General features: G+C 43.5%; 7 protein-coding genes, 4 long non-coding RNA genes and 3 other non-coding genes across 23 annotated transcripts; 4 read left to right on the top strand and 10 right to left on the bottom strand.

The window, feature by feature from the left end:
* Positions 1-9012: 9012 nt before the first annotated feature.
* Positions 9013-14373, bottom strand: HSPA8 (heat shock protein family A (Hsp70) member 8). Its single transcript, XM_074849048.1, has 9 exons — positions 14221-14373; positions 13153-13362; positions 12451-12656; positions 12204-12356; positions 11546-12101; positions 11022-11224; positions 10510-10708; positions 9968-10200; positions 9013-9475 (listed from the first exon to the last, which is right to left on the bottom strand). Exons 2-9 carry the CDS (start codon positions 13355-13357, stop codon positions 9290-9292), a joined length of 1941 nt encoding a protein of 646 aa, XP_074705149.1. The 5' UTR covers positions 13358-13362; positions 14221-14373; the 3' UTR covers positions 9013-9289.
* LOC141933936 (small nucleolar RNA SNORD14) lies at positions 9784-9880 on the bottom strand. Its single transcript, XR_012626252.1, has one exon. It is a non-coding gene; the product is annotated as a small nucleolar RNA SNORD14 (small nucleolar RNA).
* On the bottom strand, positions 10794-10890 carry LOC141933935 (small nucleolar RNA SNORD14). The gene has a single exon (XR_012626251.1). It is a non-coding gene; the product is annotated as a small nucleolar RNA SNORD14 (small nucleolar RNA).
* Positions 11300-11390, bottom strand: LOC141933938 (small nucleolar RNA SNORD14). Its single transcript, XR_012626253.1, has one exon. It is a non-coding gene; the product is annotated as a small nucleolar RNA SNORD14 (small nucleolar RNA).
* A 527-nt stretch (positions 14374-14900) lies between the features above and the next one.
* Positions 14901-18381, top strand: LOC141933919 (uncharacterized). The gene is made up of 2 exons (XR_012626247.1): positions 14901-15483; positions 17448-18381. It is a non-coding gene; the product is annotated as an uncharacterized LOC141933919 (long non-coding RNA).
* Positions 18100-61785, bottom strand: CLMP (CXADR like cell adhesion molecule). The gene is made up of 7 exons (XM_074849050.1): positions 61409-61785; positions 27256-27413; positions 26359-26560; positions 25377-25544; positions 24920-25042; positions 23134-23275; positions 18100-21735 (listed from the first exon to the last, which is right to left on the bottom strand). Exons 1-7 carry the CDS (start codon positions 61434-61436, stop codon positions 21441-21443), a joined length of 1116 nt encoding a protein of 371 aa, XP_074705151.1. The 5' UTR covers positions 61437-61785; the 3' UTR covers positions 18100-21440.
* Positions 61786-97475: 35690 nt separating this feature from the next.
* GRAMD1B (GRAM domain containing 1B) lies at positions 97476-230140 on the top strand. 10 transcript variants are annotated; one of them, XM_074848997.1, is made up of 23 exons: positions 97476-97650; positions 141151-141228; positions 192093-192303; positions 193805-193825; positions 197122-197145; positions 199647-199667; positions 200692-200715; positions 207979-208063; positions 208941-209044; positions 209194-209289; positions 209733-209813; positions 211938-212053; positions 212534-212690; positions 213808-213997; positions 214373-214516; positions 215169-215287; positions 216744-216886; positions 217536-217639; positions 218059-218262; positions 218488-218578; positions 220918-221025; positions 222079-222196; positions 222894-230140. In XM_074848997.1, exons 1-23 carry the CDS (start codon positions 97625-97627, stop codon positions 222981-222983), a joined length of 2355 nt encoding a protein of 784 aa, XP_074705098.1. In that variant the 5' UTR covers positions 97476-97624; the 3' UTR covers positions 222984-230140. The 10 variants fall into 10 exon arrangements, with proteins under 10 accessions (XP_074705098.1, XP_074705093.1, XP_074705094.1 ...); XM_074848993.1 differs by lacking the exon at positions 97476-97650 and adding an exon at positions 128207-128568; XM_074848994.1 differs by lacking the exon at positions 97476-97650 and adding an exon at positions 128207-128568 and having other exon boundaries at positions 193814-193825.
* On the bottom strand, positions 218941-225672 carry LOC141933896 (uncharacterized). Its single transcript, XR_012626242.1, has 4 exons — positions 225532-225672; positions 224522-224683; positions 223433-223614; positions 218941-219354 (listed from the first exon to the last, which is right to left on the bottom strand). It is a non-coding gene; the product is annotated as an uncharacterized LOC141933896 (long non-coding RNA).
* A 14-nt stretch (positions 230141-230154) lies between the features above and the next one.
* SCN3B (sodium voltage-gated channel beta subunit 3) lies at positions 230155-238855 on the bottom strand. The gene is given in 6 exon segments (XM_074849003.1): positions 230155-232527; positions 233005-233101; positions 233674-233812; positions 234812-235037; positions 236609-236772; positions 238336-238855. Coding segments are annotated over 5 exon segments (1113 nt in total). The 3' UTR covers positions 230155-232527; positions 233005-233037.
* Positions 238856-243999: 5144 nt separating this feature from the next.
* On the bottom strand, positions 244000-342740 carry LOC141933892 (uncharacterized). The gene is made up of 61 exons (XM_074848991.1): positions 342619-342740; positions 342390-342530; positions 341648-341830; positions 341178-341249; positions 339794-339920; positions 339430-339569; positions 338558-338761; positions 338083-338232; positions 337431-337610; positions 336751-336867; positions 336152-336301; positions 335082-335297; positions 334125-334229; positions 333905-334049; positions 333576-333790; positions 333395-333494; positions 332517-332683; positions 332106-332339; positions 331559-331656; positions 330767-330944; positions 330039-330266; positions 329728-329823; positions 329391-329564; positions 328466-328621; positions 327673-327793; positions 327066-327283; positions 326268-326519; positions 325973-326164; positions 324029-324178; positions 323781-323884; positions 323098-323315; positions 321261-321481; positions 320573-320719; positions 319728-319892; positions 319372-319523; positions 318993-319161; positions 318637-318745; positions 317943-318088; positions 317449-317574; positions 316851-317030; positions 316449-316673; positions 315801-315927; positions 315262-315461; positions 314287-314499; positions 313226-313371; positions 312548-312675; positions 311560-311692; positions 311122-311254; positions 310488-310640; positions 309992-310118; positions 309576-309787; positions 308691-308853; positions 308210-308292; positions 307254-307414; positions 306887-307025; positions 306360-306547; positions 306158-306236; positions 305511-305648; positions 301027-301101; positions 300616-300715; positions 244000-244354 (listed from the first exon to the last, which is right to left on the bottom strand). The coding sequence occupies exons 1-61, from the start codon at positions 342656-342658 to the stop codon at positions 244288-244290; spliced, it is 9276 nt and encodes a 3091-aa protein (XP_074705092.1). The 5' UTR covers positions 342659-342740; the 3' UTR covers positions 244000-244287.
* Positions 266029-286731, top strand: ATP12A (ATPase H+/K+ transporting non-gastric alpha2 subunit). Its single transcript, XM_074848578.1, has 23 exons — positions 266029-266249; positions 268220-268366; positions 269863-269922; positions 270793-270996; positions 271578-271691; positions 271849-271983; positions 272522-272639; positions 273270-273538; positions 274393-274591; positions 275086-275195; positions 275930-276064; positions 276344-276536; positions 277014-277189; positions 278243-278379; positions 279097-279247; positions 281274-281442; positions 282128-282282; positions 282891-283014; positions 283350-283495; positions 284123-284256; positions 285188-285289; positions 285936-286027; positions 286218-286731. The coding sequence occupies exons 1-23, from the start codon at positions 266241-266243 to the stop codon at positions 286244-286246; spliced, it is 3108 nt and encodes a 1035-aa protein (XP_074704679.1). The 5' UTR covers positions 266029-266240; the 3' UTR covers positions 286247-286731.
* Positions 342741-342850: 110 nt separating the features above from the next.
* On the bottom strand, positions 342851-349990 carry LOC141933832 (uncharacterized). Its single transcript, XM_074848900.1, has 12 exons — positions 349940-349990; positions 349303-349444; positions 348465-348588; positions 347502-347693; positions 346965-347102; positions 346120-346302; positions 345821-346015; positions 345178-345326; positions 343856-344024; positions 343151-343285; positions 342909-343052; positions 342851-342859 (listed from the first exon to the last, which is right to left on the bottom strand). The coding sequence occupies exons 1-12, from the start codon at positions 349968-349970 to the stop codon at positions 342851-342853; spliced, it is 1611 nt and encodes a 536-aa protein (XP_074705001.1). The 5' UTR covers positions 349971-349990.
* A 10150-nt stretch (positions 349991-360140) lies between these two features.
* On the bottom strand, positions 360141-361263 carry LOC141933904 (uncharacterized). The gene is made up of 3 exons (XR_012626244.1): positions 361156-361263; positions 360611-360698; positions 360141-360201 (listed from the first exon to the last, which is right to left on the bottom strand). It is a non-coding gene; the product is annotated as an uncharacterized LOC141933904 (long non-coding RNA).
* A 67357-nt stretch (positions 361264-428620) lies between these two features.
* Positions 428621-431596, top strand: LOC141933741 (uncharacterized). Its single transcript, XR_012626206.1, has 3 exons — positions 428621-428732; positions 431196-431373; positions 431486-431596. It is a non-coding gene; the product is annotated as an uncharacterized LOC141933741 (long non-coding RNA).
* Positions 431597-566906: the final 135310 nt, after the last annotated feature.

Consider the following 566906-nt stretch of genomic DNA (forward strand, 5'->3'; position numbering starts at 1 on the left):
TGGTTTTGCAAGGCTTTTTCTAGCAATTAAATATGTCTCCACCATAATTCCTTAATTGTGAAAGGTGCAAGAGAATTTATCAAGACTGAGTACCTTAGGATAATTATTTTTAGTTAGAATCCTCTGCCATAGCCTACTATAAAACAGCATACATTTTTAGAGATAATTTACCTTTAGAGAAGATGTCAAGCATCCCAGCTGACACAATCAAAAGCAGTAATTGCATGTGAGCAGCATTTTACTTTTAAATTCCTTTCCTTACTTCTTCACAACCATAAAGGATGCTCTGCAGAATTATCAGCAGCAGGCAATGCCTGCAAGCCCAAGGGACTAACGCCATGAGCCAAAAAAAAAAAAACCTTCCCTCAAAAGCAAATGACACTTTCAGCAGTTGCTTTTTAGAGCTGGTGAATTCCTTCGCTTCCCATTGCCCCGTGCTCCATCAAACCTAGCACTATCTGCCCTGCCAAGCTGCAAGGTGTGATCCAGAAACACCAGCTACCTATCTGGGAGGAGGCTGGGGAAAACCAGGGAAAGGGATAACACATGGTCCCCAGGTAAGGACCTGCACCTGGCCACCTTCACACTGCAGGAGAGTCAGCAGCTCCTGGGATTTTACTGTGATCTTTGCAACAGTGTGAGTTCCTTAAAGCAACCCTGGAGTTACATCCCAGTGTTATCTCGAACAAATAAAAACATGCAAGTCTCTAAAAAGGAGCATTCAGGCCTCCTGGGTGTGGAAAAAAGCCTGGAAAAATGGCCTGGCCGAATGCTAGGAGGAGTTCAAGGAGGCACAGCACCGGGGATGGGGCATCCCAGCATCTTCCCTGCGCTTACACCCTTCCCTCCCTCCCGGAACTGTAGGATTAGAAAAGGGACCAGCAAGGTTGAAGACATCAGGCATTGCCATGAGTTTATTTACTTTACAGAAGTGTTTGGGTCACAGGAAACATGAAACCCCCTGCAAGTATCAAACCAGCACCTATCTGCTGCCTGCTTGACCGACTCTCAGGGGTGGCTTTGCAGCCTCCCTGCCCTTCCCCACCCCTGCAGTGACTCTCTCGCCCTTACACACACACTATTCCCAAACTGGTGGGCGACCGAGCAGCTCCAGAAAGCCACCAAATCCCGGCAGGGCAGGTGGGGAAACTGAGGCAGGGCCGGTGAATCAGTGCACGGCGGGGGAGAAGGTAGCAATCCAGCCTCCGCATCTCCGGCGTCGCGCCCACCCTTCCTCCGTGGAATTGATGTGCTTCTGCCGTGCACTAAGTGATTAGTCTGTGGCTTCGCCGAGTGTAAAGTTATGGAGCTGGAGATCCAATCACAGGCACAACTCCGGCTGTGCTACAGGCCTATTTGAAAGGGTAAGTGTTCTGCATTTTTTTTCATGCCTGCAACAATCTAGGCAAATAGGCTTTTAAATTAAGCAGTGATTTGGAATATAAGTGAGTGCATTTAAGCTGCTAAGAGATGGAAAGATCCTAATGGCTGAAATATTTGTCATATCACAAATAAACTGGCTGTATCGGGAGCTACTAATGTAACTAATTTTTACCAAATCCTTCACTGCTCTGTGATAGAAAATGAGGTCAGCATAGGTTGAAGCAACATAAAATGAGCAGCTGCCAGAAGGCAGCACAGAATACTGATAAAGGACTCTGCAGAAACTGTATCACCTGCCCACAGGAAAAAGGAATCAGTTTGTTCAAATTAAGATACAGCTTTTCCAGAGCATCCAGGGTTTTAATGAAAAGGTGCCAACGAATACAGGCTTTCAGTGGATCTGGAATACAAATGCATACTGAGATACTTCCTCGAAGCCTCCCTATCCCCCCAGACCTGGGTTCATCCAGTTTTTCCACATTTTAACCATGAGGTTTGTGTGACTTTTGAAAGGTACTGGGGTGTGAGAGAGGGCAGGAAAGTGCCCCAGGGCAGCTGATGAGAGTCCCTGGGATTTCTACAGTTCCTGTGGTTCCTATGGGGCTTTCCAGTTACAGGAATTAAACCTTCATTTGATCTGCCACTCACAAGGAAGAAAAGTGAAATGAAGAGGAATTCAGAGAACTTGGCCCACTTTAATAGAAAAAACAACCCCAAAGCCCATGGTGTCAGTGCCTGACAGCGCCAGGAATAGCTCTTGCACCTCTAGAGGTTCAGGAACCAAGAGCAGCCCCCCCAAATCACCTCGTTTCTGCCATGCCCCAGCGCAATCCTGTCACACCAGTACAAGGTGCTCCAAGCTGCCGTGTCGAGGATAACACACCCGGGGAAGAGAGGCAAATGGGAAGAGAGGAAAATGCTCAGAGTCAGAGATGCAACAACAGACTGTGTTTTGCCTACCATGCTTTTAAGGCTGCCTCAAACATTTGGGACCAAGTGGGATGCAGTCATACTCTGGTTATAGGAAGAAAAACAACATAATTGTTTTCATTCTCATAAAAAAAAAATAAAAATCAAGAACACTTTGGAAGGGGAATTTCCTCCCTCTTTTACAGGCATGAACAGCCTGTCTTTGAATAGGGGAGGGTTTTGGTCATAATAATTGGCCCTTTTCATCCCTAAACCCCAAATGGGGGGGGGGGGGGGGGGGGGGGGGAAGAAAAAAAAAAGGCAAGTAACTCCAAATGGGAAATGTCAAATGGGAAACTGAGGCATGAAATATCCTCTGTAAGGGAAGAGACTGAGTGTCTTCTCCACCGTGGCAGTCTGGGAGTGACTCCACCATGGCAAAAACAGGTCAGAGAGGGGACCAGGGCATCCAGTTATTATTTGGGATGGTCTGTTATCGCAGGCTCAGTCACATATAACCCCATCCCCCTGTGCCACGTGAGAGGCTGGCGTCGCTGAGAGCGGCTCTCCTGGGATCAATGCGCAGAGAGCCTTGGCAGGGGAACAGCGACCACTTGGGAGCATCGGATGATTTAAGAAAAATAAGATCAACATGGATTAACAATAAAACTTAAAGCTTGCTGCATTTCCTAAGTGTGATGTTAGAAGGGTTCATATTTGATAACCATTAAATGGTTTAATGAAATAATTATAACCCAGACTCCTGAGCCCGGCCACGATCAATAACTATGAGCTCTAAGCAACAGCATGATCCAAGTTCTGCCATTTTCACAGTGCTCCCCAGCAGGCAGAGTGTGCGACTATAAATGCGATTGACAGTAAAGTTGCATTAAAACATCCCCATCAAGGGCAATAATAGATTAAAGGCTACTGAGGCGCTGCAGTTGGCTGGTCAATACGCTTTATTTTCTGCATCACCCCCAATTTTGCCACCCTCCCACATACTATTAGTGGGAGTCGATTTGCTGTCAATGACTAGCCCTGGCAAAAGATGCATTAATGCACGCTCACAAAAGCAGTGCGCATGGCATTATCGCTTCACTCGCTTTCAAATTACAGCCTAATGCTGTCTCCAGGCAGCTTGTGACACGTTAACACTATGTGCGATTTGTTGGTATCGGGCTAAATATTTCATGTCTAAAGATTTCATCAGAGATTTGATGACAGAAATAAACTACCGCCCAGTGGGAAATCGTTCCGAATAATAGAATTAGGCATTGTTGGAAAATCAACAGAAAAGGGATGGTGATGTGGGATAGTGGAAGAAGAGGAGAAAAAGCGTGAGGGGAGCAGGGGGGCTGAGCAGAGGGCTGCTGAGCACCTATTTGTCTGCTAACTAAAGGCAGTGTGATTAATAAATCCAGTGATGGGGCAGAGATTACATCTCAGGTGATTGTCTGTACCTTGCTCCCAGATACCAGGCTTAGATGCTCTGTAGCTGCTTTTAAATGTCAAAGAATCCCCCATAATACATGAGACGCAGGTGGAGATGCCTGGAGGATTGCTTTATTTTCTGTCAAAGCTCGTAAACCAGCCCACAACATGTATGCCTTCGCATCCCACAGGTTGTATTGTCCTTTAGTGCCACTGAGAAAGGCCTTGAAAACTGAAGGCATCGACCAGCGTGAGGATGAGGGGGTCACGCAGTGGCACAGCAGCCCAGGCTGACCCTCAAAAAGCGCAGTGGGAGCAGGAATTGGGGGACCCCGTGAGCTCGCCCACAGATACTCCGCACAGGGAGCGTGGACAACGCAGCTGTAGGACCTGGGGGTTCCCACCTGAGCGGCCAGTCCTGCACCCCGAGTGCCAGACAGCCCAGACGGCTGTTGCTGGCTACTCGCACGCCTGGGGACCTCATCCTGCTTCCTGGCCAGGCACCCCAAAGGGGCTGGGCACCCCAGCTTTGCAGCCTGGCTGCCTAGCTGCTAGCCAAAGCCTTTATTCAGCGCTGACTTGGGTGCAGAGCTCACAGGCAGCAAAAGTACTAATCCTTGGCTTTCCAAGGCCCCAGGACCTCGGCATTGACTACCTCCTCCAGCAAGCGCTCCTGTCTTTCAGCCTGAACAAAACAGCTACGGAGTCAATCGCATGATGAAAAAACAGACACTTGACCAGAAAGAGGAGGCAAGTACGGAGGCTCAGCAGCGAGCGAGCTGCTTGGTCTCCTGATTTAGTCGCATTTTGCCTTTACATCAGGTTCTTCTATAACAGCAATTTCGAATCGCAGCTTTGATTCATGCTCTTTCCTTACAACCAGCTGTTGCCACCCACAACTGAACAGCCAGCTCTCACTTTTCCTGAGGTATTTCTCTTATTTTTTTTGTGTGGGTTCCTAAGGGTTGTTTGGAAGAGTTAACAGCACCTTTGCAGCTGGTGGTGGTTAGGGAGTTCCCTCTCCTCCAACATAGGAAAGTCAGGCGCAGCTCGGTTAATTAGCCTTAAGGTCACTGCAGATTATAAACCTGCAAAACATGAGTGTTTAGCCCCAATAAACTGTCTTTCAATAATGCTTTCTTCTTCAAGAAACTGTGAAAGCTTATTCAAAGCTCCCTTTCTTGCATTTTGCAGCATGTGTAGGAAATAAACTGAATCTGACTCCCAGAGCACACACAGGTTTCCCTCCCTGCGTAGCAGAGTACTTGATGTTTCATAATAAAGCTGTGTAAGGAACCCAAAGCTGCTTTCTTACCTCTGCTCCTGGACTCCCTGTGTGACCCTTAGGCTGTGGTTTTTGAGGAAGCTGAATTAGGTGCTTGAACAGGACTGACAGGGCTGCTTGGAAAGTCAGCCTGACTCTACCCCAGCTTCAGCTTCCCACTGGTTAGCAAGAAGGAAGCTCTCCCCAGCTGGGTCACTGGCCAGCAGGAATCTTCTTCAAGTGCAAACTTAAGCTGCATACCTTTAAACCAGTTTTATCAAAAAAAAAAAAAAAAATCCACTCTTACACACAAACACACAGAGAAATTTGGTAATACCCTGAAGCAGGAGCATTTAAGGGGGTAAGCCAGTAATATATTCCTTGCTTCTTCTACCAAACAGCTACAACACTCTTTATCTCTGAAAACAGACACCAAAACACTTTGAAAAGGAAAAAAGATTTAATTCACCTTGGTTAAGACATGCAGAAAGCAGTCAGCCATGTCCAAACAGACTTCCGAGCTTGTAAAACAGACCCTTAAGCTAATTTCTGCCTTCTGAACAGGCTACACAGCATGTTTGTGTTACCTGCAAGGGAATCAAGGGTTCCTCCTCAGCAGAACCAAATTCTGGTGAAGTATCAGGTAAAAACCCTCCCTGAAGCCTATTTACTGAGACATTTTTCACGCTTTCCTTTACGACAGGCAACACTGGTCACTGATAGATGTCAGCTGAGCTGGTCTTCACTCCACTGACTGTTCTTTAGTCTCTAGAGCATTTGAGAGTAGCTGCAGGGAGAGGCTGTCCCTGGACATCAGCATTTCAGACTCCCCTGCACTTCAGTTTGAAACCATGCACAATTATTCCCTCAGCATTTCAATACCAAGCAGAGAGACTTGGAAAAGGTCCTCTGCTCACCACTGAGGCTCCAGCGGGAAGCTGCAAGGCTAAATTCAAAACAAATGGTCTTTACTGTTACTAATGCAACCTTGCAGCTTCAGAAGAGGCAACCCAAACGAGACTTTCCAGGGAGATGAAACCCTGGTAGCTTCTAAGGCCCCCTAAATGAATTGTGAATTGGCTTTCCTCTTTCCAGTAAGGCAGTAACCAAAGGAGGCAATTCATAGGGCCAGCTCTTTCACAGCCCTCAGAGGAGGGGAATAATTGGGCAGGTCTTACAAGAAAGACAAAGTTGTATCCCAGGGCATGAGAGCTGAGTGGCCCAAGATGAAGACACTTAAGGAGCTGCTTGGCTGCAAAACTCACTAGTTAGGAAAGCTGGGAGCCTGAACAGGGAGTGTGCCTCCTGCAGAGCTTCGCTGTCACTGTCAGAGGCAGCATCACTGCTCCTGTTTGCCCCTCCCAGAGCCAGATCTTGCTCATCGGTAAAGGAAATAAAGCTGTGTACCCTCCCACTTTGGAAGAAAACAAGATCCACAAAAGATGCACAAATTAAAATCGTGTAGCTGTTACCTGCCTTTGCTTCTTTGCCTCTGTTCTTGCACCCGGGGCAGCAGCATTACCGGCACACCGCAGAGAAACACGACAGCTACACAGATGCTTGCCCTTGACATCAGCTTCACCAGGTACAGCTGTGGAGGGTTCCAGCCTATTAACCAACCTGCAGCTAACTGAGAAACGCTTGTAACAGGGAAAGAAAACTCTTCAAGTTAAGTTTTTTAACAAAGAAAAAAAGGAAAAAATTGAAGTTTTTAAAGAAAAGAACTTGAATTGAAGAACTTCTCAAAGTGGCCATGTGTTAACCTAAAAACAGTTCCCCTGGTTTGCACATAGCTCTTCAGCTTCTTCGTTGTCGTGAATGTAAAAACTCACAAGTTTGACACCGTTTTCATTCATTTACTTCACTAAAACTGTCTATGCCCTTGTGCAAGCGCCAGTGTGACCGCGAGCCCCCGCAGCAGCCCCTTCCCTCTCCGTCCGGGTCTCGCATCCCCCACGGCCTGACCCTCAGCCTGTACCGGTGCTTGTTCACAATTCACACCGTGAAACCTCACCCCGACGGCCACAGGTGACAACCCCCAGGAATGCCCTCCTGTAAAGACTGTGCTGGCTTAAGCTCCTGTTTCTAAAATACCACTTCCCAAAAAAACATTTTCGTTTAGTGTCCCCTATGGCAATAAAGTCATTACACACTATTAATGGGAGATGCTGCTACTGACGGATTTAAATGGCATAAACGTTTTTGGAGGATTTAATTCAAAACCGGGTTGGGGGGGCAAACCAAAAAAAGCTGCCTCTCTGCCATTCTGTGGTCAAGTGCTGTCATCTGGTGGCCAAACGCCGGCAGCGCCTTGCCCACCTGAAATGCAGGTGTGGGGCTGTTTGGGGTTGGGAACAGAGTTGGGTGCTTGCTGTGCAGGCTGGGGGTGCACAAGGAGCCGGGAGGGGGCACAGCCCTGACCCCAAGTGACCAGAGGGATACCCCAGACCATACCGTGTCGTGCTCAGCACTAAAAGCTGGGGGAAGGAAGTCGGGGGGGACACAGGACACACACACACACGTGCTGGGAGCGATGGCGCTTGTCTCCCCAAACCACGATGATGCGGGATGGAGCCCGGCTTTCCGGGAGCTGGCTGAGCACCCGCCTGCCGTGGGGTGTGGTGAATGTTTTGCCTACTCAGGCAGCTTCTTTACCTATTAACTGGCTTTATCTCAACCCACGAGTTTTCTCTTTTTTCTTATGATTCTTGCGATTCTTGCCCTCGTCCCACGGCAGGGGGTGAGGGAGCTGCCGGCCGGGCTCCAACCACACCACCTAAGAGGGGAAGGTGGTAGATGTGGTAATTCTGGATTTTAGAAAAAAAGGGGTTTTTTGATGCCATCTCTCATCCTGCCCTCCAGCATCAGGTACACGGTGCCCTGAGCAGCTGGGCTCAAGGGGAGGGGGGTGTCACTGCCCAGGGCCCCGCTCAGTACCTGTGTAACTATCTGGATGGAAGAGGGGAGGGCAGCCTTGCGTAGGGTGTGCTGCACCCAGGGGGGGTCAGACCGGGCATTGGGAAGCATTCTGATGCTGAGAGGATGCTCCAGCACTGCAACAGGCTTCCCAGAGAGGTGGTGGACACCCCACACCTGTTTGAGGCATTTGGACAACACCCGTAACAACAGTCAGACGAGATCATTCCACATCCCTTCTAACTGACCAGATTTTTATAGACTTCATGAAAATTGCCACTGCCTGCAGCAACCTTCACCGGGAGCACAACTGACCGTGTATATACACTCATTATATATAAGCAACAATCATTGCTAATTACTGCTCAAAGCCACCTCCCCAGCCAGCAATGAATTCTCTAAATGAAAAGCCACTTTCCTGCAAAGGTGGGGGGGATCCTTGAGCTCTAAGTGCTTCAGGGACCAAAGGATGATCATCCACGTTGTAATTCCATGTTCTAAAGGTTCTTTACTGCTGTGGGTTAGGGGCAGCTTTTCTGAAAAGGCTCCAGGCTTTTTGATCAGTGTGAGGTCACTCAGCCTGTTACCCCACTTCTTTACTGCACACTTGCTGCTTTTATTGAACAGATGGAGGAAGGGGGACGGTGTTCTATGGGGTGGGGGCTCCCCCTCCCACCACAGCTCTCCCCACACTTTACAGCCATCAGCCTGGCCCTTGCAAGAGGACAGCTTGGAGGAAAGGGCCAAAAACCCCCGGTAGAAAAATAGTTCTAGGCCAGAACTCTTAAAAACTTGGAATTTAATTCTTCAGCCCAAGTCAGAGATCAGTTATGATCCTGGACTGAAAAGAGGCAGCATAGGCTGAGCTTTGCTAAGAGCAACACTCCTGTGTCACCAGCTGCCATGTACCCCAGAACACAAGGCTTACTGTCTTCAGAAACAAAGTTTAACAAAAAAAAACCAAACCACTTGAAGCTGCTTAACCTTAATCCTTCTGGTCAGGTCATGTTCAGCTAAGCATGTGTTATCTTTAATTTACCATTATTTTCACTTTATTTTTTACACTGGTCAGTAGGTACAAAGAAGTGAAGACAGAAACAGTGTGATGCCCATTAAATAGTTTTTATTCCTTAGGACATGAATTGCATTTCCACTTGTTTACAGTACTGTAAAGTGCAATGGTATTCATCTCCCCTCCTGTGCACATGTTCAAGTATTTAAAATGCCCAGAAAATGTTTTTTTATTTTTACAGCAGCTCAGTTATGGAGTTTTAATCTGGCAAAATATACCCAGATGTGCCTACAGGTTTGGGTCCTTCAATCTAACCCCCACCTGGGGGTCCTCCAATACTAACTGCTAGTGGAATGCATCTCCCAGCATCTTTAGTCTACCTCCTCGATGGTTGGTCCAGAAGAAGCTCCACCAGATGGAGGAGCTCCACCACCAGGGAATCCTCCGGGCATCCCACCGGGCATTCCTCCTGCGCTCTGGTACAGCTTGGTGATGATGGGGTTGCACACCTTCTCCAGCTCCTTCTGCTGGTGCTCGAACTCCTCCTTCTCAGCCGTCTGAAAGTGAAGACAACAGCTCAGTTATCTGCTGCTCTAAGTGGACACAGTTCAGAAGTTAAGCTGCGCTCCCTGGCTTAGGCATTTGAAGCGTCTGGGCTTATTATTTTCAGCCCCACCAGATCATACCTGCACTGGGCTAGACACAAGTGTGTTTCTCCTTGGCCTAGTTCTAACAAAACCAACCTACTGATTTAGGACTGCTCATGCAGCAACGGGACCTCAACTTAAGGTTAAACAAGATCACCCTTGCATGCTCAGCAGTCTGCATGAGGAGAAACCGAGAGCTCTACACTCGCAAGCCGTGGTCGCTCAGACATCCAAGGAAGGTACTTGGACCAACACAAGTCTTTCGACTTCTGGTGGAAACTACGAATGGCTTTGGAAACAGTTTCATCACAGCAACCAGTACTTCTCCTCCGTCCTCCTGAGCTTTCTTTGTAGCTCAGTGAGACTAGAATTAAGCACTGACCAACCACAAATGTGACATACCTGATTCTTGTCCAGCCAGTTGATGATTTCATTGCATTTGTCCAGGATTTTCTGCTTGTCCTCATCAGAGATCTTGCCCTGGAGCTTCTCATCTTCAACAGTAGCTTTCATGTTGAAGGCGTAAGACTCCAGGGAGTTCTTAGAAGACACTTTATCACGCTGCTTCTCATCTTCTGCTTTGTACTTCTCTGCTTCCTGAACCATCCGCTCAATGTCTTCCTTGCTCAGCCGGCCTGCAGAACACAGCAGTTACTTCAGATCAGTTTTCTGGTTGTTTTTAGCAGAGGATTACAACCTCCCACCCAAGTCCTACACTTCCAAGTTGTAAGAGAGGCCCGTAAGCTATCTACCAGGTGTCCTCATCTTAAACCACCTCATTGGCCTTCACAGACTCATGGATTACTGCACTGAAAACAAGGCTCATGGTTGTAAACTGAGGTGCACACACATCATAAGCCAAGTTTTGATACAGACAGGTAGTTTGACAAGCCCAACTTAAGCAGCTCACCTGTCTCCCACCCTCCAAAATATATGACCCTTACCCTTGTCATTCGTGATTGTGATCTTGTTCTCCTTGCCAGTGCTCTTATCCACAGCAGAGACATTCAGGATGCCGTTGGCATCAATATCAAAGGTTACTTCAATCTGAGGTACACCTCTGGGAGCAGGGGGAATTCCAGTCAGCTCAAACTTGCCCAGCAAGTTGTTGTCCTTAGTCATAGCACGTTCTCCTTCATATACCTAGGAACGAGAACCAGCAAATTAAGTTCTAAGTTTGACCACACGTTATTAAGTCATAACAGGGTATTACCCTGAAGTGACATGGTCGCTCAGACATCCAAGGAAGGTACTTGGACCAACACAAGTCTTTCGACTTCTGGTGGAAACTACGAATGGCTTTGGAAACACTTTCATCACAGCAACCAGGTGTTTACTAGCATCCCTTGATGGCTGCAAGAACACAACACCTCTGGCCTAAGCTTTACTTCAAGTATCAACTGCTGGAAGTGTTGAGAGTCCTACGGTTACATGAGTGCACTGTCAGCTTGCTTACCTGGATGAGCACACCAGGCTGGTTGTCTGAGTAAGTAGTGAACGTCTGTGTCTGCTTGGTGGGGATGGTGGTATTGCGTTTGATCAGGACTGTCATGACACCTCCAGCGGTCTCAATACCAAGAGACAGAGGGGTCACATCCAAGAGCAGCAGATCCTGTACGTTCTCAGACTTGTCTCCAGACAGAATAGCGGCCTGAACAGCTGAGGGAAGGAAAAAACCACAACTCTAAAGAGCCCTGAAACAGATACACTGCACACTACAGTTAAGCCCATGGCTCGCTCAGACATCCAAGGAAGGTTTTGGCCATCATTAGTAGACTTCTGGTGGAAACTACGAATGGCTTTGGAACCTGATTCATCATTGCAAGTCACAGTAAGCTTCTCACTGCTTTGAAAAGCTTTAATACCGCAGGTGGAAGACCTAGGGCCTACACTAGTACTGCTCTGCAACTTCAGATAGTACCGAGTTGGCCAAGACCACCACCCAATAGTTTTAGCATGCAGATGATGTTTTGTCATTACCTGCACCATAAGCCACAGCTTCATCAGGATTGATGCTCTTGTTCAGCTCTTTGCCGTTGAAGAAATCCTGCAGCAGTTTCTGAATCTTTGGGATACGAGTAGACCCACCAACCAGCACAATGTCATGGATCTGCGATTTATCGAGTTTGGCGTCCCGCAGGGCCTTTTCCACAGGATCCAGGGTGCCACGGAACAGGTCAGCATTCAGCTCTTCAAAGCGAGCTCTGGTAATGGATGTGTAGAAGTCAATACCCTCATAGAGAGAATCAATTTCAATACTGGCCTGCGTGCTAGACGACAGAGTACGCTTTGCACGCTCGCATGCAGTGCGGAGGCGACGAACTGCTCTCTTGTTCTCGCTGATGTCTTTCTTGTGCTTGCGCTTGAATTCAGCGATGAAGTGGTTGACCATGCGGTTGTCGAAGTCTTCTCCACCCAAGTGAGTGTCACCTGCAGTGGATTTCACCTCAAAGATGCCATCTTCAATAGTCAGAATCGACACATCAAAGGTGCCGCCTCCAAGGTCAAAGATAAGAACATTCCTTTCAGCACCAACCTGGAAGAAGACATCTATTTTCATAATGCAATTCATTTTCTACTGCTAGTTTAGCAGGCTTTCTAGCTGGACATTAGAGACAGTAATCACTCCACAGCATACCTTTTTGTCCAGACCATAGGCTATCGCAGCTGCTGTCGGCTCATTGATAATTCGCAGTACATTGAGCCCTGCAATGGTTCCAGCATCTTTTGTAGCCTGACGCTGAGAGTCGTTGAAATAGGCCGGTACAGTCACTACAGCGTTAGTAACAGTCTACCAAAAAAGCAAACAAAAAGTCAGTTATGTATGTTAACTATTCACATAGATGGAATTATTCATTACATTTCACTCAAGTCCTAAACCTCACCTTCCCAAGATATGCTTCCGCAATTTCCTTCATTTTGGTTAAAACCATGGAAGAGATTTCTTCTGGGTAGAAACTCTTTGTCTCGCCTTTGTACTCCACCTGGACTTTTGGTCTGCCAGCATCATTCACCACTGTGAATGGCCAGTGCTTCATATCAGACTGGACAACAGAATCATCAAACCTACGCCCAATCAACCGTTTTGCATCTGCAAAAGAATAGCTGTGTATATTACATGTGTTCATAAACAAATCCCATGAAGCTCATCCTAAAAAATACACAAAATCCTAGAACACTATACTTAATCTGCAGTTATTACTCTCTTGTGAAGACTCAGCTGCAGGCACTCGCCTGCAAAAGAAGTGTCATCCCTTGGATATGCAAACTCATCACTATCACCTCAGTCACCACAGCAATGCTATGGCTGCTGTACCACAAACCACAGTGCAGTCTAGAATTAGAATAGGATACATAGTCAAGGCCACTTAATAACCTGCAGCAAGGCAAGTTTTTAACTGTAAGGTACACTTATCCAGTACAGAATACAAGCCTAACTATTAGTAATAGGGTTGTATTATTCAGACTAAACACAAATTAGGAGTTTTGATTTCCAAGACGAAGCTTTAACCCTGCTACTGGTCAACAATTCATATAACCAGAGAACATCTACATCCCCATGAAGCATGCAAATCTTGCAGCCTTACCAAAAACAGTATTGGTTGGATTCATTGCAACTTGGTTCTTTGCAGCATCGCCGATCAACCTCTCTGTATCTGTGAAGGCAACGTAGCTTGGCGTGGTGCGGTTACCCTGGTCATTGGCGATGATTTCCACCTTCCCATGTTGGAATACACCAACACAGGAATAGGTAGTGCCAAGATCAATTCCGACAGCTGGTCCCTTCGACATCTTGACTGAATAAAAAAAAAAAATTTACCTGTAAAATTCAGCTCGAACTGAAACGTTTCGTTGATCAGTTAAACCACGTTTTACCAGCAACTGCTTATTAGCGCGCAGGGTTAATTACTTTCACCGCTTTATCCGCCGCGGCCTAAGGCCCCACCACGTGGCGCAGCGGCCGGCCCGGGACTACAGCTCCCATGGTGCACCGCGCCGCCCGCATCACGTGGCCGGCGGCCGACATCTTAGGCGCTGGGAAATGTAGGCGCCGCTTTGCGGGGGCCGAGCTTGGCACAGCCCCAGCCTCGCTGCGACACCAGCCCGCCCCGCACCCGCCACCGAGACGCAGCGCCCCTCTCCCACCCCACGCCGAGCCCCCCAGCCACCACATGGCGGCCCTGCAAGCCCACTCCTTCCCCCTCCCGGCCCCCCAGGGACTACGGAGCCCAGCATGCTCGGCCGCTCCCCGGCCGCAGCTCCACCTCTCCGCCCTCCCCCGCACATCCCCAGGCGCTCCCGGCGGGAGGTAACATGGGCGCAGAGTCCCCTCTATCTCTCCTCCCTCCCCCCCTCCCCCGCCCCAACCGTTTTAGCAGAACAAAGGGAGTCAGACGAGAAACACCGCCCTTAGGTCTGATTCCGGTTTAGAAAAAAAAAAAAAAAGGGCAGCAGCAGCGCACAAGGCTCGACAAACCAGCCACGCTAAAAAAAAAAACCCATCGCCGCAGCGCCAAAAGGGCCTCCACCCCCCACACCCTGCCCGATCAGCCGCAACCCAACAGCCCCTCCCGGTCCAAGGGCAGATCACGGCTGGCCGGCCAGCTCCCTCCCCCCGGCCGCCACCCCCTCCCCACACCGGCACGCCCCGTTACCTGAGCGGCGCGGACAGGCCCGAACACGCACGCACAAAAGAACCGACTCGGCGAAAACTGCTACTCAGAGACTGTGCAGGCGATCTCTCCGCCGCTTTTATAGGGCCCTCAGAACCTTCCAGAAGCGCCCGCCTCTTCTCTCCGCTCCAGCCAATCCGCTCGCGGATTCCGCCACCCTTCCAGCCAATGGCCGTCTGCCGGAACCCACACCCGCCGTGACGCACGCAGGAAGGGGGCGTGTCCGCCGGCCGGCCGGTATTCTCGAACCTTCATGCGCTTTCCCCTCTCCCCCACCCCAACCGCTTACCGCTCCGCAACGCTCGGCCCCCGCCCGCAACGGATGGGGGCGGGGCTTCGCCTGCGCGGGAGCCAATCAGAGCCCTCCAGCGGCCGCATGCGGGTGACGACACCGACGAGCGTAGGCTGAGGGAGGGGGCGGGGGCAGAGAAAGGGCGCCAGAGGGCCAGGAGTAGCCAATCGCAACACGGCGCCGGGGGCTCATTTGCATATTTTGCGCGCGAGGGGGAAGGCGCCTTGGGGTGGAAGTGACCAATCGGATAGCGGGGCTGGCGGGGTCATTTGCATAGAGGGTTGGGGCAGGCGGGAAGGGGGCGCTGGGCTGGGGGGGTCACAAAATGGCGGCGCCATGCGGGGAGGCCCGGCCGTGTGCGGGTCCCGGGCCTCCCATCGCCTCGGGCCTCCCATCGCCCCGGGCCGCCCGCCCGGCACCACCCCGCAGCGGGCCGCTTCCGTGCTCCTGCGGCCGCGGTCCCTCCGGCTCCGGGTGGGCTGGCGGCAGCCTTGTTCCGAGTATACGGCTCCACGGCAAGGGTGGCCGATTAAACACAATTAACAGCAGAATGAACGGCAGGAGAATGAAATCCAGCCAGAAAAGAGGCGTTTGGCTTTCCTATTGGCAAGCCGGGGATGCGGGGGGCCTACCCTGGGAGATCCCCCTCTGCCCCGAGAGGAACGGCAGCATTTCTCATTTTGAATCTCCCAACTCATTCCCAAAGGCCTCCGGCAGCGTTTGCTTCAACAAATCTCTCTCAGTACAAGAACCTGTACCAGCAGCGTGTTGCTGCTGTAATCCTCCATGTTCTGTTCCACAAAGCAAAAGGCAATATTCTGCAATTTCTTCCCACACCCTCACTCTCCCCCAGGCAGAGGAAACCACGTTGTGTGCCATGTTTGAGGGCAACACCGGTTTCTCCACAGAGCAGAATCCAGCAGCATCCCCAGTTTTTCTCATCCCATCGTCAGGTAAGGGGCAAGCTGACAGCCCTTCCTATGTCAGTGCTGCTCCCTGCGTGCTCTCAGCCTTCAGCGGAATGCAAAGGGAACGGTGGGAAACGGTGGCTGCTCAGCGTCCTTGGGGATCAAGCGAGCAGATGGATGACCGCAAACATTCAGCTGGTCGCAGCGCCTTAGGCCGAAAGCTGATCAAAGGTCATAAATCATGTAAGGTCAGGCTCTAGCAGCAGTGCTGTGAATTGCATCAAATGTTTACACGGCATAAAATGCTGAGCAGAGGGAGTCACTAGGAGGAGGGCTACAAAAAAACCTGTGTCCTGGCCAGCCTCTGTGACCCTATGCAGTAGGAAAAAGGGCAAAGGAACTTCAATAGTTGGGGGTAAGAACTGCATGGAAAAGCATTTCTGGTGCCCTCTTAACGCTGCCCACAGGGTTAGCCTTTGACAAAAACACTCCTGGTAACTTAAAAGTCCAGTATGGGGTAGGGGGGGCACTAACAAATCTTTCTGCCTTATCCCAAACAAATGACTGTCCTCTGTGCTGCTTTGCTGTGTGCAAGCCTGCATCCTGAGACAGATCGGTGTCAACGTCTCTCTTTCATGGCAGTTTTGAGTGACCTCTACTAGGGAACATGATGCAGTTACCCTGGATCAGTTGACAGCTGGTAACCCATTATCAGACCACTAACGTGGTGCAGATTCTCACTGCCACACGCCAGGCTCCTGTGGCAGATGCAGTGGGTGTGCTGACCCGTGGAAAGTCACTCGTGTCAAGCAGCAGTTTGTGGCTCTTATTCTTGCTCTGCCACACACAGGGCTGGAACCTGGGACCTTTGGGTGACAACAGAAAGTGTGGCTGGAACTTGAGTGTACAAGGTTAGAGACAGGAGCAGCAGCAGGAAAAGGGGCTCCATATTGTAGGGCGCTAGCTGTCACTTTTCTGTGCCTTTAAAGATAAGGGCTGTCAGTATGAACTGTCACCCCGCATCTGACCAGGTACAGCATGCAAAGCACACTCCACCCTGTCCAGAGTACAGGCTGCTGGAGCACTCAGCTCCCAGGCTACACGGGAGATGCTTCTCAGGCACGCAGCCCTAACTTGCACTGAATACACTGTGCACCAAGTCTCATGGGAGCTGTGCTGTTACCAAGGGATTGCCTTTGCTTTGGTTTTGGTTTATTTAAATCATGGGGAGAATTTCAGTAGGACCAATGAATAGCACTACCTCCACCTTGAAATTAAAGAGTGACATTTAGATGTGCAACCGTACTTCTCACAGCAGACTGATAGCGAGTAAAGGCAGCCTAAACCAACAGTGAGTCAGTGCAGGGAGGAGGGCAGTTTGGCAAATGACTCATTACATTAGAAATTAAAGGCTGTTAACACACTGGACTAAAGTAGCTCATTTACTGTATATCAGGAAAATTAAGGCTCAGCAGGCTGGACACTGACAAGTATTCTGTGTGGAGTTTTTTTTCGAATGATGGATTCCAACATTATTTTTTGAAGCTGATTTAGTACATCAAACACGGCTGCTCCTTTAAGCGTTTAAAACAGAATTGGGAAGAGAGTGGAGATTATCAAAGACACACTTCCTGTTCACAACAGCAGCATGTGTTATTTATACAACACTTGCATCTGCACACCCCAGCTGAAGTTTGAAAATCACACATTACGAAGGCAGCCCCTTCCCTTTCCCACCGTGTTCTCCCCCTTCTGTGTGCCAGTAGAAACTGATTCGGGTTAAAAATAACCCAAGATACCAGATACTGTACAAAAGTATGGAATTGCACAACCTCTCTCAAAATATGTATCGCTTAATCAGGATCTTGGATGTCATCAACTCAGGAGGGAGTCAGTAATAGCGTTTTCTCATGAGTCAGGAACAGACAGGACACACCTATGGGACCACTGTGTTGTCACTGTGTTTTGTTTTAAATACTGTGTAATTATGTTGCAATTTTAACTCCCAGATTTCAGTAAAGAAGATTGCTGATGTTGGGAGACCTCTGTGCAAAACACCCCCGGGGAAAGAAGGCTGAAGCACTGCAAGAGGAATCAACCACAGTCACGTTTAGTTACCCTAAATTTCACCTACCTCTCCCTGACCGGAGATTCCTGTTAGCTAGTTCAAAATGTTTATCTGCAGAGAAGATCTAAACTGTCTGAACACAGCTCTTAGTTGTTCAAGGTTTGTCATCTCATGCCCAGTTCAGGAGATGAACTGAAGCGCAGCGGGCAGTTCAGGAAGGTCACAGATGCAGGAGTGGGAGGACGGTGTCACTGCCCAGTATCACTGGAGTTTTGTATCTGTGCTGCCACTATTTACCACATTAGCTTGAAGCATCTACATCCTCAGCCAAAACATCTCAGGTGAAATGGCTGCATGGAAGTCAAAACACCATTTACTTCAAAACACCCCAAGGTTTTGCATGTTTCATACCATGCCATGTAATTTAGACTGAAAAAATACCCAGGAAAAAGATCAGCTTCCCCACATTTTTTATGTAAATATGCAAGTAGCCCTTGTTAGCTTAAAAATGGTATTTTTGACTCCATACTTTTTTCCTTGGATTCAACTTGACAGCATGTAACACACCATACCACGGAAGATGGAGCATTAGCACAAGTTTAGTTGAGCTGTAGCACTTCAGCTGCAGCACATTTATTTATAAAACAACCAACCAAAAAAAAAAATTACGAAACATTGATTCAAAGGAATCAATAATAAATATTCGCTTTCCTCTGAGTTGTTCAGACACAGTACAAGTACACCAATCATAGCAGGTAGAAGAGATGTAAGCTTAGTTTAGCTGCTGAGAAACAAAAGAAAGCTATGTAACATTGTATGCATTTAATCACACTAGTAATAACTGGTATATGACAGTAAATGCTTTAAGTACACTATTTTACAAAATAGTTTGCCTTATGGTTCATTTGCTTCCCTTGTGCAACTCCCAGTAGTATCACCCGGAGCTCAGAAAATGTCCCTTTGAAAATGTAATGCCTTTGAAATGATCTTTTTCTCATTATTTCCTTTGAGTAATGAACTTTTTCCCTTTGGGCTTCATGCTAGAAACTGAAGTGACTTTGTGTTCACCTGCAAGGTCACTGATGTGTGGTCTGAAAAGCATTGGCGTTTCAGACTTGGTGATTTTAAATCACCGTGGTGCCCACGTTTTCTAACCAGAGCCACACACCTTTGTTCCGTGGCAGGACATGGCCACGGTGCTTTTTCTGCCGCGGTTTGTACCCAGGGCAGTCTGCACATGAACCACCTGCTTCCCGACAGGGCTAGGAACAGCCGGGAATGATCACACACGCCAGGCTTCAGCAATTGCTTCCGACTAACAACTTCACCCCAAGGTCCATAAACCTTTCATCCCATGCAATCAGATAGCTCATACAACAAGGAGTGACTTCTCTGCTCCAGGAGAGGTTTGCCACGGCTGATTCATCCTGCAGCCTATTCCCAGAGGCCTCCAGGAAAGAGACTGCCAGGAGCAGGCTGGGCAGATTCTCATAACTGGCAGCAAGTGGCCTCCAGGCTGCAGACAGAGCATCCTCCTCTTTGCTAATTGCAAGTCTGGCCTGTGACTCAAAGCTAACCTACAGTATTTAGTAGTCAGATTGTAGCCAGCTCAACTGTTTGAATCGTTACCCTCATTTTGTGGTAATGAGCTTCAGGCTGCTCAGGCATGTATTCTTTACTGAGAAAAACACTCCTGTTTTCACACGTATAAAGTATCCTCAGATGTAACACAGGTAACATTAAGCCACAAACTACTTCAGCAGTCCTGCTCACGCTCTTTGGGACTCTCCCAGCTCTGCAGTGCCTAAGCCTTCAGGGTCCAGGAAAAGAGCAACTGCAGAGGAACCACAGACACTTAGAGCTGCTGCTTCCAAGCAGCGACAGCCACTACCAAATCCACCAAAACACAGCTGATCCAGGAATGTGCCTCTGGAGTATCCAAGGAAACTGTCTAGATAAAATGACACAGTATCCAACACCAGGAGCTGTGATGAAAGTAGAAGCTTATCAAACACCTAACACCAGATGTCTCCTTTGTTTAAATCTGTGAATCAAGACTGCCTTCCCTGCACAACAAGATCAGTACTTTGTCCTGCCAAGGGTGGCTGGGCTGACTCTGGGGTGGAGAGAGCAAGTGAAATTTTGATAGATGTGATGAAAGTGGGTGGCGGCTCCTAAGAAGAGAAGTTCTCAGGTACTATAGGGCAAGTTTGAAAACTATTTCCCATAAAGAAGTAGCCCAAGCAGGGCTTGGCTTTGATCAGACTGTCCAAAATCTCAAGCAAAGAAGACAGAATTCTGGGTCTCAGTCAGAAAAGGAGATTAATGACAGTCCCTGGAGTGAAAGAATTATAGATTTGTGGTCCTTCTGCACTGATCCATCCCCTGTAGACACATTCCACAAATTGGAGAAAACCTTCCCTCCCTCAAATGGAAAAAGAAACCCTCGGGGTTTTTTTAAACAGAAAATCATCAGTCCAGGAATACAGGAATCTAAACCCTACAAGCTCAGTGTCCTGTGTGCAGCAGTGATCAGAGCAAAGTCCTTCAGAGGAAAATATAAATGACAGATCTGCCTCCAGAGGAAGCCTGTCCCTATCTCCCATCGTTTCCTATTAGCCTTCAACTTGAAATGTAAGACTTTATATTCCTTGGAAATGTTTATTCTGGTTAATTTAATCACAGAAAATATTTTTATGACTCTTGCAACTTTCTGAGAGTTGTGCTGAGGTTTAAGCCTCAACAATAGCATGTGGCCCAGCGTCTGGTGTATAAATGGGACAATGCACACAAGTGTTTTCTAATGGAAGCAGCACTGTGCTTATTTACCTGTCCCTGGTGCATTTTCCTTACTACATGCTCTGTCACTCTATCCTTCAGTCTTACCTGCATGCCTGAAGGTCAGCTCAAGAATGCTGCTCATTTAGTCTTGGGAACAGCTCTCCATAAAGCTTCTACAGCATGGCTCACCCCAAAACTGGCGAATTCACAACCTGGCGATAGCAAAGATACCTTCCAAATGCTTTGTCCAGGCTTTTTGGTAGATTAGTGGCCCTCACTTTTTGAGGTACTGCCTTCACTCTGGATTCAGTGCCCGATCCCCATCGCACTAAGGCTCCTTTGCCACAGACACTGCTCCAGTGGAGTTATTGCAGCTTTGCAGTGCTGACCATAAAAGCAGAGTCAGGCTCCTGGCCGTATCTCTCTGGGTGCATCATTAAGTTTATTCTGGCAATTAAAGCACCTGTTTCCTTGACGTAAAGGGTCCTTTCTCTTTAGTACAGACGTTATATAGTTCAGACACGTGCCGTGATACTGTATCTCTTGATCTTCTTGAGTGATCCTTTCATTTCCACTTCAGTTATAGCCCCCAAAAGTATTTCACTAGAAGACTGAATGCAGAAAACGTGAAACGTCTGTCACTTCCCTCTGAGGTTGAACACCAGACTACCCTCAGCAGAGAGTCTGCTTCAAAATCTTCAGATAAGACAAGGCATCTCTGAGAAGTTCTCTGAAACCAGTACAAGAGATTTTTCCCTCCCCACAAAACCTCTCTGGAATATTATGTGTCTTTATGTCTCTGTCGATCCCTTTTAAAAAATCCTGAGGTTTTTCATTCGTACAGCGCTTAGCTGTTGTAGTTTTAAAATGCTCAGCGTTCCATTTCCAAAAAAAGATAATTTAAAAAGAAGGCTCTCTTTTCCCTCATATGTATCTTTCTTCAAAAAAAAAAAAAAAAAATCTGTATCAGAACCTCAGTGCTGGAAGATGTAAGAAAGAGTTGAGTGGGAGGGCTTCTTGTGGTGTGAATAATCACAAGTGATTAAAATTAAGCTGACCAGGAAGATAACTAGCTAATCTAACAATTCCTATGTGGCTGGTAGTACGTGAAGTGTTTCTGGACAGCAGAAGTCTCCAGACGGCGGGGGAGCTGTCACACGGTCTGGAACGCTCGGCTTTGGGCAGGCACCATGACCAGCGTCGCTCCCATTTTCATCAGGTTAGCGTAGTCAACTTTCTTTGGCTCAATTTCTTTTCCTTCTGCCTCCCTCTGGTTGTACTGGGGAGGAGTTAGATGGGGAGTAGCTTCCGTTGACAAAGTCCGTTGGCTGCGAGAGGCACTGTTGGCTGTCGACCTGGTTGAGGAGGAACCTGAGCGCGAGCTCCTGGAACCAGAGGAAGAGGAACTGGGCTTCACGAGGTGGGCCTTGGGTGCCTCTGCATCTTCTCTGCAATCAAACAGATGACAGGGCTCAAATACCACGAGGACAGAAATGTGTATACATTTTACCAGACTGAACTGCTGCTGCAATAAGCAGTTGCTTATGGAAGCTGCAAATCACAGGGCATATTTGTCCAGCAGTTTGAGCAAGGTACAGGGTTTTCTGAATTCTGTGCTATGTAACTCTGTGGACTGAACTCCCTATTTCTCTGTGGAGCTATTGGTCAAATGGATTTAGAATATGCTGCACACGACTGGCTCTTTGTGAGCGGCTTTGAGGCCTGTGGAATGAATGCCAAGTGTCAGTGCAAACAGTTCAGATAGAACTGTCTGCTCTGTAATCCTTACTCATAGTGACAAATGACCTAGACAGCACTAGCTGAGACCAGTTCTTCTGGTTAAAAAAAATGTGGGTGGTGAAAGAAGTGCAAGAACTGGGCCCAGAGAGAGAGAAGATGTAACAGTCATGCATAAAAAGGTGATATAAGAGGCTGAAGCTCAAACCAAAAAGGCATGCAAGATTTGAAAGCAGGGAAGACAGGAAAAAGGGAAGGGAAGAAATCAGCGGAGACTACCTTCTTGCTGGCAACCTGACCATCAGGCAGAGTAATCAGCTGCTGAATGTCATACGATGTCACACGAGGGCAGGCAGTCTTTTACAAATACACACAAGGTTGGAACAAGGCAAGGACTTTCTTCAAGGGCAGGAGCAGCTAAAACATATTCCTGGAAATATTTTTTTCCAGTGCTTTCCTTCCTGAGAAGTTTAGGCTCGATTGGCTCGAGACCAAACTCTGCTTAGTGGAGTTAAGTGGCAGACCTCACACGCATGTAACAGATGAGCACAAACAACACGCGTCAGCATTCCTGGTACACCCGCTCAGGGCGAGGCTTCTCAACTCCGCACGCAGCAGCTCAGGGGATTTTTCACCCTGAGCTAAATCCAGAAACACAGTTGTTCAAAAGACTCAAGAAAGACTGTGAGAACCTGCCTGCCTTGTAGCATTCCCAACAGAAATTGCAACTGAAAAGGAAAAAAACCCACAAAACCAACCTCTCAGAACCTCAAGGGACAAGTGGATTGAATTTAGTACTGGCGAGGATTATGCAAATGCTTTAAAATGCTGAAATTGCAAGTGTGAGAAAGAATATTTTGTTGACTTTTATGCTAATTTGTCCCGGGGGCGGGGGGCGGGAAGAGACATTTTCATCTATCTAATTTTCTGGGAAGTCTTCACAAAGATTCTCACAGTCGAGAAATTTGTCACTGATACTTCAGGGAGACTTTAAAAGCTTTTTAGAACAACCTTTTAAAACACTCAGATTACTTAAAACTGTAGTGAAAAGATGTGTGAAACTGCAAGAAGGGAGGGTGGAAAGTGGGGGATTAAATAAAAGGTGTTACCTGATTTCATTTGGTGCCTCCTCTTCCTCATATCTCTTTTTTTCTTTCCTCCTTATTGTCAGCCTCACCACCAGGAAAAGGAGGGAAAGCCCCAGCACCACGCCACAAACCGCTCCAGCAATCATGCCGATATTTTGTGCATCTATTGTCCAGAAAACAAACGTGCTAGTCGGTAAGCTCTCACTAGGGTCAAATGGTCAGATTCTAGTCCATACTACAATTTATAGCACTGGGTATAAAAAAGAACAGAATGTATTAGTCTACTTATTCAGGCGTGTCTCCACACAGACGTTGAACCAGTTTATCTTCAGGCATTGTTTCTAAACCTGAGCTAACAGTGAGGAGAGTATTCACCTCTGGAAGGGTGGGATCACAAGTGCTATGCCTTCAGCTGTGGGTCAGAATTGAAATGAGGAGGAAAAATCCTCTCATAAGAGCACAGAACCACAGAAAGTACAGAGACAGACAGGAAAACCCACATGTGAAACAAAGCACCAAGCAGCTTCCTACAGGCAGAAGAGTTTGAACTACAAATGTTTTCCCATGAGGATTTTCTTTCCCCTTCAACTCACCCTGAAATGCTTACAATCCACTTGCAGAATGGATTATTCAGCTGGGGAAAAAAGTGACCTAAGGGGGGTAGAGAGGAAGGAGGAAAGGGAGACCATACTGGGCAGGTACAAGGCATTTTTCACCCAAAATAACGAAGTTAATGAGAGAATGCTTCCTAGCGTATATGGGCCCCTAGTTGATATGTTATGACAACTTCTTCTGGTAAGAGTGGTTAGGTTGGGTTTGGGTGAAGGTTGTTTCCTTAAGGCTCATCCCTACAGAGGGTTTAGCAAATCAAAGCGAGGTTTTGAACCCGTTCAGTTCAATTGGTGTACAAGCTGCCTGGATGCTTTTCCTTCAGATGCCTGAGGCAAATAGGTTTTACTTATTATACAACCATATTCCAGTTATTTCAGGCCTGGCTGGGCAGAAAAATTCCAAAGCTATGGAATCTCCAAGAAGAGACTTCTCTATTAGCAGTCTTTTATCTCAGCAGTTTCAGCTCCTGCTGATCTCCCCTGAGAGCTGCCCATAAACACCTGCTAAACCATATTGTTTGGGTTTGTCCTCAATGCTGGTGCTAAACTCCACCCTTTGCCTGGCATGCATATGCATAGGACAGGGGGACCCAGGCATGCACACACCCTTGATGGGGTTAATCCCTGGGGATTTTAATCTCTGGTGTTCAGGACAGAATTTATTAAATCTAGATTAAAACCAAACTATGTCAAAAGTTGCTTTTTATCCTGCACATTACTTCATGTCAAAGTCAGCCTTTCCAGCTGCCTATAGATAGTTTACTGTCCCAAGTGTGACAGATACATAACCTGGAATTGGAATAATGGAATATCCACATGGAGATTTTATAATTGAGAGTAATCGTATGCAGTCACTCAGAGTAATCTTATACAGTCACTCCACAGCCAGAAGTACCTCAAAAGCTAGGGCCTCTGGAACCTCTAACTCACCGTGTTTTCCCTCATATTTCACTAGGCATTCTCAAAATCGAAATTTCTAACAGACCAAAACATCTGAGCCCAAATGATGTATTTACCCCTTTAGGTTATACAGAGGACTGCTGTGCAAACCGTAAGTGCAATAAATAAGAACCACTTCATGTGATTCAAGTCTGAAAGGGCAAAGGTGTGGCACAGAGTTTACCAGCCCGAGGCAGGACAGCTGTGAAGCAGCACTGCTTTGGTGGTGCGAGTACTAGTTATGTGCCCATACTTACGCTGCACTGTCACCTGAACAACACAGCTTTCTTGTCCTGCCTCGTTGGTGGCAATGCATTGGTATAACCCTGTGCTCATCTGCGTAAGATTCTTCAGCAGGACTTGTCCGGGATTAGAAATGTCTGAAACAGGAAAAACAACAGTGGGATTAATCAAAAACGACTAAGAAACCTTAACAGTGGATAGGATGCAGAAGCCCAAATTGAACATCCAGATCAAATCAGTTCAAGAACAATCAGTGATGCCTCATTTGCCGATCTTCAGCAAAACATTAAAACTCCTCGTGCACTTTCTGGCTCAGGGTGGAGCACACCACAGCGTCCAGCTGCAGTAGCACTGTTATATCATGGCTCTCGCTGCCACCAAGTGATCCCCGTTTAAAAAGCAGGCACGTGACTGTACATGTACATCGTTTTGACTGTACCGAGAGCTTTAAGAGGAAATGACCTGACTTACTGACTCTTGATGTAGGCGGGAGATGCTCAGCTCTCTCGTCTTCCTCATTTATGCGCTGCCATCGGTAGGAGATGGGTGCAGTGCCAGCAGCAGAACGGCACTGCAAGGACAGCTCTTTTCCTTCCAATAGCTCCCCTTCTAGCCAGCATTTGGGCTTGGAAGGTTTTTCTAGAAGAAACAGAAGACAGATCATGCAAACGCAGCAGACTCTTTTTCTCGGTGGAAACCCTTTCTTTGGCAAAGTACGTAATTTAAGCAGCTCCCAAGAGCTGCCTTCTCTGGAGCACATTAAAGAATTACACCAGTGATGTTTGTCAGGGGACTTTTGCTGCAACTGTGTGCAACTTCATAGCCTAAAAAGGGGAGCTGGCTGGCTCAGACATAGAAATGACACATTATAATACTCTGGGGCTGTCTGCCTCATGGATACTCGCATCAGTGGAGCTGTATCACCGTGTTCCTCTTCTAGGTACTATTCAGAGAACAGCCTTTCCCTCCCCCTACTTCTCTGTTCCTTCTCCCCACAGCACCTCTTCTGTGGGATGACAGAATGTGTGAAAAAGCCAACCAATGAACTGAAATCGGGAGAGAAATGCTAACCCTGGCAGCTTATTTGTCACCTCTGCTGACTTGGGTCAGTTTGGGGTCCTGGGGCATGAACCCAGATTCCTCAGCAGAAGATCTGGACAGGGTGATCGCCAGCTAAGCTAGAATATCAGCCTAGTTTGTGTGATGAGATCATAGCAATAATTTGGCAAGAACAGTTCATAGGTTTGCAGGTGATTATACTTACCTCAAACCAGTTCTTTAGGTTCTTCCTGTGTCCTGTCCTTTGCCAAAAAATGCAAAGGCAGATACGGAGTTGAACAGTGAAACCTGATCGTGAAATGTCTTTGTATTTATACCCTGCTGAAATAAATCTCTCTCCAGGAAATGGGTCTAGCGATTTTTTTTCTTTAGAAGAACAATAAAATGACCTTACCTACAACCTTCAGGGTGATGCGAGCCCATTCATACTGCCCAGCGTTTTTAACCTTACATATGTACTTCCCCGCATCGCTGGACTGCAGGGATATGATTTGTAAGGATGCATCTCCAGCAAGGAAGTTGGATGTGAAGGAAACGCGCCCTTTCTGTTCCTCATTCAGGTCATCATAAACACGGCCTCCCGAGTAAGTGATCACCTGAGGAGCAGAGACAGGCACTGAGCAGCTAGTTGTAATTTTACTTTCACACAGAACAACAAATCAAAGCATTTCCAGGAACTGCAGGCTAAGGTTCTGCATGGTTAAGTGACTTGCCAAGGGTCACAGAGAAAACCTGTGGCAGGGTGGAAAATTAAACCTGAATTTCAAATCTGAGACTGATTCATAAACTGTATTTATGCTAGAGATTTATATAGGAGTATTTACACTAGTGTCAAAATAGACATCTGCTTATGCCACAATATATAAAACCATTTTAATTTTGGCTAACTAATTTAAGTTCTTGCAGACCCAATTTTTGTTAAGTATTAAACTACTATATTTTTTCCTAAAACTAAGGTTTCAAAAAGTGGGCCTACACAATCCAAGGTCATTTCTGAAAACGTGAAGGGCAATTCTGAAGCTTATCCAATGATGACTGATTACATAACAGTGTTAGTCTAAAGAAAACTCGACTGTAACACAACCTGTTCCAATACAGTACGCGTGAATATCAAATAACTGTTATACATTATAAATTGTTCTAAATAAATTATCTGTGTTTTCTAAACACAGCTTATTTAATCAGAATAGCTTGCAAAGATCACAGAAGTCTCTCTAAATCAATGGCTGCTGCTGATGTCAACATAAAAATGACTATTTTCTCAGCAGATGCTAATTGTGGCTGAACCTACCGCTTTTTGTACTGTTTCTGAAATGTGCAGCAGCCACTCAATATCCAGGCTCCCTTGCTCCAGGAGGCCCAGGCGGTGGTGACAGGGCAAAGTCACGTTTTCTTCAGCCACTCTCTTAAACTCAGTCTGAGCCCTGGACAGCCAAACAGAGCAGGAAGCTGAAAGACAGACACCGGTGGTCAGAGGCCAGGATTAAGGATGCATCTCTGCACTGAGAAATGTTAATAGCTGAGGTTTCCCTGGATTCTTCCTCATTTGCTTCATAGCATTGAAGAAAACCCAACAGCTTGGCTTCCTGGACACGTTGCAGCTGATTACCAGGGACATCTATACATACATAGGCAGTTTCACACTAATATTTAAGCATGAAGAACAGATGGCTTCACACTCCAGAGCTGTCAATACTGAAGTTGCACCCACATCCTCTATGCATTCAAAATTTCAGATAATCTCCTCAGTTTTGCCTTCACCTTTTATTACCTTAATTCATAAGCAGTATTTCCACCCAGAAGACCTGCAAAGCCCATCGTTTCATTCCTAGGTCAGTCTGACAAGGCTTGGAGTCTCTTCCCTAACACTGGGTGATGTTTGTTACGTGCATTTCAGCACTGGAAATAAGAGCCCAGCCTGGGAACAAGAGGGTTAACCTTAAGAAAGGCACAGTACAAGTAGGCTACTGAAGTGTCTTTGAATAGCAACGTCAAAAAAAATCATAAGTTGTCAAAAAAGGTTTGTCAGGATTTTTTTTTTTTTAAAAAAGGCGGAAGTAATTGCCAAGCTGACCCACTAGAGGGAAGCAAAGCCTTTTAAATGTTAGCCAGTAAAACCCAAAACGCGCGTTAAATCCCCAAAACCTGGACCAGGAGACGGTGCACCGCAGAAAACCATCATGTTCAACCAGCACTGCGTTAATCACTGTGAAACTCGCACTTTCTTTCTGACTTCCATACTGCATCCCTGCTAAAACTGAACAAAATCGGGGTTGGCTTTGCCCACCTCCAACTTTCAATACCTCGTGGGAATCACCGTGGTAAATTCAAACTCAATTAAAACTGACCCAAAAGATCAGAGGTATGGATGACTACGGGCATTTAGGTCAGGAACCCCCCGGGTCTGCTATGACACCAAAATAAAAATTTTCCAACCAAGTTTCTGCGGGGATTTCTGGGGCGCAAATGCCACCTGCCTTTTGTGTATGAATCTTCTGAGTGCAGTTGGGTTGGTCTTCAGTTTTGCTGTGCAAGAAGAAAGCCTAAAAGCATTTATTTTTTTTCCCTGTGAAATGAAGTGAGATGAAATATCTTGCTTCTTGGACCAATTATTGTGAGACTGATGAAAACTGGGAGAGTTGGCAGCACCAGGAAGTTACGTATGTGACTGACCACACAATCCTGTGACTACATAGCAAGATTACTGGCAAGAACGTAAGAAGCTCTAGTTACATAGCTGAATTCATTCTTACACTTGTATTTAAACAGTGGATCTTTAACTTTCCCTTTAACCTTTAAGTGAAAACAAAACAAAACAGGAAAAATTACATCCAACATGACACTTCCACAGCTTTTCCATTTCTTCAGAACCAACTCCAGCTTTAGAAAATTCATTCTGTTCCTGCTCCCATCCTGAGATCTGTCTCCGAGTTGTTAGCATGATCATCCCTCAGCTCCTGAGCTTCTGGTGTTTAATCAATAGTTGCCAAGGACATCCACAAAAGGTATCATCTACTGTGTGCAGGCGCGCATATAAAACACCTAGAAATTTAAGACAGGTGGAGTCTTGCAAAGGATTAAGCTCTTCTCCCCTACGTGAATCACTGCGTGAATCGATGAGAGTGAAAGCTCCTTTTCAACCACATTAGCTGCTTTCTTTAAAGGGAAAATTAATCCAGTTTATCACTGGATTCTCAAGTCTCAAAGCTCCATCTGCCAAATACAATTATACATTCTGCCTAAGACGAACGCCTGCTTTCTCCTACAGTCCACATTGCTGCGGGCTGCCTTCATTAACACGCTGCTGCTCGCTAGATGACTGGTCAATAAGTTTAATTGAAGCACCACAACAGTGAACGTTCACATAACATTTGCAACATTTTCTAAGTCCTGTGCCAGCAGAGCACTGAGGCTTTGTGTGCAACTCACAGGGTATTATACATTTTTAAATGTAGTTTTACATTAAAAGCCTTGATCAGGACTGTAAATCACCTTTTGAGGGAGTACAACAAGCATCATTTTCATTCCTCTCTGGCTTGGACAGACTTTTCTTATGAGAGCTCACACCTTTGGCTCTTGTTGCCGCCAGCAAACACGCTGTGGATGTTTGAGAAAGAGCCCTGTGCCTATAAACTGATCTTCTAAATGGATCAGGGAGATACCCAACAAGATAGTGACTGCAGATTTCTAAAGCACCCTTTGTTTTTTTAAAGGCATATGCAAACAGAGATAACTTGGAGCTGATTCACCACTGAACTGATAACCATATTGTCACACACATTGCATACTTTTCCATGACATATCTGTCTTACAAAAAAACCCCCAAACCTGTCCCTTTAATCCTTATTAGTTCTTTAATAATGCCCACAAACTCAGAAGGAAGTCTGTAAGCCTTGCAGGTGTTCTAGACAAGACCCTCACTTTATTTTCTTTCCAGTCACCTATGCCCGTACAAAGTCAAAAGGAAGCTCAAAACACAGCTTCATAAAAGTACCCAACATAGGGTGCCAGTTATGAAAATTACCCACAAAAAATCAGAAGAGAGCTCAAGGTGAACAATCCTCATGCCCCTCAATAGTTTGGGTAGGGTCTCACTGTAGCAAGCAGTGATGACATGGAGATTTACCTTCAGATATGTGCTGGAATTTACAATATATGCCTTAGAAAGAAAAAGGAACTAGAAAACATATCCAAATCCCTTCTAGATTATTTTAGGTGGTTTATTATTCAACAAAGAATAAACACCCTCTGAAGTTCTCTTGTATTTGTGTAGATGAGACTTAGCAAGAACAAGACAAAGAAATGAGATTTTGCTGATAGTGCTTTTCCCATTTATTCCCCCCTGCCGCCTCTCAGTTTAAGTTTCATTTAAATGAGTACTAAAGGACAGTGGCTGCTTATGGCCAACCCCTTATAACAGCGAACACCTCCATATACCGACCGGCCAGGACACATAGGGGCTATACTGCAAAAGCAGCTGGCTCCTGGCCAGCCCTTTTGCTGTGCTGGATGGGCACACAACTGGCTCCATACCTTTCCCCCTTGAAAAGCTTCCAGCCACAGGAGGGCAGAGTCTACTCAGAATAAAGCCTTAAGGGCTGGCTCCAGCAGACAATAGAGTAAGACAATAGATGATTTTCCCAGAAGTCGGATCCAAGTGTCTCGCTCAGTAATGCCACATATATGCAGGCTCCACAGTTCTTACCCCAAAAAAACCCTCTTCCCCTTCCACATCCTGTGTGAGCTCTTTATGCTGCAAGGAGCAATTCGGGAATTGCGTCTTTCAGCCTTACTCAGGCCTTACTCAGCCCATGTCCCATGACTTCAGAGGGAGGTTGGTTTGTTTTTCCTGCGGAGCAAGAACCCTAAAGCATTTTGAAAACATTGGCCGTGGGCCTGAAAAAAAAGCCTTGGGTGCAGTACCAGGCTTGCTGACACACCCCGGGCAATGCAATGTTCTGTATTTGGGGGGGAGGAGACCATTGTCATGTTTAAATGTCTGCTCTATTGTTCAGAAGACAATAGCTCACTCAACACCCTGCAGACAAAGGAGAAAGATTGTCTTTCATCCCTCACTGATGTTTTTAATATCCAAGAAATACAGAGCAACAAATATTTTAAAAAATACCAAAGCTAGCACACACCTAAACAGACAGTACCGAAAGAGCACAAGCACAGATTTACTAAGGGAAGGGCACAGATTGGGCCAGGGCACACAAAGGGAGTTTTAGCCCTCTCGGTACCAGACCACTCTGCCTTGCATGCATAGCAGATTTTAAAGAAAAAAAAAATGGACAATATCCTGCATCTTTCTCATGCAAAGATGTCAGTCTTAAGGTATTTCACAGCACTCATTTCAACATTTTTGAAGGACTACTGATTTCGAATGTATATTGCAAGAGGGTCTGAATTTCAGAGAAGTCAGCCCTCTGAAATGGATGTAGAGGGAAGGAACCATCTTCTGTGCAATGCAGCAAGTGCTGAGCAAATCGGGACTGTATATTTGGCTGCATCATGAATTCTGACCATCCAAAGCAGCGTTTTCATGTCTGAACCTTCAACATGATCACTCAGGCTTTCATATACATGCTATGATGAAGCTCAGTTTATTTTCACAGCCATTCAATAGCAAGGGTATGTGTATACACAAATGCACATATATACCAATAACATCAAATATACATAAACATACAAGCAGAATCAAAGTAAAAATAAATGTTTTGCTGACATATTTATTTGTAGGCAAATTCATGTGCTAAAAGCTAAAGAGCTTCCAGATTTAAATCTTTCATTAGGTTCAGAAGAAGGTTTGAATTAGGGAGCAATGCTAAATATAGATTATACTTTTTAAAAAGTCATAAGTTGTGCTAGATCACTTAACTGCTGGAATCAGGAGGAACAGCCTAGAAAAGCTTCAGGGAATTGACATACAAGAAATCCATAATGCTCTGTAAACTTGGCCCAAACCATACCTACACCAAGTTCATTTAAGATGAGAATATCCAAAAGCGGGTCTTGAAAGATTCCAGTTGCTCCCGGAACATCTGTGAAGTTTATTCTTCAGCTACACTTTTTATAATTTATTTTCCCCTTTTATCAAAGGTGGTATTTGCAACAGACTAGTCCAAGACACTGATGTCCAGGGAGGAGTAGAAACCTGTAATTTTCCTGCAAGTCGAAACATCCTGTACTACCACCAGACAGAGGGAAGCGACTCAGATCTGCTGCTGAGAAAGCTTTCTTCAATACAACAGCAAAAGGAGGAATTCCAGTGGTATCTACACACACACACGTTACAGCACTGTCTGGACAATTTCCATTTCACATGTGATAGGTGCTCTATCTGCTTTTGTTCATTAATATCAAAATGCTTCGTGGATGAAAGTGTGACAGGAACAGTGAATGGCCACTGTTGTCAAGGCATATCACATCCTCTCTGAAAGAAGAACAGTCCCCTACAGACAAGTTGTCAAGTGTAACCAATAATTTTGTGGTCTGATTTTGAGTCCTTCTTGGGATACTCTTCAAAATTATTTTCACATCTGTGTGATTCCACTATCTGAAAATATCCACTATCTCTTCCGAGAAAGAAGTTTTGGTCCTATAGTCCTGAATAACACACACTCTTCTCAAAATCCAGGTAGGCTGTTGGAAAAAAAAAAGCACCTCAGTGTATCTGCCAGTCCCATGCTATAGCTGGTCTCAGCTAGACCTGCAGGCTGAACTGCTTGTCTAAGTACTTCATTTTAGTCAAAATGATCCAAATTAGCAAACACTTTCAACTTAAACAGTTTAAATTAGCCCAAAGAGAATAAATATCCACTGAATTTTTCATTCTTGTAGTGTTCCTCCTGCATATTTGACTCATTCTTCTGCTAAAAACATTTATCCCACCCCAGAAAGTATTTGAAAACAGAGTGTGCCTAAATTAGTTATATACAAGAATAATATGTTTGAGAGTTAAAAAACAAAAAGCCCAGGACAGCCTTGCCATATTGCAACTCTGAACCGCTCCTTCATGCCAGGAATTTAAGACATTTCACATCTGTTAGAGTTTGATCTTGTTACAGTCTTGTAGGAAATTATTTACTAAGCTTCTTTACGGAAAAGCAAAAGCCTGCTCTCTGTCCTGTGGTAATGAGCAAAATCTGAGCATTTTGCAATAAGCAAATTTAGATTTTTACATGCTTAAATAGGAGGCTGACAACTATTTTTATGGCCTATGAATTACAACCTGAGTAAAACTTTCAGAGATGCTCAAGTGACTTGGAAGCTCAAATCAGCGAAGCACTCCACACTCCAGACATTAGTCCTACAGCTGGGCATTTCAGGCTCAGTAGGCCTTAAAATTAAGCTCTCTATTGAGAAACCAAACATTTCCCCCCCTGCTGTTACTGTTCAGTAATGGTGACAGACACATGCACATTAAGGCTTTTATCTCCCCTTTGACTCTTTTCCCCAGTTTCTGCTGTGGATAAACCAAGACAGGGCAGAGCTATGTTGGTTTGTTCCAGAGCTGTAAGAGAGAACCCACAAGGTCGACACCCCCTGCTCACCCTCAGACCACACCAGCCCTAACAGTTAGTTACCCTGACAGCATTTTAGGCCAAAATAAATATAAAATGGTGTCTTCTTACAGACAGCTATTTTGCATTCTTTGCACAAGGGAAGAGAAGCTGGGGGCGGCCGAAGTCTCCTAAGGATAATTAACTCAGCCAAGGCTGTGCTCTGGGACATCTGCTTTCTGTATTCCTTGGCTGGCAGAGACGTAAAGGCCAAAGGTTGCCTTCTCCCGAGAGCTTGAGCGCTCCAAGTGACCAAGACCTGGCCCCCAGTGCGTGCTGCCTGCAGCCTGCTCCCCTCCGCCTCCCTTTGATTTCAGGAATTTGGTTGTGAAGCAAAAGCATCTCAAGTAAGAAAAATGTGAGCTAACAGTCAGCTCCCGCAGGAACAGGCTAGCTGTGTTAAAATAAAGAGGTCAGCCTATCCCCATCCATATCCACATAGCATTGCAGAGGTTCTCTGTAATTGGAACCACATGTGCTTGGGGCTGAGGTTTGAGGAGGCTGTTAAAACAGAAAGCAAAGGGGAAGAGTCCTGCGTGTTGCTGAATTTCCAAGTGGTGACGTGAAGCCTTTGGAATTGAAACCGCCGAGGAGCTAGGAAGGGCCACGGAGAAGAGAAGAAGCGACATTTCGTAAAGCCAAGCCTCTGATTTTTAGAGATTTGCAACAACTAAGCAAGAGTGCAGGAGGGGGCTAGAATCTGGCTGGTGATACACAGGCTCCTACCAACAGAAATACCACCAGCTGCAGAAGCATGGGCAGAAGTTGGCCACCAATCCTTCCCTGGGCAGTCTCGGAGGAGGCAGGGAAGTGATCTGTGGGATAGCTGTGCAGTGGCAGTGCCCATGGAGTGTCTAAACCCACCGTGTGTTCACACTGCCCCTAAGCATGAACCAGATGGTTCGCCCAGGGCAGGTCTGGGGCTCACAAATGGCCCCAGCAGCAAGGATGCAGAATTCCCTGGGGGAAACTCAGGGTTTCCCTGGTAGATTAAAGGCAGATGAAAGACCAATCCTGCAGTACCCAGTGGCCACACACAATCCAAGGACCTTACCTATACATTCCTAGAATCAAGAGGTAAAATTCTGTCCCTGAAAATGCCAACAGGGAGTTTGCCTTCATCAACAACCCACACAAATTCAATTCCAAAGCCTGGAGAGACTTTGGAATATTAGAAAAATATGGAAGTTTTCCATTAGCTGAGGATCTTCACAGGCAGCCAGCAGCTACGTATGTCCTGTGGCTGTCCTTTTCCTCATTGCATTTTAAAATCAAGTGCAAGCAGGAGATTCTGGGTTTACATCCCTGGAGACCAGAGAACAGAAAACAAGGCATCAGAACTGCATCTTCCTATTTAATGGTTCACAGAATGTTTGCACAGAGGAATGTGTGAGTCCCTTAGCCTTTAGTCTAAGCAATTTTATCAGTAAAACGGTCCAGGTGTCTCCTGTTTACAGTAACACAGCTCCACTAAGCCTTTCAGTAATGCAGCTCGCGATTTCAAGCTGTGTGGACTAGATCTGACCAGGGTGTTTGTCAGCACATAGCACAGATTCTTTGGGGGCTGAAGCACCTTTGGCTGACTGATGTTCCCTTTCTCTGCAAGCATCTCTGGGCTGCTTCATGTACCTTACAAAAGAAGAGAACAAGACATTCCACCCCTAAACATCAGAAATTTCACTCCTTTGGTCTGGTTTCAATTGAAGCTTGAAAGTATAACAAGAAAGATGGTTTTGGTAATCATTTCTAGAGTGTCTTCGATCTGAGAAGTATACTTAGGCCTCAGTCTTCCAGTGAGCCTATTGTTGCTGTCAGTTCACAGACATAAAAATGAAGGCACACAGAAATGAAGTTATCTGCCCAAGGCAGACACCAAGCAGAATCCAGAATACAAACCAAAAGAGACAGCAACAAAACTGTTTTCAAAATAGTATTTGTCCATCAGATGTTTCTTCACCAATTGCAAAATCCAAGGAGTAGGTTGCATCAGCTGAGGTAGCTCTGAAAATCGAGGAGAGGAAGAGACTTGTGAGGTTGATAAAGATTCCCAATAAAACCATTCTTGTACTGAGGAGTCCGGCTCCTTTTTCCCCTTAGCATCAAAGTGTAAGATGTTAACCAGAAAGCACTGAACTGACTGTGCTTTTCTGCAGCTTTTTGTCACAGAAATTCAGGTTGGTTTAAGCTTGCCAAAAAAGGTACCGAGAAACCCAGAAAGTATTCACAAGTAAACTTTATGCCTTTCTGCATCTTCCTCTCACGGAGATTTTCAACAAAGTTTGATGTGGTTTTAAGGTACAGGCTTCAGTCCCTGTTCAGCACATCCACGTCACCTCAGTGAGATGTTCAGCTGCGTACTCAAAATTGCACATAACATGGTATAACATCTCACTTATCCACTACAAGCACTACTAATATGATACAAAATGAACGCCTAATGTATTAGCACTCTGTCACTTCTCATATTCTCACATTCACTCAATCTCAAATCCTCAGCTACAGCCTACCCTAGGGCAGAAAATGAACAGCAGCAGCGGCAGCTCCTCCCCATCACCCCCCATAAGTCTTGGGAAACAGATACATTGAACTCTGCAATACTTTTGGGGTGAATACAAGGTTCAGTCTTCTGGTCTGAGCACAGGACCAGGAACAACAGCAGCTTTGCTCTATAAGGGTTACGTTGCAGATACTGTCTACCCAGCTGTCTGCAGCCGCTGTTTCTCACCACTGCTACAGGAGTTAGGATCAATTATGTTGTATTTTCTGAATCCATCAGAGGTTTGAAAATTAAAGAAACCTCATTTTCTTAATCCTCATCCTTGCACTATCTTCAGTATGAACCAGAAGGAAGAAAAAAGGAGGATCAGGTTCTTAATTATCACTAGGATTCCACTCTCTCCCTGCATCTTTCCCAGAGTTTGGCACAACAGCATACCAGCTGCAAGCAGACTCTGAGAACAGATACATCGTTTCTCTCATTTTTTTCCACTGTTACCAGGAGTTATGGCATCTGGACATGTACACTAAGGTCTCAGACAAGCAGAGGCGGAGCTCTGTAAATCCCACTTTCTGAATCAGAGCTATGAATTGAGCAAGCGGGGATTACCAAGGAATGCAAACCCCACTGTAAATGCTCGAAGAAACACCCACCAACTGCATTTTAGGAAGCTGGCATCAAGCAGACAACTCACTAAGTCTCTACACACTGAATATTCGTTTGCACTGTATTGAAGAAAGTCTAGTCCTGCATTTGGCGAGGCCCTGCGCTCAAAATGATGCCGAGCTTCTTCCCAGTACATTTACAAATCAGAGACTAGAGTGAATACTATACTCCTGAGAACTTGCACTGACTTTAAGAGAGACAAGCATAATTTGGAAAGTGTTCTCCCTTCAGAGGGACAGCTTTCCAAAGAGGAGCACAACAGCTATTTCAACTGACAGCAACACTGCACAGCTGCTGCAAGTGGGTCTGAAGTTACGAAAAGGACTGAAAAGTCAGACACAGGAAATAAGGAAACATTATTTAACACAAAATACAAAGTATGATAGATTCCTGCACATATGTATTTTTTTTTCAGTGCCTGTCAGGAGCACAGCTGAACCTAAGGCATTCTCGTGCACTGACAATAGCCAGAGACAGTGGAGTTGGAGGAAGATTCCACTACCCACAAGACTGCAGTGAGCTGAGGGCCAAACTCCCAACTTCTGGATCCATTCCACTTGACAACAGCCTACAATCCTAAAAAGGACATGACTATACAATGAAGTTATATTAATCGAGTTGATTAAGTGCAGCAACAATGCTGCAACCTAAGAAACAACATAAGAAAATTAAGAATTACACAGTTTTTTTTTTCTTCTGTGAAAGTTTTGGAACATTTAAGAATGTGAAAAAGCATACTGTTTATTGGTTTTCAACTGTCTACTTATTTACTTATAAACCTGTGTTGTTTCTATTTTAATCTTAGTGTAGATTTACCAAAACCCTAGTTTTACTTTAAAAGTTCAAAGCACGAGTTAAGTTACCACATAAGATGCTTGGAAAAGGCATAAGGACTAAAACAGAAAGCAGATCCATTTCACTTCCCTCAGAAATAGAAACATGCTCAAAGTACTGACTTTTCAAATCCAATTTTAACTGGCTTTCAAACATGCAGGTGGAAAGACAAAAAAAAAAAAAAAAGCTTTGGTATTACTTGAGCTAAATAAAACCAGCAAACTGTTGGGGGGACTACAGGGGGGGATACTATTCCAGAGTTAAACAGCTCACAATCTATCAGAGCTGAACCACACTGAACTACTTAATTTCTAATGGTCACATCAAACAAACTGCCTCTGCAATAGGAATGAGATTGTAGGGAAGCAGATCTTCTCTGCTCACCTTAGGGCTCCAATGCCAGCAGCTCAAATGCACGTTACATATATTTTGTATGTTTGCAAATACCAAGGGCTCTGCAAAGCAACTAAATCTGCAAAGGCCTAGGGCCATTGCTAGGGGAAACCCTGAGTGAGACCATGCAAGCATCACGGCTGCCAAATATTCCTGTGACCTTTGCTCAAAAGAGCAATTTGTTCTCCTCTGGCACATGTCCCTTTCCTCAAGTGAGGGATGCCCCAAGTAAGACTGGAGAGGCAGAGCCCTTTTTAAAACCAGGCACTGGGTATCAGCGCTCCGAGAGCAAAAAAGCCCTGTCAGAGCTACAGTGCATCATCGAGCTCTGGTGAGCAAGCACAATGTTTCCAAGATGCTGAACTGGAAGAGGGGTTTGGAGGGGGGAGGAGGGTAAAAATGGGACTCAGGCAACAGTTGAACAAATCTGCTAATTGGATGTGAAAAGGTCAGGCATCTTATCAAGAAACATACTGTAAAGGTCAGGTGAAGTATACAGAAGTAAGCCTAAGAGGAATGGGTAGCACACATGACCAGCTCCACCACTGGGATTCTGAATTTCCGCCCTCCTTTTCAGTTTATCTAAGAGCTCTGGCCAACTTAAAAGCATCACTGAACTTTTCCTGTGTTCTTATTCAGACCGAGGTCCCTACTGTGGTAGGGATTTCCTCAACATCAAGAAGTGTTTCTATCAACAGCCCTGACTTATCATAAAGCAGATGTTGAAGAAGTATTATCAAGTGTTGGATAAAAGACTAGTCTGTGAGAATAGAAAACAGACTATACTACATTATTCCTATCTTGTGAACAACTGTATTTTGGGTTTTGTTGTAATCAGAATGCGTGTGCATCATCTTTCAGAGCCACTTTTAAAACTGCTGTTGAGGAAAACAAACAGTATCTTGTAGCACCTACCATAAACTCCCAGTATCTCAGTTTTATCAGAACTGCTTTGGAACCACAGGGAGTGGAGGTCGGAAGGGACCTCATGAGATAATCTGGTCCCATGTCCTGCTCCAAGCAGGCATTCCAGTCCCTTAATCGTCTTTGTGGCCCTTAGCTGGACTCATTCCAGTATATTTATCTGACACTGAGGAGCCCAAAACTGGGCACAATTCTTCACAGATGATCTCGCCAGTGCTGTGTGGAGATGAAGGATCACCTCCCCTGACCTGCTGCCTACACTCTTCCTAACACAGCCCAGGATGCTGTTGGCCTTCTTTGCTCCAAGGGCACATTGCTGGCTCGCATTCACCTTGTCCCACAGAACCCCAGGTATTTTATCTGCAAAGGGGAACGGATATAAGCTACAGGACACAAGGACTCCAAAGCTAGTGCAGCAAACAAGGATCTCAGTGGGTCTGAGGAGAAGCGATGGGGGAAAAATCTCTGCTGAATGATCTGGGACACTTGGTGGTGGGGAGTTCTCAGGAAATTCATCTGGACTTCCTAGTAGGAAAGCTCAAGCTAGGAAAGGACCTCAAGCCGTGATGCAAAAGTAAGGTCTCCTGGACAAGCTGCAGCTTTTCTGCGCCTCACTTCTGTCCTTTCCAATTTATGTAAGAAAACCTGCATGCCTCAGGGATGCACATGTAAAGCTTACAGAGGGAACAACAAAATTATAGAGAAATCAGAGGCAGACTTCTCAGAGGTGCACAACAAGTGGATGAGAGACAATAGACAAGTTCTAAAAAGGGGAATTCTGGTCAGATATTAGGAAAAAAATTTTACTATGAGAACAGTCAACCACTGGAACATGGGCTCACAGATTGTGGAATCAGCATCCTTGGAGCTATTCAAAACTGGACTGGCTGAAATCCTGATCAGCCTGACGTAAGCTGACCCTGCTTTGAGCCAGAGACCTCCAGAAATACCTTCCAATTTATACTATTCTGTGACAAGCTCTTAAATCTTACAGCAGGTCAAGGAGAGACCCATGAGACTCAAATCCCCCTCCCTAAGCCTTTGGCCTTCCTGCTTCACTGCAACTTCTAGACTGCCCAGGAAAAAGCATACAATGCTCCTCTCCCACTGCCTCCACTCCAGAGCAGTTCCTAAGCGCCACAGTTTGGTTTCAGGCACCGTGACACACAAACTGTGTACACAGCTGCTACACCAGGGTGGTGGGCTCTTCCATGATTAAGTCCATTGTAATGTCTGGCAGCCATCTGTCAGCCACATTTACAGTAAACCCCAGCTCTTCTAGCATGTGTGGTCTGTGGGGATAAATAAGCACATAATTTATTTGATGAATTCAACCTTTTTTTTACTGCTGACAGTATCTGTGAGCAGGTCACAGCTGTCTCCAGTTTCACTCCAGTACCAGCGTTTTTAATTTTTCTCTCCACACAGTGGAAAAAACAAGCTGTTGTAACAGATCAGATACATCACCTGATATTGTTTCTTGATTGTCTGAACCTGCAAGTAAAGACGTATCTATTTAACATCAGGTTTTCCCCAATATTTATTTGGGCAACACTGAAATTTATTTCAGAGTGCCAGAAAAAAATAACTAAATCATTAACTGACCACAGAAAGTGGCACAAAAAGGGACCAAAGCAAATGTGCCAAATATTTACACAGTACCTTACATTATCCAGCAATGCTCTGATTTGGGGAATTGAAGCAAGAACCAGGGAGCTCAAACACTCCAGTTTGCTTCCTTTGTCTCCATATCCTATTGTAACCCTGGAAATGCTTATAAACCCAGGTTTACAGGGAGGTACCCTCTCCCCAAGTCACAAAATATGCCTTCCTGCCAGTTGCAACCTTTTATATTATTGCTATTCAGTGTTCCAATGGGTTAATTTTGCCTTCAAAAACTCCCAATGTTCTTGAGCCAGAATTGCCACAAAACCGCCAAAATATTTGGCTAGTCTCTGCAGTACTCATGGGTTTTTGCTGGTTTGGCTTCTCTAGGAAAATCCATTTTCTTTAATAGGAGCTGACACAGCTTCTCCCCCCCTGCTTTAAGCAGGCGTTTTCAGTCAGAAGGAAGCCTTGATAAAAAACACTATTTAAACTAGAGCACTCAGGTCTTTCTCTGCCTCCCCAAGCTGCTGTTCACCCTCATACCCTTCACTGAGGGCAGGCACAGCTGCAGGTCTTCAGCACCTCTGCAAACCCGCCATCAAAAAACCTCAACTGTAACTTGTTTGTATTTTACCTTGCACATCCAGAAATTGTGGACACTCAAGCCTACCTATTACTCCTCAGGGACTTGGATATCGCCAAAGAGAAATAGAAAAGTGTAAAGAAAAGGAAATAGTATATTCAAGAAAGTCTATCACTTATTTACCTGGCAGTCAATTAGTTTTGTATGCATAAGCAAAAACATCCTTAACATGACCTTTCCCCACTGATGCCCCAGTGTGACTTGCACACATCGTACAATTAAAAGGACGAAATCATGACTCTCCCATGCCAAGATCTGTTTTTTTCACAGCCCCATAGTGAAGCTCCTGTCTTCAGTTTGCAAAGGAAAAAGCAGAGACTGAAAGCTCAATTTGTCCATGGAATTAGTCACAAGGAATTAGTGGCAGAGTTGGGACTAAGATCTACAACTCACAAAGTCCATCCAAATCAAACCACACACTGGAACCACCTCTTGACTGGCTGCTTGCAGAAGTTCTCAGTGCCCCTAACCCACAGGCCAAGCTTTAATTCCAGCTAAATTAACTTATGGCACAGTCTTTTTGGTTCTTATAAAAGGTAAGTTACATTGAATCTCAGACACGTTACCACTTGGTGCAAAGAAAAGGCCATTGAAAGCAGGCTATAGGCCCACTGTGCTAGCTTTGAAAGACTGGCACCTTATACAGACCACAGTGGGAAAGGGGAAAAAAAAAAAAAAATCAGCTCATGTCAGCTCATTACTTCTAGTTTCCAAATAGGACAGAAAGTGAAGCCAGCACAGAGCTCAAGCTGCAAGGAGGTAGCTGGCTTCTTGCCCAATACATCGGTTCATTTTTCTGAGGCCCCTTCAAGCTCCACATGGCTAAAAAAGGAAGTTGGAAAACGTTATATTGGAAACAAGCAATGCTGCATCTCTCCCTCTCACTCCCTGCCTGGAGGGAACATCTCTAGGTAAGCTTGGCCACCCGAAGGAAGAGGAGCAGGCTGCTGTGATTTCACAAAGCAAGCACGGGAATAGTGACCAACCATCGGCCATTCCTGACACTCATCATACTCCTGGCTGCTGCTCAACAACTTGGCTGTAAAATACAGGTGTCAGGTTATACCACATCCCCTCCAGCTCCCTGAGAAACTCCAGGTCCTGAACAAAAACACTGTTGAGTTTCTTTTTCACTTCATGCTGGTGCCACATGAGCAGAACTGGCAACTGACAGTGTTTTCTTCTAACCCTTGCACAATTGTTACAAAACCTAAGTATTTTCCCATTAGTACTAAAAATGGCAACAAAAATCCCTATTCACACTGCAAGAGCCAGGTTTTCTTGCAAGGCTTCTTCTGCCTGGAACTTCCATAGCACTGGGAATAAACGCTCTAGAAAAGCCCCATCAGCTCTGCTGCAAACATCCCAGTGGTCCCTTTCATCTTCAACCTTCTGTTGCTGACTAGGAAACTGCCACTGGTATGATGTTGATTTTGAGAATCTGACACTAGTTCACTGGATGGAGAATAAAACAGCCATTTCACCCCAAGCTACTAAAGCTGTGAATTCCAAGAAAACCCCTTCTTTCCAAACCAGTGTCCCCTCCCTCCATGAACCTCCCTGTACAAGGTTTTGGGACCAACAGGGTGGGGAAGGCAGTTATGCAACTGCTGAAGGAATTGAGGGGGAGAATTAACGTCAAAACTTGCTAAAACATGAACCCAGGAGCCTTGCGGATTCAGTCTCTAACATCCATCAAACATGATTAATTTTAATGTCACAGCATTTTAATGTCAATTACTTTTAATGTCACTGCTTCTTATTTACTAGTGCAACCACATTTTAGAGCCGATAAGAGATTCCCCCAAAGAACTTTTAAGATCAAATAAATAAACAATCAAAAATAAAAGCGACAAACAAGCAGCAGCCTGGTGCCTCCCTGCTATTGTAAGGCTCTTGATGTGGTGAATCTGACTATTTCAAAGGCCGAGGCAGTTGAGAAAGAGAGCATCTGAGGCTTTCATGTTTAGGGCCAAATTACTACTTCTGTAAAATTTTGCTTCTACTCCTGTTTTTCTGACTACATAATCTGGCTAATTGAAGATGTCTGTTAGACATGTGGCTTGATACTACTTACATTAGGCTAAGCCCTCCGACAAGGATATATTTTGTTTAGATGCTCCATAGAATAGAGAATAACAAAGGCAGTCATGATGCTGGGTCTCTTAAAATTTGTGTATAAAAGAGCTAACAGGCAGGTTGAGGCTGATGAGGAAACTCACAGAAGAGGACTTAGGTTATCAAGTGGTTGGGGAAAAAACTGCACAGCTAAAGATTTTTTGGAAAGCAACAGGAACGTTCACTCCTCACAATTTCAAACTCATTCAAATGTTGCAAATATAAAAGCCTGCACTTTGATTCAAATTCCTCTCGTTTTACATGCTCTTTGGCAGAGACTGAGAAGCAGCAGGCAGATGGAAAAAGAAACAGCACAGAACATACACAAAAAGAGGGACAATGAAAGAACACACTCTATAACCACATATGCAATGTACTTGCTTGTTGCCTGCTACTTTGGAAAACAATTAAAGCACCCTCCTCTTGACGCAACGTGCAAATAGCTGCTGTATATCCAGAAAGTCAATTGTTTTTAAAGACTTGATTTAGGCTAAAAAAAAATTGTGGGTATAAACAACAGGAAAAATTGATATGTGAACTTCTGTTTGTTAAGCATTTTTTTAAATAGCTGGAGAGGTTGACAAAGCCTCAAACCCCATGGGGTTTCTCACAACAACAAAAGAAGCCTCATATGTATCTTTAGAATAAATTATAAGACTGAGGATAACTCAGGCCACTGTTCTAATATGAAGCTTATATGGGTAAGAAAAAAGGTATTTAAACAGACAAACTAAAGAAAACAAAGAAACTGGAGAGTAAATCAGACACCTGCATGGCCTTTTTTAGAGCCTAAGAACCAACTTGGTCCACTCATTATTGATATATGCTTGTCTACCCACATTTGCACTTGCCACCTCACTTAATGGTAATGCCCTACGCAGCTCTGTGGAACTACTGCAGTTTTACTTCAGAAAGCATATTTTAAGCCCGTAACAGTTCAATGGGACATTTTAAGTGCATAGCATCCATCAAATTAAGTCTCAATTCACAATACAGTTGTAAGAATGAAGCACAACATCTCTGAATAGATTTTTCAAAGCCAGAATAGATGAGTTTTGATCATCCAAGTCTTCAGTCCAGCAGAAACCACAGAACATCACCATGATGTTTGCACAGTTTGACAGCTTGTGGTTCTATTAGTGTCTCCTTCCAAGCGATAGCCCTACTTGCTCCACAGATAGGCTGCTTCGATGGCACATTAAACTCCCTGATAATTCCTTGAATCTTAACTTCTATCCTTCATTTGTCAAGGTTCAGCACCTAGCTACCAGCTCTTAAAGACCCTTGTGTTCAGGATTAGAGGGCCCTCTAAGATGAGTTATCTGTTAAATACAGCAGGGGCTGCCCTGATCTTGGATTCCATCCAAAAAGGGTGAGGTTTACCATGAACCAGCCCAAGCTGTCAGCTGATGTTAGGATCCAGGGCTCATTCAGAACTGAGCGTGAATTTGCACAACTTGATGAGTTCAGTTCTCTCCCTCTTTTCAGAGAATCAATCACAGCACTCTGCCTCTTCATCTGGATAAAAGTGTCTGTCATGTCATCCTTGTGTCTGTGTTCACCTGGCCACACTGGTGCTCATCAAAAAAGCACATACTATAAAAGGTAAGCAGGTAAAACATGAGAGGTACCAAACAGCACATTCTGACAGAGCTTTGTGTATATCTGACAGCAAGCACAGCCCAGACTCATCTCCCAGTCTCAAACAGTCCACATTTAAACAGACTTCCACCTTTCCCTTCTGGAAAGGTCTAGTCCCACAGGGCAGAGATGGCTATTTCCAAAACTGGCATCAGTAGTGGCCATTCACCCTTGGTGACAAGACATGATGGTAAGCACCTGGTGTGGCAAAATTACAGACTGGAGAAGGCAGAAGACACATTTTGCTCAGGAATACACGTTAAGAAATGGGAGCACTCAGCTACTAGAAAACAGATTCAAAGTGCTTAACTTCTATTCAGGAAGACATCAGATATTTAGAAGGCTCAATCACGTTACATTAATTTCTTCAAGTATATAAATACATAATTTTCCCCAACTGCCTAATATTCAGCAATAAATTTCCCATATAAGTATGTGATTCCAGATGGTGTCAGTTGGAGGTTTTCTTCCACCTTCATCTGATACTGGACCATTTTGGAGAGAAACAGTCAGTTAGATAAACCGTTAGTCTCATCTGGTCCAGTAGTTCTTAGCTCCTTATTTCCGATTGCTCTCAGGCAGGAGTCTGACTCACTGGCTGAATCTATGTGAGAGAAGTGAAATACTTATTAGGGTTATTGTAGAGTTTCCAAGGCATCTGTCAGTCTGATGCAATTGTGACAGCTCACAGAACTGAATCAAGGGTGTGAACAACTGTGACAAACCTGTGGGCCACAGCAGGAAGTATGGCTAAATGAGTGCATTAGCCATTGGCTGACTATCAGTATCAGGAAAAATCTGACCAGGGAAGAGCCCCTTTTTAATCCTGTTCTTGTATTCTTTACCTCAAACCAGCTCCTATTAATAAGTGGAAACAAGAGAACAGGCTAAGTGGGTATCCTAACCCTTATTGTACCTCTTATTCTGTAACACATGCTTAATTAGATGCTGGCACTCTGTCCAGGACACAGTTTTAATGTGCGAATCTTGCACTGACAATTAACATGCCTATTTGCTCTTTGGTTCTCTTATCTGGAGTGACAGGAGATATACACCCCTCATTTCCCTGTTACAAGCCTGAGTTTACCCTTCCAGCCTCTGCCTCACGCGTTTCTTCAGCCCAGCAAGCTCAGCAAATGGAAAAGTTGCAACAGCTTCGTAACACTGAAAATAGCTTATTATGTTTGCCTAGTAGAGAAGGAAGAAGAAATCAAATGGCTCCATACTGTAGATAACAGCAGTTCATCGGCCCCAGACCACACAAGTCTCCACATCTGGCCCTCATTAACATCTAGAAACAAACCCAAAGTATCTGTCTGCCAGGCAATGGGTCTTATTTGACACTTACACAGAATAAGCCAAATAAGATGTGCCCACTTGCAGGGCCCCAGTTGATCCTCAGGGATCACTTGGGATGATTATAGGTACCAGCATGACTGGAGCAGGCACCACAGGGTATCTTGAGTAAGATTTACTGTCTGGTTTGTGGTGAGGCCAATTCCCTTGATCAGCCAGCTGCTTCTGGCATCCTTCAGGACAGAAACTGCTGTTTGGGGGGATGGTGCAAGGGGCAGGACATTGTGACGGGTTTGCTCAGAAATGTTTTATTCAGGCTGTTTATCCTCAAAAGAACACTTTCCTTTTAGATTAAATTATCTGGATTCTGTTTATTCTAAACACAGGAGACAGGACTCAAGCATTTCCTCTTTTAGGAAGTATGTCTGAGTATTTCCTACAAAATTTATAAAGAACTGAAGTAAAGACTTGTATGGCTCCCGAAGATTTCAAACTCTTCTTCCCTAAATGCTGAAAGAGCTGACTGTCAGAGCACAGTTACATCCCAGTGGCATGAAATACAAATGCAAACAGACAGCAGCTATAAGCTCTTTGGAAACAGTAGGCTGATTAAAAACCATAATCGAACTATTTACCAGTATTCCACATTGTTTTGTCTGAAGACCATAAGCCACATTATATAATGAGACATTTCCCTTTTTACAGATGGGGAAACCAAGGCTCCAAAAGGACTTGTGAAACCACCTACTGGGATTACAGTTGAGATGAGACAAGTTAATGAACAACAGATCCGAACCTTACCAGTGAAAAGTTTTCATTCCAACAGACTACAGAGTGACTACTGGAAGCAAAACCACAGATTCCTGTTTTCCCATCTCTTCCCCTACAAACAGTTCTGACCCGCTTCCTATAAAGATACTACCAAGTTTTATATGCCATTTTCCATGCATTAGTCATACTGTACTTCCTATAGTAAGTCACCATTCTCCACCTGAAGCACAAGGGAAGTGTCTTGCTCAGTCTTCCAGGAGACCTGAAAGCCAGATAATTAGCAAAGCTCCTCTGCCCACCAACCTGTCTCAACATTCACAGCACAGCTCAGGACTGATCAAGTCTAATTGTGCAGTATCTTTAATCTCTCACAGCTTCCTAGGACATTTTCCCTGGCATCTACTCTGAACGTTCATATATTATGTACTACTTCTGGATCAGAGGGGGATGTAGAGAATATATGAACAGTGACTGCTATTTAAAATGTCTGCAGAAATAACATTTATCTGCTACATCAAGTCTTCCCTGCCTGCACAGTGTGAGCATAACTGATGGTGGGTGTTTATAAAGCATGCATAATCATTACCTGCTCCATTACTGTTATAATGCATGGTTGGCAGCAAGTGCTGCCCATTGTGGGGCTCCACCAGCTCCCTGTGCTAGGGGAATTCATGTTTTCTTTTTAATTCTGCATCATAATCAGTCCCTAATTTTATGCATATTGGCTCAGGATATTTTTCCTTTCTTTTACACTGTCAGTCTGCTTGCCACATCCTTGCTGTAGGGGATTCCTCACTTTAACTCCTTCTCTTGGTAGGGCAGGATGGCCTCTTTTGGTTGAGGATTATAGGCTCTGACAGTGCTGACACAGAAAAATAAAACCCCAGAATGATTTAAAGCAATGAGCAGGGCTGTTCCCTGAAGATCAGGAATATATAGCTACTACTGTCCTTTCCTCCTATAACTCAGACCCAGCCTAAACCTGGCTACTTATCCAGAGAGATCAAGTCACAAACCCTTTGACAGCCGCCACGCCATCACACACTCTTCACTTGCTGATAAGATTATCAATTTTTAGTAATAAGGAGACCACACACTGTGTCTCCCCTCTGTGAACTAAAGTATTTATGGCCCAGTCTCACAACAGAAATGATACTAATTTCTGGGACTGGGACACTAAGGCATAAAGGGATGAAGAGACTTTAATACTCAATAAAAGCCAAGAATGTCACAAACCTCCTAAATTCAGGGCAATTAGATGATACTGCCAAGCAGATCCATACTGAAAGGGTGCTAAAAGACATCTTTTCAAGAAGAGGGTATTGAGTGAGCTCAGTTCCTACCTACTCCACACAGATGCTTTAGAAAAACAGAAATTTGCTTTTTTAGTGGATTTTTTTCTCTGTTCTGCTTATACAAAATCATCATAAAAAATGAAGAAGCTTTTAAACCAACAGCAAAGATGGAAAAGCAGTGCCAATTCCTCCCTGAATAAGCTCCTCCCTTGCAGGAACAGGAAATTAATTTCCCTTCCAAGGGCTAAAGATGTTCCTGTGCCAGACTCACTACATCAGGTGCTTTCAGTGTAGAGATTTTCCACCCCACTGCTGTGACACTGCCAGAATCTGGAGATTTACAGCAAACATCCCAGACCCCATCAAAGGCTTAAAGCCCCAAACCACAAGATATGCATATAGAGTTAAAAGAGCTTCAGCATACTCGAAGCATGTCTCATTGGCATGAAGGATGCCAGCAGCTATTGAAGTTGCTGTTTTTCTGGGTAGGCTAGGTTTTCCGCACACATGGTTGCAGAAAAGGAAATATTGAGAGGACAACCCTGAGGACAGGGACTAAAAGGAAAGCTACAGCCAGACGCAAAGCGCGCTGCGCACATGGTTTTGCACCACGTAGTATGGGAGAGGCTGCAACTCTGCTCTGTGCATAGGGAAGACAGGCAGGAGTGGCACAGGAAGGGGCAAGGTTCTTACGCATGTCATATGCCACTGCAAAGCGATAAAAAGTATTTGCATTCCAGGATTCTCCTCAGAGAAGGCAGCCTTTGTCAAAATAAAGGACATGCCTCTGCTCAGCACAGACTCCACTAAGTGACCGTTTTAAAATATGTAGGAAGTGCCCAGTATAGCTGTTTCAGCAGTAGTAAATCACTTCTAGCAAACAATTGGATTTTTTACTGTTCACTTAACATATTTGAGCTGGGGTAGGGTGTGTCATACACCAGTATTATATTCTATAAAACTAAGCATGCATGAATTACCAGTGCATTGGTTTCTGGAAACAAAGAATTGAACAGGGAACATCTTCAGCAGCCCTCAGAGAACCACTAATATCGGGGAAAAATGACAAAATGCCAATATTGTCTGGCTAGTTAAAAAAAACCCCTTCTACATGCATGAATAATCAACTCCTCTCCCCATCTTTTTGCTTAAAGATGTTTCTAAGGAGAAAGTGAGGGGCAAATAAGGAGAGAATGAATCTAAGCAACATTTTAATTCCCTTTAAAACACCAGTATACAATTTGTTCTGGAAGCTGAGAAAACCAATGTAAGAACATACCCAAAGAACAGTATTTATGATTTCCTAGATTTAGATGTCTGTACGAGAGAGGACTGATTAAAGTAACTAAAATATTTTTGAAAATGCCCAGGTACCATGCTTTCAGAAAGGTTTCCAAATGATCCGTGTTCAAGGCCAGATGAACCCCTAAAATTAGTCCTGAGCACTTGGCAGAAATGCGTGGTGTGCAGCACTCGAGGTGTGGCACAAATCTGCTCCATGCTAGCCAAGCCAGCACAAAATAAAAAGGACAAGCACAAGGAGCTCAGGCAAAGATAGAGAGGAGAGGCATTATAAGAACTGAAACCAGAAATAATCAAATTATTCAGAAGACAGATAAACTTGGTGGCAAATGAATGGAAGATTTTTACCACCTGAGGCCTTCAAACCAAACCTGTCTGTCTTTCTGGAAGAGAGATTTTACTCAAGTGATTCAAATGAGTGCAAGAATAATGATTAAATCCTTTGCCCTCCAATATACTCTAGCAATCTTCAACACTGCCCTCAACTGCCCTTTTTCAAAGGTAAAGTGAGAAGGAAGAGTTCCTTCTGCAAGACTACTTGAAAATCCCTGTCACTGCATGTGGGATCTCTCAAAGCTTTCTCAGATATGCCTGTAAAATAGATTTCTGTTACATATTCTTCTGTCGCTTTACGATGCTGAAATCCAGAGATGCTGAGAATTCCAATAACCTAACGGCACACTACAGGGCTACTCAGTAGTTAGGACCATTAGCAAAGTGTAATAAACTTGATAGAAGATACTGCTTTGTGATCTGGCCAGAACAAGCCCGATTTACATAAGCCCACAATAAGTGAGCACCCTCAGCATCCCATCTGAGTGACTGTTTGGATGTCTGAATATCTTGGGTTCCCACTTTTCTGCCTTCTCACTGCATGAATTTATGCTCTAGAATGACATGAATAGATGGTAACCTGGTGCCTTGGCTTGTTTAAACAACAAGCAGGAAGAAAACTAGGTTTAAGACATTCACAGAATCATCTAGGTTGGAAGGGACCTTGAAGATCATCTAGTCCAAAATTCTGGATTGCTATGCAAGTTAGAGTGTTGTAGGAACAGCACAAACAGACAGAGTCCTTGACTCGGAGCACTTACAACCCAGAGAATATCATCCTAAATCGTTCCGTCTGGTGCAGTAAGGCCCAGTTTGTTCCATTCACATTCTGGTTTCGGCTTTCCTCCTTTCTTCTGGCGCTTTCACAGAAGAGGATATGGAGCACGGGAAGATGCTTGCTGACAACTCGAAAGAAAAAGAAACACTGCAGCCTCCACTGCATTCAATGCCTTTTACTAATGGGTACGTATTCACGGCTATCCCACAATGGAAGCAACATGCCCAGGGCATTACTAAATAGGAAAAAGATGCAAGCTCAAGTAATTAGAGGGAAAAGCATTGTGCAATGCAGGATCATTAGCTCCAGAGCAGAGGAGCTCAGAGTTTTGAACTTTTCTTGTACCAGGTCATGTTGGGTCTGAATTAAGTAACAGCTGCAGAATTGTCTCTTCTGTTTACTCCAGGGGTAGCCTTGGGCTAAATGGAAGGAGCTCTGACAGAGCCAGATAAGCCGGGATCCATTTGCCACACGGAGTGGCACTGATGGGAGGACTCCTCACCCATTAAACTAGTGCCTGACATGTCCTAATAGACTATCACTTTGGACTTCTGCAGCTCCATTTCTACACTGATTTCAAAGCACTTTACAGCTCATGAGGGAAAGGTCGCTACAGCTGTGAGTGCTCTTACGCTTCTTGGGCAGAACAGCAGCTGAGGCACAAAGCAGTTGAAAACAGCATTTTCAAACGCACCCCCAAAACTCTGAATGCTTAAAGAACACCTGACAGCACAAAGTTGGTGTGACCAAGCTCATGAGAGCCTAGACTTGCATCTTCAGAAGTATTGACCCTTGATAACACTTGATATGGAGACACTCAAAACTAACAGGCACTTAAAAGTGGAGACTAAATTACTAAATCACTGAGCCAGTCGCCAAACCAAGAATGGAATCTAGACATCTGAATGCTGCTTTGACCAGAAAGCACTTGCAATTGCTTAAAATTCCCCTTTGGAAAAGAAATTTTTAAAAATCACAGCATCTGTCAACACAAAAGCTGTGCTTTGTCTGGTTAAAATTCCCTTTGTCTCCAAGCAAGAGCTTGAAACAATAGATATAAAGAGGGGGTTTGCCTACAGCACAAACCACATTAGGACAAGACAAAGCTGTACTGCGGAAACATCCATCCAGATCGGATGGATTCAGTAAAACAGTTCCTTATGTGAAATGCTGAGACTCCGAGGGGATTAGCACCAAGCTCTCTGCAAGTGCCACCTCAGTCACATTCTTGATGGGTGCCTGCAATGGAATCGACCTGCTCAAGGCATCAAAACAGAAAATGCCACAAAAACATCAAGGCTGATGACCAGGAATGCTTTGAAGGTCTCAGAACAAGAATAATGCCAAATTGCTCATCTGGAATTGAATTTCTGAACTTTGCTGACAAAATGTATGTGGTCTGCTTTGTGCTCAAGTGGCAAATAATACCCAGTGTTTGTGTGTTACAGCAGCATCAGTTCTACAAACGGACACACTCTTCCCTTACAGAACAGATGAAGCTGGTGCAGGCAGCTCCCAGTGACATCCAAGCCCAGGCAGACCAGAATAAACACACGAAAATGAGGAACACTACCACCGCTTGAGGAACAACAACAGGGGATTTATGGCAGTAATAAATAAGTAATCACCAGAACTTCATTCAGCCAGATCACTGACACATATCATTCCCACTTTAAAAGCAGAGGGTCATGGATCCTCAGTCACCCCATGAAGCTAAGCAATCATTTCATGCTGCTTTCCAAATCTGCTCAGGTCCAGGAGGCAACTCCCATCGTAAATTGACTCAGTATCTGGCTCCTCACATCAGACCAGGTCTGCTGCTCATCATCTATTAGAACAATGTAAAACAGTCTCCCCAGCGTTCGCAGAGCCCTGATCTTAGCTGGGGCCTTTAAGAACTACTATAAAGCAAATAAAGCAAGCAGTTGCTAATAATAACCCTCACACTCAGCAGGCCCAACTTCACTCACAGCCTAGTGCAGTATGACTAAGGAAATCAAAGGCTTCACTAAGTGTGACTGAAAGCTGTGACACCATTTTAAGACTGTTTTTACACTTGAGCAGTTTGAAGTAATTCTGCCAGAGACATCTGAAAATTAGGTAGTGCTCTGGCTTCCATTGGCAATCGTGTTGCTTTATGTTCTGAAGGACACACTAACTCATAGGCTTACCACTGGATGAAACAGCACCAAATTCTTCACTTCATGTACCTAGAAATCAGTCAGGTTCCCTCAGCAGCCTCATTTCCCATTTTGAGCACACCGAGCTGTTTGCTCTCCATGAGCAGTACTTTTGCATGCTCATGTCTTACCAGACCCACAGAGCATTTAGCAGACATTTGCTGAAGCTGCATGTTGCTGCACTGAAATAAGTCCTAGTGCCAGTTAATGCCTGGGGAAAATGAAGCAATTTCCTTAATATTACTCAACAAGGCAGGATCTGCAGCAGGATTCTCAGCACCCCGCCAGACACTGGCCTTGAGTCTCACTTCAGCAGATTTGCTGTGGAATTACCCTACCACAGCAGAGTTCCAAATCTGGCTCTGTACCTTTTTCTGCAGAGGTTTGATAAATGGTCCTTTGTTCAGAAAAAAAAGCCCTGATGTTGGAGAACGTGGGTCCTTTTTCCTCTTGTCCCTGGAATTGTGATTGGAAATAATTGGAAGTGTCACTGGAAGTAATCAGAAGTGACAGTCCCTGGGCTATAAGGCTTTTGCTTCAAGTCTAACGATCCCCCCGCAAAACAAAACCTAAATTTAAACAATGAAGTCATAAAGTGATTTGCCTTCAAGGTTAAAACCCTGCAATATTTAAAAAAAAAAAAAAAAAAAAAAAAGTGCCTGTTTCAGTTCAATATTCAAGGTTTGCTGTGTTAATATGAAAGACTTCCCCATGCACACACAAAACCACCCCACCATTTCCTAGCACTCTCCAGCCCTACCTTACAGATAAAGGCTCATATCTATATTAAACATTTCTATGACCTTTCAAATTTTATCAAGCTTTTAAGAAAGAAGAAAAAATAGCCTAAGCAGGCTGAGCTATGAGACTCAGCCAGCATGCATATCAAATATTCCAAATACTGGAAAACCACCTAATTCCGTTGGTTTTGCTGAGGCACAAGAGGGGAAGGGAGCAGAGCCACTCATCTTTTTTTCACATTCAGGTTCTGGAAAGGCCTCTTCCCAGCCCAGTTTGTACTAAATGCCATCCAGGCACATTGGAAAAGACAGTCTCTGCTCAGAAGAATTTACAGCCTAAATAGCCAAGAAGTAAAAGTTGCAAGGCAGCAGAAAAAGAGCTACAGAGGGACAAACATGACTTGCCAAGATCTAGAACAAAGCAGGGGACTGCATCCAGATTCCCAGCCCATGCACTGACCACTCCCTAATGCTTTCCTGAGCTGTTGCTTTTTCTCTTACCTTCAGACACTCCAGCAAAGCGCACCATTTCCCTCTACAAAGCAGCCTTTGAGAGGCATTTCCACTGACAGAATACAACGTTGTTAGAGTTACTATGCCACTGCTGCTAGTTAAACCATTACAAGGAGCAGTGCAATTCTTGAGTGAATGCTGGTGTACACGCTTTAAGACAGACACAGAAATATTCCCCTCTATGAAAAGTCACAGGGAAGGACAGGGGACTCCCACTTACCACTTAGTGTAGCTGGCCTCCAGGTTCTGCTCTGCCAAGCAGCTCAGCACAATGGACACTTAACTACACGTGAGTACTCCACAGGTACAGGCTAGCTAGAAAAACTTGATTTTCCTCTTCCATGTGCAGAACAAAGTCATTCAGAGACTAAGAACACACAGCCCAGAATTTTCTTTCTGTGAGGGCTCTTCCAGTAACACAGCAGTCATTCACACCACCAGTGGAGTTTCTCAGCACGTTGGTACTAAAAAGTCATTGATACTTTATCAAGTGTTTTATTAGAAAGTAAGGATAAATCAAACCTTCCCATTGTTTGGAAGTCATCCCTCCAGATGGCAGCTGAAGGACCTCAGCTTAATAAAACGTAGCTGATGGATTCAGCTGTTGGTCAATGATCAGCCCATCATTAGTTCTACCCATGTTTGAGGACATATTAAAAGGGAAACAGCTTTAAGTCAGAGCTGCAAGGGTTCTAGACATGTCACATAACTGCTACCTTACCTTTAGCCAGTATGCTAAACCTGCATCAGTTTCCTCCTCTGTTAGATGGACTTTATATATTTCTCTACCCAAAATGGCCCTACTAGACTGAGTTACCCAAAGCTTTATATAAGTGTGACACTTATCACAAAGCACACTACAGTATTAGGGTAGACCAAATGCAGACTAGTCATGGTCATCAGTTGCCTCTAACTGTGCACGCTCCATTTCAAAAGACTCTTTCCAGGAGAGCAGCCTCTCTTCTGCCAATGCATATTATAAGCACAACAAAATTTCCACTGACCTTTTCCTACCAAAGGCAATTAAACTGCAGGCACTAAGCTGAACTTCAACCTTTCTACCTAGTCAGTCAGGAACAAGTCACATACACTAAGGCTTCAGACTCATTTTCCAGCCACAGAAACGGGTGTCAGCTACACAGGAGAAGAGACAGGCTGAAAATATACTGTAATGTATATTGATTCTTGTAGGACAGCAATTCTGACATCAGGAATCCGGGTCTGGCCCATTAAGAGAAATGCTGAGTTACAACATTTGCCTGTTTCAACTGCCAAGTGCTTTTTTCCTAGAGAAGATAAAGGAGCAGATGAGGACAGAACTTGTTTCATGACCTTCTATCACATTCATCACCTTCAGTGCATCTTACAAGTGCATTGTCCTGTTGCAAAGAAAAGACAGAGCTACCTAATGAGTCACATGAAGAAACCGAGGTACCAAAAAAGTGGCTTGAGGAAAGCCTAGCAATGGTGCTTTGCTGAGGCAGGACAGTACCCATCCTCCTCACGTTGCCCAGCTGCTTTTTATAGTACTTGGACAGTGAGCTTCTGGGAAAAAGGACCAGCTTTATTCTGGGTTTCTCCCAGTCACTCTTGCATACACCCTCTCTGTACTCTGCCCAGGAAAAGCATGTTTTAGGCAAGGTTCGAACCCTTGGCTGGCAGAGGTGGGCTGTTTTATTCCACTCAGCAATACTGAAGCAGCAGATTGAAGGGAGAAGAGAGTCCAACAGATGAACAAAATAGAAATTCACCCTACTCACTTCTGTTGACTTTCCATCACTTTGCACATTTTCCATTGTTGTGTTTCCTGCACAGCCATTTCTGCACCCTCCACTATCCTGTCGTTTGAGTATCTATTCACAGACCTCAGTGACCTAACTTCACCCTTGGCTTTTTGCTGGGCTGCTTCTGTAAACTAACCGTTTCTAAAAACAGATGAAGAAACAGCTTTGGGGGGGGAAAAAAAAAAAAAAAAGACAGACCCATTCATCTTTTCGACAGGGCACCGCCAAGTTCCCACTGCACCCAAAGGAGCCTCTTTTGTAACATATTCGTGTGTGCAAGATATGCACAATGTTGTGTGCACATGAGCCAAGCTGTCTCTGCAAGTGTATCAAATACGTTACAGATACACAAGCAAAGACTACTGCCTCGGCTAACACAGAGCTAGAAATCTAAGGTATAGCTTGACTAAGGCTGTGGGGATTATTTCTAAAGAGACTGCAAGTGTCTCTAGTACCAAAGAAGTGGGGTGCTGCAAGCTGCTTTCTGCGCCTTTCTCTTCAGAAATAGTTTGGTGTAACAAGCACACTTACACACAAAAGATATTTCAAAACCACACAAGGCTTTGTCAGAGTGGCTGTTTACATTTCTTTTCAGGCAGTTCCTGAAAACTCAAACAAATCCCAGATTGCAAACCTGCTCAATTCCCTATAAAGCCCTGTCTTTGCCTTGAGGAAAACAGGGGCGTTTGTTGTGATCCTGAGGATAAACATCAGGGTATCTCCAAGCCAGTTGTGCAATGACATTTCTGGGAAGCTCGCGCTGCTCTTACACAAAATGTGCTTCTGAAGTGGGCCAGAGTACCCCACAGAAACAGACCACTAATTCTACATGGAGGAGACAAGGTCCGGGGTGGGCACAAAGGCAAAACACCAGTTGCTTTCCATGGGAAACTCAGAAAAGTTGCCTCCCCTGGCTCGGTTTCCCATAAAATGAATTAATTTTCAGTATTTCAACTCAACTTTGGCATGCTGCTTTTCCTCACTCTGGAAGGTTACCTTTTTTCTCCTTTTCTTCCTCACAGTACAATGGAAAAAACAGAAAGGATAAAAATAAACCCCAAAATAAACTTTTTTTTTTTAGATGCTACAAATCCAAATTACTTCATATAAAACAATGCACTACTAGAGAAAAAGAGGCCATTTCTCATCAAGTGTCTTGACAGAAAATATCTGATGCAAACCATCCCTTGGCCTTAAAAGAATTTTAGTGTCTCACAAGAAGTGCTAACCCTGATATCCTGCCAGATAGCAACTCAATTATGTCTAGCTCCTTTGAATTTCCCCTGGAGTACCAAATGGATATGCTGCTTTCCTTTGCTCCCTTTCCTTAGGTACTCCTAGAGCAGTGTTCTATTAATGAGCTCTTTGCCCTGTCCTAGAACTGAATTCACACTATTGTAACAGACTGTATCTTGCATACAGTTGATATTTTGTTGGCTGCTTTTGTAGTTTTTAGGGCAGAAATGAGTTGTCAATTATATGAAGCTGTCCTTGGGAGAATAGTCTTTTGAGCTAAATACACCAAGAAGTTACCTGCATTCCTTCAGAATCCAATGACACAGAGAGAAGGTGAAATCCACACAGCAAAAACCACACACAAACCCCCTTTTCAGTTACAGATTCTTCCTTTTGTACTCCACTCCTGAGCCAAGGCTTTGTTTTTGTTAAGTGCTGTAAAAACATGGGACAAAATCCTTGTCCTACCAGGCTTCTATGTACACCATGAAACAGGCAAAGGCAAGAGAGGAGCCATGAGAAAACTAGGAAATAGCAAGTATATTATATACTGTTATTGCTGAGGAATTCAGGACATACCTGGAAAATCAGCAGAAATATAAAATCCACCAGCTTAGTTACAGGTTGCTTAAAAGAGTCTCCCTTGCTTTTTACTAGTTCCAGGCAGAAGCACTCCATTAAAATGTAAAACTTCCCAGTAACCTCACTGGGAGCAGGAGTGCCTTTTTTTTTTTTTAAAGTAACACTGCAGTGGTTCTTGGCTTTGCTGGAGTGTAGCATTGCAAGGGTTTAAGGAGGAGGATCTCAAGGAGATGTGATAGGGCACACTGCAGGTTGCCTGTGCTCCTCGAGCAGAAAAGGCTGGAGTCGGTGTACCAGAGCACAGCCCCAGGCTGACCTACCCCTGCTGAACGCTGCAGAGCTGCTTCCATATCATCACAGATTTCCAGGCGAGAAGTCTGGTGAATACCTCAGCAAACGCGTGCTGTCAGACCCAATTGCTCATGCCAACAGGCACTGGAAGGATCCACTCCATAACCTTTTTCCCAGTGCAGTGAGACAATCAGAGTTTTGGTGTTCAGTGCAGCAGCTGTACACCCCTGGGACAGAACTGTAAGAGAGTCACTGACCTCAGAGCTTAGAGGGCAGAGCTCAGCTACATCAGTAGAAAAGGTACTTTTGCTAATACAGCTGCACCAACTCTAGCACCATCACGCCCGTTCAGCACACTGATCCTAACGCACCGAACGTGTCCGTGTTCAGTCGAAAGTCAGACTCGATGTGTATTGTGGTGAGCAACCCCTAACGCTAATGTAAAGGTTCACTGCCAACAGCAGGACACCAGGAGGTTGGGCAACTGATTTGGCTTGACACATCTACTGCTTTGAATCTTGAAGCCACTGGTTTGTGAAGGGCAGAGCACACACACGTGCCACAACAAGAAAGAGCATGTAATACCGGTGTCAAAGCCAGGCATAGGAGCATTACCCACCTGAGCATATTTGATTAGAAGAAAATGATCTTTTTACTTTAATGGAAGGCTCATTAAAAATATTCAAAATTGACTTGGAGGTGGTGAAAGAAGGCAAAGGACACTTGCAGCACCTGAAAATGTAAACCAGTTCAATAAAACGTTTCAATGAAAGCATTTGCTAGTTTTTTACTGGCTGAGAAATGCAACATTCTATTACGAAGTTTTTACACTCAGAAATGAAGAATCACAGATATTTCCCTTGGAAATTTCCATCTTGATTTTTAAGAGCGCAGTGTGTTACCCAAAGTTTGAAACAATTTTGACCAGCTGTGGACCGAGATGGGAGTCTGTATCACAAACACTTAGATGTAGGCACACACTTCAGCGTGCATCACCTTCCACTCCTCACTCCTTCCTGCTTCATTTACCCAGCCTTTACTACGGAAGCATGGTCACACTCTTGCCCACACTTAAGAAAGGCTTTCATCTTGTCTTGTTTTAAAAGTCTCCTTAAAACTAATTGGCTCCTGTTTCCTGTCTCCTCTCACCGCTGTTCACTTGCCCCAGAGAGGCAAAGAGTGTAAGAGACAAGGACTGTATATATTACCCGTGCTATTAGTATGTTTAATAATGAAGACCCAAACCAGGCAACCTTCCTTTCAAGTTTGCTTGGCTTCTCTAAACTTTTTTTCCACACTAGTCTTTCACTTTATCAGCAAGAAAAGCAAGCCATCATTGGCACTTCTGGACCTTTTTACTGCAGAAAATCAATTAGATTTTCTCTAGCTAGCAAATGAGACTCCCCAACCTCATTTTCAGGACGATCTAGAAATAGGGAACCGCAATACTTCCTTACTTCTCCCTGGAACGTGCTTCTAATATTGGTAAATGAAGCTGAATGCAGAGCCAGAAGACCAAGTTATCTGTTGACAAGACAGGCAAGACAAGGGGCAGATCAATGACTAACGTGGTACCAGGAAACAAAACATTCCAGGTTTTGCTGTGGCTTTGGGAAGCCATTTATCCTCACAAGTGCTTGGACAACACCCACACAGAGGCTGAGAAACTCGACTCATGGGTGAGGGCATAAGCTGTTGAGGGCAGGGACTGTCTTTTGTTCTGTGTTTATGTGTTACTAGCGTAGTGGAGATGCCTAAATGCTGAAGACATAAGAATAATGCCGATAAAGCCCATTGTGTTTTATAGATAAAAGCAGCACTAGTCACGCAAAGCTAAGGTGTCATTACATTACAGCCAAAAGCACCTTTTCTGTGGCAACAGCTCACTCTTTTTGCTCCAAGCCTTCAACATACAGGACTATTCAGCATCTGAGCAGGGTTGGTGGATCGAAGACTGCAGTTCCCATTTGTCTCCATCAGTGAGGTAAGCAACTTACCTTTCTGTCTGATTTCCACAGAGCCGTTTTCCTGGCCATTTCTGCAGGGCTGACCCACCCAGACACCTCTGGCAGAAGCCTAGCTGTTCTTTCTAACCTTGCTGTCTCATCCGGAGTCTTCTTTACACACTGTCTCCACCATATTGAGACACAAATGGCCAGAGAAGATGTGCAGGGGGGTACAAGCTACTGCCTGCACTCCTCTGCAAATTCTGCAGCATGTCCAAGCCCCCTGTCACATTCCTACAGATAAAACCTTTGCTAACAGCAATCCCTAGAGCAAAAAACTCTTTTCTACAATTTATTCACCAGCTCTACACATACTGCCTGTCTTTCATACACCTAGAAATCTGGCTAGTCCATGTTCCACACCAGTGAGACTTAAGGAACAGGGCAGGGCTGTCCCCTGCAACATTTCTTCATAGCAGTCCAAAAACTCAGTTCTACTTGTGCCCAGCCACATCAGTCCACCACCCTGTGGGGCTCAACTCTTCCCAGGGAATCGGAGACCAACCCACTTTTTCACACCTGTACCCAGGTTCCTGGGGAACAGGAAGACCCAGGAATCACAGCCTTTGCCCAGCCACAGCAGATTTCAAAGCTGTGTGCCTGTCAGCACGATGTGGTGAGCAGCATGGAGACAGAAGCTCACTCATCACATTACAGTGCCTCTGGAGATGCAGAAACCCAGGCGACTTCTGAGGCAGTCTTGTAGGCAAGCCCCCTCAAAAACCTCAGGGCTGCAAACTCTTTTCTCCATAGTCTATGGCTTTAACAAATAGCTCTCTTCAACCCTTCTGCCTTTGCTCTCCTTTAACGTCTCCTTTCCCGTTCTCTGCTCCTCTCCTATTCAAGTCAACCTCTACCTCTTTCCTTTCCCTTCTTTCAGCAGCCCTCTTTCTTCCCATTTCTTGCCTTCCCCCTTTATCTCCCTCTCCCATCCTTTTCCCCCTCAACTCCTCCCTCTTGCACTTCAACACATCTGTTTCTCATCTTAGGCATCAATTGGAAACAATAACCTCTTTTTATTTTAAAATCTGAATGTTAAATGCCCAAGCAAATCAAAACAGAGTTAAACAAATTTGACACTATGCCTGAAACAAAGAGATTTTGTTCACCTCTTTTTTTGCCGAAGAGGTTCAAGCCCCTCACTAGTTCATTGCTTAAAAGCGCTGCCCTCTTTAAACAAAAAACATAATATTCCAAAAGGAGTCTGTTTTAACAGCCACTTCTAAAAAATGAATCCAGATATTAAAAGAACTCTGGCTATCAACCTGCTAATAAAACAACAAGAAAAGCATCATATCCCAAACAACACGGAAATTGGAGTTTTCCATAAAAGTTTTTTCTTTACAAATCCCTTTCTCTAGCTCATCAGAAACGAATTTCAGTCATGCAGAGAGGGCACATGGAAGCTCGATTAAAAACGCTAAACAAAACCAAAAAAGCCCACCTACCTAAAAAGAGAATTGAAAGTGCAGACATTCCGTCTCGAAGCAAGAGGGACTTTTCCTCCCTTTTTCTTCCTTTCTCCCAGGAACGGCAGGCAGACCTGCACAGGATTCAAAGGAACGCCTCTGGAATGCACTGAGCGTAATTGCATCCATGTGCCAGAAAAATAACCAACTTCACTCTTTCTTCCCTTCTGCTATTCATCTCCTTGTCCATATTCCATCCAGATTCAGTCAGAGCTTTTAGATCTCTGTGGCCGGTAATTCAGGCCCTTGAGTTTCTGGAAAAGAAGAGACGGAGGCAGTGCAGCAAGGAGTTTACATCTACGGCAGCATAGAACAATTTTGCTTGTCTGAAAAGGAGAGAAGCAGGGGAAAACACTGTGCTCAATGTTCACCACATGGCTGCCTCCCAGAAGAGCCCCTCCCTACCATCAGCTGGGATTAATAGTGAAGACCAGTCATGTGGGTGAGGTAGAGCTGATTTCTAGCAATAATATATATATTTACTTTTGAAGGAGAAAGAAAAGGATTTTCTAGTGTCAAAACAGTTAAGTTTGGAGGCAGTAAAAATCCAGCATGGAAAAAAAAAATCAGATTCATCACTCAAGGGCTAGAGAGAGACTCTTGGAAAAAAGCACACATGCTTCAGAATGATAAACATGCTCACATGTATACGTTATCTTTATTCACTTTTGTAGCTAGTAAATTGCAGAATTAAAGCTTTTTTTCTTATTAGAATACTTTCTTCATTTGTTTCATGGTTTTCTTTTTGAGTTTCTAGGAGAGAAAAAATTCCTGAAAAGCCCCTAAAATTTAATTTTATGTTTTATATGTGCTTCACTGATGAGAGAAAAAGCCAAGTCAAGCAGAAATTGGTTGTCTATATTTAGTGACCACTATGGGATGTAACTTATAACTCACTCCCAAAGGCCATTTTAAGGCAGCCCAAGGGACGCTTAGAGCCCATCTTCAGCTTCACCATAGTGCAGTTAACAAGTGAGCAAGTGGTAAAAGCTAGCTCAGATACTCCGTGTATGCCATCACAGCAGCGAAGACAAACCTCTCAGTTTCTGTAAGAAGGATCAGATGTGGTAGGGAGTTCACAGAAGATGATTTTTACCATTTACTGAGCAGAACCTGCCAAACAGAACTTTATAATTCTTTAGTAAAACATGTCTAAAGCTTGCTGCTCACAGCAAGGCCATGGAAACAGGGATGTTCTGCATGTGTGCATATCCACAACTGTTCTGTTGCACTGCACACCCGTACAGCTCATGCTTACACCTTTATATCCATATGCCCTAAGATAAATCTACTTTTCAGAAAAGCAAAGCACTTCCAGCTAGCCTACTTGGCTATTAACAGAAGAATAACACTGGCTACCTAAGACTCTGCAGTGGCTGTAAAACCATTTGAGAAGCTGAGTAAGCATTTGGGTGGCTATCCTGTGCTTGGTCTGGGTGTTGCCACAGCTACACCAGGACCCCAGCTAGTTATTTTACATCTTCTAAGGTGCATCTACACATGCAGCAATTGCATATTTTTCCTAAATATAGGCATACTCACAAAGAAATGTCCATCATACACAGCTGATAGCAAATCAAACTAATTTACCCATCTTGTGCAACTTGAGGCTGAAGGAAAGCTTTGGAAGACAGAACAAAAATCCTTTCCCCTAGAAAGAGTAATGGAAGTATTTTTAAGACCTAAAAGAAATAGCAAGCCATATGCAAGGCTGCCAGCCTGTGGTCTGAGACCTCAGACTTCAGTTTCAAGCTCTCATTAGCTCCATCTACACATAGTATAGCTGTAGTGTAACTCCACCTACACAAAATTTCTATATGCTGCCCTTGTAAAATCAGGGATAGTATGCTGCTCTCCCTCTTCAGGAAGGAAAACTTAGAAACTTTGTAGGAATTAATTACAGCACAAGCTTTTCAATCATTTACTAGAAGACAGAAACACTGCTACCCTGGACAAAATCAGACCCTGGATTCAGGTAGCTCCCATCAGAGAGAAATAGCATGGATAAAAATTATCCTTCTGCATCCTGCTTCATTAAAGTTTAATTTGCCCCTCCCAGCCTCAGATGGAAACAAAAGCAGCATTTGTCTCCTCCTCTCCAAAACAGCTGTTCTCTCTAACAGTGAGAAATGTTTTAAACAGCATAATCAACTAGTATAGACTGATGATACAAAGGCAATCGTTATCAGGTGAATATACCAGTTCCTACTGAGCACCTCTGTCTAGCCCATCAGCCCGTATCATAAGAGCCAATTCCTTCAGAACTTTTCCCCACACACTTGACCAAAGAGACAGCTGGTTTTCAAACAGTTGAGTGGATCTGCAAGAACTTCATCGATTTTCAGTGCAGGACACAAATCAATGGAGAAAAGTGCATTTAATCCCTTCCCCCGCTCCCCAGAAGCCAAGCAGCACCGAGCTTGTCTCTATGCATTACGAGGCTGACAGAAAATGTCCCAAGCTCTGCTGTAAACACCCAGCATGCTGCTTTGCTTTAATAGAATCAATGCATCAGAAACCAAGACAGAAGTCTTGTCACCCTGCACTGAGCTCCACAGAGCTGGGGTGTTTGAGGGACGTACACGAAGGAGGGGGATGCGGAGAATGAAAGAGGAGGCCATGCATGCAAAATCTCCTCTTCATCATCGTCTTGGAGAAGTCATTCCACAGCCTGTTCTCACATTCAGCCCCTTCAGGAAGCTCCTCAAGAGCAAGTTATGCTTTGGGGTTCCGTGGGGATTCTCCGTCTGGTGTTCATACCTGTTATGGCAAGGGCAGCTCCCTTGTTTGCCTAGCAGTTCCAGCAAGAGGCTGGTAAGGGCTGGTGTAAATACATATAAGAACACCCATGCCACTGACACCAGCACATCCTCCCAAGACCTTTGCTGATTGTATTTGGGGGAATAGGTCCTATCTGCAGCACATTATTTTCCCAGAAAGAGCAAATTCTTCTAGCAGGCTTGCGAATGCTTTCACCTGGTACTATACAATGCTAGCACAGCGGGGGAGATACCTATCATGCAGTTCTCAGCAGGGAGAATGGTGAGAGAGAGAGAAACTGATGTTTGATATCACAAGCATTAAGGAAAAAGCTTTCATTAAAAACATTTATAAACTGAGTTCATTTTTCAGGGTTCCTGTACTGCTACTGACAGGCGCCGACTTTTAAGTCCAGGGTAGGTTCAGATTAAAATACCTATGTTCAAACATCTGTAGGTATCCTCATGGGCCCCTCATGGGCCCCAGACCAGCCTTTTTTGTGGCCTTTCCTATTGCTGTCTCAGTTTCAGCCCCTTCCATATTTGCATGAGTAACTCCTTTCAGGAAAACATACTCCCTTAAATCTACATGTCCCAAGAGCCTGCCCAGCACTTGTTAGCTTGTTCCTGCACCTCAGCTAGAAGCATGTGGGGGGACCCTTTCTCTAAGCCCTACTAATTTTTTTTGTATCCTACTATTCCTTTCACCATGCTCTTCCTCCTCCCTTGAGGTGCAGCTGCCCCCATTGCTGCAGAGCAGCACACTATCTTCTCAACACCAAGTAGTGCTACATATCCCCAGCAACAGCACCTCTAACACCCCCATCATCCAAAACACAGCCAGAAGCACTATTTTCCTCCAGAACTGTTATTCCATAACAGTAACACAGACTATTGCTACTCAGCTACCTTCTCGTGTTGATTCTTTATTAAGTCTGTTCTCTGAGACGCCCCATATAAACTTAACTCACGCAATTTAAATTATTTAAGTGGCTTATTGATACAGCCAGTGGAAGAACAGGGTTCAGCCACCAGAACAGCCAGATGAGCACTCTGAATCTTGAGCAAAACCATGTTCTGTTCAGCTTATGGATTTGCAACTGAAAAAAGCACAAAAACTACTGGGACAAAGAAAAGGCAAACCACACAAACCAGTCTCTGAACAAAAAAACTCAGAACAAACAAGAAATATTGGGGTAGAAAATAAAACCCTTCACAGATGTCTTTTCACAATAAGCTGCTGGTGGAAAAGCTGCTTTATACTACAGCAGGACTCAGATATTAACTTATAAACAAGTTATTGTTTAAGAAGCTCTCATCTCTCAAGTAGGCTTCAATAATTGATCGTAAAAGCACTATTAGTCATTTAGTATTAGTAAAAAATCTCACTTCAACAAGCCTTTGCACTCACAATGTCAGTAAATGTATCTCTGAGCAAAGAACAACCAAGCAAAAACCTCCTTAAAGCTCTAGCTGGTTTGACAGTCTGCACAGCTTGTTACTCCAACATTTATTTTTAAGTTTGTTTTACAGAAAAATACTCTTAGTACTTTTTTGGATAGCCTCATTTTTACATAAGACTATAACTGTACTCTGCATACGTCTTACGTCAGTCTGTAACTGTACTCTTCAAGGAACAAAAAGAGTTCCTCACACACAAACCCAACATTTTTAGTCTTTATTAACTTTATGTTGTTACAATGGTTAAGAACTAAGTACAACATAAACTACTTACATCATACTATTGATTTTATAGGAGAAGGCAAACCAAATCAAAACCTACAAGGCTTCTTTTCATTAACAACAAAAGCTTTAGATAAGATAACAGGCAGGGGAATACCATGCTGAGACTGAAACTGCAAGTCCCCAGCCACAGTCCCGACCTCTTGTACTTCTCATTTCTTCAGCCTCAGAGAAGGGGAGAGGAGGATCCAGCAGATCATTTCCATGTGGAAATAGTTGCTCTGTGTGATTTCCACATAGCTGCTATCTTTGCTTCTGCTCTTTTACAGCAGTCATCAGTTTGTTAGCAGCAGTGTTTAACAACTGAGTAAGATCTTCTGTGACCCCAAGGAAAAGGAAATATTTGTATCAAACCAGAGAAGGCAAAGAAACAGCTTGTATCTTAGAAATTTCTCTCTCACCTATTAACCTTGTCATTAGGGACCATGACATGCATCAAACTGAACTGTTGACCCAATTCAAGTTGGAAGTGGGCAGGAGTTTTTGCTGTGCAGTGGCTGTTTACACAGCCATAGAAAACAAATTTGAAAACTTCACTCAACTGCTTAGTGGCTGTACTAACCCCACACACTGTTACAATGACCTAGCGTGGCGGGGGAAGGCTGAAGTAAAAATGGTTAGTGGAGACTTGTGGGCTCATTTTTAAACTTTTTTTTTTCTAGGTCAATGTTAAAAAAAAAAATACTGTGAAGTGAAAATGACATGGGGGTAATGTGGTTTTGAATGGCAGCTGCTCTGTTGCAAACCAGGGCCAGGCAGAAACATTCTGTCCCTGGAGCTTTGTTTTAGTCTTCACTAATACAAAGTTCCCTTAGAGTATGCGGAGAAACTGAAGAGCTGATTTATTCAAGGATAGCCCATATAAAGCATTAACTGTAATGGCATGATGGACTGCTATGAGGATGATTGTGTGGCATTTGAGCACCTGTGGTCCTGGATTCTGTTCTGCTTCTTTTGTCTGGTCTTTGAGATACAAGCTTTTAAATTGTGCCTCAGTTTACCTCTCTATAAATACAATGCAAAAGGATTCTTTGAGATGCTTAGAACCTGCTTTTAAGCACTTCATCAGTGTAAGATCAAGGTTGCCTCTTTGTAGGTTATAGGTAGTTTGGTTAGATGCAATCTGTTTCTTCCTTTGCTTTACAATTGTTGCACTTGAGTTGTATTTTCTTTCTTAGCAGTCACGTTTTCTAATCTCAGTGGCTAGAATGACTAGATAATTTCATTAGGTATCCAGTGTTGCAAGAAACATTTACAAAGCTATTAGGACAAATTCCTTGTTTGCCAGTGCTGTGCTGAGCATCTAGTTCCTCAGAGTCAATTTTGGGAATGTTTATTATGCATGTTTTTATTGAAATTGCTCAATATCTAGTTTTAATGACTGTTCATGGCTGTCTTGATCTTATTGAGTAAGACTGGCATATTTTCCTCTCTTGGATGGAGTTGCTTGAACACATTGTTGAAATATTTTGTTCATGCCATTCAGCTGTTGTATCAATATTGCGCAGTGTGCAACTGTGCTGACAGGCTCAAATGTGTGGAGTGTGTTTTAAGGTGACCTGAAATGTAAGATATTTCACATCTGTTTGCATGTTTGAGTCATCATAACTGGCATTCAAATGCTACCCTTGGCCTGCAGTATGAGTACCACCAGGTATTCTGCTTAGACAGCCATGTGTTATTCATCGATTGGGCACTTAAAGAAAATAGCTCTTATTATTAATCCATTGCTGCTTTTACTGGAGTTAATCTGGCTAGATCTGGCTACAAAATGGGGAAAAAAATCAGGAAAAAACTTATAAATGTGCTGTGTGGCAATGAATGACTTGCCTAGCAGGACATTAAATTTCTTCAGACATTAACTACCAGGTGAAAAATTCCACATGTGTAACCCAACTCATTCTCAGTGCATGTGGTGATAAATTAAAGCTGCTTATTTGTTTATCCATTTTTTTAATAGGAAACAAATCACGGTGAGCCATACTGCCTGGAACAGACAAAACATGGCTAAATCCTGCAATTCCATGGCTATAACGGCATATGAATGTTTCTATACCTATTGTTTGACTTAAAAGCCCTTGTAGAAAGCAGCCCTTGTGCAACCTCTGTTTGTTGATACCTCTGGCTTAAGTGGACTGTATCTGACAGTCTGCTAAGAGTGGATGAAGGTTGGGGTGCTGAAGAGATGCTAAACCTGAAAATGTCCCTTTGAATCAAAAGGAATTTGTCATTGAGTATCACTGAATTAGAGGTGACTTCCTATGTTTAGTAAGTACCAACTTTTGGTCAGGAAGCTTGATCTCTGGACTTGCTGTCCTGGTGTTTAAATATTCTAATGCAAGTGTAACAGGACTCCTGCAGTAACTGTGTGCCACAGTACCATAATTGGGCCAACTTGCTACTGGTTCCAACTAGGAAATGTGGTGTCAGTGAATTTCTCAGCCTACTTTTATCTTGGTGTCTTGAACTTGATGTCTCATTCCTACTTACTTACAGATGGTTAAGACTTAATCCAGTTTCCAGGACAGTTAAACAATGCCTACATTGCTCTGACAGAATGTCTGGAGAGTGAACGGAGTTTTCCTTTCTAGGTAGAATGTTCTCTCTGGGCTTGCTTTAGAGGACTTGGTCTTGTTGCATCTGAGGCTACATTGCGGGTACTTTCTCTGTATGTCACTAAATTCTCTGTGCAATCCTACGTACAAGGATTGCTTTATTTGATGACAGCTTTATTGCACCGGTTACTAATGTAGTTGAACTTGTCTAAGTTGCTGCTGTAGACTGTATTGCATCATGCTGCTTAACACTATATGTAACTGTTAAATTTAATTACTACAAACTGATTTAGTGTACTGTTGCACTAATAAATAAAGCAAGGCAAATCTCTGTGTAGGTAACCTGAGGTGCTTCTCAAGATTTCATTAAATCTCTGAGACTTTTGGGTGCCTGACCCAGGAGGACTGATGGTTCTGATTTTTAAGAACAGTCATGTGCTGATGGCCTGAAATGGGAGGCCTCCAGCCTGCTCAAAAATGACTGTCAATTACAAAATGTTGGCTTTTTAGTATGGACCCTTAATGGGTTTGGGTTTGTGCCCTGTGTGTCCATATGCTTCAAAAAAATGTTGAAGCTTGTGAACTTGCTGGGGCACACTTACATGTGCAAACATGTTGTTGTACACTCATGCATATATGAGCTACATAATTGCTCAGCTTTTTTGTTGCAGTTTGCTTGAGGCAAATGTCTTGTGAGCTTATGTTTAAGTAATGCCATCTAAGAGAATATTTTAATGTATCTTGCTAGTTCAATGTGAGCAGTAAGGAGTGAAGGTTCCAAGACCTGGTCTTTCAGCTCCTATTAACATGCCAGTGTGGTCACTGAGGCTGTGACACTGAGTCTGTATGGCTGAAAGACACTCAAAGGTTTACTGCTCAGTTGCTAAACCTTTTCTGACTGTTTCTGACGTTTAAGTCCAAAGGACTTTTGAGAAATGATAGGAACTTGAACGTGGACAAGGGACACAAGGCCATGGGAACCTATGATGCCAGTGCAGACAGTGTTCTTAAAAGTTCCTTTTACAGTTCTGCCTTTGTTATCTGGTTGTGACTGGGTGAAATAAAGGCAGTGAATGCTGCAGACTAATGCAGGAAATCCCTTGACTCTTTCCTCATGGTCTCATGTTCTTGTCTGGTGGTCTCAGTGATAGTCAAATTGTTTGGGCATCAGTGGGCAGCCTGGAAGAATCAGGACCATGGATAATGGGAGTAATTTGATAACTGCTCTGGCCGGTACATGAGGCAGCAATTGCTTGTCTCACAGGAGACAGTACTTCAGAACCTGTCTCTTGACCCCTGCCTTAGCTTGCTGAAGTGAAGTAAGGCTCCTGTCTCCTGTTATTTAACAAGAACATCTATTCTGACATGTATTTCTCTTTTCATCTCCTCTGAGGTATTACAGCCTGGTTCCTGTTGGAATTCTTTATATAAATGTTAAGATCGGTGTGCTGGACTGACTCCATCCAGGATGGATCAAGTTCCGACGGAGTCTTTCTTTGCTTCTTAATGTGGGTCTGATAAATTTCAGTGTACAGTTATTGTTCTATTCTTCACCTTCTTCCACCTACTGTCACTATTCTTGGGAGATGGCATGGGGTTTAAGTATTTGGAAAAGGCTTACCACACATGTACTATGCTGTGAATTAATCATGTTATTAAATGAGTAATCTATAAAAGGTATTCCTGGATAATTGAAATTGGATTTGTGTTGATTACAAGGAGTTCTAGTTTAAGGAGAGTGGACAGACAAGATGGGTTTGCTCAGGTTTCTTGATAGTGGAATTACAATAACTTAGCATCTCTAAGGAAACCAGTTTTCATGGTCTCAGCAGCAAGGAGAGAAGCAGAAGAATCTCCTTCCTGTGTGCATAGAAATATTCATGAAGATGTTGAGATTGCTAGGTTGGAGTGAGAGCACTCCATCAATAAATAAAGAGCATCAGTATCTTATGACATTAGTGAGGAAAGAATGACATCTCTTCTGCTTTTATTTCATTCTATTTCAGATCATTCAGGTTATAATATTCAGCTCAAAATGACATTTGAAGCAAGTTTCTGAGGATTTGATTTTAAAAAAAGTACTTTGCCCTAAAGGAACCCATTAAGCTCAGTGGAGGGTGAGCAGCTGTGTAAGACTTCCCTACACCCTCTCCATGGGCACCTCAGTGTCTGAAAGCGCTGGCTGGCAGGTTTGAATGCCCTGACTTCAGGCTGGAGAGGTCCTGGAGGAATATCAGGAATGCAGGTTCCCCAATAAGCCTATGTAGGGAAGGAAGCAGAGCAAGCTGGTGGATTTTCAGTATACTGTAAGGGATGGTAGCTAGCAGAACTTCAATCCTATATTTCCAGAAGGATCAAGGGTTTTTTTAAAAATAATTAGTCTAGTACTAATAAAAAGATGAGGCCTATCTAGCTGCTTTGGTATCTGGTAAAATCTTGCTCTCATTGGCCATTTACTTAAGATTTTGGCAGCCTACAGGCTACTGCTTGAGTCCTAATCTGAAACGCATCACCTGAAAGGCAGTATTATTTTTATTTGGGATTGTCTGCTTGTATGAAGAGCTGTACCATTGTAGATCGGTGGTACTCCCTTGCTGATTCTGTGTTTAGTCCCTTCCTAAAGAGGAATGCTGGTCTGTCAGTTCTTCCATGCAGTACTTCTGCTGGGTTAGAGATCTCGGTCTCTGAGAGGGAACTGGGTGGGAATCCCAGTGTTTCAATGTGATTCACTTCTAATCCAAATGTATTAAAGCTGACCAACCTCCATACAAATGTATAGTTTTAGTTTTCTGGCTCAAGTAAACTCTAACTCCTTACATGCCTGTTTTCTATTTGCAGCACAGAAATGCTCTGGAAGTGCTTATATAGCACAGGAAGAGGCTGTTCACTTAGTACAGACGTAGCCTGGGCTGGGAAGAGCTAAAATACATATTCCTATAGGGTTTGGAATAAAACTGAATTCTTCCAGCTGAGATTCTCCTCTCAAAGACCAGTAAGGGCATTTGCTAAGTATCTGGGAAGCTGGAGGTTGCCACACTGCTAACTTCTGGCATCTCTTTCAGCCCTTGAAATGAGCTGGTGGTTGTTGTGAAAGAATTGCAAAGGGGACAGCCTGCTCTGTTCCTGAAGAGGAGAATCTCATCAGGATGTCATTAGAGTCCTAGCCTCACAAATATGATCTGAGAGGCAGCAATTCTGCCTGTGCAGGCTGTGTGCACCTCCCCTATAGAAGGTTCCTGCTGAAAGTGATGCTCAGCCTAAGCACACATGGCTGTTCTGGTACATCAGTGGAGTGGTGAAAGAGGAGGAGCTTGGCAGACAAACTCCTGTTCTGAATGACTTTACCTGGAGGTAATCTTTTCCGCCAGGCTGAGTCTGACATTAAAAATGGAAGAGGCTGGGGACATTTTCCACCCAAAGCTCAATGGAAAGTGGCAGGTGTCAGATTTTTGCAAATTTCTTTCTCTTAACTCACAGGCTTCTGCTGACAGGGACTTGAAGGCTCCAACCTGGAAGAGCTCCAAACTGAATTTGTGCAACTAACTTAAAATACAAAATATTTTTAAAAGGTGCAGGGGAAGGAGAAGGACAGAGGTTAAAGGTAGAAATGGAAATTCTTCAGCTCGGAGAAGCGGTGTGGGGGAGAAATCTCAGTTGTACACCACTAGTCAGCTGAAGATGTTCACTTGCATGCTGGTTTAGTCACTCAGAATACTGTGCCTTTGCCAAAACACTGAACTCAGAAGAGGATTTTCCTTCTCTTGTCATTCAAGTAGACATGGAGAAAACTGCTCACCAGTCAGGTCCTTTGGCTAACCCCTCCTGGGTTACCAGCTGCACCTTTTGTATTAGATTCAAATATGTGTATCCTGTATGTAAGCTAATTCTCAGTTTCATGCTATTTAGTAGTCTACCATCAGATGAGGAACAGATGCTACAAGAAAGTAGATTCCAAATTTAGGTGACTCATTTCCTGCTTCTAACAGATACATGACAGATCTGTCTTGGGCAACACTTGTGTCTTTTGTCATGGCAATAAATTTCATGGAATTAATCAACCCTGCAGACTGACTTGGATAAGATACAGTCTTGAGGCATGCAATGAAGATAAAGTGCCTTAACCAGTTACTGTGTCTGTTGCATGGTGGTGGTTATACATACTCTTAGGCCACTGATTGCAAGGGTATGCAGCACAGTTTAGATTGTGATGGGAGACATTCAGTGCTTGGGAACCTCTGTATTAAGCTGGTGTTTAAACCATGTCATGCTTAACAGTGTTCAGACAGCAACTTTGGAGTATGCAAATTCCCACCTGAGAGGCAGTCCTCTTCCCTCCCCATGTCCCACTAGTGCTTTCTTAGAAGAATAAAGTAAAATCAAATATTAAACCTTTGACTTGAGGTATGCTAGCCTGAGCCGTGCAACCTAGAATCTGTCTGGGCTCCATAGATAGGAAGGCTGCTGTGTATTGATTGCTTGGAGGAAACTGCTTTGTGTATAACCAGTTTGCAGCTAGGGGAATTGTGTGTACAATACCTTAGCAGATGCTTGCATCTGGATGGGAACTAAATGGACCAACTTTCTTTTGGACACTTTCATATTCAGATTAGTGAAACAGAAGAATGCTTTCAGTGAATATGATGGCTCAACTAGGCCTCTGAATGAAGGACTTGTGTTAACAAATACAGATGTATTGCCTTCGTGGAATGTCAGACTAATCCTGGTTGGGTTTATTGGGAATGTTTTTCAGATATGCAATGGGGTGGAGTCATACAAGAGTGTGAGAGGAAACAAGAATGGGAAGCTTTGCTGCCTGACAATGAGACCAATCTGTTTCATGTGCTCTGAGTGAGCTATCAGAACCTGCTACACTTAATTTTTTGCCTTCAGTTTATATTGCTTGAAAACTAAAGCCTGAAATACTTCATTAAATAAACTTTTCTGCTTCGACCTCTAGTCTCAGCTAGCTATGCAAGTGAGCTTTCTTAGTGAGGTATTCTTAGCCTAGGATTCCCATTCCATGATCAATGGCCATGTTAAAAGAAAAAAATAATGCTGCATGGAAACAAGCAGCTAATATCCAGTGCAAACTGAAAGTTGAATTAATTTTCTTACAGTAATATTTAGTGATATCACTTTGACATTTTGCTGTTTAAAGTCAGTGTGATGGTTTAAATGAAATCAGAAAAAGTGAGGATGAAATACCTTGCCTTCTGGAATTAAATGTTCAGATATTTTTATTTCTAGCCCTCTGTCCCTCACATCTTGTTGGTGGACAGAAATTAAGTAATTGACACAGTTAATATTGCTGTGAAACCTTCAGATTTCAGTGGTATGGGCCCCTTTCGAAGGAAAAGACTTTCATCAGATATATTGCAGCTAGCTGTATGAGCTTTAACTCCCCTTCTCTGGCTAGAATAATAATTATTTCCTCTAAGTTTGGTAACCTGAGGATAAGAAGTTAGAATTGGAGGAGGAAGAAAAAAAACTAGTTCTTTCCTCTTGGAGAAATGTGTTTTGTTGCTTTTGTGCTAAATGTTTTTAGTGAACTTTTAAACAAGTTGCCAATGTGTTGGTGTGAAAATTAACAAGTCTCCATAAACAGGTTGTCCAGTAATAGCAATGTGAGACATGCTATTACTTTGACAGCGGCCCAAACATAAAAGGTTTTTAATTATACACCCACCCAGCCTCAGCCCAAGAGCACAGCTGCTAGTTGAGAGGTCACAAGGTGGTAGAAACCTTCAGGTGAAGAGTGAGGGTAATATTTCTGAAGCTTCCATCATTGTACCATATCCTATTCCACTACTGCAAGGTTATTAGTCCTTAGTTGTGGTTGTAGTCATGCACAAGAATATTCTCCCTGCCTAGTGGAATATAAAATCTAAAGAATAGAACAATTGTACTTGATCAGAGCACAAGTCCAGAAATAGCAGTATTCTGTGTGATGCTGGTTCATAGTAAGAGCTTAGTGGGTGAGTAGAAGCAGCAGGCAAGCACAGTATGACCTTCTCCTTTGCATCACTCTGATGTTTTACAAAGAGCAATTTGGAGATTCCTTGAGCCAGAGGCTGTAGCTGCCTCCCAATGTTTGATGGTTGAAAAAATAAGCTATTTTAACTCAATGGAGCTGGGGAAACTGGAAGATAAAAACCTACTCTTTTCATCTAGTCTATTGATGACTCAGTACTGCTTCGTACAAGTATATGGCTCAATGTTTTATCTAGCATCCCATGTCATCGTTTCTGTGAAATTTCCAAAAGGATAAACAGTCTTAGGCTTCAATGTGAGTCACTGTATGCTTAGTTATAAGCATTTAGATAAGATGGCCTATCAACATATTCTTGTGTTACAGGATAAAGTAGCATTACTGCTACTGAATTCCTTGAAGTACCTCATGTGTTTTTGTACTTAGGCTTGCATTATTCCTGTGCTTAGATTTACACACTGTATGTAATAGCACACAGATAACCACATCTATGATTCTCTGTTGATGGAAAATTGGTCCTTTAACTATAGTGTATGTAAAAAGTTGAGCTTTGCGTGTTCCTTCAGTACGTAGCTCTGAATTATTTATTACTGACCTTCAAAAAGCAAGGAAAAAGAAAACCCAGTTAATGGAAATGCTTTCAAAATGTAAATATCTTTCATAAGTACATTATGTGTCTGGCACTGAAGACAAAACATGTCTGGGAGATAAAGCAAAAGCTCTTTGGAACATAAATTGTTGGAACTCGTGCCCCCCTGTCTCTGAGCAGGGGGATGCTGGGTGGTCTGTCTCTTGGGGGAAGCAAGTTCTGGCATTGAAAAGTATGCAGATGTAGCTTTTCTCTTATGCTGTATCCCATTCTTCACAGCAAGAATTAAAACAGATAATTCACAGAGAATTTCATTTTCTGGGAAAAGGGGACACTTGATCACTGATACTGCTATAGTTGCCTGAAGAGGGGTATTTCTGGTTTTGCTCACAGATGGAGCAGGCCATGTTCTAACCCTTGCCTGACATGAGTATGGAGTTTAAATAGAAGTGACCTTGGCCTTTCAGACAAAAGGATATTTCCATCAGTTTTGGCACCAACTTTTCTATCACACATAGGGTGGCTGTTTGACTCAGCTTTTCCTGCACCACCACCTTTTGTTTGGCAGGAGGATTTTGATCACTTTACTGAATAACTGGAGTTATTAATCCTCTGGTTTTGCCTGAGCTTCAGAAGGGGAGTGGGAGCAAGAATGTTACTTTGGGTTCTACCCACAGTTACTCTGCTGGACTGGATAGGCAGAGAAAGGTTGCAAGAAAAGCTGATGCCCAGCAGATGCTAGGAAGCACATCGTAGTGTGTGGTAGGGGCCTAGCTATGTCCTTCTGCTGAAACAACTTTCTCCTGTGCAAGCAATAATTAATGTGATGGTACCTTCTCTGTTTATCCAGGTCACTTCCTTTCCCTGTCGTGTGTTTTCAGTCACTTGTAAGTGAAGGCTTTGCTGATACTGAAGTGTTGGCTGTGAGTTGGCCCTTACCTTGCCTCACTTCAATGAGTTCAAGTAGGAATGCGGAGCACTTAAAGGTTGGGGAACAACAGCTGCATCAGTGTCTGAAATTGGTGCTATTTCCCACAGCGTACATGAAATCCAACTCAGTGTCAAGGACAGCAGTCTGTGTCCTTCCTTTCATCCTCTTTGCAAGGAGCCCTTACTGCTTCCCAGAATGTCCCGTTACTGTGAAGTGAAATTATTTTCCCCCTTAGACTGTGGGTGACAGGGTTGGGAGGGAACACTGAGGGGTGGAAAGGTTGATGTGGAGAAAGCAGCAAATATTCCTCATCTTAGAGGATCAAAGACTAGCTATACAATGTAGACTCTTTGTGCTATCAAGGTTAAAGTGATTTGTTGCTTGTTCTGTTGATTGATGAAAGGGGATGTTCATTCAAAGTTCTAGATTGACAGCTCTGCAGCCCTCAATGTATCCATTCCTCAGAATAATTTGACAGTAGATTTGACATGACCTCACTACAGTGGCTGTCTGAAGGGAGGAAAGGAGGTCGGAGCAGTTATGTAATAGAGAAGGAAGACAGGAGATTAACTGGAATGTTTCATCTGCTGATCAAAAGTGTGATGTCAATGTTGTGATGTGAACTTCAGGCTGGATGTGCACCTCAAGAACAGGATTCTGTGATGCTTGTGGAGTCTTTTGGGCCTGCATGCTTCTGACATGGCTATATGGACCTTTTGGGAGCTGTCCCTTGACGTCTGAATGCAGAAGTTCCACAATCTACTGAACGGAACTAGAACCCTGCTAAAAGGAAAAATATGTTTGGGGCAGATATGGAAGTTGTTACAAATACTGTGTTTTTTTCAATGTCTAACTGCAAAAAGGAAAGAAAGATGTTGCTTAATGAATAATTCAGATCATGTTCTGTTAGGATTAGTGCCTCTAACTGGGCAGATGCCTATCAACATTCCTGGTTTTTGGTAGCTTCTGTGTTGGAATCTTGATGACTGTATGTTAATTGGTGTAAGCTGTACAGTCAGATGGAGCAACAAATTGCAGGAACAGTGAGGATGCATTGTTGTAACCAGACACCTCTGCCTTCATTCCCTAGAGGAGCTGGGTGGTTATAGTGAAAGGTAAAAGAGCTGAAATTGCTTTCTGTTCCAGAACTTTGTTGTTGAACAGATCGTGAATTTAAGAATTGCAGTGGAAGTCACTCATTAATGTGGCATAAATTCCATGCTAACCAGTATCACCTGAGAATATTGTTATGTTCTGTTGCTTGCTTTACTTAGAATTCCCAGTTTTTACAAATTCTCTCTAATTTAGGCCAGAGGGAAAGGTTTTCTCCCATTTGCTTCTACTGTTCTCTTTGCTTGGTTTGGTATGAGAACAGAACTAGAAGCTGCTGTTAGCCAGGTGCATCTGTCTTGGCATTAGCTCACTTTTGCTATGAGTGTACATCTAGGTGTCTGGTGAAAAGTGACAGGTAATTCTTGGGAGAAGGGCAGTAGTCTTGGGACTCCTGCAATCAGTGTTCATTTCCTGGCTCTACTACAGAAGTTGTGGGTAATGTGGAGGTATTTGCTTGATCTCTCAATGCCTAGGTTGCCCATCTGAAAGGAGGATTATAATTTCATGTTTCTTACCCCATTAGTGTTTACAGAGCAAACTCCTTGTAATGGGTACATGGGGTATTCTCATGGAGCAGAGTTTTGGCCTGTCAAGGGACCCTCCTTTTCTAGAGGAGCTCAGGGAAAAGCCCCTCCTAAACTGGAAAATAGGGAGAAATGAGAACAATGCACTGGAGGGGTTCATAGCCTGCCTTGCTTTCAGGGGGAGGACATGAGATGAGGGAAACCTTTCGTGGGTTTAGTGTTTAAAGAATAGAAACTTGACTTGTATGGGAAAAATCTGAATAAATTTTGGGCCTGTTATTAGTCATTCCTCTGGCAGGAAGGCATATCCACCATCTTTCAGAGGGATTCTGCCTTTTGTGCATGTGCATGTACACCATATAGAGCGTGGTATTTGTCTGTAAATTTTTTCCTTCAGTTAGCAAGATGCTTGTGATTGCTGGTAGTTTGGGAATGCAACCTACTCCTACTTTGTGTTTTGCACAGTGAAGTAGAAAATGTCACCTTGCTTCAGATTCTCCTCTGTCACATCAATTACAATGATCTTGGAGAAGGACAGAATGATCTTTAGCAGCAGAACCCATGATTCCTGCAGCTTTCATGCTCTGCAGGAAATGCTAAAAATTGTTCAGCCTGGCTATCAATATCCAGTGGAGCTGGGAAAAAAATAAGGCAGTTTCCAACTTATGTAATGGTAAGACAGTTTTCTTAGGGATACATTTTTTCCTGTTTTGTTCCTTTCGTGTAGTATTGATGGGGAAATCATCTAAGTAGGTGCCACTTGCACCCTGTGCTCAGACGAGTGAGGTGAAGACAAGGACTGATTTTAACACTTTGATTTCAGCTTTGCATCACCTGAAGGTCTTGAAGATGTGAGTTCGTTGAAAGGTGGTATCATCATGGCTACACTGTGTTCTGGAGTTAAGATGGGCTAACATGGTATGTGTCTACCTGTGGATCTTCCACCATAACTAGATGTGCTACTCCATTCTATAGCCTGCTTCAAGAACGTAGGCTTCCAACTTTGACCCTTATCTCATGGTTTGTAACAGGTGTAATTTTTGCCTACATTAGATACCCACAAACTGTATACTGCAGGTATTAACATTGTTTTAGGAGCATTTGTTAAATTGCTACCATGAAAAAGGGAAAAAATACTATTATGGTTTTTTTGCTAAGAAGTATACATATATCATTGAGTATAGAGAAATGCAACGTTTCTCAGCAGTTGCTGGCCACAGCATGTTAACAGAAAATCAGAGCATATTATCATTTGAAGGTGGAATAGGAAAAAATCTCAGACTTGGAACTTGAAATGGAACAAGGGACATGGAGAAGGAGGACAGTGGTCTATTCCAGTCATTAAATATTGAGGCATATGTCAAAACCAATGAAACTGAGAGGGCTTCTGTTGATGTTATTGTTAGGAAAATCAGGACTGGAGAGGAGATGCACAGCAGGATGAAAGCTCTAGGGCATGACAGACAGGTTTATTAAAAGTAGAGACCAGACAGTAGATGTTGTTAAAACTTAAAATTATACTGAAGCAAGCCTCCATGTCTCATGCTGTCCCTCAAAGGGGGCAGTTGGATGGTATTTGAGTTACAGGAGCACTGAAGAGCCTCACTCAGAGCTGTGCCTGTGGACAGCACGTGCTCTACGAATGCAGAACAGCTACTGTCTTGACTTTTTATTTCCTAGTTTTGGGCTAAGGGAAAACTTGGCATTAAAAAGCTACTGTGTTTCACGAAAAAGCAGTTTCCAACTTCAGTGAAAGCTCAGGTTTTCGTATTTGACTATTGGTTAATGTCTTGTGAAATAATGAATTTCCAGGCTCTTATTCTTTTAGTAACGGTGCCACCTAGTGTGTTTGGGTGGGAAGAACCGTGAGTGGTGTGAAACTGGTCTGGGTGAGGCTGGAAACGAGGGAGCAGAGCATGTTCCCAGTGCTTTGGCAAGGTTGGTGTTTGCCTTATTCCCCTTAACATTATACAGCCTTACCTAGCAACAATTTTCTTGTTAATAATTACTTTTTACACTTGGTTACTCAGTTACTGTCTGGTTACTTCAGACTTCTTGCTGCTGTAGTAAGAGAAGGCCTATTTGGTGGATTTTAATTTGCAGCTTTAAAAAGCAGTGGGTAGTAGCTTTGAAATTCTGGGCACCTCTATCAAATACATATCCAAGTAGTATAGAACCAACATTAGCTCATTCATTGGAAATTTTAGGAACTTACACTTCCTGAACACTGCTTCACTCAAGATTTTTGAAGGGCTTAGCTCACAGATTGGTTAATGTAGTTAAATCCCACATCCATCTGAGTTAGGTGAGGCATGGAGAAGTAGCTGCTTGAAAGTTCTTGCTATTTTTACTATCTGGGGCTGTTCTGTAACCCTTCTACTTGACAATATTGATGAGATGCCTTTGAAGAATGAGACCACTTGGTTTTCTGTGCTGTTCTCAAGTCCTAAAAAAAAAATATCCTTTTGTGAAAAGTGTTGATATACCTCTCTTCCTCCTAGTGAAAACATCTGGCACATTTTCAAAGACAAGGGTGGTAGAGAGAACACTCAGACTCTGGCCTGCAGCATCAACAAAAATAGTTGCTACATGCTGTGATATCTTGTGACAGTGATGCACAGAAGAAAACAATTCTGTTAATAGAGCACAGGGCAGTTGCATAAATTTGTTCTACTCCTTTGCAGGGGAAAAAAAGAATCCTTCTACCCACTACATGACTAGGTCTCCTTAATTTTTGTGAAGAAATAAAAGATTTGAAAAATCCTTTAACTTCATAGAATGGCTGTCTTGTTAAACCTAGGCTTGCAATGTTTTGCATGCTGGCAGAACTCCTTATTGTTTGGGCTCGAGCCATGAGTCTCGTGTCAAAGTTATGTGCAGGGGCTTAAAACCGGTGGATCCCATCCATGAAAGGCACAATGTGTACTCCTGCTATTTTCAAGGGGAAGTGATTAAAAAAAGGGGGCTTAGCCAAGAGGCTTTGGTGAACAGAGTCACATGGGTGTGAGCCATGTGTGTCACTAACCTGGTCATTCTCACCTAGTCCTCAACTGGAGTGGGCTACATGTCTCCAACACTCAGCTGCTGAGTAACACAGTAACTCATCATCTACCTGAAGCCCCTTAGTAGCAATAAGCTTCAACACTGGTGTAGGATAGGCAACGCTTCATCTTTCCACCTCTATTCCTTATCTTTTTGTTGGGAATCCAGCTATACCTCACTAGGGATGAACCTCTTGTGTGCTGGGTATGTGGTATATTTATACAGGTTTTCAAGGTGAATTTATGTGGTTCTCGTGCAAAACGTCACTAGTAATCTGTAAATTTCTTTGTGCTAACTATGTTCCTGCTATAAAAGATAACCAAAAGAGTTTGTGGCCTGAAAAATTTGTGTACACATACAATAATTTTGATATATTTTTAGGATTCTGTTTTTTCTATTGTTTCACTGTGGAACAACCTGGTTGTGAAAGGGAAAACAGATGTTAAAACACTGCATTTTTAACTAGATGCTTGTAGAATCTCACAAAGAATCACCTTAAATGTAGAGGGTTGGGAGAAAAAATAGAAATGCCTGCTTATTAGTTCATGCTGCCATTGAAATACTAGATTTCTCTGTCAAAAGGAACAAGTGTGTGAAATGAGCTCACGGGTTGCCTGCAAACCAGAAACATCTCTTCTGTTTCCATTTCATAACAAGCATTCCTGGGGGAGACTGCCAACAGTTTTTACATGTTAGGAATGATTATCTTGATACACAGAATAAGCACTGCCTGACAAGGATTTGGGCCCATCAGAAAACATACTTAGCGTAGACATTACCAATGCTAAGAGGATGTGAAGGTATGAAGTAAAAGGAAACAGGCTAGCTGGCAGGGAGGTGTTTGCTCTAGTTTAGAGCTGGAGCCTCTGTTCAAATGTCGCCCTTCTCAGCAGGGACTGGAAGCCACACTTGACTGCTTTGTGAAGTCTCATTCCTTTTGTTCTCAGCTCTCAATTGTGAATGTTCTGGGAAGCATAGATCATTTCAGTCTGATAAACCAAAAGATGAAAAAATGAGCTTCCGTAGAGCTCAGAGCCTGAATAAGTACAGGACGTGCAGTTTTGTCTTATCCAGGTGTCTGCCTCCTGGATTTGCAGCTGTGAACGTACTGGATGTATGCATCAACGCTGTAACTTCCAGAGGCACCAAAGCTGTCTGCTAGCTCTTGATCCCTGTATTGGGAATACTGGGAATCCCTGTACTGGGATGAAGTGCCAGCAGACCCTGTGTCCCAGTAGATGGAGCCCTTGCTGAGCCTTTTCGTTCTCAGTTACTGCTGCATCTGTTAAACACACCCTGGTGAGCAAAAAGCCCAGGAACAGTTGCAAGGCAAGGGTTAGTGGGGGAAGGAGGAAAGAGCGATAGTTGAAGATTATTTCTTTGCATAAGCTGATCACGAAGAGAAAGAAATTGCTATACAGGACAACAGAGATAAAAGAAATTGCCCTGGTAAACCCATTGCACTTAACAGCTTGAAAAAACTTGAAGCAGTTCTGACCAGAGCCTAGTGCTTTGTCCCTGCTAGCAATGTAGGGAGGAGGATGCAGTAGGTTGGATCATGATCTAACAACAGTTTATTAAGTCTACTCATGTCATACCACATTAAAACTTAAATATGTTTCTCCCCAGGCCTCCAAAGAAACTTAATGCCTTTCCCTAGTGCTTTTATCTTTCTTTTCCTTGTACTTCAATTAGAAACATGCTCTTTTGCTGCTTCCCACAGTGATTTTTTTCTAGGTCATGATTTTTATCTGGCAATGGAAGTTAAGCAAGGTTAGCCTAGGTTAACATTTGAATAAAGAGTTTTATTTAAAACTCAGTTTGAGGAGAGGTTATTTCTGCTGGATTTCTTCCACATTACTTCAGTGGACAATATATTACATGAGATGCATTTGTGGTGTGAAAGCGTGAGGTCCTGATGGTGTATGCTTATTGGTATTAAATAGCATGTGGTACTTCAGTCTGAGGTTATTTTTGGCTTTATTTCAAGGCAGATACTATCTTGTTATCTTGTTATTCCATCAAAAGGAAATATTGCCTGATTACTTACAGTTCCAGTGTTTGTGACCTACACTGGTGTCTGCTTTCCACTGCTGCTTAAAAGACTTCTTCTTGGGAGTGATATGCATGTAAAAGGTGATCTTCATTGCATGATAAATGCCCCAGGGAACGAAAAGTTATTTTGGTACCAAATGTCAGGGTTTGTACTCTGAAGCAAATTACTGGGTCATGTACACTGGCCAAACCAGGATGGTCTGCAGGTATCTCCTCTCACAGAATGGCTTTTTCCTATACGTGCACATTTTGTTGGGCACTAACAGGAATACAGTAAACAGTTTGTATAGAAAACAGATGGCTGCTTCAGCTGTTCACAGATGTCACAGCAATGTCCTAGCAATGTTCTTTGCAAATACCTGTGTATGCTTTTATCTGTTACTTGAATGCTAACAAAATCCCCTAAAGACAGAATGAGGAGCCAGGGCTTGTGCAATTAACAACATTTCATGCAGTCATTTGCTTTTTGGGTGAAATCCTTCATGTAAGACTGGCTGGGAAATCTGCCATTTAGCATAAGAGGGAAGTAAATTCAAGCTGGAAGGTGCTTATTAGGCAATGCTAATTAAGAGCTAGTCTGGATGCATTTCTGGTGGGGAAAGGGCATTTTACTATCAAAAGGAATTTCATGCAAGTGAATGTATGCAAATATGTCCTGAACTGCTTAACATAAGAAGGATTCAAGAAGCACAGTTTTTGTGCTCTAGACTACATAATAAGGCGTAAGAGGGCATATAAGGACTGGATTCTCCTGTATGACAGAAGCACAGTTGAGAACTTAAAGCAGGGATGTCTAAAATGAAGGATGTGGTAGAGGGTACGCTGATGGTACAGGGTGTTGGGGGAAGAGTGACACCTAAGGAAGCACTGGCATGGATTTCATATAAAATAGTCTTGTTTGAGTTTGCTAATCTACTTTGCTAACCATCATAAGTGCCGGAATGTCTGCTTCATAAAAGTGGTAGTCAGCAAAAGGCTTTGCATCACTGAAACAGATGAACAGAAGCCCTGTCTGATGGGCACTATCATTACAATTTTCCATTTGACCTCAAGTAAGGCCTTTCAAGGCTAAATGGTTGAAAATGGTGTCTGACTCAAAATACCTTGAAAGACCTCACTTGTAACTCTCCTGAAGTACTGCACTAACCCCCCAGGCCAGAGATAGTTCAACAGCAGGGTACATAAATCTATTCCTATTATCATTTAGCATGTAGGAGCCTTAAGCGTGGACAAGGAGTCTGTTTTGCTGGTGTTGTATAAACACTGAATAAAATACAGTTCCTGCCCTGCAGAGTATACTGCATGCAAATTGAAGTCAATTACACAAAGCTTAAAATAACTCCAGCAATTTCTGGCATGCTGCAGAGAAACTAGGCCCTACCACATCCTCTGCACTGGAGTTTTGTGGTTGACATCTGAGTGGCTTCTCCAGGCTGAAAGACACAGAAGACTAGCAGAAAAAAAATGCTGGAGTTCCTCTTTCTGAGGACAATATTCTTCTCAAAAGGGAAAGTTCCTGCTCCTTCACAAGGCAGTAATATTATGCTTCCCATTAGGGTTTTTAATCTTCCCTGAGGACCTGTGGGAAGGGTGGTCAGCCTATTTAAAAACCAACTGATGCCTGCAAGCAGTTGGTGCCTGCAAGTAGAGGCCTGTAACAATTAGCGATTAAAGTGTACAGAGAAAATACCTTAACCTTGAGAACAGATACATCCTGGCAGAATCACTCAAACAAGGTGGATAAGAAAGAACAGCTTGGCTGGACAACAGAGTTGGGACACATCCAAGGAGAAGAAATTGTCCTCAAAAGACTTGTGACATAAAAGGGAAAAAGGAGTAGGGGCCTAACTCCACAAATGACCACTGATGACCACCCAAGACCCCTGAGCATCTGTAGTGCAGTTTTCCAGTGCCAACATTATGTAAATATAGTAGATAGGTGGGAAGGTGGAGACTTCTTGGAAAATGTATGAATATTCATGTCTTTAAGGTATATAAAGGACGAACTTTTGTTTCAGTGTGTGCATATTAGGAGGACTGATCCCCCATGCAGCCAGTGCCGAATAAATAAATGCCCGCTTCTTAATGCTACGTTGGTGTTAAGAGGTTTATTCCTGATTTTGGTGACACAAGGTGTGCTGGAATATGCCTTAGTGAAGAGACTGTGCTTACAGTGCTGGTCTCTTTTCCTGTATGGACGAAAGCAGTGGCACAAAAGATGGAGCTTTGTCAAGTAAAGCCAAAACTTGGAAAGGGCTTTGACATCTTTAGCTGAGCAGTGGTATTCATTTATGAAGACAGTCTAGGTAGTGTGAGTTAAGATGTTAAGCAAATATTTTGTGCAGGAATGCATGCATGGCTGCACAATGGTGTGAGTTTCTATTTATAGCGTCATGCTCTTGTGTGAAGTGGTGTGCTGCCTCTGTTCTCCAATACCTCCTTTTCTCTTCTGCTAGCTTCTGGTATTCAGTCCTTAAATCTGACTTACTAGTTGTCAGCAGTGTCTTGCTGGCATCCCTAGAGAGCAGATGATTTGTAGTAATGGGTATTCTCAGCAGCAATCAGCCTGCCTTTCAAGTGGCTAGCAATTCAAGTGGCACTTTGAAAATGTTGAACGTGGAAGACAGCATATATATATATATATTTTTTTTTTATGGAAATAAGGAAGTCAAAGGCTTGCTCTGAAACGAGGTGTTTGTAAGGCTAGCATGGAAAAGCACACACATTTCTGCAGCCTAGGACACATGAGGAACCACTCTTCCAGCTGGAAAACCATAGATTTGAGCGCAACTGAGATGAATTGGAGCACCCTTTAGAAGTGGAGTGAGGTTTGTGTGAAGATACATCCTTTACAGACAGGTTTTTCTTGACCAAAGTGGGGGTTGTGGTGAGTGAGGCCTGAAGTGGCCAGGTGGTCTGAAAACAGAGGAGTCACTTGTAGGTGAAGTGATGATAAACTTGGATTTATACTGACCTTGTCACTGGGATGCAATCCCAGAATGCTTTGTAGAAGCATCTTGAAACCTAAGCACAGTGACAGTCACCTCTGGGTGGCAGCTTCTGAATGCAGTGTGGCTATGCCACCTGACAGTTCAGGATGGGAAATTCTGTGCATTTCCCAGGGAAATAACACAAACTGCCTCCTGTGTGGTAAGTCTATGTCCCAGTTGGAAATTTTTAGCTCAGTTATAGCTTTTATGTTAAGATCTTGTTATGCTAAGGACAACCCTTCTCCCCCCAACACCCTTTTTGGTGCAATGTCTCTCTTGCCTCCCGGTTTTGTACAGTGCAATGTTGTAGCTTATGTAGCAAAGGTCATGCTTGTTTTCCAGTTTTTATAAACTTAAATAATAAAACTTAAATCAGGCATAGATTTACTAAAGGAGGCTAGGAGGGCTGAAGCCTATGACAGAAAACTGATAAGATAATACATATTCTCACTTCATGTGATGTGATAGTACTTCCCTGACTCAGATTGGGGAATGCATCTGCCACTGCCTTATGTAAAATGGGAAATCTAGCCTCTGGGAACACACTGGATAATAAAGCCTAGCAGAGAAAGACTGCAGCAGGAACATGAGTCTGGACAATACCACCAAAAGAGTTCATCCTCCTATATTTGAAACAAACCCTGTAGCTATAAAAAAGGGGTTTGGCATGAAATCTTTATATGAAAATCCATAATTTGCCATAGTACTGCAAATAATTTTGGTTGTTCCAGTCTGGCAGACCTGCTACTACCAAAGCCTGTCAGTAGTCAAAATAAATAACATGCTGCTGGCATTGCCTGCCACATATTATGACCCCTAAGGCTCACAATCTACTAGTTTTCCTTCTACATACTGAAGCCTGGCTGAAGACATCCACTTTTCAACTCTAGGAGACACATTTGACACATTTTTGCTTATATCCAACCTGTTAGCCAGGAAGCTGTTCTGTATCTCACAAAGCACAAATCCTGAAGGAAGGACATGCAAAAAAAGTGAATCACAGCAAGTCTTAGGAGAAGGACTTTTTCTTTCTAGACAGCCCACGCTTGTGTTCTTTAGAGCATTTCACCTTAGAAAATGGTCTTGGTAAAAGATCAGTGTGACCCAAGTGTACATACAACAATACATTAACGTACTGTTAATGGAGCCTAAAAATACAGTTGAATTAGGAGGTACATAAATAGTTGCTACCTTATCTTGCGTGGCTTTTTCTGTTTAGGTTTTATTTTTGCTGAATGAATTTGTTGCACTGAAGAGGGGAATATTGGCTAATGCCACCACATCTTTTTTCTTCCCCTAGGCTGTTTGCTGATAGATCTTTCACAGAATGATTGCTATGAATATTTTACTTTGTTCAACAGGCTAAAATATGTTACCCCAGGAAACTATGAAATATTAATACTTTGTATTTGGTGAACAATCTAACCCTTGGATCAGAGGTGTTCAGATAATCTGGATCTAGATAATGGAATAATGAATTTGCATATAACTGTTGTCTATTGGAAAGCTTAAAATTGAAATTCTGCACATTATCCTGGAGGGAACTCTGTCAGAAGTCTCCAGCTCTTGTATTCAGACAGGCAAGAGGTTTCCCTCTATCAATTCTTGCATGAGAGGACTTGTCTCTTATATCTGATTAGTAGAATCCTCAAATTTCATAATAACTTTTCCTTGATTGGTACTGAAATAATCTCATCACTACCCCAGAAAAAGTAAAATTGCTATTTACACTGGATTATTTGTTCATGGTGTATTATGTTAAGAAATGACAAGACCTTTTTGGCTTTCAATAAAACTAAGGGTAGCATGCCTCTGTTTTTTAGTTAAGTTTAAAAGTTCAGTCTAAGAATACTGATTTTTTTCATGGGATGTCTCTGGGATGTTTGTTTGCAACAGGTTCACTCATTTGACAATAGCCAAGGCAGCTTGTGTGTGTAAGACTACACAAAGTAGAACTGAGAGACAGGAAAGTATATTCAACAATTCTCATTCACTGTGTTCTTATAACCTAACGGCAGCTTTACACACTATGTTCCTAGGGAGATTTACAACTGAGCCCCCAAAGATCTGCAGTAAAATACTACTTTGCCCCAGCAAGGGGCCCTTACCAGAGAAGAAAGGAAGAGCCAAGCCATAAGGAAATGAGGGTTAAAGGAATGTGTCATCCTGTGCTTCGGCTTGCCTAAACTTAACTGATGCTCCTGAGAAGCACCAGTGGGACTGGTTGTTGCTTCACATAGTGGCATCCTGAATGTGCATCTAGCTGTGAAAATAAATTTCCCTTGCTTAATGGAAGCAGGCTGATTTTACTGTTAATTTGTCTACTGGAAGAATTAGAAAGCTCATACTGTCACCACAACAACATGGGGTGACAGAAAAGGTATGACAGGGTAATCTCTTGCTAGGATAAAATACTGCATGTTATTCTAGCTGAGTTCATTTGCATACCAGACACATGAGAGACAATTTATTGCTTGCACCTTAAAATCCTTAATTGTCAGGTGCTTGGTGGTTTGGGTTCCATGACTAGAATCCCCTTTTTGTCCAGCCTTCTGTTCTCTGGTTTATTCTTAATTCTCTCTGCATCAGTGGAAGGAAGTCACAGAGAAGCTACTTTGTCATGTTTTTAAGCAGGAACTTTTCCTTATCCTTCTTCCAAAGGGAAGAAAAAAGAATAGTGACATACTAGTTCTATTCTAGTCCCTGTCTGGACACAGCTCTCCTACTACTAAAATGAATTGCAAGAAGTTAAAAGGTCATAGCAACATGATCAAGCAGTTAGATTTCAGCTGAATTCCTCATACCTCCCTTTACTTTTGACTCTGACAAGGTTCCCCAGGAGGCACACATCAAGTCACTTAATGTACATCTAGCTTACAGTAACCTTTCCCCAAAAATGATGCTTCTCTGGACCCTTTTGGATGGCCATAGCAGCTCTGACTTAAATAAGAAACAGGTCTGTATGAATACTTGTGTTTGCTAATCTTGTAAGGCTACCAGTCCCCTCTGCAGGTGCTCTCAAACACTGGGTGCAGTGAAGGCCTTGGAAAGGCACTTGTGGAACTGCAGGCTTGGAAGAAAAATGGTATGAAGCAAGCTTTTTCCTCACTTGTATTTTGGGTAGGCCAGGTTGGTACTCACTTGAAATTGATGTAGTATCTAGGTATGCAATGTGGCAGCAAAGGCAGAAAAAAGAACTAACTGGGAAAGATTCTTGATTTGGTAAATATTCATCTAGTGCAATGGCAAATTCAGGCAAAAGAAAAATACCATCCGTGTCTGAGCAGAGGCATTAGCAGTCGCAATCAACACACCTGCTGGAAACCTCCCACAAAATGCTGCTCCTGGGACCAGACAGGGTTTCCTGTACGATGGCAAGACAAGGGTTGCTGTGTGTGAGGCAGCGTTGCTGCCTGAGGGAAATCCTGGCTGTGGGGGACAAAAGGCTGAGTGGGGGGGGGTGAGGCCTTTCCTCCCCCTGCCCTCAGCAGGGAGCCTGGGCACAGCTGTGGGCACTCTGCTCCCTGGGATGAGCTGAGAGGACTCACCTGTGCTGCTGCGCAGGGCTGAGGTAACGAGGGCTCTGTGGGGGGCCTGCAGTCAGGTACCCCCTCTCTTCTTGGAAACCAGGTGGCTTTATACTACTTCGAGACAAAGGTAGGGAGGGCCAGTGCAGCTGGGCAGCCTGGAACCTGCTTCTGGAAGGTTCTGCTATGTGAGGTGAGCCTGGAGGGAGGCGGTAATGGTGGCCTTGGGCTTGCTGGTCTGCAGTCATCTTTGCTCTCAGAGGCAGCTGTGCAATACCTTATAAACAGGTAACTCTTTTTCTTTTTTTCCCCTGTCTGAATCCATCCTGTGTGCTGAGGCCCAGGATTGTGTGTGAGTGATGCTGCCTGGGGGGTGAAATTCCCTCAGACTGTGCTGTGTGGTGGAGGGCCGTCTGCTGAGGCTGTGGCTTCAGTGTGTTTAAAAAAAATGAGGGGATAAAGGAGACTTGTGGACCCTTGATTTTGGGTGTTGGAGACCTGAGTGCAAGTCTCCAGTTCTATTGGTTCTGACCAGTAAATAATCTATTACATTTCTTGCTTCCCTAGTGTCCTAGTGATCTCCCAACTGTCTCTGCTATAAAACAGTATCTGTTATTGGTGGCTGGCTTTTTTACTGTCCTAAAAACGAGTGTGAAATAGTACCTGTAAGGTTGTGAGAAGGGGTAGGTCCTTGAAAAATGAGAATTGTTTGAGTGTCTGAGGTATCTGTTGTTCCCTTTGCCTCAGGCTTGGTGATATAAATGGTCATGACTCTGCATGGGGAGGAGAGACTGGGAGAAAGGACTGGTTTGTGATTTATGCCTTATGATTAAGGGTTGGTCTTGACTAGTAGTGTTTAAAGAAAGTTTTTGCCTCAACCTTGTTACATTTTGGGTGAGCTCCTTTCTTTTGCTTAGGTTTCTGGAAACTGCCTAGTTGCAGAGACAAAACTTAGAGCAGATGCTGTAAATCTGAGTTTAAGTGTTCTGATTAGAAATGTTATAATCTGAGCCAAATACTAAATTCCTAGTTTTGAATTGTAATAATTTGTTACATGATTTTTCACCGTGCCTAAACTCATGGTTATTAATGCATTTTAATAGCAGTAACTGGACTTTGTTTATCTCTGGAATTTGAATTTGTTTCACAGCTGCAGGGTTCCTTCTGGGCAGATAAAGACAAGCACTTGTAGTAAGACTTAAACAGGTTCTCGTGGAGGAAGAATGGATTAGTATCAAAGTTTTTTCTCTATCAGATGCTCTGTACATATTTGCGTGTTGAAGTTTTTCATTGAAACAAATATAGTAGAGGGACATGAAAGTGAAGTGGTGTTAACATTGCAAATCCCCAAAGGTTGATAGTGCTCAAGTAATCAGTCTTCTGGTGACTGTCAGAATCCCAGTTATAATACCTCAGTTGGTGTTCTCGGTTTATAACTTGGCAATAAAAATAGATGCCAAAGTCAACAAATCCGAAGAGCCCTTTGCTCCCTAACTATTTTAAGGTGCAAAAATGTTTTAAGTTACATTTGTGAATATCTATCTGGATATGCTTAAATAACCCCATGGCAGTGGCCACAAGAGTTGAAGAATATTACAATCAGCTGGTTTGGTGACTTGATTGAAGAGGTAGGAGCAGCTGTGACTTTATTGCTGCATTCTTTCAACTTGACTGTGTGAAATGAAAGCTTAGTGCTGTCTGTGTAGGATTAAGAAACTGCCTTAGCTGGCATAGGTATCAAAAGCCCAGTTCTTAGAGTAGTTGTCCTGAAGCTGCTGCAGGCACCTGATAGTTCCTAAGCAAATGTCGTGGAGTTTAAGGCATAATGAAATTAAGTGTGGTAGCTTGGGGTTTGGCATCTCTGTGCAAACCAGTGATGACAGTCAGTAGTATTCTGTGCTCCCAAGGTCAGGCCAGGGAATGTTTATTGTAGTTACTTATATTCCAGAAAGACTAGGAAAGTTTTGAGCTTTGAAAGCAGATGCTCTCCCCATATGCTCAATGCAGTTTCTTTTCTGGTATCGCATTGGAAGCTTTCTCATTTGATTTTTGTGGTTTTTTTTTTTTTTTTTTTGGAGAGGAACTGTTTGACTGTTTAGCAGGAATGACGCCCTTGATATACTGGTGATTTTTCACTTGCTTTGTTGTTCTCTTTGCTGCTTTCTCCAATAAGGTCTTTATTGTTTTGTGTGTGGAAACACTAGAAAGAAGAAGGAATTGAAGAGCTAAATTTGGACAGTGCATTTGTTTGTGCAGAGTGTTTTTGGTATGGAGCAAACATTGTGAATATTCTAAATTACTCTAATAAAACAAGCTCAAGCCCTGTTTCTCTTCCCTGAAGGCCTGCCCTGATAGCTGAGAGCTGTATTAATCTTGCATTTATTATTAAACACCCTGTCCTTGAAAGAAGCCTGGAGGCCACAGTTTTCCTCATGAACTTTTATATCTCTGGTATTTATTGTCTACTGTTGCCTGTCTGTCTCTAATGTAATCTATAAGCTTTATGCTTGTCTTGGCCTTGGTGGCAATGACCACTTGGATGGGAGAGGAAAGGAGTATAGTGGAGATGTCATGACTCTCTGCTGTGCCTGGCTTCTGGCCTTTAAAAAACAAGTTGCTAGTCGTAGCCATTAATCTGGCAAATGACTTGGATTCTACCCGAGAGGGCACAGCTCCTAACTCTGCCCTAAGGTTAGCAGCTGGTATTTATATGCTCCCCCCAATGCACAATGCACTTCTATAAGTAGAACAAACTTCTTGCTTTTAGTTTGAGCACCAAGCGTATATCTGAACTTGCATAAGGCTTTTGTTTGTGCAGAACTTGGTACAGATTTGTCTTTTTCTAAAAAGTGAAATTCAGAATTGCAAGATTGAAGTTCTAAACCTGCCAGTTCTGATGCGTGTTTGAAAGCGGTATTGTTAGAGGATAGGCTTTTGTCACCTGCTTGGATAGCTCCAGATAGCTTAACCTTCTGGGAGATGGGGCCTTTTTCCCTGAGATATATTGGTTGTAAATCTTTTTATTGTTGTAGGTGTTGCAAGGCTCTGGCCATATTACACAGTGTGCTTGATCTTCATACTATAGCCTAGTACTTCAGGAAAGGGGAGAGTGTAAAGGTTCTTCAAGAATGTATGAGAAAATACATGAATTCACTTAAATCCAAGAAATAGTATTAATGTACCTAGAAAAAAACCTTTTCAGAGGCATGTTAATGCTGATGAAATAGTTAATTTGATAACTCCAGAGAGTTGAGACTACTCATGGGCATACCTAAAATCAATGGAATCACCATATCTAAACAAACTAAAATGCAATTTCAGGTTTTTCACTGTTCAGGAATGGTATCGAGGCTGAAATTGGCCAAGTTAGCCATCTAATGATTTCAAAAAGGTCCATGTCAGCCTGTCAAGGACTTGATTGTCTTAATATCTTTGTTTCTTCTCCTTATTGAAGTGTTATGGATGGCAACAGGAACTGATAGTTGAAAAGTTTCACTGATGTGTAGTTCTGCTAGAAGTCTGCCAAATACAAGATAGAATAATTTTACAGCATGCAAGACTTAGATAATAGGTTTATTTCCTGAGAAAAGGAAGCTCAAAGCTGTTGTGTTCTTTGCTGCCAGGTCTGTTTTGCCCACCTCTCTTAGGGTGCTAGGGCTTTTGAGACTAGTTTTTTTGCATCCAATTACTCATCTGTGCTTTTGTGTTATTTTAAGTGGGTAGTCTGAAGTAAACACGAGTTAAGAGTAGGATGCATCAGTTCACTGAAGAAATTCAGCACCTACAGCTGAGCATTTCTACCAAGAGTATTCAATTGGAGAAAAGATATATCTGTTGCGAGTATTTTGCAAATCTGGCCTGAACTCCATAACTTGAGGAATGTCTAGGTGTAAATAGCATGCAGACAAAAAACTCTTAACGAAAATGGTTCAGAGTAACTTGATATTGGTATTTTCAAGTTCTCTGCAGTGTATACATGCTTTAATTTCTCTGCTTCAGGACTCACAGCTACTAAGATGGCTTTTATGTTCTGAATTGCTTGATCGGTTTATTTGAGACTAAATTTGGTTATATGGAAAAAAATATGGAAGGAAATTACGTCAAAGCCTAGGACCTGCTGCTTTGATAGAAAGTTTCCTGAAGGAATTCCTTTCATGTTTGTATAATATTTACTAGCTGACAAATTGTAAATCCAACCTTGGGATCAGCTGACCAATCTTTTTTCTGGTAAAGGTGTTTGGATAGTTTAAACTTACACAATATGGGCTAGCAAACAGTAAGCTTTTTGCTGAAACATTTTTTGAGGTACTTGAGGGTATATATCCAAAAAGAAGGTTAATCCATCTTTGGTTGTGTTGTTTCACATAAGACTCTCCTGAACACTGGATTCCATATTCTATCAATCTCCAGTGGGGAACAATCCTGCAGAATGCCCAAGGACACTGAAGAGATGTCTAGTGACCTCTTAAATAATATGAAGTCACTCAGATTCCATGCTCTATCTGCCTTATGCAACAGCAGAAGCAGCTCAATTTCTTCCCAAATTTCCTGTCTCTAACTAGTCTGCTTTCCATTCTCTGTCCTCCAGTTCACTGGTAACTGGTTTGCATTCAAATTTATGGGTGGTGGGAGGGGGAATAAATTCTACTGCTCTATTTCCTGTTGGAATGGAACAGCCAAATTTCACTTCAGGTCTTCCCTAGGGATTTTGAAATGAAGAATGAGGTCTTTTTTGGCTTTTCTTTCTAATTGGCAGCTGAAAAAGTAAAAGCTAATCACAGCAGTTCCTAGCTCGATGGAGCCAATTGGAGTTGTGAATGATTTAGGAGTTGTACTTGCAGTACTGAGCTTCCAGCTGCTTTCCCTACTTGGTTCAGGACAGAAATGCACATGTGGTCCTGAACTTCTGCAAAAAGCAAAGCAATAGGATAACTGAAAGAGTTCTCTAGTGTGGGTAGGGTTTTAGTCCTAAATTCTAATCCCATATCTGCCAATCTTGTTCTTTTCTTCTTCTTTATGAAATGGTGTACTTCTGCCTTGAAGGGATACTATAACTTTTTGAAAGCAGGGCAGACTACGTAAGTGCTAAATCTACTTCTGTGGTTTATTTCTTGGAGAGAGGTGCTATCTGTGCCTGCTCAGAGGAAAAAAGCAAACCTGTATTTGTGTAGCAATAAAGCAACATTTGACTAGGTTCTTTTTTCATCAAACAATGTTCAGAAAAAATGAAATGCTGGCTTTACCCTTAAGTCTTAGCAGAAAGCTTCGTATTTGGGGGGATAAATAGGAACGTGTTGTGCAATCAGACTTAATCCCATGTCTAGGTGGGCTATTTCAAATGCCTTATTTCTTGTTTGTAGAACTGCTTTTCTTTTGCAGTTTATCAATATCCACATCAGTGTCTGAGGTCAAATTCCATTCTCAGAAGCACTGGATTAGCTTTGTGCTGACTCCCTTCTTGCAGAGGGGAGATTAGAGCCTGTAGGAAGTAAAATGGTGGAGTTGGCTGTAGGGGCACAATTTTTTTTTGTTGTCCCAAGGGAACCGATTTAGATTGGAAAATAGGCAGGTGGAAACCTGATGTCCAATTGCATAATTGCTGTAAGCACAGGAAGAAGCTTTTTGGTACTATTACTGTCTTTTTTTACCTTGAAAAGTCACCATCTCAGCTCCTATGGAAATCCCTGTGGAAATTTGTCATTTTAAGAATATTTTAAGCTGTGCATTGACAGCTCTGTCTTCAATGATGCTTTTCTGAGCCATCAGGTGATGCATGAAGGAGTAGGTTTCTGAAAAGGGTCAGCTTTGCTTTTTATAGATGAGCACTCAAAACAAGGGAGATGAAGACAACCTTAACATAACAAACTTGTTTGAGTAAGGGCTGTAGTGGAGTAATAGCTGCATTCCTGATATATTTTGGCTTCTGAGCACAGAATTTTTTTTCTTAAAGTCTGGTTAGACTAACCCAAGACAGTGACTATGATGTGAAGTTCACAGTTTGGATGTGTGAGGAGACCACTGCTCATTTTGCTTGTGCTGTCAGCCTGCAGATCAGTGAACAATGCTTCACTTGTCTATACTCAGCTGAGGAGCAGTGGCTTTAGTTCTGTGCTTGCCTGTATAGAATGAGTGTAGGCAAAACAGTTTCCTCAGTAATAGGTCAAGGGATGAGGCTATATTTTTATGGAGTACTAGTACTTTATGCTGTGAAGGGCTTAAATGCTGGCTGTGCTCCCAAGAGGAGAAGGCAAATTCACAGAAAAAGTTCTTAGAGCAAATTTCCTTGCTTAACATCTAGAGAAAAGCAGTTGGCTGAAGTTGTTGGGAGGTGGCTGCGTTGCTTGTTAACTGCTGTAAATGTCACTACAAGCCACTGGTAATTACAGCAGCGGTGCACCTTAGCATGTATAATGCTGCTGTTCTCTATTAGATCAGAACAATGTGTAAGTTGTACCCTTTGTGAAGGCAGACTTTCATGCTGGGAATTAGGGAGGGATTGTCTTTTCCACTTGAAGGAGTTGGGAGATGTCACTTTTTCCTTTTATTTGCTCTATACATGCTACTGTGTACATGAGCCAAGTATTTGAGCAGCACAGTGTGGGTCACGCCGAGTAGGCTAATGCACCCTGCTGCTCTGTCTGTTTGGATTGCGTCTGCTACACCAGATAACCTGGGTGTCGGTACTGCAGTGTAGACAGACCTTTAGTCCCTGACTGCAGTTTTGTCTGCTGCTCCTTATGCTAGATAAGGTTGGTCTCTAGAAGACTACTTGCTCTTTGGCTACAGTCTGTTCCTTCCTTGCAAAATGTGATTGCACAGTCAGGTGCCCTCATGAGTATTAAAGAACAAATACTGGAGTTTGCCCATGTCTGACTTAAAACTCTGATAGGAAGCGTTGAGAACAAACACTCTAGAAGAAGTCCTGAATTAGACTGTCTTGGGGAGGGAAGGGTGTTGGAGATGGTTGGGTTTTGTTTTATGGAGGTTTTATGGTAATCTGCTGTCTACACAATGTGCCTGAAGCTACACTTCATTTCTCTGACCATGGTCTGTTTGCAGTATGTGTTTGGTTCTGAGTAAATGTCTTTGAGGAAATGTGCTTCTTCATTTCAGTTTTTCCTTTGATTAGTGGGACATGTCAACCTACTGAAAACAATCCACCAGCTTTCTCAGACGTGTGTTGTACAAGTCAGTCTGTCCCCTAAGACTTTCAACCACAGGATGGGATCTAGTATTTCTGTCAGAACTGGAACTCTTGGGTGCTCTACTGAACTGTGGTAAAAAGTAGACCCAGATATCTGAGTCTCAGGCTACACAATGGATTTTGACTTGATTACAGTTAAGGAGAACTTGGTGTCCAAATCCCTGGGGCATGGTTTTTAAGGAAAGACAATATGGCCCATGGTCACTGAGTTAAGACAATGTGGAAAAACAAAGTAAGCATGAGGAGAAGAGGATCACTTCAAAGCTGTGAGCTTGTTTTGGCAGAGGAGTGTTGTGCCACTCAGAAGTGGTTTAATGCTAGAACAAACCTGATCACCCATTAACCTGCTCTAGCTCAGTATCTGTCTTCTGTATGTCATTTTTGTCAGGTATATATAATCCCAGTGCCCCAACCTCTCTGATTCTGGGAACAAGTACATACTCAAACTCCCAGAGAAGTATATTCTTGCTGCAGATGGTGGGGACGGGTGCACAAAACCTCTGACCTTCTTTAAATTCCTCTGTAAACAGAGGAAGTATAAACATTCAGACCACTCCACTGTAAGATTCAAGCCACTTTCTTTCCACCTCCAGTCCTGTGCAGTTGGTAACAATGTGGGATTCAGTCTAGGCACTGTCTTTCTGTAGCAGACTCTTGTTCTGCTGATAATGTGTTTTGTTTGTATCTTCCACATCTGCAGCTCTTTTTTTGTGGTTTTTTTTTTTTTTTTGTTGTTGTTGATTTGGCAGCCTCTTGTCATTCCTTTAAATTTCTCTTTTAGATTGCATAGCAAAATCCCACCTGATGTGGAAGAGGGGTTTCTCCAGGAGTGGCTATAAGAGGATGGATTGGAAAGCACAGGGCAAGGAAGATCCCTGAAGAAAGGAGAGCGCCTGCTTCCTGTCCTACAGCCAGAAGAGGGTTAACAAGGCTCACAGCTCCCGAGCAGGCAGTGTGTGCACTTGGCAGTGAGAGATGTGCTACAGTATGAGAGGAGTGGAGCAGCTCTGTTGGGTTTGCCGGCTGTCAGACTGACCCTGCATCTCCGGAGCTCTGTCCGGCTCACACAGGGCTCCCCGCCTCCCAGCCCTGCCTCCCGCCTCCGGAATGGGACCTTCCCCTCTGCCCACGGGGGCGTGGGACCCGGGCATGCTGCTGTGAGGCTGCCTGATGAATGAGTGCCCCTCCAAGCAGAGCCAGGTAAGCCAGCCTTACTCTTGCCCCCTTTCAGCCGGGAGTCGGTGGCACTACTGTTGGTGCTGGGTTTTGATGGTCTGTGGGAAGCCAGGCAGATATGTGACGGTGCTGGTCTCTTAGCATGGAATAAAAAGTACAGATCTTTGGGGACACTGTCACACTGTCCCCTCTGGAGGTGTCTGAGGGGACTTGCATCGTTTTGGCAGCGATGTTCTCCATTTGAAACACTGAAGTTACTGCAAGTCAATAGTAAAGCTATTAACATGGACTGTTGAAAAGGCTGTGATGGGAGAGATTGGCTTGTGTTTTTGGAGGGATAAGAAATTCTGTTACTTGTCACTTTTCATGTCACAAGATTTGAATGTCTGAGACAGGTCTGGTGAGGGTCATGGTATTAAAATACTCCACACCATGTAAGAACAGAAGGCATGGTCTTTTCACACAGGAAGGGTGGTATGTTCAAATAACTGTACACTTAGTATTTTGTGGACCTCCTGGATATTGCAAAATGCTTGTACAGATATTGCTTCAGTTTTAAAATGAAGCTTTTTGCTTGGTCCTCATACCACTCAATTCTGTGGGTTTTTAAATTTTATTTCTTAGGTTTCTTTTAGGAGCAGCTTTTAGCTCTGTCAACATGTATTCCTAGCTTGCACATTGCCTTGGAAATAGCATGCTAAATGTGAGTTAGCAGGCTACTGAACGCAGCAGGTTAGTCTAGCCTTCTCATTTGAGTTGTCGGAAAAGCTATTGCAACAAATATAGCTGGTTGTCTATGTGCTTTTAGAATGAACTTAAGGCTTCTGAATATCTTATATAATTCATATATATACACATATGTGTCTGACAGGAGGCATAACTTAGCGCAGTAAACAGAGTTGCCAGAAATCCTTGGCTGGAGTGTGGGCTGAGCTAGACGGGGATTTTGACCACACGTTGATTATTCTGTGAATACCCTTGGCTCATAAAACGTATACCCACCTAATCATATTAATAGTAATCTTTCTCAGAAGCAGACATTAGGCCTTAAATAAAAGATGACACTGTTAATCTTGGCTGTTAGATGATTGTGATTCCCTGAATGTCTGACAGAAAATTTATAAAATATTAGCCTTGTATGTTTGCATCTGTAGAGAATGCAGAAATGGCAAACTTCATAAGCCACTGGAAATCTGATCAAAATGTCCAACTCTGAAAGAAGAAAGCAGGTGAAAGCTTGACTTAAGATCTCAGAAGCATTTCCTGTTTTTTTAGTCTTTTGCACAGCTGCCTAGTGTCCTGTTGCTTATAGCAATTGCAAGCTTGTAAACCAGAATGAAATACTACTGTGATTTGTGACCAGAGCTGATCTGCTTGTCTTTCATTTATCTAATAACAAAATGTTGCATCATGTGATACATAATCCATTGTACCTGTGTGCATATTTCATGAAAACATGCTGAAGTGAATAGGGAAAAAGAAATTTAATGTCAATATGGAGAGATCAGGTGCTGTTACCCTTGTCTGCTTTTGACCTTTCCCATATAAGAAGCCTGGAACAATTGGGTAAATGTTAAATAAGAGATTTGTTACATGAAAATTCATATAATTCTGTATTAAAGAATGACTGTGGCTTGGATCTTGCTTGATCTGGATTAGGTGACCTCTGATAATTTTTTCTTTCCCTTGGCAAACTGTATTCAGTGAATACTAATGATAAGACTGGAGCTCAGGTCTTGGAAAAACAAAACTGAAAGGCTTTTGGAGTTCCTGTTGCCTTTTTCCTCTCTAAGAATGGAAGCAGGGGACTGAATGCTTCACTCTTTGGCCTATCCGGGAAAGAACGTGGTCTCTTAAGACTTTATAACATGAGTTTTCTTCTATGAATGTAGATGTTTATCAAGAAAATTCACCTGGCAGTTTATCAATTCCTTGCTAGGAAGTCAGACAACAAAACATCAGGAAGGAGAGCACTTAGAGCACCAGCTAAGGATGTTCTGGAGGGTCCTGTGTGCCAAGGAGGCATTCTGTTGAGGTTCCTCAGAAGATGTGTGCAAAAAAGTAACACCTCGGGGTAATGCCATGTGGCTGGAGTGTCTATTAGAATAGAACAGGAGTTCCTGGCTTTCATTTAATGGCCAGCAGCTAAGCACGTGCACGATTTAAGTACAAAATATTGCTGTAGTTAACATTGCCTGGCTACCTCGGAACAATCCATGCAAGCTGAAGAAATGTCTGATGGAGTTTCTCCCTTTTGACATGGCCCTTGCTCTGGAAAAGGGAGAATCCCCTTGTTAGCCATTAGCGTGGTTTCTCTGGGACAACAACAGTCCATTGCATCTGTCATTGGACCCAGTCTGTGTCCCAGCTATGACACGGAGTGCCTGTGAAGTCTTGGCAGGGGTGGTGGTGTAAATCATGGGGTGAAGAGGAAACGGGAGGCCCGTGCAATGTCATAAAAATGTGTGTATGTGGCAGTGGTGGGGTGAAGAATCTAGAAGAGAGGTCAACAATGTTAAACTTCTTGGGAATGTACGGGCTTTGTCACACACCCCTTCAAGCACCATGCCTTACTGTTGGCTAAGTGTCTCTCTTTATTCAAATTTCACAAAGGAAAAAGGATTCTGCTTATTCAGTTAAGCAGCAGGAATGTATTTTGACCTTGATGATCAGTACAAGCTGGAATATGTACCGTGTATAACTAACAAGTGATTTCTAGAGTGAAGAGATATTTATGGAAAGGCTGTGCATGCTGCTGAAGGCAGAAACGCATGATTCTGATTACCTTGCATCTTGAAAAAATTCTGAGTCTTGGAGGAAACTGTCATCCCTGGGAAGAAAATGAAGCGAACAAAGTGCAACACCTGATGGGCAATAATCTTATTGTATGGCTAAACTTACTATGAAGGTTTCATTTATAAAAGACAAAGAATTTATAGTTGACTGTTTGGGAAACACTATTCTTGTAGCTACACTGTAATGTGCCTGTATCAGAGGTGAATTTAAGCAGTGAGTTTGAGAATTTATGCAATTCTACATAGAACTGTTTACTATTTCTAAAGCATCTGTTGCTTTTTAATTATGTGAATGATATTTATAAATGTCTTATTTAACATAATTATGACTATTCACACTCCACCAGGGCTTTTTTGTAAACAGACTTATAAAGCAAGCTTTTATCTTGAAACAAATTTGATGCAATGAGGAATGAGGTGCTGGAGTTCAGGCTCTTGGTTAAGGAGGAATCTTAAATTGATTTGGGGATGAGCAGTAACGTGAAACAGCAATAGTAAAAGGCACCATAGGACAAAAGGAGAGACAAAGCATAGCCTTACCTGCCCTAAGGAATACAGTCCTACGTTCGTGAGCTTTCATGGTGTGTGCTATTTTTTGATCCAAAAAATGAAATTGCTGGTTATAACACCATACTTTTGGCAACATCTGTCTGGCTTGCCTGTAGTTAGTATATTCTTTCAGTGCAACATGCTTAAATGCTTCTGTACACATTGCTCTTGTGTGTTGCAGAGCTGGATGCCACCCTGCTTGCCCCCATTGTTGCATGTCATGCATGCTGCTGTTGTGAACTTGGGACCTGTGTATTATATTCTCCTGAGACTACATATTGATGCTTACTTGTCCTGTGCACTTCGTCCCAAGCTCCTTAAGGCAAAGGGTTGTGGTACACAAGCTTTAGTAATCTACTCTGGGAATAGATCTTGGGTCTCAGAACAGTGTTTTGCGATAAGTTTCTGCAGTAATGAAATGCAAATCTGTAACTCTCCTCTGCTTCCATGCTCTGATAAGTCTTTATTGGGGAGGCAGGTGCAGGGGTGAAGGTCAGGACGTTGTTTTAGTCCCATAGTCTCTGAAATAAGTTACTTCCTTACAGGAGATAGTTGAACAATATGGAAGCTCAACTACATTGGGTGTGCAGGCAGCAACTTAATGGGTACATATGGTGAATGTCATTCCATTTCATATATACAAATTAACCAGTGTGAAACTGTCCTTGATCTTGAAGGCCTTGGGTTTGTCTACAGTCTAGCTACTCATGGAAGGCAGGATCAAGCCTCCTGTTCTTGGATGGCAGATGAACAGCAAGATCTATATTTTAAACTTCTATATAAAGATATAATGACAGGTTGGTTAGAGCGCTAACATAGGCCACTTGGAGGTTTGACTTTAGTCCCTGCTCCATTGTAGACTTCTGGAGGGACAATAAGTATGTCATTTAAGGTCAGCCATTTTATGAGTATGCTGGTGTTGATTTTGGTGGTATTTGAATGTCTAAAAAGCATGAGCGGTGCTGGCACTCAGCCTCTAGCAAGGAGGATGCCAGCATCACCCTGGAAGATATTGTAATGATAAATACAGAACAAATAGAGAAATGCTGTATGATTGTAATGGGAACCAGATTAACATCTTAACTGGTAGACTAGAGTTATGGTTGTTTCTAGACTAGCACTAGAGTTTTTCTTCCCTTCTGCTCTCCTCTGGACCACTTAGATCAGCTGCTTTCAGAGACAGTCTCTTCCTCTTGCTTGTGGTAGCTATACCAATGACTATCTCCAATACCTCACATGTCCTGGACTCCTTTACTTAGCTTTGACTCCTTAGAGACTGCTTGCTATGCCATTCCCATGTCTGCTTACGGGATTTGGGGTGAAAGCTTAATGCGAAACAAAATGGTAGCCATGTTACCTGTGGCAGTGCCTGCTGATGTTGTTCTATTTCAGACAATTAGTCTGATATGTTTGGCTGTTGCTTGTCAGTCTTGCACAGCAGTGCTGTGGACTTGTAAGTATTTCCCTGCTTCTGTGGCGTGCTACACTAATGTTGCTGTGGGATCTCTTGAGCCACTGAAGATGCATGCTGTATAATCAAAATGTGGCATTCTACCACTACAAGATTGTCAAAATGTGGGTGGTGTCCTGTGTTGTGTCTCCTGTCTGTAAATCAGGATTAGGTGTCATGTTTTGGGGCTGTACTGTTCCGCAGTTCCTGTTGATCCACAGGTTTATGTCTGCTATCAGCTTTATGCTACTTCCAGCACTTATTGCACATGCCCACATCTTTCTGCAGCCTTTTTCCACCCTCCCCTTCTCCTTTGGATATTTGGCAAGGGTGGACACCAAAGAATTGGGCTTTTATAAGGATGATACTTGGCTTGCTAAAATAGTTTAAAATGGAGTGACCTTTATAAGGGATGGAAAATGTCAAGCTTCTGGCCGTGTGTCTGTATCTGCTGACAAGGAAAATTTTGGGGGTGGGGATGGATGTGTTTCAGATGTGACTGTGGAACATCTTGCCCTATTCATGGGTGAGGCAGGAGTAACAGATGAGAATGACCATGCTACATTCTAGCCTTGTAGCTGCCATGTTTTGTGTTGAGGTGTGTTAGGCTTTTCTGTGACATACGCCCAAATTCTATACAGTTGTCCTGTGTTTTTTCCACCACCTCTTCCTTGTGATACGGCTGGATCATATAGTGCTAGTTGTGTCCTACACATACTACATGGAAGGAAGAGGGATTGGAAATGCTTTTTGGAGATAATTATTATGATCTTCAGCCCTTATCTCTTCTAAGAGAAGCTAATCTAAAAGAACAAGCTGTCGTTTCCGCCTGTGGTGTGACACTCATCACTGTGACACATGACACGGTAGAAAGGGCAGAGACCCGTGAGCTGTAGAACCTTGCTGCCCTCCTGCCCCCTCAAGCAAGGAGGAAACCCATCCAAAAAGTAACAGTTTACCTGATCTGACAGGCTTGGGTTTTAAGTTAATTGTGTAAAATCTGGAACAGAGCATATACGGGGAAAGAAGATGCATCTTCCCCTGTGCCTTGTTTGTCTAATGCTAAACTAACTGGGTGGCTCAGAACCTGAAACTGTGCCATTTGGGGGGATCTTTGCTTTTGGTAGGACAGAGCACAGCTGGGTAGGGAAGTGAAACTAAAGGCTCAGTGTGCTGGTGTAGGCTGTAGTGCTGTGATAGTGTGAGATTTCTGCAGCTTTCTCACATTTCCATTTCTAACTAGGTCATTTACAGTAACCATGCCTAGCTGGCAGGCCCGATGGCTGCAGTAGAGCCACATGTTTTCTCTATTCCAGTTCTTACTTAATGAATAAGGTATTTATTTTAAGCAGTCTTCATGTGAAAATCTGCAGTGTGGGGTCAAGAAGAGCAGAATTGGCATGCCTGCAGGTCTTAACGTCTATCTTTTGTTATTCGATGATACCACAGGAAAAACTCACTTCTGGAACTGTGTGTAACTTTGTTACATTTTTAATTAACTCTGTGGCAGGGAAAGAGGATAAATAACCTCAAACATTAACAGATAATCTGTGTTGAAATGAAAGATTAATGAAGGAGCAGCTCTGGTACACTGCTGTGATTGAGGTGGAACTGCAGAGTCCAGCTAATGACTTACTAGTTGGCTGAGGCCTGAGTCCCAGGAGAGAGCACTGTTGGGTTAATATTCTTTTTTTACCCAAATGATTCATGATCTTTCAGCTTGCAGAATTTGCTGGCAGAGTATTTGTTAAGTACTAGAAAGGGAGGGAGATGGGTGAGGAATAACTTATTCCATCTTAAGTTCCTAGGAGCAGTTATTTCTACACCTGCAATTATCTATGTGCAAGGCACCCAACTGTGACCTTAGATTGCAGTTTCTAGAAACTACCACGGTACAACATTGCAATGGAGAGTGCAAGTTCAAATAAATGACTTTGCAAAAAGGTGGCTTCTAGACTATGCACGAAACTGCCCACTAACAGCATCTAGCATGACAAAGGGTTGGGAAGATGGCCTTCAAAGGTTTCTGAAAGCATCGTGTGCAAATATGCATGTATTTGTCATAAGCTTTTTAAAATGTAGGGAGATGTATTGTCCTGAAAACAGTTGCTGTTTGAAACATCTGCTAACTATTAAGTTTGAGGTATAGTAGGTATCCTTAAAACATGTCACCGCCTTCAAGGAAATAGAGAACTGGCTTTACATAAGGTACTAGTTATGCATGGAACAAGACATGACTTTATCGTGAACGTATAAAAAGTTCATATGGAGAGTTATATGTGGTGATCTTCTGTTTTAAATTCACTGTCTCAATCTGAATTATTTAAGCCTTTAGTTTGCTGATCAGGATACAGGTGTTACTGTGTTGTAATCTACAGATGGAGATTTGATCAAGTGTTCTCACGTTCTAAAAGGATTTGGGTGTCAAGGTACACCAAGTACGCACCTATGGCAGCTGTGGATGCACCACTGCCTAAATGTCCAGCTATGTAAACAGCTTGATCAAGTCTGATAGTCATGTACATATCAAAGACCACAATCCACTTTTTTACTGGTATGATAGTATTAAGGATATACTCGGATGCATTCTTCAAATACCAGTACCTTGCACCCCAAGTTTGCAGGACACTTGATATGAGTCTGGGAAAGCTGGATCCAGGTAGCATTTTGTGATACAACCTGCAATGCCTGGGCTACGTGTGAAGATGTACTTCAGGGATGGTGGCCTTGGAGCAGTGACTGGTAGTACTAGTATGTTTTTGGTAGAGTTTAGATAGGTTAAGACCTGGTGCTGTGGGGCTGGTGTGATGAGATGTGCAGGGTATCTGTGTTGCTAAAAATGGGAGCTCTGGGCCCAGTAAATACTGCAAGCAGAGAAACAATCAGGCTTGAGTCCTAGGTTGCTCTGAAAACTTTTTTGTTGGATGCAACTGTAAGGGAGTAAGAAATACTGACACATTCATCCAAGGAAGGCAAGCCTCACGCAGATTTCCTCCTCCTGTGCTGAGAGACTTAAGTATTTATGGCAAACAGAATGAGAAACTAGCCAAAGCTATTTTTATCACTGGGCCTCTGTCTGCTGGATGTTCCCTTCCTTTGCTCAGGTTTAGTTCCTGTCCCTTCAGCTGTCCTTTCTTAAAACTCAAGCACACCTTTTTTTCACTTTGAATTTGGTTTGCCTTTGCCTGCTAGATGCGAAACTATTTTGTGTCACTAATTTTAGTCTTGCAACCATAAATTCCAAGGACAGAAATGAGAGCCCTGTTAGGCTTGGCTTGGACTAGCTTTTTGCCTCTCAGTGATGATGCTTTGCTCTCGTGCTTCTTATACTTTGACCTCAATGCTTTTTATGCTTTACCTCTTCTACAGGTGAGGAAGCTGGTAGAGTGAGAGCAAGTAATTTGTATAATGTCAGGCATGTTTAAAGGTCAAGTTACAAAATCTACTTGGGGATTCTCCTTTTGTGATAGAACTTTGTGGCCATTGCTTGTAAATGACTGGTAACTTGTAGTTTCATGTTAAGGTGTCCAGAGCTATGTTCTCTTTGCAGTATGTGCACTTTTGTGGACTCTCTTGGGTCACTTCCCTTGCAGGGTTCTTAAGCATTTAAAAATATTAAAGTCTATGGGTGGTTTTCATAAACTTGCTGTGACATGCTCACAAAAAAGTGGATACTAGTTTTACAAAATGGCCTTAATACTTACTTGTGTCTCAACCCATTCCCCTTGCTTACCTTTTCACACTCAAGTTCAGCTATGTTATGACTGAAACATCCACAGAATTGTCCTGGTTCATTTTTATCCTGTTATTCCTTGCTTCATACTCTGGAGACCTCTTTAAATGACTCCATTGGCTGTGTGATGTTCTATCGTATGAGTCACTGCAGCTGTCATCCAGCCAAGATGTACACATCTGAACTTTTTATTCTAGACTAATTTATCAGTTTCTCCTCTATTCTTACTGATTTCTCTCTTCTACCAGTTTTCTTTTCCCTTCTAATCTGGCTTTTCCTGGCTCTAGGGTATCCAATTATTAACCAGTATCTCAGTCTTTGGTTTTGAAGTCGTATGAGTGGTTGGCAAGATAAAATCGGTAGGTTGGAAACACAAGTTCCTCAGGTCAAGGGAATTTCTTATAGCCAAATTACTTGGTTCTGTCACATTTTCCACTTGGTGGCAAAGTTGGCCAGTTTCCTGTGATCTTTCAAACTGCAGAATTAGTTACCAAATCTGAGATCTTCTGCCTTGGCTTTCATTTTAATCTCAATCCTTTCTTTTACAGGATAGGCAAACCAATAGATAACATTTGTCTTTAATCTCATCTGAACTGAACATCTGCTCTTCCTTGCCTTTGCCAGAGAAAGCTTTGGGGATCTAGGCTAGGTGGAGGAGAGGAGGAAACTAATTATTATTAGAGCAGTCTAACTGTTAAAAGACTTCCCCCTTATGTCACAAGGGAGAGAAAGGAAAAAAATGACCAGTGTGTACAGAGGCTCTGGAGTACCTTGGTACTTCGAGAGAAGCTCCTCATTTCATTTTAATGAGACCTTGGAGTACAAAGGCAACTCTGATCTGTCACTTAGCAAAGCTGGAAGAGAGCAAAATGACGCAGTGTCCTTAAAGCTTTTAAGTTTGAACTTCTGTGAGGCAGTCTGCTCTTCTGAATTGGGAATGCTTCAGCTTCTCTCCTGCTAGATCACTTGGTACTCATGTTTTTTGGCTGCTTTTGAGCTGTTTGTGCAGTGCTATATGGGTGTCTCTGATCTGGAAATACTCTAATCTCCTGCACCGTGCTGCCCCTGAGCTAACAAACCCTTAGAGCTCAGGGATGTTTGTGCTCTCTTTCCAAGCCCTTGCAGTCTTATGGCTGGAGTAGGCAGATCAGGCCAGTTTACTACTTGTGTAGGTAAGCCTTTTATCTCTTAATGGGCCAATATTTTGAGTAGCTAATGAGTAGCTTATATGCCCCTAGCATCTACAGGAGCTCCTTGGCTCTAATTCTGTACAAATAGCAGCATTGTTCTTTGTAGGTATTATCCCTGTATATGTGATGGGGGAGATAGACATGAGGAATTTTCTGGGGAACAGGAAAATTAACTGGAGCAGGAAATAAAAATGAGCTTTTTAATCTCAGTAGTGGTTTCTATGCCAAACTGTTGTCATTTTCCAGTGGAGTACGCTTGGTGCCAGAGCACAGATGAGATGGATTGCAGCTGGGGGATATAAAGCCAAGCTCCCCACTGCTCAATACTAGCTGATGCAGCTCTATTAAAATCAATGGAGCTGCTCTGCTTTATGCCAGCTAAGAACTTTTGCCTGGAGTGATTTGCTTTTTAATGTGGTCCTGCAGGGCTGTCTATGTCACTGCAAGTCTGTGCTTTTATATGGCCACATGTCTTGATTCATTGTCTCCTGTGCCTGGCAATTGTAGAGATTGAGACTAAACAGACTAGGCCAGGTGGCATTACTGACAGTATTTCATTGGGTGTGAAGAACAAAATGTATGTAAGAGCCTTCTAGAGAAGGAATAAGTGCTTTTGTTTTGCTTTCTGCAGGCATTGCCATTGAAGGCAAAATTCTTTTTGTAAACAGGTATAGTTCTCTTCCCAAGTTGGTTATCTCCTTTGACTTGTTGAAAGACCAATTAATGCCAAAGCTGCTTAAATTTGGATGTGAAAAGATCGAGATCTCTCTATTTAAACACTGCTGAGTCCTCTCAGTTTAAACACTGTGGAGTAGAAGGGTTTAGAGTGGTGGTGGATCACAGCACTATATGGGAAACAAGACCTTTGCATGTTCAAAACATGTTCTGAAGGCTCTTTTGCTAAAGCTGATGTCATTAAGTACCATGGCTCGAATTCCAGGCCCTTGAAAACCACTCCTAACCCAAATGGGGCATAGTGATTGGTGCTCTGTTAATTTCTAAATGCAGCTTAGTTTTTACACACTTACTACTATGAGATCCTGCAGTGCTTTAATCTGCTTGTTTTTAAGGGGCAATTGAATTTTTCAGGCAGGGGGTTTAGGCTTGTTTTCTAGCTTCTCCTCCATTTGTGAAGTGTAGGGCTCTAAGGAGTTTAACACTGCTCTGATGTCAGCCCGTCGTTCTTGTGATGTGTATTGATTTTTTTTTTTTTTTTTTCTCCTGTTACTCAGTGAAGGCCTAAATGAAACTATTCTGGGCTATAATTTAAATGTCAAGTGTAATTATTGCTGAAATGATATGCTTACTAGTGCCCTTCACACTCTGGAGACATCTCTTCATCTTGAAGAGTGAACAGAAATTGAGATGAGATTGCTTGAGGCCAAAACCTGTAAGCACTGTCCGCAAGAGAGCATTCTTCACTTGCCCTCTTGGCAATATGATGAAACCTTATATAAGAGTATGTAATTTATGATTAAAGGGACTATTAGGAGTGTAGGAGTAACTGAGTGTTTCTAATCTCTGGCATAACCCTGAAAAGAGGGCTGAGGTTAGCTCAGTGGAGTCTACAGTTTATAGTAGCAATCTGGGAGTCAGCATCTCCTGAATTATGCCCTTCTGAAGATGGGCATTGGGGACTGGCTGGATGATTCTGCACAACTGCACTATGGGTTTAGTGCAGACGCTTCTGGGTTTTCTGCAACACAAGATGACTTGAGAAAATTCCCAAATTGGTATGTCTGTGTCCTATCCCTTGCTGCTGTGGCAGCTGTAAGACTACCAGCTCTCCTTCCTCAGTTCAAAAAAAAAAAATAAAAATCCCACTATTAATAAAACCTATGAAATGGCATTCACTTAATAAGCATATTTCAGTATCCTGTGTAACTGCATTTATGAATCTTATGGTGAGTTGGTGCAATGAAGCAGGATTCTGCTGGAGTAGTTTAGCTCACTGCGAAACTGCCAGAGAATTGGAATCTGTTTTAAAAATGGGAGTTGGGCATCTTCATCTGCTACATGGGTTGGGAAGCCTGAGAACGGCAAAGCACATCTCATCCTCAACCTCTGTGGTAGGTTAAAGTACAAGACTCTTGGGCTTGTTTCCATAAGAACCTTGGCAAGTTGGTAGAGGCATCTAAAGGTCACTTCAAGGACCACTTCCATGACCACTTCCATGAGCTGAGAGTAAGAAAAGTTTCTGGAAGGGGCTGTTCCTTTAGGTATGCTTTTCATGAGTTTTACATATTGGTTTTCTTTTTCCATTGGCTTCTGCCTCCCTCCAGACTCAAGAGGGAGAAAAAAAAAAACCCTAATCACAGCAAAATAGCAAATCCATGTTAATAGTTTTACTATGAGCATGCTCAAAAGATATGTGCTGCATATGTGTTTAAATATGAAAATAAATGGGGTAGAGTTTTGTTGATGGCAAGTAAGCTGCTCTGAGTAACAGCTTGGCATATTCAAAACCAAATGTGCTGCTTCCAAAATGTCATAAAATGTATGTGTAGCATTTGACTGTCTGTGTGCCATCTGTGTGTTTTCTAGTAAAGCTCTGAATAACTTGCTAATCGTTACTGTATGTTGTTCCTTTCTTTAGCACCCTTGGATTGTAAGGAGAATTCCTGAGAAGATTTTTTTTCTTAGGGGTTTAATTCAGCTGATTGTTATGCTTTACTGGAATTCTTATCTGAGGAGGAAATGAAGTTAGGAACTCCTACACCTACTTGAGTGTTTTGGATTAAGAAGTGATCCCATTAAAAGCAAAAGGCCCCCACTAAAAAGGGGAGAGCTCAGCTTCTATCTGTTGAGCAACAAAAGATGCAAGCTAACGCATCGGTATCAGACAGAAATAGAAGTAATGAAGTGATATGAGGAGAGTAAGAGGGAGGGAACGTTATGTAGGCAGTTTGGAGAAGATTACTTAAGAGTAGAACAAATAAACACTCGAGTAGTCTGTCAAGGTAATTTCTGTTCAGTGATTGTAGTAAACCTGAGAAATGCTCCCCTGAAGGTGGCTGCTTTTTTGATTTGAAATTTGATTCAGTTACTGCAAATCTGTGGACAGTGTCGCACTGCTTGTATGTTCTAAACTGCCATCTTCATGGTGGTAATGGTGTATAATTTTACAATCAAGATGCTACCAACGTGTTAATAAAGTCAAGTTCTACTGCTATGGGAATACTTGAATTGCAGTGCTAGCAAGGCATATGGGTAACAAAATTAGGAATTTGGAAGAAAATGGGGAATTTGCCATCGGATGCTTGGGTGGGTCTCAGGTGTCATAGTATTGGCTGGGAGATGCAATTAAGGGGTACGAATTCTGTAGAGACTGGGAGGAAAAAGAATTTTGTGCATATATTTCTCTTCAGAGAAAAAATTGGTAGATGCTATCTGAAGATAGCATTTTGCCTGAGGTCCCCTCCAGTGTTTAACCCCTGAGCTTTGCACTATATATTAAATTTTACATTTGTGAATATTTACATTTATGTAGACGAGCATCCCCTATTGTCTTGTATTTTCAGAATTGGATAGGCATAAATACTTAGGAGAGAAATATTCTGTGCTGAGGACTGGGATAGACCAAGCAGTACTTTAGCTGTTGTCTTATTCTTGGCTGTTTATAGCCACCTAATGGCTTGAATTTTTTAAGTTCTGGGAAAAATGGAAAAGAAATGGTGAATAAAGTTCAGACAAGCTGAAGAACCTGAAACGTTTCACCAGGGAGCTGTGCAATGTAAATTCCTTGTAAATTTAGGACCTGCAGGTGTGTGCCCATTTCTCACGTGTAACATGTTAACTCGCCCCTCCTTGTGAATAAAAGAGCATTTGCTTTATGACACTGGATGGACAGTTGTATTTGAGGTCTTCAACATAAACCAAACTTAAAAAACAATGAAGTGAAACACTCCTGTGAAATGCTAGTGGTAATTTTGGTAATTGCTACTTGGTATATTTTCACCACGTGTTGTCCACGTGGGTGGCTTAGTTCTGAATTAAAGCAGCCCACAGGCAGATACCCCAGTCCCACTTACTGCTGAATCCCTGCACTCCAGTACATGGGTGCTTCTACATGAGCATTTTAGTGTGGATCAGAAACATGCTTCTGAATCCAAACTCCCAGTCTGACTCAGTGTGCATCACAGAGCATGCTATTTGGCTTTCAGATAAAGCTGAATTGTGAGGATGTACTCCTTACCACTGAATCTGCAAAACCAGACTTAAACTGTCTGGAATGTTTTCCTCAGTTTAAGAACTTTTCTTGAAGTTCTGTTCATTGTGGCAAAGAGAGAAGCACAGCAGCCCAAGAACTGACAATGTTTTCAGCTTCAGTCTGTACAACACTGATACCTCTTAGCCCATTCATACAATCCATGTAGTCGTATGATTGGCAGTCCAAGATAAGCAAGACTTGTGTTTTTGAGATGTGAAAGAGTGGTTATTAGAGGAGTACAGGTGCCTTCTGAAGCTGTACGCAGCATAGTTTTACTTGGAAGGTGTTCACTTATTTTTTTTTTTTACTTATGTATTTGTTCCTGTTCATTTCACCAACTCCTTATTAAAATTGCTTGTCTGAATGAAACCAAAATTAATGACTTCAAATTGTAAACTTACTTTGAGTCTAGTTCTTGCTGTGATAATGCTAGCCTTTTGCCCAAAGCTCAGCTTTGATTCTCTTCATAAGCATATGGTGAAAACCAATTATGAGCTCCAAAGAGACCCAATCACATAACGCTTGAGTTTTGATGGCTCTGTTCCACTGAACTGAAATCTGCCTATTGAGTTTGTGATGCCTTTTTTCCCATAGGTTTGATTAACATTTTGCAGTGGAGAAAGCAGAGTTTTCCATCTGTAAATAATAAACCTGTTGTAAAGGCTGGAGAGATGATTTAAAAAAAATGGATCTGCTGAAAGAGACAACTAAGGTTGTTCCTGAGCCTCGAAGAGAGGGGATTTTTATAAGAAAGTGTTATGTGAGTTGGGTTTTGGCAAGCAATGGAGGGAATGTTAAGTCAAGCAGGACAGGAAGAAGTTTGAGAGTTGGGGTGTAAGGTTGCAAAAACATGAAATAGCAGGATTTGGAAAGCTGGGGGCAGGGCAGGATATTGTGTGTGCCTTTGAATTCTGGTCTTGGAGGAAAATCTTGTCTCACATAAACTACGTAATATAGGAATAGCTTCTGCAAGTGCTGCGTGTGTAGCCTGTCTGGCTGTCAGCTCTGATTGTGTGTGGTTTCATAGTGTTTCACAAGTTCAGGGTTGTGAACTACAGCTGGATGGATAAATATGAGTGTCCAAAACAGAGTTAGAATACAAAGTTCTTTTCAGGTAAATATAATCTGAGAGAGAATGGAAAAGGGAAACATAGAATGAAAGAAAAAAAAAAAAAGAGAAAAAGGCTGAAACTAACTCTGTACCTTTAGTAACTCTGCAAAAAATGTTTCTTACATCAGTGACGAAGCAGCCAGATGTTGGAAAAGCTCTGGTTTCTTTGCTGGAAGAATTTGACAGTACTGTATCTGTTTGAATGTTTCCTATGCCTTACATACCCTCATCAATGCTTAATGAATGAATTGAGATAATGTTCCTGTTTTGCAGCTGGGGAATGGAGGTGAAGATAACCAGCTGCTCAGATAGCTTCAAATAAACAGCATTAAAGAATTTGATTGAGCTTAGTGGGCTAGCACGTGCTGATTAAGGATGGGATTTGACTCATTTGCTCCAGGCTTCTGATCTATTTAAATGCTTATTTCACCATGAGCTAACAGCATGTGCTTACCTCCAAGTACTATAGAGGGAGCTCAGGGTAACCGCATCAGACTGAGATGTTTAGGGTAGCTGACTCTTAGCCTCAGTGACTAGCACAGAATACAACAGTAATATATTATTATATTATAAACCATAGCATGGCTATGGTTTAGTCTTCCGTCTTGTGATGAAAACGGGAATTTCCAGAAGGCTTCTTGCTGTTTATTGCATTACATGGTGCCAGTTCCAGAGTCTGCACTTCCAACATTGCCTCAAAGAATAAATGACATCCTTTTCGAAAGAGGCTCCTCTGGTGATATTTGTAGACAAATAGAATGAAAAGTTACTAGAAATCTCTCCATATTTTTCTTTCAGAGCAGGCTTGTGGATTTGTAAGGTTGAGAATAGTTGGGGTGGAGGTGTGTGAATTTATGGACCTCTCTGAACCTTGCTCAGCTTGGATCAGACTTATTTATGCCAGGTTGGACTGGCTCCTAGGTTTAGTAGCAATATATAGTATCTTATAATGATATATATATAGGTATTTGTACACCTTCCGTGCCTGTGGGCACTGGAATCACTGGCCAACACCTTATCTTAAGTATGTCAGGAGTTCTTATGCCACTAGGTCTCAATGTCAGTCATGAAGTAGGCAGATACTTGAGTGACAGCTTGCCTGGTTTGCATGGCTCTTGTTTTACATATTTAGATGATGATCACTGCGAAGTCTTCCCACACAAACCCCCTGCCTTCATCTCCTTTGACAGTCAGGGCTTGTTTCCATGGAGCTATTTCATCCATACCTTAGGAAACCTTTTTTCTGTTCCCCTATAGACATAAATTGAGGTTTCTATGGCAACATCTGAGGAGGGAAGGCCCATGATACCCTGAGCAAGAACTGATACTTGGTAAGCCCCATAACACACATGATGGCAGTGTTCACTGCCCTATTAGTTATTCTAGTTTATGTCAAATATGGTGGAAAAAAGCCTGAGGAACTGCCTGACTTAATAAAGCTCAAGCTCTGAAAGCTACAGTTGAAAAAGAAAAAAGGAATTCTGAGCAGTTAAACATAACTGTGTCATGCTGTGTATAGCTGTAAAGACATTTGAGATCAAAAATGACTGGCATGATGTAACTTCAATGTCAGTGAATCTTCCAGAACAATAGTAATAAGTCCTGTAAATCCATAAGCTTTTGTTTTTTATTATTTAAAGAAGTTGTAAAAATAATATATTAAAAAGGAATTATTTAAAAACAAACTGATTGTATATCTACAGAAAAAATAGTTTTTCCTTTAAACCTACAATATTTATTTGGGGGAGGAAGGAAGTAAACCACTATAAATTACGTGAATGCTAACACCAACAGTGTTGTGTAACTTCAGGAGAATCAGGAAGCATAGTTCATTTGTGTTGGATCAGGAAATGACTGTTGTTGAAATAGAGTCTGATCTGGCTCTGTGTGGTGGGTTTGATAAATTTTAGGCTGGAGCTGGTTGGGGAAAGATCCATTTTTTTTGGAAAATATGAAGGCAGGTCTTAAACTACCTGAAACTGAGTTTTGTCACATTTTCCAACACCCTTGTTCCCTAGCCAGCTATTTGAACTTCAATTTGAACTGATTAGAGGTGAAAAGAATATAATATGTTTAACAACAATTACTGATCTCTTCTTTGTGTCACTTAAGACAAATAGTTAAGAATAGGTGTGTCCTTCATACACCTGCATTCCACTGCACTTCTAGAGATGTTTTACTTGGTCTGATCGAGTTGATGAGGGGTTTTGTTGTAGTGATTACTGGATCACACCCTGTGACTTGAATCTCGAAAGATCCTTTGAAGAATCCTAGCAAAGGAAAAGGTGCCAAAAATTCTCCAAAGAAACTTAGCCTTGGGTATGTGTGTCAGTTCAGTGACTTGGAATTGTATCTCAATGGTATTAACTGAGAGGAAGATGAGAATGCTCTGCTAATAGCTCAGAAATAGAGGGCAGACTGGCAGTTTTTCTGAGTTGGCTGAAGTGCTGAGAGTGTCTGGAGGTAGATCATCAGCTGTTGCATTAAAGAAATGCCTGATGAAAAATGATGTGGGCCTTGAGTTTTCTGTCAGAAAACTATAGCTCTTTGTATTCTTGTTGCTTGCCTTTTCTTGAATTGAAAGTGAGTGTAATGGAGTATGTCCTGGGAAGGGGTCAATTCAACATCTGTGTGCACCTCTGCTGTGGGATTACTGACAGCCGGTTCACATCCTGAGCTGCAGTTCATTTATTGCTCCTGTTCTCTGTGTGTTTTCATAAGGAGTGACTGAGAGCGAAGCAACTTGCATATAAGCCACATTCCCACTGCAGGCCAAACTGATAATTCCTGGGAGGGGGGGAAAGAAACCCCTTGAGGCATATCCCAGTTTTTACACATCCACCAGACTACTGATGCCTTCTAGAGTGAAAAAAGATGTCTGGATTTACTAGTCACTTAAGTTGTATCTTTGGTGTTCTCCAAATGCACATCTTGTGCTGCCTTCTGTCTTAAAAACAGATGCTGCAGAAAAGTTGCTGCTTAGAGGAAGCACTGTGTGAGGGACAATCTCCTCATCAGTGTATGCCTGCAGGCCTGAGACCCACCTGACAGCTGCTCTGTTGCCTTCTGGTCCTTGTGGCAGCTGCTGTAGTAGCAGTTGCTGCTTGCAGTTGCTTTCTGTGCTTGCTGAAATGCCAGAGCAAGCTGTTAATTTACTGCAGTTTGAGACAGATTAGGGCCAGTGTTATAAAAGTGAACTTTGTTAGTTGTAGTCTTGTTGTTTGCTGCCTCTGGCTTTGAAACCACTCCTAGGACAGCAGTGAGAAGGGAGGGGAAGAGCCACGGAAGATCCTGCCTGATTCCCATACTTTATTCAGCAGGATTTCCTATGATCCGGTGACTCCCTTCTCCACTTCCCCCCCCCCCCCCCCCCCCCCCCCCTTCTGTCCACGTACAAATCCATTCAGAGTGCCTTCCTGCCAACACTACTGCAGCTCCCAAAGGTGATGAAATGAATCCAGTGCTGTGTTTTAGAGGTTTCCCTGAGGAAGATAGCCATGGAAGACTGCCTCTGCTCTCTGCTGTTTGTTTAACCCCGTAAGTGCTGCACTTGTGCATTGTGGCTACTTGAATGTGTACTGTACTGAGGACTTAACTATTCAAACTTAGGCAATTATAGTTCAAAAAAGTATCAGCTACCAGAAAGGAGAAAAGTGAGCAGAGGATGTGCAACAGTGGGTATTAAACAAGCTTGTTGATTGTAGCTTATGTTTTTGTCATGTGGGGCTGTAAGCAGCAATAGCAGCTTCCCTGAGGTATTTGTGAAGGAAACGGCAATAAAAGTGGAGGAGTTTGCTAGTGGAACTGGAGTGTCAAAGTGCTGTACAGAAAAAGCATTACGATATTACATGGTTAAGATTCTTCACCAGTGATATACCGGTGAAATTACTTAAATACCATTGTGCATACTATAATCTGTAGTTGAATTGTATTTGTAAGAATGTTAGATGCTCTGTTCTCCTCAAAAATAAGGTAAATAGTGAGTACTTCTTGAGACAGAGGGAGTTGGTCAGAAAAATGTGAAGGGATCTCAAGAATGTGAGTTCCTACAAGCCTTTGGTTGTTATCTAAACTGATGTTCGCATCTTTTAGCTCATCAGTGGCCTATTTGAGTGAAATAATGGATCCTGGTCTCCTTTCTACTATACCTGGCTTAGGTTTATTTTTGTTCTGGATCCCTGAAGTTATTTACCTTGGAGGTAAGTATCACTCTCTACATTATATAGAGACCTATGGCAAAGATATGACCAAGGATATACGGTAAGCAGAGACAGAGCTATGCATAAAACCTGTGCTGTCAGTTTATCAAAAGATAATAAACCTATGCTGACATACTTAACCCTAGCAAGACTCGTGTGCCGAGTCCAAAACGTGAATCCCCAGCCACAAATGGTCATCGCTTAGTTATATACATCTCTTACCTATAAACCTGAGCAAGAGCAATGGTTAAGCATTTGCTGCTTCAGCTGCACCAAAGCCAAACTGAGCTTTGCTTTAAGGATTGTTCTGAGATAGTTTTAAGTGTGAAGTAGTGCTTTGAATGTAAGCATCTGCAAGCAGCACAGAGCCTTAAGCACATGTTGCAAGGCTTGTGTTTAGTGACTCAGAAGGAAGAAGGCCATGTACTGAGTCTTCACTGCCATTTCTTGCAGAAGCACAGATTTTCTTTCGCTCTGATAAAATTTTGGATAAAACCCCCCACCCTTGATCCAGCTCCTTTACAAAGCTGAGACCACAGAAGAGGTGAAGTAGAAATTAAATCTTTAACAATAGCACCCTACAGATTTCAAGGTGTTGTATGGGTGTAAATCTGGCACCTTAGTTGTTGAGGGCTGCAGTAGTGCAAATGTATGGTAAAATAACTGCTGAAGGAAATGCTGCTGGGTGTTTATAAAATCTGTGGACGCTGTTTTCAGTTTATTATACTATGTTCTGTATGGACATGGGATTTTCTTGTAATAACACAGCAGATGTAGGTTCAGCATTCCTAAATAACTTATCTGCCTTGTAAAGTACATAAGCAACACTGAGTAACTCATGTTACGCTTGGGTCTTCTGTATATTGTGTGGACAGCTGACTTACTCTTCAGTGGTAAAAACATAAGATGCATTTGTCAGCTGATTCCTAGAGGGCTGGGTAAGTGCTTAAACTTCATAACTGGTCTTAACAGTTGATGTTTGTTTGAGATGTGTTTTTTCTGATCCCTTGGCCTGTTCTACCTGGTAACTTTGCAAAATCTGAGATGCATGAGCATGTTTGAACTCCAGCAAATGAACTTTAAATGCTGTGATGAAAATTTGCTACCTTTACATGGCTAGAGCACAAGAAATATAATGGGTTTTTGTGCCTCGGACAAGTTTATGATAAAACCCATTAAAAATGTGTAGCTGAATGTGTTCTAGTTTGAGTGTTGTTTTTGAGGGAGGTGGGGACCAAAGAATATTGAGCCATATAGAACTATTGTATGCTCTTGAAACAAGAATGACCACCGTCAATGGGATGATGGCTACAGAGAACTGACTTTCTCATCTGACTCATAACAGTTTAGGATGCTGTGTGGAACATGTGCATGTAACTCTGAGAGGAAATGCTCAGATCTTTTCTGGAGTGCAGCTGATAGTTTTTACTGCTGATCGCTCTGCAGTCAGTGTTGGACCTTCACAGTCTTCCTGCAATTTGTATTGGCAGTCCTGAGCACCACACTTGAAAAACAAATTTGTGATATCCAAATTCTGCATAGTAAATGAGACAGGTTAGTGTCACATCCACCTCTGTCACAGTTAAGAACCCTACCTGAAATGAAGCCTGTGCTGCTTCCAGGTGGCTGCGTAACACTGGGGTCCACTGTGGTAGTGGGAAGGAGAGTGAGATCTGCTGACTCAGCTTGTGTTAACCTATAAACAGCTGCAATGTTGTCTCTGCGCATTTTGTTCCAGGCTGAGGGGGAACACGGCAACATTGTACTTTAATATTACATATTACATCTTCATTCGTTTCCTCTTTCTCTAGATTCCCTTCCTACAAGAGTGGGTTTTTTTAAAAAGTCCTCTGAGAAGTCATTTGTGGATTTCCCTTGTTTCAGTCTTAATTTTTTGGCGTAGGGTCATTTGAGGAAATGGCTTGTGTAAGCACCTGCTGAGAAAGTGTGTCCCTACCATTTTCACTTCAGTAAATATCTAATTTCTGCAGTTGCTTTTGAGTTTTATCTGAGAAACACCAGCCAGCAGTGACATGAGATGTAGAGTCCCTAATCCCAGGGCAGTGCTGACTTGTATGTTCACAAGCTTGGTGCAACTCCTCTGGAGAAGGATTGTTTTTTTCTAGAGCTAAGAATTTCAATTCTTCATGTATGTGAGTTTGCTTAAGCGATTTGAGACTGACAGATGATGATTATTTTTATTTGCGTGACAGAAACCTTCTGGATGTCTTGAGCAGATGCTGTTGAATCCTCACTTCTTGAGGGGGAGAGACTCAGCCTGCTCATCCATCTGTCTGGACTTCTGCCTTTTTATTAAGTGCTCTATATAGCTTAGACTAAGTGGACAGGTCGTTTCGATCTGAGCAGTTAGGAGATGTATTTTCATGTCTCAGGCATACAGCTCTTTGTGGAGATACTAGTATACTTGACGTGTCCATCTAAGTTTGGAAAAATGGAATAAGAACTCTTGCACAGCACTTCATTCCTCTGAGCACAAGTGGCTTGTAAAAGGTGCCTTCAATTCTTCTTATCCCAAAAACCTGCTTGGTATGTGAGTAAAAATTTCACTGCAAATTGGTGAATGTTAGTTCTGTAACATTCCAGGATTATCTGAAAATCCTCCTGAACTAGGACTGTGCAGAAACAAAGTGTATGAGTACAGATGAATCACTTTCCCCTCTACACGAGTGTTATTACGTAAAAGCTGGTAGAAGTATGAATTATCTGTGTTGTACTGCAGATGAAAGCTTAATTTATCTGCAAATTTCCACTGGGATTCTAATGGTAATTCTACATAGTGGTCTAAGCAAATGATTGAAGCCCATGAGCCATGATTTAAACCAAGGAGTAACTTAAAAACACACTGATGTGACTTTGGAGACCAATTCATATCTTCACATAAAGATCAAAGACGCAACAGGTTCAGTCTCTTGGGCCAGGGATGAGACTTATGATCATTCTTTTTGGAGGCAGACTAAGCTGTAGTGGAAGAGAAGGAAGATCAATAGGTCCCCAGGCTCTGTCCCAAAGAGATAGAAAGAAGTTTATTCTCTTGGTGTATACACAGACTATTTAAATAAGAAGCTGTACTCTGGGAATGCTTCAGGAATTGCATTGGGCAGTTTGCAGTGGTCCTACTGTTATCAGTACCTTTTTAACTATGCCTAATTATAAAGCCCATTGGTTATTTTAAATCCAAATCAACCACTTAAGCTCTGTGTCTTAGATTTAATTACTAGATGTTATTCACATCAGGGACACTGATTCATCCAAAGTATGTAATTGCCAGATCCCAGTGTATTAAAGACATTTATCTTGCGTCTTACTGAGCTTCCGCTTACTGGGGCTTTTTCTTTTCCATTTAATCTGGGTTTTTTATTACAACTTCATAAAGGTGTCATTCTGCAGTTTAGCCCTAGGCAAACTGATAAGAGGCCCAGGAATATAATTTCAAAAAGTAATCTAATAAGTGTCATTGTTTGCTCATATCTAATACTGGTTGGCTGGGAAGAAGTGGGAGTTAAATTGCATGCAGGCAAGAATGAATGGCAGATATATTTATAACTAATGAAAAGATTCTGCAAGGAACTAAGTATTCATTCCTGCAGAGGTTATTGACTCAGTGAGTCTGGGCTGAATAATTTTGTAACTAAGAGTCAGAACTTTGGAAAGTAAATTCACAGTTCAAAGATTTCTGTCTCTGCCTGGTTTCCAATTCTGTTCCAAATGTAGTGACATGGTTTGCAATTGGCTTTCCCCCACCCTTCACTACAGCTGGAATTCGACCCTGAGAATAGGATGTTCTGCTTGTAAATGATTAGTTCAGTCTCCAATGTACTGCATAGCCTTAGGTAGAAATTTAAAAAATCCCCAACCAAACAAAAAAACTTTCAGAGTTCAGATTAGAAATGTCTTGGCATGACTCTGTCCACACACCTTCCCTGTGTCCTCTATCCCTTCCACTTTTATACACCCTTCTAAAGTTAGCAGTGGTTAATATTTTATCCAGAAACAGTCTGCTCTGAGAAAGGAGCACTTGATTTCTAAATTCAATAGACTGGGCAAAATGGGACAAATAAACGCCCCATTTAGTTGAAGGAGAAAGTGCGTAGCTGCTGTACCAAGTAGCTTCTGTCTTTTGGTGCTGTTACATGTAGCTAATTCTGATTTTGTTAGGTTATCTGATTTTCTCTTCATGTAGACAGTATTGCATGCAGTAGTCATCCTGGCCCTTGACTGAAGGACGCTGAACCTAAATTCATGTCCTTGCGTTTTGGAACTCACCTGTGACTGGAGATTATAGTGAGCATGCAGCAGTGGTTATGAAATTTGGTAGGAGGTGTAAACAGAGACAAGTGGCAGAGGATGTGTTATGAAAGTAGTGAGCATTACACTTAAATTGAGAGTATTTTTCTGTTCATAACTTCTGAGTTATAGTTCAGACATAGTAGGAGAGAAATTGGCATCATGTATAATGTAACTGGAGATGTTGACTGAGAATTAAAGCTCAGCAAAAAGTGGCACCCCTCTGCCCAAATTTCATAGAGAAAAAACCCCAGGACAGTAAGATTGTCATACTTAAGAATTACTCATTTTCAGCAAAACAGATTTTCTAGTTCAAAAGCAGTTGGATTACAATGCAAGGTTTAGCTTGAATCAGGAAGGAGAAATAATAACGAACTCCTTACCTTTCTATTCATTACCTTGAAATGGATGCTCATTTTGTACTGCAGTTGCTCTGGTTGGTGACAGGACATGGAATTTTCAAAACAGCAAATAGCAAAACCTTGCTGCTCTTGTACTTCGGCTTGTCCTATTCCTTATGAACACCAAACTTTTTTCCTTTCAACTAGTAATGCCTTGTACTTCGAGGTCTGTGCTTGCTTGATCAGAGGGGCTTTTTATCCGTGGAAGTTTCTTTGTGCTTTCATGCAGATATTGTGCTTTTCTAGAGAAATCTCTGCTGGATGCTGATTTTTCAGTGTTGGAGAAAAAAGGGGATATTTCAGTTATTTGTCCAAAATCCACAAATGGTAAAAATTCCAAGTGCATCATGCTGGGACTTAAGCCACTTCCCTAATTTTTGGTGGCTAAACTGAAGAGGGGAAAGAGCTAAGTTCTTACTGAAACTGTTTTGTGAACACAGCACAAAGCAAAATATTTGGATTTTTTTAGAGGGTGGGTGTTTACATTGCAATATCCAGGTGAATGTGTAAACCTGGGAGAACACTTACCCTGTGGTGAGCAACGCAGTATGCTGCTTAGCTGTACGTGTCTGTTCACATCTGCTTCCAGTGGAGAGCTTAACTTTTCTTGCTTGTGGTTGATTATTGGCTGGGTTGCTCAAAATGCTACAAGGCCTAATTACTGCTATGCTGAACACTTGTTAGGCTGTGATTTGGAATCCAGCTCTGCTTCTTGCATGTGGTTTAGCCAAGGGAAGCAAGGATTTATTTTAATTTTGCTGCTCTTGGGCAGCTAAACGAATCTTAGGCAAACTCAGATTTTCAATAACTGTCACACCTATGTAGGCAATGGGTTTTATAGCTGAGTGAAGTTTTTCAGTGGGCTTGGGGTCCTTGAGCTGGTGTGCATGTTTCTGTGTGCAGGTCTGGGTTAAATACAGCAGACTTCACTGATCTGAGCTAGTGAAGCAGGTATTTTAGCTGGATAGGGAAGAACGTACTGTTCAGAGACGTTTTGTACTTACAGGCTTGTTCTGTGGTTAATGGTGTGTGCTGTGAGCTGTGACCCATTAGGTAAGTGCTGTACAGGTAGAGAAATTCCAAGGAATTTGGACAGAGTCCCCTCGCTTCCTTCACGAAATGCCCAGCTCCTATGGAAATTCAAATAGTCACCCTATGTTTTGTGACAGACAATTTAGCTGATCTACCCTACTTCTCCTCCATTAGATTTATGAGAAGAAAGGAGCTTCCTTTTTGGATGCTCAAGTGAAAGGTCTTGAGCAGTATAAATAGGCAGTGTCAAATTTGCTTCAGTTCTAAATTGTAAAGAAAACTCTGAAGAAAAGGTCCTGGCACCTTTGCCCTGTTGCTATCTTCTGAATTATTATTGCAAAGTCATGACACTGATTTAATTGGTTTGCTTGCTATCTTTGGCTCAACTGTCCCCTTCAATTTGGAGGAGGAGCACTACCTGAAGAAATTAACTGTGAAAGTATTGTCTTACTGCTGAAAAAAAGTACATTCTGTGCTGTGTTATTTGAATCGTGTTTGACAATTTCTGGAATTCTGGATGGTGTCTGAAGAATCTGGGGTTTGCTGCTATGTATGAGGCCTAAATTTAAATGTCTAGTTATGTGTGGAACTCTGTAAGAATTCACAGACTGAGGTCTTTAATGGTTATTTCCAATATGAGAATTACTTCCTTTGGAAGGGAAGGCAGAAATAGATATAGGTTCATCTCTAAGCAGAAAGCCCTGTTGGAATCGGCCTTCTCTTTGGCCTCTTCAAGTATTGTTAAAATGGCCAGCAACTAATGTGTAATATAACGTATATCCCACAAGTTGTGTCTGGTTCTGGTAGGAGAGATTGGATACAGGGTACAATGAGGCTCAGCCTATTGCAACCCCTTTCTGTCCTCTGTTACACATGGTTGGTGATGGCAAGGATGTGATTCTGGTAGGAGCTGAGGGTTACTGCTCCCAGTTTTTGGATCAGGTAACCTTCTGTAATTCACTTAGCACATGTGTAGGCTGTGCTTTGCACTGTGAGTACAAGTATGCGCACACCCGTATTGTAATTCAGAAGCCAATTTTTAGTGACCAGAATGACAGACATGTTCACGTTTTATGCTAGAGGGCAGTATATGCAACTGATCCAAAAGCTGATGTTTTACTGACTGGAGACTTGATTAAAAGCGCTTCTATTTTTGTTGAACTACAATGAAAACTGTTCTGTTCTTTGGTCAAGTGGCATGGAAGGGACTTCCCGAGTCCTTTGGGTTAAAACAGTGTTTATGTTCCTTCACAGCATGTTTTCTAGGAGATGAAGGAAGAGGTGCTGAGACGGTGTTTAACCCAAGTACTTGGCATTTGTAGTCATTAAGAGATGGTGACAAGTCCTGAATAAATGCTGTACTGAGCAGGGAAGAATTGGGGGATACACAGGCCACAGGAGTGCCTCCATCTTGCTTTGTAATACACTGAGATATCAGCTTGTGGCTGGTATTTCTCAGCCTGCAGCCTGTGAAATTTGTGTCATCTGTCTTGTAACACAGTCCTCGGGTTTCAGAGAAAAACACATGCACATATCCGGTATCACATATCCAAAATGAAATGGACTGTGTATGTTCAAGCGATAGCAACTGCTGGTTGGTAGTGTGAGTTAAAGGGACAGATCTGTAGGGCACTAAAGTAAGCATAGTTGGCCAATACATGCTCCTTTTCCATGTATCCACAAGTCGTTGTATCTCAAATTGTAACCGGCCTCATCCTAATTTAATATGCAAAGACCAAAGGATGGTTGAAGCCCTAGTGTAAGGAAGTGTTCCAGTTCCAAAGGTAACATGAGTATTCTTGCAGAAGACTGTCGGAATGCAAAAGTAAATGCAAATAAACACTTTACTTTTTCATTTAAACTCACAAAATTACTCTAGAAATTTCAGAAAAGACACATGCAAGTTTGGGATTTTGAAAATCAGTGTTTTGACCTAGCAGAGGTTGCTCTGTATGTTCTAGGCATGGCAGGTTTCTCATGCGGAAACTGCCACTTTCAGCTGTGGACAGAAAGGAAAATGTTAAACGTGGTTGAACTGCAGGAAAAGGGGAGTTTAGGAAGATATGGCTTGAATTTTCCCAAGTCTAAGTGCAGTAATCTCCCTGCCTGACCTGACAGAGCTTCTGTAGCCAGATGTTGTGCATCTGAGTGACTTTGTTACACTGAACTTATTCAAAAGTTTATTTCCTGTATTGAAAAATAACTGCTTTTAATTAATACATTGTTTTCTTACTATGTACTCTCAGTGCAATCTCCTACTCTGCATTTATCTATCCGGGATGACATTTTGCTGTCCCTTAAACACATGGCAAAGCTATTATGGAAAGGACTGCCACAGAATCTGGGCTGGCATTAGTTCATGTTCTTCATTCATGGAAGGATTTTTAATTTTTCAGAGGATTTTTTCTTTCATCTCTGCTTAATTCATAAATCCTTTTTTGAGGACACAGGAAAGCTCAATGTTTGAGTAGGAGAAAAGGCAGAAAGACTATTGATCAACCTGAAGCATTGACAACTGTTTGCTGCTCTAATGAATCTGTCATTTGATGGATCATTAAACTACAGGAGTCATCATTAAACAACGATCTAGCAACACACAGGCTTTCATGGAAGCAGTCAGGTTGTGCTGTTGTGATTTGTACAGAAATAGTGCTTTGATCATGGTTGTTATTTTCACTTTGTGGGTCAGGTGTTTGAGCTGTCTCTCTTATTACACAGCTGCTCTTTTTTCTAAGAGCATCAGACAGGTGGTCAGCATCCTCTCTCCAAAATAAAAAAGTGCCGAGAATGTTGGAGTGCAAGTAAGTGTTGCTTACTAATCAGTGAAGTACTTAGAATTAAAGGAATAGTCCCCGTGTGTGTACCCTGTCCTAAGTGGAAGGATTCTTGTGGCACAGCCGGAGAGAATTATTTTCAGTTTTGTGTATGTGAAGGGAGTGGGAAAGGATCCCCTGTCTTGCTGAAGTGAATTCTGCTAGTGTTCAGTGAGGCTGAGGGTGAAGAAGTTATACTGGCACGGCCATGGCAACAAAAAGCAGACTGGTGAAAGGGCCAGTTTTTCCTTGCCGAAGATGGTGATTACCAGATGCTACTATTGTGCAGAGCAATGTAGTCTGAGTCTCTTGATTAATTAGATAATATCTGTGGGGATTTCAAGGGCTTGCAATGTCCGCTGTACAGTTTATTACTAAAGAAAGCATGCAGAAGTGCAAACTTTGACCTTTCTTATTTGCACTTATTTCTGCAATTAAATGAGAAGCTTGCGTAGTTGATAGAAGATTCCCTGAGAGATCAAGCTCATTAATACATAGAGCAAAACTTCTTTATGATAGCCCCTAAAGGGCTATCCCTTACCCCAAAGGTGCACATACACACTCTTGGTTAAAATTTAGGAACGATATTGTGGCATTTTGATTTCTGGATGCCATGGGAAGAAGATGGAAATTAAGATTACTGGCTACCTGTTAACACAGAAAATTATGTACAGATGGTGTCTGAATGTGTGGTGACATGAAGAAATCATGGCAACAGGCAGCTGAAGTACTCAGGTTCAGGTTTCTCCATATTATGGAGGAGGAAGAAAAGTTATTGGCCCTCGAGAGGCGGAGAGGCTGCACACCTACTTGTGCAAGTCTTCAAACATGGAATATTGGGTTTTTGTCTAATTGTATATTTTTGTTTCTTGGACTTGAAAAAACTTTAAGTGGGTGTTTGTAGAATGTGTTCTGATTGTGTGCACACCTGATGTGTAGATACCAAGGTGACAGGTGCTCCATAAACTGAAGAATTGCTCAAGCTAATAATTTATGGGATGAGCAGAGCAAAAAGGACAGTACAACGAAGTAGAATATAGCAATTGAGGATTAAGAAAACCCCCCAAATTACTAAAATGTTTTTCTCCTTGTTCCTGCTGTCACGAATCTTCATTTTTTGACATGTTTATCTGTCCTAGATTGCAATGTTTGATGTTCAAAGTTCTTGAAGCTTATTTTTGAACAAAACTGAGGCAGTTCATGCAAGAAAAAAACTTATTTTGATTTGGGTTAACAAATATTTTCTAACCTGAGTATTTTTAAAGGTTCAGGCTGTTGAACAATGAAAACTAAAGCTGTGCCAGGTTGATTTAACGGTTGGACTAGATGATCTTCAAGGTCGTTTCCAACCTAGATGATTCTGTGATTTAAAGATTGTTTTTCTGATGGCGCACTTGAAATTCATACAGCTGAATTATAGTCACTCCCTTAGAAAATTTAAGTTCTATGTCACTTTCCACTTGAAAATACAGCCTCATTCAGGAGCATTCAGTGAAATTCAGGGGATCTTGATGGAGAATCTGTTCCACTTTGTTTTGCCTGATTTGGTGTCATTACCACAATTCTGCAAGGCTTGTCCTGAGGCTGTTCTTCCTCCCAGTGCTTGACTTTTGGTTAGACCTTCAGTGTATTTAAATGCCTGGGAACCTTCCATGTAGTGTGTGTATTTCTTTTGGTCTGAAATCTGTTCTGCATGTCTAATTGTCTTTATGTGGTGTCTTTGTTGGTTCCTGGACCTGAGACCATCCATCATCCACTGTCATTTTGGAAGCAGCGTTGCCCTCCAAGAACTCTTTTATCAGCTTTCGCTCACGTGAATCTGAGCTAAAAAAACCAACCAGCTTCCCAGTTCTGGTGCCTGCTGCTGCTGCCTTTTTAGCTGTTCCTCAATCTTTCTCCTTCTTTACCTCCTCTGTGAGCAGTCAATGGGGAAAAAAAAACCCTAGTTGTGGAAGAAGGCTGAAAGTCCAAGTTTGCTCGCTTGGTCCCTCCCTCCCTCCATGGGGTGGGCTGTCTGAGCAGGAAGGTGGGACAAGGGGAAAGCCTGTCCAATTGGCTACTGCAGAAGGCTATTATTCCTTATTACCCTTTTTCATTCGGTTGATTTGTAGCAGCAGCATATTTGGTAATATGAACCCTGTCTCTTGGGATTAAGAGTGCAGTTACACTTGCAACAGCTGCCTGTGTACGTTTTACCGGCTACAGAAAAAGAACATGCTGCTCCTCCTACTCTTTCGCCTGATTTTATCTAGTATTGTTGCTTCCCTCCCTCTCTTTGTTTCTCTTTGACCTCCTCACAGCTCCAAGCCGCTCCACTCCATACTTGCTTCGTCTCTTGAGAAGACCACAGCCGAGTTCCCTAGCACAGACCCAGGAGGTTTTCTTTCCTGAGCCAACATTAAGCAAAGAGGACAGAAGGCAAAGGGGAGGTGGCAGGGGGGAAAGCCGAAAGTGAGCCAAGCCCTTGCTGACATCCCTCGTCTTGGTGCTAAACCTCCTGCTTTGAGAGACACCAGGCAGGGGAGGGACTTTGTTTTGTAGAGAGAAGGAGAAAAACTTGAAACTGGCTTCCCCTGTGGCATGTGTGTCCTGAACATCCCCTCCCCACCCTGCTGTTCGTTAAATGAAAGCACGTGAAGAACATGAGGTTTCCTGCTTGAGAGGGAGGGAGGGCAGTGCTGGACTGGGTGAGGGAGGGAGGAGGAAGGCAAGTTGTGGTTTGGTGGTGTGGTTTACACCGAGATCACAGCTAGTGTGCCTGGGGGTGGGAGCAGAAAGAGAAAGGGCATCTGATGCCAGCTGCCAACATGACAGAAACCCTGCAGCTCCCGGCATTGCAAGTCCCAGAGCAGCAGGTGGTGGAGGGTGGCCGTGCCTGGTCCAGTTCGTCCACCCCAACCCTGCGCAGGAAGCGCTTCAAGATGAGGCGGATGAAGAATGTGCAGGAGCAGAGCCTGGAGGCCAGCAGGTATCAGGATTCTCCTTCCTCCAGCAAGGAATACCTGCAGCTCCCATCCATTGAAATCACTCCCTCCAGTGATGAGGACACTCCCTGGTCCAACTGCTCCACACCCAGTGCCTCCCCGCGGCGCAAGCGCTTCCTTCTTCGGAAGTGGCTGCGTGTGAGAGAGAAGAAGGAATACAGTGAGAGCAGGTATGTGTTTTGGCCACTTCCCTTTCCCTGCTTCCAAGAGGAGCCTGTCCACGCTAGGTAGGTAGGGTCTGTTCCCCTAGAAACCTTGGTGTGCTTCTCCCTGGGACCTTGTTCTCATCTGTTGGCTGGATTGGGGAATGTAGTTGACTGGGCTTGCTGATGCCAGACCAAATGGCCCAATCCTCTTGTGCAAATAGTAGGCAAGTTAGAAACAGCAGTACTAGGATCTGTCCTTGTTCATGGCCCTCTGTGTGCCTTCTACAGGTAATACAGAGCCAGTGAAAAGTACTTGCTTCTGAGTGAGGGAGACTGTCCTGAAAGAATGGGTGATAAGACTTAACTTCATTAAGGCATCGTGAAGAGACCTTTGAGAGAGAGGAGGTGACCTCTTTGCTGGGATTACCAGGGCAGGGAGTGATGATGTCAAACCCTTGTCATTGTTTGTTGGGGTTTTTTTTGTGATGTTCATACCTATTGCTGACACCTTCTCTGAAATCCTTCCTTCAGTTGATCCTATTTTCAGCTGATAGTGGGAGAATCTGAGGACAAGAGAAACCAAGTAGCCTTGTGGCTAGTAGGTGGGTCTCCATGTCAAGATGTCTGGGTTCAGTTCTTGGCTGCTTTCCAGACTTGAAAGTCACTCAGTCCTTTGTCTTAAAAGGGGATAAATAATTCATAAAGACCTCCAAGAGCTTGTCAACACAGGAAAATTAATACCTGGGAAGTTATTGTGTGGCTGTACAAAGAAAGCTGTACCTCATGTAACCCTCTGCAGGTGCAGTCAGGGTGTACAACATGCAGTGTAGTGTACCTTTAATGGGAGAGTGGAACAATCTGCCTTTCCTGAAGGCCCAAAATACACAAGCTGCTTTAAAAATTTCTCTGAGAAATTAGCACATTATAAATCCTTATACTGGCTTAGTGTGGGCCAATTTTTCTTTTGTTGCTTTGCAACTCCCATGCAGCCTATGTGTGGGTTTATGCCTGAAAGTATGTACTGCATGTCTCTTCTGCATGCAACGTACCTTATTGACTCACTGACTGCTGTGTTGCTTGCATGTTTATAGGACAGAGCTTTTTCTTCCCTTAATACCTGATCTGATTATGTAGTAACTCTTCTTGCGGGAGGTCCCTTTAGCAAGGTCACTCAGTCATTAAGTTTTGGGGAAGTTTCATCAATAAATGCATGCCATCAAGGATTTGATAATCCCTCTCAATTTGACACTGAAAAGCATCTCTTGGTTGAGAAATACTACTGATTTTCATTTAGCTGGGGTGATACAAGTAGTGATTCAGTTATAGCATAGAAAACAGGGAACATAATGAATAGGGCATATGCTAAAGTGTCAGAATTGTGAAGTTCAGGTCTGCAGTTCGAGAGGATAGCTGTTCAGCTGAAGGATTTACAGCTTTCTACGTATTCATCATTAAGACATTTCTGCCTTAACCCTGGTTATGTTTTTGAAGCTGTGACTGGAAAAAAGCTGAAGTGGTTGATGGATTAGGTGGCATTAGCATACCAGAGTCAGCATGGCACCTCCTTTCTTCGTATGTAGCAGACTCCAAATCTATCCCTTTTGCAATGGGAAACAGGATGTTTTCCAATGGATTTTTTCTCTTTCTAGTCCAGGGGGAAAAAAACCCTGTTTGCCAGTCACTGTGTGCTGAGCCTGTGGGTTTGCAGAATGCAAAGATCATCACTGGGCTTTGAAAACTTAGCAGACACGGAAACAACACAGAGAAAGCAGAATCTGTGGGGAGTTAGTCACAGAAAGTGATGAACTCAGGAGGATTTTGTGACATTAATTTGAAAGAGACTAGCAGCTACCACTGTGGGGTAAACCTTAGTGTGCCCTGATGCTGTTGCATCTGAAACCCTGTTCTAAAATAGCAGGGCAGGAGCCTGGCTTTCTGTAAAGCAGACAGATCCTGCCTGTCTACCCTCCCCTACCTTAGACCTGGTCATGTAGAGCACTGGCTCTTTCTTGCTGCTCTTTCATTAAGATGATGCTGTTTGTAACAGGTGCTACTACTGTCAATTTACTGTACTATTAATTGAAGGGTAATGGGGAGTTCTGTACTAGAGTAAAGGCTGGAGCATTTTGTCCAGTGGTCTTTCCACCAACCCCTGTCTTGGGGTGAGCTACAATGACGATGGCTGAACTGTCCAGCTGGTTAACCCTAACACTGTTGTAACAGGGATTCCCACCATGGTCAGTGTGCTGCACATCTGCTAGGAGCTCAGGTACACTATTTAAGTACCCAGGTTCCCAACCTTCACCTGCTAAGGGGGGCAGCCATCAGCATGTGGTTCCCACACCTGAGAAATGAATGCAGCTTGCTCTCAGTCACTCCTTCTCTAGTTAAATTGTTAGCAAGCAGTTTGAAATTTTTTGGAGTCCTGTAACCTTTACCCCTATTATGTGGCCAGATGTCTGCCTGTTATAATGGCATGGTTTTCCCAGGAAAGCTGGCAGTTGAGAGCAAACTGTGCACCAGCTGACTTATTCCAGTGATGCATGTGTTGCTCACATGCCCCTGAGCAAGAGCAATAGCTCTGTGACCATTAGCATACAGTAAGCATCCAAGTGAATAAACAAATGCTTTTAGGACTCAAAATGCTGGCTGTAATGCTCCAGGTCTGATGAAGGCTGGCTGCTTTTTTATCCGGAAACACCAGCCTACAAAATGTTCTATATCACTCGTTAGTTTTTTACAGCCTGGATAATTTTAAGGTTTGTTTACCTGCTGGTTCTCTAAAAGCTGTTAAGTGGCTGATAGTGAAAGCAGAAGAGAGACTGTTTATTTCTTTCATTAAACAGCAGAGATGGTAAGAGCCTTGCTTGCCTATGACATGGTTTTGTTCAAGGTGGAAGCCATTTCTTGGGGGCAGGAGTTTCCTTGTACACAAACATCATGATCCAAACCACAAGTTTGGTGCTCTGGGAGCCTATACAGATGATAAATAGGATGATTCTTACCTATACTCCTTATCCATCACTTGCTACCCAGGTAATGATAGAAGTTACTTACCTGCCTACAACTTCATAAAGTATGAACCCTGTGCCCAAGTTTTTTATGAAGGCATGATGACGTTTCCTTCCTCACAGGCTAGTAGATGAAATCTGTTGGCATTTTGCTATGCATGTAATGAGCATGCATTATTGATGTAGGGATGTGAGAGTATATCTGCTTTAATTTATTATTTACTTCTTAAAGCCACCCTTGCTAGTAGTCTCTGGAACTGCAAGTGATTCTTGATGTGTGAGGCAAGAACTGCTGAGAGGGTAGATCACTTGGGCTTAAAGGCCTTCTCTACTTTTGGCCTAAGGTCAGTATTGGAATGACATCCCATGCTTCTATCTTTCTGTTGGCAGAAGCTGAGGGTAAATAGGTGGGCCCTGCAATAACATTGCCTGACTTAGGCTCTGTGTGAATGCTCAACAACAGTACATACGTAAAAGGTGAAGTATGGTAAGTCTTTCCTTCTTGAACAGTTTCCTGTAAGTCATTCATGCTGGTCAAAGATCATGCCACTGGTAATCTGAATGTGCTCCACTACCTTGGGAAGAAATAAGCCAGAATGCCAAGGACAGTAAAAGGTTTGAATCATCTTCTATTTGTTGTTATTCCCTGCTGAATTTCCTCTTGCAGGAGATCCTGGAAAAGGTGGTGTCCTGATGCCTGCAGTCCCTTCCCAGAGCTTTCTTTCCCTTGAGCTCCCCAAGATCACCCAGTTTGTCTTCTGTTTATGCTTGTCCTACAGATAAATTTGTTTGTTCAGTCGCAGCATCCAGACTACTTTTTAATGAAATGCAGAACAGTGCTCCAAAGAATGTAAAACTTGCTGTGGATTTAGTTGGATCGGTGAGAAATAGATTGTGCTGTATCTCTTGACATTTTAAAGGCGAAGGTATTCAGTTTGGTTTTCTGCTGGAAACTGACACTTAAGCTGTTAAAAATTAAGTATATTATTAGAAGCATTCCATCTCATCTTAGAAAAGGGTATGTGCTGAGGAGATGGAGGTTGCTTGAGCTGCTGGATACACAACCATTGAAGTTTTACAGACTAAATCCTCATAGCTTATCTGATAGTATGATGAACAAACGACACATTAGGAGGATCTTTAGCACTCTTCAGCAATGCTCTCTGTGGCTGCTCCTGTTCACATTCTGTGGCAGAAAGAGGTAAAATTTCTATTTTCTTTTTCCTTAAGAAAAAGGTTCACTTGAAATCTCCTGGTCCCCCTGGTGAGACACATCAGTTACCAGTGGACTCCTGATTTGCTGGAACTTGTGCTAAAAATATCATTTACAAATAAGTGTGCTAGATATTTTGAACTTTATTAGAAAAATAAATGAATCTTTAGTTTCTAGTAGTTCATAATGCTTTTGCTTTCTTTAGCAAAATTAAAAATCACTCTGAATGTTTCAGGGAATAAATGAATGCTTTGTTCACCTCTCTTCCTTCCACACCTAGGAAAAAACGTTGTGGCATTCTCTAGAGGAAAAAGCTCTTGTGAAGGCCTGAGATAGTGATGTGATTTTTCTCCCCTAAGTAACTGCTAAATGAGAAAAATAAAAACCCAGAGTGCTACAAGAGTGAAGACTGTAGAGCCTCTCACATTATGGAAATGCAATCCAAGACAACTACTTGTCTTCAGATATTAGTAGCAGTATTTACTAACTGTGAAAAAATACTTGATTAAGAGAAAACTATTAAAACCCTGTGCTGCTTGTGACTACAGAAAGGACTAGAAGAACTTGGTGGACTAAGGTGGTTTTCATTGCATGCCATACAATTCCAAGAAGCTGCAAAATGAGTGACTCTAAATTTTGTAGTTTGCAGTTTCTCTGGCTTTAATGAACTTCTGTGTTTCAGTTCTAGGTCAGAGGAGGGGAAGTGGGGCTTCTTCTTTGTTGGAAACACAGCAAGTTGCTACAGGAATAGTAGATGTGTGCATGCTGGGATTGCATGTGCGTTTTTGCTTTTTCAAGTTCTGATGAAATTCTTGTTGAAATCTCATTTGTGAGGAGCTGACAGCTCCATAGGCATTTCATAATAGAGGAGGCAAATAGGTTGCATTTCTTTGATGTTCTGCTTGTAGCTGGAGTTGGTTAATTGGGAGGACAAATGTCAGACATAGTGTGTTTTGAAGTGTAGAGACGTGTTGGCAGAAATTTTGTTTCACATTTTAATACTGTCCCAGGTTTTTGAATAATATCTCTTCTTAATCTTTTAAACTATATTTAAAACTTTGATTTCTGGAGAAAATGAATGTGAGTGACAATCCTGTAAGTTGAATTTGTTACTTGATTACATAGTTGGTTATTTAGCTGGTATCTGTACTCTTTTTGCATCTTTCAAAGCAAAAATGGGTAAGTTTTTTACATAGATCTGTCATGAGCAGCCCAGTTTCTCTCCTTTTGGTAGCTTTGTAAAGTTCGTAAGCACAAACTTCCATTATCTGATAATCTCTTCTAACCTGAAATGTGAGAGTGCATGAATGATGGCTTAGTAGCAACTAAATTACAATTATGTAATCTTTTTCCTTTTTGAACCTGCAAGTTCAAATGAGATCTAATTTGTGCTTCCATTGAACTGAATTTTTAAAAAATTGATGCATGCATATCTCTTATGAAGAGCACTGATGTACTGTTGACTGCAACTGCAGGTTTTTTGTCATTTGTTTATGATAATGTATGCCAAGTGGCTGTGAGTCCTGCCAGCTCTGTTGTGGTGGTTTTTTTTTTCATTGAATCTAATTGTCTTTTTGCAGTAGTTAGTGGTTTTCTTTTCAAATATTTGCCTTTCAGCATTTGTGTGGTTTAGGATGACCAGTCACACAAGAGTATCAATAAGTGACTGATTTACAAACAGCCTGGAACTTAAATGCTGTTGATCTTATCCAGTCAGCAAATATTTACCATTGGACTGAATTTCATGTCTTAGGCAGCACTGCCTGTCAATGGTATTTAACAATTAATCATAGTGTTCATTACCACAGTTGTTTTCCACTGGATTGTGTTTTGAAATTCAAAATGTTGTTCATTGTTGAATATGATGTTGATGAAAGGGCTTGTCTTGACAGTTGTGAAGGTTGATGTTTTTGTTTGTGAAATGAATGCAGTGAGAGGAGCAAACTTGCCCATCCTACCCCTTGTAACCCTTTCCAGCAAGGAGAGATGACTCTACTACGCATTTAAGCTCTGTCTCTCCAACTCTGATTGTGACTGCAAAGGACACAATTAGTACTAATTATGATGATGGTCTATATGACATATGCAACTGTCCCTTATCTTTTTTATCATTACTAATGGGTTTAGACTGTGAACATTGCTTTGCATCCCCCCATCCATGCAACTGAGTTATTAAAAAGATAAGATGGTCTGGAGTAGGAAGCGTCCCTTTGGTTTTTGGGAATGCTATAGCAATATGTTAGGCTCCAGGTAGTGCATGTTTTAAGTTTAGGTTAAGAAGACACTTGAAATTTCACCTTCCAGCTCTGCCTTCCATTTGTTGCACTGATTGACTGCATGAGCTTGGGTACAAATTTTCCTCTTGCCTCTGCATATCCCCATTTCCACTTCAGTGAAATGTGCACAGAAGCAGGGTGCTTGCCACCTATTTCTTAGAAGAAAAAAAACAAACAACCTCCTTCAGAGTCAGTCCTTAGATGGCGTAGGGCTGTATAAGCAGAAAGGCTGCTGTGATTCTTAAATGTTGTGGTACCTGCCTCCCATAGCACTTGGTATGAGTTCAGCAATTACAGTTCGCTGAACATGAATCTTCCCTAACTTTTTCAATAAAGCCTGATGTTAGCTTGCTGCCTTCAGTGTTAAGGATATGTTTCCCCTGACAACTTTACACTTGTATGCCGAGAGTGTGAACTTGCAGCACTTGTGGGAGAGCCGTATTACTGAAGGTGCTTTGGATTTTAACTTATAGATAAAGCTTTAGGTCTATCAAAGGACAGCCCTTCTTGATGAGGGAGACGGATACCCCCTGGAACTTAGGTCAGTGATTTCTCATTCATGTCCCTTATCCTCCATTCTCCTTCCCCTCCACCTGACAGTTCCTTGACATTTCTAATGGCAGTCATTTATGTATCCCTGCAACCATAGTAACACTGTGCTTTTGATGATAGGAATTTAATTTGACGAGGATGATGAGGTGCTGTTAGGCAGCTGGGACTGGGAGGTTTACTTCTGCTGTTTCATGAGAAATACGAGGGGGGCTACATTCTGGGAAGGGTGAGTAGAGCAGGAGGGTTGAAAGACAAAACTGTTTTTTAGTCTGACAAGCTCCTAAAGCCCTTGTGGGAAAACATTCAGAGGGACCTTTTCTTCTGACGCACCTGAGGCTTGAAATTCAATCTAGTTTTATTCTACTCTGTTGATATTGCCAAGCAAAGATGAGCAAGAACACTTACTAGAAGAGTTTTCAAATTAAAATTTTGCACATCATGGAATTCACTAAAATATTCTGTTTTCATTACAAATATTTGGAATTAAGTTCTGGCTGATGAAAATATGGATTTTCACAATAACAATATAAAAATACCATTTCAAAAGCATGATGTATTCAGTTCCTTTGCCAGCTTGGAAGTAACCATAACTCCAGATATTGGTACTTCTGTATTTTTTCTGGTGGCAGTTCTTCAGACATCCTGATGATTTTGTGATCTATTTTAAGGCAGGTAGATTGAAGTCTTTGTGCTTGTAGCTGTGAGGATGAAAAGAACCCTGTAGTTGTTCAAATAGCCAAAAAGCTTTGTAAAGTTTAACAGAAACCTTGATGCAATTTCATTGTTGCATTGATTATAACCTGCATATCTTTTAGTTCCCAAATCTATGTTGATCAAAATATTCATGTATTGTGAGAGTTCATAAACAATAGCTTTTAGTTCCAAAAACTCTTGCCACAGTTGCTGAAAGCAATTGTAGAATATATGTATACCTGTTTGTCAATTGTCTATTATTCTTTAAGTAAAGCTTAATAATGAACCCAAACCCTTATGAATATGGAGGTTAATTAAGCAAAATTAATACAAAATATTCACCTCACTTCAGACTTGGAAATTTTACTAATAGCTGTGGATAACAATAGCCTTCTGAAGGCCACAGACTTTTATGAATAATTAACTGATTCTGTCTTCCAGGATACAGACATTTCTTGCCCATTTTGTTGTTTGCTCCATTCATCTATTGCTGTTGAAAAAAATTCCTCTGAATAAAAATCTGCCAAACACACCTGCAGATATAAAAGTGTGATGGATTTATCACCCACATCTTGAGGGTATAGAAATCCTGGAAGGCTCCTACTGTGAAAATACTGACCTGAGTGTCTGAACTTTGTGAAACCTGGACAAATACCCTCTATTAGAAGACCTGCTTAGCTTTAAGAGTCTGTTCATGCATAAAATACGAGATCTTGGCCCTGCCTTATAAATCAGAGATTGAAATCTCAATAAAATGAGACATTAAAAAAAAAAAAAAAGGCAGAAAGGGAAGAATAGTACAAAATCTAGTTATAGCTCATAACTTTCCAAGACCAAGTGTGAGAGAAATCTTTAAATATTTAAGACACAAAAGCAAGTTTTGCACTTTTTAGTACCTGCAGTCTGTTTACGTTCACTTTTGGCAAGATTTGGAAAAGGCGATTATTTTGTGTGTCTTGAGTGTTCATCTAAGTATGTGTACATGGGTCACAAATTCAATAAAAACTATTTAAGACTTAACAAATTACAGGTGGTAGAAAAGAAGGGTAACAACGTGATTCTCAGGAATGTATTTCTTCTGTAAAACGGTGGTTGGGCGTTCTGATGCGTTGGGAAGATGAACTGGCAACTGAGCTGATATTGTTAAAAAAATCAGAAATAGAACACTGAATACAAATTCAGTTTTGAAGATGTTTGAGGATCTGTTTTCCATACACCTACCAAGACGCACTGTTGCTCAAACAATGTAGAGCTTCTTCCACTGCAAAATTTACTCTTATTTTTCTTCAGTATACCGAAGTCTTACAAATAGTGCAAAATTGACTTTTTTTTTTTTTTTTAAAGTTTCCAGATTCAAACCAAGTGAGGGGTGCGTGTGATCAGACAACCTGATTTTCAGTCAGTAGAAAAATGTTCCTTTTGTACTTGGGCTACCTGGGTAAATTGTTCGGGAGCAGTGAGGTGGAGGAGCAGTGGAAGTAGGCTCTTCAAAGATTTAATCGTTAAAAGGCATGGTTAATCTGTATTTAAAACTCTTCATCAGTTCCTAAAGTAGTAAGTAATGTTATGAGTCTGAATGTTTGCATGAGAATTGAAAAACCACAGGGTATAAGCCTTAAAGTAATATTTAGATTCTTTGAAATAAAAGAAAGGGGGACACTGGGTCTGTGTACCCAAAGTTTTAAGCTTTGTCCAAATTAAAGTTCATCATTGCTGAGTTTTGGCATGAGATAAGCTTGTTTTGCTGATTTTCTGAGCTTTTTAACTGACTTTTGGCCTTCTCTGTAGATACAAAACTGACCTGACTATCTAAAAGCTTCCCCCATATTACTCTTCAGGACAAATCATACCTTTCTTATCTCCTTATGTTCTCTCCAGTATAAAACAATAGCTTGTTGTTATACCATCTCAAAGGAACACTGTTGTATTAAAAGGGGATCAACTTAAAATGGATTCAAAAGCATAATAAAGCAGTAGGCTCTGCACTTCAACTGCTCTGTACATTTTAGACAGTGCAGCTGTTAAATTATATATGTTCAGAATGTTGAAATTATTTGCAAAAGTTTGAGCTTTTCACAAAGAGAAGCCCCTATGCAAAAACCTTGGTTTAGTGAAATATAGCTCCTGTTGAATACCACCAGAAAGACAAGTGGGTAAAACTAATTTCTCTCTCTTGGTCTGAGTTTATTTCATTGCTTGTAACTTCGTGTTCACTAGTGACAAGGGGGTAAGGTGCTGTATTGCAATGTGTTGCAATATCTGGATTCCATTAAACTTTAAACCTTGACTTGAAGGACTTTCTGAACGAGAAATTTAATGATGGGTGGGTGAGCATGAGAAGGTCTAAGGTTCATCTTCTATAGCTGTCCGAAAGTAAATTTTCACATGGGATTACCAGAATTGCAGGTGCTATTGTTGGGCTGTGATACCTTGTGAATCCTCCTTTGGTAAGTTCTGTTCTATCTGCTTGATGTGAATAGAAATGGCAAAGTTTTGTGGGAGGGTGTTTTATGAAGAAACAAGTAGTTATAGAAATAGTCCCTCCCATGCTTTCTCATATCAAAAGGGTGATCATTCCTTTGAATTAGGAGGGAAGGTGTGGTTGCCCTTGCGCTCTTTCCAAACCAGTTCACTGGGCCGTAATTGAACTCAGAAGTACAGGACAGATGTTTCTTTGCTTTTTGGGGTATATTGTTCTTATCAAGCTGTTGATCTGGAGCTTGAAGCTAATATAGAATTCTTATTCTCTGATTATACTCTCTACAGTGAGATGCTTAAGAATGACTAAGTATGTGGGTGTGGGAGCAGAAAATTAAATCTGTCTGCTTGCTGAGAGGCTTTTGCAAAAATGTTTACCTGTCTTGGGCTCTGATGGTAAAACTATATACTGTGCAACGGGGAAACAAGTAAAGTATGCTCTGTGGGATTGTGTGTATGTGCCCACACAGGATGCATGCCTATGACTTCCATCCAATGTGCATAAATTAAATCTGTAGCTGAAATTCATAAATATTGCATGAGTTTTGTGGGTTGGTATGTCCAACCTCAAAGGATAACTTCTATATTTGTTGGATTTCATTAATACTGATCACTAACTGCTTGCTTCTGAAAGCTTCAGCCTCTCTCCTTGATGTTAACAGTAAGGAACAGTTTTCTGCCTTGTGTTCTGAACAGAGTAAAAAGAGTGGAGGGTGCCAGGTGTGTGATGCCTCTCAAATGCTAAGTGGGTCCCCCAGACAGCTTTTGTTTTTCCAAAAAGGTCATGTTCAGTAAGATGGAGTCCTTGATCTCAGAGAAGCAGCTGGTCAAAATCAAGGTGGTTAATGAAAGTATTAGATGAAAGTAAGACTTACTGGCGCTCTTGTTTTCAGAGGAAACTGCAAACCTCTTTGGCAAGAACACTGATCTCAAGGGGGAAGAGAAAGTACCTCCCCTTTTCTCTCTTTTTTTTTTTTTCTTTTTTTAGAACAAAAAGAAGAATGGTTATGTTAAAGGATTTTCTTATTCCTTGGAACCAGGAAGACAAGATTATAGATAAATTCATAAACCTTTTCAAGTACTTCCTCTGTTAATATACTGTGGTGGTAGAGTAATCCTTCTATTTGCACGGGACTTAATTTCTTCAAGTCAATACACTTGTTACCTTTCTTGAGTTGTAAAGTTGTGTGTATAGGTAAGAATAGCTCTAATTTCTTTATGCAAACATGGAGTACATCTAGAGAGGAAAAAAATACTTCTGTTCATGTTCTTTTGAGAAATTCAAGAGGGAGAGAGTAGTGCTGAAATGGAAAGTCACAGAATGCTTTTTGCACAGCAGAAGCAACTGTTTTCTTCCAATAGGTATGATCTTCCTTATAGTGGCTAAAAAGGTCTAGGCCAGGTAAAAAAACCCAAAAACCAGTAGACTTCATGGAAGAATCCTGTTGCAATGCTTGGGTACTATGTTTCCCCCCCAAAAAAAGATGTTACTGGCTGAGTAGTATTCCTTTTTGGAATGAAAATGTGCAATTGGTCTTTTTTATACTGTATTCTTATTTCTGTGCCTTGGGCAATGTGATGTGCCAATTTGCGCGCAGTGCAGAGGAAGCTGTGACTGCAAGCATGTGTATGTACACCTGAACTAGTTTTATTTGAACAGTTTATACTACCAACAGTGAAGCCACAGGATTTTTAGCACTACCTGTGTACTTAGGCAAGTGTAGCCAGTGTCCCAGGTGCGGGACCGAGCAGTTGTGCTAAAGCTGTGTTGCCATGACTCCACAGCCAGTGGTACCCAGTCGAAGTAGATTAAAGCTAGCCTAGGAACATCCGCTCTTTGTGCAGCAGTCTTACCTGAAGGCAGAATTGGATTGATCTACTAGGTCTTGCAAAGAAATGAAGCTGTAGAAATGAGAAGCAGGAACCCTGATGAGTCCCTGAAGCAGGCTGCTAGAAGGTAGTAAGGCTAACTCCATACGATAGATGCTCGGGGGACGGGGAAGAGGGGGAATCGCCCCCAAAACACTCATTTAAAGGGGGAGAGTGACATCTTGTGGGCTCAACATGCAACTCTCCACCAGAAATTTAGTGTTGGCCACTTCATCGTTAGTTTAAGAGTTCGTTTTAACTGCTGTTTAGGCAATGTGCAAGGTCACTTCTGTATTTTGCAAAGTTCCTAGGAAAGTGTCGCTAAGGTTAAGAGGCTTCAAACATGTCATGCCTACTGTAAATCAGGTATTCACTTCCTTCTGTTTTTTCTTTGCACCCCCAAATATGAAGTATGAACCTCGCATTATTCTTGTTCTGTATTTAAACCAGGGTGTTTCATAGGGGCTTATAGAAATCTGTCTAATTACTTCTGTTTTCTTGTCTGGTATTTCAGCAGCCAGCAGAGCAGCCAGCAAAGCAGTCATGATGATGACTCGTCCCGATTCTTGAGCCCTCATATGCGTGACGACAGGTAAGTCTGCAGCTGAACTGGAGGAATGCCTGGAACCACTCAGTGAACTTATATCGGCTGGCCTGGTTGAGGTCCTTATTTTTCTGTTTTTCTCGGAGTTGTTAAGAAATGTGAGTTACGTTGGTCTTATCAATGTCTAAAAGGATGTGCTTTTCATCTCCTTAAAAGTAGAACTTGTGGGACAAATGCATCCGACTTCTGAAGTAACCTGCATTTTCTTTTGAGACTTGCTCCCCAAAACTGTAGCTGGCGTAGATAGTGTCGACAGGCTTGCTGTGTATTGATGATTAGCAGCTCTGATGCTTAAAAATACAGGAGTGAAACTTTCTATGTGGTTCTTGTCCTCAGCAAAGACAATATTGAGCTTGGCTGTTGTATTTCACTTCTGATGTGTTGTGACAGTCCTGAGGTATCTAGAGCTCGTGTAGCAGCTGAGTGAGAACTGCTGTGAAGTTCCAGAAGCAACTTAAGTTTCTTGTACTTTGGGTTGATTAATGAATGCTTCAAATTGCAGCATTGGCACAAAAGCTGTTGAAAAATGAATGCTTATTTTTGTGCATGATTTATTATTGTTGCATTGCTCAGAGCCGTATGATGAAGAGTTTTGCTGTATCTTGTAGTTCGTATTTTGAGCCTGAATCTGCTTCATTTTCTGCTGTGCATGAACTGCTGAGCTACTACCACCTTTCTATCCCAGGCCAGCTTCAGTGGGCCTGTTTCCCTACTAACATCCTTGTGTTGCGTCTGGACTTTGGTTTCTGAAATTCCCATTACTTTGTTATTGCCTTGCACAGTGGAGTTGCGTTGCATCTTACTTAGCTGATCCTGTGACTAGGGGTTATAGCGAGCCCACAGGAAGGCATATGCTGAATTTGGGAACTGCTTCCTTTGTGCTCCTGTGTTGTGGATTGCAAGAAGCACCTGAATGTGGTGTCTTCTACTCAGCATGTTTGTATCTGGGCGTGGTCCCTCAGAGCATTGTTTCACTCTGTTGTTTTACATAAGCTGTCTCTGAGGTCAGAGGGCTTTCTTACTAACTGTGTAGTAGGGCAAATGCTTACTGAAATCAGATTCCCTGCTATGATGTTGAAGGCCAATGGATTGAGTAAGAACTGAGTAGCAGCTGAGTAGGCATCTGAGGAATTGACTCACTTGAGAGAACATCCTGACCCTGGAGGAGCTACCTAATATCCCAAGAGAGTTTGGCTCAGAAATAGCAGTTGGTAGTTGTAGTAGCTAACCTTTTCCTCCATATGTTTCCCTCCAATTATGAGTATCTCTGGTGCTGCGGAGCCAAGTGTAATTGACTAGTGGGGAATGGTGTTTGCAACAAGGAAATAAAGAATCTGATGGCAAAACAGATGGGTGCTTAGGTCATACCTGGGCTTCCTCTGTGTAGTGCATGCTATTACACCACTTGATCTGGGATTTTGTAGGTTAAACAGGGTTAGGCTTCGTTAGTACTCAGATGGAGGATTTCTGGGCGTAGCAAGAAGCGGGGATCATTTGCAAGTGCTGCCTGTTTCAGATACAGACTAAACTGGAGCCTTTAGGCTGGTGCTAAGAGTATCTTCCTGGCCGGAAGGGACATGTTTTAAGTGCAACACAATCAGATCTCGGACCTATTTATGCAAAGCCAGGGTAGTGATGAGCCTGCTGACCTCTCTTATTGGGGACCTCCAACATTCCTGCTGCCTAGATTTAATTACAAGTAATTTCTGTTTTATGGAGGATACTGATCCTAAAACGAGCCATACAAGTGCTAGGAAACTGCCTTTGCCACTTTGTTTTTCTTCCTCCTTTGCTAAGGTAATTGCATCAGGTTCCACTCATATACTCTTCCTTTAGAACACCAGTGGCTTGTGCTCATGAAACTTAACCAAAAAATAACTCAAACACATTTTGAGTCTCATATAAGGTGTGAAGCTGGACATGAATTAGTGTGAAGGCTAACAAAACCTTTGAGAGCTTGCTATTTACTATTACTATTAATGAAGTTGAAGGTTGTTTCTGAGGTGTCTTGAATCTGCTAGACTCTTGAAAACTGAATGAGGAGGATCAGTTTCCTGCTTTTATGGTGGTATTTTTGACCACTGCAGGTTTGGAGCTCTCTGCTTCTGTTAGAGCTACAGGCAGCTCTATTCACTTCATCAACTGACTATTGTTCAGCAGCTCTTAAACCCCCCAAACAAAACCACAACCACCCAGGGTTTCAGCAGTCCTGTAAGTTGTGAGAAAAGCTGAGCAGAGTAGGGCAGAAGAGGGGAGAGCAAGAAACCCTGTGGTATGTACCGAAAGGTGCACCTGCTCTTGGCATGCTGCCTCTGATATCACGGGCAGAAGGAGCCTGTGCTGCTCTTGAAGGATTAGAGCAGAGAGCAAGTGAGGATCTGCACCATCCTCAGTACATCTGGGAAAGCGCTGAAAGAAGCTACCCCAGCCAAAAGTAAATGGATGCTGCGTTGCTAAGTTGATTCTGGGATAAAAAAAAGAGGAATACATAGCTGAAGAAGGCTGAAATCTGGACTAGGCATAGCCAAGATCTTAACTGCATGCCTGCTCTTCCTGTAAAAGATGGTACCACAGGGTGCTGTGAGTGGAGTTAATTTCTCAGTGACAGACTTCCAAGGACTGTGCTCCAACCCTCAGGTCTTTCCAGAGAAGACTGAGAATTTTGTCCTGCTGCTGGCAGATGCATTTGGTGCTCCGTAGCAATTCTTTTTTTGAGGTGTGAGCACTGCTGTTGGCTTGTGCGTTGTGAAGTACTGCCATGGTCCAGAACCCGTACCCTGAAAAGGTGTCCTGCAGCACAGCAGTGAAGCAGGTCTGCCATCTGCGTGTGTCTTCTCTGAGGAAGAAGCTTTCCTTCCGCAGAGTCATGTAAGTTGTCATGTGTCTGTCATGCCTGGCTTATGCTGAGAGGGAGTCTATACAGATTTTATTTTGTCTTGGGGTAACTATGTGCTTTACGGATATTTTTAGAGCCACGGAAGGGAGAAGTTAGTGGGATGGGCTAGGAAGAGTCAGGTTTATGCACTTAGGGCTTATTCCTTGCTCTCTGGCTGCCTGGGTGAGTTTGAGCTATTTATGAAATAAGAATTTCTTTTTTACTCCACAAGAAAATAGAGGGGGTGACTAAGTCTGAGTTGCTCAGATGCTGAAACACCACAACTGTATAAGTACAAAGATAGGCAGAGCTTAGTTTCTGAGTGTTCAAATAACTGCTCACAGTAGCAGTTTGTCTTAAAGTAATTAAGAGGGTGGGTAAGGTTGGGATGAAGACAGACTTGGGTGAGATGTGTGCACGCAGCAACCTCCATCATCACTGTAACGAGGCAAGGTTATGTATGAATTACCTTGAGCTTTCATCTAGATTAAGTCCAAGTTCATGAGCTTGCCTTCTGCTTTATCTGAGGACTTGTTTTTTGTTATGACACTGAGGCACCCATCAGGTTTAGGTTGCAGAGTATGTTTTAATTAAAAGTTAAGCTACTGAACCAGAGGAAAAATCAGTCCTTGGACTTGTACTGAGTCTAAGGAGGAGTCAAACTGTTAGAGGGGAAAGCATGGAAAGGACAAGGATGGAAAGCAATAAGCTACAGGGAAATGAGGGGAGAGAATTGAGTGGCAGTTAACAAGAGATCATATAAAAATTATTTACATGAAAAGTTAAATGTAAATAAAAATTATTTATATTAGAGATCATATCAAAATGGAGGAAATGGGAAGAGCAATTAATTTTAAGATATCTGAGTTTGTCCTGCATCTTGGCTGAAGCTTAATTAGTCCCTTACTCTGTGCAGTACCTTATTTGGCTAGTTCCAGGGCTGAAGGGCTGTTTTTTCCTTTGTGTAAGCTAATAAGGGTTTCTCAAATAATGGATCACAACTCACAAAAGAGAGCTTGCAAGGAAATTAAGGAACAGCTTAAGATATAGATAAGTTTAAGAAATTCTGTCGGCTGCTTGGATTCTCAGGAACTTGTGTAAAGATCAGAAAAGAGGTAAACTTTGAAAATGTGCCAAAATGACATCCTTGGGGTATGTGTGAGAGGTCAGGAAAAATTCCATACTTTATTTATGTACCCAGGGCTTGCTTATGCTGCATCTTCCTAGCCTGTGTCCCTTTCCCCTTGGTACAAAAGTTGCCACTAACGTACTGTGCCTGTTCCTGCAAGTGGAGGCACAGCAAAGATTGCTACCTCTGCAGCTTCAGGGAGAGTGGAAGGTTTTTTCCATTGCTTGGGGCAGCTGAAGAGGTGAGAACTAAGAGCAAAACATGGCCTGTTCTTGAAAGGGGAGGGTGGGGGCTAACAGGGACCCTTGTTTGTGTGTCTGGATGTGATGATTCTGCAAGGAACAGAGTGCAGTAGCTCACCATGCCAGCTATGGGGCATGGTGCAGGCCTCCTGCGTTATTAAGGAGAAAAGGAGTAAGAGTGAATGGATGCTGTTTTAAAGGTGATGATTAAGTAGAAGCCAGCTGCCTCTTTCTAGTATGAGTGTAAAATTTGGGAAGACTAGCTGAACTGTTCTTTCCAACAGTGCTAGCTCTAAGGGATGCCTGAATTTTGAGTCCTTGATAGGGAGGTTTGACTAGTATTATGACCCGTTGAGTAGCTTTTATCCATCATAGATGGATGCCTGCTGCATCATCTTTATGGAGGTTTTCAAAAGTGGTGCTAAAGATCTTGTTGTGGAGATTTGGAGGCTAATGAGCTCTCAGAGGGTCCCAGGCCAGAACCCTCATGCTCTCGCAATAATTCTACAGTGAGTTTGGATTTGGATCTAGCTCCAAACTCCAAGTCAGTTGGACTTAATATTAAATAGAAAGTTTAACCAGAGTGACACAAGTCTCATTTTGTCACATAGGAAAGGTGGTTAATATTTAGATTCAGAGCTAGTATCCTTTTTCCCTTCTTACCTTCTGGCTCCTGCTGCTTCCCAAGCCCCAGCATTGATTCCTTGCTGTAGAAGACAAGAGCAGCTTAAGATCAGCTCTTCCACTTGGGTTGCCAGGTTGGCTACTGTTGGCTACTACACAGCAGTTACTGTGAAAGGAAATATCACCTGCTCTCTGTTCCCCATATGCCAACATTGTTTTTTCTCTTGAAGATGGGCTGTTGTTAACTGCAGAGCATGCCTCTGTTCTGCTGTCAGTGGAGGTAAGGCTGTTCTTTTTGTAGAAAGTCAGTATTGGATTTGATTCAGCAAAATTGTGCAACACTTGCAGTCTCTTCTCCTTTTATTTTAAGGAGACTGAATTGAGAGCACTTGGAAGCAAGGGGGGATAGTTCCTGTTGTTCTCTCCTCCATGACTGTGAGGCGTATGGAAGGACAGATGCATCTCCTCTGTTTGTCTTGCTGGGGCCGGAGACAAGGAAGAGACCTTACAGGATTAATCAGCTTCCATGTGCCTTTTCCTGCACTCAGTGGTGGCTGCTCAGTGAATGGGAGCCTGGAGCTTTGAAGAGTTCAGAGCAAACTTGAGAACTGGGTAATTTTATGCTATCTATAGCAATGTAGTCAAATATCATACCTCTGGGCATTAGCTGATTACCACTCATGAAACAGTTTCATTGGTATCATGGATAGTTTTTGTGCAGACAATAAGTAGATTGTGTGAATCCCCACCATCACTAAAAAGAAATAATTTATAAAATTTGGCCCACTTCCAAGCTGTCATGGCAAAATGATACCTGCCTATTTCCCTTCTAAAAACAGTTAGCTGAGACAGAGCTTGTAGTGTGAGACCCTCCATACGGATCAGTGATGTAACTTTGCGGGAAAAGGCACAATCTTACACTAGCTATAACAGCAGGACAGACCATGATTTGGATCTTGCTTTTTCCATTTCCTGATCAGTTCTGTCTCTACTGGACCAGTGTTAGTTAAGATTAGATAAACCCCAGTGTGCCTTGTGTATCACTGTCTGCAGGGGAGGTCTGACAGACCTCACATGGCTGCGTCACTAGCTCGTGATGCTCAGGAACATGAGGAGGAGGTGAAGAGGCGTTTAATGTCCCTCTCTTTCCTTATCTGAGACGCTGGGCAGACTCCTTACCCTTCCTTCCTGTTCCCAGGAGCAGAAGTTTGTTGTGTAACTGCACTTCACTTGCAGACCTGAAGTAATGGTCACCCCATCGGCTCTGTATCCTCTGGGAGCACTCTGATTCTCAAAATATTATGGCAGCTGTCTTGAAAAGCATGTGGAGAAACAGCAGAGAAGGGGGTAGGAGGCTGGGATGTGTTATAATTAACCATCCCCTTCCGTATATCTCCAGTTCTGTATGTAAGCCTCCTTGGCCCTTGTCAGCAGGCTTTTTTGTGCAGTATGCTGTCAGCTGCTGAGCAGTTTGCATGGTTTCCCCTTGCAGCAAGGCATTCCCTGTGCCTCGGAACCTTCCCTGTGTGCTAACAGCAGGTCTGGGGGGGTGAGGCTTCCAACTGGATGCTGAAGAGCGTGCTGGTACCTGTAGCTCGGTGCGAGCTAATCCAAGATATTTCCCTGTGGTCCTTGGACAGGGTTTCCTGCTGCAGCTCATCTGCTTACAAGTACCCAGGTTTTGCTAACCCACCTCTAGCAATGAGCGCTGCCATTAAGTCTTGCGCTTCCAGCTTTGTTTTCCTGCTTGCATATTCTACCCAGGACTTTAAGCAGTCATTGTTGTGAGATGCCAACTGGCTGTTGAGAGCAAGGCTGGTTGTTCAGAAGACTAATGCAGATTTGTTCTGCTTGTGTTTCCTTCCATTTTGTACCAAATGTGGGGAAGGAGGGTGTTCTGAGAGGGAAAGTGTTGGCATTAAACCTGTTTTAGGGCCTCTTGAGATAGTCTGAAAACAGTCCAGATGTTGACCAAATGAAGGGCAAGGTCAATAAACACAGACAAGACTACTGTGGGCTTCTGTTGCAGCACTAAAACTTCAATCCTACTATAAAATTAGCCATTGGAGAATCTCAGAGAACTTAACTGATTGCAGCCTCTCGCAGCCAGAGCTAGGAGGTTTCAAAGATGCAGAGAAGAGAGGGTTTTTCTGGGGAGTCTGATGCTTAATTCTGTTAGTGTGTGGCCAGGTTTATGCAGTGATGCAGGGAATGACTGCTATAGAACCTGCACTGCAGACTTTTACTTTAAATGTCTAGGCCAGAGTTTCCCCAGGTGTAGAACACATCCCTTTTGATGGGGATTGCCTTTTTAAGCTGGGGGGTGGCCTGGGACACATCTAGGGGCTATAACTGTCTTTCCAATTTTATTGCATGTGCCCAAACTTGAAGGTTCTGGGAATCTTAACTGCACCAGTGATCTCTCCTCTTTTTGATAACACTTATAGAAACAAACTGATGCTAGAAATTGGTGCAGGGTTTCCTCAAAAAAAGCACCGTGTAGGCAATACCTCTTTGTCTGCCTGTCAGAGAAACCCACCTTTCCTCGTGCTGGGAACATTTTAACTGAGATGTCATCAGACCAAGATGTACCTGTGAGTCATGTCATGAATGTGGCTGCAAAGAAAAGATCTGCAAGCATATTGTTCCTTGCTTCCATCGAATGGGGTGTGACTGATTAAGACAGTGCAGTAAAACAAAGCTGGTGTTAAAATGTGATGGAACTGTGTACAGCTCTTCAGGTCTGCTTTTTCTAATCTCTTTTCCTTGTGAAGGGAAGGGGGATGTTTGGGAAACAGCTGGGCAAATGCTGAAAAAGTACATCTCAAAATATCATTCTGGAGTTCTGTGTTTCTTTTCCAGTCTTTAACCAAGTCTCTTTGTCTTTTGCCCCTCAGATAGAATAGCCGTAAATCTAGTTTGTCATGTGTTACTGAAATCTTTTGTTAATATTATTTGCATACAGCAATGCTTAGGATCCCTTGTCATAGTCTGGGACCTGGTGTGCTATTTAAGTGGAAGCAAAAGGTGATCGTAGCTGCACAGTACCCAAACTGTAAACCTAAGCAAACAGACGGTAGGGAAGACAAATCGTATGGGAGAATGCAGCTGACGGAATTTGTCCTTTAGCTTCTCTGTGGCCTTTGGAGCCAGAAAGCCAGTTTGAAAGGGGCTTTTCCCTCTTCAGAATACTGTGTGGGAGGTGGAAGTGAGGCCTCTCTATCCACTTAATAAAAAGCAAAGACTAAAACGAGATGCCAAATGGACATCCCAGCTCAAGAGGGGACAGCATCTCAGCTTGTGCGACTGCTGTTGGCTATTCGAGTTAGCCGATTGAGGCGCTGATGGTGGTGTCTGTAAGGAGAACCTAGCATCTTTTGTCATCCTTAGTACAGGGGCTTGTAATTCCAAGCAGTGGAGTGAGAAGGGTGTCTCAAGGTAGCAGCCCCTTGAGTTGCTAGAGCTTTAATCTGCCTCAATTGTTAATAAGAGCTCAAAGCTTTCAAGTTTTACCTAACAATCCTGGAGATGATGTGGAGTGAAGTCTCCTAATTTATAGTGACTTGTTTGACATGTAGTAGGCATAGAGAAGAAGATAAATGCTCAGGTGACTAGGTTGGGGGGAAGTATTGCAGGGATAAGCCAGTTAAAACCCACTTGTTGAGCCAATAAATTGATAGACGGGATGGGCATGTGTTGAAGGGCAGAAACCAAAGATTTATTTTTTCAGCATTTTCTTAATTCTACCACCTCAATTTTTCGACAATCTGGGACCATAGTATATGTCTACACTGGAGCTATCATCATTTTTCATGGCCCTGGTTTTCTAGCTGTTTGCTTAAGGGAAGCTGAATGTGGAGGGAGGCTGATGGTTCTGCCTAAGCTTCAGACTGCAGCTGGAGGAGAAAGTGCTGTTGACCCATGATCCTGCTGCCTCAGCTTCCCCTGAGACTCTGGCAGGTTCTACGAGTGGTGGAAGGGGATCTGGGAATAGCTTTTTTCAGCTTGAATGCGTGTGCTTCTGCCCTTACAGAGACCTTTACAGGCCCTTGTTTACAGTGCAGTCATCAGCTGTTTCTGAAACCCAGCTGCTCAGTGCAGGATATTTCTTACTTTTCTGTAGGGACAGAGAAATTCTCCCCAAAACCTAAGGGCACTCATCTAAACTGGGAATTCAAGTTATTTTGGATTTGCTTGGTGAAACATCCTCCCACTCTTATAAGAGATCTGCTCTCTGTTGTACAGATTGCTCTCAATGTGAGTCCCTGAACAAATCAGCTTTTTCCTAACTTTACAGTCAGCACATAAACACTTTATCACGGCCTCTTCCATGCTTTTAGTGCTGTGTTTCTTTGGTGTATGCAAGTATTTACAATGGTTACCTTGGAAAATATGTTCATCTTTAGACTTTATAGTTGGCTGTCTAAATGGCGAAATACCAAGCATTCAAAATGAGTTGTAATACAAAATAAACAACACAGGGTGGGGAGGAGGGGAATTACGTGGTGATGGTAAGTACGTACTTAATTCTTGCTGCATTCCATGACCATAGGAAATAAGATGCTGTTTGGAAACGCAGTGCACAAAGAATAACTACTTAACGTAAGAGGTGGTTAAATGTTACATAACCTTACAAAGAGTTCCCTGGAACTTTGTATTTTACCTGTCTCTTTTTATATACCTTCTCTCCACCCTGAGTTTCGAACTCCATTTAGCAGAGCGCTGGATGCAGTAAGAAGAGCTCATCTGTATCCCTGAGAAGAAGTGTTAATTAGTTCTGATTTCTTGGTGGGACAAGGGGGGGCACCTTAATCATCAAGCAGGAAGCGTACAGGGTCCCCTGTGGCGACCTGGTAGCTCAGACTGAGCTCCTTGGGCTGCTCCATTTACCAGTGGATCAGAGAGTCCTGGCAGAAAAAGTTCCTTATGATGGGTCAGCTGGGCTTGGAACATCCTTTTATGGACCTCTGTAAGCTGTGCTCTGGCTTCCTTCTGAGCTAAACTCCCATGCTTTTCAGCAAGAAGAAAACTGGTAGTGGTGTTAATGCTCAAACCAGTTTTTCTCCCCCTGTTTCAGGAGACTTGGGAAAAGCTGTGTTTTCACCTGGTAATGGGCAGTCTAGTTCAAGAGAAATGGTAGTTAATTCTGGCCTTGAGAATTTCATTCTGGTAATTATTAACCTCAAATTCTTTTTGTTTTAATAGTGTTCTTAATTCTCTCAGGGTTTTGCATCTTATCCCATAGTAACAGCATATCTGGCAGAGACTTCAAGGCAGCTGTGCCTTTAAAATTGAATTGCCTGTGATGGAAGAAATCTGAGAGCAGAGAAAGGAGACCAGTGCCTCTTGCGCAGACCAAGCTCTTTGGAGATCTCTCCATAGCTCTGCCTTTTCATCAGCCTAGTCACTGCTCCTTCCCTCTGGGGCCAAACAGCAGTGACTACAATAATATCCTAACAGCCGTCCTAGAACTGTCGCAGTGGTGGCATCACATCTTTCCACGGTGGATTCTGAGGTCACTGCTCTGTGCCGCTTTTTCCCCCAAAACTACTCTGCGTGTGTAAACAAGCTGGGATTCTATCCTCTTTCAGTTCAACAGTGTTTTACTCCCTTGCTGCTGAAGTGACGCTTCGCTTCCTCAGATTGCTGGGGAGCACGTTGGCACTTGGACAGACTTCCCCATTTCTGCAGATGACTGTAACTGTGTGAGTGCTCACTGACCTCTGCATTTCTTCTTTTCCTTCTTCTCTTTCCTTGTTTTTCTTCCCATCCATTTTTCTTGGCCTTTGCAGAGTACTTGTGCCTTTCAGTGATAAGGTGGCAGCATGCGTCTCCCCGCTGCGCCATGCATCGTAACAAGGTCAGGCATTGTAATGGTACTAGCCAAGGTCTGTCCTTGAGTCCCTCTGCTTTTTTCCCCTGTTCTCCTGCAAGTTTGACCTAATACTTTTCCTTAAGCCTTCTCTGCTGCTTGTTTTCCCTTCCCTCTTAAGTACCCTGTCCCAAATCTTAGGTTGTAGTATGTTATGTGCTCTCTCTCCCAACCTCCTTCCTCTTGTTTATGTGGCAGGCCATATGTAATATGGACCTGTTTGAGGGATATGGGTCTAATGGTTTCCAGCATTGTAAGATTTTGTTACTTTTCTACTCTGGAAAAGATTATTTGCTTCAGGCTTAGACATGTAAGTGCTCAGCCTTTATTTGAGCTGGAGCAGGCTGTTGCTTTGTGCAGTACCTGCCATGCATCAGTCCCCTCAAACTAGGAATCTTTATTCGGGGTTCCCCAATGAAGTGCAGCTTTGTGGTATGTGGCACTGTGGGAAAACAGGTGTACTCTGTATTGTATTCCTATCTGCAGCCTGCAATCCTTTGTTCTATCTTGTTGATGCCACTGCTACTGGAAGACCCCTTGAACGTGCAAGAGGTAGTGAGTGACTTGGGCTGTGGGAGGCTTTCACTGCTGATCTGAAATGCCTCTCTGCAAACTGGAAGCTTGTGTTTAAGATCTGGGTCTTGAGCCCCTACTTTAGCTACTTTCTTCTGTCTTGGGTTTCAGAAACGAAGGATCTGGGATCTCTGATAAGCTTGCAGTCATTCTTCTGATAAGCTTGCAGTCATTCTTCTAGGGTTTTTATTCTTAAAGCCAAAATATTGTGGTGTATGTTCTTGCTACAAGTTTTCACCCATTTATCTGAAACATGAGGTTAGTTTTTTGCCCAGGATAGGATATTGCATTAGACACCCCACGGGTCCAGATAACTACAGAAGGCTTTTGTTTCTCTGCTGTGCAACCTGTGTGTGTCTGTGGATTATCCCTTTGACAGTGCCACCCAAAAGACCGAAGGTTTTTGTACTCCACATAAAGATTTAGATTGATGTACTTAAAAGACTTTTACAAAGGACCCAAAGTGTCTTGGCTGTTAGGCACTTTAGTCAGATTTTGAGAGACCAGATGTTTGGCATTATCCTGAGTGAAAGTCTTGTTCTGTTAAGGTATTGGGCTATGGCAGGATGTGACTTATTTCATGCTGTGAGTTAGTTCAGAATATCTTGATCTAAATGAAAAGGGGCCATAATATTTTTGCCCAAGGTAATGAAGTCTTACTGCCTTTTCACTGGTGGCTGCAAGTTATTTGCAAAGGAAGGTAGAAATTAAAGATGGCTTTTCGTTTCCTGATGAATTCAAATCAAGGAGGAATTTCTCTATGAACCATGCCATGAGTCATGAAGTATTCTGTTGTTAGCCTGCCACCTTTTCAGAGTGAATATGAGTCTTTTCTGGGGTGGGAGGGGTTATTGCACCATCTTAAGCAAATGGAAGGTTAAGAGTTCAAACATGCAAGACAATGAGGGGAAAAAGAGCCAAAAGACTGTGTGAAAGCAGCAGCCCTCTTTGTTGTAACATTGCTCAAGAAAGACACAGTAGCAATCTGAATCATCCCAGTCTCTCCACCCTCCTGATACCCTCTTCCTCCTTACACAATAGCCATCTTCTTCCAGAGTCTCTATAGGGAATTATTTTTCTTCGCTTTTTGATGGAGGGGAGCTTCTCTCCATTTTCTTCTTCTAGGGTAACCGTGATGCTGTTCTACCTTGTCCTCCCTTCCAAGACCCGAAGTTCCGAGTTGTGTGCCGTGACAAACACTGCATTCACATCGTTTAGAAACGGATTACAGACGCTCTCTGTTCTCCACGCAGTATGACTACAGCTCCCATGATGCCAAGAGTGTGAAATGCATATTTTCTTTCTGGAAATGAAGTCTCACGTGATTTCCCAGCTGATGCAGCAAAGAAGGGAGTCCCTTCTGAGATTGTTCTTTTTCCCAGGGAAGTGGATGTGTGCCCTAGCTTGCAGATGCTGTGATTGCATATGTTTTTTTTTTCTGACAGCAGAGGCTGTAGAGCTGCAGAACACTGCTGACTTCGGGAAGGATTCAGTTTATCCATCTGGCACATTTTCCTGGGGATCTGTACTCCTGTACACTAAGGTGCATAACAGTTAAACTATTTCTTCCTTACATTCCGGCATTCTTCATAGTAGTTCTTTCTCTCTCCCCATAACATTTCCTGATTTGCTTCTAGTTTTCCCTCCCACTAGCTCTGTTACTAACAGGTTTTGTTTTGCATGAATGTTTCACACAGGTACAGGGTTTGTTTTACTGCTCCTCCAACTGCAGACTCTCCTTTCTTGCCATATGGGAGAAGCAAACGGTAGCTGCAGTGGTGTCTCACAGGTAGCGTGCTGCATTCTGTGCCTGCAGGTCACACAACTTTTCTAGTGAACTAATCTGAGCCTTCTAAGCCCCATTTTTCCACCATGTGGGTACTTGAATAAGTAAATTTTTATTACCATGAATCTTTCAGAGGTGAGTCTGCTCTGGATAGTGTGAAGCTAGAACTGTAATGATGGGCAGTAGTAAAGCCGCGATGATGTATCTATAGAGAGAATTCTTAATGCTTGTAAGGTGTGACTATTTGAAGGGCTGGTGAAACTTGCAGTTAGTGCTTATAATAAACAATGTTCTCTAATTTGCAAGATCTATGTGGAGGCAATTACAAGCTCAAACTCTGAGCTAACATGACTATTCCTGTAGCTATTTATAGAGCTTCGAATTCTTACCCAGACCTCAAGTGTCTAGTGGGTTGTTGCCTTCCGAAAAGCAGACTTCCTCAGGAGATGTTTCCTGTTTGCTCTGAAGTTCATGAGCTATTGCATGCTGCTGGAACTACAGATAGCCTCTGCCTGTAAAGAGACTGCAACATGGAAATTAAACTTTTTTCGAGTTGCATACTCAGACTTTACTGGTTCTCTAGTTTAGGATTTGCTGAAGGTCCTTCATGAGGCTGGGATTTTTTCCCCCATGCTGCTGGTAATACTTGTAGCAAATGCACAGGAGTAGACTGCCATTAAGGGACTTCAGTGGCTCCATAAGGGGGGTTGGAGTAAATTGTCCACAGTGTGGGCATTTGCTGTTTGTGTATCTGTCTGCACTGGATGTCTTATGGTTATGGTTTGGACTGCTGTCATCAGTGTTACAGCATAGGAGGCATTTGGAAATCCATTTAGTGTGCAACAGGGATGACAATCCTCATCCTAGTGAGTGTAACTCAGGTGGTGTGGTGCTATCTTTCCTATGTGACATTGGGTCAGGTTATGTTGAAGCTACATGATATTCACAGCAATGCTTGGGATGGAGATGAAAAAATATAAGGTGGGCTTTGTCCCTGATAAGCATGAGGTTGGTGTGTTTGAATATGCTGGGTAAAAAGGTGAAATGTGCCAGCCTCGAGTTGTATAAGCAGGTGACCCCACGGACACAGAGATGCATACCAGAGATACGCATTTCCTGTACGCTGAGACAGGACTTGGTGGGAGCGTTCTCTGTGTATGCTGTATACTGATGGCCCTTTGTAGAGGTGGTTTGAGTGCTGAGTATTGTTGTCTGTCTGTGGACTGCTGGGCCCTCTTTACTGTTTACACTGCACATCAGCACACTAGTGACATCTGATATATATATTCCAGTGCACACTAATGGCAGGACTGCAAAATACTTAATAAAACCCCGTGGGTCTGCTCTGGGGGAGGGTGGGTGTACATGCCTGTGCACAAGGGAATAGTAGTGTGGTTTTGCAGAGAGTACATAACTGCCCTTCAGTGTGTATAAACTGTTTAGTGTGTTGTAAATTATTTGCAGTGCCCCTGGTCTTTGTGTACTATACTGCGGTGCCTGCTGTGTGCCTGAGCACAGCGTGCTGCACTGTTGTATGAATAAGCACTTTCAAGCAGTGATGTTTCCAGCCCTCAGAGGCTCTTAATTTGACTGAGCTCTGCAGTGTTTTTTCTACCTCCCTCCCAGCCAGGATTGCTCATGTCTGTCTGGTTTGCCAGTGCCGGAGCGCTCTGAGGAGTTGCGTACAACGGTTCCTAGGCTGGCTAATAGGCTCCAGACTGATTTACTGTAGTAAAGTAGGCCAGGAGGAGCCTGCAGGACCGGGGAGGGAGAAGCTGAGTGATGAATGGGGCGGCGTGAAGTCACTCTGCTCCGCCAATCCGGGCTGGCCTCAGCCAGGCAGGGCCCCGGCAGCTACGGATGCTTCTTGATGCTGGGACAAATTTTACCTTAGATGATGATTTGATATTTTTAGTCTGAGCTGAGAGTGTGCACCAAAGAGTTCCTAGTTTAGGCCCAATCATTTCTGAGGGTTACTCTGAGGTGAGTGTTCTCAGTAGGGTGCAGATGACTAGCCTCTACCTTGCATTTTTCTCTGCACGTGTGAATCTCTCTCTTTAAATGGTTTGTCTCTGGTATGCTTGTTTTGCACCGTTGCTTCTCTACCCATCTGGCTGACCCCTTTCACTCTTTCTCCTTTCAGAAGCTTGCCTCTTCCTTCCCTGTTTCCACCCTCCTCATTTCTGATCACTCCTCCTTTACCTGTGCACTGCCCAGAACCCACTTGCTTTCTTCCTTTCTCCTGATTCCTAAAGTACCCGTTTTGGGGGGTGGTTGTGTTGCTCTCCCTTCCCGGAGAGCGAGAGGAGGAAGGAGCAGCACATCCAGAAGATGGGTGGCTTGTCTGCTCCCTGCAGAAGCTCAGACTTCCAAAGGAAGCTGGGAGGAGGGTCCTCTCTGTTCCTCAGCATCCTACTAGACCTTTGGGTGGTGGCAGAGGGGAGGAGTTGGGGGGGTGGGGTGGTGGCAATGACTCAGGTCTTGTGCCAGACTCCAGTCAAGTATCTAAACTGGGTCCATCTGCCTGAGATGCTTTTTCTGCCCGTCTCTGGGGGCAGGAGGGGAAACTTGGGACTAGCTCTTAAGTGACTTTCTTATTGTTCTCATCCTCCTGTCAAGTTGTTTGTCTTGTCTTCATCCTCTTTTGACTTTCCCTTTCTCTCCCCTCCCTTCTCCTTCGATGCTCTTGTTTACTGATAGGCCAAGCAGAAAACATGGAGACGTCTGATATGGCGACAGCAAAGGTAGGATGGAAATGCTGCCGGCCTCACTGTGCGTAAGTGGTTTCGCTTGGCAACTTCTTACTTTGTGTCTCAACCTTTTTACTTTCTCCTGACCCTTTTTCCTGATGCTGGGACTGATGCTAGTGCTGGGGTTGATGGTGGGATTTGGGGTCTGGGAGGAAGTTACATCGTGTGGCTACAGTCTCTATATGTTGCTTTTCTGTTAGATTTGAGAAAATATTGAAATGTTTGATGCTGTAGGTGAAGGTCGGGGCGGGTGGGACGGAAACAGGGGAGTCTGCATTGCTGTCAGTGGCAGTCTGTCCGTGAAGCTGAGGGAGCTGGGATGCTGCTGTGTGAGAGTGACACTAGAGGGTGCTTTAGGGGCAGGTTTCCCACTCCCGGGGACCGTTGTGTGAGTAGAAATGCCTTTTGGCAGCTTTTTTTTTTTTTTTTTTTGGAAAGGATCTCGGGGGAGTGCTGAAAGAGAAAGTAATTCGAGCTTATAGATGCATCCGCCCTTTTCTGTGAGGTTTCTCTGCCTGGACTGTTCGCTTTTACCAGGTTGTAGGTTCTGCTTTCCTGTGGGCTGGCAGACTGGAAATCTGAGGGAATGGAATTGGATGGATCAAGATGGGCTTGTGAGGTAGAAATGGGAGACGTATACTGTGCTTCAGCACCGTTCGGTGAGACCTGGGAAGCACACGACTCTCCCCATTGAGTAGTTTGTCTTGTGGCAGGGACCACTGATGAAGTCTTTGTAGCAAATGGTTTGCTTTCTAGCACCAGCCTGCTGCTGGTGTGACTTCCCCTGGCATCAGAACAAGGTTAAAGTGCAGTGGATGTGTCTGCAAAATGTACCTTGTGCTTTTATCTCAGCAGGATCTGAAATTAAGCATGGTTGAAAGAGCTGTAGCTTGGAAAGAGTGGGAAATGGCATTAGTAGTGATAAAACTCCTGCTTTTGAGCTTGGGCTGAACTGGCTGCTCTAGCATGGTGATGGGGCAGGCTGTTCCAGGAGGTAACTGTTCTACCTGGGGGATAGAGCCCATGGTTAACAAACACCCTGTGGTGCTGTTTGTTGGGTTTATTCTTATGTCTCAGCTAGAGTTGAGCTTGAGTTTTTCCTTTTCACTTTTGGTTGGGCTAAATAACTCTGTACTTTTCAACTCTGTTTCCCAGAAGCCTGGGTGACACTGAACAGCTGCCCTGTTTCACCCTGGCACTGGCTTGTATGTCAGGGCAGGATTTGAGTTTTTAGTGTCTGTCAATAAATTGTATGAAGTACTTCTGGATAAATGTTGCTTCATAAAGGTGAAATCATCCTCACTGTCATGTTTGCTCAAGCTTCAACTGCTTGTCACTGCAAAAACCCAGTTACAGCTGTGGTGCTTGAAAGAAATTACTGCTAGTAATGCTGAAGGGCCAGGGGCATTGGAGCGGATGGAAAAGGACACTCCAGTTATAGCTGTTGTGGCATTTTGGGGGACTCTAGATTTTCTGTGTCGAAAAACAGACGTTTTCAAAGTTAACCAAGAAAGTCTCTTCAAAATTCTTTTTGTCTTTACCTGTTCTTATAGTTTCTTGGTTTTAATTAAAGGAAAATGTGATCTACAGTGTTAAAGCACCATCTTGGTGTGAATGTACTGAAAACCTAATTATCTTTTAATGAAAATCTGGAGTGAAAAATTGATTCTAGTTTGAACCTTCTGAAACAGATACATCTTGGAAATAAGTTGATGTAAATATTACTAGAAAGTATAGAGGTTTATTTAGACTTACACCGTGGCAAGTGCTGATGTCTAGTCCCCTATTCTTTGGAATCCAAATTGATCTTGAATGGTCTGTTTCCTTTTCTGAATTGGAGTCAGTTACCCCTGTTATGGTTGGCATGGAGCCTCCAAGGGATGCTCTTCATTTTGCTTAATTTCTGTTGGGGTTAGCCTGGCAAAGAACTAGCAAAGAACTTTGGAGAAGATTTAACAGATTTATTTTCTCAGCCTGAGGTGATGCCAAAAGCAGCCATGGGATGTAATATCAGGATGTGACTTACTTCCATGGCTGCTCTCCATTGTGTTGCGCTGTTGCTTCCTTTTCTGCTGGGGCACTTTTCAGGGTATCTCAAGAATTGGCATTTCCTGACTTGCCAAAGAATGGTCCTGTATTTAGCGCATTAAAAATAGAGGAGTGTAGCTTTTACTGTTTTGTAGCCTGGGTTTTAATCCTAGGGTGATCAGTCATCCACTTGCATCTTGAGGCTTGTCAGAACTGTTTGTGGAATCAGAAAACTGTCTGTCCCTCGCAGGCTACGGGGCACCCTGTTTTGGGATCATGACATGGTCCTGTGTCACCTCTCAGCTTTGCTTACATGGTGGCCTGCTAAAAGTAGGAGCTGCGATTGGTTTGGTCCCTGTTCCTTGCTGAGTGCCAAGAGGAAAAGTAGTTAATCTGTTAGAGAGAAGAAGAAAAAAAAAAATCAGGCCAATATGAAGCTAGAATGTTTCCTGGGAAAGCATGAATCACTTTCCAGGTAATCAACTAGTGGAAATGAGGAACATAAATCAGCGAGCTGCCTTTCATTCTCCTGACACTGAAAGGTTCTTGTTCTCTGTACTGCAAGTACATACATGAGAAGTCTTCAGACCTTTTAGCATGGTGGTGGATATTTAAGCCCCCGGTTTACTTGTTCCATCTTGAAGGAAACGTGTTCCTCTTATAACCTGTAAAAGGGAAGGTGAGTGAAGGCAGAGAAGATGCCTGTTCACAGTAATGCAGAGCTTTTGCTTAGAGACTATTTCCTTGGCTGTTATTAGATAGCACTTGCTCAGGCTGAGATTGCTTGGAGAAGTATGTGTAAGAGGAAAAGGACAATAGGGTAATGCAAGATAGCTGGTATGTAAATGAAATAGTGCTAAGTATTAAATACTGTTGTATGACTTTTCATTTCTGTGGTTGCCTCTGTGCTTCTAGCTTTCATCTAGGCCCTGACAAGGGAGGTGGTGAAACGCCATATAGAATTGCCCGTTTCTTGCCATCTGACCAGAATGTGAGAGCACACCAGGACTGAATTCGTTACTGCCTGTCACTTTGCACAGATGTTCTTGCCTGTGCAGAGGGCATGTAAAGCACTGTCTCATCTGGACAGTACTGTTTAGTATTCCTTTCATCTAAGTTGGAGGTCAGAAAAAAAGTAACTCCGGTTTTGTGTATTACAACCCTAACTTTTTTAAAATTCAAGTGGCCTTGGCAGTTCATAGTTACAGGTCAGGAAAACATCCGGTCTTTTTTTCTAACTCCTTTTTTTCTGCTACTCATAATCTCCAAGTCTTTCTTCAGCTTGAGAAAGTTCTGCATGGTTTTTACTTTGTTGCTGTTTTTAGCGTTTGTGTGTGCTGTTTGACTTCCTCATCCTGACTGGCGGTGGAAGCAACCAGAAGCCACAAGGGAGGCTGCATTCATGGTATTCTTGCTCTGGACCAGAAGTACTCAAAATGTTACTGGCAGTAGGCCAGGATCCAATTTATCTTGTTTAATCCCTTTTGAAGTTTATAAAAATTTTGCCTCGGGGGAGGGACAGAGGATGAGGCAGGACAATGTACACCATATAAACTTGTCTTGTTACTTATTGTTTTTGCTTAGCAAATGATGTACCTAATATTTTGCAATTGAAAAAGGAGGTCCCTTTCCCAAACAATCAAAATTCTATTGCAATAAAATTCTTTGACTACATTTTATGGCCAGAAGGGAAAATTATGGACATCTGACCTGACATCCTGTGTGAAGGGTGGTGGTTGGTGCAAATATACATATGGCACTCAGAAGAAAGGATTGGTATGGGAAGAAATGATGAAAAAATGTTGGTTGAGAGACGGGGGTGAAAGGTGATCTGATGACTGAGATATGAAAGGGAACTGAGAACAGAACACAGCGCTGAAAGATGTGAAGGCAGTCAGAAGAATGTTATGAAATAGCTGATGGAGGAGGCATATAAAGTACAGAAGGAAAGGAGAGGAGAAGGAAGTAGGAGCAGGTGTAGAGAGAAGCGTGGTGTTTGGGAAGAGGCAAAAGATGCCGTTTTGATACAGGAACAGAGGTGGCAGTCAGAGGGCTGTGAGAGCCACCACTGCAGCATCCCATACAGAGAGGTGTGTGGGTGAGGGAGGACGGACTGTGGCTGGTGGGAGGCGGGTTACAGAACTTGTAGGCACTCTTAACTTGGTTGATGATCCTGGTGCTCTAGTTCAGCCTTTGTGCTTTGGAGCTATTGCCACTCACAGCAGAAGGGAAGGGCACCTCCATATCTTTCATAGCTGCTGTGGAATTTGGAGATTTTGGTTAGGCAAGGGAGGAGAGGCCATGGGGTGAGGCATAAAGGAGACAATATTGTTGGGGTGTTTTCAGGGTTTTGTAATTGCTAATGTTGGCCAAGAAGACGCCTGCTCTCAGAAATCTTTCACTGTTTTCAACTATTATACTTGTCTTTATGAAACATGAAAACAAACTAAAAGGAAAACCAATGTTTATGTTTTTATTACTGTTTTTGCTATTTTTTACTATTTATATGGAAAAATAAAAGAAGTTTTACCAGAATAACAATGGCTTGGGAAAGCTGTTACATTGAAAACATGATCATCAAAGATAATTTGTTGTTTATATTGACATTTATTCAATCCAAACCAATGTATCACTGATGCTTATTACAACCATGTAATGTCTCCTTACCACCTGTAGTTACACAGGTGAGTGAAGAGACATGGATTACAGGGTTTACCTATTTTTAAAAAAGAGGTTTGTAGCAGAGCCAGAAACAGGTTTGGATCTCAAGCCACAGTTCTGACAGTGCTTTTTTCTACTTCCCCATTTTCCTGTTTTGTGGGATGGATGCTTGGGATGGAGTAGGTAGATAATTTATCTGGAATTCAACTTGCGTGTGACTTCTAAGTATTCTTAGCGCTGCGGAGGTGGACAGGGTGGCTGTGCGTAGCCTATCTCTCTTAGATATCTACATATGCTCTTTTGTTACCTTATTTAAATGTTAATATCTTTTTTTCTCGCCTGGAGTGGTTATGTGCAAAGGATGGAGAAAAAAGAAAGGGCTTGCCCATGCAGCATTAGCTGACACAGACGGACCAGTCAACTGAATGTGGAATTGAGACTGTAAATAGCAGTGACAGTGGGGTCACCTGCTTGGGGTTCACTGAAGATGGTGGGTGACCCACAGTCCCTTCACCAAGGCTCCTGCTGTGAGGATTTCAGAGAGGAGATCCCAGCTGGACTGTGGCAGAGGTGGCTGTGCCTTCTGGCTGGATGCTTAAACAGACCCTTTCTTCTTCTAAGGGGTCTATCTCCTTTGATAATTTCCTAACACTCATGTTATTTAGAAAAAAAGTACATGATTGCTTATCTCTTAATACCTTTCTTGCCTGAGCTTTGATTTCTAAACATGTGACTCTGCAGCATTAGTCTGTCCCAGATTTGCCAAGCTTGCAGGTCTCCTGACCCATTTTACAGCAATGTGATTTGCTTCCCTCCTTGACAACCTGCAGGCCACAGATGCGAAGCATCTCATGGAGAAAAGCTGAGTCCAAGCCAGACATCCAATATAGGTTGGACCTAAGGGCTGAATGTGTGACTATATGGGGTGAGATTTGAATGCGTTTGTCTCACATTGTCATGTGGAAATGTGTGTGTCCAGCTTTATGATGAAGTTAATGCTTTTTGTCTGGAAATAAAAAGACATGTTGCAAAGTTCATGTTGGAAACAATTCTCAAAGCAGGTGTTTCAAATCTTTCTGCCTAGCATGGGGTGCTCCTGCAGGGTACTGTCCATCCCTTTCCTTCCTAAAGTTTCACACTAGTTGCTTCTTGCTTCCTTCTGCAGCAGCTGCCCCAAGCACGATGGTATTTAATAATGAAGCAAAGAGTGCAACATGTCGCAAGTGTTTGGAAAGCTGTTTGGAGGGACTTAGCACTAAGCTGAGTTCTCCCTTTGCGACTCAACTCCCCAGTTGCAGTGTTGCTTGCACAGTGTCAGAAACTTCAGCCCCACTGCCATGATCCTGTTTCCTTTCACGTGTCCTGGAATGACCAAAGCCCTGTGGCAGTGACTTTCTGCTGAATTCAGAAGGGGAACTTTGCTTCTGTTCGGGATTTGGGAGAATCAGAAAACAGGGCTGGTGCCTTTATTAAGCAAAATATGAAAGTAGAGAAGCACCAATTGGTTACTTCCCAAAGGTGATGCGGGTATCACAGTCTCAATGTTTCCTCATGCAATAAGGACACATTTCAGTCAGTTTTGTAAACAAGAACAAACTTTGAACTAGTGCCCTCAGCACGCCCTTGTCCAGTGAGAGGTGGACAGAATGGAGGTGACGATTTTACAGGTCAAGATTTTTGTATCATTCCCCTCAAAGACATCAACTGTAGTTATTGGGACAGGGGTGTGTGTCAGTATGTGTGGACTGTCAGTTTGGGTGCAAAAGAATGACAAATAGCAAAAAAAACCTTCTTCAAGCTCGTAGAATATTTTTTTTCCCATATATGTGACTCCTGTCTTTTCTCTATAGCCCTGCCATTGCTGAATTCCTGGAGGCTTCATAAACACTGCTCTGTTTCTGTCCCAAGAACAAAGATGTTCAGAGTTCTCTGTATGCAGTGAGACTCTGTGTGTTCACCATTGGATCCTATCAGGCTTCACTTTTTGAATTATTTTAGATGATCCTTTACTAAGCAATAGTTCAGCTACAGGTTATTTGAAATATACTGCTACCTTCCCTCTCAGTTTGTGTGCCTGGGCGGTGGAGCAGTAGTAGGCTGTCTTTAGATCCTGCAACATATAGAAGAATTTCCAGGAGAAGTGTAGTGTATTGCAGGAAATGAGGGGGGTGATGCAGTAACTCGTGCTTCTCCCTTTTCGTAGAATCATGGAACGGTTTGGGTTGGAAAGGACCTTAAAGACCATCTCCTTCCACCCCCCTGCCATGGGCAGGGACACCTTCCACTAGCCCAGGGTGCCCAAAGCCCTGTCCAACCTGGCCTTGAACCCTTCCAGGGAGGGGGCAGCCACAGCTTCTCTGGGCAACCTGGGCCACTGTTTCACCACCCTCACAGGGAAGAATTTCTTCCTTAGATCTAATTTAAATTTCCCATCTGTCAGTTTAAAACCATCATCCTTTGTCCTCTTCCTACGCCCCCTGATCCAAGAGTCACTCTCCAGCTTCCCTGTAGCCCCCTTTAGGTATTGGAAGGAAACTTTTGGTCGAGCTCAGCCCTGCAGAGGATCTTTATTATAGGGAGTGGGGGGAAGAGGTGTGGACTCACATCTTACCGACTCGTCTGTTGTGTCTGGGTGGGCGGCAGCAGCAGCACATCCTCACCGTGCCCCCTGCGTCAGTGCCAGTGCAGGAGCTGGGCTCTTGCCTTCCTTAAAATTTCCGTTTCCATTCCGCGCCTCCCGCAGCGGTTGTTACTCAGCGTTATTGGCGCGGTGGGTTAATCACCCCCCTCCGGGGAGCCTTGGTGGCCCCTAGCCCTGCCCCAGCCCTGCAGGCACGGGACGGGAGGAGTTGGGAGCCCCCCTTTTTCCCGGCTGCTTGCGGCAGGGAGCTGCGCTGCGGGGTGGGGGGGCCCGGGGGCCGCCCCCGCGGGGCGGTGCGGGGCGGTGCGGAGCGGTGCGGCGCGGTGCGGGGGGCAGGCCCGGAGGCCATGGCGCGCTGTCCTGCCGGTGCTGCACATGCTCAGCAGCGAGCGGGGCGGCTCAGCCCTCGGCGGTGGTAGTGCGGGGAGCCCGGTGCCGCTCGGGGGGGGGGTGGGGGGGGTCTGTGCATGGGGCTCGGCGCTCCCCGGGGGACGCTCGGCGGCCGGGTCTCCTCCAATATGTCCTGGGACCTCTGGAGCTGTCAGTGGGCAGACAAGGACACGGGCATCGGATTATCGTGACTGTACTAATGAAAGGGTTCAAGCTCGCCTGGTAAGCAGAGCGCTGGGGAAAGGGGGGGGGGGGGGCGAGGCCATCACCCCCTCTCCCTCTTTTCCCGAAATCTTTCTCCTTCCCAGCCCCGCGGCGGCGGGGGGAGGCGGCGGGGGACGGGGATGCTCTCTGCTAAGTTGGCCGGTGCCTGCGCTGCAAAGCTGGGGCCGCTGCAGCCCCGCCGAGTGGGCATCCCCGCGGGCTACCGGGGCCAGCGGCTGGCGGGGAGCCGCCGGGCAAGTCACCGGGAATGGATGCGGCGCCGGGCCGTTCCTGTCCGGGTAGCTCTGCATCAGGACCGCGCTGCCGTGAGCCTCCCTCCGGGCTGGCTGCATCTTCCTCCCTGCTGCCGCCACCCCTCCTCCTCCTCCTCTTCCCGGCTTTCGCGATGGTTGTGCATGAATTTGCATCCGTGTGGGCACGCACGCAGCACCCGCACACCTGAGCGTCTGGACTCGGTATCTGTTTGCACACAGAGAATATAAACATGGGTATTTTTTTCCGAAGAAAGGTGCAGAAAGCGTTTTAAACCCGATGTGCATGGAATGGCTCCCACTCTGCTTGTCCTTTAAATAGCTGCTTTTGGGGGTGCACCTTATTGGCATGTTCCTGTAATAACGTGTTAGAGTTGGGAGTCGAGGGGACTAACAGCTTCCTGGAAGGTACCAGAGCACTTATTAATCATTTGGACGTTCCTGGGGGTTTTGGGGGAAACTCTCCAGGTTTGGACAAGCAGGCAGTGAAAGAAAACGTTGTGTGGGTGAGAGTTGGTCAACAAAGCTGTGGGTGTATCTAAAATATTTGCACGTAAATATTTTTGTTCGTCAAGTTTGTATTTGATATGCATAGGTAAATACATACGTAATATACACAGATGCAATTATATATGTATTTAAGGTAAACTTGGCCAACAAAAATTTATATAAAATGAGTATATCGAAACTACTTTAAATCCCTAGTATGTCAAAACTACTTAGCTGGAATAAATAGTCTTTGAATTATTGTGATGAAATGGATTTAATCAGAACTTTATCAGATGGGAACGGTTCCATAGTTAATAGTGGAATGTGACTTTGTAATTTGGATTGAAATTGCAAAGTGGATGACAAGAGCAATGTGAAGGCCTGTTTCTTTTTCTTAATCCTTTTTCTCTGTAATGAAAAAGGAAGTAATCACAGAAACAACAGCCTTCCTCTCAAGTGTGCTGTTTTGCATCACCATGAATTTATTACTTTGAGATCCTTGCCTGTAAAGTGTGAGAAAACAGTGAAGTGATTTTTCATTTGTTGTATTATTTATTGTTGCTATTTTTATATTTTTCTGTGTAAAAAATAAAAGCGCTACAGCATAGCACTAGGAAGCATCTTGTACTGGGCCCCAGGGGACGGACTAGAGCCAGGGATGACTCAATAGGTCATCTCTTCCTAATTTCTGTAATTTTGTCGTTTATTAATGACACTGAGAGCCTTTGAAATCTTCCTATGTGTACATGACTGTGTAACATAGACTGTACAAATGAGATAGCCATTAGCATTTGAAAATATTACACAATTTTTTTCTTTTTTTTTTTTTTTAAAATAAAGCCCAACTCTTGCACTGATTTGCTGCTTTACGTGGCATGCAGTTGGACTGATGAGTTGCATAATAGCTTAGCGTACTACCGGGAGAGCAAGGCATGTGTTATAAATGCTGTGATCGTGTGTATCTGCAATAACATGGCACCCCACTGCATTCATTTCCGTACCTATCCGTGAGCAACACTGGACGTTTTTGTTAATCGTGGTAATTGGAGAGCTTTTGCATACCCAGTTCTGTCACAGCATTTATAGCAATTAAAGTTGAAGCTGGGCTGTTAATTTTGTCAGACTTCAGAGCCAGGCAAGGGAGGCTGGTAGATTCAGGAGCTGGATGGGGGACAGCATTGCTGGATGAAATGCCAGTGGTGTTTCAGTAGGTGACGCTCTTCCCTCTGAGTTTTCTCCGTCTCAGGGGCCAAGGGGCACCGTGCTGTCCTGGGTGCGTGTGTTGTGGTGGGGAGCGCGGTAACTAACGGTCTGATCAGTTCCTCTGGCCCTCCTGGAAACACCTGAAGAGTCCTGACCATGCCCTGCTTGGGCTACCGCTTCAGCATCCGCCCTTCATCTTCCTCTGAATCCCAAAGAGAAAGAAGTCAAATATTCTGAATGCTCGCCTTACCTAATAAAAGTATACAGTGTTTTGGATCTTTGCAGTAGTTACTCTGTTCACCCTCTAGGACGTTCGTAGGCAGCTTTATTTATTTGATTGTGTAGCAGTATATAGGCACAGAAGACTGAGCTAAGGATGTTATTTCAAGTCCTGTTTCACTTAAGTATGCGTTTGTCACTGTGGGACAGATTGGCACAGTTCTAGAGAAGTATAGATCTAAATATAGAATACAGAGTTCCCTGCTCTTTGCTGTCTGTGAGACTTGGTTAGAGTACTTTAATGTGGGTTGTACAGCCTCCAGTATTTGCAGTGAAATGGCTTTACAGGGTTAGTATTTGTCTGAAGAAACAACCGCTTCAAATGCGTGGCACACAAACAGATCTTTTGGTCCTTGCTGTAGATTTGGTGACTCCAGTTCTAGATGGCACTGCTGGGGTTAATGCAGATTTCCTTATGGAGCCCTTCTCAGAAAGACACATGATTTCTTTCAGTACCAGGAAGGGCAGTAGCACAGGGACAAATGCTGTCAGCAGGAGCAGCCCGCTCTGACTGTTCGGAAGAGGGCTTGCTCTTGCCTGTTTTTAGACTGCCCGTTCATTTCGTGCTGTTGGATCACACAAAATAACATAATGCGTTTTATCAGGAAACCTCTGGCCACCTCTGAGTCTCAGTGCGAGCTTGTTTTGGCACAAGACAACGTGCTGATCTCTAATACGACGTCATGCGTTTTTGCAGTACACCACCTAATTCTGCCCAAAATGATCTCATCACCATCTGGTACCATATCAGAGCGTAGCTGCGTACCGTGGAGTCATTAGGTGGTCGCAGTACGCTGCAGTACAGCGGAATCCTGATAGCTCTATGACATCATAGCTCTATGACATCACGTTGTCACGGTAGCGTATTGTGATGCAACGTCCTGATATACCAGTGCAGCAGCATCCTCTTGTGGTACAACATCCTGGTACCAGAGACGATACTGCTGTCCCCTAGCACGGTCTCATCGGGGCCTAGTATCTTGGTCTAACAGGTCACCTTCGTGTCACGGTGTAATATTTTAATACCGTTGCATACGTCTTTCTGTTTTGACATGGTGTTGTGAGAGAAAACTTTGGCTTCCAGTCTCACATCACCGTTATCTCATAGATCCTCGGGGACTATCACGAGCCAGGCCCTGAGCTTTAAATTTCAGAAAGCCAGAAACTGCAACAGCAGGGCTTTCCCTCCCCTCAAATCTCAGGCAGTGCTGCTTGCTGTTAGCATTCTTCCTTGTTAGGAGTTTTGGGGAGCTCGTAATCCAGCATACTAATTTGGATCTCTTACGGAAGATAAGAATCAGACGACTGAAGAGTCCTGCAGGGACTACAGTAAGCTGGTAGGTGAACTTCATGTCCTATAAACGGGATACTGAACAAAACTCTGCTCATCTCATTTTCCCTCTTTTGTGGTTCTTTCTGCATTGCTTCTGCTGATTTGATGATTGGAATAGTTCTGAGCCATAGAACTTGCTATATGGAACCTACAGAGAAAATAAGGGCCAAAGGCTCTACCTAAAAATAAATCTGTAATTCATTTTTCTGCTAGTGCCTGTGGGTGAGGAAAAAACTCTCAATGTTCCAACACCCTACTTATCTGAAGGAAGGATCTATTATATAGTTGTGGGGGTGGGATGGGAACTAGGTAGGGTTACAGAACAGCAGAGCTAAAATTAGAAGTTGTTTGATGTCAGGGAGCAGTGAAGATTAACATTAGGCAGTTTCAGTTATGCATGCCTTGCAAGGCTGCGACTTCAGGGGTTCTTTGTACCTAGACCAGGCTAAGGACACCCCTTTTCAACTGATTTGTCAGTGTCTCAGGGCCACAAGTATCTAAGAGGGGAGGGAGGGGGTTCATGAGCTATCACACTAGTCCTACATAGCTCTGTCCTTACAGTCTGGTCTTGCGACTACTTTGAAGTCGAAAATAACAGCTTAGTGAAAAAGGGACAGGAGGAACGCGTGCTGCCCTCAGTTGTAGAGAATTAGTACTTGCTGTAATACAGAAAGGTGACATATGTGGGTGTTTGGGATTCTTGCTTCCTTAATTACAGAGTGAAACGATGAAGCCATTTAAATCGCTTTCAATTTCATATCAATACTGCAGAGAATTAAAGAGCTACTGTGTGCAGTGGAAATGAACTTTGTTCTATTACATTGCAAATGAAAGATGAATTTCCAAATCAATTCTTCCTCACTTTTTTAGGGAAGGCTAGCAAAATAGTTCCGTAGAAGTTACGTAATTGTGCTGTTGTGCATATTGTGCTGTTCGACCTTCACGTTACGGGTTAAAATGTTATGTTTCAGTGTTCCTTCCTCCTCTGTCCTCATTGATTTTTCTGCGTCTACATCTTTTTTCTTTGTGCTTTTTATTCAAAAGGAAGAAATAGGTGCTGATAATCCTTCGCTAAAAAACCATCAAAGATGACCCACATACATATAAATATGGTTCTAGCATTTTGGAAAGAAGAGGCTTTCGCTCCTTATAAATTCTGCAAATGGATCTTAGGAATCAGAATGTTCCCGTTTGCTGTCGATGTGGTAGGAAGAGGAAACCATATTAATAGGTCACTTGTCTCTCCCTGCATCCAGAATATTCTGAACATTTTGACTGAACCCCTGTCCATAAAGTACAGTTTCTATTCTTTTTCTTTCAACAGGAAGAAACATTATGATGTTGTGTAGGGTGACCCGGAGAACAACTTTGAGCAATATTGGTAGATTTGTAAATGGTTTCGTAGTACAGTGAAGTGGTTAGTAGCAGGTTTTGTGCTAATTTATCTGGGCTTTTCAGTAGTGGGAAGTGATAGTAAGCAGTTAGGAGCCTAATCCAAGTGCACTAATGTCAAGGAAAAATCTTCCATGCAATTTGTTTGGCCAGACTGTGCTTGTAGTCACCAACTGAGCCAGAAATAGAACCAAGATCAGCTCATTACCAGTTTTTCTCCTGGACTGCACACTGCCACGCTGAATTAATACCTTCAGTGGTAATATGGTATAAAGTACAAGTGAAGTGACTATTTTAGTAAAAAGTAAAAACATATATATATATATAAAATTACAGTGGAAGGAGCCTATTTGAACTAAAACTGACTGAGTCATTGTGAAGCCCTTGATCTGAGATTTGGTTTGCTGTAGCCCTGTGGGATGATAGACTGGGAAAAGTACCCCTTTAGTGGTTTTTGTTTGGTATGTGGTATGCTTTTGGCATCAATTTTGGATTTAAAATTGGATAAACATCCATCTCTTTATTCTCTCATATATATGTGCTTATGGAAACCTCTCTGAGGCAACCAGACAGAAGAGTTGACTTATGCCATGAGGATGCTGCGCTTTGCGGAGTTTGCTGCCAACACCCAGAATCTCTCCTTCAGATCTCTCCTTGGGCTGCAGAGTGTTTTGGCTAATTGAATCCTAATCATTTGTTTTGCTCTGAAATTGGCTTTTCTGCTTATCAGATGGTAAAATCACCTTGCTCTTTCTCTAGTCCTTCAGCAGCCTCACAAATGTCAAGTGAAGGGCAAACTGCTCAGGACCGTTCTGGAATTTTGCAGCCGTTGCTTGTTCAGGGCCTTGCATTGAGATGAATGGGGCTGCAGTGAGGCTTCTCCAGAGGGTCTTTTCCTCACGTACGCAGGAGGAAAAAGCACGGCAAGAGGCAAATTCAGTCAAGAAGAGGCTGTAGATAAAATTTAGCTGATGCTATTATTCTCTCTCAAAGCTGAAGTGTGGAGCTGAGACTGTTGCATGCTGTTTAGCTGCTTGGTCCCTTCAACTGAGAAGCAGGGTCCTGGCTGTCGGAGCTGGAAGTCACGAGAGGCCACCTTTATGCCTGGATCTGCTGTTGACCGGCTGTATCATGATCGTGCCTCTGCCTTCATTTCCCGGTCTGCAAAACGAGGTGTACCATTCGTCTCTTCCTTCTCCTCCCCTTGTGCTCCCTCTCACTGAAGCAGTTTGATACTTAGTGTGACACGTGCTGGAAGGGGTACGTTGAACAGCATTCACAATTTGTACACATGCGATTTACCCTGCGTGCGTTAATAGTTCTGTTGAACTAAATGGAAACACATACTTAAAATTTCTGCTTGATCAGGGCTGTTCTGCTCAGAAAGAGCCATTTGGCTCTGAAAGAGCTAAATGTTGACATGGAAGCTCTTGTGGCACATTATGCAAGAATTGCTGTGTCCTGGTCAAGATCTCTTTTGCTTAATCGCATTTGCCAACTGAAATTCCCTTTGGGAACGGGACTCTTCTTTGCTCTCTCTTCTAAACTAGTTAGTGGTGTTCCTTTGGTTGATTAAGCAGCTGCTGTGTTTGTGCTTGAGTCTTCCCTCGCGTGTCTCTGATTTCATTCCTGGTGGGAAAGTGCATCTTAATGGCAGACTGCCTTTATTATTGTAATTGATACTTACTATGAATGCTAACTTCCGATGTCAGTCTTTTGACTCTGGTGGAAGTAAATTATATAAATTGAGATATAATAGCATTAATAGTATGCAAGTACAAAATATCTAAGTTCAGGAAATGGAGAGACCAGAACAAATGGTGCACATAAATCAGTAGCTTTTCTTTTCCTTCTGTAACTTCTGTATGCTCTTGCAGAGCCACAAGCTGATTACAAGATGGTGGAATGTTCTCTGAGCTTCTCCTTTACTGAAGTTTTCCATTTGGCCAGCTTTAGGTCTGTGCTGTTGATGACACTTTCTATTTTCCAGTGGTTTATTCTCCGTAATAATTTTTCCTGCACAGAATGCTCTCTGTGGCGCTCTGTGGTCACAGCCAAGTGATCTGGGGGTAGATGCTCTGCTTTTTTTTCAACTAACACGAGATATAAAATGCTGCCATTCTCATTTGACAGTGTCACAGCCTTTACATATGGCAAAGGAGCAGAGAAAGAGGAATTTGTTGGTTTGGGGCTTTTTTTTGTGGGAGGGGGAGATATATATTTGGGGTATATATTTTGAATCATTTTCAAACCACTTGGAATACCAGGTTTGGAAGAATGTGGCTTGACCACACCTAATTTCAGGCCTTGAAATTGGAAGAAGGAAAATGGAGGAGAAAATGAGTTGAATGAAAAAGACTTGTGGGGGAAGATGGAGGCATATATTCGGGAGTAGCAAAGGTTTAGTAACAGAAAAAAATGTCCGTATATGCACATAATATAAGGCACCAAATTAGCTGGGGAGGGGGGAAGAACGACTTGTTTCTTTTTAGTGTAAGAACAGCTCTCTTTAGCTAGAATCATTCCTTTAATGAAAAACTAAGCAAACAAGCCTGTATTTAAATGACGGGACAGGAGATGGCAAGGTCTGAGGATTCCAGAGAAATCGTTTGCCAGGTCTCATCCCTTGTGCAGTGATGACACATGAAGTGCTGTGAATTGGAACGTTTGCACTGGAGACAGAGGCATTTTAAAAAGCTGGTGGAAAGTTAGAGCTGTAATTTGGGTGTATTTCTGACCTTGTCAGAATAGAAATAGAGCAGCTATAGAGGTCTGAAAGAAGTGCCCTCTGCTCATGAGGAGATTGGGTTGTGGCTGTGCAGCCCTCAAAACTGGAATTTATTTTTTTCAGAGCTGTCAACTATTAAGAAATAGTGTACTCATGTGGTGGCCTTCAATCTGATGTCCATTTTTGGAGTAAGGTTTGGGAGTTGAGCTATTGCTCAGCTGTAGGCCATGAAAGAAGGTATGTGTCTAGGGGTTGGAGCTTAGAGAATCTGAGCAACATTCAATGGCTGTTTCAAGGCAGTAAAACTACATCATTGCTTCAAATGCCTGTGACATTATTTTTCCAACCTTTCCAACAGGAAGAATAGGTTCCCCATTGATTCTTCAGAGCTTCTGGTTCAAAGACAGGTGATAGCACAACTGATTTTGGAAATGGATCTGTTTCTAAGATTGTGTTGTTTTACAGCGAGAGAGGCTCTTAAAAGAAGGGCCTTTCTGTGCTGGGAGATTTTCATGCGCACCTACAGAGATAGCTTGTGTCCTGAAGAGCTTACATCCTAAATAGTCAAGATAGACAAAGGGTAGAAGAAAGGAAGTGCTATTAGCCTTGGTTTGCAGATGAGGCACACAGAGATCAAAGGCGTTTTTGCTCGGAATATGTTTATTAATAGAGGTGTACTAGAAAACTTCTCTACTGGAGGCTTGGCTTAGGTGAGCAAAAAATTGTTAGAGCTTAAAACAGTTCTTTAAAGAGAGCAAACTACATTGGTGTAAGAGCTAGATTCAGAAATGCAAACTGGCCAGTCACATCCCCTGTGCTTCTCATAGGTGACTTGTCTAAAGTCACCAGCTGAATCCATATAATTGCCTCGAAGCAACCTTACATCTTGCTCGTATTTGGAAATACTATAATTGTCATAAGGATATTTGTTCTGTCAAGGATCACAGCCCAGATTAAGAACTTCAGATGACTTAGATGTCGCTTTGCAACGTTTCCCACATGAAACTCAAAATCAGATGGGTATGTTTCAGTTGGAGGTTTTGGGAAGAAAAATAGAGCAAGTCGAAACAATTCTCTAAATTGTAACAGTCAAACAGCTGTAACACCAACCAAATACAAACCTTTAGAGAGTCTTGTATCGCTAGCAAACAGCAGTAACCAAGAAGTCCTTGGATTGGGCTGCTGCCTATTAGGAAAATTAGGGAAAGCAGCATTAGAGACAGAAAAAAATCTTGATGGAGTTGAGGATTGATCTGTGCTCCTGCCAATGTGGGACAGTTCCCTGTTTTGTCTTTATTAATGGTTACCTAATGCTATTTATAAACATGACAAGTGAATGGGTTTATACCACTTCTCCCATGCTCTTGAATGCAAGGATTTGACTTCAGCCTAGTTTTTTTCTCTCAACTTAATATAATCCTATTGTTTGTTGTTATAAAACCTTTTAGTACGGCTTCTCTTTGGTATTTACATTCTTGAAATATTTGTTGACCACTTCACTTGGTTTACCCTTCAAGTTTCTTTTCATAAATGAACCTCATGAATTGTGATGTTTTTGTTGCTTTCCCTTGTTGCTCTGTAAGAGTATCTTTCTGGTTATATGACATCCTTATAATAAAGTTCCTGGTAGAGATTAACTGATCACACAGAGCAAATATTTCATCAGCTTCCATGAGGTGTGATTGATCAGACTATGCAGCTCTGAAACGCATTAGTCTTTCCTGCTCCTCTATCCTGTTGCAAGAACATGTCTGAATAGCTTTGTGCTCTTGCCCTGCGTGCTGTCAAACTGCGCTGCTCTCTTGCTTTCTCGATTCTTTGGATTGCTGGACGTGACTTTGTTTCCTCCGTTATACCTGTTTAGAGCAGGTACAAAATCAAGGACAGTGGTCGGGTAGTGTTCTTCATTCTTTGCCCAGAAGAGAATCAGTCACAGTCTCTTGTTTATTTTTCTTGTGAGACAGGTTTTTGTATGTGTGTTTATATACACTTTCAATGTGAGTCACATTGTTACCTTCTGCATTTTATAACCTCTCTGTAGAAGATGGCCTTTCAAAGAGTTTCTATTTGGCAATATCCATGTGTTGAAGACAAATATTTCTCCTGTTGCTGGCTGTGCTGCCTGCTGTTGTATTAGGGAAATAGATGGTCTGTGCTGTGTCTGATAAGGTATAGAGGAGGGTGGTAGTCCCTCTAGCTCAGCAAGATGAAGAGTTGGTATTTCAGAGAAGAGTGCTTTGTTGGGAGGAAGGAAGTTGAATTTAGAGGTAATTGGGATGCTGAGGTCTAGCTGACTGCTCTGCATGTCATCACAGAAGTACTCCCTGGTGGTTTTCATAGTGGGGAGTACAGGGATATTTAATAAAGCTCTGCAAAAATGTTTGGGATGCCAGGGGTGTGCAACAACATGGAGCAGCTGTCCCAGGGCAGTAGAACAGGTCAGAAAGAGCAGGAGAAGAGACAAGTCCTGAAATTTCATAGCTGTCATCCGCGAATGGAGTGAGGAGCAGCCAGGGTTAACTGAGCTCTGGTGATGTGGGCTGCAGGGCATTCTTAAAGAGACAGAGGGTGCTTTGCTTTCTAGTGGGCAGCAGCCAGTTCAGATGCCAGAGCTGGGTAGCAAGTCGCAAAGAAGGCTTTGTTTCAGCCATGCCAAGCTGTTATCAGAGCGGGGAATCTTTTTGACAACTACTTTTGAGAGCATAAAATGCACCGGAGCAGTAAGATTCTTGAATGGTTTAATGATCTCTCCCCCAGCAGAATTGCTTCTGTCTGCAGTTTAAATGGTGGTTTCGGAATCGGAGAGCAGAGGAGCAGGGAGGCGATGTGGTAGCAGGTGGCGATGCAATCATTTAGCTCTTCATTTTTCATCTCCCAGGCAGGCAGGAGGACTCTCCTTCCTGTGGGTGCAGGTTCCTTTGTGTTCGTGCGTGCCTTGTGAGGTCCGGCAGTTCCTCAGGAAAAAGGATGCCCTGACGCAGTGCAGGGCTGGGATGGAGATACAGAGGGTTTGACTGGGAAATCTTAAGTCGGGGTGGAAGGGATGGGGGTGCAGAGGGAGAAGCTGAGCAAGACTACTGGAGCAATGTTCTGTCTTCATGGGAATAGGGGCTGGACTGAGTAGCAGTTTACTGGTGTTAGTGAGTTTCTGGGTGAGCTCAGCAGAAGATTACAGGGATCTGCAACCAGCCTGGAAGAAAGGGTCAAGCAAGGTTAAGAAAGTCAATCGGTGAGAGTGGGGGTGAATCCAATGTGTGTGAATGGGTATTGGGATTGAAAATCAGAGGTGGTTCAGGAGGAGTCTGGAGGGTAGAAATTGGGGTAGTGTGTTGGGGGAAGGCTTTAGGAGGCTGGTTTTGGTTGGATTAAGCAGATTTGGAACAGTCTGGAGGAATGGAGAAGCTGGCATAACTGTAACTGAATTATATGATGTAGAAGCGCACACTGCACCAGCCAGTGCTGAAGAAAGAGATCGGACCCTTTTAGTGCCCTTTTCCTCTTCCTTCTCTTCATAAATCTACTCATGGGTCTGAGCTATTCCAGCTCAGTGCAGTGTGGAACAGGGAGCGGAGGGGCCTGAAGGAGTGGGGCATGTCTGTACCAGGAGACCGGGTGTAGCCCAGCCCCTGGCACAGAACAGCCGATGTGCATTTTGCTCTCTCCAATGGCAGCTATTGAAGCTTTTTCCAGATGTTGGGGAATTCTCTCTTTGTGCTGAGCTTGCATAGGAACAGCATATAGGAGGGGTGCTGCCCAATTACTGGGAGCAGAGGGGGATGTGGCTTTCTCATATTCTGAGTGGTATCCAAAGAACGTAATTTGTTTGTGTGGGGTTTGAGATGAAATTTTGCTGCTGCTTGTCCCCTGGTGGCTACCTTCGCAGTGTAACTGAAAGTATAATGGCGTGATATTTAACTCCATCCTGAAGGGCTAAGAAAAGAAGGATACATCGATAATGGAGGGAGTACTGTAATGATTCCCCAGGGACCTGTAATTAATGGGTGATCTCCTGTTATTTTTTTGTTATTTTTCTTTGTGTGTACCGTAGTTTTCCCCCGGTCAAGCTGTTGTTTTGCCTTTCTTTCATCCTCTCTTAGCCTGGGCACTGATTTTGCAGAGGGGATGCACTCAGACCTAGTGATCAAAGGTGGCTCCCTGGATTGCAGTAGGGTTTGAAATCAGTGCAGCCTCTTGTTTTCATGCCTTTCACAGCACGGTTGAGGTCTTGCACTGTAAGCTCCTCCGGGTGAGGGCCCTGTCTGTCTGCAAGCTGCCCAGTCCTCAGCACGGTGCTGTAAAGCAAATAAATACGGGACTTACTTTTAGTAGTGCTTGATCTCAGAGATGTCTGTTAACCTTATTGATGTTCTTGTTAATCTTAATTTTTGAGTACGCTGACTGCTGTATACGTTATCTGTCAGTGCAGCGTGAGTGCTTCTGGGGTAAAATATGCACTAGCTTATCATCGGTGCACTAGAACAGAACACATAATGGTTTCAGAGGAAAAAAGAGATGGATTTAGTATCAAGTGGAGGTTGGCAGGGGACTTAAGGATTCGTAAGTGTCTTTGTAATGTATGATTAGACAGAGAATTTGTGGGAGGTCAGCTCAGCCAGCCTTTTCCACTGCATTATCCCAAACCAGTGGTTTCCAGGCCAGGAGCTATTACCTATCCGTGATCCATGATGCATTTGCTTTGTTCTCCCTGTTCATCCCACCTAGGATGCAATGCCCAACGCTGCTGGGCTGTGATTCTGTCGGTCTCAACCTATGGGGCAGAGTTGGGCCTAGAGAGCAAAATTGACTGGTTCCCCTTGTGCTATCCTTCCTCCTCATTTTCAGAGATCACATGGAATCAGAGAGGGCTAAAACCGCATTAAATATCCTCATGGAAAAATCCATTTATGAAAGTGATAGCTGTAGTTACCTCAGGGATCTTGGACAGTTCCACGTGTGATGGCAGCAGTTGCTGAAGAAACTGTCTAGAAAGATACTGGACATGCTCAAATTGCTTGTCCTGTGTGATGTAGGCTCTGGCTCTCACTCGAACACTTCACTGGTTGATGCTGAGCCTAACTCCCCGCACAGCCTCTTTCCGAACATCGTTTCACCTTTCCTGCTTTTGGCTTTCCGCGTGCTGATTGTTTGAGCGTGGTGTTGAGGACAACAGGTAGGGCTCTGTTTCCTAGGTGAGGTGGGATCTGCTACTTGTGAATGTCTTTAATTCTGTGTGGTTTCTTTTGTGCAATTAAGGAGAGCTAATTAGCTCCTTTTAGTGCAGTCTCCTTGCGGAGGTAGCTGACCTCTTGTTAATCCTGGATTAAGTTCTTACTAAGAACTGGCTCTTTGTGTGTCCCAGTTAAGATGTTGACACTTTGTTCTCTCTCTCTCCTTGTTCTCCTCCTCCCCCTCTTCCTCCCCATGCCTTTGAGCACATGATTGCCTGCCTCCTCCATCCCCCACTACTGTAGGAATCCATGCACTCTTAGCAGCCACTGTATCTTGCTCCATGAAAATGCCACTGTCAGTTCAGAGTACTCTCAAAAGATTGTTGCTTGATCTGCTACCTGTCTAGGAGCCCACTTTCTGCAAGGGAGAAGGAAGAGTTTTGGCAATGCTCTTTATTGCTTAATAGGGTGAGAATACTGTGGGGTTTGAAGAATAGCACCCATTTTGTACGCTGGAAGCTGGAAGGATGGTCTGAACAGGAGCTAGCAAACAGGACCACAGCTCCCTGTTGGAGAACTCACCCTGTTCAATGTTGCATGTTTAAGAGCAGAGTCCAGGCATTCATAGTTAAAGAGGGTGTCTAGGAGAAAAGCAGCTTCTGTGTTCCAACAGTGGTATGAGCAAAAAAAATAAATGTGCAAAATATTAATTACCACTCAGATGCATCTGTTACCCACTAATGCTAATCCTACTTGCAGATCTTGAGGTTGTAGCACTACACTGAGTTTTCCCTGAGGACATGCTTTCTTGACATTCCTGGTATGTCTTTGAAGACAAGGCCAGAAGTACTATGAAAGTGTAGGTGTCCCCTGATTCTGTTCTGAACTCAGCTGAAGAGTGGAAATGATGGGAAATAATTGTGTAATTGTCTTTAAGTTTTCAGAATAGATTGGACAAAGAACTATTGGGGAAGGTGAAATGAGAAAGCGTATGTGTTTCCAAATCCAGGTGCTCATTGTTCCCAGACATTTTGCAGACAGACTTTTAAGACTACTGTTTGTTTCCATATCCCTGGTGTGGTTTACAGGGAGGGTAAGATTGCTCTATCTGGATACAGAGCTTATCTCAAACCCACCTGTTGCTCTGTAGGCCTGGATGTTCAGGTACTGGACTGTCTTGCATGTATCTGTCGTCAGCTTCGGGCTTTAATTACTTGGACAGTGCATCATTTCCTCCCACCTGAGGGATGCAATATGTATGAGTATGCTTGTATTACGGCTGGGTCTGAGACTGCAGGGCAGAAACCAGCCCTGCCACTCAGTCCAGCAGGCAGTAAAGGTAGGGCTTGCACTGCCTGTGTGAACTCTGATGAGCCTGCCACAGACAGGCATGCTCTGAATTAGAGCATCCTTGGAGGGAGTGCTCCTGATGGATGACTTTTCCCCTTTCTCCAGGGCTTGGTAGTCCTGTGGTATTCAGGCTGTGGTGTGTGACCATGTCACGCCGTGAATAGCTCAGCAGTCAAGCTAAAGCTGTCCTTCACACATGGAGTAGTCCCCTAGTATTTGTGTCGATTCTTTAACACCAGTATCAGGGCAAGGGCTGAGAGACATGTGCAAGTAAACCCAGTTGACATAAAATATGTTCTGCGGCTCTTGAACAAAGCAGGAACCGGTAGCTTTATGTTCAGAAGAGGTTTCTTAAAGGCCCCTAAAGATCCTCTTCTCAGTGCAGTATTATCAAAGTATTATCACCATGAAATGAGCTGTCTTTACAGTGACATGAATGGTGCTGCAAAGACCCAGAAATGTAACAAGAGTATTTGTCCTTCCGAGAGTTCTGATGAAGTTTGTAAAGCATTTGAAGTGTCGTGTGATTTTTCAAATTACCCATAACTTTGCCTTTTGCACACCATCCCGCATAAGCCTAAGAAGCTTTTCTCTAAGTAATGCTAGCATTTTTACTATTGCTCTTGGAAGCAGAACTTCCATTTGATTCATCTTCTCTCCTGACAGTCTGAAGAGCGGGTAGGTCTTACACTCATATATTGAACCTGTCCTACCACTTCATAACCTGCTTTGAGCCTTTTTGTGTTCTCCATGGTTCCGGATCTGAAGTAGCCATTATACTGAGTTTCATCAAAGCCTTTGGGTCAGCGTAGCTCTCATGTGACTATTGAAAAATAGTATCTTGTTCAAACCTTAATAGTCATTCAGACAAAACATACCAAAATTTGTAGAGGCTGGGATTCACACTTCCAGCTATTTTCATACATCTTTGAAAGTCATAAGAAAAAAAACACTGAAAGATTCATAGACTGTAAAATGAAATGAAACCATTCAGATATCTCTTCCAAGTCTTATCGAATGCGAGGTATGAGGCTTGCCTGAATTGATTCTGGTTTGAGGTACAGAACAGTATTTAGGAAAACACAAAACCTTGCATAATATTGTTTGTCACAGATGGATAAGCTAGCCTTGAATTAGTTACAGTGGTTAGTTTTGTTTACTTCCAAAAATGCATGTGTCTAGTCAGAATTTGTCTAGCTTCAGCTTTCAGCACTTGGTACTGTTGCGCTTCCATCTGTTACCCGGTATTATCAAACTTGTGTTCCAGATGATCACTTAGAGCTTGGCACTCCTTGACCTCCAGTGTGCATTGAATGGGTTCAGTGCCACCGAACTGTTCGTTGCTGTTCTCTAAACCCAGTCCAGTTTATCCACATGCATGCATTGAGTCTAGGTACAGTCTAGACGTAGTGTTTCAGCGGGAATCACGGTTTCCTGGGCTGTGGAGGTACCATTGTGTTGGACACAGGGAATAGGAAAGTTTGTGTGTCACATGCCTTTTTCCTTAAGCATGTTCGTAAATTCACCGGTTCACGACCTTTTGTAATTCACGACCTTTTGTAATTCACGACCTTTTGTAAGCATTTGAAACTTTTAATGGTCATGTATGAAAATGAAAAGTCAAGGTGCAAGTTATAGTGGCTCTGCTGATTGCCTTGGTTTTTCTGACTGGATAAGGAGATTTTGCTGTATTCTTAGGTTTGTATTGGAGAAAAACGTCAGTGTTTTTGGTGGGGACCACAAGACTACTGCATGTGGATTTCTCCAGCTGCAAAACACTGAAACGTGGTCCAATGAATTGAAGATTAAAGTCTCAAGGAGGTGTTGCAAAATTGAGAGAGTTCCGTGTTCAACAGAAGGTCAATGTGTGTGAGGACAAGATGGTGCAGGATTTGGCCCTAACTCTTCATTGCCAGTTGTTACATTGCTTTACAACTTATCCTCTTAGAGACGATGCGTTTCCACGTAGGTAGAAAGCTCCACCTTTATGGGGACTTGCAGATTTAAAGCCCAAATTCAGACGTTGCTGGGTGAGGTGACAAATACTGTTGTCAGCTCTTGTGCATGGGTTCATTTTGTTTGGTACTCTTTGTAAATCTCCACTACTTGTAAACATGTAACTTATGAGAAACTTTCTCATTTTAACAGAAGTTTCTCCCATGAGACCACAACCTGAACCAATGTGTGCTAATGGAATTAGGAGAATAAAAACCAGGTTTGCTTTTATGAAATTAGATTTTGAGCACCAAGTTTTATGTTTGGAGTGAAAGTTGATGTGTGTTAGATGCTTGTGCTTGGCAGCACTGTAAATGGAGAAGGTGAAGAAAGAAGCTTGGTCCCAAGAAGGATGTCACAAAATTGACATGGTGCTGATGGGTCTCTGAATGGGACAATGCATTTATTAAAGTAGTGGCAGATACACAGCGAACCCATGTGCATCGATGTGTGTTCTTTGAGTAATTAAAAAAAATGATGGTACTGTTGTACTATCTAGGTGAAGATATGTATGGTGATAGCGTTTTTAATTTAGTCATGTGCAGCATTTGAATTGCATAGTGCCCTGAGTCTGCTGGAGCACTGATTCTTAAGAGCAGAGCATCTCCTGCTCCCACTGATTTTGATTGTAGTGAAATGATGGGTAATCAGCCTTTTGGAATGGGTGAAAGGCAACAAAAGAAAGCAAAGGGCAGAGTGATGGGTATTTACATCGCTTAAGGCACAGCTCCTTCTGTTACCAGTAAGTCCTTGAGGGGGTCGTTTGCAGCATCTAAATTGGGCTGTAGTCACACTCCTGACTTAGGTGCTCTGAATCATACTCTGGAGTTGCCTGCCTGGCTCAGTTAGATACCACAGGGAACTCCGAAAATAAACATCTAAGGGGGGTGATGTGAATGTAGACTGGAGACTGCTGAGGAATAAAAGTGGTACATGTAAATCTTTAAACTACTGTAGCCACACCTGTACAGGGGCTTCTCTGGATACTCTTTCAGGCTTGTCTACGCTGGAAAGTTATTTCACATTTAAAGGCCTAAAATAACCCAGAGTCCTTCTACATGTGGACACTTGTGCTTTAAATCAAGGCTGTTAGTACAGGAAGCTGTTTCAGATCAGTTCCACACTATTTTCTTGCACAGACAAGGTCTGATTTCATATACTGAGAGGAAAAGTGCAAGCCAGTTGATTGTTTTGCTCTCTTTTTCACCCTTCAGCATGTGTAATTTATGTTGTACTGTGAGAGCCCTTGAAAGGGACTGAAACCCTTCTTCTGGTGTAAAGATATGCATGAGCAAGTGTGTAGGGATACAGTGGTGTGTATGTCCCCCAAATGCTGCTGTAGAGTTGTAAACTTTGCTTGATAACATTTCTTTAAAAATCCCAGGCCTGTTTACACAAAGATAGGCATGAAAAATGAAACACAATTAGTTTCCTAGGTGAAGTAAGCTAAATTGCGTTGAGGTCACCTTAATTCTGAATGTGTCCTCGCAGCATTTAATTCAGTCTAGATAATCCACTTCACCAGTTAAATAGGGTTTCATTTTCCTGACTGTTCTTGTATTGACACGCTTACAGGTTTCGAAACTTTCTCCCACGTGTGGATGGTCTAGTGTGTACACAGGGAGCATGCATATGATTTATTCCCCCCCCCACAATCTGTTGGTCCTTAACCTGTGGCTTTTGCCAAACTTTATGAACAGCATCTGAAAGTGACGGGTATAATCAGGGGACGTTGCGGGGGGGAGAAAAAAAAAAAAAATCACAGGAGCTTCCCCCGCCCCCCTGTTTCCTCCAGCAGACGTGAATAACGAAGGCACGAAGGGGGTTGCATTATGTAAAGCGGCAGCCCACAGGCAGCGTGCGCGCACGCGTGTGTCTGCGCGCACCCGGCCAGGAGCGCGTGTGGCAGAACTGGCAGCGAGGGCGAGAGGCGCGCAAGACCTCGGTCCAGCCGCACAAAAAAAATCATAATCACCAAGAGCGGGGTGGGGGGGGGTGGGAGGGGGGAGAAGAGAGGCCGAGCCATGGCAGGAACCCGAGCAGTATGCAAGGGAGCTGAGAGAGGGGGCTCTGGGTGCCCGTGAGGAGCCCCAGGCACCCCCCGACTCCCTCGTCCCTTCGGGAAGGGCTCGGAGATGGTGCAGGAGGTGAGTATCCTCCCACCTCACCGCTGGCCCACCCTCGCTCTCCCCCCACCACACACAAGTGCATGAATGAATGAATCCCTAGCTGCTCCGCGCTGCACTCCGGTCCCTAATGGCTACCAGGTTAGTGTTACTCTCCTGTTCCTTCTGCCGATGCTTCTCTCCCTCTCCCCTCTGTGTGTGCGTGTGCTGTCCGCCGGCTCCGAATGCGTGTGCACACGCGTGCATCTGTGCGTGTGAAAGCCGGAGCCAAAGGGCTGGGTGGGCTGTGCTCAGCGCAGGTTTACCGAGCAAATCGACCATCCGAGACAGACGCTTTCAAGGCAGATTAAATCTGGAGTCCATGTTGGTTGCTGCTGCTGCTCCTTTCTGTTTGGGGGACTTGAAAGCAGACAGCGTGACATCATGTTGCAGAGATGCTTCGTTTCTTTTCCCTTCCACAGGCTGATTCCTTTTTCCCTTGTTCTCCCCCATGCACGCGCCCTACCTCTCCTGCAGTGGAATTGCTAAAGCAGCCTTTTCAATTGTTTGAAACAACCGATGAGCAAATCTGATTGTTTTTTGGTGGTTTTTTTTTCAGCTTTCATTCCCCTCACCCCTCCTCCTTTTCCCTTTATGCCTCCTGCCTCCCCCATCCCCCACCTCCGAAGGGGCAGTTATTGCTCTCCTAACATCTGGGTATATGGAGAGAGGCGGAAGGGGGTTGAAGTTGGATGAACTGGCAATGCGTCACCCGAGGGCAGCTGGAGCTGCTGCAGAAATATGGTGTATTTGTTTGCCCATGTGCTCCCTTGCTCTTAAAAGGGCTCGGAGCATGCACACTGATGTCTTGGTTCTGCTTTGCATTCCTCTCTGTGTTTGTGTATTTGCAGTGATGGGGAGGGACAGAATTTGTTTTGTGCTGCTTTTTCAGGCTGTCCTCCAGAGTCCATAGAGGTGGCTTTTTATATTTATTTTTGGCAGGGGAGAGCAGTAGGAAATGAGGGCTCATTGCACTGTGTGTGTTTATAGGCAGTGAGAATCTGATGAATCCCCATTCACTAAAAAATTGCTTTTTCTTACATTACTGATGACTAGCATTGTCCTGTCCATCATGGAAAGCCCTGATTCAGTAAAGAGGATAGATCCTGTTTCCTTGCTTCATTAAGTCACATGCATCTGCAGGAGAACTCTTTTTGAAGCTGGTAGATTTAGGATGGGGCTTGTGATTTTGGCTCAATAGGCTGGAAGGAAACTTCAAGCCGAATCTGAGAGAGATATCTTACATCAGTGCAGTAACTTTGGATGCCCAATGTTCTGCCAAGGGAAGCCCCCAGCTGCCCATGCCACTGAAAACCAGAAAGCTGGATACAGCAAGAGAGAATATGTCATGGGGGGGGTGTGGGGGGAACAAACCTGAATCAGGTCCTCAGGACAAATGACTGTGTATGACTCTTGCACTGAGGGTGTCTGACTCTTCCCAGCACCAGCTGCAGCCCTTGGCCCGCTCTGGTTTTAACTTTCAGCTGGACAGTGCTGCTGCATGGTTGAGAGCAAAGGGGAGAGATTGCATGGGAGGCTGTCAGGGTGAGGGGATGTGAGATCGTTGTGTCGTCGTTTTCAGAATGGTAAAGGGATGAGCAAAAGGAATCAATTTGATCCCAGCTTTGAAGATCACGACATGTTCCATTAACTTATGAAAGCTGATGCTGATGAGCAGCAGGAGGGAGTGGGAAGATGTAAAGCTCTAGCTTTGTCTTCTACTCCCAAGATACACAATATCCCTGTCCACCCCCACTTTGTCGCTGATAAGATGTGGTGTGAGGCTTCATTAGATGTTAAATCTGTGGTTTATGAAAACCCCTGCCACGAGATTGGAATGTGTTCAGGGGGACGCTGCCTGTGCTGGGAATAAAGTGGGATGCTCATAGCCTTGCTGAAGTTGTAGCAGGAGATGGGCAGAAAGGAGGAGAGCTCGTGCTCTTCTTGAGGTGTTGTATCACACCTGTGTCCTCATCCGAAAATGAGCGTGGATCTTTATCACTAGCTATTCAGTGCTATATTGCATTTTTCTCACTCTTCCTTGAAACAATGCACATGGTTTAATGTATGACAGCAACATTGCATCTCCAAACCATTGAAAGATTTTGATGTTAGCTTGGAAATAATACAGTTTAAAATAAACGTGCTCGGATTTATTTTAATTTTATTTTTTATTCTTTGAGCTGTCAAGTTTTCTTCACATCAGAGATGGCTTAACAGTGTCCTTCATTATTATATTTATTTTTTAAACAAGACTTGCAAGCTGTCCCAAGTTCTAGGCTCTGAGATTTTGAAAACAGCATCAGCTATTGCAGTTTTGCGGTTAATTACAAGAGCCATTGGTGTTTTGGTGAGGAAACAAAGCCCATATCTGTTCCTCCTTTGGAAGTACAGCCAGAGACTGAGCGACCTGCAGGTGACCATGGTGGGGCAGTGTCTGAAACAGCCATGCCCTCAGCTTCAGAGGGATGTGAAATTCTTATTTTGCATTATCTCCCCTTTATTGCTTCCCAGATTTCATTGTATTATCCATCAGACTTTGTTCCATGCGGTTTGTCTTCCTCTGGAGCAAATGGAATGATATTAATTTATGAGCCATGGAAGGGTTTAGTGTGTGATATGTAACACGTGTGGGTTCTCTGCAGATTGATGATCCCTTTTAAATTATGACTGTTGCGTTATCGGACAGAATTATTAAGATCTGTCTTGTTCTATTTTGAAAACATTCTCCAACTTTTTCTTGGGATTTTTGCAATAACTCCAAGTAGGAAGGGAGCAGTGGACGGACTGTTTCAAACACAGCACAGTGGGAGTTTCTGTAAGATATCAGACCATTTGTCCATCATTGTTGATAGTCTGTCTCTAGTGGTAACCAGTATCAGATGATTCAGAGAAAGACAATGACATTGTTAATAATACATTTGACCAACCTTGCACTGTTGTATATGGGCAGAAGGCAAATTCCTTCCTAACGCTTGCAGTGATTTGCTAATCCCCTGGAGCATAATAATTGCATTAATTTTATCTCATGAATATGTAAGCATGCTAGTGACTATCATAGGAGGAGGACACTATTCTGTGAAATGTCAAAATAATCAGAGTAAATCTTTGACAAGGATGGAGTTTTCTGTTAAAAACTAGTTGTTTAAAAAACATGCAGGAAGCATACTATTACTGGTCTTTTTAAAGCGATTGTCATGAAACACTGCTCAGTTTCTGAACAACTCCACAGGTGTCATTGCTTTTTAATATAATGCTTTCTTTTTTGTCTTTTTTACTGGGAGATGTAAGTATAGTATTTTGTTACTGCTTGTAGAGCAATGGCAAGCCCAGGGAATTGCTTGAGGATATGTGGAGGTTTTCATTCTTGGATTATCAATTTGAAGTGAGTGTAGGTTGGTGCTGATCAAAAGTTGTTACCATCTGCTTGCTGTTTGGTAGACTGCATAATGAGTTTCTGAATCTCATCTTTTTCCACTGATGTCAGACTGTATCACAGAAAAGTATCTTTGTAGGCGTTTAATTAACCCCCTTACTAGCTGTTTCTGACAAGAATTAACTCATTTTGTACTACAGCCAGGCTTGAGGTGTCTTCCTGACCTTGTAGCTTCTCCTGCTCTTTTCAAGACATTACCAGTAGAGTTCTGTTTCATGCTCGAGCATATCCTTCATTCTTGTTTAGAGAAGCATGTAAGCACAGGCTTGACTTTGCACAGCCCATAGACTTCAGACATACAGAGTTAAACATGTGCTTAAATTCTTTGCTGGTTTGGGGACATAGTGCTCAACACTTTCCAGAATTAAGCCCAAGGTTCACAATGCTGTTGGTAACCCCAGTTTTGGGCCTTGAAGAGCTTACTATTAAGAAGGTGCTATGGGCTGCAGGGAGATGTGAGCAACTTCAGCAGATCTACTCTGGTAAGTTCTTTTGAGAACTCTGGTGGACGTAGAGGCTGCCGGCTAACTTTCCAGATCAGAACTTTCTTGAAGTCCAAGGAGTTAGAAATATACTGCAGGAAATGGTGACCTTGGTCTGTTCCTGCCATCTGAGAAGCTGGTGATCACAATGAAGGTAGGGAGGATAGTGTGCCTGAAGCTGCTACTTGTTTAGATGAGCTGCCCTCGTTATAAATCCTTTGAACAAAGTCAGGTTTCTTGTTGAGTTCTCCATTAGAGAATTGCAAAGAATCCTCGGGGTTCTTTTATAGCTGTAAGAATCCCAAGCTTAGCTTGTGGGGTACAGACTGTAGTCTTGCCCAAAAACTACTGCTTGCTGCAGTCTCCGTTATTCGGCTGCTCCAAATCTTTACAGGACATACTCTGTTGGAGGAGAAAGTTTGGCCTTTTTGCGTCTTGCCTTGCGTCCTTGCTTTGTGGAACGTCCAAGGCAGGGTGTGACCAGGTAGCTTGTCCGTGCATGGCCAAATGTTCATTCTTTTTCCACCACCTAAAGAAAAGCTCAGTTCTTCACTATGAACATAAACCAAGACGACATACTCTGCCTTCTGTGCTTTCATATACTCTATGCAGGGGTTTCCCCTAGGAGCAAGGGGCTGCTGCTTAGGTGGGCTTGCTTGTGTTCTGTCCCAGACTTAATGTGTTGCATCTACTAAAGGCTACACTGCAGGGGTATGTGAGGCCCTGAATGCACTCTGGTCAATTAGGTCTGTAAAGCATTATTTATTACTATTATTTTTTTTCAAAGTGGGTCAAGCCGTTTTGGCATTTCAGGCGTTGATTCCTGGTTCAATTGCAGGCCTTGGTCACTATGGCAACTGCAGAAAGCGTTCGTCATGGCTGTGCCTTGGGTCAGATTCAAACTCCAGGGACTGAGCAGGAGCAGCGAGAGTTTTGAGGGGCTCGGGGCAGGGGGAGGCGAGTGGGACGGAGTTGCAGGCTTGTGGTTTTTTGTGCCTGTCCTCGTTGTGGTAGAGGTGAGAGGCTGAATTAACAGACTCTTCGTGTTCTTCATTGCGTGCCCACCCGTGGAGTCCTTCATGTGAGAAATACTCAGTAGTGCCCAGTCATCACATAGCATGAGGTGGGTTCAGACCTCCTGAGTTTGATCAGCCCTCTGCCACTGCCTTAAGGGAGGGCCTAAGAAGGCGCCCCTGAAGCTGTCTTTTTTCCCTATCTCTGCAAAGGTGATAATCCATACACAATATGTATGGATGGATTTTGTTTAGATGAGCTCATCTCATTATAAATCCTTTGAACAAAGTCAGGTTTCTTGTTGAGTTCTCCATTAGAGAATTGCAAAGAATCCTCAGGGTTCTTTTATAGCTGTAAGAATCCCAAGCTTAGCTACATACACAATATGTATGTATGGATATAGCTTTTTAAAGCACGCCAGAGATGCAAAGTGACTGCAAAAGGAACTTGGAGGCCAGAGTCTGCCTGCGATTGGGCTTGGCAGAGCTGGCACCAAAATGTGTGGCTGCAGTAGTGTGAACTGAGCCTGGACAAACATATACACGCCAGAATTAAGCTAGTTAGTGCTGATGCTGCTCCTGTGTAGCTGCAGCAGTGTGGGATACTCAGCTGTGGCTGAAAAACCCACCTGAGGAGCTTTGTAAGATCTTGGGTGATTAGCTTGAGTTGGCCTCCGTAGCTGCCCACTGCTTAGTGGTGGCTGTGCTAGGTGTGTTAAGCCAGTTTTGGAGCATGTGTGTGCTCAGAGTGTGAAAAATGAGACTGTATCTTCATGCCTGTGCGAGTGAGTGTACATTGGAGCTAGTGTTACTGTATTTATTGCAAAATTTATCTCATTTCTCATTTGATTATGATTTGAGTACCGAACTTTTTAGTGGGTTTCATCTGAGTTTCATATGCACATGGTGCAGCTATACCCTGGTTTTGAATTGGTTATTTTGTGCTTTACTTTAGAAGCAGTAAAAACGCCTTCGTAACTGTAACCTGAAAGCAAGCAGAACCTTGACTGAATTTGACTTGGTTTTTATAGAGTTGCTTGAAGCTGAAACTCAAAGCGAAACTTGTGAGTGTGAACTCACATGAACTGAAAATGAGAAGGAGTTTGTGCATGACAAATTCTGGTTTCGTAGAGCTGTAGAAGAAAAACGAGTACGTCTGTTCAAACAAATTCAGTGCAATGATACGTGACTTGGGAACACTGGCTTCAAATTCTTGCCTTGTGTTTCGGGGACCTCTCACATAAACTAGTCTATGTTGAATCAAGCATGCTGGGGGCAAGATTTAGGAAACCTGAGGTAATGCCAGATAAGCAATAACACAGCATGAGCAGGAGCAATACAGCCTCAGAATTTAGAGTTCTTAACCATAGGTAATGGCAATTCAAAACCATTTCCATCTCTGGAAGCGTTGCCGGTGAACTTCAAGTCTTGGTACTGTTTGCATAGCATCTCCTGCACGTGCACATAGTTACTGATTGCAGTTGGTATGCTAGATGCAGCTATGCTGGGTTGTGAAAAAAGTGTGTATGTCTTCAGTTTAGCAGGAGAAGTAGCAGCAGGAGGACAGAAAAAGTGAAATACCCATTTGAACTGGATTAACTGTGAAGAAACCAGATCGTTTTGTACATTTCAATAAGCTAAAAAAAGGCCTGATAATTTTACTTCATGATATACCTAAAGTGTTGCAGGCAATGCTGCTGGGAGAACGGTCCAGATCATCTTTGCTCAGTGTTTTGTTTTATTTCAAACATGATTTGGAGGGATTTAAGCTTGAATATTGCTGCAGTTGTGCTGTACATGTAGTCAGTATTCAGTATTCTGTGTCTTGAAGAAACAAGCTAAGGGGGGGAATTACACTGCTGGTCTTCACACTGGAGCTAAATTCGGGTTTAGGCGGTGTTTGAACAAGCAGCTTATTATTATTCTATATCTATATGATTCTCAGTCTATTGAGTAGAAATAGGTAACAGAGCAGAGTCTGTAATTTAATCAGTTTTCTACTTGCAGAACATTTTGCAAACCTGTTTTCTCTAGCCCGTTCATTATCTATATGAACTTCCCCACTTTATGTTCTTGAAAATATCTTCTAAGGGTTTTCTGCAAAGTGCCATGCTTCTTGCATGCTACATGCCAATTGCAGTCTTGTTGTATGTAAGTGTGGCATTTGATTCTGTTAATGTTTGCATAAGCAACTTTGTTGTATGCTTTCTGCAAATTGTTTAGGGAAAGTTTCATCACTTCTCTGTTAACACAAGCAGCGAGCAAATAAAGGATAATTTATAAGACCAGTTCATCCAGTATTAAACCAAACCAAACTAAACCTGATAACTGCTGGAGGAGTGTATTACATTATGTACTTGTATCTGCTAACTAACATTTGTAAAATGTTTTTGGCATCTTCAGAGGTAAGAGGCGGACATGATTTTTGTTTGAGGATTAATGAAACCTCAAACATATATTCAACTTTTCTTTTTTTCAGAAAGGAAATGATCCATTTTAACTACCTCATTGTACATCCCATTGTGAAAGCAAACTTCGGTTTTCTATATGTAATTGGGCTTAAATTATAGCCCTTCAGAGTTTGATTGTACTAGCTTCTTTAACTCAGTCCCTTACAGTTGTAATTCCCTCATCCTTTTCCTACTGCCTGCTCTTCTGTCGCTCAGATGTGGCCTGCTTTCTAATGCTCAGAAGATAACAGGGTACCGTAACAACCCAGTGTGGCAGAATTAGCACAAAGTTCATCCTTGGATCAGCCCAGGTTCCACTGGTACCTGCAGGCTGCAGAGTTGAAAGGTACCAGCTGCAAAGGCCTCAAAGATGTTTGGGCCAGTCATAAATAGATTTGACTGCTGAAGGAAATGAGTTATGTAGGGAAAAATGGATGTAGCATGTGGTATTTTGAAGAGTCTGGCAGGAAGAGGAGGCATCAAAAGAGAAGGAACAGTGAGGAAATCTGAGTTTTCCTGTTCTGTATAAATATGCTTGTAACTGGCTTTCTGTTTGAGGTGTTAGGGCATTTGCTAAAGGTATGGCATGAGAAGTTCCATTCCCCTAAAGGTTTCATAATTTCTGTAAAACTCTGAAAGGTCTTGCTTTTCCCCGTTATGAAAGGGGAACTTTTTTTTTTAATTCATGAGAGCTTTTATGTTACAGTGAAGCATTTTCATGCCCTACTCTAACTGGTGTGGGAAAGGATGATTTGGTACAGGAAATCATGACTGCGTTGTATGTCATCACGAATCCCCTCCCAGCAGCCCATGGTTTTTGATGATCTAAAATGGACTGTTTACTAAAAGATATGATTCCATTTTTGTGCATCCTGTTGAGAGTAGTTACACTTGCTGAAATAAAGGAGGGACAGAGTGGGACTGTATCAAGAACACACTGACATCTCCTTCATTCTTGAGTGCAAGTTTAGGTTTTCTAAGCTCAGATCATCATTTTAAACTCTCAGAGCCGACAGGAGAGAATGAGTTCATTCTCGGCATTCATCTGTGGTCAGATGAATTGAAGAGCGGGTGGAGAAAGACACTGGCAGGTCATTGTAGTTCCCTCTGCCACTGATAAATGATAAGTGTCTACAGCCTAATTTTACTGGGGGCATAAGTCTTAAGTGTGGCATTGAGTGCATTGCTTTGGGAAGCCAGATTTGTCCACTGTGCTAGTGGAGAAATCTGTGGGTAATGCTCCTGCTCAAGGCATGGGTGCAGTTGCTTTCTGTCTGAGCTGAAGATTATTAACCCTGCTCTTTCTTTCTTTCTTTCTGCAGTACTGCCAGTAACTCAAACCGCAGCACGCCTGCCTGCTCCCCGATCCTGCGCAAACGCTCCCGGTCCCCGACACCGCAGGACTCCCAAGGAGACACCATGGTGGAAAAAGGCTCGGACCACTCGTCGGACAAATCCCCTTCCACGCCGGAGCAGGGTGTTCAGCGTAGCTGTTCCTCTCAGTCAGGCCGCAGCGGGGCCAAGAACTCCAAGGTGAGGAGCGAGCAAACGACTTTGGCCAAGATGTGCACGTGTCCCCAGTTCTAAACTCTCTAACGTGGTACACTGGCTTTGTCCTGTGCCTTTTTTTCTCTGGCTAACTTTCCTCCTTCTTCCCCCATCATATTTCTGAAAATTCTCCTAACTGGGAGCCATTTGTGTTGGTCAGACTTCAGCACAATCTATCTATCAGCGAGCTGAGTCCAGGAGTTGCTGATGGCTAGTACTGCAGTTGCATAACAGCTTATGTAGGCTAACTTTTTTGCAGTCAAGGCCCTGTTTCCTTGGGAGGCTTTGTGGTTTTCAGAAAGACCTTGAAAATCAGCTGTTGCAATTACATTTTATCATCTGGATCATGAAGGGTCACGGAACAAGTGAAGGTTGCTGTGTGCAGACAGCCTGAGAAGGGCCCATGCATTTCTCCAGTCCTGTCTAAGCCCTGTGTTGAGATGAGGTTCAAGTTGTACAGAGTCCGTTTGCCAGTTCTCTGCACGTTACCTCCTCTCGGTGCAGTATTATGGCTGTTTCGGCCAGGGTAGATGATATTTTCCCTAGAAAGGTATTGTCTCTTTTGACCATATTAGAAACAGCCTTGTCTTTGCTGTACTGAGAAAGGGTTTCAGGTTTGGCGACTCTTGATTTTCTGTGAACAGTGGGACCTGGTGAAACACACGAAGGCCTTGGGAGCTGAACATAACCTTGATTATAACCCCATTGTCAGTGGCGTATTATAAGATAGATAGCTGTCAGGAGCACTTGTGTTTTTCTGGATTTTGGAAGTGAAGTATTTCAGCCTGAATAACTTCACGGTGTCACAGGCATAACTCTGATGGCTTGTGTGAAATGAGTTGTTAGATCTTTGCCCCATTTATTGCCGGATTGTGTCATGCACACAAGTAGTCTTCATCCACTCCCCTTTGTCAGCAGAGGAAACTGGATTCACTGGGCTGAACTGATCTCTTGCTGCTAAGGAGGGAGTACGTGAGTTCAAAGAGGGGGTGAAGGGTTTTTTTCAAGATGAATCATTTGAAACCTGTCAGTTCTGAGGTTGCCCTTGAGGTCAGACTTGCTTCCTGCACACACAGTACCCTACAAGCCCTCCCCCAGGGCGTGGGACTGGATGCACCCTCCTGTGTTACAGTGCCAGCAGCCTGTGAAAGGCGTGCAGGGGGGGAGGCAGGCAGGATGCAGGACGCACCGTTTTTGTAGCCACGCTGGGGATGCTCTGTCAGGGAGATGGCGGCCCTGGTAAGGGGGAATTACAGAGATGAGTTGCACTGCCCTGGCCCATAAAAAGGCCGTGGGAGCACGATTTTTACTAACGTGGTGACTACTAAAGCTTGACTTTAATTCATGGAACTTTTCACAAGGAAGGGGGGGGATATAATGCTTTCGGTTGGGTTTGTGGGTTTTCCTTCTCTTGATTTGTGAGGTAATTTTTCTTCTTTCCTTAATTTCTCTCTTTTCATTCCTGCATGCTTACTCTCCGATTAAGTCACACAAGCGCCTCTCCAAAGTAAGCCTTCTTTTTTCTCTCCTGTCCCCCACTGTAGAATTGTCTCATCACTCAGAAACCCTCCCTGTGGTACTGAGCGGTGACCCCAGTAAAAGGCATTCTCCTGGTGCGGCTGCGAGAATGTCAGCAAGAGCTCAGCCCGATGCCTGTAGCCGAGAAGCTGGTTTCACTTAGATCACTGGGATCTCATTAATATTTGCTCACATGGTGTGAGAACTGGCCTGTTCTTCACACTCCTTCAATTACTTCCAACTAATTTTAGCCTTTGTTTTAAGGTTTGCTTTCCCTATCCCTTGAAGTGAGTTGCTGTCTTTGCCAGGGAGAAATCTGCTGGCTTTGGTAGGCTGAACAGTACCATAATCCCTTCTCTTTCCTCTCTCCCTACTTTATGCCTTTCAGAAACAAGAGTTGATCTCCATAACTTCTTGCCTACTTTTTATGATGGAATAGTAGTTTCCTGGCCAGTGATCTCAGCTTACTGCCCTTGCACGCTTTCCTGTGTGATGTAAATATTAAAGATCGGTGATTTCAAATGAACCCAGCTTAAACCTGTTAGAACAGACCTGTCCCAAATGAATTGTGAGAATTCATGGGCTCGCTCTGAAAGGTAGTAAGTAGAAGATCCTTCTGTGGGTGCTTGGATTGGAGATAAGCTCATTTGAGATTGAATCTCACATCTCTATGCTGCCCTCAGAAGAGTGTAAAAACCCGAAATGCAAATGGGATGCTTATTGGACAAAATGCCAGGCTGTTGGCATTTCCACATGTACACAAGTTAAAACCAGAATGGCTTGGATGGCTTCATAATCCACAAAATCAATGCCTTGGCCTTTCCCCAGTTGATGCCTTAGATTTCATTCTAGGCAAGTTCTCAGAGAGCAGTGAAGTCTACAGTGCTGGCTTACTGTTTTTCCGTGGTCATAATGCCTCTTGTAACCAGCCTGACCTTGTATGATTGCTGGTGTCTGCTGGAAGCTTCTTTACATCTTTTTTAGACAGATTGTCTTGTGCTTGGTAACTGTAGCTTGGATGTCTACAAAGGAGGACTGTGGGACTGATGTCTCAGGTGAGGTGTGAAAGAAGTTCTATGGAAAATGCAGGTCTGGAGTAGCAGAGAGCCCTGAGAGGATTGCTGGTGAGTAGAGGCGTGTGGGTCAGGACAGGTCGTGGTAAGCTGGAGGCACTTTGCCTAAGCTACGGAGAGGTTTGTTAGGAGAGGGACTGGTGGGAAGAACGTCAGTAAGAGAGAGATGTATGTGGAAAATGTATGCATAGTGGTACTGTGATGTGCTTGCAGTCAGCCCCTTGCTTTTCTCAGAGGAAAAAACCTAACCACTTTAAGATGATTAGAGAAACAAGAGGGACGTGGACCTCGGATAAGTTCCAGTGCGAGGAAGCCGATGCGCAGAGGGAAGGGGATCCTGGGCATGACCTCCCCCAGCCTGCGTCCGAGCTTCCTGCCCTGCTCACCCACCGTCTGTGCACAGGGTGAACCCGAAGCAGTGCGAAGGCTGAATCTCTTTTCTGTGCTCCACAAGGTGACTTTCTCTGGTACAAGTGAGGAATCTCAGGCGTAATAAGCCCCCTGATTCTCCCCACACAGATGATGATGGTATCTGTTCAAGACAGGGAGAGGTTAGGAACAAAGAACTTAAGGACAAAGATTTTTAAATCTCCTTTCTCAGCCTCTTCTCCTCTCCCCACCCGTCTTCTGCCAGAAGAACGGTCTGATTTCCCAACCTGTCTCGCTAATGAAATGAAACAGCTTGAGCCCATGAGTTTGATGCCGTGTTTATACAATTGCTGACAGATCTGCTTAAAGTCCCTTGCCCTCTTTTGTCTGTTGTGTTAATTGTCGTGCTGCAGTGGTGCCATCAGAGGGAGTGCTTCACCAGGAGTTTTTAAGCACTGGATTACATCTGTAGGAAATCTTTTCTGGAGTTTGCTTTTCCATGCTGTCCACCAGTGTGCCATGGACCAAACCACCTATAGGCCTGCGTCAGCCTTAGGCTTTTACTGGCAAACACTGCTGCTTCTGGAACAGCTTTCTGAACTCAGCAAAAAACCCTTTTTGCTAGCAACCAACAATGAAATATATATTTTTAACTCATTTGGTCTTGGCCAAGGATAAAAGTGATTTCCTCTCCATTGCAAATCCTTCAGATTCTGCCCACTGTCTATAGCTAATAATGAATACTGAGGATAAGGATCAGGTTAGGGGAAGACATGACTTTTGATGTAGGCCCTGGAGACTGTAGAACAGTTTAGGTCGGAAGGGATCTCAGAAGGTCTCTAGTCCAAGCCCCTGCAAGGCTGATGTGGTTAGATCAGGTTGGTCTGAAGTCTTGGCCAGCCACATTTTGCAAGCCTCTAAGACTGGAGATCCCACAGCCTTGTTGGGCCCCTGCTCCAGTGCTTAACCACTCTTGTTGTGAACAGGCTGTTTCCTTCTACCCAAATAGAATTTCCCTTACGGCAGCTTATGACTGTTGCACCTTGTCCTTTCAGCATGGGATTATGAGAAAAGTTTAGCTGTATCTTCTCATTCACCCCTCTCACTGAGTGGTATTAATTCCCCTTTTAGGTAGTAGGTCATGAAATTCTGGCTGTTTTGGACCAGGGTGAGGAATTTGGGAATAAATTTTATCAGTTTCTTTGAGTTATTTGGCCATGGGCATTTAGAAGCCAGGTGAGTAGTGTAGATTTTTGGAAGTACACAGGTCAGGAGAAAGGGTTCTGGAATCTGTTCCGAGCTCTGCCCTCACCCCAGTTCTGTGCCTCTGTTTCCCCAGTTGTAAAATGGACTTAGGGATACTTCTAGAGCTCTATGGCATGTCATGCACTTGGCAAAAGGTTTCCATTCCCCTGGAAGCAACAGTATGTAGGGGTGAGCTGCGATCCTGCTCCCAGTACTACTGAAAGGTGGAAACTTCTGTTGGCATCAAGTTATCAGGCTGAACTTCATGTGCATAACCCACTGCTTCCCATCTGCACTGTAAAGCTGTAATCTTCCATAGCAGTATATTCAAATATAAGATCATTAACCCATGAAGATTTAGAGGCCACACTGTATGAATTAGAGGCTCACAGGAAATACCCCATTTTTCGCCTTCCTCAAGTTCTCCTAAGTTCTTCCTGCTTACAGCCACTATGTAACTATGAACTCTGGTGTCTGCTCCTATAGCATCATCGCTGCAAATCAGTAACATCTTTTCCACTTCTGTGTGCAACTCCATACCTGTTACTTATTTATTTTTTCTCTTTTCTGTTCTAATGCTTATGGTTTCTTTTTCCAGTATGACAGACTTAACCTGCTCAAAGTAAGAATATATTTTTCCTTTTTCTTTCTTTTCCCCCTACATTATACCATCTCTTGATTTTCACAGTTTGCATCCCCCTGTATTCTGACTCTCAGTGAGTTAAACAAAAAAAAAAGTTAAATATAATTGAAGATAGATTTAAGGACTCGGATAGTCTCCTCTTTGGACTTCCTGTTGTCTGTTCTACCTACAAAACAGGAGTCGCGGGAAGGAATCACCTCATGTTTAGAAAACTTGGTGGGGGCAAAAGATGAGGCTTGGATGTCAGTATAATTGTGTGAAAGAGTTTAAGAAAGGTGAAGCTGCAGAGCTCCTTCATAGAGGAGCAGCGGTTTGGGGAAATCAAAGTGTGAGGGGGAAGAAATAGTTACTGCAATTAATGCAGCAGAGGGGAATGAAATCCTGTTGCAGTGTGCTGACACCACAACACGTGCACCCTGATTTAGAAGACACAGTGACAGCAGTGCCTCTGTTTTGTCTATGCCACTTATAGTTTGATTATGATTTTTTTTCCTCAGGAATTTCTGAGTTATGCCTTTTGCTCATTAAGGCAGACAGATGGCAAAACAAATCTGCAGGAAAACTCACTCCATCTTAGAGCCTGTGCTCCTGAGGACAAGGTGGTGTGTGCGTGGATTAATTCCCCTGAATTTTTTTAGTATAGGCTGAATTGCATAAGGCCTTTTTCCATGTCCTACTTGCAGAGGATGACTTCAGCCAGACCCTTTATGAATGGAGGGTATGGCCAAGTATGGAAAAGTGTAGGAAGTAACAGGAAATTTCTCTGGTTAGTTGATGAGCCATACTGTGTATTCAGTTCTTCAGTTCGATTCCTTTCCCCAGGATTTGGGGAAAGGTGTTATGTGTGTTCCTCTCTTTAATGTCAAACTTTTGGATTTTGGCCTGTGGCATGTACTGTGTTACTGTGGGGGGTTTTCACCAGTGCCGCGAAACGCAGAAATGCCCAAGGTTGCAAGGGAACCTTTAGAACTGTTGGCTCCGTGACTGAGATCCTGATGCCAGGAAGGTTGTCTACTGGAGTGGCATACAGGGAGCATAGGAAACTGAAAGAAGAGGGGGTCTAGGAACAGAACAGTGTAAGCAACCCTGTGTCTTCATAGAAATCTCTGGTCCAATCTGATCTCGTTAACACTTTGCGCTTACTTCCCTTGGGTAAACGTCCTGTATGTCCTTGGTCCTGTTGTGGGCTATCCTAGTGTGGGTAGTTTCTGTGTTTCAGTGAATATGAACTTAACTCTGAGTGAAACTTCCACAGGCTGTTACAAGTTGGAGGACAGTATGTTTTCCTTCACATTCCAGACTGGGTATATAAAGCTGTGAAAAATACTCCCAGTCCAAGGTCAGAAGCAAGATGATTTCAAAGAAAGAAATGCAGTGAAATATTGCTTCTGTCCTTGTCTATTAGGCTCAACTCCCCCAAGTGTAATGGAGACGTGCCATTGCTGGTTGGGAGAGGGGAACGGGCACAGCTCTGTGGCTGCTGACACAACGTGCCTGGCAATATGCACCTTAGCTGACCACCCCTAGTGGTGCAAGGCTACAGTGCCCCCAGGCTTCATCGCCCTGAGGCAAATCCACCCTAAAATGGGGGATGCCTATACTTTCTGTCAGTTCTGCTCAGTGTCCTGACATTGGAAAGTCAGCCTGACTGGAGTGGGAGTGTGAAGCTTATTCCTTCCTCTCTCTCTGCAGATAAATCTCACTTCCAGCTGAAAATTGCCAAGTGTGACTTTCCAAGCTGAGCTAGCTTTTTCATACGCTCCAATGTGACATGTGGCCTGTCCTCTCAAACCATCTGAAATGCCATGATAAGGACAAAAAAAATCACATGTGCAGATGATGAAAAACACTGTGCACTGAAATTCTGGGAAAAAACCCATCCTTTTTTTTTTTTTCCTTAGCTTTTCTAGTGATTTTCTTCAGCAGGCTTCTTTTCCTGGCTCTGTTAAGATTCTCCCCTTCAAAATACTATTGAAAGTTTTGCCTGATGGCTTTTGTGAGTAAAAGTGTGTCCCTGCCTCCTGGTAGTTCTTCGAGGGCTTATTTGCACAGGGTGCGTTCAACACAATGTGATTTTTGCAACCTAGCCAGCAGACGTGGAAGAATGAAGCCTCTGACAGAAATGGCTGGCGGTGGTTATGATCAGCTCCTCTGTTGCTAGTGGGCGCTGCTGTTCTGCAAAAATGATGACAGCATGCGCGTGTGAGTTTGTGTGTGTGTGCGTGCATGTGGACATGCACACATTAGCCTGAATTGTTTCCTATTACGGACTCGTGCTTCTGGGTTTGTTCTTTGTTCCTGTAACTGGAAAGAACTGTGTTAGACCACACTGTGAAATCCACTGAAATCTTCCCGTTTAATCCCACTTTCACTTCACTAATTATATAAAACCAGATTGGACCTAGTTTCTCTGTCCGTCTTTCTTTTTGATCTTAAGATCTCTGTGCTAACTAATGCTTCTCTTTTATTTTGCCTTACAGAAAAGCCAGAGTTGGTATAATGTAAGTACTCCAGTTTCTCTTGTCCCTGGGTGACTGTGGGCTGGGCACCTGGGTGGGGGGAAGGTGCAAAGGGGCTTTGCAGTGGCACTGGGGCATACTGACCATTTCCAAAAAGAGGAGATGGAAATGGCTCAGAACTGACAAAGGAGGACTGACATCCTGAGGGAAAGGATGCCAGAGGCAGAGAGCAAAAGCTTTGTCTCTTCAGTCACTCTTCTGATGATCTCCCCATCCTGTACCTTCCAGTTTCCCAGCAGAGCCGGTCTTGATGTGGTGACAAACAGAGCTGCCACTGTGCAAACCCTTTGCATCTCTCAGGGTGGTATGGGGCGAGAGAGGAATTATTTTCTATTGACCTCACAGAAACACAAACCATCTTTTGCTTCTGCCTTGATCTTATTTTCGTTCCGCAAGCACGAGTGGCAGTGGTTTTGGTACAACGCTGGTGGTGTGCAGATTTCCACAATCGGTGTCACTTTTGCACGGTTGAACCCTTACCCCTCGAGCGCTCTAAAGTAGATAGTAGGCAAACGCAGCAGCCATTCCATGTTCAGCAGCAGTTCCTACCGTAGACCCAGTTGGCTGATACAGTGTGGTCAGATTGGACAGAGGAATGAGAGGCAGATTTAACTTAGTTGCTGTATATAATCAGCACTAGGATGGTAGCAAGGACAGGAAAAGACATGATCCCAGAAGCAGAGGGAAGAATAGAGACTGTGGCATTAAGAATGAAGTTTAAACCATGGTAGTCCAAACTGGTGGAGAAGTGGCAGATAAAGGAACGTGGAGCGAGGCAGTTTGGGCACATGCACAGGCCCAGCCAGGCTGCTGCAAAAATGTGAGTCTGCAGCCACGGCTAAAGGTGACTTGCTGTTATGCAAGAGCTGCTTCTGACTGTAGCTGCTGAGGTCCATACCCCGCTGCATGATGCTTTGCTGTGGTCTGCTCGTGTGGGTCTCTTGTGTTTTCATGTCCTCTCTATCTTATCTTTCTGTTCTCTTGTTTTTCCTCCATATATTTTCAGCATGAGAGACAGTACATCCGGAGAGTAAGCACTGGCTGCATTTTTTGTGGTTTTCCCCCCCACCCCGTTATTTTCCTTTAGAAAACAAAACAAAACCAAACCATGTTCTAGTTAGTAGAGACATTTTGGCCAGATAAAAGCAGCAATGTGGAAATAATGGATGGGCCACAAACTCCAGGAAGGCAGTCAACCCTACTTGGCAGTATTATTACCACTAAAAATTTGCTAATGCATCTCCTTAATATAGTTTCTCTTTTTTGCCAACTCCTTCCAGGCAGGATTTTTCTGGCACTTGGACCATTATGATTCTTCTGTTCCTTTCCCTGCTGAGAGCAGCTCTAGAAATGAATCTGTGGAGGCCACCCCTTCACGAAGCCTTGTAATTTCCTGTACTCACTTTCCCCCACTTTCATTTTACATAAACCTCACTATGCTCAGAGCAAACACCCTCCACATTGTTCTTTGTGCCAGTTCAGCAGCCCCGGGTGCCAGGCACTGTACAAACACAAACCAAAAATACAGTCCTTGCTTCAAAGAGCACACGGTCCTCAAAGATCCCCAGAGCATCGGTGGTCAGAATGCCAGTTTTCTAAGATGACTTCAGTTTTTGCTGCTTTTAACTGGTCTTTTTGTCCTTGTAGCACTGTATCCCTCTTTGCTAGTTGGAAGCCTTCCTTTTTCCTCTCCTGGATTCTTTTTCCTTTACTTTTTCTTTAAGATGCTACCAACTTCTCTCGCCTTATATGTTCTCCTTTTGATCCTACCAGTGCTTTTTGGGATTGACATCCCTACCAGACTGAGAAGTCGGAGAAAAGGGGTGCACCAAGGTCACGGATTGGTTTGGCAGACCTGTCCTTTCTTGGTCTTGGTGTGCTTTCTCTGCTTTGCTTTCCAGAGGACAAATGCAAACTGGTCCAGGGGCACTGTGAGATTTAGAACAGAACACCAGTTTGAGAATAAATATACTCAACCTTACAGGGCTTGCTTTGTGTTCATGTCTTGGTGGAAGAGCAGACCGTCACTGGGCTGGCTGAGTTCACTAGCAGTGGAAAGAAGAAGTCCTGGAGGTGTTTCTCATGCCTTTAGTGAGGAACCACAGATGTGGTGGGAACTCTGGTTTAGAAGAACTGTTATTCTTATGGAGCAAAACTCAGTTTGCTGGTCAGCTGTGGTTTAGGCCCCACCTGTCTGTGCTCAGCCATCAGGATGCAGTTTGTGCATGTCTGCTTTGGACTTGTGTGTCTGCATGTTGAATTATTGTTAATTCATTATTTAGAAAATAATTTAAAAAAATATTTTTAAAAAACCCCCCAGACCTCAAACCCAACCTTTTCTTCATAATTTTGTTTATTGAAACAGAGATGCGACTTACTCTGTAGACCTGATGTGCTTAGAGAGGTGGGAAATTTGTGTTTCACTTCCCTGATGACATGAAGGAGGAGGTCGCACTGGCTGTGGGGTGGCAGGAACTCCACAAGTTGGTAGAAGGAATTTATCACCCAGCAGACCTCATTAAAATTAGAGATTAACTGGAGATATTTTCCTGCCAAGGGCAAAAGCTCTCTCCTTTGTTCTCCTCTCTGGGCTTGGGGTGAAGGCCCCATTTCCGAGCATGGAGGAGCTCTCAGTTTTTGTGTCTTGAGGTCAGTGTACAGTTGAGGCACTGAGCCTAGCTAGTCTGCCATGGTTTTTTCTGTCTACTTCTCTCTCAGTTGGACTGTCGATCCTTCTACTTCCCTGACTGTTCCTAAATTAGGGTGTATGTCTCCAATTTTCTGCAGCATTTCTAGCTGCCACTCTATAGCAAGTCTTGCTTCTGTAAATTGCCTCCAGTAGTCCCTGTGCTGGTAGACACCAGGCATCGGGAGAATCTACAGAGGATACTCCTGGAAAAGAGAATAAGATGGTCTTGAAAAGTTAGAGCAAATGCAGTTGACACCAGGGAAGAGGTGAGATTTATATCTGTCCACGAGGTTTTCATTTTACTCTTCAGATCCCAAGGTCTGCCCTACTCTGTACTCCTCTCCTTTGTGTTTATCTATACACATTCCTTTCACCTGCCTTCTCTTTTGCAACCATGCTTGAATATTTTTTCTTCCTACAGCGTCTCCCTATAGCTGACTTGAACCAGACCCTCTCCACCTATGTGCAGGCTAGCCCCAGAGTGGTTAGTGGGGGAAAAAAATTACAGTGAAAAGACACTAATTGTCTTTTTCAGGTATTCTTAAGTACTACTAGAAACATCTGCTGTCCTGAAAAGATCGACAGGAGCACAGTTCTACCCACTTGTCTTTGGGAGAGCAAAGTTTGCACTGAGGATTGCACGGAGTGGGACAGGAGCCCTGCACCTGCAGTTCTGCAAACAAATGCTGTTCATGCAGGGCAGCTTTCAGCTTGGCTTGCAAGACGTGAAAGTCTCAAAAATAAATCTGGTCAAACGCAAATAGGCAGCCATGTAAAGGAGAGAGCCCTCGGTTTTCCTTTGGGGAAACTGTGGTAAAAGCCTGTGCGCTGGGAGTTAGGAAGTGGCTGAGCATCCATGGTGGGCTGATGCTGCAAAGGGCCTTTCGTTGTGGAGACCTCTGAGCAGCGCTTGCAGCTTCTTAAGAACAACCTCAAGCGATCCCAAGACTGAACGCCATAAGAAATCAGCCTTTGCTGGTCTTGGTGGGCTGTCTTTTTTTTCTTGCAGTATGCTCTTGGAGACTTTGTAGATACCAGAGTGGAGGGTGAAACTCAGCTGTTGAAAAGAGTAAAATGTTCCCTGTAAAGACAAAGAGAGAGAAATTACACATCATTTTAAGGAAAACATCAGAAACAGCTTTCCAGTGGGTAGCAGCCGGAGTCTGACTCAGCAACAGCAAACATGTAAACAAGGTTTATTGCAAAAATCCAGGCCCGATGATGAGTTAGCAAGGTGTGGAACAAACAGTCTTTTTCTCTGTAAATCAGTGCAATCGTCTTTTAAGTTCCAGTAACCATTTTGTCAAACTTTTTCTGGAGCGATGTTAACTCATTGTCTTTCAGGTATTTTTCCTCCCTTCAGATTTTTCCATGGGTTTAGGTGTGTGGATCACCAGGCCTGGCACAGTTACCATGGTGTGGGGGCACTATGTTAGAAGTGAGCTTTTGCTGCCAGCTCATGTGATGATGAACTGTCCACCCCAAATGGCCAGTTATTACTTTGAAGCTTCTTCCCTGACTGTTCATTCACTTTTAAAAGGGGGAAGAAAAAAAAAAAAGAGGAAAAAAACCCGAGAGACCAGACGGAGTTTGGAAGAAATGCTGTGGGACAGGTGGCCAGTTCCTTTGCTGGCATCAATCAGCATAGCAGTCCTGCTGTCAGTGGGGTCTAAACTCTCCCACACAGGCAGGGAATGTTCTTTTCCAGTAGTTTCCCTGTTCTGTCCAGAAGCAATGTAAATCTTCCCTGAAGAGTTAAGAGCAAGTCCATCAGTCGTGCAAATCGGATGAGATTTTCCTCCCCCTTTGCCTCTCACCGTCTCTCCCCCTCACCTGTTTTCTGTGACATGTGCTGTACAAGACCATACCTTTCTCAGTTCTTGTGTTGTCAGACTTCCCTGTCCTGTCCCATCCCCCAACAACAGTTCCTTCAAATTTGCTGTTGGAGGATTTGTTTGTGTATTATCAGGGAGATCTTTCCCTGGGGAGTCACCCTTTTCTCCCCATGTCCAACTCCAGCCTCTTCTCTCCACCCTGCGCGGTGCCATCCTGTCCCATCTCTCTCTGTTTGCAGTAGAGTTAATGTTTGCTGTCTCCACCTCCCGGTTAGCTCTTCCGATTGCTTGTGCCATTCATCTCTGCAAAGAGAGGTGGGTGGGTGTGTAGACAGAAGCATCCTGGTGGGGTTTTTTTTGGAAGTAATCCCATAAGCAGTTTCCAGCAAAGAGAGCCATTCAGTAAAGCCGTGTGGTTACCTCGCAGAGGCCTGTAATCCTGATTCTTTGTCCTTCCCAGGCTGCAGAAATTTTATTGTTCCCTTGTCTTGGGTGGCAGGTTGGATGTGCTGCTTCCTTCTAACAGGGCTAAATGGAGGGACCTGTGTGCTGTCTAGCACCAGCAGTGCTACCGTGGTGCATCTGAGCAGACAGAGCGCTCCTCAGCTCTTCCTCTCAGTGAGCAAGCTGCAGTCACTGGCCCTGGAATGAAACAGTGGCTTTGCAGAGTCTTGGTTGGTTTCTGTTTTTTTCTGTTTTCATTTTTGAGATCTGTGTGCCCAGTTTGATAGGAAGAATTGAGGATTTTACTTCAGTATACTTATTTTCATAGACTCGGCATCATAGCTGAGCAGCACTGGTGTCGTGGTGGGGACGTTTACCTGTGCATTTCTGCACTCGAGTAGAGAGATGGAGAGGCCGGGGACCCAGAGCAGAGGGATGCGGGGAGTTCCAGCACTCCAACCAGTCTCGCTGGGCACCTGCAGGGAGTTCATGTGCTGGAGCCTGAAGGAAGCCCTTGCCCTTCACTTCCAAAGTGACCTGACTAATGAATGAAACCTAGAAAGACCTGTGCTTTTTGGGGGGGCCAGAGATACATATAGGAGTAGCAGAACCCTGAAGATTACTGACTGTGTGGGTCTCACATGGCTGATTTCTCATAGCTATATTCTTCAAACTGGTCTCTCCTTACTCCCCTTGCGCCTCCCCCAGCACACTCTGTCCAGCAACTTTCCATTACAGGAAACATCTGCGGGGAGGCAGGGCTGAGCCTGGGTTACTGCAGGGCATTGGCCGACAGAATTACCCAGCTACAGTAACTTAAAGCATGTGCGAGTCATTTTGGTATCTTCCCCACCCGCTCCTTCCATGAGAAACGTTAACAAAGGCTGAAGCTGCCTTTCAGAGCGGAGAGGGACTAGAGAGGAGAGCCTGAGGCAGACACTGAAGGAATAACTGTTTTTCTGGTTTCAAAGGGGAAAAAAACCCCAAGCAGCTGAAGTCTCTGAGCCGTTTATGGTCCTGTTCATTCCTGGAAAGTGCGGCTAGATCTGTGAATTACTGCTGGTCCGGTGGGGTCCTGGCAGCCGGAGCTGTCCCAGTTGGGAGCTCTGGCAGTCCTGGGCATCGGGACTCGGCCGGGAGTTGCAGATGCCTTGCACAGACCTGCCTGGGACTGCTCAGGCTGTCGGCACTTTTGCGGTGCTTTAAGGGATGCCCACAGCAAGAAGCTGGTGAGACTGGAGCAGAAGAGCACAAAGGTTGCCCGCCTGCACGCTTACCCTAATGAGCCACTTTTTCAAAGTCCTCTGGAGGGCAAATCCTCTCTCAGATCCACAGAGGCTGCTAGGGCAGATGACCTGAATGTGATCAGGAAAGTAGGGGAAGGCATGTAAACTCCTGCCAAGCTGCTTGTATCTCTTTCGACTTTGAATCTAAACAAGAAGCGGTGACAGCAGGAACAGGAAAAGCAGTTTCTCTGCGAACACGGGGAGCTGTGCGGAGGGAACGCTATGGATTCCTTGCTGGAGTGTGGGGCTCTCTGGGATCCTGTGCTGGATCAAGACCTGCCATGCCTGCTGTGGGACCTGGAGAGACTTGACTTATCGCAAGGAAACGTCAGCCATGGATCAGATGAAATTCCAGCTGTGAGTGTCTCTAAACAGAACTGTTTGTCACTCTAACAGAAGTTCTGGTGCTAAGCAGAAGTGTCTGTGGTAGTACAGGTTTGAGACAGGTCAGAACATCCCTTATTGCGGGGAAGGGAGGGAAGTACCCTCCACATGGAAACTGTACTGCTGAGTTGGGTTGCTGTGATGCATTGAACCCAAAGCGCAGAGCTGGTTATAATCTCTATTCCCCCTCCTTTCCCATCACATCTCCTTGTCCCAGGAAATCTTGGGCTTGGGCTCTTGCTGGAGCCCATCTCTGACCAAGATCTTTTCCAGATGTTCAGGCTAGGAGTTTGGTAAGTAAAATTCATATTTCTGTCATGTGCTGGTTAGCAGATTTTATTCAGAAGTAAGATACTTTCCTTTGGGCCCACAGGACTGGATCAAATATCGGAAGTGCTGAGTTGATGTTAAAAAATGTTATTTTCAGTTCATTGAATTGGTACGAGGAAGAGGGAATGCTTTTGGGAGGCAGGGTATTGTCTGTGTTTCCTTCTCTGATTTGACAGCATTTGATGGTTTTGTAAGGCTAATGCTATATAAACTTCATCTTCCTCCCACCCCTGTGACCCCACCAACACCACTCTCAAAGAGAAGCTACCTTCTATAATCACTTTGAATTTGGGGCCCTTTCTGGGAGGCTCTGAGGTGTGCCCACCTTTCTGCTTTTGGAGATTTGTCTTGCACAGCTGGAAGTGATAGGAGAGGGTTGTTGAGAGGAAATGGGGATAGGAAGGGAAGAGGTTGTACCTCAGGTTGCTTTGCCTTCCCTGCGTTTGTGGGAGAAAGAGCATGATAGATCAGAGGGGAGATATGGGCCTCCTGAATTTGCACCTGCCTCTGTTTTGGTTAACTGCCTTCAAAAGATGTTCTGGCTCTTAGCAGCGGCTGTCAGCACGGGCATGGTGTGTAGGAGGTGGTCTAACATGGACAGGATCACATGATAGTTCAGTGAATGTCAGAGAGAAGCCAGCTCCTGGTTTCCCTCCAGCCAACAGCACCGTTTTCTCTGAGGCCTTCCATGAGGCCAGGTGTCTGCAGAATAAGCACAAAACATGGGAGAGTCCCTGCGAGAGCCTCCTCTGAGGCCCACAACAGTTGTTCTCGCTATACCAGCGGGTAGTTGTGTGTTCACTGACTGCCAGGTGGAACACTTGATGGGGAGAGGAACGGGGATGACTGCATTATTTCTGAGCATTATTGATGACAGTGATCGTTCCAGTTCCTCTGGCAGGGCTGCAGCTCTGCTGTTTTCTGGGGTTGCTGTGTGCTTCCTGGAGGAGCTGGGGATGGGCCGCTAACTGATGCATTGCAAACAGAGCATGTGTCACACCATGTACAGTCTAGGATTGCAGGAAAAGAGATTCCTCCTGCAGCCACAGCTTCCATGCGATTCTGTTTTGCTACCTAGCAGATATGGGTATGGCCCTTCTACTCTGTACTTGCTCTTCCAAGTCAGGTTCTCCTCCTCTTCTCACTTAATGCACTAAATCCCAAATCCTCCCGTCTGTGTGTCTGCTGTGATGGGAGCTCCTAGCCTCATGCTTTGTAAGTGCATCTGATCCCCCTTCTCCTTACCAAGGTGTTCCTGTTCTCCCACTCCGTTTCTCTGTACTCATGCCTGCCCCTCTCTTTAACAGGCGCTCTGTTATTTGCAGGTGTTGAGTCCAACATACAAACAACGGAATGAAGACTTCAGGAAACTCTTCAAACAGCTTCCTGACACGGAGCGCCTCATCGTAGGTAAGGTCAGCCCCTTGGTGCAGCGCTCTGTTGCATTGGCCCATGGTCTGGGGAGGAAATCAGCACGCGTGCATGCAGCTTTTTCTTCTTCAAATTGATTTCCACCAAGGAACGAGCCCATTGTGCCTTTCATGTGCACAGACGGAACTCCTCCTCACAATTTTTAATGGGTTTCATTCATTTTGCTTCAGGGAGAGCAACGCTGATTTGTATCGGCTACGCCTCTGTTCTCTCATGGTTTGAGGAGGGTGTTTTCCTCCACAGTGCTCCCCCAAACCTGACAGTGTGTTAGTGTTTGAGCTCTTTCCTCATTTGGTCAGGGTTGTGTGTCTCAACATGCATGCTACTGAGCTTCCCTTTTTTCTAACATCCCCAGTGCTCCCTACTCACACATGACTGCCCTTCCCGTGTCCATTTAGGCTTTGGCCTTGCAGCTGATTAGCGATTGCCTAGTGCATTGCATCTGTTCTTTTATGTAACTGGTGATCTCATACTGTTGAAAGATACACATCCTAGCAGAGGAATAGAAATTGTTTAGGGTGATTAAAGTGGGAGGGAAATGAACAACAGTTCTAGAAGTCAAAAAGGAAAAGACAGATAAAAATCTGGAACTAGTACATAGGGAGCTACAGAATGGCCAGCTAATAAGGCAAGATCATCAGTCAGTAAGAGAGATTGTGATGTGCCCTTGGGAGGAATCGTAACCGAGTGGGCAGAGCGGCGGCTGCATCTCAGTTCCTTCTTGCTCTGCCTTGGACTTTCTGCGGGGTTGTGTCAAGTAGCTGCTTCTCTTGATGCTGCTGCTTGTCCTCACCTTGAGGCTGTCCTGTCTTCTGGTTTTGCTGCTCCTAAATTCCCATCTGTTGTCCACCCACAGATTACTCATGTGCGCTACAGAGAGACATTCTCCTGCAGGGCCGCCTCTACCTCTCTGAAAACTGGATCTGCTTTTACAGCAACATCTTCCGTTGGGAGACACTGGTAAGGCTGTCGGGCTGCCGCATTGAGCATGTGTTTTGTGTCAGCGTATTTGCTGACATTGCTTTAAAAGCTCTCTTTCCATTGTCTTTCTTATCTCTTTACCTGTGTTCTTTTTCTGCCTTCCCCTTTCTGCATGGCTCTGACTGTAGCTGACAGTTCGCTTGAAGGATATCTGCTCGATGACCAAGGAAAAAACAGCACGGCTCATTCCTAACGCCATCCAAGTTTGCACTGACACTGAAAAGGTACATCCTTGAAGCTTCCACCTCTGGGCCACCCCTTATGGCTGTTGGGGCAGGGAAATAGAAGGGTGTTGCGGGATTTTTCCAAACTGACTGCTTTTGCCACCTGGCGCCCGGGAGGAAGCACCAGAGCTTCTGCAGACTTTGGGCTGAGCCTGGAGCACAGGTAGCTTGTACGTGGTGTGTGGGGCCAGGTGGAAGATCCGGGTTATGTAGTAGCACATCTCTAACGGAACTGTTTCTGTGCTCAGACTCGCTCCCTGGGTAAGAGGTGCTCAGCAAATCTGTGCGCTTCAGTCTGTGCCCAAGAACTGAGCAGCTGTGCTGTATGGCTTGCTCAGTCCTTCTGGGGACTGTAGCTGGAAAGCAATCCAAACAGGTTTGTCTCTCTTCCCTTTTTTGGGCCTTTTCCAAACTAATTTTTCTCTTCATCTCTTCCCATTCAGCACTTTTTTACTTCCTTTGGGGCTCGAGACAGAACGTACATGATGATGTTCAGACTCTGGCAGAATGCTCTCCTTGACAAGGTACAGAGATCAGCACCTCAGTGTTGGGTGGGATGAAAGGGAGGTGATGAATATATGCAGAAGCATAATACCTGTGACTAATATATATGCATAAAAAGATGTAGGGACAGTAAACGTGTCTAGGCAGAGCAGGTACATAACTGCAGGTGTAATTCTCTCTTTTTCACATGGAATTCTATGTACAGACGTGTCTTGCACACCCAGTAGATGCCTCTGCTGAGGTGTGGAAGGATGTGTCTCAGGAAGGAGTGTTTTTGAGGTCCGTAATTCAAGTGAAACAGCCCAGAACAAGCAGTTCAAAGTGCAACAGAAATAGCTTGCTGCCCAGGCAAAGCTCCTAGTAACTCTGTGCTTCAGAAGTGCAGAGTTCAAGATAGGACAGAGAAGGAGCATGTGTTAGGGCATCCCAAAACTACACGAGAACAGTGGTGGGTGTGGGGTGCACTGGGTAAGGGCTCAGTGCGTTGGATTTTAAAATAAAGCAGGGAAGTGCACCTGCTATGCCAGAGGCCTCGTATAGCCTGTATCTGATCATGTATCTGTTCCACAGTCCATTGAGTATTTCTGGCCTCACTGAGGGAGTAAGAGTCGTGAACTGATGTTACGGTGCTACCAGCATTTTGAGATGTTCTGGCTTGAGTTCATACCGTACTGGAAGGCTTAAGTAATGAAGCACCCAGAATACCCTGTCCTGAAAATCGGGGTAGTATTTAGTATGCAAAAGGATTGCTTTGCATTGGGCAACTTGTGTTGCCACCATATGCTGTAATTTGATCAGCCTTTTGAAGTTCCTAACAAAATTCAGTGCCCTTGGTTTCAAGGTCAAAGCAAATGGGAACTGAGACATGGAGTGATAAAGGCAGGAAACGCTTCCAGGGCTCTTTTCCCACATGTAGGATCCATGCCTAGCAGGAGAGAGGGAGAAAGAACCTCATCCACTTCTCCTGATAAACCATGTGAATTACAGCGCATGCGCGAAGAAGGTGAAGCAGAGTCTTTCTGGATGACAGTTTCTATTAGAGGTTTTTCCCATGCTTTTGATTGCTACTTTTGGGAGCTAGATTAAAAATCTCCTGCCTTATCCCATGCAGTAACTATGGGAAGAAGTTCAAGCCAGCAACTTGGAAAAAGTTCACTAGATGTGCTTTCCCTCATTACCAAGAAATCTTTGTCATTGGTCATAAATTTCTCTTTGGTAAAAGTCCATCCCCTTTTATCATTGTACCACATATTTAAATCACAAGTTCTCCTGCCCCATTTCCTAAGAACGTCAGAATGCAGTCCTATGGTGACCAACTGACCTGCATCCCTGAAAAGCTGGGCTTTTATGAATGGTCTTGATAATTAATTTTCTCTTTTTCACTGGAATAATATACAAGCTTTTCACAATAGTATCTGGTGAGATGAACTCTTTTTGATTTTAAACTGCAACAGGAAATGTTTTTCTTTGTTGCTGTTTTAGATCGTTTTCCCTGCAGCTGTAATTCTTCAGGCAGCTTCAATTTAAACAAACTTGCAGGGGAAAAAACTCATGAGGTGTTGGGGTTTGGTGTAGTAGGAGACATTAAATGGAGGCACAGCAGAAGAGGTGGGGAGGACACATGTGGAGGGAAATGCAGGTTTACTCCTTACATTATTTACATGCACAGCGTTGTAGTAACAGGAAGTCTCGTTTCATGTGCTGCTCTGGCTGTAGCCTCACATTGGCTTTCTGATAGTCTTAAGTAACATGAGATTGGGGCATGGCAAAATGACAAAGTCCAATTTTAGGGCAGAACCTGGGCTGATGGTGAAGGCTTACTTGGCGAAAGGACCTCTTATTGCTTGATGGGGGCAATCTCTAAGCCAGCTTGGCCTAACGATGTAGGGATACATACGCCTGCAGCCCTTAGCCAGCACGGAGCTGGGCCAGCCTGCCAGTAACACACAATCCACCTTGTAGCATCAGTGGAAGAGGTGAGCCTGTCAGAAGGCTCTCACCTCCCACCTGGGGCTGTGTCAGAATCTCTTGCTTCTGCTTTCAGGGCAAGGAATATACTATCCTGACAAGGGTAGTTCCAAAAATTTGTTATATTTTAGTCCTCTCAGGTGAAAATATATGCTGTTCTCTGTTCCTTCTTTTAGCCTCTCTGTCCCAAGGAGCTCTGGCACTTTGTCCACCAGTGTTATGGGAACGAGCTGGGTCTGACCAGTGATGATGAAGACTACGTGCCTCCTGATGACGACTTCAACACAATGGGGTGAGTGAGGAGGAGTAAAATCTGTCTGTGATGAAGAAAAGATGGCCACAGGAGAGCAGGAGTCCTGATATATTGCATTCTTCAAACTGCTGACTGTCCCTGGCGAGAGATTCTGGGTTCTGGTCAAATATTTGCCCTTAAATATGTAATGTCTAAAAAGTGGAAAGCGTACCATTTCCTCGTGGAAGTTGGTAGGGACTGAAATGCCACCTCTCTACTTGCTGAGCTAGAGGAGCAGTTCTAAATGCCAGAGTGTCCCAGTCACAAGGCCAGTCAGCATGTTATGTGGTCAGAAAGCACTGATGCTTGTCAGTCTATATAAGCACTTGAAAAGCTTGGGCTTGATCTTCCTTGCACTGAGCCATTTCTGCTTCTGGTCAGACTGGAAACTTCACAGAAGTATTCTTACTTGCTCTGTGTGTCCAGTTGTAGCTGTACTGAGAGGGGTAAACATAAAAACCTGTGTTCTCTGTGTCTCAGCTACTGTGAAGAAATCCCTGTGGAAGAGAATGAAGTCAATGACAGCTCCTCAAAAAGCAGCATGGAGGCCAAGCCAGAAGCTAGTCCTCAGCTGCCGAAGAAATCTGTCACTGCCAGCACATTGACATCTACGGGAAGCAGTGAAGCGCCAGCCTCGGTAAGTGTCCTTCCTCCGTTGCAGTGGGAGCAGTAATCCTTTTCTCTGGGTTCCAGCTGGTCATCCCTGAATGTATGAGGTAACCCTTTAGCCTGCAGCTCCCCTTCCACTGCCGCTCACCTCAGTCCTCGAGTCGGTGCTGTCTGTGAGCATGGGGTCTGGCCAAGAAAAAGGGAGCAAAGCCTGCCTGTCCTAAAAGTCAGTAAACTGGGACTTTTAGCAGCAAGCGCATGTTCCTTTCCATGCTTTTAGATGAAAAGAAATGGAATGTTAGAGGTAAAAGGGTGTAGGAGTCTGGGCCGCGCTGGAGGGAAGTTAGTGCAGGCAGAAGAATGCAAGGACGAAGACAAGGCCAGCAAAATAAGGCTGGCAAAAACACACAAGATAGCAGATAAGTGAGAAACACCTGTGGGTCAGCAAAAGCACACAAGTCTGAGCAAAACAGGGTATGAGATAAGGGAGTTTTTGGCAAGTTTGGGGCTTTGCGTACTAATTGCAATTAACCAATGCAAATGCTTATAGAGGCGCATGAACAGCGCGTGTAGATGACCTGTAGCCTATTAGAAGATAGATGAGTGCGTGTACGGAACTTAGTAGAATATAAATGTAACCAGGATTGGTTCAATCATATTGGTGTTGTGTCATTCCTGTTCCTGCACAGAGAAATAAGGACCCCCAGCTAATGGTGACCCCGACAAAAGGGTTATAATTTCCCCTCAGCCTTCAGTTATTCTCTCAGAAACAGTGTGTGCCCTCATAGTATTATGGCAGAGCAGACCTTGTTTAGATAGAACCTTAGATTTTCCCAGTTGTATAGGGTTTGTTCAGGAGCAAAACCAGTACTGTTTGTGTGCTTGTCTGAACAAGCAAAAAGCTTTATTTATGTCCCAAACTTGAACTGTATGAGGTTCTTGGGGAGGAGGTGATCTAGTATGTCCATGTGTGTTACAAACGCTGTATGATAACCTTCCTCCTCTCTCTGTTATTTAATTTCCAGACATGTTGAGGCTAAATGTTCAAAGGTATGAAAATTGGCCCACAGATGTAAAGTTTTCAGAAATAAACCCCAATTTCCAGGTGCTGATCTTGCCCTTGTTATGGTCTCTCTTTGCTGCAGTTTGATGGAGTGCTACCAGAAGAGGAAGAGGCAGTGGCAGAGAGTCCTGTGGAAAAAGACATTGGCATTGCAAATATCATGGGAGAGAAGATAGAGATCATCAGCCCCGTGAACTCCCCTTCCCTAGACTTCAATGACAACGAAGACATTCCCACTGAGCTCAGTGACTCGTCAGAGACCCATGATGAAGGTATGTGGGGAAGGGCTGTTCCGTCAGGGGTGTTTTCAGCCTTCTCCCATTCTTCCCAGTGAGGGACTGAAGCAGAAAAGGCTGAATCCTTTTTCTGGACCCTAAGAGTTCAGAAGATGCAAAGAATTCCCATCCTGGGCTGCATAAGGTGTGGGGTATTTGGAAGGATGTCCCTAAAATAACTAATGTAGTTAATAACCCCTTCTGACGTTCCACCGGTTGTCCTGGGATCAGTGGAGGGAGAGGGTTAGAAGTACCCCCTTTGGGTTCCTTCTTCACAAAGTAAAATACTAAGGGCCTGGTGCTGTGAAAGCACAACCTCTGATACTGGCGTGGAGGATCATGGCTGAGGCTCGTGGGCCTGTTTCCTCACAGGGGAAGTCCAAGCCTTTTACGAGGATCTGAACGGCCGTCAGTATGTGAACGACGTGTTCAACTTCAGCGTGGACAAACTCTACGACTTGCTTTTCACGGACTCCCAGTTCCAGAGGGACTTCATGGAACAGCGCCGGTTCTCTGGTGAGCTGCTGGTGGCACAGCACGGTCACTGTCGTGTGTTCCCTGCGAGGTAGAGAGGCCTGTACAGAAGAAAGGTCTCAGCCTGTGCCTTGGAGGTGTTGCTTTGCCTGGTGATAGAGGGATTGAGTCATATTCTGAGCAGATCAGCTGTAGTCTGTACTGACAGTAAACCGGCCCTTTTTGGCTATCTAATTTTATTTTCTAAGAGCCGAATCTGAGTTTATGGAAGAAGCAGACTCTCTTATTTTTTAACATTAGCTAAGGCCTGATCCTCTCTTCAAGGCTTAACGGTGTGAGGAGAAAGCTCTTCTAGCTCCACACCAGACACTGGCATGGACTGTGCAGTTGATGATGCAGAGGGTCCCTTGGCATGCTGTAGTCCTCCTTCCCCTGTAACTGTGGGTTTGCTGAAGGAGGTGTGTTCCCAGCCTCTCCCCCTTTCCCTGCACTTGAAAGAGGGGGAAAATATTCACGTTTAGTACAGGAGACCTTTCTTTCACACTCAGTTGAGTTCTAGTGCTGCTGCAGCCAAGCTCTCCAAGGGGAAGGGAATACTGTCCTGAGCTTGGTGATATGGTTATGCCTTTGCCTAGGGAACTGACCCGAAATCCCTCTCCAGTTACTTGAATGGAATATTGTTTTGTCCTCTCAGATATTATCTTTCATCCCTGGAAGAAGGAAGAAAATGGCAATCAGACCAGGGTGATCTTGTATACCATTACCCTCACCAACCCTCTGGCCCCCAAAACTGCCACTGTCACTGAGACGCAGGTATGTGAAAGGGGAGCGGGGTGCAATGCTTTGTAGAAACAGATCTGTGATTTATTATCTTGTCTTGGGCATGCTGCTTCGCATGTTTTCATTCTCCCTATCCATTTTCCTTTACACATTTTTCTTGTATTAACTTGCTACCCAGTATCGCTGCAAATGTGAAGAGCTAATCTTACACTCGCACTGGATTGCATTGCAAAGAAAGGGCCATAAATTTTCCAGCAAAAGCAGATGAGTTTTTAAACACACCAGCACATTTTAACAACTGTGTGTGTGACCCAGACTGGTGTTTTTTGAGCTGCAGTCAGTCCAGCAGATGTTATTCATGAAGAGGGCACAAGAAAGTCAGATACTGTCTGGCCCGTCCTTCTCACAGCTTTACATAGAGATGTTCAGGCTGTTTTATTATGGGTGAGAACAATTAGATGTTTCACCTGTTTAAAAAGGTGAAAAAGGGGAGCATCTGCAATGCACTAGGAAGAGCCAGGCTATCTCTATCTAGCTAGAGAGGGAGGAAAAGCCTCCTTCTGTCTCCGGAGATATGTTTGAGTGGCCAAAGGTATATACTGAGAGTTAGCTTGAGGGTATATGAAGAGGGAACCAAGGAAAGATGGGGTGTCTGAGCATTACATTTCGGGGAGAGAAGAATCCCAGCGGCACAGTGTACCTTGTAGGGATGGGATGAAGTGTGCTGTTCAGAAGCAAAGACTGTGCAGGGAAAATAAGAGAAAGAGAACAGGAGAGCAAGGTGATGGGCAAAGGGAACAGTACTCTTCCAGGCAAGCAAGGACATAGCCTATTTTGTTCTGGGTTTGGGGTCGAGGACTGAGGCGCACTTTGCTGTGTGTGTCCTCGCTGCAGAGGTAAGTGGAAATAGTCTGTAAGGAAAGCCATCCTTTTGCATACAGATCTGCAGTTAACTCTGTCTGGCCCCTTTGTGAGGTTTGTTCTGGGGCAAAGAAAGCAACAGATCAGAAGCGCTTCAAAGAAGTAATTGATGTGTTTTTATGGCATTTAGAATTGCAGAATAATTTATGCTGGAAAGGACCTCTGCTCAGAGCAGGGCCGCCTCTGATTTTAGATTAGGTTGCTCCCTGACAAGCCAGACATCAGTTTAATGGGAGGAGGTAACACTGGCAAAGGTCCCGGGTCCCCACACTGCAGTGTACATAAGCATGTCTGATACAAAATGCTGGAGGTTGAGCTGCTGGAACTGAATGGCCCTTTTGAAATATGTCCTTGGGAAGCATATGAGTGAAACACTTGGTTTCCTCGAGGGTGCCGTCCCTTAAAAATGAGCTCTTCACAGGAAGATTGCAGAGATGGGGCTTGGGTGTGGGTGTGGTCTCCTATTTGTGGTAGAACTGGTTTTGTAATGTGCTGGTGAGGGTGCCAATCTATCAAAGCCGTGTTCTAACCAGACTAATAATTGCCTTGCATGCTGTCTTTTATGCAGACAATGTACAAAGCCAGCCAAGAAAGCGAGTGCTATGTCATAGATGCAGAGGTGCTAACTCACGACGTCCCCTACCACGATTATTTCTACACCATTAACCGCTACACGTTGACTCGTGTTGCCAGAAACAAAAGCCGACTCAGGTACACTTCTTGGGGGATAAAGAGCTTTACTGATGACCAAAAGTCACCTTTGGGTGGGAGTTCTGCTGTTTGGTGTGGTAGAAGGGGGGGAGGAGAGCTTAGCCTTATGTCTGTCCTGTTGCCAGAACACTACTCTGTCACAAAGAGTTAGTGTAGGGGCAGCTGCCTACTGTAGGGACATCGAGCAAACGATAGACCCGATGCAGAGGAGTTACAGCTGCATCAGGAAGAGGATTTATAGACTTCTCTTGCCCCCTTCTTGGAAGCAGTGGTGTGCAGGCCCAGTTGTCACACGCAATAAACTACATGGATAAGCAACAGGACGCACTTCCAGGGACTGTGTCTCTGAGATGTGCTTGGGGGAAAGAGCAGAGGAATTTGGCAGCAAGCAAAGCTATAGGCTTTAGTGTTTGACTTCGATAAGTAATCTAAATGTCTTCCTGCCACGTGGCTGAAGGTCTCGGGAGGCCACTGCCTTTGGAAGGACGTTTCATGCAGTGCTTCTCCTTGAGAAACACAAAAGGCTGAGACCATTCCAGAAATAACAGTGTGCGTGGTTATTTCTCATATTTACGTTGACAAAGGATTGTGAATTGACATCACCTCCAGGAAGCAAAAGCGGGAGAATGACTTTCCTTTCTTCACACAGGGTTTCCACAGAGTTACGTTACAGGAAACAGCCTTGGGGGCTGGTGAAATCCTTCATTGAGAAGAATTTTTGGAGCGGCCTAGAAGATTATTTCCGTCATTTGGGTAAGAGTGGCAGTGACTGGAGCTGCAGTAATGACCCACAAACGGTGGCACCGTCCATAGTTTAGGCCTCCCTCCCTGCAAGTGGGCAGCACGGCAGCGTGGTACCTGCTGCCAGCCAAGTGGGGATCAGATCTCGGGGTGCCTTAGGAGAGGGGGCAACCACAGTTATTACCACGGCGTTGGTAGCACTTGCTGGAATTAGTCGGGTCACCAAATCCTGCTCTGGGGCGGGAGCGCAGGCAGTCTGGGGTCAGAGTTTGACAGAAAGCACAAGGGAGGTGTAGTGTGTCCTCTGGCATGGGCCTCTTACACCCTGCCGACTTCTTAGGCCCAGCAGCTGTGCCATTAGAGGGCTGAACTCGGTATCTCTGCCAGGCCAGTGCCCCTTCTGTGAAATGCTTTCTCTTGTGTCTCTGCAGAGAGTGAACTGACCAAAACGGAGAGCACATACCTGGCTGAGGTCCACAGACAATCCCCCAAAGAGAAAGTGAGCAAGCAATCGACCGTGCGCCGGAGGAAACGGGCCCATGCCCACCTGCGGGTGCCACACTTGGAGGAGGTGCTGAGTCCTGTCACCACCCCCACGGATGAGGAGGTTGCACATCGAATCAAGCACGTGGCAGGTAAGGAACTGCGGACGCCTCACGTTGGGGACGGAGAGCTGGCTACCTCTGGGGAAAAACCGGAGCTTTGCTTGCGGAAGGTTAATGGGAAGAGGGGCCAGGACTTTCCGGGGCAGGGAGGATGTATTGTGATTGTTTGAGGGAGGTGGAGGGGTGGGTAGAGGGAAAACGGTTGCCCTCTACATCAGCCAGCATTTCTTGGCCTAAATGCATCTGTCTCCTCAGGTTCCACTCAGACACGGCACAGCCCTGAGGAAAGCCCCAGTGGCTTCCACCTGCAGAGTGTCTCCAAGATGTTCCTTGTCATCAGTTTTGTGTAAGTGATTTTTTTTTTTTTTTTTTTTGCTTTCCTTCACAGTCAGCCTTTAACAACTTTGGTCCTTTCATGTTTCTGGTGTTCTGTGCTCCCCTGTGCCAGTTTTTCCTCTGTCATATTCCCCTCTGGTCCCAAACACAGCACAGAGGAGAGGAAAGCGATGACAGGCAAAAAGGAATTAATTAAAATTTCCCCCAAATGCCCCATCAGCTGTTTTATCTGGCTTTATCCCAGGTTTTGCCAGTACTTCGCTGGCCACTGATCTGGTGGTTCTATAGGTTCTGGATCTTATTTTATCAAAATCTCTCCTTTCCCCTCAGTTTTAACCTTGTTTTAATGAAACACTGGCTTCACAGACCTGCATGTTTCTGGGAGTCCTAAATGCAGGCCAGCTATACTGTCTGGGACACAGGCAGCGTTGATAGTGGCAAGCAGGGAGAGGAGAGTCAGTACTTAGACAAAAATACAACAAGTAGAAAGAGTCTTCTTTTATTTCAGGGACTCAATTTAGAGGTTTTCAATGACATCTAGAACCTGTGGGGTGTTTTTAAAATTTAAAAGAAGTCATTTAATATAATCTGCCAACAAACTAGTGGTTGTCTTGAAAGATGACCATGCAAAGCTCTCTGGGAGTTGCTGTGCTATCCCAGCAGGGCTCAGTGTGTGTGAGGACTCTGTTGCTTCTTTCCTCTGGTCTGGCAGAACCTGTTTGGGTCTGGTCCTGGGTGGTGATTTTGACGAGAGATACCACCTCAGAAAGAAGCTAGAGATGATTTCTGCAAAAAAAGGGTAGAAACACATGAAGCAAGAGATTGGCATGATTTCACTAGTTCAGCAGCAAGAACAAAGTTTGGTTTGGGTCCCTTTTCTGCCACCACCTTTCACAGACTTGGATGGATGTGTGCTCAAGGCTCCTATCCCTGTGGCTCAGTCTTTGGGCCTAAACCCATTGTTACTGTTTCGCTGCCTCTCGGGCTGATGGTAGCTTTCAGGTGCTAGTGCTGCAGCGGTTGCTGGGCAGGCGCTGTGAAGTGGAGCAGTCTGAAGGAGCAATCCAGAAACAGCAGGTTTTTATGTCGCTTAGGGAAGCGAAGCAGACTGTTAATCCTGGAGGAAGAGCAGAACTTGGGCTCACTCTTTTCTTAAGCTCCACCCACCTTTTAGTGAGGTGGGAAGAAGCTGAGATTTGTTCACTGAGGTTACTTTTCAAATGGAGCTCCTTTCTGCATTTCCTTTTCCCAGTGGGGATAGACTGGAGAATTTTGCAGCAGCAACCCAGCCAGTTGCTGTAACAGTAAGTTAAAGTAATGTAATGAGAAGATATCCTCGTGCTCTCTTCTGCCTCTAGATGGGTGAGATGCAATTAAAACTTTGGGTAGGAAGGCATAAAAGCTTTACAATAATCTCCCCTGACAGGCTACTAGCTTAGCTTAGCGTGGTCAGAGCCCTCCATAATGTTTTCAGAATACTCTTCTGGCCAGTTGCCATCCTCCTGACCGAACTGGGTGATAGTGGGCCATTCTTCCAGCAAAAGAGCTGCACTATTCAGAGACAGGCATGAGCATGTTATTTTGGAACCTCTTCCCTGACCGTGGCTGACGGGAGGAGTGGAAATGCCCGTGCATGGCAGTGGGGGGGCAAGAGGAGCAGTACAGGGTCTGGTGAAAGCGCAGGCCTGTGGCAGCGGTCCCATCCAGGTGAGGCTGGACATGTGCAGGCTGCAACGTGTGTTTATGTGTCACGGTGCCCTGCCTGGGCCCGCTTTGGGGTGTCTGTGAGAGCCGCACGCAGCTCCTTTTGCTGAGCGAATTTCACCATTAGTTGCAGGCACATGGTTATTTGTCCGTCCTTCTTGCCTCTCTCCCCACTGTTTCTTTCTTCCCTCCTCCCCCCACACATATCTGCACCGTCTATGAGCCTTCTCTGCTCAGCCCAGTTTCTCCTGTTCTGTGTCAGTCTGTTTCTAACCTGCAGCTCCTCCGTCTTTTCTCTTCCCTGCTCCCATTAGGATCTGTTTCAGGTACTGTCTGTCTCTTATTTTTTACCTCTTTACACTCCCGTTTCCCTCCCTTTCTCTGTATTCAGCACATCCGCTCATCTAACCTGTTCTGTCTGATCCGTCATTGCTGTCTGTCTGTCTGCCTCACTCACACATTTCTCCCATGAGGTGAAGTTTTGGGTTCTGAGCACCTGGCCCTTACTCAGATTAAATTCCCACTCAATACAGCGTGGACCTGAGCCCCAGACACCTTCGTTAAAGGCTTGGGCGTTTTCCTAGCTGTGATTGGCAAGCAGTGGGCTATGAAGTTCTCCTGCTGAACTGTTTTCTTTATTTCCAGTCTGGTGATGCTGGTCATTCTCAATATGATGCTGTTCTACAAAGTCTGGATGTTGGAATATACTACGCAGACGCTCACGGCATGGCAGGGCTTGCGGCTACAGGAAAGGTATTGTCACATCTGCTTTGTCTTTGGCCTCTTCTGGCATGTTCCCTATGGATGTCAGAGGCTTTCCCAGGACACCAAAGCTCAGGGCTCTCCTGTAGATTGCTTCTTTTTTGTGTAAAACAGATGAAAGAGGTAGGTAGCTGAAGCTGTGGGGCCATCAACATTTCCAGATCTCACACTGCAGCAGAAGACAGTGAGTTGAGGCAACCTCTGCTTCTTCCCAGCATCCCCTGTAACGGGGGATGCTCTACAAATACACATTTTGCAGTCTCGGGCCAAGGTTGTCACCTCCCCTCCTTTGACAGCTAAACTTCCCTCTGTATGAAAAGCAGTGCCTGAGAAAGAACCCTTTGTACTCGGAGGAGAGTTTGGGCCTGTGACACACAATCAGCTGTTTTCCTTCTGCTCCACTTGGCCCCTCCAGCCCTGCTCTGGAGGATTAATGCAGCCTGAAGGCAGGGGCTTGATACCTATGCTGACCTGCCATTAAAGAGAGAGAGCCAGCGCTGCTATTGCTCATAATAAAGACTCACACAGCATGTCTAGAAAAAACAAAACACAGAAACCATACAGGGCTACGTGTCCTGCGTTGCATTATTCCCCATCGTCGGCCAGGGTGCCATCCTTCAGCACCCACGTCTGGCAGGCAGTGGGAGCACGCTGCCTTCCGTCCTCACGTTCCTCTCTGGCAACTGGGCCTTTGGTTCCACCCACACTACAGCAACTTCCACAAAAGGCACATCTTTGCTATGAATTAATTAATTCTTTACCATGGTTAAGACAGAGTAACTGGTATTTAATTTAGGAAAATATTAAGCACATTTAAATGCACTTCTGCTCAAGAAAACCTGCTCCTTTAGGGTGAAAAGATCAGACAGAAACTGATACAATCTACACCCTCCCCAATACACTTTGCTCCCCCTTGACCCAGCACTGAGGGATCTGGTGGAGTTGGGAACTGTCAGTGTGAGGTTCATGGTTGGACTTCAAGGTCTTTTCCAAGTGAGACTTCAGTTTCCCTAGATTCACTCTTGCTCGTGTTCTGCCTGACAGGTTACCCCAGTCGCAGTCGGAATGGGCCCAGTTACTAGAATCTCAGCAGAAGTACCATGACTCAGAGCTACAAAAATGGCGTGAGATCATCAAATCCTCGGTGATGCTTCTAGACCAGGTGAGACCGCGTGGCCAGTTAATGCTGTGGCTAGAGGGTCACTGTCTCCTCCCAGCCACCTGCTCACAATCCTTCGGTTCCACTGTTCCATCAGGTGTGTCACCTCTGCTACTGCCACCCTTTAGATCCATCTTCTGACATGGCAGTGGGCAGCAGGTCCCAAGGGCTGTTTGCAGGATACTGTGGCTTCTCTGTCACCTCACAGGGGTCCACATAGGTCAGAGAATTCTACAGCGCCAAAAATCTTGTATTAGCACGTCTTATATCTAGTCTCTGGCATCCCAGTTGGGAAAGCAAACTTTTTTACCTCAACCCTGGATTCATATGTAGCTTGGGGGGATGAAGAGGACACGCTCTGCGTGGGCCCATAATAGCACAAAGCCGGGGGTTTTGGTATCTGCTGCCTAAAGAGCCAGTTGGACCCTGGGCTGCTTAGAACAGAGCTTGTAAATGAAAGCTGCTCCCCCCATACCTCATTCTGCTCGGCCCCTTCTCCGTTACCATGGAGAATGGTCTCTCACTGGCTCCCCTCTTCCCACTCCCCATTTGTACATCCCAGCCCCGATGTGCCGCTCCCAAAAGTTAATTGTGGTATTGACACTTTACATGGAAAAAGGAGGCACCAACGGGGAAGGAAATCCCGAAGCGCTCTCAGCTCTAGGGAAGCATCACAGTGGAGAAATTTCTTGTCTTGCAGATGAAGGATTCACTAATAAATCTTCAGAATGGCATCGGGTCCCGGGACTTCGGGTCAGATCCAGAGGAGAAACGGAAACGTTTCCACTAGCAGGCAGGAATGCAGGAGGCCAGAGGATGGTGTGCAATATGTGTAAATAGGTTATATAAATATATATATATAAAAAATATATATATACAGAATATAAATATCTATATTATATACAGATTTTAAGAGAAAAAAAGCCTACGTATCGAGAGGAAGGATTGACCTCCAACACTGGCTGAAATGGAGCGTCTCGGTGGTAGCGTGGGGTGTGTGTGTGGAGGGCTGTGCTCTCCCAGCACTGAGGTGCGCTTAGGGGTGTGCCCGAGTGTGCTCCCCTGGGCCCATCACCACTCTTCTGTAATATTCCTGGCTGTTTGTCTGTCTGTTTTGTTTTTGTTGTTTCAAAGGGAAGCATCAGAGTGAGTGCCCCCCCCACCCCTCCCTGCGCATGAAGGTCCCCGATGGACTCTCTTTATCTATACGTACAAAGGGGACACTGTCAACTCTCTTACCTTGCTGGCTTCAGGGCGGAGAGGTTTTGGCAATCTTCTGTCAATCCCATACAGAACTATTCTGCATTTGGAGAGGAGGCCTCTGGAGGAGTTGCTGTAGGTCTGTAGAGAGCAGATCACACCGGCAATCACCTTCTATACTTCCAGGAGCAGAAATACAATTTGCTGTCACGCTGGCCAGCCTGGTTCAGAGAGCAAAGCACAGAATGTAACTGAGCTGAAATGCTTTCTCCAAACACTAGTTTGCTGCCTCCTGGTACTGATACTGCATTAAGAGCCGAGGAGAGGGTGGGGAGGGGAGTATCTGCCTACAAGGTGTGTGGATGGAGGAGAGCCACACCACAGAAAGTACACTTCCATTCCCTTTGACAGTGTCCCCTTTACATCCGCCATTGTTCTCTGCTTTCTGTGTGCTTGGGCCCCCGCCATTAAGCCATCCCTGTGCTGAAGATCTACATCGGTGCTGAAAGGGCAACTACCTGTGTGGCTTCCCACAACAGGGGGAGTACCCCAACTTAAAAAGAAAACCAAAATTAGTATTTATTTGCAACCGCTCCCGCTACCCTGCTCAGCAAATTTCCCTCCAGCCCCTGGTCTGCAGGACCATTTTGCTTGTACCACCTAACCTGTACCTTGTCTTACAAACTCTGCAGGAAAACATTAGGGAGAAAAAGAATGATTTCCTTCACTGTGGATATTTACATGACTGCATCTATATAGCAACAAGACCTCTGAAAGCCTAGGCGAGGTTAGGAAGGGTCATGGGGACCAAAAAAGAAAAGAAAAGAAAAAAAGGGACTGTCAGTAGGTGGCAGGATAGGTCTGGAGGTGTATCCACGGTGTGAGGCATCTGACTGGTATCTCTTACAAGCTGGATAGCGAAGCATTTGCTCTGTAAGCAAAGGCAGGTGGTAGAGCTGCGTTAAAAAGACAGTATGTGTTTTTACTTGGTCTGGGGGATAATTCCGACCTCTCATTAGCAGCCAAATGAGGAAGAGGGGCGGTGAGGCTGCGCTGTGCTGTGCCGAACGCCACTGTGACTGGTGGGGATGCTTGTTTGAATGTTTAATAAATGCTTTCTCATCTTACCCAGACAGGTAGATTAGGTGATATGCCAGGCCCTCAATCTCCACCTTGTTCAACACCAGGATTTTTTAGACCTTCTGAACAGCAGGAGGGAGTCAGCTGCATATTCCCCTTATGCAAACGGTGCAGTTCTGGCTCGTCCCTTGTCTCTAGCTCCAATGGGTGCTGAAAGAGCAGGGGCCTAAGGATGAGTAACTGGTCTTCGTACCTCTGTACCAGAAACTCTCATGCGCACAGCTGGGTGACAAAGTGGAGTCTAAGGAAAACCCTCACAAGCTCCCGCTCGTGCAGTCCAATTAGGGAAAGGTAACACACGTAGAAGTAACCTGCTGCTTTCTCGCAATCTGCCTACAATTTTCATGACCAGGTGCTAAACACAACATGTCCCACAGAAGACAACTCACATTGGAGTGCGGATGAAGATGGGTTATCAAAAAGACATTTAAGGGTGTGAAAGCAAGGTACAATAGGGAAAAACATGTCTCGGCAACTAGAGAGTAACATGTATTTATGACTATTTATTTAATTTAATGCTGCTGACTACTGTACTGCTCCCTGACTTTTCTCCAGGGAGGCTGCTGAAATGGCTACTGTACAATGAAACTGAGGTGCTAGTGCCTGGGAGGGGCATTCTGTGGCTCATCTCAGGACAGGAGGGCCCTAACTCTCCACTGTGACTTGCCACACTGGCTGGGAGTCCTGTTTCCCCATCAGTCACTCCCATAAATTACTAAGCACAGAAAAATCCCCTGCTGCCCATCTTCCACTTTTCTAGAATTTAATTCCAAGCATCAAGAAAGAAGACAGAGAGGAAGCCCTGTGCTTGCCACCTTGCCCATGCCAGAAGAGAAAAAAGCCACCTCTTGAGAAGAGAAACCTGGAACGTGGCAGGTCTCTGCCACCTGGCTGGGAGGGTGTTGGACATAGACAGACATAACCCATCGAGAGGCAGAGAAACCCACCTGTCCGAGAGGGGTGAAAATAAATGCTAGTGATCAGAGTTGGTTTCTTACCCATTTCACATTCCCTTGCTAGTTACAGAGGCAAGAAATCCATTCAGTCATCCTTGTGTGCATCTTCCTCTGCAGTGTTATTCCAGAGTGCTGTCACGTTAGATTTGGGATGTTCCTGCTAACGTGGCTTCCTCAGGTTTGGTCCTGCAGACAGAGTGGCACAAGCTCCATTAAATTAACACGAGGCCATGCAGAGCCAGCTGTAACAGTCCCAGTGGGTGAGCAGAATGAATATTAGTGATTACTTCAAACTGGGTTTAACAGGTTTGACATACCCTGACGCACAGTCATGTTAAAATCCTTCAATAACGAGCATAAGGGTGGTGGTCACCCAACAGAACCTTGCACATGCGGTGCCCTTCAGACTGAGGAAGGTTGAGGCCTTAGGTTTCTTTTTCTCCGATTCCTAGTTATTGACTTTCTTTTTGCCATTTGGCAGCAAGTCTGGCTTGGAGTTGGATAGGAGTCATGATCTTTATTGCCTCTTAATGTATCACAGTAGTAATAAAAGAGAGAAAAGCAAGGTCTTTTCCTTAAGGCAAAACCCACAATGGCACTAAAGGTGAGGGCTTAAAACAAAACCTCAGCATGTTTTCATCTAGATGCCTTCCTCTAGAGAGCTGCGACAGGAGTCACCTGCTGCTGCAGCAGAGTCCCAACTGACAGATTAATTCCTTTTGCAGCCATGGACAGTTTTGGACCCATCACTTTATATTTCCTAGAGAAATTAGTAACGCTTTCTAGGAGCAAGGCTGAGCAACCTGAATAACGTTACAGGGGGTGGTACTTCTGCCTTCCCTAAGCAGTCGTAGCTTGGCTTGCAGTGTCAGGGTTCCGCTTCTTCACTCGCTTGCCCTGCCTTCCTGTGTCAGAAATCCCAGGGTAGGGGTACTTTTCTTTGCAGCACCTCACAGACGTGTTCCCCTGCAGAGTCCTCCCTCTGACCCTTCTGCTGCTGATAAGCTGCCAGGTGAGAGCAGCCGGGTTTTGATTTGCAGAATCTGAACAACTACAAAAGAGATTTTTTTAAAAAAAAGCATTTCTCCAGCCAAATGTAAAAACTAATGCCAACAGCTTGTAGCCTAATTCTTGCCAAGTAAGATGCTACCTGCTGGGAGGAGGGAGAGGGAGGGACAGAAGGCTCTGATTTGCCAGTTTGTGTATCTGTCTCACCTGTTTATACGGGAGAAGAATATACTCACTAATCCTGGCTTGATAATATCTCGCTTCTGATAAACACATCCCTTCTGATGTTTGACCTTAAAAGAGGTGTTTGGGTTATGGCATCTGGGACCGGCTCAAAGTGAATTTGAGACCTGGGTAACTGCCACGCCATCACCCGTTCATAGATACCAAACGTATCTAGTGCAGCACCTGCGCATAACGTCCGTGAAGGACCAAAAGACACAGGTTATTCCAGGTGGTAAGATCAGAAGCGTGTGCCCAAGGCAGGGGCATTGCTGGGTCTGCACATGCTACTTAGAGGAAGGTACCTGCAGGGGTAAGAACGGGAGCTAGCTATGAATTCACTGGATAACCATGCTTTTTTGGGGGCTCAATAGCTAACCGATAATCCAAGGCACACTTCAGTCAGAAAACTGTGATATTAATTGATATTAACTGCTACTAACTTCCGCATAAATCCCTTCTGTCTCTCAAATCCTTTGGGAGAAGAGAAAGAAGTTGTGCCCCTTTGCTCTCCCCTGACATACCTCAGTGACGCTGCTGACGTAAACTGTGTGTAAAGGCACGCTCTGCAGCCTGCCCTGGCGGTCTGGGGCAGCAGTCTGCTGTCCGAGCACCTCACCCCACTTCTCTGCTTTAGAGCCAATAAAGGGAAACCTTTATTTATGATACGCCACATGCCTTTTGCAAACATGACCCCGTATTGAAAGAGGCAAGGTTTCAAAGCGTGGTGCTTTGCTGGATTTCAAGCCCCATCTCAAAACTGCCTCTGAAAATGATGCCTGCGTTGCTATATCCCTTCTCAGAAAGCCTGGCCTGCTTCATCTGGGTTCTTAGCAGACAGACCCCATTAAGTTTCAGCAGCTCACCTGGGTGTGGATGAGGACAGACTTTTTAGCCTACTTTAGCTAAACCATGTAGCCTACATATCTGCTTTTTCCTACCTTTATACAAGAAGGTAGAAACTTGTTTTCCAAATAGTGGCTGAAGACACTTTTGGTCAGGGTACTTGAAATGAGACCTATTGGATCTGCTCTGCAGTCATTTCTGTGCAGATACACCTGTGATACACCGAGGCAGAGTGAAAGGCGTCCTTGCAAACCTCATGCTTTGATTTTCCACGTGTCAGAGGAAAAAAAACCAGAAGCGTGTGTGTAGAGGCAGGTTTTGGTGAACACAGCACCTGTGTGTCACATGGCCTTAATCCCTCTCCCTTTCCTGGTAGTTTTGCCTTCTCAGATGTGTTATTTCCATCATCTTTCACTGACCCTAAGACACATAAATAGAGGAGATGGACAGAGAGGGCAGCCTGCAGCTTTCACACCATCCAGCACTAAGAGGGGTGGAGGTAGTCTCCAACCCTAAAAAGACCAGTGCTGCTCACACGGAATGAGCTGCTACAAGAGGTTAGTGGCAGAAGTTTTGGGGGAGTGAATCGCTTCTGGGTAGTTAGAAGGGTCTTTCTGTGCTACTAGGAGTGGGAGAACGCTTGGGACTCCTCTTCCCCTGGGGTTCATTTAGGTGAGCAGTTAGCACAAAGCTAGCAGGGGAGTTAATGTCTGTGCAGGTGGGTACCCAGGTGTATGCAGTCTCTGGCCTAGTGCCATGACCTCAGAAGGGGCTCTGTCCCCAGTTGGGGTGCCTGGCAAACAGATCAAATACTCCTCTGCCATCAGTGCAGAGATGCTGAGCTCTACCAGTCAGCCTCTGCTTTCCCCAAGGGCGATAGAAGCAATTCCCAGTGTAGAGGTGGGACTTTCTGGTTCCACAGTATGTGGAAAAGCAGAGTCAGTAACAAACACTTTAAAGCAACAGTGCCTGGCTCAGGGGAGGCAATGTTTGTCAAGGCAGCTGCTGCTGCCCCACAGCTCTTGACAGACCAAGTGCTGAACTCAAAGAGACCTTTCCAAGAGGATCTCTGCTGGGCTTGCTGCCACTGATGTGTTCCATGGCGTGGTCATGCAGACTCTGGCTTAGTCTTTTCAGTCTCGGCACTAAAGTAGCCGGCAGGGGTTTGCTTAAAACCGTACTCGAAACAGAGACTCTTAAACCAAAGCATCCGAGGTAAGTGGCTCACAGAACATTTCTGTCAGCGTAGTTTCCGAGACGCGACTGTGCTGACTCCCCGTCCCGTCCCCCCTGCCCGGCACGCTCTGATCTCTCTGTGCTTTGCAGGCTCCACAGCACGCGTCTCTCTGTGCCATAACACCTTTCTTTTCCTAGATGTGCACACTGGCCAAATAATCTCCTCGTGTCTTGATCGACTGCCGATTGAGATTATTTCCCAATCTAGCCAGACAGCATGGGCTTAACTCGTAGCATGGATACGCAGCGTGCCATGCCCTCCTCTCCCACCCCCGTTTTGCAGCGCTCGCTACGGCTTTTCCCTCTCCCCTCACACCTTTGCTGCTGGACAATCATTCCCTGTGTCACAGATGGACTGACCTGGTGCTGTCCCTGCTTGCCTTTCCTTGCCGCAGTCTGTGTGCTCTTTAAGTGAATGTGTTTTATTTTTTTCAGTAGGGAAAAGGTCTTCCTTCTGCTGAAGGAATTGTATTTGCACATGGCTCAGGGAGGTACCTCCTCTGGCCGTTTCTGTTACCTCACTCATTTAGGCCAGTTCCATTGCTAATGTTAAATGGCCACCTTCCCCAACCCAAACTCCCAGAATAAGTTAGGGAATAAAACCAAGGTGCAGCTCAGGTTCTAGAGCCATTTGGTCGTGTCTCAGTTTGGGCCCAATCTGCCTCAGCGGCGTTAGGATTTGGGAGAGCAGCTGTCACAAAATGGCAGCTTTATCCAGGTAGAGCAGACACTTAACAGACACGGAAGCACTAACCTGGCTCTCGGCCCGACGAGGTCAGGGCGGAGGGAGGAGCAGCGGAACCGTCGCAGCGTTACAACCGCCCGGGGCCTGGTACCCTGCGGCTGTGGCACCTCTGGGCCGTTACCCTTCTGGCGGCACTTCATCTCCCATCACGTGCTCCAGGGCTGGATAAAGCTGCTAAAAACCACCTGAGGCCCTGGATCCTGCAACCCCAGTCGCCCTGCGTGCGCTGCAAATGAACGAGGATCGCCTCACATCAGCGAGGAGCAGGAGTGGGTCCTACAATCACCCCTAGGCCTGCGTTTCCCTTCGGGGTTTCCCCACCGCAGCGGGGGGCTGTTGGCCAAGGCCGATGCGCCTGTAGCGCTCACGTGAACTCTTGGGTGGGGTGGGGGAGGAACCGTGGTTTTGTTTGAGGAGTTGTCTAACTGTCATAAACTTTGCGCTGTGCGCAAAATGCGGTAAAATGATAATGAAACTTACCTGCTAGAACCTAGGAATTGTAAAGGCTATGCAGCCAAACTTAATGTAAAGTAGCTAGTACAATGGAAGTACAGTATAAATTAAAAAAAAAAAAAAACAACTATCAAACAAGCAGCACGACTCGTGAGTGCTTTGTTCTTTTTATTATCCTGCCTATTCTAAAGTCTCTTCTGTCATTTCCAAACACAGAGGGAGTCTTTTCAGAGACCACCCAGGACCGTCTCTCCAGGACACTGCCTGCCTTTAACACCACCCTTGAAAAATCCCAATTTTGGGGTTTTGGGTTTTGGTTTTTTTTTGCTATGAGAATCTTGAGCAAAAGTTACACACCATTTTCTCCTGCCTAGAACACCACAGGGCAATAGTCATATCTGTCTGCAGGAACTGGAAAAGTGAAAGATAGGTCCAAAAAAAGCATCTTGAGAAGATGCGTGTAAGATACTGGAAGGTGCAGGACTAGAGGATGGCCCTTCTTTACCACCTGAGGTAGCTCTCAAGAAGTTCTTCATTTACTCCTTTTTTGACTTAACATTATGACACCAGAGAGTTTTCAATGCTTCACGGGGTCTGAGGAGCAGAGTTGAAGTGGGAGAGAGGTTAAATGACCTTACCTAAAAATCACCAGGGGCGTCAATGCCGTGGTCAGTGACGGAAACTCTGGATTTACAATCTAGTCTCTCCTCTGTTGTTGTGGGTTTAGAGTGAGGATTATGCCCAAAATTGCCCCGAGGCCAGGCAAGGTGGCTTAGGGCAAATGAAGACATCCAACTGAATCTTTCCTCTTTTGGATATTAGGTTTTAAGGAACCGGTGCCCAGACTACAAATGTGCTTCATCTGGAAAATGCGCTCAAGCTGCCGGACTCGGCTCTGGACTTGAGAGCGATCCTGCTGGGAAGATTGCAGTGTGGTAGTTCACCACTAAAAAAGGAATTTTGAACAAGTGCCAGTTAGAAATCTGGCCTGGGCCTGACTGTGTCATGGAGTAATTTCTGTGATTTTTAGCAACACATAAAAAGCAGCAGAACAAAGCAGAGGAAATTCCATAGGTGGAAGCATGCCTTGATTCACAAGCACTTTGTAACTATTTAGAAGCGGTCAGTGTAGCAAAATTTGTCAACTCTTGCAAGCAGTATAGGCTCCATTGCAGCAGGGATGTAACAACATCTGCTATATGAAAAGAACAAACCTTCCCCCGTTTTGTCTTAAGGTACAATTCCACCCTGGCCAACGTTTCTGTGTTTTGGTTTTTTTTTTTCCTCCTTGTAATCCTAGTTGTTGAGCTCAACTAATCTATGTTTGAGGCCAGGAAACAAATTTTACTCTGTTTTTAGTCCACTACAATCGAAAAGGTAAGTTTGCATGGGAAACACTGGATTTACGGTGTGATTCCTGTGCAGCGGTGGATGATTTACGATGAATGCTGACTGTTCAAACCAGTGACTAATTCTCGCAAGAAAGAATTAACTAGGAAAAAATAAGCGTTTTCTGTCTATTCCTCTAGGTGGTGCTACACTATAGTATGAGAAGATTACCACAGTTACAAAAAGTACTACCATTTTACAAAGCCGTCCCTCCTTTCCCTGGGAGGGCTGTGCATGCTATTTACTTTCCTTGCCTACTTGCATCAGGCTGTTTGCCTTTCGGGAAAGCTCGTCCTACTGGCGTGCCTGTCCTTGCAGAACACGGCTCCGCGGGTTATTCCTATCACTGTGTCTCCATCTACTTGAGGAGTAAACCTGCTGTGCAAGGCAAATGGAAGAAACTAAGAATTTGGACACTTGCTCAATGAAAGGGGTGGGGGGGCATACAGGGGATTCTTATACTTACGTCATACTGGCTTCCAAAGTAGGAGTATTTCAGGATCTATATTCTCAGTTCCCTCCTCCAGAAGCAAGTGTGAACATGGCACAGGGACTCATCCTTCCTACTACACATTTTCAACAATTCTAATGCATTACCGTCCTCATCCTACTCTGCCCGCGCGCAGGCATCCCAAAGTCCAGAGCAACTTGCCAAGCAGCAGCTAATTAATTAAATTCTTTCTGTTTTAACACCAACAAGGCTGCTTGGGCTGTAACACATGGCAGATCACGCTAAGATGAACTCATTCCCAGTCCTGCAGGTCAGAGTAACATGACATACATACCCTTTACCTCTGCAATGGAGAACTAGCATATTTAGAAAATAAAGGTGGTGGTGACAGCAGCTAAGAAATGACACTTCACATTTACGAAGCCATTAACGTGATGATGGGGCTGAAACTTGGGAAGGAGCCGTGCTGCCCACACCCCTGTGCCCTTTGCTCAGCATGCTTCAAAAAGAAGAGTCCTTTAGCAAATGGGCTGGCAGCTCAGAATGGAGTCATGAGGCCAAAGTCAAGGCTGTACAGAGTCCAAGGCAAATGGAAGAGAATTTACACTTCCCCGTATTTCCTCCCGACGGCGCAGAGCTCCCCCTCAAACCTGGCTGGCATGACGTGGTCCTTCTGTCTTCAGAGCCCCTGCAATCGAGAGAATTCCTCTTGGAACACGAGTCACTTGACCTTACTGAAGTGAGGATCATGACATAATTAGCACAACAACTAACAGGATGTGAACAAGACTTTAAAAGATCTAGATTTTGGTCTTTTTGCACACAGAGTCCTTAGCAGACACTTCCTTGGGAGACAGTGCCCTTCTACTCCTCTCGAGCACAGCTCCCCATCTGCAGGGGACAGTGACTATTCCCGACTCCACAGGAACAGGCAAAGGAGGCGTAATTACACCACGGCCTGGAAGCGAACACGTGTGCTGGTTAGGGGTTTAAAGGGATGTTAGTAGACCCACCACCTAAAGATACCTATATTGCTTCTAAGGTCCCTGGGGAGGCTCTGGGAGTGTCCCCTCCACCGTTTCTCCAGCCCCACAAACACCCAACCCGCTGTAAGCTGAAAGGTTGACGGACTCGAGCAGCGATCGACCGCCTCCTCATCGCCTACCTTGGTGCCGTTCGTTCCGCTGGCTCCTCTCTGCTATTCCTCCACAGGCACGGCACAGTTTTCCTTGTTTTCTGATGGAATCGCGAGATAGTCTGTCCTGTAGTCGGAGGGAAGGAGGAAAGCATAACCTCAAGTGCTACAGTGCAAAAAGCAGTTTGGGTCCATTCACCCTTGCAGAGATACCGAATGCCCGTGAGTATCTCTAACGTAACAAACGCCACCCGCAGAAGATGCTCGCAGTAGGAAACTCTCCTCGGCACAGTCAGGAGCAGACACTGAGCCTTCCCTACTGTTAGATCCTACACACGCAGCCTTCCTACCATGTACAATCCCCAAGCCAAATATGTAGAAAGATGGGAACAGGCCAGTATAAAAAATCAGAATGTCTCTGCTGTGTCAGCTGCACCTGCGAGAGCTCTCTGAAGGCAGCCCTGCCAGGAGAGCACCTCTGCGCCGTTCAACGCCCTGCACCGGGGCCGCGCTCCCTCCCCGGGGCACTGTGCAAGCGCGCTGCCTCTTTTGTCACTCCTACACGTTGCAGCGGTGTCAGGCAGCAAACATCAGCTGGGAACGTGCAATAGCAAAGTTGGGTCTTGCAGTCTGAGCTGGACTGAGGCATCTGGAGGACCCTCGCACAACAGCTCGTGTCTGGAGAGATTTCACACTTACGCATTTTCCTGGGCAGCCTCCTCTGCCTTAGAGACTTTCCTGTAGCAATAGACCATTTCTATCAGTAGCCACAAGGTGAGGAAGACCAGCAGAATGTACATCATAATTTCTGAGATGACCGAGGTGAAGTCTTCTCCAGCTGTTAAGAAAATGAAATAACCTCTGATCATTTATACGCGGCTCCACAGACACTTTCCACCCTCGTGTCATCCTTCCTGACCCGCCTTGCCAGAGATACCCAGGTGTCACTACACTGTGAGGGGGCAAAGGAGCGGGAGCAGGCGAGGCTCCCAACGGGATACGCCAGCAGCGACCCCACTGCGTGTTTCCAGTGGAATCAAACAGGCACACGCTTGCGTGTCTTGCACTCCGCCACCCGCACATTCACAGGGATCGCTCCCCGTTAGCGATCTCATCTTCACACCCGCTTTCCTTCGTGTGTCCCTACTCCCTGGTGTTACTTTATTGTGCCGCCAGCGATTTGAAAGAGATCAAAACACAGAGATGCTTGTGGGGAAGAAGGGAAGAGAGGACACAGCAGAAAAAGATGAGGGCTAAAAGCTCACGTCCCTCTCTGAAGGGAACAGCAGAATTCCCACTGGTTTCCAACAAGCCAGGATTTCAGCACTGAACTCAGCAAAACCAAGAGGAACAAAGACTGAGGAGCACCGCAAAGGGAAGGAGGGACTGGGAGAGGGTGGAAGCGAGGGACTGATACCAAAATGGAGAATGAATCGTTCCACGAGGGAGGGGGTGGAAGCAAGGAAGCAGCTGCTGCGGGTACCCTGGCAAAGGCTGTGCTGTAGCATCCTGGAGCTGCCAGGGGAGAAGCGAGGGTTCTGAGCGGGGAAACTGCAAACCTCTGCTTGTTTCTTGTGCCTGCCCAGCTGTTGCCCCAGCCTGCCGAGCTTATTATACCTTCCCACATTCACACACAACCACTCAGAGCCTAAAAAGAGGCTGCAGCCGGCAATCAAAATGCAGGTCTTTCCTCCTGAACCCTGCGTAGCGTTTGTTGTGGATAATTATCTGGCAGCTCAGTGTCCCTGCTCCTGCAATGCAATGAAAAACTCTACCCCTGGATGACAACACCCACGGTGAGTTAAGGCACAGCACGCTTTCTGCCAATCCTTCGTACCCTCCTCCACCACGGTGAGGTGGATCAGTCTGGAGCTGGTGAAGAGAGGTCGGTGAATCTCAAACTCAAACTCCCGGGTGATGTTACAGGTGTAGATACCCGAATCATTCAGGGTCACATTTAACACAGTGATGGATACATCCTGCATGTCTTTACTCCCATTCCACTGTAACCGGCCACTGAAGCGGCTTGGAAATTCATGGTTCGCTTTCCTGTACTCGTAGATCTGTGAGGAAATGTGAAGGGGTTTCTGATTAATCACCAACTCGTATCTCGGACAATAAGACAGCATATGCAAGGAAGAACATCATCCTCCGGCTACACATGTGTATGCTGTGGGATATGGCTCCCTTAGTAACAGCAGCTATTCATATTCTATCGTCCTTTACCTCAAAAATCTGAGACTACTTTACAAAAGGCAGAAAACTGAATTATCTCCATCACAGAGGCAGAAAAACTAAGGCACAAAAAAAACAGACCCACATGTGGACAATGACACAAAAGATCAGCAATAGAACTAAAAACTAGGATCCTGCAGTCTCCGGGCCTAGCCTGTCAGTCACTGCGTGTAAGATCATCTTAAAAAGGAACCACAGAATAAATACAGCAAAGAAACAGTCATTTTCGGTAAGCCCTGGGACATTCAGCTGAAACGGAAGCGTTGCAGGATAAATATAACTGCATGAAAACGGTACCTCGGAAGAGCAGAGCTTGGGTGGCTTTTGCAGGCCTAATCTCCTGCAAGTTTCTGGCTGACCACAGTCCCTGTCATTAATCTTCCCTACCCTCGCGCACTTTCCTTTGCAATCTTTGGGTTGCCACTGGCAGATGTATGACCCAGGTCTCTGACAGTGAATTCCCGTCTCATTTCTTAGCGCGGCCCCTTTAGTTCTCAGACAGTAAGAGAATGTTTGTCATCTTGCCTGGCCCTGCTCAGTCGCAGTGAAATGCAAGCACTGATCTAATGCTTCATACTCAGATAAAACTGCTAAAAAGGTGTGCACTCAGCCTTTATCTTATTCTCCATTTTACCAGTCTTTCTTGCGTTCCAGTTACCCTCGGTCTGTAGGATTCCTGTTTTGATTCACTCTGAAAACAAATTTTACCTTTTCCTGACAGGGATCCAAACCAACTCAGAGATCCTCCCACCATCAGGACACCACTGCTTTCTCTGAGGCAAAACGTGGTAAATTCCATCCTGCAGATTTATCAGAGCCCTACTTAACCTCTAAAGAACAGCTTTGGGATTCGGAAGTGTCCTAAGAATGGAGACTTGACCCCACACTTCTGTTTCCCTTCTTGATTTCCTCACGTACTAGACTTTACGTATTCAAGGAACGGAACTGGACGTGTATGTACGAGCCCAACTGTTTGAACTCAACAGTAGATTCTGGCTCTGCCTGCCGGGAGTTCATGCTATGTCTAAGTGTGGAAATCAGCTTAGTGAGGAAAAGACACTTCAGTTACTGCTCAGAAGCGGTGCTGTGGAACCTCTGGGTGAAAATGCTGCAGAAATTGTGAAGCTCTGCAGCTTGGAGCTGAACTCCAAGCTCCTCTCTCCTCCATGGTATGAAAGCAGCCTGCTGGGCATTTCTATAGACTTTGAATAAGCACATGGCAGAAAGCTTTCATTCATATTTGGGTCTCTGCTTCCCTTAGAGAGTCCTCCTTGGGGATCCTGCTGCAGGACAAACTTACACTCTGAGAAATACCTTTTGACTTCTCCCACATGAGTTCACTGGACTGTTTCACAATAAGACCTATGAAAACAAGGCCTCAGCTACCAAACATACATACAGGTTCATCTTTTCCACCCTCCGGCCTGTAGAACCATTCCACCACCGTGCTGGCTGTGACCTCTTCCCTCTTCATGCAGGAGATGCAGAGTAGCTTCATGTGTGTTCCTTGGACAGCCTCTGTCTCAGAGGGAACTTCAACACATACTGCAGAACAAAAACCAGCTAGGGAAAAGGAGCAGCAGAGAAGAAGCGTAAGACAGAATTAGAGAGACATCAGTTATCCACATCCTGGCATTTATGATCGCATCATCCCAAATGGAAAACCGTTTCATTCATTACTAGCACCCTCTGACAACAGATAAGTCTCAAATGCCAAATTTTACCAAGCTTCCTTCTCTGAGATATACATAATTCATAATAATTAACAGAGGGTGAGCGCTTCATGCGGATTTACCTCTCCAGCATCTGCTTTGCCACAACTTTAATTTTTCCCATAGTAATTAATGCCACTTTAGAGGCATTGTTCGTTCTCTCCCATGCATGCTGAGCATGCTCCTCCTACAGTAGCAATTACAGACTGGAATGAGAGAAAGCCCAGAATTCAAGCGTGGAGGAGCAGCTCGCTCTTTGTGCTAAGTTAAAAGGTCTGGACCTTATAATCTGGCAACGTGTTCAAAACGAACTGGGAGGATTTGCCACCCTTCCTGTTTCTAGGTTTCATAAGCAGTACTGGAACTGAGAGGCTTGGACTCGAGTAAATTTGGCAGCGGGAGGAGTTATTGATTTTACATGCATTCTTGTTCAAAATGCTTCCAATCAGGTCTGTGCTAACACTAGCAACTACAAAATACTGCTCTCCCAAAGACACAAAAATCATTGTCTGTGAAGGTACATGCTTGGTGAGAAAAGGAATGCTTCAGCACGACATCTCAGACTGAATCCCTGCTGACATTTGTCCCCTGGGCTAAACGATACTGGGTTCTGTCTGTGCAGACCTGCCCCCGAAGCCTAGAGGTTAGCTCGCGGAAGGTGCTGACTTTGCTGGCTGCTCCCTCCTCCCCAGCCTCTGAGATACCATTAACCCTCTCTCTCGAGCGCTGTATTACCCCAGACCTATCCTGGAAACAGCCAGATTTCAATTCTCCCGTACTACCAGCTCCATGGGCAGCACCAGCTTTCTAGGAGAAATAAGGAAGAAGCTACTGGACCATGCTTTACTCTGGTTAAACGAGACACGTACAGGCAGATATGCCCCACGCAGAGCTGTGGGTGTACGTGCACATCAGCTGTAGCTGCGTTGGGAAAAACGAACCAACGTTTTCTCGGCTGAAGCAGAAAAACTGGTAATCGCCATGAAATAGTTTTACTCCAGGTTATATAGGCTGCATGGAAAATTAGCACTAACGTGCACTGCTTAACGGTTTGCACGTCCTCCCTGAGGCAACTAAATGTTAAATTACATCGCAAATTTCAGAGCAGCAGCAAACAGGAGACAGTAAAGGACTTGCACGAGTATTAAAGCACACGCTTTGTGCCCTGAGTCTACTTAGCGGTACCGTATTTTCTCCGCCCGCGTTAACTCCGTTACATCCCTACTGACTCTACGTGAACGTTGTTTCCTTCTCCTTTTGTAAACAAAAAAGCCGCTTCGAGGCTGGTCTTCCTGAGAGTGTTAAGGGAACCTTGCTAGGACCAGCGGTGCCTTACAGAGCCATCCTGCGCGAGGCGAGCACCGCCTTCGGTGGAGACCCTGGCTGAAGACAACGCGGAAGGGAAAGCACCTACCCCAGACCACCAAGGCGACCGAAGAGGCACAAACCAGCCTGGGCAGCGCAGCCATTGTTCCGAGCCAGGGGCGACTCTCCTCCGCCGGGCAGCGGCTCCCGCTCCCTCCTCGCCGCGCTCCCGGCGCAACAGGATGCTCCGGGCCGCGCCGGGTGGCGAACTGGGATCTACCGGGGAGCCGAGGGGGCCGGTTCCCCGGGGCACCGGGATCCACGCGAGGGCTGGGCCGGGCTCCCCACGGCAGCACCACGGACAGGGCCGCGGCCGCGGACAGCTCCGCTCCGCGCGGGCGCGGCCGCCTCCTTCCTCCTCCTCCGCGGAGCAGCAGGTGGCTGCGCGGCTCAGCGCGGGGCGGCGCGGCCCGGGGCTGGGAGGTGGCAACCGGCGGCCCTTTGTTCTGCCGTTCGGCAGGGGAGGGGAGCGCGCATCGCTGCGCGGGGGCGCAGCTTCTCTGCGTACCGGCAACGTCTGCGCGGAGCCCAGCCTAGCCCGGGCGGGGGGCACGGCCGGCCCCAGGCATGCGCGGCCGCCTCCCTCCCTCCCTCCTCCCACCCGCCCTCCCCCGGCCCCGGGCTCCTCCCGGCCGCGGAGGGGGAGCCCCGGGCTCGGCTGTCCCCACCGAGCCGGGGGCTACCGGGGCTCCTGCGGGGCCACCGGAGCGGCCAGCGCTCGGGCATCCTCCTGCAGGCTGCACGGAGCGGAGAGGGGGCACCGGCCTCCAAACTAAAGCCATGGAGAGGGGGGGAGTTATCCACGCGGGGTCAGAAAGGCCTCTGCCTCTAAATTAGGGCTTAATATTAACGTCTGCACAGCTCTGAAGGTCACAGTTGGAAATAGTGGGAAATCCTCTCTCCTCATGTTCCAGCCTGATTTCCCAGGAGTTTAATGCCAGCAGCAGGCTGGGCTTTCTCCTCTTGGACTGGGGCCACTGTGGCCCGAAGGGCTTCTCCAACTTTGAAGGTCACAGTGGACAGAAAGGGAAAAATAAATATGAAATGCTCGTTAAATGTGCTCTCTCTTTTTAAAGCATCTGCTCCGATGGCAGCTCAATAAACAGCACGATCTATTGAATTAAACCTGACCAACCCCACCAGAGCACGACACGTGAGCAACTCGCTGTGCCAAAACTCGGAGCGCAGACGGCGAGACCCACCCGAACAGAGACACTTGCAGCCATCGGAAAGCATCAGCTTCGAGCCCTTCAGCCGGCCACAACGCTGCTGGTGGTGGCCACCAGCTCTGGGGTCCCCGGCACCAAGGGCACACACACACACACACGCAGTCTGGCCTCTACTCTGCTTAAGTAGAGCAGGCACAGAACAAAGCCAACACTTTTCCTTGATATCACCTAATCGTGTTTGTATCAGCAAGCGGCATTCATCATCTGCCGATAGCCACACACAGAGCAACTGCTCCACATCACCCTTTACAGCCTCCTGTGACAACTCCAAGTAATTCCTAGCTAAGGACATCTTCCTAAATCCTTGCTCTGCTTTGTTCTACTGACAGGTTACTCTGCCCTGTTCCAGCCCACCTCTGGCTGTGACCCCCAAAACCTTTGCAGCCCTGAATATTACAGCAGGGCCTGACCAAAGCCACACCAGCCCCCACACGCTGGCCGCCAGGCTCCCAGGCCTCTTTGGGTTACTGCGCACTTCTACCCGCAAATGACTCAAAACCCCACCTATTTAATGTATCTCCCAGGAGCCAGGTGTGACTATGGGGACCAACAGCTTGCGAGTCAGTGGCCTGCAGGCACCAGCAACAGACTTCCAGTTCCCCCCTTAGAAGCCGTGAATCTCCAATATTAAAATCTGACTTTTAACCACAGGAAGACAAAACGGCAGCCACGATACCCAGAGATGATGGAAGGATGTAGCCTCCTCCACGAAGCCATTTGTTTTTCTTCCGTTGCCCCTTGCTATATTCGTAACAACTCAACAAAGAGAAGGGCAGGCTAAGCCACAGGGCTTGCTCCTATCTCTTCTGGAACAATCCAGCCCGTGTGTGGCGGATGAGAGTGCTGATGGGGGGTTTTTAATAGACACAGGAACTACAGGACGATGTCCCCGGCTATCTTGTTTGACAACCACCTGTTTCATGAAGTACAGTGGAAATCACATCTGTTCTCAGGAAGCCAGGTGCACTGCCAGAAAACACAGAACGTGGATCAGCAGTGCTGTACTCTTTGTGCTATGGCTGCTCCAATTACATCTATTATGGAAAATCCTGTCAGGGAGGAGAGAGAGGGTCTGAGAGGATTAAGAGGAAGCAGCAGCTCTACAACACTGATTCTGGCAGCAGCCTGACTGACCCTTCAACTCTTTCTACTCCTGCCTCAGCACAGCCCTGCCATCAGGTGCCTTGGTGCTCCCCCAGGTAGAAACAGAATCCCTTTTCTCCTCTAACCCCAGGCACTCCAGTACTCACCTGCCACTCAATTTAAATGACAGTGACAAACAAACATCCTAAAAAAGTAACAAGTTGTCATGGAATCATAGAATCACAGAAAGGTTTGGGTTGGAATGAACTTAAAGACCATCTAGTTCCAACTCCCTGCCATGGGCAGGGACACCTTCCACTAGCCCAGGTTGCTCAAAGCACATTTCTGGCTCACAGTCAGTTTTCCATCCACTGATACCCCCAAGTCCTTTTCCACAGGGCTGCTCTCAATCCCCTCGCAGTCACTCGTGTACAGACTTCAAGCACTTCCTGCTAGACCGGTGTTCTAGCTGCTACGTAAAGAAGAGAAATTGGGCTCAGAGGTGGAGAAAAAATCTGGTGAAACTGGGCTTGGATTTGGGTGGATTGTAACACAAAAAGCCAGGGAAGCAGATGGAGATCACAGCCTCTCCCCCAGCTCTGGAGAAATTTATTTTTCACCTAGAGCATGCTTTGTGTACTACAGACAAAACCAAAGGTGATTTAAAAGAAATACTTGTAGTTAGTCCAGTTCATTAAACTGGTGGTTTTTTCAAAGAAAAACTTCTCTGGAGTATTCAGGGATACCATATGTTTTTAGAATGAAAGGATAAGATGCTTCCATTCTTGCTATAATCTGGGCTTAGCTGGGAACCACTCCAATGCCTCCATGTGCTTATTTTGAATGGACAAATGCTGCTCAGCCCTCTTCAGGAAAACTTGCAAATAAACGGGATGCCACATTGGAAACCTGTTTTAATTTTCAGCCCTGGTGTGCTGAAAAAGAGATGGAGAGCATGTATTCTTCAAAGGCAGGGATGCAGAGCTGCTCTTTCTTGCCCTAACACGGCCCCGATGCCTCCAGTGAACGGGCTGGAGGAGAGGTGTAAGCCTTAGGGTGTAGGATGCTCGGCACCACAAAGCCCTCAGCCATTTTGGCACTCCAGAGGAAATGGTGAAGGGGACTGAATGTTGAGAGAGAAATCTTGAATGCTGGAAGAAGCAGCCCAACTTATCATGCGGGGGTTGCTATGGCAACCCACCCAGTTAATGCTTCACAGGGAAAAAAAAAAAAAGGAAAAAAAAAAAAGAAAAAAGGCTGGCACTTCTGCACAGGCACAACAAGATGAGGAGATAAAAATAATTTCAACGCCCTGCCCCCACTAATTGCTCACTCTCGTGGTCCCTAAGCCAGGCTATGGGAGTGGGAACACAAAACCTGTGTGTCTGGCTGCCCTGTGACAGCCGTCTCGGCGGCTTCCTCTGCCATCCGCAATCACATCAGCTCGCTTCAGTGCAAACATCCTCTTTATTGTGCAGCTAAACATCCGCAAAGCTCGTTCCTTGCACAGCCCCTCCTGACTGTCAGGAGCCAACACGTACCCACCACTGGGATCAACTGCTCCGAGACAACCATCCCAACCTCAAGGCCACCAGAGCTGTGCAGCCACCAACTAACAGCGGTGCGACCCCCCTGACGCACAACTGCTGGAAGAAAGAATACGAAAATGAAGAGAGCACCCTTTCCTCTTGCTCGCTGCTGCTCCCACCGAGCAGCCTCTAGCCGGTATGAAACCAGTAACGGTTTGCAGAAAAGTCATACAGGATAACATTAAAAATGTTGAATTTAATGGAGGTAGGCATCCTTCCCACGCACTTTAAAAACCATTGTACAGAAATCTATAGCAAGGGAAGACTTCTCTAGTTGCCTTTACAGGGTGCCTGGAGGGTTATACAAGCTCATTCAATTTTCTCTTTCTCACACTCAAGTTTTAAAATGCATTCTCCATGTACCTGCCAACGTCTGGGTCCCCGTTGGATCCTCTGCACTACAGACAACTCCAGCTAGACTCTTCACACCTCTCTCCATCTGCAGACCTGCATTTCCAGCTGATGCGCAGTTCCCAATGCTGGGGACTAGGTCTGCAGCGTTCCAGTGCACCCAGCCCCAGCTGCATGCCCTTCCCACCCCCCAGTATTCAAGAAGGTAGGTCCCCGTTAAGGTTCTCCAGATGCAGGTACCCAGAGTGACTGTGCTCTCTCTGTACAAATACCTGCCTGCATTTGTGTTGCATCATTTTTTGCCAATTCTGCCATCGCCCCATGCAAGGTGAGTGGGGTTCCCCACGTGCATACCCCCAGGATCCCCGAAAGTCACGCCCCACACTGAGCAATCACTCTGTTTTCCATCGCACACGTGCTGCAGGGCCTCTTCCCACTACACACAGATTGTGCACGTTCTTGATTTACTGCTGCCACCTGAGCTTGGCTCGGCTTCCTTCATGCCTGCAGAAGAGGCCAACTGATTTCCAAGGCAACGTTCTGACCCTTTAATGCCAGCTGCTCTCCCTTTCTGCTTTCGTGGAGGAGCCACAAGGCACGGTCCCTTTGCCATCCTTATCTCCCAGAGCAAACACAGGCTGTTCAACGTGTCTCTCTCTATTCTCGGCTGTGAATTGTTTTTCTTTCAGGAGTGAGAATAAGAAGGACTGGATATTAGAGCGTGACCAAGAAGTGACTGCCCTGGCAAGCAGACTGCTTGAGCTGTTTGTGAGCCTTGAATGCTTTTCATAGCGGTGCTCCCTGTCAGAAATTCTTCCTCAGATGCAGACCAGTCCTGTGGAAGCCAAAGCCTGCGCATGCACAGAGGACTGGCAGGGTCTGGGGACTTGGATCCCTTTGAGCAGCAGGTGTGCTCCGAAGGCTGGGTTGAAAATTCTCCCCTCCGTGTCCAAGGAACGCACCAAGCTACATTCCTGCACGTTGCTAACACTTTGTGGTCAGCAACTAAATAAAACCATTTTTTCAGACCTTTAATACAAGCCACATTTAGGGGTGTGTTATTGTATACATCCTGGAAATTCTAAGCCCTGGTGTTGGTCCAGGTACTTTTGGGGTATTGTTTTCTGGGACTCAGTGCCAATAAAATCAAGTAGTGCGTATGCACATCAGCAAGCCTTTGTGTGCTGTAACTGAAGTGCTGTTTTACCAATCTGGAGTCTAATGAGGTGGCACTTTCACAGACATGCTTTTAGGCCTCTCCTCAGCTCATTCACTTTAGCAGTGGATGAAAATCCATTAGCGTGTCAGATTGCCACACATATTCATTCACATTTGCTCATTTAATTTCTGAATTCTTATGTTAGTAAAATACACAAATGCCTCAATTATTTTAGCACCGTGCAATGACTGCATTTGTGTAAAGAAAAGCTTCTTCAGCAAGTGTTACTGTCTTACCTTGCCTGGACCGAAGTGCTAGCTGCTGCTTTTTTTTTTCCTTAAAGGTGAACAAGGCTGAATCTCCTCCCAGCTGTCAATAAACACAGACACACACCTTCACTTTTGTTTCCAAGTCCCCTAGAAAACAGCTCTGGGCTGCTTCACAAATGCAGTTTGTTTTCACAGGAGTCCAGAAAAATGCGAAGGATTCCAAGAAACTTTTGTATTGGAGATGTTTGGTCAGATGCACTTATCTTGCAGAATCAAGTCTCCCATTGTGAAAAAGAAACTTTTTTGGTCTTTGGCTATGTTCTACACCTTCCATCTGTGGGTTTCCAACTTTCTCCTCCTAGTAGCATAATTTGTCATCGTCTTCCATCTAAAATGACAAGCACATATGTAATACATTAGACATCACTCAAAAGAAAGAAGAAACAATTTTTCCAGCTTGAATACAACAGATCTGAAAGCTTTTTTTTTTTTTTTTTTTAATGACAACGAGGAACATCTCCCCAGTCAAATTCAAAGGTGCTGTGTAAAACTGGAAGTTACACAGAGCTTTGAATCTGTAAAATATCACTTTCTCCTTCAAAACCACCATTTTTAAAAGGGAATCCCTTGCTAGCATTGCAGCGTCTAAGCAGGCACCTTCTGCTAGAGTTTGCTTGTTTTTCATAGTTGTTTTATTAACTTTAAACAAAGAAAAAAAGAGAAAAAACCCAAACAAATTTAGAGTAATGGTAGGTTTCTATCCAGAGGCCAAATACCGTGCAGGAAAGGAGAGATTACATGGAGAAATCCCTAGGGGGGGCATGGGGGAAAGGGAGAGAGAGCACATGTGCGTGCGTGTACATATGTACGTAAGCGTGTGTTGCAGGCAGGAGATAAAATAAGGGTGCTGTGCAATCCTGGAAACCACAGGCACTGTCCCGCAGGTCCGGCAGATAGCGCTGTCCCCTCTGCAGCACCGGAGGTAAAGCCAAGCTCCTCTTTCCGGAGACATTTTTTAGGCTATACAGAAACAGCGTCACTGTTTTGGTGTTCTCCTCATCTTTCTAGCTGCATCCCCTTATCATCTGGTGTTATTACTGTTAATTATTCACCTCAGAGAGTTCCCATCACACACAAGACACTTTACAAATGCTGGACTAAGAGCTCAGCGTAGCCTTTCTGTCCCACGGGTTAATGCCCATGAGTTTGTCAGTGTCCCAGCTGGTGACTGATTAAAATAATTTCTGTATGAAAAACTCTCCTGAATTTCTCTAACAAATAGATGATGGGTCTGCATCACCTTACACCTTTTCCCCAGTTACTGTGAAACTCTACAGAGGTACATCAATTCTCAAAAATGGGTGCAAACCTACATTAAAGTCACACCTGGTAATTGAATCAGCTGCAATACTTCACGCTTTACATGCAAGTGAAAATACTCCCCTTTCACCCAAAAGATAAGGAGTTCTTGATTTAACAAGACCATGAAATCCCTGCAACAGAATAGCTCTTCCATTGGTGCCTGTCCAATTCTAAAAGCACGTGGCCATAAAGGACTTATGCGACACATAATCTCGATATGGGCTTCAGAAATAGATGTCTGTGACATGATAAAAGCAAGAGGGATGCAGCAACTCCTCTCCAGACTGAATCCTGGAATACAGTACCAGCTCTGCTCCACTCCACATGCTTGCCTTGCCTTCCTCCTCTCCCTCACTCCTCCTGCTTCACCTCTTGCTGCCCTCTATGCCCTTCCCAACTCCTGTCCCTCCCACAGGAACCCTTACTTTCTCGGTCATTCTGCTTTGCCTCTGCCTTGCCAACTCGTGACCATTATCTGCAAGCTTTGCCTGCCCTTGTCCCCTGACCGCCCAGTTGATGGGCACTCAACTCTTTGCTCCATGGTGCCTCTAAAGATCAGGTGATTTACATTGAGCAGAGAAGACACTCCACAAAAATAGACTGTACTGCATGCAGTAACCAATTACAGTGAGTCACTACTTTTTATAAGAAACTGCAGACTATATAAAACACTGGCCTTGTCTATAATTAAAAAACCCCAATGTTCTGAGAAGAATGAATCTGTAACTGTTGATATCAGGTACAGATCTCAGTGTGTTCCTGCCAGATATCATCCAGTTCTTTAAGATAAAGAAAATCGTAAGAAATCAGAACACGTCTGTGAGATCAGACAAGCTGGAAGGTACAGGGAATAATTCAATCCCACCATCAGCCCTTGAACATAACATAACGAAAGCGCCCTTAGCTCCACAGCCAGCAGACAGGATAGCCAGCTACCTGAGTCATGTAATTGCTTGAAGGTCACAGAGGTTGCTTATTCCAAGGTCAGCTGAAACCAGGTCATTGGCTCAAGTCTATGTTTTGGCAAGGACTAAAACTCAGTGCCAACTGCCAGCAACGTATGGAGGATGAATCAAGTTCAAGAGCATTCTTGGTCCTAATGGTCAGGTGCCATTATTACCTGCCCACACTCAAAACTAAACAAACCCAAACCTAACTTTTTTGGAGAGCACTTACTTTGGAAAGAGAAACAGTTTCCTTCTAGTGCTGGAGATGGGGCTGTCCAACTCAAGAACAAGGGACACTGTTGATGTACACTCCCTGATCACTCACACATGCAGAAATATCCATCTGAGAGACCATCTAAGGAACCTGAAGGTGCACAAGTCCATGGGACCTGATGAGATGCATCCAGAGGTCCTGAGGGAGCTGGCAGATTAAGTGGCTAAGCCACTATCCATCATATTTGAGAAGTCATGACAGTCTGGTGAAGTTTCCGCTGACTGGAAAAGGGGAAACATAACCCCCACTTTTAAAAAGGGAAAAAAGGAAGATCTGGGGAACTACAGGCAGTCCATCTCACCTCTGTGCCTGGCAAGATCACGGAGTGGATCCCCCTGCAAGCTGTGCTGGGGCACATGGAAAATAAGGAGGTGATTGGCGACAGCCAACATGGCTTCACTAAGGGTGAATTGTGCCTGACTAATTTGGTGGCCTTCTACAGCAGGGTTACAGCGTTGGGGGATAAGGGTAGAGCAACTAACATCATCTACCTGGACTTGTGGAAAGAATTTGACACTGTCCCACATGACATCCTGGTCTCTGACTGGAGAGACATGGATTTGATAGGAGCCACTGGGTGGGTAAGGAATTGGCTGGATGGTCACAAAGAGTTGCGGTCAGCAGCTCGATGTCCAAGTGGAGAGTGGTGATGAGTGGTGTCGAGTGGTGTCCTCAGGGGTTGGGACCAGTGCTGTTTAACATCTTTGTTGGGACATGGACAGTGGAATCGAGGCACCCTCAGCAAGTTCCCCACCAACACCGAGCTGTGTGGTGTGGCCAACACGCTGAGGGAAGGGATGTGCCATCCAGAGGGACCTGAACAGGCTGGAGAGGGGGGACTGTGCAAACCTCATGGAGTTCAACAAGGCCAAGGGCAAGGTCCTGCCCATAGGTTGGGGCAATCCCAAGCACAAACACAGGCTGGGCAAGGAGTAGATTGAGAGCAGCCCCAAGGAGAAGGACCTGGGGGGATTAGTGGATGGAAAACTGACTGTGAGCCAGCAATGTGCGCTCGCAGCCCAGAAAGCCACCCGTGTGCTGGGCTGCACCCAGAGCAGTGTGGGCAGCAGGGTGAGGGGGGGGGGATTCTCCCCCTCTGCTCCACTCTGGGGAGACCCCCCTGCAGTGCTGGGTCCAGCTCTGGGGGCACCAACATCAGAAGGACACAGACCTGCTTGAGCAGGGCCAGAGGAGGCCACGAAGATGCTCGGGGGGCTGGAGCACCCCCCTGTGAGGACAGGCTGAGAGAGTTGGGGGGGTTCAGCTGGAGAAGAGAAGGCTCCAGGGAGACCTTAGAGCGGTCTCCCAGGACTTAAAGGGGCTACCAGAAAGCTGGGGAAGGACTCTTGATCGGGGGTATGAAGCTGTAGTTGCCCCCTCCCTGGAAGGGTTCAAGGCCAGGCTGGACAGGGCTTTGAACAACGTGGTCTAGTGGAAGGTGTCCCTGCCCATGGCAGGGGAGTGGAACTGGATGGTCTTTAAGGTCCCTTCCAACCCCAACCATTCTGATTCTATGAAATACAGAACATTGGTACAATACTTCCAGAAGGCCATTTTTATGAGTACCACTTGCTATCAAAAAAAAAAAAAAGGCATATTTGTTATTACTTATACTTGAGAGAAAAGCTTGCTGTTCTTTCTGAAGAGAATTAAGTTTTATCATCGTTATTCTTATGCATACATTTGAATAATCAAAACAGGAAACCACTTGGACTATAATCTCTTCTTCTTTCATATTTGTATAGATTCAGCATCACAGGATCCTTGTCCAGGTACAATTATCCAGTGATAACAACTGATTTTTGAGAAGGAATCATGCTGATCGTATCCGAGAGAAAACACTATAGGAAAGAACACTATGCAGATATATTCCACTTGGAGAGACACATATATATCCCTCTATATAAAAGTGGTTATGTTGGGAGCCATCCACATGGTCACAAATGCCCTGTAAGAATGAGGTGAAAGGCTACTTATGTGACCCACTAAGCAGTGGCATGATCATTGCCATTCCAATGGCACTACACATGGCCACCAGCCCCTAACAGTACACGAGTTAGTAAACTCTGATCATTCATGCACTCAGAATGCTTGCAGTACATCTACAGCAGCTAGTTTATACTTCTGTCACGCAATGTAAACAATCCTTGATTAAAAACATTTTTGGAAGTACAGTTTTCATTCGACAACCCCAGGACATTTTATATTATCAAGACTCTCTACAGGCTTTTCTGTACAGGATCAGCAGAACAATAGCTGGGAGGCTGCGGGAAGCAGAGATTGCTCTGAACCCTCATGAGTGGTGAGCAAACGATGACGGGGTGTCCGCTTTTTGCCAAAAGTGTCTTTGAACAAAGCCTTTGGGGGAGAGACAAAATTATCTTTTTCGATAAAATACATAAGCTTTATAGCAGAAATTTTGTTATATTAAAAACCAAGCTGTGCACTATAAACCAGAGCCCTGACAGCTGTTCTCAGTCAGCTGCACTTAAATGTACTCCATTTGCCTGGCACGGATTATGTTCTCATCTCCTGTGTATAACCAGCCAGCCGTGGTGCAAGGTGCTCCGTGGGGTTTGGATTACTCACTACAGAGGGCAACTCCTCCTGCTTTGACAATAGGCTTTCCTTCTCCTACACCCATCCTGATAGAAACCATACAAGAATGACACTTCCGAACAAAGGAGAGGTTTGATCTATAAATAGTCTTTTTCTCACATACCACAGACATTACCACCCTTTCCCAGAATTTAAGAGCAACAACACACAAATAAGTATCAACACTGGTTGTTTATCCAAGAAATGAAGAAATAAAGCGCATCAGTGGTACGTACTGAAGGCACAAGCATGAAGCTATTTCTGAGGCAGAAATAAAATTTCACACATCCTCAACAAAAGCTGGAAGCTTATTTCAGTTTAGAAAGAAATGTGCTTTCTCTAAAACGCCAGAGTGCTCCTAAAATGCAAGATAGTATTAAGTATGATTTTCTTTTCCCAGCTACTGTGGGGTCCGTAAAAGTAGAATTTGAAAGACAGTATAGGTAAGTGGGGTCAATTCTGCACCTACTCCTGATTTCAGTGGGTACTGCATACGTATCCATCCATAAACTAATAAAGTCTCTTGCCATCTGAACCCACAAGGTGTCAAACCTTCCCTCCCATGAGGAAGAGTGGAAACAGAGGTAGATTAAGGTGAAGTGATTTGCTCAAGGCCACAGATTAAATCTGGGGTTGGGGTGAGGGCCCTTAACTTCCTGTTTCCTGTTTTAATGACCAGGTTACGGAGCCTCCGCCCCATCCCTGACCCCCATACCTTCATTGTTGTCCCATGATCGCACACGGGCTTCTTTAGCAATATTGGTCTTTCTCCTTCCCTTATGCATCTTGCTCAGCAAAACCTTCTCACCTCATTTCCCTTTCTAGGCAAAGCTTTACAGTCTCTTCTTTTCCCCATCTTCTACTGTCTTTTTGGAACATACGGGTGCCAACATGCAAACGGGAAGCACTTTAGTACTTTAAAGTACTGAAAGCCTTTACCTATGTCTTTTTAACTTCAGAGGGTCCTTGACTGACTGAAATCCAGTAATAAAACCAGCTTTCCTCTTGGGGATATCTCAGAATGAAATGTTTCATGTTTTTTTCTTCCCATACGTTCTTCCTTCTTGGGGCATTAAGTTATTTGCATTTAATTACTAAATATGCAAATATCTACAGTTCTCTATAAACTGACTCCATGTTCTGCTAATTTACTGTTTTCCAGTGAAAATGCTCATCAGCCAGCTTGATGACATTCCATGCCTCACACTCAAAACGAGCACGAAACAGAGCAACACTGAAGACAAGTCTGGGAATCCACAGCACAATTCCAAATGTGGGCTTAGGTTGATAAGGAAGGTCTAATGCAGTCAGGAACATCTCCAGCAACATATAGATTTTCCTGTGCGTTATTTTAGTCTCAAAGCCAAAATGCTGGCTTGGAAAGTTCAAGTCTTCCAATTACATTTGGAAAATACAACACAGACAAAAGTCCTGCTGCGAGAAGGAGCCACCTCCTTGACTTGTTCTAGGTTTTGATCCGAGTATTGGCATTGTCACCAAAGGAATTTACTTGCCCTAACGGTGGCAGCATTTCCTAGTCACATGGAAACACTATTACAGAAAATAAAAGAGCTTACACTTCAAAGAGCCCACACAAACAGCTCTCAGACATCAACACCTTCTCTGGCCCAGTCTACTTGAGCAGGATTTGGGCTTAGCAAAGGGAAGTACTAGCTGCCATTTATCAGAGCAGCCAGAAGAGCTCATCAGCTGCTTGTTAAGACTGTCAGTTGCTCATTTCCTATTTCCAGGTGCTTTAAAATTATTTTTAAAAACACTTTGTTAAAAAAAATAATACTAATTTATTCTGACACCCCACCAGTGTAATTATTAAGAATTTGAAAAACATCAGTTTCAGTTCCACCAACTGGTATTTCATGGGGTGTCTCTACATTCCTGAAAAATCTCCCTGAACACCAAACTTCAAATCCTTTTCAGCTCAAAATGTAATAAAATGGTAGTATCACCAGACACGTATGTGCTAAACTGCATCAAAGTGCTGAGCAGCAGCCAAGAGAAAAATTCAGGCAGAAAAATCAAAAGGGAGTCCAAGGCATCACTAAAGCAGGTTGCAGAAGACAGCACAGTTACTGGATCATGAAAAGTGGCTGGACGCATTAAATAGCAGACCCCAATACTCACCTCGGCAACAAGAAAGGAATCTTGGGAAAGGAGATGTTTTGCCGCCTGTGTCCTGCTCTAATGAGGCCAACCCAGTCTTGGTTTCGACTGGAATTTCCTACTGCAACCAGAACAAAGCTTCCCAGCCCTTGCCTGAAGCGGTCTAGAGCGCAGTTCACATGTGATAGAGGTTCTTGTTTTTTAGTGCAGTTCTCGGAAGTGGGAAGGAAGCAGCATTCCCACAATCCTTACTCCCATTACCAGCTGGTTGTTACTAAGCATTTTATCACCCACCTATCTCACGTGGCGTAGAATACTTTCCATAAGGAGGCCGGCAAGTACAAACTGGCACACAATACTAAAATAGGGCGTGCAGTCCTGATGAGTGTTAAGATAGAGATGGCAGAAAACTCGCTGTCAGGACTTCAGATGTACAAACTACATACACTCTGGTTCACTGTATGTGTTTAACCCCTTTCATACCTTCAGTTCTGCAGGGAAATTAATAATTTGCTTTTTCTTCCAGCAAATTCTCAGGAGGCATCCTGATACCCCCCTAACTCCATCATTTGATTCTCGTTCACTCCAGAAGTCTTCCAACCCACTCTTACCATCCCTGTTTAGCCACTCAATTTTCCCATTCCCCAAAGCAGTGCTCTCTCTCACTGCTTGCGGGCAGGTTTTATTCAAGTCCTTTAGTTGCAACTAACCTCTTTCCCCTTGGGGTGTAACAACCTGCTCAACCCAACGTTTTGTTCAGATCTAGACATGTTGTTCAGAATCAGTAGGAGACAAATTAGCTGTATAGGAACTATATATGTAGGTATGACAAGATTTCTGGCACTGAGACAGAGGCTCACGGGAGATTTCTGTAAGGCAGCAGAGTATTCATTGGGAAGGAAACACCTCAGAACTGGGATGGGTTTCCAGGAGCAAGGGAGGTGAGACACTGAGGAGCGCACGTCAAAGAATCAGGCAGGGAGTTTGAAAATTATGAGGTAGCACGATGGTTTGGGACATGCTCCAAGGCAGCATCCTGACATGCCCCGTGTTACAGAAATCTCTACTGGAATCAATGCCCAAATCTCATCTCCTTTCACTCCTCAGGAAACAGTCTCAGAAAAAATACAGTGCACGTTTTAAGAGAGAATCAGCAATAGAGTACTGAATAAAGACTGTTTGCTGCCATGGCCCTGAGCACAGTCTGAACCTTGGTTGGTTCAGACTCTCTTGCTGGGAGTCCTGACAAGCCTCAGAGAGGGAATTATACCATTTAGTCTTCCCAGACATACACAGGCTAGGAAGCCAAGTTTTGCTGTTTATCAACTTACAATGTAAGAACAGAAAGTAGGTCAGCAAGCACAACGTCTCAAAAATGAAGAAAATTATCTCCCAGTCCCTTCTTCCAGGACAGTCTTGATTGATGTATGTAGGCATGAGCAGAGCTGATTTTTAGAATGAAAAAACAGAGAAACTGCATGAGCCCAAGGGCTCAAGTGGCTCCCCCAGACTAAGTCAAGTAGCCATGCAAGTAATTCAGTGCTCAGGAAAGAAGAGAAAGATGTTCACGCCTAAGTTCCTGGGGGCTCCAGGCAGAGGCACATTACCAGCTCTGGGTGCTGTAACTGCATCAAAAATCAACCCAATGTACAGCAAAGCAGTGATTATAACATCAGATTTAGCACAGGCACACACAGCTTTAAGCTATTCTTCCTGAGTGTCCTACATAACAAACCCAAACAAATTAAGGAATGAGTAATGAAGGGGTAGGAGGTGGCAAGTCTTGTTTTGGTTCAGGAAAGGATTCCCATCCCTTGCTTGGAATCTAAATTAGATTCAATTTAGATTACAGTGAGGCAAGGCCAAATTCCCTTGATGAATGAGTTGCTGCAGTAGATCACTTGTATTTTGCAGCCATTCTTCAACAAATGTATTTTTCATCTCCTGCTTCTACTTTTGCTTCTGATCTTGTCAGCTTCATGCCATGCCCTCCCCTGTTCCTCTGGGTTAGGATATCCCTTATTATCTCCCTCTCAGTAAGGAAAGAACTAATTTGTTGCCTAGTAGAGAGAGAATGTGTTCTTGGCCTGATAAGTGGATTATCTCCATAAACATGCTTTCTAATGCAACGACGACACCCCACACTCTCACAAAACCAAAGGAATTAATCTCAACCAATGATGTGACATCCAAAAGTGAAAGCTCCCTCTCCTGCAGGATATACCAGTATTACAGCCAGGTTTTTTTGCTAAAGGAAAAATCCAGGAAAAATGCACATAAGAAAATCCACGTTCATGCTTACCACACCTGCAAAAGAATCTCTGTCCTCCTAACAGACTTTGTATGGTCACAGCACTGCATGTCCAAGGGAGATACACAACTGCAAGGCAACATGTTTTCCACAGGCAGCACTTCCACGGTTTTGACAATCAAATCACACCATGAGCAGTTTCAAAGATTCAGAAACTACCTTCAAGTTGTAAATAACTACAGATAGACCAGTATATATTGTATTGCATGAACGGAGCACTTCACAAAGCAAAACCCTTCAGCTACAGAGCATTTAATAGGCTAGAAATATAAAAAGAGAAACGATGTCAGGAGTGCAGTACAGAGAACACCAAAGGGATGGGAACAGCACTCGCCGCAGGGGAAACAGGGTCTATCTACCCCCGGCAACTGGGCAATGCTTAGCCAGTAGCTGGTGGGCTTGCTGCAGTCCAGGCTTGTGATTTTTTACTCTCCTGATACTCCCCATCCCATGGATTATCATTTGACATATCAGTGATATCAGCTAAGATGTTCGGTCCCTGCTATCTCCCTCTGAGGACAAATCAAGAATGTATAGCAACTTAAAAGAGATATTCAGTTCCTCACTGGACTGAAACTCTTTAGCCTCTGACTCATCTCCATGAGGAAGACAACCATATGCAAATCATATGTTGATCCAGAACAGCGTACCTGAGAGACCTTTATGTGCCACCTGCTTCAACAGAGAAGGGATTAATTCATTTCATACTTCCTAAGTACTGATTTACATCTTGTTCTTCCTGGGTAGTAGGGTTTGTGTAAATCACTGATGTGTCCTGCAGGAAATTGGAGTGCTGAAAAGCATCTGTGTGACTTAAAAGCACTACCTACAGCAAAGCTAATGGGAATTGGGTTGAATTGTTTAGAAACTCTGGACACACGCCTGGCTTTCCTCTCTCATACACTGAACATTTTAGCAGTGCTGCTCCAACATATGCATGGCCAAAGGGGAATTGCCCTTCAGAATTTTTACCTGGCAAACCGTACATCCAAATATTGGGGAGGACAAGTTATTTCCAGCTGACAAACTAAAGATTTTTTTGCAACAGGCACAATCATACAGCAAGTTATCACAAAAGCATGTGAGGCAGCTGATAATAAACAGGGATGTCTCCAAAGGCAGACAGTATTTTGGTCAGAAGAAATGGGAAATGGGTACTGACCAGCAGCACCTTCAAGTCACCACATGAGATAAACTTATCCTGTTGCTATACAAGGTTTCATAGAGCCCATGGAGAAAGACAAAGCCTTAAGGGGCAATTCAGAGCAGGAGACCTGAGCAGCTCAAATTCTCTGCTTAGAGGGGAAACCTGCAGCAGCTAGGCTCCTAATTTTAATTCCACAGTCAAGTGACTAAGGTAGCTGAGATGATTTTGGGGGAAAGGGCATAAGCAAGGATCTTATCTGGGGATATCTTTCTGATGTGCTTCCAGTTTCCTCTGATGGGTCAAAATTAAACTGCTTTATTTCACTGGTCCAGCTTCCTTGGCAAGTATTCTAATTTTTGCCTCTTCCTTAGAGAATCCAATTTCACAATGGGCAGCTGCAAAAAGACTAAGCTTTCATTTTTAGTGCTAACGTTTTGCTTAAACATGCTACCTTTGGCAGAATCAGTCCATTAATCATTCTGGTGAAAAGAAAAACACAGAACTACTTTTCAGAGTATAAGACAATTCCCACAGGACTGGTAATTTATTAGGACTGATTTTCTTTATGATGCTATTTTTTCTTTCTGAACTTTGGTGGCCTTTGCAGAATTGTTTCACTATTGCATTTTAGTCTTTGTTTCCTACTAGCATACCATATAATTCTTCTGTTCTGATGTTTGGTTTCACATGCATTCACTTTGTGATAAAATGATACTCATTTCGTAGTATCACTTCAGCAGCTGAATAATATATTTTATGATGATACTGCAAGACAGCAATATTTGAATGCAATGCTGATTTTGTGCAATAGCCTGATAAAAATAGACATTGTTCCAAGGAGCTACTCTCTTGAATGGATGCTCGGAAACTTCTGAAATCATTAATCTTAAAATACATTATGTTAAAGAGTAATCTATTTCCAAGTGCTGCAGTAGCCTAAACTCCTACATGCTATGAATACAAAGCCTTATTTTGCCAAGTAGTGTAAATTTTCAGGGTTCTGAAATAGCTACAAAGAAAGTATTATTATGTGCATGTGAAATATCAAAGTATCCGACTTCACTTCCAAGGAAGAAAATACCAACTCATGTGTTTCATAATTTGCCACGATTACAGTTTCCATAGGAGAGAGGAATAAAACATGTTTTGGAACTTTTCTAGTCATCCCGAATACATTATCCGTGTATGCGGTGCTGCCTGCCCAAACTGCACTACAATTTAAAACAATTACATAAGAAGACAAAGACAGAGTTTACTATTGCTAAAAAAAGCACACGGCTAAGCGTCCAGTAAACCCCCAAGCCAGTAACTAAGCTAGGCACATTTCCAAATTTAAATTCACATTGACACCAAGAAGGATGAAAACTTCTCAAGCAGAGTTAGCGTTATGGCGCTAAGCACCGTAAATCTCATCACACAACGGCTCACGTTAAGTAAACCAGAGCACGGCTGTTTCCGTGACTTTTAGGGCACCTCGTGGAATCAAGATCCCCAAATGCTGTACATTCCTTGATTAACAGTTCTCTAAGCTCAAATGGTGTCACAGCTCGTCTACACACGTTTGAAGAGGAATAAGCCTGTCTAGTCAGAACCAAACTGTAAGAGAGATGTTTGATTCAATCCTTTATTTTACATTCATAATAAGTGCCTAACTGCCTAATTAGCTGAGAGGGCAGGCTGGAAGCCAACCTATCTATCATTTGCATTTAAGCAATGCTTTCATATTTGCAAAGTGCTATGCAAATACCAATTACTGCCATGATGCAGCAGAACTTACTAACACAAGCACAGCGCTGATGTGATTATGCTGCTTCCAGCTCTGGAGCTGGCTCATCTGCCAGCAGACCAGCAGTCTCTGCCCTGCCTGCCTCCTGTTGCAGGGTGTAGTTATGCTACGACACCCCCATCTCCCTCACACTGTCCTGGAAAGTGCCTGGAATAAAATACATCAAAATTGACTTGCAAAGTGTGAAGCTCGGATTCAACACTTTGCTTGCCCCTGAAACTTGTGCAGCAAGGACAGCTCTGCAGCCAGGCAACACAGCAGCAAGGAAGAAGTAATAAAGCTCACTTGAGAGGATGTCCCAGTTATCCCCAGTTATGCCCTTTGTCCATCTTTTCACAGGGTTACCAAGTGCATGAGCATATGCTGCACTTCAGTCCTTTGCCTTGTTAAGTTCAGAGCATCTCCTGTAACTTGGTTTACTTTTGAGTCCTCTTGTCAAAAGCACAGGCTATTGCCCAGCTGTTTTGGCTCATTCGCTTGCTTATGCTAACGTTGTGCTTACCTGCATGTAACTCCCCATAGACCTCAGCCACCACCTACTTACTCATCACAAAGCTTTGCATACTGAGCATGGACTTGGGGGCAAAGGGAGCCTTTCATTCATAGTTAGCTTTTTCACAAAGCATCTCACCCTAGATGTATTCAAAATAATTGACTCTTGAAGCAAAACTTGATAGAACTTGCAAGATCCTCTTTTGGTAAAAATCAGCATTAGCAGCAAATATTTCTGCGTGGCAAATCAGCGTGACCGACTGAGGTTCAGCTCCTAGCAAAATGCGTTAAAAGGAAGCCCAAGGACCACGCATGCTCACATCTGTGACTAGCTCAGACACATCTGTGCACAAAAGCCAAATCCAAGCAGCGCAAGCTTGGGAAATGCTTGTTTTAATATTTAAACCATGTCATCTGGGCTCATCTATATGCATTTGTTTCTAAGGACAGGATTCATCTCCCCTAAAAGCTGGGTATTTCATCTGAAGTATTCTTCCAGGCTGCTCCTTCATTCAGGCAGAGAACAGTGTGCTTCTACAGGGTAATTATTATCCTGTATACGCCTAACACGGACGAGACGAATTGCTGTCTGGAGGTGCTTCTTTCTTCCTTTTGGCTATAAAGACAACCTGAGTGACTAGTGTAGCCTCAGAGTTAAATTAGATGAGCTGTATCCCATCCCAGGCAATTCTACACTAGGACATCTTATTATCTTTTGCAGCTACCAAGCAAATTATACGGGGAAGGGACACACACAAATCAAGCAAGCAGAAAACTCAGGTCTCCTCCTTTCACTGGGACATTACTGCTGCTACTGATTTTACTGTGGAAGGACTCAGGTTGTGGGGACCACCCACTCTAAAAGCCCCAATCCCCCCAGAAAGAGCAGTCTTCTCTGCACTCCTTTACACAATAACGCAGTGAGTCCACCCTATTCTGTCAGCACCTGAGGTGGCAATCAGAAAACAGAAGAGGCAGAAGCACTTAGTGGGGGCTGCGGCACCATCTCAAGTTGACACGATGCTCAACTAGGACCCCAGATTTCCTGGTTGATCTTGTACAAGTTGCTGCCTCTCCATGCCTCAGTTTCTCCATCTGCAAAGTGGAGATTATGCTCCTGATCTCCTTTGCCAATTATTATTAGATCTACTGATGAAAAAACCCCTCAGCCCTAACACATAGGTGTTACTACTCACTAATTAGGGGCATTTTACAAATGCCTTTAAGTATGATACTGAAAAGGCCCAGTCCTGCGACCTTCCTCAAGCTGAGCACAGTAAAAACAAATACCACAGACACGACTTATGAAAGGAGAAGAGCTAGAGGGAAAATCTCAACTCAGCTAACATTTTCTATTTAAGACTTTGGAACTGTTAAATACAAAGGCTTCCCTAAAACAAGACTACAAAACTCTTAAGTACATCTTGCATCTAACAAGACTTTGCATTGTTGGGGATAGAATAACTTTTCAAAACATTAACCATGCTACCCTGAGCCATTTCCAAAGTCAAACTGACTGTGAAAACTAGTGAGTTCCTTGCTGGCCAAGCTCCAATACTATAACTTTCTATATTTCTTACTTAACTGACTTTATTCTAATTTGCATCGAATGAGCAGTTGGACTGGTTCTCAGCAGCAGTCAAACAATATTCCGTGTAAATCAAAGTCAAGGGCATTTTCCCAAGAGGAAAGTAGGTGAAAGGTAAGGCTGGATTTTCCTACAGCATTAACTGCCCCAAGACTGAAAGCGCAAGGTGAAACTGCCCACACACAGGCACGCGCTCGGCGTCGGTGTATGGGGAGGTGATGGCAACTCACGCCGGCTTCATGGAAGGCTCTGTAGAGTGCAAAGCCTCCCTCCTCTCTTTATGGCCATTGCTCCCCTTCAAGGCCACCACTTCACGCGTACAGACCTACATCATGTAAAACTTTCTCTTTCTCTGCATGGAGCTAAATGGCAGGGGAGTTTTTTCATTGTGATGTTCAGGATCATGGCAGAAGGACAAGTAACGTACACTAGCAGCGCACAACCAAAATAGCTGGCCTTTTAGAAACTGCTGAGAATCGGCACTGGGAATTTCTTATGCTCATCGTACAAAGGCCCTATGTCATGGCACCGGTGCTTTCTCTAATTCTGCATTTTACCTTTCAAATTGCTCATCTCCCACCTGCAATATCTCAGCCTGCCTGCGTGACAATGAAGTGAGACACTGGGTTACGAGTACAAAGGATGGTGTGAGACCAAAGCAGAGGCACTGGTAGTAAGGGCATGAAGACCTGGCCAAGCCTCTTCACGTGGCTTTGACAAATATGAAACAAGTTTTTCTTGACTCTAAGTATTTTCTCTATGAGGCCGAGTGCAAGATCTGTACAGGTAAGATGTCACAGTGCTCTGGGCTGCATACAAACCCATGTGATTTTCAAATTCCACAGGTAAAATGCTGCTTGCAACTTCATATCACAGCTCAAACATCCCAGTTGTGTAACACCTTGAACTATTTCAAGACCATTTTCTCTTACCCCAGAAGCCTTCTCTGAATTTTACTCAAGGACACAAATGTGACCATTTTTGCTAGAGGACAGAGTTTCAGAAGGAAATACAAATGAAAAATGAAATACATACAGATTCTCTGAAATATCTCAAAAGGTATCACGCACTGAGTAGAGAATGCTTTCCCTCCCTCCCCACCTTTTAGAGCGGCCAACAGATTTCCACTGCAATGATACTGCATGTAAATAGAAAAAAGAAAAATGAAGGAAGAGGGGGACACAGCATTCTCTATTAAATGCTTCAGCAGATGCCTACTTCCTTGCCTGCTCTGGTAGTAGCTTTACACAATCCACCCACTTTTCTGGGAATGCAAAAATGCAAAGGCAAAATGAAAAAAATAGTTTTAAACCAGTCACTTTTAAACACGGTTTACTCTTTTCTTCCAGTAAGCCCCTGAAGCCCACAGTTTTCAATATCCTTTTCAACTACTGGTCATTTAAACTTTGCTTCCTACGTGCAAATCTGCTAGCAGTGTTACAGATGGGAATACCAAACAGAGAGGTCAATCTGTACCAGAGCAATGGTCGCCAGCTGTCAGCTCTTGTAAACCATGAGCCATCACTTTGTCAGTCTCAGCCTTTGGCTTTGCAAGCTGTGACTAAAGATCCTGACTTGCTCTGCTAGCAGCTGTTGCAAGCTGTGAGCCAGCATCTTGGCATTCTCAGCTGAAACACTCACCACTTCTGCGCTCACAAACTGTCATTTTCAGTTAGCAGAACTCTCGGGTGACATGGCAGCCATGCAAGGACATCACAGGGTGAAAAAAGGATCATCTGTTTGAACGACCCACATTCAACCAACTGACTCATTTTTAATCACTTTCCAACAGAGGTCATCCAGGCAGTAAACATCTGGCTGTGGCACCTCGGCCATCTTCTAATGAGAATTATCTTGCTAAACAACATCTAGTCCCGCTGTATCAGTTGTCAATTACTTGTGCAGTCACATTAGTGCAATGACCTGCTTTTCATCAAAAAAAAAAAACCCCAAACCAAACCCCTAAACCAAAAGCCACAGGACCAAAATTTTCTAAGCCAAAGAGCATCTTTGCCAAATAACACATAATTTGTTTCCACGTGAAATTAGGAAATAATTCTTGCTCATTTGACACATAATGAACAACACCCTTCCCGAGGCTGTGTACAGAAACCTTTGCTGACCACAGACTGCTGTTTCTAGGCAGCATGACTTACAAACATATAGCACACATACCATGTATTTTACAAGCGAGTCTACCCCAAAGCTTTTTCCCCTACATTTGCATAGGTGCTTCGGGGTAAACATACCTCTGCATTACCATCCATTTTCTCTTCCCATGCATCCAGCTTTAGCTACACATAGGCCCCTACTTGCATCCCTCAGTTAACTGTCCCTTTTTCACCCTGTCTTCATCCTCTGCCACTTGACAGGCTGTGATGGCTGTCAGGAATGAGGTTGGGTGTGTTGTTCTAGAGGAGCAGATCCAGACTGTAAACTACGTTTGGCTCTGCAAGTTTGAGGTGCGCTGGTTTGGCACATTAACCAGCACATCAGGTAGCATTTTAAAAGGAAAATTTATTGTTTTCCCTGAGGATGATGAAAGCATCAAGACAGCAGCTGTTTGAAAGAAAGACTAGAATTTACAAATTCCTATAAATCATTTATGATTGCAAATGACACGTTGGAAATATCACCACGTTTCAAGAAGAAAGTTATACCGTGCTTCCGTACCAACTTCCAGTCCTGACTGTACCTTTGTACAGCTCCCGAAGGTTGCAAAGAGGAGGATCAATTTTCCTTACCATTTTTATACCACGTTCAATATAAATTCAGTAATGGTTCATATTAATAGCACGAGGAAGCAGGAAGATAAAATATCAAGAAGAATAAGAAAGTCCTAGATACTGTGTCTCACTTTTGGCTTCTGTTTTCTTCCTTTGAGACAGAAAATTTCAACAGAAGATTGCTTCTAAGTAGTATCCACCCCCCACCTCCTTCACAAGAAATGTGAAAGTTTTACTTCTTATCTTTTTGAACTTTCTTTAGGCAGGGAGCAGCTAGCTCAGCAGTTGATAGCACGCCCTGACAGACACAACTCCAGAGCTCACTGCTTCAAGCAACCCAGGATTACCTTAGATGTATTAGAGACAGTCATGGCTTCTTGATGACCCATGTGAAAACATTTTGAATGGGCAGTTCTCCACATCAGAAAAGTGAAAGAATACAAATGGCTGTATTGTTGTAGGAATCTAATCAGAAACTCTGTAAACTAGGACTAGAGATGAAAAGACCAGTCACTTCCCTCATGCTTAACTAGCTCTTCTTCAGATGAAGTGAAAAAACCACATGATATATCAAAAAACAGATATGAAATGTCACATTTCATCCATGTTATCTCTTTGTGGATATACAAAACTCACTCTAGCAGTACATTAACTTCAAAAGAGTGAGGGTAAGCCAAATCCTTTTTTAAAATCGAGGTAAAACTTTCCCTGAAACAGACTATAGCTGTGGTGACTGTGCCAAGTCGCTAGGGATAGCAAGTCAGCATGGTATTTATAGTGAGGCACACTATAGTTCACCATTGAAAATGCCATCTTGAAAGCTGGGAATTAAGCCTATTTCTCCTCATAATTTCCTACTCATCTTTGATTAACAAGAAAGGAAAATTAGAAAAAAAACCACAGAAAGATACCTTCCCATGAACTCCGTACAGTACTGTGTAAAACAGAATGTGCAATTCCCCGATCACGGGAAGATGAATGCTGTAGGCACTCAGACAAGGAGTGGTTTAAAACCAATGCCTAAATTACTAGTGTGAAAATACTGCCTAAGCTTTTGTTTTAATTTGACTCCTGAGAGCTCTATACAAGTGCTTGGTTCATCACTTGTGGCCTGTGAATTGCGGTTTAACATCTTCGGGTTAAATGAAGAAGGAAAAAAAGGTAAGGTTTAGCACTAGCTTTTCCCTCTGCTGAGAGGGGAGCTTCTCCTCTCCACTGAGTAAGGAAATAAGGAATCCTCAAAGCTTCCCACCTCTGCTAATGGATGGACCCAAAACACATTCTCAGCCCCTTCTACTTGCCTTCACTAACAGGTTGCCTGCTACTGGAAATACCTGGCAGCAAAGCCTTGTTTTCAAGGCTACTCAAAGGACAAGGAAATTGTAGGGCTCGTGTATGTACCTGCCAGTACACACCTAGCTCATCTGCAGCTCCATCCCACCCTTGGAAGATGACTTCAGCACCACAAAACTATCACCTGAAGTTCAGGTTTTGTTTTACCCTTGGCCTCGAAGGAAAAAAAAAACAACAAACCAACCCAAAACACTTCTCTATTGGTGGAGACAGGCCTGTGCTAGGACACCAAGACAGACACACACTCTGTTGTCTGAAATCTTATTTTTGCTGGCGAGAAAGCAATGAATGAACAAGGAAAGCACTAAGCAGAGGCTGCTGCGCTCCCTCTGCTGGCTCTCCCCGAGGAAAGGCTGCACCACGCCTTGCAAAACCAAATTTAAGTATAAATCTACCACCCACTCCTGCGTCTTCAGGTACTTCTAAAGCTGCGTGCTGCCAGTTTTGCTAATGCAGGCCTCAATTCATACAAGATAGGAGGCCTATGAAGAACACAGCAAAGTTTAACAGGCAAATGCCATCACAAACATTTACACCTTTGCTTCACGACCTGAATGCAGTTGAGAATCTGAGCACAGGTACCAGCAACCTGCAGTCTTCACGCACACGACCAGTTAAGAAACGTGGCCTCCGTGTGTTAAACAGCAGCAAAGTGTTCTCCTGGCTGTTTTGGGGTTTTTTTTTGACAGGACTTGCATACACACATTGGAACTCAGAATAGGATCAAAATATGTCTTAATTCTGGTGAAGAAGTGCGAGATACATAATAATTCAGAAGGGACATGTTATTTTTCTAGGCTGATATTTAGAAATCAGAACAATACTCATTCATTTTACCTTCTAAACTGGGCTCAGCTGTGAATGTTGAGACACACTAGACACACATGTGATGATTACAGCTCTCTGGCACAGACTCAAGTATATTCCTCTGTCTACACGCCACGTCTTGCCAAACCAAGGCACAAGTGCTTCACTGGCAGGATTCAGTTGTGTACAAGCACTTGTCTGGAGCTGCAGCCCGGGTTCCCACGTGGGCTTTATTTCTGGTACCTCTTCAGCAAGGCCAAGTGACAGAACACAAGATCGGTGGTGAGTGACTATGGCTAACAGGATAATTCCTCCCAGCAGTGGGGTGTTACGCTGTCCAACCACGGTATGTTGGTTCATGGGGAATGAGAGATTTGTCTTTTTACAGTGCTTCTCATCTTTCCTTTGTAACTCATGGGAAAACAATCCCATCAGTGGATAAAATTAATGAAATTTCTGCCACAGAACTTTGTAACCACCAGTTTAGCACTTTGAACTTGGCAACTCAATACAGACCATTTGTCAGCAGCAAATCCAGCTCAACACTTTGTAAATATTAACCTATGGCACTGCCTATAGGGTTTTCCTAGTTTAACTAATTTGCTACAAAACATATCCTTAAGACGACAGATACATCCATGTAAATATTGCATAGAAACCAGAGCGCATGGGGTACTTCGTTGCCAAACACTCTTCTAATTTGCATTTCTAACATTTGTCCCCAGGCAAAAGTAGTCGTGATTTATACAAGACAAATGCAAAAACTGCCCAAATGACCCAGATAACATTCTAAATCATAAACCATTACGGGCTAGTTGTTTTTACAAATCTGTGAACAGCAGGATATAACGATACACATTCTTGTTTTCCACCCACCAGCTATTCCTCACCACTGGATTAGAAATCCCAGTTCCCAGTTAAAAACTGTAAATGAACAAGATAAAGTACGCTAGCCCTGTTTTCACACTTTGCGGCCCACTGTCTTTACCAACAGATCCGACGGACAATGCAACTGCATTCCTGGAAGGCATTTCCCTATTTCCAAGTCCACGTCTCCTTTCACATATCCTCCCACTTCCAGCCTCAGCAGTCTTGTTTGATGTCAAAGACACTCACTGTACCTCTCGATCGTCCTTGCTCTAGTATCTTTTCTGCAGTAGAGAGGATGAGTAAAAGGTAATATGATACAGGCAGATTCGCTGGACACAGTCAACATTTTTCTTTTGCATATGGTACATATTGTGAAATCTCCAATACTTATATACATTTGAAAAGGTTTATATTCAAGCCCCAGGACACAATCCAGTTCTCAGTACAACAAACAACAGAAGCTGAATGCAAAACCTTTCCAGATACACTTGTACCTTGCATAACATTCTAAGATTAAAGAATACCATGGAAAAAAGACCCATACACATAAACTGAGAAGTGGAAATAGCTTTGCTTTTTACTGTAAGTGTCATTTAAGGAGGTATGATACTCAATCACTGGAAACCTGTGATTTGAACATGAATTTATTCATGCTTCTGTAGTAAAGAATGTTTCTTGGTTGTCTTCCTTACGCTAACAGCCTATACACATGCCTTGAAACAGTCAACATTAGTTATCTCCATTAGCGTGTTTTATCTCACCACAATTTGAGTCATCTGCTAGCGACTGCGGTACCTCACAGCATCTCAAATGATGCAATTTAAAGCTCATGAATTATATAATGAAAAAGACCAACTGCTGAAATGCTATGTTGTTCAGCGAGACCAGTTCTGTCAGATGAAACACAGTCTTCCCCCAAATAATGTTTAAGTATAGAAAAATCTTTCACTGTGTTTGACTTAGTTTTTCATCACTTAAATTTCAGAGGCGAAGGAAGAACTTAACTTTACTTCTAAGTGATGAGACACACCATGAATCAAAAGTGTCATAAATCTCATTATCACTCCTGTATGGAAGCTGGTAATTGGTGCAAGACAAACAGCTTAAGCTGTTCAGATAAGTGCTCTTGCTGAAAATGCACCAGGAAGTGCTTTTTTTCAGCTAAGCACGAAGGTTAAAATCACAACAAATGCAATGCAAGAATTTAAAGTGAAATCCAAGCGAAGAGGCTTGAAGGAGCACCACTCCACCAAATCCCTGTTAGTACCTAAACAGGGCAGGGATCTGACTTTTAGGGACCTTGGGCAGGCAAAGAGAACATCATGCAAACAGGCGAGACAAAACGTGCATGGACTTCCTTTACCCCACCGTACATTGCCACGACAGCTGGAAATCATAAGGGGAGTCTGGTGCTGGAAAGTCTCCGAAAGAAACTCTTTGCTTCTAGCAAGATGAATAATACACCTGATCCCTAGTTGTGAGCAAACACTACAAAGGAATAATTAGAAACTATCTGACCTGAAACCCACATGCCCATTACTGTGGTATTTTTCCACCTACCACAGGTGAAACAGAAGATGGGCTGGACCTGGAAGGGGAGGGGTGGAGTGGCAGCACAAGATGCTGATTTATAAAGCACTAGCAAACAGTGCTCTTTCTCCACAGGCTTTGGACAACAAACTCGCCCTGCCTGAAGGATGCCGAGGTGCAAGCAGGATTCCAGCTAACATCTGCTTGCCAGGCGAGAGGGAACTACAACCTCTGTGAGCTTGTGCACTCCAATAGCCAAAACTGCTCTGAGCCACTTCAGTCTCCAGTTGGGCTTTTGCTTTTCATCCTGAGACTTTAGCTTGGCTGTTTCACTCCATCAGGAAAGGAATAAACTCACCAAGATGGTAAAGGTGAGTGCACTGTTCATGGAACTGCTGCTACTGCATATGTGTTTCTTCTTAAGGACAAGTATTCATTTAAGTTTTAATATGTATATGTATATTATAAATACAAGCTAAGTGAAAAATGGAACTAATACTAGACACAGTTGGGCATCCAGTGTAATGACTAAAATTTTCACTGTAGATGGGTATGCACCTTTAATCCTAAAAATTAAAGACATCAGATTGGATAGGGAAGAATTCTAGGACTGGTTAGTTTCATAATCAACAGTTTCATGAACACTATCCCTTTAGCAAATGCCAAAATCTGAGATTTTATGAAAACGTGCAGGTTAAAGGCTAAACATAGATGATGCATAGAAGTGATCAATAGATTTTACTAACTTCTTTAATTTTCTTTATTATTCTCCTCCATCTGCTAAGTTCTCACAACAGATAGTTGTTTTCTTTCTCTCATGGTTTCTCTACTTTATGGGGATTTGAAAAACTGAACAGATTTTTGGGTGGGATAGTTGAAGAGAGAAGGAGGAGAAGGAGGAAGGTGAAGGAAGAATCCCAATAGATAAACCAGATTGTGAATCTTTGGCAAGGTAGAAAAAATAGAACTTCTTGTAAACAGACTTTGTCCTTTATCTGGAATGTGTCATCAAGCAAATTCAAGTGCTTTAGGAAAAGGATTTCAGACATTTAGCTCCCCAAACTACTCACCAGCTCTTAGCCCTTCCCTTCCTCAAGATACAATGTCAAGACTTAAACATTCCTCTAATTAAAGAGCATCTGAGGACGAGATGACACTTTTTAGTTCAGAATGATATTAAGTACTAAGATGTCCCAATCCTTTTTTTTCCTGTTGTTTCCATTACTTGAGCTCTCTGGTTTAGTCTGTATGTAATTAAGATGTCTCCACTCAACTCATCTGAAATATTACCTCTGCAGGAGTCCAAACACTGACAAATGCCCTCCAGAGTACGTATGTACTCATTAGACAGCCAGCAGCAGCCTACGAGCTCATCTGTCCCACTAGTAAAGCACACCATCAGATAAGATCCAGTATGACTCTCATGAGCTCTGGTGGTTAATCTCTAAGGAAGCCTCTGAAATGGGGTCAACCAATAGTTCTTCTAAGGCATGGCATGTAGTTTACAAGATAATTAGGATCTGGAACGTTATGATTATAGAAGCTGGTAAATTAGCAACACAGGAAGTTTGCCCTTCAGACTACGGTATTAACTTAAAGTTGGGAAACAACAGAACCCCCAAGTTATCAATAAAAGCAAAACATTGTCAGAGGTTTAGCAGCTGCCCTTGGTTAACAGTTTCCTGTACCTGGTACTAGATCAGCAAAACCAAGTGAAGAGTTTTCTAACTCCCTGCCAGTTCTAAGCTCTACATGAAAAGAACCAGACTTGCTTCTCCCTGGCTAGCAGTGTGGTTCCATTCTCGCTATGTGATCAACCGTAAATCTGTAAATATAAATGTTGATTTTAATTTTAAAAGAAAAGTAAAACTTGAAGTCACGTATCTAAAAGGCTCCAGGAACAGACAAGTTCTCAATGAATAATTTTTACCTCTCCTTTCATTTTAAAAGTCTTCTCCTTTTGCACTGACCTCTTCTTGGAGCTGATAAATGACTTGAGGGCTTTCACTAGCAATGCTGAGATCCTGGGCAGTATTCCTACACTTTGTTTTAAACCATAAACTACTAAAAGAGTTGCACATCTCTAAAGGAATCGCTGTAATTTACATCTGCTGAAGACCAGATTATCATCACTGTAATACACGCTGGAGAGATCTCAGGATAAGACAGGAGCTAGCACTCTAAGTTGCCAGGAAAGAAGAGACAGTAGTAATTTGTAGCTTGTCTAAAAAAAAAAAAAAGTAGATTTGTCAGAGTTTGGCTGGTCTGTGGTGTTTTATACTGTTTCCTTCAAGTCCCAGAAGATGTTCATCACAATACCAAAACCTTATTTCTTTTACAGAAAAAGTCTGACATTTACTCGGTTGAGATCTGTGGGACAAAAGATCTAGAAAAAACAGATATTGGAGATGAAGAGGAGAAGTACAAAGACTTAAAAGGCAACAAGAAAAAAAAGAAGGCAGAAGACCTTAAGAAAGAAGTGGAGCTGGTGAGTTGCTAAGGTCCCATTAGAGCTGGCAGGACAGCTCCTCCCCGCTGTCTGAACGAGGGCCGGTGAAGGGGAGCGAAATGCCGATGCACTGTCATTTTAACAGAAGACACGCTGCGCTGAAAATCCTAACACAGGGAAGGATTCACTTCCTTACGCTCCTGAAGTGTGCCAGAAAAAAAGCTGTGCATGCCTGTAATGAATTAATTAAGCCCCTGTGGTACAGAACATTTTCTCCCCAAAATGCAGTTATTCCCCAGATGGAATAACTGTAAATCAGTATTTTCTGTGAACTGCCACTTGCACAGTCAGCCAGGGAAGAGGGAAAGGTAGAAGCACAACATTTTGCTCCACAGCTTTCTAGTAGATCTAAAAGCATCCTTCAGCTTTAAGCACAGGGATTTTTTCCCCCCCAAAACTAACTGCACTGTATTTCAAGGACAGTGCACTAAGCTCAAGAAACCTGTATTTTACTTCTGGCTTGCTACTGACCTGCAGGCTGATATTGGAAAAGTTTCTTCCTCTCTATGTGTTTCAGTTTCCCAATCTGAAAAACGAAGGTAATTATACTGACCTCTTTTCTGAATTGCTTTGAGAGCAACTCAAAGGAGAGGCTATTTATGGGCTAGATGGTATTTCAAAGGTAAGAAAACCCCAAAATGGACCATCAGTTTACCCACCGGGTTTCCAAGATCTACCCAGGACTAGCTAAACAATTCTCAGTGTATCTTATCTTTGCCACCAGGGGATGTGACATTACTCTCATGTTTCTAAAGAGAAACCAAAGCACAGACAAGATAATTGACTCATCCAAGTACCAATGAATCATTCTGTGAAAACAACTGTGAGATCTCTCAAGCTCTTGGCTTCTAAATCTCAGCTCAGCACAAGATATAATTAGGTCAATGATACCACAGAGGTGTCACTGCAGGGAAAGGAGAAGAGCTTTGAGATTTCCCTCTCCCACACCCTTTTTACCTGTGGTTAGAACCTGCTGTTTCTTTCTACAAGACTGTAGCAAATAATTTCACATACCCTACCTTGTCAATCATGTGCAAAGATTGTTGTCACACACATTCTGACACCACACCCTTTCCTTCTATCAACATATTGCCTATGGTACTGAAGGCTTGAGTCCTGTAGCATGTAAAGAGGAACTATTTATCTAAAAGAAGCACAGACATTTGTGGCAAGCAGTATTAACACGAAAACACCATTTTGTTCTTGTGACAGATTTGCTGGAGGAGGGAGCTATTTACAACAGTACTCTCAAAAGCAAAAGAAAATATCATCTTCCAGTGAGAGATATTTTGCTTATCAACATGCACATTGTCTATTCATGAAAGTGAGATGTCATACTAGCAACTGGATCCATGGTCCCAGATCCAGGCAGTTTGAACATTCTCCAGCTCCTGAAATAAAAACTTCAACATTCTACTTCTGACATTCTTCTGACATTCTACTCACTATCATTTTCTCTTTCTTTTGGAATTCAGGATGACCACAAACTCAGCGCTTCAGAGCTGGAGGAAAAGTATGGTACAAGCATCAACAAAGTAAGTCTGTAGGGCATCATTAAGACACTGCCTGAATCAGTTGCCTTACTTTGCCTCCGGCTTATCCAAAGCTTCCTAGAGGCAGTAGGAAAGCATTCAAATCAACAGACTCACACAGAGATGTATGTGTGGATGTACGCATGCACGAGTATGAGGCACTAACTCCCAAAAAAGCCTAAACGAGCAAGTCTATGTGCAGCACTGACCTGGATTTAAACTCGAGTTTCTCTCAAGTCTGAAGAAGTCTGATCTACTGTTTGGAAATCAAAAGCCTTGCACAAAACATGACCTCAAAGTTGGCACCAGGACCTCAGTTTTTCTAAAGTTTTTATCTGGTATTTGATTTCACTACCATTACTTTTTCACTAGCAGTATCTGTAACAATTTATAGCAAGAGTGCACACTGGAAATTATTTTATCTTGAAGGAAACACTAGATTTGAGAAACTATACACCTGAGTCCCTTTGACACCTAACAATCGAATGAATATCAGCCTTGCAACGTGGCCAGAGTACATACAAGAATTTCAAGAAACCCATGAACTACAAATGTCTTGGTGGAAATACAGAAACAGCAGCAAAAGAACTGATGTCTGGTTTTCCCCAGCTTTCCAAACACTTAGTACAGGTATATGCATGAAAACTCCTAAAGGACACAGCCCCAAATTCAATGCTCCAGTAAAGAAATATCTGTTTCTTCACAGCAGATAATTAATAGTAGCCACTCTGAAATCAGAACGTCTGGATTACTGCAGCCTATCTGTGACACAAACAATATTTAAGGAAAACCAGCATGTGAAGTTTGTTCTGAGTTGAGATAAAAATCTGGTTTTCTGTGACTTCATTTTAAAAATGTCATTTACTTTTGCAGGGTCTCTCTAGTGCAAGAGCAGCAGAGATTTTAGCTCGGGATGGTCCCAACTCACTCACTCCTCCCAAAGCCACCCCTGAAATTGTTAAGTTCCTCAAGCAGATGGTGGGAGGGTTTTCCATCCTCTTATGGATAGGAGCTGTCTTCTCCTGGATTTCATTTGGCATTCAGCTTGCCCAGGGAGCTGAATCACCCTTCGACAACGTAAGTAGTTGAATAACCACAAAATGAGTATTTGACCCTTTGACAACCTAAGTAATTTACGTACTACTTCACAGTTATTCAGTAACTACAAGGAGACTTTTTATTCTTTCAGGACTCTCCCTCTACGACTGAATATTTCTGATAAATGCTCAAATACCTGACATACCACTTCCACCGCAGAGTGCCTATCCAAAGGTTTTATAACCACTACCCATGATCATAATACTTGAGTACTCATAAGAGCAATACTAAAGTCCACAAAGGACTCCAGAGTTGTTGACTCCAATTCCCTTATGAGTTACACTCTGCTAGGAATATAATTTTTGGGTTTGTGTCAGGTATAGATTAGAGAAGGCTTTTAGAGACCTGGGAAATTTACTATTAAAAGCCCTTTTCATACTCAAAAAACTTGATCATTAGCAGGGCAAAACTTGAAAGTTCCTTTCTTAAACTGTGTTTTAATCTGACCAATACCTCATTTTAAGAGTCTCCTGAAACAACATAGAACTATGATTTATTCTAGCAGAGGAATTGCTGGACACTTGTCTTAAATTAACCAGATTATGTCTTTTATTGATTAGCTCTACCTTGGAGTAGTCCTGGCACTGGTTGTCATCCTCACTGGTATCTTCGCTTACTATCAAGAAGCTAAAAGCACAAACATCATGGCCAGCTTCAGTAAAATGATTCCACAGGTGGGAATAACCAATGCATTTCATTTGAGATAAAAGTTCACTCTAATAACGCACCTCAAAACGACAAAAGCACGATAAGCTCAACTGGAATGTATCTCCTGGTAGGAGGTTTAAAGGATGGCACAATGCCAATTTTTGTCACACTTATGTCTTTCAGCAAGCTCTTGTCATCAGAGACGCAGAAAAGAAGGAACTGCCAGCAGACCAGCTGGTGGTTGGAGACATCGTGGAAATAAAGGGTGGAGATAGGATCCCAGCAGACATTCGTCTGATCTTTACTCAGGGTTGCAAGGTAAACAGTACTTTGAAGAGCATGGGGAAAGAGGAAAAACATGGTTTAGAGACTTTTATTACATATAAAGAATTTCTGCACCCCCAATATGAGTTATAAGAGCTTTAATTAGACATAATCTAACTAAATCATAGAGCACAGAAGCTATACTGTGATGCTCAGCTCATCTAGGACTAACATCTCCACTCCCTAAACATCAAAAGGAGCCATTAGGTCCACATCATGTTCTAGCAATGCTCTTTACCAGGACAGAGGCAGAAATACCAACATGGTATTACGTTTCCATGGATCTGGAGGCAGATCTTCAAACCACTTTTTCGTTCAGGCTGCTACTGAAAAATCCCACCGACACACACACACCACTGACTGAACTAAATTCCCAATAGATTCTCTCAGTGACAACAGCAACCCTCTTGGAGAAAAGGCAGAGATTACGGCCCTGTCACTGGTTGTTAAACGTGCTGCCATCTTCCCTTCTGGGCTAGACATAACTGCGTGTTACTAACTTTAATATGGGCATGTCTCCGTTTCATTAAAGGTGGACAATTCTTCACTCACAGGGGAATCAGAACCACAGTCCCGTTCCTGTGACTTCACCCATGAGAACCCCTTGGAGACCAGGAACATTGCATTCTACTCCACCACCTGTGTGGAAGGTGCGTACACAGAGAAGGGCCTCCAGAAATGTCACCTGCACAGGGTGCTACATAAGACTTCTAACTCATTTTAAGCCATCCTGCTTCAAGGAATTCCAGAAAGGTTTAATTGCTCACAAGAAACTATTGTCCCAAGCACACCAAAATACAGCCCTAAGCACCAGGCTGGCCATACTTGGTATCAACCGGCGAGACGTTTGTTTTAACGCCTGGCCTGGTTACAGGAGCAACAATCAAATAATTGCAGTTTCCTTGTGGTCTTTCCATCACTATCTCTAGGAATGTCAAGTTGCAGATGCCTCTAAGTACTTGTGGATGCTTCCGTGCAAGGGCTCTGCACACATAAACACAGTGTTCCTATTCTCAGCGCTTAAAGGTGTGTGTGTCATACCTGACAAACTATCTGCTACGAGACTGTACAGTGCCCAGGATAACACTACATTCCTACTGCAATGCAATCAAAAAAGACTCTAAGTAATGAAAATAGCTTCCTTTCCCTTCACCTAAGGGGAAGAATGTAATTCTGGGATGAAGTCTCAGTCACATTAAGGCTGAGAAGGGTCTTCAACAATCAGTGCAGAAGACAGGAGTGGTCTCTCCTGGAGCTGACAGTCTTTCATTCCTTTGCAGGCACCGCTACTGGCATTGTAATCAACACCGGGGATCGCACTGTCATCGGGCGGATTGCCTCTCTCACGTCGGGAGTAGGAAATGAGAAAACACCCATTGCTATTGAGATAGAACATTTTGTCTACCTGGTGGCAGGAGTGGCCATTTCCATTGGTGTTCTCTTCTTCATTATATCTGTTTCTATGCGATACAAGATTCTGGACTCCATCATCTTTCTAATTGGCATCATTGTGGCAAATGTGCCAGAGGGACTGCTAGCCACAGTAACGGTAAGTCTATGTTTGAATTCACTGGTTGCCACTGCACTCCTGCAGTCATTACCACGGTTCATCACTCATAAGTTCATTACAGTGCAACGCTAACCAATGAAGGACAGATGAGCTATTAAGTGACTTGGCCAAGTTGAGTTTGAAATAGGGGTGGTGTTCTCCATGAAACTGAAAGCATAAAGATTTCATCTGGGAATTCCGGCATAACTGAGCTATTAATTTTAAAAGCTGCAGCACAACAATCCAGTTTGAAATAAGGTTCTTCAAGTACCGTTCTCCCTCAATTGCTAACCAGTGGAATGATGTGACTCATTTCCCCACAACCTGTTCCTATCTGGAAATGAGGATATTGTACCCTAAAAGTCATATGAAAATTCCACTTACTAACACCTATAAGGTATCACTAAAATATTTGGCTGAGAAACAGCACACCTGCTAAGCACTGTTAGCTCTAAAGTACATCAACAACAAACAACCAGCAGTACTGCAATAATGAAGAGAATCATTTCAGGACTCATTAAGTTGGTGATTAGGACCTGCCCCCCACCACTGTAGGTTCTTCCATCTAAAACAGCCTCTTAACTGATATATCATTCTTATTCCTAGCAGCAGGCAAGTAGGTTCCTCTCAGCAGCAAGTGTACTTGTGCTAGTTACAGTCAAACCTCTAACCTTAATAATGCTATTAAAAAAGACAAAAAAAATGCACTGCAGTCAACCAAAAGATAAATTTTTTAAAATGTTCTCTTCCTAAAAAATCCAACACAAAAAGCCTAGCAGAAATATGTAACCTCGTTGCATCATTCTGTAACTGTACCTCACTTACAGCGAGCTGAACTTCTTTACTTCTGCCAGGTGGCCCTGTCTCTGACAGCCAAGCGGATGGCAAAGAAGAACTGTTTGGTGAAGAACTTGGAAGCTGTAGAAACACTCGGTTCTACCTCCATCATCTGTTCCGACAAGACAGGGACCCTCACACAAAACAGGATGACTGTTGCTCACCTCTGGTTTGATAATCAGATCTACTCAGCTGACACCAGCGAAGATCAAACAAGTAAATATGGCAATGGGGGATCTGGGAAGGGGCAACTACTTGGATTGAACCTGTGATGTTTCATACCTACCAGCTGTCAAACTGCTGTCAATGCGAATGTCTTTTGATAGCTGAACCAGAAATGTTGTCCTTCCACTAAGTGTAGTGTGCAACAGCAAAGTCCCTTCTTAGCCAGGTAGAGATGAGAAAAAGAGAATTAATATTTGAACTCCACTCACAAAAAGTTAAGTCTGAAGGAAGTTCTAATCCTTTTGCCAACAGTAAATTTAGTAGGGAAATAAACAGAGAAACATCATCTAGGCAACTTTGCCAGAACTGCTAACCGACGGATGTAGAGGTTTGCATCGAATTGTTTTTCCATAACAGAACCTCTCAAAAGAACGATTTCCTTCTGCAAATAATTCAATCCTGTTGTTTCAAACTTAAGCTTCTACTTCTATCACATCATATGCTAAAGGATGCAATGTGTAAATGTGTATTTTGCTTCCTCTTAGCCCAGCCTTTTGATCAAAGTTCTCCATCATGGACAGCATTATCAAAAATTGTAACTCTCTGCAACCGGGCGGAATTCAGACCAGGACAGGAGAATCTCCCAATAATGAAGGTACTGCCTGCTTCACATCGGCTTATTTCTCTTCCTCTGAGAGAAAAATACATGGGAGTTGTTCTGTTTGACTTTAGTAATCTCCATTTTACCATGCCAATCTTCTAAGTTACTGTTTATAGTAGTATTACTGCTATACACTCACAAAAGGTACAAGATCACTCAGTTTAAAACCCCCACAGCCAAGAGCATCTATCCCTACAAGGAAGAAGGCAATTCAAGTGGCAAGAATTACTACACTAGTAATTGCTACACTATTAATTTAATATAGCAAAATAGAAAAGGTAAACATGCCTTTACACATGACTGCTGAAGGTAGTAAATTCTGGTGACCAGAATACCAGGCGAAATCCCTGATATCTACTGTTTACTCCATCGATGCCTTTCTCGGTCATTTGATTCTGTGCTTCAGTTAGCTCCCCCGTACATGCCTGCCGCTACCCTAGAACTGCATTAAAAGCCACCACACAAACCTGAAAGTGATCACAAATCTTGTGCTTTCACAGAATCAAACACTAATTTTGTCTCTTTGCTGTAGCTTAGTTCTAGCAGCAAGTGCAAAACAGATGTCCTACATTTTTACTGTAATAATTTTCCAGGACAACCTGAATATAGCAATATAGAGTATTAATATGCTGCTTAAGCATATGACATGTTATAGAATCATGCAAACTCTCCTGATGGAGGTGCAGAAGTATGTGTGCTATAAACCGTTTCTTCTTCTGTGCATACAGAGAGTTGTAGTAGGTGATGCCTCTGAAACAGCTCTGCTGAAGTTTGCAGAAGTCATTTTGGGTGACGTTATGAGTATTAGAGCACGGAACAGGAAAGTGGCTGAAATTCCTTTCAACTCTACCAACAAATTCCAGGTGTGTTTCATTTTTGGAAATTATGCCAGATTGTTTCCAACTTAAACTGTTTCTATCACTGGGTTTAATGCAACTATTTGTGAGCAAGAAATCTTAATGGGGTAAATTCAATGACAGAGGAAATTTAAGCTATTATAAATATAGTTCATTCCATTTGATGGAATGTATGATATCTTCAAGCAAAAGAAGAAACATTACTTCCATGCAAAGGGACAAAAACCAGAAACAAATGAGGATCATGTATGCTCTTTCAAATAATTTCATATTTGTGGCACACAGCTTTCCATTCATGAGACTGATGATCCCAACGACAAACGCTTTCTGCTGGTGATGAAAGGTGCCCCAGAGAGGATTTTAGAGAGATGTAGCACCATCATGATCAACGGCAAAGAAGAACCACTGGACAGTGAAAAGGCAGAAGCTTTCCAAACAGCATACATGGAGCTGGGGGGCTTGGGAGAGAGAGTGCTGGGTGAGTCCAACTAGAGGGGCTATCGGGGAACTGTGGTGTAAAATGGCGTTTTAAATCCTGGTACAATCCAGCGTGTCTGGCCATTATTCCTCCTGCAGTAGAGGGAAAAAGGGGAAGTGTACAGCCTCCTTAGCAGAGCATGAAAACCACATTGATGTGCTGTGGCAGGGATGTCCTTACTGCTCTATACTGATGTTGATCTGCCACACCGAGCAGCCAAAAACCCCCTAAGTAACCCACAAAGGAAAACACTCTTCCCTGCTGGCAGTATCACTAACTTTGCCACAAGAAACACTGACTCTCTGTGAACTTTGATGTGAAGGTTACAGTGGCAGGTTAAAAAAAATCCTTCATGAAAAGCTAATGGTTAAATACACTGGAGTTCTATGGACAAGAGCAAAACCTGATGCTATATAGCAAGGTCTCCTCTTTCTCCCTCTATTTCCTGTACACACATCAACCTAAGTTTCTTTTCAGGTTTCTGTCATTTGTACCTGCCTGAAGATGAGTTTCCAGACACCTATCCATTTGACACAGATTCCATGAACTTCCCAACCTCCAACCTGTGCTTTGTTGGGCTCTTATCTATGATTGACCCACCTCGTTCCACAGTGCCAGACGCTGTCTCAAAATGCCGCAGTGCTGGGATCAAGGTAGGGATTTTACAACGAAAAATACAGTGATTCTACAGAAAGACTCATGATAATATAACCTTTAAGATCTTGCACCATGTTGTCATTAAGTATCTTTCTACCAACAACTCCAAAAATCTAAATGTTCATTCATACCATTCTACAATTGTAACTTAAAGGAAGTAATTGAAGGTCCCGAGAGGCAAACCAGTTTAATTTAAGTGGGAATCGGACTATAGGAAGTGCATAGAACCCCAGGACTAGAAATCCTAATTTGGAAAAGCTCAGATACTGTCTCATCAGATCCATTTCTAGAATATAGAAACAACACCAGCTAGAATTACTTACTTGTAAGCAGAGTAAGGTAACAGAAACAGTTCTTGAGAAGGCATTAGGATACAGGGCTACACCTGTTATAAACTTCCATGCACAGGAATCACTAATCTCAAAACTGTTTAAGTTGAAGCTGAAGCATTAATTCTCCTAATTTCATTCCCAGGGGACCCACAAGTAAACTGTCAGCTCTAGGCAGAGAGGCAATCTAGTTACATAAAGGAAATCAGTATTCGGAATTACTGATCTTAGATGAGATGAACCCCAAGTCCCAACCCCGATGAAATTTTCTGTAGTCTGAAGACGGATCTGGCAATTGGCAACTTTTCTTCAAGAAAAACAAGGAAAAAAAACTGTGTTTTATCTGTCAGGCCACCTTAGTCACAAGGATCCATTTTAAGATGCAACATTCTAACAAGCTCTCACCTTTAAGCATACCCAATATAAATTCTTATATAAAGGCTTCTTTATTCTGCATTATTCTAATGTGGCTGCCTGGGACAAGTTCTTCCTTTACAGCCCTGATAAAATAGCACCCGTAGCAAGAGGTAGAGACCAGATGTCAATATAAAGCCAAGTAATTAATAGTCATAATCTGTCATTATTACGTACATAGCACAGCTTTCCACGTTCGGATTCTAAACCGCTTCCTTATCTGCCACAATAGCTATTTCCCCTTATCTCACGCCAGCCATTGCATATACATTTGTCACTCTGGCTGAATGCTTGTGCCTTCCTCAGGTTATCATGGTCACTGGCGACCATCCAATCACAGCCAAGGCCATTGCCAAGAGCGTAGGCATCATTTCAGCCACCAGCGAGACCGTGGAGGATATTGCTAAGCGCCTCAACATTCCTGTTGAGCAAGTCAATAGAAGGTAAGAGCAAACGGAGTATAGGGGATACCCGGGGGTTCATTTTCAGAACTCTATCCCTTCTCCCTCCACAATGCTCTTATTGCCCATTTCTACATCACAGCTCCTTTTTGCTTCTCTGGTTTTTGATACATTCCCAGTCACTGCATCCATCCAACGTGTCATCTCTACCTAAGTAACTATATGTCTAGGTCAGTGGCTCTCATTTTCGCTGGCCCTTCAAAAAAAGACCAGTAAATTATGCTTTGCAAATCATGTTGGACTTTGCTGTCACTGTCCATTTGACAAAGCACACACATGAAAAACAAAATTTAAGAGCACGTGACCTAAGGACCATCAGTCCAAATTCCTCTTTCAGCCATTAAATGTGAAAAAAATAACATCATAAGAGAAAGATAAAAGCTCTTTTCTGTAAAGATGTCTCCTTCCTCCACTGTCCCACCCTCCCACTCAGAGTCCTCTTTAAAATGCATTTTCTGCTGTTATATCTGCTCAGGAGGAAGCTTCAATTACTCCCCTCTGTATCTAGGTAACTGTAATTCACTCTGGATTTCTACAATGGCTTTCATTCAACACCTGCTGATTAACAACTAATGCTTCTGAAATTAACTCAATTTGCTGCCTTCCGTACTATCAAGCCCCATACATTCTATGAGTGTGCTATTTTTATCTCAGCCTTTTGATCTGAAAATTTACCCAGCTTTCCCCTGGCTCTTGCAGAGAAGCTACAGCAGCAGTAGTTAATGGGATGGAGCTGAAGGATATGAGCTTGCAGCAGCTGGATGAAATCTTGTGTAACCACTCGGAAATAGTCTTTGCTCGGACATCGCCCCAACAGAAACTGATTATAGTTGAAGGCTGCCAAAGGCAGGTGAGTAAGAGGTGTAAAAGGTTTACACAGATATGGCTACAGGGCACTTGTGAGGCAGTAGCTTTCCACAGGTATCATCCCCAAGACGAGAGAGTGGAAGCCAATTTCCAATGCTCCCTAAGCTCTGTTTATACTCTTTTCACTGTGCAAGAACACTATCTAACAGATTGCCACAAACACTGTCTGGACAGAATCCCAGCTACTCAAATTCCTGTTACAGGCTCTGAACTCCTATTGACAAAATGAGCTTTTCCTAAGTCTGATTGGCTTGGAGCTGTACCAAGGCCCTGTCTTTTGCATATAATTCTGAGAAGCTGCTGCTGTGCTGCACATAAAGCCTCCTGGGCAGAGGCTGGACACTGTATGGGAAGGAGCCTTCCCTCAGGAATTCTTTAAACCCAGATAAAAGCAACATGTTACCACATCCTCTCTTCTTATCTCTTGTGGCCATTTAGATCTATGCACTTCCCACCCACAGGAATGTTTAGAAGCGAAAGTATGAATCCCACAAAATGTCATAGCATGATTTATGTAGGACCAAACCTTATCTATGTTACTTTCAAAGACTGTAAGACAACCCACAGAAAGCAGGATTTAAAGAGAGTTTTTCCCATCCATGGGCAATGTTACATAAAGGAGCATGGAGTGCCGCCAGCACAAGAGGCAGGAAGGAAAGAAATGACATGTGTAGAGCTCTGAAAAAGATGCAAATTGTCATTAAAAGATTCTCCCTTCAGATATGGCATCGTCCAAGTAGATGCTGTGAACTGAAAGCCACGCTACTGTTGTACCTGAACTTTGCAGAGAAAGAGATGCGTCAGAAGACATTATTTCATTTTTATAATTATGCCAGAGCTAAGCCTTCCAATCAGCATTATCAGCTCTTTGCATTTAAGCCTGAACTGCTTTCAGGAGAGTAAAAAAAAAAAAAAAAAAGGGATAAAATCTTTCAATTTCATCTCTTTTTTTATTTTCTTTTTGGGTAGCCTTTGGCAGATTGGGGGTAAATGTGTTCTGCACTGCTTAGACACCCACCCTCCTAGTAGATTGTAGATTTGTCTCTTTAAAGATGAAAAGGAACACCCTCCCTGCCTCAACTCAAACCAGCCAGTCTACATGCTATGTTTAGTATTTAGAGCTTCTAAGCCCTTCTGTACATGGCATTATTTATAGGTAGTGACACTGTGCTAAATCCCCACAGGGACAGGACATTCAGTATTTGTATTAATCAGTTTGTCAGGCTTTTTTTCCCCACTTGGAACACTCTGATTGCTATCAAGCCATGAACTTTTGCATCAACTATAACAGGAACTATTTTAGCTGCAGTTGATGGTTTCATTGGAAGACAACAAAGAAGCAGAGTTGAATAATCAGAGTTTTCCATCTATTGGATTACTAGCACAATTCTAGCATAGCCTGGCAATGACCAGAAGTTGTTGGGATAGGATGAGAATAGTCTTCAACTGAACAGTTACATAATTTACAGTTAAGATGAAAACTGAATGAATCTATAAGCACTTCACAAAAAAAAAAAGACAAGGACAGAACATGTCGTGGCAACCAAATCTCCCACAGATGCCAGACATGACCCTGGGTCTGCCCAGACAGGGGTAGACCATATATTTATAGACAGTCTACATTTTTAAGCCCCCTTATATTCCACAGAAAGAAATGATCAGATTAATTGCATTTTAAGTGCCTCTAATTTAGATGTCCTGCTCTTTAGGATGTAGTAAATCATATCCCTGAATTTCCCATTTCTCTCTGCTATGAAGGGATTCTAGATGACAAACTCAGATACAGACATCTATCACACAAAAGCCTGAGGTTGCCGTATCAATCCTATCTAGTGTCTTTCTGATCACTGGCTATGTTTTATGTGGGTACGAAAAGGATTCAGAACTTCATATCAGCATTTTTCTTCTAGGGATTTAAAGACAGGGAGTGTGCCGAGAGCACTGTCCTTAGGGGAAGGTAGCACCATCTCCTCAAAAAACCCACATCTGGATCCTTTTGTGTATTCCAGGGAGCAGTTGTTGCCGTGACTGGAGATGGAGTCAATGACTCCCCCGCTCTTAAAAAAGCAGATATTGGAATTGCTATGGGTATTGCTGGTTCTGACGCAGCTAAAAATGCAGCTGATATGGTACTGCTGGATGATAACTTTGCTTCTATTGTCACAGGAGTGGAGGAAGGTAAAAATAACATTGCTATCCACTTTCTTAGCTGAAAGCTGCTGTCAGCCACACAGCACTAGCGGGTCCTCCTGATCCTTCCCCTCCTGCACTCACCCCCCACCCCCCTTTTTTCTTTCTGGATTTGATATTTGGAAAAACTGGAAGTTAATTCCATTTATACACACATGACAAACAGACAATAAAGAACTCGTCCCCCTCTCGCACACATAGCATCGGTCTGCTGTCACTGCTTGTTCAAGCTCCAGACAAAAGCGCTTCCCATCTTGCTCCTACACAGTTGAGCCTCACAAAGGTACAAACTGTTTTCTTTAAGTTTTCACTCTCTTACTTGCTCACGCATCACCTTCACCGTGCTCCACCTACAACAGTAACACACATGCTACTCTTCTTTCACCCTAAAGAGCTCGTGTTTTCCATTAAAACTACAGCGTACTGTAGAACAGGACTTTTTCCTCAATCTTTTTCATTGAAAGAGATTTTTTATTTTTACTCGAATTTTCAGAAGGCTCTAAGGAAAGGTAGGTTAGTAGTTTAAGAAAAATCACCACCTAAATGCATGAGGAAATGTATGAGGAAAGCAGACATAAGTAGTGTTTTCATTTAATTTAGTTAAATATTGAAATTTTTTCTGGAAAACACTGTTGACAATTAGCTTTTACAGAAGCGTTTCCTTTTCTTCCAGGCCGCCTGATCTTTGACAACCTAAAGAAAACAATTGCCTACACCCTGACTAAGAATATTGCTGAGCTCTGTCCCTTTCTCATCTACATTATTGCCAGCATTCCAATGCCCATCGGCACTATCACCATCCTATTCATTGACCTGGGCACAGACATTGTAAGTTGGGGTCTTTTAAGTTATTTTATGCGGAAATATCATGACAAGTGCTGGGTGCAAAGGGACAGGCAGAACACGGGAAGATTTTGTTGCCTTACCCTGCAGCTGAATAACAAGATAGTGAAAGAGTAGAGGGCTAGATTAAAAGCAGCCAGGCATAGAGAAAAGAGTAGAAAAACAACCTGCAGAGGGGGAGCGAAATGAAAAGACTTCTGATCCATGCTGACAAGCAAAACTCAGCACTGTGCAAAATAACAGTGTGTTTCAATGAAGAGATCATACAGATTGCTGCAGTCACTAAGGGGATGGATACCAGACATCTCAGAGCCCAGGCCCAGGGACCTGAAAGACCCCTTAGTGTTTTCAGCATCCTCTAAGCCCTCTGTACTGTCATATGATCATCAGACCTATGAAACAGTTTCAGACTTCCCTCAAATCCTTTATACATCTCAAGAGAATGCTACACGGATCCTTCTTTTGTTTGCTCTGTATACTGAAGAGGCAGGGTATGTGAACAGAACTACCTGAGAATTGGAACTTTTCTGATAAGCATCTGAGCAGCAGGCAAATGTTGCCACCAAGACTCTGACGGTTTATTTCTGTTGTAGATCCCCTCTGTTGCATTAGCCTACGAAAAAGCTGAGAGCGATATTATGAACAGGAGACCTCGTAACAAAAGGAAAGACAGGCTGGTGAACGAGCAGCTTGCTGTGTACTCCTATCTGCAGATTGGTAGGTTGGCCTGTTCTCTGAAACGCTGTCTTGTATCAGCAAACCAAGACAGACTCAAGTTGATTCATTTTTTAGAAAAGGGGGAGCTGAAGCTCAACTCCTTCCTCTGCCTTCCTACGCAAACTTCTAACTCCCTTCTGTTGTTCATTATTCAACAATACAAGAGGTTTTTATCTACAGAGGTCAAGAACCTTAGAGCACCAAGAGCTCTAAAACCATCTTTAGACTCATGGCAAGTTTCATGCCATAGGAAATAGGTCAACACTGATATCCAGCACATCGCCAGCCTTCCTAAATTTTGCTTCTTCCTAATTTCGACCTTTTTGCTTTTACAGGTATCATGCAGTCAGTGGGAGCCTTTATAACCTATTTTACCGTGTATGCTGAACAAGGTTTCCTCCCTTCCACGCTGCTTGGCGTGCGAGTCGACTGGGAAAACAATGCCATTAATGACTTTGAGGATTCATACGGACAGGAATGGGTAAGTCACACTGTCTCACCCAACACTTTCTTAAAAATTCTATACTCTCCTCCAAAATAAAGGATTATGGAAAGAGAGAGGGATTTAAATGCAAAAATACTTAGTTTTCATCTAATGGTCCCTCAAGATAGACTCTTTAGAGCTTCCTGCCACCTAGCTCTTTCATTCAGACTCCATTCTTTCAGTCATTCATTCTACAATTTGCCACCTTCTGATTCAAAGTCCCTGGAAATGGACCTTCTTCTCTGGTCTTTATGTTTAGACCCATCATAATCGCTCAGCCTTGATTCTGAACAGAACTACTGTAAAGTACTTGGCTGACTCTCCCTCCCCCTTTCACTCCTCACTCCCCCCCACTCATTCTGCAGAAATCACAAGACACAGAAGCCATTAATAAATCAATATAAATACCTCCTTACACCAAGCTCATGCTTCAGCCTCGTGACTCATCCACAGTACCTAGCGGACTAGAACAACTGGCCCAAATCTGATCATTATGTATCTAAATCTGGAATAACTCTGCATTTACACCTTCATAACTAAAATCCTACTATCAAGGTTTGCAGTCACTTGCACAAGATGTGAGGGTCCGATAGAACACTATTTGATTTTTCTTTCGCTTTGCAGACTAAACACCAGAGGATGTACCTGCAGTGGACTGGCTATACTGCCTTTTTTGTCAGCATCACAATTCAGCAAGTTGCTGATTTGATCATCAGGAAAACACGAAGAAATTCCATTTTCCAGCAGGGTCTTTTCAGGTAAGTTTTGCAGAATCTTTACCTGACACGAGAGGCTAAGTTAGCCTACTGCTAATTTTAGAAGAAGGTTAGCTCAGTGATTTAGCCCACTCGCATTCAGCCTTTGAACAAAGACCAAATCTGACTTCAAGCAGCTGCAAATCTCAGACAAACATTTTATTCTGCCTCCCCTCACCCCCTTTCCTACTTCATGATAGGGGTTTTCTTTAAAGAAAGATGTTGTACTGGTTACTCTGAAAATACATCAGCTTAAAACTAACTCTCCACTCATTAAAATGTTTCCTACAAAAAAAGGGAGTTTCCTCTCCAGTTTATTTTATTAAGTTCTTTATGTAGTGATCAATAGAGAGCACAACTGGACTTCTCTAAGATAAGTTTAGCCTCTGAGGAGAGGAGATACCAGCTGGTCAGACCCCCTGAGAGAGTGCTGGCTGCCTCTGCAGAACACTCTGCACCCTTCAATCCCATGGAAGCCAGGGAGTTAAAAATATCTATTTGGGATGGAGGCCACATGTAAAAGCTGGCATTTAGAGTATTTCCAATGGGAAAGCAAATAGTTTTCCTTTATCTGCAGGTACAGAGCCTACACCTATGTATATTTCCTTCTTACATTTACATCTGAGTCACAATGCGCGCATTCACAGCGCAATAGAAGCCATGACTAACGCACACTGCATGTCTGCCTAAAGCTTGCTTTAATCGAGGGAGGTCAGGAATGCTCCCAGGAAAGACAGGGGCCTACCCAACGAAAGCCGGTCTTCCACCTGCTCCCGTGTCTGCAGTGCTCACCGGCCGATGCAGAGCATCCGAGCTAACTACCAGAGCACAACCCCAGCCCCAAGCGCGGCAACGGCTGCTGCTTTATGCTGCGGCATCACGTTTTTATGCCTGGACAGAGGCACGTAACCCTTCCTCTTCGGTTCTCTTGTAGGAACAAAGTCATCTGGGTGGGTATATTTTCCCAAATAGGAATTGCTCTGATTCTTACCTACGGTCTCGGACATGTTACAGCCCTGAACTTCACGCCGCTGAGGTGAGTTTTGATGCCAGCGTGCTTCCCCTGCCCTCCACATATAAATGACACGGACTCACCATTCTGCCAGAAACAGACCAATGGGAGTGGGATGCCCATGCAGCACAATTCCAGGATAAATATTTAAGAATATTCATTATGAAGAACAGGGTAGACAATTTCTTGACCAAAAAGGGAATTATTTCCATAGTTTCCACAAAAAAAAAAAAATCCACTACTTTTTCTACTAGATTTACTACCAAGGATCCAGCAACCTACTTGTGTAGAATAAACATTTTGATATTTTTTCCAGGATTCCCAGTGTTTTGGAGAGACTAGATAGCATTTCACTTATTTTTATGCAAGCAACTTTTATTTTAAATATACCACTGTCAGAAATTTTCCATTCTTCTGCCATCTTCAGAGACTGTAATACCACCAGGCAACATTACCTTCTGAAGAGTATCTGGAATAAATTACTTCAGTAACTACTTAAGATTGGGAAGCTTACATGCACATCATCATATTTCTAACTATTTGAGTGCTTAAGTTAAAGGAAAAAAAGCTAAAAAGGCCAGATTCTCTTTTGTGACATCAGATAGAGACCCCAGAAATTCAGCAGAGTGGTTAGATGCATCTGACTGAGAACCTCTTCTCCCACTCCCAGGTTTCAGTACTGGTTTGTGGCTGTACCATTTGCCATCTTGATATGGGTCTATGATGAAGTCCGCAAGCTGTTTATCAGGAGATACCCAGGAAGTAAGTAGATTTTTCTAGTTTAGCATTTTAAGATAAGGTGTCCTTTCCTGACCTCTCCCTCATACACCTACCTTCGCTGCTGCTGGCAGGTGGACTGCTTCAAAATGGACCATTTGTTCCCAGTGATTACTTTTCCTTTCCGAGGAAAAAATAACTGTTTTTTCCCCCCCCTTCCCTTCTCCTACTACAGGCTGGTGGGACAAGAACATGTATTATTGAAACAGTCCTTATCACTGGTTGTCTTCCTCCCTGTGGAGAGCTTCTTCCCCACCTGACACAGCCTCTGCTGCTTTAATGTCCTGTCTGTGCAATATCAAGCATGGGTTTGCCCCATGAAGGGGTGAAGAAATTTCATGAATTTAATGAAGAAATAAGGACTTTAGAGGTTGATAAATTACCTCCCACTGTACTGTAAAGCTGAAACTTGTCTAGAAATTGAAATGCTACCTATTTTTGTAACAAGCACAATTTTCTCTCATTCAAAGATGAACTTGGAGAGTACCCCAAGAGGAAAATATGCATAAAGGAAAAAAAAGAAATGCATATAATCTAAGGCATTAATTTGCACTAAAGGTGGTGTTTGTCAATTTTCTTTTTTTGGTGGAACTGAATTCCAAGTGAGTGCATACATAGATCTGTATTACCTTACCAAGGGTAAAAACGCTGTATAGGAATAATTTGATAATAAAACTTTTTCCAGAAAACAGTTCTCCATCTTATTTTCTTATAAAGACTAAAAGAAACTGAGTGGAACAGGAAAGGATCTAACCTCTGCCAGGTCAAAGAGGAAAGAAGTGCACACCTGCTTTTTTTTGCCCCTATTAACAGACTAACATATTTCAAATGCCCGTTCAGTTTTGACAAACACATCTTGAAAGCCAAGGCACAGCCAGTGGATTTGAACACTTTGAGATAGTCACTTGCCAAAGGCCAAAGGCCACAATCTCTATAGCAAAACAGACCTTAGCATGCATTAAATAGCTACAGTTAAAGTTCTATTTGAAACCAGGTCTTTAATGTGGTCATTTTATCAAGAACCAGTAGGTACCACATCTTGTTTAGACAGAGGCTTTACCAATTTTAAAGCAAAGGATAAATAATGTATGTTGATATTCACATTTAAATACAAGTCCAGATGAGTTTTAGAGAAGAAACAGGGGCAGACAGAGAACTCCCGCTGCAGCAAACAGCAAGAGGGATTACCAACGAGAAAAAAAAACAAGAGAAGAACTGAGGGAGAGGAAAAAGAAGAGTGTTTTCCAGCCTAAAGCCTGCCTGTTCCTGAAAGTCCACACCCTTATGTGCTAGAAGCTACTTTCCATTTTGTGAACCTCCCTCCTCAAAACTCCTCTCCTTGATACTTGGCTGGGTATTATATCAGTTATACTGGATATCAGTGTCTTTCATGCATAGACATGAAGAGGAGGAATGACAAAGGAAGAAGGAAGAGCGACAAAAAATAAGCATGTAAACAATGGGTGAGTCCAAATTCCAGATAGATGTGCTGCTTATCACTTGGTAATGCAACCCGGCAACACACCAACAACAAGTATGCGAGGTGCCAAGCTGACTCATTTCAACACCTTGTCATTTGTCAGGAGTCAGGACTGATTTGTTTTGTCTTCTGCTTAAAGACAGGAAAAACACGAGGAGAAGCTGTATGGGCAAGCAACATAACCCACTTTCCCCCATCTATAGAGCTGCAGTGCTTAGCCAAAACGTCATGTTCAAACACCGACAGGAAGAGGAAAGAAAAGGGGTGGGGGCAGATTTTGAACAATGTGGGTGCAGTTACTGCACAGAACCAGGAAAACATAGAGCTATACTTGTTTTACTATGAAAACAAAATACATTTTCTTGAAAAAACTTGTGGGTAAGATAACTTGGACAGGTTGTTCACTCACAGAATATATAAGATGCTAAAAGCACCGAGAAATGCAGCGGTTGCCCTGCAAAACCTTCTGAAGAGTGAAGAGCCTGTTTTCTCTCACTTGTTGAAGACTGAATCTACAAAATTCTTACAAAAGGAAATTTCTCTTATTGTGCTCTAACTCCTGATGGTTATCACTTCAAACACATCACACTGGCTGAACAGGAGAGTACTATCTCTAAACACTGCCAACCGTACTGCAGTTTTGTTTCTGACCTCCCTTTGTTACTTGCAGTACCTCAGCACCTCTGACTACATTCACAGCCAACATATCATTTTGCTGCTAATGCAAAACAAAAACATACTCAAGAAACTGTACACACAGAATCTCACAACACAGCAAGAGAGACTGACAAAACCACAGAGCTATAGAAGAGGAATTTCCCAGGATTTCAAGGCCAAGTGACAGTCTTACAACTGTAACACTGGAAGTTAATCCGTCTTCATTATTTTTCTAGGAAAATTTGTCCTTTGCCATGTCACAAACCATTCAGTATTTGTCCGACAAATGCATCTTCCCCAAAATCAGAGAGAATTTTGACACATGGATGTCCTTAGCTTGAAGAAGAGTCAAACAAAGAAATCAAGAGAAATCAAAGTAATATAAGCTGGAAAAAACTCAACACAGAGGGGAAAAAAAAAAAGATTTTGAGAGGAAAACTTAAAAGATGGATGTGATGCATCCATTTTAGCATCAGCATATGCTTCTGAGAGTAAAGCAAAAGAATTCTGTCATAGCAATGTCTAGAAAACTAGCAAATGTATGTCTCCATATTCCCTCTGTGTAAGAGTGAGTGGGGAGGAATTGCAGCATGACATTTCCCACATGTATAATCATTTTAGGGGAAAAAAAGCCACCTAGAAGATCAGTAACAGGGAAGAATAAAAAAAAAAAAAAAAAAAAAAAACAAGGGAAAAAAACATCCCAGCTGGTCTGGAGCAAAAACCTCAAAATCAGCAAATGATTCTGAAATAGTCTGCTCTCCTACCTGCAGAGCCAGTTTTGCTTTTAACAAGAGTTGCCAACAAATGCTCCTTTGCATTTCAAATGTTGCTTTAGTTCAAAGGCCTCTTCAGAGGCTGAGAGCAGTGTGCCACCTAACAGCTGCACACTTTGGCTGCCTGTGACTCCATCACACCAACATTTTCTTTGAGAGGACAAGATGTACTTCACAATCTGTTTTACTGCATCAATGTCTGAGCGGAAAGTCCAAATCAGAGGTTTGCAAAGCAACTGAAGAGACAAGTTAAGAAATCAGAAGATTAACATCATTTCCAAGAAGGGCAAAGCCCATGAACGCCTGAAGACAGATTCACTGTCTCTAAATCTAACAGACTTTCCAGTATTACAAAAGATCTCAAACCCATGAAGGCAAAATAGACAAACAGGCCATAGGCATGGAAAGAATGAATTCTACATTTGCTCACTGGCATGCATAGTGTTTGTTAGAACTAGTGAGTCTGGGAATTACTGCATAAGACCAGACAGGCCATTGCAGAACAGCACGTGCAGAGGAAGCAGCAGGTAGGACCTCCCGGTCCAGTATAACCATCCTCCGCTGACATCTAAGGCATGAGGTTAAGGTATCTGATGCAAGTGAATGTGGAACTGTCCTCAAACACAGGCCTCATTTAACCCGATAAACTCAGAGAACATTGCTGTAGCCATCAAACAAAGTTAAGACTATTCACAAGAAGTGCAGAGAAGGTGGTACAATCCATTGCAAACTGAAGCAACTCCAATACACGCACAGGCATCCTCCCTCCGATCTCACAGTGGGGATTTAGGTGGCAATAGCACACATCAATTCTTACACTTACTGCTGCATCATTGATTCCATTTAATCTGTTTTGTGTCCCATTTGTGAGCAGGTTAAAAATACACACCATAGCATGGCACGGCATCTTCATGTTCTAGTGCCTCCCAAATCAAAAATGTTATAGACTTTCAGTTAAATTCCAAATCTGGGCAGAATACACACGCTGTAACCCAGAATCTGAAAAACTGACCTGGCAGGCTGGGAAGGAAGATAATTTACTTTGCTGGTCAGGTCTGTGTACTGCTTTTTCAGTTAGTCTTGCACAGTCTTTATCTCAAGGAGCCTTCAACCTTGCATAGGTTTCTTACTACTACATACATACCGTCATCATTGTTATCATTTGAGGGGTGAGAAGATATCTAGGAACCACAGTCACAGACCATGAGAAATACTCCTGTGCTAAATACTAAAACAAAAAGAAAATGCAATTCCTCCACTCAGTTCTTACTTGTAAATTCTTTTGGCCAGTTCTGCAGCATCAACAGGAATAAACATTGTTCTCCCTCAGTCAAGCAAGCAGCAATAACGCAAAGGAGAGAAGTAGATTTCAAACTGTAACTTAATATACCTTCAAGCAGGCTGCTTATTTTATGCCTACAACTATGCTGCAAGCACACCAAGAGTTAATTTACTAGCTCATAAACTGAGAAATCTTTCTTTAACACAAAACTGTGCTTTCTTGCACCAGCCTCAGCCAGACCAGACAGGTCAGATGTCCCTACTGATTACGCTGAACTTCACAGCTTTCCTTTACCTACTTCTGCTTCTTTTAACAACACAGTTTTCTCTAGTTTTAACTAGCTCTCACCATCTCCCCCTCCCACCTCCAAAAAACCCAAACACCTTTCCCCTTTCACCTGCTATGTTACTAGACAATTCCAGCATTCCGGTCAAGAGGCAAGCAAGATGAAAAGGGAGAGTTGGCTTAAGGCAAAGTGCTACTCTGTGGGAAAGGGAGAATTTAAGGATGGCAAACACTGCTGTGCAAAGCAGTTCATAAAAAGCTAGGTACGCAGACAAATTGTACTAGCTGCTCAGTCGTGAGGTTTGTCTCTTGGCCCTGGAGGTTGCTCAAAAATGTATTCATAACAAGACTTCATACTAGAGATTTTCACAGAGGAAAAACACCTTCTCTTAAGTCATGCCTTATTATGCCCGCTTTAACCAGGTCAGTTCATGAACTTTTTCCAAAACATTATTTTGCAGTGACTGAAAAACTGGTCCAGACCCACCAGTGTGAAAGACCCCCTGGGAGCAGATATTTTCTGGCAGCACTGCACACCCTATAATCACTCAATTCATCTAATTCCAGGTAGCAGCACCAGAAAGAACAACGTAGTTTGCATTCATAATGACGCTCAATTTCTTGCTCAGACTGTAATTGAGTTTTCTTCAATGCCACATTGTGAAACGACATTTATTTTCAAGCTGAAAGAAGAGTTTTAATTTGAAGGTGCAAAATTCAAGGGCATAAAAGGCCAACTAAACACAGAAATGCTCGATGCAAAGGTATTTACCTCCGTCACTTGTCTAGCTAGCAGATTCTCTGGACTAACCATAATCACCACAGCAGCATAAGCTACCATTTGTTACCTGCCAGATTCTATCTTCAGAGCTCATTTGGCACCATTTAAATGCTCACATTACCAAGCATGCTATTTAGGAAACAAAGCTCAACTGGAATCACCTTTAGCTGGTTTGGTGCTGCTAAACCCTTGTGGTGTTTTACCAGGAATTTCAAGCAGAATGCCCACTAGTCCAGTCAGAGCACCACAGTGTGTTGCATTTAAGGACAAACATGAATTTTCCAGAAGACCCCTATAGCAAAGCAGCAAAAATGCCAAACAGTCTAGAACTATGTCTTTTATTTAATAATCTACTCTGAAACACCACTATGTTTTTCAACTAATGGCACTTTAATTGGAAAAAGAATTGCAACAGGCAGTGATTCTTTCTGAAAAGACTAGAAGACTAATTCCTTCTGTGTTTCTCAAAAATCTAAACCAATTACTGTTCTTTTTCTTGAAAAACAGAATGATATCAAGACCTCTGTGAAAGTGAGCTTAAAAGCATAACTGCTAAAGGTTTAAGAACAGCAAAGTACCCACCCCACTCCAGGAGTTGAGTCTGAGGCTACCTGTGCCTCTGGGAGCCACTGCGGAGCCTGGCAAAGCCACAGCTCTTCCAAGGAAAATATCCTGACACCAGGGTCACCACGGTACAGCTGGTGTTAGTCATGGGTAAAGACAGCTTGTGCTCCATTTCCCCCCCTACATTCAGGGGTAGGCAGAGGGCCCCAAGCTCACAGGAGCCGCAGACCAAGCCGGTCTCTCACCAAACCCTCCCTGAGGCGAGGGCTCACCACAGGAGGCCCTGCCACCGCTCCCCTCCAAACCCCCCAAGTGCTGCCTGAGGACTTACCGCCACCACAGCCCGAAAAGCACAACTTCAGCAGCATGGGCAAATAATCCTTTCCTAGTGAGAACACAAGCAAGTCTGTCCAGAGGTAGGTGTCCGGACAACAGCCCCGCACAGCTGTGCCCAATGCCCACTAACGAGAGGGCACAGCTGCTCCTGGGGGTGGGCTGCCAGCTGGGGGGTACCCACCCACACCTGTGCCCTCCCGCACATCCCCACACAGGCAAGTTCCTCAGTGATGTGTTTTGCTAAATTAAAACACTTTGGAACAGCTACATTTCAGTATTTATACTCCTAAAACATCCAGGTTATTAACTGAAGACAGGCTTTGCTACCCAGTCCGAACAAAGAGCTCCCTAGAAGGAAGGAGCAGTACACCCAAGCCCATTCCCAATCAGCAGGAAGAAGGCAGCAAGATGGGCAATAAGAAAATGGAGCCTCTAATTTAACACCCTGCAGGCAGATGGCCCAGCTGAAGCTGTCTGCAAGCACAAAACCAGAGTACGTGCACCTGGCAAGACATACAGCCATAAAGTAGAAGCTTTTTTTGTGTTCCCAAGGGCTTCTAAAATGAACGTGGTAAATATTCTTCAGGACAAGAACCATGCACTTAGGTGTAAAATAGGCAGAAAAGATAAAAACCAGTAAAAATGGTAACAGATTTCTCAGCCAAATGAAGTGGGTTTGACAACTACGAAATCTCTCCCCTGCAAGTCAACAAACCCATGCACTGTGATGGTACCTGAGGTCTGTTCAGCTTAACCAATCCTTTTTTAAACATGAAGAAAAATAGGGATTTTATAACAACTATGATACAAATAGCATGGCCTTGAAGCTTCACACACAACTCAAGTATTGCCAAGCCTCTCTTCCTCCAAATTTCACCCCATGAAAGAGTCTGAAATGGGCCCTTTTGTACACTGTAGTGGAACACCACTCTTAGATTTGGCCTGATCTCATCCCAATCGCAATGGGAAAAAGCGAAGGGTACTTTATCAGTCACCTACTATCACCATACAAGAAATGCCCTAACCTGAAAATATCTTGACAATAAAAATATTGGAAGTGATTGCATTATTTATTTTTCCAACCTATTAATTCTTCAGGCACTCAGCACTTCTGTTCTGTCCCAGTGTTCCAGCCCTACATAGTCTCCATACTTCTCCAGCCACCACTCTCGTAAAACTGGAAAACACAATTTTTTGGGCTATGCAACTGAGAAACTACAAGAAAAACCACATTGTTCTGTACAAGCCTAGCCTCTTAAGCAGAAATTCCTATGCTGTCAGTTTGCCAGGTCTGAAGCCCTGCAAGACTGCTTCACCATCCCAGACCCAGCTTCCCAGCGGAGCAACTGATACCTGCAGGCTTTCCTTCCTACACTGCTGCAATAATCTCAGCTGCTGGCCTTATTTAGACCAGTACATCAGTTTGCTTTGCGTACTCAGAAAATACTCCAGTTTGATTTTGTAGGTGGCACTAATGCTTTCAGGGTCACATCCCTCTGGAACCTGCTCAGCCTCGCATGAAGCATCACCATATGCTATTTTGTGAATTCAAGAAGTTACCTGAAAACTGTCAGGATCTGACACAGATCTGCAGTTTGGTGGGAAAAAAATTGCACAGCAGTTTTAAAAATCTTGCATGAGTACAATACCTACTTGTCTGTCTTGAACAAAGGATTTACAGGATCAGGCCACTACACAAAGGATTGAATAGGAAGAAAATACACCACACATCTATCTTTGTGAAATCTGATCACCTGGAATAGTCCCTGGATGAAAGGAAAATACACTTGCAAACAAGAATTTTTCTTCTAGATAAGAAACTTCTGTCTTTTTCTCAAGAATCTCTCATTTAGCTTCTCTTTTACCTAGATACATTGGCCTTCTGCTAATAATACACATAATGTGAGGCTGGTCTCAATAATACACTAGTCAACAGCATTCTGAAAGACTCCCATGTAACTGTCCCTTCTGGACTTTCTAGGACAGGGACAGAAGGGGACACGGCTTAGAGCCATGCCTTTGAAAAGGCTCCCACTAACAGGCATCCCTCAGCTTTAAGACCTGGTGTGACCTTTATTTTAACTGTAGAAACCCAAATTATTTTGTGGGGGGGGGGGAAAAAAAAAAGGAAAAAAAAGCTGGCACCAGCCTGAACCTGAGTAAGGAGAATGTGCTGGTACCAGCAGAGGAGGAGGAGAGACTGCATACACAGATAGACTGTGCTCTCGCTTCTCTGCTGGTACCAGCAGATCCTCTCACCTCCATGTACAGGTGCTGCCCCAGGCTCTGACATCTCCCTGGTCCCTCCCTGTCACGCAGGCTGAGTCAGCAGAGGTGAAGTTCCACCAGCACAGAAAAATCCTTCACAGCTACAGCTGGCAGACACGAAGACTCTGCACTAAGCGGGGAAGTAAACAAAGCAAAATGGCTCAGGTGACTGTGTGACACTTAACTGTCTGCTTCCTACATTACAATTAAAGGTTTAGGGAGAGAATATGGAATATCAGTTTTATCACACCAGACTGACACTAATGATTCACAGATGTTACACACCAGAAAGGATTACTCGAACTAAAATAACTACAATAAGAAGCTGAAAACCAGAACTAAATCATGAAAATACAGAACAAAGGAGGGAGACACAAACATGTGGCAAGTGACATGAACTGAGGGGAGATGGAAGAAAATGAAAGAAAGTAAGAAGATAACTGAGTTAATCTTCTGCAACTTCTGTGAAGTTCACTGCTCATGAAGATATCCCATTAACAGTGTCACGTGAGTAAACTTACTGCTGGTAGAATTCCTGGCCTATCTCACCTGGTCTCTAGGCCTGTTTTCCAGGCATTAAGTCAAAATCTCAGTGACTTCCCCTGGCAGTGTGACTGGTCTGCAAATCGAAGATTGTGCACTTCAGCAGCAACAGTCCTGATCCGTGAATCCTAAACAGACTGTAGAAATGCACTTAGCAGAGTCATGGTAGCCACGAGGACAGGGAGAAAGTTGGACAGAGAGGGGAATGCAAAGGTGTGCTGAAAGGATGGACTATGTGAAGCTGCTCAGCAGTGTATCAGAAGCTCTGCACAAATAAAAACCATAAAGTGTTGAGTAAGAGAGCAGATAAGATCCACGAAACAAAGCGCAGGGAATTCCCCTAAAGCAGAAAGCCCAATAGCCTGAAGACGGTACCTTTACTTCTCCTGGGGGCAAAAGGTGGTGCCAGAGAATTGGGGAAGGGGGACAGGTAAAGTTCAGATACCACTCACAACACTGCTTTGCATCTGTTTGATTTTGAGCTTGGTTCTGCTCCCTGCCTGCAGGGAGGGCTGGGAGAAGGAACCAGCCATGCAGAAGCACTACAGTTACGTGAAAGAAAGAGGAAGAAAAATACACATATAGCTATTCTTAAATTTAAAGATGCCCACAACGCTAGTTCCTGTAGCTTTCTTCTTTCTTAAAGAAAAAAAGGCTGGCTCGTGAGAGGAGAATTTCAGTTTTTAAGTACTGCCTTACCAAGACAAGAAATGTAAGGACAAGACTATGCAGACCTGAACAAGGGCAAAAGCCAAAGCAATAGCAAATTAGATCAAGAGGTACACAGCAACAGATCACAAAAATCACAATGAAACTTTGCAGAGAACAACCTGGAGACAGCAAAAGCTTTTGCAAGGTCCCTTGGCCACAAAGAGTGCTAGCAGGAGAATCAGGTTATTACTTTACACAACAATACAGAGACAACCCCAAAAAAGACAGTGCAGGGACATTCTCTCAGTTTATTCCAGTCTCAAAGTGACAGTTGCTAAATTGCAGCAATTTAGTAACTTCCACTGGATCTTTGTTTGACCATCTTCACAGTCCCTAGTAAACCAAATCTATCCATGAAGACCTTCTTTTTCCCCGTGCAGGGTTTTGTTTTGGTGGGGGTTTCCATCCCCCAGATAAAGACACCCCAAAAGAGTGACTTAAGACAAAGTACATTTAAAATGTAATTTCCTATGGGATTCTAACAGACAGTAATTGAAGTCCAGGCAGAGATCTTATCCCAGGAAAACGGATCTGTGTCTGTCTGGTACATAAATAAAGTGCCTGTGATCTGAAAGGGCTCAAAACCCAGCCTTTTAATGAGTTCTGAAAGTTAGCATACTGTCACACAAAGAAATAATAATTGGATGTGCTGGTGGGGAGACTGCTAACTTACAGTACTACTCTGCGCTAGGCCTTTCATCTAAGGAGATCCATGTGCTTTCTAGAATAGAGGGCCTGAATTCCTCCTAGATTTGGAGAAGCAACCTGATCTAATGCTGTCAGCTGCTCCATTTACCTAAAAATCAGCTGTGGGGAAAGGAGAGCATAAACCTATGCTAATAGTCCAACCAAGCTCTGCTCCGATTTTCCACCAGGGTTCAAAAGACTCCCAAAGCACAAAAATTAACAGATTTACCCCAAATCATTTACCAGCAGAACCGGACAAAGCAGCAACTTATAAGGAGCAACTTCCCTATTTACACACAGAAGTCCTCATGGGAGGTCAGAGCCACAATGCTGTTGTATTGCTATTTCATCTCAGGCATCTAGGTCACTCATTCTGTGAAACATGTTGGGCTTTCTCTGTCTTAACCCTCTCCACTCCTTTGCCATGCTGGGAGCAGCACAGCCCTGGCTAGAACCAGTATCTTCTCTTCATTGTGGCTGGAATGAATTTTGCTTTAAGTTCCCAGGGGGGTCAAGTCAGCTCTGTTAGATTAGACTTGAATTACTCTGTATTTCTGTCTGGAATAGCCAGGTATGATTTACTCTGGAGGAAACTTCATTCTACCCTGAACAGACAGAAAGTTCCAAGACAAATCTCCTCCCCGTTCCCAGCTGGCCAGCTGTAACTGAGCTTTCTTTATAGGGTACACACCAGGGCAGATCAACTGGGGTTCAGGGGAACTGCCCCCTGCTCCCCTCCCAGCACCACCCAGTGAAGTATGAACAGAAACTCCAAGGGGAAGTAGCCACTTGGCTTCACAGCCTCCTGTTCGGATCGCAGCTGGATCCAGCTTGCTTGCTGCTGAGAATAAACTCTTCCACAAGGTGAGTTTCTCCTTGAGCCCAGGATCTACACAATCCAGCCTCAAATTTCCTCCCAGTCCAGAAGGTGAATTTGGCGGGAAGAAAATAACCCACAAAAGAATAAAATCTGAGGGGAGCGATTCTGCTGCACAAATACTTCCTTTCTGAGCTTAGCTAAGAGTTTTGGAACTGCAGTTTGCTAAGAGAGGGTGGAGAAGCCAAGGTAAGCAAAGGATTTATAACACTACAAAGTCTTCGTTGTTCTTAGTTACTGCTGACCTACGAAGCACAGGTAAATACACTGCAGGAAAACTCGTTAGGGTGGTAAATCATTGATGGGGGACATTTGCTGATGGACTTACTATGGATCAAATAACATTTACATCTTAAACTTAAAATTATTTCTCCAGGAAAGAGTTCAAGGACTGTTTACCTAGTGTACAACACTTCTTTTGCTAGAAGAGAAAAAATTAACTCTGGCTTCTCTGACAAGACCAAAAAAGTCCCACATGTCCTGACCTCATTTATAGCAAAATATATTGAAATATCATGTAAGTGGAGTAAATCCAACTTCACAGCAGCACATAATAAGAGAGGATCACATCTTTTTATAGTTCCAATTTCTAACTTCTTCAGCAGTGTTGTAATGCAAATCCAAACCACAAATACCCACTTTTTCCCCTGATCTCTCCTCCCCTGGTATCACTTGTGAACATATTCATTATCTGGCCCTTTTCCAGAAAGCTGTTGGCCCAGACTCTACATGTAGGACTGTGGTAATTCACCCTTCCTGCCTTCTAACGTCTCAGTATAGCTCAGCCTGAGGATCCTAAAGAGCTTGGTGCTTCAGGCAAGCTGCTTTTGAAAACACTGTTTCTTACACCTGCCAAAAAGCAACTGGCCTCAGCATCCAGCACTACAAGAGGCCTTCGACCTATACAGCATGTTGACTTCCTTGTTGACCACAAGCCAGTTATATCAACTAGTACCTCCCCTGGCACCATTTACAAAGGCCAACCTGTCAGACCTACGCACAATGGCTCTCCAGTAGAATTTAGTAAGAGCTGGGCACCTGGAAACCACCAGCTTTTTAATGCCACGTTCTTCACTTTATCTATGTTTGGCTTGGCAAATTTGCTCCAAGAAATAGGCTTATTAGCAGCATTTCTCCCATTAAGAGTACCACTGGTGTACACTTGGTATGGTTTTGGAATTACAAAATATAGAGTAGTTTGTTGCTCAGAGGTGTAGGAGTGATGGGCTGCAGCAGATTTCTCACAGAGAACAGTGCATATTTTGTGCTATATTGGGCTTTGATTTGTCAGAACTTACACTGGCTGACAGATGGGCGAGGGGGAGATTGGGAATCAATGCTTGCTGCTTTTGGTAGATATAAGTGGGTTTTCCAGGTCTCTCTTTTTCAGGGTCTAATACTGCCAGTCAGTAAAAGGTAACAAGGAAAACCAAGCTTCCTCTTCCTCAGTTCAAGTTTCTTCCAGTTCTTCTAATGACTGGACTGGGTACCTGACTGACTTTAAGAGAAGATTTTGTCCTGCTTAATTTATGAAGTTATCTTGTCTATCTGCTATTATTTCAGGGTTATCTGTTTCCTTTCCTAGGAAAAACTAGCAGGGGTAACTCTTCCCTTCATCCAGTTTTCATTTTCCCAGATTTCTTGGCAAGACTGAATTCTGTATGTTCCAGAGAAAACAGACTTTCCACCGAAGTAACTGTTCTTTCTGATGCTACCTCACAAACATGCTGCATCCCACCAAATTTCAGATCTCCACAAATCCGAAGCAGGCACCACTTCCACACTTCCCTAGTATCAGCACACTCTCATTTTGCAGCTCCGTTGCTTCATACCTTTTGCAACTGCAATCAACAACGCAGCGAGTCAGTAACGTGATCTACAGTGACCGTTCCCGCATTGTCAAAACATTACACATCTTGGAACTTCTGCATATCTCACAGAAAAGAGATGCTACCTGCTGGATTCCAAGTATGCATTAAAATATATCAGAACAAATGAAACACATAAAACAGATGTTATACTGAATGGATTTAAACCAGAGGAACACGATGTGTCCACAACCACAGATTTCCTCCTTGAATTTAATAGAAATGAGCTGCTGTTTTTACTTCCAAAGCCAGAAGCAGGAATTTGAATTGCTGGGTGACTGAGATCTTCCCCTAAGCATCGGTTCCTTGTAGAAAATATGAATACTACTTTCCCATGACATGAACAGCTAAATACTTCCAAGATTCTCATATAGTTCTCACATAAACAGACACAGGCGAATCTCACTGTATGATCACCAGCATTTAGGGAATCTTACTGGAGAGTTCCAATAGCCCTTTTCTTATTTGTTGGGCTGCTGTTAAAAAAACACATTCTTGGAAATCTTTTTGTTTAATTTGAAACATTTTCAGCAACAAAAGAGTTGCATAAAACCAAGTGTTGCAACTTTAAATTTGTTTCTGAATTCATCCGAGATCAACGTACCACTGGGTGTTGTATAGAGAGAAGTTATGTTCTCACCAATTAGGTTTTACAACCTTTTTTTTTTTTTAAGAGGAACCTTGAGGAAGAAAGGTTCATCTATAGCATTTGCAAGATTATCTAAATTTTTATATGCAGCTTTAATACATTTCTTTAATACAAGTACTTAGCACAGCAAATCAGCAGGATTACTGATTCAACAGGTATGTGAAAGATGGGAGAGGGTCCATCCCATGGAGATATGAACTCACCTGAGGAGTTATAAAGTTATTTATAGAAGCTGGTCAGGTAAAAGCTGAGATAAAAGTAGTAAGAGCTGAGATAAAAGTAGTAAGGACTTGTTAATTGAATACTTCAACAGTTCCAGAAATAAAACTACTGAGTTAAAGATGAACCAACCTAGGGCTGAAGCTTGTCCTTCTGCCAATTTTTGTGATTCACCATACCAGCCCAGTATCTGCAAGGAGCAAGGCTTCATTTGGCAAAGTTATTAAGCACGTGCCTGGCTTCAGACTGATTCACCGATGAACTAGCTCAGTGAGACTATTCTTTTCTCACAGAAATGAGGCATTTACTATTTCAGACTTCTGGAAACAACCCAACAAATTAAGTGCTTCGTCAAGGAATAAACCAACAAGCATAAAGATGGCCTCCAAAGCTCAGTACCAAGAAACTCCTTCAATTTGACATTATTAGAATTTCCCAGTTTCTTTGGAAGGGGAAGACACAGTTTTATTCTTGTTGCCCTGTGGTGAATGACTCCTTTTACCTGCGGTAGAAACACAGTATGCTCATGGATAGGTGCTGGGGACCCAAAGAAAGCATAAGTATTAATTTCATTCAGGTCAGGGACTCACCTTCTGTGGATGGAACTTCCAAAAGCAAGATTGCTCATTTGCCATATTCTCTGGATTTCTCTCTGGTAGGTGACACTTTTGAATCTTCCTACTTTTTTAGCTGCAGAGAGAAGAGAAAAAGTAGCCAATAAGAGAAGATCAAATGTAATTCTTGTACTTCTGTGGTACACACCAGGTCATCTACAACTCCAGTGTTTCATGCACCATGGAAAGATATTAACAAGAATTTTCTTCTTTTGTTTTAGTGGTTTTAGTTCTGGAAATAAAGATTTCCCATTTTGACTATAAATAAAAAAACCTTCTTCTTTACTTCAGGCTTTTATTCCTCCCCTACAAGCACAACTGATACGATATTCTCTCCTCTGATGTTTGAGAGCAAGATTATAGAAACATCTACTTCAGGCTACCTACCCAGGAACTTTGGAGTGACAATGTCCTGGTCTTTCTGCAGTGGCATAAAAACAGCTTCTTGGGAATCTTCATGTCCTGTGAGAAATAAAAGCACAATATTAAAACAAGAAACTTCCAGAAGAACATTTCCTGGAGGTAGAACTGGGACTATCGGGAAATCTCTGTCCTACACAGAGGCAATCTTGACTTCCACTAGACCATTTTCTAAAGCAGCCTTAATTCAGTGTCCAATTTTTGGTATCTTAGCTCTGTCTTCAGTAAGTGTTCTACATCATTGGGTTCTATTGGCTCTGAGTGGAGCTAAGGATGCTCAGAGGCTCAAGCTAGGAATCCAGAACAAAAACCCTCTTTAACTTTCAACATTTACCTGTGTGTGGGTATTTCTTTAGCTACAGAGGTAAATAAAAGCATCTCCAATACAGAGATTTGCAAATTTACAAATACGTGTGACTGAGTAGTACACAAAAGTCTCTGTCACTCAGGAGCTGCGATGTGTAGTGGCCCTGGTTCTGGAGCAAACTCTTCACCTGGTCATTCTCATCTGCCAATTCAATGTTACCCGCAACACGCAGAAGTCTAGGTCAGGGTTCAAGGGCAGAAAGCGAGTAAGACCTCTGGCAATGAAACTGGAGACGTGTCTCAGCTATGCAAAGGTGATCCACATCTGAAAAACAGCCCGAAGTCTGGGTGCATTTTAGCTGAGTACTATGATTCTGGAGCATCTCAAAATAATTATCTGCGTCTCATCCTAGTGGTCAGTCAGCCAAGTTACATTGATGCACATGCTTTTTGTCAAGGCAAAAGTTAGGCTGTACAACTTGGCGCAAACCTCTTTGCTGTGGGATAAGCTGGCTCATAATACACTGCACTTGCTCTGGTCTAGGAGAATTCAATAGGTAGCCATTAAGGGCAACTTGACAGGCTCGGTTAACATGACTGTATTCAAGCACTGACTGTGAAAACCTGCAAAGAATCCACCAGTACATGTGGGTTGTTAGCACATTTCATCGTGTTGACATAGTAATGAAATCCTCATGGGATATTTTCTTCAGATGGACATTTTCATTAGACATTTTCACTAGACCTTTTATTCTAACAGCATTTAAAAGCCCTCTATCTAGCTGTGTACGTATAAGAGATTAACCAGATAATGAGCACAGCCAGGGGTGGCCTTAGCAACTACAACAAACACAGGAACATTATCTGGCTTTGTTAACACACTGGGAAGCTTGACAACAGTTTCCCACCGGAAGACAGAACCAGCAGAAACCACCCAGCTCACTTCAGGACTCAAGAGCCACACACAGTCGTAAACCAAAGAGGTTTCTTTCCAGGGACCTCGACCGTACCTTCCTTCTCATAGCCACAGCAGCGTTCGATGCTCTCCAAGAGAAACTGAACTTTACACTGAATGTTGAAAAGGGCCTTTTCATTTTCTGTTAAGAGAGGCATAAATCAAAGCAACCAAAGGAAAACCAACAGCCCTGTGATCCTTCTCCAAATTCCAAATTAAGTGACCCTGCACACAATCGCTCTTATCAGCAGTCTCGGGGAAATGGCACCCTTCTGAATGTGAGGGGACTTAACAGCTACTCCAGAGAGCGCTGGACTTCCAGAAGATTCCATAAACCACTAGAAAAACAGTAAATACTTCAGAAGTAGAACAAAAACAATGGTTGCACCACTCCTCTTTTTATTTGTTCTTTCATTTCCAAAAAATTCTTAACAGATCATGAAAAGAAACACTGTGTAAAACTCTGCTCTTTTCATTGATATTGTTTTGTTTTGTAGGAAAGAAAGACCCAAAACATTTTGAAACTCAAAGATGTTTACTTATAGCCGCAGTAGGGAAAAAAGAAAACTTCCAGCAAAATTCCATACGCATATCTTTGTTTTGATCTAAACCAAGAAATGGTTTTCATTGGAAAACTGTTACAATGAAAAATTTGACAAATTTTATTTACTGCTGCCTTTCACCCTGCCTTTTACAAATATAACCTGGAACCACAAGTCACAGAGATAACTTTATCACCTGCCTGGGTACCATGTTTCCCTGTGGCTATCACAAAGACCGCAATCACTGAAGACGCTTACCTCCATGTAGTAGTTATAAGCATATCTGCTGTTAACCAGAAAAGAAAGCAATGAGGAGAGCAATGACAGTTTTTTCACTACTATATTCTAGAACAGGCAATCGCAGAGAGTGACCTACAGGTCTTTTGTAGTGTTTGCCTGTATTTTCCCACTTTCTGAAAGTCCCTTCAAAGCGTCAGTAAGTACCTAAATTCTGCCAAGGTGAAGTTGCAGAGGAACCAAACCTTTTGTTTTTAGGAGCAAGCTCAGAAAACACGGAACTACTAAAATGAGTAGATGTGGGCAAAAGACCTTGCAGTTCCTCTGGATCCACCAGAGACACCAGTTAATGGAAGCAAAACTGAGAGCTTCTGCCTTGGCTCCTGGGCACTGGAGTGTCACTCTCTTAATAACCACTATGGTTATGAAAAGGCAGAAGGAGTAAACACGGATTTGTGTCTAGGAACCAGGAAGGAGTGGTTCACAAACCTCTTCACACATAAGCAATTCAGTAAATATTGCTAAGAGAAGAGAGTAGGCTTTGCTGTTGGAAACAGTTGGCTGAAGCCTACCTGTGGGGGCTGCCAAGGTACCGTGCTGGCTCACGGTCAAGAAATTTTGTGTTGCTGCACTTGGAGCTGAGGAATATTGCGCAGGAAAAGATGGAGCAGGTGTTCTGATTCCACTCCCATTCCACAGAAGCAAAGCTCTCTTCAGAGCCAGGCTCTCTTGGCTTCATATAGACAGGCCAAAAGAATAAGAATGGTAGGAAGGATATTTTCAGTTTAAAAGTCAGGCTTGCAGAGCACTGGACACTGGCAGCTACACTGATCCCTGTAGTCACCACTACAGGGAATAGTTTAAATGTACTCTTCGCTCAATTAAAAAAAAAAAAAAAAAAAAAAAAAAAAATCACATCTTCAGAGACCTTCGAGGTTTCTACCAGTAGGTCTTACCAAGATCAACGTGAGTACATCTAAAACATGAACAAGCAATGTAGAGATGCTGGGCAAGGCTTAGAAATATGGCTCTAAACTATACTTGAAAAACCCTCCCAGATTTCCTCCATATTGGAGATCATAAAGGCTATACAGAACGCATTGGTAAGTAGGGGCTCTTTTGCCACCCATGGCCTCACATGTTTTCTGCTTTACTGACTTAACAATGAAAACTATAAAATTAGCAAACAACATCAAGAACCTCAGCTTCCTTCTCAAGCCTACAAATTATTGATATTTCAAGGTAAGCGTGAAAGTATTTCAACCAGGTTAAGCAAACAGAATATGGATTATTCATTATACATTTGACCAAGTACATCTCTAACTAAATACGTATCTTTCTGATACTTCAGGTACTGCAACTCTGTCCACAGACACACACACTCTCCCATAGTCCACCTTCAGCCATTGCCAAGGACGAGCTAGGTTCCTCAAGGAAACGAGCTGGTGGCTATTTTACTTTGCAGAAGATGAAATACTTCTGCTTCCGTCTCATCAATCCTCTGAGCAATGCAGCTCTTCTTATTTCCAGCAGCAGAGCTTCATGCCTCTCTGTGGCCCAAGACTCCAGCAGCTCAGAAGAGGGCTGAGCTCCCCACGCTTGTTGGATGTTTCCCGTCTGTTACGGAAATTCAAAACAAAATCAGAGTGCCAGTTCAGTGGACAGCATCAAGGGACTGCTATGCCAGCACTAAGGCAGCCTAGTCCAGTGGGCAAAATACCAGGACAGGATCTACTGCCAGCACTGTACATCGAGTGAGTGACTCTAGGGTATGTGGCAAGCTGCACAGTGCACATTGATAAAACACTCAGCCCTTCGCAGAGCTCACTGTATCTGAATTTCAAACTAATGCAAATGATCCACCCATAATCACACCAAAACCACACCATTAATAATTCCAAACTCTAAGCATCACAGTCTAAAAATTCAGCAACAGCTTGAGGAAAATGTTCTGTTCAGAAGACATCCTACTTATTTTAACTCTTGCTTTACTCACTGCTATAAACCAGCACACATGAAGAGAACCAACCACCCATTCTCCTCCTGGTGACTTGCTCCCTAAGATCACAGATCGTGGCTGTATTACAACATTTTCCCCAGAAAACTTGTGATGAACAGAAAAGCTCTAACAAATGAATTAATAAGAAACAAAAATCCTCTGTTTGTGTAAGTACCTACTGAGAGAAAGAAGGAAACAAGTTTACACATGTGAATTAGTCAAGCACTTTGGTCTGCTTATCAACCTTCTGGTCACTTCTATTTAACGACCTGCCGCTCAACAGTAGACATTTGTGTGCGCATTTTATCGGGGCACCAAGGATGAGAGACAACTTGTCTCCCCTCATTTTGTAATCTCATATCCTATCCACTACAAGGAAACAGAAACTGCAACACAGCCTAAGATTTGTTACCTGGATTTACAAGGTCTGAAGGTTGCTGCAGATTCACCAAAGCTTGCTTGATCTCAAACAGGGTCTTGGCAAGGGGGGAAGCTGCTATCAGGCCCTCCACCTCCAACTCAGTCAGATAAGCCAACTGGAGATCTACACCTGAAGAAAACAGGGGGGCATTTTTAAGCCTAAAGGAAGAAGAGGCTCTTCATGGCTGGGTGACTGCAACATACGTGCTGCCACAAGGAAATACTGTATTGAGCAGAGAGAATGTCTACCCAGAGGCTGTGGGGATCACACAACTGATAATACAGAATTTTTCTGGCCTCTTCTATATTGGCATTTAATTAGTATAATGACACTCAGTCTCTTCCCTGCAGGTGGTCTCTTAATATAAAGGTGTAAAGGGTCTACGGGAATGAAAGCTCCTTGACTTCCCTCTTCCAGAGGAGGCAGAAGTAGCTTTCCTGAACTGGAGAAATTTCATTTGTCCACCTCAGCAAAAAAAAAAATTTATGTGAAATAGCATAAATAGGAAAAAGTAATTACACATTTGCCCTGTTCACAATCACACGTATCCTCTCTTACTCTAGACTTCACTGAATCAACCTTCTACTGTGATCTCTGAAAAGTTCTCACAGCACACACAACTAAGTCACTGCCCTTACCATGTTCTTCATGTCCAGGGAAGCTGAACAACATGTCTTTCCTACTGAAGAGCTCACACTGCTGAGGCAGCTCATGATCCTGTGGGATAAGAAGGGCCCAAGAGTTAAGGAAACAGGCAAGTGGAAAAACTAGTAGAAAGGTGAGAGATGGCCCAACAACAGACAGCTGCAACTCACCCTTCAGGGGAACCATTTATCTTACCTGCCCTTCCACTACTTCTGATTTACTTTCACTGGCTAAGCTGTCCAGTGAGGGTGCAACTGCCACCGCATCCTGTCCTTGGACCTTCTGCTCCATCTCTCGTTTCACAGTTATGTTCTTGTACCGAGTATTCCCAAGCAGCATTTCCAGAGCTTTCATTAACTCTCTTGCCTCTTGCCAGGGAGCACCTAATGAACCCAACAAGAAATTTAGATGCTCTTCTACAGAACCAAGCAAAGGCCTGTAATTATCTTTCTTTGGAAATTCCACAAGATGGCTCCAAGATGCCTCAGGCTCTAACATTTCCAAGTAACTCTGTGCTTACATGTTCCTGAGCTGACAGACCTGTCTCCTCACTGAGCTCACGTGAAGACAGGCTGTCAGCTCTTACAAAGCTACACCACCACTGGAAGACACAATCCTGTGGGATCTCTTCTCATGTGTATGAACCATGCCTTTTTTTAACCGGTCCACTGCTGCTACCCTTACACTCTGCTCTCTCTTACTCTGTGCTCTGGTTCTCTCACCTGCTTGGAAGTTGTTACTACATTCATCACATTGTTCAACACCTGCTGCTGCCCAGCTGCTGTCTCCAGGTTTATGCCCACAAATCCTTTGCCTGGCAAAGATTTTCAGGCCTTCAGAGTCCCGTGCTTGCACCATGTCCTGTTGACAGAAAGCAGCAGTATTATCCTCTGAAAGCCTCACAATCTACCCATTCCACATTCTGCCCCTCATATCAAAACAGAGATTAGTGTAACTGGTTTATGGCAAAATAAATACCAAAAGGAGTAAGACCTATCCCTCAGTAAACTGTCACTTCAGGGGAACCATTTATCTTACAACCATCACAGTTCCAAGACTCCTTTCCCTCAATTGTTTCTTCACACTGACCATGAGACTCTGAATGCGCTGGCTGATTCCGTTGTAAAACACCAACACATCCGTCCTGTGCTTTGCCAGCTGAGATGCCAGGTGCAAATTCTGATCTTCCAGCTTATCATACAGGGTGCGAACACTGAAATCCTCCAGAACCCTCATCGCAGAACGCTCCTCTGAAACACAAGGCAAGTCTCACACTTCAGCGCCGGCCACAAGTCTATTCTAATTTATTTCCCAGAAGGGGCACTGCCTGTCCATAGGAGGCAACAGCATTTTGTGCACTGTGAGGAAAGAAAAGGGATGAAGCAAGAGATGTAAGAGAAGGTCTCATCCCTTAGTGAGAGGGACGATGACAGAGCGTTACTACCAGCTCCTAACTTGTCCAGTAAACTGTCAGCGTGCTGCTGCTCCTCTGTAAGCTGTTCTCAGCATCACTAGATGGTGCTATCTGCTGGGTTCTGGACTTGCTGTACCCTGTGAACATCCTGAAATTCCCAAGATGAGGTCATCTCCAGAAGGCAAAGAAGGCCCATGAATTATGTGCCTTCAGAGAATAAAAGGAGCAACAGAAGAACCCCAGGAGATATTTTAAAAGATCTTTATTTTCTTCACTAGTTATTTGAACCCACTGTTGTTTTAAACGACTTTTCAGAGTGGGCCACTTACCCTCCTAACCCCTAAGGAAGAAAACACTAACCCATTCCAACGACAGGAGGTTACACTCCCCAACTAAAGAGATCAAATGAACCTAGAATGGAAGTGTGTGTGGTGTGTGTGTGTGTGTAAATGTGCACAAACATGTGAGTGCATAGCAGCCAAAGTGCCTGTGTGACCTCATGTGCGTGTACAAATTTCTGGGTGAGTAGGTATCAAAATATCATACTAGAGAGTTAACAGAAGGCAATGGAATGGGGAATAAGTGGGAAGAAGCCAAGGGGAGAACAGCCAGGGTTGGCACAGCACTTCACCTGCATTATGCACAGCTCCTTTCTCTCCCAAGCCAGCATCTTCTCCAGAACCATGAGGGCCAACCGTCTGATAGAACTGAAGGCTAGAGGGAATGACAGAAGAGGGTGAAGAGCATCTCATTCTTCTCAGCAAAGTCAGATACTGCAGGATCACCTGCCTAGTTCAAGCAGATGGATAGGTTTCCTGGCTAGGTTTTGAAGTCAAAACATGCAGGGGAAGACTAGGCCAGGTAATGCAGGCGATAATACTCTGTGCAGAAGATAGAACGGAGCTGTTATACACTACACTGGAAGAAAGCTGGAACACTGCTGGGGAACTCCTGGGTAATTCCAAGAAATTCTTTGTGCAGCTAGAAGCTCAGCATACTGTAAAGTTGGCAAGACATCCAGCATTGGGGTCGGAGTCAGTAACTGCAGTAGGACATGCTTTTGTCCTATCAAGGTCTGAGCTCCCAGTACCTACCACACAAAGGCTGTTTACCTGTCTTTAAGGAGGATGCACTCTGGTGGGACGTGTGGCTCGCCCAGGCTCCTCCATCGTGGCTTCCAGCTCTCCAGGGGGCTAATGATGGGGACAGCAGGCTGGAGCACTATACCCAGGGTTGTCAGCACCACAATTAGGAAGCCCAGAACAAAGAGGACCACTGGGGAAGCCAAGAGGGGTGGCAAGAAGTGAGAAACAGTCTCAACAGCACACTCTCCCTTTTACACTTTACTAAACGTTCTCCCTCCCACACAAAACCAACATTTAGCAACTTTCATGGGCATTACATGGGCTTCTGGTTCTTCCTTTACTGATCTGGTGCATGCAGACAAGGAGGCAAAATACTGTCAGCGCTGAAAGCTGAAGGTGACAGAACCGAGGGTAATGCTTGTGAGCCACATTTTCATTTCTATTGCTTTACTGTCCTCTCACTCATGGACAAGGGACTGGCATGCGCACAGCACCTACATGGAGGTGGCTTTGAGGAAAGACCTTAACTGCCCTTGTGCTTAGCCTTTAGTGAACTTTTAAATTATGCATTTAATTTCAGTTTGGTTTATCACGGAAACGCACCAGCACTTTCTGCTTTCAAGCCAAGGAAAACAAAGCCCTCAATTACTTGAATTCTTCAAGCAGGGTGTGGGGAAAATGTACAACTGCTCCTTCCCTTTCTCCCCTCTTCAGCTCCTACACAGGCAGGTTCTTGGCTAGAGAGCAGTGAAGTTTGGGAAGGAAAGCTCCACGGGAGAAAGGGATTAAAGCTGACAAAGCCAGTGGTTTGATGGTATTTCCAAAAAAAATGCTTGTTTAAACACACCCAAAGAGGTACAAGAAAGGTCATGGCTAAGCATCAAAGTAGGTATCACGGTGTTTTGGGTGTACCTGTGATAGCAGCCCAGTTAGGAGCCAAGTTCAGATCCTGTTGCTTCAAAACTCCGTGTCTGGCCAGCTGGAACAGAGAAGAGGGCTGGAAGGACACATCTCTGGGGTCACAGCCCACATTTGCTTCATTCACCGTCACAATCAGGAAGTGTTCCTGAATGGTCCTATCCCTGAAAACATATGTCCCAGACTCCAGGAAAACATGGGCAAACCTAAAAGGGTGAAGGAAGGAAGGCTCTGCTTGATCCAAGCTTCCTTTAGCCTCCAGCTGTGATGATGGTTAAATACATGGACCTGAACACACCAAACTGGCATTTTCACACACTGCTCACTGCCAAGGACCTACTGATTCTGTGAAACACTCACTCTCAAGTCCTGCCCGTAACACGCGTGCTATTAATCACACCAGATATTACCAGGAGATGTTGAGGTGAGTCTCCTGGATGAGGTGGTCTAGCCTTCGGAAGGCTCCAAAATCCCAGCTTGGGTTGCTGTTATACAGATGCTGCTTCTGATAAACAGGGTAATGGCTGGCTGCACGATCTGGGAACAGTTCAGCACAGTGTCAGCAACTCTGACCCACTGACTGGCAAAGAACTATGTAACTGCATTTCTTTTATAGGGCCATGCAGCATTAACTCATTTAATTGAGGTACGCATTATTGTCCAACAAAGACGCTTTCTAACAGAGGACAAATTTTATCTCCATTCTAGAGAAATCCAGTCAAAAAGTAAAAAACACCAGGTAAGTCACTGGCAGAGCCCAGACTAAAGTTCTGGAATTCCCTGAAGGCAAGAGAGACAGGGAGGTGGAGGAATGTGCTCATGCAGCACTACCAAGTGTGGAGTCATTGCTCTAAACGGTCTGGACACATATATCTGCAAAGACCACACAGACCCAACACCACTCACTGTGGGAATCGATGTGAAGCTGGAAAAGGATCATGTCTCCTGCTTCCAAACATACTACTGGGTTAGGAACAAGGGGCAAGGCCTGGCTCTCTTTGGAGGAAGCCTTCTGGACTCGACGACCCTTCTGCAGCAACTGACCTGACGAAAAATCTCCTGCCACAGGCAACAGAACAAACCAGAATGAATTCTGCAAAGTGAGCAGCATGTGAAAACACCTAACCCTTGGCAATGAAGAACTATTTATTTGGTATCTGTGAGCAATTACAGCTCGCAAGGCCAAATCCTGCTCTCAGTCACACTACCATAAATGAGGAGCAACTGGAATCAGGAGACAGCACACACTTGCCAACACATTTGCCACATTTGCCTCCAAATGGAGTTTACTTCTAGTTCATTGGAAGGCCAAAATCATCCTGCAGTCTTTGACCCGTTCCCAGGGAGCTAACCACGCAGCCAGTGCAGGTCCACACTGTTTACTCCCAGATAGAACAAGATCTCTCCCTACTTTGTAAATAGTTTGGAGTGTCTGAGAATAAATTCCCTCTGTGCCAGCTTGCTGTGCCAACTTGAAAGAAAATGAATGGCTTAGTCTGGCTGGAACTTCCATTCATATTCAGGGACTCTCAAGCCTTACCCGTGAGAAATGCATCCAGAACATCTGTGCTGGAGACAATGAAACCTAGCACTCCACTGGGACTAAACAGAACCAAATGCACCCGCTGGCTTTTCTGCACATGTTCATCTGGGCCCAGAACGTTTGTCACTTCCTATTAAAAGCAGAGGGGAACACCAATCACTGATATAATCAACACTGGACTCAGACCCTGGTTTGCGATCAACATTTCCTTCAGCTGTACAAGACCATTCTAGTGAGGTTTTTTTCCCCCCCACAATTCTCATAATGCACCAACCTGCTTGCCTGATCAGTACTCTGGGTCATGAGACATACTGAGCCTCTCCTCTCTGCTCACAGCGTCATACCCTTCTCTAACCTCAGCCCCCAGGAAACCCTTTACCCTGGGCTCTCTCCAGACTTGCACACTGAGAAAGCATTCCCCCGCTCCATACTCACCCTCACTTCTCCTTCATTCATCCTCAGAAGCAGCTCTCTATTGACGCCAAATCCCAAGGAGATCTGTGGGGCTCTCAGCAAACACAGTTGGTCACAGAGCTCCTCAGCAGAGACATACTGCTTGCAGTGACATCTATAAAGTGGACAAAAGGCCTCGATCACTTACAATCCCTGAGCAAACAGCTACAACATACTGATGGTCAGGCTAGCCCCAGTATCCTACAACCTACACAATGAGTGGGCCTACTCTATGTCCATAGAAAACAGGATGGAGCAAACTCGCAGTCCATCTCATCCAGTACTGTGTCTGCTATTCGATGCACGTGAAAGACCCAAATGCGATACCTCACTCCCTGACAGGCCTCTGGTGTCTAATAGAGATCAACTTCAGTCCTGTAGCAGAGCGTCATGCATCCCTCCCTAAAGTCCTGCTTAAAGAAAATGGTTGAAAGAAAGAAAGTATAATTTTAACACACTCTATTTCTGTGCAGTCCATGTCAGGAGGAGATTTTGCAATACAGAAATCCATTCACAAATTGAAAAAAGTAGTATCACGTGACAAGAACTAGCTTCAGTGGTTTAGTCAGCATTAAAGGTGGGGAGGGAATGAGGATTATCAGTTCTGGTCTAAATCTAATAAAGCTACCATCCGCTTTAAGGGGGTTCAACCTGAAGTACGTCGCAGAGGTCTACCTCAGATAACGTCAGCTCTGTCCACCCTCACCTTGTCACTCAGTGTTCCTTCTGGTGTCTCACCCAGGGATACAAAAATCACTGAAAACACAGGCACACTCTCCAGGTAGAGGAATGAGGCCAGTGAATGTGGACTGAAGGCCACTATCTCCCCAGAAAGGAACTCCAGCAATGGAAATTTTCTCAAAAACCCCTCCCACAGCCCTACCCTGCAATGACCTCACGGGATCAGTAACTCAGCCAGTTGGAACTAATTGTGAAGTGCTTCTTAATGAGAGGCTGGGCTGAGACTTACATGCCCAGCTCTGCGTTAATCTCTCCACCTGCAGGCCCACAAGAAGGAGAGCAGTCATATCGCTCAGGAAAAACGCACTGGCGCGTAGATGCTAGACGGACCTCTCCAGGAGCACACTGCTCGTCCACCTGGAAGAACAACACTCATCTAACATGGGAAAACAGACAAGCTCTAGCACTTCAACCGAGATGCAGCACTCCAAGAATTCTCTTCCTCCCTCACCCACACTGCAGACGTTCAACGTAAAGGTAATCCAACAAGGGATGTTAAAAGACGACTTGGAAAGCATGGAAGAAAGACCACAATAATTTCTCCCATCCCAATTTCTCAAGCAGGCCTGATGAAGAACTCCATAGTAACAATATGCAGGCTTAGATGACAGATGTAGGAATTTATCTGAGACACTGCACTGCTCCCCATTGCCCTAGCACGGAAGTATCCTTGGCCTCCATCCCTTATGCATTTAGCCTCAGAAGATTCTGGTAAAGACAAGTGCTGTTATCCTACAAAGACGGGTCAAGGGTCTCAAACAAAAGGACTTGCTTGCATCTGCAGCAGCCCAGAGAGCTGAACTTGGATTGCACGCATGCACACGCCCTGAGACAGGGCCTAAAGCACTGAATTACTCTCCCTCTCCTGCATGTCACACAACAACTTTGTCTTGAAGTCAAATTTTACCTGAGGTCGGCAGTCCTGATCACTGTTACTGTCAGGGTCTTTCTTGCCCCTCTCATCATAGTAAACGTAACCTGCCTGGCAGATACAGGAGGCATCTGAGTGCTGGAAAGCCCGGTTCAGCCCATGGCAGGTACAGCTGGTAGCACCTTAGAGAAGAGGTTGGATTTAGAGAGGTAATCAGGGTAGGGAACACCATTTGTAAAAACTATGCTCACTGAAAAGGAGGAGTTCCTGTCTTGAATACTCTTTGCCCAAATCACACTGCTCATTTTAGTGACCCTCCTGGAGTCTGCTGCCCCATGAGCACGGCAGAGCTGAGCCAACAGGAAAGCCAGCTGGAGCCAGCCTGCCTTTCGCTCCACCAACACAATCATTAGACCATTTCCTGAAGTGTCCATTTAACAAGGATGAAGAAAGGCCCAGCTGGTCCTTTGTCACAGCAGCATTTTGACAAGCACTCCATCAATTTGTACATTAGGCCACTGGATAGGGTAAGGACCCAGTCAGACAAGGCTGCCAAGCCCCTCTCTTGTGTCCACTTGATTTGGGATGCTGGTGCAGTGCTGCACAGCACACCAAGGCAGGCGTATGTACTCTCTCCTCTGCTTAGCCACCTACCTCCCAGTTTTCCAGCCTTTCCCACTTTATCATGGCCCAAGCTGGACATGGGTCAGTGCCCAATTTTGGCCCAAAAGCACACCTACACTTAATGCAAGCTCCCCAACTCAAGGCAAAACTACTCTTGGTGAAAACTCTGCTTTCAAAGCAATGATAGAGCAAGAATTAGTAGAGCTGCTCATCTCTTCCTTCCTTTGAAGGAGATGAAATCCTCTCAGCTAACAGGGTGTAAGAGAAAAAAAAAAGACAGCTTTGAAAATTGAATCCTCCTCCTAGGTGGGACAGAGAAAGAGCAGCCAGGCATTGGTAGCACACACAGCACCATGAGGCTCCCAGGGTTTGTGGTCCATCATGAAACCATGTGGGGGAATCACATTTCTAGGTGATTTCTTGTTTAGTCTTTCTCTTAGAGGTGAAAGTTTCACTTGCACACAGCAACTCACCAGGCTGAGAGGAAGAAGAGCTGCCACAGGGGAAACAGGCAGCCTGAGCAGGAAGGTGATTGAAGGAGCCGGCAGGACAGGCCTGACAATCCTCGATGCGCTTTGCAAAGTTGCTGCTCCCATGGGTGCCCGGGGGACAGGGCAGGGGGACAGAGGCCAGGGGAGGGCAGTAATGGCCACTGGGGCAAGGCTTCCTGTGGTAACTCTCACTGCCTAGAGAAAGGGGTGGGTTCTCTCAGACACAGACACTGCTCAAGGACCCAAGCAAGTGCTGAGATAGGCAGAGACCACTTATTTATTCCAGTTATACATGCACACACACACCTATATATGTGTTCATACATACAAATCTATATATAGACATGTATGTATATATGAAGCTAATCAACTCAACATTTTCCAATGTAATTTCTATTTAAATATAAATCTTCATTTCTTTGTCCCAGCTATTTCACTGGACAAACGCAGTGGCAAGAGCGGGTAGGCATGATCTCCTCCACACTATCCAGCAGCAGCTAACACATCAGTGAACTTCACCCAGGATCCCAGCCAACAGAGGCTTTCAAATGCTTGTAAAGCTACTCCTCCTGCCTCCTAATCCAGCAGGTTGAAGCAGCAGTGGCTGTCACACAGCAAACTGGGAATCCCTAGGTTCACTCTTCTATTTCTGGTAACACATTAACTCCAGACCTCTCAAGCTAAGCCCCAAAATTAGAGAAAACAGGGGTCTCAAGGGCCTGAGAGGTCAGCCCCTGAGAGACAGGACACCAGTATCCAAACCACTCTTGACCCGTTTCTCTAAACTCTCGTAACACCCTACCACAACAAATGCTCCACAAACTAAATGTGACAGCCCACACCAGGGATTTATAGCTGTAGAGGACTGAGGGCTTTGCCCACACAGAACTTAAAACTTTCTGGTTACAGTTTAAGCTGCTATTTCTTGCCCCACTCCTCCATGGCAGCTCCAGTTACCTTGTGGGCAGATGAAGCCGGCTGGGCAGGGCTGGCAGGGTGCTGTGATGAGGGAGTCACTGCGATAGGTGCCTGCGTCGCAGATTCTGCAGAATTTCTCAAATGAATCCCTTGGACCAGGCGAGCTGAGGGCCATGTACCCTCCTTCACAAGGCAGTGGATGGCCACTGCCTGGGGGACAGTAGTAGGGAAACACACACCTGGAAGCCAAAACAAGGCAGGAAGAGGGAAAAAAGGCTCTGAAAAGGTTTTGATTTCTGGATTCAATGACCAGTACAAACAGAGGGCAAAATCAGAAATGGTTCTCATCTAGTTCCAGGCTCAGGCCAACTAGCAAAAATCATAAATCACCCTATTCAGTCTTTGCAGCCACCAAATCCAGAACTGAAATTACAAAGATACCTTTGCTTCTGCACAATGCACAAAGACTGTGGCTGAAGCATTAACTCAGGTTCTATCACAGGCACATTTCACAATATTCAGAGTTTTTAGAAACTTAAAGCTGGCTGCTTTAATTACCATACATGCTGGGTACTCACAGCTGCTCAGGGCTATTGTATGTCGACGATCCTTCAGGACAGTAATACCCAGCAGGGCACATGGAAGGCACGGCTGTGCGAGCACCGCAGTATAGGCCAGGCCTGCAAGGCCTTGGATTTACTGAACCTGGTGGAAAAAAGGGGAAACAGTGATTGATTATGTGACATTCCCAGAACAGGAGAGTATGTGTTGGTGAGAATCTGAGCAAGGGGGCTTTATTAAGTGTCACTGTCCATAAACATTGCACTTTTCCTGTTGCTCACAAAAGGGCATGGATCTGTTAGTACTTCATGCTAAATAACAAACTAGTTCCCAACACCTGAATGCCTAGCCCTGGATGATAAAAGGTTTTATCATCCTTTTCTAGGCCCAGACTTTCTTTGGGAACCTCAGCTAAACGAGAACAGGAAGGGAGGGCTGAGGAAGAGGAGACAGGAATTCAAAGGCCAAAAGCCACGAAAAGGCTTCAGGGTAATAAATCTAATTCTAAAACCACTCCATCAGTGACTGCGTCCTAAGAGGGCTGCTGCAAGAATGGGACTACAGTCACTGCTAAATTCTACAGCTGTGCCTGCTGCGCAGTGCTCAGCCATCTAGACTTGGAAATAGCTGGAAATAAAGAAAACAAAGGAGCACGGTCGTGTCACCTGCTGGGCATTCGTAGCCAGGTTTGCAGGGTACTCCTTGGGTGTTAGGTAGCCCTGTCTGTGCTGGATCTGGGCAATAGTATCCAGGTGAGCAGGGATCACACTCTTCCAATGACTTTGCACCAGGCTGGATCCTGGAAGTACCAGCTGGACACAGGAAAGTGTCCCCTTGACCAGGGCACCAGTAACCAGGGGGACACGGATAATCCTCAAACCTGGTCAGACCTGTTAGGAAGAGAAAGGAATGAAGAAAAGTAGGCTGAATGGCCAGGAGGGGTTTTAGAGAAGAGCTCTTAGCTCGCTGTGAACATGAACTACCTCTCCCTTTACCTATCTCATCCTTAAGGAGTTCTGTCATCCGCTCTGGAGATGGAAAAGGGCTGACTTTCACCTGGCACTTACCTGATAAAGGGCAGTGGTAGCCTGGAGGACATGGCTGGCAATCTGTGAGGCTCTGAGCTCCTGGATGCTTGCGGTAAGTCTGCGGAGGGCATTTCTGAGGTGCCAGGAGACTGCTGTGGTCGCTGCCATTGCCTCCAAAGCAATAGTGTCCTGACGGGCACGGGTAGGCCTCTGAATCCCCTAACAAGCAGAAAGCAGGGCTTTATGGAGTCATCTTTTCATTGTAATTGGAACACCTTTCTTCTGTATCCTCCCTGGGTCCTCCCTAAACTACTGCACAGATGTGTACAGTCCACCTCCACAGCCCAAGCCCCTCTCCTGACAGATAGCACACAGGGATATTTGGATACTGGTTGTGATCTCAGGTTCTGCTACGTTTCTAATGTTTGCTGGAACAGCACATTTGATTAACAGTGTTAAATGTCTCTTTTTCTCTGCAGACACTAGAACTCATCACTAGAGACACTGTGTCCTGCAAGGACTATTCCACAAAGCAGTATCTGGTGTCAAAGCTAGCCTCACCAGACTCAGGGATACACATGACTCTTGAAAAACAACTCCCATTCCCTCTCCTCACTGTTTACCCCCGAGTTCCAACCTGTTTTGCACCAGCGGCCTGGTGGACAGGGCAGGCAGTCTTCTCTCTTCACAGCCCCTGGAACTTCTCTAATAGTATTGGCAGGACATGCTATAGGTAGCTCAGATCCCTCCAGGCAGTAGAAACCTACAGAAATGGATGGGAAAGAGATGAAAGTAAAATATGAAAGCCCTCCAATGGCAAAAATGACTCAGCAAGAGCCTCCTGTGGTTGTAGAATTAACATCTACGCAGCTGTTGGGATGCTGCTGTGCATATGGAGAGCCAAACCAACACTCAGCAAACTTTTCTGGACTAGCATCATAAATTCAAGGTAGTCTTTTTGGTCAGGCACACTTCTTTGTTCAACAGATGTAAAAAGAGAGGCAATCAATGAAAAAATGACAACTTCAAAAAAGGGATCACAGTATATTATGCAAGATAACAGATACTCTCCAGTTGATTAGAAGCAAGGTAATATTCTATACTTTAAATACTACTGAGATTCTCACTCACCTGCAGGACACAGCCCTGCACACACCTGACCCCAGTGGCACCCAGATGGGAAGCGCCAGGAAAAGCCATGGCCCTGGGGGGTGGATTGAGAGCTCCCAGCAAGGCAGAAGTACCCAGCAGCACACTTTCCCTCCAGCCGCCCATGCCTGGAGCAGAGGGGACAATATGGATTCATATACGACCTACTGCTAATGATTGGTGCAGGAACAGAGCAAGTGTTGATGCAATGAACTCTGCAAAGTCTGCAACAGAAAATAATAACTTCTTACACTGATAAGAGAGAAAATAGGCCCTTTTCCATTTATAAAAACATGCAGATGAGTAGAACAAGCCAGGCACTTTTGAGTTCAAATTCCACGAACGTGGGCAAATTGCTTTAGGTGTAATTGTGGATGATTTCCCACTGTGCTGACTTTCTGGATTACTTCCATGTTTTCACACATGCTACCTACTATCTCTTTCAGATGCTTCTTTGTAGCATGACAATGACAGACTGCTTTGAGATGCCTCCCAAAATTCACAAATCCAACACGTCTGTACCCAAAAGCTGTGTCTAAGCTTATATTTCCTTTCTTTGAATGACAGCGACGTGGTAGAGAAGCTGGGAGGAGCTTAGCATCAACTTAGCACAGAACAAGAATGCCAAACTGTTTAAGACAAAGTGAAAAAAGGCCAGATTGAAACTATTCATAACCTGCAATAGTGACCAGGCAAGCACGGCAGGCATTCCTTCTCATTCCAGAGGCCAGTCATATTTGCAGGAGTGAAGGTGCCTTCAGGACACGTGAGAGGAACCTGTGTGCCTGAAAGGGAGGCCACAAACACAATAAAAATCCCTAGGAAGACTGTTGCAGTCTGACAAGACTCTAGAACCATATCAGAACATAACAAATGACTCCCGGAAAGCAAGGTAGCAACTATGCCACGTTTGCTCATTGCCACCCCCTCATCACCTGGCCCACAGGAAAGAGGTTTGTACAACTCTGGGATCACAGCGAGACACACAACCCTTGAATCCTTGGTGTAGCTGGTATGTGAGTTTCAGTGTACCTGCAGGACAGTAAGAATGTGGTGGGCAGCGCTTGGGGTCTCCTGCAACCAGCTCCTGGCAGTAGAAGCCCCTCTGGCACGGGACGCAGGCCGCAGAGCCCCTGGCCGGCTGGTATTCCCCAGCGGGGCACGGCATTGGGTGCGCTGCCCCTGACCGGCAGAAGTGACCCTGGCAATAACAGAGAAGAAAGAGGATTTCATGGAGACCATGGCAAACTTAGGGTCTGTGTAAAGGGTGAACCTTTAGGGCAACACCCCATGTGGATGTAATCAACATTTCAATCAGGCATGTGTGACCCTTGGCCACTGTGGAAGATAACACCTCCTGCCCAGAGCTGAGACCCACCTCTTTCCCTGCCCAGCTGTCCCTAAGCAGTACCTTAGGGCAGAGAAATGCCGTGGGGCTGATGGAGCTGAAGTTGGCTGGGCAGTAAAACCCCTCAGTACAAGGTCCTGTCGGAGAACTCAAACCAACGCTAGCACAGAAAGACCCAGGATAGCAAGGCACACAGCTCTCTGGGGAGGTACCACCTGAAGAGGAAAACAAAAGTCAAGGCCAACAAGAGAGGGAGATGAAAGTACACCCAGTACAGTCACAGCACTTATTTGAATTGATAACATGTTGCTACCACCAGGCCTGGCTGAGTGTACCAATACCCTTCAGCGATCAAGGGGCACCCCCTCACCACCCTCTTGTAGGCCAGTGGAGAAACCTGTGGGTGAAGTCACACTCACCTGTGGCATTGTTCAGGGTCCCAACTGGGCAGGCAACTGGGAAATGAGTCCCTTCTGGACAATAGTGCCCCAGTGGGCAGGGCCCACTGAGCGGGAACACAGGTGTCCCACGTGGAATGGCATCAGTGGCTCCTCCTTCACAGTAGTACCCAGCTGAACACAGACCTGTGTGGGAGAAGAGAGACTTGCAATCACCAGCCCATGGCACCATGGTCAGTGAAGAGGCACTTCCTCAAACACTCAGAAGTAGGGAGATAACTCAGAGAAGAGAAGATGAAGCCCATCCTCATCCTGTTTTATCACTGCTGATATCCTGGGCCATTCACCTTTGGTTTGCCTTTCCTCCTTGCCATCAATCCTTGGCCTCTATCACTTCATTTCTTGACCTCATCTGGCATTTGCTTACCTTCTCACTTCTCTAACTGGTTCTCCATATTTTGTTTTCTGTGGAAATAGTTCTGCATGTCTTCTTTTCACGTGTCTAACCTTTGCATTTCAGCCCAGTGACAATTACTCTGTGCTTAAATGGGAGGGGAAGGATTTAGGAGGACAGAAAGAAGAGCAATAAAAAGGTTAAAAGCAAAGTAAGAGAAAGCAGAAAAAATCAAGGGGGACAAGAAAAGTAATGCAGTTAACATAAAAGTAACATCCAAAACAAATGCTCAGTTAAACAAATGAAATGGAGAAAAGAAATGACCAATAGGCACAGGCACAGGGTAGAGGGGTGCCCTCCAATAGCCTTTACTACATCTGTTCACTGAGAGAGGTTTTCTACTTCCCTGCACGCTTCAGCCCTGAATCTCCAACCCCTCTGCTGTGGGTGGTGTGTTATTAACCAAACTCACCATCAGGTTCCCAGTTGGCATCTCCTCTGCAGTACCTCCCCACTGGGCACAGTTTGCAGGCACTGGGGGCCAGTGCCCCCTCCAAGGTGTTCAGTGTCCCCTCGGGGCACGGCAGGGGGACAGTGGTCCGAGCTGGACAATAGTAACCTGCACATTGAGAGCTGAATGAGACACTGCTCAAAAAAGGAAGGAGAAAGAGGTGGGAACGCTGAGCTTGCTCTAACTACTGGCAAATACCCCACCCGCTGAGTGAACCACCACTACAGCTCAGCCCGAGTTGCGCGCAGGCATCCATCGTGCCTCTTCCCCTTCACGTGTTTGGGGTTTTGCTGCACACGCGTATCACAGAATCATCTCGGTTGGAAAAGACCTTGAAGATCCTCCAGTCCAACCATGAACCTCACACTGACCGTTCTCAACTCCACCAGATCCCTCAGCGCTGGGTCAACCCGACTCTTCAACCCCTCCAGGGATGGGGACTCCCCCCCTGCCCTGGGCAGCCCATTCCAACGCCCAACAGCCCCTTCTGCAAAGAAATCCTTCCTAAGAGCCAGTCTGACCCTGCCCTGGCACAGCTTGAGGCCATTCCCTCTTGTCCTGTCTCTTGTTACTTGGTTCAAGAGACTCATCCCCCCCTCTCTGCACCCTCCTTTCAGGGAGTTGTAGAGGGCGATGATGTATCACTCACCTCTGGGGCAGCTGAGGGGCTCCACAGTGGTGGTGTTGCTGCAGACCATACCGACCGGGCACGGGAGGCAGGCACTCGCCCCAGGCGCAGGGCTGAAGGTGCCAGGCTCACAGGGCACTTCTAGCCCAGTGCCCGCAGGGCAGTAGAAGCCACTGGGACACCTGTATCCGTGAGTCCCATCAGAAGGGCAGGGCACAGAGTTTCCTTCCAGGCAAACATATCTGTAGAGAGAGAATTCGGACCTGAAACAATGAGTTTGCAGCTCTGTTCAGAGGTAATAGATGGGGAGGCACTGATCAGGAACCAAGGGTCAGCACATTAAGAAACAACCCTTGAAAATGCAGTTTATTTCAGTTTTGCTAATGTGTTCTCTCCCTCATCTGTAATTTAGTGCCCACTTGAAAATCCTGGTAAAAGGCTTTTTTGCACTAAGCTGACTGGAAGGAAAAGCCTTTGAAAACTCGAGGTTTTTTTACTTGTAAGCACAGGGCCCATGTGTTCAGTTCAGGCTGTCTTTGCTTAGCCTCCTTTTATCCCCAGTATTCTTGTAGGCTTCTGCTTTAATGCCACTTAGTTCTACACTGACTCTTCCTTTTACCACTTCCCTCCCAACACCCTCCCAACAAGTAAAGATGAAGAAATATAAAAACTACTATGGTAAGAGCTAAGCAATAAGGAAATGTGAGGCATGGTCCCATCACATGGGGTAGGCAAGGATTCAAAGGATGTAGTTTCTGAAGAAGAAACAATCCCTAGTCCTTAAGTCAAATGACTGAGTGCAAAAGGAACAGCACTGAACAAAAGAACAGCAAAGCTGCACTTTTTTTGCCTGGAAGCAAGACCTATCTAGACTGAACAGCAGGCTGTGAGAAGTGATGGTTGCTACATGGTGGAGGTGTTGAGAAGCAGCCTGGGCAAAGCACAAATTGTACCTGTTGGAGAGCAAGAACTTCACACAGATTTTGGAAGTCAAGGGTCATTTATAATCATGTGATATTGATTATCACACAGCCCAGAAAATCCAGAAATACTGTTGCAGAGAGGCTATAGCATCTTACTAGAGTTAAAGGAGTTTTTGGGAAGGCTTAGCATTTGACTGAGATACGGCAAATCCCTCTTATTCCCAGGAAGTCTGTTTCTGTGGCTAATTATTTTCAGCCATTCCAAACGCAGCCCTTACTTGTATTCTGAGCTTAGGTTCAACTCCCAGCCAAATTTCATTGTGATTTTCTGCACTAGATTCAAGAGCCACCTGCTATCAGAAATCTTTCTCCACAAAATCTCGTTACACTACACTGAAATCGCCTCTAAGATTCTCTTTCACAGATAAAATAAACTGAGCTTCTGTAGCCTCTTGCTAGGAGGCATGCTCGTGAGATGGACAAATATTGCTAACGTCACTTTCTGCTTGCGTTATGCCGGCTGGAAATGCTACCTTGTCACCGGTTATTGCACCATCTTGTGGGAGAAGAGATAAAACACAGAAGGAAAAAAGGATACCCAGGTCAAATTCTCAGCAAGTGTGATTATGAGGCTAAATAAGGATTTGTAATGCACTAAACCTATGGTGAAAACAGCGTATAAGGCTGGGGCAGAATGTCAGGCAAACATAAATGGCTCTGAAACATCTACTGAGATCATCAAGTGGATGCTGTATAGCCCACTCAAAGAGCTAAAAATAAGGTCTGCAGTTTAATTAACCTTGAGTATAAAAATTAGTAACGAGGCATTTGTCAAGAGACGTCCAGGTCTGGTATCTTTTAGTTTGGACACACTATAACCCACAGCAATCCTGCCGGCCGTACTCGGCCGCTAACAAGCAGCTGTCTCACCGCACCCTGGGTTACAGAGCGACGTCTGGGCCAGGTCAGCCAGTCCTGCCCTGCTGCAGTACCGCCCGGCGGGGCAGGGCTGGCACTGCTCCTCCGCCTCCAGGCCCACGATGGCAGAGAAGGATCCAGGAGGACAGGGCATGGGGTACCCTGTACCCCGGGGACAGAAATGCCCCACAGGACAGATGTCATTACCAGGCAGACCGAGGCTGGAAGATTCCACCTGTATCAGAAAAATACAAAGGAGAGAAAAATGGTTATTGAAGGTTGTCTCTACAGAGACAGGTTCTGGAAAGGGCACACAGGAGCTGAGCCCTACAAGTTTGTTGCTACTGAAACTAAATGAAGACCACAGCTGGCATTAAAGGGGCACTGGCTGCCGAGGAGTGGCTGTCCTATCCCAGAAGATGACGTCTTCTGGAAGAGATATTAGACAGTACACTCCAGTGCCATCTATAGAAACTGAGATCTGGCCAGAATTTATTAGTAGGCAGCAACATATTCCAGCAGACATTAAGAGCAGCATGTCACTACACCTGAGGAGCTCTCAAGGGCAGCAGTGAAAGGCATGAGCAACCTCATACAGAGCAGTAATGCTTGGAAAATGATACACCAGACACTACAAGATTGTGGAGTCCTTGTTCCCAGGTCACTGGGTTCACTGTGCTGCTGCCTGGCACCCACTCACCCTGTGTTTAAAGGGGGCTGGGCTGATGGCTCCCTTGGCACAATGATAACCTGGATAGCAAAATCCAGAAGGCTGGGATAGACCTGGTGCTGAGCAATACATGCCTAAAATGAAGAGAAAAGCAATCTCAGTGTGAGGGTCTGCACAGGAGATCAGCGGAGGAGTCAGTAACATGAAGGGAGAAGTCCTATTTCCCTCAGCCTTCCCCCGTCTGCCCCCCAGGTGTCTTGTGCCAAGTCCCTCCTTACCTGCTGGGCAGGGCTCGCAGTCAGACTGGCTAATGGCACCAGTCCTGGGGCCAAAGGTACCCTTCGGACACGGGTGCTCTATACTGAAGTTGGTACCAGGCAGACAGAAGTACCCAGCAGGACACACCTCAGGTGTGTGTGCTCCAGAACCTACAATACAAAGAATAGCACCTTGCTCAGGAGATATTACAAGAGGTGACAGGCAACGTCGTTCTCTAGCAGCAGAGTCAGCCTTCCTCCCCTACTAGTTCAGCCGGGACATGGGATTCGTTGTGCACACTTCCAATTCAGTTGTTCAGATTCCTGCTGCAGTAATTGGAGAGAAACAACACTTTCAGAGGAACTGCACTCCAAGTGCAATTCATCTCATCCTAAGGCAGACATCTAAAATGAGAAAGATAAATTGCACCTCAGAAATGCCTCCTCCTCTTTGTTGACTACAGAGGGAGTGCAGAAAACTACCTCAGATAGTCTATAAAGGAGCTGTCTACAGTTTTATTAATCTCATCCAAGGAGTTCAATCACACCTGTGCAGCCACTTTTTTTTTTTTTTTTGGGTTGCACACATGAGCTGCCACACAGAGATATCTTTGTTACTTGTATTCTCCTGAGTATGGAGTTTCTTTCCCCAGATAGGAGAAAGATTGGGTTTCAGGCTACTTGTTCACCTACAACCTCATATTCTTTGAAATGTGTTTTCATTTCCATTCTTGGCAGAAACTGATGCACCTGCCTGTCCAGTCCAAACCATGTAGTACTGACTTAGTAGAACCTTAACAGAAGAAAGGAAGCTACAGCATTCAAAATCCCTTTTTGTTCCACTAGGTCTAACAGGAAGGCTCAGCCCTTAGTGACATGGAATCCCTTTGTATCACAACACACAGTCCTCTCAAGACTCCTCACTTCCATTAGGCTGTTCACAGAAGAGTCCTGCTGGGCAGAGGTGACAAAAGTCCTTCCTCTCCTGTGACTGATACGTCCCATTCACACAGGGTATAGGAAAAGCAGATCCCGTGGGGCAGTAAAAGCCTCGTGGACAGCGATAGGGAACGGGAGTCACTGAAGCCTGGCCAGGTGGGCAGTAGTAGCCTACAGAACATGGTCCTTCAGAAGTGGTTTTGCCCAGCCCTGCAACAGCAAAAATAAAGCCTTTCCTTTCCCTTTGCCAGATCAAAGACAATGGAAAGCCTTATCTCCTGAAATTATGATCTCCATTATATACCTGTAACAAGTGTCAGAAAGTACCTGTTCACTGAAGCTCAGCCTCAGACAAAGAACATCCTACCACACAGGAAAGTCAGTTTTGAATTATATGCCTGGGGGAAACATAGGCTTCCAATTAAAACACTCGACTGTGATTCTGAGGCTCTCAGTTGTAGTTCCAGCTCTGCTAGAAACTCATGTTATCTCAGTCATTTCCTCCCTTTTACTTCAGTCTCACGGTAGGCGATGGGTGAATCTGTCACTGTCAGTGTGACCGCAAATATTTCAGTGTTGGGGGTAGCAAATAAACATCTTGTATAGACAGATGGTGAGAACCTCCGAGAAGGAGCAGCTGTCTCAGAGCAGAGACCCTGGCTGCTTGCCAGTACCAAACACCTGTTTGCCAGGATATTTTGTTTCCCTGAGAGGCCAAAGACATATAAGACTTCTCGAAGAGGTGGCTGAGCCAGGGCAGAAAGAAACAAGAAATGTTATGGGTGACCTGAGACTGGTATTGAGAACCCAAGAGGAGTTCTGGGAGACAAATGATTCAGGGCATTTATACTTATTGTACATCCTGCAGAAACTGTTGCTAACCAAAGATGATGTGTGGCACTTATTGAGTTTGTTCTTCCTGTGTCTGCTAAGGACAAGCTTGTAAGAAATAAAGCTGTAGTGGGTGTCTATCTTGACTCAAATTGCATAACCCCCCAGTTCCCAAAGACACCAGCAGAGACTCACCACTGCAGAAGTATCCAGCTGGGCAGAGCTGACAGTCTGTTGACTGCCATTTTCCACTGTCAGAGTTGAAGCTTCCAGGGCTGCACGGGATTGGGGATTCAGAGCCTTCAGGACAGTAGAAACCAGGGGGGCAGCGCTTATGATCTGGCTGTGTGGATCCAAGATCACAGAAATACCCCGCATAACATGTTCCTGCAAGAAAGAAAAGCTTCAGCATTAGGTCGAAGCAATCAGAAAACATAAAAAAAATCCAAACTGGGAGACAAAGAAGATGTTAGATGCACACAATACGCACCAGAAACACTGGCTTGGCCTTCTCCTTGGCAGAACTTCCCCCCAGGGCAGGGCAGACAGGCGTTATGGTAACCCATCCCAGACTGAGGTAAAATCGTGCCAGTGGGACATAGCTCTGGCTTGCTGCTACCTGGTGGGCAGTAATGGCCTGCTGGGCAAACACTGCCTGCCTCATCATTAACAGGATTGGGTATACGTGCCTTTGAAGTGCAGTAATACCCAGGCAAACAAGGACCGCTTGGGGACGAGAGTCCTAAAGAAAATGAGCGTAAAGTCAAATAAGCCGGTAGCATTACATAAATCACAGCTTCCGGACTAAACAAACCAGACAAGCCTTGTCATCACAATGATTTCAGTCTACTGGCCTGTGACTAGCTGTTACTTAAAAGCTCGATCTGCAGTCTCCAGTCTCCATATTTACATACACAACCAGATAACTAAAGGCCTAAACCACCTTCTAGATCACCTTTACAGAAGGGGCTGATTGGTACCAGTCTTTCCACTAAGAGACAGCCAAGAACGAATGAGGCCCAGAACCTGAGATGCTTCGCTTCTGGTTTCATAATCTTTGCTGAAAAACCCCATGTGAATCTGCCTCTTTAATTAAACTTACAAAAGAGAGTTTGTAAAAATCTTTTAAATAATCACAAAGAATCTCTACTCAAGAGGTCCCAGAAATCACTACCAACGCTACTTAAAAGTCATATGAACTGCATCCAGAACCCCCACTGGTGGAACTTTTTTACTCTCTAGATACAAAACAGCCCAGGATTTTATTTAATCCACACGTGATTCCTACCTGCACCGGCACAAAACATGCCTCCAGGACAAGGCTTGCATTGCCTGGGATTTCCCAGCCCAGTCTGGTTGCTGTAGGTGCCCTCTGGGCACGGGTACTGATCGGCAGCCTTTGTTCCTGATGGGCAGTAATATCCCGCTGGACATTCTATTGGTTTGACCACGCCATGTGAGAAGTTTTCTTGGAGATCACCTGGGTGATTTTTTAGGGCACAGAACCTACAAAAAAAACCCCAAGTCTTGCCTCAGCCCATGCTCTCCCTCTGTTCTGCCAGAGACTAAGAAACTTTTACTCCACAACAGTGACAGCCTAAGACTACACAATAAAAAGAAAGGAAATTACTTGAAAGGAAACAAATGGAGAGCCAAGATACCACCTGTCAGGACCACTGTGTCCATCCCAGCAGACAGACCTACCAGGACAGATTTTCTACATACATGGGTTTTGGTACAGACACAATAAAGGGAAAGATAATATGAAAACAGAAACAAGAAAACCAGCCTCGTATATCAGATACTACACACAGAACAGCATAAGGCAGAGGGAAATACACACACTAATTCCTAAGGAAAGCATCAAGAGGAAGGAATGAATCCATTTCACTTACATTCCTGCTGGGCATGTTTCACACTGGCTTTTACCAGCCTGGTCCTGATATTTTCCAGAGGGGCAGGGTATGGGCTCTGGGCTGCCAGTGGGGCAATAGTGACCCACAGGACACAAATAGTCTAGGAGCAAAAAAAGAAATACACTTCTAACGTCACTGCTCTGCTGATGTCCTGAACAGCTGTACGGTGCCATTAGAGGAAGCATCACCACAAACCTAGAACTGGAAGATTTAATAAGATAAAAGCTTTATAAAGGACAAAAACCCCCCTGGTTTTGTTAAAAGCATTGCTAACCACAGATTGGAGCAGTGGAGGCCCATGCAGAGCACTCTGAACGCCAGCGTCAGGTCTCACTGAGCCAGGCTTTTAACCGACCAGCCATGCAGATTGCCCTTCGCAGCCTGCAGAAAGCTGACAGGGCTGCAGCCTCTCTGCACTGTCCGTGGCTCCTTTTCACAGTAGCCACCTGTGTGTTTCTAACACATCAGGGTTTCATTTACGCTTATTCCTACATCACCTTTATGAAAGGGAGACTAGACAATTGAGTACTAGCTCTTCATAGCAAAGGTGAAAACACCACAAGGAATAAACTCTTCTTGGGAGATTTTTCCAGCTTGTTTTTTGCCTTTGTAAGATCCCTTATTTTTTCTACTATATTTACACACAATTTTTGGAAAACATTTTTTAATGTAGCCATTTCTAAACATAACTTGAAACTGTAAGTGAAGTCAGATTTTAAGATCTTGCCACTGCAACTCCTGTAAGTAAAGAATGACCCCAAAGATTTCCTACCTGAATGTTGGCCTGACACAGAGCCCTCTGGGCAAAACCATCCTTCTTTACACAAGCCCTCTGGGGACCTCTGACCATGCTGAGAGCAGAACCACCCTGGGAAGCAGGCCTGGCAATCCTGTGCTGACTGGCCACCACGATGAGCCAAAAAGGAGCCTGAAAATAAAAATCCACCAAAAGCACATTCTGACATCATCCTAGACCCTGCTGGAAGTGGCTACAGAGAGAAGCACAAACTGCTCAGGCAGTAACTTTCTAGCTACACTAACCCCGGCTACCTCTTGCAGAAGATGCCAAAAGGATGCTGGTTGGAAGAAATTCAAAGGGAACACAGTCCCCAGCACTCCCGATGGAGGGTAGGTGACAGTCTTCCTGTAAGAGGGGTCTGTGAGAGGTGGGTGCTGAGTGCTGGCTGAGGTGAATTCCTAATTCATTTCTGGTCTGGACTGAGCAGTACAATCACTTGCTTAATGTAACTCCAGATTTAACCCAGCAAAGAAATAAGCATTCCACAGTCTCCCTCATTCAACTTAATCCTTTGTCTCATTAACAGTGATGTTAAAGGACAGTGCAGGGAGAGTGGCAGAGGCTCCTGTACGTGCTCAGCTGTGCAACATCTCCTTCAGGAGGGCTCAGCAAAGAGTGTCCCCCCACAGCTGTACAGCAGCATGTAGGCTACAGACTGAGGCTCCAGGGGCAGTTTTTCAATTACTGTCTGAATGCACATTTAGGACTGATGTTTCCAATACAACAACACTGGATTAGAGGCTAAGCTTTCGTACGGACAGCAGCTGTCCTTTGGGGAACATCAAGGCACACTTCAGCACAAAGTGACAAGGGGCTGCAGAACAATGGCACACACTGAGACAAGCTCAGCAGCTCACTGGGAAGAGAAATGACAGTGTGCAGCAGCTGCCAAACCTACCTGGGGGACACGGAGATGGAGAAGATCTCCCTGCAGGACAAAAGTGGCCTCGAGGACAAATGTTCCCCACTGCTCCATCCATGGGGTTTGGGAGCGTGGAGCCCCCCGTGCAGTAGAAGCCAGCCTCGCAGGGACCCGACGGAGCTGCCAGCTCTGCAGTTGCACAGTACGAACCTGATGCAGGGGGCAGAGGCAAGGCTGTCATTTAAGAGACACCAGAACCAGCCACAGCACAAGACTGGGATTGCCTACTGATCTTGGCAAAAGAGAAAATCCCCAAATGCACAAAATCCCCAACCCAAAATAACTTGTGCAGGAAGAAAGATTCTTGTCCTACCTGGAGGGCAGGGAAGAGGAAGAAATGAACCAGCAGGACAAAAGGTTCCTGCCTGGCACAACCCAACAGATCCAGAAGCTGGAGCTGCCATGCCTGCTAATAGAAAAGACACAGACTGAGTTGAAACATAAGAACTGCAAGCACTCTGTCTTACCTAAAGAACTCATGAAGATCAGAAATAGAGCACTGAATTAAGGAAAAGGAAAAAGGGAAAGTAAGCTGTCCTGGACCTGGCTGGATCTTTTGGGTGACTCTGTAATACCACCTGCTCAATAATAATCATCATCACGCTTTATTGTTCCCCTTCATACCAGAGTAATTTCCAGGAAACATGGGTTTGCTTGACGTGGATCCAGGTGGACAAAACCATCCAGGCATGCACAGTCCATCTGGTCTTGCTAGGCCTGGCTTAGAACAGACCCTTCCAGGAGGGCACAGCTGGCACTTGGAAGCATCCCAGATATTTAAAGCTTCACTGTAGGTTCCAGGGGGACAAGGATACTGTGTGGCAAATTCTGTATTCCGGGGGCAATAGTGACCTAGGAAAGAAAAGACAAACTTCATAAAGGTTAAGACACACTGATAATAGCCTAGGAAGAATCCCCAGCCTGCACACATAGCATTCTCTTCATCTCTTTCTGTGAAGGACTGAGCCCAAGCTATGATGGTGGGCCCATCCTGATATTTATCACTACTCTGTGACAGCTACGTCACACTGGCTGCATAAAACAAAGCTGGTTAGGGCTGAGGATTAGCAATAGTTTTAGTAGCATGTAGTTTTTAATGAAAGGGTCTCAAAGTGTGTGATAAAGGTCTACTGTTGAAACTGTTTCATTTACCATTTTCCACATTCAGACAGGAACTGAATCCCAAAGAGCTTAAGTGCTTTGACCAAGGTCATTGATCTGTCCAGTGGAAGAGACTTGTGCCTCATGCAACCCAGTCCAATGACAAATCTACTCCAAATAGCTGTAGGGGCCTCTGCTAATCCCTTAAATAAACTTTCCCAGAATGAGTGGGTAGGTGCAATCAGACCCACCTGCAGGGCAGTCAGTGTAGTTTGAGGAAGCTGAGGTGCAGTAGAAGCCCTCTGGGCATGCCAAGCACTGTGTCATACTCCAGGATGGGCTGTAACTCCCTGCAGGACACGGCTGGGCGCTGCTGCTCCCCACCACACAGTAATGTCCAGGTGGACATGGCCCTCCACTGACTGTTGTCTGAAGAAAAACACCATAGTTAGAGTCTACAAACTCAAAGGGTGGCCTTGTAAAAAGATCTATGTCAGATTCTAATGGTGAAGAGAATTAGGCATGTAGTACAAAATGCTGTGCTCACGCCTCAGTGTTTAAGGCTGCACACCTATCCTTTGCCAAAATAAGGGATCAGAAATCTGCCCATAACAAATCCCACTGGAAGATGGCACCACCCTTTCTTCATTAGTAGTCTGTAGAGAGCTGTGGCATAAAACCAGTGTCTTATCACCTTTAGAAATTCTTATTGCATTTTGCCTAGGAGGAGGGTTGACAGATGCAGCATTCTAGTCAAACTCATGCATTCCTAAACTCTAATTTTAATCTGATATGGCATCCCACTCTGCTTTGCACATCAATATACAAAGACAGAACTATTTTTGGTCAGATTTTATATGTAAAAGCCGAAAGAAGGCCAGGTGTATTTTGCTATCTCTTGCCCCTTTCACTATCAACAAACCAGATGTACCTAATACAGATGATAATGCAGCAAGGGAGAGTTCAACCTGGTGCAAAAGAACTAAGGTGACCTTACGTCAGATATGACATTTTACACTATTTACACCACAAGCACAACTTACCCTGGGAGGTTTAGGAGAAATGGCTCCTCCACTACAGTAGAATCCAGCCTCACATAATCCAGTCGGAGACAAAAGTCCAGCCCCATTGCAGAAATATCCTGGAATTAAGAGGGACCACAAAAGGACCATAATGATATTAGTCACACAAGGTGGACGACAGCAAATACGTAATGAGGAAATAATCACTGAAGCATCATGTTTGATGTTACCCACATCTATTCTCCTGGAGATGCTTTCACTGAGAATAGCTGCAAGCACAGAGCTTACGTGCCTGAACAGACAGCCCTCCTCATATCATCTCTAAGTACGAAAGCATCTAGAGAAAAGGTGGGAAGGGCAGCTCACAGCTCTGAAGTTCACACCTCACTGTGAGTATCCTCTTATGTGGAAGAGTGGCAGATTTAGTCTCTCTATGCTCTGCTTAACATCTGTCTCCAAGAAAGCAGTTGTTCATGATTGCCTGCTCTAGAACCAGAGAGTTCCTTAGGAGCCTTAGAAATGCTGACGGCTGGCTAGAATCTCATTAATTTTTCTTTCAGTACTGTACCTGCATCACACAGGAGACAGTCCTCAACCCCAGTATTCCCAGTTGAGTTGCTGTAATGACCAGGAGGACATGGCTGTGGGAAGGCAGAGCCAGCAGAACAGTAAGTTCCCTTCGGGCACGTGTTCCCCAGAAGACCATCTGTAGGTGTTGGAGTAGAAACACCCCCCCTGCAGTAGAACCCAGCCAAACAGGGTCCTGTGACATGCGACTGCCCCGCAAGTGCACAGTAGTGCCCTGAGAAAGCAACACAATGCCATTAGTACTGGGAGAAAGAAGCAGAAAGCTACTTCAGAGAACAAGCTACATACTTAGACAATTCATCCACTCAACCACAGAAGCTCAAGACCATTCAACACACATTTTCATACACTCTCCTGTCACCATCCTGAGATACGCTTATTTACTGTTTACCTGGGTCACAGGGGGTGCAGTGAGACATCAGGCTGCTTCCAGTCTGTGGGTTGTAAGTCCCCTTTGGACATGGGAACTGAGTTGCAGAAGCAGTACCAGTAGGGCAGTAGTGGCCAGCTGAACATTCATTCTCCGAAAAGGAAGAGGAATTTTTGGGGCAGAAGAACCTGGTCCAAAGAGAGATTTAAAAAAAGGAAGGAAAAAAAAAAAAAGACATTTTCTAGCAATATTCTATCCACTTAATGATGGGACTAGCTAGTCTAACGTGGCTGTTGCACTGTGCTGTACTGACCACAAGAGACCTGCTTATACATATTACTACATTTTAGTTGTTTCCTCCTATGCCAAATTGATAGCATAATTGCAAAAGCCACAGAGACATAATTTTCTTATCTTGAGTCATAACATATCCAGGCTGTGATTCATCAACTTGTAAAAGTTAATCAAGGTCAAATCCAGTCAGTAATTGGAGATGAATCCCCCAAGGAAAAGCCAGACTCAGCATCAGGTGAATATACAAGAACTTCTTCCCCTTCAACAGGCCTCTGCCAGCCTGTTACCAAAGGAAACATCTATTACTTCAGACATGAAAAAAGTTTACAGTGTCAATGGTTTCCTTGCTCAGAATAGTCTTCTGATCTAAATTCCCTTCCAGTGTAGTTGTACCTGGGTTTTAGACTTTGCCTGGTCCCATAAATCAACTATACAGTGTTGCTAAACAAATCTCAATAGGTGCTCTGTCACAGAGACAAGTGCTCTTCAGTGGTAAAATAAGTAATCTTCCCTCCACGTGCTGCTCCATGATGACTGGATAAACAATTATTTCCAGTAGTCCCTCACTGATACCTACAATGCTAAGCTCACTGTCTCACTCTTACCCTTCAGGACAGGGCAGGCAGCTGGTTTGCCTTTGTGAAGGGCTATAGGACCCTGCCGGACAAGCAGTTGGAAGAGCTGTGCCCTTGGGACAGAAATACCCTGGAAAAGAGCAAACAGATCAGAATCGCAGTTTTTGAAAATCAAAAGCAAACCTGGCATTGAAAAGGGACCCTAACTCACCCAGGGGACAGGGCTGTGGCTTCTTGCCAGGGACGCAGTAGTCGCCCTCTGGGCAAGCATGGCACTTCTCTCCACGGATATGGGGCGTGTAGGAGCCGGGGGGGCACGGCGCTGGACTCCTGGATCCAAGAGGACAAAAGTGACCGACTGGACACGGAGCTCCTGACAGGCCATCAGTGGGCATCGGGGTCTGGGCCCTAGCAACACAGTAGTACCTGCAGCCGTGAATACAGGAACATCGTCTCTTTATTTCAAGAGGGTAAAGAAGACCCCTTGTAGAGCACCTCTCCTTACACAGAGCACATAAATGCATTTGCTCTTCTACTTACCCTGCACTGCAGTGCCCAGAGGGGGCCCTCTGGCCAGAGCTATTGCAATAATATCCCCCAGGGCAAGGCTGGCATTCCTGCAAACTCCCACTGCCTTCACTGCCAGACCATGTGCCAGGAGGGCACTGCAATGGAAGCGGGGCACCTGGCAAAATCAATTGCACCAAAGTGAGGAAACGCCACCTCTATGAATTAAGAAAAATTATGCAAAGCACCCTACCTTCAGGACAGTAATGACCAGGAGGACAAGGAAGTCCTGATTCTCCATCTTGGGGCTTTCTCACTCGGGCACCACTTTTGCACCAAAATCCCTCAGCACAGTCTCCTAGAAAACAGAGTATCATATACAAAATACATAAATGTATTAAAATAATATGCACATAAATGCAAATTTCAGACTACAGACTGAAATACAGTCATTTTCCATGCCATCATGCAGAGCCACTGCCAGTCTACAAATTAGTGATCATCAAGGAGAGGAGCTGCTTGTAACTGTAAGGAGGGCAGAACTGGTAGCAGCTGCCAGACTGACAGTTCCTAGATAAGGAAGCACCTTACTTAGCTCAGACTAAGCCTTGCCTGCATATTTCACCAAGTACTTCAGCATTTCTCTTTAGGCACATACTCAACACATCCTTAAGCAAAGCCTGAAGCATTAAGGATTTTAATAAAGTGCTTTGCTGAATTAGGGCCTTTACATACACAGAACAAGGAGCAACGCAAAAAAAAAAAATCATCGGTGCTGCTGTGAAAAAAAAATCTTGAAAAAAAAAATGTGGAGAGATGCCATTGCTGGGTATTTTGCCCTCTTTCTCTGCTAAGCTGAATCACATGTGCATCAATTACGTCAAAGGATTAGTTCCTCGGGAACTAAGCTGAAAAAACAAACTAATTCTCAAAAGAATGCCAGACAGGTTTAACACTGGAAAACTCCCCACTGGATTATTTGAGGAGGTATCATACATAGAATTCTAGTTTCTGCAGCCCTCCTCTCCCTTCTCGCTTAGAAAAAAGAATCTTTTTCTTTCTCAGAAAGTTCTTGACAAGTAAAATGGTACGGTTCACCTTAGCTGAGATCAGAACCCGAGAGTCCTAACTCCAGTTCCTGGCACTAACCGTCAGTCACTGACATGACTCTCCAGCAGCAGCAAACATGCTCAGAATAATAGCAACATACCTGTTGGGGCAGCAAGTCCAGAGAATTCACAGTATTTTCCTGGTGGGCATCTTTGACATTCCTTGATAGTTTTCAGTTTTTGCCTTGGTCCAAAGGTTCCTGCAGGGCAGCTGTACTGAGTGCTCCTGTTCGTCCCTGGTGGACAGTAAAAGCCTTGTGGGCACGGGTAAAGGGTAAAATCGATCACTGGCCCTTGCTGGCTGTCACAGTAATAGCCTGCAGTGAAAACGGAGGAAAGAAAGCTAAATTAGTCACCGAGAGATACTATTGAGGGGCTGCTCATTAGAAAAGAACAGGTTCTCCCAAGCATACAAAGCGCCTCACTGGCCACTGGAAAAATAGACCGACTTTAAATTCCTTACACTGCTGACCTTAAATTACAATTGATCTGAATCACACTGCTGCTGGGACAAATGCACATCAAGGCTTTCCGTGTGCTGCACTATTTCAAAGGAAATTTACCACCCAGTGATCCCCAGAACACAGGACAAAACTTACAGGTGGCACAGAAAAACAGGGACATAGCACTGATCTTTGTTTCCTTTCAGTTACTGAAACCCTTCACGCATTGTTTTCCCACTGAAAGTCAGAGCTGTCCCTTGCCAATATTTTAATTGTTCAGAATACACAAACGTTATCAGTTCTGCTTTCACATGAGCATTACTTTAATCTCTAAATGGCCTTTTCACACAGAACCAGAATTTATTCTTCTCCAGTCAGGATAAGGAAACCACCAAGGTAGGCAGCAAGTCTCTAAATTTTCATCCATAGGAAGGCTCAAGAGTCAAAAAGAAGCAGGCATTTCTTGTGTGAGACATGCACTGAATAACATTTAGATACTATGAACAACATCACTCCTATTTTCTGGATGCCTCTCCAGTCTGCAGCACCTCTCTGACTCCTGTCAGATCTCCCAGCAGGGGAATGGTTTTTCCACCTTTGGCTTTTCTACTCTAAACCAGTGACTTTCAGAAAGACATTTATTTTGAACTTGTCCAATACAAACACACATACGGTCCTTTGAGCACGTCCCCAGAGACTTTTTACAGTGCAGTTTACTCTCAATTTACCTTCCCAGCACTCTCCAGTTGGGGCACTGAGGCCAGGTACCTCGCAATAGAAGCCAGAGGGGCAAGGCTGGCACTCAGAGAGCATTCTCCTCCCTAGGAGGCTGGAAAAGGTGCCAGCTGGGCAGAGCTTGGGTACTGCTGATGCTGCAGCTGTGAGGACATGAAGCAAGACAGAGAAAAATGAACAATGAAACAGTAAATGAGCATTCAGGGGTTGGATGAGCACACGGCAGCATGGAAACGGTATCAGCAAAGTCTTACTTTTCACTCATAGATCAAACAGTGCTGCAAGGAAGAGGACAGACATTATTAGGTTCATTTTACTGAGGGGAACAGAGGTGAAGCTAATTACATTCTAAAAACAGACAAGCTTAGGCATTGAGATAAATATGTCATCACTTTCAAAGAACAGGCCAGGAGAAGAACTAGGGGAAAAATCTGGGACTTTGGGCACTCTGATGAGACCCTAGCAAGCTGGCCACCACCATGCTCTCAAAATCATCCATCAGTGTTTCAGATATTATATAACATGAAATTTTCAGTATTTCAGATATTATGCCACATGAATTTTTTAGTCTGGACTGATGCTGGATACTTACTGCAGTAAGTCCCCATGGGGCAGATATTCCCAGTCACATCATCTGTTGGTTTAGGGAGAGCTGCTCCACCTTTACAGTAAAACCCAGCAGTACACTCCCCACTGGGGACAGACAGACCTGGAAGACAGTGAGAATAATGGCACTCAAAGCTCTAAGACAAAGGGAGAAAAGCAGGAAAAACAACCACTCCTGGGCAAACACTGCAAGGTAATAACCTGAGCCCAGTTCTATGCTAGTCCAGGGAGGCACCAAAGGCATCTTGCAAGCAGTTACAGCTCTACCGAAGTATCATGATAAAAGCAACTCCAATTTAACACACTGCAAGAATTCTGAAAGGACAGAAAAGGAGTGGGAGAAAATGAAGCAGCAGTTAGTATCCCAGCATGTGCAGGCTCTGCAGAGGCAGAGAATACAGGGGAGTCTGACAAGAGACCCTGATCCTCTGTGTCTATGAACATGTGTTCACACTGGTCCTCTGAAGATGGGAACATGGCCACAGAGGCAAAGTGACTGCTCGAGGTCACGCAGCAAATCCTGGACAAAGTCAGGTTCATCACGCAGAAGCAGAACTTAGCTTTAGAGTTCTCTAACAAGTTCTTGAATAGCAAACATTTCTTTGTCCACACAATGCCTTTATTTCAGCTCTCCTCAAAACAGGTCACTCCTCCAAAGACACTAACCCGAGGCATTGCAGTAAAACCCAGGAGGGCAAGGAAGAGGCTCAGGGCTTCCTTTGGGGCAATAGAAACCCGCTATGCACTTCCCTCCAGTGGCAGTGGCTGGACAGAGGCAGTTGGCATTGGTGTAGTTATCCAGATCAAAAGGTCGTGAGGTCCAAGCAGCTGAGATGCAAAACCAGCCTGAGAACAGAAAACATGACCGAGAAGCTCTAGCAATGACAAGAGTCCCAGAAATGATCATGAATAAATGAAGTGGGATGGCTTTGCATGTACATGCACGGCACAACCATAAGCACTCAGAATAGTGGACAGGCTAATACCACTAAAGTTTAACACCACCGTGGCATAATTTTCCATGCAATAGTACATGCAATGATGCTTCTATATAATACCACATCAGCAAAGATGAGAAGAGATCCTGCAACCTTAAGTTCAGTTTATGGTCACAGGGCTCAATTCAGCTGCCTAAGCAGGTTCAGAATGGCAGATGCAGAGACAACCACTTGTGGCGACCAGCCACATCCCACATAAAGCCTGTGTCCATCTGAACCAGCAGACACAAGTCAGGTGGATGCCCAGGGTGTCTTCAGTCGTACTAGACGCCTACAGTTCAGCAAGTGAATCAAGCAAACAGACTGGAAACCAGACTCACCTGCATCACACTTGCCCGAGGCAGCAGTCAAGTTCTCCTTCCCACAGTAGTGCCCAGGCGGACAGGGCAAGCAGCTATCCAAGCTCTGGGTCATGGGCTCAGGGTTATAGTAGCCCCGAGGACAGGGAAACTCAGTAGCAAACCTGGTTCCTTTGGAATAAAGAGAGCAAGAATCTATCATGGACTATAAGTACTATCTTGGCTAGTAACCCTGCTGTCTTACTTCACGTCATCTTTGCCCGTGTCTCTCATTGCTGATCATGGTGCACAGCTTGGCCTTCACGGCCAAGATAGTCTCTGCGCATTGCTTAGCTTGCCTGTGAGGGCGTTAGGCAACAGCCATATCTATGGTTTAAAAGACTGTGGGGTTTTTTTTCTGTAAAGAACCAGACTGACGCTTAGATACAGAGATCATTTCTTGCCTTTAAGAAGAAGGATGTTTCAGCCTGGCCATTGTCCCCTGGGCCCGTCTCACCTTTGGGGCAGTAAAAGCCAGCTGGGCAAGGATTCATACTGTAGCTGGTGGTATTTTCTGGGCAGTAGTAGCCAGCAGCACAAGGGAAGCACACAGCTTGTCTAGTGAGGTTGTTGTAAGTCCCTGCAAGGCAGGGTAACGGAAAGCTGCTTCCTTCTGGGCAGAAGTGACTCACAGGACAAGGGCCTCCTTTCTCCCACATACCTAGAACACAGAAAGTAGAAGAAACATGGCCAATAAAGGGAGCTGCTGAGGGCAGGACAATGCCAACATAAGGAGCTGACACTCCCCCCGATGAAGATCTTGTCTTCTCTGGGATCCCAGAAGACAAATCAAGAGGATGCACAACACAGTAACTAGAATGACCACTGTATCCCAGCTTTGGAATAATTCAGTGCTATGTCACAATACCGCTTCCCTCCTTGCTTCACAGGCAAAGCCAGAATAAACCATATTTAACAGATCAGCTTTCTAAACACTCCACATTTATCAGCAACTCTAAAGAATAAGGAACTGACCAACTGGGGACTTGGAACGCTTCCCTAGCAATTATTATTTCTGAGATACAGTAAAATGAGAAGGAGGAATCAGGCTGTGTCCATTACAGGCAGGCACCCATAACTTTCCCAGCGTTCAATGCAAGTATCTCATTCGATAACACAGATTGATGGACCAACTGCTTCTTCACCCTTGGCATGTACGCATTGGGTTACCTCAAACAGAATTAATACAGGGGCCTGGATGACTGAGAGAAGGCAGGGACAGGAATACTGGGGAAAAAGGTGGCTTTTTTTAAAGCTATGTGTTGCCAAACCCCCTAATTATTGGACACAGGCAGATGAAGACACTGATGTTCTCCCAGTGCAGCTCACCAGCTGGCGATGGTGAGGAGGCTCCAGGCAGGCAGTAGTGTCCCACTGAGCAGGGTCCCGAGGGTGCCATGAGGCCAGCTGAGCTGCAGTAGTGGCCAGCTGGACACACTGTGCAGCTGGAGTCCTGCCAGCTGTAGAGCCTGGTGAGGGACACAAGCAGGCATTCTGTTGGCAAGTGTGCAAGCCCAGCAGGTTGATGCCTGCACCTCTGGCCAAGTGAAAACAACCACGAAGCTTTTATGGTCAATGCAAAGATGGGTCTAATAAGCCTTATTGAGCTGCACTTTGCTGCTTAAAGGACTAAGGGAGAAGCCAAAACCAAAAGGAAAATAAAAGTTAGCATCAGCAGAACCAAGAAGCTTACCTGTCCGAGTAAGTGCCCACGGGACATTGCTGTGGGATACTTGTGCCAGCTGGGCAGAAGTGTCCAGGCGGGCACGGGCCACCAGTGCTCGTGTTTGTGGCTCCATCGGGGTTTGGGACACTTGCTCCTACATGAGGAAGACAGACCGAAGGTATCCTGAATGACATGGGTTGCTATTCATAGGCATATCTGTCCCCCCTTAAAGAAACATTTCCATAGCTGAAAGAAGAGAACAGCTGGTTGTTGCTTATGACAATAAAGCAAAAAAATCTACAGTGGAATGGAATAAACAGCAAGTACCATCGAGGAACAGAAGCATGTGGATAGTCTGACTTTTTACTTTATTTCATCATAGACCTACTGCTCTAAAAGCTGGGATGTTAGGGAGGAAGGAGAAAATGACCACACATTATGCAGTTACCTCTAAGCCACGACAGGAATGTGAGCTTTAACTATAGCTCACAAAATCCTTCGGTGGCATGTACCATCAATCTCTACTCTATAGCCGGGAAAACTGATACCCGGAAGAGAACAGCTCACATGAGTTCCTACTGCTGCAACAAGGATGTTGTGGTTTAACCCCAGCCAGCAACTAAGCACCACGCAGCCGCTTGCTCACTCCTCCCTGCTCCCAGTGGGATGGGGAGGAGAAATCAAAAAAAGTGAAACCTGAGATAAGAACAGTTTAATAACTAAAATAACAATAATACAATAATAATAATAATAGAAATGAAAAGGAATATAACAGAAAGCGAGAGAAATAAAACCCAAGAAAAGACAAGTGATGCACAATGCAATTGCTCACCACCTGCTGACCGATGCCCAAGCAGCCATCGGCCCCTCCTGGCCAACTCCCCCCAGTTTATGTACTGGGCATGACGTTCTGTGGTGTGGAATAGCCCTCTGGCTAGTTGGGGTGAGCTCTCCTGGCCATGCTCCCTCCCAGCCTCTCGTGCACCTGCTCGCTGGCAGAGCATGGGAAATGGAAAAATCCTTCACTTATCCTAAGTGCTGTGTAGCAACAACTAAACCATCAGTGTGTTATCAACGTTATTCTCACACTGAATCCAAAACACAGCACTGTACCAGCTACCAGGAAGAAAATTAACCCTATCCCAGCTGAAACTAGGACACGTGACTAAAAGTTAGCGATCCCAAATGCCCTTCTCCCATTCTCAACCCAAAATCACCTGTTTGTTGAAGGGGCCACTATGTACAGAAGCTATTTACATGAGAATATTGGGAGCATCTATGAAGTTCAAAGGCCTGCATCCACATTGCAAAGCACGGCTCTGAATGCTGGTCACAGTAGAGTTGACTGCTGTTTCAGAGCAGTCCCCTGGCTTACTTTTTCACTTCTCTTTTTGCCCTGTAAATTCAATACCTGCTGTACAGAAGAATCCTGGCCAGCAGGGACCACTTGGAGAGGATAATCCCCATTCTCCACAGAACATTCCTGGAAGACCACAGAGAGAAAAGAGTATCAGTAAACTGAGAGAAATAACTGGAGAGCTGCTGTGCTGCATGCACTGATTGGAAGGCAAAGGGGAAAACTCTGAGAGAGCCAGTCCCTCAGCATCAGCACAACTGGGACAAAACCACATTCCAACTCAGACCACACTCCTCTGGGAAACCCTGAGCGTAAACTAAACTTCTGCAGAGTCTCAAAAAAACCCCTGTGGCTCCTTTGGGGACCCTACCAGTGGGACAAAGAGCCTCCTTTGACTGTGTATTTTTTTGTTTTCATTTCCTAGAGGCAAAACACACATCAGCAGATTAGGAAAAGAGATATGCAGAGAGATCACACTCTTGGACACTGCCCTACACAGACAATGAGAGCAGTCATTTCCTCACCTGCAGGGCACTGCTGACACCTCTCGGCCTGGCTGACTCCATAGGAGGGGTTGTAAGTCCCAGGGGGACAAGGGGAAAAAATTATTCCAGTTTTCCGAGGGCAATAGAAGCCAGGAGGACAGCGACGTCTTTGTCCTTTTGAACAGTGAAACCCAGCAGGACAAGGAAAACATTTGTCTTGACCTGTGAACGAAATACAGGAAGTAAAAGGAACCATGTAATAAAGTGGAAGAAAAATATACGTGCATAACTTCCCTCTGCTAGGTTGTGCGCTTAAAGAAGCGGAAATCACAATAAAGTTATTCTGTAAGCCCTCCTGCAATAACTGGCCCTCAGACACGCACCCTCTCCCAGCAGCGTTTGATTCAGGAGGCTTCTCAGCGCCACTTCCCCGGCCCCAGAGTGCCAGCAACCTCCGCAGCTCACCATTAGGTGGCAGGCAGAACAGCGAGGAAATCCGGTTAACTGCTTACGAGCTCTCTGTGCACTTCACTGCTACAATCCTAATGCAGGAGCTGCTGCGGGGGCGAAATATATTCCCCATGTGACAGCAGGGGAAAAAAAAAAAACCCACACACCAACAAAAATCGCCACCTTCTCTACCCCCATCCTCCCAATACCAAATGCTCATAACAGCCAGCAGCTATCAAGGCATTCTTGGATACAAACAACCAAACAAAAAATATCAACATTCCTATCTCCCCCCAATCCACACTGAAATCGCAAAGATCCAGTTCCTGACCTGTTGCATTATTGTATTCTCCACTGGGGCAGGGAGAAGGTGCTGCTGAGCCTGCAGGGCAGAAATGGCCTCGAGGACAGACATCTCCAGTGATACCATCCTCTGGCTTTGCAGTCTTTGTCCTTCCTGTGCAGTAATAGCCTTAAAGCAGAAAGCATACGAGTCCTGTTTCTCATTCAAAACCAACTGAATTTTTAAGGAGCTAAAGAAGTTCTGGGCTTTGTCTCACCCTGTGCGCAAAGTCCTACAGGAGCATCTTGGCCAGACATATTGCAGAAAAACCCAGGGGCACAAGGCAGGCACCAAGTGGCATCCTGGGCTCCTCTCTGCCCATTCCAGGTGCCAGCAGGGCACGGCATCTCTTTTGGGTGTGTCGTGCCAGCAGGGCAATAATGTCCTTGTGGGCAAAGATCTCCAAACGGAAGCCCCATCTGAAGCGAGGAAAATAAAACAAATATGGATTATGAAAGCTTTGTAGGGCCAAAAGGTTTGAAGCAATGCAAGATATTCAGTACTCACAGGCGAGGAGGTGCTGGAACCTTGAACGCAGTAATATCCTGGCTGACAATGCCCTTCTGGCTCCGTCAGACCAACCATGCTGCAGAACATGCCTGCTGGGCAGGGCTTGCATGAACCTGCCCTGACTACGTCTGTGTAAGTTCCCTGCACAAAGAGAGAGAACCAGTGAATGCCCCGTGCCAAGGGACTGGAAGTCTGCTGAAAATTGCTACTTGAAAAACGAGTCCATATTTGATTCTTACCACTGGACACGGGAGAGGCAAAGAACTCCCAGCCAAGCAAAAATGCCCTTTGGGACAATCCCGGGGTGCAGCCAGGCCTGTCTCATTACAGAACGTACCCTCTGGACAGCCCCTGCAAAGAGACTGACCACGGCTCTAAAGAGGGAACACAGAAAGAACTTGGCAGATATGGGGTATCACTGCTTACCATGTGAATAAACCAACTTTGCACATTCTACCAAGTCCCAGACTCCCTACTACAAATAAACACCCTGAAGCAAATGAACTGCAGTCCAAATGCAACAGATCCGTGGTATCCGAGTAGCACATTGCACCACTAAAGCAGTGGCAGGCACAGCCTTGATCTAATAGAGCAGTGAGGCATGTGCACATGTTAATTCACCTATGCTAGGCTAAAGCCTCCTCAGCCCACTTCTAAGTTTACACTATGCAAGAAAAACTGCCAAATGAGTTATGGACAACAGAGCTGTACTGATGGATCTGATGTCCTGACCCAAATCTTTTTAGTTCTGCGCAGAGTTCTTCTGTTGCAGTGTAAAAGCAAAGGAGGTGGTGATTACCTAACTTAGGAGAAAACCCATGTGCCCCTCTTTTTAAGCTGACCACTTACAAACACCTCATGAATTTCTATTCACACAGTTTACAGTTTCCAAGGGCTCTGATGACCCCACAAGTATATTAGACAGTGTATACTAGCACACTTACAGGCTGGAAGCTGCCAAGAGGACACGGCTCTGGCTTGAAAGCTCCTGTTAAGGAATAATGCCCCTCCATCACCACTTGCTGAAGAGCACTTTTGGCACCTCCTGTACAGAAGTAGCCAGGTTCACACGGTCCTGAAGGAGCTTGGTTATTTGTCCCATCACAATACAGGCTATGTGGGGAAAATCGAAAACCTTGGCTAGCAACAGTGCCTTTTGTCACTGGATAGCACAGTCCCAGTAGAAAAAAATTCCCAGCAGTCTACCTGGAATCTTAGAGACCTGGTTCCTGGTTGCTTACAGGCCTTGAAAGGGAGTTGCAGAGGATATATATCACCTCTCACACATGCTTTTTAAAGACCGTAACCTCTCAGATTCAGTAGCTTTATCCTGGGAAGAATTCCCCCCCTCTACAATTGGGGAGTGGCATCTGCATATGCTTCTGAATAAAAAAATCACACAAACACCTAAATGTTGGTTTTCTTCAAACCTTCTCTGCAGCTTTGGGCTAAAATATATATAAAGAAAGGGACTTTGATGGCATTCCCTCCAGCTTCTGGACAGAATATGAATTCCAGAGCAGTTTCTTGCTCTGTTTTCCTGCCTGCCTCTCCTGGGTAAACAGAAAGTGAAGAAAAAAAAAAAAAAGAGACAGTTTTTTGAATTTGGATTTTATCAGAGCTTTCGATTTCATCCCAGTTGTTCTCCTCCTTCACAGTAAAGTACAAAATTACAAGTTTTGTGCCACCAAGCCCCAGATGATCTTGCACACACCATTTGTCATGCCAGCATGAAGATATGACCACCTGAAAGTCAGACTGTCCCTCACTTGCCTCAACAAGCTGCACATATTCAGTGCACACTCGTGGAGAGGGGAAAGCTACCACAACCCATACCTTTTCCTTAAGAATCAGATGGGCAATTTTGGTGTCGTTAAAAGGAATACAGCAGGGTGGTGAATTATACTATCTGCTAATATAAAAAGGGACTAACCAATTAGCATTAACAAGACCGTTTAAAGCAAGAGCTGCTAGGTCAAGCCATCCTGCACTACAGACATAATGAGTCTTGACAGAAGCCAGTGAACAATAAAAGCTGGGGAATAACTCAGACAATTCAAATCCCTTATTTTAAATCTACTGATACAGGTATGTAGCCGTGGAGAACACAGGCAGCGCGCATTTGCATGAGCCCTGGGAACAGAGGGGACTCCTCTGTTAGAGAGCTGAAGGCAAGGATGGGCTGCTGTGGCAACAGACTTGAGGTTTGAACAATTCCTTTGCAATGGGACAGAAATGAGCCATATTCTCCAAAGATGATACTCACCCAGGTGGGCAGTCCAAGCACTCACGGAGGCTTCTCAACCCGCTCACATTGCTGTAAGTTCCTGGAGGACAGGGGAGAGGTGAGGGAGAGCCAGGAGGGCAGTATGCCCCAGCAGGACACACGTCTCCTGTCACACCATCTGTGGGCAACTGAAATTGAAAAAGGCATCATTCAAAAAAAGGAATAAATGCGGTTAAAATATTTTAGGCACCATACTGATTTGGGCCCAAGGCAATAAAGAAAAGAAAAACAGAGACATACTCTGTTGTACAGAGAACAGACAATACCTACATAAGGGAAATGTAGCAAACACAAAAAGAATAAATATGGATGACCTTTTTACACTAGCAATCCCACTGTGATTCACACCCACTGAACTTTTCACCTGGTTACATTTTTAGTTAAGGGGGTGTTAGCGTTGAGAAGAAAAAATGACGTGGTTACCCTCCCTGTGAGGGCAGCACGAGTGGTCCTCCTGCCATAAACTTGAGCATGAGTCATAAAATTGTGACTCTTGAAGTCACTGGGTTAATAAAAAAACAACACAGTGGGGGAAAAAAAAAAAACAAAACACACAACAAAAAAAACCACCAACACAGTGGAGCACAGTTAGATAAGGAGAAAAACTTGCCACGTGACTTACTGGAGTCAGGGCCCTGCCCTGGCAGTAGAACCCCGCCTTACAGGGACCGCTCGGCCCAGTCTGTCCTGGAGAAGCACAGTAGTAGCCACGGCCACAGGGACTGCACTCTGAGAGTCCGGACAGCCCCTTCTTGCCACTGTATGTACCCTCTGGGCAGGGCTCGGGTTTAGAGCTGCCTTTGACACAGTAAAAGCCCTGCCAAACAAAGCCAGCTTAATACAGCATTTAAGGCTCTTCTGTTAAATAGACCCCCCACATACCAGCTCCTTCCATTAGAGGACCAAGAAAGAACTACTCACTGCTGGGCAAGGTTTGGGCTCTGACATGGCAGGAGAGTCACAGTAATACCCGGCTGGACACGCTTTGCAAGTGTCCTTATCCTCTATGCTGGAATTAGCCCAGAAGAAACCTGGCATACAGGGGAAGGAGAAAGGGAATCCGGTCCCCAGAGGGCAGTTATAGCCAGGTGGGCAATCCCCTGTCTGGAAAGCAAAACACACAGTCAGACATGGCTTTGTTGTCTTTTTCTGAGTAGGGAAGACGAATCTGATAAGATTCAACACAGAAAGATACAAGCTTTATCCACAATTTACCCAGAATTTTTTTACTGCAAGAAAATGGGGTGGAAAAGAAGGGACCGAAGGAAATTCACAGTCTCATCAGGAAAACTCTGACCACGTAGGATAATTATTGCAGGTGGGGGTTTTTTTTTTTAAGTAAAACCTTGTCGTTGAGACAGGCCCTACACATTGCCTGTACAGTTGTGGGGAAGATGCTCTTTTTCCGCACTTGGAAAAGAGCTGTAACTGAAATGAGTTATCAACTCGCTCTCAAATAGAAGCATGGATTCATCCACATTGAAGAGAATTCAACTAGACTTTTTACTCTTAATAGAGGTTTCTTTTTTAAACAGCTATTAAAATTTGAAGAGTTCACTCTTTCTGGAGACAAGACAATCACAATGAAAGATCCCCAGACTCATTAGAGACAGAGCAGCAACCAATTCCTGACCTTTGAACTCTCTTTCATAGCCTGCGTTGACAGGCAGAAGGCAAAGTAAAGAGAGAAAGCATACATTAAGCCTGCTCCATTAACAGTTACAGCCTTTGGAAAAAAAAGTTGGGAGAACCAAGGCTATACGTACAGGGTGGGGAATTCCTGGAGGCTCGATCCCAGGTCTGTAGCAGTACTTCCCTGCGGGGCACGGTGAGCATTCAGCAGCACTGCTTAGACCCCTCTGCTCCCCGTAGGTCCCATTCGGGCAAGGCTTAGCATGTAAGCCCTCGAAATGAAATAGAAAAATGGGTCTTTAACACACCAATATGACTGCTGCATCCAACAAGGCAAACATACAGCAGCTGAAGCTGTGAAAGTAATTCTTTCCAGTAACTGGGAACAAACACTGAAAAGCGGCACTAGGAATCTGGTGTGAATGCTGAAAAAATGGTATGATAGAATGGGGATCCAATCCTCCGTATTGTATATGGGATCTCAGAAAATGTTATCCCAGTATTACGAACAGTTTTACGTAGAGCAAATACTGGTAAGATCTATGAACACCAAAAGAGTACAGAAATCCGTAAAACCAAATTGTTAGGAAAGGCTCCCATAGCAAGACTAATCCCAATGCCAACTTGATGAGAGAACAGTCAATTCCAAGGACCAAAGCAGATTCACTTACATTGTATCCCTGGGGACAGTAGTATCCTCTTGGGCAGGCATTTGCACTGGCGTCTGGAACAACTGCCTGTCCTTCTGGGCACAGGAGACCCGCTGGGCAAATCATGGCCAGCAGCATCACCTCCTGGCTGGTGTGCTCACTGGCACAGTAATGTCCCACAAGACACGGCAAGCAGGAGACTGAACCTTGGTCCTACAACATAGAAGGCACGTGGTTCCACTTCTAGAGCACAAAAGAATCCCTGCACATTTGGCAAGCTGTGTTGAGGCACAAAACAAAGGAAACGAATGCAACCAACTCTACAGCAGACCCTATCAGCAAATAAAACGGTCCACAAAAACATTGCCATTGACCAAAGACATTGCCCTTGAGAACTGATGACAGGGCCCTCCCTGCTCTTATGAAACATTCCCCATTATGCTCTTCTGTGGCTCCATCCTCTCGTTTTACCTTCCAAAGCCAACTGATAGCTTAAGTCCATCGCAAACAAATACTTCCTTTTGAGCAGAAACTAAATACAGGTGTCTGCTCTCTGCCAGGGTAAAATATATCATGAAAACCCAAAGTATCTGCCCAACTACACACTGCCAGGCACAGGACTGATGTACTTCGATTGCTAGTGCAAGTCTCTGGAGGGAGAATAACAGCAAGAGCAGTATTGCACACATGATATGTACTTTTAGCATCATGTCTGGAGCAGCTTCAAACCTGATTTTGTAGGGACATTACCAGTCCCTTCTCTAAACTTTCACCTCTTACTTGTAGGGTCAGCACAGGTGATCAGTATTGTTTAAAACACTGCACCATCACCCCACATACTTAGACTCATCGTGAAAGGAGATGGGCTCATTCCAGCACCTCCTCTGAGGATTTAAAGCCCCAACCTCCCCTTGAAGCTCCCCTTTCTGCCAAAATTCAGTCCCTATGCTGAACAGCTGTCAGGATAAAGTTATTGCTACTTACTGAGAAGTTGCCAGCACCACATGTTCGAGGAGTAACAGTGCCAAGCTGAGGGCAGTAATACCCTCCAGGACAAGGGGTGCAGTCTGCAGCCACTGTCGCACCATGTTCCATGCGATAGGTTCCTCTGCAGGAGAAAATACAACAGGAGAGAGTCACAAACAGCAGCGAAGCGACCAAGAATCACAGAATGGTTTGGGCTGGAAGGGACCTTAAAGATTACCTAGTTCCACCCCCCTGCCCCAGGCAGGGCCACCTTCCACTAGCCCAGGTTGCCCAAAGCCCCGTCCAACCTGGCCTTGAACTCTTCCAGGGAGGGGGCAGCCACAGCTTCTCTGGGCAACCTGGGCCAGGGCCTCACCCCCCTCACAGGGAAGAATTTCTTCCTTATATTTAATCTAAATCTCCCCTCTGTCAGTTTAAAACCATTACCCCTTGTCCTATCCATACACCCCCTGATCAAGAGTCCCTCCCCACCTTTCCTGTAGCCCCTTTCAGTCCTGGGAGGCCACTCTAAGGTCTCCCCGGAGCCTTCTCTTCTCCAGCTGAACACCCCCAACTCTCTCAGCCTATCCTCACAGGGGAGGTGCTCCAGCCCAGAAGCATCTTCATGGTCTCCTCTGGACCTGCTTGAGCAGGTCCATGTTCTTAAAAGGGCAGTGCACTTCTAGTCTGCATTCTTAGTCTTTTGTATAGAGGAAAGCTACCATTTCTGGAGCCAAGAATCTGTCCAATTCAGAAAAAAACCCGGTAACACGCAAGGTGAGAAAGATGTTACTTAGTCAGAGGTGTTCTAAAACACCATGTAGAAATATTTCTGCAGGGTGTGTAGTGTACTTACATGGGACACAGAACGGGCTTGGAGGTCCCGCTGGCACAGAAGGCTCCTGCAGGGCAGGCAGCGCAATCCGCCACTCTGCCATTCCCCAGCCTGGTGCTGTGAGTTCCTGCAGGGCAGGGGTACTGCGTGCCCCTCTGTGTACCTTTCCAAGAAAAGAGGAGAGAACCATCCTAATTCTTAGTACACCCTTGAAGACAGAAGGCAGTAAGGCCCCCTGCTCTTTCTTGCCATTAAATATTTACATGAGTTACATATAAATACATATTTATATAAATAAAAAAACCACAGCTCACAGCTCTGAGAACAGCAACAACAAAATCACCGTTTAGCAAATATTGCAGAATCTTTGCAGGAAGTTTCAAATTTAGAATTGTGCTTGTACCAGACACTTGATTATGCATTTTAATTCTTTGCAAATTAAGGGAAAGAAAATAACGACACCAACATGCTCAGTTCAAACATTATAGATTTAAAGTATTGACTACACAGAATGGACAGTTTGCTATCGAACTCCACACTGAAATACTTGGTGCAAAAAAATACTGATCAAGTCAATTTGTGACCCTATCAGAGTCCACAAAATCTCCAAAGACAGAAATAAACTAAATCCCCTTCATTTCTGCAAAAAGCTGCCTACCTTGAGGGCAGTAGTGCCCTGAGCTGCACATCCCGGTAGGGATACGGGCCCCTCCTACACAAAACCAGCCTGCAGGGCATGGAAAGCACTCCTCTGCTGAGGTCAGGCCTGTCCTATTGCTCCAGGTGCCTGGGGCACACTTGTGCTGCCTTGGGTGCTTTGTGCCTGCCGGGCAGTAGTGACCGACTGGGCACGGAATGGGAGGCTTCTGTTTCCCCCCGGTTCCTGTAAACACAAAGGTAAATTTGAGAGAAGCAACATAGCCTAACAGGTAACATCCTGACTTCACACAATCCAGCTCTCTTTCTGTTTCCAGTTCTTCTTGATGACCCCGAGTTAAGTCTTCTCCTCGTTTTGCACCTTTCCTCTATTTAAAATGAGATAATAATAATTGTGTCCTCTGTTGATGAGAGGCTCTATCACAGAACTGGTTACCAAAACCATTATTCTTTGATTCATGTATCCTGCCCGGTGCCCCTGTCCAAAGCTGCCATAGGCATTAAAGTGAAGAGGCCACCAATAAGCTAAAAATGTTGAAGACTGTAAAAACTGGCCGCTTCCAAGTGAAAACAGTAACCATGGGTGGCATAAAGAGAAAATTTCAGAGTAAAATTAAAATCAACTTGTCCAGAGGCACAGCAGTCTCTGCAGTAATGCTAAAGGGCAACTTTTTCCCATTTACCATCATTGAGATACCTCACTGACCTGCTCAAGTACTTACTGGTGGGCTCTGTGATACTGGGTAGCAAAGAGCACAGTTTGCTTTGTCATAAAGCCACCTACCTCTGACACAGACGAATCCAGCCGGGCATGTTTCACACTGGGACTTATCAAAGAGGTTGAAGTCATTGCCAACCGTGCCTGGAGGACAGGCGTTGCTGGGAAATTGAGGGCTGGATGACCCCGCTGGGCACACGTACCTAACAAAACACAGCAGGCTAGCTGGGAAAAATGTTTTGATGCAAGAGGGAGGTAAACTCTGTGCCCTACCAAAACATTAGGATGAATACTGCAGCTGGGAAAAAGCGGAAGCACTTGATGCTGTGGCTGACAGCAATGTAACTGACAACCAATAATGCAGAAATACTGAAAATGAAACACCGTAAATAGACTGGTCATGTCATACATTTTTCACCGAAGGAAAAGTGGGTTATTCAGCCAGGTCATGCTGTTGATAACCATGGGATGCATGGCCTGGCTTCATCTTTGTCTATTTTTACCACCTATTCTGCGGCAACAGCAGGCAGCAGTGCCTTCCACCAGAACAGTCTACACCACTGATTTACCAGAAACGACACTAAATCTTGAATTAGCAGAGGATGCCACCTGCACCTCCCTATGCACAAAGCAAAAACAATGGAGGCAAAAATATATGCACAGTCATAACTAGAAGCACAGAAACCAACCAAGTCTTACCCTGGTAAGCACTCTGCGTCAGGCTGGGCTAAGCCAGCCTGAGTACAAGCTCTCCCTGCTGGGCAGGCTCTGCAGTCGGCAGCTTCGTCCTGCCCTTGGAGAGGATTGTATGTACCTGGCTGGCACGAGACTGGATAACTTGCTCCAGCAGGACAGAAATACCCAGCAGGGCACTTCAAACACAATCCAATTCCTGAAGAGAGAGAAGACATTTAAAGTCCCAAAGGGAGCGTGACCTGCTGACAAAACAGAGGGTCCTACAAAATACGATTCCTTTGCTTTCACCTACAGCAAGAAAGTATGATGGAGGTTAATTCCTACCAACAATAAGGTTACTGCAAAGCCAGAAGGTGGTGGTGTTGGATTAGCTGAATGTTACTGCAGTGGCATGGCTGATGGAAGCAGTAAAACCATCTGGACTCTGTTCTGAGCTGATAACACAAGAAATGAGATACATTTAAAAATAAACAAAAACATCAGCCTGAAAACACACTCTGATGCAGGTATATTTAATCATCACAATGCTTAGGCCTCAGTTGTAAGAGATCCTGGGGCTTCCACAAAAGCTGAGCTGGTTTCCATGTTTGTATTCTGAATACAGAGAGAGATGAACAGGTTCCGCAGACTGGAGATAGACTCAGTACAAACACATGGATACCTGCTTGAATGACAACTAGTTTGAGATGTGATCATCTCTAAAATCCCGTGTGTTAAACAAACGATGCTTGCATTGTAACTTAAAGGAATGCTAGAGTAAGATCAATACATAATAAAACAAGGATCCCTTAATGGCGTTACCATGTTGAGAAAGTGCTTCTCATTACAAAATGCCCCCAAACTTTAACTTAGTGCAAAGGAAACACAAATTTAGCACAGGAGTGGTTGCTATCCTCCTGAGTCAGGCCTTTCTACAGCACAAAGCAAATAGAGCAATTCAGGGGGAAGGAAAAACACTGACTGATGATGATAGCTCCCTGGAATACTTCCAGGTTGAACCCCCGCTGCCTTCCAAATGCTTGTCAAGGCTCAAGCATATACTAGTGTGCACGTGCCTCTGCAGGCTGGAGTACAGCCTTACAGCACCCTCAAAACAATCAGGACTTATTAAAATGTAGGCTTCCTCCTCCACAGATTGAAGGTGTAGGTCCAGATTAGGATTCCTTGGGGTGCAAAGCAAGTTTAAGGGTCATCTCTCACCCTCTACTTTCCGCTCACTTGCTCATTCCCATCCCTCAGAAAAATCTCATTATTTCCGCCTTATATTTACTCCACATGACATGGATGAACACAAGCTTCAAAAAACCTCAGTAGGACAAGATTTTACTTCCTTAAGACTATAAAATTCCACAACTGAGCATAGCAACTGAATCAACACACCTGAGGGGGGCTGCCACCTCATGGAGCTGTGGGATGCTTTAAAAATTGCCTTAAGCTGACAAAAGCTTGATGATGTGGATCTGCAGCCCTAGCAAATCCAGTGGCACTGCCATTTTATATAACCAGAATCCATGCCACTTGGCCATAGGGACATAAAATTCCCATTTCTTGCCTGATTTCTGGAAATGATGCTTCCTTTTGGAGTTCAGAACAGACTTAATAGTGTGGCTGCCTGGACTCTTTATACAAGATCAATCAGGGCACGGATTTACAGCATATTATCTATTGTCTACCAGGCTATCACATGTACTTGCTTGCAATAAATAAATGTGATGCAGACAAACTTGGTTTCACTGAGGGGTAACTATGTCACACTTAACAGGCTGTAGTGCCGATGGTGGACACCGGCTAGTACCATACTATCATCTACCTGAAATATTCTGTGGCTTGTCACACTTTATTCATGTGTCCTCTTGCCTGTTTTGCAGCAGGCATTGTCCTACCTTTGCCAAGGAGGAGAGTTGACAACATTGTTATATAAAGTAGTACAGGCACAGCATAACAGCTTACATTATTAAACCAAAAGAGTTTTAAAACTCTAATTTACTTTGCAGCTTCTACAGTGTTTGTTCGGGTGCCACTGGCCCTGTCTCTTGAATTCTGCTGTCTTGATGAGATGTGAGGTTTGTTCCTTGCTGCACCATGTAAATGCACTTCTGGTTTTAATTTCAGAAGTGGGCGGAAAGTTGCAATTTCCTAGGCTTAGCTGGTGAGTGAAAAAAAAAATCATTCAAGTCAAGACACTTTAGCAGCTGAGTCATTTGCTAGAAAAGGAATGATCAAATAGAAAAATATATGGCTTGATTTGAAGGAGATAATTATTTTCTTAGCACATGTACCTCTCTGAGGGGAAGAGCCCAGTAGATGTAAAGGGAGACTGAGCAACTGAACTCTGGGTTGCTGCTCCTAGCAGTGCGCCTGGTGATCTGTGACCCTGGACAAAACATTCTGGACTTGGGCCAAGGTTTACTTTAGTGAATTAAGTTCATTCCCTGAATCTCCCTCTGACTCTATTTTCCCATTTGTACAGACCTGTTAAGAAGAGAGAGCCATTTTTTTATACCACTATGAGAGACACTGAGATACTCTGAAATGGCAGAATTAGCCTCAGCAACATGTGATTACTGTTGCAAAAAGCCAGGTCTCCCTTTTCATGTCTAAGCAAAGATCTAGTAGCGGAGAAGACTTTAGCAAAGCTCTATTATTCTGTCTTTTTAAATTAATTTATCCATTACTAAATTGTAAATTCTAGTCACTTTCAACAGGCTTCCCAATCACTAGCGTGACTCAGTCCTACTGTATGCAAACCAAAGTTCTACTGATTTAGAAAACCAAACCAAAACAAAATTATTTAGAAAGAAACATCACAGAAAACAGAGCTGGAAATCTGTGGAAGCCTTGTGCCTACCTCTTTGCATGCATTTCAAAACATTACAGGCTGCTTCATCTGCTTGGCATTTTAAAAACTCTTAAGGGCAGGGCTTCTACAGCTTCTAAAGGCATAAATTCTAGTGATGTTTTACTGGTATAAGAAAAAATGTTTTGCCTAATCTGTAACCTAATTTCCCCTTGCTGCAAGAATGGGCCAGGGACTGTTGTGATTGATTCAAACACATACAAATAAAGAACCCCTTTCCCAAAGGGAAAGTGTACAGTCAACTTACTTTAATTATGTTAGTCCTCTGTTCCACTCATAAAAGAGCTTGAAAATGAGTCTGCGTTACAGCACAACACATCTCAAAGTTAACTAATAGTGCTAAAAAAAGCGTCTCGCATGCAAAGCTGATGCAGTTGAATAAGCTTTAACAACAGGTCAGTCGCTGTCTTTGGCTTCACAGCTGACCTGTTGGATGACGTGAGCACACGATTTCAGATTGCTCCTTGATTTTCTATCCTTCTACTGAAAGTACTATAATCACCTTTTCCGTCCCATTACAACCTCTTTGAAATCTCTGGGCAGATCTCTAAATACCAGGATCCGAACCCAGAAAGGGAGTTCCAGTGAAATAAGGGAATTGCAAGCGCTTCTGGATGCAACAGTTTTGTAATTCCCAAATGCTTCACCACAAATCTGGTGACTCGTAGGAGATTCCATGGGTGTTCCTTTCATCCAGAGCTCTAGGATTGCCTGAGCCAGAGCCTAGTAAGTACATACTGTGACTGCCAGCCCCTTCATAAGAATGTACTTAACAGGTGATTTACAGCAAGAATGATTACCCCTGCCATCCAAAAACGAAGATCTTTTACGGCACAGACCTGGCAAACACGAGGAGCTGCTGCTGGGTGTCTGAAGTCCCTCTCTGGGCTTGAAACTCCCTGCTGGGCATGGAGGGACTGCAAGGCCGTCAAAGCAGAAGTGACCTGTAGAGGAGAAGAAAACAACCTGTGGTTCAGAAACAACATTCTGGACAACTCGGACTCAGAGTAGAGTAGTGGTGGGTCTCTTGATGCTGACGTGTGTGTGTGCGTGTTGCGGGGACAAATGGAAAAGCACAAGTATTTGCTGGTTAAATCATATCAGGGTGTATAAACGTTGCACCCTGAAGGCAGACGTGAACGTGCTCTGATCTGGCAGGATACAAACCACCTCCAGAGTAAAACCAGGAAAACCAATTGTGCCAGCACGGTGCTCAGTCTGAGCTAAAACACTGTCCAGTTAAAAAGAATTTGTTACTACAAGCTCAAGGCAAAGCTAAGGTGGTAGTAGTGACCTAAAATAAAGCAGATGTTGGGTGATACAGCACTACACAGTTTCCCAGAGCTGATTTGAGCTTTGTGCACTCAAAAGTGGCCAAGTCCAGGATAGTCCCTGGAAAGCTGGTACACTACTGATGAAAACAGCCTCGAACCTGCGTAGGCTGGCTGGCTGGTAAGTGTGCTTGCTTTACTTACACGTTAAAAGGGGTTTATACCTAATGGCAGTGAGATGCCAGGTTCATTTAAAGGAATGGAAAGGAGGCCATTCCAGTAGGCTGTGTTTCAAAATAGTCTTTCACAGCAGCAAGCAAAATTGGGTAATAGGTGAAGTCAAAGATGGATAAGCCTCGCCCATTCATGTCTGTCTGTCCCTCCAATTCCAACCCTTTTACTCACTAAGTCAATATATGTCAGCAGCTAAATTAGGGGCAAGGGCTATCTCTGGAGGAAGCAAGGGAACCTGCTCCAGAAAAGACATTTTAAGATGTTTAAAGCACTTGAACTTTCAAAAGATCACTGCATTAAATAGACAAAGGATTTTCCTGTGTTTACACCAAGAAAAGTCAAAGCTCAAGAAGCACAGGGCAGAAATCCAGGAGCATCGCTTTCCACTAGAGCTAACCAATAAAAAATTAAAAGAAAGCTTTGAAACTCAGTAACACTTTCAAACTTCAGATATTTAAGTTTACAAATCATTTTAAGCATTTATCACAAGTTGGAAAAAAAAGGGGGGGGGTTACAGAATTTTACATTTTTTTCTGGGTTTGCTTAATTTTGAATGAACATTTTCCTTGAGATCTAGAATTTCAATAGCATTTCAGTCAGCTCTTGTTTGTTGAAGGCTGCCATTTAAATGATTGACTGTTTTTTTATCCAAGAACATGTTCATTTCACAAAAACAAACAAAGCTGCTGTGAAGACTATTTATTGCTCTGTTCTGCAATATAAGCAGACATGCATGGACATAATCAAGGAAAGAAAACAGCAGCTCACTATTTATTTAAAAGCAGGACATTACACATAGTCCAAATCTTTTATGTTTTAGAAATTTTGACAAGATTTGGAAAATAAATTCTCATTAATTTCCCACCTAAAAATGTTTCTTCCTTTTGTAAAACTGAGCCAACAAAGAAAATTCAAGTGTTTAATACATCATGACATTTTTAAATTCAAAACATACAGTGAACTTTCAAGTTAAACATCCAAGTTAGTTTTATCAGTTAGCATCATTAGAGTTAATCGTTCTCTCTTTCTACTCCAATTCTTCTGCTCTCTCCAAGATCATGGAGATTAAAGATCAGCTGAAGTGTTCCTGCTACTGCTCTAAGCACCACATTCCTCTCCCCAGTTCAATACAACATATTTCACTTGAAATCCTTCTGTCAGTTGTATATTTAGTGAGGAAATGCTCATCTCCAGCTAGAATTAATTACTCTTTCCAAGTAGGATTTTGTAGAACTTGATTATCAAATGCTTTACTAAACTCCAGATGGATATTTGAAGAGTGAAAAAAAAAAAAAAAGGTTTTAACTGTGGCATGGAAGTGCCACTGCTATGTTGAAATATATTGCTATGTATCAGCATAGCAATGACGCTTCATTCACATGCAGGCAATGCTAAGTACACAGATTATATATAATTAAAGTCAGTCAAACCGTGGTAAAGAACCGTGGAAAAGCTGGGAATCCTCAGGCCTCTCCTGCTTGTGATGGTATCCAAACTCCTCACCATCTAGGGGCTTTGTAATTGGCTGGATGACTTATTCAAATTTAAGAACACAAAAGGGACTAATTTTAACACTGAAGCACTGAATTCCAGCCTGGGATACTCTGAATATATTTAAACTGTTGATCATCTACTCGGAGATTTTCACTTGCTCTCTCCAGGTTTTGTGGTTGATATACTGGAGGTGAAACCTGGCTGCAGCTTTCGGCTGATCTCGTGCTATAAACAATAATAATACGGTAACAAATCTGTCACTCTAAAGTCCATGCTCTAACATGCCCATGTCTGTTCACTTGTTCAATTGTTTGATAAGTACAATTCATAAATACTTCCTTAAGTCCAAAGAAGCCACATTTCCCGATTTTTTTTTTTCTTTATGGAGCCACAATTAGTTCCCTGGCCCTCTACAGAGCACAGTAAATATTAAGGGTAATATGATACATATCCACAAAACCACCATCACTTCCCATGTATGACAGACCCTGCGAGAGATTAATTATTTGCTATTCATAGCTAACCCCAGGCACTGGAAATAAGACAAAACCCTCTGTTCTCTTCTCTTCTCTCACCTTTGCATTATAACTGGATCTAAACTACTGAGACTTTAGTCTAGCACAATCTTTTTAGATACTTCATTTCTCCTTCTACTGGACAACATGTAAGTACCCAGAGTGCAGGAACTCTTCATTATTTAATAAGAAGGATTCTAATTACAGACATAAGAATCAAGTTACTGAGTTTAGTGACTCTGTAGGAGGCACCTGGAATTGTTCTGTTCATGAAATAGTTCATCTTCACATGCAGTACAGGGCTTACAGGAGAGAGAAAAGTTTGGTAGGACTGCAGATCGCAAACTGCATCCCTGTAGTGACATTAAATACCCTTTTACAAATTCACAGCTACACCCCGCTCACCCTATGAGGCCTTTTTGCTGGGGTTCAGGTGGGCTAGGAAACGAGAATTTAAATCTGGGGGTATGTGGAGGGAATTATCAGCGATATTGCTGCTACCTGCAGCACCAAACTTTTCCTATTACCAAATACTATATTGAAGAGTGGAACAGAATTTACATGGAGGGCCTCGGAGGGGTACCAACGCAGCACACTATCACAGGAAACCAGAGCAACAGAAAGCTCACCTTGGGCTACACCAAATCCTCACTAGGCTTATACTCATTCTCTGAGATGGATAAGGGACATGCCAGGATTTAGATGCAACAGAAAACTCTCTCTTTATGGGGAAACTGTGCCAAGCAGCCATTCGGTACTAGAACAGTTTAACCTGCACTCTCACTGAAGAGTGGCAGGCTACCAGCCTGGGCAAATACAAAGCTCTGGGGTTTTGTATCAGGATTATTCACAAATAGCAAGCACTCACAGAATGTGACTTAAGGTGGCTTCCTGAGTTATTCCATCACTTCTGATAGATGTTTTTGGCTAATTAATCATGTGAAATTACATTCTATGCCTGTCATAATTTCAAAAGATAGTAGTTTTGCAACAAAAACCTAGTCCCTGCTAGTCTGTTCTCCTGCTGCCTAATTCTGCATCAACATCTCAGTGAGGAATTTGTGACACCCCACAATTTCCTAAACATGGGCTTACTTGGATTTCTTTGACAGTATCAAGCAGAAAGAGAAATTGGGTGAAAAAAAAAAACCAGTGTGCCTTTCCTTATTTGATTCCTAATGCTTACAGCACCCACTATAAATGGGTGTTTGTGATGGCCAGTGAATCAAGGTCCTGAAGTGCAGAAAGCTATAACTGTGCGTGAATCAATTTTACAGATGATCAGTTAAAAATCACAGAGTGAGAGATGCGCTCTCTGTGTGGAAGAAGAAAGCAAAAGCTTCCCTCATTGCTCAGCATCACTTGCACATTCAGACATATTAGTTGATGTCCCAAGGCTACATCAGCTGGACCTCTCCCATAAACCCAGCAAGTGTGGTGAGTACCAAAACCAGCTGTGATTCTTGGTGTTCTCTTATTTTCATTCTCTGCTTTTCATCAACTCTTCTAAATGACATCTGCTTTATCTCAGGAACTATTTTTTAACCTCCAGTTTTCCTGTAACACAAGGCTTATCTGTGTTCCAAATACTGCCAGCTAAGTTTTACCAGAACAAAGCGTCATTTCAGTCTCCTTAAGTTCTGTGCTGTAATGACTACAGATGATGCTCATGAGATGAGATGTACTTACCTGCTGGGCAGGGCTGGCATAGCAGAGTGTCTTCGGTTGAGAAGAAACCAGGAGCACAGGTTACACAATGACTGCGGCTTGGATTTGGCTGCTGACCGGCCAAACAACGCTGAGGGGAAGGAACACAAATTCATACCACCAGCAGGTCTGGTGGCCATTGCTGCCCAGAGCTGTGTCCCAAGGAGACCTGAGTCAGAAAGAAGCCCAGGACCGCATTCTGCCTTGTGCTTCCTCCTTCTCTGACCCCTCCTCCCTTCCCAGCTCCATTCTGCAGGGACAATTTCTAGAAGCAAAAATGGTACTTCAAGTTTCTCTAAGTCCTCACCTGAGGGTTTTAGTGGTGTCAGATAATCTGAGCACTAACATTCTCAGAATTTAGATGAGAAATATTTATTTCTCTTAATACAGACCACTTGTGGAAGGTCTTAGATCTACTATACCACTGAAGCGTTTTGAATGCTTTTCTTTGAAGAAAGGTCTGTAGTCTACTATTAAACCAGGAAAAAACCTGTCTTCTCTTGACAATACATTTCTGTTCAGGCCCTGCTTGTCCAGAAGAAAGAAAATTTGCCCTTGGAAAACAACATGCCCATTGTGTACCTGTCTGCTCCGTCCGTCTGGGCAGATGTATGTCTCTGGACATTCCTGACACTCCAACTCTCCCTCCGGTGAATACTGCCCAGGATGACAGCTCCTCTGCACACCACTGCGTGGGTCACACGAATAGCCATCGGGACACGCACGGCACCCAGCTCCGCTCTCTAGGCTGAGATAGCCATTGGGACAAACCTGCAGTGAGATCACAACGAGCATCAGATCCACAGAAACATATTCTTTGCATGAATAATGTAAACCAGCAGTTTCAGACATCCTCAGCTCAAGTGCCAGAAAGAAAGGATCTTGGATTGTTTTCAAAATCCGGCCTATTACTCTCGAGAGCTCCCAACATATGCTTTTTACTGTCAGTGGTGTAAACAACGTGTGGAGGGAGTGCTGCTTGCTGTCTACCTGGAGGGAAAACCTGCTTTCTCTGAGGCAAATCAGAGCCAAACACAATGCAGGAATTTCCTAAAAAAATTTCAAAGCAGACTGCAAAAGCTGGGAAAAAGCCTGAAATTAGATGATTCAAAGTACATGGTAGTAGAGGCAAAAAGCACTACTTCACCTACTTGCTCTCCTCCCTTGTCCTTCCGCTTACCTGGCAGGCTGTGATGTCTGCTTGAGCAGTAAGTTCATTGGCTGTTCCCAGCGGGCATTTCCTTGGAGCTGCTTGACCCCCAGGGCAACTGGATCAAAAATAAAGAAGTTATAAAATTAAGTTCTTCCACTTCTTTGGAATTCCATCCTCTACCAGCCAATATGAGTGTTGCATAGATACAGGAACATCCCCCTCACCAACTGCTCAAACAAATGCTCTTTTAGCCACAGAAGCATGGATTCAGATCAGAACCCTCCAGAACCTCAGAGGGTTCCAACACATACGTAGGAGCTCAGGGTGCATCAGTTGGGCTGCACACACAAGGACAGAATTTGTGGTAGGAGGCGTGGTAAGCCAAATTTAGGGTTCAAGACAGTTTGTACAAAACCTGTCTTTCATAATCTGGTTTGAGATTAGGTCTGAAAACTCCGTAGTGACCACTTCTACTTTTATTTAAAATGAGCCATGTGTGGCAGAGAAAGCTGTCTTAATGATTTCCTTCTGAGGAGGAGAGAGTACGCTGGCGATGAAAGGAGGAGACTTACTAGAAACCTGTTGGACATTCCAAGCAGTTACCAGCTGTGTAGTAACGTCCCTGCCTGCAGTCTATGGGACAGTGGGTCTGGCAGTCTGTGCTGCAATCTGGTGAGAAGGAGGAGGTCCCTAAAAGAAAGCAAAAGAAATAAGTTTAAGGTACAATGAACAAACATTCAAGACTCCTAGCTAAATGACCAGTTATTATTACACCATAATGTAATATCTGCACCATTTTGTCACTGGTGTTAATGGCACTAGTACTACCTAGACAATAATTTTTGCTGTTAAGAACAATGCTTTGCCTTTATAGAGAAGTGGTGTTTGTGAATGGGACACAGCATCCCACCAGTGTAGTGACTGAAAAAGAAACAGGACATGCTCTAAGCCTTCCTTGTTAAGGAAGCTGAATCAGAAAATCTCACGTTCCACAGTCAAATAAGCTCCTTGTTATCATTATTACTGTTGCACTTACATGAATTAAGCTGACTTCTCAAAGGCACACAGAGTGTACCAAAGCTGGAAATAAACCTGACCTCCTGGGTTTTCCACCCATCAACACTATTTCCCTGTCCTATCACATTCACTCTTAAGTTTTGGTGGCTAAAATTAAGGAAAGTTTTCTCTTCCAGAATTAAAATCTGTTCCCTTAAGATTTCTAGGTAAATATTCTGAGCACAAATTTCAGGGGGGAAATCCTAATTTCAGATGCTTTATCAAACTAAACAAACTACCCTCTGTGGGTAGCAGGGAGCCTTTTCCATGTCTTTATCATCTTTTGAAAAGGTCACATTTTGTTTGCCAGAAAGTTGAAAACCTAAGTTTTCAAAAGAGTGCAAACAGCACAGTCTGATGGAAAGAGCCAAGGGATGCTGCGTAATCTCAACCAAGATACTACTTCTTTCTCTGCTTCAGTTATCCAGTCTAAACAGTAAAAACAATTTTACCCATCCCGCTTTAGGAAGTCTCTTGACATCACATTCTAGAAGAGAAAGGTGATAAATACTGTACAAAGAGTAAGATACATGAAACCTGAACTTAAAAAATGGAATGAACACTGAGTTCCTATTTCCCTTTTTGAATTTCTTACTTTCACTTTGCAAGCCTATCAGGTTTAGATTCTAGTATACCACTGTCCTAATGAATTCCTTTTTTTAAAAAAAAAAAAAAAAAAAAAAAAAAAGAGCTTCACTATGGTAACAGGAAGGATTTCACATGAAGTTCCTCACGAAGGGCTTCTCTGTGTGCCTGTGGCTGAGCAACAAAAAAATGAGTGTGCAGCGTGGGGAGGAAAGTTCCAGGCTTTCTTTTTTTTATTTTTCATCTGTTCCATACTCAAATAAGCACCTTGGTATTATTATTACAACCTGAAAACACTAACCTGTTTATTTTTTTTCCTCTCTTTAGAAAATTAAAACCTCTTGGTGAATGCATCCCCTGCCTCCTTCTCTACCTGTTGTCTTCCCTGAACGAATTCCTAAAAAAGGCTGTGTTTTTGAAACAATGCCAGCCATGCTCATCAGTTTATGACCAGAATGAACTAAACTGCCATCTCTAATGCCTTATACCTTTCAGAGGGTAAGAGCATCAGCACCCACTAAAAACACAAAAAGAAAAGAAAACAAAAAAAAAAGACTACCTGTATGAAAAAGTTACCCACTCACCTCTCAGGAAGATCCTAAGGCTACAGAACAAAATCAGGCAACTCAAAGCATTAGCCATGGGGACTAGTAAACATGTCTTTAAAAAAAAAAAAAAAAAGCGCTCAGAGTTTGTGTTTAAAATGTTTCTTGAGCATCTGGTATTGCCTTTGTTGAAGCTCAGTGTAACCAAATCCCTTCCAGGTGATCACTTTCCAACACAGCCTGAAGTGAAATGAACACTGAGCTGCAGAAAGAAAAGACAGCCAAAGAGTTAATCCCATGAAAACTCCCCTGCAGCATTACCGATGCTAAGAAGTGAGAAAACTCATTTGGACATGAGACAATGCATACCTTTCAAACATCCTCTAGGTGAAAGCATACTTGTCATCATCCTCCAGATCTGTCTGGCTGCCCAACAGGATGACCCCATGAAAAGGGCACCACAGGGCCACAAATTTCTTCTTTTTTTCCCCCAACATCTAGGTGAAATATTCCCTGTTTGCTGGCTCTTTGTTCTGCAATTTTGGGTTCTTCATGGAATTTGAAAACCCAGACAAACTCTACCTAAAACAGGGTTCTCCCTTGTAACATCCACTAGTCACTAGTTAATTTTTCCTTTTCCAAGATAACTCTTTGATGATGCAGAAGGCTAGATTTCATCAAAGCTATGGCAGTGCTGGGGACAAAGAGAAATCATAATTCTACTGCAATAGTAAACAAGCACATCATATCCTGAAGCCATTTCATGAGCATGCAACTTGAGAACAGATTTTTTTACTTTTCAGCATACTGTCATGCTTTTAGAAATAACAGGAAAAACACAAGGTTCAGCACCTGCTCCAGTGAAGATTGCAAAGAAAAGATCTTTTTTTCTCTCTAAATTACAATACCCTCTCTTTGTTCCACTTTCCCTATAACTTCCTGGAAGCCAGAGACCAATGAGAGCTTTGGAAATAGTTTGGTTACTGGCACTAGGAGGAAAAACAAGAAAAAAACCACCACCAAACAACAAAAAACCCAAAACAAACTCTTCTGTTTTCCAAGTTTCACACTAACACAATTCCAGTCCAGGAACCGGTCCAAGGTTGGTTGTTGGCTCACATGAAATTACTGGGGAGTGCTGCTGTCTGCAAACCAAATAGATCCTCCTTCCTCTCTGTTACTGGAGTGTCTATAAAGAAACCTGTACAGCTATTGATGTGTCTTCTCACTTCTGCAAACCTTTCAGAAGGGAGTTGAGGACAACTGCAGAGGTCAATGAAAGCAAAGGTCCTGTTGGGAAGGGTAGTCCTGCCACGCACACAAGGAGTTTCACTCTATAGCTGCCTAACTTCACTTTCCAAAAAACAACCTTCACAGTTTGGACCAGAACATAAAGTACACATTATCCTTGAATTGTTCAAGTCCCCAAAAGTAAGATTATGTCAGAGCATCTCCAGCCAGTAGGGAGCAGAAGCTCTAACCATCCTGGCTGAATGTCTACAAAGAGGCCTCATGCCTGTCTTCATAACTAGCAAAGCACCATCTGTTGCACTTTATAAAGCCTTTAATTAAACTCCTCCAGTAGAACTCAGATGTGTCTGTTTCTTCCTATTCTACAAACAATTCCTGGAAATCTCTGCAATTATCTTATATTACAGACAAGAATTGCCAATTAAAACCTAATCAACACAGTGTAAAGGCAGGCATCAGGCCAAGTGCTTCTAATTTTCTTCCCATTTTCGACCTGCTTGTCCCTTGAACTTCAGAAAGTTCAGAAAAGATGGAAGATGCAATAGAAGGCAGAAAAGATAAGATAAACGGTTAGATTCACTTTGTCTTGTTTCCAGTTCCCTAATTAACTGTGGAATTATCAGATTTATGCAGAGATAACTCACAGGTCAAATTTACCCCTGTGACACGTGCTAGAGTAAGGCAAAAAATGATCTGCTCTTAAACTGCAGTCTCATTTGAGGGGTGGAATATTGACCTTGTGCTCAGAGATGCTTGGTCCTTCCTCTGGTCAGCTGAACTGGAGCTCTGAGCGGGTCATTGACTTGCTCTACGTCACACACCCCACTAGTATTAGCATGAAGCTGTTGAGGCTTCCCACTTCTGAACTCTAAGCCTCTTGAAACAGGTTCTGACATCCACTGGACTGCTACAGAGTCTCCTGGTGTTAGCAAGAAGAAGGATCTGCCCTGGTGTACTTCTCTTCAACTGTGCTGCCACAGAAATTAACCGCTGCGAGAACAGCAGCATAACCTGGGACTTGCTCCAGGATACCGCGATTTACTTTCGCGCAGCAGTAGCATCATTCATCTGAAACATCACAAAACCCCGTACAGTTTACACTGATGGTAAGCCATAGCTATCTATTCCTAGCTATAAAGAAAACAGAGCCTTGCTATTATTTCATCCTCTTCTGTCAAGAAACAAATAGACGCAGATTGAATTATAAATCTAGGCTGTTAGACGCAATGCACAGAAACGTGAAGACGATTCCAGCAAGGAAAATAAATAGGCACGTCCTTTCCTCAGTTGCAGGCATTGGAGGCCTACCAAGTATCAGCATATTCACTCCTCCGGGATACAAAATAGCTCCACTTCCAGAACTGACACACTCATCTTCTCTCCACCAATGACTTGACTATTGCTTCAGCAGACCTGACTGTATTTGAAAAGGCTCCTATTTTTCTTGAACTGTTTGGTCAGCCCTAAAGAAACCAGTCAGCCCTGTAATATTAGTAGTCCTTCACAAAACAGGAAGGCACCATTTTTCTTGATTTGAACACCAAAAAACCGTTCTGCTCAGCTCACTGCCAATAGCAATAACCTCCCGCGTGTGTAAGCAGCAGCACTACCCACTTTAGGGCAGGAAGCTTGCCCTCCTGTGGCGAAGGCACCAGAAGAGATGGGAACATCCTGGAACCTTGCAGAAAGCTACAGTCACTCATCCTGAAATCAGTTACCGTTTCCACGTAGGCAATTTTCCTCAGCCGTCAAACCTGACGAAATATCAATCTTCTAAATGAAAAATATGTAGATACTCAATATTGCACATCTGCTATCACCTCCAGCTAGCCTTTTTGAGGTAAGGGGGGAAGAGGCACAGAAAGCTCAAAACAGGGGGGAGGAGGCAGGAGTTGGAATTTGCATTAGAAAGAGTTTTGTTACTTATTTGTGTAGATGTAAGTTCTAATAGTACCAACAGCTTGTAAAGATTTCTCTTCAACGCAAAAGATCTGTGACTCTGAATCAAAAAAACATATTGGTTCTAGTACAGAGACAGCAAGTACATTTCAACTTAAAGTCACCACTTTTTCTCATAAAACAGCAGGAATGATAGTGATGGCTAAGGGTGAAGCCTCCTCCCATCCGCTTCCCCCTCTCTTTTCTTCCTTTTTTCATTATTATTATGCAGACAGTGCTACTCTGAAGCCTGCGGATTAATACATTAAAATTCCACTTTTAGAGCTGCAAAGTCAGGGCTACATCTTTCTAGCATGCATGCATATATATATATATAAACACACACACCCCTCATAAAGAACAACTATGCAAGTCCCATCTAATGACACCTGAAACCCGAATTATGCACATGCACAATTCACCGTGGGCTCATGGGCTGCTGTAGTGCCCCCCTATGTGTGCATCCCAATGATCTGTTAATACCTCAGAGAAAAAGAAAGACCTGGCTGAATATCACAAAATAACAACACTTGCCAATACAAAACCTACAGATATACTGAGAGATGCTGCAGAGATACAGAGGCTCTTTTCCTGTTGTACAGTCCTAGAGCAATTTGAGCACTGATGACAAAAAATAGAAGATATAACCCGAGACAACCAAATTCAGTGACATATTAAATATATGCAAGCACTGTCACTGCCAGGGTGCCAACACATGCACAACACTGAGCCATCCTTCCCAGGTAACTGAAAGTTTTTCCCTCCATCTGTGAGAAACAACAGCAGCAAAACAGCAGTGTAAAATTACATCATAGCTTTATTTTACATGATACCTTGTATGCTATACTTTATCCCTACTAAACTTAAACACTGAATTTACAAAGGCAATAAACTACAGAGAGAGAAATTAAGTGGTATGAGACAGAAAACCAGAAGGATCTTCAGACAAATTTAGATTAAGACACAGTACATCTTTCCCATCTCTGGTAAACACAGTCTAGATGGCCAATGGATTAGGAGAGTGTAAAGCAGCAGCAGGGATGGGCAAGGAGGCAGAAAACAAAGGGGAAATCCTAGGGCCAGAGAAATCAACAGCAAAACGCTCCCAGATTTCTACAGGGCTAAGATTTCACACAATGCTGCATACATCCCATATCAAACCTGCTTACGTTAAACAACTTTGAAAGAGTCCGGTGGGACTAATGACAAATAACAAAAAGTCGCTGTATCAACAAAACCTCACAGCATTCGAGTACAAACACAAGAGTGTAAGAGGCAGCAAAGATAGACAAAGGCACTCATCTAAAGAGGCTCAGCCGGGAAAAGCTGTCTTAACCACAGGTGCTCATAGCTTAAGTGAGAAATGTTGATAAAAACATAGTCATTAATTTCTCTCAAACAGGTAGGGAGTGCTTGGTCTGCTCTATACCTATACCTGCTGAGTAGATAATTCTGTCTCCTGCCTGACCCCAAATCAAATTGAAACACTTTGCTAACTTGTACGGCAGGTCAGAGCATTTATCCCACTACCCTGTTTTTGACAAGGGTTAGCAGAAAATGCTTGTATTACGAGATGACCCAAAGCAACTAAGCAGGAACAGACTGATCCTTGCCTTGGTGTACTCTCCCCCAGCTTTTGATTTTCTCTGGTAAACGTATATTTATGAAACACAGCCCAGGGATGTCCCTGGATACTGGTACAGGGCAGACAATGCTTCCAAAATTTCATAAAGCCCGCTTCAGCACAGGATATATTTCTGTTGGCGCCTTCTTAGATATCTGCACCCTGAGAGGATTCAGGCAGCATTTGTTAGTTAAAGTGATTATGTAATTACACTGCAATTATTGGAAATTATACTCTGGTGAGACACTGTTGAAAACTTATTTCTTTGTATTGTCCTTTGTATTGTCGTGGTTTAATCCCAGCTAGCAACTAAGCCCCACACAGCCACTCACTCACCCCCCAACAGGGGATGGGGGACACAACTGGAAAAGTAAAAGTGAGGAAACTCATAGGTTGAGATAAAAATAGGTAAAGCAAGACCTGTATATGCAAGCAAAGCAAAACAAGGAATTAATTCACCACATCCCATCAGCAAGCAGATATTCAGCCATCTCCAGGAAAGCAGGGCTCCATCACACATAACGGTGACTTGAGAAGAACAACACTATCACTCCAAACATCCCCCTCTTTATTACTCCTTCCCTCCAGCTTTATATGCCAGCATGATGTCATATGGTGTGTAATATCAGTTGGGGTCAGCTGTCCCAGCTGTGTCCCCTCCCAACTCCTTGTGCACGCCCAGCCTGCACCCTGGTGGGGTGGGGTGAGAGGCAGCAAAGGCCTTGGCGCTGTGTAAGCACTGCCCAGCCATAACAAAAACATCTCTATTATCAACACTGCTTTCAGCACAAACCCAAAACACAGCCCCATACTAGCTACTGTGAAGAAAATTAACTCTATTTCAGCCAAAACCAGAACAGTCCTTAGTGAGAAGGGGACAGGAAAGACTAAATCCCTTTTGATCTCAGTTGCCCGTAATCCTTCACTTCCAGGGGTGCCCAGTAGCAACTCCTAGTGTCTTCCTGTTCCTGATTAACATCACACAGAGGTGTGTTGTCAGAGAGGACATCTGAAATCACACCCAACAGCTAATGCTGCCTTCTGAAGTTTCCACTGCTGCAACAGTGCTGGAAGGCGTAGGGGGAGGTGGCTTAACAAATGTGTTTTGTGCATTGCTGAAAAGTAAATAAATAGACAAAAATGTAATCACTGCTGTTGACTTAGCACTACTGCCTCTTGCTTCAGCAGAGCAATTGGATTGTAAACTCTTCAGAAAATGAACCCAGAGAAATGGGGACAGTGCTTCGCTACCAAACCAAGTGAATGCTGAAATTAGCTAGATGAAGCAGGACAAATGTGCAGCGGGCTTACCAGAGAGACCAAGGGAAGCGTTTTTGAGCACAGAGAATAATAAACAGGGTTAGCTACAGCTCCCTTGTATGTCAGGGCCATCCCAGGCTGGAACGAGACCAGCACCATGGAAACCATTTTGGAAAAGCAACATAGTGATTCGACAGCTTCACTATAAAGCATCTAAATTACTCTGTTCAGACTTTGCGGTCAAGTATAGTTGTTTGGCTTCTCCCTGAGCAAACTTCAAGGGCCCCAGTCCTCTTCTCTCTCTTGTCCAAGCTCAGGCAGGCAAGCCTAAGCCTTCCCCAGTAATAAACAGCATTGTTTTGACAGACAGACAATGGCACCCAGAGGTTGACACGAGAGCAAAGCAAAATGAGCGGTGCTGCTGACCACAGCAGAAGCTGTGACAAATTAGGATCAGGAAAGAGCTGAACTGAACAGCGTAAGTATCAGATGTAAATACCAGGCACAGGGATTCATTCCATCTCCACTGTTAGCAGGCTGGGAGAATAAAACACTTGATGCTGCTGAAGTGTTGCCTGCTTGTTTATCCCAGGAGACCTTTGTCATTTTGTGTTTATAGTACAACAGTAGATCTTCATTTATTGCTGTTAGCACTAAACCAAATGAGAACCCCTAACACCTGTAGCCTTTCCCAGTAAATGCTCACTAATTTTGTATAAAGCAACATTTCTCAACCTTGCAAACAACAAAAGCCCCTTAAAACCCATTGCAGAACTGTAGCATGAAAGGGGGAATCATTTTGGCTTGGCTTTTATTTTTAAACAATCATAGCCCCAAAAAACTCTATGGAGGGTTCATACGGGAAATGGTAGCAGAAGAATAAGTGAAGCATATCCAAAACTGTCCCATGAGAAAGTCTTCAGACTGACGTACTTGCTACAGAATGAACAAAATTAGACCTAAACACACCTTAATTTTGCTTCTATCACAGGGGATATTTGAATACTGCAGTCTACATATAGACTCAACACATGAATAGGGTACAGTGGGCAAAATAAACATGGGCAAGTAATAGCTAGAGTTTAAGCAAACATAGATCTGTTGTATCAAAGTGCATCAGATATCTGTAAATACATAAGTTTCTAGGCATTGGTGAAAGAATATTTCAGTTGTTGGGAAGGAATGTTGCTTCCATATAGACTCTTCTATAATAGTGTAGCCTGGGTACAGTGTGCTGCATTTCAAATGCACCTGGAAACACCATCCTTTACAGTTGATGGGTATTATGTATGTACATTCCCCTTCTCCATAGAGCAGGACTAGAAACCTGGGATGGGAGAACAAAATATAGGGAAAATGTGGTCCCTTTGTATGAGTTTCCAAGAAATCAGTAGAGATGGAACAGAAACACTACTGTCAGTTGAGCATGACAGCTGGGGGTGTTGTTTCTCCTCCTTTCTCTCTACATGGATTCAGAATAGGATAGTCCGAAGGCCTATAAATACTCCCAGGAAAATGTAGCTTTGATTTAATAGCGCAAAGCAAACCACAGAAGAACAAAGAACAGGACTCCAGATAACCCCAATGTTCCACTGCTGCGTATGCATAAAGTGACATATAGTCCAAAAAGGATCGAACTTCAAAGGCTCTAACAGCACCAGATCTTTTTTTTTTGAGACCCTATCATGCATTTTATTGGAAAACAAGATTGCTACTACAGCAGAAAAGCAGCATTAGCTGCTGACTCAAATAAACTTGCAGTTTTATTTGAAAGTTCCCCACCACACTCATTATTGTTTTGCTTATGTTCTTAACACAATCATACTTGTCCTGCAGTAGGTACCAAAACAAAGGCAACAGCATAATCATTACAGATTTAAATACTGAAAAGTGTGGCATCTGTCCCTTCAAAAAGGCAAGTCCCTTTTTCCAGAGGACAGAAAAAGCTTAAAGCTTAACGCATCCTTTTGTAATCAGGCTCAATTCTGTCACCCAGAAGCAGCAGACTTAACTCCCCTTTTAAACCCTGCCAAGACCTTGCAAAAAGGTTTTAGCTAGGGAAATTGGACCATATCAGAAGTCTCCAAGGCCGAACTAGCAGCTCAAGTGCCAAAGCCTAGAAAGAAAAAAAAAAAAAGATAGAAATGAGTGCCAGCAACAGAATATAGAGTGACTAAAAAGAAATCTGGACAAGAAAAAGCCTTTCAAAACATCAGGCTGGTAATTTATCAAAAGCTGCAAGCGTTATATTAAGGGACCTCACATAACCCATCAGAGGCACTCACAGTGATTTCTCAGTCTCTTCATCCTAAAGTACGGAAAAATTAGATGCTTCTAATGGAATCCTCAGATTCAGATTAAACTGATGAATGGCTTTGACTGGAGAGGATGGATGAAACAAACACGTCCATCCAGAAGGAGAAACTTCAGGCCAGTCATATTCCATCAGGAGTTTAATTGAAAGTCAAAAATATTAAAATGCACACAGTGTCTAACTGCCTGAATGCAGAGACACAGAACATGCTACAACCCTTGGGGCAGCACAGAATTTGCCAAAGATGGTCACAGCACCACCATCGCTCACCCCCAGGTATGCCTGCAAAGGTTTCCTTGCCATACATTGCAAGAGCTCCAAGGGCTGTGTAATTTATATACTCTTCCAGAGTCAAGAGCAGAGTCTGACCTTCTAGGACACAGGCAGGTTTCCAGCTTAGGACACATGGAGCTCCAAGCAACTCAGCTGCTCAGCTGCCTCCTGGAACAGGTTCTCTCAGCAAAGCCATGTGAACGCACTGACCAAGGAAAGGGGATGGATGACCTTGGGCAACTGATCCCACCCCATTAGTTTCTTTCTGCATTCATGTCCTACTGTACCATTCTGAGACTGGGACAAAAGGACATTTATTAAAATTAAATCCCTGTCAGGAAATACTGCCTTTAGCCTCCTGGAGCTAATATGTACCACCACAGAATCCTGATTTCAGAGCCTTTTCGGTCTATAGCTTGGACTCATTTTGCAACTCTGAACAAAGATGCTTGGATGCTTATTTATCCCTGGAAGTTTTATACAGGCTGCATTGTACGAGTACAGTGTGAGTTAAAGAGGGGCCTTGCATTAACTAGAATTGTTCTTTAAGAGCAAGAAAAGAACAGTGTTAGAAACACACTATGGATTTATCCTCCACAATAATATGCGCAAACCCCATTTCTCATTTCCAAGCTTAAGCACCTGGATAGCTACTTCACTTTATCTTACTTTTACTTTGTGTCAGACAGCTTTTGCAATTATAAAAAATGTACTTGAAGATCTTAAGGTTGGTCCAGTTGTGCAGACTCCATTCTTTCAAGTGTTTGAATTCAAACCTCTTTTCCATTGCAACAGCTTCTGTTAAGCTTTTGCCACTGACTTTCTGAATCTCAACTCTATTTCCAGGGGGAATATAGCACAGTCTCCAGGGCTACATCCAGTCTGGTTATAGGGAACTGAAGAGATGAAGCTTCTTCACTTGCCTTAGAGACAGCTCTAAAGTTATTGTTAAAATAGTCTATTCCTTTGAACAAAGGCTATGCTGCATATAATAGTGTTTTCTCTGTGCTGTTGAGTCACTGTCATTCAGGAAGCCACACTAAAAAGTGCATTTAAGTTTTTCCCAAAAGATCCATTTTGCAGGCTTAAAAAGGAAGAAATTTAAACAAGGAGCACAACTGGTGGCAACTTTAATGGAGAAACTGGGTCTGGAAAATTCTGCAAAAGGAGATGTGAAAAATCTCCTTTTCTAAATTCTAGTAATTCTCACTGAACAATTCTTACTTTTTTTTTTTTTTTGACAGAAGCAAAGATCAAGATCATATGGCAGGGATCAGTGTTTCTAGTAGTCTCAGAGCTGTTACATTTGTTTACAAACTCTCTCATGTTACCCAGTGTATTCTCCACATAAAAGTCCTTGTGAGTCAGGGCAGAAACTATCTGACACCTGGGATGCTAAGTCAAACATCAAAGGAAGAATTTTTTGGGGGATGCTATAATGTGCCTACCAAGGCACACATATAACCCTTCAGCCATTTACAACATACTTTGTAGTCTGACAATTTTTCTACCAAACAGATTACAGTGATCTGCCTTAAATTTCAGACAGAAGCCACCTGGAGATGAGTCGCTTCTGCTCCATTAGATGACCGTTACCTTCCAAAAGTGGCAGTGCTGTAGGATGCAACACTGAAAGCTTCTACAGATCTTCCTTTTAGTGCCTTGCCTGAGAACAGCCAAGAGACAAACATACAACAGCACAGCAGGAACTGAGCTCAGTGTCCCAGAACTCACTAACTTATGGATCTACTGATAACAAAACATTTCTGCAAGTAACCAGGTCCCTCTGCTATCTATTTCACCATAGTACCTGATAAAATGCACGAGATTCTAACACATATTACCCTCCCACTCCCTTTAAAAAAAAAAAAAAAAGTAAGCTATTTCCATCCAGCAAGCATCAGAACAGCCCCAAAATGGACACTATTAGTGAACATTTAAGCCACAGAAGTGCTGCATTTTTAAAGACCCTTTCCTGTGTGCTCCTTTAAATGCCAAAGCACATATTATAAAGAAGAAACATTCAGTCACAGGCCAAAAGACTCTGCACAGCCCTTCAGAGAACAAGTAGATAAGTTAACTTTGTTTTATATGTTTGTGTATACATTTGGACCTTGTGTTACGTCCTTATCTGCAAGGTACTAATGTATGCTGCCATTCGCTCTCTTGATACTCTTCCATTATCACTCCTTTCCCATACTCAAGTTACATTTATCCCCAGGAAACTACTGCAGGAAGCTAAATACTTAATAAATTTATAATCAGTAGCCAACCATCCCACAGATCTTTGTTAGTTCAGACTATCCCAAACTATATCTTATTTATAGGACAGATCTGTAGTCACACCTTGAGGCAACTCTTTCTGTTATTCATCCCCTCCCCTTTTCTTTCGAAAGCCAAGGCTTGGGTTCTGAACCAGACCACAGAATTTTTTTTAATCCCTGTTTAGCCTACCATGAAATTGTTTTCCAGGTAGCAATTAATTTCACTGCAACTTTTCCCCCTTGTTGGGTAATTTGCTATGTTTGAGAAGACTACACCACACCATAGCTTCCCTATTATCACCAGGGTCATCACAGCCATGTCAGACAAACCCTCAGCATCTCCTATCACAGCGTATCTCTGTAGTTCCTGTGTATTTGAGGTAGTAGGTTAGCTTCTCCGAAGCAAAATGAACAGATCAGCATATAACATGAAGGACTGTCAGCTCTCTATTACAAAGTAAGACTTTTAGAAAGAAAACGTTTTATTGCAAAGTCTTTCTGATTTAATCCTTTATAATTTTACATTTACTGCAAAATGCAAACTAAGTACCTGCTTCTCCCCAGTCTGGATGCTTTCCCTTTTGAGCTGCATCCTCCTTAGAAAAACAAAACCAACACACCTTCTTTTCAGATCAGCTCATCTTGTTTCCAAAGTGAATTACATGTGTTTCTTTCAATAGAGTGGAGGGATTGTGGTTAGTTTTGTACCTTGCAGTGCTGCGACAGTGTTCAACCCCCAGGTTAGATTAGTTGCCTTGTTATTGTAGTGTCCTAGTTTCAGCTGGGATATGGTTAATTCTCTTCCTGGTAGCTGGTACAGTGCTGTGTTTTGGATTCAGTGTGAGAATAACGTTGATAACACACTGATGGTTTAGTTGTTGCTACACAGCACTTAGGATAAGTGAAGGATTTTTCCATTTCCCATGCTCTGCCAGCGAGCAGGTGCACGAGAGGCTGGGAGGGAGCATGGCCAGGAGAGCTCACCCCAACTAGCCAGAGGGCTATTCCACACCACAGAACATCATGCCCAGTACATAAACTGGGGGGAGTTGGCCAGGAGGGGCCGATGGCTGCTTGGGCAGGGTGGTGAGCAATTGCATTGTGCATCACTTGTCTTTTCCTGGGTTTTATTTCTCTCGCTTTCTGTTATATTCCTTTTCATTTCAATTATTATTATTGTATTATTGTTATTTTAGTTAAACTGTTCTTATCTCAGGTTTCACTTTTTTTGATTTCTCCTCCCCATCCCACTGGGAGCAGGGAGGAGTGAGCAAGCGGCTGCGTGGTGCTTAGTTGCTGGCTGGGGTTAAACCACGACACATAGTCTGATTCAAATTCCTAAGTCTCCCCTCACTCTTTTCTTCTGTCTCAACCCCCTCATTTATCTTCATTTAGCCCCTTCCTGTTACAGTGTTGCCATTCCTGTCTTGCCACCTTCCTCGTGAGACCGTTTAAGCTGTGATCCTTGCTCCTTCCAGCCACCATCAGTTTATTCTCATTCTCCTACTAAGCTGGCACAACTGGATAAATCCAAGGAGATTTTGTCTGACTCAAGTAGAGGAGGCCCTCTACCTAAGCATAGACTTTACAAGAATCACATCTCCCTTCTAGGACATCTTGCAGCTGACTTGCAATTTCTTAATCATGACTTCTGCGGAACAAAGGTAGCCCTGTATTCCTTCCCTACACGCCAGGATCACTTTGAACTGTTCTTTAGCCATGGAAATGGATCTGGACATTTTCTTTAACACCTGGAAACTCTTATCTGGGCCAGTAATCCACTTTTACTTATTCTTCTAGCCATTCTGCTCCATCACGAGCAAGCATGGCAGAATTTGAGCCCTTATTTATTAGAACTCCCCCTTCATTAGGATACCTTTAGTCAAAAAACCATCAAACTTACAGATGTAACTTCTCCCTCACCACATATTCAAACATCTGATCCCTGAAAGACTTGCAAGTGTTACAATTCCACAGACATCATGACAGCCAATCTCTCACAGGAAGAGATGTCAGTGTCTCTAATAGCTGGACTCACTACCGGTCACCCAGCTTACCTAGAAAGACTGTTTCACCAATTTCCAGGAAAAATACCAATCACATGCTAGATTTTCTCACTTGAAGTTCCAGTAAGAGAAAGATTACTTAATGAAATTGCACTGAGTGAAAATATTTGGTAGGGAGAAAAAAGGACTGAAACAGACATCCTTGTTTTCTCTAGATATTTACCCATTTTGTTTACATTTGAAAAATGTGTGTCAATTCCACTTAAAAATCAAAACATTTTGTATTTAGAGTTTTTTTTGTGCTGTTTTCCTTTAAAAGCCACAAAGTTATTCACACAGAATTTTCTGTGAAAAGATGGTTTTCATTTTAATTGTTCTCCCTTCTCCATCCCCCTTCCAAGCAGAAAAAAAACAAAAAAAAATTTCAAAGCCAGCTCTAAACAGAATTTGTATTCAGAACATTTATTGCTTTAATTATTGTTTGCATATGAAATTTCCAAGAGCATCCCTCTTAGGGGACATCTGCAGCTTGCCAGCTGAGCAGCTGGCTGAGAGATAAGGCTCATGGGTTCTTTCCTCAGCTTACTCCATAGGACTTCCCACCCAACGCTCAAGCAAACAAAACCTGAAATCCAGGTCTGAGGCAGATCCCGCTGCCACCTAGGATACAGTCGGCATGTCTATCCTGCGCAGTGGAGAGTTCAGATATTCCCTGCAAACTCCGAGTAAGGTAGCAGGGAAGATGTTCCTGTAGCACAGCACACTCTGATCTAGTCAGCTGTATAACACCGTCACAGGTAGCTTGTTTAGCAGCAGCTGAAGACCTCTGCAGTACAGTTCTGCACAGCGGTGGCAAGGCCAGCAAAGATCTGCCACCTCACCTCTCAGCTTCAGGTTCCCTTCTCATCTAACGCAATAATGAAGTGGATCAGGTAATACTGACATATAAAGGTATGTACCATTCCTATCTTAAAGTCTTTCGATTGATTAAACCTTCACAAATAATTTACTATAGATTTTGAAAAGCTCTGTGAAGCTAGACCACAGCCAAAACGCTTTGTAATACCACCAACTGCTATGGCTTTTGTTGTGAAAACCAGTTTGGCTTTCAACCTAGTTCCCCCTTTGTGATCCATTTACATGCACAGCAGACTGCAGCTGGCATTTCACAGCACTATCAAAACTCCAAACTGGCACTGCCTTCCAACATTTTCCAAGCCAGAAAAAGCACAGAATGTCTGCCCCTTTTATTCTCAAGTCTCCACACCTGGAAGTGTCCCACTTGGCCATCTCTACCAGCGCTGACATTGGTGACAAGGCAGAAAAAAAGTGACACACATGTTCTCTTTAGCGTAGGGCTTCACAAGCTCAGGGGAGTGGCACCAAGACATGGTGCCTCTAAGCGTATGGTCACTAGAATGAAAGTAGCCCACAGCAATAGTAACCAAAAGCTTTACCATCCAATAGCTGTTCAGTGACGTTAAGTACAACTTTACAGTAAGTCTCCACTGCCTCCCCTGCACTGGGCAGCAATCAGCAGTTTTAATCTGCAAACACAGCAGAGATGCCAAACACTAAATCAATGAAATTTAATGCTCATTACAGGTCAAAGTCAAGTACTTGAAACATATATTGTCCGATATGTGCAATGAATAGACAGTGAAAGGCCAGTAAGTAGATCTGTCATCCCAGCACCTTTCACACAGAGAGAACTTGGTTATGCCCCAATTCAAGCCGCCGCATCTAAAATTTCCCAGGAAGAAACTTAACTTTCCCTGAATTCCCTTATTTCTTTACAAGGTGCAATTTTTTCCCCTCGTACATCTGACAGCAAAAGGCTATTTTAAAACACAGTCCCAGGTTTGCCATTACTCAAGGCTATCTGTTTAGGTATAATAGGACACCACAAGCACACACAGTCAGTGACCCATGCTCACTTTTTTCCAAGCATGTTAATGTCTGCGCAGAGTAGAAGATGCTATCCATGCCATCTTTGTTCCCTCAGCTGCCCTTTTCAAGCATTCCTTTTCACTTCTCCAGAAGTCTTCAGTGTTCTACTTTGTTGGCTTGAGCAAGGCTTGCAAGATCAGAATAATTCATTAGTTTGATTTTTAACATTACTGAAAGGCATTCACTGGAATACAAATCAGGATTTTATGATCTAGCAAGTTACTGCTTTAAACCACTTTATTTTGAGCCAAGTAAAGGTTAAGTGGATAGAAATGCAGAGAACTAGGAGAATGTGTGGTGAAGGTTTATGTATCACAGTAGGGAACTATATGGACCCTATATAGCTGCTTATTTCCAGAAATTCTCATCCTCACCAGTTTTGACTTTACACATTTTGTTTTGGAGTATGAAATTGAGATCTCTAACATACTCACCACACTTCCACTTTTTTCGTTTTGGGTGTTGTGAGCCCTTATCCAAAAGCAGCACTAGAAAATCTCATACTGAGCCATCAAACACCAAGTCTGGCCTCATTTCAAGGAATTATTATGAAGTTGGATCCAATTCAGCAGAAGTCTGTTGTGTTTCAAAGAACTTTCATAACCCTAAGATTATTTTTTTTGTAAAACCTGGCATACAGGTTTTGGTCTTTTTAAAGTGAAGAGTTGATTTATAGCAGGACATGAAAGCCAGCGAAAACTCAGTGATTTGGAATGCTATCATTGCAGAATCAGGAAAAAATAAATCAAGTATTACATTTGCTAGTCAAGTTCAAAAACAGTCTTCGATCAATAGGCTTTTGCACACATGTCAAATTCTCAAAATACTAAAAACTAGCTAAGCTTCCCTTTAAAATTAGTGAATACTTGTTCATCTCTTCAGGTTGAAAAGAATTATTATTTTATTCCAACTGAGGAAACTGCCCAGAAAAAGTGAAATTGAAGACCAATATATAATGAGTTAACTACATGACTGAGAACTTGCTATGCCACATCCTCCACTAAAGCATAGTTAAATCAGGATGACCACCAGTAAAATAATGTATGTTAAGTCCTCAATTTTTGCAGAGTCAAGTTCCATGCTGTTCGTGTGGCATGTCTGATGAGAAACAAGTCTTCCCTTAGTGCCTTAGAAACAATGTGCAATCTCAGTGTTTCCTCTATGTGATGTGATCGTCACTCATACAAACTTAAAGTCAACTTTTACTGTCTGAAGACATTTAAAACATAATTTTTAATATTTATGTAAAGACAAGTTGTTGACCCCTGGACTGTTTCCCAGTTTATCTGTGCTAGCAAAAGTAGCCAGCTAATAATTATTCCATAGGCTTAGAGTTTGACTGAACTGTTCACTGACTAAAGGACTTTACAGAGACTTAGCTGGATTATAAATAGTATGAAAGCAGGACAGCTTTGTATCACATCAAGGCAACAGCACGCCAAGCCACAAAAACAATTTCAATAAGAGAAAACAAGTTCCTACATGAGGCCCACCCCTATGCCCCCAACATAACCTCTCCAGAGGAAGAAATCTGGCTTCTCAAATATTTTAATTCTAGTACAACAAATCCAAAAGGGACATAGACTAAAGAAAGTCCTGAACTAGAATTAGGACTTTGAACAGCCCTAATCCTGGATAAATCAAGGAAGAAGACTAGTACCATTTCCCTACAAGCTGTATTAGATTGGAGTTCTGATGTGCTTAGTGCTTCCAGAGGCGTACGTGTCCCAGTCCCACAGGACTAACACTCCAATTTACAAATGCAAACAACTTTATGCACACATAGCTTTGACTGCAGCGAGACAAACTCTTTTGAGAAGAGTTCCTTATATGCTAAAGTGTTTTAAGATCATTGCTTAACTGAGACAAGACAAATACATCAAGCTACAATAGGGCTAGGGAGGTTTGGAGGTGAAAAGATATTGTTTTAGAGGACAGCTCTGCACATTGGTTACTACCATAATGTCTCCACTACTTTAGGCTCAACAGGTTCCACCAGCCGTGTCACTTCCCACAAGACAGAGCAAGTAACACGCAGCAGCGTATCTTCTTCCACCACAGTTTCTTTAAATAGCAGAAAATTATGAGATCAAGGTAAGAGCTTTTATCAAATTACCAAAGTTTTCGATATACCAAGTGTGATATTACATCTCAAAAAGAATCAGAGCTATCTTTTCTCTGAGCAGAAAATTTCATACACGTGTATACACAACACCCGTATTACTCTGATTAAAATATCCACTGGGCATTACAATGCTACAGCTCATCTCCTACATCAAGGGACAAAGTCACTTAAATTTCCTATGTTCATTCTTAGAAATCTATTTTTCAGGCCACCGAAGATAAAGCAGTGCTCAGGAAAGCAGAGGAGAAGCACAGCTGAGAAAGAACTGTGTAAAGCCAAGCAGTCCAAAGTTCACTGAAGTTAAGACAACCTGGACTTCCCCTCCAAAAAAGTCAAAGAATCCCAGAGGCTGGAAGAGACCTGTACACATAATATACACTTTTAAATGCACATTATCAGTACCTGCAGGTTGCATTATTCATGCCCACCAACATTTCCAAATCAGTTTTTCATTCCTTGCTAACAATATTTCCTATTAATATGAACTAGTTTAAGACAGGGAAGTACAATAGAAAGAAGCACATTTCTATGGGGTGATACTTCAGCAATAGTCTGGAAAAATCTTCCCAGTTAATAATCAAGCAAGCACAGTAAAGATAAGCTTTATGCCTTCAGTCAAAGAGGGCTTGCAAGCTAACTGAATTGTAACTACACAACATTTGAAAATTGATATCTTTATCAAGTTCTCAGCCTTAAGAAACTAAGCCTTGTTAGAGCAATTAATTCAGAATTGGTCAGGGCACTCACCTGGCAAGAAGGAATTGTCACTGAACAGAAACAGCACATTGGTTTGGCTGAAGATTCCTGTCTGCCATCAGGCCACACTAAGAACTGACGAAAGACTAGAAGGCAGATCAACGGACTGCATTTAGACTGGCCCCCCTCAATATGTATCCAAGGACATCTCTCACTACTATGCCCAGGTATAACAGAACCAATTCTTTGCTTGCTCATAAATTAACTAAGCTGATATGCTGCTTTCAGTAAACCAAAGCCTGGAATAGTAAGTGCTGGAGTGACTAGAAACTTTTTTGTCATTAAGCAAGACTGAAAAATCTCTCGCCATGTAACATGCAGCTTCGCTATAGACTGGCAAGTTGAACACATACAGGAGATACAAAAGTCTCCCGTCAGAAGCATTAGACCAGATTTTCTGCCACTCATCCCAGTGCAAATAACCTGAGTTTCACCTTCCTCCCTAGGGTTTGCAGGTTATAGAGCAAGTAGGCAGCACAATTCACTGACCTTCACATGTGAATCTACAGGTCACTACACCAAGAGCTGCAAGGAAGGCGTTACTGCGATGGCTCCAACTGAGCCAACTGCCGCCTAGAGAGCCTGTGCTCCTAAAGGAATGCCTGCTAGCAGAGGAAAGCTTAACTTGCTAAAACCTGCATTCCTGTGTGTCATTTGGGCAAGGGTTCGATTTCCAAGTGGCTGCTGACAAGCTAGAAATAGGCAGACATTTTATACATTGGGAGCAATAAAGTATTCTTGCTTTAAGAAAAATCAAGAACGAATACGTTGTGAAATCCTGTCTCTGAAGAGATTATTTAAGAACTGAACGCATTAAGAAAGTAATTTTGTAGCTAGCATGATACAAAGGTTTTACATACCTTGTACTTATGTCACACAGCTTGAGAGTATCCCTGATATAAATTTATCATATCCCAGGTTAGGTGGTTAGGAAGCCACTATTATCCAGCTTTTCCATGCTGGGGACTGATATAAGGAGTTAAATGGGCTTGTCCAAAATCATACAGAGTGTCCACAGTACATCAAGGAAATTTATTTTTGGACTTCCAGGCTATGGTCCCACAAAATCACCTCCTTCCTTTAAAGGCAGTAACTTTAAAAAGTTATCAGGCAGTTGGTATTTGAGGAAAGGGATGACAAAAAAAAGTGAAGGCAGCATAAGATACTAAACAGAAAAATAAGCCAGTTTTGCAGGTACTTGATAGCTACTTGTTACTTTGTCAAAAGCTGTATTAGCTATGCCAATAGCTGTGCCATACATTCCTGTAAAACCTTAAGTAGATGCCATGTTAGAGGACTGATGCTTAAAGAAATAGGAAGTGTTTCTTCTCCTAGTGCCAGTTTGCATCAAAGCCTTAATGCTGGATGGCTAGGCTGCCATGGTGATTCATGTTTTCAATTGCTTCTTTTCATATTCTGACTTTCTTTTGACATTGCAATCATTGGAAGGTCAAGAATCGAGACCCTTCGTGAAATTGAACTGCAGCCTAATTGACAGCTCAGAAAGTTCCACATTGAGACAAAAGCAGAAAAATATAAGTTTGAGAGCTGGGTCCATGAAATCTTGTCAAGGAAAGAACCCTGAGAAAATGAATTGTGTTCAATGAGAAGTACAAGAGAATCATTTTCAAAGCAGGGGGGGTTATTTTCTTCTTCAATCTCTACTTTTGAACACCAAGATGTGTGCCACCAGCCCAAAAGCAATTTCAGTATCAAATACATTAGAACAGGAAAATTACAGTTCAAACTCCCACCAAAACAGGAGCAATACATGTTGAGAAGAAAGATGCTATATTTTCCTGAATGTCACAGCAGGTATGGAAACCACACCCCCCACACCCCCCCTTTTTTTTTAAAAGCAACAAGAACAATTATTAATCAAAAGAACACATTGGTTGGGGAGAGAACAGCAGCAAGGGACCCAAAGAGAATTAAAAAGTGCGTCTCCTACTTTTGGAGAGTGCTCTGCATTCCAGTTAACACAGAGTAACTTACCCTTAGTAGAATAATATACACGAGATCATCACATCAAACCTAGGAAAATCTAACCTTTGCATTTCTTCTTGAGGGGAAGAATAAGGCTACTGATGTATTCTTGCACTCCCTGTGTGTGAAGGGTGCAGGGCAGAAATATCCCAGCAGATCAACTTCACAAAGTGGTACACTGCTAGCACCTGAACACCGGCACGGTTTCACTTAAGTACTGCACTTGCACCAAGGACAAAGTCCAGGAGGATGAGGGAAAATGAATGAGAATATCCCTAAAACTATATTCCCTCATACATACAGATAGAGAGCAGGGAAACTGGTCCAGGAGCTCAATAAACTGATTTGCAGAATAGGAAGAGAGTACAAGATCAAACTAATCTAGCTGAATGCGGAAACTTTCTTCTTGCCCTATAGTAAAGGCAAAATCACAATCAAAATTTCACTCCCAGTCATTAAACTTCTTCATGTTGCAACCAGGTAGCCCAAATCCTCCTAATGGGCTTCAGCATGTCTCTTTTCTCCAGAGTCACACCCAAAACATGGAATAAATCCTTACTCAGCATGGGTAGTTTAAGCAAGTCTGGGTGACTCCAGGAAAGGCTCTAGACAGGTCAAGAGAAGTCAAGGGAGCAGCAGTAAAGTACCTATCCTGAAGGAGGCTCTTGCTTCTCACTACTGCTACAAGAGACCAGCAGAGTCATTTGCTGATGAATGTGTGGTTTTGTATAATAATACAGGAGCTGATAAATGAGAAAATACAAGCACACAGAGTAAAATCTAAATTAAAAGAACTGCCAAAATCAACTGCAAATGAGCTGATAACCAGTGAAGAGAGACTAAAGGAAGTAGAATGTGATCATATTTCCTTGCTGCAGTCAGATACACTGTTGTGTTTGGAGCAGCATTAGCAAATTACTGAGCAATCCCGAGAACAAAACATTACCATAATCGATTCCTTTAGTACTAAAGACCTGAGCTAAGCATTCTGATTTGGTAGCATTAACTCAGTCCATTATTTCAGAGATAGCGTGCCAGCAAAGGAAAGGAAACCTCAGTTCTGTTATTTATCTACAGTTATTTCCCCTGTGCAGATACATATTTGTAAGTTGTTTGTTTTGTGGTTATTTTTCCTCTCAAATAAACACTGGGGTAAAGGGAGCTACAGAAATAAAAGTAATAATGACAAAAATAATCAGACAAGCAATGTACTCCCAGATGATCAAGTTGAAAGGGAAACAAAAACAGCCTGATTACCTGTATTACAACAACTCCTGACCCTGCTAAGCCTTCCCAAGCAAGAGCATTCACAAATGAAAAGTTTCTCTGCAATTAGGAATTCCTGCTCAATTACCACACATTAGAACAACTGCACACTTGCACTACTGAATTTGGTTTCACTACAAGCATATATCTTCCACAGCATTTTGCGATAACAGTGTATATACAACTGCCTAATTTCCGAAGGTAACATAAGGTATTCCAGAAATTTTAGTGTTCTTTGTACTGTTTCAGACACAGGAACATGGTAGTATGTAGAGGCATAGAAATGAACCAACAAACCATGCACCATGCCTAGAGAAGCTGGGAGTAAGTGTATTATTTACATGAGCTTTTCATTTTACACAGTACAGAATTCTGAGTCCAACCAAACTGAAAAAACATCAAGCAGCTTCTCTTCCCTTCCTCACAGTCAAACACTCCCTCTGACCTCTTCATCAAACTCCCTCTGAAGTATTAATCCAATTGAAAATAAAGAATCAAAGTAGCCCAGGATCTAAACCAAGTAGGCTCAGAGAAACATCTGGGTTTTGGGGGTGGTTTTTTGTACAGCCTGCTGCATTTATAACAGCTTGCTGCAAGGGTTACAATGACCGATACAACCTTGCCAGAAAAATGGCTCTTACGAAGAGGTTGCATTCGCTGAGGATGAAGGACAGTAGCTGTTGTTCTTGTTTCCGTGGCTATTTGCTACAGATGAACACAGCACAATGCCAGCTACCTACAAGATCAATAAGACAGCAGAAAGACTCAAAACTGGGGAATTTTCATCACTGGATAGTACTCGCTGATCCTTGCCTGCTGAGTGGATTTCAACAACAATGGACCGCGTTTTTATCATCATCCAAGTAAGTTTAGATCACAAGCTAAATACCTGCTTCAACAGTTTGGTTTTCATGAGGCAAACGCTGCCACAATTTTACTTTTAAGTGTATTTTTCACACCCAACTCAAACCAAGCAAAAACTGCCTATGACTAACCTTTCTTTGAAAGATTATATAAACTCGAGTCCAGTTAACATTAAGCCTTACAATGAAATGTAAAATCATGCAATCATGGTCCTACAAGCCATTATCTCTCCTCCCGTCCATTTCAGCTAACACGAACCAAGAGCAATGCCACTGTGCTACAAATGGTCCCTGCCGATGGTTTTTGTTGCAATCTGTAATTTAATAACCACCAACAAAAAAATGTCTGGCTGGTTCAGGAGTAGAGCTTGTTTAATGCTTTAATTGGTACTTATTTTAAACAGTTCATTAGAAAGGCAGCACTTTCTGCTAGATTTTACAGCCTATCTGACCTGACAAGCAGAAGGTCAGCCACTCAGATCAAGCAGGGACACTAATTAACAAGCCCCAGGTCTGCTCTCTCTTTACAAACACATTAGGTGCTACAGTAGGGTCACAAGGGAACAGAGGCAGCATGCTGAACAGTTAAAAAGCTTTTTGTTTCCTTCTTCCACCTCCAGCAAGACAGCCCACAGATGGATTACACAGCATTTCAGTAAAGGGATTTGGAGAGCAACATTGGGCAAGAGGCTCTGAAACAGTCTTGCAGGATTTACTGCTGGGTCCCCTACTTTCCACAGGGGCAATCCAGTGCCACAGAGCCTGCACTGTGTCGGGAATGAAGCACTTAAGCATGACCTTTACATTGCATCTCTCCACCACAGAGCTAACAGATCTCTGGCACAGTCAAGCTAGGAGTTTTGCACAAACTGGTGAGATCTACAGTGTTTTGCTAGGAAAAGACTGGGATGGAGTCTGGAGTCAAGCATATTAGCAATCTTCAACATGTTTTGGAGGTCTGAGTCTTATTCCCAAGTCCAACATTCACTCATTGCAAGGACTCAAGATCAAGTCAGACTGACATCTCTGAATGCAGCTCGCTTCAGACTTACATCAGTGGATTTTGGTCACTTCTGAAGATGATGCTTAAGGGTACTGTCCTTACCTTTATCTCAGCCGACATATCCTTCTGAAGCCGTAATCACTAACCTGTAAAGATGTAACTTTTCTAGGGCAACTTCTCTTCAGCAGGCTTATCTGGAATGTGAAGCCCAGACAAAGCCCACACTATGCTACAGTAAATACCTGCTCAGGGGCTTTATAAAAGCATTCCTTTTCTTTTAAAATGAGGAAGCTCTAGGGTTCATTGAGAGAAAACAGACTTCTAACCAAAGAAAGGCAGACTAAGGAAATGCAACTATTTCAAAGTCTTACTTCAGAAAGTCATATTTCCCCTAGGTATTTTTGTGCTTCCTGATATGTTTTTTTTAAAAAAAACCCAAAATGTTAAAGTTGTCAGTGGAAAAAAAAAAAAAAAATTTCAGCTCTAACACTACATTAAAAACTATGTTGAGACCCAGCATAGAAAAACCAGAGGCCAAATCTCAAGCAAACTGGAGTTTGAAGGGATCACTGACATTCAACATCTCAAGGATAAAAGGCATATTAGCCAGTTAAACCACGCAAGAAACAACTATTAGAAGGAAAAAAAGCAATGCACATTAAAATACTATGCAAATTCTTTATCCCATTTGTAAGTGTGAGTTTCCACAAAGTCAATACCAAGCTAAACAATTTCAGAGATGCGTTTGGAGCTGAGAGAGAAAGGTTAAGCCTTGCCATAACCACTCAGTGTCAAAGCAGAGCCACAAAAAGCCAATTATCTCACAAATGGGTAGCAGAGAACCTCATCTTTTTAAAAGAGATGTAAGGAAATACAGTTCCCCACAGTGTAAACAGACTTTTTCTTGGGAAAACCAAAGCAAGTCTTAAGACTTGCCACTGTACAATTCTGACTATGCAGCAGAACAGCATCACATGTTCAGGTACAATCTTGAAATTCTTAACTGATTACCCAGTTCTTAGAACTGTAAAAAACCATCATACTCTTGGAAAAAAAAAGAAAAAAAAAAAAACAAAAAACAAAAAACACGCTCAACCACTCTTCCTGCCACTGGTCAAAAATTAGGGCACGTGGAGAGAGCACCTGAACTTCTAACTTACAGTTCTCCAATCCATAGTGCAGGTTGTTAACATCACATGTTTTACCTCTTACATTTCAACTCTTCCGAAGCATTTTGTGCTGCAGCAGCATTCCTCCATTCACGTGGGAGACTGCATACAGTCCGGTTCCAGGTCCACAGCCTTTAAAGGAAAAATAAGAGGGGTCTTCTCAAAGCTGTGTTGCCAGCACGATGATAGCTCACCTTCTGCTGCGACACCTTTGCATTGTTTTTAATGCCTGGAATTCAGAGAACAAAATGAATCACTGAAGATGACAGCCAGTCACCTTTGCAGCTGGATTTTATAGATCATTCTGAACTTATGGGGTAAAGTTTTTCATTATTTCTGTCTTAGTTATACAACACCAGCTGCTCGGCACCACTAGTGATGCACAGTCCCTTAGAGAGGGACATTCATCCAAGACTGTCGTGAACAACCAGCAACTAGATATCCTGATATACGGACAGCTCGACAGCACTGCCGGCTGGTTACCAGATCCTGTCTTTGTTTCAGAACTCCTCCAGCCCTCTTGCACACTTACCATTGTTGTCTCAACCTACACCTGGATATACCTGTCCTCATTTATGTGTGTTTTTTTACATTTTACAGGGTGACACTGAAGCACTCGCAAACCTCAGTTGAAAGAGATATGAACACACCCCATGGCATTTGGTGCTACACATAAAAGACACAATTGGGCTGGGTCTAATAAGGTTGGGGAAAGCTTGACTCCGAGGTGTCAGGTAGCTCTCGAACCTGTAGAAACACATCTTACCTCAGCTGGTGCTGCCATTGATATTGGATGTACATGAAGTTTTTCCAGGAAGAACAACTCTATTACTACCAGAGATGCAGTTTCAAATCAGATTTTTTTTTTAAAAAAAAAAAAAAAGGTATTCCAATTTCTTTCTATTAGTAGTCCCCAGCAGTTTCTTTTAAGAGGAGTCATTGTCCAACAAGGTGTCTGATTAGAAACTTCTCCCTGCATAATCAGTCATCCCTTTTTAATGTGAACTTTGAACACCACTGCTTTTAACATGCCACCCCAAAACTGTTTGACTTAATGGAGCAATAGGCAGGCAGGATATCCGTTCTGAACTATCAATATCAAGGCAGTAATAAATCTGACAATGTTGTAACGTGCTCAATTTGCAAATGCAAAACAAGTGTTGACATCTAGCCAATAAACTACTGAGTTATTTGCCTTTTTTCTCATTGCAATTGGAGAAAATGAAGGTCTGTGTCAAAGGAAAGCAGTGTAAGTTTTACATCACTGAATATGGATATAAGCAGCCAGACAGCACCAGAAGAGGAAAGGGGAGAGCAAGTACACAGCTGAATGATGCCAGTGAGAAGGGTCCCTTCTGGATTCTTTCCCAGCTCTATTCCCCACCCTTCCTGAAGCTTGCTCACGAATCCTGATGTCACTTTCCTTAATATCTTAACACTGTCATATTTCAAGCTCATAATGAAATGTGAGACAGCAGAAATTTAATCTCTTCACACTTACTATAACATATCCACACATTAATTTCCTGTTTAATCAGTTACAATAACTCTCACAAAAGCAAGTTTTCCAGAGGAATGCATAAAGCCAAAAAGAATTCCCTGAACAGTTCACTCAAGCCATCTATTTGGCAGGTTCAGTTTTTAGATACATGCTTGAAGAATGAAAGTGATACTTTGAACTTAATTGGAAAAAACACATACTATGTGGAGATTCAATACCAGTTATGAATGACAACAGAAGTCAGGCATTTGCTGTGTACTTTGCTGCACTATACTCCCTTAAATAGCTTTTTACTTGCATTGCATTCAGTGCGACAATTACAGTCTGAACATCGAGACAGGCGAGCTGTGCAACACTAATACATTAACATCAAGAAAAGGAGATGATGCCATTAATCAAGAACAACGTAACTGATCTGGCCAGCAGCATCTCTAGGGTATTCCTAGGTTACTTTGTTAGAGAGAGAGAAGTACACTCAAAATCACAGAACTTAAAACATAATATTTTTTCAAAGTAACAGTGTAGTTAAGCCTTACATTCTTTTTTTCCATCAGGGCTTTTGCAGCCCTGGAACAGTGAAAATCATTTTTACAAATGGGAGAACAGGACAACATAGAGGGAAGCGACACATGTAAGGTCACAAAATGAAAAGGAAGCAGACACAGGATCGGAATCTCTGACTTAGTCCTGTGCCCTTACTGCTTGATCCAATGGTTTTCTGCAAAAAAGGAATGCTACGACAGCTACCAGCCACTTTTATGCTTTTTCGATATTAAAAGTTTTGCTGAACGTGTGACACTCAGCATCTTCCCCCCCCCCCCCCCCAGCTAGCAATACAGAAACTAAGATGGTTCAGATGTTTACAGGATGCATTTCTATGAGTCTGATGGAGCACCTGTGGGACACAACTCTCTCCAGACTTCCCCAAAGCTCTGGAGAGACTTCAGGCTTCAGATGCATGAAAAGACCATAGTAAAAACCATTAGTTTTAGATGGCCACCTCAGCCTTCCCAACATCACAGTGGCAGAAAGACTTCTAGGCATGAGAACTACTATCTTCCTGTGCAACAGGAAGAGCAATTACAGTAATTAGATCTCTTTCAGTATAAAACAAAGTCTTTTATCCCCACAGCCAAAGATCCTGCCTCATAGTTAAGGCACAGGGCAAGGCTCCGCTGCAGGCTTCCACAAGTCTTTAAGAGCAAATTATTTCCTATCCTTTGTGTGTAAATTCCCCATTTGCTATGCGTGAGCCTAACACCTACAACATGACAGTCCCCATTTTACAGGAGTCCAGGTCCCGCATTCATATGCGCAGCACACGATGCCAGTCAGGCTGAAAGCTGCATGTTGCAGTGCAAATGTAGGGGACTAAATTCAGCCCAGTCACACCAAGCCTGAAGGTCTCTACTTGTCTCTCCTCCAGTTTTACCAGTAATACAGAACACTTCTGCTGAATTTCCAGAGGGCCGGGCTAAACCGTCGCCTAACTTCATCACACAAGAATTAAGACAGGGCCAATTTCAGACTCTTATTAACAACAGCAAGCTAGAAGTAATTCTAAGCATGACAGTTTCATTATTGGATACCTCACGATGTGCATCTGCTGAAGAACACTATTTGCAAATGATAAATTGGAAGATGATACCTTATGAATTATGCAAGTTTATCACAAAATGATGGGTTGGAAATAAATCCAAGTCCTTCAGCATTTCAGTAAACACCCTTGTGCCTTAAGGGGGAAGAAGGGAAAGAGATATATGAAGAGAAGAGGCAGGAATAACTCCTCAGCTAGGCTGATGAAGACCAGAGATCTCAAACAATTTCAGTGCAGTAACAACTGACAGAGCAATTTTACAATTTATTTAGAAACCGTTATTTAAGATTCAGTGAAACACTGAATTTTAAAATGGAATTTTACCAACTATCAAGCAACTATATTCTCAAGCATTTCCAGGAAACCTAATGACATCATGCAAGAGAACAGTAACAGTAACATATATGAAGGCTGTAGAATGTAGCCTGACAATTCTACCAAAGCCCTGAGATAAAGCTGTGATTATAGATCCCGGCCTAATGACTGGTTTAGTAAAATTACTTAAAAACATACTGTAGTCCTTTGCTCAATCATGAATTCTCAGAGGAGATCTTCTGTAAAGCATCCTATCCACATAATCTCAAATAGGTAGATTTTTTGGTAAATTTTTTTCTTATTCAGAAAATTTATTAAGGTCCTTCTTCATTGACTCCTTAGGAGTGCTTTAAGCACCTGAAAAAACACCTCCAAAGTTTCAGCAGGTGTAACATTTAGAGAATGTCCTGAAGGAGCTGTTCTCAGCACGCATAGAAGCAAGCCAGAAGGGGAATTACTTACTTCTAAGCTAAAATTCCTCAAGACGAAGCCTGCTTTGTAGGAGGTAAAATACAATAGCTCTATGATTATAGAAATTTCTAATAAAGAATTACTCTGGTTATTACAGCCTTTGAACATTTCTTTTTGCATATACAGGAAACAGTATACGTTTAAAATATTACACACATCATATATATTATCAACCGCCATGAAAAGCTGCACTCCTTTGAAGGATGCCTGCAATTGTTCCTCCCCTACACAGTACCATTTTCTCCCCATGTAGCACCTCTTCATTTCATTTTTGTGTTTATTATACTTAATATTCAGCCCATAGGATAATTTCAGGAACTCTCCCCCAATTAATAACATGCAGATTTATGCAGTTCTCTAGTTTGCATACTAATTTTCCCCATACAGTTTGTCTGCTTTACTATAATTCCTTTGATGTTTACTTTGTCTTAATATTCTTGCAAAGTTAAAAAGGAACTATCACTTGAACATTCATTATTAATTTCTCCTAAGTATCTCCAATTAATTCTCTGAATAGATTGGTACTTTATGACATTTGTTATTGATTGTTTGGAAGCAAACTTCCAATTACCAAAGGAGCACAGTTTTCCTAGCTCAAAACTTGAGTTTGAATATTTTTCTGCTAAGCAAGGCAGTCTTAAAGAAGCAGCACTCCTTTTAATAGAGTCACAATTATAGCCCAGATGGATATAACAGCCCATAAATCCCCTATCTTTACAACTACATCTCTGAATGTAGTTGTAAAGACTGAACAGCGCAGCTCAGTGAAACAGGTCCCATTAAACTCTTATACATATTGAAAAGGACAAGCAAGGTTGCAGGTCAGGAAAAGTGAATAACAGCTCAGAACTAGTAAGATGCCCCAAAGACTGGGGATCAGGAACACTGAAAAGAATCAGTTATAAGAAATAGGGCTAAAAATTAACAAGTTAGCCAAGAGCGACACAGACTAACCACAAGAACAGCACATCCTGGAAGGCAATAAATCCTGAGAAGGCTGCCAGAGTCCTCATGGACAACTAACTTAAAAGTCTCATAGAGTGCTCTCACTAGAGCCAAGACTATCCTTAAGCAAATCAGCGAGGAGCCCTAGACAGGGAGGTAGTATAGCAAAGCTGTAGCTTTGCAGGTAGCAGCAAAAGCAGCGTTTAACAACTCTACAAAACCGAAGTGCCACAAGAGCAAGAGAAACAACAGAAGTACAGGAGGTAAATGCTACCTACAGGGTCTTCCTTCAGCAGCTGCCGTGTACAGTCACCTGTGCCAAAACCCAGGCACCGTCTCCACCCATATTCAGGCAAGTTCTAGTTCTTTGAGGGTTTTCTACTGCCCATCCTGACACCAGGCAGCTCATTAATGAAAAAGCTCCTTACACTACAGAAACTCAGGAGGAGGAAGGGAGAAGCTGTGCTGCTCTGACATGGCCTCACAGGCTAGTCAACAGGGGTCTAGGCCAGAAGCCCCTTTTGACTGGGAGGGCCGAGAGGGGACTTCTCGGAATCACCACTCACCAATTCCAAGCTTCCAATCACAGCACCATCACCACACAGAGGAGTCCTCACTCCTACCATCCATCCTCTGCCTAAAAACATTCTCAGCTAGAGTGTGAAGTTTAAGCTCTCATCTGACAAACTCAGAAAGAAATCAAACCTGGATTTTGGGGAGCCTTTTTAAAGCTACCTTTTTTCCTTTGCTCAACTTTTGATTGTTGGAGGCAAGAGATCTCAGGTCTATACAATGCTGTGGTAGAAATGCATTGCTAAGTTTAGGTTGTAAAGATATTCTGGCCAAGACCACAAAACAGGGTTCATCACACTTATAGTTCTAAAAAATACGTCTTGGCCACCACCAAACAATATCTTCCCCAAAGGGGACAGCAGGTCAGTTTTCATTCCAAGGCACATGGATGTTATCCGCCTGCCTCCAAGTGGCCCAACCTTCTCTCAAGATGTTTCCAAGCCCGATAATGATTTTAAGTGTTTGAAAGTGTAACAGAGAGTTGAGACCAGGAGGGGATAGGACTCGCATAAGAGGAATCGTGTGTGGGAGGTTACTGTAGGAAACAAGACAGTAAAGCCTTCAACAGAAATATCTAACAAGTGCCTCTTGCTCACCCTGAGCTAAGACACCATGCTCCGTTGTTAGATACGCAGTATTTTTCACTTAGCATTTGGAAATAGTATGTAGGCAGTAAGCAATTTACTAGCCAAGTCTCACATACAGTGCTGAGATCTCAAGTTTGTTTTATTTCATCTGTTTAACAAATATGACTTACTAGGTGTACATTTCTGCCTGAGCTGAACAACACAATTCTTCCTGAACCAAGAACAGAGGAATTCAGTTCACGAAGTGCAAAGGAATCTATCTTACAATAACAGAAAGGTTAGCATGAAGATTAAGTCCTCACTGCACACTGGGGAGAAATAATCTTGAAACAACGCAGCAGCTTTTCCGTATATAAAAAAAATAATCTACTGATAAATAAACCAAGCTACAAGCCAAACCATCTCTTCACGTCTTTTGTTGCAACTTGCAGGCCAAGTACAAAGCTGAGCTTCACAGCACGCTGCTACAGCAGCAGCTATGTGGAGCAGAGGCCGTGCCAAGGCAGCAGCTCACTGATGCAACCCACCATGAAATGTAGAGTGACACTGGAGCTGTTTCAGCAAGAACCCTTCCTCAGTTTGCGTCTAAGGCAAGAGGTGCTCAGAGATAAACCAGAGGGTTTTTAAGTCCCAGAAGAGAAGAGAATCATTCTTAGAGTACTTTCAAATCTTCAAGGCCAGTAAGTCCTACAGAAGCTGGTATGCATTCCACACCAGAATGCACAAGGAGTCAGAAGCTCCAGGGGAAGCTAGCACACACCATCAGCCCCTCAAATGAAGTCTAAGCACCTCTGGAGACTCAATTCCTTTTCACTAACACTGCTGATGTGCAGTAAGGATCTCAGGTATGTGAAAGCTCACTGCATTAGAGTTGTTAATCATGGCAACCTAAAGCATCTTTCTAGAAAACACCATTGTTTGGGCACATGTCTATCTCCTCAGCTTCATCGATACATTCTCATTCATTAGAAAACAAAACGGTAAAATGAAATACAGTTGTTCCCATTCAGCTGCCTATGTCAGTCAATAGCTCAAGGCTGCAAGGTCCCCCTCAGCCTCCTCTGGCTTTCTGCTCCTTCTATTGCACACACTGTGTCGAGCAACATTTGACTTCTAAAAGTATCCTTTACCTAGGGAGCTGCGTGATTGACACTGACAGAAAGGAAAGAAAATGCAAATGGAAAAGAAGATGCAAGAGTGGGAACCTGCTCAATCTAACTGAAAAATAACTCATTTAGCAGAAATCGTTTAGAGAAATAAATGCTGTCAGAGCCAGAAGTCAAACAGTAAATAAGCCTTACCCAATTTAAACATGTAGCTGCTTAAAAACATTCTTCACAGTAATGTGCAGTTTAAGCACTTAGGAAAATTGCCAAGAGGTGTCAAAATAGTAAAGAGAAGTCTGAAAATAAAATTGCATGTAAATAAATCCCCCTCAGCTCTGCCAAACATCTCAGGCTCACTAACTACAAAGCCACGCTACATTCAGGAGAAAGCTACTTTCCAGACATACGTGGCCAGAGTAGGATTATTCTTCTTTGCCATGATGGAACGAGCCACCAGCATAGACCATCTTGTTCTGTGCCCTCAAGCCCAGAATTCCATCCTCAATTTGTGATGTTTATTATCTTTGTACTTCTGCACTCAATCATCCTTTGAATAATCAGAAAGAATAACAGATGCCTGTGGGTGATCTGCTTGTTTATTGTTGTTTGTTTACATTTAAGTAATACCCTTACCCACATATCCCCCTCAAATATTCTCATCTCTTGTCACTTCATTGGAAAAGTTGGGGCTAAAGACAATCTAAACTTCACTAGAAAAATTAAAGAACAATGGTTTAACAGACATCTGTCAAAATCACTAGTATGTGCAAGGTAAATGGGGAATTTAATTCCACAGTAAGCAAAGTAGGACATCGCTCATTAAGCATTAGGTAGCAGACTAAAAGATAAGAAAAATAAATGTCCTTGACACTACACAACATTACTACACATGCACAGTTACTATTACCTATTACACGTAACTGCAAAGTTTACCAAATAATGTGGTGAAAGCCAGAAAATAAATAGTTTCAGAAGATGTCTGAACAGATTGGTGAATGACAATAAAATTCTAGAAGAGGTCAAATCACATTCAGTGCTCAAGTGTGCCACCACTAAAGGCAGCTCAGTCCTCCTCTTGGGTTAGATTAATATATTTCTTGCATTTCATCTGATCATTTTCATATCACATTGCTACAGCCAAATACACAACCATAACAGCTCTGTGCCTTACGGTCCTCTTCATGCAAAGCTACACAGTCACTTTACTGGGCCTTGTGCTCCAACCACCCATGTTACAGCAAATCTAGAGCCAGCTCCTGGTAATGAAAGTGAGCCTTAGAAGTGCCACTAGATGTGACAGTTTGTATGGTTGTGGTTTTTTTTGTTTTGTTTTGTTTTTTTGGTGTTTTTTTTTTGTTTGGTTTTTTTTTTTTTTTTTTTTTTTACACATTTACCTTACAGCTAGAGACAGGGTTTTGCCAACGTGCAACACTCCCACACGCTCCTCATATCACCTGAAACTAGCCATGGAAGAAGGTAATTATCTGCATGTAAATGAAGGTGAGCTTACAGCTCTTACAGTCTTTAATAGTGACTTTTTTTCAAGCACAAAACCACCTCATTTTAGCCAAGAACAGCAAACTTCAGAGTTACCAAGTCAGAAAACGAGTCTTGTTGGTCTCCCATTGCTCCTGCTCAATCGTTCACTTCTGAGCCTTTCCTTATTGATGAGAGCAGATGCATATACCCACCCTGCTTGTTTCCCCAGAGGCACACGCTTCCCCTCTCTTGTGTGAGCAATAGCAAGTAGTAATTAGTGTAATACTAACAGCCCTCTCTAAAACACTCTGTTTCTATCACAAGTGTGTTTTAAAAAGACAGTAGTATCAACATTGAACATCAAAGCTGCCAGCTGCCTTACCATGCACTGGGACTGTATGAGATCTCTTGAGCCAAACAGACTTAAACTAGATCAGTAACTGGAGCGGGAGATTTTAAAAAATCCCATTACTGCAGAAAGTTATATTTGCAATAGAGCAGACTTACTCATTTTGTCAGTGCCTCAGGAGGGTATTTGCTGACATTTGTTCCATCTTCACTGCTTTCTGGTCTTCAGGTTGCAACTCTACTTACACGTAAGCATAAACACTTTTTTCCCAGCTAGAATCCAACATAACAACAACTTCCACAACTGTCACCACTGCTGGCTACACCAGGTAGAGCTACAAACATGGTGCGTTTCCCACAAGTTACGTCTGAACACATCAGCTTTGGAGGTGTACAAAGGATACCTACACCATCCTTTGTGCATAGACATCATGTCATTTTATAGCACAAGAGAGTAACACCCATATGACAGGCTGAAGAGCATAGAAACACCTTACCCAGCTCAGGCACCACCCTCTTACCAGCCATCCATTTTGTTTCTGTAATGCCAGTTTTCAAGCACTGAATTAGGGAATATTATTCTTGAATCTCACCTCACAAGGTGAAGTTAGCTGATGCTTCCAAACATTTTTGAGATCCCCAGATGAGACAAGAGTTCTCAACATTACTCATTAACTGTAAATGCATACTGCAAGAGAACAAGTGCAAAACAGGTTGTCACCTAAGAAACTCCTGTGGGCTCAGTCATGGTTTGAAAGACTCCCAAGGGCAAGAGAACAACTGCTTCTGACTTATATATTCCTTATATACCACCACTCTCCTTATCCCACATCGTGCTAATAGCATCCAAAGGCAGCAGGGAAGAGATATTAAATACAAAATCACCTTCAGGATGCCAGTTATCTTCAGACAAGGCTGGCCAGTCTGGGCAGTGCACCTCACAGACAAGCTAAGGCGCTGTCCTTGGGACCAGCACTCTCCTCAACCTAAGGGGATCCAGGCCTCACCGCAAGGCTAGTTTCCAAACCAGCCCCATGAAATCTTCACCAATATTTTTCTTCCAGAGACTGAAGTTTCAGCATCTCAAGTTGAAAATGCTAATGGGACTTTTCCCACGAAGTCAGGGTTTCCTCCTGAAGGGCCTTCATGCTGCCATGCAAAGCAAGATATCACCTTTTGATCCCCCACTTACAAAATGCGCCTCTCTGTCCCTTTCTCTTCATCTCAATTAATGAATTATGGAGTGAGCAGCAAAGTGGGTTTGTGTTCCATTCAGATAAGAGTAGAGAGCCTCCTCTGTAAGAAGGATAACACTGCTCAGCACAGCGCTCCTGAAAAGATGGAGGCCCTTCTTCCTCAGGTAACTCTTCCTATTCAGATGCCCCAAGACAGAGTTATCTGCACCCCTGCCACAGCATGAGCATTTTCACAAGCAGAGTACCATGGGAGCAGCAACGACAGACTTCTCCCCTGTGAAACAGTTCAGGAGATACAAGAAGGCAGAGGAACCATTGGTTTCTCATTCCTTGTTCCCTCTTGCCAAAAAACACATAGCCTGTGAGAGATGAACAAAATGGGACATACAAACCTTAACAGCCAAACTGTGTCTCACCTGTTGCTGCCGTGTCTGTCAGTGTCATTCCTACTTCATAAGAGTTCTACAATGCAGATTTGAATCTGCAACCCTTAACATGGACCTCCAATTTACTGTGCAAGTGTCATGTTCCCATCACATTTAAATGAATGGGTACCAGGTATTTCAAAGTCCAGTGGAAGGTCTAATTTGCTAGGGGTTTCATTTCATGGGAGACTACTAAGACTAAAGATGAAAATTTTCTGCTGAGCTGCACTGACATGTCTCTACCCCAAAATCTGGGCATTTTAATAGGCTGACAGAATCCAGAACCCTCAAGGATTTCTTTTTTTTTGCCTCTGCATGAGAACTGTCCCATGCATACCCTTGCAAAACCTGACAGTGTTTTGTACTATGCTATCTACTATTCAAAGCTGTTTCTCTATTAATATTCAGTCCATAAACACTGCTAAAGTAAAACTGCACATACAATATAACAAGCTCCACACATTGTAAACAAGTTTTACACCCTCAAAACACTGAGCACAAGATACTGTGCATTTTATTTCATAAGGAAGTCAACCAAAATACGATCTCTTTATCTCTTGATTGCTGAGAGCTATTCCCATAAAAAGTCTTGAAAAATACTTTGAGCTGTACTTATTAATCAGTCTCACAGCACCACCACAGAAATCTGACTTTGAAAAGAGTAGAGAGGCAAGTTCCATACACAGGAGCTGGAACATTCAGACAGAATAAAACACATGGGCTCCATTGCGAGTCCCATCAGTCCTTCAGGATGACACTGCAGTTTTTCAGGATTGCACCTACACTCCTGACTCCACTCAGAGAGGCCAAAGGCAAGCCAGAAAGGACTTTCACCACATCTTACATGAAGCTCAGTGCACATGTGTTAACATGTGAAGATTAAGAGTCTAGTCCCACATAATAAATTTCCAGGACCTGGCAAGTAAAGGTCAACCAGCAAAGCTAGACAGGGACTAGAAGAGCACACTAGAACAGCAGAATAAACTGCAGAGAAGTTAAGTGACCCCTGTTAGAACAAAGTCATACAACACCATGGACACTCGCCTCTTGGAGAACTAGTTGGAGGCACTCAATTTCCTGTCACTGCTGTTAACAACTGAGCCTACCTAGACCCAGCAGCATACTTGCACACCAATTGCTGGGCAATCTCAAACACATTCCACTGGGAATTACATGTGTTCCTGACGACCCCTCCAGCCAGGCTTTAGCTGGTTTGCCAACATACTCAGCATCCTGAGGACAAGGCAGAAGGAGACTAAGGTACAAGAACTACACCATTCTCAACTCTTAGACCTCTCCTCCAGCATCAGCTTCTAAACACCTATAGAAGCACCCAGTGAGGAGTGAAATTAGAGTAAACTATCCCCTCAAATAAGTATTTAATCTCTTCCCATGACTAATTAACAGCAATATATGACTTCTGTTAACAGGGAAACAGAAGCTACTTAAACTTGGACATATTTTGTTAGCTGTTTTTAAAAACATGTATTTGCTTTGAGCTAGAGTTCAAATGATACTTCAGAAAGCTGTTTGCCGTATAGAAATGTGATTAACATGTCAAAATATTGCATCGTGCCAGTTTTTAAAATGTCTGAGGAGATAGGTGTTTACAGTAAGATTTACTAAGTTGTTACTAAGTTGCCTTCTTTATCCATAAGCACTCACTGTATGCATTCTACAGGTAGCTCTCCCTACCAAGAGACAAGTTATGATAATTGAAATTTTCCTGAAACTGTAAAAACAATAAGCACAAGTAGTAGCTCTCATTGAAAAGTCAAATAAGAGAGCCACCAGTAGTAGCAGTCAGATGCACTCATTTCATTCCTCACAGCTGCATGCAGCATTATTTGCTGACAGGTAATGGACATCATCTAAATGACTCTTCCCCTCACCTCTTCAGATACAATCAGTTATCATTTCTGAAAGTAATGAATCTGCCAGACTGGAAAATCCCAGAAGATCTTGATAAAATCAACTTCTTGACTTTCATTTAACCTCCTCTCATCCTTCAAGAGTTAGAACTTTTGCAATACTCCATCACAGACATCTTCAAATAAACGCATGCAAATATAGAGACAGAGACAGTCTTGTCACAGAAGAGTGTGTCTGCTGACTAGCACCGACATGTTGTACCCTGTGCTGTTACAAGCAGATGTGTTTACAGCAAGGAGGACATCTCTTATGCACTTAAAGTATGCACCTTCTTGCATCTCAGAGAACTTTTCACCTTCTGTCCTTTAGCATTCACTACATTCACAAGCAAGTTTCTAAAATCCACAGGTACTCTCCCATATCCTAGCCTCACTTCGGAATATTTGGCAGCACTGATGTATATCCAAACTGTTTCAGGCATGCCTTCCAAAAAGCAGCACCATATAACAACAGGGGCACAGAGTTATCTGGCCAGACATGAAAGGTTCAAGAGCTACATGCTACTTTGCACAGACCAGAGCGGCCACCTTAATTGATTGGACTGACTAGAAAAATTGGTAGAGATGTATCACTATGAATGTTTCCTTTGAAGCAATTGCTGTGGATTACCAACATGACTAAAGAGAGCTCATTATCTCGGAGACATCTCAAGCTGGCAAGGTACATCACACCAATCCCATGCTCCAGGTAAGCTGAATCCCAACTGGATATGCTCACTCTACACCAACTTGAGTGACACCTTAGGGTGAACTATCCCCTCGCTCACAGCCTCTGTGTCTCACCTCACACTGACTGTTTTCACCTATGAAACATCTTCCTCCACAGACCACCAGGGTATTTACCATAGTTCTAAGGCACATGAAACACATCAGTTGAGAAACAGTTGTACAAGTCTGCAGACACACAAGTTGTGCATTTGCTGTAACACACCATGGCCAGACCTGCACTGTAACACAAAATCCAGAGCCTTGTTCCACAAAGTTACCCACCTGTGGTATACAAAACAAAAAAAAAATCCCCATTCCCTGTCACCAGCACCAAGTCTGAAACACAGCAGAGCTGTTCTAAACCTGTTCTCAGCAGGAAACAATCACGTGCTGGCTGTTGTGCACCACTGCAGTAGTACTGATACACACAGAGGAAGGCTCACAGAAGAAGAGTCAGGACATCTACACAAAATCAACTAGACGCCATAGCTTGTAGCATTTATGACCAACTCTGCTTCTGAAATAGTCCAGTAGCTTGTCAGACATAGAAGATTAATATCTACAAAGATGCCAAGCAATCCCAATGAATCAATAGAAGTTCTGACAGAGACCTGCATGCTGAATTAAGCAGAGCTGACAAGTGGGTTGTAAGCACACCATGTTTAACAATCGGATGAGATTTCACTTCTAACAAGATTACTCCCTTTTTAGAAGGTGTCTATGTGCTGCAGAAAGATAATCCTGCACAATCAACCATCACACACGTGTAAAGTCAAGAAGCAACTGCTCATTAATGGAAATTCTATAGACACAGTCAAGCAGCTGAAGCAAATGTGTTTGACCTTCCAAGTTTAATCAACAGTGGGGACTTGCTCAAAGCCTTCAGTAAATCACAGGCCTCCATCACGTGAGCAGTTGTTCCACCAGCATTACCAGCCCCAGTTTCCTGTGTGGTTCAGACACTAGAGGGGAAATGAGCATTTGGTGCATCATCCAGGAAACCAGAATTTGAGGTTTACAATCCCCTACAGGTTACGATGGCTTTGAGCACAGGACACATTTGTTCCTGCAGTCTGTAGCCGTTCAAGACCATGCCTGGATCAAGAGTCAGCACGTCCCTGAACCTGTGTGCCACACTGACACAAACAGCATTCAGCCCAACAGAGATTCCCAACCACGCATAGGAACAACACACGCTTGACAACGCACCTCAAATACATCACACGTTATACCGGTGGCAACAGTCTAAGTGATCCACTGAAATACGTCTAAACAGGGCATTTTGCTTAACAGATTAAAATACTCTCAAGCACTTGCAGGTTATTTGACATGACAAAGAAGAAAGACCAAATCCACCGAACAACTATTTGTCTAACGACACAACCGACTTGCCCTGTAAACACTATTTAAGTTCGTGAAGAATAATAGAACTGAGATGAGCATTAACGGGTATGATCTTAGAAAGCAGTAAAGCCTCCTAATTCAAACAGTACCCCAACAAAATAGATCAACACAGAATAGTGTTGGCCTGGGAAAAAAACTAAGTAGTAGGACAGCTGGAACATTTTCTCATTTTCTCTTATGTTCTTTTTCTGCTGCTGACTAAACCCTAATTTAGTGTCAGTATTGCTTTCTCACTCATCTTTTCCCTTTTTCTAAGTGTGTTTAATCTGCTGTAAAATTGTTTTCATGGCTGCAGTGAATGTTATTGTAACTGTTTTACAATGTACATTATCTGCACTGTGTAAAGGCTTTTGCCTTCTGTATGCAAATCGGTAGCTTGCCCGCTGTCATTCAAGGTGCATACCCTCACACAGCCATACTAAACTACGTTCCACATCACTGAAGGGCACAAATGCCACTTCCTACAGAAGTTAATAAATCACTTTGGATCCAGTCCTACAGAACTGGAGCCTGTTCTCGGAATCCAGCCGGAGCTTGGCCAAGACATAGGAGTTCAGGTAGCTTTGTTCTGACCCATAACTATGGCTGTAATTGATTGCTGAGCCGTAGGAAACAAAGGCTTGAACAGAGATGGTCATCAATCACTGGTCTGACAAGGCAAACAAAGAAAACAGAACTACAGAAAATATGCCCATTCTGTGGAGAGAAAATAATCAAGTTTTAGGACAATCTAGTTATATGTAGCATCGGGACAATTAGAAAAGACATGGTATTTTTAATCCTCCCTAGCTTGTAACATATTTAAAAGACTTGAGCAACTCAAGGTCGGTCGGTATTTTTCATACTGAATAAGCAAACCAAGGCAAGAAGCTGGAACACCGTCTTCTTAAGATCACTGAACAAGTTAGCATTAATAAATCAGGTTGGCTGCTAGTCCTGAACCTCCTCCATCAAAGCCACAGTTCTAAGTTGTTTCCACTTAATTTTACTGAATTGTTCATATTGTTGGGTTGATGGTTGGACTGGATGATCTTCAAGGTCTTTTCCAACCTAGACAATTCTGTGATTCTGTGATATGTGCAAGTCAACCTGGCAGGAGATAAGTTTACAGACTTTTTATAGTTGTATGTAGGCAGCCAGGCTGTGAAAACAAGAACTTCAGACTTGCCTTTTAGTGCAATATTTTTCAATTACCAAGCTGAAGCAGGACTCTGAACTTTAAATACTGGTCACCAGCCAAAGGGCCAAGCAGCCAACTTCTCTGAAAATAAAGCATGCTCACACACATTCCACAGGGAGTGTCCTCACTGGAAAAACAAGCAACTCATCCTCAAGATCACTTTTGAGGTGCCAACTGGGCCTCCTGCCACCAGCTGGCTGATTAGGACATCAGTTGTCTGATTATATCAGCTCCCCAGTTATCCTTTCCTGGCAAGAGTCTCAGCTTTGTAATTCTTCATTTGCCTAGATCTACAAGTCTGTGGCCAGTGGCAATTGCTTAAGGAGCAGCTGGAAGAGCAAAATACATGAATTCTTAGACTGAAACACAAAACAAGTGTCACCTGCACAGGGGAAGTATGACAGCTTAAAAAGCAAGCTTATAGGAAAACCCAAGATGTTCATTTCCTGCACTGCAGCCTGCAAGAGAGGGGTTTTTTGCCACAGATATTTATGCACAGCTATGTCATCCAGCAGAGCAACTCATTCACCAATGTGCCTTTAGGATCTACAACATTTGCAACCTGCCGATTTACCAAGCAAGTGATCACGCCATCGGAGACTGCTCAGAGAAGCCCATTCTTCAATCTTCATCTTCAATGATTAACCAAGGAAATCCATACAAAAAGGAGGATAAAAACCTACATACCCAATCGTCAGTCACTTAAATCGCAACCACCCCTCTGCTATCAGTATCTGAACCAGTACTGCCATGGCAACCACAACACCTTTAGTTCAGGGGACAGGATGGCACAAAAGGAGACACTTGTCTCTACTTTGTTAGCTGCGTAATTGGTCCTGCTGTTCAGGGTCAGTTTTAAGAAAGATGACAGCAGGTAGAGTCTGTCTGGTTAGATACCAGGGCCACCTTATCCTTGGAACAGGTCTCTGGGATTTATTAAACACTTAAGAGGTTAGTGAGCTGTAAAAATCCGATCCACCACCACTGCAGTCTGCTGACTAGAAACTTCCTCCTGTGCTTCATCAACTTTTCATTATCTTTCTGTGTTTTTTGAGGGAGGGAAGCTTCAGGGATTTAAGATGCTGCAATTTTTCAGGTTGCAGGAACCTTCCAAATCAGTCACCCTCTGGCAGCAACCATTTCAAGAACAAGAGCAAATCAGCTGGAGCTAGTTCTTATGCTGAGCTCTTCAGGTAATGCACAGGACAGACCAAGTCTTCCCACAAGTTGCCACTTGTTCTTCAGTCTGCCTACAAACATGTAAAGCATTGTTTCCAATGCTCCTTATGTCCACATTCAGCTGTTTTCTCAAACTGAGGTTGAGAAAACAAACCCCAACCTTGTCCTTAATCTGATACAAACTGAAGATCTTTGGATGAAGAGAATGGATTAGCTCAAAAGGATGTTTCAATATAAACTGTTTCTCAGCTTGCACATTCTGCAGAAGAGGCTGAAGCCCTGAAAAGCGTTACCAGCTCCAAAGCAATCAGAATTTCACCTTATGAGTTTCTAGGTACACAAAGTACCCACACAAAGATATTTTTTAAATCTTAATCCATTAACTCTTCTCTTCAGCCTAATCATTACCCGATTATTTAAGAAACAGTTGAGCCTCCATTTCCATGCAAACAGCTCTAACATAGCTCTAGTTGAAATGCCCAGAGCAGAGTGAGGAAAGTTGTAACAGGCAACTGCCTGTAATAGGCAAGCACTCCCTGCCTGTATTAGTTAACTGGGCACAGTAGAGGCACCTGAGGGATCCATTGTAAGGTAATGTCAGAATTTTAGCTTTTAGGAAACTATCACCTCAGAAGGAGATTTCAGGAGAAGCAATTTCTACAAAGATACCTGTCTTAGCAGACATCTTCTAATGAATTCATAAGCCCTGGTCTCATGCATCCTACAGGAAGTAGGCACACAACGGGTGTAAGACAGCTCTGATGACGACTGTAGAGTTTCTCCTGATCTTACAAAGCTTTCTTCCCCAAAGCTTAATAGAATCCAAGAAAGTATTTATGCTGTCAGTTTCCCCTCACAGTTAGTTTTTAATGAAGCAGGGGAAACAACAAATATCCCTTTGAAAAATTTGTGCTGCATGAAGGTTAGAAGACAACAGAAAGATTTTGATATTGCCAATAACCTTGACAAAGTCTAAGCAACAGAACGATGGGAAGTCTAATCACAAAGCAGTTTTTCACAGCCAATTCCTGTTCAAGGTTTCTCCCCATCAGACAATTAAGGTAAATCCTGAAGCGTCTACAAAGCTTTGAGCAGGAGTTTGGACTAGAGGCCTCCCGAGGTCCCTTCCAACCTGAATTACCCTACTACAATCCAAATCCGATGAAGTCAAAAGTTAAAACACCACGTTCTCAGAAGAGTCTGAGTCCAAAATGAATAAGAGATGAATTGCAGACAGCAAGCAAAATTCAGAAGTGGGCAAAAAGTAAATACCTCAGTATCAGAAGTATTGATTCTCAGATCAAAGGTACTGATTGTACTTCAGCAACAGTTATTTAGAGCCCAGCTGCATTTGCAACGCCACCAGCTGCCCTCTCAAGCAGACAGCAAAGACCTAAAGCACATCAAATAAGGATGGTAAAACACTAAAGTTTCTTTCCCACACCACAGCTTCCTTTCTCCCAGCTCACAGATCCGTAAAAAACCCCCCAAACAAAACCCAAACACTTTTGCAATTCAGTCTGTACTGGATAAGAGTAGCTAGAAGGCATCATATTCTCTCTAGCAAGACTGCAAGACAAGGTTTTGCTGCTGTGCTTCCCATAGCCCAGCCATGCTTTAGACCAAAATCCATGCCACTTCTCCCTGTAGTCCAGAATGTTTTAAGCCACAGGCCTGTAAGTCTGAGCTATCTACTTAGTCTAATGCAATATTTACAGCCCAGAATTACTTTTGCCCCCAAAGCACAGAAGCTGCAGTTCATCTCCCCTGCCTTCCCCAAATCCCTGCCAACTTAAGGCAAAGAGTCTAAGGCAGGGAAAGGGCACCACCTTTTATCATTTTTTGTATGTATCTTCACAAAACCAGAATAACTTCATTGATTAACAGCAGCACTGCTAATCTAAAAGGACTATTTTGCAGTAGGTTCTTTATGTAAGAGAGCTGGACCTCCTAGCTCTGACTTTGATAACGTACTTGGGCTTCCAAGGTAGCGGTACCGAATGATAGCCGCCTTCATAATAATATATAGAGCCCTATCAACAATGTGAAACAAGAAACCATTTTAAACACAAAACCAGCAGTAGAAATTAAGCACATTTTAATATTTCATATTAATATTATTTTAATGTCTGGGGATTTCTGGCTTCCATTGTATCTCATTTTTCAGTTGACCTGCAAGAATGACATCACAATAAAAATAACAATAGTAGCTGTACTATAAATACCCACTCATTTCTACTTCAGCATGCATATTATGTATAATGACTATGCCTTTTTCGAACTTTAAAATTCTGTTTTACAGGCCTTCACTTCAGCATAATGTCCCCATAAACCACAATAGCAGTGCAGCATAGAGAGGACTAAATTAAAAATTAATGGGCCCTGCCAGTACTAAGCTTTCTCCGAGCCAGTAAAAGGCAGAAGGACAGTCCTCCCTCCATGCGAGAGTCCTGCTTCTACAAAACCAACATACCCTTCCCCATTCCAGGTTTAACAGCCAATTCCCTGCTGCAGCACACCAAGATATTCATTTTGCCCATGCAAAGGATGAACATCTACTGCACAACGATGTCAAGCACCTCTTATGAAAGCTTTGAATGGAGATATGACAAAAGGCACCTTGTCTAACCCTGCTGACAAAATCCTTCGACGCAGAATGGGAGCCCTTCGATATCTCCTAGGACTCTTAATGAGCATCAGAAAGCCAGCTATCTTAAAACCACACTTTTCAGAGGTGGCCCCCAATGATGTTTTGAAGAAAGGTCCATACTGAACACAGTACCCTCAAAAACATTCCTCCGACTGTATTGTTTTAACAATTATTGATTAACAGTGGAATAGCTTGAGCAGCAGAAAGACATTCAGAAAAAAATCTTAGAACTTAGAAAGATGATCACTTTTTAAAAGGTTAGGTTTCTTCCATAGCAGGAGGACACCATGAGCAAGAGGATCCACTTAGATTTGGGAACTTGGTATTCACAGCCACTACCCAAACATATTTCTCTGCCTGGCCCCCAGCAGGGGAGAACAGGAGGGAGATTTCACCATAGGGAAGAACTTGATGAAGCAATTCCTACACTCTGCCACTATGCATAAGATACAGAAGCTGCCTCTCAGCTCCCACAGATAATGGATTCTTTCTTCTTATAGAGTAGGGGGGAAGAGAAAAGAGCTGTTTGGCACTGAGGTAGCCTCTGTAAGTTCACAGAAATTACAAACCCATACTCCAGTCCAATCCACAGCAGCTGTAAAACTACTTCAGCTCTCAATTGAGAAATACGCACCCTTATTTATTAACACTGGTAATGCCAAGTACATGACTCATGCAAGATGTACTTACAGCTAGTAAGGGACTGGGCCAAACACTCAGCATTTTCTGCTAGCTACCGAATAACCTCAGCTCCCAGCATTTAAGCACTTGTCCAAAGACTCTCTTCACTGCAATTCCATACAGAAGCTACAAGGAACCTTTAACTTTGCCACCTTAAGCCTTTTGTAGAAAGCTCCCCACAGATCCCTAGAGAAGCTGACAATCTGGAATTCCATAGGCCTGCACAGGGATTGCTACAAAAACAATAGCTTTTAATTTAAAATGATTTATTTTAAAGCTCATGCACTGAATTTCAGAAACTTGCATTTCTACCTAATTCTAAGTAATTTCTCCCTATTTTTAATAACTGAACTCAGTCTGTTCAAATATATACAGCTTTTTCATAAGAACCTTTTTAAAAGCATTGCAACATCTTATGACTCCCACTCCAAAGCCCTATTGCCTCAGCAGTGTAAGTCAAGACCACTTCACCAAAATCATCGAGTCCAGTTTGTTCAATTGTCTTAAAAAATAGACATAATTATGAGGAGATGGTACACCACTTTCCTTGGAGCAATGTGCTTTCCTCATTTCACCCTAGCATCAGTGGGAAAAAACATCCAGCATACATTGTTTATACAGCCTGCTTACAGTCACTTGGCAGTCCTGAAACATATGCAGTAGCCCTTTCTTATTTTTGTTGTCAGATTCATCTCCCACCAGGAAGCTCTGTTCCTGTTCAGCACCCGACCATGCACACGCAGTGTTTCAGAGTGCCCTTGCAGACAGAAGTGACAAACTGGAACCCTCTGGTGCTCTTCAGAGGGAAGGAAACATTATCCCGATCAAACTGCCCTCGGGCACTTGAACCAGATAAAAGGCACAGGCTTGCATGAATTACTACAGACCTCTTGGGGTTGCCTGGACAAAAGCCATAGTCTTTCATGAAGTAACAAGACACGCTGCCTTCACTCTCTCTCATTGCAGCTTCTGTTCATCTCCCTCATATCTCAAAATGCTCAGTAGCCTCTTAGGGCAGTCATGGGAACTCTGTCACATGGGGATATCTACAAATAAAACATTCAGCTGCATCTGTATATGTTGTTGGCAAACCTCTAAAGACAACCTGTGTTTTCCGATTCAGTAGCTGACATGCTTTGCCCCCTCCCTCCCGCTTTTCCTTTCCCAGACAGTACCCAAATGATAACACAGCATTAAACTAGTGGATGTTCTAGGGGGAAGTGATGTCACTTTCAAACATGCTGAAAAATTTTAATAAAGAGTCAATAAGCACCTGACTACCCATAGTCATTACAATGAAGGTGTCGGTCAGCTCAAGAACTTTGAACAATGCACTGTGCTTCCTTAAATTGTTGCTGCACTTTTAGTGGAAAGAGCCATCTTTTCACTTTCTCCCCCTCCACTTCAGTTTATGCTCTTGCAAGCATCCAGTTTTTTTATCCTCCTGGATGCTACACTTCAGTATACAAATCCATCCATACAGAAGAGATTATATCAGACAGCCTATGAAAAGCAAAAAGTCTTGCTGATGTTTGTTTCGCACAATCTAAAGTCACCTCTGGAAATGTCTTTAGGATCTTTCCCTGCGTTTCTGTGCATAGCCAACCCCATCAGCAAATTGCTATTTGGAAGTCAAAAAAAAGCAGAAGTATTATCTTGTGCTGATGACTGCATCATGCATTCATTGTGCCCAAGCACTGTCAACCATCTATCAGTCTGCTCCATGTTCAAGCTCACATTCAACAACTGAGCAGTTCCATACAGCAGCTGAGCATCGCAAAAGGTAATTTTGTTCAGAAGAATCTCTCCAAATATTTCAGAACCAATATCTATATTGCCCCATAAACCCACGCAACTCAGACAACGACAACATCAACTCCAGCAGAAGAAAACTAACAGACTACAAGCAGTTTATTGGATCAAAGGGGAAAAGATTTGTTGCATACCAATGGAAGTCCCAGATATCTGCCAACATTTTTGACATGTAATGACAAAATAAATGCTTGTCTGAGTAACAGAAGCCTTAACCCTTTTAACACAGCAGAGAAACTGTTGCTCAGCTTACAGCTGATTTCTTATTAAGTGTCTCTTATTTTTCAGGACACGTTGAAGTAATTCCTTAATTTATGTCCTCACTCATAAAGAGAGCTTTTTCAACACGTCAAGCCTCCAAGGAGTTCTGTGGACATTAAAGACTTCCATTAGGAAGAAAATACCCCAGACAGGGATCTTTGGCCCCAAGATTTCAGCAGATACTCCATCAACAGCAGCAAGAGGTGCAGATAGCTCTGATAATGTGCCTATTACTGTCCACAGCATGGAAAAGGCAGTCACCTAGGAAACTATTTCAGAGATCTGCTGGTGTCCAGGGATAAGGTTCAGAAACATGTGAACATAACGATTACTCAGAGGCATCCACAGCTTGTGCCCTTTGGAGCTCCTGCTGGAGAGCCGACAGTTTCCATAGAAACACTGTGGAAAAGCTTAGAGTGAGCTTCCTCCCAGCTGTTTCACTTCCGAGTGCAAACAAAAAGGCCCAGAAATAAAATGAGTTGTCTTTTTCATTTGTTAAGTGCAACAACTGGACAATGAGCAATGAGGCCAGAGTGAAACACATTTTCACATTACCAGAGGTTCATCTTAGCGTTAAGCAGACTCCCTCTCCTATAGCAACCTGCTTTGCTACTACCTGCTTGCTTGTTGACAGCTACTCTCTTTAAAGACATTATTACTTTACCAGCTCAAGAAGAAACAGTTCTAGAGAGCTCCAAGTCCTTACAGCAGCTGCATTGTACAGAGGTTTGTACATAAGCCTCTATAAACCACTGAACTTGTTAGCCTATCTGGGACACTTGAGACTGACAGAATGAATCCTTTTCTGCCTAAAAGCTGCAAGATTTGAGCTGCTTTCTAACCCAGGAAGGCAACTTAAGGAGAAAGTTTGAGAGCAGAGAAGTCACATGTCACCTCCACTATATAGCTTTACAATGCGGTGCCATGGCTGCACAGAATGAAGCTTTAAACACCGAATTACCGCTCTGAAGTACTACTCAGCACTGAACTTACCAAGCAGATACATGCCTATCCCACTTTAAGGATAAGCAGCTTACAAGTTCTGCTGCTTCACATTTTTCACTTCAGGTAAGTTCTCCAGCCAGCCTGATGCCAATAGATTATGAACTGCTTAATAACTACATGGTCTGCCAACTAAGTCCTACATATAAAGCAGAGGTATCACTTCAGGTCTGTCACAAAACAAATGTTCAGAAACCTTTTGCCCAAAAGTCAGTCTGGGCCCAAGAAGGTAGAAGTCAGATCCCTTCAGGCTACCTCTCATAGTCTGGAGTTTCCTCTACATAAAGCCTCAAATGGCTTCTCATGACTGAAAAACCTGAAAACTTCCCAGTGGTCTCCCTTGCACCACCAATTCCACCCCATTCACCTAGCCTCTCTGCAGTTCTTGCCTCACCATCCTTCCCATTCTGTATTACCAGCTACTCCTTATACCCCACATTCCTCTAACACTTATTCCTTCATACTATTACCATCACCTCCTACACTTATTTTGCTACAACTGGCATGTTAAAAACAAAGCTAAATTTTTGAAGCATGCAAAGCTCCTTTTCTCCCCTTTTTCTCTATAGAAACTCACCAAGCACATAGTTAATAGTCATTTGGTCTAGCAGGTTCTACACCTGTGTAGTTCTGAAAATAGCTTACCATAAAACATACTTTCCTTGCAGTAATACTGTCCAGCTAAATCTAACCAAGACAACATTGAAGAGGAACAAGTTGCCCAAAAAATAAGACAAGGAATTAAAAAAATAAGCAGGAATGGAGAACATTTAACCCTGACACCTCACATGGTGATTCTGGAGAATTTTTCTTCTTCATAGTCCACATTCTCTATGTGGTAAGAGGGAACATAAAGAACCCAAAAGACATGGAGTCTACCACCAGAAGCAGAGAAGTGGCATTGCCACCTTGCTTCAAGTGCCTCCAAACATGCCAAATTTGCATTTTCATCCATACTTCCATGCAGCATTACACAGATGAAAAGTGACCCAAGCCTCAAAACCCCATTACAAAGTAACAATTCTTTCCAATTCTTTCTAAACAGAAGTTACAGCAATCCGAAGTTTTATGTACTGGAACAGAAGTTAATCAGCTTTCAAAACAAAATCCAACTGAAAGTTGGAAAGTTGCAGTTTCTTTTTAACCCCAGAAGTGGTCGTCTTTCTATTTCTGGAGATAGAAAGGTTTCTTTTTGCTTTTCAGGGACAGGGAAGTACAGAAAATGTTGACCTTGAGGTTTCCACAGCTGTTTTGCTCCAGCAACAAAACCATTTCTTAATGTTCTTAGCAATCTTCCCTTTCCAAAAGGGCAAGGAACAAGAAACATCAAGCAGTGATAAAAATACTTTCTTCCCCCTTGCTGTAATTCCATCCTAAACTCTCCCCTGCTGGTGCCACTATCTGCCAGTCCTGCCCATACAGTGGTGGGGCTCTCTAGCACACACACAGACTTGCAGGCTCCACCACCACAAAATAACGCTATTTTATGTTGTCAACCACATTTTTGATCTGGTACAAACAGCATGACCGAAAGCCCTAACCCTCCATCAAGTACAGCTTGTTTCTTAGTCTCATACAGTTCTTAATTAGAGCAAGTCTTAACCCCACAAAAAAAAAAAAAAATTAGCACTGTGACAGCTAATCATTTGCAAGGAACAACAGATGCACTTACAATGAAGATATATTTAATGATCAGGGTTTTTTTTGCAAAGCACTTCTTTCTGTCTAAATAATGCATTATAATGATCTTTTGGATAGTTCAAAACACAATTTTAAGAATGTATGAAGCACTTCATCTTCCATCCACTCCTGCAGGTATATTCCTTAATTTGTGCCATTCTTAAAGGTTAGGCAGGTACTAGCTCCTAGCCCATATTTATGCTGCCAACACATATGCAACGATTAAAGAAACACACATCTTAACCAAAGGGGGGAAGTATTCCAAGAATCAGTATAAGGGGAGAGGACTTTTTCAGCATGGTGCATTATGCTGATGATCTTTGAGCTATTTTTAACTTGCAGGGTCAGTTTTCTACTGTTGGAAGGTATCTGATCATTTCCAACTAGATCAACACAGAAGTTTATGAAACTATTTGATTCGTTTTGCCAGTAGAAAGATTTAAACTGGCTCTACCTTTTCAAAATGTATTATAAGGCATACAAGGCAGTGGGAAAATAGACCAGCTTAGTATATTTTGTCTGCTTATCCTAGGACTCGTACACTTCCCTCATCACAAAATCTTCCCAAGGAAGGAGGATTCCTAAAGAGCAGAGCTTTCATCTGTGGCTTATCACAATGGTTTCAAGGAGGCTGCCTGTAGAATCAAATATTATGCAAAGTCTAGATATATCCATATTATATATCCCCATTGGAGTTAAGCACACAGCACCTTCGTTTGGCAGCTATGGACCAGAAACACATCTTCTGAGGTAACAGCAGAACTAAAAAGCTTGTCCGCATAGCCACTGACTCGCAGGTCTCTCCATTACCACTAAAACTGAGAAACTGAAGAGAGGATCATGCATTCCACCTGAAAAACACTGATAACTGCTTCATCCTAACAAAAACTCCATGAGAAGGGCTATTCCTCAGCTATGCAAGGCAGAGACACCAACATCTCTTCAGCTGTTTTTCCCCCCATTGTCCCTGTGAGAATTCTTCTGTAAGTTTAAGACATATATCTTGTGTTTATACTTGCATCTTGCATCTGACATGGAACAAATCCTTCAAGGTCCAATGAGCACATCAGCCAGCTCTGTCAAAAAACTAAAAGCATGCTAATGAGAGAGCAAGAGACTGGGACAGGAGCCCTTGTCCTTCTATTAATAGAAACACTTCAACAGAGCATTAAGAATGGAGGCTGGGATGACTCTGCCTTCTTTCTAAGATGCTACCGTCCTGCTTACTGGACCATTTAATGCTGAGCAGAAGGAAAGACAGGTTTGTGTGAATAATAATGAAGGTGTAGCATCTGCAGTTTTTCGTTTATGGCTAGAAACTACTGTGATCACTTGACCTAGCTAACAAGGAGACTGGCATTTTTGGTTCTTGCAACATTTTGAGAGAAGGTGTTTCAGAATGTAGTAGGCAATGCTGTCTATTTTCTGCAGGACCACTCCCTACCCCCAGTATGTAGTTCATCAATTCTTTCAGATCTAAAAAGAGAATATACAAGGCCCCGAAGAGAACTTTTGGCTTAAGTCAGGTCTGCTCCAGCACAGCAGAGCACGAACATTCCCTCAAAACCAGTAAAACCCTCAACTTTTTTACTCCCTTTTGATGCTGTGATCCTCCATCAGAGGCAATATGAAGATTACTGCACAAATATGAAGGCCATACACAGTCTACAGAAAACTTCTCTAGCAACCTATTTAAGAGGACTTGAATTTAAACCATCAGCAATAATCAAAACAGTGTCTGGAGCATGCTTTGAGCTATACACCTCTACATTGAAGCAAACCAAGCTATGACATCCATAATTTCTGACCAGTAAAGACCCAGATGTATCCCTGGTCCCTAATCAGTCTTCCACAAAGTACAGATTTGGTGCACAAAAACCACAGAGACAAGGTACAGGCACCCCTCACGTGGCTGCAGAACTAACCTGTGCCTCATGTTCCTGGCTGCTAGCAAACAAACTTAAACTGGGACCATCTGGCACAGACTGCTTAGATCCCAGGTAAGTCTTGCCATTGTTTTTGTATCAGGTCCATTGTCACATAACAGATACTTAGTGTTGAACAAACAGCTCTGAGAAGAAACCAGCCATTTTGCCCATTTTCCACTGCACTTCCAAAACCACATTCACTATTTTAAACTATTTGGCAAACTTCCTTACACGTGTAAGCACCAGCCTGTTTGAGTTGCACACCAGCCACATTCGATGCATTTGTTACCACTTCTGACCCTAGTCATACATTACACCTCTGTATTCTATATTATTCCTGCAGCACAAGGATCCAATTTACTAGTATTCACATTACAGTGTTGAGCAAGTGCACCTGTAATTTTCATTATCTACACTATTTCATGCAACAAACTGAAAAACATTTTTAAAAATTACTACAGAGTTAGGTGTTACTTCCCAACCTCACATGAAGTGCACAAAGCCCTTCTGTGATACATAACTGTTGCAGGGTATCTTCATAAAGCTCTCTACCCCTTAACATTATTTTCAGAAAACTATTATTCTCTTGTGTCCTTAACCATGAATTAAGAGTTACAATTAAGAAAAAGCCATGCTAACGTACAATAATGTAATTTCTAGTTTCATCTCATGCAGACCCTCGTAAGAAGTTATCCATCATGAGATCAGGTCAAAAGAAAGGATCTAATTTATCACAGCGTATTACAGCTTCACAAAAGAAGAATACAGAAAAGGGAACTGACAGACAAAGAACCCAAGCAGGAAAGCGACCTTGCAAAATATGGAATGTTTGTAGAACCCAATTAATAAAGTACAGTAGGAAGGCAATGTTGATGACTCTGCTGTTCACTTGTAAAGTGACTGGCTTATTCAGGCACTTGTCATCTAGAAGAGATATTTCATTTTAGGCCCACCCACCTCTCCCCCCAGGCATAAGCATTGTGCCAGCCTGACACCAGAAACCTGTTTCGGGGATTGGCTGCCACAGCAGCACTAGGTCTCCTAGCCAATTTAACAATATGCCATAAATCCCGAGAAGAAAGGTATAGGAAGCTGGCAGCCTCTCTGCTGGAGATGTGTTAAGATGCAATAGTTGAGCTTTTTCATCCGTAAGGCATCTAGCATCATTTTGCCCCATCTTAAAATTTGCCTCCAAATTCACAGCAGTACAAAGCTGATGTGGAAACAACACCCTTTTAACCTACACGGTCCCTCTGTGTACATGGCAACCCAAAACAAAGAGAAGCAATTTCTGTGTAACATTACCTAGGTTGTTTGATTCATCTCAGCAGTCAGTTCAGAGTTGTCATCAGTGCCTTCTGTCTGGCAGACCTTCCACATTCCCATCTCTTTTTCCCAAGGAGGCTACTGTTTGCTGACTTTTGTAGGCAACATTACAGGCATTAGCATGTGTCGTAGTGTGTACCAGGACCAGTAATGCAAGTTGTCTGGCAGGGTGTCACGGCTGGCAAGCAGCCATTCATGCTATTCTTGCAGAGTACAAACTGCAGAAGTACACCGTGCAATCCTGTTAGCTTTTGACCTATGTTGACTTCAGCAGCGTTGACAGCACTAGCTAGGACAACTCCTTTTACTTAAAGCCAGAAGTAACTAATTCAACCCATAAACCTTTCTGATTTGAATAGCACGCTGCTCTCATAGACATGACAGTCAGATAAAGATCCCGAGACTCAGCTACAGAGTTTCATGTCATTTTGGCAATATTTAGCCTTGTTTGGGAGGTTCATGTTTTCATGTGCTTTGACTTACTGCAAGGCATCTTCATCGTCTCTTCTGCCAGCACCAGCTCAGGTGGGGCCCCCTCAGCGCTCACCTACCAGGGATGACGGGAAGGTTCGATGATGGGCTGCTACACTTCTGTCAGCAGCCACCAGGAGCAGAACAGGCATCCTGGGGTACCAGCTTACACCAGGCAGAAATAGTCAGGATGGCGAAGATGCCTTCCTCCCACCCCCCACCTGCTTTCTGAAAATATGAATTTGCCCTCACTTATCTTCATCTATTTATTTTCCCATTACTAAAATGAAAAGGGTGACAATGATACAAATTTGTTAAGAGTGACACAGGCGGCTGTGAAGAGCGATAAATGCTTAAAGTATCTCTAAGCTGTTAGAGCATTTGCACATGTGACTGCATCACTGGCTACCTGCTGAATCACAGCCTCTGAAGAGCTAAACACCTTGGCAAGCAGCGAGCCTAAGCCTGCTCTTTCCCCCTCTTTCAATCGGGGGAGGCAACAGCATGAAATGGTTTTGTGACAGCAAGCATTAGAAAGTGAGCTCTCACTCTAAGCATCCGATCACTGCAGTGTGAAATAACAATCTCTTGGTTTGGGCATGGGCTACAAAGAACCAAGGGCAGAATACTTCAGCCATCTCTTCCCAAAGAGTGAGGCTGTAACTGACCTCCATAGAGCTTTCTCAAATGGTCCAAGGCTATGAGATGCCAGCCACCACAAACAAATCCTGGTACCCTGACCTCACATCTTCAGTAAAGCCATCACTTGGGCTGCACATCGTCTAGATTCTGGTTTTGACAATTCAGGCAAGAGACAACAGTCAAATCAATCTGCTAAGGGCCCAGCTGTGTCCTCCCTTCCAATAACAGCCTCATGGGAGAGCAGTTGAGCTACTGAACCTGATGATATTCACACAATTGTCTTTACAGAATTGAAAGGAATACTTGCACAGAGAAGCAGGCCTCAAATCAGGTCCTACCCTGCTGTTCTCAGTGAGGTTAGAAGCTATTTTGAGATTACTAGAGCATCTCAAAGCTTGCCACTCTGTGACATGCTGCATAAAACACCGGGACATATTTAACTGGCCTTTGGTTGCTAAACGACACAGATGAACTTTAGGTTTGAAGGTTTCACCACTCACTGAAATCAAGAGGAGATCACTCCCTGACTAGTGATGCATAGGCACATTTAAACATCTTTAAAAAAAAAAAAATCTCAGCCAATGCTTTCAAAGTGGCTCAGATTTGAGATTTGTGCCTTCCAACCATGGAAAAACTTCTTCTGCAGTAATATTGCACAACAGATATGACCGATTTCAAAAGGATTCTGCTGGAAACAAGTGTTAACTTCCCACCACTACACATACTACCTCCTAAAACAGAAACTGGAACTGTCTTGAGGGGCAGAGGAAAGCCAGGAACTAAATGGCAGATGATATTAGAAGTCCCCATCCAACCAAGAAAGCTCTCGTTGTGGAAGTACAGCATGAAACAAAGCACCAAAAACTCAATATTCTGTGAGGACTTTAAATACCTTCCTGGTGTTTCTCAGTTACTGCTTCGCCCCGCAACTTGTCAGATCAGGTCTCCTTTTCCTAATGGTCTTTCATCTGCAAGATGTTTCAGGTAACAGCTCTTCTCCTTTCCAAAAATTGTTGTTCTTCAGTGGCAAATGCGTACTGATAATGAAAAATTCGAGGGTTCTTCCAGGTAAGACATGCTCAGCACACATGAAAGTTTAAATGCACATGGCCAAGCTGCCCTGGTTAAAGCACATGGTATTCTGTCATCGTGACACATCCACATAAACCTTTAAATTAGCCACTTGCCAGGCCAGATGGCAATTCCTACCTCTGCCTGTACTCACACTAATTTACTGGATTGCTACAGCAACTTCCAGTTGCTAGCTAATGAGACAAGTCATATCTCAAGATTATGATGTTGCTGGATCAATATATTTTATAAACAAAGATAGTGCAGCTGTAAAAGCTGCAGTCTTTTAAGGGTGGAAAAACCACCAAGTCACTTTATGCTCACACAGTACGTTCCCCTAGGACACACGGATATACCAACATCAGCTTTATGACAATAGTAGTACTTAGCTTTCCAGTAGCATCTTTTACCCAAAATCTCAGTATACTTTATGAATATGATGGACCAGACGCTCAGAGCTGCTCAGCGCACCTCTGGGAGCATTCACCGAGGCCAACTTCAGCTAAGGAAACCAATTGTTGCAAACTCTGCAGTCAGAGACTGAAGCTAAATCAGGACTGTTGTAAATAATTTCCTATAGGAGCTTGTCTCTCCAACTATGCAGGAAGCCCTGGAAAACTGGCATTTGTAAATACCCACCCTTAGATTTCCAATTTTAAATGAAGCTTGGGAGTACTCGGAAAAAAATATCTCTCACCCTCTGCACTTACATCAACATTTTAGGTGATAAATGGTTACAAATTTACAGTATCTCAGTGGTAGTGTGGAGAATATCGTGGACTGATCAGTAGGATAATGTCCACAGAGTCACTAAATTCATTTTTTAATACACCCATCAAACAACAAGAAGGACACACCTTCATTTCAAGAGAAACTGATGTAGCCATCTCCCTTATTCTACAGTGGATCACTTCTCCCCCAGGAGCTTCTGACACTGCCAGTCCAATTCACCAATTTTGTCTGATAAGTTTCAGGCAAAGCTTTTTGCAGTGCAAGACAGATGAGCTTATTCAGACAGAGCAATTCCCTTTTGCACCAGGAGGAGCCATGTCTTCGCTTTTGCTTCGAGTTTCCCTTCAATCTCACAGCCTTGCTGCAAGTGACAAAACCATTTTGTGGTGTTGTTATGCTAAAATAGAAGGAACAAACAGGGAGCCACATGCAACTACCCAAGCTTCACACTTCTTTAGATAAAACAAAAGCATCCACAGAGTGTTTAGGACTCAAATGCTTCAACTAAGCACACAGGGTTCCCTAGAAAGTAATTCTACTTTGCACTCCAGTACAGAAGAGGGAACACCTGTACCCGAAGGACCATGCCAGGCCCCTCAAACTCAGGGTAGCAGTAAAAAACCTCATCCTGTGTTAAAACAGATAAAAACACAGTGAATGGCAAGTTTTGTAGGAAAAGACTCAGATGTCTTATAGTTTCCAAAAGCCAAGAAAACCCAGCCCAGGCAAAATGGTCCAGGGACCACACTACCCGTCTATCAGGTGGCAACCTGTGGCTTCAAAACCACAGCTCTTAAACAGTCATCACTACTGCCTGATAGCCTCCCTGCTGAAGGGGAAAGGAATCACATCTTCGCAGTGATGAAAGAATAAAATGAACTTCTTGTTGTCAAATTACTCCAAGAGGCAACAGTGACATTTCTGATTAATCTTTTAAAAGTTGAAAGAACAGGCTCAGCACATGCGTACCCCAGCAGCTGTATTCAGCACCCTTCATGCAAGATACAGTAGCAAACTGACACAGAAAGACAAAGCACAAGTTCATCTCTTCCTCCTCTCTTCCAGCCTCTTAGGAAGCAAGGTTCCAGTGTTTGGTCCATTCCTACTACCCTTTGTTGTTTTCAGAGGAAATCAATACATGATGTGGATTAGTCTAAGCAGAGGGCTCCATCAGATGCACTGAGCATTTGCTCTTCACTGGCATTTGACATCTGCTATCTGACAGATAACTCCAAGTCCCCTACACTCCACAATAACCTACTCAAATGATGAAACTAAACCATCCAAGTTACCTTCTCAGAAAATGCCTAAACACAGGTGAAGAAATGAATGTGTAAGTACCAAAAAAACCATGCCTAAATCATACCACACTGTGAAGTTAACACTGCCTATCACTGAATACCTGTGCATCTATCTTATTGTTCCGCTCTACCTTGCTGCCATAACCTACCTGACACCAGTTGAGACACTTTAGTCAACATCCCTGCAAAGCATCAAAGAGCCTATGAAGACTGCCAAGTCCTTTATCACCAAATCTGAACTAGGACAAGACTAAAGCTCTTGGAAATTAAAGCAGTGCAAAAGAAATCAGACATCCAACTGACAAACAAGTACAAACCGAAATTGTGACTAGACAATGAAAACTCATTCCACAAAACTCCTCCTTCCCACCTATCACATTAAGAGTCCTGGAAACAATCTCCATTTCCCACTGGAGTTATGCACCTGGGTTTCCCTTCAGTAGAATAGATGGTCAGGATCTTCGAAACATGACAAGCACCCAGTTCCCTAAAGGTTAACTTAATGCCTCTTCCAAGTATCTACAGAAGAAGTGAACACCCTTATTCCAAGGTCAGTCAAAGGAGAAATAAAAGCCAATCCATCTTTCTAACAATCATTTTAAATGCCTTTTTGTACCCTTTTTTTCCCATAACTTCAGTTTCCTCAGACTTTCCCCACCTGAAAACCATTTTATAATTCACACAATACCAGCCTCTTAATTCTTATTCCTGGCAAGACCATTTCCCTCACTATCATGTAAATGAGCCTCCCTGGAGCTCTTAAGCATTATTATACATCATGGTGCTTGTATTACTCTCTCAGCACTATAAATGCAGTCCAGGACTCAATTACTATTCACAGATGAACAAAGTATACAGTGCATTTACTGAAACTATGGCTGCTTAAGGTATAGAGCCTCCATAGTTATGTGCATTTACTTATGAAGTGCCTTGAAGGAGAAAATGTAGGTCTACACCTATAATCATGTCCTTCAAAAGCCAATTAAAATTTGTCAATAAATGCCACACTTGTATGCAACATTCATCTCAGTGAATTAGTTTCATTCACAGCTGTTCTTCTGCAATATGAACACACTGTTCTTTAGTGATGCTTAAAGGACTTTAATCAGAATTTGGTTTCTAAATCAAGCACCTAAACTCTGACTCCTAAAGGACATCTGAAAGGTCAAGAAAAAAATTAACGGCTCCCTCTGAGGTCTTTTGTTTGAACCCTTCTGAATGCGTCCTCGGCTGGCTTTCCTTCCCAGCAGGAGCTTCCCCAGTTGTATTCAAACCAAGTGTTAAATGCTTTCAGCGTGACATATGATTCTGGGGTACTGACTGTACGCCTATGATCTAACATTCTATCCTGTTCTTCAAAACCTTCATTCTAGCCTAAACCTTAACATATTAACATTGTGACACCCTTACCCCACTAAAACCCCCAGGAAATCAATTCAAAACAGTAAAAATGGGTGAGAAGAGGCAAGCCAGAGAGACTATCCCTCTGAGTCTGCAATCTGGACAAGACAAAAATTCATCATCTTGAACCTGGTGGTCCTTCATCATCACAGACAGTCTTTCTCACATTTTACTCAATTCCTACAGCTAGCTGAGACTAAACCTAGAGACTGTTGCCTATCTTCCATCATAGTAGGATATTCATAATTAAAGATACTAGCACAGAGGAAAAAATTGTCATGAACTACAGAGAGTTCAACATTCCTAGCACTTAGGCTTGTAGTACATTACAAGCTTTCTCAGCAGCCTGGTTCTTGTCTCTGCAAGCATAAGGAGAAAGGAGTAGGTATTAAGCAAGGTTTCTACATAGTTGCAACTGCTCTCCAGTGTATACTTTGTCCAGTAATTGCCCTATTAAATGATCATGTGTGGCAACAGCAAATCATTTGTACAATACCTCACCAGGTCTCCAAATATTTAGTATAGAGATGCATTTTTGGTGGTCAGTCACCTACCAATCATGCATTTAAAAAACCTTGAACTAGCAGCAAGTTTTAGCAGTCATTGTTCTACAGCTTGAGGAACAAAAAGCAAGGCATAACAGCTCGGTCCCAGAAAAGGCCACAACTCTCCAGCAAGAGCCATAGATCCAGCAAGCACTTTAACCACTTGTGACAAAACCTGAATTCCCTCATTACAGGACGGTAGTCCAAAGGAAAAGGCCATTCTATCAGCATTTCAGCCTGTTCTCTGAATCTCTGTAAAGACCTCTACATGTTGTAGTTTTAGTCACAAAGGGAGCAGAAAATTACATGCAGCATGCCTCTCAAGTTCTCTAAAGGACTAGGGCTTCATTAAAAGCTTTGGCAAACTAATCTGTATGCGAACTATAAACTGAAAAGCAAGGGCATAAGCTTATCACACACACAAGAACACATTCTTAAGACAAGCATTCAGAAATTTCCCAATTTATAACTTCTAAAAACAATGCAGATCGCCTGGAGAGTTGGAAAGAACAGCCTCACTATTTTTTATTTGATTTACATGGAACACTCAGCTCAATATGTACAAGAAAGAAGCAAGAATTAAGAGAAAAGAGCAACTCCACAAAACTCAGACTTCCAAGTTCTAAGAAAAGGACCTCTGTCACACTGCCCACACTGGAGCAGACTAGGGCCACAGCAGCTGGCTGAAAGCAGAGCTGCATAGATGGCAAGTTGCTTTTAAGTACACTAAAAAGGCCAAAGAATCAAATAAGAAATCTGCTATGTGTAAAACCTTTCATCTGTGGATTGTCAGATGCCCTGTTACATTCTTAATCACCACTACAACCTAATCCATTTCTGACAGACAGCCAGGTAATTTAATTTTATTCCTGGGAACCAGAACAGGCCATACACATGTTTATCTCTAGTTTCATTTTTCCTCTCAATAGCACAGCCCTTAAGTGATAGCTATCCTGTGACCCCTGGTGCAACTCAAGCAGTGTGTTTCTTGACTAAAGATACAGTTCTACTGTTAACTGCAACAGTAACTAGGCTCTTCAACCGAAGAGCTAATACTCTTCCTGGTTTCTGTGTGCAAAAATTAACTATTTGGGAAGACCACTTAGTGAGCTCCAGTTGTCAGTGCTATTAGGAGCTAAATACTTTCAGGTGATGTGTTCCACTAGCAACAGGACTTTCCTTTGTGCTTCCTTCATCTGCATCAACTCTCTACATGTGAGCAACAAGATAAAACTTCTGAGGAAACTGGAAGGTTTCTTGTACATATTTACATACATTATAGCATTCCCTTTGCATTCAGCTGGTTAATATGAATTCGCTGCTCATGAAAGCAAAACAACCTGCAATAAAGCACCTCACGCCCCATTTCTTACCCATGTAGACACCCATCCCTAACCATCCCCCAGCATTTACCATAACTCATTCAACAGCGAGCGTTCTGGAGACCAAAGTCATCTCTTTCACAGTTGCTCCAGTCACAGCTGTAAAAGCAGCATCTCAGGATAAATTAAAAGCTGATCAAGAAGCTGTAGGACATCATTTTCAACAAACAGCCAAATAAACCTCATACCCTGGAGTGACAGCTGCAAAAAAGGGGGACAAATCAGCATAGAACTCATTTATTTGGCAGAGTCATGTCTCAGTTACACAAGAGCTTTGTCTATGCAAGCCTGTTATTTTAGTGCATTTTTCTATTTCTTACAGCTGAAAGTGCACCTTCCAATTAGAGCAGTTTCTGCCTAATAAAAAGTAGACAGTATTTTGCAGATTTATATACATTAGCCTAATTATGTTATAAGCAACTTTTCTATAAGATGAAACTTGATTTTCCTTGCTGGTTAAAGCTGCATAATGGTACCAGCTTTCAGTCCCACAAGCTGTATTGATTCTGCAACCTGATGTATGGCTTGACCAGCATATGTTAATTAAATGCAAAGTCCATTTTTGAGATGTCAGTTGTCTCCTCTCCAACAGAGTAACTGCTTACACAGCATAATGCTGTTAGTCTGCACACAGGCTAGTTGCTTAGCACAAGTACCTGAGGCTTATGGAAGTACTACATTTCTGACAGGTATACATTATTTATTTTAATGCATGTTTTGAAATCAGAACAAAAGAGACTTTCAGCTTTCACCAAATAAGCCTCAATTATGGCCTACATAGAGAACAGGGAGTGTTACTGTCATGGCAAAACCTTTGATGTCAGGTTCCAGTCCTATCTGTCTAATTAGATCTTAAGAGCACACACAGAAAATCCACTTCAGAAGCTCTTTCACAAAGGGACTCCATGACCCTGTAACTTGAAGAACCAAAGTAAGTTGAGTCATCTTGCAAATGTCACTCCTCAACCTCAACACAAGGGGAAGATAAAACTGGGCTTTAACAGGCATATTAAGTTCACAAAATAGCAAGAATCAACTTTTGAATAGCTACTGTCCCTAATAATACTTGGAACACATTTTTTTCACCACCTATATCCTGGCATTTGCCAATTTTAGTCTCCTACCTTATGTCTTAGATAAGGTTAGTCACACTCCAGTTTCCAGTCCTTGAACGGTGCTCTCATGCCTTCACTCAAATTGATTATCTTCAAAACAAGATAGTAAATCACTTAAGTTCCTTAGTCTGAGGAGATTTCATCTTACTGAACTTTCACTTTCTGCAGCCTGCTTTCCTGGGTTTTGATATTAAATTCTATCTCCAGCAACTTCAGAAGTGAGAGTATGAGAATTGTTTTTCTCCTTCAAGGTTATGCACTCTCTCTGCATTTATACCAAGTTAAGATTTTTTTCCCCCTTAATTGCGCTGAAATTGAGGAAAATCACCTACAAGGACAAGAAACACATCCTGACTTTTATCTGATACAGCGAAAACAGCAATAGAGTACTTGCTTTCTTTCCTGAACAATAAGAGCCTCGTATCTTTCACTCTTCTGCCTGACTTTGCATTATTAATTCTCAATATCATCACACAGCTTCAGTACATCATTTCTATCAACAGCAGCATCTGTATTTTTCCTCTCATGTATTAGGTTCAGCTCACCTTGACACACACAGTTTTCTCCCTCCATAAGAACTGCTCCACCTACTAAACCTACTGCCATGTAAAAGAGGGTCATCTCCAACTAAACAAAGAGACACCATTATACTTTTACAGTGACAAAATAAGCATATACTGCCAGTTTTGTAAACCCATACATGAACCATTTGCTTATCCATCTGCTTGCTCAGTTGATTAACACTTGATCCTAACCAGTCTTTAAGCAACTAGGGCTTTCTTTTTCTGCAAAGAGGAGCCCGTATCTTAGATCTCAAAGGAAAATATACCAGATGTATTAGAGATACAGAACAATAAACACAGAAGCACTCATACCACACACATAACAATTAAAAAATACCTCAAAGAAATATTTTCCTACCTTAGTTCTCTTTCTTAAAATGCTCTCTCATTCTTCTCCTCTCTAGGAAAACCAGCCCAGCTGGACTAAATTTAAGCACCGCCCATACCACGAGTCCAGGTGCTCCTAACTACCTCAGTATGACCTTTCATTCCCTCACTTAACACTACCTAAAACCCCTTAAACAAACAGTAGAACTTCTAAATGTAAAAAACAAAACCCCCACCATACACTAACAAATCATGGCTCAAAACAGAAAAAGGAAAATTTCTTAACTGCACATGCAGATTCTGCTCTTTCCACAAAGCCCCTCATTTAAAATTTTCTCTCACCATACCAGATGAAGCAGCGCTACCGTTGCAACACTCAGCACCCTGAGGAGCCACAAGCACCACGTCGTCTCCCCAGAACAACCCTCATGAAGGGGAACAGCCCTGCACATGCCTTTTTTAAAGCACCCACCAGGGTCATGCGCAGCCGTGCTGGACCACCCACCTTCTAGAAGGTTCCTGGGGATCAGAAGTGCCTCCTCCTTCCCTGCATGGGTACAGATACCATGGGGGTCGGTCGCTTTCTCTAGCTCAGCAGCAGCAATGCTGCACAAGATGGCGTCAGCGGTGCTGCACAAAATGGCGCCAACAGGAACGGTGCTGCACAAGATGGTGTCAGCGGGCATGATGCCGCACAGAATGGCGTCTGTGGGAGCTGGGATCTTCATTGAGGGACACGTGGCAGCAACTGGCCTCAGTTTTTGGCTCAGTAAAACCATTTGTGGGCTGTTCTCGGTGGCTGCAAGCTTGGGTGCTCAGTGGTACAAGGTGTGTACCCTCAGTGACATGGGAGTGCTGTCTTTTAGCAAAGGTTAATGCTCTTGTAGCCATGTTTCTGGTCTGAGTCTGTGTTAGATACTAGTAATGCTTTTTAGTTCCTTATCCTTACATTTTTTTAGATGTTGTGTAAAAATTTTTCCTCAGTTGACTTTTCCTTAGCAGTTTTAATTATGTATTGGCTCTGTGCATCCACACTGCATACTTACAGACCTGGAATTGATGTATATCTTCTTAGTGCCTTTAGTTAAATGTAGTCTCCCCTTGGAAGAACCAGTTGTTCTTTAACAATTGAATATAAAATAGATGAAGTGTAAACCAAAGGATAGGCTACATCTGTGTGCTATTTAAAGGGTAGTTGCAGGTGAGGGGTAATTGGATTAGGAGCCAGATGTATGTCTGACACTGTAAATGGTGTCTGTGAATCTCTAGTTTCTTGAATTGTAAGGCCTGGAATGCTTTCAGTTAAATGTCCTGAAAATATGGGGAAGAGAAATTTCTTATAAATTCAAAAATGTGTCTGGGTATGTCTCCAGTAAACAGCCAGTACAGCTGCCCCTGTAACTCACAGGGGGAGGCTCTAATTCATCTGGAGGTGCTTCAATCAAATTACTGCAGTATTCAAGCAGTGCTGTGTAACAAATGGGATACCCTGTGCTGTGCATAAACAGTTGTAAGCCCTGTGGGGACTGACTTTGTCTTTTCAGCTGAACCGTTCATGAACCAAGCTTGGAGTTCATAAAGATCTAACAGATGTGATGTTGAAGGCTTGAAGATTGCATCTAAGTCGAAAGGAACTGTTTCTTGCAGACAAGGTGAGATTGAAAGGCAAGCTTAAAGTGTGATATACAATTCTCGATTAGTTAAGTTTATAAGCTCTGTGACTGTATTCTCCCTTGTTTCTATACAATTCTAGGCACTCTTATGACCTAAAAGTCAATTTTTTCTCTGCTAGGGTGATGAGGGCTCTTCTAATTTATTAATTTTTTTTACCTTTTGAAGTTCTATTCACTTCTACCAACCTTTTTTTTCAATATTGCTTGATAGTTCTGTCATTATTTTTTCTAAGCTAGCTTCTGCTTGGCTTGCTAGAAAAGGGAAAAGGCATAGTCAAGAGTGATTTGTGGCTTTGTTCTTGCAATTACTTTTGAGTTCAGTTAACTGGGAGGTTTTGTGTTTCTGGGTTCTTCCTATCTGTCTGTTTCTGTAGTGTGTCCCTACTAGCCCCTGGAAAAGTCATCAACCCATTCTCCTTTGAAGTTTTAATCTCTTTGTTTCAGATTCCATTTCAGTGACCTGGGTAGTTCCAGATGAGGTGGACCAAGTCTCAGAAAAATCTGAAGCTTGTCAACTGAAAGTGTGAGATATCTGTGCTGCCCTCAGGAGGCCATTCACTGTGCAGGTGCCACCTCTTAAATATCTGTTCACTAGTTATGTCTACCTCTCTTTGTACTTCCTCTACCTTTAATATTATCTAGAACAAAGTCACCTGGCTGTTTCCCCTTTCTTCAACATCAGTGTTGCACCTTTCCAATCCCTTGGCTGCTGGTTGTTGTTACCCTCTCTGTTCTGTCAGTAAGTCTTTCTTGGTGTCTCCTTTTTGCCCTTCCCACTGCTGCTACCTCTGCACACTCTGTAACTTTTCTTTTAGCAACAAAATTTCTATGGCCTTCTTCCCTCCCTCTTCCTCTCGAAAATATCCTGCTTAACTGTTCGTTTTGTCTGTTTTTAAAAGCATAGCTGATGATTTAATTATACTACAATAAAGCTACTAGGGGAATTCTGGCCTGGTTTTAGTAGATGGCAAACTTACTCTTGATTTAAAACTATCAGCTCGGCTGATTTTGTTAACTTCAAGATTTTTGATTCTGTGGAAGTACAGACCAACCTCAATACCTATATTGTCATAAATGTGTTTTCTACCTGATAGCAAAAACTTTGGTATGGTGCATATTTTCACTTATACTACAGAGCTGCTTTTTTTTTTTTTTTTTTTTCTGTGCAGTAAATGAATGACTTTAAAAAGATGGAATGAATTTTATCATCCTGTGACAGCGCTGACAAGAACTGCTGCTTTCTCAGCTTCCTTCCCTGAAGCTGTCACTTCCAGGTATGTTGAATCCAAAGCTGTGTGTATGTTATGGTGCGTGTTCACAGTCCTGTATGTTCCCTGCTCTCTTCATACTGAGGACCTGTTACTACAGTATAGCTGTGTGCACATTTAACAATTACTGGTTTTCATTAATATCTGGGACTCTTCAGACTGTTGAGTGAACATTACTGAGAAATAACTTTCAATGTTAAAGTGATTCAGAGGGATCGCAGTATTTGAAGGAATTTTCTTTGTACTTTTAAAATCACCAGCATAATTCAGTTTGTTATTTTCCTCCATAAAGCTTACTATAGCCATCAATCATTTATGAATTGCTGTGCATTTTGTATAGTGACTCAATGGTAATAACTGTAGTCAGGGAAAAACAAAACAAAGCAAACCATCAGCAGCTGCCGTTCATGTAATCCCCTATCAGATTAGGGGCTACCTTGAGAAGATTTTTATATTGCTGCAAGTGTTATTTGCCCATATAAAGGTAAACTTTGTTGGATGTGCAGTTGTTCTCCAGAGAACTCACTACAGCTTTTATAAGGCAAGTGCTACCCTGATCTTGGTATAAATTACCTGTATAATCTCTTGTACTTCAGTAAGTTCTGACACTTGGGTAAAAGTGAGAAAGTACTGGTAGGCTCTGACCTGATATAAATGGCAAGACCTCAAGCTTAATTTCATGTATTCAAGCAATACAGTTAGTCCTAAACTTGGTTACATTTTAAAATCTAATAGTAGGATGTTGTGGGTTTTATGTGTCACTGGTGATGGAGCACAGAGTACACTTATGTTTATCTAAGGGACTTTAGGATTCCTCTTTATTTTTATTACCATCTGAAATTGGAATGCAATGGATGGTTCAGTGAAAGACAATTTCACAATAATCCATGACGAGTGTGCTGATCCAGTTAGGGATACTCTTTTAATCAGCAAATGTTTGGTCACAGCATAGCTATTTTAGGAAGCATGCAGAAAAGGTGGTGGGTGGCATCCTGTACCACACTGGTTAGACACAGGAAAAGCAACAGGCTTGATTTTTCTGCTGGTGACTGACAAACGTTGAATTTTCACAGGAGTATTCATTCCAAAGCTGAGTTTTAACCCTGGTCTAGAGACTTCAGAATGCTTAACTTGACACAGTGAGTAGCCATCCCTGCCACAGGGGCTGTTTGGAACGTGTTAAATACAAAGACTTTTTACAGGTCCTGGGCTTTCTGCTTAACCAGTTTCTGAGAGCTGGTGCATATGTTCTCATTTTATGTTCCAGCTCTGTAATTTTGAAAGCCACCAAGTAAGTTTTTGTACCAAGGAATAGAGGTATATAAGAGTTTGAGCTATTGATATTTCTTTCAGTTCTGGCTTTGAAACGCTTAAGCAAGGGACAATAAAGTTAACAATATGAAAGATACAGCCACTTGATTGTGAAACCATTGGCTGCAGAATTCAGTACTACCGTGAATAGATGCATTTGTTTTCGCTAACCTCTTTTTTAGACCAAATTTTGAAGACTAGCATGTGTGTTTAGCAACAATCTGGCAAGTTGAGATGTTGGAGAGAGGGGACAAAACTAGAAGGCTGCTGCTCTCTTCAGCTTGTTAGAAGCTGCCTAATTAGGCAGTGATCCATATCACCATTAGCATTACATGATAGGTCTCAAAATTTAGAGTTCTTGAGGGTGCAGTTTCCGCAGCAACTGTGTGACAATCTTAAACCACATTTAAGGGTGTGCCACTTAGTTTCTTGCTCTCTAAGCATATAGTGTGACACGACTTAGTAGAACTGATATTTACCATGGAGGTGAAGATGTTTTCCTAACCACTCTAAGATAAGTGAGGAAAAATGAGTTTTCTGACTTAGAAATAATCATCACAGGAGAAAGAAGGCACAGGATGTTTAGTTGGCAATATTAGGATTTTTATCAACTTTTTAAAGTGGGTTATTTAAGTGACAGATGTTTAGAGTTTTTAAAGGGATTGGAACCAAGGTACCTCAATTTGGAATCAAGCAATGCAAATGCATTTGCAGCAGAGTTACCTTCAAATGTCATGCTATCGTAGCTGTAAACTGACAGTTAACAGAGGAACAGCAGTCCTTGGAGAGGCAGGAGTCAGATCTGGAAAAGTGGGATGTACTGGAAAATGTAATTTATGCACTTGCCCTGGTCTTAGCCATGGTGTGCTGAGTCTGACTCTCCGGCCCAGAAATGAGTGGTAAGATAATAGGAGGGATTCCAGCCTCATTACAGAAAGTAGAGCTCATATATTGCCTTGTCTTTGAAAGTCAGGAAATCATCTGTGTTTCTTGTTAGTCTGGATGAAGAAAATGCAGCTTTTCACCCCAAATCCAGAAATGTACATAATTATTACTTCCAAATGTCACTTCATCAGCATCCTACTCCCACTTTGAGGCTTGTCATCCTAAACTGACCTGTCTTTCTACAAACTATTTAACCTGCCTTCTAATTGATGGAGAGAGAAAACTCCTTCACGACCCTTCTGGCTGCACTATGTGTACAAGTGACACTTGACAACTGCTAAGAGGAGATGAGTCTGAAATTTGGGATGAGGCTATTATCTGACATTGTACTGTTGCCAGTTTCTGACTCTGTGCCCTTTTAACACTGCATTACCTCAGCAGCCTTTGTCCCTGTGGAAGTACCTCTTAATTAAATTTAGGTCAGAGCACAGTTACCACATTGGTAGTGGAGCTGCTTAGTTGCAGCTATATCTGTGTGGGCAGTTTAACCTCTTCTCCACCCCCAAAATAGCTTTAATGTGTTTTTAATCCAACTGTGAGATTCTGCTTTGTTGAAAGCTTGAGTTTTGCCCCTCCAGGAGCATTAGGGCCAGAGTTCAAACTAGAGTGTTGGTGTCTGTAAGCATGTGGATGTAAAGGAGCTAAACAGAAGTTTTGGTCAGGATATATCATTTATCATCCTGCATTCCAACATGGAAGTTGGCCTGGAATACTGAACTGTATAAACAGATTATTCTCTAAACTAATAGCTTGCTGCAATCTACTGCATGATTACAGATGTGGTTTTAGTGGTTTGGGAAACTAAGAGCAAGCTGGAGAGTTGTAAGATAAATTCATCCATATAACCATTCACACTCTATGCAAGAAATCATACCCAAACGAAGCTCCATAGCACATAGGAGTCTATTTTTAAGCCTGACTTGGCATCATGAAATGCTCTAGTGAATGAACAAATGCTGATGGACTGCCATCAGTGTTGTATAGAAATAAGTGTAATTAGGGAGAAACAAATAAATAAAAAAGCCAGACTGCATTTAGCAGTTCCTTTATTGTCGGCAGTAGGATGTATACTCCCCTAACAGATTTAGAAACTGCATGGGTAGGTGGTGATTTGTATTGCTGCCAACATAATTCACTTATATGAGGATGATCTTGATAGGTGTTTGCAATTGTTCTCCAGAGACAGTTTCTCTAACAATTATGAGACTATCCCAGTTGTATTAAATGAGCCAGTTATGTGCAATATAATTATTAGTATGTTACCAGATCTTAGGCATCAGATTTTCATGCTGTCCACCATGCTCATTGTATTAAATGTCCAGGCTGTTGTACATGTTTTCCCACAGCGTCTTCTACCCAACACACAGTCGGAAGGTAACATCTCCTTTACCAGGTTGAGACCTACTCTTTGTGGCTTTAGACTTGTGAACATAAGGCATCTGCTGCCAGCGATGCTTCTTACAGGTGCTGCAGACTTCTGAACAGCATGTTGCAGCCTTGGAGAAAGGGGGGATCCCTGCACTGGTGAGTTTTCTTAGAGAAGTTTGGGAGTAAAATAGGCAAATTTTTATGAAGCTGCATACTCTGCTGGCCTGAGACATGTGAGCTGTATTTCTGTGCTTTGTTTCTATTGCAGGCTGTGCAGTGAGAAAGACTGGAGCTTGTTCTGCTTCAGGCTGCTGCATTCAGAAGACGATGAGTGTCATCTAACGGTCTGTCAGCACCTGACTCGCCATGCCTGCTCAATCAACCTTCTGATTTTTGGAAGAGAAGGGGGATTTCACAGGAACGGTGTCATCTTTTGTGTTTAGCTGCGGGCTGGGTTTTCCCCTTAGCACTATGTTGTCCTTGTGAACGTCACATAATGTGGTACTTAATGGCTGATAGCAGCTATGCATATTGTCACTTATAAATGGCATTACCAGTGTCACTTGCCTGTACTGGATGATCTCTCTTGTGACTCGAGCTACCTCCTCCTATCAGACATATATTGTAACTGGACTGATTGTTCTGCCTGTCCTGTTACACGAGTAACTGCCTTCTGGGAATCTGTATAAATACTAGAAGTGTCTGTTAAACTCAGTCGTTATCTTCAGCTTTCAAAATAAATACTTTAACTTTCCAGACCATCAGTGAAGTTCTTTAATGTATCAAGCCCTGTACTTCTGAGACTGGGTTATAGCCACTTAGATATTCTACAGTTTTTGCAGCTCTAATGTAATTGCAGTTGCATGAAGGCCATGGTTAGATTCAGCATCATGAAAACCAATGCAGGACCTGAAGAAACCGGAGCCCTGTAACTGTCACTCTAGTTTGAGTGTTTTCAACCTGTCTCAGTCATCCAATTACAACAAAGTAATTTTTTTCTGTGATGCTGTAACAAGACCTAAGGAGTCCCACTGGATAATGGACAGGGAGGGGGGAAGACCAGTCTAAAAGCTGAGCTAATGTAGCTCTCCTGCAATTACTGTGGGTTCTTTGCAGTGACTGAAGGTCCTTGATAATAACTGTAATGAGGTGAAAAGAGGTCTTGCTCTCTAATGGAGATTGTCAGACTGACACTTTGACATGCTAACTTGAAAAGGAAAAGATGTTTGCAACATGAATTCTTCAAAGCTTTTTGAACCATATGCTATCAAGTTTCATTTCTGTTGAAGTTGGTTTCTTTTTAAAACATACATTCTTTCACTTACTGTGCTGCTAAATTGTCTCACAGCTATTTCATCTGTTAACCCTGTTTATGCTCAGTCCAGTATGTACTACTTAGGAGGGGGGTGTGCTTCAGGGTTTCTGGATAAAAACATCTTTTTCAGCCATAACTGTTACTGGTCTAAAGAGATGGTTATGTCTGCTTTCACTACTGCTTGTTCCTCTAGTCAGTCTAGGCTTCCAAGCTTTGCTAGTTCTTGGAACAGTCTTAAGTGAGCTTGACTTAACGTGTATGTAAAACACCTGGAGACTTGAATAGAATTAGTATAGTGGTGAGGAATAGAATTATTATAGTGGTGAGAACAGAGTCTGATATGAGCTACAGGAGATAGAAAATGCAGGATCTTGTTTTCATCTATTACAGTGTGAACAGAGCTCAAGTGCTAAGTTCATGCTGGGCAGACATGTCACAGCAGAGATTAGCAATGGGGCTTGATGTACAGTTAAATCAAGATCCTGGTCTTTTTCCTCTCTCTATTGGAAGTCTTTGGACACTAAATTCAGTATACATGGACATACTTGAGTGAGAAGGTGTGAGAACTGGGAGCCAATTCTCTGCTGATACACCCTCCTCGCAATGCCTGTGGGCAACCTGGTTGCCTGCCCTGGTAGGGAATTTGGCTGCAGTTCCCTGGCAGGTGACCAGGCCCTGCTTGGGGATACTGAATCCATCTGTATCTCTTAATGTGCTGTTAGAGCAGATCTGCTTTCAGGTGATGGTACACTTGAATTTTGCAAGGTCTTAGTTGGCAGAGCAGAGGCAAAATGCTGTTCAGCCAGTACCCTGTGGAGTACTTCTGCATGACAAGTGCTTTAGCCTCCACCAGGCAGGGCAAGTGTGTGTATCTTTCTCCAATGCATATTTTTAAATGGCATTAAATGATATCTTGCATGTGTTACAGGAATGGTGTGAGGAGAAACTGAACAGAAATAACGTTCAGGGACATGTGGAGAAGTAGTGGGCTGAACTTTGGGCACGGGGTTTGTAACTTGTCTGGATACATGCTAAAACAAGGGAAGTGTGTGATACTTAACTGCTTTGTTTTGTATTTAACTTTCAGCAGATGACATGGTGGAGTTGTTCTGTTTGATAGGCATGGTGTACATTCCTGTGCCACCTGCTAGTAAAACAATAAAGGGGAAATGTAATGCCTGGTGAAATACTGCTGTAATTAAGCACCTGTCAAAATAGGTTGTTAAAGCAATTTTGATGTGCTGGAGTAGGTGAGTTCTTGTGCTGTTCCTTACCCCGCAAAGGGAAGGACTGTGTTCCATCTGAAAATATTTGCACTATCCAGTCTTGTGTAACAGAACATTAACTTTTATATGAAGTAAATGATCTTCATTATTAAATTGTGAATCCTCGGTACTATGGTTGTAAGTCTCTGGGCACAAAAAGATCTCCCTGATCATCTGGACGCTTCAGATATGTCATGAGGAATGTGTGCACCTTTTTCTTTACAAGTCTAAGAAACATCTTGCTGAGAAGATTTAAGCTTGATGCTCTTTCCCCCATCCTGCCCTCCTGTTGAGTGTCACAATAAAAATGACTGTTTGACCAGCTGTTCTGCCTTTTCACCTTTCCCAAGGGATCCTGATAACTGCTTTTCCAGAAGTGACTCCGGTATGTGGAAGCTCATGAGTTTTTGTTTATCTGTGGGTGAGAAATAATTCTTCATCTAGGTACCAGAAGCTGCTTTGCTTCAGCTGAGACCCATCTCTCCCATGTTAACTGTACTTAAGATATTCTTATAGTTGATTTAACATCTAAGCAAGTTGCTGCTGTGATACTGAAAATGCAGGGAGCAAATACAGTATAAGGAAGGTTTTTGCTGTTCTCTGAGAAATCAAACATTTGTAAAACTGCTGTATTGGTCACTGCACTGACTTATATCCCCTGTGGACCTGAGACTACATTATATTCAAAGAAGTTGTGAAGCTGAGCTCGTGATAAAGGCTGAAGAGGAGACTCCAGAAGTCTGGGATGATGCAGGGAGGTGCAAAGAAACATGAAAATGAGTGACAGGAGCCTTGGCAATGGCTCCCTCGCCTGAGGAAGAGAATGATCAAGGTGTGCTGCGAGACTAAAGACAGCTCTCAGAAGCGTTCCAGTGTGTTCGGTGTGGGAGCCTTGAACCTTATCCTTGATGCAGGAGCATAAAACTTGGCAGACTGTCATTGAAAGTAACATGTGTCCCATGTGCTGTAGAAATAAGTGGTTGGAGTATGTGTATATATGTAAAAATGCCATAGATTTCAGCAGTCAACAATGAAACAATAATTGTAATAATACTGTAACTGTACCTACCTTGATTGTCCCATAGGACAGCACTGTATCTTTGCCTGCTTGCACGTGCAATTGTAGGACATGATCAGTTCGAAGTTACTAAATATATAACCATGTTTTGTACATAAATATGCTTGGGTTTTTTTCTCTCAGATACAGTGTATATGCCGTGTGGATGCTTCTGTTCACAAACTGAATTCATCTGCCCTCAGTTCCAGGTGGTTTGTGACTTTGGTGCTTTAGCCATTACTGAGATGAGGTTTCCTTCTTTGATTGTGAAGCATTGTTTAGCTCTCTCCATCTACCACTCTTCCACGGGTGCCTGCAATGGCCATATCCTCACCTTTTCTGGACAAGTCCAAGCTGTACTCTTTCTCCTTGAAGGCAAGGAAGTCTATTTGTGTATCAAGGCTAATGCAATGTCTCTTTCCCAAAGGACAGGTTTTTTTCCAATCCTATGATAGAAAGCTTTCTCATGCTGTTTTTTATTTGTACAACATAATTGCATCACAGTTCAACTTTAACTGCACCTCTCATAAGAAAAAAAAATACTATGTAAAAGTGTTTTCATTCAATTTTCTGTTTACTTCAATATGCAAACTTGTCTCTACATCAAAGATGCAGCCTGCACCGTAGCTGGTGAGTGTCAGGTGGGGCAAGATGCAAGCTGCCACTGACACAGTGCTGTGAGCAGTGGGCTTATTTGCAGGGAGGTTGATGTTACCCCACTAAAAATCCCGAAGGTGGAAGGGGAACAGGCTTACAATAGGCAACTATTTGTTCTCTCCAGGTTTAATAAAAGGGTTTGCTGTTCATTCAACTCTGACTGAATGCCTTTTTCTTTCCTGACTGCACCTGATGAGGCAGGTTTCACTGAATTTGGCCCAAACTAGTCATACTTACAGGTGGTAAAAGTCATGAGAAAATTAATGAAAGCAGACTAAGGGCTTCCTCATAGACTCTAAAAACTGTTGAAACAGCTAGCGACTGTCAAAAAAATCTTATAAAGACAAATATTTTTATTTTCCTTTCTCATATTTACTTTCTGTTGGAAAAGATAGTTTAACTATTGTGTCCCTCCCCTATTAATCAAGATTGAAGATGGACCATAAATGAAAACCCACCTTTTATGTCTCATTTCAGCAACAATTTTATCTGTTCAGTTTTAGTATCAATGTATCAACATGCTGACTTCACTGCACTAGCACTGTGCTTATTCCCAGTGCTGTTCCGTACCCTGCGCTGGCTTTGGCCCAGACAGTGCCTGCTCCTTCAGAAACACCCGTGTCAGGCCGTGGAGGTAGAAAAAAGTACATTATGAGGGGAGGCAGAATTTCTTCCTGGCTGGAAGAAATCCTTGAAGGTTTAACAGTCACAGTTAGGCAAACTTGTAAAAAACAGAGACTGCCCTGAGAGACAAGGGGAAAAAGAAAGAATCAATCCAGTGCTTTGCAGAGCTCGGTCAGGTTCACTCTCGAGGTATTTATGTTCTTCACTAATCAAAAGAACTATGAAAATGTGTAAAAGTATGTGAAGAAGAGTTACATAAAAGCCTCGAGGGTGCCCTCTCCTCACTTAGTAAGGACATGACTAACACTGAAGACACAGGTTTGGTCTTTTTCTCTATTACAGACAACAGAAGAAAAATTCCACATAGACTGAAAATTAAGCCATAAACTTGATTTTAAACTTTCTGAGCACTGAGGTGAACAGAAGCATTCAGATGATTTACATTTTCTGCAGTCACAACCAGAGGAATTGCAAAACGCAGGGACCTCTTTAGGAAATACAAACATCCAGACAGAAAACTTTATTTATTCTTCCTTCATCAGCCACTGGGTCTTGAATACAACAAGGGCTGTCACTAGTGTCTGTATTTGTTACTCAAGAGTCAGCTCTCCCATTTCATACATGCACCAGCCTTGCGCTAAGATTTCAGCGCCTGCTAACGATGCGAGACGGGTGCCACAGGCGCCACCAGACCAGCTTCGAGCATGTCCAACCCCATTTCCACTGTAACGAAGCCAGCAACACTTTGGAATTCGCTCCCTCTGCAGATGGCAGATGGAGCCGAGGAAAATCCCAAACTGCCCGACACAGCCTGCTCCCTGAAAACCACTCTCCGGCGTATGCTTCTGCCTATCTTGCTTTACGACAGTGTGTTGTTACAGTATACTGCTAGTGATCACTTGTTCACAATAAACAGAAGCTGTGTTTTATTTTTACTTTACCCTCTGATAAAAAGCAACACAAAATGGCCAATAAACCACCTTCAGCTGTAAAATAAAGGATGTAACTGTAACAGCTGTTCCCAAAAGGGAACGAGAATGGGAGGGAACTAAAGATTCAGGGAATTGATGTTCAGGGAGCAGGGGGAAGTGATTTTGTGTGACCCCTCAGTACTATTTAAGTTGAACTTGAGGTGCAAGAGGTACTTGGGAGGTTTTGTTGTGTTCTATTGCTTTTATTTGTTGTAGGCTGGTAAGTAGTTATTTTCATCTAAGATCTTTAATCCAGCTTTCTAGTTTTCAGTAAGTTAATTATGGCATCTGCTGTTAGAACAAATGTAATGGGGAAATGTGTAAATTTGAAGAGGCTGGGATCATCCTGTGGGGTTTTTGGCTGGGCCCTAATATGTTGGGGTCTTTTTAAATGCTGGAAGCGTTGCTCAAAACTGAGGATCCTTTTAATGAAAGTACACTCCTTGGTTTAATTTTCAATTATGTATTCAGGGGGTGTACTTGAGTGTTGAGAGGGCCTTTCTCTTGTGGTGGGTTTTTTTGTGGGTTTTTTTTTGGTTTTTTTTTTGTTTTGTTTTTGTTTTTTGTTTTTTTTTTTTTTTTTTAAAAAGTGCAAAGATAGCAATAGAAACCTGAAAGAAACCATGTGAGTTTTGGGAATGCTGGTTCTTAAGCAAAGTGTTCTGTTCTGATTCAATAGGAAGGCAGAAGATAAACCTGAACTTCAAAAATATTTTGGTGCTTAAGGGCACTTTGCTTAACTTAGTGCCTTGAGCTTTTTGTGTTTCTAGCTGTTCCTGTAAATATGATGTTGTGCTTCTAGCAGAGAAGCTGGATGATTGGTTTTAAGGTGGAAAATGGGGTGCCCCAAAATACTTGGGCCTGGGTGCATGGCATAATTAATGGATTAGGGTATAGTTGTGTTGTCTTGATTAGTCCATAGTCTGAAATGGACTTTTCTGTACCAGCCCTGGAAAGAAAATGACCCCAGTGGCTTCAACTAGAAGAAACTATTTTTCTCTGTGGAGATTAACTGTGGGCAGTTGAAGTCTTTTATCCTAATTAACAAAGACTGTTTGCTTGGCTGATTTTGTTATTATTTTGTAGAGACTCTAGTTGAAAGTGTAAACTCAATTTCCCCTTCAAGTTGAAGAAGTTGCCCTTGTAAACACGCTGCACCTGAACTGTGCTACTTAACAGAATTAACACCAGCTACTCCTTGGTGTCGATTGTCACCTTGCCAATTAATAAACATGCCTGGGTGACTGATGTGAATCCTTGATTAAGTGCAGCTTTGAGAGCTCTGAACTGCTTTAGAGCTGCAAACCTCTGACCATTAAACTGGTAAGATTGTACAGTGGTGCTTTTGTCACTTCTACTTTCATGACACTCGCCCAAGGTGTGGTAGGAAGATGCTCTCTGGTGTATGAAACTCTGTTCAGCTTCTAATGTAAAGGGTGGTTTGTCCTGTGCAGAAACCTGCAGTCTGTCTGCAAGTGTAGAGACCTCTGTAGGAGCTAAGCCAAGAGACATCTGGTGTACAAGGAGACATTGTTGTGAAACAGTTGTGTTACACAGTTGTTCTTTCTTGCAGGCTCTGAGTGAAACATGGGGAGCGATTTCAGCAAGCAAAGCTGCTGTGTGGCTTGTGGGAGGTGTAAGAAACAGGAGGAGGAAGGAAATGAAGAGACCAATGAGACCAAGCCAATTTTACAGTCCTTGGGGGAAACATCGATGTGTATTGATGCGCAGCCTTCCCCACCAGCCCTGGAAGTCTCTAAACAAGATTCTGAGGAGGTGCAGTCACTGAGCCAGGACCGAGGGCCATCATCTGATGCTGTGGAGGAGAAAATGGAGACCCCCTCTGCTGCAGATCCCGTGGAAATGACTGAGGAATGGAAGGCAGCCTCAGACTCCACAGACATCTTGGTGGCCCCTGCAGATAGAGAGACCAAAGGAGAAGTTAAAGTTTTAACCCAAGTAGACAACCAGCATGAGAGAGAGAAGGTGGGTAACACAGAAGTGAAGATAAAACCTGTTCCTCATGCTTCTGAGGCCCAGCCTGTTACACACGCAGCTCGGGATGCTAAGCTTGTTGCAGACAAAGAGCAGTCTGATGAACAGGTGGAGGCTGGCAGTGAGGGAAGCCCATGTGCTGGAATAACTCTCCAAGAAAGAAATATTCTCAACTTCATAGAAATCACAAGTGAAACTGCAGCTGGCCAAGCCTGTGACATCAAGCCTCCTGTGGAGACTGGAGAGGGTCTTGTAGGAAGGACCTTGCCACTATGTGCTGTGCAGGTGGCAGAGGAGACTGAGCCCTACCTTCCTGCTGAGCACGTGGAGGAGATGGACAGGGCTAAGCTTGCTGAAATAAGTCCTCGATCTGCTGAGAGTGCTGAGATTACATGTCAGGTAGAGACAGCATCTCTACTGGCTGTGCAGGAGGCTAGGGAGACAGTGGATCCTTTAGAAGTCATAGCAAGTGGTATGGCTGAGATGTACTCCACTTCTGCAATGCCCTGGGAGTCCCTGTATCCAGAGGGGGAATTGCTAGAGCCAGCAAACCAGCTGCTTGACTTCCTAGAGCAAGAGATTCAGTCTAGTATGCCAACTGCACAGGCAAGGAAGAGCCTGTGCTGTGCAGAGCCTACAGAACAGAGCAAGGTTTTATGCCAGTCAAGTGCTGGGTTCCTCGGTGAACTGGAACATGAGGAGAGCAGGGAATGTGATGCAGAAACTGCAGCAAGTGAGGCAGAGCCACAGCACAGGATCATGCACCAAACAAGAGAGTTTCCAGAAGAACCACTAATTTGTGTCCAGATACCAGTGAAGCAAGAAGCCGAGTTCCTAAACGTGGCACCCTCACTGTCTGAAGTGATTGGGAGTAGCGGGGAAATAGAGACTGAAAATGTTGAAACTTGTGAGACCTGAGGATCAAATGGCTTGGTGTCAAGTATCAGTGGCAAGGATGATGTACCTGCCTTTAGGAATTTCAGCTACAGGAAGCAACTAACTCAAGCTGTTGAACTCAGGATTTTGCAAAATGTGTCCTGAACTTGAGAGCAGTCTTGCTAAGCAGATATGTGAAGTATGCACTAGACCTTTTCAGATATTCTCCTGAGTTATAGTTTAGTCATAGTTCTGTTTCTTACTATTTTCAGTAGCTGTTTTTTCAGGAGATCATGCCTTACTGGGAGAGAACTGATTCACTTAAACTGTGATTTCACTGGAGTAATGTTGGGCACCGCGTTCCCCCAGTGTGGTATGATGATGTGAGGATTCACCTCTTAGTCTTGAGAGTCTGGAAACAGAGTAGACAAATGCTCCTCTAATCTAGCACAGTCAGAGGTTTTCTGTGAGGCTAACAGCCACTTCCCTTGCTACCTCGAAGTAATCAAATGTTTGAACTACCTCCCTGCATACTTCTCTTGTACAACTGATAGTCCCTGGTTTATTGTCAATATTGAACAAATATTTTCACAGGAAGGTGATGAAAGACTAATTCTGGTTTGTTCTTTGTATCTCTCGTAATGTAATCTGTACTGCTTATGCAGAAGCTAAAAAAAAATGTAGTCTTGATCAGAATGCATAAGTCGGTGTATTGCAGCTTAAATCTACTGACTTTTAATGTTTCTAACTTTATACTACCAATAAAATATTTTAAGATCATGGCAAAAACCCATACTGTATGTTTTAATTGTTGAGTGTTAATGAGAGCAGAGAATGTGACTGAAACTACTCCTGTGCTCTTCTCTATACACTCCAAAGGAGAAATGGTGACAGACTCCTTCTTAAAAGTCCTTCTAACAAACTGACTGTACAGAGTAAAGTGCCCATGTGTATGTGGGAGGGTGGTAGGATGGCACACTGGAGTTATTTTAGGCATTACAGTGTGCCTGAGGAACAGGACTTGAAAGGAAGCTGGGGGGGGGATGGGGACTAGAAGACTAAGTATCATGCTGGTGACTATTCATCTGTTTTGCTTGCACAGAGCTGAAAGCTGGGGAGGTGAGAGTTAAGTGGGTCAAGTTGGGGATGAAGCTTAATGCTTTGAGGAAACTTTTGGTAAAGGGAAATGCTTTCTTCTTTTTTTTTTTTAACACTTTGACTTCTGTCCTTCCTACTGCACTTAGGCTGACAAAGCATCCTATACGTAAGACTTGTCAAATAAATCTTCCTTCACTTATAAGTCCATAAACTGCAAAGAAAAACTCTTCTCTAAGCTAGTAAACCATATTTGTTGCTCAGGTGGGCTATCTCTCCTGGGATCTTAAACAATGGATTGCTTGGGCCTGAAAGGAGGAGGGCAGCTATTAAATAAAGATATTTATGCAAAGCTTATTGAAGACTCATCTTTTTAATCTTACTTTTCTTACCTGATTTGTTCTACCAAAAGTCACACAGTCCTCACCATTATTGCTTGTGTCTAGGGGCTGCCTAGCAGGGAACTGGCCAACTTAACTGCGATTCTTTTTCCCAACCTTCCCCCAGTAACAAAACTTCACTTCAGGCAGGTGACAGGCCTGAGTAAGAAACCCTAAGAGCAATCGAACTCAATCACATTTATGCCTGCCTATGGGCTGGTAAGTTAATTCTGTTAAGCAGGGTTCCAGGAAGTAGCTGTGCTACAGAAAATATTTTGTAACCATCTGAAGGCTCAGGCATGTGATTCCTTAGCCTGGAAACAAGGGAAAGGCAGAAACTCTACAGTAAAGTTCATGTTATGTGCCATCTGGAAAAGCAAAGCCTTGGCATCCCAACTGTGCTGTAGAACTCAGTGCTGGAAAGCCCTTCTCCTTCCTTGAAGAAGAAATTTTTCAAACATAGCCTGTCATTCTCTGGTAATGTCAGCTGTGTGATGAATGAGAGAAGCCCCTGGGCAGATCATCCAATGCATCTAGATGCCACACTAAATGTACTGAGAGGCCCTGCCCTGTGCGTTGGAAGGAAGAGACAGTTCTAGTAAGATGGAGCAGCTTGAACTCTGCACAATAAAAAAACCCAAACCAAACAAAACACAAAGACTGATGTCCTGAACTGACTGCAACATACTCTTTATTAAGCAATGATGCTACCTGAAAGGGTTTGTGATGGTCCTGTTGTACAGCATTCAGTCATGCAATACAATTCCAAGCTGACATCAAAGCCAAGCTCTTTGTAAGGTCTACGATTTGGTTTTTTATTTGTCAAAAAATGAAGTGTATGTTTTTTTAGAACAGCCCTTTTAAATATATCAAAGTAGCAGAGATCAGAAAAGGCTTTTGGAACAAATGCTAAACCTAGTCAAGAGAGAAGATGTGATTTCTCTGACATTAAGATTTTCCTTCCTCTGCTTCTACGTATTATGTTGCCATCTTCTGTAGTGTCTCACGTGCAAGAGATTTTCTGGACTGTTTCAAATGGGTAGAAGTTGGACTTTGTTATTAGAATGCCTCCATTTTTCACAATGATAGGAGGGTGAGAAACTTTATACTTTGAATCTCAGAAATATTTCAACCTCCCAGTGATGAGCTGATGACTAAGCATCTTCCCATTGTAGAGAATACTGAAATAAGTATCTACTGCATTTGCAGTAGTAATTCTTTTCTCATTCATAATCAACTAATTAACTCAAAAGTTCTTGTAACATATTCAAAACCGAAGGTGTACACTTTTAGCATAGGTAGGGTCTCAAAAATCTCTCCTCAATTTTTACCTGATTTACTGTTTTTTTTTCATTCTGCACCTTTTACAGTTTAGCTGTGTCTCTTAACAGCAATTTGGCTTCTGCTCATTTGGAAGTACACTTGCAAAACTTTGTGCGATGCAATGAATAACATTCGCCCATGCAGAAGCAAGTGGTGAGCTGTGGATGTATCCATTCCTTCCAGTTACGTCGTTCCGCAAAGCACCAGTGTCCCTAAAGGCACCAGAGTGTTTCAGCCATTGACCTGCGACAGTCTCAGTATTGTCATGTGTGTATCCCACACGTCAGAATCATGGATTAACTTCACAGAAGTTTCCAGTAGTCAAAGAAATCATGAACTGCCTGGGGATTTCAGTTCCACTGAAGCCCAATAGGAAGTATACAAAGGCGGCGTTGGAAAAGCTGATGTAAAAAACCCCAGGCTTTAGGTGAAACCCGTAGAGCCAGTGTAAATATGTGGTCGGTGTGGCCACCAAGGTATGGAGACCTGCTTATTATCGTGCAGAACAGATGTTAGACCACATTAAAAGGCAAGACGTAGATGTTGTCATGTTATGGTCCCAAAATTGGCTGCACACGTGGAATTACCTCACCAAAAGCTCCTTCTGTGTTTGCTGCATTAAGGGTGTCATCGTAGCTAGGCAATGTATAGGATGCTGAACCAGGTTTGGCATCAAAAAATGTAGGTTCGAGGAGGTTTTATGTACAAAAAAAGAAGCCTGGAATCCAGCTGTTTTGATCTCTTGGGGTTTTGCTCAGCTCCACCGTTGTTGGTAGTGGATATTTAGGATCTGCCTTGCCACTCATGTCTCTGGGATTAGTTTGTTTTTAATGGATATTTGCTTGTGTGCTGTGCCCATGTGACCGATTTAACGTTACAACTCACTTCCAGTCAGTAAACATAACCAGGGCGATACAGTAAAGTTAACACCAACAGAGGGTGATCAGCTGTGGCTGGAAACATTAAAATAATCTGCAGCCACTGTAAAATAGCTAATTGCATGACTCAACCAGTTGAAGACAGCACAAAAGTGGAAAGGGGAATAATTTTTCACCCCTAACTGCTCAATATAAAATAATATGGGAGACTACAATTTCAGTAACATCCTTTGTAAATTAAAGGACTATTCATACATAGCCTGCAGTATGGCTGTTATTCTGCTACTCGGCATCGTGAGTTATAAATAGTGGTCAGTTCTCCTTGTCCATGACTGCACTGTATTAATCTTTAGCTTTATTTTAAGTAGTCAGTGCCAATTATCAAATGACCACAATGAGCTAATCATGTATCAACTGCACTTAGGAAGTACAGCTGTATGCTGTTTTCAATAGCTATGAAATGGCTGGGGAAAACAGAAAACAGTGTAAGGGAACTTCACAACCTGCTGGAACTATCATTTGGAGTCAAAGGGGGAAGAGATTGTGTGTGACCCCCTCCTCCTATTTAACACCAGACCAGGGGCTTTGCCCTGCAGGTGTTGGGTGTTCAGTGGGGATTGTGGAGCTGTGCTGGTAAGAAGGGGATGTGGATCTTTTGGATGAGGAGTGACAGTGGTGTGGTTTGTGTGGTCTGTGAGTCTATCAGCTGGTTTGCTGTTTGATTTTTGTGGTATGGGTTCTTTGTTTTAATTCATGTGCACTTTTAGAGGCTGGGGCTCTTTGAGTGCAAGTAGTTTTGTTGTTGTTAACTTCTGTAAGTGTTTAAGGCAGACCTTGCTACTCAGTTCTCAAGTTAGTTTTGTGCTGGGAGATGTTCTTTTACTTTTTGGTTTGCTTTGTGCCTCTTGCAGACTTCTCTTACTGGTCTCATTAAGGAATAAACCATGTTGTGTCTTGTGAATTTTAAATTCATGTGAAATTTTTTTCTGCCTGCCTTGCTTCTCTTCCCTCCTGCCCCCATGTATAACTGGTAGTCTAAACTCTTCCTTGACTGCAGTGACTAGAGTCTAACAAACTTGGCAGCTTTGCTACACAAGTCTGTAGTATAATAGAATCCTCTTGGCGCTGCAGCCATCCTGCTGAAAGATAGCAAATGGCAGTGTCTGCTTGGCTCCTAAAAGCTGTAATTGTTTTCCTGAGTGGTCTGGTTTGATTGATAGGTGTAGTCTTTTTTTCCCCACTCTTCCTCAGACTGTTATTTCTTAAAAGGTCTCTGTGTCCCTCCCTCTCCCTCTGTGTTCAATTCCACTTGTATTTAGTTAATTTCTGTGACCTCTGACAATGCTCTACAGCTACTACTAGGTGAGAACTGCAGAACTAATTCCCCCAAATGGCTACAGGCTAATAAATATCCATATCTTGCAGGTGTGAAGCCACTTCTTCATTAAGAGGCAGAGCTCCCTACTCATCTTCTGGCAGTGTGCAACTTGTAGCAGGGTGGCAGCCTCTCCAGAAGAAGGTCGTGAGTTGAGTTGCTCCTTTGATCTCTGGCAATGGGAGGTATTTTTGGCAAGAACAAGAGGCTCTGTGTCTTTCCTAAGAGGATCATTCTTTATAAGGCCAAAGGAAAAAAGACGTCAAGGACTGCACATATGTTCTGTGATGCATCAACATGGACTGGGGAGAACCATTTTTATTCAGCACGTATAGGAAGGACTCGAAAAGGCCCGGAACTTTCTGATGTAGAAGTGGTGTTGGACACTCCTGAACATGAATCTGCTGCCCAGGCTAAAGGGGAGACAGAAGAGCAGGCTGCATCTCTAAGTGCACAACATACTGAGGCCCCGCTCTCTGTGACTGCCAGAGATGCACAAGATATTGAGGTGTCACAGGACCCTGAAGCCAAACCTAGCACAGAGGTGATGCAGCACCAGGAACTCGCTGAGCAGGCAAAACAAGAAGCCCAGTCTACTAGGAGAAGCCCACAAGAGAGTAGTAAAACTGAAGCTGTCCTGCATCCTAGTGGCAGCCATATACCCAACAAGCAACTGGGCTGTGAGGATCGTGAAGTGACACCTCTTACACAGACTACAGTGAAGGCTGAAGTCCATGTGTCTGCAGATGTCCAAGGTGAACCTGGCAAGGTTCAGCCTGTTATAGCAGAGTCTGAGCTGCTGATGGGTGCAGAGCAAGAAGCTGGAGTTGTGTGTGTTTCAGAGGAAACTTGTGTTGGAAAGACTCACCAGGGAGTGCCTGTGCAGAAGGCAGCTGACTCCCCAGCTGCTTTGTGTACCACAGAGGAGTCTGAGCTGCCTTTGAAGACTACAGAGACAAGAGATGGTGTTACAAATGTGCAGAGCTCCGCAGAAGAGCGGGCAGCAGAAGAGAAAGGATGCTGTGCTGCTGAAGCCCCACCTGATGTCCAGCTGGAAGAAGATACAAAGGTTCCTATTACTGAAGATATGGAGGAAAATGCTTTTGAACCAGAGCAAGCTGAAGAAATGGCCGAGGTCTGTGATGATGGGCAGACATCAGAAGAGATCCCTTGCTGTCTGGCAGAAACCCAGGCTGCTCTGCAGGATAAGGAGAAGATCAAAGCTAGCAATGGGGGAAAACCAGAGGCACACTGAAAGAGTACATGAAATCTGGCGCAGCAACCACCGAGCAAACTGCAGCCAAGTGATGAATCTGCTGCCTTGATCGTGCAAGGGACTAAGATGCCAATGGGTGCTTGTACTTTAAGGGACCCAGAAAGCAAAGTATTGGTAAAGCCTGCTTTGAAAAGTGATACTAAACTTAAAGCTGGTATATTGTCTTCTGCAAGTGGCACTAATTTCCTTCTCTCCTGGGGGAGGGGGTATGGACATGAGCTAAGTGTATCTCAGTACAAAAAGTATATTTATGTAGATTACTTCCTCTTTTTCTCCACATGCACATATACTCTGGCTAGGACTATGCACTTCATAATTATCTTCCTATGTGTGACTGCACAGGGTTAAGTCTCCTCTGACAAACAAGCCAGAAATATTAATTACACTTGTCTGTACACCCCACTCTGACTGTTGCTAGTATTTTTGAAACCAAGTAAGTTGAAATGGTCTGTGGACAGGGGATTCTGTTGCAATTGGAATCAATAAATGGGTGCATTTTAACACTTGTTATTATGAAATGTTTTTTATTAATGGCCACCTGCTTTATGGTTTGTGCTTGTTGTATGGGGGTGAACTAGATCAGATGCAAGGCCTATGGAAATAGCTGTCTCCAGACTGTAACCAACAAGAGAAACTTCTGGTGGTCATTTTGCTGTAAGTAATAAATAAATTTCAAGCCACTACATATATGGTGCTGGTCTCTGATTATACAGCTTCTAAATAGAGGGGAGTCCTCCTGTCAAATGTGACTAGTTGAGCAGCTGTCACTGAATTTACTAATGATCTGGTGCTGAAGGGAGCCAGAAAAATAATATAGCCTAATTCCTTTCCCTCTGCTTCAATCAAAGAAGGGTTTTACAACAAATTATTCTCCTAGCACTCATGGGGATTTAAAAGTGAAATAATGACTTGTACTAGACAGCTGGAAAACTACAATGCGAAGGAGAGTAAGATCCTCCCGAAGGAAACTGTTTCCAGTTCTTGTCATTTTGCATGCTCTCTATACTAACAGTGTTCATAGGAGGAAAAAAATAATAGTTAAAGGCAAGTCAGGATATGAGGATTTTGATAGCTATGCGTCTATTTAAAAGATGATTTCTTTTACTGTCTTTATGTGCTTAATCACATCAGGAAGATAGTGTACCCTTAAAAAGATTTCCTTGGAGTCAAAGGACCAGGCTGCCACACTGCAAGCCTATCTACTTCAGCCAGACTTCCTTAATATATTTTCCCTTTTGACCAAATCTGAACGGAGACCCCCTTCATAGAAATGTCTCTTCCCCCATCACTTAAATAACACAGAACATGTTCCTTTCCCTTGGCTGTTACTCAAAATCCCAAAGGCACCTACATCAGTTGATTATGTTGACAAGCTGCCCTGGGTTCGGTTGCCTCTAATGAAGCTGCTGCTGCTGTTAGTCTGGAGGAATATCTATGCCCTCCTTACACAGAATTTAGATTTAACAATTAGTGGGTGGGCAGGATCTTTACCAGTGCCGGCAGAGCTAGGAGGTCTGAGGAAAGAATAGAAAAAGAAATAACGCTAGCAAAGAGCAACAAAAGCTTCTGTGCATCATTCTGACTCTAGCTTAGATATTCAGATCAGCAACTGTAATTGCCAAGTATTTTCAAAAGGTTGGTACTATCATATGCTCTCTGTTTTGCAGTTGCTGGGAAAACAATTGATGTTTGACAAGATGGCAGAAAGTGTAGAAAGCAATGAAATATTAAAGAAGAGAAACACAGCTTAAGTAGAGAGAAAGGGACATGTATTCTTCTGTTGGGAAAGTGCTGGATGCCAGAAAGGAAGAAGTTACCAGGGACAGATTAAGGCAAAAAGTAGACGGAAGTTTGTTTGCATATATTCATGGCAAAGGAGCATGGAAGTGATGGCAATCACATCAAAGGATTCTCAGGGTGATGTCTGGGCAAGCATTTCAGAAAACTTGGAGGAAAGATCTCTCTCTGGTTCTGACAGAAATATATTTTTGCATTCTCATACTAAAGAATCATTTATTTTCAAAACAAGCTTGTCTTTATTTTATGCTTGTGATTTAGTAAATCCTTGCATCTAGCTACTCATCAGGAAACCATGTAAAGAGTGATTCAGCAACTCTTATACCCCCCATGACTGGTGGTAATACGTAGCTCAGACTGAAAGTAGGGGTCTCATCTAAGGTCACAATAAAATGTATAATTACATGACACTCTTATTGACACACTGAAACAAAGGGATCAATTTTCACTCCAAATCGTATCATGCAGAATGTTACTGCTGGCTATAGTTTCACAAACGTTATCCCTAAATACAAACCTGGTTCGGACTGCTGTACAGCTCTTCATCTGTCGGTCGACATCATGTGCTGTTAGGTGATCACCAATTTGCGTGTTGCACTTCAGTTTTACTCGAATTTTAGTGTTTAAATCAGATCAGCAAATCTGGGAAACAAACCTACAATCTGAATCACAGACATTCTGCTCATGCTCTGAAAAAGGAGTAATCTTTCCTTCCTTTCTCAGCAAAATCCTGGCAGAAGGGAATAATCTTCTATCAGATGTAACACTGCAGGAATTCGGGGCCAGAAGTTTTTTGTGATACCCTGTCTTCATTTACAACTAGCCACATGTTTGCAATGTAAGATGTTCCTTGGGAAAGGAGAATAATAGCTGCAATTCCTCTTACAACATATCTATTCCAGTTCTGATGCTTTTCTTGATCATAATCTTTTGGGTTTTTTTAGATGTGCCCCAAGTACTGTAAAGCCGAGCTTTAGTCTCAAGATGTCCTGGTTTGCAACGTCCTGGTTTAACCTACGTGAAATTACACTCGGGGGAAGGTTTTGCTTTGGCAATTCTAATGGCTTTGATTGCATATGCCAGAAGAGACTCTACTTCATTTCTGATATTTGCATTGACTGTAATGTCAAAACTAATGTTTTTGCCCTTTTCGTCTTGTAAAGGATTCAGGTAAAATGCTGAATATTGGTATTGCTGGTCTCAGAATGAAAGCTACTTGTCTTCTGATGATTTCTATGCAAATCTTTTAACACTAATGGGGCTCACACTGTATTCAAACTCTGCTGAAAATGAAGATGCAAGGCTAAACTTCCAAATGTGACTCCTGTAAGAATAGGACTTAAGTTATGGAAGCACTTTAATGCTTTTAAACTCCTATTCCTACCCTAAGAACAGGGAAAGGCCATTCTGTAACAGCAGGATAATTGTACCATCTAGCACAGCATGTCTACAAGCCATCCACGACTCCATGAGCACTAAACTCTCTTTGTCACTGAGGAGTGAAGGCAAGTTATACTGCTGTTTGTCTCATCTTTTTAGGCAAGTTCTAATTGGAGAATTTATTAATAATGCAGGGGTGTGAATATAATTCAGCTCTGTTCCCAGGCTCTAGGCTGCCCTCTTAAGATGATAAGCAGCAAAGTCTTTGACTAGTAAATCGACTATGAATCACTGTAAATAAGCATAAAGTAGCATAACCAATTCACATAACTGTCATGCAGATGGTGCGGATTGTAATGTGATTTTTTGGCTTTCTGAAAATCTTAGCTCCTGATGCTAAGAATCTTTGCTTTTAACTTTTATAAATAAGGCTTTCTGGCATTCAGCAGGAAACCTTGAAAATACAACCTGGCCACGCTTGAGAAAGTAATAACCCAGGAATTTTTAGGAGCCTAACATCTGCTATCTGCTTGTGCTCTGAAGAACTCCAGTATATGTTTCTCTTCCTTTTGAAACACCTTTGTAAAAAGTCATCACCACCTTAATCACAGTAAGTCTGTTTCTTCTGAACTGTTTAAACAACTTAGTAAAAAACCCAGCTGGTCAAAAAATAAACACTTCCCTTATCCAAGGCTACAACTGTTGGTCAATATGTTCGGCCAATGCAAAATATTTTTTATCGCTTTAGATATTGTATCCCTTCCTGGCTTTCAGAAACAAAATATTTTCCTTGCTTCCTTACACACTTCCCTCTCTCCATAACATGTAAGAAGCCCAGATTTAAAGCCACAAAATCTGCCAGTGAGCTGACAACCAAAACCAAACACAATGTGAAAGTTAGAAAAGTTCTGAAAGGAAAGCCAGTCAAAACACCCTTCCCAACAGAAAGCACTCCTCAACCGGAGAAAATATGATCACAGAGCCTCAAGCAGCTCTGCCTCCTTTACTGCAGAAAGCATGCAGCCAGCAACACCTCACAACAGATGAAAAGCACCTGAGATCTGCCGTTCCTGGGCAGGAGGAAGAGGTGCTGTGCCATGATCCTAAGTGTAACACCTAAGCCACGAGCTATTTTCCCTAAAGCCTATTGTGTAGCTGTTGCTCAGTCTATAATACAGGTTGTTATTGTCAATTTGCAGAAAGATATACCCTACCACATTTCCCTTCAGTTCTGTGTAGATACTTTGGGGAAAAAAAGAAGATAATATCTAAATGCACAGAAACCTATGATGTGAATCATGAAAGAATATTATACGATGTTTTGTAAATGTGGAACATGAACAATTCCGCATCTTATATTTTTAGGCAGCAGAGATGGTGTAAGGGAACAATAATTCAATCATTGGGTTTCAGTGGGAAGCAGTTCAGTGTTACTGTCCTGCCCTATTTAAGGTCCATCTGCTCTCTCATGTGCTGGGAGCTGTTTGGGGCCTTTGCAAGTGAATGAGGGTGCTGCATGACACAAGTTTGGGTGTTTGATATTTTCTTTTTGGGAAGGAGAGATACTTGCTTTTCATTTTTTGGGGGTCCTGTTTGATTTCTCTAGTGAGACAGAGCTCTATCTTTAGGTTTTGGCAAAACTGTAGTTATGCTTTCTTCTGTCTGAGAGGGCTTTGATCAAAATTCTGTGAGCAGCAAGTGTGGGGCTAAAAGCAAAGCAAAGCAACAGTCACAGCATGAAATGGCCAAATGAGGAAGGGGAAACAATTTTACTACATATAAAAATTAACTGGTGTTTTTGTACTTAGGGTGATGAATATCTACATCTTTATGCCTATCTCTAGAAATAAAACCTCTCTTGAGACACCAGCAGTAGAATCTGTCAATTGTTGTAATTTGAACCACTTCTGTAGTGATGACATACCAGAGAATAAACTATTATTTTCCTTTCCTCTCCTAGCATTATCCTGCCCTACCAAAATCACATGAAACATTTCCTTGCTGTACTCATTTACACAAAATCATTGCTGTTGATACAGCAATTGCTTACTCTGAAAAGTCAACCTGACAAAACACTAATGTATCTGTAAGCTGTCCTCTTTCTAGCTTTGGTATCAAAGAACATCTCTCTTTTCATATTCTGGTTTTTCTCCCCCAGTAGAGGCTGCTGGGATACTTTTTTCTGCTTTTCCGTTCTCACAACTATGTATTTTTAAGTGATTAAGTTCATGAAGTCTTGTAAGTGAGTGCCTAACTGGCATGGAATCACACATTTTTACAGATTCTACCCATAAAAGCAGCTCAAACAGTGCAGCAAAACTGCTCTGGATCCATTAGCTTCACTTTAAGAACTGTAATCCCTAAATTATAGATCTGTTTTTCTGTAGTTCCTCTTATTCTACAACTGTGATGGTTCAGCTTTCTGTGGAACCAACCGTAATCATATCATGTTGTGTGGCAGCTCTATTTTACTTTAAATATTTAGCTATAAAAAGTGGCACAGGATTTGTAGTGGAACAGCACTTTAAAGGAGCTAATGATCTGGGACTTGTGGGGAAATGGTTTTGTGTCACCAGCTACCATACTTAGGAGCAATACCTTATCACCCTGAATAAGAAAAAAAAAGATTGAGAAGTCGTGATGCTGGAAGTGTTTAAGTAATGTTTACTTTGTAGTTCCTCTGCCAGAAACAGGGCACTTCTACTGCTATGTAATTATAACATGATTGTGTTTGCCTCTTTCTAGCAATGACAGTTAATCTGCATGACATAGATTTCAAAAGAAATTAATAGAGAGGTCTGTATGTGGGTCCCTCTCTCCCTTTTCAACACAGTTTTCTCCTGCTCTTTTTCTGCAAAGTACTTAATCTGTTTTCTAACAATGCTGTAGTTTTTAAATGGCACTCTATAAACATAACTTGAGGTAAATCTTCCTCTGCATTCAAAATATACTGTCCCTCATTATTATTATTTAAGTTTGAAGTGATGGCATTGCTGTGGTTCCTAAAACCAGAGTAAATGACTGATAAAATAATGACTACCGGCCTGAAATCCACATGTTTCTCATCTCTCAATAAGGAGACATTTTGCCTTTCCTTCTCCTCCCTTCCATATTCTACCAAGCTTATGATTGGCTACCCTGGCTAAATATGAACTTCCTTCTACAATTAATAAATGGGCTAGGAAATGAGAGGAGATCTAAATAGTATTTACTTTGGTAATATAAACTAATAACCGTAAAGTGCAGTATTGGCCGAGAGTCACGGTGAGTAACTGACTTCCTAAATGCTCTTAGTGATATCAAAAGACTGGAAAAGACTGTTCCTTGAACTAAAACTGACTTAAAACCAATAAATCCTACAACTTATGTCCAACCCACTCTGAAATGAAATGTGAATCTGATCTTCATTTTAGGGGGGCACTTTCCTGGGCAAAATAAAAATGAGATGATAACAGTGCTTAGCTACAGGAGGACCCAAAGTCACATCCCTGTTCTTGCTCCAGATGTAGGTAACAACAAATTTACATTTTGAAGCTTCCTGACAGGCTGGGGAAATTGAAAGGAATTTTCACATCAAGTTTTAAACACTTTCTTATCTATATGCTCCTCAGAAAACTGGGCCAGAGCAGAAAACATCTTACACAGGGCTCAGGTGTGGGTCCTAATGAATTTCTTACTATCTTGCAGGTGTGATGATTGGCCCAGGAGTGGTCTATCAGCTCAGTAACAAGGATAAACCTTGGCTCTGTGTCTGCTTCTAAGTAAAGGCTCTGTTCGTGCCAAAGTCATTCAGTATCCTAAAGCCTCAAGGTTCCCTGGAGAAGGCTGCTAGCAGAATTACTGCTGTACATCTTGATCATGGGGAATGAAATCAGTCACAAGAGGTATTGCTATAGAAAGTCTAGGAAGTCTGAAAGGCCAGCAGCTGTGCAAGAAAATACAACAGTTGATCTCCCTATTGCCCAGACAACCCTAGGGGCTGCGTTGTGGAGCAGCGTGAATGATCCTCAAAAGGAGAAATCACAAGATATTGCTACAGGGAAGCAGAACGAAGATGTGGGAAGAGAAAGGGAAATAGCCTCATCTTCTCTGTCTGTGGCACAAATAATGGTGAGAACCAGAGAGCTGCAAGACCTTGGTGAGGCCCAGCCTTCTGCAGAACAGCCAGAGACTGAAAACAAGCCCACTACAATGATGAGTCCAGACAGACAAACTTGTGCTCCGACTCAAGAAAGACCTGTAATAGCTCAGCAAGCCAAAGGAGACACAGGAGTGACAACTGACTTGCCTCTGCAGACCGCTAAAGAGACAGGAGCTAGAAATGCAGAAGATGTGGTGACTGACCAGGCAGCAGTGGAAGGCAACTCAGCGGTACGCAGGAGACTGAGCGACAGGCTGTGCAAGTCAAGCCCTCTCTGCAGGTGGCTGAAGAAACTCAAGTCGCCGGCAGAAGCAGCTAAAGCCAAGCCCAATGCAATTACTAGCCAAGAGTGAGACTTCCTGTGGACTGCTAAAGGACTGTCAAGTGCCTGGTATGGTACCCTCAAAAAAAGACTGATAAGTGTGACTTATATATAAAAAGAGGAAAATATATTTTTGTCATCTTTAAACTGTATGTCTGCTGTATAGTTCTGGCTGTCTCGCAGTCCTGGGTGGAGTACAGAGGGCATTCCCTCTGGAAGGGGTAGAAAGGGGAAATTAAATGTCTCGCAAGCAACTTGGGAGACTTCTATTTGGCTTGTCTTTCTCTGCTGCTCACTGGGGGTTTGTCTGTAATAGCTTCTTTTTTTGAAACTCTGCAAAGGTGAAATGTGCACATTTGTATCTTCCTAGTGCTTCCTGCCATTATTTGACTTCCTTTCCCCTGCTTTTAATAACTTGCTCTGCCTGATGGACCAAGATAAGTGCATTAGTATTATCAAACTAAATAAATACATTAGAAAATCACTAGACACTTATAAATGCATAATGGTAATAGTGGGTGTTGTGTAGGAGGGTTGGTAAACAAGGGCTCTTGTTTTGTTATTTGAAGCGATTGCGCTGTGTATATTTTTGTATTTGTAAGTCGGTAAAAGCTGGTTTCATTGCCTCAAATGGAGCGTTGACTACAGCTGAAAGGGGGATAAGGGAGGGAGGGGAAATGGGCTGTGGCTACCCACAGCTACAGAGAACTAGGAGGGCTCCCTGCAGGACAGAAGCAAGGAAGCCAACAGTGTGTGCTCTGGCTATGATGGGGAAGGACCCTCTGAGGAACAGTAACGGAGACTGTAGGATGGTCTTTAATTTGCTTACTGTAGCTGTGTGCCATCTACGTGGCTCCTCTACAAGTCCTAGAACTGACCTAAGCACATTGACACTAATGAAGAGGAAAGGCACCCCAGAATGCTGAACCTTGTTCTGCTCAAGAAACCACCAGATAACAAAAATTCTTCTGGGAGCTGAAAAAAAAAGAGGGGAGCTGACTTGTAGGCAAAGACAGGGAGCGGGCAGCAGAGGCTGCTGGAAGCATCCCAACCTATTGGAGACCCCCAGCCTGCCCTCGAGGAGCAGGGAGGGTGAGCTGCTCTGCCAGGAAAGCTAATGAGCCAACAGCCTCAGCTCCTGAACCACTGTCAGCTTCCCCCAGGCTGCCTAAGGTAGCTGTGCTGCTCCAAACTGCAACCCACCCCTTGCTGCTAATAAAAAAATGTCCTGCTTTTAGGCATTGATGAGAAGTTTCATCCTATTCCCAGCTGGGCCTGTAGCAAATGGAAGGAGGAAATTCCCCATTCTTGTCTTTCTCCTTCAGCTCTTTCCTTTACTGCAGCCACAGTTTAGAAGTCTGCCTGGATGTTTCTCAGCTTGGTGGGTGCATCCCCAGCTGACGAAAGGTGAGCCGGGACACCAACGTGCTTTAGTGTCATCGATCACCGTATCAATGCTCAACAAGCTTAGGGGTACGCCTTAGCGCTTCTCTTGCCACAGAATTAAAAACTAAAAAAATAGCTACAGCATACCTCTCTCTATACCTCTACCTTAATCAAAAGCAGTTAGCTGTGCAAGCAAAGAAATGAGTAGGAAAGCAGCTGTTTTTCACCATGTACTCAGAAGCACCATCTGGTGCCCTGCCTCTTCTCATGCAAAAAGAATTCCTTGGTTGCTACTGACCTATAAGGATAACATTTGCTTCGTGTAATCTCTAGATCCCCCAGAAAAATGTTACAGGAAGTTTTTAAAGTGAAGAGCCCCCCAAAAGACTAGCGTATTTATTATTATAGGTATCAAAGCTAGCCACTAGCATCACGTGCAGTCAGGACTTTGGAAGGTGTGCTAAACTGCTCGTGGCAGTCGGGATGCGCTCTCGTGTGGACACGTTTGTGACCATGTGTGCTTCTGGAGCCCCTTGGGATGCAGCAGGGCCAAAACCAAACTCCAGGAGCAGGGATGGTGCCAGGGCAGTGCTGCCAGTGCAGCGTTACCCACCCTGTGGGTGAGTATCCTCGTGGGAGCACCAAAGGCCAAGACCTCTTCTGGTCATCGGGGGGAAATCACCACACCCCTGCCACGCTTTGGCACAGAGGTATCTTTAGGGTTTTTAAAAAGCAGGTTCCATATCTGTATTTGACATCTTTTTTTTAATAAACCAGGGTTCACATACTGTTCATTGGGTGTCTTTTTTTTTTTTTTTTCAGGTTCCATATAGTTATTAGTTGTCTTTTTATTTTTTTAAGGCAAGTTCCACATATTGTTGAATAGGTGTCTTTTTATTAAGGCGGGAAGGTGACCTTTTTTCCTTCTTTTTTCCCTTCTTTTTTCCAAGGCAGATTCCACATAGTGATTAGGCTTTTTTTAAGGCAGGTTCTGTATATTGATTCATTTGTTTTGGGTTTGTGTTTTGGTATTTTTTTAGGCACAGGTGGTTTTTTGGGTTTTTTTTTAAGGCAGGTTTCATATCTTGATTGAGTGGAGGCCCTGAACAAGGAAGCACTGAATCACAAGGAATTTGAAAGTCAGGGAAATAAACCAGCTCAGAATCGGTGTCATATTTTCTGAGTGTGGAAACAGATGATCTGAAGTGTTGAGCTGTATTTCTGAGATGGACTTTCTGCTGCCAAGCAGAGGATTCTGCTTGCAGAGCAACACAGCTGATTCCTTTCATGGTATTTACTTTTGCCATTGCCTCTAGAGCACAAGTGATAAGACTTCCTGTGTCCATCCATTAAAAATTCAGGAGGAACCTTGTTTTTCATTTTGCAAATGTGCTTAAATATTCAACATATACCTGAGCAAAGGAGATCACATAACAACAGCCTGTGATTTCCCTGGTTATCAGGTAAGGAACTGCAAAGGCTCTTACACAGAATTGAGGAGTGTTGAACAGCTTTCCCTGATTGCTGTTAAGAAAATGTCTTTGCTTTTTCTTCTTTGTCCTCTTCCTTTATTGAAAAGGTCATTTCCTGTAGTTATTTGTTTCTTTGTCAGTTCTTCAAATATAGGTTGACTGTTTATTTTTAAGGGGATGCACTGGAACACAGGTATTTGCTGCAGTGCTTAGTGCTTCCTGTAGAGATCCCTTTGGAAAAGCAGGTTTATGAAGAGGGGCACTACATTTTACATTTGTTGGAAATTGTTTTTTCGATATGCTCTCTGTAAAAAGAAGCAACACTGGTGATAGAACATCGCAGCTAGAGCTCCACAGCAAGAGAGAAAAGCTCTGATTCTAGAACATCAGTGAAAACCTAAAACTTGAGGGTTTGCTAAACTGCTTTAAAGTCTTGCTACGTGTTTCAGCTTATAGAAAGATAATAATATTACTTCTTTCCTCGGCAAATCACAGCAAATCAGCTCTGATCAGTTAATCAGCAAATGTAAGGGCTAACCTGGATCAGGTGCACTAGAAGCAGGTCTGATGCAAATGTTTTACCCTCAGGGAAAATAATCTAGCATAGATTTGTTCTAAATGACCTGAAGCTAACAGTGCGAGTACTGTCTTCAGTGTGTTTGAACCTCTTGCATTCACCCATATCTTCATGTGGGCAATAAAAAAAACCCCAGTTGTGTTAAAGAACACTCTGCTACAATTTGGATCAAAATATACCCACTTATCTGATTTTTAAAAACATCAGCGTTTATTTTATTTTCAGCATTAGCATACTGAAAGAAAAGCAAGGCCACTGTAGCTGTAGAAAATATCATACACATTAATCACAAGCTGTTGGAGGCTGAAGAACTGTTCCATAGGATACCATTCTGTGAACGGGCACCTCCCCTTAAACTTATTAGTAATAGAGAAACTGCATTTACAGTGCAAGAGCAATCTTACCAGCTTGCATGCATCTGTCCTGCCTAACTGCTGAAGCAAGATATTAAACTTTTTAAAATTCATCTGCCAAACTGTATGAAAATATTCCGATAGGAAGAAGACCCAGCATGATTCCTTTCTTCTGTGTGAGCTTGTAGCACAAGATAGCCATCTTGTTGCTTTGTGAACAGAATCTCTGAGAAAAGACCTCTTGAAAAAATCCAATTACTGATGCTGCCTGCTTAAACCAGAAACTGTTTTAGAAATGCAGTAAATCAGCATGATGGTGACTGCAAAGAGCTAATAGTTATGAACACCATATATCTATTTAACTGAGCTCTGCTGTAGTGCAACTGCAAAGTACTTGATTTTTTTTTTTTTTTTTTCCCCCCTTTTCAATTAGCCAGCATATTCTGGCACTTGAAGGAACAAGCACCAAGCTTTTCCGGGCTTTCTTGCATCTCCTTCTGAGAGAACCAAAAGATGGGAGGAAATCTTAGCAAGAAGAAAGGAATCAGTGTTGCTGAGAAACCTAAAGGGCAGGAGGCTGAAGCAGCCACCACTGAGCAGAAAGACTCTACTGAACAAAATAGGGAGCCAATTGCAGAGGGCACAGAACCAAGAATGTGAGAAATGATGGGAGAAGAAACAAGAGGGAAAAGCCCAGGCAATTTTGGTCTGCCTGAGCACAGATACCAACTGCCAGAAAAATTTGGCACAGGACACTGTTCAAATCCAGAATTTCAGGGAAAACCAACATAATAAGTCTCCTAAAAGCTAACTGCTAGGCAAAAGATAGTTTTTATACTACCAAAAAGCAGTGAAGCTTATCCCAGAGTACAGCTAATGTGGAGTTTCTAAAGCACTAAGCAAAACACATGCTCCCATTCTCTAACAGATTTTCATAGTTAAACGAGCCAACTATAGACAGTAACTTGCTATATAGGTCTACAAATTGGCGAGGAGAAAACCTGCAGGGAAACACAAAAGGCCATTTATTTCACCTAGCTTCTCAGTCTTTTCCTGGCTCTGCTCAAGGTCCCGGTCCATCAGAGACCTTTGGCACAGACAGCCAGGCAGAACACTGGCTTTATAAATAGGTCTATGGGAGTACAGGAGTAATACTAGAATTTATACAATGAGAATAAGCTATGAATGAAGTACAGAAACTGGAACTCAGGTGCTCCACACTACAAGCTCGGTGAATAAACTCCCTGGCATTCACACCCATCAATAAGCAACTTCTTATGACTCCTGAAACATGTATTTTAATTGATTCTCCTTGTCTTTATGAGAAATTCTGCTTCTGGGCTATGGCCCTATTTGAGTATTACTGGCAAAGTAACTTGCACTGCTGGTTTGGTTTAACATTAACAAGTCACTCTAGCAGAAGTTTAGTAACTGGCCACATCTGTGGTCAGGTAAGTGCATGCCTGGGGCGATGGCCTAGGCACTGAATCCTCACAGATAAATTACAAACTATCTGCATCTATATGAGGCTCTTAGTATTAAACACGTAGGTGACAGAGAGGGGTCATTATGCTCCTGACTATGCTTTTGCAAGCCTTGGTTTTTGTTGTGCTGCTTAATCAATGAAATAACCATTAAGTTCTTCCTGCAGCACTTGTGACTGCAGACAGAAGAGGCAAAGGTTTGCTCTGCCGTGATGGTACTGGCAAAACAACTTCTTGTGTTTGTAGGTGTGGGTTCTTGTGGAATTCAGGAGAAAAGAATGAGGACAGGAACTAATCAAGTGTCTCATCTAAAAGAAGCCTTGCTCTAAATTTCTCTGTGACTCCAGCCTGTATGACACTGCACCACCTCCTGGTGTGTAATTGAAGTAAAAATATAATTACAGAATGTGTGTAAAGGGATGCGGTATCTCTGCAAAATACTTAACAACATTCATAAAACACGAACAAGTGGTAGTGGAAACGCTCATCTAGACAATGAAGGAGTTGTCAATGACAAGTTGCGCACAGTTACCAGAACAGTAACACACTGACAGGCTTATCTTCTTCTGCCAATGATCCCAGTGAAACCAGGCTCTGCAAAGGAGATGCATTGGTATTATTTGCTTGTCATAGCTGTTAGCTGCCTTGGAGAAGTGGCACCAGCTGTGTTGTCACAATAGATAGGATGATCTGAAGTCAGTTCTGCTTGGCAGAGAAGGTATTTCTGTCCAGCACGTACTGAATCTGTGGGGAGCTCACGTGCTGCTGTGGCAGTAATACCTGCAGCTCCACCCAGATCCAGCTGCCCCCCTCTCTCATGAGTATTTCGTGTTACACAGGCTATCAAACCACTGCTGCTGTCATCTCTTTTGGCATAAGAAACTCGTGAGAACAGACAACGAGTCAGGATGGCTTCTTCAAAAGAAGATGATGAAGTGCCCTGTGTATCTGAAGTTTCCAAGTAAAGACAGAGGATTATCAGTTACACCTTTTACAGTGGGTAGGACATTGAAAAGCTGAGGCAAATGATGTCTAGCACCTAGATACAAGAAATCTTTTGACACTTACTCATACCCATCAACTTAGTTATTAATTTCAGTCTTCCTGGCTTAATTATACTGTTGGCTGAATGTGTGACTTACAACTCTTTTCTTCCCTTGCCACAGACTAATTCTGGAACCTGAGCTAGATTCAGAAGGAAAAAGCTACTCATCACTCTACATGGAAGGCTCTCTCTACTTATCTTGTTGGAACAGACAATGTCTGGTGAAAAGTTTCAAAAATGAAAAGGTACAAATCTTGACTTTCTGCACTTTTTCACCTTTCCTGGTAGAAGAATGTTCCTACCCACTCTCTGAAATCTAAGCACCTGTGAAACATGCCATGGGATGTCAAAAGAGTGCCAGGGGAACTTCTGGCTATGTATGAAAGAGCAGATGAAATATCTCTGCCCAGAACAAGCATCTCTTCGTAGGGGAAAGAAACAATAGTGTACATACTTCAGCCTGCAGCCTACTCCTTATCCTACTGACCTATGCATTTCTTCAAGATGTGTGAGAAAAGGAGGCCTGTCATTAACATGGCACTTATTCTGTGTTTGCTCTGCACTGACCTGGCTCTGTCCTCTTACACTGGTCTCCTCTGAGAGATGTGAACCTCTCCTTCCTGCATCTGGTAATACTGCAAAGCCAAGACTTTCAAAACCAAGCCCAAATCACTACAGTCAAATTCTAAATAAGTGCCCTGATTTCTCCTCCATAACCTCAAGGAGCATTGTTACACACTTGGCATTTCTTTTCAAACCATGCCACCCATTTCAAATTTAAGCTTCTATCTCTTGAAAGACATGTGGCCCGGATTTGTACTGCCTGTATTTTAATTTCCCTCTGTGATCACTTCTCTAATGGCATTTAACTCTTCCAGGCATTACTCAGCTACAGCTTGTCTGTGCATCTCCCACGACCTGAACACCACAGCTTCCCCTGACTGAACTAAAAATCTGTGACTGTTTCAGTGAAAGTGAACAAAGACATAAACAAAGGTCATAAACTGAATTTATTTGACTTCTGATAAAACTTCTTCTGACAGGTTTGTTGGGCTTGACAATTTTTGTTCCAGCACTGAGACTGTTTCAGGCTTGTTGCCTGTTTACCGTGCCTGTGGTGCACGCCTATTAGAAATACATCACTTGCTGGCATCAAAACAGAAGGGTAAGCAGTAATTAATGGCACGTTCTATAAATTTCACCCCTTTCTCCTTCTCCTTTTTGCTACTAAATATGCAAGAGACGACTGGAGAGGTGCTCTGACAACACTAAGAGAAAAGAGTATGTCCATTACTTACCTCAATAAAAAGGAACCTGAAAATGAAATAACGGTTATCTGTCACCTTATTGGTTTAGTCTACTCTTCTCCCCACAGGGAAAAGTTTGGTCTTCTCACGTTAATCAAGTGCTTTGTGCTTCTGAATTTGATCTGATCTTTCTGATCCTTTTGTAGCCCAGTAAGTGCTGAAGAAAAGAAGAAAACCCATCTCACACTCCTCTTACTCCCAGCCTTTCTTTGTTCTGGCTTTGTTTTAAAAATTAACTTTCATGTTTTCTTGGAGCTGAGAAAGCCATTACAGAAAAGACCAAACCAATTTTTCTTTCCAGTAAATGTGATTGTTTTCTACTTCCCTAAAAGGTTAATGTTTAAAATGAATAATGGGTAGTGGGGAAGAGGAGAAAGAAAGGTCTTTTCTACTTGCCTTTCTCTCAGCTCATGCAGCATGGAGATATTGCTGTTTCCTTGCACCACTAGCACTTTTGCAGCCTACAGAGCTGTTTGCCCTTGGGTGGTGGCCTCCAAACCAGATTCAGGCCTACTGATGGATCTGCTTACAAAGGGAATCATTTTGTCCTCCTCTTTTCCTCTCTTAACTCCTCCTGATCAACAGTTTTTCACTGCTGCTGCCTCCCAGGCTTGCTGTTTCCTGCCAGCAGATTAGTTACCATGTCCCCTGTATGAACTAGTACCCATGAATGCTCAGTGGTTTCACCACTTAGTAATCTGTGCAAAGATTCCTCCTGTTACCGCTCTACCAGTGGACTTAATGGAATCAGAGTAAGCTAAAATAATAGCTAAAAGAGTCACCAAAAATGTAATAGTTTGCACAAATTTAAGAAGAGCAGCATGAAATGTACCCATCAGTAATGAAGGTTACCTACTGCTTGTGCTCGTCACTTCACAACAGCAGCGGGAAGAGAGATCAGTTCCTCTTGCTTCCAAAGTCTGACTCTGAGCTGGCAAACGATACAAGGTCTGCGGCACAAAGCAGCAGAACTTCAGCCAACAGGAGGGCAGCAATGAAAGGCAGGAAGCCACGCTGTATCTGAGCCTTACGGAAATAGTGCTGTTCCATTTTGAAAAGCTGTTGGATTATCCTGGAATAAATCCACATTGGAAAACACTATTACTCCTTATGAAATCAAAACCTGCTGGCTTGTAGAAAAAATTAGTAGTGCTGTGAACTCTCCTGGGGGTTGAAAATAAAAGGGAGCTTGACATTATGGAAAGATCTCTTGAGCTGCAGCAGAACATAATTCTTTGCAAGAGGGAAGAAAGTAAGAAAATCTATGAAGTCAATGAGTAGTTTAGCCCAAAAATACACGGTTCAAAATCTCCATATAATTATCACAGTGCCTGGAGATCCTGCTGGATATGTTAGCCTAAACAGAAGAAAATACTGACTCAATAGTGTAAATTAACACATACATTATGTTTCAGGAAAATGTTAAACACAATGCATTTAATTTAACATGATAAACATCTAAACTTATGCAGTCATCTGTTGGTGGTCCCTGCCGTTTATGCCAAAAGTGATAATTTGGAAACCAATAGAGCCCACAGATAATGATGATCTCCTTCTGGAAACAGCCTGGCTATTGAATATAGCTCAGCAGTCCAGGCTTCTGGATGCTGGAAAGCTGAGGCATGTCTTTTCACATACCCACTTCATTTTTTCTCCTCCTTAGATTTCATCCTCCTAGAGTTTCAGTTCACAGGTAAAACCATACAGCAAATAGCTTCCAGGCTAAAAGGTGCACAAAACCACAGTTTTCTCATAGTTATGCTGCAAACCCAGGTTTTCCTGAGGGAGTGTCTAAATCCTATCATAAATTTCCACTATCCAGCTGTGGATCCTCAGAATTGAACCTTCTGCACCTCTCTCTTTTTCTCTGCATATCTTCGCTACATGTAGAGAAACGACTGTGCACTCTCCAGAGACAGATAGATGTATTCCTGAAATGTGAAGACTGTAGCTTTGAGAATTAACCTGCCATACCAGCTTCTAATCGTAAGGCAAACATGTCGCTAAATCATGATATTCAGACTTCTGCAAATGCCTGTGTCAGAAATCTAAATTGGAAGGAACAGCATTTTCCTTTTATAGATTCCAGCCTTCTATTTCTCTCACTTAGGTGACTTACTATTTTGCTGTTAATCTCTCCCTTCTCTCCACGTATCATCAATTCAGATTTATTCTCTCTTATTTTTATACTAAGAAAAATTTGGACCAAGTATGATCTAGTGGTCACAGAAGACCCTGGTAATAAAAAATCTCAGCTTGTTTTTGTCCACCTATTGTTGTTGTGTATAATAACTTCACCTCTGCATTCCTTAGTTCAGTCTGTTTAGATCACAACCTCTTCAGGACAAAGACTACACCGTGTGTGTGTGCACAATTATAAAGGTTCAGGAGAGAAGAAACCTGGACCTTGGTTAGGGCCTGTGAGTACTGCTGTAGTACTAAGGATAAATCCAGAGAGGCCGCCTGACTACATAAGGCTGTAAAAAAACCCATCAATGAGTATTGCACGTCATGGTGGAAAAGTGAACAAGAGGGAAAAAAATGACCTCTGTGGATGGCATAGCTGAGTTGTACTTCATTATATTGCACTAGTGTCACACAGAGTGTGATAAACTGTCGAGACAAAAAAAAATGAAACTCATGACACAGGCAGTGTAAGGAAGTACATTGCTAAGGGTGCATTAAACTTTGATGGCTCCATTTATACATTATACATGTGCAAGTCAGCAAAGCTGTACTGGTGGTAATTTTCCAAAGAAATCAGCTAATAATGTTACAGCACATGCTGGAACAAATTATTGCACAGGTTGTTGCTGCTTTTTCCTGTTTTTCTTTTGCTCATTAGCACACAAAATATGTAATGCTCCACACTATTTTATGCCCTAGAGTATGGTCCAAAGAGCAAAGCAAAGGGGAGTTGTAAGGAAGATTGATAGAGATACGCTTTGCCTCTATAAACAGCATGCTGATGAAGAGGAGAGGAGATTAAAACTGGAAGTCCCCTTACATTTGAATCACCTATGACTCTCAAACTTAAGGAAAAGCCCACTGCACAAGTTAGGCAAACTATACCACAAGAAGCATGAGCAATTTTAGGAGAGGCTGGACTCCTTCAAAGCCTAAGGCCACAGGTGTTTAGAAACCATGCTGACAAACAGCATAAAATATCCTGGCAGAGAGGTGCTGACAGCAAAGAAACCAACTGATGCTTCCATAGTTTTCTCCTTTGAAGCAGCACTCCAGCTGATTACATGGTTGGAATATGGAAAAAAAAGGGTGGTATGAGTTTTGTCCCCACCATACCATTAATGCTGAGAACAATCACCACTGCACAGGGAAAGGCAGAAGGCCTAGTGACTCAGGATAGGGTAATAGCAAATCTCAGAGAAATTTTATATTTTCATCCCCCTGATAGAAGTGTCTTTCACAAAGAATCAACCACTCCTGATCTGACATGTGCTCTCCACCAGCAATTCTCCAGTACTCCAATGATTCATATGACATTTGAGACAGACCAGTAGGAGAGGACAAGCACCTAGAAAATAGCAGATCCACAACAGTAGGTGAAAAGGCATCATCTGTCTCTATCACCTACTGAAGAATCCCTAAACCTCATAAAATTTTCCAAAATGTGAGACTTGCTCCATTGTTTCTGTGGCAAATAAAGGAATAAATTAATATCCTCCCTACCCAACGTATGCTGATCTCAAAGATAAGAGAGAGACTAACATATTCTGAGTCAGAGGAGCAGTAGCTATACGTTAATCTGAAAACAGGTATTTCTGAGATTTGAAGAAGTTGTGTTAAGTGATAGAGCCATGACTCAATTTAAATATCTATGTCCTGAGAGAGGACTGCAGGAGAACTGACATAAAAATGTTTTTGAGGCAACAACTCGTTCTCTTTTTGCCCAGCCACTGGCACAGTAAGTCTTTCCTCAGTGCTAAAACTTCTTTATATACTACCATAACAAGTAATAAAAACAACACCAAAAGCACTGAGAATCTCCAGTTGAAGTGAAATTTATTTCAGACCATAATCTAGCAGGATTATGCTCCCCTTCACCCAATGTGAACTGAAACAGAATCACACTGTAATTCGTGAAAGTCTCTCTTCAGCTGGATTAACTTCCTTTCGGTACTCGTGTACTGAGAATGTTGCACCCTGAATTTAGGTGCCGCCAAACGTTTTGCATATTTCCAAATCTCAAAAGTAATTTTTTTGCTTGTTGTGGTATGAATCTCTCCTAAAAAAGATTAATCACTCTCACTACAGAGACGGAGAATGAGTTGTTCACCATTCACTGCTATCAGTTTAGCTCTAACAGCCCCTTCTCTGAGTTATTCCCTTTTTTTTTTTTTTTTGTTATTCCACTCTCACTGCAGCTTTTTTTTAAATTCTGAGTTCTGCGTGGCATTGGTTTATTTCGTACAGCCCCTTGCACAGCAGGGCTGTTCTCCCTCACTGCTGCCATTACAGACAAGGAAATACAAAGAAGGATGCTTCTCTCCTCGGAAGCCCCCGGGTGCTATCTGAGTAGCACATAACTATCACAAGCAGTGCTTGCATTTGCAGGATACAAAATTGAAATTCCACCAACAATGTCAGAAACATAAAGAACAAGCACTGGAATTGCTTGTGCTTTATAGACACTTCCTGACAGGAGCTTATCTCTGCCTGTACAATGCGTTGTTATTCCGGTAAACACTGCATGTTGGTTTATTACGGTTAATGAAATGCAATCCTAACAACTCATAAGATACAGAAGGACTGTTAGAGCTGCTTGCAGGGCTTGGATAATTCAATGTGCTGTGGTTAACAGGAAGAAAAATGTGGGAAAGAGAAGATGATTAGTACAAGAAAATCAAACTACAGGGAACTTCATGACCACAGGGAACTTTTTATGACTTTCTGGCATTCGGGTCTCAATTGTCAGAGACACAACTCAGATCATAAACAAAATTTATCTCTGGCAGAGGTAGGCTGCTTTATTACAGACCTCGGAAAGAGTGAATGTTTTGATAATGAAGTTAAAGGAAAACCAGAACTTCCCAATTTGAGAGTAGCCTTTTCTGATCATGACGCTAGTGCTGTGCTAGGTCAAAAGTAAATCAATAATGCAGCCCTCGGGAAGGCTCTATTTATGAGCAATTCTGTAAATTGATGCTTATGTGTTGCTGGCAAAGAATAATATTTTCTTTAAGGGGTCTAGATCTCTGGAGATAAAGAGAGGTTGTATGGAAGTCAAGGTATATTTATACACCGACTGTATAAATACACACACTGTGGTTGAATTTATCAAATTTAAAGCATGAGAGACAGAGGGAGGTTCAGGGAAGCAACCCTGCTATAGCCTGTATGGAGATATGTGTTTCCTTAGGAGGCAGAATCCGACCCACCGTGTGTGAGTGAGCAGCGGGAAAAAGCTCACGAGGGACCTCCCTCCGATCTGTCGTGCAGCTCATTAAAAGCTAGAGCACAGCAGGTGAGTTTTGTAGGAAGGGATTTTCGAAGCTTTACTTTCTTTGAAGAGAAAATCCTTCAGATAGGGATGAAGAGCAGCTGGGGGCTGTATCACACACCTTTGCAGCAATCCTGTGCTACTGCTACACTCATAACTTCCCAGTTCTACACAGTTTGTCCAGCTTAGTTTATGTGCAGAATATTATTAAATAAATGCTTTTTTTTGGAAAAAGAATTCACTTTCACAGCTGTTTTTCTCATGGCACATCTCTCTTGGCTTCTACCCTTATGAGGCCAAGGAAATCAAGAAGCCCATGCACATTTTAAAAGACTCATTAAAAGACGTAAAAGATTCCCTTCAATGATGATGAAAGGGGAGGTGTGTTTGTGTGTGGACGTGTGAGCATGTCTGTAAGGGCTTTTTTTTGTCATTTCTAATTCAAGGACTAAAGGGGGCTTTCAGAAACCCAAGGATAGGCTAGTTACCACTTAGCTCTCACAGGCTTGCAATACAAATTGCGTGTAATTGCCCTTGTACCACTGAAGATCTTCCTCCAGTATTTTTTCTTTGTGACGAGTCGGGGAATGGCAGCCTGTGTCTCTGACGTGACCCTTCCATTAATAGCATGTGCCCGCTTCCTACCTCAGGCACATATTTTCTTCCCAGGCATTTTGCATTGGCTTCTAACAGTCACTTGCCTTTACCAAAGTGATTAAAAAAGTCTGTTATTTTATAGATCTTGCCTTGCATTTATCTCTCCTTAGTTTACTCCTTAATTACTCTAGGCTCCTTCCATAAGCAAAGTAGAGACTTCAGATGGGATGAGTGGTGCTCTGCACGTATCTCCCTCTCTTTCCACTAAGTTCAGAGAAAGCTCAAGGCCCCAGATTCCTGCTCTTACATGCTTCAGTTTATTACAGTGTGGGATAAATTTAGACAGTAGCATTTTCAGTTGAATATTCTCAAACCATACTGCAAATAAAAAAAAAAATCAACTGTGTGGTCAAACCTTCACAAGGAAACTAGCCAGACACAAGTCCTAACCCACTACTTAATCGTTTTACAAACCATTCCTACCCTGTGTCTTTTTGCACTCCACCCTGCAAAGGCTTAGCTTAATATTAACTATGTGTTTTCCCATTACCTAAAACTTTGCATTATTAAACCTTTAGATTATAAATGCACTTGGCTTTGTGCAACACCACGTTCATAACATAACAGCATTAGAAATGGCTGGGGGAACCGGGGTAGCATTCAGAATTTTGGGAGGTTTCTCCTACCCTGTTTTCAACTATCTGATTTATTCCTCAGCACAGCTCCCCCCTCCCCCCTGAGGAAAAATATAATTATCTCAATTTTACAAACAAAGCATAAGCTCAAATAACTGTGTTACTCATAGGTCACACCGGGAATAAGTGATAAAGTTGGAAATGGAACCCAGGAGCCTTGCCTACCAGTTCCCTACTCTAATTTACATTAAGCATGAGGAGAAAAAGCTTGCCCATCTGGACATCCACATGATGGGGAAATTTTATTGGAGAAATATCTCTAATTACTGTTTCAGCAGGCAGGTTTGCAATTACAGATGGAGTGGAAATTTTCTTGCCTTTGCTGAAATTAGCTTCGAAGCTTCTGCTTTTCTCTTACTTCATAAGTTGCAGGAACAGAAATTCAGGATCAAATTGTGTCAGTAGAAAGATTTTTTTCATTTGCACCACGATGCTTTAGCTGTTCACTGGAAGAGGCCACCTCATTGCTACAGGAACTGTCCCAGGAAGGTACTTGTGCTTTTCTTTTTGTATTTCATCATCTGCAGCTGTCTAAAGATTGTACAGGGCTAAAGCACTGCTAATCCTTTGTGCTGCGCGGACTGCAGACGTTTTCTTTCTTAATACACAATAAGCTCTTAACGTGAATAGGAATCTACACTGCATTGTGGTTTGGGTGTTGGTTTTTTTTGTTAAAGAAATCAGCTTGTACATAAAAGCAGGAAAGGGGTAGTTTTCTAGTGGCAATGCTCGTTTTCTAGCTGTGCCCCCAATACTGCCCCACTAGTGTCCTGTCAGTACGTACTAGGGAAAGCCTTTACTGACCCTAATTCAGGGCTCAGTACAGACCAGGTCAAGCATCACTGGCAGTGAGTTGCTGTAGTGTGACCTCCTTGTTGCTCAAGTCATCGCTCAAGCAAAACAATCTCTCTGAAGTCAGCCGTGTACTCCAAAAGCCAGATCAGATAGCATCAAAGCCAAGATGTAAGGGTCAACAGCTCTGAAAAATAACTGATTGATATGGTAATCACAACCACACTACAGGTGTAGAGACCTGAAAATCAAGTACATCTTCACATTACCATTGCTGAAAAGTTACAGTCAGCTGGTCATCAGAATGTGGTTTATTAATTTATTCATGTCTGCTAACATAGGGAGAATAAGTAATTTATAAGGCTTTGAGGGAAATGTTTCTGCTGGATTCACTCCAGAGAAAGGGATAAAGGAACTATGGCTTAATCAATACAGAACAGGATTATTTTACTGTCCTGCCCATCCCCAAATGCACCTGATGTTTAGAAACCGACAGAATAAGGCCCCAGACAATTTTATCCGTGGAAAATGTATGAGGGAAAAGAAAAAAATTAAAATAAAACAAAACAAAAAATACTCTAGCCTCCTCTGTTCAGATTTAGGAAAGCAAAAATTCCTGGAAGAAGTGTTTCCTAGTAGTCAAGCATTCTGTGTTGTCCAAACCATTAAAAAAAACAAAAACAAAAGGTACAGAACTTGGCATGAGAAAAAATTCAGTAAGGAAGAAGTTTGTAACCTAGAGCAGCCCACAGACTCATCTACTGCCATACAGCAGCCAGAGCTCCTGTGACCCATGAGGCAAGTTTCCTGCTCCCTCATGTGAGAGACAGCTTGGTGAACAGAAGAAATGTCTCAGTGCTTGCCTGTCAGAGGCTAGTAAAACAAATATCTGAAGGAACCTGAAGAAGCAGCGTAGAAAGCGTTTTCAAAAATGTCATGTAAATTACAACCATATGTGAAAACATATTGGGGAATAGAAATTCAGGATGTGTTTCTGTGTACAGTATCAGAAGTTAACACCCTGAACTATCAGCTTTCTGTGTTAGGTCTCTTCTATTAGCTCAGATACAACAACCTTTTCCTTTTCATGCCTGACTGCTTCCAAAATAGGGCTTTTTTGCCCAGGATGCTGCATGTGCAGAATTAGAACATCAAAGCTTGGACTGACAGTCCTCTAAAAATGTGACAATGGCTATTTCTGACTAGACCTGGAAAAAACCTAATTCCACTACCAAGTGCTCCTGATTAACCTGATAATGCATCAATTAGAGCACAAAGATGCTGCAGGCTTATCTTCTTGGTTACAGCCACAGTAACATTTATTGGACCATCTTAGAGACTTAACCCATCCGATGCTGTGTGTGCCCTATCTGATCTTCTGGACTTAAACACCAGCACAAACATAACCCTGTGCCTACCAAGGACAGACTTGCAGAACAAGGGGAGGCCTGTCCATTTAGTTAAGACATCTGGGAGGCACCCAGGTTGTTCCTTCCATATTCACAGAAATGGTTTTCCAGCAGGTTCCGAGCACCGCCGGGCACACAAAAGGGAATATTCTGTGCAACAACAAACTGAAGAAGGAGGTCTTGTGAAGGTTTCAGAGGACATTGTTTTATGTTAAAAAAATAACTGGGGGAGACAAAGTATTTCATACTGAAATTCTGTCAAGCAGCTACAGATCCCAGTTTAAAGAAAGAGAATGAATATACCTGTGAACATGCCTCTGAGCACATGGACTGGAGCAAATATTTTGACTTCATTAGTAATTCCATTACCCTAATTGATACAGAGTCAGACTAGAACATTTTTTTCCTGAAGTTGCATTAAAATAAAGTTTTAGAACAGGTAATAAAAATCAGTATAAATGGTCTCTTCTGCCTACAGCTTTATTGAAAATAGACAGATTTTTAGTCTTCTTTCCCATGAAAAAAAAACACTTAAGTTTTTACTGTGGTTTTATGTCTTAATCTGTGTCTTTGAGTCTCCAAATAAATTTGAGACAACTTGGTCAAACGTGACAGACAAGCAGAAGACACAGATAACAAAATCCCCATAGAATTCTTGTAAACAGGTAAATGTAAGCAAAGACATGCAGCAAGTGTCCTGACAGAAGGGAGATAACAGCATTTTGTTAGAAAACAAAAGCCACCAAAGCCTCAGCCCAGAAAAGCTTTCATCAGATCTATGATCTCTTGGGTGCTGAAGTCAATTAGCCATGGTGATTAATCTATAGGAAGCCATGATTCAACACTTCTGGCATGCAAAGACCCTCTGCCTTAAGGGCGTACCTTAAGCATGGCCAGGAAGCCTATTCAGGAACCTTGTGGGCAGTGGGAAAAACAAAACAAGAGAAAGGCTATACTGGACTATATATCATAACCGTATAATTACACCATAATTACCCAACAATTTGAGTACACAATGCATTTGTTGGAGCCTTTTTGAAATTGCCACTAATTTATGTAACTGGAAATGCACCAAGCAAGTAGGAATAATTGCAACATAAATATGATGTAGTTAAATATCTAGAGTTTAATAGCACTTCATTAAGAATAATATCCAAGCCTGTTATGTTGTCATGAGTTAACCTTCTAGTCATAAGGATAAGCATTATTTACATATTTGAAAACAAAACTGGAATGTAATTCCATTGTCATTATACACGGGAAACTGTAAAGTTATGACAGTCACTGTTATAAAAAGTGACTTTATACCCTACTTTAATCTTTCACATTGTCAAACATGTGGAAGCTTAAATGTACTACAAAGCTAAAAAGAGAGGAATGTCTAAGAGACAGTGTTGTCCCTCTTATTTCCAGAGAATTCTGACATTTTTCAATCATCTGAAGTTTCCGTTTCCCCTGCTATTTTCTCCTTAAGGTTTAAACCAAGACCTCAATAATTCCAGCTTACTGGAACCACAATTTCTGAAGCTGTGCCTCCTTTGCATGTCCTCTGTTGTCTGGTTCTGTGCACCCAGATTGCCCGGATTAAACATTTTCCATGAGCCCGCTGCATTAAGCACAGCAGTAGTGAAATGTCCAGGCAGTAACCAACGCTCTTCAGGTAAACTACCATGAGATGTCATGTAAAACAAATGCAACTTGCAAAACTCTCGGGTTTTCATAGAAATTAAGTTATGTCTGTTACTTCAGCAGAGAAAAATCCTTTAGGTGGTGCACCTGGGATGACACCTCTGAAATCCGTGACTCTACACGAATTTGCACAAGTTCAAATCTATTGCATTGATTAACAGAAATTACAAAATTGTTTTCTGTTCTAGATAGAAGGAGACTTTTTCTTTGCAACTGTCAGATAAAGGCAGTCAATGTTACATGCGTGTAGCACACCCAGCATTTACAACTTTGGAACGTGTTGGAATTTTAAAAATATCTCTCAAATCTTATAGGTTTAAGAGACAAAAAATAGTTCGGTCTACTAACTCTCCTAACAGGCCAGTGGACAAATCTAGCTGTACAATATTAAGCTGCTCAGTTGCCACTTGTTTTTCTGGGATGCTGAAATACTATCTGACTCTAATAAAACAAACCGAGGATCCTACTGCCCTCTCCCAGCCGTTCCCCTGTACCCTGCCTACCAGTACACAACTAGATGGAAGCTAGTTTTTCCAGAGCTGGCACGAAGATGGGACTGTTTAAAAACTCATTCAGTGCTACCGCAACGAAGTCACCCAGGTGAATTTCCATTCAGCCCAAGCTCCCCCAAGTACCCCCTGCCCCCTTTTCTGCTCTGATTTGGGCACAGCCAGCCAGAAGTTATTGTCTGTGACCAACCACAAAGGCAAATGAAGGCAAAGCACGCCAGACAGCTAACAGGACACTTGCACCCGATGGTACTGGAGATAAGAAGCCTTGTCAGGACACAAAAAAAAGCCTGTGGAAGTTGAGCTCAGAGGGAAGAAATAGCAGAGGCAGGACCTCATAATCACAACTTTGCTCTTTGACTCAATACAAAGGTTGTAATTCAATTTCAGAGTTCTGCTTCAGTGCATCTCTTATGATGTTAGCAGAGAATCTCTCAACTGAGTTAAAGAATTGTATCAATCAGCAGACAGACATTATTTTATAGAGAGAGAAACCAAGAGAAAGACAGTTTATATATGTGTGTCTGCACTATGTTCCAATTTAATTACTTATAATTATAAGGTAGTGGGATGTGAAACGCTAATTGAAAATTTTGGGTGCTTACGTCTCAAAGTCTGAGAAGAATTTGTGTGCCCATCTGGTTAATAGGAAAGGGATTTTATTTTCTAGATCATTGATTTATCTTCATTAAGGGCCCAAATACAGAGTTTTGTAAGTCAGCTTCAGGAATATGTTTTTTCCATTACGTTTACACTCTGTCTAAAATTGCCTCTAGCGCTGTGAATGTTAAAATTGACTGGATTCAATTTAGTGAGATCGCCTTCTTGCTCTGCCAGGGGTTATTTATCTCATTTAGCTTTTGTAATGGAAGTTTTTTTTGTTTTTTTTAAAAAATAAAGGTCCACATAATTTTTTTTTTCTTATTACTAAAAAAACAAGCCCCAAACTGTATTGATTTTGAATGGTAACAATGTCTCGATGGCACTTTTTGTATAAATATACTCACTCCTCTTGCCAAACAGAATCTCAATAATGAGAAGTGAGGCTGTTGTTTTATTACAGGCTACACAAAAACAAATCCCCTTTAGCAACCTGAAGTTCCTTTCACATCCAATGCAAAGGTCCACGGTGTACTTCAGGACATTGCATGAATTAAGAGCCAAATCTGTCACTTCTTGTACCAACTTTACTTACCATCCAGACTTGTGACAGTTTATAGAAAAGTGACTGCTTATAAAAGAGCAGAGAGTGTCCTGGAGGAGTCAACCTTTACCTCCAGAAAACCTAGGAGTAACATTAATACTAATTTTGAAAATTCCTTGTTAGGTCTTTTTTTGTGCAGATAGAGGAAGGAGGAAGAAGATTCAATGTCTCATAACAACTTATTCCTAGATCTTACTCACTCATTACTCCCTCCAGAGAAGACCTTGCTGAAAGCAACTCTTTTGCTCTGCCATGTCACCTGACCAGCTTTCAAACTAGCTAAAAGTGTACTAGCACTGCATTAACTGGCCAAAGAATTCTGGTTAAATTTTTGAGCAATTGAAAGATGAGTATCATCAGAATACTGCAAATACCATGAGGTTTCTTTTCAGCTTTCAGTTCCACAAGCACCAGCTGAGGATGCTGCTTTTCATGCTGATAAGATTAATATACAAGAAAACAGGGAACAGCAATCTCTGAGAGGAGGGAAGATGGCCAGTGTAATTTACAGCTCACCCAAGAAATAGATGAATAATGCAACAATAACACATAGTATTAATATAAGAATACATCAAGAATGTGGTCTTGTAGTTAAGCATCTGCTCCAGTCTCAGGACAGATGGATAAAATGTTTGATTTTTCAAGTAAAAGTATGAGAAGAGGCATGCATTTAATTTTTCTGGGCCTCGGTCCCACATCTGCTATGCTTTCTGACTAGTGCTTATTACAACACATCCATTACTAAGAACTATTATATATATATAATACTAGTGTTAAAAATACACATAAAATTATAAATACATGTCTATCCAGCAAGAGCAGAGTGAAAATGCCTGGTGCTCAGTCATCCTGGTAGGCAAACAGCTTTGCACCAAGCCAAACTGCTCCCTCTGGTATCAGTAACAGCAACAGGACTGAGATACACTGGTAAAGGCCGTGGTAGTTCTGAGGAAACAGTCTTAGTTCTCCTAATGATTTATTTATTCAGTAACTCCTACAGGAACAGCAATCCATTCACCCTTGTGCCCTCCCCCAGCACTAAAGTACTTAATTTTTTCCTTGATTTTCTTCTTTTTCTTTTTTTTTTCCCTTCACTGAATGCCTTTTACCCAATAAGCAAGTTTTGATTAAATTTTTTCAAGGTTGCAGTTGCAGAACAGAAAGCACAAAGATCTGCAGTCAAAGCCTTCATTTTCACAAAGATATATTGTCAAAGGGCCATTTTCTGTAAAATACAACTCTGATCTGCTATAAGCATCTTTTTCCTGGTTCGACATGCCTATTTTTCCCTTCCTTTTATACAGGAGGATTTGGAGGAAATATGTAATTATTCTGTTGGGCCAGTGGGCATCTTCCCCCCTGAAAAATTAATCTTAGGTAAAAAGAAAGAGTTTTAGTCTAAGGTGCCAAATATCTTGCAATAAGTACGCTTCCCTCAGGTTTGGTTCAAAAACTTCCATTTAACTAGTACTCAAAAATCCGCTTGTAGCATTTTCAGAGATTCATAATTGAATACGTGCCTCTGGCCACATTCAGGTCGTTACAAGAGAAGTCCCTGCATCTCTTAAAGGACATCAAAGGATTTTGCTCTCGATAACAACAGCTTGCCTTACTGGGAATCTACACGGGGTGGGAATATCTGCTTTGTCCACAGCAGGGGCAATGGACAGATGTCCTGCTTTTCCAGAACACACTCTGAACAACCTGGCTACCATTGTGGTGATAAGTCTTGGCTGCCTATCATCCTTCCACACATCCTGGTCTCCTTTGGCAGCTAACTGCAACAACTGAGCAGGGAGAGAAGGAACACAGGGCATGTTTCAGAGAACACCAGTGCTGCAGGCCACATGTGGCCAGAGAGCCCCCATGGGAAGCGGGGCTTTAGGGCACGCTGCCGACCTCACCACTGAAAGATGAGAGCTACAGATTTTTCACTGAAAGTCAACCCTTCCCCCTTCTCAAGTCAGTAAAAATAAATATATACATGAACCTCTTTCAGTAAAAGTTTTCATTTTGAGTAGAATTAGCTCCTCTCTGTATTGGGGAACGCTGAAACAATGGTTTCACAAACGTAACTTCTTCAAACATTCTGGCATTGACTTTCCCTTATCTTCCCTCAGCAGTGGGACAAAAAGCCCGCTCTCCATCAAACAAAAGCCACCTGGTTTGGGTAAGGTGACTCAGAGTAGACCACAGCATTTTCCATGAATTCTTAGGAGGGCAGAGGCTGACAGCAACTTGTTCCTCCTCCCCTGCTGAGCCATTCTTCCATATCTCTTATTTCTCTCACCTCCCACTAGCACAACCAGTTACATCCTTACCTGCCCTTTTGCTACTGCAAACCTTGCATGAATTTGCTATTTGATTTCTTCCAGCAGGAGCCCTGTGAAAGCTCAGATTGGCTTCCTGTAGAGGAGAGAATACCAGTCTATAAACACTAGGCTGGTGGAAATCAAATTTGCTATTATGGTTCTTGAAATAGAGATCTTTTTTCTGTAGCATTAGCTCCTGTACAGGTCTATCTTCCCAGCTGGGCTTACAGCACTGAGGATACTGATTGCTGAACACCTCCCAACGAGCACATATTAGAATTCAGACGTTTACAGTCATCCAAACCAATCTGTGGAAATCCAGTGACAAGATACTCTCACACTTACAGCCGAACTATTAAACCTTCCTCCTTGTTGTCTGCAGCTAGTCAGCCCCAGGCACACATTCACACACTGACAGGGTTACAAGGGAGAACACAAGCTCAAAAATGATGCTAAAGTGTACTTATTTATTTTTACTCCCCAGCTAAGTTCATGATTTCATGGGGGTCTGCTGGTTATTCTTACATTCATTTGTAACTTCCTAAAATAATCATGTTTCCAGATGACACTAGAAACTGCTATAATGAAAAACTCAGGTATCAAAACATAACCAGGTGCAAACTATCTCACAATCCACCACCTGGAATACCACCCTCCCATTGCCCCCCCCCCCCCCATCACATGTGAATGTTAACCTTTCTATCTGAGCTTGTGATTAAAGCACTGAGCTTAAGCTTGCAAGACCTCCATTCTGTTCCTAGTTCTGCTAGTGACCTCGGGCAAGTAATTTCATTTTTCTTTTCCTTAATTCTCTATCTTAAATGAAGGAATAACAGCTGCTTTTAACAGAAGGAATTGTAAGGGGGAGAAAAAATGAAGCTAAATCAGTTGGTACTTAGGCTGGGCTCAAACATGGTATTGGAAATTACAGTGGCACACTGACAACTAGCTCCATAACCAAACGCCTGAGGAAAAAAGTGGCACACATTTCCCACATTTAAAACCAGAAAACTTCACCATGAGTACTTGTTGAGCAGCGCAGAAGTTACTGCTTTCAGGGAACCACTCCTTTAATTTTAAATTGCTTGTATAGAACATGTAGAGACAAGGAGGTACGGGTTAAAAATAAAAAACAAACAATGGAGGAAGGACAAATTCTCCCAAGAAATTTTCCACATTCAACTATAAAAAAGGGATCCCTCATAAACATCATCCCAAGAATTACAGTTTCTGCAGCCCAAAGTTTATTTTTGAGAGGCAGAATAAATTGCACATGTATACAGATCATGGTAAAGATGTCGTAGCAAATACAGCAACAGCAGTGCAGGAGTTGAGAATGACACAATGAAGAGTCTAATGAAGTCTAATGAAAAGAGAATACAGGCACAGACAGCCCTGGGTCCTGGAGGAGGTTCATGCCACAGTAATCCAACTGTCATGAATTGAGATGAAGCACTAATATCATAGGGCTGTAAGAAAAACATTCTTTGCCCACCTTTCCGCAATCAACCCCAAACCCAATTGTTACATGCCAGGTTTGTTCTGGTAAGCACAGGCGAGGCGATGGAATGTTAGCCTTTCCTTGCATTCATGTCTGCCCGAAAGTAGATATGCATGTATGTCAGTGTTCAGTGGATGTCCACCCGAGGACACATGTGCATATTTCCTGTCAGCAAATGCTTGAAACCAATATACATCTCTTGGGTGTGTCAGTCAATGAGCATATACATCAATGTCTGCCTGATGCATATTTGTTTTAAAGTACAGCATACCCGTTTGAGTAAGTATTCGTGCACACGTTTAAATCCTTATCTTTGCAGGTCTCACCCCACGAAAGCATGCCCCTGCGAGATCAGGTGCGTGTCTGAGTGCGTATGTGACAGGCATACGCATTACCCGTGTATCTCAGTCAGGGTGCGTGTGCGCATGAATGTGTCAGGTGGCTCGTGGGTCCTTTGAAAAGCGATGCCACGGGGCTACTGCTGGAAGCTGTCTCGTGATTTGAAGTAATAAAGCAATCAGCCTTCGTACTAGGGAAGAGCCAGGAGTTTTAGAATGATTGCACCTCTATCTAACAAATTCCCTCTGATACCTCCTTTTCTTCTACTAGAAAATTAGCATGGACCGGGAGAGCTTATTAGCATGGGCTCTAAACTTCATCTGTAATGTGCTCACATCTCAATATTGTAACAGGAAGCCAGGGAAAAGCATGAAGGCTGAAGATCTATATGCAGAGTAGCTTCAGGCATTAACGAGTGAGGCTTGATTAAAAAACAAACAGCCCTCCCCACCCACCCACCCCTTGGGAATTGTTCATCTGTTGGGTATAGATGATTTTGCAATCCGTTTGGTAACAGTGACACCTCTTACTTATCAAATACCACAAACAAGGTTTTAAGTTAAAGCCTGATATTAAATGTCAGAGATGCAAAATCCACATGCTCAAGTACAGTGTGAAACCTGCCCAGAACATGATACAGTAGATTGGAACAATATATTCCCAATTCACAGTGAAAAATGGACAACTGAGGCAATGCTTCATTTCCAAAGCATAATGCATATTCGTTACTGTCTGTATGAGTGCGCAGGACATTCTAAATTCCTTCTCAGCACTGTAGCAGTGCAATTTGCATCCAAATCTGGAAGAGCAGTTGTATTTCCAGAGACACTTTTAAGAGGTGTCTGAGAAAAACTGACTCCTGACAGGAAGCAGGTAACGGGTGGATAATACACAAACCCATTTGCTAAACGCCACTTGAAAAATCACAGGCAGCATAATTGACTTTTACAGCTTGGATAATGTAGGTCACTGCGTTAGTGCAACAAGAAAATGAATGTATGTTGGAGTGAAAGACAGAAGGGAAGTAATTACAAAATATAGATTAAATAACCATCAGATAACAGGCATAATAATAAGAACAACTAGGGTGAAGATAGAGGAGAAACAATTTGTTAAATGGATTGTAGCAGGGTTCTAAGAAACTGCTGGTCTCAGATGCTAGGCTTTTCTTTTTTCTCCTTCACTGCAAACTCAATAGAATAAAGAATTCCTCCCCTTTTTGGAGCTGATATCCTACTTCTCCTGGTATTAGCTTACAGCTTGCTCAGCCTAGAGGGCTATTAAGTTAGAACCTGATTATATTAACACACAGTTCTTAACTCTTGCAGAAACAGGAAACCATAAAGTCTCCAACAAGAAAGAGGGATCACAGTCCAATCCTGCAAAGCTCTGAATTCTGGCAAAGGCTTACTAAAAGCTTTGCATTCTCAGTGCTTCTGTAGTTTAGCCCAAAGAAGTTAAAAACACCCACACAACATAACCAAAAAATATCTGCTCTCTCCCTAAACAAAAGAACAACTTCAAGAAACCCCAAACAAAGGAAAAATATGGTGCGTGGGACTATACAAAGAGGCACGTATAATTTATTTTTTTTTCCCTCCGCATGAAACAATTTGAGTCCAGCCTGGCTTAACAGTGCTGTGAATTTACCAGTAACAGACAGCTGTTCAGTGAGCTCTAAAAGAGGAAGACTGTCTGTCTGCCAGCAGTTAGGTGTTTTCACATCACATCAAATCACCATCACAACTACCACTCCTTTAGGGAGGGCACATGGCAGCAAATAAACACATGGATCTAAATTTCTATTTGCTGGAAAAGGGTCTGTGCAAACCTACAGTGAGTGACAGCTCAGATGATCAAGAGTGAAGAGGACAAGGCAGAAGGGATACAACCTAGCTGCTGCTTGTAGTCAATCAGTACCTTGTATCAATGTTTAAGTGACACTGACCTGCACTCCACAAGAAACACTTTTGTTCATCTCAACTCCTGCAAATTCATATCCGCTAGCTGATGTGCAGATGACACCCAACGGCATTCTGATTGTCATTCTAATAAGGCCAGGGAAGGAAGCTGGAAGAAAAGATTGCGAGTCACTGAAGACTTAGTGGAAGTGAAAGATGTGTAATCTTCATATTGAAGAGGAACAAAATGCATCAGCTCAGTGTCTCTTACACAGCTGCCTCTGAATCCAACTTTATGAGATCAAAGGAAGTTGCACCACAGCCACGTATAAACCTCTAAAAGTGGGAGTACAAGATGAGCCTCACGGGTACCTCTATGTCCCCCAGAAGGGCACAGAACATCATTATACATAACAACATAGAAGGCTACGAGCCAGCTCCTCTTTGTCCCACAAGTGTGGAAAAGCTATAGCCAAGGAAAAAGCAGACACTGAAAAGGGCTCTGAAGAAGCACACCTGAGGAAGAAACCTTTGGTCGAATGCAGGAGAAGCTACAACAATCCCATTCATTGCTGCATTGCACAAACCGAATGTCCTTGCCCCACAAGGACTAAGGAGTTTTAACATTTTTCTCCCTTAAGAAAATAAGAATTTAACACCTGCATGGGGAAGGTCTAAGAAGCAGGCCTTGCTTTTGCTCATTCACTGCCTAAGAGTGGGAACGGCAAAGAAGTTCATCTCCTAAAACCTGATTATTGTCTTTCACCACAATGAGGGGCAGCGCTGCCTCCTCTGGTGATTTGCAGCACAGGGCCTCATGTCCCTTCTGAAGCATTACTGCTGTATGCAGCTCGTAGCCTGTGGCTGCATTGGCTCATCCTTGTCCTCTGTTGCTCTGTTCATTAATCAATGGCTCCTCTGCATGCGAATGAGATCTGAAAGGAGCCAGGTGAAAGGAATGGCAATTTGCTCACAGCTTGATAATTATGCATTTTTCAAAATAAATTAAAGCCAGAGCTAACAGCAGCACACTGTTTTCAGAAGTCCTGCTTATACAGAGAAATTAATTGGAAAGTACATTGATTGGAGGGGGCTGCTGAATTCCAGCATGGAATGTATTTCCCCATTGTTCCACGGCAGCTCACAGAGCACTTACCAACCAGAACCCCTCACCTCTGCTCAAACCGGGAGAGAGATAAAAGGAAGCATAAATAACCTCCACTCATTTGTAACCATCTTTGGAGAAACCTCGTTACCTCACAGAATAAAGCAGTGTTTGGGAGGGAAAGGGATCAGAGTCTTCTGTGAATATTTGCTTTTGGGTTACCCAAGGCAGCAAAGCTCCAAGATCAATTAAAACAACAAGACATATGGCAATGAGTCATTTTACAATAGAAATGCTTCAAAAGAGCTCTTTCATCCCGAGACACACGAATCAGGGGTTTGGGTGAACAAGCAGCAGACAAACATGATGTGCACAAAATATCTATGTTCTTTAGGTCTTAATGAACAAATTTCACAAACAAACGAAAGAGAACCTCATCCACTGCAGAACTACAGGCTCTGGGTTACTCCCTGTGGAAGGTATCTAAACTCCAGTCCAAACACTCTTGCAACTTGCCACTCAGTGTGAGGTATGGGAAAGAGGTAACTTCAGCTTCCTGGGTCACGAGACACCGCAGAGCACACTGCAAGGACCCCGAATTAGAAGAAAATCCTTTCCCCTGAGTGTGCTAAGCATACTAACTGACAGCAAGGTTAGGGCAGTCTTCTGAGCTATTACTACAGTAGATTACAGAAGGTGGGTGTTTTCTTGTAGGACAAATCTTGGGTTGTTGGTTTGTTCCATTTATTCTTTTCTTTTTGTACAACCCTGCTTGCCTTACCAGCTCGCACGTGTTCAAAAAGGCAGCTCAGCATAATAAATTGAGTTTGTGTAATCAAATATTTTAGGAGATGAGATTAGTCTTAATTTGTTGTCCTCACAATTTCTCCCCCACTCTTCATAAAACTGCACCCAGCACAGCAGGAATTGATCTTAACCAGGGCTTTCCAGATGTGATGCTGGCATAGTCAGGCAATTATTGCAAATAAATAAAAGATGGAATCCACGAAAGAGTTACACCTGCTTGGACCCACTTCACAACATTTGTCTCACTACACAAAAATACGGTGGCAAGGAGACAATTGGTACTTTCTTCCTTTGGTACTTTCTTCCTAAGAATAAGGCACTGGAGCACTCAGAAAAGACTAAGAAAACCCTCCCATTCCAACTTGTTTAGATATACATCTTCAGCAATATCCATTGCTGCCAAAAGCAAGAGTTCCGGGTTTATAATCCAGTTGTGCTGTGACATCTGAAACAAAAGATTAAAACCTGATCTCCTTCTTACAGTTGCCCAGATTTGCTTATCTGAAACTCTCGGTTTGCCCCATTAGGAAATGATGACTGCAAGCACAGTTTCCATGGAGTCAGCATGTGACTACACCTGAGGTTTTGATTTATACCCTTTATATCTATCTTTAGATTTCATCTTTCCACACATCACCGTAGTGTCTGAGTATTTGCAAAAAAACCAAAAATCAGAGTAATAGCAGGTACCCTTCCCTTTATTCAGTGCCAGGGTGAAATGGATTATATTCAGTTCCAGCTGAAATTGCTTCTCTTGGCTAAGCTTGGAGACATTTGTATGAATTATTCCTGAGATCCTTGTGATCCATGTTCAGGGATGAGGGGTATGAATTGGCAAGATGGGAACAGCTGGAGCCCACTTCTCATTGCGTAAGCAAGACATTTTCATAATAAAAATTAAAATAAAACAAACCCCATCATCAACCAAAATCAGAAGCCACATTCTGAAGTATCATCTGATTAACCCTTCCTAGATAGTTACCTTACGAATAAGCAATGTGCTGGTTTTGTGGGGAAGGCAGAAAGGCACCAGGGCAGGTGGGGGGCCACAGGCTGCGGTGATGCCAGGCCAGGGCAGTTTCTGGTCAGCTGTACACCTCTCCTCTGCTACGCGTGACACTGCTGTGCGCCGTGTGGGAGAGAGCTATAAAGCAATATGGCAGGGAGAGTAAAAGGAGGGTTTCAGACAGCTTTTATAGCCCTGTGACACCTACATTTCAGCCAAAGCATAGTTTTAACCATGCACCTCACCTACATTAGTTATTCATATCAAGGCTATGCATACTTCAGGTGTAAAATACTACTGACTCAGTGACAGTTTGATGATTAATACCACAGGAACTGTCTTCAACTCTGAACTTGTTCGCTGCTGCACATACATACTGACAACAGTCTCTCATCTACAGCAGAACGTATAAATTCCCTGTAGACCCCTACACCCTTCATCAGTAGTCCCTTGACACAATGTCATTAATTCTTTATCAATTCACCGGTGGTTCAACACCGTTCATCAATTCTTATGTTAATGATAAAGCTTCTCCTCAGTGTCACAGTGCCCAGCAAAATGACAGATCTAATGGATCAGAGATACCTGAGCTATCACAGAGCTTGCACATTTCAAAGTACTTTCAAGAGAAAAAAAAAAAAACAAACAACAAGATGCCCAAAGAAATACTGAGGGAAAAAAAACCCCAAGCATAGTGCAGGTTACATATTAATGTTGATAACACAAACTTTAAGCTGCTTAAAGTCAGTGGAACCTCAGACGCTATATTTTGAAAAGCTTCCCATTTAAACAAAGTTACAAAGTTTTTTAAACTATTATTTTTACATTTGCACTGCTTCCATTTTTTCAAGGGATCAGCTGAGGACATGTGGAAAAACCTTTCTTTCTTTGTCTTCCCCTGCCCCAGACAAACTTTATCAATTGGTATGCGGGGTATGAGCCAGGCTGTAGGACTTTCTATTCATTCCCCACTTAACTTGTTTCAGTTGTGCCAACTTGGATTTTGCTGCTGAAGCCATGTAGAAAACTGTGGTAAGGACTGTACGTATCAGAAAGGAAAGGCATAAGACCTCACATCTTCCAAAAATACAGAGAAACACCTAAGTAGCGTTCACCTGTAACTTCAAGACATACTAACTTTTTATTTATGGATCTGAAGCACAAGTCATATATCCAAAACGTACCTCCATTTTTGAAGCAGCTGAATCCTTCTCAAGGCAATTTGTAAGATTTACTCTTGCTATATTTAACAGGGCTATTAAACACATAGACAAAGTGGACTTGGTGATCGGCAGTAACAGACTTTCATTCCTCACACCTTTGTGATTCCCTTGAGTGGACTGAACTTAGTCACAGCAATCTTTCATTTGCACTGATCTGGAACACCACTGCTGGTGCTTTTGGAGTTTTGCAGAAATACAGCCACAGGGTGGAGTAGCACCCATGGACAGACCCATCTCTGCTGCAGTGCAAGAGGGTAAAAGAACAAACAAACAAAAAAACGAAAAACCAAAACCAAAAGAATGGCCGTTCTGTCTCATTGTTCCTTTCGAAAATCATTGTGATTTTATTTTCTATGTGATTTATAATATCTGTGATATTTATATGATCCTATAAATCTGTGTGATTTAATTACAGAAATATAATATTTCTATATTGTGATTTCTATGTGATTTACATTCTGGTGGGCATTCCTACCACTGGTCTTACGACTAATTAGTATTATTGTGGAAAAGCTCCTGAATCCAGTGGTCTAAACACTCCCCAGGAAAGGCTAGGTCCTACTCCCCAAGCGGTGCCTGAGGTGCTCCCTTATCCCCAGTTACTGGGCATAATTATGACTTAGTATTTATTATTAATATTTGCACCTATTCAAGAAACCACACACACACACCCCATATCAGTTTCTAAGAAATACAGCCACCTCAGGAGGAAGGAACTTGGCACCTCTTTAGAAATATACAGCAGAACTGGGCAACTGCTAGAGACAAGGAAAGAGGAAGGATGCTGTACAGACAATAAATACCTCTGTACCAGCACACATTGCCACTGGTATCAGCCAAATACTCCAGCCATCAAAGCATATAGAAAGGCACCCTCTACCTTTGGCGAGTGCTGCACTACAATTCTGAGCATATTAGCCCTCCAAAACAACTGAGCATGTGAATGGATGCAGCTGCAGAGCACAGCAAGAGCAAAAGTGTCAGCGTGTCTGAGCCATGTCTCTGCAAAGCCCATGAAAAGCGCCAGCGGAGGCTTGTCCCTCGGTGCTGTGCCAGGGGAAGCACCCCGGAGGTTTGCAGCTCCCTGGCAGACCTTCGCAGGTCTTGCTTCATTAACTCGTCGGGGTTGCTGCAGTGCAGAGATAGGCAGAGCATCAATGATCTTTTTTTGAAAAATTCATTTAAACAGCAGAGCTGGGTGGGACTGGGGAGGCAGCAGCCAATTAAGGAACCATCAAACTTCTCTTAAAAAAACCTCCCTCAATAATGCTCCCCCCTCCTGCCTCCAGCCAACATGGTAATTGTGTCTAATTTCTAAATTTTCATGCAGTTGCTGCATTTGCCTCCCCTTAATGAGATGTAAATGTGTTGCCAGTTTGTGGATTTGTTTAATTGCAGGGTAGCTAAACTGTGATTGGCCAGAAGGTTCATTTTTAAATTTATTTATTTAGCACACATGCAAGGCATTTTTAAGATTCTTTTCTCCAGCTAAAAGAGGGAAGGGAACATATTCTATTTTCCTGGTATGTTCAGGGTTCTGTCAAAAAGAAACCATCTGGTTTTCCATGTGTTTGCTAGGGAACTTAAAAGACTTCTGCTGCATTCCAAGTGTTTGAAATAACTCTGAATACCTCCTGTTTGATTCAGGTTCCTAAGCTGGACTCTGATGCTCAAGGATCTTTGGATCTCCATGGGCACAAGAAACACACTCGAAGCCTTTAAGTGGCTTTCCTACACAACAACACTCATTCACTGGGCTTTTCCTCACCCACCTCCCATAAAGGCATTTAAAAGAAAGGATGAAAGACTCAGGTCCTAAACTGGGTAAGAACAGAGTCATCATTACCTTGTCTAACTCCAAATAAGATCCACTAAATCTTGAAGGAAATAATAACTGATTTTAGAACCTTTAACTTACTGCCACTTCAGAGTGTGCTTAAATATAGGAGAGCAGTAAGAAATCTCCTAAATCTCAACAAAACTTTGCAAGTGTAGATAAAACCCTAATTTGCCCTGCAGAACGTTTACTACCCAGAAGGATCATATAGAAAAGGCCCGGTTTGATTTGCAGATCTCAAAACATCTGGAAGTGAGAAAATCATCTCCTACAAACTGTGTCCACCCGGTATCAATGGTGTAAGCAGAACCACAGGGCCATTTCTGCAGGAGCAACTTTCAAACCAGACCCACACAGTAAAAGCAGAAAGTTCTGGCTTTGCTGCTTTGTAACCTAGAGATCAATTCTTCCACTCTGCTGCTACTTAGCAACAATTAGTCAGCTAAGAAAGTATAGCTTTTTCAGTGTTAAGATCGTTGTATAAATAATATATATTAATTTTCAAAATTTCTTTGACATTCTGGTTTTGATCAGTTTTATAACACCTAATGCTGCTCTTACCTTCAGGTAATGACTCTCCCATATAATTCACTGAGACTTGCACACATAAATTTCCCCTCAACCTCCCAGGAAAATTCTAAAGCAGCAGTATTTACCTTAGCATCAGATATCTTAATATAGCACCTAGCACAACTGATTCCAGTTACTATCATCTATAAGCCCCAACATCCAATCTCAAGAAATTAAGGGTCCCTTTCCCATTCTGATGTCCTACAGAAATATCTGAGGATACATCTCGCCCCCAAAGTGCTACTCCTAAGGAGCAGTAGACCTATGCAGACCTATATTTAGATCTATACATTTCTTCTTGGGCTAGAAGGCCCAAACAATGACCCTGGACCAGAAACACTCATCACACTCAGGAAAGGTTCATTTCCTGGCAAATCTGTCTAGGAGACACCGCAAGCATCCGATTGCTAGTGAAAGATATCGCCGCGTAAGTGGTGAGTATCTCGCTGTGCAAGTCACTTCCATGTATCCTAGAGAAAAGAATGGAACTTGATTGCAGCTCCATCTGCCTGTTATTCCACCATAAACAGATAGCTACAAAGGTAATCAGCATGTCCCAGGGCCAAGGGCATCACTTCTCTCAACCATTGTCAGCAACAGCCAATAACACAAGCCGGCAAAGTAAAGGGAAGTGACAGCAGGGAAATAATTTAGCCTTTAACTGACACGTTATCCAGTTAAAAGCCATTTACCTTCTGCTGCTCGGTGTGTCATTGCTCATTTTAGTTTTGAAGTGACATCTCCCCAAGTGCCATTAACATGCCAGCAGCAAAAGGGAATTTATAGAGTATGCACCCTGGAGAATTATAGCCTGGGTGGTTGTGGTGAAGGAAAGTACTTTGGGGACTCTTTGTTTATCCTTACAGCTCCCACCCCATCCAATTCAGAGCATCCAGAAGGGGAAGTATCAGGCAACTCCACTGTCATCACCTTCTCCCTGCAGCATAGTATGACCTGATAATGCACCAATTATTATCTAGGAGATCCCCTACCAGTCAACAAAGTACAGCATTTATATTCCTCTTTCTGGAGGAAGAAGGAGTCCGTTCTCCAATACTGGCAGGCCAACACTACTGAGAGGACCGTGGTAACAACTTACCAGCAAATGTAACTGTCCTGGGTAAAGCACAAAGAACCATAGTATAAAACCAGGGGAATTTTCTGCAATAGCATAACCCAAACTGAACAGTTTTCTCCAGGACTAGATTCCTGCAACTACAAAAATGTTACACGAAACTGGATGTCCATGCAGCATGTGAAAGAGCGAGCTCAGCTTACAGTTATTTCTTCTTTGTGATGTAGCCTAAGGAGAAAAGACCTAGGACTACTCTCTTCCCTTCTAGTCATCCAAGCTAACTATAAATAGCAATAGATTTCAAGCTACTGGACAAACTCGGGCTTCTTAAAGTGATCAAGTCAGGGAAAGGATAAAAGCCACAATTTATCATGAAGCAAGGAGTCACAGTAAAAGCCCAAGTCACCTTGGAAGTCAGAATCACTAATGCTATCAGTATTGATATCTACAAGTTCAAATTTGATGTAGCAAACAGGTACAAATCTGCTTCTGGTGCAGTAAGGTCAGGCAGGATTCAAACCACCCCAACAGGCAACTTCCACAGGAAACCATGCACCTTTAGTTGCTAAGTAGGAGAGGGGCAAATAGTCACTAATTGAATTCACAGTTGCCCTTTACTCATATATTCAGATGACAGATGAATTTGCATTAGTTTAATGTGAATCACCACGGATAATGGAAAACAATACTTATGCTAATGAGAGAACAGAGCAAAAGCTTTGCAAATGAGATGCCATTTGTTCACCAGCCGGAATGCAGCTGATTAGAAATAGCACCATGATTGATACCTCTATCCATCCCTGCTTCTGGTGTGCCACCTCCGTGGGGCATCCCCACAGCACCTTTACTTCCCCAGTGTTTTCCGGGCATCTTGGAGGTTCAGCCTAGCAGGGGAGAGGCACCCCAAGCCAGGAGAAGACATTCTGGGGCCAGAGAAAGGTGTGGGCTAGGCCACAGGGCCAAACGGGAAGGGAAGCTCTTAGCTGAGGTAAAAACCCAACACTTGCCAGCATATCTGCTCCTTCCCATGAAGGCACATGTTCTCCTTCCACCACTGGTGCCTGTCGGTGCCCGCTTTTCTGGCTCCCGGCCAAACCCTGCACTGCCCGGCACGGCCGGCCCTCGCTGGCGGCCATTTTCTGCTCTGAGCATGGCGGGAGGGAGCTTCTGCACATGATGGAGGCGGGGCTGCTCTCTTTCTTGACACCCTCAGGGCAGCAGTTCTGCACCAGCTTGGGAAATGTGAGGTGAGGCCTTCAGAAAAAGACATCATCAAAAACCAAAAAAAAAAACCCAACCAAAAAAAAAAAACCCCACGAAAAAACCCCTTGAGTTTTGGGATGGCTCCCCCTCGGCCTTCATCTTCGTCATCGTCCCTCAGAGGAGGAACCACAGTGTTTTTCGCCTCAGGAGGTGCTTCAGGAAGAGCTGCCAAGGACTCGGGTAAGAGTGTTGGGCTTTGGAGGACACAGGGCTCAGTGGGTGGAGGAAGTCTGAGGGGGGCACAGGGGGACCTGCAGCTTCCCCTGATGGGTGGCCTTTGACAGCTGTGGTGCTAGAGGAGACATGGCGATCAATTTCTGCAAATATTATTGCTTATTAAGTTGTCAGGTGCTGTCCAACGGTGCTGTTTGATATATACAACAATCCTGTGACCAGAAGGGCTGGAGGCAGAAATTTACTGCTTTTGTTTCAGGGGTGTTTGCAGCAACGTGACTAAGAGAGGTTTGTTGTTTCTCCCTCATACTGAGCAAAATCCCAGTCCTCAAGTCGGTGGTTTTGTGAATAAAGTGCCAGACGCCATGTGAAATGCATATCGGAGGAGGGTTGTCTGCATGAGTGAGCAGAGAACAGCTCGTGTACAAGGTGAACTTGTGTGAGGATTGTCCTGTTAGGCACTGGTTGCTATACGGTTTTTAAAGACTGTGTGATTGAAGGAAAGCCTCATGAACTTCTGTAAACGCACAGCACAAGAAAACATTGTGGAAATCTGGAAAATGCTGCTTGGCCTTCACTGGATATTTTGATGCCTTGTGCTAGAATAGGGTTGATACCCTGGAAACAGGAGGCAGCCGGGAAAGAGTCATGGAGAGTGACTCCATTAGCAAGGTGAGAGGGGATATGGCAACAAATTGCGAGCCAAATGTGATGCTGGTGTGAAGGTGTGGGCTGAGCAGGCAGAGCTCTGAAAGGACTTCCGAGTCAGCAGGCTACTTGCAGGCAAAAAATTGTGGTACGTGGGCAAAGCTTTGTGGAATAACCATGCTGTGGCAGGATATGAGTCAGAGGCACTGGCACAGCTGTATAGGGATTTATAACGTTTCATACTACTGAACTATAATCCTGTTGAATCGTATGATAGGAGTTTACTCTGCTCCTGCCTGTATGAGCTCTAGAAATTTGTTACTCCTTAATTTTCACACCCACTATGAAATATTTAAAATACTTATGTTTTTAGGAAGGGCATAAGGAAGCAGCTGTATAATGGCATTGCTGGCTTGGCTTACTGTACCCAGCACTGTACTTTCATCATTTCTTGCACAGTAATTACGTTTGGCTTTTAATATGTTATTATATAAATATTCATCAAATACAAAAGTACACTGACCCAGAACAATGGAAATCAACATCTTCTGGAGGAGGACTGGAGGCAGGGTGCCACATTATCTTGGGATTTCCTTGAATATTTGCATTTAATTCCTGAGATTTCTAAAGCAACTGAACAGTTCCAGACACAGAGTGGTACAGGAGCAGAATCTGTTCTTCTGCTAGTTGTTATTCCAGCAGGGCAAAGATCTGAATAAATGAATGCTTGAGAAATGTCTGAACTAAGGAGGTTTGCCCCACTGAGAGATGCTGACCTGACTCTTTTCAAGTAATGTAGCTGCATGTTTCCAAGGGCGGAGGGGATAACTTCTCAGCAGGGGAGGAGCATGCTGCTGGGAAGGTTTGTCCTGTTTTGCCCCTTTTTTTCTCCTTTCCTTTCAATAGCATCTCCTCCTGTGATCCATCACACACGGTTAGGCAAATGGAGATCCTTGATGCAAGCAAATAGAACAGCTTTTCTGGCTTCTGCTCTGTGATCTCCTGTCTTGTAGTAATAGAGTCCGGCTGACATTGTGACCTTATCTGGGGCACTTGGCAACTTTTCTGATATTGATGGTTTGTGGATAAATTGCCCTTCTAGCAGTGTTTTGACAGAGGCAGTAGTTTTGGAGGGATGCAATGATGTTTGAGAAAGTTGCTCACTGGTGTTTGGACCAAACAATGAAGACGTATATTGCCCCTTCTCTTGGAGCTCTCCCAGCATGCCCAGACCCACCGCTGAAGTTCCTGCTGCTGCCTGGAGACTGTGAGCAGCTGCGAGGATATACCGCATTCATGAGCTATTGCATTTGTTTCATCTTGCATCTACTACAAACATCTGCACCAGAATCCAGATTAGAAATGCTAAACTTCAGTTCAGGGACCACTGAATGAACTGCAGTCTCGACCGTGACAAGAACTTCTACCATTTAACTTGCTGAATCTAACTTCTACTATTTAACTTCCTGACTCTAAGTTCTGAACAATAACTTCTCCAGTGTCTTGCTCCCATGCGCCTTCATAGTATATCCCCTTAGCAGCTGGACAGGGCTTTTCTTAGGAACCCCCTTCCCCTTTCGTCTTCCAAGGAAAATTTATACTAGAATGGAATTTGCATTAATCTGAACACGCAGGGCCTAGGACTCTCCTGGGACCTTGCTCTCTGTTGAACCCACTTTTATTCATCCATCAAAAAATATTAATTCTCCCTTTTGCATTGCTCTCTGCCTGGGTTTTTTATTTTTTCATTATCTTTTAAAGCACTGAGGAACCCCATCCCCTTCTGCTCAAGCCACAAGATGATAAAGTTGTTTTTCCCTCCAGCTCTTTTCAATGCATCATTTAGCAGACCTCCTCTAACATGTTCTGAAAAGCCTCTCTTATCGCAGGTGGAGGGCGGGGAGGAGGATCTGTAGGCTGGTGGGACTATGGAGTTGAAATCCATCTAGGTTTAAATAGCTCAAGGTCAGCTCAGGATGGAAAGGACAACAGCAGATTTCTGGAGACTTCATTCAATGAATTGTTGATTGGAAAAGCTCGTTCAGATCCCCGCGGAGCAGAATCTGGAAGAAATGTGTTTTCCAAAAGGAGGACAGCGGGTTAGTTGTTAATGATTTCAATAAAGCAAGAGAAGGCACATTAGGAGGTTGGCCATAAGGGTAAAAAAGGAGGCTGGTGTATTGCTCATTAGTGGTTTGCTAAAATTAACTCCATTACCGTATTTGCTTTCATTGCAAACCTTCCATTTAATTGCAATTACCACTGAACTGCGAGGAAGGGACCCTGCTTCGTGTTGCAGTTCGTCAGTATCAGGGAAAAGCCCAGAGCTGAGATGTGTGAACTGCTGTTTTAGGGACCATCTCAGCGGTATAGCTGAGCCTCTTCAGCCTGGTTTTGCTATGTGGATAACTTGGGAGGGAAGTGGGGATTTACAGTTCCTTTCCAAAGGTATCACATGCATTAATTCACACGTATGGGCAGGAAGTTTGAATTAAAATAAAAAAACAGAGGACCTGATCCAACGGGTGGTGAAATCAGTGACAGCTGTGCTATAGTTTTCTTTCAGCCTTGGATTAAGCCCAAACCCCTACAAATTTAGTTGCTGTGAGAAAAAAGTGGGGTTTTTTTACCTTTTCCCTCTCTGTATTCTTGCATTTCCTTTGATGTTCATTTTCTCTTTCACGAGCTATTGATTCTCATCTTGTCTTTTATTTACTGCCAGTTCTCTCATTATGTCAGGAATCCTATACTGAAATGCTGTTCTGTTTTCTGCATACACCATCGTGTTTTCTGCATTCACAACCTTTAAATAAAGAAAAGGCTTTGCTTTTCTCTGTGAAGGTGGCTGCCAGTTGGCTAGTTAGTGTTTGAGTTTATAATGCAGAATGAAAAAAGAGGATAGCTGGAATGCTATTCCAGCACTGGGAGGTATTTTGCTTTCATCATACAGATATCCAGTCTGTTCAGAAAATGATGACAGGGACAGTTTTGGCTAAAGGCACTAGGATACGTTGGGCAGCTTCTTTCTTTCCAGTGAAATCCATGAGGATTTTAGGAGTCTATCTGCAGTGTGAAGATGGGGAGACAGCTAGCCCCCTGTTCTTAAGGGCTTCTCTGAGACCTCTGAGGGAGTCTGCTGCTCATTTCAGAAAGCTCAGAAGAGTAAAGGGCTAAATTACACATGCATAGATTTGAACTTGTGGCTTCATGGCGTGAGGTTGCGGCAAGCCTGGTGTTCCCTTGAGCATCCAGTTTGTCCTCCTTTGCCGGTCACAGGGAAGTGTAGGTCCATGTGCTGACAGCTTTTTCTGGAAGCAGAAGCCAGTTTGGGAGGGGAAGGCTGCAAGTGGCAAAGTGAGTGGAAGGAGAGAAAAGGGAAAAGAGGTGATAACAACGCTTTGATGGAAGTAGGTCAGTCTTTAATACTATGGCCTGTCTCTTTGGGCTCCTTAGGAACAGTTACAGCTACAGTTTGAATGGAGATTGCACTATGAGCTGAAAGCAGATGTTCTCTGAAGGCAGTTAGCTACTAGCAATAAAATGCTAAGTGTTTGGAAAATGCAGTAATTCAGTCATGTGATTTTTATTTCTGTACTTTGGTCACTGACCCTACAATGGCACTGAAAAATGGGACTAGATTGTATTTAGGAAGAAAATGGAAGATGGCTGTCAAAAAAATAAATAAAATTTTAATTAAAACTCAGGGTGAAATAGTTATCTCATTCGTGTAGATGGTTCCAAAGCTCTGCTTCTCACTTTATGTTGACGTTTTGTGACTGTGAATCTGATGCAGATAAAGTTAATTCATAGAGTGATACAAATATGAGGCTACTTCTGGTAACATACTATGTAATCAGCAGAACTGGCTGCCAGGAATTATGCTGTTTCTCTCACCAATTAGTGTTAACATGTGGGCTAGTCATAAATATAACATGATTTATGGGATTTTTATTACCTGATTGTACAGGAATGTGCTCAGGTAGCGTGGAGCTAGGAGACCATTAGAAATGCCTTGCCAGATCTCTACCACAGGTTCAGGAGGGGCACTGAGCCATTAGTATGGCTCAGTAGGTAGAAAAACTGAGGAATGGGGCAGGAGGGAATGGCCATGAGTGAATCACCTTTCTGCTTAGCCACAGGCAGAAACACCAGAGTAAAAATACTGGTTTTAGCTGTAACCTTGTCAAACCATAGATACCCATTTTCGATTGTGAAAGCTCAGCTTCTGTAGCTTGTGCCCTGAGAACCCTGAGTGTTTTCTCCCTGTGCTCCTAGGGCTCTGCAAATGAGCCACAAATGAGCTTCAAAACTAGAGCGATGTTTGTGGCAAGTGGATGCAGGGTATGTGGGAGAGGTAAGGCCAGGAATCCGTGTCTGGCTTGAGAGCTGCCACTAGAGAGGGGCACTGCAGGTTGCCGGGCAGCCTTTTTCTAACTGTGCAACAGGTTTGCCTTGCTGCGTGTGGCTTTCCCCAGAAAAAAAAAAAAAAAAAAAAAAAAAAGTAATAAATGGGGCTGTGTAAATAATCAGTGTTTATATTCAGCAATGTGCTGAAAAGCAGAAAGCACACTTCGGGGGAAAGGAACATTTGTTACTTTCCCAGGAGGTGGAGGGAAAACGAAGAAGGAAATATGTGTTTCAGGTTGAATGAAACATTGATTTGTTTTGGAGGAACCGGGGGGGAGGTTATCCATTCTATTACAATTTGGCATATTTTTAAAATAAAAGATCTTGGTGATGGGAAAAAGAAAGTGTTAGTTTAAAAAAGAAAAATGCTGAAAATATGTTTCAGTTTTTCTAATTTGTTTTCGTTGGTTGAAAGAATTTATGAATTTGTGTCACATCTGTTAGTCCCTCTGCATATGTCTATCAATAAAGTCTTTACTAGAACCACCTCCCCTTGTCTATTAAGAATGTTTTCTCCAAGGATTAGTGGTTACTTAGTGCCAGCAGAGGTTATTTAGTTAATTTCTGAGCGTATATACAAAGTGAAGAGGCTCTGACGTTTCAGAGCGCTGGCACAGATTCAGCCAGAATCAAAGGATACAAACAGTATCTGTCCCCACTGCGTTTATCCCTGTGAGACCTGATAGTTGCTGGAGCGGACAATGGCCGTATCATTTTTAATGCTGAAGGGGACTCTGTTATGTTGTTATGCAGGTCCAGATACCACTTATTTTTTGCGCTTTCTGGATGCTGCTCTTGAAGGACAAGTAGCTTTTGAAGCAAACCAAGGTTAGATCTGACGATTTTTACTGATATTTTTTCCTTTTTGTTTTGCCCCCTTCTTTTTTTTTGCCTTGGTTCTGTGTTGGAGGCACATTGTGGGTTCAGCAAATCTCTGGGTAATTCTTTCTCAGCTGGGGAAGGACAATCAAGAGGCCCACATGTGTCAGGAGCACGAGATTGGCTGGGAGATGCCATTAATTAGCTAAGACGCTCAGAAATGTTTTCAGCAGCATTCAGACGCTCAGGAAGAAAAGCACACCTTGGGTTTAAGTGGGGATCCTGTGCAGGTAATAAAACACAGGGGACCTGTATCAGAAGAGATAAATGAGCTGTTAAGTCCTGTGGTCAGTAAGTAGGGGAGTAGATGGAATCAACGTATCTCTGCATGTTTGCTTATTCAAAGGGATGAGATGGAATTGGGGGATGGTGAAGGCAGCAGACTGCAGGCAGGATGGATGCAAATACAGGAATATGGTGATGCCATGTGTGTGCTTGTGGTTAGGCCTGGCAGTACTCTGCATGAAGCCCAGCAGAGAGACAGGACAGGTATGGTCCAGTTATTAGCAAAACCTGTGGAGGAAGGGTAAGGAGCTATTGGCTGTTGACTTCACTAATGGGTAGTGCTGACTGTTCACTAGTCAGCCTCTTGAGATGGAGGAGACTGAAGCATTGCCAGGGCATGCTAGTGTTTTCTGGCCTCTTAAACACATGGGGAGCTGAGACTGTCTTGTGATGCTCTGGATAGAGAAAGAAAAATGAGCCAGTTAAGAGAAAGTAAGGACTCATGGCCAAGTCTGTAATTTTGAGCTTTCTGTAAATTTGCTACTGCCTTATCTAATGAGAGGATGAAGTAAGCAGATGGTTTAAAAGTAAAACCAAACAGAGGTACCACCTTTAAAAACTGCAGATGAAAAGGGCAACAAAAGACTGACCAGCAGCTTCTTAGCTGTTCCTAACCTACAGCCAGGTGCTTTCCAGCCCAGCTCAACCAACAAATGGCTTCTTCTTGCTGCTGGTTTGCTGGTAGCTTTAGCTCACTGAGTGTTACTGCAGACAAATATCTGCAGGCTAGAGCCAGTTTAAAAAGAAACATGCAATGACAAATGTACAAGAATGGAAAGGAGGAAATAGCTCCTGGCAAAGAGAATTAAGAGCCCACCAGGCTGGTCTTCAGTGAGCTGTGAGCTCTGCTTTGTGAAGCTCTGCAGAGGAAGAGGATTAGAAAGAAAGTGGAGTGAAGCCTATGCAGAGCAGGAAGGGGAGGTTGAATATGCATCATGTGGGAGTGATAGGACAGAGGAACGAACATAAGGAGGCAAATGCAGCTGGGGGAGTTGTTCAGGGTCAGCATACGGAGAACGAAGATAAACATTCAGGGAGAGAGTGATACAGAAAGTGAATATACAACTGTGATTTGTAAGAAAGCTTGGGGGGGATGTTTTAACAAGGCCTGACTACCTGTGCGTGTTGGGGCTGAGCCTGCATTCTTTCACTTTCAGATTGCAGCCAAGCTCAGCAGTAAGCAAAAGTTGGTGCCATCCTATGCCCCAGAGTGAAATGAGTCAGGGGGTGGCGGTCACATCCCCAAAAGATTAGTTCTGCTAGGCGTTGTGGGTTTTGGCTTCAGGGCGAAATAAGCCTGGTGCAGTCTATGTCACTATGGAGATGGCTGCTGAAGGGCAGGATTGGGTCAGAAGGGCACTGGAAAGCAAAGAGCTGCTGTGACAGGTCCTGGCTAAAAAGAAGTTCTAAGACTCAAGCCTGGTATTTCCCATCTTTGTTGCTGGTTTAAACAAATACATCTTGTGTGGGTGACCAGTCAGCCAGCAGGAAAATGGTTAGAAGAGAGCAACATGCTGTGCTGAAGGACAGTTACCTAAGCATCAGCAGAGCAACTAATCCAGCCTATCTGGTACCAACCGTCTTTGATGTGGTTCTGAAATCAGCTCTCGCTGGGTCTCTGAAGCAAGGCATTGCTTCAGCAGCGCAAACTGCTGCTCCCTGCAGAAAATTAATAAGGAGACTTTGGATTCCACCCTGCATCTGACCTAAGCAGCTAAATAGGTTACACCAAGTTTTAAGAATCGCCCCAGTTTTCCTCTTAATAGGCAATTTTTCTGCTTAATTTGCAGAACAGACAAAAAGCTATTATGTAAAATTTATCTGCAGCAATTGACTCTCATTAGAGATGGGGAGCAGGAGGCTTTGTCATAAGGGGGAAGGATCCTCCAAATTTTCATTTACCAGCCTTAGTTTCCCAGCATTTATGCTGACCCGTGCTCTGAACAAATTCAGACACTGAGCCATCAACATTTCTTTCCTACTCTCACAAGAGCTGTTCTCACCTTCCTTCAGTCTGGTTTCAGAAGTCCTTCAGCAGTCAGTAACCAGCTCTGTTTGAAGCGCATGATCCAGGCTGAATGAAGTGCCTGTAAATTGCGGTGCTATTATTACAGTGTTTGAGCAGTGAATTTTGCCATGTTGAGCAAACTCAACTCCAGTAGAAATATTTTGTTTGAGAGTGTTAGAGTGCAGTTGTGTCCAGAGCTCCTTGCTGGGCTGACGAGTTGGGCCATGGATGTCTGATTGTGCCTGTGGACGGGTCAAGGTCAGCCTTTACGTGCCACGTTCACTCCAGAGCTTGGCTCTGGAAACTCATTCCAGAGTCTATCATCTTCGCCAGAAGCGGTGTAGTTACTGATACCCACCAGGCTGCCTTTTCTCACCACTCTTTTCTCACAAGTCTTGTCTGGATGTAGCCGACTTAGAAAGAGCTGCTGTCTGTGTTTGCTGGAGACCAGAACACAGCATGATCTGAAATTGCTCATGTTTTCTTCATGCTGCAGCAGCATCTTTTGGCTCCAGCTGAAGACAGCTGTGACTCGCGTTGTGTAGGGGGACAGGTAAACTGTAATATACCTTCCTATGAGAGACATTAGGCAAGTGGAAATTATTACTGACATTGAAACAGTCAGATGGGGATTTTTCCTTTCCTTTTCCCCCTACAGTAAATGTTAATTATACATGAAGGTTCACTACAGCAGAAGGGATTATAATTAATTTATATTTGAACTATAATAGATTTCACTACAAACTGCATTTCATTGCAACAAAGTGTATTATGACTGTTGTTTGCTGCCAGCAATTTACATAAACCGACCACAAAGCATTGCATCCATTAATCCTGCATTAAGGACAGCAGCAGGCAGATAAAACTATGAAAAAAATAAAGCAAGCCTGTCTAACTTGCAAACAGATATACTGTACTTCTTGCAGAACCTATGTAATCTAAGCTGAGAAATACAAAGAGGAATGCCTTAGACCACATGAATTTGTAAGGTAACATTTGGATCCAAATCCATGTCTGAACTTACCTAGAAATGAGAATTTATCTGTGTGTTCTATCTCTACTTTAAACTGCAAAAAAATCAGAATCCATTTGAAGGAAGGATAACCCTTTGTTCTTAGTGCCCAGAGTCACGTGCAAAAGCAGTATGAAGACAGTAGTGACCTAGAGGACAAGCAAGCGGGTTTTTATTCTTGACCTGATGGAAAAACATTTACTTCCCTGTGCCTCTCTCCTTCTCCAACATTACCTACCTAGTTTTATGGGATGGGAGTTTCTCCAAGGCAGGGATTATGCTTACAAAGCTAGGCTGGAGCAACTCCCAGAGCAGAGTCCCTGTTGTAGTATAAGTATTAATCCAAACATACCAGACAGTATATTAAAAGCATAAGATGGCAAGATAATAACTTTTAATTGGCGCTCCCTAATTTATTACGGCTAACACACTAACCTCACAGCTCTCCCTCCTTGTCATCTTTTTGTGGTGTCTCAGTGATATCAAGTTTTGGACCTTGGTTTCTTTGCCATCAGGCATACCCTGACATGTTGCAGCCCTTCACTGGGGAGGTATCAGCCTTTGCTGATGCTATCTGTCACACTGCATGCTGTCGCGTTCTGTCTCTGAACATCTGCTTTTGTCCGCAGACAGGAGCTTCATCCCTGCTGACCCAATCTCAGACCGTAGAAAAGGACGAGACGGCTTGTCAGGGACTTCAACAAACAGCTCGACAGCTGTTGTAAACAGCCGAGAGCAAAGGTCAGAGCCAGCCCTCCTCTGCCACTGATGAATGCTGCTTCTCCTGCACGGCCAGGTTTGGCCCAGCAACTTGAACTGCAGCAGAAAGGGTGGGGAGGGAAGAGTTGGGAACAAGCAACGCAAATAATGTCAATTTTTCTAACAAAGAGGAGAGTTTGAATTTTAGAACTGTGGCCAGACTTTGCAAAATGTTGAGGCTGTCCCTCAAAACAATGAAAACTCTTTCCAGAGAAAGGATTGAGGGCTGTTTCAATTAATGGCCAGGTCACTGATTATCCCTTTGTCATTTATTCTTACAAAGGGCCTTGGGATTCATTTGATTCTGTGGGATTCCCACTTCTTTTCCTGCTTCTTTTGGAGGCATTACCTGTCCCCCATTTGCCTGGGGAACACAGGGCATGAACGAAGCTTCTGCCATCTTCTTTGGAGGTTGGTTGACATCTCCTCAGGCCAGGCAGTTTATCCTTTTTGGGGATCCAGTGCGTGACCTGTAACAAGAAGTTTCACTGTGTGCCAATGTAGAAGCAGCACGTGTGTGTGTGGTTGACCCTAGTGTGGTACAACTGGTAGCAGCACTTCTTGGACTGGTAGCCTGGCATAGGAACCAGGATCAGGCTCTGGAGGTGCAAGTCATACTCACCTAGAGGAGCTCAGATGATTGAGGGAGATACGTGTCAGCACTTCTGTCTTCCACAGAGGGCTATTAAAAGCCATGCTGATATTGCAGCTGGAGTCTGTGTATGTGGCACATCTGGATGTACTCGAGCTATCTTTATGCTAGAGAGCTTGGGCACCAAAAAATCAAAGCTGCAGCAGCACAGCCATCAGTACAAGCCTGCCTGAGACCCTGGAAGATTAGCTGCTAGCTGAAGTGCTAGTGTCCTTAGCTCCTGGGCACTTCAACCTACCTAGATTAAGCAAGCCTGGATCCTTGTCTTCTTGTGGCAGTGCTGAAGCACGCTCTGCTTTAGGGCATTCCTTGCCCAATTTGCACTTTCTTTTCTTTTTGGCTATTTCATGACTATGCTGAAGGCGCTCATGGCCACTTCAGCAAAGTCTGGTTTGCTTCCAAGAGCTTTTTTACACAATTCATACTTACCCTCTTGCTGTAAAATTAACAGACTGTTTTATTACATGGGCTTTATTATTCAGGAGGACCCATCCAAAGGCTAGGAGCAGTTTTAATCCCAGCAGAATCACACCTTGGCAGTAAAACAGTTTTGCTATTAAGATTTTGTTGGAGGTGTTTGATGAGAAAGGGGGAGAAGTCCTGAACAGGCTACTCTGGCTCCACTTGACACGAGAAGATGCAGGATAAGCTGTCCTAATTTTGGAGCAGCACATTGCAACAATGAGGCTAATCCCTTCCCAGGAGATGCTGTGGGAAATAGAGAAATGGGGCTCTGGTGGCAGCATTGCAGTGCCTGCCGTATTGAGGAGAAGCCACTGCAGGGAGTGTTGTGACACTGCGTTTATTAAAGACCTGGCACTGTTTCCTTCCCTCACACCCCACAGTGTGACTCACCATGTAGTGAAAAATACCCACAGAAACCACTTTTCCTGGGCCATCTAAATATGTATATTGTCCTAAAATGAAAACTGCTGTAGTCTGAGGTGGGAGGGTCGGAAATGGCTCCCAGAGATTCCTTCTGTCCTGCAGTGAGACAGAAGTGACATTCCCACGATAACAGGCTGAGTGGGGGCGAGTCATCTGCCCCCTTACTTGCCTCTGACTCAGCCTCTGAGATAAAAGACCATTTCCAGAAAGCACTCGGGGTGAAAATATTTCAGTTTTCTGCTGCTTTGCCGTTGCCAGTCTCACTAATTTCCACTCTGATGTTACCAGCAGCAGCCCTGTTAATATTATTTATAGTGTTTGTGCCGTGGGCTTTGGTTGTGCTCAATGCTCTCTTGCTGGTCTGCAGAGAAGGGAAGAGCAGCTCCAACACTTTCAGTGACATATCTTTCACCCTGGAGTGTATTCCAGGTTCTTCATGTCACACCTGGATCTACCCCATACTCCTGTCTGCACCTTGGTTTGCTCCAGCAAACTGAGCCATCCTGGGGCTTATTTTAGTTATTTAGAACTTAGTTTAAAAAATGCAGTAAGTCATGAGACCAAGCAAAGCCGATAAAGACGCTTTAGGGGAAGGCAGTCTGCAAAGCCAGATGCAAATGCAGCCAACCAGAAACCAAAAATATATTACTACTGAGAGAGCAGGCAATTATTCTCCTATCAGAGTTGCAGGATTTTCAGTGTGTATGACTTCAGTGCTACTTCAGGACAGCCGGGCATCTGTGTTTGGCTGAAAATTAGTAGAGCCATGGTTGCTTCAAAGCCTGTGTCTTTCCCTGCATGACACCCATGAGCTGCAATTAATTGATGCATTTAACAAGCACGTGCCAGTCTATGTGAGAAGGACCTTTGGAGCTGCTAAACTGAAGGGTTGAAAAATCATGTAAGGCTTTTTATCTGATCCTGCTAATCCTAAAATTAAAAGAAAGAAGATGCTGAAGCAGCCAGGGCATTGGTATTTACCTGCAGAGGCCCAACTCTCTGGAGTTTGTTTCTGTAAGGTATTCTGCCTGAATGCTGAACTTCTCAAGTAATCTAATGACTCTGGGAGCTAAGGTTTTTTAGGAAAAGCACCAAATATTGCCAGAGACAGTACATCTGTAAGTACTGGAAACTCTACAGACAAAAAGTGTGTCTCAGAAAAGCTATTTCAGCACTTAAGCTGATCTCCAGTGTGAAGTGTGCACTGGTGCCAGCGTATAGGAGAGGGACTTGGGCAGATAACGTGTCTACAGAACAGGCCCTTGTATCTTTAAGATATCCCATAAGCCTGGAATCGGTCCCTGGGTGAAAAATTCTTTACAGTGAACTTGTGCCCTGTTCCTTATGCATTTCACATTTTCCTGCAATATTTCAGCTTGTAAGAAGCCACTCAATGTATTAATGATCAGGAAATAATAATGTTCTCAACCCAGGGCCAAGTATCCTCCGTCTCCCTGCCATCTGTAATAACAGCCCATTTAATGGATGTGTGCTAGATGGTCTCTTAGGAACCCTCAGGGAAGCGCAGAGCTACATCAAAAGCACAGTTGTGCAGCTGTTGCTGAAGAATTTAAGACTCTTTCCAAGTTTTCAGTGCTGCTTTGGTGACTTTCCCAGTGACGTCAGTCTCTGTTACCTGCAGCAGGTTCTGTGTCGTTTCCTGTCTGACCTGGGAGCTGATTTCTCCGCCGGCACAAGGATCTTGTGCGTGTGCTGCGAGGCTCCTACAGTGGAGATTGATGGCAAGCAGCGGGAGGCACATGGTTGCCGAGTCTCCCAGCAATTGCCATGCGTGATGGAGGAGGCTGTCAATCAGCAGTCAGCAGCATCAGTGTTATGTTAAATCAAATATACCAGAGTGGCTGCCTATGCTCATAATTGCCACTGGGTAGCAATTACAGTTTACCAGATCACTCTCTAACAGCCTCGCTCCATGCTGCCGTTATTGCATTGTCGCTGCTACACGCCTTTAGTGGATTTAAAGGCAATGTATGATATTGCCTCCCAACCCAAGAGAAATCCCCTTTTGAGGGACACTTTTCAGAGTGATTGGTCACAACCATTAGACCTAACACATGGCTTGTTCTGCCATCTAATTCATCTTTAGTTCTACGAGAGACCGGCACTAAAGAAAGCACAATTACTGGACTCAATCTAGGACTTAAAGCTGATGGCCTTTGTTAAGTGGCATGAACATAATGGCCTCCACTAGGCATTAATCACTATAAGACTTTGAACGTAGGACCTTGGGCTATTTTTTGCTACTCTGTCAACTGTGAGCTATGTGTCTTTGGGCAAATTTTGTCTTTTCCCTGTGGCCCAAAAACTCCCCCGGCTGAACAAAGCAAGTAATAATACTGAAGTCCCTCTAAAAACTACATTGTTGATGAATTAATTCTTACTGCATTTTCTTTTTAAATTTTTGGATGCCAACTGCTATTCTAGTGCAAGGTAGTATTGATTATCATCATGCATATGTAAGACAGAAAGTTGTTATTCATTTCCTTATTGCTTCTCTCCTCTGACATGATTCTTATTAGGTACCTCAGGGGGCAGGTTAATAAAACTCTGTCTATTTACATTAAATACTAAGGGAAGCACTACCTTTAGTACAATCCCATTCACTGTCCCAGCAAAACCCATCCGTTTGGCACAAGGCTCCAAGGCATTGTTCCAGCACATCTCCTGAGTGTCAGGCTGGGATTCTGCAGTGATATATGTTTCCTTTCCTTTTCTTCTGCTGCATTTTGTAACTGCTAGTCTGACCTGGCATTGCTACCTATCATAGAGAGAGGCTGCTTTTTTCCTGAGTAATCTCACATACTTGTTTTCTGTAGGTATATTGAAGATAATGATCCTGCTCCTGAATGGGAGATAAGAGTGAGACAAAGACAGAGCTGCTGGCTTTTAACTCACAAGAAAAGGTACTGCTGCGATGAGGACCATATACAAAGACAGAGCAGCATCATGACTGGTAAGAGAGCGAGCAATGTAGCAACTTCAACGTGAAATGACCTTCTCAGCACTAAGCATATTGCATTATGTTGCAGGAATAAGGCTTAAGACCCAGGTTCACAAAGGTGACAAAGTGATGCTGAATTCAGCAGCATTTGAGCATCTACATACCTTTGTAGATATGGACACAAATGCCTTATTTAATCTGAATTAACATGACTGAAAAAGTGAAGCGTTAGCACGGTGGAACATGCTCTGTCTGCGGTTGCATCTCTGCTTTCCACTGTAACTGCCATTTTGTATTATGGGTTGCACACGTTGCCAGCCTTGCCCCAGGCAAGGTTAATGAATTGTGTTTCCTGTGATCTGCCTGGCTTCAGAGAGCCGCACCATATCTTGTTGAAGGATCATCACTGGGAAACTATCGCAAAGCAATCTGGAGCCATCGGCTTTGATTGTCTCTCAGTGGTTGGCCAAACGCCACGATCAACAGATTTGCGACACGGTGATGCCAATGTGGTGGGTATCTCAGTTGCTTCTCAGCCCAACACATGACAAAAGGCTGAACAGAGCACGGAAGCCAAAAATTGTCAGCTGAAAGCAGGCAGTGCAGGAGAGATGGGCAAGTGGGATGCTGCCAAGCCTTAATACCCATAAAGCTCAGCGTGGCAGAGGGAGACTGTTAATCTAGATTGTCAGATAGTTTCTTTTCTCTTTTCTTTTGTTTCCAATGTTTCTTGGTTCCTATCCCCTGTAAGAACAATGTTAGCAGAGCTGGGAAGCCTCCTCTCTCCTCACCACACTGCTGGTCAGATTGTGTCTGAAATTTGGAGTGAAGAAGCAACCAGAGCAATTTCACCAGCATTTTACCTACCTTAAGCCAACTCTAGTGTGCAAAGGACTTGTTTTATGACTTTGCCATCCTTTCCCATACAGAGAGGGAGAAGCTTTCTCATTTAATATTAATCTCCCCTCCATGGATTCAGGCTGCTTCTGACAGTGTATCAATTATTTAAACTTGTTTTAAAAATTTCCAGGATTAAAGAGATTAGTTTCTTGTTGATTTTGGTAATTCCTCCTGCTTTTGCATCTCTGAGGCTGAGTGCAACACAGCTACTGAGTTCCTATTTCCTCAGAGTTCACCCTATCCAGGGGCAAAATGGAAATTTTGTTTCCATTTGTAATTGCCAAGTTCATGTCTGAGTGATAAGCAGCTCCCTCAAACTGGGTATTAGTAAAGCATTTGAAGACCTTTAAGGTGGCATTGTTTGGTGAGCAATGACTTGTACCACTCACAGGGAATATTAATTGTGTGTTTGCATGTACAGTTAGGCTCTTTCTGCAGAATTTTACATTATGAAAGTAAATTTGAAAGAGACAGCAACATTTGCAGTTTTCCCTCTGTGATGGTTTGCGTTTCTCAGATATATAAAGTGACCAGTCCCTTCCAGCAGACAGTTGAGGTGACTCTACTGTCAGATACGAGAACCTCGTATGTGCTACTGTCACAAATTTAAACAATGCCTAAAGGTCATCTGTTGTGCCCTGCGTAGTGTGTCTTTGTTAGCTGTGGAAGAACAGCTCACCTGCTCCAGCCTACAAGTTGAAATCAGCGCTGCAACTGGCACTTAAGAAAATCTAGAAAAAAGGATTAAAAAGAATAATCAAAGAGCTTTAAACATCAAAAAGCAAACAGGTCTATGAAATATACATGAAAACACACTAAAACCTCAATCCCAGCATTATCTGTCTCCCATCCGATCATTAATTCATGTTGCTCTGCTACCAGGGAAAGCGAGATCCTTAAATGGGTTCGTTGACTGGATCTTCCCCTTGCTACACAAGACTGCCTGAACAGTCCGGCTCATCACTCCGGCAGAAAGGAATGTTTGTGGCTTCCCATGATATCCCATAAACGTACCTTTGCCTTAATTACCTGGTCATACAATCTTGCTTAACAGCAGGAAGACCTAGTGATATTCATACCTGAAACCAAATTTCCATAATTACAAATTAATCAGGAAAAACCCTCAGTAAGCTTTTGTCACTAAATATTCACTGTTAGAAAGAATCAGATGGCCCATTATTTTTCTTCCCAACTGTTTCATGCTGCATGATAGACTTTATCAATCAGCCCCAGAAAGCAATCTTCTCCCGGTCTCCAGCACAGTTGTCATCAATCACATCTGTGAGCAATGGTGCTAGAGCCTCATCACAACCTTCCCTTTGCTAGCAAGCGTCACAGCTCGGAGGGAGAGGTGGAGATGTACATTTCAAATATCGATCATTCTCTCCTGCAGCGAAAGGATGGTGGGAGGGGAGAAGAGAGAGATTGCATGTGTTAAAATGTTTTATTTTTGTTGTCACTGTCTCTGGCTAGAAACTGATATGCTGCAGGAGCTGAGAGCATGGAGAGAGTCTGGCATGAATGGTGTGTGGGAGGAAGGTCAGGAAGGGAGGAAAACAAAATGTCTTTTTGTTACTACCATTATTTGTATCATAGTGATACTACCAAGCTTTTAGATTGCACATTCTGTCCACCTACTGTGAACACCTTTATAAAGGTCAGGATCGTTATCTTTGTTTTCCAAATGGACAAACTGAGGAAGATTTAACTTGCACAAGGCAAGCAGGTCCCAGACAGAGGTGAGAAAAGAGCTCAGTTTTCTCAAGATGTAGAATAGCACTCTGTCCCCCCAGGTTGCGTTGCCTTCCCTTTATAGAAGAGGGTGAATCTGAGATCAGAGTCTTGCTGGGCAGAGTACAGTACTTGCAATAGAGGAAGAAAACAAATTTCCCAAAGGTCCCTGCATTCTTTCCATTTCCTGAACTCTCTCTGTTGTTGTAGGTCATCAGTTGTCATGTGGTTTTCCATCTTAAAGCTTTTTTCTTTTTTGGGCTTTGTATATACACACAAGAAATGTGTTCCAGCTCTCCATCATTGCAGTGGGAACCCCAGAGAAGTGAGGTGCTGCTTCAAATGTATTTCACTTCATAAGATCAAGGAAAGAAGAAAGAAAAAAAAAAAAAACCTCAAATATAAAAGTACTGATTTATTTTGTATGTAAGTTTCACACTTCATTAATTTCACTTGAGTTGTTCCTAATTTACACAGAAAGGTAAGGCTTAGTCTCCTAGCCTTAAATTAGGGGTTAATTAGACCTTAATGGGTCTAATTTTCCACCCATTAATACAAACTCTATGTCTGTAAACCACGCCTGTAATGTCTGCAAGGGAGACAGAGAACGGGTATGTTTCTTTCTTTCTCATGCCTTGTAAAACTGTTGATTCCCCTTCCAGCACTGAGAAATTTTATTCACTTGAGGTTTCTTTAAGCCATTCTTAGATGCTAAGAATGTAATCTCTGAGTGTTTCTAGTTGTCTGCATTAACTGCTTGAAGAAATCAGGCTACGGCTGCACAGCCAGTTGAAGTGGGGCTTCTTGTCAGGTTTAAGGAGGTTGAGAATTGTGAAGCACGCATTTACCATGCGCAGCATCGCCATGCTGTGGTCTGTCCCTGACCAGGCTGATGCAACCTGGTTACATGGAGCTATACTGGATGTTGTGCTAGGATTTGAGTTTTGCTTCGGGAACTTTCTGGAGGATGAACAAAGCCTGCATATAACCAGCTGCCTGTATTTGCAAAGCATAAATGACAGATAACTTGGAGCTGGAGTACAGGCTCTGGATGATGACATAGGGCTGTCAGCTTCTGTCTTTGTCCCTCTGAATCACAGATGCTACGTCAGGTCAAAAGAAATGGTTTGCATGTGTGCCTCTATATTTAAATTACATGTATCACTGTCGTGGTTCAACTCCAGCCAACAAGTAAGCACTGCAGCCAAAATCAGGTCAATCAAACATGTCTCGAGCTGGAAATACATCAAAAAGGGATTTAACAGTCTATTCCAAACTTGTCCTATGTGCAATATAAAAGCAAGGTATTTCATGAGGCTTTGTTTTTTTTTTCCATTGGTCAAATATTTGACACTTCTCATCCAACTGTTTGTTTCCCACCTGCATTAGTCTGGTTTCCTGCTGATCTCAATTCTGCAAAACCACAGCAAAGCCCATCCCTTGACATTAGGCTTCTTAAGTACAAAGAATGTGTATTTTGTCTAAAATCAGCTGTGGAATTAGTAGCTAAGGTGCAGAGGCTTCCCAGTTCCTGCTTCCCCAGGTGTACCATGCTTTTTGAATCACATCCCATTCCTTCATCATCTAAGCAGAATAACCTTTCTGTGGGACCAGTGAAAAACAACATTAAGAATAAAGTGCCCAGGAATGGGATGGATGGAGATACAATGGTAATTAAGCTGGCAGAGAAAGTTATGTGGAATCAAATCACCTCATGCTTCCATGCCTTTCTGTCCTTTAAAAAAACTACACTGGATGCCAGTTTACCTTAATTGGCTCTTCATTCTGGCAAGCCAAGGAGAGATCAGCTTCTTTTTCACTGCCTTTGTGTCCCTGCTTCCCATCCTAACCTAGTGTAGTCTTCTGTGAAATTGTTTTCTCTGCAGAGACGGAGTTGCCTCATCTCTTGTAATTCCACTAGAATAATCCTCGGCTCTGCGCTAGAAAAGCACTGAGCGTAGTCACTGAAGGGAACGCAGGGGAAACACAGGCATCTGCACACATACACCTTAGTGCTGGGGGAATTCAGGCAACTCAGAAAACATGGAAGATTTGCAAATATCTCTTTCTTCCCTTTAATGCTTGCTCTGTGGTAAAGTAGCAAAGGCTCAGGGAGCAGCCAGCCAGGAGGGAGTGCCAAGTGAGCAGAAATAGTGGGGCACTGAAGGCAAATGCAGGGGGAACAGATGCTTTGTGCAGGATCTCACCACATAAGGAGCAGGGTGGTTTGCGGGCAGTGCACGTAGAGACCTGGGAGTGCTTAGTGTTGAGCTGAACACAGGGCCAGACCGTCAGCATCGTAACTCCACTGACCTTACTGCAATTAGTACAAGAGCTTTTGTCCCAGGGTGCTTATGATCTCAAGTGATGAAAATAATAACCTGAGACTTACCTGTCTGTGTAGCTCTGTGTTACAAGAGGGAAATACCTAGTCCTAATTATTTAATTAGATAAAGGATCTTCATCAATGTCCTGAGACCAAGATAAGCATTGCCCTCTTTTTTACATATGCAGAGGTAAAGCTCAGTTCCTTTAACAGATCTTACAATTCCCAACTCACCATCTGAAGCCCTAACCATGCGGTGCCAAACCAAACGGAGGCATAGCTATTACACGTGTGTGATTTAAAGCCAGAAGGGAGCACTGTGGTAGGCCTCCCTCATACAACTTTTCCCTTGCTAGATAAGTGATGACAATAATACCAAGCTTAACAATTCCCAGTTACACTAGAGAGCATCTCTTTCTGAGAGGTAGCCAATAGTGATTTTCAGATATTATCGACGGAGCCTACAGTTCCAGCCGTATCACACTAGAGTCCTGGCAGCCGGTTCATTGCTCCCTGTGGAGAGAATAGGGCTTCTTTCAGAGTCTATTGTCACCATATCTGTATTGCGCCTCAGGTTATCAGCCAGCATCCAAATGGCAGTGCTGAGGAAGATGCTTATCCTATGGTCCGATTATTCAGTAATTTCCTGTTATTATTCTCGTGTATTTGCTTCTGAATCCTGGCCATTGCCAGCCAGAAGATTTGAGCTAGATAGGCATGCTCCAGTTAGTACAGCAGTGCCCACATCCATCACCTGGTGGTGACCCGTGACGCACTGACCTTCGGTGGAGGCTGATAGGTAGTTTAAAATTTTCTGTAGTTGTGTCAGCCAGAGAAGATTTAAATCTAAAATCAGTTTGTAGACACGGCTTTATCAAGGCAGGACATAGAGCAGGAACCCAGGAGCAGGGGGACAGCAATTGCCATGTAATTATGGGGTCTGTCACTTAATATTTATATGTGATGGGTGTCCTAAAAGATAAGAGGTTGTCATTTGCATTATGGATATGCTAATTTGTCATGCTGACAGACAACAGAAGCCCAACTCATACAGCCATTGTAACTAATTAAACAGACAAACCAATCTACAGACATGGCAGATGAGGAATTTTAATGTGAAGAATTAAATGTATAGAATGACCTTGCGAGCGTGCTTAGTACAGTTTTGTTTAATACCAGAGTCTTAGTGGGAAATTACCTCAAAAAACACATAAAGCATGACAAGGCAGTAATGACAATTTTGCCAGGGTTCCATAGCAGCTTCCATCTGGAGGGATCTCAAAGCATTGTATCAGCTGTCTAGGTTCACTTCATGAAAATGAGAATGCATGAAAATGTAACCTGGATACCAGCGTGCTCTCTGCTGAGGTCAGTTCAGTTTTTGTTTTAGTTCAGGCATCGGAGTTTAACTCTTTCTTTCTTTGTCCATCCATCTACTGGGTCTTTGTCTTGTTCATTGGAGGTGTTCTGTATTCTGATTAAAGTAATACGAGGAAGACTTTTGTACAACCCTCAATCTTTATTTTTATTTTACTGCTTTGTTTCCAAGCAGCAGATATGGTGTATCTTCTGTTCAGGGAACAGGATCCAATAGCATGAGGATTTACTTCTCAGCTTTGTCACTTTAAATGTGGTGAACTGGGCAATCTATTTCCTTTCTCCCTCATTCATAAAGCCATCTGGGTACATCAGCTGTGATGGATCATTTCAATATTATGCCTTCTATCCTGGAAATGGCGCTTTCCTTCTCCTTTTAGATAAAAGCTGCTAATATTTGAGTCCCCATTCTAGTCAACCAGGCCATCAGACATAAGGCTTCCTGACAGCATATTTGTGTCATGAACATGTGACACTGCTCCTTGCTTCACTAGCCCAGACAATAAATGTTGTGGAGCCAGAGCAAGAAATGAGAAGGGGGATTTACAGTGCATACCATCATATGGCTTGTAGGCTAGGTTCATCCCTGGGTTAGTGCTGTTCAATTCAGAGGAATTATCCCAAGCAGTGAATCTGCTCCAGTGGCAGACATGCAAGACTGGAATTTCAGCTCTGTTTTTTAACTCACTCTTGTCCAAAATACATAGAAGGCTTAGCACAGCGTGCTGGTGATTTATACTGAGCTTGGTTAAGCCATTGCAGAGGCTGGGGAGAATTTTGAGACTGGGATTTGACTTCAACTCAGGTGCTATTGAGCTTCTAAAGCTATCCAACTTGCAGAGGGATTCAGGTAACAGCTAGGATGAGAACATTGTCAAAGCTGATATGAAAAGAATTTAGGAAGGTAAAGGCTGAGAGAAACTGAGGGAAGGTCCCAAACAAAGTTTGGTGCGAGGGCAGATTAATTTCTTTGTTGAGAAGTTCAAGGTAAGTTTAAAAAGTTGTTCTTCTATTTGCAAACCTATCTGAAATTTAACTGAACTTTAAAGACTCAGTTTGCTATTATGTAGCTCAACAAAATGCTCTTTGAGCACTTGTAGCAATCAGACAGCCAACACTTCCATGAGGCATAAGGGCTAGGAATAGAAAATAGAATTGGCAATGCTGTGAGTCATTACATCCCTCAGCAAAGAACCTCTTCTGTCTGAGGAAGTAATGAAACTGGAAGGGGTTAAGTGTTCAAACTTCCTAAACAGCCAAGGGTTCAGAACAAATAGGTTGATGCATGATCTGCTCCCCTTTTCTAGTCAAGTTTTAGTTTCTTTACAGTCATTCTTGCAATCTTCCTGTGCACATAAAAAGCTGTAAAAGCATTTAAGGTTATGCAGGATGAAAGGTGTTCATGCATACAGTAGCTGTGCAGTGGGCTCTCAGTGGAATCCCAGGCTACATGGAATTTACCCATTAGATTTCATTTTGAAGAACATCCATTGGTATGGAAATCACTGAAATTTATCAGATTGTCAGTTTTACTTGTTTAGAAGAAAATTAAACCTTACAATGCCTGGTAATTTGGACATGCAATCTTATAGGAACAAACACACCCACCCCCCTGTAACATGAAACCATTTGCACTTAAAATTGGGGTTTCCTGAAATCATAATTCAAAGGCAGCCCTTGCTGGAGGAGGTGTGTGGAATGGGGAGTGAAAAGAAAATGACAGGTATCATGTCTGTCTGAATACCTTTGTGGTCTCTGTTACCATAGCATCTGAGCTCTTCCGAATCGCTAACCAATTTTGACTGTGCAGCCCTCCTGTCCAGTGTAGAAGCAGTTCCCCTACTTTAAATTCCTCCTTCTTATGGAGAGTTAAATGGAGAGGAGGGGAGGGAGAGAGGTATGGAGAGGCCAAATAAATCAGCACCATTTACAAAAAGGTTGAAAATTAAAAGAGAGGGAGGGAAAAGAGGCAAGTGCTAACAGTAAAACGAAAAATGAAGAAGTGCCATGATAAAAATGATACAGTGTCCACGCAGCCCAGTCCCCAACCTTGAAAACCCCGTGAGTAAAACATTGCTCAGTGAAGATGAATTCTTTCAGTTAACCTTGTTCACAGCAACATCTTTGCAGGTCAGAAAATTATTACTTTCTCACTTCCCAGCTCTCAAGTGCGTTCCTGAATATCTCTGCATATGGATGGGTAGATTGGATTGGCTTAGGCTGAACTGAATTGGCAGACAGATTCCCTAAATCTAGGAATATTGTGCAGTATCAGTCTTTTTCAATAAGAATACGACAAGGAAAAAATCTTCCCTGGAGCAAACAAAGGGGCCACAATATGTTGCCATCAGGCTGTTTTTTAGCCATTGACCAGGCTGAAATAGCTGCACTGCAGCAGAAGTGCCTGGAAAAATTATGAGGACTTCAGCAAAACTGCAGAAGCTATAGGAGCAAGTTGCTTGTGAGCGCCTGCTCCGTTCCCATCTGAAAGGTTTCATGCACCTTCCTTCTTTGTAGCTCAGCCCTGAATGTGCTTTCCGCTCCACGCTGTGTCTATGCAGTATGGAAACACTCATCTTCCCCTTGTCCACATTTACCTGGCAGTTGAGGTCTTTTATCTGTGAGGCTGGATGCTTAGGTTCTCAGTTAGGAAAGGTCTTCCATGGGGGCTTTTGGACCCTAGATAAAATTAAGAGCTGTATGCATTTTCATGTCACTGATGTCACCAAACTGATGCAGTGGGGCTGTTGTATACAGCTAGGGATGTTAGGGATGGCGCTCCATCACCAAGCAAATACAAAATGGTGATATGCAAGGAAGGTGCTCTACGAAGGCAATGCACTCCCCCTTCTCCCTCCGAGCCACCCAGTTGCTTCCAAGAGGCTAATGATTTAGCCTGGGGAAAACAGCAAAATCTCATAAGGTCCTGCCACTTCTCACATCCCCAGGCAAAGAAGATATGGGGGATAGAGGAGTGTCATGTTTGTCTAATGGACATATTACTGCTTACCAATGCAATTTTATCAGCAAAGGTAGGCAAAAATTGATAAAGAGATAGCGAACAGAGCACCGCCGCTTGGTGTTTATTGATAATCCTTGCCCACGGGATACTTTTGATCCTGAGGCAAAGATGAGAGCCAGAATGTCTTTAGACAATTGCTTTTAGGCAGATCCACAGCAGCGTACAGAGGAATAAGGATTCTCAGCTAGTGTAAACACTGAGCATTCATTTAGGATAATAAGGTCAACTGGTCAGACCTTGCAGGTCACAGATCCTTACGTTTCACTGAAACGGCTGTAAAAGGCGACCAGTTGTTCAGGTCTCAGAAAAATAGATGGTTCCTTGCTGCAGGGAAAGCAAAGAAGCAAAAAACTGGTCTGCCACCAGTGTCCAAAGTGCTAGGGTGAAAATTCACAAGAAAAGCCTGTGTAAAGGCGACAGGAATCATGAGAAATTCTCCCTGATCCTTTTAGGATCAGATTCTTTAGCTGAAGAACACAGTAATAGATTGCAGAACTATATCAGATCATTGGGAAAAAAGCTAGAGAGAGAAGCAGAAACATATGGCAATGAAAAAGCTTGCCTTGAGAAATGGAAAATAGACCTATTCTGTTTCTAATAATGTGTCAGCCTTTGTATGAACTGGCCTAGAGCCCAAAGAAATGGACTGTTGCTTCCATTTACAAGAAGACTAGGTCTGGCCTTCTGATGGCTCTATAAATAAATGCTCCATTATCTCTTGCAAATATCTTTCCAATATATTATCTGACCCTTGGTTTATTCATTCACAAATTTGGTCATCTTTTATAGCTGAAACTAGTCTCTTGCTTTTATCCAGGAATTTCAAAGTGCTCCACACATATCAGTGATTTCAGCTTGTTAAATGTTACTGAAAAGGAAGCTGAGGCATGGAGAAAATGAAATAAATGTATCCAAATTCATGCTGTGAGTCAGAAACAGAGCCAGGAATAGACTGATAATGAACATACCAGAAATGATGAAAGGTCAGGACAAAACCCAGGACTCTCACTAGTTAGATGAAGCTGCCTCTTTACAAGGTAAGACTCTCAGTAGAGCTAGGATTTGCTCTGTGCATGAAGAAAAGCTGATAAAATGGGTATTCTTACACTGCTTATAACTGTTCTTGTCTACACTTTTCTCTTATTTCCTAGTCTATATGTTTGTGTCTTTCCCCTCATCAGAAGGAGGTGCGTAGCACTCTGTAATAAGTATTTCACTGGCAGCTTTGAAACACTGTGTTAATTTTAACCTTCCAAGATCTGTCATCTAAGTGAAGGAAGGGGATGCCTCAGATGGTCGTTTCACTTTATTTTTCTTGTAGAGGTTCATATCATGGGTAGGCATATTACATAAAAGAGTTGCTGCTTGATGCAATTTGTGTTAGTTCATTAAGCACAAGATATGATTAACATGAACACTTCTTTAATCAACCAAAGATGCTGTTACAGACACTTAAAAGCCCTGTGCACTTCTAGCTGTTCTTTTCTCCATATTGCTGCTCTGCCCAGATTTGTAGGAGAGCAGACAGTTCACAGTCTCTACACGCTAGCACAGAGCAATTTTGAGCCATGGCAGCAGTTTCAATACTGGATCAGAGAAACTGCAAAAGAATCTGCTTCTTTTCTGCAAATAATTCCCTAGCTTTTGCACTTAAACCAGGTATCTGGACTGTTATGCACCAGGAAGGAATTATTCCCTTAACTGAGGCATAGAGAGCAGTGTAATGCTTAAGCAGGATGTGGGAGCTCAGGTTACCAAGACCCCTATTTCACACAGCAAACCACTACAACGCAGGTCAGTTCAGGCTACCCCAGAAAGAAACAAAATGATTTTTATTATCATCTTCTTCCTTGGTTCCCTCTGCCTTCAAGCTAGTTAGTCACAACAGTTATTGTTTCCATCACTAGCTCTGGAGAGATATGAACATACATGGTCTTTTCTTGCATCTTACCTTGTGGTAGCTTGTCCATATTTCAGTACTCTTTGTTACCACTCCTGTTATTTAAATAAAGAATGACTGTCTCCTCACCATTTCATTCTTCTTCTCCTAGGCTTAGACTAGCTGAGGCCAACTGCATCTGCCCCTGGCTGCAGTGGCTTAAATGTGTGGCTTTGTGTCCTTGCTGTTATGGGAGTTACTTGGCGTCTCTTTGCCCAGTCTGGTGTTATCAGACCACAGAGCAAGCTAAAACAGAGAGACACAGAGGCTGCTTACAATTCACTTTGGCTACTCACTGCAGTCTGGTGATTCTCCATTACATCTCTGCTCATTATGAATACAGATAACAGACTATCATGAGCTGAGTAGCCTTATACTTAAGAGATAAAACTAATCTGTGTGCTTAGATCAGCAGCCTTGTTCTTGCCTAATCTCACCTTGGAAAGCACAGTAATTGCAGAAACATAGAAAGCAAGTAAAGAATAAGGGGGTGAGAAACCCAGTGAACGTATCCCTCTAATTCTACCTTCTGAGCCTGTGGGCTCGCACTGGTTTCTAGCCACGTCTTTTCTGAGTATTGTGCATTTACCCTGTGCATCATAAGGAAACAGTCTTTTACAAGAATTGTTTTGTTCAAACAAAACCAGAAATAAACCTTATGCATGGCCTCAAGAATAATCACACTGGGTAAAAGAACCCCTTGTACTCAAAGCTTAACTGGTACAATGGGCACCATGTGCAAAACACTTTCCTTTTATACTAGATTTCCTCTCTTTTCCCTGTTTTGGCCTTCTTTTGTTTTTTCTCAGAACAAAAGCAACATCCATATGCTCTGATGGCCTTGGTGTCAGATGGCTGTCTTTTGACCCTACTCTAATACAAAAAATGAAAACAATAAAACCAAGGTTGTTCAAGTTGGAGTTCAAGCTCTAAACTAACGAGGTTAAAGCAGGTGCACAGCCCTGCTAATACTACTTGTAGCTTGCATAGAAACGCCTGACCCAAAGGTCTGTGCTTGGCTGCAGCAGACAGACCCAGACGCATGTTTCCTAGATGGATTTCCATTCTTACTGTGGCCTAGGCCAGACCTCTTAATCTTACTTTGAGCTCGTTTTCAGAGAGAAATCCAATATGACCTATATATAATCCACATCCAAATTTTCTTCTGAGCTGACTTTGTAGTTATTATCCTAAAACCCCAGTGATTTGGCTATTCCCAATCTCAATGCCAAAAACTATCTCCTTGCCTTTGGTAAAAATTTATACCAAAGCTTTTGAGACACAGTTTTCTCCTTTCAACTCATGCCATTGCAGCCTCCAAATGGGAGCCGAGACTGCAGAGTTATAAATGAAACAACAAAAATGCATCCAGTTTGTAAAATCTATGACTTAATATTGATTTCGGACATCCCATGAATTGAAACAAGCTGCCTGTGCAGAAATCCTCCAAAGATGCCATGTTCGCCTCTCTTCTTGACACAGCATTTTATCGATCTCCATGTTTGTGCCACATGAATGATGGATTATCACATATCAAACCTTGCAGTATTCATTTAATGCCTTTGAATAAAACATTTCTCACAGATTAACTGAGCAGTTTTAAGTGAACAACCATTTTCATCTGTTTTAAATTTTCATGGGTACTTTTCTGGAGAACAAGTACATTGTTAATAATTGAAGGGAATAAGACCTTGCTAATCTCTTTGTATTTTAATAAAGTCCTGTTGCACCCCATTCATTTATTTTTAAAATATCAGCATTTATAAAAACTCATTAAATTTACTTCCCTCCCTTTGAAATGAATAATCCTGAGATTACATGAAAAGAAGTGATTATTTATGTACCAGGGAGCTGGAATTTCATTGTGTCCAGATAGCTATAAATGTGGCTTGTGATGGATTGGATGGATGAGAGGAGGGAGAAACACTTTTCCGTGGAAGCACAGATGCACTGGAAGAGCAAGTTTAGAAAGAGAGGAAGGTGTAGAGAGAAGGTAGCAGGAGGCTAGAAGAGGAAGAATAGGGAAGCAGTTTAGTAATACAGACAGATGGGCATATAAAAACAAGACAAATTATGGGTAGGTAAATATGTAGAAACATGTACTTAGAAGAATGCGTACATCTCTCTAATATGTTTTTTTTCTCTCAATCTGTTCTTTCATCCCTCTGTCTATGATGCTATTCCAGTGACCTATGTGACTCTTTCTCCAGTTCACCTTCTGTCTCTCTCTGTCAATCTTTTTCTGCGCCTCAGACTCCAATTCAAATCTTCTCTGCCCGTGCTGAGAGCTTCTCAAAGCTTGACTTTACACGGTCCCATTTCTCTTTTTCAAATACAATTACTTCTTTACACACAGCCCCAGGATTACATTTCAAAGGAGAAGAGAAAACCCAATACGTACATGATTTCTTTTATCATTATCAAGACAATGTCAGCCCTTAGAATCCTGGTCTCAAAAATATTTCATTCCAGCAAGTTTCATTAAATTCAGTGGTCAGATAGAGCATGTTTGGTACAAGGATCTGATAAAGAGAGTCCTGAAGGCTCCCAAAGATGCTGTACGTTAGTCATACATGGTCAGAACAGCAAGTGAGTGGAGAGGCTTTGGCAGCAGTAGTGAAAAAAACCCCAAAAATAAATGCATTAGGTGTCCTCCTCAGAGGATGTTTGTGCACGTAGAGAGAGGGATTAGTTCTCTAACTGTTAGTACAGATTTTTGTCACCAATAGGTTTTTGCTGATTCCAACCACTCTTGAGCTATTCTGCTTTCAGTTCTACATCTGGTAATTGTCTTCTGGTTTGAAGGGGCTCTGTTGAGAGGCTAGTAATCAAACACTCATGCCATAAACTGTCATCTCTGCCTCCTCCAAGAATCTCTTTGAAATGTTGCTTGTAAATTTCTTGCTGATATTTGACCATGAGTCACCTCTGCATAAATTTTTGCCAGGTATTAAAACCATTGAAAAGATGCTGGAATGCTGAGATAAGTTGATGTATTAGTGGGAGGAACAGAAATTGGACTGGGTGGCACAGCCTGCGTTTAGGTAGACAGCCTTCTGTGTGAGTGATTTCAAGCAACAAGTTGTGAAAACCTGTTGTGGGAAGGAGCTTAAAACAGCTCTACATTAAATCTTCCTGTAGAGGAGAAAATCTTCTTTTTTCACGTTTTTAATCAAGTCTCTCCTTAGCTGTTTACTGATGAGCTCATCATGGGGGATAGAAAAAGGCAAAATTGGTGCATGATACAGATTTTTAATGGAGCTGCTGTTATCGAGCTAAGCAGGTTGCATTTGATCAGTATTTAGGGTAGGACTTCTCCAAAAAAATGCTATTGTGCTGCTAGAAAGGGTATTGTTCAACAAGAACATCAGTGTATTAAGTCCCTCTAATCAGGTCCTTGGCTAAGGAGTATGGTCACGGAGGGTGGTATCAGTCCCTGCCATTTGGTTGGATGTAAAACTGAATGTCTCAGTACTAGTGAACTGGGACGCCTTCCCATTTGCAGACTAATATTCTTCCTATCTGTATTCCCCTTGGATTTGCACGAGTTACAGTTCCTTTCACTTCCTATCTCAGACTGTGTAGCATCATCCTTAAAGAGCTGTCATATTCCACCCAAGGTGGAATTTGCTGCATTTCAGTGGTGGATAAAGTGATTTCAGTTTTTGTAGAGCAGAGAGATCATATGGAAACTGGGCTAAGCTCTGGGCCATGCCCTAGCAATTTATGTTACTTGTGTGGCAGAAAGCAGTTGGGAAACTGGATTATCTGTTTGCAGACAGGTTCCCAGAAGCACACGCAGCTGGCGTAGCTATCTGTATCACCCCATCCACGGCCCTGCAGGGCCACCTCCTTGAGATTCCTCCTCACGGAGTGCCTCTGGGTCATTCTCATTTATGCCATGGGCTGGTACCCCGTGGCACCAACCACAATGCAAAGGTTGGACTTTCACATCAGTTGGAATTTTATCTTGAGCCTGTACATTAAAAGCACAGGACCAATTTCATCTGGGGTGTAAGCTTCCCTGAACAGCCAGGGAAGGATACGAGAGCAATTAAGTGATGGGATAGTTCACACATGCTCAGCGTTTGTCCAGTTCTGTTGTACGGTGGATCAGTTCCAAAACACAGTCAGGCAGCACTGAATGCTTGGGGAAATGCCACCTAATTTGCATTTATTATTCCTGCTGTATCTCCAGTTATGGTCTTTGGCTCACACATCTACAGTCAGTGAAGAAGGAGGTTCTCCCTTAGGGCAGTAAATAGCTGGCTTGTTCTCTCCTTGAAAGAGAAATAGGGGCCAGTTTACATCTTTCCATTATGCATTTGTTTAGAGCAATTGTCTTTCTACCAGGTCAGCAGTTCGTCCCTGTGTACCTACTTTTTAAAAGATACAAACTGCCTCTTTGCTGCAGTCCAGGCCCAGTTGACTGTGACTGATGGCTTTGCTTAGACCTTGGGAACTTCAGGCCAGTGTTACATCTCGGCGGAAATAAGGATTTAGCTTTTTTAGAAAACAAATGACTTGTCTGGAAGTTCACTCTCTCTCTGGAGTGTAACACAATCAGTGCTCACACAACTGCTGCACACTCTCCCTGTGCCCACAGGCTGGAGAGTAACACAAGCCAGGGCTCAGCTGCAAACCTCTTGTACTTCTGTGACATGGGCTTATTTGGGCTTGAACTGCAAGTGTGTCAGTGCTCTTGTCGCTTGAAACTCTGGCCTCCTGATAATCCCATTTTTGCAACTGGCTTGTCCCAAACTGACCTCCTTTAGCTGCTATTTAGCAAATGAACAGGCACCACCCCCCCACCCCTCCGTGACACCTGGGCATGCAATCATACAATCCCAAATTCATAGGAGCCACTTCACTCTTTTCCTTGACCCATCTCGTTGCACTTACATGCATTTTTACATCTTACAAACAGAATCACGGGGGTTAAATCTCTCCCATACACAGGCTGTTGTGGGCACATGCTTTCTGGTGGATGCAGCCAGACTCATCCCAAGTTGACAAGAAGTTACACTCAAAATGCAAGTATTCAGACTTTCGTTCTTGTGCATGTTTACACACAGTTACAACACAAACACAGTCACTTTCATCCATGTGTACTCTGGATCTCATATTTCCACAATCAAAGTCTCACAAGCCCTCAGACATTGTCTGTCTTGCACAAGCAGACACAGTCCCTTGAAATCATGAGATTTGTGCGAATGCCAGTGCATAATACACACATGGTATGACGGGTAAGTTATCCAGGCCACCCTCCTCTGCATCACGCATCCACTGTCAGTGCAGAGATCACACAAAAATATGTTTTTATTTTTACTTTACTTAAAATGGACAAAATTAATGAACTTCACTCTGGGATCAGTAAAGCAGCTGTGGGAATGTTTTGAAATCACGTGACACTGAAGGTCTGTTATTTTTTAATATCCCCATATCCCCAGGTGTATTTTCAAATATGATCTATGGGTGGATACTGAGCAAGCTGTAACCCTGACAACAGTGACCCAGATGGTAATCAGCAAAATGGACTAATTGAATAATGTTGAGTTAGAACCAGTGCTTTGCAGAACTCTGTTAGAGCCTTCAGTAACTAAATACAATTTAAAGATGCTGAGTGAATTTCACATTCTCCATTGTGATCCCACACCTGGAGATGCTAGAAGGGACTTGCATATGGACAGCACAGACAATATAAGAGAAACAGCCCAGTGCAGCAGCGTGTAGCTGGGGAGAGCTTTCTGGAATTAAAAGAACTGGATTTATGTATCCCCATAAAACACTTTGAGGCCCTTGAATAACCTAGAGACACAACTATTCATTACCAGGCAACAGTCATAGTCAGGGACAGATCTGCTGTATCCCTTAGTAGAGTTAGAACACCATGGCTGTGTATTTTTAGGGCTTTCCATTTCAGCCTGTTCCCTGAGAAGGGAGGGACACGCAGCGGGTTTGTGCATGCTTTTTCTCTGCTGGACTACTAACCCAGGTTGTTAACGTGAAACCTCATGTCCCATGTAACGTGCCGCAGCGCTGCACAGGTAAGGGATGTTTCAGGGGCACTCGGAGCATCACTGCTCACAGGGACAGGGAAGGTGGCAGGATGGGGTCCCCGTGGAGCTGAGTGCATTTGTACTAAGGGCTACCTCTGATAAGACACAAGCAGGAGAAGGTGTATTAAATGAGTCAGCCCCCACAGAGAAATATGACAAGTATCTGGAGGGAAATAGGAGTTAGAGTCTCAAAATGGTTGCTACAAAAAGGGATGATGAGCTAGTTCAGGCCTTCCCACCCCTTGAGGTAAGCACCCAGGGCTGACAGGCTGGGCCCAGCGTAGAGAGCAGAGATCTGTTCCCAGCTTTGACTGAGAAGTCTGGGCGAGTGGTGAGTGCAGGAGGCCACCCCCAGGGCCCCTGTTTCTGTGAGCTTTGAATCAGCCTAGCTGCAGCAGTAGAGAGGGATGATTGGAAGAAGAAAACAAAGCATCTGTGAATGGGAAGGGGCAATGACTCTCTGTCATTAACCTTTGAGACCCTCTTTGGCAGCCCTAGCAAGGAGAAGAATAATGAGCAATGGCCAGTGTTGTTGCTGTGCAGAGACCGCTCCAGCCAGCTGATTTATGGGGCAACTAAATAATTCAGCCTGCCCCTGCAATGCCGTATTAATTCTTGTTCTGTCACCAGGGCTGAGGTGTGCCTGACTCATACGGGCTTAACGTGGTAGCCTGACAAGCTCCTCTTCCTCACTGCACCCAGGACATTAGAGCTGAGCTGAGACAGAAGGGTACGAAAGAATGGGACGACTGGAGTAGCAGCAGAAAGATTTTGCTGGTGGGGAGAGTTGGGAATAGTTCTTGGATGAATAGGGAGCCCAGAGCAGTGCAAGATAATTGCCAAGAACAAGACCAGGTCAGTCCAAGCCTGGGGCATTCATCAATTTAGCCATGGTAATTCCAGCAGACATGCACAACTTCATCCCTGCTTGAGAACAGAGACCAAGGGAATCTCTTAGCTACAAAGGTCTGAAGAGCTTTCTCCTGGACACAGTCATTTCAGCTATGGTGATTATTTGTGTGCTGTTAATTCCATTAAGTGCAACAACTCCAGGAATGTTACCGCTATAATGATGTGTTACCCCTAATAATGAGTCCATTCATGAGAGTTGCAGTCCTCAGTGTGAAAAATGTTTTGAGATTCAAAGGTCCCTCAGTGGATAGGGTCTTGGAGTGAAAGTCAGGAGAGGGATGAAGACATCCAGGTATAGGGAGTGGATGGAGGGCGGGGGAGGTTGATGATGTGCTTTTGCCAAGATAGTCTGGGTGGCATCTGACATTTCAGAAAGCTGTAAAAAGCCAGAAAGTAAACAAGCCTCATTAATTCCAACAAAGGGCAATGTACGTAGCTGCCAGCTTCTGCTCTTTTCTTTAGCTTTCCCCCTTATTGTCTAAGGGCTTCATTATTGTAAACAGCTTCACAAATTGCATAACAAATAGAGCTTTAAAATATTTAAAGAATAGTCAAATGGTAGGTAAGTCATATTCCATGGAGTGAGTCTTTTTCTTCCTTCCTTCTTCCCATTGCCACAGATCCCTCCTTTTCTCTTTCTTCTGCTTCACCTTGTGTCTCGGCTCCCTTGATGTCTTCCTTGCTCTCTGCTTCTGCCCCTCTCTGTCTCTCTCCTCTCTCAGCTTCTCACTGTGCCAGACAGCACGGGTGTGTTCCCAATGCCTCCAGCACTCAGTTACTCTCCTAGCTGTTGGGAAGGAAGAGAATTGGGGTGGAAAATTTAATGAGGTGATCCACAAGCCAGTTGTTTCCCATTTGTGTTTGCTTCTTGCTGGAATGAGATAATTTGTACATCTGCTTGGCAAACTGAGGGACAGCATCAGCGTGAAGCTCCGTGACACACACAGACTTTCACGTGCTTTTGCTCAGGTATGATTTAGGAGATGCAGAGCTGTAGCCCAGGCTCACAGCTAAACTCAAGCTAAGCCCCACTCCAGGCTGTGCTCAGCATAAAGCTGCCAGGAAGAGATCCGCAAGCAGGGCGCCTTTCAGAGGGAGGAAAGCAGCTTGAGAAAGCAGCTGACATTGAAGAGCACATGCAGCAGTGACAGACATTATTTGCAGAGGTGCCAAATCATTTCTGCAGGCTATTTCAGTTCAGGCACAGGGTAGCAAAACTACGGTCCCTCATAATAACCTGTCGTGCTGAGGGGCGCCCGGATATGCATGACAATTCATCCAGGGGTGCTCTCCATCTCTTTCCTTAGGGCTGGTCTGTTGGCTCACACATAATATTAGAAGATGCTGTATCACAGAATCACAGAATCATCTCGGTTGGAAAGGACCTTGAAGATCATCTAGTCCAACCGTTAACCTAGCACTGACAGTTCCCAACTACACCATATCCCTAAGGGCTATGTCGACCCTACTCTTAAACACCTCCAGGGATGGGGACTCCACCACCTCCCTGGGCAGCCCATTCCAACACCCAACAACCCCTTCTGGAAAGAAATCCTTCCTAAGAGCCAGTCTAAACCTTCCCTGGTGCAACTTGAGGCCATTACCTCTTGTCTTATCACTTGTTACTTGGTTAAAGAGACTCATCCCCCCTCTCTGCACCCTCCTTTCAGGGAGTTGTAGAGGGCCATGAGGTCTCCCCTCAGCCTCCTCTTCTCCAGACTAAACCCCCCAGTTCCCTCAGCTGCTCCTCGTACGACATGTGCTCCAGACCCTTCACCAGCTTCGTTGCCCTTCTCTGGACACGCTCGAGTCATTCAATGGCCTTTTTGTAGTGAGGGGCCCAAAACTGAACACAGTATTCGAGGTGTGGCCTTACCAGTGCTGAGTACAGGGGCAAGATCACTTCCCTGTGTATTGTTAGATATGAAGCATCATATTCAGGCATGAATTTATTTTCAAAAGCGAAGATTTGTAGTCTGTTCCTGTTTGTGGAAAGGTCCCATTTTGAATGACCTGAGCCAAAAAAAAATATACAGACTCACCCATGGATACTAGAGACAGCTCTCCCACTTGAGAGACTGGTTTCTTTCTTGCTGCTAAATCCTGTGCAATTCAAACTGGGCAAAAGTGAATATTGCTCAGCCAAGGATTGTTTTATTATTTAATAAGCCCACCCAGAGTTATAATCAAAGTGAAGAGCGTCTTGGGAGTATGTGTTTAATATCCTGCTCCAGGATTATGTCACACTGTGTCTTAAGTCTAAGGTGTGATATTGGAGGTTTGGTTACTCCGTACCCACTGGGGTAGGAATTAGTACTCAGGGTGATCAGAAGAGGTGATGTGACAGTCTTATCTTGTGGCTATTGGCCTCCTGCATGAACAAAAGTAGGTGCAAAAGTCCAGCCATTCTCATTTTAAACTAATCCAGCACAGATATGTGAGATGAGAGTAGCTGCCCCGAAGTCCTGACTCCTTCCCAAGAGTTCAGAAACCATCTTCTCTGAGGCCTGCTTGCCTTGGCTCTCTCTTTCTGCTCTTTTCATGCCTGCCTATCACACTGAGACTATAGAGCATAGAGAAACTCCTTCTTTGGTCCAAGCACCAGCCCAGAAGCAATCTCCTATCTTCTGTGGCTCGCCTGCTACTGCTTCAGAAGTTTCCTGTTACATGAGCCTGGAATTCACTCCCTGCTACCACGGCTTGTGGTTAATAGCGCTGCTAACTTCAGCGCCGCTGGGATCTTTCCTCCGGCTGGAGAATCACCATGGAGACCCCTGATGTGTCTGTGCACCCAGCGCACCTCTTGGTCCTGGCATTAATTCTTTTGCAATGTACCACAAAGTCAGCTTTAGCTTGGAGGAACGATCAAATAAATATGAAAACTGCTCCCAGAGGAGGTAAATATTCGCTAGACAAGCAGAAAGAAAAGCAATAATATACCATGTAAGCTACTGCCTTTTATTAGCTCAGCTCCCTTTTCTCCCCTTGTAAAGTATTGTTGCATTGTTATATTAATCTTTACTCTGAAGGAAATTAAAGCAGGGACAGTTGTCAGAGTATTATTAAGAACATCTGTTTAATTAGGGCTGCCTTTGCATCCATTTGAGAGAGAAATGTAACACCCCTGTTCATCCACTCCTGCTGTCTCACTCCCCCCTTCCTACCCTTCCCCAGCTACATGGCGTGCTGGAGGAAGAACGTGTAGTGAATACAGGAGCACCTGGGGCCTTTATTACCTTCCATTTCCCCTGCTCATAAGAGGTGTCAGTGCTTCCTATTAATGCTGGGGAAGGAGGCGGGGCAGGCAGGGAGGTATAGCTGTCCTGGGGTTTTTTAGTGATCTCTGTCTTGAGAGCCTCTATCCCTACTTTCTTCCCCTCAGAAAATAATTTGGAATTCTGTAAAGAGATCATGAACAACTATTAATTATCATTAGCAATTTGCCATTCCAGGCCAGCCTTTCATCTGGGAATCTCAGAGCAGTTTTACAAATGCTAATTAATTGAGACTACTTCATGAAGTAGTCTGTTAAACTCATTTTACAGGGGTAAACCAAGGCTAAGAGATATGAAGCGACTTGCTTGAGTCGAAGGTGGTGCTGCCGGTGGAAGACAGGTTTCCCAGCTACAGATTGCGTGTTGCAGCCACCCCACAAGTGAGATTCTCAAGCTCTCCCACCCACCCCGCGATGCCTCAGCTGGACAGGTATCCTGCCTGACATTTACACCAGAAGACACCAGGAGGTGACAAAAACAGTTGCCAAAGCTTTGGCCCGGTCCATTTCTTTGTCTTCACAAGATGGTTCACAAAATACAGGTTCACTAATAACAAAATACAACGATCTAACTGCAGTCAGATTGCCAGAATTTGAAGGGAGGTATGGAACTGCTCTGAACATGTTCTGTTCTTCCTTCAACACTTGCTACTGGTCTTTGTCAGGGCTGTGATCCAGCAAGGCCTTTGCTCTGAGCCATTCAAAACAGTTCTTACAATCTTATGCCTGTCTGTCTGCCTTTCTTCCTGTATCTCTGCATTTCTATGTCTTTCCAGACTGCAGTATCTGATTGTCTAGGCACCATTTCTTCCGTATTTATGTGGCCATTTACCCAGGCAGCCAGCAGTGAATTAATCATTATGTCCACGGTCTCAGCTGGGAGAGGTATTGACTCATAGATTCAAGTCCAGGAGGCCAAGAGCTTGTTTGTTACCTGATAAGACTAAACTTCATTTGGGTCTGCCCAAGATGTCACGGGTGGTTTAATGAACTAACTTCATGAACTATGAAGGTCGGAGCCTGGCTCTGCGCCAGTGCATGGGAAACACAGTCTGTGTATCTGATCGGTCCTATTCTGTGCGCAGCAATTCGGCGTGCTGTGGGTCACAGCGGCGCAGGGAAGCGCTTGCAACAAAGAGCAGAATTCACAAGGGTTGAGAGAAACAGAACTAACTTCTCCCCCGCAACCCTTTCTCTTCTCCATGCCCTATCTGTCCCATCATATCCTTTTGAAAATTAGAAATTTCCATGGAGTCAAACCTTTTTCTCCATTTAGCACGGATCATTTGCCCCTAAGAGTATACTCCCTGAAAGGTCTGCCTGTTCAATCATATAAATTATCCACAGATTTAGGCTATCTGGTGAGTTAATCAGGTTTAGAGCTATGTCAGGTCACTAAAAAGTTCAAAGCAGTCCATACCTATGAGTAAACCCAAATTCCAATGAACAGTCTGAGAAATTGTAGCAAGAGCTGTTTTTCGTGTTAGAAATAGTAAAAAACCCATAAATCCTAGCTCAATTTACAAGCACTTGGAAATATCGGGGGTTCTGGGATAGTCTAAAAAATCTGGGCTCTGAATATTTGAGGCTTTCCCATCATTATAAGTATTAACCATATAATTAGGTTTTATCTGAGTATTATCCATAAATACTCACCACAACATGATATTTGCTAAGTAATAATTAGGCTATGAAGGGAACTCAAATAATACCTTTGTCTAGAAAATTAAAGGCCCTACATTGCATTTATACAGCACCACGCTGAGGGTGAACCGCAGCAAATTGCAGTTAGACCAAATCTCAGCCCCATTACGTGTAAAGAAGCTACAGGGCAGAAGAGAATCAGGCCTCCAAAGAAATTCTAGAGAAAGCTGTGCAGTTTACAGTTCTTTATGGCAAGTTTGAAATCCAGTCAGTGAAAGCTGCGGGCATTGCTGTGCTTTACCATCCAGCTCCAGAGGAGCTGTCAGACTGTCGTCAGCACGATGGAAGGCCGCCAGCCCACGTTCACACATTTCTGATACCTGGTTAGATGCTGGACAGGAGCTTGTCCTGCTGTATCCAGCTCCCTGGGCACTGTGCAGAGCCACGCACTGAAGCTACAACATCCCTCATCATGGGTGGGTTGACCATGTTACCAAAAAAGAGACAGGACAAAGCACTAGGTCCATTCACAGGGACAGCACCTGTGGGCTACACCTCCTTCGACATTTTCATTTTAATTGAAGTCCCCACTGCCCAAACTCAGGTTCTTCTCAGAAGTACAGGATTTTTCTTCTCTCAACTTTCACTACTTTAGATTGGGTGAAATGAGAGCTACCAAGGATGGAAATGATTTCAAGGGGATAGAGTTACATTTTGCTTTGGTTTGCAATGTTTCAAAACTCTCCTGATGAGCACAGCAGAATCTTATGTATTTATTTATCACCATTTGAGATTTTGAGTTGAACCTAAGGAAGACAAACATGCAAATTTCATTGGATTTTGTATTTCCATTAGATTCCTTTCAGAACCACAGGGCACAAGCACATTTAGAGCAAGCGTTTGCTGCATAGGATTAAGTGCTGAGTGCTCAAAGCAGACTACAAAATTAAAGGAGAATTTAGATCATTTGTATTTCAACTTTTCCCTCCCTTCCCCTTCGAAGACAGTGTAAAACAGGAATACCCTTCCATGTGAACTCCCATCTCAGTTTTATAAAAACAAATCCGCTCATGTTTGTGTAGATGTATATAGATAAACACTTCAGAAGAGATCAGGAGGAAGTGAACAGTGCTGCATGCACAGCAGGGCTTGAAAAGCAAGCTGCAAATAAGGCTTAGGACCACACAAAGAGCTCTGAAGGTAAAACAAAACCCTGAGTAGCTGCTCAGTTGTGGGGCACCATGTCTGTTGGACCAGGATAGGAATCAGCTTTGGATGAGGATGGGGTCACAGAGATAACAGATGACGGGACACTCTAGCGGCAAACTGGTCATAATGCATCTGCAGAGAGAGCTGAACTAAACACGGCTGGGTAAGCTTGGTTCTGGAATTGTCTAGCATTTGCATGCAAGAACTTGGAACCTGACCATTAAAGGTAGCATTTAAGGTTGGGGGTTTCCCCCCCTCTCTCAATCTGACAGATTCTTTTATTTTAACACTGGTAATCTCTATGTAGTAGAAAGAGTCCACTTCTGGTATCCTGTCTGAAACCCAGGATTTACTAAAAGCTCATTGTGTCCTGGTGGTTGGCGGTTTATGGCTTTTTCAAGAATAAAACCAGCATCTGACTTTTGGAAATGGAAAAGAACAAGAGCATACTGCTTACGTGAGGCTTCCTTATTCCTCTTCCTGCGTGCTTTGCTTGGGGGATTACAACACATTTACGTTTCCTCTCCTTTGCAGCCAACGGATACTTTGGTACCTGGTGCATTTTGATCAATAATACTAGTTGTCTCTTAGTTACTTGTAGAGAAGGACTATAAATGAGAACAAGCAATAGAACAAGGTGCTATAACCACTGGCATAAGTCACCCTTCACAGCAGCTGACATGTGACTCCTTTTGCCTTGAATATGTTTGCCTGGGTATAGCAGCGCACTCCTCGTCACTATATTTTGAACAGTGCTTTTCTATGGATGACACCCAGCTCTCATCTTGCTTCTTGCTCCTTGAGCTCTCTCCTTACCCCAGAGAGAAAGGACGGACATTTTCCAGCCAAGAGATGTCTCCTCTGAATTGAAATTCAGTCTTTGTGTGCTTTAAACAATTTCATAAATAGATCAGAGCTGATGAAAGGTACTAGTGAGGCAGTCATAGCGGTTGGAATCCCCTGCAGGAGGGGAACAAAATGAACAAATTCTTACTCCACACCTTGTACCACCACGAAGCCTCAAACCTCCCCCTCTGGCCTTTGCAGCTGAGAAATGCCTCCTGTTTCTGATATGCAGAAACCAGTGGAGTGGAGTCTGTGACACCTGAGGTGGGGATTTCTTGGCATAGAGACCTGTCTGCTCACACTGGGATTGAGCCTCGCCAAACTCAGTACGTGTCATTACCCAACCGCCACCCATCAGTGCCAATCTGGATTTATACAGCATTGGGACCTGGTTATCTCTAGCTTGGAGAAGGTGACAGTTGGGAGTCTGGCATCTGAATTTAATTCTATTCTCTTTTACACTCACCCTCTGGCAATGACCATCAGCTTCAGGAGATCCAAGTCCTGCCCTGGTCATTTAGTAAGACAGAGAGGCTGTGAAATTTTCATACCATTTGGAAATAACAGAGCTGAGGAAACAAGACAATTTGTCTAAAAGAAAAAATGTGAGGGCATCAGTGGTGCTTAAATCTGTGCAGAAAGTGCAGTATAAACATTAGCTGCTGTGCAGGAGGCTGAATCAATTGAAATCTCAAACACATTTTAAAAATGTTTGTATTAAAGTTCCCCTTTCAGCCTTTTTATTGTAGGTTTTAAATTCTAATGTGAAGAGAGGACAAAGTAGGTGACTTAAACCTGCCACTGCCTGGTGAACTCTGGCTTTTTATATAGGGAATCCTCTGCCCAGAAGGCTTAGAGAAGAAAATGTGTTTCTGTGCTCTGATCCGTGAAGGATCTCTGCTATGTTTGTTCACTTCACAGAAATAAACACCCACATGTTAAGAACAGAAAATTTAAGGACAATGCCATGCCATTAACATCAAAAGTGGCTTAAAACTCTTGTAAATTTTTCTGAGGATGTTTAGAAAACTCCATCCATATTCAGAATCCTGCCTAAGTTTTGGACAGGAGGCTGCAAGTTAAAACATACATATTGTAGGACCTTACAGTTGTTAGTTTTTCCTCAAATGTCTGATGCAAAGGGCCTCATGCTGGTAAGCCTATGGGCACGTTTCCTTTGAAGGTTGTAGGATCGACTGCTGCAGCCCTGCCTCACCTATTTGTAATATCTCTCCCTAAGATTACTGTCGGCCTGTCTGCGGGAGGAATGTTTCACAAGAGTGCCCTGTAAACTGCTTCCATCACTCAGCCAGGTTAGTGCAAACATATCATTTATGCCAACTCAGCTAAGCTGACCAATTATGACTGAAGTGGATCAAGGAATGCTCTCAAGAAGCAATCTGTCTGCTGAGCTGCAGGGACGGTAACGTCTGACAGAAGGGCAGTAACAGTGCTGTGAGGTAGGGAGACGATGTCTTCAACTTCTCCAGCCGGTCTGTAGAAGGACCATCTTTGGAAAAGGTGTGCTGGCACAGATGCCAGCCTGCTGGCTGAGGTTCCTCTGCAGATGCAGGGCCCTCCCAGTGTGGTATCAGGATAGAACTTACAGGAAGTTTTGCAGGTCTTGTTTTGTGAACTGCTGCTATCTCAGCCACATTTCCCCAGTGAATTCAGGTAGATAGGTGAGGGTTTTTCACTCGCCGTTGCAGAAATTTCCATATTGCAGCCATCTGGCCTTTTGGGAAGAAATCCCATGGCTTTACAGTGGCACAACCCTAGTTCAACATCCTCAGTAACCATCATTCTTTCCCCTGCGGCTTCTCACAGTCCCAGCGCTGCAACATGGGATGCTGCACTCTGCCTGGTGAGCTTCTGGTCTTGGGCTGTAGAATCCAGCAGCTCTGAATCTGTTATTGCAAGACAGAGATCCCACACGGCAGTAGTGAGCAATCGGCACCATCTGCCACTGTGCAAAGCCTTGCAGGCTTTTCTGTAGCTGGAGGAGGTTTCTCTCCGCTGCCACCTGTATGCCATTTAAACTATGGATGTGTCTCCTCCCTGATATCTTTGTTTCCAAATGAAAGGCAGGGATGAGACAGCAAGGTATTGCTGGTCTGCCTAGCTTTCAAGCACTCTAAATCTGCCATGTGACATTTGGAGAGGTTGGAGCTCGGTTCTTGCATGGCTTCCACTGGGGCAAAAGTAGAAGTATCCTCCTTGTTGGATCAGACTGCCATTTTACTGTATGGGCCATTGAATAAAGAACAACATTCACTCTGCAGTGCATCAGCCTGGGTCAAGTCCCATTATCATTTTCCATCTCTTGAAATCTTCCCCACCTTATCTCTGTTTTCTTTTTTTAAACTTTAAAAAATCAGGACATGGTACTGGAGTCGGAGTCCCTGGCGGATTATTAACACCGATAATGAAGAGCACAACTTTACAAGGACGAGGAGTTTGTTAAACTCATTAATTTTATTCATAATAGGGAATTAATGTGCAGAAAGGCAACGCCAGCCTGGCAGTAATTGCTTTTTGGTTTTAAAACGCTAAGTGGAAAAGTTAAAAGTCATTTCCAGTTGCTGCTTCCTCCCGCTTCTCCTTCACTCCCCCCTTCCTTCTCTTACTCTCCCTGTCTCATTTTTGTTTCACAAGAATTGTGGGTTTTTTTTCCTTCTGCCTCTTCTTCATTACGAGTCATTATATTTCATCATTACAAGACTTTGGTCATATTTCATTGCTTTCCCATTATGTTTTCATCATTCTTGCTCCCAATATTACTGTACAGAGCAGAACCGGGCAGAGAATTCAAGCCACTCAGGTCTGTTTGAATGTCTTTGCTCTTGTTGGAGTTACTGAGCAGCCATACCTCTGGCCACTTTTGGCCTTTGAGCAAGCAGACACAATTTGTTTTCCCTCTTTCCTCTCACTGAATACACCACCTCCTTCAGGCAATGGGATGTCCCGTGATCCAAGGTTAATGCCTTGTGAAAGTGTAAATACCATTTCATGCTCTCTTTAAAGTTGAAATACTCTTTCTCCTGTAGGCTTCAGACTGTGGGAGGAGGGAAGATTATTGAATAAAATAATTGAAAAGGAGCACTGACCAGCCTAAAGCTTACTTAATGTTGTGGTCTTTTGTGCTCTTGGAAAGGAGCATCATCTGATATTTACACTGAAAGGAGAAAATCTGCCATGTCAAGCTTACTGCTGTTGTAATGCTGTAGCTCTGGACTAAACCTCAGATTTCTTTTAGGTTCGATAACACTGTCATAAGTACAGCTTAGTCCTGGACTGAGCCCAGAAGTTCATGCTCTTTATGTTCTGACTCATCTAAGTTTTACATAGAAGACGATGTGTGGTTTGGTTGTCAACGTTTCACATGTACCCAAATGCACGCAGTCAGCTTCAGCTTTGCTTGAAAACAGAATGGGAATGGTGTGAAAAGGTCAGAGACAGGCATCACGCTTCAATTTGAAGAGAGGAAGGAAGAAGTAAAAAGTTCAGTCTTTTTAATTCAGTTTTTACTGTTGCGATAGATTTTATTAGTTGCCTAAATGCAAGCAGATTCTGCAAAGCTGTATGCAAAGTTCCCAGAGCCTTACAGAACAGGAAACTTCAGAGGCAGCTTTGTAGTGCCTTTCTTCCAGGGTGCTAAGGTGATTCAGAGAAAGTCTTGAGAACTGCTCTCAGTCAGACTCAGTCTTTGTTAAGGAGTCTCACGTTGGGCTTCTTTTTAATTGTCTAGACCAGAACATTAAGTCTGAAAAAGTCCTGTGACCCAGTTCCAGATGCAGACCTCATGACTCATCTCAACTGCACCAAAATATAACAAAAATCAGTTATCATCCTTTTCCTGCTCTTTCCCTCTTCTTCTTTGTTATATCTTCAGTGTGTGTATGGCTTAATTTTAGTTCTGATAAAAGCAAATGACATTTTGATTTTTATAGCATGATTTATTGTTATTGGGGTTTTAATTTATGAAAAAATAATTGAAAAGAAAGAGAGATTTAACCCTGACCGGCAGTCTTGATAGCTATGAGCCACAGCTATGAGTCTGTAGCTATTTCAGGACATATTTTATTCACCCAAGCAGGACAGGGATATATAATTTTCTGATACTAGTTCTGTGCAAAGGCCTGATTGTTTGCTTGCTGGCCAAAAGAAGATTTGAAAAGAAAAATAATCTGATGATCATAGTACACCTTTTTTTCTACCTGTTTTCTGCCATCAAAATGAAACATCAAGGAATTATACCTGTTGTTTGTTCTGTTTCTCTGCTCTATCACAGACCTTCTCTGGTGCTTTGTGGAATGACCAGACTGATAGTCACTCCATTTGATATTCAAGAGTGAGGAAATCGCTGTGTTTCCATCCAGAAAGGTCTGCTGGTCTTCGCACATAGAAAGGTATCCTCATCTGCCCCTTGAAGGCTGCACTTCTCCTTTTCCACTCCCTGACACATCCCCATGACTGCAGAGGGCCAGGGCAGAGAAGAAAAGAATATTGCTACCAGCAGCCCCTCCTTGCCCACCCTCCAGTCATTCAGGAAGGATGGGGTCTCCTTTCCTTCCTTTGGAAATGATAAATCCTGTTCCATATCACCAAAGATTTGTGTTTGCTCTAATTTATAGCTGATTTAGAGAACTCTCTATCTTCTGTCCCTCCTCGTCTCATGTCCTGGTCCCGCTAGCACTACCTGGCAAGCCAGGAAGACCTTCATCTCTGGCTGGCTTCAAAGATCGCAGTTGTGTCCAGGTCCTAAGCAGATGGTGGCTGCCTCATTGTCAGGAGTCATCTCATGCATCTGCCACAAGCAGCCTGGCAGGCCAGAAAATATGGTTACCAGGCTTCCTTGCTAACTCCTGCTATGCTTCTGCTCTGTGAACTGCAAAGAGATTTCACCTTCCTGAGGGCTACGCCTCTCAGAGCCCGACCGGGACTTGGCAGCATCCAGTAGTGCCCCAGGGGCCCACAAAACAGCACAGACACATCTACTGGCACCTCTTGTTCTGTGAAGATGTGGGTGGTGCCTCTTCAGAGGCCAGTCATGCTCCGATGCACGGATAGCTTGCCAGGGATCCAGCCTGTATCAAACGGGGCAGAGCAGTGGCCCCCAGCCCTTCTGCCCCGGCTTGCTGCCCTAGCAGCGGGGCCACGTCCTCTGCTCCCTTGGAAAGGAAGGTGACACTGTGGCCGTGCTCCATACCATGACCACGAGGCACTTGGCAGCCGGAGAAGCAGCGTGAGCGCTTGGACCCAGCCCCAGTGTGTGCTGGGGCCTAACTGGCACAACTGGTCCCTGAATGCTAATCAGGTGTCTTATTAGCATCCCCCAGCAAAGGCGCTGGGGGAGGAGTGGGCAAAGCAGCAAACAGGAGCATAAGGAGTGCTACCCGAGTCCACTGGAAGGGTCTAGCTAATCCTCGGTCCTGTCTAAACAGCTAAATGTGCTCGGCTGCAAAGAGGGATCTTTGCTCTGCTGCTTTTCTTTATCTTTCACAGCAGCTGAGGCCAAGCTCACTATTTATATTAGTTCTTTTTAAAATCCTCTTGGTCTCTATATTTATCTGGTAGTGAATTCCACAGCTTAATTATGCATTTGAAAAAAGCAATAATTTACCTGTATTCACCATAAATGTGATACCCTTTCCTCACTCCCCTCCCCCACTACTTTATTTTATGCATTCACAAGTTCGCACGTCTTCATCGCAAGATGCTGTTGCAAGGTGGATGTGTTAGGAGGGTTTTCTCTGGCGCCTGCTGTGTACAGCACAGCGAGCACATGCCACAGTGAAAGACGAGCATGCACAGGGCTGCAGCTTCCCTTTTTCCTCACGGTAAATGTGTCTCTGTCACTTGGTCGCTGGGGATTTATGCAACGTTTTACATATATGAAAAATGCGATACAAGAGGAGCTTGGCTGCTCTTGTACCTGCAGAGGGAGCTCTGTGAGGGCCAGGGAGATGCTAGCTCTGCCTTTTCTGTAAAATTCTGCAGATTTATCACATTTCAGACCCTGGGCTGTTAGTCAGAGGCCTTTCACCAGGAGTAAACTCATCTGAAGAAGAGAAGAAGTCCCACTACATTCGTTCCCAAGCAAGCTCCCTGCTTTTCTGTGCTTTAAACATCTTTGAGTAAACTGCTGTCAACAGCATCCTCTCCTTCCCTCCCTCCATGGGGTCTGACTTGTGAGCACAGCACGGGTGAAGAAGAACAGCGAGCAGATGTTTGGATTTCACACTGCACCTCTCCTCCCTCCCCATCTGCCAGTCCTGGAAGAAGATTTTTCACCAATAAGTGCAATGGGGATTCTTAATGAACAGCCTCTGCTAAGCCAGAAAAAATGCTGTGTGACTACCAGGGGCAGCTGATGGATGTGTACTGGTGTTAAGGGCAGGATGCTGGGGAGCTGCAGGGATTTCTTGCTTGGGAAAGACAATTCTGAGTTCCTGCAGCCTTGTCTTTAGCAGAGGGAGTTGATCAGAGCTTTGCCCTTTCTGTGAAACTTAACATGACTGTCAGTCTGTGGCCTCCGGTGTTGAAGGACTGATGGTGTGAATCACAGTCCTGGTGCCTGATTGTCTCTGGTCTTATATCTGAGAGGCCAAGAGGAAGAAGCTTTTAGTTTCCTTCCTGAAATGCCCACGTCCTCGTGTATCAGGAATTAAAATCCTAGTCCCAATGTCCTGACATGACACCCACTGCATTTAAATGCTGACATTTATTTGTGCAGGGAAGGAAGGAAGTGAAATCCTAACATATATAAGCAGGATTCTAAAGTGCAATTGTAGCAATAGATAAAATCACTGTGCTTTGCATATATCAGGGATGTGGTGATAAACCAGGCATTTAGATAGCCTGAAATTCTCAGAGGATTACACTAGGAAATGCAGCTACTAAAATGGGATCTGCAAATGGAGTGCATTTTTCTAGCTAGCACATAGCACGGTCCTGGGATGGTACAAAGCCATGGGCATGATTTCTTGTCAGTCTGGGCGTGTGTTTCCTACAGAAAGCTTCTCCCCTTTTGAAAACATTTTCTCTGATTGTAATTCCTCTCAGCAGTTTCTCTCTGACCTTTGAGTTTAGAAAACCCTTAAGTACCAAAAAGAAGGAAAGCAAAATATTTGTAGTAATAAATTCTCACCCTTGCTGGCAAGTCAGTATTAGTCTTATTTTTGTGACATTGTCAGGCTCTAATGGATCAAAAATGGACCTTGTTTCCAATAGCTTTCCCTCCCCAAGCAGGTACCTGTGCAGTAGGCCATATTTTGTCTCCAGAATGTAACAAAATGATACAAAATTTTACAGATGTTACATGTTTTGGTTATGTACTTTATTTTATACATTTTGAAGGGATAAAAATGACAGGCTCAAAATACAGTAATTTTGCAAAACTGCACCGAATTGCCAGCAGCATCCTGAATTGGAGTACATGTGAGTAGACCGTCTGGCATTTGGAGAGCCTTGCTGCAGGTCTAGCTTGAGTGGCTGGTGGTGTGGAGATACTGTTTGCCTAAACAGCTCCCAGTTCTGCAGCTCTGCAAAGTGGCAGCTGGGACAGCCTAAGCGTGGGCACTTGGACTCAGAAAACCCAGTGACTCAGCAGGCAAGTCCTGTGGGGAGAGACACCCTAACAAGCACCAGAGTTTTTCACTAGCAGGAACTGTCCTTGTGCGTGTGAGTTAAAGAACCAGCTTGGCTGCAGCCTGCAGACAGCAAAGAGCCCAGGGGACCCTCCGTTGAGACGTGGCTCACCTCAGTGCATTTGCTGCGGTCTGGCTGGATTCCTTCCACTCACTTTTAAATCAATCCTGCAGTTTCAGACAGATGTGGTATGGTTTACAGTCTCTGCCGAACTGCTTGGTTGTCTGGCAGTGTGCTGCTGTAAGGTCTGCTGCTTGCCATGCCAGTGCTGGCTGTATTTCACTGACAGATGACATTTTCCTAGTGTATGCATAGTTTATAACCAGCTTTTATTAAAGCTTTCTCCTTGAGCAAAAGGACATCTATTAGGAGGAGCAACTGGCAACGGAATCAGGGGTCTTTGATGCCGTCCTGTTGATTGACTAAGAAGGTACCACATCCTGCTTCACTGAGCACAGCAGGAGTCAAGCAACAGAAAATATCTCCTTTCCTTGCATCTTCGGGTCTCTCTCAGCCAGCACTTGGCCCAAATATTCTCCCTTCACTGTCTTCCAGAGCCGTGCTACTGCTGCTATTTCTGCCTTTGTATAGCTTCTCTCTCGGCTTCCTGAGCTGCCTTGTTACTCTTACGCAAACATGCAAACCAGCACAAAAAATGGCCAACTCCATGGCTTCTTCTGGGAGTACCTTGCATGTGCATTTATTCTTGGCAGTAACTTTTCTGTTTGATTGATGAAACGCGCTCATGTTTTGATTCTGTGATTCCACATATATCTGCATAGAGCATAGGAAAGGAGCTGTGGCACATGAACATATGCAGTACATGCATTTTGAAGGCGTGTGGATGTGAATATACATTATTTTGTATGCATGCGTGCACGTATCTTTAGATGCCTCTCAGTCTGTGCCAGGAACACTACAATACAATGATTTTATATGTTTGATGCATTTCTGTGCAATGTCAATATGGTTTATTCTTCATGTGAATTCCTGTTTTAAACAACCTCCATTTCCTCCAACCAGCTTATTGTTTTAAGCTCTGCCTCTCTGTGAACTATGAAGGATAGGTAAATAGGGAGCCAGAGAATGGAGTGAGGCAGCTGGGAGATTATTAATATTGAAAATATCAGCAAGCATCAGCCCTTTGACCATAAGGCATGTTTACAAAAGGACCTTTCCACTGCATGAGGACGCTTGCACATTCCACCAAGCTAGTTGGCATTCAGCGCATGCCATAGCATCTGGTTCTGTCTCTTGCTCGGTGACTGTCCAGAGAGAGATTGTAAAATGAGTCGACAGGTAGATAAATAAAGAGAGAAAACTGGGCTATCATCAGAGACAAATGCAGGTTTATGTAGATGTAATTTGACAGGAGGCGGGGAGGGATAAGTCACGTTTGCAGACTGTGTGTGGAGACACTGCAATCGCATTGGAGCCTGTGGTCCAAAGGGTCTGGGAAGCTGCCTGAGAAGTCTGGGAAAGGAGAGGGGAGAGGTGGGATAAGCACTGTCAGTTAGCTGGACCTGGTGTCCACCTTCAGCCCTTGTGCTGCAAAGCATTTATGCTCCCCCAGGTCATGATCTGGTAGTGTTGGTGCTGATTATGGCCTCTGGGCTCTTCCAAAACAGAAATAATAAATAGGACCAGTCTGCTCTGTGCTGCATCCTCATCTGGGAAGTGACCTGAACCTTATTCCAAACCATCTCCTTGGGAGAGGGTTTGAATCACTGCAAATCAAGGGCAGAAAAAAACCTGTATGACCACCCAGTCCTGTCACTCCCAGTCTTCAGATATTAATAAAATTTCTGTGTTGGTTTTTTCCCATGGGAAACTAGTGTATGACTCTGATGAGTCTCAGTCTTGAGAGGTGGGACTGTGCAAACCTCATGGAGTTCAACAAGGCCAAGGGCAAGGTCCTGCCCATGGGTTGGGGCAACCCCAAGTACAAACACAGGCTGGGCGAGGAGTGGATGGAGAGCAGCCCCAAGGAGAAGGACCTGGGGGTGTTAGTGGGTGGAAAACTGACTGTGAGCCAGCAACATGCGCTCGCAGCCCAGAAAGCCACCCGTGTGCTGGGCTGCATCCAGAGCAGTGTGGGCAGCAGGGTGAGGGGGGGGATTCTCCCCCTCTGCTCCACTCTCGGGAGACCCCCCTGGAGTGCTGGGTCCAGCTCTGGGGGCACCAACATCAGAAGGACACGGACCTGCTCGAGCGGGGCCAGAGGAGGCCATGAAGATGCTCGGGGGGCTGGAGCACCCCTCTGTGAGGACAGGCTGAGAGAGTTGGGGGGGTTCAGCTGGAGAAGAGAAGGCTCCGGGGGGACCTTAGAGCGGCCTCCCAGGAATTAAAGGGGCTCCAGGAAAGGTGGGAAGGGACTCTTGATGGGGGCTGTGGGGATAGGACGAGGGGTAACAGTTTTAAACTGACAGAGGGGAGATTTAGATGAGATCTAAGGAAGAAATTCTTCCCTGTGAGGGTGGTGAGACACTGGCCCAGATTGCCCAGAGAAGCTGTGGCTGCCCCCTCTCTGGAAGGGTTCAAGGCCAGGTTGGACGGGGCTTTGGGCAACCTGGGCTAGTGGAAGGTGTCCCTGTCTGTGACAGGGGGTGGAACTGGATGATCTTTAAGGTCCCTTCCAACCCAAACCATTCCATGATTCTATGATGTCTTTTTGTGGGTTCTTTTTACTTTTCAAGCCAGGAATCAGCAATATCCATCAAGACAGTGGATCCACTTTAGCATTTCAAAGCCTTACCCCAGGTATGTTGTGACTGGTATAAAAACACCTGTAGCAGGAGATGGCAGAGTGGAATCTCTGTTCCCTGGCTAAGACTGCCGGATGCTAATCACAGTGTAAATACTAATAATTAATAATAATGTATGAGTAGCTATCTGAAACTCTCTCTTGCTCGGTGCCATCCACATTGGCAGGCAGTGGCAGGAGATGGCTCAGTATTTCATAAACAGCATTTGCAAGCTTTTGTTCAGACTCAGTACAGATGTTCAGTTCAGCCATGTTTGTGCCCTTTTTATTCTCTGTTGGCTAATACACAGGGAGAGTCTGGCTGCCTGGGGGAAGGGGGTTTCTTATGGGTGTTTGGAGCACATTTAGAAAGGCAGTTATGGGTAGGTGTGAGAATGGACCTTAGATCATAAGTGTTACATGAAACCTCTGCAGAAGGAGAATCCCAGTCCCTCACCAGTGTGCTCGTCCATGCGTGTCTGCCACGCAGAGCTCTGAACTGCACGCTCCCAACGTCCCTGCAGATTAGACCATGTTTGGAAATCAGTGAATTTCTATAATGTTATGAGGGGAAAATATCCCTAAGAGGAAAAACTTCTTAAGATTTCACCGAAGTGATCTACACACTGAAATGATGGGAGCAGAAAACATGGAGGAGGGACAATCCACCTGTCTCAGAGGCTGCTAATTTCCAGATCTCTCCTATGCCATACAGAAGAAGGGTTCTGTGCTTTTACTTCTGAATCTCTCTATCCCTCTCTCTTATTCACACAAGGTATTATTTCATAGATTTATCCCCCCCATCCCTTGCCTCTTCCTCATACACAGAGGCAGTGTTTTATAGGTTCAGGTTCTGGAAATAACCGTGTACAGAAATGCACACACAAGCTGTTTTTATAGATTTAGCTCACGTGTATATCTGCCTTCTAGTTGAGAAGATTCCTATAGCTTTAGCTTGCACATATATAAATAATCTCTCACATACACACGTACATGAAAGCATGCTTCTATATCTTTAGTTCTGGTGTCACACAGAAGCACATTTTGCTCCTTTTGAAAGGTAAGAAGTGTGGGAGAAGGTTGCCTAGCTTTACATTACTAGAAGTCAAATTAAAAGATCTGCAGAGCTGATTGCTGTGGCAAACCACAGTTTAGCTTAGGAGACAGAAATGCTTTCATTTACCTGAAATTACTGGACTTTGTAGAGGTAAATGTCATGTATATCATGGTATACGTAACATTTGTGATATACAGGAGATCATCCTAGATAATCAGCTGGCTCCCTCTTACCTTCAGAGAAAGGTTGTGCTTCCTTTTGTACTGTTTACTTCTGGAAGAAAAAATGCCAAAGCAATAGATGAATGTATGGTTATAATATTTGTTTCTCTGCTTTCCAAAACTAGAAAATGGTGCTGGAAGCCACATATGTTAGTAAAAACAGAGAAAAGCTCATTTTTGAATAGCAGGTAATATTTTGGTTTGCAACAACTTTGTTCTCTTCGGGGTTTTCAATTTCCATTAGACCAAAATAAGCGAAGCAGTAAGCAAACAAGTGAAAAAAGTATTCCAAGGGAAGTGAGGGGGGAGTATATTCCCCTCAAGATTTTTGTGAAAAAAATAATGAGCTTTTTTTTTGCCAGCTTGTCCATAGAATTTTGATTTAGTCCTACATTTTTGTACCTATAGTAATGACCTGCTTCAGCATAAATCAGAAGTTTTTTAATGTTATACCTCACAAATAATTTTAGGGCGTTCTTCATAGAGCATTGCCCCCTTATGTCAGCAAAGGTCTTACCCACAGAAAAGGAGCCTTTAGTGGGAGATGCTTACATTGGAGGGAAGATAACTGCTGCCGAGTGGATGGACATGAATTAGCTACAAATTTCCTCAAGGGTGGATGTTACTCCAGCAGCATTTTTAGCATCTTCGCCTGACAGAGAACAGAGAGCTGGATAAGTGGTTATATTCTGACGTCATTATAAATGTTCTTAGGGCTATCTCTAGTCACACTGTTTATACAGTTTAAGGTCTGAAATGTAACAGTTGCTGTTATCCCAAGATAAGACACAATGAAATGGTGTCTGTAGCTGGTGAGGGTTATTTCTGTGTATCAAATTATTTCATGCTACTAGGTTTTCAAATGGACTCTAATTAAATTAAACAGCTTTTTTTTCTCTTTATCACCACAGGCAGATCGAGATTGTGTTGCAATTATGGGGGAAGATCTATATTTATAGTGTGGAAAGAATTTGTACAGAAGCCACAGTTGTCTCTCTGCCTGGCATGACATTTTCATTCTGCCCTAATGTTGTGTAACCTTCTGGTAAAGTAAAACAGGCACAAAAGATTTACCAGCATTGTAAAGACAAAGCTACAGGTCTTTCTTCTCTTGTGCTTAAAATATGATAGCACATGCTAAAACCCCTTTCTTTACAATATGTTGGTGGTTAGAAGTTGAAAGCTGCATTCACACTGACACGAATGCATAGGGCTAGGGCTTCAAGAGAAATATTAGGTATCCTCGGTTGCAACAGAAAAATACACCAGAAGTACAATACTGGTAATATTTGCTGTGGAATTCCAATTACACCTTGGCTTTCATTTGGTATCTTATACGGTGGAACCTGAGCATCTTACAATCTTTCATGCATCTGTCCTCAGAATATCCCTATGAAAAATTGCTGACCTATTTTCCCAGGAGTCACAATAGAGATTGGCAAAAGAAGAAGTTCATAACTTTTCCCATATCAGCTCCTCATCAATTTACTGTTGACAAAGGTTACACTGGAAAATTGGTTTCCCCCAGCACAAAAACAATGTGATTGGAAGCATTCAGTATTGATGAAAGATGCTCTTTTTGTTGCAGGTCTTGGCATGGGAGTTGTAAAATCTGAGTTCAGTTTTGGCTCTGCCAGAGTCTTCCTTAGTGTATGTTCTTGGACAAAGCCGGTCTTCCTCTGCCTCAGTTTTTCCATGTGTGAAATGCACAGCTCTATCTGATTAAGCACTCTCATTAGTGGTCCAGATGTACTGGGATATTCAGGGATGGAAACTGCATCAGCTCATAATTGTGTGAATTCCAGCAGTGCTTTGCAAATAGCATTCAGGCATACAAATGCTGGCTTGGGAAGCTTGCCTATCACTGGGCTTGTCACTTGTCACTGGGTTTTCTCATTACCATAATCAATACAATTTGCACCCCAAATAATCAATGAATAACTGTCAGGAGCATTAGGAGCAGTGTATCTAATCTTCTGCTCCAATTCTGTTCACTTTTTTGTCTACCACTTGAGCGACAGCTTGCATTCTTATAAAAATGTCTAGAAGTTGAACATAATAAAACAAAAGAAAAAATCCAATTCAAAGCTTAAGGTGCAGTCTCAGCTGAGGTTTCCAGAATAGCTCTGTTTATACAGACGCTTGGTGTCAGCTTCTGTGGCCCATGCCGCTATTACAAAAATATTTTGTAATGAATATTTTAATAAATAAAAAATAAGTATAAATGCAGAACACAGGTTCTTCGTGACTTTCTGGTGATAACAATTCAGATTCAGGAGAAATGAGAATTAGCCACTGAATCTGTTGCAGCAAACAAATTATAACATTAAAATGTGCCCTGTTTTGCTTTGTTAGTTTTCCTTTAACAAGCTGTGTTTTTCAGCCTTCTGCCAACGCGAATTGCTCAGTGGGCAACTGGCTGGTCAGCTCTCAGACCGTCTTGTAACGGCAGGAGAGGAATGTACACCAAAGCTCTCCATAGCTGCATAAGCAGTATACATGATCTGTGCACACAGAGAAGATTTGATGTATCCCAGCGGTGCCAGATTCTCTCTGTGTGTGCAGATCAGCTCAACTATCCATGTGCAGCTGAAAAGCCTTCATCCTGCTCCCTGTTTGGATTCAAGGAGCACTTTGCAAAAAAAAAAAAAAAAAGGCTGCTGAGGGTTGCTGCTGGTACTTGCTCATCTAAACAAACACACGCTCATTATGCAGCAGGAGGGAAGATTGTGGTTCACCATGACAGTTCATTTACTCTGACACCTGAGGGACCATTTAGAAAGAGGGACATCAGAAGCAGGCTTTTTGCCCAGAAAATTGTCTCTCTGTGATATATGGCCTGCATTCACAGGTGGAGCATCTCTGCCTCAGGGAACGGATATCTTTGAAGAAAACGACTGTAGTTAAAATCATTTTAGGCTTGGCCCACAAAAAGACATAGGGATCACTCATCTGATCTTCATACAACTGATCTTTGGGAGCCCTTGTTCTTCTAAGTGACTTGCCCAAAGTCTTCTAACAACTTAAATTCAACATTGGAAGTAGGAGCTATGTGTCCTCGGCAGCTGCTGGAACTACAAGACAGATCCTTGCCTGTGGTTTGATCAAACCAAGGATGCTGAGCAGTAGCCCTGGCACCGTGCTCCTGAGGCAGCCTCCCCTGTTTCCTGTTCAGCACAAATGATATGTGGGCAGAGTGGTAAGAGACCGGCTGGGTGAGAAGGTGAAGGTGCTGGCCCCCCTTTTAACATCTGGAGATGGGGATACTTCCAGATGGCTGATTGAGCTTTCCAAATAGGAGATGCACAGTCATGATCAACTGATTATTTGCATCCAGAGAGGTCTGGGACATCTTTCAAATGCTGCCTAGATAAGCAGTAAATTAAAAACCAGTTCAGAATGAGAAGACAGAGGGAAATGATGCCAGGTATGGAAAGTGATGGTCTAGGTCTGTTTAAACTGGACACTGCCTATCATACTTCTTATTGCTGGCTGTAAAAACAGTGTGCTTGTGCTCAGGGGCCTCAAGGTAGCAGCACTGTTGCATGTCTGAAGCAAGCGGACACCTGAGCGCTTGCAGGCAAAGGACTTCTCAAAGAACATCTCTCCTGCCTCATGCCATTCATCACAGAGCCAGTTCTGTCCTCCCTTTTAACATTACTGTCCTTGCTGTGCATCCACAGGAGCTCTCCTGGCTTAGGATTTCCTAACCTAGCCAAGTCACTCGTATTATGAATCCAATCTCATTATTATTAGTGTTATTCGGTGTGATCATTTTTATCACAGTTGTGCTTAGAAGTCACTCCCAAATTCCTGGTTTTGTTCTGCATACCCAGTAAATAACAGCACCTTTCTAAAAAATAAATGCCCTGGCTAATCCGGATGAAGCAGGTCACCACTGCAGCATTTTGAATCTTTCTTGTAGTCCCTGTAACTGGCTTCTCATGTCAAGTCCTGGCCCCACTGAAATCAGCAGGAACTTTGCCACAGGCATCAACTAGACAAGGATTTCATCTCTAATGTACTGAGTGTGGTCCAGGGTAGTTAATGACACTTGGGCTTCATCTTCATTCAGAGGGGTTGAATTTATTTATGTATTTGGTTATTTATTTTGGATTTTGCTGATGAACAGGTTGGCCTCTGGTTCCTGACTCCTCTTTGTAATGAAGCCATTTGCAAATATGCTGCAGAATTGTTTGCTAAACACAGTTTACCAAGCTTTTGGAATAAAAACTATTTAAGATGTCCAAGAGCTCCGGCTGGTGATATGCCTCATATGATCTGTTTTTCAGTAATGGATTACAATTCCAAACACGATATTACTTATTCCACTCTGTGGAGTCTAATTAACTGTCAGAAATGCATTGTTGAAGGGATGATGGATTATACCAAGGAAAACATTAATGAAGCTCATTCCAGGCAGCCCATGTGAAGACCACAGCTGATGTCACTGGCTGCATGGAGAGTCCGTTCCTTTTGGTTTGCAAAGCCTCAGGCAGGGAGAACCTCAACTGCCTGTTAATTCCACCCAATTAAGAGCCCATTAGATGCACCCTTTTCTTTCACTGTCATGATCAAGATGATTCTTGTCTTTGCAAGTAGAGAACTTTACTGCAGAAACAGAGACTGTGGAAAGTGAGCAATGACTATCTAGTGGTCACAGTATGACTTTATCATTCCTGACCTGACAGTGCTGCCCGCTAGCAGAGCCACTCTAAAGTGGCCAAGGTGAGAGAACAATCTGTGCTTGATGATGCACGCTTCCTAGAAGGTTAGGACCTGCCTCCATTTGCAGAGCTGGGGACCGCTGAAAAAGCTGAGCTCTGGAACAACAAACAGAGCATTCATCTTTTCACGCTACCGTGTGTATCCTCCCACCTCAGGTGAATGCTGTGCCACGGTGACATCCAGCTCTGAAATTGTCATTCTGATCTGAGGCATGTGTCTTCTCCTCCTGAGTGGGGCTTGAAGACAGCCGCCTCTAGTCTGGGAGCGGTAGGCTGGTGTCTCCTTCCTGTTTGTGTGCAAAAATCTTGCAGGATCAGCTTTTCTCCACCTCTCTTCCTACTGCACCATCGCCAGCAGAAACAGTACAGACCTGGTAGTGCCCTGCTGTGCTTCCTCATACAAATTCGGAAGCTATTTGTTTCAAGATGGTACTGGAGAACAGTCTTCCCAGTGGTGAGAGCTCCAGTTTCCCAGCCAGCCTGCAATGCCTGACCCTCTCAGCAGGGAACTGCTGGAAACAGGGCAGAGAGCATCCGTTCAACGCTCCCCACAACTTGTCTCCTGCTGGCCAAGGCTGTGCCATCTGCTGAAGAGAGAAGAGCATTTCTCTCCAGCCACTCTCCAGCCTTCGGGTGCCAGTTCGAAGGCAACAGCAGTAAACATGACAGCATGTAATTAAGTGGGAATGGATACCCATGTGAACCCAGCAGACACGGGTGAACATCAGATGCTGGCAGAATTCTTCTCACCTTATCCTGAGCAGATGGCACCAGATTAGCCTTTATTTTGTAACCTTTTAAATAATGAAGCAGCAACCTGGCTAAAATAGCCCCATCTGGATCGCATAATCCTAATCTTCCTTAGGGTTAAGTGCAGGTTATCTCACTGTGGGCTGAGGTAAGAGCATGGTCACTGGCACACAAACTACATGGCTGGAAATCGATTCTGTTAAGTGACTTCGTTTCCACCTGTGTTAAATCTGGGATCAGAAATGCTCCCTTCTAGTTGAAAACCTTTGACCAGAAACCTTAACTAGTGGATATTCCACTGCTGCTTCTTTTTACCATTAGCAGTTCTCTCCCCACTCACCAAATTTACAACAGGCTGGAAAAATGTGAAAGAGCCTTATTCTAAATTTAGCTGAAATCACATTTGCCTGACCTCAGAGCTGGCCGTAGGCTTGTAAGAGGTCAGGTCAGAGAGCAGGTTGTGGACTGTTCTCTGTTTCTACTCAATGGCTTGTCCAACTACTTAATATATTATAGTGGGATGCCCTGGGGATTAAGTCTAAGACTTGAGCCTTCCAGTTCCTCCTTCCAGTCTCTGCAGGACCAGCCTGTGAAAGGCTGTGTGTACCAAGATAGGAAGGGGCTTAAGGGTGATGCAGTAAAGTCTGAATAAAACTAGTGGGATTAAATAAAGCACAGAGAGGTTTACACTATCAGGAATTATATCCTATTAGACTACAGGATAATCCCAAGAGACGTGGCAGAATGCAGCAGACAGTTTAAACCAAATTGCTTATACCAGCTTGTGAATACTGAAAGATAAAAGGCAGCAGATAAATTAATTAAAAATCCATAGTTCAGACATGTCTTGATATGCCTCTTACTGTCCCTGGAATTCATGAGGAGAGGGAACAGTACAAAGCGAAAGGAGTAGTACAAGGGCAAGGCTCCTACCATTTTTTTTGGCGTATGATTATGTCAGTTAATTTAAGCCAAAAACACTGCAACACAAAAAACATTTCAGCAAACAAAAGTCTTATCTGAACAAGTAATTTTTCACTTTTTTTATGACTGCATTTATCAGACAATCTCTGAAATAAAGTTCACCTCACTTATATCTCATCATGAAGACTCAGTGTCTGCTGAAATGAAAGCAATTAATTGAGGTCTTTTACAGAGAGTCACATTACTTTCTCTCATGCATCACTGAGTTAATTATTTAATGACATATAAATCCTAACGGTTCAAAAGGTCTGGGGCTGTGCTGGAACTACATTGCAAAGCTGTCTTTCATCTATCTCTTCTCACAGAAGAGCAACTTCCACTTTCTTGTGAAGAAGGAGCTATCTCTTTGAAATATTGTTGTGGCAGCCATCAAAAGGTGTGATATGAAATGTTTATTCACACGCAGATACCAAATATTAAATGAAATGAAACATATGTGATTGCCTGTTTGTTTGTTATTCCCCTGTTAAACCCTACAGACATTTTCCTATCACTCTCTCTTGTTGGATTAGCTGTTGAATAGTATGCGTCTGTTTGATGTAGTGTGTTAGTTTCATTAGATAATACTTCTCATTAAGGAAATATCACAAATTAATTAATTCATAAAAAGAGAGCATTTTGTTAAGAATGCTTTGGAGTTATTTGGTACCTTTTATGTAAGAATTTTAGAGTGCTCTGCAGAACTGAATTAATTAATGATGAAGTTGCATTTTCTATCATACAAGTGTGATCTTGGCACCTTTGGGACTGCAGCTTTTCCTTTGTCATTTAAACAGGGTATTTGGACCCACCTCTGGCAGATGCTGGGTACCTTCATCCCTGAGTGATGCAGGAACTCACTGACCCTTTCATGGCCTTGGGCACACCATGTTCTCCTCTCAGCATAATTGTAGTGACCCTTGTCTTGCAGAATCTTTCTAGGGACACTTTCTGAGTCATTTTTCTGGGTACTTTCAGTGACCAGAAATGTCTTATTTTTGTGAATAGCTAGACCACAGTGAGCGTATGGTTTCTGCTAATGTCCCTACCTGTTCAAGTGATGCAAGACTGCTGAGGAAGTGGACTGGAAAGAGTTGAAGTCCTAGCTCCCAAAGTAATAGCAAATGCCCAGTATTCAAAATTGCCATATCACTTCTGTATCCTTGGTCTGAATGCTGTTGTGTGAGGACTTTCCCCTTCTGCCCCTAAGTAAGGAAGGTTCCTTGTGAACAGCTCGGTTTGGACATTTAGCCCATGTTATGTTATGCTTTACTAAGTATGTGAACAAGATCTGCAGACAAACTGAGCCCACGGGCTGAGATTAGGCTTGACTTTGCTTGCAGGCAGATGCTCTGAGCTTGGAGCAGTGTGTCTCATATCCTGCTGCCAAAGAAAGTGAAAAAGCAGATGTGGCCAGTATGAGTTTCCCTGAGATAATTTTCTTTCAGTTGACACTGGCTGCTTCTTATTTGTAGCCATTTTGTGAATGGGATTGAATGCCTCTGTTGCACAAAAAAGAAATGGCTGTTTCTCAAACCCTTACTCCAAGGGCTAGAAACAATCATTCTTCATTGTAGACCAACTTTTATAATGTGTAAATTATCGTGTGTCCGTTACAATCAGTTAAAAATCTAGCATAGATATATCCGCTGTGGCTGGGGAAATTCGAACATATTTGCAAACATCCCTTGTCTGCAACAGGAACAATAGGCTGAGCACAGCTGCCTGGAAACAGCTCAGCCACCAGTGAACAGCTGCAGCGTTTGCGATGCATGCTTTGCTGCGAGATGACATCTGTGGAGGCACTGTGGCAGGGCATCCAGGCAGTTCTCTGTGAGGAGAATGCCCTCCGTGAAACAGCGTGTAAAAGCCCAGGCACCTCTAGGAGCTACTCTGGACCTTTACCAACGAGTTAAATGTGTTCTGGAGATCTGTTGAGGCCATGTTGTCCTCTCTTACATGATCTTAGTGGCTCATCTGTTTTGGAGCTGCCCTTTAATACACAGGTTGCCTGCAATGGAAATTGAAGATGAGATGGGAAATCAGCCAGAGAAAACAGCCAAAGTTTCAATATGAAAAGCACCCAGAATTTCAAATCCCCACCAGAGCAGGATTTTCTCCAGTGCCAAGAATGTGTGTTGACATCGGGGTAAAATAGATAAGAGAAATGGAAGAGGCTGGCCCTGATTCTCTTCTGGCTTGTGCCAACCCCCGTGCTGGAGTACACGTACTGCTCTGGGAAGGGTCACACTGCGTTAGTGTGTCAGGGAGGCAAGCCCACTCTCCTGGAGAGCAGGGACTCCTCGGTTCACCAACATTTTTGGAGTGCCTTTTAGTAAAGAGCTGTCGCAGCCTAGGGGAGAGCTCTGAAAAGCCTTCTATTTAGGGACCGTTCTGCATGCACGTCAGCTGGCATTTCTGTTCCCTTTGCTAACTGTGCTGCAGGGGCCCTCCACATGAAAACAGGAGCTGCGTTTCTCCATGTTCATCATTTCTGTAACATCTACTCCCTCCTCCCATCCCTACCAATCTGAAATGAGGGCTTTCTGCAGTAGTGGAAAGCACAAAGCACTGGAGAAAGGTCTGAGTTGTCTGGTGTCTCACTCAGGTCAAATCTTGGAAGAGACAGTGAGAATCCAGGAAGAAGTGCAAGACTTCTTTAGGTCATTTGTACCTACTTGAAAATCACAAAACACACGAGTATGCCTGCACAAATTAATGAGAAAAAAAAGAAAAAAATCCTTCACAGCCTGAGAAAGACAAAGATGCCACCTGTGAATCAAGAAATCTTTGAAATGCCCATCTTTGGAGGCTCTGAGATTGTGCTGGGGAGAGGTATGCCTGCCCTCTGGTTACACTTTTTCCTTCATGTTTGGTTTTACCCACTCTAAGAGAAAGTATCTTTGGCAAGGTGGATTTTTAGTGGGATTTGGTAAGGCTCTGCAGACAAACTGAACCCTTCTCCTTCTTCCACTGAAAATGCAAGCAAATCTCTCAAAGTCTTCAGCAGAAGTATCACGCTTTAACCCTTGCTGAGAAAACTGTGAGGCAGCGATTGCCACACCAGGACTGATTTTACAGTAGAACATTTTCCAGGGCATGTTTTTTAATAAAAATACATTTCCAAGGCCCCCTTGCTACTAAAGAGATCAAAGAAAAAGCTTGGCTGATACAAAGGCAGTTGAAGACATACACGTCAAAATGAATATGAACAGAAATTAGCACGGAGAGTGAGGACTACTCTGAAAATAATTCATATGCCTGATACAACAAGAGCTGTGCAGTTTTAGTAATTATTCCTAAAGCAGTTTTTAGGAAATACCCTTTTTTACCTACTTGCTTTCTGCTTCTTTGTTTCAGCCACATCTAACAGGTTCTCTTTGGTTTCCTTTCCTCAGGGAAGGGGCTGTAATTGAAAGAAAGAGGAGAATGAATTAAACAGATCCACTTTGAAAGTGAATTGTAGCTTTTCAAGTTTCCCAAACTCAGACAAGCTGCCCATGAGATAAAGCTTTTGAATCTGTGGGAGAGAAACAACTGGATGGCTGGGCCAGGAGAACCGCTTCCAATACATTTCAGCCACACTTTCTAAATTAAGTGTCTTAAAGATTCCATTTAGATTCTGTCAGACAGTTTCTGGGTGTTAATTAAATACTGGCTGATTATGGAAAACATATTTATGGAGATACTAGACCTGCTGATGCCTCTATGAGTATTTTGTAACACATCCTACTTAGAAATGGGTTTTTTTGCATTGATTTTTCTGTACTCTTTTTTCATGTACTTTAAGAATATCATAATGAAAAGAAAGATGTTTCTTTCTTAAAGGTTTTCCTGCCATAACCGTTAAATTCTTTGCTTCTTAGTGGGTGAGTAGGAGACTGCTGGTGATAAATCATAAACTTAAGTTAGAAATATTTAGACTGTGGAAATGTAGCAATTTCAATTAAAAAAGAGAGATATGAACATTTTCCTCTCTTTTGATTTGTGGGGCTAGACACACATTTTGCTATGAACCATATTTTTATTATGAGTGTCAGCAAGTTAATAGTTAAAAGCTGACCAAGAGGATTAGAGATTCAGTGGCTCAGAATATTCACAAAACCTCTTTGTGGCTTGCCTGCAGGGAAAGCGTTCACATAAATGCAACAAGTGTGTGTGTAACTCCGGCAATTTATCTTAAGAATATAGCTCCCGCGATTGTCCCTGTGATGTTTCACTGTCAGTAAATAGCTGAGATAACTAGCTCTTCTTTTGAAGCTTCTGCATAATTTCTGTCTGTCTGTGAGTAGAGGGGGAGCCTTTGCATGACTGTGATCTTACAGCAGGCTCCTGGCTTTGTGTGGTGCTGAACTAGAGACACTGCTCACGCTGGACCAGTATGTGAGATCCTTGCACAGTTCAACCCTAAGGAGTCTGTCTAAATAATACTGTATAATACACCGTACCAAAGACCTCCGGATTTGACTCACACATAGGAAGTCCAACACAGCACGAACATTTTGCTTGGAACTATTAAAACTGAGATTAAGAACACACTCCAGAAGAACAGGAATGGCAAACAAGTATGACCAAAGCTCAAATAGATCAAATACAACTCTTTTAGGCTGGCATTTGCCCAAGAAAGCCGAATGAACAACTCAACTCTGCAAAAAGCATAAAGGTCAGCAGAAACACAGTTTAATGTTGCATCAAAGGAAGTGTGACCTCCTCCATAAGTACAGGTACCTTGAGCATCACGTTGCACTGCGGATGGCCTGGTTCTGGGCCCAGATGAGCAATGCAACCGCCTGAATCATGCAGACAACTTGATATATCATCATTTGGCCTTTATTTAATACACAATAACATTGCCTCTAAGCCTAAATTAATTGCACAGTAGTACATATGAGTCACTTAATTGTAATTGTTATTACCTTAATTTCTACAATTGCAGTGGATAAACAATGGTACTTCATTTTCCAAGTGATGTGGCTTACATTTATAGCATGTTTTCTTTCTACCTTATGCATTTCTCATAGCAATTCTCTAGAAAACATAGTGTAAATCCTCCCCAGCAGAGGCTTCTGAAGCATTGTAACACATTGTGTTAAGAACATCACTCTCAGCAGTGGCCACCTCCTGGGTGGGACATGGTAACTGGTTAACACCAACCTGCCCTACTAGGTAACAACTCCAGCTAGTAGCTGAGTGTCAACAGCTTACACTCTCTTGTCTCCTTCTAGTGGCTGTACCCCACAGAGAGGTTTATAAATCCATTGTGCTGTCGGATTTACAGCTTTTTCAGACGTTGTCTTTTTTTTTTTTATTTGAAGGGTAAATATATATTTTGTAGATCTCCTAGTCCTGGGTTCAGTTCTAGTAGATGATTGAGCCAGGAGCGGTGTTTCCTCATGTCTGAAAGGGACAATGCCCTTCCAGCCGCAGAGCTCTAGATGCACCACAGCTGCTGCACACATGCAGATCTGTAAGAGTTCACCAATAACTTTAATTCCTGTACTCTCCCTTCAAGCTACACTCCCTTTAATTACAGGCCTGTAACATTTTTCAGTAGTTCTCACTTCCCAGCAAATAGTTTGGCTAAGAGTAGCTGTATTGATGGACCCATCCACCAGAGCAGAGAAAGAACCAAAGCTCATAGATTTAAAATGAATGGAGTGTTTACCTGTACATCATTTTAATGGATGGTGAAATTCATTCTCATGATAGACCCATAAATGTCACTTTCTGTCTGCCACAGCAAAATACTTGTGTAACAAATGGCATGCTGCATTAATACCCAACAAGAGGACGTTCAAAGCAGCTTGACTTGCATTACCCACGCTAATAAAGGCTCAACCTGGGATTTTTATTCATTCTGTTGGCTCAGGGAGCAGCAGAAACACATGGGTGGAGGTACAGCAACAAGAAAGATGAATGATATGATGACAAATAAACCAGTCTGGCTTCCCAGAAAAGATATCTCTTTGTTGAGCTTGGGTTTATTCCAGATGCTCTGGTAGAAACAATTCTTTTTTTTTTTTTTACCTGTAGCTCCCTCTTCAATTTATACACAGCCCACTGTCAGTTTGCTCAGCTAGCCTGTGCTCCAAGAAACCTCTGAGACTGATGAGTTTCTTACATTCATCAGTGGAAATAGACAGTCACATCTCTGAAATTCCAGAGGCAATGAAATCAAAGCCCTCAGACTGACACAGGTGCACATGAAAGGAGAAACATCGCCCTTTGCTTCTTCACATCCTGATTTGCCACAGCCCTTAGGCCTGCAGCGGTGTCTCTCTGCACCTCTGCAAAGTACTTCGGACACTGTGGGCAGTATGCAAACACGAAGCATCAAAACATGCTCAGCCTTCCTTTTGTTTTCCAGGGCGTCTGTGTGCTTTCTACCCAGGAAAACCTTTTTGCTGGTTCCCTTTGCTGGATTCCCCTGAATTGTGGAGTGGTACACACAGAAAAGGAGAAATACTGCTCATCAGCCTCTCCTAGGTGCAGGGGCTGGCATGCAACGTAGCAAACAGCATCACTGTTGCTCAGTAGGGAAACGACCACAATCACTGTACCAGTACTCAGCTCTGTTTCTGTCCTGCTGCTTTTTAAAAAATGCTGGTTGTCTGCCTCACAAATCCACACTGATGTCTTGGGAGAGGCCTGCGGAATTTCAGAAGGGTGAAACAAAAATAGAATTAAAAAGGGTTCTTTAACAATAACTCAAAAACTATGCAGTCGTGTAGAGATTAGGTCCTTTCTACACCTGTAAATCACCCACTAGACTTTAATAGAGAATAATGTCTTATATAAGGGATTGTAGAAGTAGGTTCAAAACATAGAGAAAAATAGTCTTTCTATTAAGTTTCCCATAAGCAGCTTCTTCTGGGTATTTTTGATGTATTTATCACCCTGTGATGGAAAGGGCTGGATGTTTCATGAGCTATTAACAGTCCCACCGCCACTTTTGAGGCTCTCCCTAAGAAAGAAGTCTTGTGAAAGCTTTCTTGAATCAGCCCGCTATCGTTCAGGAAAGGTTTTCATTAAAGATGCCTACGTAAAGAGAACCCTCACTCCGTGTGTCACCCAGCCTTTCCCTGGCAAGGTGCGTGATAAATTGGGAATGGAGATGGATTAGGAATCCCTAATCATGAGTGCCAAACTAATCAAAGTGCAATGCTTTCCTGTTACTCAGTAAGAGGAAAGGGGAAGTTTAACAGGACCAGAGTGACTGAGTAATTTAATTCATAGAAAGCTCCCCCCTCCCACCCCAGCCAATTTTTTGCTATAACTTTGGTTTCTTCTTTCCTCACTTAGGCTTACTTTTAACTCCTCTGTATCTAAACTTTGAAAGGGTAGGCCTCCTGCTATTAAAAAAGGCTGCAGCTCCATTTCCATGACCTGCTCAGATCTCAATGGTTAACTGGGCCTGGATGACCTATTTACTAATTAGAGTTTTCTGTGTTAGAGAAATGTTTGTTAATTTGCATCTTCCCATACGAATATCCCCTGGATACCAGAGCTTAAAGCTACAAACCCTTGCAGAAGAAGAAGCTGCTAAAGACAGAGCTTGTGTAATGCAGAATAGTTTTCCCCTGCTTGCCAATTCCCATGATCAATGGCCATTTTCCTCAGCCTTGGCTACAGCTCAGATGGCCCTGAAGCATCCAGAAGTGCAGTGTTGCTCAGTTTTTGGAGGGAGTCGTATCTTAGGTGTCCATCAGAAAGCCAAGAGCGTCTGTTAATCTCCTGAGCACTGTCACTGGAGCAGGACAGACGGCGACTGACAGGCCCTCAGTGGAAATGCGATCTGAAGCGTTCATCTGCTGCTGCTATTTTCTCTTGCTGAGCTGTTGTGCGACTACGTTTAAGGCAAATAGCCTTACTCCACTCTGATGGCCTCTCTAGCTTCTTATGTGAGGAGAGTGGTAATTCCATAGTGATATTTCAAGAAAGCTGGTTCTCTGTATTTAAGAGCTTTGAATTGTGAAGAGAAAGAGAAAATATAATCTTCTTACATTATCATTAAAGGCATCAACTAATCCTCCTGCAAAAGGTGTGATTTGCTGATCAGAAGGAAAAAAATTCTGCTGCATGGGAATACATATCACAAGCTAATGAATACTTCTTCCCTAGTTCCTCAAATGCTTATCTGTGTCTGATAAATTCCATATCCCTGCCTAGTTAATACAGAATCCCCATGTAGCAAATGCTATATCCCTTTCTCTAAATATTTTCCTTTTTTTCACTGCTGTATAAATTCAGCCTGCTTAAAAACAGCAAACTAACAATGCTGGGTTATAAACATGCTGCAGATGAGGCAAGAGCTGGCAGTCAGGTGGGCTACTCATCAGACCATCAAGGGTCACACACTCAGTTTTTCATTTTGCTGCTGACTTGATCTGCTGCCTTAGGCAAATCACTTCACCTCTTTCTCCTTCACGTTATACCCACAGGGAAAATAAATATCAGTACAACCAGCTTTGCCCCACTCTTTTTAAAAGCAGAAAAGAAGGAAATATCTGAGAAGAAGCGTCTAGGCATTTAGCTGTGTGACAGTGATCTCTATCTGCCCTCTTGTCCACGGCAGGATGAGGGAAAGCCTAAAACTGATTCCTCATTTTCACAGAGAGACACCCCAGCAAGTGAGCCACGAGGTGAGACTTGGTTGTACGAACTCCCCAAAGAGGAAGAGCGATGCGAGCAAGGTTAGTGAGCTTCTGGGCAAGAGGATTTATGGTGGAAAGAGGTGCCAGTTTGCTGACAGTATATTTTTTTTTCCCCGTGCTATGTCTTGGTACTGTTTTACAGGTGCAAATTGGCTGGATTTACCTTGCTGTTGTGTGTTGACAACAGTTCCATCTATGGCCATGCAGCAGGTTGTCTCTGCTGATAACATGTGCTGCTTCCCTTGCCCAGTGTCCCTGATCTTTGTACAGAGATCAACCATCCTCTGGGCCTTGGGCACTCAGTTCTGCAGTGGCTTCAAAAAAGCGTTCCACAGTTTGGATGGACTTTGCAGAAGGAAAAATCTGAGCTAAAATGCTGGGGGATGGCTAAAATGGTATTAATATAAATGGAGTTTAATGTTTGGTGCAGAAATGTGAGTCAAAGCCAAGAATGCCTCTAGAGGTGTGTGGGCTGGGGACAATAACAGAGGATTTAGTTCCAGGGAAAGGTTTCAAAAGCAGAAAGTACGTACAGGCAAGATGAATGCAAAGGGGCTATTGCTTAGAAGGCTGGAGGAGTTGAAGCATCTAATATGCAAATGAGAAATATTATATTAAGAAGCCTAAGGCTCATAGGAAACAGCAGTCCTGCGATAATAGCTAGAATTGTCTTGGGCACGTGGGTTGACCATCACCAAGTGCAAAGATACAACCAGCTTCTGACACTGCTGTCAGCAGACTTGGGGTTTGCAGCCAGCTGGCAGCAGAGGGTAAGTCTCTTATTTTAACATTTATTTTGTGCCAGTGTTTTGCAGTGCATCTGAGTGATTGCAGCACTATTCGAAAATGAACAAAATTATTTTGGATTTCCCATTTCTTATCTTTGTGGGTTTTTTTCCTTAATGACTTGCTTTTAGTTAATGAAACATCCTGCTTCTTAGGAAAGAAAAGAATAGACCATGATTTCCAGCCAAATGTGTATGTGTTTGCCAGTGCCTACTAGCATAATACCCCATTAAAGTTTGTGCATGGGTCTGGGCGCAGGAAGCTGATTGCAGGATCAGGACCTGAGCTTCTTCCCTTGTCTAGCCTTTTGTGTGTGATCTGGAATTCGAATTTAGGGCTTACTTGTTGCCCTTTTATCAAGATGTGTGAAAGTGTCGATTACGGTTGGTAATCTGGACATGCCAGGAGCTGAGCTAGGAACACACACGAGAGGAAATCAAACTTTCCGTAGCTTGGGCTCCACAGCTCTATCTTCTGTGGGTTGGACACAGATGACTTGGTATAATCCTGATTGAAAAGTGCGTAACAGTTGTGATTTAAAAGGAAAGCATCCTTTGTTAGCTTTTGTGGGTTTTTTAAAAGCTTTTTTATCCCGTATGTGGGGAGAAAAAGAGGAAAGATGCCTTTGAATAGCAACTGTGTCTTGCAAACATTTTTAAGATCCCTTTAAATATAAGCTACAGCATATTTCTAGACAGTATGAACTGCTATTATATTAAAAATGTAGCAGTGGTGTTTTATGAAGGGGAAACATTTTTAATGCAAAAGTAGTGCTATTTTAAAATGAGTTGCTTTTATGAAATGGATGAGGTGGTTTTATTAAAAAAGACCATTTGGGAGGGAAAACTGTGGCTGTATTTCTGTCCTACGGTGGTATAAGGCAAATCTGCATTTTTTTCCCCACCCCCTTTTCTGAAAAGCAGGGGCTGGGCTCTGTTCGGTTGGGTATTCTGTGGAGGCAGTTTAGGCTCCGTCTGCACACACAAATACTCTGCAGTTTTACATGAAGGGTATGGTAGTAGCTGTTGACAGAGGTGTTTGTTTGGCCCAAATATAGACTGACCTTGTGGAAAACTGTGCTTAGGCTAAGTTTGCATTTAGGATGATTGTAAATTCTTCCCCTTCTCCTCTGCAGTGTAGAAAATGCTGTGATAGCAAGTACCCAGTTCTCCTGGGTAAGGAGGAGAGTGATCAAGTGTCAAATGTATCACCACCAAGTTCGGGGTGCCCCTCGCTCTCGGGGAGCCGCTCTGCATCACCATTGCCAGGCTCAGCACCAAGGCTTTGGTTCTGGTAGCGAAGGGCTTTACATCAGCCCTGTCGAGGGAAGCGGGCCTTGCGGCAGCCCAGATATTCAGCCACGAAAGTGGAAACCATTGCTGAAGGTTATCTGGCGATGAAGCCAGCACTGCATTCCTCCTGCAAGAGCCACGAGGCTTTTAATTCAGGCACGGTAATTTGCAGTTCCGTTGCACAGAAAAAGCTGCGCAGCAGGTTGTTGGTGCAGTTCAGGTGGTTGGCAAAGGTTCGCAGTCAGAGCCACAGGCTCATCCTTCCTACCAAAGGTGTGCTCCTACTTGAGGAGAGGAAAGCGTCACCCGCGCCCGGCCTGCAGCAGGCGTGCCAGCTTAGCACATCTCCGCAAGAGGGCTGGAAACATAAACACTCTGTAATTCGGTTAAGTGGGAAGAGAAGGCAAACTCATCATAATAGCTCAAAATAAGAAACCCAAAACCAACAACCACCCCGAAAACAACAAATAACAGCTGCTTCTTGCAGGAGCAGCAATGGCCAATTTTCCTTCTTATAAAAGAGAGCAATGATGTGTGTCTCTCCGAGCACGCTGCAGCTGCAGCCATCTCTCCGAGCACAGCTCTAACCAAGTTTCCGGAACAATATGATAGATTGTATCTGCATAATCAGAAGAATGAAGGATCCTAACCGAGTCGAACTGCCAACAGACAATAAAGCCAGGGCACTAACACGCTCACCCCATAAAGCACCTAATCAGTTACCTTTATATTTATACAAGTGCACTCCTTACGGATATATTTTTGGTTGAGTATAATGCATTTGTGCACTCCTTGAGAGACGGCATTGGAACTATTCTAGCAGAATTTAGGGGAATGTGTACTACTCCTCCCACGCCTCCTGTTGCCTCAGAGCACTCCACTATTCCCAGCTCCATTGCTGTCACCTGAGACCAGCTTGCTGAACTGTGATTCATAACACTGGGTTCCCGTCTGCATCACCTGTGCAGTTTGTTTTCTCATTAAAAGCTCTTATTCCTGGAATTACATTATTTTCCCAGAATCTCAGAGTGCTTCTTTCTAAGCTTCATGGTTGTGGGCAGAGGGAAAACCTTGGGAATGCACACTCCAAAGATCAAAAAAAGGAAAATACCAGGAAAATCTTGTTAGATGCACTTTGTTGCGTGAAGGTGTGAGTGTAGAAATAATGATGTAGCTGTCATACAGAACTGTGACACAGATCCATGCTTACTCAGAATGATCTTGAAGACAGACTGTGAGTGGCACAGGACCAAAGACAGATTCAAACTTTGTTTTCAGAGGTGAAATTTCTCCTTTCCTAAAGGAATCTTGGCTCATCTTAGGGTATGCAGTGACTTGGTATATGTCCTAGAGTGATGTTGCCAGAGAGGTAACGCTTTACCAGTCCTATGACTGACCTCAGGTGTTACTTCCATGGTTCTGTCATCCATCCCAGGAAATCTGTGTTATTGAGCAGAGAAAGAAATCATCAGTCCTGTCACATCATCATCCAACAATACACTCCACATAGCAGCTCAGTCTCCATAACGCTCTCGGTTTCCAGCAGCCAGTACTGCCCCAGTCCGTGGGGGCAAGGGGCCTGAATGAATATCTCAGCTTTCTGTTCAAATTAAGAACATAAATAGTTATATAGATCAACTGGTTGCAGTCGAAGTGTGCTTCAGGTTAAGTTTCTATAATTGCTGGAGTTGAAAGGCAAAGGAAAAAAACTCCTAGTGTTTGTTTTGTCTTTAATCATGCCTTTACAAAGTCAGTTTTGTGACTCCCTGGGGTTTAGCTGGATATTTTTGCATATCTAAGAGAGGCAGTGTTGCCTTCCCCCTTCCCTCTCCATTATTTGTCTGTTCCTTTATGTCAGGTCCAGCTTAAGTTGTGAGCATCCTCTGGGCTGTGGTGATAATTATATTTACCCCTCAGAGACGGTTTTCACTGGATTTGCAAAAAAGACAGGGCCAATGAGATCCTGCTGTCTTTGGCCCTCTGATAGCTTTTGAACCATTTACAAATTTCAAACAAATTTCTCCCGAGTGTGTCAGTCTCAAAGAGAACTCAAAGAGAATGTTATTTTTATTACCCAAAGGGACTGGCAGAATCCTCTATTTCTATAGGCTTCATAATCATAGGTGGCTGGAGAAAAGACTCTGTTAATCCCATAACTGGGGGCTGCACTGTAAGGTCACCCTTCTTAGAAACCAGAACCTGTGTGGGAGACATTGCAAATGACCCAAGAACAGGAAAAGCTGCTTTGTGAACATCCATCTTGCTAAACAACGGTGCCTACACCTGGATCCATTTCCATAGGAAATTCAGAGTTGTCTGGTTCCGCTGCTCACAGAGTGACGCGAGTGTTAATAGATTCATATATTTAGCTTACACCTTTACATGGTGTCCTTTCACTGTTTAAACAATATAACTGACATCTATCACATTCTGTGTTTTCCCCTACCTTGAGAAAGGAGCACCCGAGGACTGGAAGTAGTACAAATTTTGCTGTTTCAGATAGAGAAGGCAATGTCTGAGAAACACACCTTGTGTCTGGTATTTTGGAAAGTGCTGAACACTGATCCCTTCCCTTCCTGGAGACAGAGACGCTTCTTGGGTGCATGATTCAAGTTAACTTAATGATTTAGTCTCTTTTACATCTAAATGAGCTGGTCCAGCGTACCCTCTGGGATTCGCACAGATGACCTCATGTCTGGAAGAGCACAGTGTCTGCTTCCGGCGGGAACAAATGCACTTTCTGGATATTTTGAGATTTGATTTTCAGTGGTGCTCTGTACTGAGCATCTTCACTTAGTGCAGAGCCTTATATGTCCAGTTTTCAAGGGATCAGGAGAGTCCCAGTTTCCTCCATGAGAAAAAGATAGACTCTGGGTATAGAACAATTAAATTGAAATACTCCGTTCCTTTTAAATGTGCATCTAAACCAATGAGATGCCTCTCTGAACAATGCTGGAACCTTGTTTAATCAGTTATCTCCTTCACCACATTTCAGTAAACTCTAAGGGTAGACAAAAGGCCTCTTGTGGCGTGAGTTGGGAAGGGGCCTGCACCCTTCCCCCTGCCCCCACTAGCCTTGCAACACAAGGACAGTCATTGCTCTTCTCTGTCAAAAACTCTAATTCCTAATTTAGGAGGTAATTCTAGTGCAAATTAGTGCGCCTTGCAGATAGAATTAGAGTCTGTGTGATGATTTGGAAAATACAATCAATTTACTCCAATTGTTTGTACATGTCAGATCTCTCCAATAATGAAGAATTTACTCCTTGTGCATGAATACAAACAATGAGCTATTAGCCATGCGAGATGAGAGAGCCTGTCAGAAACAACAATCCCAAGATGTGATGCGCTACATTTGAACATCAGTGGGGATATGCCCAGTGTCATCGGTTTTTGTGCAGCAAATCCTGCCGCGTGCAGAGGCTGCGGGTTTGAAGTGCTGTGCGAGGTAGGTGACTCCTTCTATGGAAGGAGTAGGATAAAACCTACTCCCCTGTCCAAAATGATGTGGGAGGAGGGTAAAGGGGAGGCTCTCAGTCCTGCTGCTACAGCAGGGGCACAGATCCCAGTGCTGGGTTCTGGGTGGCACTGCCTCTGAAAGGGGGATCATCTCCCACCCCTTCCACTGAGCTCTGCGCTCGCAAATGTCACGTTTTTTGAGATTCTGCCCCGTGTGGAAGACAGACTGGATCTTCAGCTGGTTCAAAGAGCTATGGACTATTTCTCAATACGGTGATTTACATCAGCAGAGAGCGTGTCCGGTGCTCCTACCTCTTTCAGAGCTCTCACAGACTATCTCTTTGTTCCACATCCATCCAGGGCTCATTAGAGGGTAAATGGAGATTGACTGTTGATCTAATCCTTAATTTCTGGTCTTTTCATGGTCTGATCTAAACAGCTTTTTTAGGAAGCAAACAATATGCATATTTCATGAAATTCATTTCAATATCTGTTTAATTGTGAATGCTGTCTGTGAGGCTATGAGATGCTTACTGCTCCTTGTGAATCATTTGAGCTAACAAACAGGGAAACTGAGAAACTGGTAATGAATATCTGAGTGCTAAGCCTTCTTCAGTCTCCTGCTCCTCTCCCTCTTCCCTCAGAAACTAGCTCTTTTGCCTGGTCCAGGAGTAAAAGTCTGGTAGCCAAACCACCTGATTTCTTCCCAACACAGTTTCAAGTCTGATTTTTGGCTTTGGGCAGTTTCTGTCCCCCTTTCCGTCTGATACTTCCTCATAGTTTCTGCTCCTCCAGAGTCAAGAGGATAAGTAGGTCATGTAAAACCTCATTCCTGTAATGTACTGAACTGCTTGCTCCCTGCAACCTGGATTACTTGCTGTTGTTTCCAAAAGGGCAATTTGGCAGGTCGGTTCTTCTTTAAGGCAAATGACAGGGGAAAAACAAAAAAACCCCAAATCTGAGGTTTTAGTGTCTCTCAGAAGTCCCAGGGAGTTACTATGCAAACTTCCTGCCATGCTGCTGGCTACATGGTATTTTTCCCTGAGTGTTGGTAATATGGCAGCTTGTAAAATGTGCTCAACCTTCCTCCTCTTTAGAGACATGGCTGAGGATTTGGCTGGGCCAGAGAAAGGCTTTTCTCAGGAGCAGGTTCCCTTTAATTCCCATGATGCCAGCTGGAAAAGATGATTGCTTCAGCAGGGGCCCATCCTGGCTTCTGGGGCTGGAGGCCAAGGTGTAGAGATTACCTCTGTGCTGAATTCAGGTAGGAGATTCTTGTGCCTCTAAATGCAGATGTTTAAGCATATGTATCCTATTGCTGAGGCCAGCCTTAATGCTGTGGGAAATGTATGAGATGATAAAACCTACATTATCTAGGATTTAGGATGTTTGCTTTGCAGAACAAGGGATTAGAGAATAGAAAGCTGAAATGACCATCTGTCTGCAGAAAAAGGATCCTGTGAATTTAAATTTCCATGGTCGTTTTCCCTAATCTGCTTGACTTTATTTGATATCTTCTATGAGAGCTGATGTCCTTGTGCCCCAAACACTAACATAGTTCATTTTCCACACATAGAAGTTTCCTTCAATTTATGTTTTTCTACAAGGAGTTGCAAAGTAACTGTAGAAACCATCTACTTATCTGTTGCTCTTGGAGTTTCTCATTGTTTGCAGTCCTATATCATCTTAGTGCTTCCAGCACCTTCCATCTCCACAGAATGAGAGCGATGAGTGTGCACCTGGTTTTTGTATTGCTTCTACATCTCGTATTGAAATGCAATTGCCTCTGGGGTGGAATGACTCATGCTGTTGAACCATATCACTGCACAATAGTTTAGATCAGGAAGTAGGTAGTTATACTGTGTGCTTATATACTGGCGTTGTCAATTTTTGCAACGTGATTGTGGATCTAATGGTATTTGATGTTTCTCTGTAGAGCTCCTGTTCTTGGAAGAAGAGGAACCTTGAGCTCTTGTTTTTAAATAAGCTTCTGGGCCTTGTGGCTATAGAGAAGAAATTTGGAAGTGTGTTAAAAGTGTAGCCTACAGATTCACAGTCCAGAAAGCTGAAAGCCCCAAGCTTATTAATTTTAAATCTCATTTTTAAGAGCAAATTATATTTCCCTTAAAATAGCAGAGACATAATACCTGCAAGGAGCCTGCAGATCCTTGGTTCTGTGGTGGAGCTGTGCACTGTGAAATGCAGAGGCCTCTGCTCACCTAACATAACCGATAGAGAGATGCTTAGAGGCTGAATGAAATCAAGTTATTTTCTTTGTTTTTAAACCTTTCCTGCTCTCATTCTTTGGCAGATGTAGCTCCAAAGACAGAGAGCCTGCGTGTAGGAGCTTGATTCTGGGTATCTTCAGCAAGACAAAGAGGTTGCTGAGCACTAATCAGCGCTGGGGAAATGGCTTGCAGTTGTGCTGGTATTAGCATGTGTTCTCCAGAGGCTCACAGGTGTCTCAGACTGAAACACACCACACAGATTGGGGTTCTCATCCTTGTGCAGGCTGTCTTGCAGCATAGGAGTTTGAGATTTTTTTCTGCTGTTCTGTGTGTTTTCTTTTTTCTTTCTTTCTTTCTTTCTTTCTTCTTTTTTTTTTTTTTTAATTTAAGCACAAACCAGCACTGCCACTTAGCATTTCCTTGTTTACAGCAAGGTGAGTCGTATTTACAGTGCTGGGGAATTTGTCAGGAGCTGCATTCTGCTCGTCATCTGTTTCTTCCCCATTTCAGAAAGCAATTAGCAGGCGGAGCATGTGAATAACAAAATGTGCTGGAAGGGGCTGTTCACCCAACTGTGCCGAACGAAGCGGCTGCCTGTCAGTTGCTGCAAGCGACTGACAGCTCTGACACCAGGGTACAACCAAGGTCCTGTAAACAGAGATGCCCTGGACCGGTAAGTCAGCAGAGGAGAGAAGAAAGAGATCCACATGAAATAGCAACTGGACTTCAGGGTGCGTGCAGAGGCTGTCTTGGGGCAAATAGTGACAATTAGGGGCATATAGTGTAGAGCTTGATCCTTCCTCTTTCCATGAAAGCTGATGAGTTGCACATGCAGACTTTTAGCAGCATCCTGAGGAAGAATAGAGGAAAAAACCTGATGTGCTGATTTCTGCTACTTCAGATGCAGCCTGGGCTGAGATAGCGTGTGTGACTGGCGTTTTAGCCAGGGGAGAGCTAAAAGATGTGGGACAACAGAGTAGTGTTTCATGGACATTTAAAAAGAAATAATCTACAAATATAAGTTAATATTTTACTTCAGTTACGTGGGACGTTTCACTGCCCTTGGAGTTACCATACTGTGTTTGGATGCTGGATTCAATCAGGGAAGTGTGAAGCAGAGGGATTTTAGTCTGCTTTAAGTGCAAATGTCTGTGCAAACTTAAATATGGAGCTGCTACAGACTTTTCCATTATTCATGTATTGGACATCTTGCTCAAAGTATGGCCTTGATATCTCCAAAACTCAGCCTCTCCTCAATGTGTGTGGCTTGGGGAAGGGATGAGATTACCCCTCTTGTTTTAGAAAAGGAGCATGATAAGGCTTTTTGAGCTGTGAGACTGAAATATGTGTATGTTCTTTGTCCAGAGCTGTGCAAGTCTCAGAAGAGTAGGTCAGAGCAGTGCCTGGCAACTGGGAGGCTTGGGTTTCACTACTAACCCACTCTGGGAACTTGAGCACACTGCAAATCTAAAGCCTGCACTTCTCACTTTGCTTCACAGAGATAGGTCTGGGCAATGAAGCTAATTTTCTGCAAAACACTCAGTGCGTGGACAGGCCCTGTTCTAAAACAGAAAATGCTGTCTCCCCAGGGTGAGGGACCAGAAGGCAAAGGAGGAGAGGAGAGAAAGAGCATCTTCTATCCCAGGCATTTGGATACTTCCAAATGTTTTCCTTCCCTCACAGATTTATTGTGCTGTCCTTCAAGCAAGTAGGTTGCCTGAAAAGCAGGCCCACTTCATATAGCTTTGCATCCATCCAGCTTACTATAAAATAATAATCATACCATTTAGAATCTGAAACCTGTCAGTCATTGCCCGAGGGTAGATGCGCGCTTGAAAGGAAAAGGTAAGAGTGTTTGTTCTGGGCAAGAAGGCAGCAGGGAGGATGGAGCTGAATGCAGGTGACAGCTTCTGAACCTGATGCTTTCTGACGGGCAGTGGCTGCTCCCTCCATCAGCCGGTACCTGCGGGAATCCATCAGGTTTCCCACCTGAGGCCATGGTGTAAGGGTGAGCGAAGCTTTGGCTACTCAGGCAGCGCAGTGAACAACTTGGGCACGAGCTTGTGTGTGCAACTTTGTGGGTCGATCTGGAGCTTGGTCTCAGGGAAGATATGGACTGAAGAGCAGCCTTCCCAGGAGGGGCTGTGGGCAGAAGCCCCCTTTGGTTAATCCAGACGTGTTTATGGCAGTAGTTTCCCTAGTGGGAACGGCGCTGTACATCACACAGATTAGAAACGATTGTCTTCGCCGGGCCGTGTCCCAGTGGAGCACTTGCTCCTTTCATTCCTGTTTTGTCTGCTTGTCTCTTGGCTGCTGGTGGAGAATGCTTGCATGTATCAGAACTAATCAGGGCAATATTTAATTTACCTGAACAGATACGGGCTTCTGAACTGTCGCAAGAAACAAAAACATAGCGTGGTGCTGGTGCCACAGCTTGCAGGCCTGAAGTGAAGCATCACGACCAACCAGGCCTCAGTGCCCTGCTGTTCTGATCCTTTGTCATATGCTGGTGTTGAACAGCTGCATTTGTTGGAACAGAGATGGGAGGAGAAGCTGGGTCAGCATCGAACATGACATTAAACTGAGTGTTTGCAGACCCAATTTATTTAGTTCTAGGGACACTTTGGGCCAGTGTGAAAATGTCCTCTGTGCAAGTGGAGCCCTGTGGCCCCAGCAAAAGTCCAGATCCCATTCCCATCTCTGTCGTCACGCCTGTGTGAGAGAAGCATTGCAGCAGCTGTGCAAAAGGGCCTTGAGATTCATCAACAAAGCGCTTATTTAGAAGTGAGATGTTTGTTGTTTTTATAATAGTGCGTTCCTTTGAAATGATGGGCTCAGCTCCTTGGCAGAGGATGCCGCTGGATGCGAACGCCACGCACAGCCCGCACGTCTGCAGACACCGCGGACACAAACGCTCTCCGTGCTGGAGACGGCCCAACTTGCAAAGCTCAGCTCTGTATTCCTGCAGGAAGAGCGCACGTTTGCACGTCTCTGCTTGAGTCCAAATGCTGTGCCGTTTCCTGCCCGTGCGTATGTCATCGGTGCATGCCATGAATAAGATTGCTCTGAGTCTGTGTGCTCCTGCAAGCACTGTAGTCCTTTAGGTTTCAGTCAGGGCTCGAACTGTTTTCTTCCTGAAGGGACTTGGGCAGTCCCTCACCTGGAACACGGTCTGTTCACAGCTGGAGTAAGACTTCAGCTCGCTTTTGGCTGGTCTGCTTTAGGAGATTTGTCTCTCTCTTTCTAGATGGGAATGAGTAGCTGGGAGACAAGGGAGGAAAGAGGAACGAAGTGTTCATAATGAGTAAATGTTAAATTTCTGTTTATGAAAAGGTCGTTTGATAAGTTGGTAGCCATTTAAACAGCACTCTTAATAAAATACAGTCTCTCCGAAAGGCCAGTTCAATTCTGTGCCATACATGGATTTGCAGTATCGGAGATGGATGAGATCTCTCCTCTGCTTTCAGGAGAAACAATTTATTTACAGGGTGAGGCTGTCAGACCTGCATGAACACTGCCAAACCCCGCAGGTCTGCAGAATAAGCTTTTGTTTGGTTTGTATTTCTAGCATCTTCCTTCAGCCAAAGTGGTCCTGCTTGA

Source organism: Strix aluco, chromosome 23 (assembly GCF_031877795.1).
Source record: "Strix aluco isolate bStrAlu1 chromosome 23, bStrAlu1.hap1, whole genome shotgun sequence".
Classification (NCBI taxonomy): Eukaryota; Metazoa; Chordata; class Aves; order Strigiformes; family Strigidae; genus Strix; species Strix aluco.

Bases quoted from the DNA above. Each gene is read 5' to 3' on its own strand.
- HSPA8 (XM_074849048.1), bottom strand. From the start codon at position 13,357: ATGTCGAAGGGACCAGCTGTCGGAATTGATCTTGGCACTACCTATTCC. The intron at 12,657-13,152 runs GTAAGGCTGCAA...ATTCTTTTGCAG, and splicing joins TCCAACCAATACTGTTTTTG to ATGCAAAACGGTTGATTGGG. The intron at 9,476-9,967 runs GTATGTCACATT...CTTCACTTTCAG, and splicing joins ACTGGCTGGACAAGAATCAG to ACGGCTGAGAAGGAGGAGTT.
- CLMP (XM_074849050.1), bottom strand. From the start codon at position 61,436: ATGTCTGCACTTTCAATTCTCTTTTTAG. The intron at 25,545-26,358 runs GTAAGGTCATTT...TGTTTCTTCTAG, and splicing joins CATCACCCTGAAGGTTGTAG to AAAAACCTTCCAAGCCCAAA. The intron at 23,276-24,919 runs GTAAGTATGGGC...TCTGGACAATAG, and splicing joins TGTTCAGGTGACAGTGCAGC to ATGCACAAAATATCGGCATG.
- GRAMD1B (XM_074848993.1), top strand. From the start codon at position 128,207: ATGCCAGCTGCCAACATGACAGAAACCCTGCAGCTCCCGGCATTGCAA. The intron at 197,146-199,646 runs GTAAGAATATAT...TTTGCCTTACAG, and splicing joins ACAGACTTAACCTGCTCAAA to AAAAGCCAGAGTTGGTATAA. The intron at 212,054-212,533 runs GTGAGTGAGGAG...TCTGTGTCTCAG, and splicing joins GACGACTTCAACACAATGGG to CTACTGTGAAGAAATCCCTG.
- ATP12A (XM_074848578.1), top strand. The intron at 274,592-275,085 runs GTAAATATGGCA...GCTTCCTCTTAG, and splicing joins CACCAGCGAAGATCAAACAA to CCCAGCCTTTTGATCAAAGT. The intron at 283,496-284,122 runs GTAAGTCACACT...TTCGCTTTGCAG, and splicing joins ATTCATACGGACAGGAATGG to ACTAAACACCAGAGGATGTA.
- LOC141933892 (XM_074848991.1), bottom strand. From the start codon at position 342,658: ATGTCTGGCCAAGATGCTCCTGTAGGACTTTGCGCACAGG. The intron at 330,945-331,558 runs GTAAGTTGTGCT...GTTTTTCTTCAG, and splicing joins TTTCTCCTAAACCTCCCAGG to ACAACAGTCAGTGGAGGGCC. The intron at 329,565-329,727 runs GTAGGACAAGAA...CCCCTGCATCAG, and splicing joins TCCTCTTCCCTGCCCTCCAG to GTTCGTACTGTGCAACTGCA.
- LOC141933832 (XM_074848900.1), bottom strand. From the start codon at position 349,970: ATGTGCAGCTCAGGGCACTACTGCCCTCAAG. The intron at 349,445-349,939 runs GTAGGCAGCTTT...TTTCTTGGAAAG, and splicing joins AGGGCACTACTGCCCTCAAG to GTACACAGAGGGGCACGCAG. The intron at 348,589-349,302 runs GTAAGTACACTA...TTTCTCCTGCAG, and splicing joins AAGCCCGTTCTGTGTCCCAT to AGGAACCTATCGCATGGAAC.